This window comes from Podarcis liolepis, assembly GCF_965112155.1.
Source record: "Podarcis liolepis genome assembly, chromosome: 14".
Taxonomy (NCBI): domain Eukaryota; kingdom Metazoa; phylum Chordata; class Lepidosauria; order Squamata; family Lacertidae; genus Podarcis; species Podarcis liolepis.
In genome coordinates, this window is record NC_139569.1 from 6,220,553 (window position 1) to 6,789,808 (window position 569,256).

Here is a 569,256-nt window from a genome sequence, read left to right on the forward strand (position 1 = left end):
GCATGTTCCACAGGGGGGGATGCACTGGGACAACCGATCTCAGTGATCACGGGTAGGAGGAGGAGTTACGCTAAGACCAGACCATGTCATTACAGAGGAGGCAGGTTTAGTCGTTGTCTGAGGACTATCCCTGCCTCCGGGTCTGGTCCTGTCCGGACGGATACTAGAATCAGCAAGGGATACCCACATAGCCTGAAGGTGCTGCTGTGCAATGCCAGGTCAATGATTCAGAAGACCACTGCCATCCATGACTTGATCATGGATGGAGGATTTGACCTGGCTTGTGTAACAGAGACTTGGTTGGGTGAAGCAGATGGGCCTGTTCTTGCCGCTGCTTGTCCACCAGGTTTGTCTTACGCACAGCAACCCAGGTCATGTGGGCGGGGAGGGGGGGTTGCAGTGATTTTTAGGAAGTCATTAGTTTGCACCAGGCGTCCTATTGGGAAGACCCAGTTCTCTGAGTGCATGTTCTGGAAGTTGGGCAATAGGGGCAGTACAGGATTCCTTTTGGTGTACCGACCTCCCCGCTGCGCCAAGGATTCCCTGCCCAAGCTGCTTCAGGTCATGGCGGATGTTCTCCTGGAGACACCTAGCTTGGTCGTCCTAGGGGATTTTAACATTCATGCCGACACGACCTTACAAGGGGCCGCTCGGGACTTCGTGGAAAGCATGGCCTCCATGGGGCTGTCCCTGAATAAGTCTGGCCCAACCCATAGCCGTGGACATGCCTTGGACCTGGTGTTTACCTCTATGGATGTTGGTGATCTGACACTAAGTAAAAGCGAAACGAAAGAAGTGCCATGGTCAGATCACTTCCTGGTGCAACTGGACTTCTCTGCGACCCATCCCCTCTGCAGGGAGGTGGGACCAATTCGGATGGTCCGCCCCCGCCACTTAATGGATCCAAATGGTTTCCAGAGAGTGGTAGGGGATGCTTTATCCCATGTTGATGGCCTTTCAGCTGATTCCCTGGTGGCCCGCTGGAATGTGGAGTTAACCAGGGCTATTGACTGTTTGGCTCCGAAGCGCCCTCTCCGATTGCATGGAGCCCGGACAGCCCCGTGGTTTTCCACGGATCTGAGGGCAATGAAACAATCGTTGAGACGGCTAGAGCGCCGGTGGCGGATAACTCATTCCGAATCTGACTGGACACAGGTTAGAGCTCAACGTCGAGCCTACCAAGTGGCGATAGCGACGGCGAAGAAGAATTTCTTCACCGCCTCTATTGCATCTGCAGAAAACAGCAGCAGGAGACTTTTTCAGGTGGTTCACAATTTAGCGGAACCACCTGCAACATCGGGGCCCAGTACGGGCCACATGTTCTCCTGCAATGATTTTGCAAAGTTTTTTGCAGATAAAATCGCTCAGATTCGGGAAGAAGTAGACTCCACTGTGGGAGCAGGGCCGGGGCGGGAGAGTGCAAGAGTTCTGTCTGGTCAAGTTGAGTGGGATCAATTCCAATCTGTTACCTCCGAGGATGTGGACAGGCTGCTTGGACGAGTGAAACAAACCACCTGTCTCCTGGATCCTTGCCCATCCTGGCTTATAAAAGCAAGCCGGGAAGGGCTGGGCGATGGGCTTCGTGGGGTGGTGAATGCTTCCCTCCGTGAGGGAGCCTTCCCAGACCCGCTGAAAGAGGCGGTTATTAAACCGCTTCTTAAAAAAACATCTTTAGATGCGGCCACGATGGCCAACTATCGCCCAGTCTCAAATCTTCCATTCCTGGGCAAGGTGATTGAGCGAGCGATTGCCGAACAACTCCAGGCACGCCTGGAAGAAGCGGACCATTTGGATCCCTTCCAGTTGGGATTCAGGCCTCATCATGGGACTGAAACTGCCTTGGTCGCACTGGTTGATGATCTCCGGCGGGCTAGGGACAAAGGTGAGAGCTGTTTCCTAGTTCTGCTGGATCTCTCAGCGGCGTTCGATACCATCGACCATAGCATCCTTCTGGACCGTCTTGAGGGGCTGGGAGCTGGGGGCACTGTTATACAGTGGTTCCGCTCCTTCCTCCTGGGCCGTGTTCAGAAAGTGGTGGTGGGGGATGAGTGTTCAGACCCCTGGGCTCTCACTTGTGGGGTGCCTCAGGGTTCTGTCCTCTCCCCCATGCTTTTCAACATCTACATGCGGCCACTGGGAGAGATCATCAGGAGGTTTGGGCTGGGTGTTCATCAGTATGCGGATGATACCCAGCTCTACCTCTCTTTTAAATCAGAACCAGTGAAGGCGGTGAAGGTCCTGTGTGAGTGTCTGGAGGCGGTTGGAGGATGGATGGCGGCTAACAGATTGAGGTTGAATCCTGACAAGACAGAAGTACTGCTCTTGGGGGACAGAAGGCGGGCAGGTGTGGAGGATTCCCTGGTCCTGAATGGGGTAACTGTGCCCCTGAAGGACCAGGTGCGCAGCCTGGGAGTCATTTTGGACTCACAGCTGTCCATGGAGGCACAGGTCAAATCTGTGTCCAGGGCAGCTGTTTACCAGCTCCATCTGGTACGTAGGCTGAGACCCTATCTGCCTGCGGACTGTCTCGCCAGAGTGGTGCATGCTCTGGTTATCTCCCGCTTGGACTACTGCAATGCACTCTACGTGGGGCTACCTTTGAAGGTGACTCGGAAACTACAACTAATCCAGAATGCGGCAGCTAGACTGGTGACTGGGAGCGGCCGCCGAGACCATATAACACCGGTCTTGAAAGACCTGCATTGGCTCCCAGTACGTTTCCGAGCACAATTCAAAGTGTTGGTGCTGACCTTTAAAGCCCTAAACGGCCTCGGTCCAGTATACCTGAAGGAGCGTCTCCACCCCCATCATTCTGCCCGGACGCTGAGGTCCAGCGCCGAGGGCCTTCTGGTGGTTCCCTCATTGCGAGAAGCAAAGCTACAGGGAACCAGGCAGAGGGCCTTCTCGGTAGTGGCGCCCGCCCTGTGGAACACCCTTCCAGCAGATGTCAAGGCGATAAACAACTACCTGACATTCAGGAGACATCTTAAGGCAGCCCTGTTCAGGGAAGTTTTTAACGTGTGATATTTTATTGTATTTTTGGTTTTTATGGAAGCCGCCCAGAGTGGCTGGGGAGGCCCAGCCAGATGGGCGGGGTATAAATAATAAATTATTATTATTATTATTATTATTGATTGAAATGCATTCTAAAATCAATTCATTCTAAAATTAATTCACAGTCAAATTAACGGCAACCATTGGGCTAGAGTTCTATGAGGATTACAGGAGGAGAGAGGGGGTCAGACTGTGCCTTGGCCAAAGGCCTGGTGGAACAGCTCTGTCTTGCAGGCCCTACAGAAAGATGTCAAGTCCCGAAGAGTCGGTGGAAGAAGTTTGGAAGAAATTTAAAGTTTATTTACAGAAACATTGCAAAATTAAGGAATGTTAGATGGATGTTGGAATGAAGTAATGTGGTTTTAGCAGAAATGCTATAAAGGATTAAGAAAAAACAGATTGTTAAATGGTGAAAGGAGGGAAGGTAAAGTTACATTATACTAAGATAAAATATAGGACAAAAACTGGAAAAGATGGAAAGGATTTGCTGAAATAGCTAACTGAACTAGAATACAAAAAAGGGAGGTGTGAGGAGGTCAAGGAAATAAGTAAATGAAAGATAAGTTATGGGAAGATTCATTGTATTTTTATTTATTTTTTAAATTTTTTTTCCCGTATTGTGATGTGATGTTCTGTTTCTGCTTAATATGCTGTTTTTTTATTTTTCCTTTTTTACTTTTTGTAACCTTTCAAATCTTAATAAATATTATTTAAAAAAAACAACACAAAGATGTCAAGTCCCGCAGGGCCCTAGTCTCTGGTGACAGAGTGTTCCACCAGATTGGGGCCACGGCCGAAAAAGCCCTGGCTCTGGTTGAGGCCAGCCTAACCTCTCTGTGGCCCAGCCTCAGTTAGATGCTAGAAACAACACTCGCCGTTCCTGGCCCGACCTTGCTGCTTCTTGCTCCTTTTGATCACCGGCTTCCCTGACCCCTGGACTGTCTGACCATGTGAACTGCTGTTTCCTGACCCTAGGACTGGACATGACTTTGGATACGGACTCTGCCTACAGGCAAGTGCGCTGTGGTCTAAACCACTGAGCCTCTTGGGCTTGCCAATCAGAAGGTCAGCGGTTTGAATCCCCGTGACGGAGTGAGCTGCTCCTGTTGCTCTGTCCCAGCTTCTGCCAACCTAGCAGTTCGAAAGTATGCCAGTGCAAGTAGATAAATAGGTACTGCTGTGGAGGGAAGGTAAACGGCGTTTCCATGCGCTGTGGCTTCCATCATGGTGTTCCGTTGTACCAGAAGCGGCTTAGTCATACTGGCCACATGACCCGGAAATCTGTCTGTGGAGAAACACCGGCTCCCTCAGCTTGAAAGCGAGATGAGCACCACAACCCCATAGTCGCTTTTGACTGGACTTAAACGTCCAGGGGTCCTTTACCTTTACCCCTGAGACTCTGTTGCTTGGCTGGTCTCCCACTCGCAAGCTCACTCACTGTTGCTCAGCACAAGACTGAGACACTAACGTGGCTATTGCATTAAAGTGATTTTTTTTTTCTGGAGCAGGGGGTGCTGTCAGGGACTGGCTAGATGACGAAGAGTGCTGGGAGGTACCAGCTGGGGAATCCCCAAGGGAATCCCTAGAGGAGGAAGGTTCACCGCCCAGGGCTTGGTGGTGGGTCACTAAGGAGAGAATATTCTGTTTTGTTTTGTTTTAATAATTTTTTTATTGCTTTTTTTCCAAGGTCAGAATACATCGTCAGTAAGACAACAAAAGCGATTTTACAGAAAAAAGAAGAAATTATAAAAGAAAATTCACTTTTTCAAATCTATTTTCATAACCAACTGGACTTCCCCACGTCCTCCATCCCCTGCTTTCTTTACAATGAAAATAAACAGCAAATTAATACCTTATTTTATGTGTTTTTGTACTTTCATTTAGTTATATAATCTGTAATTTATACTTTTCAAAGTCATAACTTCATTTCCATCATTTACAAATCTCAATACCGAAGCATGTTTTTCCCGAAAACTTAGCAAATTCTCAACATTCATATAACTTATAGTGTTTTTGTAGATAGTCCTTAAATTTTTTCCAATCCTCTTCCACTGCCTCTTCTCCCAGATCTCGGATTCTGCCGGTCATTTCGGCTAATTCCATGTAGTCCATCAGCTGCGAATGCCATTCTTCCAGTATGGGTAACTCCTGTGCCTTCCAGTATTTAGCTATAAGGATTCTTGCTGCTGTAGTTGCATATAAAAAGAAAGTTCTATCTTTTTTTGACACTCTCTGGCCTACAATGCCCAAGAGGAAGGCCTCTGGTTTCTTATGAAAGGTGTACTTAAACACCTTTTTCAACTCATTGTAAATCATTTCCCAGAAAGCCTTCACCCTCGGGCATGTCCACCAGAGGTGAAAGAATGTTCCTTCAGCCTCCTTACATTTCCAACATTTATTGTCAGACAGATGATATATCTTTGCAAGTTTGACTGGGGTCATGTACCACCTGTATACCATTTTCATAATGTTTTCTTTTAAGGCACTACATGCCGTGAATTTCATACCGGTGGCTAAGGAGAAAATATTCTGTAGACTTTCTTTAAACTATTTCTATACCACTTTTCCATAAGAAGTTCTCAAAGGGAAAGGTAGGTTACAAACACGTTTCCATTGCTCTTTTATAGGCCAGGGTAAAAGTTTACTTCCAGGCCCAAAATATATGGGACACCTTGTTCTAGTGGGCTACCTTGCCTGAAGGAAGATTGACTTCCATTTAGAAGCAGGGCCTTTTTGCTTGTGGCACCTCCACTGTGCAATGCTCCCCTGCCTGATAAGTTATTGACACCCTCCTGGGCTCAAGTCAAAGATGCCTTGTTCCAACAAGTCTTTAACTGCCTGCTGTCTTTCTCTTCCTGTGCCCACTTCCCATAGGCACCATCTCTGTGGGGTCCAGGGGCCAAGGCACCTATAAAATTTTTACTGTGGGTGCCCGGCTGAGCGACCCCATGCGGTGTGTGCATGACATCACATGGTGCGCCAAAGCCCAATGGGGCTAGTCACAGCTACACCATGTGATGTCATGCATGCTACATGGTGTGTGATGTCATGAGTGTGACACTTGTGGCGTCACTCACGTGCGCTAGGCATCCACGATGTGCGGGAGAACCCGGCGTGCCTGCCACCGCCTGCCGCTGAACAGATCTGACATGTTTTAAAATTTAGAGGAATATCAAAACAAAAAACAACTAGAGAATGGATAGTATTCAAGAATTATGTAAAACTTTATTGTACAAATAATTCCATATTAGCAGAAATTGAGTGATATTTGTAAAGAGAAAGATTAAAGGAATGTATACAAACTAGAAAGAAACACTATGACAAATACAAAACTGTGTAAAAAAAGAATGTTTATATAGCAGTATAATGAGAAGGATGGGAAGGATTGTGTCAATGAACACTTTTACTATGTAAATAATTTTGTCTTGTCTTTTTTCTTTTTTTGACTTCTCTACTTTTTAATCTTTGTTTTTTTCCTTATTCTCACTTCTTGTTTTTTCTTCTTTCTTTAATACTTCATAATCTATTTTCTATATAATTTTCTTTTTCTATGTGTATTAGAGATAATACACAATGTTTGTATAGACATGCAAATTTTTAATCAATAAAGTATATATATATATATTTTAAAAAATTAGATTTTATGAAGCTGCCACCTGGACCCAGTGGATAAGGGCTGCATCAAAGAAGAGACAATACATGGACACATAAATTCAACCTCCCTAATGCACGTTCTACCTAGCTACGTAAATACCCCTCCAATACTTGGGCGCTTGTTAGGTGCAACTTTCCCCCTTCTAAATTCAGGCTGCCTGCCGCTAATTAAATTCTGCTTTTCAGGCACTTTCCCCCTTGCTTAAATCCCTGCAAATCATTTCTAACTCTTTCTCATTCCTCGGCCGCTAAGCTAGCCAGCCTGTAATCCTTCACCTCGCTGTGTGATCCTTTCCTGAATGAAGCCGGGTCTGGAGCTTTTCCTCTGGATCTCAGGAGCCCAACCTGTCAGGAGAGGGGAAAGCATCTAAAAATACCACTTAAGACCTCAGCTAATTTCTAAATCCTCCTTTTTCTGTTTAAGATGCCTGCCTCTGCCAGATGGGCTCCTTCCGCGCTTGGATTTGCAGTCTTCCTTAAGAATCGCAAATCCGCCGCACCACCGTTCCCTTTGTTATCTGCATAGGGGCTCCTCCTCTATCAAACCCCACAGACCGTGATCCAGGTCTTAGCCTGGGTAACAACATAAGCCAAATAACTTTCGCAGCCGCTCCACCTCCTTTCTCTTCCCGCTCTAGGGGGACGGATTTAGGCTGGATTCAAGCAATTCCCCCATCAGCTGGGTGTGTGAGTCTCTGAGCCCAGGGATGGGCGACTGTGTCAAATTTGGTTCCTCTGTACTGGTCATTGCCCCAGTCTTGCATTCAAGTTCTACACATTGCTAGATCTCACGGAGGTCCTCGTAGAAATTCATCGGCACATGAGTGCAATTTTTATCCTACCGCATTCATTTTTGCCTAATATGCACACTTCTGTGAAGCAATTTCCCCCAGCAGAATGCATTTTTGCATATTGTTTGCATATTGAAAATACTTTTTGCATATTGAAAATACTATTTTGCATATTGAAAATACTAATTTTCACTAATGTACACTCTTTTACCCCCAGTATATGCGCTTTTTGGCTGGAGACATGGCTGGCAAAATTCATCAAATGTGAATTTAGAAGGACAGCCAAGGTTAAATTTGCAAATTGTTTTAGAAAAAGTGAATTGGGAAAAATGGCTTTTAAATAGGGCTTGGGCTCAAGGCTACCTGAAATATTGTATCTCCCTATATCAGGCACCCCCAAACTCGACCCTCCAGATGTTTTGGGACCACAACTCCCATCTTCCCTAGCTAACAGGACCAGTGGTCAGGGGTGATGGGAATTGTAGTCCCAAAACATCTGGAGGGCCGAGTTTGGGGGTGCCTGCCCAATATAAGGTTGCCATATCTCAAAAGGCGAAAATCTGGACACAAAAGCTGACCTTTTTTTTTTTTTTTTTTTTTTTGCCAAAAGACATTCCAGAGTACTTCCTGCCCAGGATGTTCCCTGTGGAACATCCTCCCATCAGATGTCAAGGAGATAAACTACCGGTATCTGACTTTTAGAAGACATCTGAAGGCAGCCCTATTTAGGGAAGCTTTTAATATTTGATGAATTATTGTATTTTAATATACAAGAGTGGCTGGGGAAACCCAGCCAGATGGGCAGGGTATAAATCAGGCATAGGCAAACTCGGCCCTCCAGATGTTTTTTGAGACTACAACTCCCATCATCCCTAGCTAACAGGACCAGTGGTCAGGGATAATGGGAATTGTAGTCTCAAAATATCTGGAGGGCTGAGTTTGCCTATGCTTGGTATAAATAAATAAGTAAATAAATAATGTTGTTTATTATATCTCCATGCCGCTTTTCATTCAAATGAATCTCAAAGCGCCTTACAAACAATAAATAACAATGACATGATAGAACATCACCAATACAACACAACCACAATCTATAAAGCACTGTTTAAAAAGCAACAACTAAAAAAATAAGCTCATGCCTGTTATCTGTTTGCTCAATGTGAAGTCATGAGTCTGTGTCTTGTGAGCATGATGTAAGGCCATAGGGAGATCACATGACCCCCGTGCCCTGATTTTACACAACATCCAGCTTGGTCAGCGTCACTGAACACGCTGTCCTGGTCATGGTGACTTCCTGACACCAACTAGTTTAACAAAATATTCATAGAAGACTGTGCTTTCAAGGGAAGCTTGCTAACTGCCCAGAAAATGACAACCTAGTCTGCTCTTGAGCTTTTCATACCTTTAACCTCTGCTTAAAAAAACCTTCAAGTAAGGAAAGCCCACCACCTCCAGAGGGAGTCCCTTCCACAGTCGAACATATCTTACTGTCAGAAAGTTCTGCCTGAAGTGTAGTTGGAATCTCCTTTCCTCTAACTTGAATCCATTGTTCAGGTCTTACCCTCCAGAGCAGGAGAAAACAAACTTCCTCCCTCTTCTATCTGAGAGCCCTTTAAATATTTGGAGATGGCTTTTATATTAGCTCTCTGTCTCCTTTTTCCCCAGGCTAAACATACCCAGCTCCCCCCCCCCAACAGGTCGCCCTCCTCTGCACATGTTCCAGCTTGTCAACAACCTTCTTAAATTGTATTGCCCAGAACTGAACACAGTATTCCAGGTGTGGTTTGATCAAGGTAGAATAGAGTGGTACTATTACTTCCCTGGATCAGGACACTATACTTGTGTTGATGCAGCCTAGAATAGCATTAGCCTTTTTTGCTGCTGCATCACACAGTTGGCTCATGTTACGCTTGTGGTCCACTAACACCCCTAGATCCTTTTCACATATACTACTGACAAACCAGGTGAGCCCCTTCTTATATCTGTGCAGCTTGTTATTCCTGCCTAAGTGTAAAACCTTATATTTGTCCCTATTATGATTAAATTTGTTAGTTTGGACCCAGTTGTCCAATCCGTAAAGGTCATATTGATCCCCAATTCTCTTTTCTCCAGCATTAGCTACACTTCCCAGTTTGGTGCCATCTGCAAACTGGAAGATCTCTCCCCCCCCCCCAATTAGGTAGCTGTGTTGGTCTGACGCAGTATATATATATATATATATATATATATATATATATATATATATATATATAAAATTAGAGGCAATTAGAGATCACACTAGACAAGTGTTTCAAAAAGCATGGGGAAAATTCAGAGAATACTTCACAAAACAGTGCCCTAAAATACATACCTGGACTTGTTTTGATTAAAGTATGCAGGAGACTTTGTGGATATTTAAGTTATAACTAGAAAAACCTTAATAATTATTCATAAAGGAAACAGTTTATAAGAATAATGAGGCCAGATACAGGATAAAGGAAGTCTTTTATTTGGTGGTTTGTATGGTTGTATGTTATGCTCACGGTATGTTATGTTCACGTTTAATCAGGGTGGATTTGTGTATGTGGGGTGGGGGGGTTATGTTATGTTGTAAATAAAATTCCAATAAATAAAAAATAAAAATTGTCCAGTAGCACCTTAGAGACCAACTAGCGAAAGCTCATACCAAGAACAAACTTAGTTGGTCTCTAAGGTGCTACTGGAAAATTATTATTATTTTTAAAAATATATTTCTCCTTCATCTTAAGTTGTTTATAAAGAAAACATTGAACAAAACAGGCCCATGACAACTCTATGGTGTGGCATTCCAGTTGTCCCTTTTTCCAGGATGATGAGGAATCATTACTGGGTTTGGTCAGTCAACCAGCTACAGATCCAAAAGTTACCTCATTCCAACCTACATTTTCCCAGCTTCTCCACCAAAACACCATGGGGAAACTTTGTATAGTTGCACACTTTACGCAGAAGGCGGCCCTTGCACCCTGAGATCAATAGCATTTACTTCCAAGTAGGTGCGCATGTGTGCAAAAGGCATGGATGGGATCAGCGCCGGATTTACGTATACTGTTGTTGTTGTTTAGTAGTTTAGTCGTGTCCGACTCTTCGTGACCCCCTGGACCAGAGCACGCCAGGCACTCCTGTCTTCCACTGCCCCCCGCAGTTTGGTCAAACTCATGCTGGTAGCTTTGAGAACACTGTCCAACCATCTCGTCCTCTGTCGTCCCCTTCTCCTTGTGCCCTCCGTCTTTCCCAACATCAGGGTCTTTCCAATACTTTCCAATATAGCTAAACAAGCTATAGCTTAGCTTGGGCCCCCCAAAAAATTAAAAGGAAAAAAACCTGGATGCACATTTCCAAAATATAAGATAAAAAACAAATAACATAAAACCTAAATAAAGCAACAGTGTTTTGTGTTGTGTAGGCCCCTATGATGTAAGCAATGGGCCCCCAATCATTTTAAGTTGGAGCTTAATAATTATTTCACTATTAATATATTTCTTCTTAATTGTATTCCAGCTCAACAATTACTTTGATAAAATACATATTTTGTTATGTGCAAATGGCTTTGGATACCTATTAGGTCTATAAATTACCATATAGCATATATTCAACACAAAAAACAGCGACAATTTGTTGTTGACAAAGGATAGCTGGACATATAAAGGGCCCCATGACCTTCAGCAGCTTAGGGCCTCATCAAACCTCAATCCGGCCCTGGATAGGATGCCCAACCACGTCACGCGGATTCCCTAACTCGCGTGGAGGGCTTGAGAAAGCAAGGCTGACTCAGCGCAATTCCCCCATCACTGCCACGCCGCCCGCGGACAATCAACACTTTCGTGATTCAGCAGAAACCAGGCGGGACGAGCGACGTCTCGATTGGTCGGGTGGTGCAGTGACGTCAAAGCCGGCTACTTCGGATTGGGGAACCGGGAAGCGGAAGAAGCGAAGCATGATTCAGCATATAGAATCCGCCTACATAAAGCTCTGTAGAAGTCGACTCTTAACAACTCTTTTGGAACTTCACTAGAAACCAGAGAAATACAGAGTTTGGGGCATCAGGGAAACGGTAGGTAAAGTGCTGCCGTTGGTCTGTCAGCTGATTTACCCTTTAACTCTTCCTTTATTTTTAAAGAATCTGTTCGTTTCTTCATTCTTCTGTACTGCTGTCATTCTGTGCCTTAAATTATACGAGGCGGGAAGGAGGGATTTTTTTATCGGTAGGTGAAAAAAAATTCCCATTTCCATGCAGTATCTTAAAACAGCTGGAGTGAAAAGGTGCTTTGCTTTGGATTGTACCAGTCCTTTTTTCCTCTCAGAAATATAAATACTATACAAATCATTGTTAACGCTGTCTTGCTATTAACTGGTTTGTCTAACTTCCTTCTCCAACGCTCTGAAACGGCATAGGCTTAGGAACTGCTCCCTCTGTGCTTATGATGATCTCCACCCCTGCCTCTTCAGATACATTTTATTAAATGTTAATAACTATAAAACAGATTACAGAGAAAATATTTTTATTTTTATTTAGGGGGGAAATAAGCTGTCACAATTGCCAATAAGGAAATGTAAGATACAGCTATACATGACTTTTTGAGTCAATACAGTTGTACCTCGGGTTAAGTACTTAATTCCTTCTGGAGGTCCGTACTTAACCTGAAACTGTTCTTAATCTAAAGTACCGCTTTAGCTAATGGGGCCTCCCACTGCTGCCAGAGCCCGATTTGTTCTCATCCTGAAGCAAAGTTCTTAACCCGAGGTACTATTTCTGGGTTAGCGGAGTCTGTAACCTGAAGCGTATGTAACCTGAAGCGTATGTAACCCAAGGTACCACTGTATTCCGCTTTTTCTTCTGTGTTTTGTGCCTCCCTTGGCACCTGTAATTCAACCCTTTAGATACTGGTGTCTTTGTTCAGCTGGGTGAGAAACTGGTTTTCTCTGATAAAAGTGTCCCAAATGCCAATTAGGCAGTTCTCAAGGGTAAAATGTTCAGCTTGCTTGAAACGCATTCAGGCCGTGGCTGATTGGACGCTTGCTCACACCTCTAGCTCCTTATTCCTATGGAATTAACAGGCACGTCTAACATGCTACTATGCACCTTGTTTACTTAGATATCATTTAGCCTTGCAAGCATGTCCATAGTGATTTGTCTGAATAGAAGACCCTGGTTATTTGTGGCTCGGAAGATGAACACCTGACTTTATATTGCCTATTTTCAGGATTCTTGGAAAACCTGATGAATTTAAACCAGTAGAACCTCCTCTTACAGGTAACAAAGAACTCTTTAAGAAAAGCAGACTGCTTCCTAGAAATGGAATTTCCAGATTTGGGGAAACACTGCTCTGAGAAGACCTGCAAGCAGCTAGGTGAGAAACTGCTCAGGGGGGTGTTGATTCTGTGCTTGGAGCTTTCCTTAAGGGTAGAGTGCCATGGTATCAGGCAGACAACCAGAGCAGGAAGGAGCGGCTACAGAGATATAAAGAGCATGTAATAAATGAGGAGTCTGTATCAGGGATGGGAAAGCTGTGGCCTTCCTGGAGTAAAGGTCCCATTGTTGCTCGCCATTGTCTACAGTGAGAGGAAGTGGGAGCCCAAGAACATTTGGAGGGCAGCAAAGTCCCCAGCCTTGGCTTATTTCTCCCCCACTTTTCCAACTTGCCAAGGTGGCTTGCATTGCAAAAAAGCAAATATAACTATATTGCCTGCTTACAGCGTTTCTATACTGCCAATAACCAATGCCTTTCTGGGCAGTTTACAATAAAACTGGCCACAACAGGTGCTTCAGGGCTTGGATAATCCAGTTTAGAGCTCCTCACATGGTGGAATGGGAAGAACAAAGGCTTGATAACCCTTCCTCCCAGGGGGAGGTGGAGTGACCTAGCTAAGCCTGGCAGAACAGCTTACTCTATGCCCTTAACCCCTTCATGCATTAATTAGACTTGAGTATGTTGGTTATAGGGACATGGGTGGCACTGTGGGTTAAACCACAGAGCCTAGGACTTGCCTATCAGAAAGTCAGCAGTTTGAATCCCCACAACAGGGTGAGCTCCCGTTGCTCGGACCCTGCTTCTGCCAGCCTAGCAGTTCAAAAGCACGTCAAAGTGCAAGTAGATAAATAGGTACCACTCCAGCGGGAAGGTAAACGGTGTTTCCGTGCGCTGCTCTGGTTCGCCAGAAGCGGTTTAGTCATACTGGCCACATGACCTGGAAGCTGTACGCCGGCTCCCTCGGCCAATAAAGCGAGATGAGCGCCGCAACCCCAGAGTCAGCCATGACTGGACCTAATGGTCAGGGGTCCCTTTACCTTTTATGTTGGTTATATGTGACTCCTCATTCCACATTTACCTTGAACTAAGTGTGTTTTCTCTTTTTTTCCTTGTAGACTTTCTACCTCTGAAATGCGATGCATGCGGTGAGGTCTTCTGCAAAGACCACTTTGCGTATAACCGGCACAAGTGTTCCTCTGCATACCAGAAGGTAATATAAACTGCAGAAAGGGTGAAATGACTAGTGTGTGTGACATGAAGAACAGCGCTGCAAAACTGAATAGCTGGCATTTTTTGAAAAGAAGTAGCTGTAGATAACAACACACGTGCTGTTCATAGGACCAAAGCAGGGATGGGGTTGTGCATGGATGGAATGCAGACTTTGCTCCTTTACACACCTGAGTTCTGCAGCCGTATTTCCTCGCTAATATCCAGTTGCTTTTTCAGGATGTGCAAGTTCCAGTCTGTCCTCTCTGTAACACTCCCATCCCAGTAAAGAAGGGAGAGGTGCCGGATGCTGCTGTTAGTGCCCACATGGACAGAGGCTGCAGACGTGATTCTGCTCAGCAGAAGCAAAAGGTTAGGACCTTTCCCCAGAGCTATACTGGATGTACACAGCAGTTCAAGATGAGGTCCCTGCTCTGTATCCCGTTTATCTTTAATCAGGAGATGCTCAAACACTTTCCTAGCTGGCAACCCAACTTTGGGGAGGACACAGATTTCCAAAGTTCCTCTTTGAAGGCCCCTAAGAATTTCGAAGAAAACAGCTACATTTAAGTTGTTTCATAAAAGTTATACTGTAAGCTCTTCACTGGATCAAGAGTGCTTTTGGCTGGCTGGGAAGTGTTCTTAACCGCGATACCTCTTGCTTGCCAGACTGATTATTATTGTTTATTAATTTTGTATACTGCCCTTCGTCCGTAGATCTCAAGGTGGTTCAATAATAAAATTATAATATAAAAAACACAAAATACCTGTAATAGAAACAACAGCAACAACAACCAACAATCCCTCTTCCAGAAACACATTTTAAAGGCCATATGTTATTTAATCAGCCAAAGGCCTTATTGAAGGGAAACGCCTGACGCCTAAAGGTGTGCAGTCAAATCTTGGTTGTTGAACGTAATCTGTTCCAGAAGCCCTTTTGGCTTCTGAAATGTTTGACAACCGAAGCATGGCTTCTGATTGGTTGCAAGAGCTTCTTGCACTGTATTCTAACTTGTATTTTAATCAATTGTTTGTTTGGGGGGTTTTTTGTTGTTGTTTTGTTTTTAATGTTTTTACTGTATTTATATTCGGTGTTAGCCGCCCTGAGCCTGGTCTTGGCCGGAGAGGGCGGGGTATAAATAAAAAATTATTATTATTCAAGCAGAAGCCACATTTTGAACGTTCGGCTTCTGAAAAACGTTTGAAAACCGGAGCATTTACTTCCGGGTTTTTGGCGTTCGGGAGCTGAAATGTTCCAAAACGGAGCCGAGGTTTGACTGTATAATGAAGACGTCACACGAACCTCCCTGAGGAGAGTGTTCCACAAAAAGGGAAGCACTGCAGAAAAGGCCCGTTTTTGTGTTGTCATCCTCCAGCCCTCTCATGGAGGAGACACATGAAGAAGGGCCTCAGAGGATGATCATTGGGACCAGATAGGTTCATATTGGGAGAGTCGGTCCTTGAGGTATTGTGGTCCTGAACCATTTAAATATCTATAGGTCAAAATCAGCACTTTGAATTGGGTCTGGAAACTTAATTGGCAGCCGGTGTGGTCAGGCTACGAATGGTGTAATATTTTCAAGCTGTCTTCTTCTGGTGAGCAACCTAACCCCCAAATTCTACATCAGCTGTGATTTGTATGAGGAGAGACAGTCCTTAAGGTATTGTGGTCCTGAGCCTTTTGGTGTGTGTGCAAACCTCCTTTTTGTGTGGCTGGAATGTAGCTTACGTAAAGGTAAAAGTTGCATCCCTTGACCTGCCCACCAGTGAGTGTGTGGCTCCTGGAAGCCTGCCCTCAATGGAATGTGGCCCTGGAGCTGAAAAAGGTTCCCTTCCATTGCACTACAGGGAAGCCAGATTCTCTTATTGGATTTAGTCTTAGCAACACAGTCCTAGACCAGTTCACCCAAGTCCCTCTTAGCTAAATGGAGTTTGCCCCCAGGTGAGCATGCCATGGGATTGCAACCATTAAAATGGTAGGCAGTTGTGGAATCTTTGTGAGACGGTCAACTTTCCTGGTCCAGTTGTAACCTGACTTCCTTCTTAATCTAGATCTTCACAAACAAGTGCTTCCAGCCAGGCTGCAAAAAGAGGGAGATGATGAAGCTGGTTTGCGACCAGTGTCAGGGGAACTTCTGTCTGAAACACCGACATCCTCTGGACCATGCCTGCAAAGGACAAACCCGGGCCATTTCCAAAGCTGGGTAAGGCTAGAACCAGGGGCGTTGGGGGAGGGGTTCCACCCTGGGTGTCACCCGACAGGGGCAAAAAAATAGTGGGTGGCACTCACTGCGGGGCCTACAGCTCGCCTGAGCCACGCGTCTCGGGCACCCGCAGGCTCCGCGCTGTCCACCTGCTGCCTCCCTCCCAGCTGTAGGTCGGCTGAGGCACCACGGCGCACCCCATCCCTATGGGTGCCATGTGCCCTGTGCCGTCCCTATGGGTGGTTCACCCTGCCCCTATGGGCGCACCGCCCTAGGCGCCTGAGAGGCTTTCTCCGCTGCTGGCTAGAACTTCTCTGCTGGCTCAAGAAGCTGCCTGCAGAAAATATTAAATGTTTTAAATCCCCTTGAGGGTTTTAAAGCCAGTGTAGGCATGTGAACTTCTGAGGCCTTCTGCAAGCCAGCTCCCATGTATACATCATTTTATTTGTATGCTGTCTTGCCAAAGGCTTGCATAAGTCTAATGTGATCAATAGACAGCAGTGTGGACTTAGACCTTAAAACCTGTACAGTGGACCCTCGGGATACGAATGTAATTCGTTCCAGGGGTCCGTACGTACCCTGAAATTCCGCAAGTAGAGGTGCCGCTTCTGCGCACGTGCGTGGTGCGATAGAGCGCTTCTGCGCATGTGCGCGTGGCAAAACCCGGAAGAATACACTTCTGGGTTTGCCGCGTTTGCAACCTGAAAGTTACGTTACCCGAAGGTAATGTAATCTGCAGGTCCACTGTATTGGTCTTTCTGAATAATGTCAGCTTTCCCCCCTTCTTCTCCTGTGGCAAAATGTCCTGTCCCCCGCAGGCAAAGAGACCTTTGCCTTGTGCAGTGAGGCTTCCTGAATGATGGAAGGGGTAATCCTGCACAAACCCAGAAGTGGCACAGCTGGCAATGCTGAATGTGGCTGATTCCCTTGCAGATGTGCTGCTCTGATGAGATCGCTGGAATCAAACAAGATGTCTCTCAACCACCGGGTTCTGCAGAACAGGTAAATAACAACAGAGTAGCCCCAGCCATCAAAGTATTTAAAACACACACAAAAGAAAACCCCAAACATTAAAAACCTCCCTGAACAGGACTACCTTCAGGTGTCTTCTAAAAGTCATGTTTATTTCCTTGACATCTGATGGGAGGGCGTTCCACAAGGTGGGCACCACTACTAAGAAGGCCCTCTGCCTGGTTCCCTGTAACCTCACTTCTTGCAGGGAGGGAACTGCCAGAAGGCCCTTGGAGCTGGACCTCAGTGTCTGGGCTGAATGATGGGGGTGGAGATGCTTCTTCAGGTATACTGGGCTGAAGCCGTCAGCACCAACACTCTGAATTGTGCTTGGAAATGTACTGGGAGCCAGTGTAGATCTTTTAGGACCAGTGTTATACGGCCCTGGCAGCCACTCCCATTCACCAGCCTGGCAGCCACATTCTGGATTAAATGGGGCTGGCGTGCTTCTCCAAAGTCTGTTGAACCTAATAACTGGAGCAGAATCTCACCTGACATGTACCACAGAAGTGGGCAGACCCAGACTTGTAGCATCAACTTCATTTTGCACTTGGACTTTTGAGGGCCACTAGCTATATGGCTTGGGCCGAGGCTACCTGAAAGAGTGTATCTTAGTGGGAGAATGTATGCCTACTAGTCCCAGAGCTGGTGTGCTGAGTGGATCTTGCCTGGGAAGCAAGGCTGAGAGCTTAAAAGCTCTTTTCTCGCCAGGTCTGCTTGGGGCTATGCAGTGCAAAAAAATAGCTTTTAAGCACTCAGCCTTGCTTCTTGGCAAGGCCCACTCAGTACACTGGCTTTGGGAGTGTACAAGATGCTTTCGCGAGACAATCCAACTTCCCGCAAGATCTTGTTGAGAGCTTCCCAACCTTGCCCATATATAAAGAAATGCTGCAAATTAGAAGTACAGGTGAAACTCGAAAAATTAGAATATTGTGGAAAAGTTCATTTATTTCAGTAATTCAACTTAAAAGGTGAAACTAATATATGAGATCGACTCATGACATGCAAAGCGAGATGTGCTTCTACTTAGAGGTCCAATCTTGCTCGATTTGCAATCCTTGTTTTGCTGAGTTCATTGAATATTCTAATTTTCTGAGATTGTTAATTTGGGGTTTTCATCAGCTGTACGCCATGATCATCATAATTATAACAAAGAAAGGCTTGACATATCTCGCTTGGCATGTCATGAGTCGATCTCATATATTAGTTTCACCTGTTAAGTTGAATTACTGAAATCAATGAACTTTTCCACGATATTCTAATTTTTCGAGTTTCACCTGTACGTAAGATGTGGGCGTACTACAAAGGTAGAGACATGTCTTCTGAGAAATGGGTGGTTCTTCGTTAGCTGCAGCTTGTTGCTAACTAATTGCTTGTTGTTGTTTTTTTCAGCTGCAAAGCAAAAAGCTGACGTTTTCACAGCCCGGGTCCCAAACTGCCTTGTCCTGTTGACTGCTGTACAGATTTAGCTCTTAAAACTTCTGCATATTTTCTATATTACTTTTATATGTCAATTTCTACAATAAAAACCGATGTCTTTACAAATAGAGGTGCTTCTCTGGTAGTTCAGTCAATGGAAAACCTGAAACCAAGTCCTATACTTGTTGGATAAATCTCCCAAGAAGCAAGGAGGAGATTTGTTGCGTTGCCCCAAGTTTAATGGCTTGCAAGTACGATGCCTTGAGCCATCCAGCTTTTGCCAATCTGGTGGCCTTCATATGTTTTGGCGTCCAGTTCCCATCAGTGCCAGCCAGCATGGCCAACAGTTAGGGATGGTGGAAGTTGCAGTCCAAAATACCTAGAGGTACCAGTTTGGCAAAAGCTGCTTTGATAAATGAAGCCAAGTCCTGTGTTCATCCTTCTCTTCTCTTCTCCCCTGCCATACCCCACCCCAAATCCCTCCTCACTAGAGAGGAGGAAAACCTTTCAAAAAACGAAATACTAAAATGATCCTACCCATAAAATGCTTCATTTCCCCCCTCTTTGTTAGAGGGAAATTTTATTTATTTCATAAAATTTATACCCCGTTTGATTGTAAGAACAAATGAACCTCAAAGCAGGTTGCAAAAAAGATAAAACAATAAATCACCGATAAGAAAAATGAGCAATTTAGAACTTTCAAAAAGTAAAAATAACAATCAACTAAAAACGTCAAAACTTGCACCGGCTTTCTCTAAACATTAGCTCTGGCTTGTCTAAACACTATTTTTAGCAAGTGCCAAAAGGGGTACAGTGAAAGCAGCTGCCAGAGTTCAATAGTGTTATCAAGAATATGGAGGCCTAAATTTTTCAAATGTGAGATTATGGCTTTAAAGTTGGGCAGTGTCCTTGCGAAACCTGGTGTCTGTGAAAGTCTTGGATGCAATATCAGATCCAGCCACAGGGTGTCACAGCTGAGAGGCTTGTTGTGTGCTCTGACAAGTCTTATTCCTGCCTTTAAAAGGAAGGAATGTAATTTTGTGCGTCTTGTAAATATTCCAGCAGATGCATTTCTTTCGAGAGCAAAATGTGGAAATGATCCCTCTGACAGCTGACCAAAGGGAGCCATGGCTCTTCCTCTGTACTGGTCACCATATTCTTGTCCCACTAATAATACCTCAATGATTTCTTAATCAGTGTAGAGAGACAGTGTAGTGTAGTGGTTAAAGTGTCGGACTAGGACCTGCGAGACCAGGGTTCAAATCCCCACTCGGCCATGAAGGTCACTGGCTGGCCTTGGAAGCCAGTCACTGCCTCTCAGCCCAGCCTACCTGACAGGGATGACAGTTTCTGGGAGCCACAGGTGAGAGCCAAGTGCAGGATAGGAACCAAAGGTGGACAAACTACCCCAGAAGGAGCATGGTGTACCAGAGGGGATGTACTCATCCCCTATAAATAAGAATCACTCAATTTCACTCAAATATAATAGGGAAAACACATTATTCCCTGACCTGAAGAATCACATTTAGGGCAGAAAATGCTTATTTTCCCTGCTGCTCTATAATACTAGTTAGTATTAAGAACAGACTGACAACACCTCACTCCCCACTATTGTTTTACTGTATTTTTAAATCTATTGCAAGCCACCTTGATAGCTCCAGTTCATGGGTAGGCAAACTAAGGCCTGAGGGCTGGATCCGGCCCAATCGCCTGCGGACAGTCCAGGAATCAGTGTGTTTTTACATGAGTAGAATGTGTCCTTTTTTAAAAAAATGCATCCCTGAGTTGTTTGTGGGGCATAGGAATTCGTTCATATATTTTTTTCAAAATATAGTCCGGCCCACCACAAGGTCTGAGGGACAGTGGATGAAAAAGTTTGAAAAAGTTTGCTGACCCCTGTGCTTGACTGATCACTGTGGCAGAATACCACAAAGTTAATGTTTTCACTGAAAACAATTGCACTGGCTCCCAAAATTTGCTGGGCTACTTAAAAAAAAATTTTTTTTTAAGCGTCTACTAAACTGAATAAACAATCACAATCATAATCTACTTCTCCCTGGGTGTGGTCTGAATTGGAGCCTGCCCCAGTTTTGCGCATCTCCCTGTGGCGTGGTAGTGCGCTGAACCAGCCAGAGAGAAAGCCACGTGAATGCAACGGCGAACGCACTAGACGAGGCGGCGGGGTAACGGGTGGGGCGGGAGGAGAAGAGCGACGGCCTTTGAGCCCAATAGGAAGGGAGAAACCCAGGGCTCGCGCATTCTTCACGTGCTTGCTCCAAGCCCCGCCCCGCCTTCCCCCCAGGGCGCGACGGAGAAGGAGGGCCTGGGTTCCGCAGCATTCGATTTTGATTAGCTCCGCTACTTGATTGAAAACCGGAGGGTCCAATGCGAGCGAGCGCGTGGCCTCCGGGCACCCAATGGGAGCGCCGGGGCGGTCTGAGGCGCTGGGTTGAAACGTGCGCGAGGAAGCGCGTGAGCGGCCGCAGCTGAGGAGGCGGGCTTGAGAGTGAGGTGGGTGGCGTGAGAGGGAGGCGGCCGCCTCTGAGGGGACCGGGGCGGGTGTGGGTGTCGCGGTTTAGGGTTCCTGTGGGGAAGAGGAAGGTCCCTACCCCACCCCGACCAGAAGGGCGCCGGCGAGGGGGTGGCGCGCAACACGTGCCTGTGTGAGGGAAAGACTCTTCCCCCTCGCTGCCCTGCTCACTTTCCTCACGAGCACCTTCATTTCCCTCCCCCAACCGGACTCACAACAGAATTGTGAGGTGGGCCAGGCTGAGAAAGAGAGTGGCTGGCCGCCGACTCTCAACCCCCCCCCCCCCAGTTTAGACTCACAACAGACCTGTGAGGTAGGCCAGGCTGAGGGGGAAGGGTGTCTGGTCTCCCCGCTCCAATTTTAGCCTCACCACAGGCGCCATAGGTAGGCCAGGCTGAGGGGAAATAATAATAATAATAATAATAATAATAATAATAATAATAATAATAATAATAAAATTTTTATTTATATCCCGCCCTCCCCAGCCGAAGCCGGGCTCAGGGCGGCTAACAACAATAAAATAGTGCAACATTCTAAAAACATTTCATTATAAAAATTAATTAAATTGATGGCAACCATAAGCTTAAGCATTAAAAACGTTCCCTGTACGGTTTTGCGTGAATTACGTTTAGGTATTGCCCTTGCCAACGTCTGGCAAAGCTGCTTTTCACCCGTGAAAGCTTATATTGTAATTTATTGTAAACTCTCACTTTTTCTTATCACAGGGTAATGTAGTTACCTCTTGAGGTTACTCAGGCCACCTGAGGAGTATGAGGCCTTGCAGAGGTTAAGACCTATTATAAACATTTCTATACGGCCAAAGAAAAAGGAATAAGGGTGGGAAACAAAATAATCACTTAAATTACATCACTAGCAGCAAAGTTTATATGTCAATAATCAAATTAATACGCAATCAACTTTACTGGATCACACATCAGTGAACGCCCGAGAGAACAAACGTGTTTTAAACTGGTGTTTAAAATCCAGTACTTTTAAGTGCCTGTTTAAATACTTGCTGAACGTGAAAAACAAAAGAGGTACCCAATGTTCTCTTAGTTTGGTACATTAACCATGGTACACATAGCACCTGCCAACTCAGGGTAGCCATAGGTGCATATGGTGACATAGATCCTAATCCATGAAAGCTTAAACTACAATAAATCTGTTAGTCTTTGTAGTAGAGTAGTCTATGTGGTACCCTCCAGATATGAACTGCAACTCACATCAGCCCCAGCCATCATAGTCAGTGGTCAGGGATGATGTGAGTTGTCCAGAATATCTAGAGATCAGGTTGGCTGAACCTGTTTTTAGGTGTCCAAAATAATGTTTTCCAGATAGAATCATAGAGTTGGAAGAGACCACAAGGGCCATCGAGTCCAACCCCCTGCCAAGCAGGAAACACCATCAGAGCACTCCTGACATATGGTTGTCAAGCCTCTGCTTAAAGACCTCCAAAGTAGGAGACTCCACCACACTCCTTGGCAGCAAATTCCACTGTCGAACAGCTCTTACTGTCAGGAAGTTCTTCCTAATGTTTAGGTGGAATCTTCTTTCTTGTAGTTTGGATCCATTGCTCCGTGTCCGCTTCTCTAGAGCAGCAGAAAACAACCTTTCTCCCTCCTCTATGTGACATCCTTTTACATATTTGAACATGGCTATCATATCACCCCTTAACCTCCTCTTCTCCAGGCTAAACATGCCCAGCTCCCTTAACTGTTCCTCATAAGGCATCGTTTCCAGGCCTTTGACCATTTTGGTTGCCCTCCTCTGGACATGTTCCAGTTTGTCAGTGTCCTTCTTGATGTAGCCTGTACTTGTTGCATCAGAAACAAAAGAGTCTTATGTCACCTTGAAAGACTGCTTTAAGCTTTCACAGACTAGAGTCCATCAAATGTTGCAGACTGAGACAGCTAATCTTGTGGAGCATCTAATGTGTGCACATCCCTACTTTAGAAGGAGGGGGTGCTATGCAACATTTCACAGAGGAAAATAGAAACACCTCGAGGAGCAGCTATGTTAAAATGGTCACAACAAAAACAATGGGACAGCCTTGTGTCTCAAAGATTACATGTTCTATTCTGCCTCTCTGTGCCAGAAAGTATTTGCTTTTTAATTAATGCTGTATCCTGACAAGATACGACTTTTCATGAGGTGGATTATTTTTCCAATGAAGGTTGGAGCCTATTGTCTGCAAAAGTATCCATTATAGTCAAAAGCAGATAGGGCATTTCCTTGAAATGTTCTAGGTTGTTTCTAGAATCAAGTAGGATACCTTTTGATTTAAAACACCTGTTACTGCTAGGCCACATATAGGTTTCTAGGATTTATGTACAGTACACTTTTGCAAGAGGCTTGAAGTTAATTCAGGCAGAGGATATTTTGTCTAAATGTCTATATATTTATCCACATTATCTAGTGTAGTATGCTGTCTTCAGAGTACTACTCTCTGCCATCTGTTCTTGTGGAGCAAAGGAACAACAAACTAATCTAGATGCCTCTAGCAATTGCACGGTATACCACATTATAGGGGAAATTAATCCCCAGCTCACTCTCAATTTGCCTGGAGGACAATTAATTCCTGTTTTCAAATGCGGCGATTAATCAGTTGTATGGAAGTAAAGTCTGTCCACCAAATCTTTCCAAGAGAATTTTTAATAGCTCTCTGAGGCAATCCTACCCCCATTAGAGTTGCCAGATTAATTACAGAACTAGGCTTTCGTAGTTACATTGGGGGGGGGGAGAGATGGGTGGAGCCTAGAAAACAGGGAGCTTGGCACCCTGTTGTATTTTTAGCTAGGAACCAACTCTTCCCTTTTTTCTTGTGGTTCCTGTAGGACTGTGAAAAAGTGAACATACTTGTATGTATGTTGATCATTGCAACTATGGACGCAGCGTGGCCATATATTGAGGCCCAGTATATATTTTTTCTGGAGTTAAATATAATATTCATACAACGTGATAGTATATTTAGCTCATGCAGATATAAGAATGTAGTTCAGGTTGTAATTTGGTAATCCATGTACTTAACTATGTAATGCACTTATTAATAGTTGAGATTATGTATAAAAAGTCAAAACAAAAAGTTGTACATTTATTTACTTAACAGTAGTTTTTATACTAAAAGATGACTTGCCCACCACTACCAAGTTGCAGGGGAGTGTTAGTTGTGTTCTATCACACTCGCTTGATGCTCGGGTAATGCTAATGACCAGTCTGAACTGAGTACTTGGCCTAGGCCCTAGAACAGGCATAGGCAACCTCAGGCCACCAGAAGTTTTGGGACTACAACTCCCATGATCCCTAGCTAACAGGACTAGTGGCCAGGGATGATGAGAATTGTAGTCCGAAAACATCTGGTGGGCCGAGGTTGCCTATGCCTGCCCTAGAAGAACCCAGCTCAACACACAGGACTTCCATGATGCAGCCTTAAGGGTTCCACATCAGATGAGACAATGGAGAAAGAGTTCCCCTAAACCAGCCTTTCTCAATCTGTGGGTCCCCAGATGTTGTTGAACTACAACTCCCATCACCCCTAGCTAGCAAAGCCAGAGCTCAGGGATGATGGAAGTTATAGTCCAACAACATCTGGGGAAACGCAGGACACTTTAAAACTACTTGCTTTCATGACAGGAGGTTTGTGAAAAACATTTGTATGTCTTGCTAAATTTTCAAGAAATAAATGATTAATAGTGGTTCTTATGTACAATGAAATGACACATAGATTCTTTAACAAAAAATGCACATTTCAATTGTTAGAATGGCAAAGAAAAGAAAAGCTGCCGACATGAAGACAGAAAAGAAAAAGGAAGAAATGAAGCATCACTTGGCAGAAAAGAAAAAGGAAAAAATGAAGCATCTCATATCGGAAAAGGAGCAACAGGTCGATGAACCTAAGTTGAAAAAACAGAATCTGGAGGTGAGTGAACAAGTATGAGTTTGTTGAACTTGCATATTTTCGTATTTGCAGGAGAAGATGCACATCTTGACACTGGAAAATATTTGCAAAATGATAACTTTATTGGGATAAGTGCCATGCAAAGCATGTTACCAGTTTTGGAAATAAATGTTTTCTTGTTGTGATGCACTGAATGAATGAAAGTAGGCAAGGAAAGAAACCAACTAGCTTTAAAAATCTTATATCTTGACCTTAAGCATGTACCTAGGCGCCTACAAAATGTGTGCACCCAGTTCTGTAGTTAGGTAGTAACTACTATCAAGTCAAATTTCTAAATATATTGTGATACTTCATCCTCACAGATGCAAATATGTGTAGGGGCAAAAATATATAGACACTTGTGTAAAAATGCACATGTGCATGATTTGCATCAACACACAGATTCTGAGTGAGGGTAAATATAGTAAAATATACATGTAGGCAATGTTACTTAAGTTCTACAGTGTGTATGTACACATTTCTCATAAGTGTAAATAAAATGCTACATGTGACATGCTTGAAATCTGAGGGAAGTTGGGAGTCTGTTGCCATTTACTGTCCAGACACTATTGGAACAGCTCACACTTGAAGAAAATGGGTGGAAGATGGTTGACTCTCCTCAAGTGTTTTCTGCACTGTCTATAATAAAGTTATTTATATTCACCTTTTCAGCTCCAAATTTTGCTGTTTTTGTTCACTGAGTAATTTGGTGATGTCTCAGAAAGGAAAAGTGGAAGGAATACTCTTACCACACATCAGATGGTACAGTGCACATCTGTTTACCTAAAATAAAATGTGTATGCATTAAAAATGTAAGATGTGAAGCAGCCCTAAGATGCTGCCCTTTGTTCCACAATCTGTCCCTTGTTATCAGGACCTGACTACCCATCCCAATGTTCCTGCTGAGACGAGAGGAAATTCTTCATATGCCCCCTACTTCCCAGCTCTGTAGGCTGTGTCATTTGCTAAACAGAAGAGGCCAAGAGGTTGCTTGATATTGGCATGTTGTTTACAGCAAGGTTATATGCTGTGTAGTGGTAGCAGTTTTGAAAAGTGCCAGTATATTACAACTAGAGTATAAGATTAGTTAGAGAGAATGGTGGTTATATAGCTGAAATTCTTGGTTGTCATTGAGGAAACAAGGTTTGCTCTTTGGTTTCTATAAATGATGTTTTTGATTGATTGGCAAAAAGTCAACATTACTATTTAATTTTAAAGTTGGGAAATGCATTGCTATATGGTTCATTTTTGATGGGGAAAGATATTTCACTGATTCATTAGGTTGCTGCATATAGCTGTGATTTACACAGCTTTTCTGTACTCACATTTCCAATCTCCAAAGTGTAAAATGCAAATTTCTAATTGATTTTGGTGCAGAGCTGTTTAAAAGCAAGCTGAAATATTTCATAAGTGAAGAAGTTCAATATTATGTTGACCATACTTTTAATGAAATTTGTTCCAACAAAAATTTTGCTCAAATAAGACTAGTACATTTGCCTGTAAGACATGTTGACCTTTCAGAGCAATCTTTCTTTATTGATTTTTCATCTATTCATTTCCTTCCTTTTATATTAAATAGCAACAAGCAACTTAAGTACTTTGCTAAGCATTAGTATGAATGGCTTTAGAGGCCACATTGGGTTGAGGTAAATAATGATCCCGATCTTGTAACAATGCTTAAGAGATAAGGAGTTGGTTGTGGGGCCATGTGTTCCCTTCCGCCTTGAGCACAATTTCTCCTGCCTTTTCCTTGCTAGCCTGAACTGTGAGTGTTACATCAGCACTGCCACTGACCAGCTGAAAGCAAGTTAACCAAAGTTTGCTAATCAGTTGCAAATTCTGACTAAAAGGGAACCTTAGTTGCTGATAACAGAGTTAAAATATGTCTGTTATAGGTAGTTGGAGAGGGGGTGCTTGTATACCTTCACACAAAACTAATATTTCATGCAATTGTAGAGAAATATCAGCCATGTCTCATTTTTAAAAAACATAGTAAGAGGCACTTAAGTGTTGTGGTAGGAGTTATAATTGCTGCCAGTCTCATCCCTTATTGAGTCAGATTACAGGGGGGGGGGATTGATGGTTGACTGCAGCTTGTTATTAAAAGGTTTGCATTATTTTTCATCAACAGAAGTTGATCTACCAAACATAATTGCATTGCATAAAGATGTGTCTTGATTTGCAGCACCAGCATGGCAGTTGCTTTCATAAAAAGTTGGCCATTTGTGGAGTTATAATTACTTCTTTTATCTCTAAACATGAATTCTAATGGGAGCCTTGTCAGATACAAGCAGCTGGAGGCTTTGGCTGCAGTACAACCATAACCTGGAGAATTTGTGTTATGTTCATATTGTTTGACCTTTACACAGGCCCTGATGCCATTGACTATGATAAATGTTTGTGGGATTTGGCCATATTTGTGTAACTACTACTGCTTGGCAGGGTTGAGGGGCGTTGATGGCTAATAGCTCATCACCTCTGTAAGACTTCCCCAGAGGAGTCTCACAAGGCTCCCTTTTTGTCCCCCTTTCTGAGATCTAGCAACAATTGTTTGTTTCTTCAGAACTGCTGAACTACTCTATGCTGGGTTGTGCTTGAGGCATCTCTAGCTGCATTTGGTACAGAATCCAGTGGCTGCCTACTTCATGATAGGGTTGTGCATTAAATCACCATACCTTTGAATACCAGTTTTGAAATAACATTCTGATGAGTGTTTTAGCAAGGCAATATGCCAGTGAACAAAAGGTGGACACTCAACAGCTTCCCAGGGGGTAGCTCAGCTGAACAGATAGTTTACAGATACTTTGCAGATAATTTGCAGGCAGGGTGTCTCCAGCTTTGTTCTCTCTCTCCTAACAGAGAAGAAATGATGATAAGCCTTCCCACAAACCAGCAAACTATTTCATCTTCACTAGTATCTTTCCACTTAGAGCTCAGCTAATTATGCACAGCCTGCTAATAATCCATCAGGAACTCCCCCGCCCCCCACAGCTGGACAGAGATCCAGTAGCAAAGTAAAGAAAGAAGAACCCAATGAAAGCGTGAGCAAAGGATATTTTTGTATAAAGTATTCACTATTCATTTTTTAAAATGTTTGAATTGCTATGACTGTTCAGGAGAGGCCAACATAATGGGGGATCTGGGCATGGGCAAGCTGCTCAGGTGAAGAGATCAGCTACATCTGTCTTGATTCCAGTCATTGATGTGAAGCTTTTCTTTTTAATATAAAAAAGACAGCTTCCGAAAATGAAATTTCAAGAAAGAATATGGATGGGTGGGGCTCTTCCCCCTTTTGTGTCACTTGAAAACAAAAACAAAACAAGGAACTGGAAAGCTCTTCTCCCCCCCCCCCACTCGCCCCCCACCGGTGAAAAAAAGAGGGGGAAGAGTTTTTATTTTTATTTTCTGGTGGTGTTTATCTTTGTTGTTCCCTCTAGATAGCTTTCCTCCATGTAAAAAAGGAAGGGTTCTTTTTCTTATTTAAAGGAGACTATCATTTTTCTTGCTTGCCCGCCCTCCCTCCCTCCCTCCCATTATAAAAAGGTAGAGATTGGTGGAATGAGCACTGTTGGGGGGGAGAAATGAAGGTGAGAAGATTTAGCTGGCTGCCTTATGCTGAAATGGGAGGTTGGGTATTATGTGAGAATGATGGGGAGGGTGTTTTTCAGGTAAGCAGTGAAAGCAAAGGCGTGTCTACTCACAAGCAAGCCCTACTGAATTCAATGGGGCTTACTCCCAGGGAAGTAGAAGTAAGTTTAGTTTAACTCAATGGGGCTTATGCATGCACAGATTCCACTTAGACCTCTGAGTGGGGAAGCAGATGCAGCTTGACTAGTAAATCACTTAACTACTCTTAAATTAGTTGGAAATATATTAAATATATTACAGTGGTACCATGGTCCTCGGAATGGCTTGGCTCCTGAACAAATTGGCTCCTGAATGCCTCAAACCTGGAAGTAAGTGTTCCAGTTTGTGAACGTTTTTCGGAAGCCGAATGTCCGACGTGGCTTCCGCTTGAGTGCAGGAAGCTCCTGCAGCCATTCAGAAGCCACACCTTGTTTTTCGAATGGTTTCGGAAGTCGAACGGACTCCCGGAATGGATTAAGTTCGAGAACCAAGGTACCACTGTACATAGAAGTTTATTTAGTATGTTTTTAAAAAATCTACTACTTCTTTACATTTTAAGGCCCTCCAAGCCACAGGAAGCCTCGTCAAGGCCCTCAGCTGCTGCAAGGAAGTGTGGCACACCCTTTGCTGCCACAGAGAGGCCTAGTAAGGCCCTCCACCACTGCAGATATATATTGTGATATATCGAGATAGTGTGCTATTTTGCTGGTGATACATCACCGTAGAGCTATATCATGAAAATTAGATATTGCCCAGATATTGCTCTATAGGGTTATATGTATAGCTTGTGATCTAAGAACCCTAAGTGGCTTGGGTGTTGTATATCTCTGTGTCTTCTTAAAACCATTAAAATAATTTGAGAGCATCCTGTTAGCAGTGGCAGAAAAGTTTTATATGGTTTTGTTCTTGTTGTAACTATGTTATCCTCCTTTAGTCTTGATGAAAAGGAAAACAAAAGGCAAATACTTGCAGTAGACATAATTTATATATTGCACTCATTCTGTTCAATACCTTAAGTATTCTTACATTCTTCACTAAGATCAAGCATTTCTTTTTTTCCACCCACATCTTCCGTGGATTGAATCCTCACCTGTTCGTTCAAATAAATGAAAGAAGCAGATGGGGGAAGCATTGGGGGAAAGAATGGGAATAGCTGGGGCTGCTTTATTGGTCTTTAAAGGAACTGAGTGAATATTTGGGTTGCAAACCACCATCTTTAGTAACCTGCTATTTATCCCATGTTAAATGGCTGTTTATAGGAGTAAATTCAACTTTCTTAAGACCCTGGAACCATTTGAACACCCTATATGAGGGAACCTGCTTTCTGTGAACAAGACTTAAGTTACTCATGGGGGAATCTGGATTAATTTGGTACATAAATTGGCAACACGTTTATTTGTTGTTGCTTTGCTTTGCTATTAATGAAGTATTCTGTCATGACAGCAAATTGAAGAAAATGTACAAAAAAGTGTTTGAAATATTTGTATGCATAGATAAGAATGAATAATTTTGCATTCCTTTGAATATTTTTGTAATGGGCTGAACAAATTTCCCAGGAAAGCATATTCACAGCTGGGAAAACAGCTCCTACTTTGAAAATGGTTTTCCCAGGCAAAAAGCTTGCATCTCCAACTGTTTCTGGTATAAACACAATATTTTGTGTACTGTTTAGCAGGGTTTCAAAAGGTTAAGAATTCTTCATTGGGCATTAACCAACAGAATGCAGCAGCATCTATATAAATGTTGTGCTGTAGTTTTGGTTTCTCTCTTCAAGCTAAGATCAAAGTATAGGGAGACGGGGTGAGAAATGTAGTTCCCTTTTTGTGCTAGACATGATAGTGTGTTCATTTTTTAAATCCCTGGAAATCAGTCAGTTAAACATTGTCACTTTATATACATGTTTTTATTAGCCCATGTTTCTCTAGGGAGGGGAAGGTTCAAGATGGCTACAATAAAGATAAAAATACAGTGATGCAGTCAGTCAGAACTGATTTACTTAAATTCAAAGGCTATAGCTACATTCATTTTCCAGCTTAAGTGAGGTTTGCATCCAGAAAACAGCCCATTGTATTGTTGACATTGAGAGAAAAAGGTGTCTTGCTGCCAAGTTTTCAAATACATTTTATTGTAACTGGTGATTGAATGCTGCCTTTCAGACATTCAGTGGTTACTCTTGTGAATTATCTTACACTTTATTTACCATTACTATTTAAACCCTTAGCAGCAGCCATCGAGTATTGATAATGTTGGGTGTTCTGGATGTCCAAGAAACAGCTATGAACAAAACTTGTCAAGGTTCTTTCCATTTCTGCTCAGGGTCTGCGGCTCTCATCTACCTTAAATGATCATAGAGTTAAGTTTACAGTTTGAACAAGTAGTCTCATATAGGAAGGTATGTGAAATCTTTTGAATGTCTAAATATAAGACATGTGACATTTAACCAAAAGATTTATTTTAGGAAAGAAAAAGCAACCTAGAATTGGCATAAAAGTTGCATAAGGATATAAAACTGTTCCTTCAGTTGAACAGAAGTTCATTTTTAGAGCAGGACGGAGTGCTTACTTTTCTTAACAGATTTTAGTAATCAAGAGGCTGAAAATCAAGATTCCTGCCTTTGGGAGCCAGGAAGCATCCTGGACTCTTCAGAGCCAAAAGCCCATAGAAACATTAATGGACAAAGGAGGAGCAAATAGCAGTCAGTCTTGATAGGCACACCCTATCCTCGGACCAAGAAGTAGCTCTGGCTCTGCCTTATGCAGGAAATCACTGTACAGTCATACCTCGGGTTGAAGTAGCTTCATGTTAAGTATTTTTGGGTTGCGCTCCACGGCGACCCAGAAGTAATGGAGTGTGTTACTTCCGGGTTTCGCCGCATGTGCAGACACTCAAAATGACGTCACACGCATGCATGGAAGCGGCGACACGCGCAGTCGCGTGTTACCTTCCACTCAGGATGCGAATGGGGCTCCGGAACGGATCCCATTCACATCCAGAGGTACCACTGTATGGTGTAGTGGTAAATCCTTAAGTTCAGGCTGTGTTCATGACAGTCCCCATAGCCATGCCCCCCACAAGACTACAACAAAAGCAATATTTTATCCAGGGCAGACTTTCTTGCTTAGCCCCTCATCCCCTTGCTTAACATCTAGCATGACCACTATTTTGCCTCAGGTTGGTTGGCCAGAATTTTGGTTTTCTAAAAAATAAAAGTGGCAACTTAACCCTTACACATACTTGGTAATGTAACCCCTTGGCTTATTTGGTTCGTTTCTCTCTGAAAAAAAGCCTATTTATTTGGTTTGTAGAAGATTGGCAAATAACGTCCCAGGAGATGACGTTATCATCCCTGCTCTATTGCATCACTGCTTATTACAAGACAGAGAAATTGACGGCTCTACCTCCTGCCATGTTGGTCATTTGCTACTTTGTGTCACAGTGACGCAAGACTGGAGAGCCAGTCCTGACATTTCATTTTAGGGCAAAGGTTCTATGTCCTGTGCATATGAGGGTTCATGGTAGGAAAAGCTTAAACAACATCAAAGATTGGGAAGCCAGGCAGTCAGCTTTTCTCCTGCCACAGGAGTGTCTTGCACAGATACTGAATTCAGTAAGGATACTACATAAGGAGGCTCAAGGATGAAGTGCTATAGAAATTAGCAGGTTATTTATTTCTCTCAGCTGCATACACATACAAAGTACTGAAGGGGTAAAAGTATCTTTTTTATATTCCAACTCATGAGATTGGACTACATGACCCTTGGGGTCCCTTCCAACTCAGAGAATGGCAACCAAGATTTATTTTTTATTATTTGTTTATTAAATTTATATACTGCCCTTCCCACATATGCATTTAAAAGGCTGTAGAATAATCAGCCAAAGCCTGGGAGAAGAATGTTTTTGCCTGGCGCCCAAAAATATATAATGAAGGCGCCAGGCAAACCTTCCTGGGGAGAGCATTCCATAAATGGGGAGCCACTGCAGAAAAAGGCCTGTTCCCGTGTTGCTGGCCTCCAGACCTCACTTGGAGGAGGCATACGAAGAAGGGCCTCAGAGGATGAACAGAGTCCAGGGCAGTTTATATGGGGAGAGGCTGTCCTTGAGGTACTGTGGTCCTGAGCCTTTTAAGGCTTTATCGGTCAAAACCAGCATTTTGAATTGGGTCTGGAAGCTAATTGGCAGCCAGTGCAGTTGGGCCAGGATCGGTGTAAAACGATCAAAAGTCTGGAAATCAAGCCTTGTGAGGAACAGTTGAAAGAACTGGGTATGTTCAGCCTGGTAAAAAGAAGACTGAAATGAGATATAATAGCCATCTTTGCATATCTGATGGGCAGTCACATGGAGGATGGAGCAAGCGTTTTCTCTCTGCTAGGGAAGGTAGACCCGAACCAGTGGATTCAAATTACAGGAAATAAGATTCCAACTTAACATCAGGAAGAACTTTCTGACAGTAAGAGATGTTTAGCAGTGGAATTGACTTCTTCAGAAGGTGGTGGAATCTCCTTCCTTGGAGGTTTTTAAGCAGACGTTGGATGGCCATCAGTCATGGATGCTTTAGCTGAGATTCCTGCATTGCAGGGGGTTGGACTAGATGACGCTCGTTTCCCTTCCAAGTATACAACTCTATGATAATAATAGCAGAAATTCCACAAGCCCCACTCTCACATTCTTGGAGTATCAGACAATTTTTGATCAGTGACAATACAGTGGTGCCTCGCAAGACGAAAAGAATCCGTTCTGTGATTCTCTTCGTCTAGCGGTTTTTTCGTCTTGCGAAGCAAGCCCATTGACGGATTAGCGGATTAGCGCTATTAGCACTATTAGCGGCTTCTAGCGGCTTCTCGGCTTATCGGATCAGCTGATAAGCGGCTTAGTGGCTTAGAAAAGGGGGGGGGGAACCTGCAGGAACCTCGCAAGACATTTTCGTCTTGCGAAGCAAGCCCATAGGAGATTCGTTTTGCGAAGCACCTCCAAAACAGAAAACTCTTTCGTCTAGCGAGTTTTCCGTCTTGCGAGGCATTCGTCTTGCAGGGCACCACTGTATTTGATTGGTTGGTTGATAAGCATGCCAACCCTAGCTGCTTTTAAATCTATTCCTACATTTCTTACAAGGGGAGATCCATTTTAAGAGGGGGAGAGAGATGAATGTATAAGGGATCTGGAAAGGAAAAAGCTATTTTTTACAGTCTTGATAATAAAAACTCCTATGAAATATGATAGCATAAAAAATAAATGTGACCGTGGTTTAAAAATCTGGGATTTTGAGGAGAAGCATTGTATTGGCACTCCTGAACTATGGTTCATATTATCATCCCAAATAACACTATAGAATTCACCAGAATTGCTTGTAGTAAGTCAGAACAGCCCCTAAGAGCTAATAAGATGAAACTGTGCTGTCTCAGTTCTTCTGAACAAAACAGAGCTGGCAGCTTCCTCTGTTGCCACCTAGGATAGCTGGCTCAGCAGACTGATGTTTATTCTTAGCCTCTAGCATTGCTGTATCCCTAGGTGAGGAAAGGAGAAACTATAGTGAAGTGTAAAATAAAGGGTTGAACTGTTTATCGTATATGTTTGATCCTTGTATTACTGTTTAAATGGGAACACATTTAGAATCAGTCTAAATTTAGATGAGTGGAGAGTATATATAGTTCAGGGACAGAGCATCTGCTTTACATGGACATCATCTTATGTTCAATTCTTGACATCTCTAGTTGAAGATTCTCAGGTATTAAACCATACTGGATAGCTGGGCCAATTGTTATATGTTCTTAATCCCAAGGCCAGTATCTTCCATGTTGAAATGCATCTGAGGTCATAAATGATATGATTGAAACCCTGCTGGCATTGTAACTTGAGAGCTCAGTCTTACACCCATTTAGCATACCTGTGAAATGGAAACAAAATAAAAAAAAATTTTGTTTCGACTACGGCAGACCAACACGGCTACCTACCTGTAAGTGTGAAATGGAGAAGTTGTTGCTTCATAGTTTATACTTGCTACACTGAAGACAAAGCTAGACCTATTATTATTCTCACAAATACTTTCACTATAGCAGGCAACAGAAGTTACCAGCTGATATTCAGTCAGTGGATGCATTGGAGAACATGTCAGCCTGACTGCAAAATTAATGCATACTTTTTACCTTCCAGTAAAAAGATGTTGTTTATCCGCGTTTGCAGAGGCCATTACCCATTTATACAGATTTCATTGATTTGGCTGCAGGCTTTTAACACTCTGAGAGGTCACCTTAGATGCTATATAGAACATTGCCTCTGGCATCTATTGTTGGCTGCTTATTGGCTCCACAAACAGTGCCCTTTGATTTTATTATTATACTGGGGAAATTTCCTTAATTAGTTCTGCTTCAGAGTGAAAACTGTATATAACTGTTGGTTGTCCTCATGGATAAGTGTTCAAAAACTAGCAGCTTCATTTAGCTGGTCTCTTGACATACATTCTGAATGTTTCTACTTCTGTGTTGCTTTCAAGTGGCATCAAATGTCATTGCATGCTTGTTTTGTTGCTTGAGTGCCAAAAGGCTGACTTTGAATGACATCCCACATACCAGACTTTCCACAACTTCAGGCATCTTTTTGCACAGATATTTTCTCATGGGCTACTTCCCTTGCTGTTCTTCCAAGTTGCAGACATAGCTTTGCTACCTCGTTCACAACCGTGTAGTATCTTTGCATTAGCAAAAGCAGTTGTGTTGTGTATAAGTGAGTTTTTAATATTGTTGGAACTTGGTTTCACTGTAAAATTATTGTGTTCTTGTTACCCTCTGTTGACCAACACACTCTGTTCTGACGACTTTCAAGTGTTCCACAAACAGCTATAACTGTGGGTGGGAGAAGAGAGCATGCTGTTGTTTTAACTTTTACTCCTCATAATACTGGAAAGATTCCAGGCAAAATCAGCTAAATACATCATTTTTTCAGCAACTGTACAGATGCTTATGACTTTCCCACAAAAAATCAAAGGTTGCCTTATACTTTATAAGAAAAGAAGCAGCAACACTTAGCTTTCATATCTTGACCTGTTCTTATCCAGCTGGGTCAGGTCTAGTTATTGGACTGAATAAGCCTTGGTTGCCCTGATAAATTACCTTTCTATCAGAAGATGGACAAACGATTGCAACCTTGTTATACTTTCTTGATCTGTCACCATCTTTTGATACCATTATCCTTCATATCGTCCTGAACTGATGGGGGCACTATTTTACAGTAGTTCTGGTCCTATTGTCATATTTGATTTCAGAGAATAGAATTAGGTAATGATCTCTTGACCCCCTGGCAGTTATGCTGTGGGGCACCGCACCAGAAGGTACCATTTTGCCTCCAGTGCTATTTAACATCTACATGAAACTTCCAGATTATTATATTTTTCATTTAAAAAGTTGTAACTAAAAAAAATTACAACTGTAATTTAAAACATACAGAAGGTTAAAATTGCAATAAAATAGACTAAAATGCATTGAAACTTCTACAAAATTTCTAAACATTTGTGTAGGCTTGTCTAAATAAGAATGTCTTCAGCAGGCCTCAAAGACTGCAATGCACTCCATGTGGAGCTGTCCTGGAGATTGACCCAGAAGCTGCAGCTAGGGCAAAATTTAACAGCTTAGTGGCTCTCTGGGGTAGCATATCAGCATCATATTATGCCCTTGCTGAAATAATTGTACCGGTTGCTACTTAGGTCCCAAGCCAAGTTCAAGGTGCTGGCTTTGGTGTTCAGAGTTTGCTTGAGACATGACAAGGATACTGTTTCATTGCTTATATATACATCACATCACTGCATTATTTAGAAGAGGTACAGGTACCATATTATTAGGAGGTCCTTTCTGAACCATATTGCAACCAAGTCTTTAAGTGTGACAGCACCTACTTTTTGGAACTCCTTCATGCTTCATATCAGACAGACACTGTCTTTAATGTATTTTCTGTGCCTGTTGAATACTTTCTTCTTTCCATAAGCCTACTAAGTGGACATGGAGTGTTTGAGACCCATCGGCTACCCTCACCTGGTTTAGCTGGCCAGTCAAAACCATTGCCGGGTTGTCGCTGCTGTTGCATGCTGACAGTTTCTAGGAGCCACAGGTGAGAGCTGATTGCAGGATGGGGACCAAAGGTGGAGAAACTACCCCAGAAGGAGCACAATGTGTTCCGTACCAGAGGTATTACCCTCTCCTAACACTCCATACACCCCATAGTAATCATCTAGTTTACTACTCAGAATTATAGCTGCTTGGTAACTTTGATAATGCTGCCTGGATCAGCTGCAAGTGACTTTGATCTCCTGTGTGTATCATGTATGCGCATGTGAGACTGTGGAGTGACCACACCTGCTGCTGATATGCAGCTCCTGGACCCCAACATGTTAGTCTCCTTGAATTACTGGCTCCATGGGAAGCTTCATAAATTTAGGTTTTTTTTAAAAAATGAAAGTACATCTTGGAAATTTGTAGTGAAACTTTTTGCTTTTTTGTTAGCTATGTGCCGCAGCCCTAGTCAGGATCTAAGTCTTCCTGTCCTGTGAGATCTTTGTGGAGGTCATAATATAGCACAGTTCTGGAGGGTACAGAGCCCTTCATAGAGTATATATCCTAGAAGGGATTGAAAGTCAATCACATGGGCAAGATAATCTTCTGAAGCTCCGAAATGCAATCAGAATTTAGTTCCACGCCTAGCCTGTAATCAAGGGTATGATCAGCAGAACAGGCAGACCCCCTCCAATAATAGGAACGTTACCTAGTTTAGTGCAGCATCTCTGTGATTATCTTAACATTGCTTGAAAAGGAACTAGAGCATGCTAAACCTGGATGTACAAGAATGTTGTTTTTCCACACTCCAAAGTAGCTCTCCAATACTTTCTCCATGTTGCTTTCCAAAGCTCTCAAGACCTTGCAGCCTGTTAGTGACAAGCATGAGGAGGTTGAAGTCTAGGGAGCTAAGCCCAAAGGAGGCAGTCAAGGGTCAGCCAAGGTCCACTTTTCCCTTAAACTCAAATTTCTTTTCCCGTAGAGTGGTCAAAAGGGAGTGATTCAAGTCCAGTAAGAAGCAAACTTTTCTCCATCCTGGCAGGAAATGATGAAATCATTATAGTATGCAAATTGTCTTTACAAATAGATGTTAATATCCATATAGGAAATTATTCTGTCTCTCTAATTCTGACTGTCCAGTCTCTGAGCCAGTTTTGATGCTAGCTCTCCTTGTTCATGTGTACCTCCTCCCCTCCTTGCATATAGAGTGCAATTTCTAAATTTGGCGGTGCCTTATTTATTGGCAGTGCCATCTTTCCGTGATACCATGATGAAAGATTTTAGATAAGAGAATTAGGGAGAATCTGCAGTAAATTGCAATTCATGAGATATATTCTATATTACCAATGGCACGGGTGGCGCTGTGGGTTAAACCACAGAGCCTAGGACTTGCCGATCAGAAGGTCGGTGGTTCAAATCCCCGCAACAGGGTGAGCTCCCGTTGCTCGGTCCCTACTCCTGCCAACCTAGCAGTTCGAAAGCACGGCAAAGTGGAAGTAGATAAATAGGTACCGCTCCGGCGGGAAGGTAAATGGCTTTTCCGTGTACTGCTCTGGTTCGCCAGAAGCAACTTAGTCATGCTGGCCACATGACCCGGAAGCTGTACCCCGGCTCCCTCGGCCAATAAAGCGAGATGAGCACCGCAATCCCAGAGTCGGCCACGACTGGACCTAATGGTCAGGGGTCCCTTTACCTTTACCTTACAAATAATATTTGTTATTTTCAAGGTATTGTACAGTAAATAAAATTAAAGGAAGGTGAAAGTGAAATAAAAGCCAATTCTGTATTCTGGAAAAAAAGTTGATTCGAGTTAGTGGATATTGCAATACCCAATAGCAGTGTATTTCCCTACCCTGTAAGAAGAAGGTGGTCCTCATTCAGGGCTCCAAGTTGCTTGGACCAAAAGATGTGTAGTGGTATTTGACATCTGGGAGAGTTTCAGGAGAAGAAAAGTGAAACAAAACACCTTCCCACATGGCCTTTCTTTGCTACCCTATAAAGCAGTAGACAGCTCAAGGTGATCTTAAGCATTTAATTGCTGTATAATGCAGGAGGTGTTCTGAAGAGTGGAACTCGAAAATGTGTTCATTTTCCTTTTCTTGGAAACATTCCTATATAGTGCAGGAAGAGAAATATTTTCTGCTTTAAACTGATGGCACGCATACCCTTCCAGAATAACATTTTGTGTCTCAGCTCACTCACAGTCTGTCCTGGTTCTTTTAGAACTTTTCCTTTGTCTCCTGAGGTGGAGGTGAAATCTACCCATAGGGGAAAAGCCATAGGATTTAGCACAATGGGGGTTATGCATCATTTGCCCCCACAACTAAAGCATAGTGAATACACAGGAACTCCTATCTTTCATGTTAAATGTGGTCATGGAAATTTCATCTTCAGGTAACAGGATGAGTAATAGAATATTTCTTATTTCTGTAGGCACAGCTGTCGTCCACATTCCATGAGTTAAGGAAGTTCACAAACCTTTGAGCCATTTTCAATTGTTTTTTTAAATACCGTTCTTTCCTGCTGCAAACTTACATAGTTCTGTATAACTGGAGAAGTCCCTTGAGTATGTACCATTACCTTAGTTTTGGGTGGCCCTGTTTCACTTACAAGCTGATAAGCACTCAACTGCCTGAGTCCACTATTAAAGGGGAAGATTCTTGGTGATTCAGGGGATTTGGAAGTAATAAAAGCCTAATAGCTAACTGTAATAATTAAAAAACAACAACCCAGAAAGAGAGGTCCATTGTAAATCTAGATTGAATTTCTATTTTCTTAATAGTTTGTGCAACAGTATGTGTCTATTAATATACAGTACCATGCTTTCTACGCTGTAGCTGTTTTCTTCACCAGGTTTGCAAGCTGATATTCTTGGAAGGAAAATCAACAACTCTCTATATCTGTGACTGCATCTCTGTATCAATATGTTCTATTGAATTTCCCTATTCTTACTGCAGTTTTACTATTTTGTTCAGGGCATCTAACATAAGGCAGGAAAAATAACATTATTTGAGAAGTATATTATAGTTAAGTTCTTCCTTAGACAGTTTTCTGCTACCTTATTGTTCACAAGTATGCAAATACAGCTGGCCCCCCATGAGCCTTTTATTAGTTTCTAACCTTAATGAAATGCAGATTTGAGTAATGTGTAATCTTTTACATATCAGCATAAAAATAGTACAAATCTTTGTGCATAGGACAAAGTATATGATTTTTCTATTAGCATTGTGATCAAGTTCCATTATGGTACCTTTAAATACAGGCTAAATTAAACTTCTGATTGCTCGTTGCTATCAGGAATAACAGATTTCAGGGTAGCATGACAAAACCGGTTTAAAACAGAGACTTTGGTTTTCTGTTCAATATACAATTTCAGTTTCTCTCTGAAAGTTTCACCTAGGAAGCTGTAGATAAGAGGATTCAAACAGCTGTTTGAGAAGGCTGCAAGGTTCACAATGTGTCCGGTTAAGGGATAGTTGTGTCTGAAAGACTGGTCCCTTGATGAGGTTTGCTCTGTCTTTTGAAGAAGTTGCACACTTATGAAGACATTTTCAGGAAGCCAGCAGATGAAGAAGACAAGGACAACAGCAAAAATCATACGAAGAGCTTTCTGTCTGCGTATCCGCAAACTTCTGTGCTTGTGGGCTCTTATCAAGACTCTTACAATTAACGAATAACAAAGGCCTATAATAGCAAAAGGGATGATAAACCCTAAGGTTATTTCTAGCCACTGAATTTCTTCTACATCTGCAAAGCAAAAGGAAACCTCCCCAGCATGTTGCAAATGTACAGCTGTGAAGGGCACTAGTGCTGCCGAGATAGATGCCAACCAGATGAGGCCACAGCTTAATCTGGCATGTTCCATGGTGCGAAATAAGTTGGACTTCATTACTTTTGCTAGTGCTATGTATCTGTCAAAACTCATCCATGTTAGGAAGAATATGCTGCTATACATGTTGATTTGAAGGAACAATGACATAAAAGTACAAATTATTGTGATATCGTAATACTTTTCATCAAGATTAAAAACTTCGATGAGAGAGTCAGCCACCAAAATGAGATCTGCTACTGCAAGGTTTATGAAATATAAGTCTGGAATAGTCATCTTTTCACGAAAACTTATGTTCACCACTAAAATAAGAATGTTTCCCACGAAGCCAATAGGAAAAAGGAATATTGTGTAAAGGCATGATAAGAAAAGACCTATAATGTATTGCTGGTGTTCTGATTTATCCGAGAGGCTGACAGTTTTGTTTTCATTGCATAGATATGATCCATTTCGTTCAAAATATGTGCTGTTACAAAGTACTTGAGATGTGGATGCTGTGAAAATTTCCATGGTATGCGCCTCTCTTGGGTATATCGCTTAGAACTTCAGTACCAAAGTGTTTAAATTGTTGGTAAATCCAAAGAGATCTGTAGAAGTCATATTTTGTATTCTGCAAAGGCAGAATCAGTTTAGGTCAAGACTTGCAGAATTTCTACAGTACCTTAAGAAAAGTGGTAAGCAAGAATCAATTGATATGTTCTATAACACAGGAACTTTTGTATGGTAATGATGATTTCAGGTGTATACATATTTCTTCTATTGTAATCTTGCTTACAATTTGAAAGATGCTGAATCATAATAGTTCTGTTTACTTCAGTTTAGCAACTAATGAATCTTGTTTGACCTGCAATTAATAAAAAAGAAAATAATTAATCTCCTTCCTGAAAAAATGAAAGAGTTCATTGTTTATTAACATGAATGGCCTTAACATCTGTTCATGTATATCCATGATGCTGTCTTTGTGAATTTAGTTAGATGAACCACAAATATATGAATATACATGTTCAGTGTAAATGTTTTTGGGATCATTTTAGGATCTATATAGTGGCAATGAGCAAAACATCTTTTTGGCATTGCTCTTATGAGAAAAGGATAAAAATCAGGAATAAAGCCAGTTTTGGAAGAAATAAAAGATCAACTTTCTGTTGTATCATGTTCTTTGTTTTCATAGATAATTATAGAAATCTTAACATATAACCCCCACAGCACATGCTTTGGCTGCAAAACTGATAGCTAGATTCTTACTCTATTTTTCTCACAGAGGCTTAAAAAAAGAGAGGCTCTTATAGGTCTGCACATTTTAATTGCTTTTCAGTTGTATAACAGAAGTCTTTGGGGAAAGAATATTTATTTCTTAAGCAGTTACCTTTTCTATCTATGTTGTTGAATGATTTGTGAAATTATAAGGAAATAAAATTAAAGCTGATTACCACAGATGATTAAAATCTTGAACTGGATTATGTAAACCTTGTTGCCAAAAAGCCATGAGCAGCTAAGATTCTTACAGCATTTTAAGTATATGGAAGTGGAAACACATGTAAATAAGATGTAAACTCTGTTTGGCCTAAATATCTCTGACCTAATTTTTGAGCCAGATTGAAATATTACATACATTTGATTATTGAGACCTATCAGCCTAACCTCTTCCAGCGCAGTTGGTAGTAGAATGCTGTGTGCATCTCTGGTTGCCTGATCTGAAAAAAAGCTATTGAGGGGATGGTGAAGACAATAACTGGTTTAGAATCCCTATGAAAATAGACTAAAGATAAGCTATTTTTAGTATAGAAGGTGGAGGATCAAGGTGGCAGTGGCAACATGATACAGTTTTATAACATGAAAAGTGTAACCAGAATACCTTTCCAAATTGTTCTCTCCATCCGATTAAATTGATTGACATTAATAAGTGTTTATTCTTACAAAATTTGTTACCACAAGCTGTGGTGATGGTCACCATCTTAGATGTCTATAGAAAATAACTGGAAGGATACATTTATTAATAGTGATTAGCCATAATAGTTTAAAATAAAAAGCCCAAGTTTTGAGGTTGTATACGTCATGAGTACCAGATCCTGGGAAGATGCATCAGAGAGATACTTATTTCCCTCTTGCTCAGCTTTTGAATATCCAGAAGTAGTCAGTTGCTATTGGAGACCAAATACATGCCTACCCAGAAGTGAGTTGAATTCAGTGGAACTTACTCCCAAGTAAATGTTCGTTGGTTTGCAGCCTTAGCCTGGTCTTAGTCTTAATTTTTACAATTTTATATGAAGGCATGTATAAAGTCGTTTCAAGGAGTTTGTCATGTTTATTTCCAGAAAGAAAATTTATTTTCACTTGTCCAAAATAAAATACTGTGTTGTTGAATTACCATGAGGCTTGTAACAACATCTTTTTAGATTAGTTACTTTTTGGAAAAAAATGCATAATCTTGTAAAAAAAATAATTTTAGTAGATAGTAGAGGGTTTAAGAATAACTCAGCTATTTTTTAATTTGCCAATCTTTATAATTATTGTTTCTGCAAGGTAGAATAAATCACTTTTATACATCACTAAAAAGCAGGCTAATGTAAATATTGAAGGGAAAACTATATTTTAAATAGTAGTGCATCAGTGGCATTCTGATAATGCTCTGGGTTCTGCAAGAAATCTAAACGATTTCAACAGCATTCATTATTTTAAATTGTTCTTTCCATCATGTGTTTTTAGGATTCATTTTACCTTACACTAATGTGTATTCATAGGTTTTAACTGGTCTTGAGCTGGTTTCCTCCTAACCACTGGTTGGCTAATTTATGTTTAATCACATCACTATCACCACCACCAATTATAAAAATTAGTGCTATTCAGATTATTCTGGATTGAATTGAAAGCAGTAGTGTATTGGTACAGTTAATTTAGAACTGAATAAACACCTGCATTTTTAAAAGATTGTTTAAGATACTTAAATGCTTTATAGCAACAAATCCAGGTCTTCCTGCAAGTCTTACCACTATAACAAAGCTTTATAGATTCTTGTAGTTTCTACAGTTTTTGTTGAGCTGACATCATTTAAAGGCTAAAATTAACTCTGTTTCTGCTGGTTTATTTCTCTTTGCCAGTTCAATTTGTAAATTTTTAAAAAAACAAAACAACATGTTGAGAGACGTGGGATGTTTGCCTATTTTCATCCCTCTTTTGCTTTTGGGATCCTACTTCAAATACAAAAATAAACTCAGATGCCAGTACACTGAGCACCATTTCACAGATTCAGCTAGAAGAAGCACCTTCAGCATATACCACTGCTTGGCTGTACAAGCATATAGCAAATGCAATTAAAAGAAAAACAGAACTCAAAAGTGAAGAATGATTCTTTAACACATGCTTTAATAACTAGAGTAAGATATTCCTTGGCTGTACAAGCGTATAGCAAATGCAATTAAAAGAAAAACATTAAAACTCAAAGTGAAGACTGATTCTTTAACACATGCATTAATAACTAGAATGAGATACTCCTACCCTCTTTCATGAGTCCTGTTTTCCCTTCTTAATCGCTTGCATATTTCGGTCAGCTCAAGAGGTATTCCCATTGTGATGTATTGCATTGTGGTGTTCATCATCGCTATCATTTTCCTGCAACAAACTTAGCTGTACCATACATTCAATGTGTCGGTGCTGCTTCTAAATCGTGATGCAGCAGGTGGAGGCTTGGGCTTCATCTGCTGCTGAAGGAAGCTTGTTGATAACTGCACAAACACCACCTGGCGGCTGCTAGAATTGCTCTGCTGACTGTGGGAAAAGAAGTCTTGAACAGCTACGTTAAATCCTGTTTTCTCAGTGGAAGGGACAAGACTATAGTGCATGTCCTCAGCAGACTTTTTACTCGGTGTGTGTTTGTGTGTGTGAGAGAGGGGAAGAATAAAATACTCATTCCTTTCTTAAGCAGCAGCACCCAATGCCTCATTCAAACTACTTTTGAATGTTTTGAAGCAGGGATATTACACCAGGTTGGAGTGGGTAAATCTTGTTTAAAGAGGGAAAGCTCAAAATTCCACTTGGCATGCCTCCCAAACCCATGGCAGCTTATTGGATCCTGGCCACAGTTGGGCATGCTGAATTAGAAAACTTAAAATAGAGGAAAAAATTGGGATTTCTGCGGGTCGTAAATGACTTATATTATATTAAAATAGTGCTTAAAAAGCACAGTATACTTGTAAGAAGTTCAGCTTTCTGAGAATTTTTTCATTTTAGAAAACAAAAAAACTTTCTAGTTCTTACAGTTGTGAAACTATGCTTGAAAGTTCTGCTGCATGAAGTTGCCATACCAACACCTACCCTAAGTGTACTTCAGTAATACCATTGTACATCTGGGTACAGCATGATTTTAATACACTGCACAGTTTCCATTGTCTGATCCTGTTGTGAATAAACTTCTGGAGTTCACCTTGAATGCATTTCTCCACTGCCCCAGAAATGCCTGTCCCAGCCTGGTACCCACCATACATTGTGGAATATAGTCCCATTATCCCTGAGCATTATTCATGTTGGCTGGGGGTGATGGGAATTAGGGTCCAGTTTCTGAAGGACACCAGGTTGGGGTAGGCTGCTCTGGAACCATGGTTGTTCAGCAAACCTTTCCCTTGTTCACTTCTCTGCCAGATAAGCCCTGTGTGCCTGCAGTGGAATCTTGGTGCATTGTAGAAGATTCTGAGGAATGTTATGGGGCATGTTCTCTGTGCACCATCTTGGCTTGCTGGGCCTCACTTTTGCCTCTGTTAACATTTCTAACCAGCTGCACATTACACAGAGAATATCAGGGGGGGCTGCATTTCAGAGGAGCTTGACGCAGTTTGAAAATTATTGCTGCAGAACCCAGAAATCACAATTTTGGTCATTATTTCTGGCTGTTGATAGCCTTTATTCTAAACTATGTATGTATGTATGTATGTATGTATGTATGTATGTACATATGTACAATCCGGTTTTTGGACAGAAACCAAACGTGAGATTTAACATTTACTAAATTATTCTGTATTTTGTAACATGTCCCAGTGCATCAGGGACAGCCAATATGGTGCCCTCCATATGTGAGCTCCAACTTCCATTAACCTCAGCCAGCATGGCTAGGGCTCAAGTATCAAGGGAGCTATAATTTCAAACATTGGCTACCCTTGCTCTACATGGCACCTCTTTATTATTCCTTATTCATGCTTGATGCTCAGAGTGACCTTTTCTAAACTCAGTTTTTAAAAACTACCTGTATGCATGCTTTTCAGGTTAAGAATCCAATTGTTATCCAGTGGTATCGTACTCTATATTTTACTGCGCGTCAATTTTATATAGTTGAAGCTAGCAAGACAGACGCTAAGTAATCGTACTGCTGTGGGCATTGGTGGCTCCCCTGTCATACCTCAGAATCTCTGCTGTTGCTGAGATTCCATTTGCTGGCATTTGGTATCGCCACATAGTAAAATGGAGTGAAATTAGGTCAGCGGCAGCAATTTATCAGAGTTCCATTTGTGACTAGGTAACAGTTATCGCTGTTCAATTTGGCATATGTTTCCTCACATTTTCAAAGAATGACCCTTGTTTTCGAATACCCAAGCTTTAGTGCTCATACTTTCTGAGCGTTTAACAGGTGTGCTGGGTCTAGCTACCGATTTCTGTCATAAGTGCATGCAACGGCAAACTTATATTTCCCTCCATGTGATGTGTGAAGCATTGAATGTAACAGATGCTGGAGTGGGGAGAACAGCTCCATGGAGGCAGGGGCAGTCAGTGGTAAACCTCACATCACAGAGCAGTTTAGTTCTAGCTTGTATTGCACATATCACTGGTCTAAATGCTCATTTTATTTTCTCGGTGTTTGCATTTATTGGGTTCTTTGAGCTATTCCTTTCACACGGTGAGTAAGATAAATGGCTATTAGTCATGATGTCTATATGGAACCTGTTCAGAGGTAGTATACTGCTAAATACTAGTTGCTGGAGTGTGCAAGAGTTATTTCGTTATTGTATTCATAAGTCGTTTTATTCCAAGACACCCAAGAAAAGACTTACAATTTCAAAATACTAAAACAAATAATAAAATATGTAAAGTTGGCCTTGTGAGTTGAGGGGTCAGTCTGACTGGAGCAAGTCCTGATGCTTCCTTTGTCTGTTTGTTTGCCTGTCTGCCTCACTCTCTTCTGCCTTCCCACAGGGTGGATGGCGTCTTTTGGATCCATAGGGGAAGGGTTTAATTTACTGGAGCAGGCCCTGATGTTGACCATGCCTTCCTTCCTTGCTGGCTTCTTTAAGCACTTTTGATACCCAGGTCTCTGATCCCCAGTCCCCTTCCCATACCTTTTCCAGTCCCATGAGATTCCTTGGATTCTCTGTAGTTTGCCCTTCTTCCTCCCCCCCCCCCACCCCCAAATCAGGATGCATCTTTCCTTTGGTGGATTCATTGAGATCAGATAATGCTTAGACTCCCCCCCCCCCATACTACTTGCTTAAGTGTGGGTAGATGTTAAAGAATCCCCTCTAATCCCAAAAGGCAAAACATGAAAACTGTTCGAAGAGGCTTGGAAATGTCTCCAGCTTAATAGAAGCTAAGGATCAGGCACTTGTTAACTTCACAATGAATTATTAGTTTACAGTGTAATGGTATACATGTCCACTCAGAAGTAAGTCTCTTTGTGTTTAATGGGGCTTATTCCTAGATAACTAGGTACAGGATGGTAGCATAGGCTTCAGTTTAGAGTTGGCAATTGGCTAAAATGGGGTTCTTGTGCCTTTAACAGTTGTATGACAGGCAGACATTCAACAGGTTAAGCCTTTTATAGAATGGAAGCACAATTACAGAAAAAACTTCACCATGACTGTGCTCCCTCTAGTTTTGTGTATACTGTGGCCCCATGGCAGCCATGTTGTGACTGGTGCCCACAGCACTCTCTCAAAATTTGAAATCTGCCCATGTATCCAAAATAGTTGGTGACTCCTGTTTTATGCTGACAAAGGCACTTGCGGAGGGCGCAAAGCAGGACCATGGCCTAGGTATGTTCAAACATCCCAACAAAGAGGCTTGACAGGGCTTTTGGTCCCTGGGCCTGAGGTTCCCACCCCTGTCCTAGAGGCAGCTAGTTGGTTGCTCTGGGAAGTAAGATGCTGGAGTAGATGGTATTTTATATTTGATCCACTAGAGCAGCCATAGGCAAACTCTTGCCCTGCAGATATTTGGGACTACAATTCCCATCATCCCTGACCACTGGTCCTGTTAGCTAGGGATGATGGGAATTGTAGTCCCGAACATCTGGAGGGCCGAGTTTGCCTATGCCTGTTTTATACCCCGCCCATCAAGCTGGGTTTGCCTGTGCCTGCACCAGAACTCTTATGCTTCTATGGGCAGTACTAATCAAACGATTAAATACTATTGTTGGATTAATCAAATGCATTCCAGTAGATTAAAATTTCATTTGCATATGAATAAGAATAATTACTTGAAATAAAAAGCATGCTTTCTTTGTTTTAGACATTGGGAATGCATCCCTCAGGTCACAGCACCTTAGCCTATTCCCTCCTGTATGAGGTGGAAGGAGAAATGCTACTTCCGATGGAACTTGCAGTCTCTGTGGTGTTATATAAAAGATAATTTTAGAAATCTATTTCCTGATTAAATTTTTAAATGAATTAATCTGAATGAATTGACTAAACATTGCAGCCCTAGCTTTCATCTCTTATGTAGAACACAACAATGTACTTGATTCTGCCACAAGAATCAGTCATAGTTCCTCTTCAAGCCTACTGAAATTTAAACCATAGCTTTCCATTTATATTTTTAAAATGCAGAGACTACAGAAAAATGGGATATTAAAAGCACATCAGATCTCCGGGTAAAGAGCTAATGCAGGCTTAGAATACTTTCAGTATACTCAGTCTAATAATTCTCACTCATCTTTGTTCGGATATGGGTGATGTTCTTTTCCATTTGGCTTATGGTTTACTATAATAACATTTCCTTAATTGCTGCAGGGGAAAAAACACTACTGTATCTGAATAGAAGTAGACAGCTTTTCCCCATGACTGGAACAAACATCCATACACTAAAATGCTTCTAATATCCTACTTGTGCTTGTTATAAAAATGAATTATGTAATAATTGGAAGATCATTTAGACTGCTGAAATATTTTTAGAAACCTTTATTAACCATATGCATTGAGAAAACTTGAATTTGGTTCACATTTTGATAGATGAAAAACAGTTGTTGATTCTTGTTGATCATATCATCATAAACTTAATCTATATATACATAAAAAGTAGCTTCTAGCATTCTGTCACACTCTAGTGGGATCAAGAAATGGAACACAGGGCAGGGCTATGCAGATGAAGGATTGGAAAAAGTTTTTTTAATCAATGGCTGGGATCACTAGGGGTGGGGATCATGCTTAATACCTCCCATAATAACAACCCTGAGTACATCCTTCATTGTTTCCCAATTCAGGTAAAGTGTTACACTTGGAGGTCCTGTTGTAGTCAGGGCAGACCTTAGCCTCAGCCCCCTAATATTAGTTGGTCTAATATTCACTGGCATAGATGTTGAAAGGCTCTGATGTGTCTTCACTACAAAATCCCTTCTAACATTTTCCCAACAACTATTGCAATGTATAAGCACACAATGTTACAATATTTTCTTGCGAGCTATCTCAGACAGAGAATCGCCTGAGTTCTTTCCTGGCACATATGTTTACTACATCCCAAAGTCCAGCCTGTGGCAGTAGTTGATGCGTGATTTTGTTGTAGGAAGTTGGTGAAACAAAGATACCCTTTGTCATGACCAAAATACAGTCCAGAGCAATATTTTGCCTTGGACATACATTTCTCTTTTCATTTTCAGAAGTATTTAGAATAAGCCAGGCTTCTTGATTAGAAATCAAACTATCATTATTAATAATGATTATTATGTTGTACATGATGCCATAACCATAGACGACACTTTACAGAGTAGCATATGGGAGAGAAAGATTCCTGCCCTAGGACACATAATTCCTGACCATCAGCCAGGGTGGTTGGGCTTTATGGGAGCTGGAATTCACAGCATTGATGGGCAGCATGTTGCCTACCCCTGCTTCAAGGTAAGCCTTGAACCAGCAGATAACGCTCTCTATGCATGAAAAGAAAAAGGCTCCAACACCCTGTTAGATCTTTCATGCCTTGCCTTACATTCATCTCATTTACTGTTAAGAAACTCCTAGACTGTTATTTATTACCCATCTTAATGAAAGAACTACTGTCCTCCTTGCATTTTTCTCTTGCTATGTCTTTTGACATGAATTCATTTTTCTCCAAAACATTTAAAGAGGCATGATTCACCATGATCACATGGACACATTTCATCTTACTATACCACATTATCCCCAATAGCACCATTCTCATGTTAAATCTTTCATGTTGTTGGTCATTGTTACATCAATTAGATATTTTGGCAAAGGCCTGCCCAGATGTATTTAACACTGCCTGCACCCGAAATAATTAATTTACCTCAAGCCCAGAACAGCTGTCCTGGTTTGTAGAACCTGTATTCATGTCCCGTCCCACCCTGAAATATGGCTTTGCCATTTCTACTGCACAGCAGTTAGGCTGTCTTGAATATACTGCACACTTCCAGCAAATACAATGCCCTTTTGCAACCCCTTGTTTTTTAAGGGAACTTACAGAATGATATAATTGTATAATTGGAATGGGCCCAATTCTAGTCCAACCCCCTGCAATGCAGGAATCTTAACTAAAGTGACTGTGACATAAGGCCATCCAACCTCCAATGAAGGCGTGTCTGCCACCTTCTGAGGAAGTCTATTACCATCAGAAAGTTTTTCCTAATGTTAAGTCGGAATCTCCTGTCTTGTAACTTGAATCCATTGGTTTGGGTCCCACCCTTGAAGCAGGAGATAACAAGCTCCATGTGGCAACCCTTTAGATATTTGAAGATCATATCTCCTCTCAGTCTCCTCTTTTCTGGGCTAATCATACCCAGCCCCTTCAACCTTTCCTCATAAGGCCCTTGATCATCCAGTCGCTTGATCATCTTTCCAGTCCCTTGATCATCTTGGTTGCCCTCCTCTGCGCACATTCTAGCCTGTCAAAATCCTCCTTGTGGTGCTAAGAATTGGACGCAGTATTCCAGTTGTGGTCTGACTAAGGTAGAATATAGTGATTTTCTCTTGATCTGGACACTGTACTTGTGTTGATGCAGCCTAGAATAGCATTAGCTTTTTTGCTGCTGCATCACACTGTTGTCTCACATTAATTTTGTGGTCCAACAAGACTCCTAGATCTTTTTCACATTTACTACTGACAAGTCAGGCATACCCCATCTTATATTCTTGCAGCTGATTATTCCTGCCTAAGTGTAGAACCTTACATTTGTCCCTACTGAAATTAATTTTGTTAGCTTGGGCCCAGTTCTCCAATTAAGGTTATTTTTAATTCTGATTCTGTCTTCTGTGGCATTAGCTACCCCTCCCAGTTTGGTGTCATCTGCAAATTTGATGAGCATCCCCTCACTTCCTTTATCCAAGTCATTTATAAAGACGTTGAACAACAGATCCAAGACAGAACTCTCCCATGTGGCACCCCACTTGTCCCTTTGTTCCAGGATGATGAGGAACCATTAGTGAGCACTCTTTGGGTTTTGTCGGTCAACCAGCTACAAATCCACCTAACAGTAACCTCATCTAACCAACATTTTACCAGCTTCTCTGCAAGAATATCACAGGGGACTTGTGTCAAAAGCCTTATTGAAATCAAGATACACCACATCCACAGCATTAACCAATCCACCAAGCTTGTAACTTTATCAAAAAAAGAAATGAGTCTGGCATGACTTGTTTTTGAGACACCCATACTCAGTCTTCGCAATCACAGCATCCTTTTCTAAGTACTCACAGACTGACCATTTAATTCTACGTTCTAGGGTCTTTCCTGGTATAGAAAAGCTGACGGATCGGTAGTTACCTCAATCTTCTCCCCGCCCCCCTTTTGAAGATGGGTACAACTTCTAATCTCAGAGCCTCAATGTCTGTAATTCAGTATAACTAGTTTGTCCGTTGCTCCGTGCAGTTCTGTTCCATTCTGTACACTGAAAAGCCTTTTAGAAGCACCCACATTCAAGCAGGCTGGATTCTGAAAGCTGGACTTCTTAGGCTAGACAATTCCATGGGTGGTGTTTGTTGGTCCAAGATGGGTGAACAGAGAAAATGGGCCCCCTTTCAAGTGACTTGTATCCCTTATGAATGTATGTTGGGAGGGGGATAAAAATGTACGGACTGAAGGATTATGTTGTATGATAACTTAGTTAATTTTGTTGATATAAGAGTCACTTGTAGAATAATACATTAACTTCTAGGTGATGCACTTCTTTATCAAGATCTCCCTTCACTCTCCCATTCAGTCTTCCATATTCATTACCCCTTTGTTGATCCTGGAAAAGTTTCTTTTTATAAAAGCTCTTGACCATGTTGCCTGTCCTGTTGTTCACTCTGCTGTCCATACATCAGCACACAACAACGACGTGCAATAGCAGCACAGGAGGAACATTAAGTAACTATGATTGTAGCTTTCAGCCCCAGCTGGAGAATATTTGTTCCTCAGGTTGTAAGAATAAATAAGCTTGCAAATCTTTTATTCCTTCAGGTTCTGTATGTTGGCAGATTTGTAGCTTTTTTCTTCAATGCTAATATTTTGGAAGGCAAAGGTCAGTGTGATCCATTTTCAGAGGGCCCAGATGAGACTTCAGCACGAGTCTCTGGTATTTCAAGAGGACTGTTACTAGCATGTGTCCTCCTGCAAACTTTTGTGAGATTAGTTATAACATTCAATAAGCCGATTCTGCATGGTTTATGAAGGCAAAGTATGATAACTAAACTAACACAGCTTTCGCTGAACAGCAGGATCTCTGCAATATTCATTGTCAGCTCATTTTGGGGTGTCCCTATTATCCTCTGTATCTTCAGGCTGGTCCTAGAGAGAATCATACTGTTGTAAAATAGACGACACACAAACATTGTTATTGTAATAACCAAAACAGTCAAATAAGGGTGAATATTGTATCTTGAGGGATGGATTTCTGGCTGAACTTTTTTAACAAACATTAGAATAAAGCAGAGAAGCTTGGCCAAAGATGGAATGCAGAAGCCAAAGGTAAATTTAATAATCTCGTATTCAGGCCATGCAAATAAAGGATCTAATTGGCAGTCTGTTTCTTCATGGTAATTCTCCATGCCCAGCAGTGCCACCACTATTAGTGTAGCACAAAAGGCACATATCAGTGCAAATGCAACAGATACCATAGGGTTTTGATGTGCCTTACTAATTAAAGCATTTTGGGGTGGGTGCCTATAAAGAAAAAAGCTAAGCACCATGAGGACAAGAAGGTACTGAGAGCTGAAGTAATTCAAATTGAAAAAAAACGACAGCGTTCCACACTCAAAATAGGATACTTTGAGGTAGGCAGGCCTTGTGATGATGGTGAGCGATAAAAGAATCATTAACATGTTGCTGATGGTGTGAGCAAAAAGCATTATATCTAATTTCTCATTGGTGCGCTGCATATGGTTCTTGATGAGGATGCCTAAAATAACAATCCCAGCTAGTAGACCAGTTGGTACAAAGAGCGTAATATAGCAGTGCATAAATCTTGATATTACATGTTGTGAGAATATGATGTCTTCAAAACTTGTGAATGAATCTCGGCTCTGGCTTGGGTACTTCATCCAGGTCATATTATGAGAGACCATTCTTGTGAAGAACTTTGGTTGCTTGGTGTTTCTGCAAACTGGAAAACAAACAATCAAAGGACTTTAAATGTATAGTCAAAGCAGAAGAAAAGTGAGAAAGTACCACCGCATATCTTTGGATTTTTTAAATGTCAAAATGTGCTTACAGTGCACCCCAGCTGCAAACCATAGAGCCATGTGCTTTGTCAGAAAGAAATGTAGAGTTGCTGTTGAGCCTGAGTACAATGTTACTTACTTAAGAGTAACTAGGGCAACCTAGCCAGATGGGTGGGGTATAAATAATGATATTAGTAGTAGTAGTAGAATTGGGAGGTGGTCTTGAGACAGCTTCACAAACAATAGAAAATGATGTTTATAGCCTCTATGGGGGAGGGCTTAGTTATTATAATAACTAGAGACACAACCATAGCCCCAGTAAAAGGACAGGGCGCTCTATTGTCATCTGGTCACTACACTGGTATATCTTTGAATTCCACTATCACAAGTAGATTCAGTAGCAGTTCTACCCTCTTAGTGCACATTGTGGCTGTTGGGTTACTATGTTCACAGTGATTGTTTCAGAATAGTTGTGAAGACTACAAGACTGCAGCAATAGTTTTTCAGCAGTAATATTATGACCTTTTAATTCTCCCAGTCTCATGATGGAACTATTGGAGATTGGGGAAAATAATTGTTTTTAAAAAACTTCTTTTTAACACCTTTATCTGATTATACTCTTTTTCTAGCTTAGAACTGTGTGTATGTGTTTATAGCAGTTATAAATTCCTAAAGATAGGGTTTTTTAAGGTGAAGCTGACAGGGAATTAACTGTAATAGCTCAATCATGTGATGCCATCATGATTCTGTTACCATGAAAAGACATCACTTTCTCTTTTAAACAAATAATAGACTGTGTAAAAAGATACAATAGTTGTTTGCTCTGCAGAAAATGACTGCCATAAATATGGAATGTGTAATTTTATAGGCTACCTAAAAACACGATTTGTACGTTATCAAAAAGGTGATTTCCATATACTTTGTTGAAAGAAATCTGTTGCTAATATTATTCGGAGGTTTTTTAAAAAAGGATTGTGCTGCAATAGGATAAACATTTCATATTTTAAATTATGTAGAAACCTATATGGAGCTTTTGGAGTGTAATTATTAGTGCATTTTAAAATATAGCTTCTATTTCCCAAGCTTTGTGCTCGTATTAAAAGATGTTTTAGAATATCTGCAATTAAAAAATATAGCATGCTATGTTTACTATTTCATCTTCTGTTTCCTTTGTAACATAAGCATTTCAGTTTTCACATTAATCCCCAGATTTAATACTGTGGTTTCTTCAAATCATTCAGTAATATGCAAAGCTGATCCATTCAGGCAGAGTGTATATGTACAGTGAATTGCAGGGACACTGCAATGCCTTGGGTCTCTTATCAGAAGTTTCCATAGAGCCTCATCTAATAATGGAATAATGTTTCTCCCTAAGACTTTCTTCCATAGCTTATATGTTGTTAGTGCAGTTCTGTCAATGTTAGAATGCTGTGCTTTAAGCTACAGTGTAAGTTTAAGGCTTTAGTTGTATGCCACATTTAAGAAGACTAAGAAGAGCCCTGCTACATTAGACCAAATACAGTGGTACCTTGGGTTAAGAACTTACCGTAATTTGTTCCAGAGGTCCGTTCTTAACCTAAAACTGTTCTTAACCTGAGGTACCACTTTAGCTAATGGGGCTCTAGCTGCCGCCGCACAATTTCTGTTCTCATCCTGAAGCAAAGTTCTTAACCCGAGGTACTATTTCTGGGTTAGCGGAGTCTGTAACCTGAAGCGTATGTAACCTGAAGTGTATGTAACCCGTGGTACCACTGTATTCATCTAGTTTTCCATCTTGCATCTTATGTCCCTTAGAGGCTTAGAAACAGGACATGAAAACAATAGTCCTTCCCCAAATCATGCCTCCAAACATGGATGTCAGCTTGGAACTAACGTCTTTTGAACTCAGTTGGACTTTCTTCTCAATAAACATGCACAGAATTATTCTGTGAGTATGTTAGACAGAGCTGAAATATTAGCTTATTCACACACACACACACACACACACCCTGACATCCAGCTAAAAATGGCACCCATGTTGACTTTCAAACAGTTGAGATCTACTATAAAAATACAGTATCAATAACAAATATTTCCAGTTGTTGGGATACGGGTATGTACGTGCAGAGTGGTGTAATAACATGGGCTTTTAATTTATTTATTAGACTTCTATCCTGCCATTCCTTCCTCTCCCCTTGTTCTCACAATAGCCTTCTGCTGTACATTAGGCTAAGGAATTGTGATTTAGGTCCCTCAGTAAGGGCCATGCTAGACCTGAAGTAAGTAGGTCTTGTGTTGCTTTCCTTTCACTGTGAACAGCAAGATTGATTGATGATCTGATTCAAATAAAGACCCTGGTAGGGGTGAATACCCCCTCCCCATAGTCCTGATTCAGCCCCCACCCCACCACTGGCTGTTAGTTAAGGGGGGGGGGAGGAAGAAGCCCTGCAATAAGAGCAAAGCTACCACAGAAAAATCTATATATGTCTCCTGCCTTTCACCCAAAGAACTTGAAGCAGAATATTTGTTTTCCATTTCCTTCCTACAAATACCTTGTGAGGTAGAATTAGGCTGAGACAGTGACTGCCTTGGTTTTATAGCCAAGAAGGAATTTTGATCCCCAGTTTCCCCAATGCAAGGTTTTCAAGATTGAGAGAGCCATGGGATATAATGGTTAAAGTACTAGCCTTTGATGCTTGGGCTTTGACCAAGAAGACACAGGATCGAACGCCTGCTGTGCCACAAATCTCTCTTCATGAACTGAAGGACAGATTTTTGTCATGTAATTTGGTCCTGAACAGTTATGATCCCTAGCTAGCAGGACCAGTGGTCAGGGATGATGGGAACTGTAGTCTCAAAACATCTGGAGGGCCGAGTTTGAGGAAGCCTGTTCTAGAGCATCACAGGCAGCATGGTTGCAGCATTGGCTGAATTATGCTAGATGAAATCAACAAAACCCTTTGCTGTACTGAGGCTTCAGCAATAAGTTTTGAGGGCAGCTTTTTCAGTTAGGTATCTTTGCAGCAAGAACCCAGAGCTTACAGTAGAAAGGTGGAGTTGGCTAAAATGAGGTAGCTTTGAAACTGGGATTTGGAGCACCTAGAGCATCAGATGCAAGAAAGGGAAGGTGAGCTGCACACAAAGGACATTAGACTAAATTGTTAAGTGGGAGGGAGGGATTTATCTGCTCCACTGGCAATAGCTAGCTAGCACTCAGCATGGATTAAAAAAAAAATGTAAAAGGGGTTAGTTCCTTTCCATTTTGCTACCAGAATGAACTCTGTTTCATTAATGTAAGTTGAAATGAAACTCACTTGTGGGTTAGAAGAAGAAGAAACAGATTGTTTGCTAACAGAAGAAAAGCATTTAGTGAGAGCAGCACATCCGCAAAAGCCTGAGCCACTAGGTTATTACAATAATTATACCATTTATAAGACACTGAAAGAGTGTTCAAAGCACATGACATATTATCTCAGTGACTCTTAAAAAGCAACTTTATGATTTAGGCCAGTATTAGTATCTGCAAGTGTTTGTGTTGAGCTTAGTATTAGTACTGTCAATGTCAACCTTTCTGCTTCCTGACTCACAAGCAAGCTGTCAGACAAAGTGGCATTTAATAAGCATATTTATTAGTGTTAATAAGAGTTGTGATTTTTTTTTAGGAAGACCTCAATTAATTTTTTTACAAACCCCAGAGTTTTCCAGTTGACTTGCCTATGAAGATCCAGGACAAAGCGCCGCCTTTCAGAAATCCCCCCCAGACATCAATTCCGCCTTTGAAATCCCAGTAATGTCCTGGAAAATGCAGACGTGGGGTAGCCCTGCTTGTGATAGAATGGATCTAAGTTCTGATAGAATAACATAAGAGTAGTCTACAGCTTGAGTGTTGAAGAAATGCTTTCCATTTGTGAACTGACAGAGTACGTTCAACTAGAAAAATAGAATTGTAGAGTTGGAAGAGATCCTGAGGGTCATCTAGTCCAACTCTGCAATGCAGGAATCTCAGCTAATCTTGAATGCATCTTTTGGATTTGAATTCTAAGGAACTCTTAGATTCCATGCATTTTGTGTTGCCTGAAACACAACAGGCAACAAATGCATCAAATGTACATCGCCACATAGTACATTCTTAGTAAAAACCTTATAATGGCATTGAGAATTCCATTTTGTAAAATAAAATGAAAAACATTTATAACTGGAAAGGGTACCTTTTCTGTTAGTGAAGAAAAAAATACATGGAGGTATATAGATTGTGAGGTTCTTTAATTTCCATTACTCTGGGAAAATAATTTTTACCACCACCTTTCTCTGATTACCTAGCATAACAGCAAATTTACTGCAGCAATTCTAGCAAGCTGCGTGGCTTGTGCATCCCTTCACGTTGTTTAGTGGCTTCTGCAGAATGAAGTGTCTTAGAATATCATCATTTCATGACAACAGCTGAAATTACAGTCAGAACGCATTAGGTTTAAAGCCATGGATTTCATACTTTTTGCTTTAACGCAGTCCTTCTCATATTACCTTTTCTGCTGAGGATATTCTGCATATCTTCCATTAATGGGTGTTGCAGAGCATTCTGGGAAGTATTCTGAGGTGCACAGTCAGTTTATCCAGGGCACTAACCTAGACATTGGGCCTCATAGTTACCACACGTGAAGGGAATGTCTGTCCTATAACAAACCCAACATTCTTCTTTGGATGCTTGTTGCATGCAAGGGAAAGCATGTTGTAGTAGGCAAGCTTTTACGGGAGTCCCCCATGATACAGATTTTTTTCAGTGCAGAACCTCTCTTTTGCTTCCAAGGAACCCCCAGGGTTTATTTGGAACATAATTTGAACAAGGAAATAGCATTATTCCTAGCGCGCGCGCACACACACACACACACACACACACACAAATTGTCCTGGCTTTTGGAATATAACTAGAATGGAGCCTAACAGTTAAAGGTTTATTGTTCACTATGTTATGTTTTAATAGTTGGATTTTGTTGATGTTTTAGTTATTGTTGTACTGTATTTCTATTTTAATGGTGGTTGTTAGCTGCCCTGGGCAGGATATAAGACAAATGAATAAACACAATATTTTATTTTATTTTAAAAGTATTTTTTAAAAGTAATGAATGCAGTTCTTTTTTAGGATATGCATTTGGTTTCTTTTTTGAAAAAAATAGTAATCTGTATACTGTTCACTTCTGTTTCTCAACTTCTTTCTGATTTTTTCTTTCACCGATGATTCTTCCCCTTATTTGTTTCTGACTTTTTCTGACTCCTCCATTTTAAAGAAAGCCCTTCTCAGGCATTGTGCTGCTAGTATGTTAGGCTTTATTTGTTTTGGCAGTGAATACAAAAATGTTCTGGAATCCTGTTCTCAGGCTCAGACACACAGCTAATAAATTATCCTTGCCTCCAATAGATGGAGCCGAACCATTCCCCACAACACGCAGGAGAGAACTACAGGAGGGCAAGTACTGCGAGGGAAATCTCTTGAGAAAGGCAGAACTTGAAATTATTTCCCCCTTGCATGCGTTTGCTTAAAACACTCAAGTCTGGGCATTTCAGTTTAATGAATTAAACTGACGACTTATTTGAAAGCTTCCAAGCTGCATTACTATGTTTAGGAATCGTTGTTTTAGAAACCAGATCTATTTTTGTATAGATGCTTAGCATATGACAGCCCTTCCCTGGTTTTTTTTCCCTACAGGAGAAAGAAGATGCTTTTTATACAAGCAAGCCTTGTGCATAACTGGAGTGTTATTGCTATTTTAGCTGTTTAGTGTAAATGTGTTTATAATTCTTTGCAAAAGATGGACTAGGGATTCTGACATAAGTTAAATTCAGAGACAGGATTTGTAGAGGCAGAGAAATAAAAAATGGAGTTACTTATACAGTTGATTACAGTAAGAATTTAACTGAAGGAATACAGTTTCTACAGAAACAAACAAATTGAAAAGAGATTTTTTCCCTTCTACACAGAGGAAGAATGCCAACAGTCTTGTGTTTAAAATCTGTTATGTGTGCAACTCTTGCTTTAGTCTTATTCTAAAACAGTAGAAGGCAACATTCCGGCTCAGTAGAAAGTTTTGATTCCTCCTCCCCACTTCCTTTTGTTTAAATAGTTGAAGCATCTGGCTTCTTGCACATTTAAGAATTCTGTGACACTTTAATTATTTATAAAAGGATTCTAGCAGAACAGAAAAATCCTGGTCTCTTTTGTTTTCATAACATTTTTTTTAGATGTGGTACTTTGCTGCATTTTGTGCAGCTTTAAGCATATTACTGAAGCAAAGAGGTTGAAAGTACAGAGCTCTTTTCACACTGCTTTTGGTTCTTAGTGATGATGAAAACATTACACATTTAAAACAAAGTAGGTTACTTACCCGTGAAACAAAATGCAGATGCAACAGGCTGATGCTGTCTTTATGATCAGATTGATGAGGAAAATAAGTTTTAATGCATACTTGGCTTCCTGTGTGTGGTGACGTGTTCAGTTCGAAAACTCAGACAACAAAAAACCACAGTTCTTCTGTAGGAAACAGGAACTTGGTTTCATGTAATTCAAACCATACACGTTGCAATTTTAGCCCACGTATGGCTCCATCATGTGACTTTAAAGTTTGAGTTGACCTACACAGAGTGATGTTTGGGTACTCCAGAACAGAAAAGTAGTGTTTAGTCATATATTTCTGAGTCTTTGAGGCCATCCAGTGGTTTCTCAGTTATTTTAAATCATGAAGCCATTCTACCCCTATTCACTAATACTGGAAGTATGTTTTCACATGTCCAGATGTTTAGCATTTTCAAAATGCTGCACAAGTAAATATCAAATAAAAATATTTTATACAAGTAGGACCTGCACCAAAATATTATCTTATGGAGTGCTTCCTGTCCAGGATTCCAGCCAGTCCATTCCATTCACCCCTCCTCTCCCCTGATCTCCCTCCCACTAACAGTCAGTCAGCTTTCCATGCCCGCTGAACGTGCTCAGTGATTTGGCTCTTGTGAAAGTTCATTTCCCATTTTTTGAAATATATTTTTATGCTCCTTGCAACCTCCGAGTTCTCTGGCCTGCTGATAGTTCCCTCTTACGCATAAGCAGTGTTGATTAGGCTGCATACGGACTAGAAGAAGTGAGATTGCTAGAAGTATAAATGGTAATGATTAAAACACTCACACCCTTACCTTCCCCCCCCTTCCAGAAGCTGATGCTGAATACTTCGCCTAGAATCAAAAGTTTGGAAATAAAGATTCCTACCTTCTTGCTGGGTTTGGAGGCATAATTGTGGTGTGTCCATGAAATAGCTTGTCCAAAATACCCTATGCATTAAGAGGTTATATTTAAGACATGGTTTCCCAAACTTGGGTCTCCCAAGCTATTTTTGGACTACAACTGGAAACCCAAGTTTGAGAAACCTTGGTTGAAGAGATAGTCAATTTAATCTGCTCACTACTAACCCGTAGTGTGCAAGATGGCTGAATACAATTGTAATTATTGATAATTCTAAACATTTTAATTTACACAGTGCTGTAATTTTCATGCACATTTCCCTCTGACAGTTACTGTTGCTATTCGAAATTGAATGAGGAAGAAAAAGTGGGCATTCTTTTCAAATGTGGTTTCTCTTGAACATGTATTTTTATAGTCTCAATTTGATTCAGTTGAGCAATCATAGGATACGGTCATATGAGCTCAATAAGAAAGTAAACTTTATTCGGATAGCACACAAGGGGCTGTTTTAGTGTGAGTTTTTTGTGTTTTTTTAGTGGTTGGTCAACTGATTTAGGGCTAACTTTCTGCAGTTCTAGGAGGTTGCAGTCTTTATTAAAGCGAGCATTCAGCAAATTTAAGAGTTTAAATCATTTGCGACTTGGGTGCATAATCATTATGATAAGCCTGTAGCAAACAGACAAGTGTTTGAAATATAAAGACTTCCTAGTTAAGAAGGAGCTTATGCATCAGCTGACAGCCCTTACACCCCTTCTGACAATGAGGTGGCTGAAAACAAAAATCACACTCTCAAAGAAACAGGCACACAGTTGTCTGATGCATTATTGGAGAAAGCCTTAACAATGGTTAATTACACTCAGAACTAGCTGTTCACAATTGCAACTCAAACAACACCATTTGGGCTTTTCATGGTATGAAACCTAAGCATGGGTGTAGCCAGGAATTTTGTTAGGGGGGACAGGACTTTTGTTAGGGGAGCAGAACCAATGTGATTTGTCAGTGACTATTTCTATTGTTTTACTTGATATGGGGTGGGCAGCTGCCCGCCTGGCGCCCCCCCCAGGCTACACCCATGAACCTAGCCTGGGTCATTTGAGAGTGTTTGGTTGCACAGCATGGGTGCACATCCTGAAATGCACACCAAGATGAGTCCCAGGGGGAAACAGGGTGTATTCCTCAGTTATGACAACAAATAATAATAAATAATTATAATAATAATAACCATCCTGCCCATCTGGCTGGGTTTCCCCGGCCACTCTGGGCAGCTCCCAACAGAAGAAGAAGAAGAAGAAGAAGAAGAAGAAGAAGAAGAAGAAGTGGTGATAAAGCATCAAACATTAAAAACTTCCCTAAACATGGCTGCCTTTAGATCAAATCAAATCAAAAGTTTACTGGGTCTGGTTGCCTAAGCAAATAAAGATGCTTGTCAATAAGAGTGTCAGCTTTCAGGAGCAGAAACGTGAAAATTGTAGAATAATTTTCAAGGTTTTTCTCCTTGTGAGCAGCGGTGTAGCTAACCACCCGTGTGCCCGGTGCAGTGCGTGCGTCCTGCAGCTGGGGGCGGGGCGAGCTGCGTGGAGCCTCTGGCCACCTCCCCCTCAGCTGTAGGGCAGCTGAGGGAGAGGCGGTAGGCAGGTGCAAGCCCCACGCTGCCCTTTCAGGCAGCATGGAGCCTGCAGGCGCCCAAGCCATCACGTCACTCCCAGGAAAGACGCGTGGCTCGGGCACACTGCAGGCCCCGCGGTGTGCTGCCCATTGCCAGCCATGTTTTGTTATGTTTCTTGACTGAACTAAAAAGTTTAGTGAGTCCATTCCATGAACTGCATCCAAGAGTATTAAAAGAACTGCCAGATGTGATCTCAGAACCACTGGCAGTCATCTTTGAGAATTCCTGGAGAACAGACGAAGTCCCGGCAGACTGGAGGAGGGCAAATGTTGTCCCTATTTTCAAAAAGGGGAAAAGAGAGGACCCAAATAATTACCGCCCAGTCAGTCTGACATCAATACCAGGGAAGATTCTGGAGCAGATCATTAAGCAAACAGTCTGTGAGCACCTAGAAAGGAATGCTGTGATCCCCAATAGTCAGCATGGATTTCTGAAAAATAAGTCATGTCAGACTAACCTGATCTCGTTTTTTGACAGAATTACAAGCCTGGTAGATGAAGGGAACGCAGTGGATATAGCCTACCTTGATTTCAGCAAGGCATTTGACAAGGTGCCCCATGATATTCTTGTAAAGAAGCTGGTAAAATGCGGTCTTGACTATGCTACCACTCAGTGGATTTGTAACTGGCTGACTGACCGAACCCAAAGGGTGCTCATCAATGGTTCCTCTTCATCCTGGAGAAGAGTGACTAGTGGGGTGCCACAGGGTTCTGTCTTGGGCCCGGTCTTATTCAACATCTTTATCAACGACTTGGATGATGGACTCAAGGGCATCCTGATCAAATTTGCAGATGACACCAAACTGGGAGGGGTGGCTAACACCCCAGAGGACAGGATCACACTTCAAAACGACCTTGACAGATTAGAGAACTGGGCAAAAACAAACAAGATGAATTTTAACAGGGAGAAATGTAAAGTATTGCACTTGGGCAAAAAAAATGAGAGGCACAAATACAAGATGAGTGACACGTGGCTTGAGAGCAGTACATGTGAAAAGGATCTAGGAGTCTTGGTTGACCACAAACTTGACATGAGCCAACAGTGTGACGCGGCAGCTAAAAAAGCCAATGCAATTCTGGGCTGCATCAATAGGAGTATAGCATCTAGATCAAGGGAAGTAATAGTGCCACTGTATTCTGCTCTGGTCAGACCTCACCTGGAGTACTGTGTCCAGTTCTGGGCACCACAATTCAAGAAGGACACTGACAAACTGGAACGTGTCCAGAGGAGGGCAACCAAAATGGTCAAAGGCCTGGAAACGATGCCTTATGAGGAACGGCTAAGGGAGCTGGGCATGTTTAGCCTGGAGAAGAGGAGGTTAAGGGGTGATATGATAGCCATGTTCAAATATATAAAAGGATGTCACATAGAGGAGGGAGAAAGGTTGTTTTCTGCTGCTCCAGAGAAGCGGACACGGAGCAATGGATCCAAACTACAAGAAAGAAGATTCCACCTAAACATGAGGAAGAACTTCCTGACAGTAAGAGCTGTTCGACAGTGGAATTTGTTGCCAAGGAGTGTGGTGGAGTCTCCTTTTTTGGAGGTCTTTAAGCAGAGGCTTGACAACCATGTGTCAGGAGTGCTCTGATGGTGTTTCCTGCTTGGCAGGGGGTTGGACTCGATGGCCCTTGTGGTCTATTCCAACGCTATGATTCTATGATTCATTCTTTTCTTTAAAAAAATAAATAACCACTCATATTTTTGTCACCTGCCTCAGTGATGACACCTGGGGCAGCCCACACCCACCACACCCCCTTCCCCCACCACTGCTTGTGAGTGATGATGCACAGACAAGTGCCTCTCCTCCTCCCCTGCTCTGATACTCTCTGGACTATTCTTCTGGAGCCGCACATACTCCACTGATCACACTGGTCAAGGTATGCTATAATAATGCTATAACTGGTGGCTGCCTTGTGCCTCGTTCAAGCTGAGCAAGTTGCTGGAGCTTTGTGCAAGTGATGCAAAAAAGTTTTGCAAAACCCTAGGAGCCAGTGAATTTTCTGGGAGCCAGGCTAGAAGCAGAGAGAAATGGAGACCTGAGCATGCCAATGAGAAAAGGGATCCTGGTCTCACTAGTGCATTTTGCTCTGGTCCTCCACCCCCCACCCCGACTTTCAGATAAGGTCAAGTAGGGAAGTGCTAGACCAGGCATAGGCAACCTTGGCCCTCCAGATGTTTTGGGACTACAACCCCCATGATCCCTAGCTAACAGGACCAGTGGTCAGGGATGATGGGAATTGTAGTCCCCAAACATCTGGAGGGCCGAGGTTGCCTATACCTGTGCTAGACCTCAAGCTTATCAGTATTAAAGTGGTAACCTAGGTGCTCCCAAGTAAGGAAGGCTGGTACTATGGCTCCGTAGATAGCTCTGCATTTTGTTGTTAAAGCCTGTGTTAATGTGCTTCTTATATCAAACATAATGGCCCAGCAGAATGGTCTCTGCTATTGTAATTAAAGGTGTCTTTGAAGCAGGCAGTGTAGTGTGGAACAGACTTGTTTAGTGGGTTCTGTACCTCGATTTCCGCTGAGGTTTCAGCAAGGATTAGGAGCATAATGTGAACTCAAGACCTCTTGAGTAAAGGGGACAGGGCGTGGCGTCTGCTAAAGGCACAACTGTGGTATAACTGGTTGAACCCTTTGGCCTAATTGTAACTGATAAGACTTATGCAAGTTATTATATGTGTTCCTGCTGCATATGTAGAGTATATGGATGCCATTTATTTAGCTAAATTATAGATAATCAACCTGAGGCACTAAGAGGGAAGTGGTCTGTGGCGCTGCAGGACTGGAGCAGAAATGTAGATCTACTACAGTATTAATAGGCATTATTATTTTCTTACTATTTAAATTATTATTTACTGCAGGACTTCTGTTTCATTAATTTCCATACAGCAAGCACATATAAAAATACAAAATATTGTGTTATCACTTGCAAAAGAAGTGTGTATGTTAATGTTTCAGCTTCTGTGCATGTTTATGTTATTGTTTGCTTACATTATCTGTTTTGTTACTACTTAACTGAAAACCTCAAAAACAAATTTTTAAAAAACTTTTAAAAATGTAACAAAAATAAAATACACAGAGGAAACAAGTTTGTCAGGTATTAAAAATAGTAAATCTCAAGTAGAATGGCATTATCTTAAACTTAAGCAGTGTATATAGGTGTATATATAGTTTCTCCCTTAAATTAGTGCTCCTCAGAGTATTCATTTTGATACAATTCTAGATTGAAGGTAATTGATGAGAGAATGTTGCTTTGCATTCTATAGTTAACCACAGGGTGGCGCTTCTGAAGGAACAAGAAGAAGCTTGGTATTTCTAAGGATGAGCTGCTCATAAAATCAATTGTAGAGATAGAAGGGACCTTGAGGGTCATCAGCTCCAACCTCCTGCAATGCAGGAATCTCATCCATGACAGATGGCCATCCAACCTCTGCTTAAAAACCTCCAAGCTTTTACCGTCAGAAAGCTTTCTCATAACTTGAAACCATTGGTTTGAGTCCTAGCCTGTGAAGCAGGAGAAAGCAGGCATTCTCCATCCTCCATGTGACAGCCCTTAAATATTTGAAGATGGCTATCATATCTCCTCCCAGTCTCCTCTTTACTATGCTAAACATACCAAGTTCCCTGAACAGCTTGTCAGTATCCTTGACATGAGCACCAAGACATGAAAATTGTGATTTTAGCCATCAGCAAGGCAAGGAAGTATTGTTTGTGAGGTCATTTCCCTCCCTGGCACCTGAGGCTGCAGCCTGAAATGAGTGGGGAGATCATGTGTGTGCTTATGTCACTTACTTGGTTCAGGCAGCCATGGTTTATATTATATTTATATTATCATGAACAAGCGGCAGTGATACTTGGTCTCACATGCTCCCTTCTTGTCCTTTTTGTGCAAGGGGAGAAGAGTGAATAATCCCACTTCCATTTTTTTACTAAAACACAGTTCTTCCAGCACATTCCAACTTGTAGAACTGTGGTTCTGCAGTGATTCCTGGAGGACATTCAGCTATTTGGGGTGGCTCCTCCCTCTGACTTTAGCAAGCAGTGCACAAAGTTTTGACCACCTTGTCTTGGAGAGGAACCATCTCACACCCTCCAAACTGGTCCCTGTCTTAAATTGTGAGTGGTTGGGTCCACGGCTGCTTTCCCTCTTTCTGATCTCTCTTTTTCCTTCATGGATCTTTTATTCACTCTGTTGATCTTCAGCCTTTCCTCCCTCCCCTTCCTCTCCCCCATTTCCTAGTATAGGGCAGAGCACCCAGCACATGGCGAACAAGAAGGCTGCAGAACCAGCAACGCAGCGAGGGAGCCATGGTTTTTTTTTAGTGTTTTGCATCTTCTCCATACAAGGAGAGGCCAACTGTGCTTAGAGACAGCCCACAGTAGTCATAGTGGGTTGTATTTTCCTTCCACTCAAATGCAGAGGGGGAGTAATGCTTGGTACTGAGTAAAGGAGGCTGTAACTTGCTATCCAATCCCTTCCCACACCTGCCTTTGGGTCAGCCAGGACCTTCTCACCACATGATGACTAGCAGAAAAGCTACAGTGCCCTCCAAGCAGAGCCACTTGGAAGAGTGCAAGCAATCTTCCCATTCCCAGCACTCATTTTTGGTAGAGCCTAAAAGCAGGCCACTTGGCACTTTCTATTATGGGAGCAGGGTGGGGAGGAATTCTTCAAGTTTCTCAAGTGAGGCTGGTGGTCAGGGAAGTGAAAGCGGTAGAGTCCTCACAAACAGCAGGCCCTTGTACCCCCACAAGAAGAAGAAATCCCCCTCAAATAGCTAGAAAAAACTGGGCATAAGAAGAAGAGGCATGTTAAGTTAAGAGATGCGAGAGCCCAGAAAAGGGGGACACCTCCTTTTCCCAAAGCCTTTTTTTTGTTTTGTTTCCCCTGCAAAAAATTGAAAAATCAAATTATTGTTATTTGGGGGATTATTAAATACTTTCTTTTAGAATGATGAACAAAATGTTGAAAACGAAGTGCTCATATATTTACTTGCCCAAAATAATTTCTAATACTGTGTAACTGGAAGACTTTTATGCAAGAATGTTGGTAGTTAATGTTTTATTGTTGGGACCCATAGGTATTTTAGGAGAAATTGGCACAGTTTTCCTTCTCTTAACTTTGGACCCCTTTAAATAAATAAGTAAATAAAGGAATAACAGCAGCAGCCTTGTGTCCCTTGTGTCGTTGGCATTACCTTGAGGGTATTGTGTTTTGGTGCCAGGCGATTGGGATGATGTGGTGATGATGAGTTAACAATCTGATTGCTGGGTTCTTCAGCAGCTGAAGCTTCTTGACATTTTTAAAAGACAGCCCCTTATAAAGCACATTACAGTAATTATACAATCCTAGCTTTTATTAGAAGTTGAATGACTGCAAACTTAATTTAGTGAAAATACCTCTCTTCTTGTCTGCCTTCAGTATATTGTAGAGTGACTGGTTTGGTGTAAGAATTTAAATCCAGGTATGTCTCGGGATACAATGGAGGAGTGCGTCTTTGAGGGTGAAGTCAAGCTGTTGTAGAGACTGATACAGGAGAGACATGTTTTGTTGCAGTTGGGACAGATGAAAATGATATAAGATAGATGAAGAATTGAAGCAGAGAATTGTAGAGTTGGAAGGGATCATGAGGGTCATCAGGCCCAATCCACTGCAATGCAGGAACCTTTTTGCCCAGTCTGGGGCTCAAACCCATGACCTTGAGATTAAGTGTCTCCTGCTTTACCAGCTGAAGATATAAAAACTTTGGGAAAAGATGACACAAGTTGAGGCGGGGATGGATTTTTATTAGTTTATTGATTTGACATAAATCTCTCCCCATTTAGAGGAGATCTACAAATCATAAACCATTTTCAAAAATACTAATCTTTACTCTGAGAAAAATAATACTGTTAATAATGGCACTGTTGTGCTGACTTTCAGAACACATATAAATCATATACAGTACTCTTTAATGATCTAGAGAAGTTTATTTTTAAATGATGATAAATTTGTATCTTAGGAAATAATTTAATAAATTCTTTAAAATGTTCTTTTTACATCAGTAGATTGCTTCTCTCTGCATATATACAGTAATATTCATTGTAATGTCAGTTTGGCTCATATATACAAAGTAACTGGAAACCTTCAGGCATTGAAATGGAAAGGCCCCACATTTTATAAGTAGAAAGTTAATATGCTTTAAGAAAGAACATAATTCAATTTTAATTCTTTAGAATTCTTTATCTTCACTGCTTTATATTTCCCCTTATACTCATAGGTTTTTATTGGCATAAAGGTGGCAGACCTGTTGTCTTCTTAGTTATTTATGTGAAAGCTTATCTGAAAATCACATGTGATGCAAAGTTTATGGAAGTGTGTTTGCAATTCCTGTTCGGCATTGTAGAGGTAAAAATAGCACAGGGTGGTTTTGTGGAACATTATCTGGAAAGCAGCTAAAAGATCAGGTAATTTACATGTGTTACACACACACACACACACACACACACACACACACAATCTTTAACCAGTTTAAGAGAGAAAACACAGAACTGGGAAATAACCACAAATGAAAAATTTGCAAACATTTTGAACAAAAGTGGCTCAAAATGTAGAACAATCTTCATATTAATGACTTACAGAGTTGATTGCATAAAAAGTAACCTTTCCATATATCTAACATGCTGCTTTTCTAGAACATTGCACTGTATCGTAACTCAATTGAATTTGAGTGCAGGAGGCAGGAGATTCTGTTGACTACGCAAAGGCAGATAGTCAGGCCCTTGATATTTATATTGGGCCTGATCAATCCAGGGGCTTCATGGTGTCTGCCAATCACAGGGACTGATGCTGGGGTTCAAGCTTATATCTAAAACGAAATATCCAATGAGCTGAAATGAAAGTCCCAGACATATTGTTGAATAAAGCTCATGAAACTAACTTCTGAAAAAGCATTATTTCAAATCCATTGTGATGTTTTAAGTGTTACAGAGCAGACCAACAAAAAGAAAAAGAAAAAGTAAACAAAACTTCCTAATGCATTACAGTGGCACCTTGGTTCTCAAACGCCTTGGTTCCCAAACGCCAGAAATCCGGCAATAAGTGTTCGGTTTTTGAACGTTTTTCAGAAGCCAAACGTCTGATGCGGTTGTCGGCTACTGTTTCCAGGGTGCCTGCACCAATCAGAAGCTGCACCTTGGTTTTCAAACATTCGGAAGTCAAATAGACTTCCAGAACAGATTAAGTTTGGCGCTTTTGTTTTTGCTATTTTGCGTTTTTGTTTTTGAGGCTTTTTCAGTTAATTTGTTTTTATGACTCTGTGGAACCCAGTTCAGCTACTCATTGATTGATAGTGCAACTACGGAAATGGATAAAAGCCCCCCATCCAAACAATGACTATTATCAGTGCAGGAAAGAAAAAAAATTAATTTTAATTTTTATCATCTACAATACTGTCTTATTTATTTTATGGTACAGTAAATTGATTATTGCTTTCATTTTATGGCTCAATGGTCTCATTAGATAGTAAAATTCATGTTAAATTGATGTTTTAGGGGTTGTTTTTAAAAGTCTGGGACGGATTAATCTGTTTTGCAGGACTTTCTATAGGAAAGCACACCTTGGTTTTGAAACAGACTTCTGGAACAGATGAAGTTTGAGACCCAAGGTACCACTGTACATATGCCTCGTTTTGTGGATAAATTTACATTTTCTGAAGCAGAGAATTTTGTGAGTGGCAAAAGAAATTACTGATATTCTGTCTTCTGCAATTTAAGAATGTTTGTGGAATTTACAAAGGAGATTATTCCAGTACCAGTTCACTATGCTTAGATTCGTTTTTAGAACACACCTGGCAATATTAATAGACCAGATGTATTTGGTTAAATATTTCTCTACTGAGAAGGAGTCTCTACTTTGATAGGAACAGATTTGACAATATAAGGGTTATAGCCTTCTGGGCAGTTTCAGTGCTTAAAATAATAAAAGGCCATTGTGATTTTATAATGCCTACGCAGGACTGAAACACCAAGTAGATACTGTAAATCAGAACATCAGGTCCTGAAGTCATGCAATTTCAGCTTTGTTTTGTTTAGCTCTTTTTACAACTTGTGTAGCACAAAAAAGCTGAATATAACCTAAGTGAATCTGATTTTTTGATAGTCCAGTCTAAAGACCTAAACTAAGAATTGTGAAATATCCTGTATTTTAATCCACTCAGTTCCAAGAACCACTGTCTTAGAGATCCCTTCCAGTACTACCTTGACAAATGATGTTGTGTGGCAGCAAGAGAAGAGAGCAATCACCCCAGATGTCTTGCTCACTCATTTATGCAGTGGAAATAAGATGCTATGTTAAGTTCTTGCCAAAACTATCTTATTAGTGCATATCAGGACCAAATGGGGCTAAATGTCCAATTCTGATGTAGAATTGGTATGCTTTCAATTACTGAACCTGTGGGGTTTAACTGGAGCTGCAGTAGGAAGTAAATAGAGTTTTGTATTAGTGGAGAAGATACCAGGGGAAACCTTGCATCTCTGGTACTGATAATAATATTTTGGTGTTAAATATACTTGGACCTTGGACCTGCAGTGAAATTAAGACTCTGAATATGAAATACTGAAGGACAAGTCACTTATGAGACTAAACATGTGAAAAATTCAGAAGCATGTGCTCTGTCAAGGGGATTTGGAGAGCATTGGGGGGACTATACTGTGATGGTATAAATAGTGTGAAAACGTAGTGTGCCATTAACTTACATTTATGTGATCCTGCTGGATAGTCCTTTATGTGGACAAAGTGCAACTGAGTGAAGTTATATTAAAGAGAGTTTGAAGAAAATACACGTAACGGAAATATGTATTCAATAAATGAATGTAACTATATTTAAAAAGTAACTTAGGATGTTTCTTTGAAAAAATATGTCTTACTAATAGAATCAGAATCAGTCTGTGTAGAACAGAATGTAGCTGTATTAAAGTGTGGATACGAGCAAAAATATTTATGTGCATGTTTATCCATCTCTACAGCCTGATTTCTCCATGTATAGTGCACTCTGTGTGTTCATGAAGCAAAACAAGTTTTTTCTTAGGCAAAAATGAGCAGCCATTTGCATATATCTGAGGTGCTTCTACAAACCCACTAAGATTTCCAGTTTCATCCTTCCACCTGCAATGCCCCATACTGCACTGAATGGTGTTCTGGATGGTCTTTGACCTTTTCAGATGCTATGTCTGGAGACAACTGGAACTGTAGCAGGGGCGGCCTGGGATGTATTGCCGCTTGAGGTAAAATAAAATCCTGCCTGAGACTGCCACCTCACCTCATGGGTGGGCCCTGAGCAGCAGTGCATGTGTGCACAGGATTTCTTATGTGGCCCTTCAGAGCCTAACCTTTGCCTGCTCTTTTCACTGACTTGCAATATGTGGCAAGAATGGAAGAAAAGCAGCACCATCTAAGGAGGAAGTGGGCCAAATCAGCTAAAAAACTAGGGCTAGAATGATCAGAATCCTGCTCCTGATGCATTTCATTCACACAAGTTGCTGTTCTGTGGCACAAGTGAATTAGAGTTCCCTCTCTTCTGTCTTTCATTTAATAACGAAAAGATAACAAACACTTGTAAACCTTTAAAGTTACTCCTTTCCATTACAGAAGTAATACTTTTAAAACCACAATTATTTAGCCCCTAAAATAATGTAGTTAATTCGCATGAATATTTGGGGACCATAACAATTAGATACACACTGTTTAACCCATGTGCTTTTTAATTTTTTCATATTAAATTTGTCCTTCATTTTATTAGGTAAAGCAATATTTTTGTTTTTCTTACTTTTTCTAAAAGTGGCTACTTCGGACTGATTGAAATGTTTTTGTGATACAAAGTAAGAAAAAACATATAAATGCTTCTTTTGATGCATTGCTAAATGTAGGAAAACATGAATAATTAAAGATACATTAAAACAAATATTAATTTGCAAATAATCTGTTTTAGAATTGCAAATAGATCCTCCTTTTACAATACGATTTTGCAAAATAAGCAAGAAAATATAATTAAATACTAAAGTAATTTTATCCTTGATACTTCATTGTTTAGAGTGCTACACAGTTGGACCAGTATGATCATTAGTGGAGAGTATCTCAATGAAAAGGTACTCTCCTCATCTTGAAATAAAACCACTTTGTAGAATTAAAAATCATGTTATTTTATATGGAACATAAAAAATACCATATTTGTTTAGCTCTAGAAGATTACAAAGTGCTAGGTGTTCAGTCAAAGCTTTTTGGCCCTCTAGTGATTTTCTCCAGGCAGAATTCTCAGAACAAAGCTCATATAGTGTAACTGAATCAGTGCATTGAAATCTCAGAAATCAAAGGGTAACCTGCAGATGGAATCTGAACAATTTTCTAACCATCTTCATTACCTGTATAGTTTAAAACTGAGAGCTCCTGATTTACAGTGTAAACCCCCTTTCCTGTCATCCTTGCTAGGTGACCTGCACAAAAGAGAAACTTGGAGAATAAGAGAATAAGCTTTCCAAACTAGGTTCTGGCCCACTGGCATTCATTCATACCTACGTTATAACTTGCTGAACAACCGTGCGTTCATGAGAGCATCCTTGATTTCCACAGTGCAGTTTTTTAAGCAGCCTTCGCAATTTGATTGGAAAGTTTTTGTTGATGTATCGGTAAAGTAGAGGCATGACAAAACTGCTTGAAAAAGCCAAGAATTTTGACAGTCCCTTGGTAAAATGTAATACTCTAGTGTAATTTTCATCCGTGACTTTTCCTTGCATACTAGTTAATGTGTTTACTAGAAGAGTTACATAATAAGGTGTCCATAATGTGAACTGTGTACAAACAGTAGCAATCAAAAGCCTGTGTACTGATGGATCTAATCTTCCAGTGTCTTGGTCCAGCGGTGTTGCCTCTTTGCGTATTCGCAGAATTAACACAAGCGCATACAGCACAGCAATGGCTGGTACGACATATCCAATAAAAACCATGATGGCATCTGCTGCTTCTTTGTTCTGCATTTTGGAACATTCTATTATTTTAGTGGAGACATGGTTGCAGACATAAAACAGAAGAGATGAAAAGCTGGTAAGCATAGCTCCTCCCCAAATAAATCCACATACATGTTTTGTGTTGTATACACTAGACATGTAAGTTCTTGGCAAAGCACGTTCAATGTAGTAGTCCAGGCTGAGCAGTGTGGTAGAATACATGATAACCAGAGATGATACATTGAACAAGATAAGCAAGGTAATGTAGACTTCATTGTTGAAACTCCAGATGGCCCATTTTGTACTGGCAGGTCCTAGAAGGTACATTGGTGCAATAGCATTGATGATGAGGCCAGCAATTGCAATATTGACAAAGTAAACATCTGGCATGGTCATAGTTGCTTTGTTGTATAGGTTGACTAGCACCAGTAGGGCATTATAACACAGGCCAATGGGGAAACAGATGATGAGGTAGAGTAATGAAAAAATGGAAAGTACAAGATGGAAATCATGGCAAAGATGCTGGTCCTCTATGCTTTTGGTACCATTGAAAGATTCGCAGTTCCACATAGTGACCTTAACGTGTATGTCTTCTCGGCTGGTCACCAGCTTTCCTAAACGGGGGGAAAAGACAGTATATATATTTCTTTTTTAAAAAAATAAATGAAAACAATTCATCATTTTATTTCATCTAGATATAGTGCTATTTTTCTAGAAAAGAGGTACGGAACTCACCATGAACATCTCACTGGTTCTGTTATAATGGCAATGGTGCCTACCTGAGAGGTGCTGCAACTGAGTTCCGGATGAAAAAAAGCCCTGTCTAATTACCAGCACATTATGGAAGTTTAAAATATCATTTAGAGTACAGTGGTACCTTGGGTTACTTCGCTTCAGGTTACATACACTTCAGGGTACAGACTCAGCTAACCCAGAAATAGTACCTCGGGTTAAGAACTTTGCTTCAGGATGAGAACAGAAATTGTGCTACGGAGGCAGCAGGAGGCCCCATTAGCTAAAGTGGTGCTTCAGGTTAAGAACAGTTTCAGGTTAAGAACAGACCTCCGGAACGAATTAAGTACTTAACCCGAGGTAAAAAGGTAAAGGTACCCCTGCCCGTACGGGCCAGTCTTGACAGACTCTAGGGTTGTGCGCTCATCTCACTTAAGAGGCCGGGGCTGTCCGGAGACACTACCGGGTCACGTGGCCAGCGTGACGAAGCTGCTCTGGCGAGCCGGCACCAGCGCAGCACACGGAAACGCCATTTACCTTTCCACTAGAAAGCGGTACCTATTTATCTACTTGCACTTTAGGGGTGCTTTCGAACTGCTAGGTGGGCAGGAGCTGGGACCGAAAGACAGGAGCTCACCCCGCCGCGGGGATTCGAACCTCTGACCATGCGATCGGCAAGCCCTAGGCGCTGAGAATTTACCAACAGCGCCACCCGTACCACTGTATAATTTTTTAATTTGAAGACTGGAATATAAAGTCATCAAGACTGGAATATAAAGTCATCAATTTCCTTGTGCCTGTCTAGGATGGCATGCTTCATGACAGCTATTTTCTGCTTAGCATGGCTGTGATACTGACTGGATGATAATTGCTGCTGTTTAACCTAAACATTCCTTCCTCAATTTAAGGTGTTTTTCTCTTGGAACCACAGCTAGCCTTTGTTCTTCCTGTGGCTTATAGCAGCTACATAGGCATCCAAAAATTGTTTTTATATTGAACCCCTCCTATATTGTGCTCTTGCTCCTTTTAACTGATCTGGCCATTCTGATTTTCTTCTCTATGTGTTTGGAATGACATTCGATGAGACCTAAATGGCATTACCGTTCTCCCTTCTTTTAAACGCTGCCTCAAAACTCTCCTCTTCTATAAAGCCTTTGGCTTAACCATACAAGTTCTCACACCCAGTTGAAAGGAAATCTAAGCAGTATAACAGTACTTGTACATATTTTGCCCCTGTGATCCTTGCCTCTTTCCCCTGCTGTCAAAGCATAAATCTTAAACTCCTTGGGCCAGGGATATAACATTTAATCTGTGCATCCAAAGAACTCTGATATGAATTTACCAACAAGCAAACTGAGGTTGAGACCTATATAGTGGCAGTAGCTGTATCCCAGTTCTTAGCCACATCTCCACGGGAAGATGCTTCTTCAGTTAAAAGGTGCACAACCTACTCTGATAGAGTGCTGCTGCCAGCAGACAGAAAAGCCTCTAGTCTCACTGGGGCTTCTGCAACGGAGTCTTCTAAGGACAGCAGTGCCACAACTTTGAGGACAGTTCCAGCTCCACATTTGGAAGGGCACTAACTACAGACTCATCTTGTGGAAGTGCATCTGTGGCTGGCACTATTTTCCCTTCATCTTCTGGTTTGGAGATACTGACTTCATTCCCAGAAGAATTGCTGGGGGTGGAATGCTTTGCATTTTATAATTTTTAACAGTGTAAGCCACCTTGAATCCCAACTTGGGAGAGAAATGTAGTATAAAATATATTAAACAAATAAATAAGGGGATTCTTAATTCATGGTCATGGCACCTCCTCTCCCCCTCCCTCCCTCCTCCCGCTCTTTCTTTCTTTCTTTCTTTCTTTATTTCAAAAAAGCAAAATCAGGCTATACCCTTAAAGTGCATTCAGAGTACATTTCCCCATCAAAGAATTCTAGGCAGTGTAGTTTGTTAAGGGTTGCTGGGAATTGTAACTTTGTGAGGGTTACTGTGTCCAGAATTCTTTGGAAAAGTTTGTAATACTGATTGACATGGTTGCCTCTTAGCTACACAGGAATAGCTTGGCTGAGGTGTGAAAAGGAATTGCGTGGGTGTGCAGCTGGAGAACCTGGCCCCAAATCAACTTAGTTCCACTGCTGTTGTTTTTAAGCACATGTGTTTTGTTTGTGTTTTCAATTATGCACCCCTAATCTATCTCAGGAATCAAGAGAGCTCCAAAAGTTTTATCAGGCACAGAAGTGGCTGGATAATTTATAAGAACTGACCTCCCTCTCATAAGACAGTTTTCCCTTCTGGAGCAGCAAGCAAATGCTTTTGCAATTGCTTTGATCATAGCTTAATTTAAAGGTGTGTTATTTCTGCATATAATGATTTCCTATTTTATTAAACTGAAGGATTAGCATAGCATACCTTATGACACTTAAATAACGTATGTTTATCTTGAAAATCTAAAGCACCGCACATAATTCAACTGAAAAAATATTAAAATAATATTCAATATTTTAACATCATGTGTACATGAAACTGATTTCACTGAGTCAGGATATTGCTCCATCTAGCTCAACAAGGTTTCAGGCAGAGACAGCAATACCCTGTCAGTTCTCAGTCTCCTTTTTAAAAATAAAGATGTCAGGAATTAAACCCTGCAACCTTCAGGTTGCAAAGCATATGCCATACCCCTGAGTTGTGGACCCGCCACAACTGAGACCAAGCAGAAACCCAGGAAATTTGAATATAACTTTCTTTGATCCAATTTACCAAACACTACTATTATGCAACTTCCTCTCAATTCAGTGGAAGAAGTCAGTTCTAAGGAAATAAAGTGATTAGGCAGCAGTCACTGGTGGATTGCATCTCAGTACCATAGACTTACATGTAAACCTGCAATCTTCACTACCTCTCTTTTGTCTTTTCCAAGACAGGGGCAGGTTATCAATTCATACCCTTAGACTTAGTCCCACACAGCCATTATTTAAACAATATTATCTCTCATCATATTTCTTCTTATGCAGTGAAAGTGGCCCCAGTGTTTCCTATATAATGCCAAGATAAACCCTCCATAATCCCCAAGATTAACTGGGTTGGGGTTTTTTTGAAGAACATAAGACGAACATTCTAGATGAGGCCAAAGACCCATCTCGTCCAACTTCCTGTTCTCACAGTGACCAGTCAGATACTTATGAGAAGCCTGGAAGCAGGACCTGAGTGCAGCAGTGCTCTTCCCACTTACGATCCCCAGCAACTGGGATACCGTGGAGGTAGAGCATAGCCACCATGGGTAATAGCCATGATAGTAACTGATTTTTGGTGAAATTATCATGGTTATTCTTTCTGTTACATCATTTGAGTAATAAAAAAATTACGTCATTTGAAAGCCCACAATAAAAATTTATCTAGGAGGTAGTGAGACATCCCTACCCCTATCCCAATGAAATCGGGGTTTCAGTCTGAAAAAATTATATTTTGCTAGATAACATGTCATTTGATTCAATTTTGTTTATTTTTCAGATTAAAAAATGCAATTTTATAGTACCTAGAGAGCAGTTATTCCTGGTAAGGTAAAGTACCATGTGTTGCTTAGTACAATAAAAACCTTTGTATGAATGTGTGTGTTTCTCCAAAGGCTTATACTGTATTAAGTTTTAAATAAATTTTTGCTTCTTTAGAATATTGTATTACTAAAACTTTTTGCATAACATTCACTCTGTTTTGATTCTCAATTCTTACAGCTGTCATGCCCACTGCCATACCTCAAACTCCCTTTCCCTGCTGCTACGAAACCTCTCAAACTCCTACCTTCAATTCATGTAGCATTTTCCTTTGTACTTCGGAGTCCAGATATGGCTGATAAATAACATCTCAGGAGAAGAAAGCATGCCGAAGGGTGTTGTATTTTCCCTCTTGGAACACATAGTGATCTTCTGCGATCACCAGGAGCCTTACACAGCTTGGTAGTTTTTCTGCATGTGTGCTGCACTTGTTTTTCCTCTAGTAAATTACTCACAAAGTTTCTGCTTCTCTTGGCAAGCCAAGGCTAGCTCCTCCCTTTCTCTGTTTACAGCCAGTTTCAAGAAACAGGAGGCTGATCTCAGAGGGGAGTGTTTCCTGACATTACACTCTACTGAGTGTTGGCTGCTTCCGATTGATTGGTAGAAAGGGAGATGTTCCTGGAAGACTCCAGTTTGGTGTTCAGTTACAGTTGCTCTATCTCTCTCTCTCCCCCCACCCCCCCAACCCCACTAGCTGCCTGCCTTTTTCCAATTCCGCCGGGTTAGTTTACTGCATTCTCAGTAGAAAGCAGTTTTGCCCTTAGCTGGCAGATTCCATTGAAGGTATGAAATGTCTTACGGGAAACTGTTATTGGGAAAATCAGTTTTCTCTTTTGATTTTTTTGAGGTTAAGATATTCTGGGCAGCAGGGCTTAATTCCACTGATTTTTTTTATAATTAAAACATATCTTAGCATTGTGTATATAGATCTTGACAATGAACAATTCTAAAAGTTTTTAGATATGCTATAAGCCGCCCAAATTGGCTGAGGTATAAATAATGATGATGACAATGACAACAACAACTAATAGCTACTAGCCAAGATGGCTATATTAACTCTTCTGTTGGACGCAGTAGGTGCCTCTGGATACAAGGTGCTGGGAATTATAAACAGGGCAAATCTTTCTATGATGGTTTTACTCCGTTTCTCTGTCTCTCTGTCTCTCTCCACCCCCTCCCCGCCCCCCATTTCAAAATCAGTTTGCAGTTTAACAGGGGGAAGGTGCAGAATCATTATGAAAATTCATCAGCATTCTACTGTGCATTTCTCCCAATATAACCCTTTTGTGTGCAATTTACAAGGATAATATAATGCATTTTTGTATGTTGTTCATAACATGCTTATAGGCTTATCAGAATCAACTAGTTGGCCGTTGTGAGGGCAAAATGCTCAGCAATATATGATATGGCTTTGGTCAGATCCACCAGGGCTCATCTCAATTTCTTATTTTAGTAATTTTGTTATATTATCAAGAGTACTGTATATCCAAGTGTCTATACAGAGAATTACTAGGAATGAAAGAGTTGCACTGACTCCCTTAAGGGTCTCTGTTTATTTGTTTAGAATATTTATATAGCACTTTTCTATTTAAAAAAAAAGTTCTCAAAGTGGTTTACATGGTACAAGGTGGCATTAAAAATGTTTCAATGAAGTTGTTTACAGTCTCAGCATGGGCAGGCTTCCACATGTAGATCCTCCACCCTAGAACAAAGAAGCAGACTCCCTCACCATATGCCAGATGTTTACTCAGATTCAGGATGTCTTGGCCTTGGTAATGGGGCAAAGAGCAAACCCTGGTAGAAAAAGCTATTATCCCCTTGCCCCACACCAAATCTGAGAGGCAGCAGCAGTGTCTAGGCCAGGAAGTCAAGATTGTTCCAGACTCACAGATCTTCTCACAGACAACTGATTTGAGGACAGTTGATGAAGTTGCCCCTTTTCCTTGCTGACGTCACTGGCTGTTTCAATTTGCAGTGGAATTAACAGTAGTCCCTCGCTCGACGTACACCCGCTTGATTAGATCTTGCATTAGTCAAAATGGAATTTTGGGCTTTGAATAGCTGACAACTATGCCACATCATAAAGCATTTCTGAAACTACTGACACTTTCAAACTGAGCAGATTGAGTGTTGTATGTTCTGCTCTTTGAAAAAAGTAGTCTAAAGTTTGTTTAAAGTCATGGAACTAGTTTCATGATTCTTCGTAGCCTGACCAATGTCCAGCTAATGTCGTTAAGCCTGGCTCATACAAAACTGTTGCTGTGCTTTCATGTCACCCACAAAGCAGCCTAATCTTAAGATTGCAAAAGATAGGATTTGCCAAGGGTTAGACAAGAGTAATGGCACAAAAGTCACTGATATGCTGGTGTTTCAGAAATGGCATGAAAGGGTTTTCAGCAGAAACATGCATGACAAAAAGGTTAGAAACTGGTTGCCTGATAGCGCCTTATAATTGTTCGGGCTAATTAAAACATTTACTGAAATGCAGCTCAGAGGTTTACTATTAAAAATGAAGCTAATAATCATTAAAACACAAGCACAAACACTGCACTCTTTATTAGGCAATGACACAAGGCTATGAGAGAATTTGCTTGTTGCTTTGTGTGTATGTGTGTGCTCTGTAGCATACTAAGCAGACTTACTATTCAACCTCCAATATACATCATGGATAATTTTCAGGATAGTTGTTTAACAAAAGCGAACTCTTGGGATTTTTAGCTGCATGATCTTTAGATTCTTTTGACTTTTATTTAACCCTCACTTAACAAACATATATTTTACATGTAGTACTCACTAGAGAATTAAAAACATTAAATGGCAAACTTGTAGCTGTGCTCAAGTATGTCATGTATTCATGTTTCCTTCCAGTTCACTTTCTTTGTACCCATTGTTTTACATCAGAGACAACCAATGTGGCACCCTCCAATTGTTGGACTGCAATTCCCATTGTCCCTAGCTTTGCCCTTACTAGCTGGGGCTCATGGGAGCTATACTCCAGCAACATCTGGAAGGCACCACATTGGCTACCCTGTTTTACATAAATAGTGAATTTTCTTTTCCTGCATTTATTGTACAGAACCTAGTCAATTTCAGTTGCTATAGGGCTCTGTGGTACAGCACATGTTCTGTGTCATGTAATAGGGAGGGCAGATTGGGCAATAGGATAATCTTTCACTTGCAGATGGATGAGTCACAATTACTTATAACACAGGTATTTAATAGATGAGTTTTTTTATTTTAATAAGTGCAGTAGAAAATCCTGCTTGGTCAAGGGTGTTGGCATGAATAACCTACAAAACTTTTTCCCAAGCCTGTCATTTATTATTGCATGGTGGCGCCTGTGACCAGTTTGACTGGTGGGAGGTTGCAACCATCAGTATCATATAATGGAGGTTGTGCAGTGTGGGTGAAAGCAAACAAGCTATTTTCCAGTGTAGTATTCCATGGTTGTTGTGGTTTTTTTTAAAAAAAATGCCAAATTATGCCTCCTCCTTTTGTTAAAGGTAAAGGGACCCCTGACCGTTAGGTTCAGTCGCGGACGACTCTGGGGTTGTGGCGCTCATTTCGCTTTACTGGCCAAGGGAGCTGGCGTACAGCTTCCAGGTCATGTGGCCAGCATGACTAAGCCGCTTCTGGCGAACCAGAGCAGCTCACGGAAACTCCGTTTACCTTCCCTCTGGAGCGGTACCTATTTATCTACTTGCACTTTGACATGCTTTCAAACTGCTAGGTAGGCAGGAGCAGGGACCGAGCAACGGGAGCTCGAACCCCGTTGCGGGGATTCGAACCGCCGACCTTCTGATCGGCAAGCCCTAGGCTCTGTGGTTTAACCCACAGCGCCACCCGCGTCTCTTCCCATTTTTAATTTCGTTTGTTTTTCATCCTTGGGGAACATCCAGGAGCATGGAACCCAATACACTTAGAACTTAATGAGGTTAATGGAACCCAGCCTGAAATTGTTGTGTGGTATCGCTTCTCGGCCTTTTTGCTAAGATCAAGTGAAATTGTTGTGTGGTGAAGAGCGGGTAAGAAATGCTTTAAACAAACAAACAAAAATAACTTAGAGGGGATATGGATTGGGAAGTGAGAAGAGTTAAGCACCAGTTCTGTGCTCTAAAGTTCTCCCTCCCAAAGCAGATCTTCATTTTTAACCAGTGTTTGGACTCAGCTACATGTTTGTGTAAATGTGTGATTACACTTTAGTAGTTCTCATTATCTCCTAGTCCAATCTTGGCAGGTAAATTTGGTGTAATTTGCTGTTCACATTTGAAATCACTTTTTCCTGGTTGTTGATCTCTTTAATCTCTTTGTGCATCTTCCACTGCTCCTTAATGAGGTTGGCCTAATTCTATGATTCTATGAACTGTCATGTACATTACAAAGGTAGTGGAAGATCGATGCAAATAATGCCTTTATCTTTCTGCAGATTAGAAAACCATTCAGAAAATATACTGTCACAGATCTGGTGTAACAGGGTTTTTTTTGGGGGGGGTATGATGACGACCTATAACTGCTAGAGTTAGTGAATGTTAGAAATAAATAAATGGTAGAATTTAGATAATGTTTGGAGTAATGAAAGGAACATGCCAGACCAGTGAAGAATACAGGCTGAACCAGTTCTCCTGTTCAGGACATCACTGATAGCGATGCCATTAAGAACACAAGGAGAACTAAGTACTGGGCCATTAAAGAAACATTGACCATGCAGCTGCTGTTTGTCCCCCTCCCATCTGTGTGTTATTTAGCAGAAGAAATACCAGAGTTAGGAGGGGGAGGTTACAGGAGGTGTGGTATCAAACAGGAAGAATGTGGTCCTTTTGAAAAAAGAGGTCTGGATAAGGGGGGGAGCGAGCAGACACATGGGGAGGAGTTGCTTGGACCAAGGGTTCTTGGGAAGAAGGGCAAAGCCAAAACTCCAGGTAGAGACCCTGTGGGGTAGAACCAGATTGACAGGCTAGGAAAGAGACCCAGAGATGGGGTGCAGGATGTTTTGGACTCCAATGCTGCATGGCTGTGGGGAACAAGCCCTGCTTGAGATGTACTGCTCTGAACTCTCTCCAGATGTAAATATGTGTACAATAAACCATATTTCTTAAAGACATTGCCTTGATCTCCCAAAAGAAACACGACCCCAGGTGAGCACCTGGACCCCCCCGGAATATTGCTACCACTTGGCAGAAATTGGGGGGTGGCACAGAACTTTAGTAACAATACTCTTCTGCCATCATAAATTTAACTTAAATGCAGAAACTTCACAGAAGCAAAACAGACAACTGCTTTAGCAAAAGAGCAGGTGACTGAGGCAGCCTAGCAACCTGAAGTACAAATGGATAAGAACGAGCCAGATTGATCTCTGAAAGAGATGCTGTAAGCAACAAATAATCTGTATATTGTAGGATTTTTCTTATTTTCTCCGAATCACCTTTCAACTTTCAGTTTCATTAATCTATATTAAAAATAGATGTATACATGAAATCTGGTGAGATCTGACATGGTTCACTTGAGATGTGTGCTGACACAAATCATTGTTCCGAGGCAATTCAAATCTCCCAAATTGTTGGCCACATTAGCTTCAGTGTGAGAAATGATGGTACTGTTGATTTTATTGCAGCTTGGCTGTTATTTCAGAACTGAATCTGCCTCAATGAATTTGGCACAGCAGAAGCAACAGTTCATTTACTAACCCAAACTCCATTTGTTGAAACTTTGTGAGTTTAGACTTTGTGAGTGGAGAAAGAAGTGAAACTTGGCATCAAGGGAACATTTTCCATAGATATTCTTTTGCCAGTTGGAAAAGATTCACAGGCGGCACAGATGGTGCTTCTCCTGGAAACCATTATGCTGTGCTACTTCCTGTCAATAAAACAAGTGAAAGTCGACCTAGTGACTTATCAGCAGTGCATTATGCTGGCTGCAGTGGAGTTTCCTGTTGAGAAACGGGCTCATATTCTGTGGCCCCAGAATGCCAGGACTGGTAATGCATAAATACTTCCAGGAAATACATCGAAACAGGATATTTTTCTCCCGTTGGTGTTCATAATAAGGATGGTTGCTTTGGTTTGCATTTCTGGTCTTGAATGTTCAGGGTAGCCACTTTGTGGCTGAAATTACTAGGAAGCGTGCTAATTCCCAATCAAACCATAGTCTCTTTACTTAATCCCTAGCAGAGTTTGTAGCCTTAAGTGTTCTTACTTTATTAAAGTGTGTAAATGGAAGTTAGTTTCATTGATTTTACTGAACATTTCTTCCTATTATATTTACTAGGCTACACCTTTAGTAACCTTTGACCGTGAATTAGAGTGCAATTTTCCTAGCAACTATTTTTTGTTCTTCATTATTTCTAATGGTGCAGACAATAGCAACATAATTAGGAAGTAACGTCACCTTTGTTCGGGCAAATTAAAGGACAGATCAGGCAAAATATGGGACATGTTGGGGCAGGGAATTTGGGGGTTACAAATTACCTGGTGCAGAAATGACTTCAAAGCAATCCATTACAATGGCACACAGGGGTTACAGTGGTTTATTCAATTTTAAAAAAAACCTATCACTCTCCGTCCCACCCACCTCTGCCCATGCAAAAACGCTCATACCCAATCCCTCTGCTCTCCACTGAATGGACAGACCAAGCGCAACCCCTCTTCACTCTCTGACGCTGAGTCTCTGAATCTCCATCTTCGATGCACCTGCCTCTGCCCATGCAAAAACTCTTTCCCCCCATTCTCCATCAGGACCGTGCAAACCCCTCTCTCGCTCTCTGAGCCTGACCCATCCCATCCCCTCTGTCCACGAAAAAACTTTCTCTCCCACACTGGACCAGGGCCCTGCAATCCATCCACACAAAACCCGAGACTCCACCATAGCAGGCCTGTGCACAGCAAACCCCATATCTCATGATCCGTGACCCATCTCTACCCACGCAAAAACTCAAATGCCTCCTCCTGGCCCCACCCTCTGCCCATGTCCTGCGACAGCTCTCACTCTCACTCTTGGCTCTCCTCCTCCTGGACCCCTCATCTGCCCGCACAAACTCCTGCTCAGGCTCTCACTCCTCTCCTCTCACTGGACCCACCCTCTGCCCAAGCAGCTTTGAGGATGAGAAGGAGGATGAGCTGGAATACATGAAAAAGGGGTCCCGTTTGTCCAGAAAAAGGACCAACCACATTTTTCTAGGGATGGGTTGCAACCTTACTGGGAAGCTGATTGAAATGTTTCTAAACGTTAGATGAAATGTTTCTAAATGTTAGATCCTTGAAGCAGGGACAGCTGGTGAAGTTAATCATCCAGTAGTAACCATTTTCTTTTTCAACAAGTCTCTTGTTAATGTTATTCATGTATTTATTATTATTACTTGAAATTTCTTGTGCATCTTCCTTTCTACTGTCAGTTTAACTGAAGTCCTTTGTAATTTATGCCCACATGTTATTTCACTAATTGCATAAATGTTCTTTGTCCATGAGCACTATTATCATTATCATTATACCCCACCTTTCCCCCTGATGTGGAATATTCCCCTGATGGGAATATCTTTTCATTAAAGCATAAGCTTAGTATTTTTATATATAATTTTTACGTAATGGGGGAATCTCTATGCGGCTTCTGGGCAGTGTGCAGAAACTTAAATATTTAAGTATTGCTTTCCATTCACCAGAGATTAAATAGTACTCAGTGGGTTAACTCCCAAAATCCAGTCGCTTTCAAGCTTTGAATTAATATAATAAATAAATTTGTTATAGCTGTTGGTCCTCACAGGATGGTTGTGGTGTAATTAGGATGTATACTATGATAGATATATAAATCAGATTGATATCGATGCTTAAGCTGTCAGACTTACACAAACCTATATTCCTCCATTGAGAGGTATGTGGAATTTTACCTGCTAAAGAGGTATGGTATTGTTGGTCTGCAGTAGTTGCTAAGTTCCAAATTTTCCTTTACCAAAGGGCTTCATTTGTAAACTAGTTCTGCAGGAGTGCATGGCTCCTGTCAGGCACATTTTTCTTTTAGAAAAGAGCTGTTTGTTTCAGACACAATTGATTTTCTGCTACCGATCATTATTTGAACCAACAATCATATAATGTTTACCAGTAAGACTATTCATACCTGCATTTAAACATACTGTACACAAATATTTCTTTTCATCTTTGACTCCTGAAGTCAGTTAGATAATATTTCTGTATATTTCAATTGGAAACTAAGGAGCAGGTATTCAGAACATTTTTGTAATTTTGTCTCTAGCTTTTTAAAGGATTTATATAGAGGATCTAAGGTTCTGTTATTAATTGCTTAACTCAGACCACTTCTGGGGGGAGTCTGCTGTACCAAAAATAACAAAGCTGGCTTTGTAGCACCTTAAAGACAAAAAAAATGATTATGGTACAACATTTTGTGGACTAGAGTCATAGAATCATAGAACTGTAGAGTTGGACTAGATGAGGGTCATCTAGTCCAGCCCCCTGCAATGCGGGATTAATTTATTAGTTGACTTAAAAATTAATCTTTAAGGTGCTACAAGATTTAGCTGTTTCAGCCAATACTTCTTTTGAGTCTTGCTTAATACCACAGTAGACATGCAGATACCAGACTTAAATGAATACTTCATATCTGTGTCTATCGTTCATATATATTGCGAAACAGGATTAAAAGTTCTTTTGATTCTATGTTAGCATTAAAATACCAAGGCAAGTCTGTTACAATCTAATGAAGTTTCATCTTTTGCTAACCATCTCTTCTAATGACTTAATAAAAATGCAGCTGGATTGCTGACTCGTAACTTATTGCAACATCAAATGTAAAATAACAGCTTTGTAATATTTTGTGTACCATTATATTTCTTCCTTAAATCTGGTGGTATAACCTTGTATTTTATGAATGACAAAATAGAAGGTATTAAAGTTACTGATCCATTTTAATGTATATAATACATATTTCTAGAAAAATTGCAGTAAAGAAAGTTGATCTAAGGTTAGATTAATTTTAATTAGATATAAGATCCATAGTATTGAAACAAAGATATCTACATACACAATTTCCTAACAGATTACCTTTTAAAAAAAATTATGAATCATCTCACAGGTGCTTACTGCCTTCTGATGCAGAAGTTCTGTGCTTTTGCTCATTAACCGTTTGCCTGTATTATAGCAAAAACAACACCCTTTAATTCCCTTTGTTTTAAAAAGCAAGCTACAAAGCAACGTAGCTGAACACTCACCTGGTATGCACTACCTTGCCTCAGAGTGAAGTATGTAGGCTTCTTGACAGCAGGCAGAAACATTTTGCTCCTCAAATTGGAACTTTCTCAGAGTAAGTTCAGCAAAAGCTCCAGTGTCTCATTTCTGTAAAGGGTAAACAATAGCTGAGCTTAGGAGAGGAACGCTGACTCCACCACATCACTGTTGTTAGTGGCACTGAACTCCATGTATTCACGTGACCTCCCCCAACACATACACACACAGCATAATCCTTTAAGCTTCAGCTGTACTCTCCGATTGGCAGAGAGGTCTGTTACAAAATCAAGCCCTCCACAGTGATATCTCTAAGTGATTAAGTCAGGAGGGTGAAGGGGCATTAATCATGAGGTCTGATTACTGCCCTGAGGCTGATTTGCCTCTGCAGCAGTGTAGAGAGAGTCCTGAACGCGCGCTGTATTTTTTAAAAAGGCATCACATTTAAAAGGCATTTTTCTAGTTAGAGAACTGTTAAACCTCTGACAGTTTCATAATAAAACCATTATCAAGTGCACACAGGCCACGGGACCACAATAGGGAATAAGCATTGAAGCTGTCTTAACTGAGTAGTCTTGTTAAAAAATAGGAATACTGAGGCATGTACATTTCCTTTGCAGATTATTCCAGGAAGGTTCTTTTTTTTTAAAAGTCAAACATAGCAGCATTACCTTATTAATAGAAACATAGCCTTAGGAAGAACAGTATTCTAAAAAGGAACTTACAATTTTGTAGTGTAACGAGGATTTCAAAGTACAATGCAGTACAACAGCAGGATTATTTAAACCAAAACTATACTACTGTATATTATTTCTGCTTATTAAAATTGCCTTTTGTGGGTTTTAATTTTACTGTATGCTGCCTAGAAGCTCAGTTAAGCCTCCGGAGGTTTCTTGTTTGGCCCTCAATAACAGCCACTGCTGTCAGAAATATGCTGCCTCTTCTTATGCACCTTCAGGATTCCCCCCCCCCCCCACTGCCAGAACTCACTGGAACTCAGTTCCGGCATCTCTCAGGTCGGTGCCATTGCCATTAAAGAGTATGAGGGAGGTGTTCATGTTGAGTTCTGGCACCTCCTTTTCTAGAAAAATACAGTGGTACCTCGCAAGACGAATGTCTCGCAAGACAAAAAACTCGCTAGACGAAAGGGTTTTTTGTTTTTTGAGCTGCTTTGCAAGACGATTTTCCCTATGGGCTTGCTTCGCAAGACGAAAACGTCTTGCAAGTTTGTTTCCTTTTTCTTAACACCGTTAATACAGTTGCGACTTGAATTCAAGGAGCAACTCATAGAACACGGTGTGGTAGCCTTTTTTGAGGTTTTTAAAGACTTTGGTGATTTTTGAAGCTTTTCCAAAACTTTCCCGACACCGTGCTTCGCAAGACGAAAAAAATCGCAAGACGACAAAACTTGCGGAACGACTTAATTTCGTCTTGCGAGGCACCACTGTAGCACTGTGCACATCACTTGCCATTGCCATACCTTGAATGTTGGACAAAGCATCCTCAGTAGATCCACTTTATGTATTGTATATGAGGAGTGGAAACAGAATTTTCCCTCTGACCTCAGGTGCTCCATGCAAAATGAAAATGACTGTGCTGTTGCAATGGTTGGCATTTGGCAGGTCTTAGAAAATACCAACCCTTGGCACTGTCTGGAGACAGGCATGTGGGTTCAGACACATACATTGCAACAGGCCCTGTCAGTGGCTTCTTCCTCAAAAGCTCTGATGCACAGGCTCTTTTACTGCCTTTTATCCTGCCTGAACACCAGCAGAAGACTGGCTCCCTTTCGCCTGCATCTTGGCTCAAATAGGGAAGCAATAAATTGAAGTGTATAAGGAGTGGGCATGGTCAGAAGCTGTGTTGTTCATGCTGGGAAGAGGGTGTTAAAAAAGCCAGTGTCCTTGATCCTTGAGGCTTTGCTGCATTGAAAATATGGTCCCAGTTTAAAAATTAGTTGCCAACCAGGGCTTTAGAATAAACTCATTCCCTTTTTTATTGGATTCCATATTCCCAGACTCAAGCTTTTTCATTCAGATTTTAAAATGGAGCAGCGTTGCATGTAGAAGGTCCCACATTTAATTCCCAGCATACGCAGTTTTTAGAAGAAGGATTTCTGAAAGATAGACTTTCTGGCCCTGCTATGTGACACCCTGGAGAGCCATTGTCAGTCAGAGTAGACGGTACAGAGTAGATGAACTAATGGTTTATATGCTCTTCACATGTTGGTTTTTCAGCTGTTTAAAATGGGAATTAAGTTGAACCTCTAACATATTTTTGTGTGCAGCTTATTCTACCATTCTGACAGTTTTACTTACTCTTAAGCCACGTCTTCACAATATGAAAATTACCAAAATATGTTTTTGCTAGCAGCTGAGTAGCAGAATCTTATTGGTTACTCACTCATACACATGAGCTGGAATGTGTGCAGAGGAGGGAGACCAAGATGATAAAGGTTCTGGAAATCAATGGTTGAGGGAGTTGGGCATGTTCTAGTCTTCAGTTATCTGAAGAGCTGTCACATGGAAGATGGAGCAAGCTTGTTTTCTGCTCCTCCAGTGGATAGGACCAGAATCAATTAATTCAAATTTGAATTAAAAAGGGAGAGAGATTTTGTCTAAACATTAGAATGAATTTTCTGACTATGGGAATTGTCAACATTGGAAGGTGGTAGGCTCCTTCATTTGAGGTTTTTAAACAGAGGTTGGATGGCCTTCTGTCTGTGATTCTTTAGCTGTCATTTCTGCATTGCAGGGATTTGGACTAGATGACATTAGTCAATGTAGAACATTGGCTTCCTGTTCTTTGACATTATTTGATTTGTGTTGGGAGAGTTTAGGTGTTGGTGTCAATTTTTGTATCATTAACAATGATTTGTGAACAATCAGTTGTGTAATATAATATTCTCTGGGTTTTTTTAATTGATGCAAACATTAATTACACCATATAGACTTTTAGGAATTGTAGTAATTTATATATGGAGAGAGCGAGCGTGTGTGTGTGTGTGTGAGGGAGCTACTTCAATATTACAGGTGGGGTTTAAAAATTACCCAACTGTGTTGTGGCTCTATGTATTGAAAGAGGCATATTGATGTGAAGGATGCCATCGTTTGTGGATTCTTCACAGTGTAGATGAGGTGACAGTAACGAGGGTTGGGAACAGGAGTCATACTCCCTTGACAACTTAACTATTGGATTTGAAACTACTGCTGCTTCTCCTAACTGTTGTCCTAGATGATATTTTGTTGACTTTTTTGTTTTTGTTTTAATAGTTCCATCATTTGTTTTAATAGTCCCATAGTTACCTCACCTCTTGAAGCAGTCACTTTCTAAAAGTATAAGTGAGGCTGTGCAACAAAATATTGCTGTGGTGAGGATGTGTTTCTGTTTTCTGGCTTCTCCACCACTGGAAGGATGGCTGGGACCCTTGAAGGTGTCCAGAGTGGAAAAACTGTCCCAAATAAGGAACCCTTGAAGACCAAGGTCATGTTGGCTGCCAGTAGAGTCTATGGCCATGTAATGAGCTCTGGCTGAGACTCAGGTCATGGCTTTGTTTGACTTTGATTCTGCACTCCTTCTTTCCATCCTCTTGTTTTCTCTATTTGGGAGGTGGGGTGGTATTCCCTCTCTTTTTTGTACTTCAAAGCTCAGCATTCACCTGAGCCTGCTGATAATTTTCTTTTGTGAGTAGGTGGTGCTGTTTTGGTTACATAAGGATCGGTGCTAACCCCAAGATGGCATATGCACTGGGGAAAAAGTAATAGCTAGAGTCTTGTGGCTACCTAGAAGATAAGCAGATTTAGTGTCAAGCTTTTATGAGATGCATGAAGTGTATCCTCAGTTGGCAAATATATAGCCAAATATGTGCATAAAGGGGGCAGGAAGTCAACAATAAATCCCCAAAGCCAGGAAATGTATTGGATAGTGGTGGGTCTGCAACATTTATGTACAGCTCAGATCCATGCAAGAACACATTCACAACACTTTGCTAATACTATCTTCTCCAAAGGTTCACAGAGGGCATTCCTAATCCTCAGGATGAATGCCCCCTTCTGGAGCATGTAGGCAGAACAATTCATAATTACTTCACCAAGGGGTAGGGTGACCTTGACTCATAAACTGACTCTACCTAGTTAGCCATAATGTTGGACCATATTGGTGATTCTAGGAGCCAAACTCCATAGCTCCAAGCCCTTTGAACAAGTGGTCACATTTTTCCTATTTTGCTCACATTTAGATGGTTTTTTTAGTGGCCATAACACCAGCCCACAAAGACTCGAGGCTGAGAGTGTTGTTAGTGGACCCAAAACCACGTGTCTTCAGCGTGAAAGAGATAGGCCTGCAGCCATATTTCCCCTGATCCATAGATTCTAGATTTCTCTGCTCTCCTTTTGCACCAAGCCTGTTCAACAGTGGAACAGACTCCCACAAGAGGAGGTGAACTCTCCTTCCTTAGGGGTTTCTAAGCAGAGGTTGGATGGCCATCTGTCATGGATGCTTACCTGAGATTCCTGCATTGCAGGGGTTGGACTAGATCACCCTTGGCCCCCTCCAGCTCTAGGATTCTATGATTCTGTGATCCCAGGGAATAGAGCCGGCACAAGCTAGAAGTATGTGGTGCACTGTGGTTGTGGGTGTGCACTGCGCTTCTATTTAGATTGCATGGAAGAGTACAAAGGTCAGAGGCTAGAGAAAGTAAGATGTCCAAATCCATATGGCTTAAAGAACACATACTCTTAGCCTATAAAGTGTTAGTGAAAGACCTACTAATGGGGTTATTGCTGCCCACTCTTTCTTGCAGGCAGCAGCTTCAGCGGCCTTTGAGGGTGATATCCCTATTCTCAGTCAGTAAGTCAGTGTCTTATACTTAGTAGCCAATGACCATTACAATATAAATCATTAAAACAAATAATCGGAAGAGAAAGTTAAAACATACTGTTGTGAGGCTTTTTGGGGTGTGTGTGTGTCAGACCCCTCTAATCCCTTGATCTAGCAAGTGTTAAAAGCTAATCAAACCTTCTAATTCCTGAAATAGGCAAGGTAACTTCCTGGTGAGGCAATGAGGAATTAAGGGACTTGGTGCAAGATGGCAAATTGGTGGAGGGCCCTCCCCCTACAGAAAAAGCCACAATGGAGAACAGAGTTTGGCAGTGATGTGAGCCAGAAGAAAAGCAGCAAGCTGGGGAGAGAGTCAGAGCAATTTTTGAAAGCAAGGTTTGATTTCTTTTTGAATCCAAGGCTGTGGCTGTGGGATAAACAAGACCCTTTGGGGGGTGTTATTGCTGTGAACACATCCATCACAGGCTCAAGTTGCGTAAGTGTGTAAATAGACCATATACAATGGAACCTTGGTTTTCGAATGTAATCCGTTCCGGAAGACTGTTCGACTTCCAAAACATTCAAAAACCGAGAACTGAAAGCGGAAGCCTCAATATAATAGGGAAACTCAAAACAGAAGCTGCGAGGCACGTTTGGCTTCCAAAAATTGTTCGAAAACCAAAGCAGGTACTTCTGGGTTTTCGACGTTCGAAAGCCAAAACATGCGTCAACAGAGAGGTCAACAACTGAGGTTCCACTGTATCCTAAAGACACTACAGTCTCCACTAGGCCTTGTTCCAAAAGGAAACACAAACCCTGGGTATGTGTCTAGAACCCCTGGAGTCTCACACCACTCAGAGACTGGGGTGGCATGCAACAATACATTTTCAGAATTGCAAATTATTAAAGTTTATAATCACAAGGTTCCTCAAATTATTTAGATGAAAAAAGAACTCCTCTTTGGAAGAAGAGTTTGGATTTGATATCCCGCTTTATCACTACCCGAAGGAGTCTCAAAGCGGTTAACATTCTCCTTTCCCTTCCTCCCCCACAACAAACACTCTGTGAGGTGAGTGGGGCTGAGAGACTTCAGAGAAGTGTGACTAGCCCAAAGTCACCCAGCAGCTGCATGTGGAGGAGCGGAGATGCGAACCTGATTCCCCAGATTACGAGTCTACTTCTCTAACCACTACACCACACTGGCTCTTTGGAGCTTACTGTATACTGTTTTAGGTCAAAAACATATCCTGTGATTTTTCTTGCTGCTAGCACATATAAAGGGGCCTTATAGGTAACAAACCTGTCTGCATCAACCAGTAACTATCTTAATTTTGAAATAATCTGATTAACCTTCCAGAAAATTCGGTAGTGAATAGAAAAATACATCCCTAGGTGAATTATACAAAAGGCTATACAGGATATGCTGCGCAGTGTCTTTGTTCTGGCCTGATTTACACACACAAAGATGGTAATTGGTTGGCCTATTAAAGAATTTACCAGTCCAATATTCTGTGGGCATAAGTTGAAATGAAGCTGAGTAAACATGTCTAATGGGTGCGAAAATTAATTCCCTTAGATAAGCAGCCTTTTGTGGTTTGTTTGAATTTTCATATACAAACCTCTGTGCAAATCTAATAATCTAATCAAATCATGAATCTTAACATAAGAAATATTACATAAGATATTACAGCTGAAACAGTTACAGTATTGTTCATAGGTTTCTCTGTTCTGGAGATCTAAAAACTACAGCTTTGCTAGATATTGATTTGGCCTTACTGAGAGTTTGTTTCCCAGTATAGAATCATGGATTGATTGATTGATTGATTGATTGATTGATTTTATTTGTATGTCACCCTTCATCCATAGATCTCATTGTGGTTCACAACATAAAAATACAAGAACAAAACACATAATAAAAACAAGAACAAAAACAAGCCAATAAGAAAGCAAGAACTTTCCGCCCCTGTTAACAGGGGAGATCTTTGGTGCCTTTGAGAAGGGGCATGTTATACACAATTCTCAAATACAGGACCATAGGATTGTAGAGTTGGTAGGGATCATCTAGTCCAACTCACTGCAATGTCTGCTCTGCTTTGCTTGTGTGCATTAAGAGAAAGCTTTTAGATTACTTCAGGTTTAAGTAATACACCAGGTTTCAGCTTAGATATGTATATTGTTGCATCTTTGGCATCTGTTCACATGTTTACTAAACATTACTAATAGAATTTCTTGCTCTGCAGATGGAACACTTGGCCACTGAGTTCTGCAGCAGTTGTTGGGACAGTATGACTGGTCCTCAGGAAGCCTAGGAGTATTACTGCTCTGTGAAATCAGAATTATTCATGCACTCAGGGAGCCTCTGAAGAAAATGGAAATGTTTTTGCCATGAATTTCTGTTCTCTGAGTCTCCCAGACGACATTCCACCCACCCTTCTTTCTGGGGCCGGCATATAACTTTCCACTAAGAATTAAAAGTATGGATTCTGCAAGTGCCATACATGTGAGAGGGGCCTCTACGGACTTCTGGGTTCAGTTCCTTTCTCACTCCTCTTTTCATACATTATATTCATCATTAATAGTTGTATATGGGATTTGCTTTGAGGTAACTCACATACCAGTCGTGTGTTTTGATTCTGCGACCCCCCTTCCAGTTTGGGGTTAAGAGGTTGCTTGCTCTTCCATTCTAGATTAGAAGTCAGGGGAGCAATGGGAAATGATCCTGCTTAGGTGCTCCAGAAGGCGATGCCATCCTGAGCCAGTGTGGTGTAGTGGTTAAGAGCGGTAGTCTCGTAATCTGGGGAACCGGGTTCGCGTCTCCGCTCCTCCACATGCAGCTGCTGGGTGACCTTGGGCCAGTCACACTTCTGTGAAGTCTCTCAGCCCCACTCACCTCACAGAGTGTTTGTTGTGGGGGAGGAAGGGAAAGGAGAATGTTAGCCGCTTTGAGACTCCTGAAGGGGAGTGAAAGGCGGGATATCAAATCCAAACTCTTCTTCTTCTTCATATGGACAACCACAGTTACCCCATTTCATGGTCTTTTGGTCCCACTAGTTACAGTTTCTTTCCTCTGTACCTGTGTGTATGTCTGCTAGGCTTTAAATTACCAGTGTATTTACTAGTCTTTAAGCTGCTATAAAACTCTGTTTTGTTTGTGCTTATCTAAGTGAGCCCTCACATTTCTTTACCTACATAGCTTTCAAATGCAGCTCACGGCAATTTTTTTTAACTCCTGTGCCTTTTCAGCTACACCATAAATTGCATTGGTCTTGCAAAAGCTTATCTTTGCTAATTTTTATGAGCCAAGAACATGCAAAAGTGGTAGCATTTGCTTCTCTGATTTTTATAGTGGAGCATTGCCATTTTCCTTGATATAGCATAGATAATGCTCCCAGATATGTAAAATTTCCTGTTTGTGGCTTTTACACGTGCTATTCAATAGTATAAGTGTGATTTAAATTCAGTTACATCTGAGTAAATGTCTGCAGGAATACATTCCACACTAGAATTTTACAAAACCACAACAGCACAAATCAGCTGAGCTGAAAGCTATCCGAGCAGCTTGGATGATCTTATAAATGGCTCTTGTAATGGTTTAAAGTTCATTAGTGGTCTGTATTATAACAGAGTGCATGTGCACAATTTGAGTCCATTTCAGTAGCGACTGCAAGTGCATATCAAAAGAAAAACACATCATTCTGCCTGGAGTTTAGATATGAGTATTGCTCAGCAACTGAGCAATGCCATGTTTCTTCACAGGTCTTAAACATAGGATTTTCCTTTCCTTAACCTTTTTTATAGTCTTAAGAATGTAAAGCAATCTCTGGTTTTATTAGAGTAAAGGCTGATAAGATACTTTTATCTTTTTTGGTACATTCCATTGACTTGGAAGTGTACTAAATAGTTGGAGATCTGAGTGCCTCTATCTCTTGTACCTAAGGACATATTTGCATTTCTAATCTTGAGTAGCAGACCTATGAAAGTTCACTTATAGGTCAGTGGTGCTATGGCAGATGTGTTCAGAGGCAGCAGTGGCTGCTCAGTGTGCAGCTGCATTTCTGCGTTCCTTGTGCAATTCTGTGCTGCTTTATATAGAGGGTCACTTGCCTAGCTGCACCTTTATCTCTTGCTACTACAATGCACTTTTATATGGGGCTGCCCTTAAAAGCAGTCTGGAAACAACAGCTGTTGCGTGATGCCATAGCTTCTTGCCCAGTGACAGCATTTGCATTTATGGATGAGAGAGGAACTCACTTCAGTTCACATTTAAAGGAGAATATGTGTAATTCACACTTTCTAAAATGCTATGCAAACCAAAACACAACAATCCTTTGAAAGTCACACTTCTCTGAATTTTGCAGTACAGTTCTCCACACAGATAAGTAAAAAAATGCACACACTAAGGTAAACTGTGCATAAAAATGCATATGTTTGTGAAAGTAACATAGAAAAATTGCATTATATTACTGAAATTTGCTTTGCAGAATTTTGTATATTAGTCAAAATTGCATTAAAAAAGTGTATATTAGGAGAATTTGCACTACAGTGCCAATGAATTTTCATGATAACTTTTAAAAAAACAACGACACAAGCATATGGAGAACTGAAGATTGGAAATACTAGAAACTGTGAAACCAAAATGGAAAGATTCACCCATCCATGTTTGCCTGCCATGGCAAGCCATGGTGAATAGAGTTAGCTCCCTTTTTACTCCTCCCCAGTGTGGGTGGGAGCAGCAAACCACAACCCCTGACTCAGCATTATGTCAGAACCAGGGGTGATGGTTTGCTTTGCTCCATGCAAAACACAATATAAAGCCAAGCAAAGTTTGTTTTTGGCTTACCAGCCATGGTTTCAGGAGAACAAACCATGACAATTCAGACATAAGCTAACCCAGGAATCACAACTGATTTATTCTACTTTATTTTTCATTTAGTACAAGGAGGATCAATCTCCCCATTCCAAGGTAAACAGTTAACTGTGGTTTTGCCATAATGTGCAGACTGGGCCAGTGAATTTCCAGACTTAAGCCAAGGTGATATTTTATGACCTTTAAAGCCTTTAATAGCTTGGAACCCATGTATCTCGGGGGCTGGGCTGCCTTGCATATCTCAGAAACACATCTACTTTCTCCTCTTCCCCTATGTGTCATCAGTAAGAGCTCTGCTCCAGATACAGTCTTTGGGAGAGGGTAACACCAGTGCTGGAAAGTAAAGGGCTTTTCTGGTAGTCTCAAGACTTGGGCAAAGTTGTCTGAAATAAGTCTATTGCTGTGGTTACCCATCAACCTTTTGTTTAAAAAGGGGGCAAGTGCATGGTCTTTTGTTTGTAGACACCTTGGAGTCTGAGATAAGAGTAGTAGGTGGGATCTGTTCTGTTTTGACTGCTTTTTAATGCCCTAGTAAGTGGTTTTTGTACATTCTTTTGCCTCTTGATATTTTATTGCTATTGGTTGGTTATTGTGGGCCTTGAACTGTTGCCGGTTCTCTCTTTCACCTGTGTAGGTGATGCCACTCTTGCCAGTCTTTCTATTAAGAGAAACAGAGAGCGTGCTCTCAGAATGACTCCCACCTGCTCTTTTTCTCTCCCTTCTGTCTTTAAAAGGGGATGGTAGCCCTTTAAATCTGAGAGAGAGAGAGAGAGAGAGAGAGAGAGAGAGAGAGAGAGAGACACGAATGAGAATGAATATGAATATGAATATGTAGCTGCTGTGGCAATCTTTCTCATTAAATGTCAAGGTTTAAGTAGAGCAAATTTAGAGAAAGTGGTTTCATCTTCCAGAACATGGGTTGTGGGAAGGAGATAAGAGGAGTTTCAGGCAACAGAACTGTGTTTGGATGATGTCCTCTGCAAAATTATTTTGTCTTGCAAGACACATGTGAGCAATGGGGAAACCTTGAAAAGTAAGTGGGAACTCTGGTATAGGGGCAGTGGAAGGCTTCCAAAGTTTTGTATGTGGAAAACAAGCTGGCCATAAAGCTTGGACGTGAAGCTTGGATTAGGTCAGAGCTTTCAAAACTTTTCTTGTGGGTGTTACACTGTTTTTAGACATGCAACATTTCGTGACACAGTAATTCAGTTTTACTAGCAAACTGGAGGTTAAACTAACCTCTTTCCACCCCAGGAGGTGTGTGGGGAGCATTCACGTGATAGACCTAGACACTGCAGCCGACACACTAACGTGTCGCGACACACAGTTTGGAAAGCTCTGGATTTGGTGGTTCACTAGACTGTGAGTGTAGTGATCCTAGAACCAGAAGAGTGCAGAGTTCAAGCAGATCTACTGTCTTTTCCTCTCTAGGCAATGCTATACGCAAACCTGTCCTAATAGTTTACTTGTCAAGGTGAAATATATATAAAACCCAAAGCAGAAAATCTAAGGGAGAGGACACGCCCAGCATAGTAATAGGCAGAAAATTTCTTAACCTTCTAATCTGTTTTACTGTTGCAATCCCTTGAAGCAGACAGAGAGGAAACCTGTCTTGGATTTAAGAAACTGCAAATGAAGTTCATTTTGATTGCACCATACACAGTTTCACTCAATCTTGGTGTTTCCTCCCCCCCCCCCCTTTGTAATCAGCTTCTTATAAATACACTCCAGTGTATCTGAAGAAGTGTGCATGCACACGAAAGCTCATACCAAGAACTAACTTAGTTGGTCTTTAAGGTGCTACTGGAAGGATTTTTTTTATTTTGACTATGGCAGACCAACACGGCTACCTATCTGTAACTACCTCTTTCAGAGTTAGAGAAGCTTCATATTTAACCCTTGCTACCAAGTGGCAGTTCAGTGGAAGGTGCTAAGTGGAGACATGGGTGGTGCTGTGGGTTAAACCACAGAGCCTAGGACTTGCCAATCAGAAGGTTGGTGGTTCGAATCCCCGCAACGGGGTGAGCTCCCGTTGCTCGGTCCCTGCTCCTGCCCATCTAGCAGTTCGAAAGCACGTCAAAGTGCAAGTAGATAAATAGGTACCGCTCCGGCGGGAAGGTAAACAGTGTTTCTGTGTGCTGCTCTGGTTTCGCCAGAAGCGGCTTAGTCATGCTGGCCACATGACCCGGAAGCTGTACGCTGGCTCCCTCAGCCGATAAAGCGAGATGAGCGCCACAACCCCAGAGTCGGCCACGACTGGACCTAATGGTCAGGGGTCTCTTTACCTTTACCTTTACCAAGTGGCAGTTCAGTGGAAGGTGCTAAGTGGAGACCAGGAATGGCAGTTGTTTGAACAGCACATTTAACCAGTAGCAGAGCAGCACTGGGAGGGCTGTGTTGCTCACCTGGCTTTCCAATTCCACACTTGGTTACCAAGTGGGTTGAGGCAGTGGGGAGAGATGGATTGGCAGTGCTGCCATGCTTGTATTGCACCTAGCTCCCTGCTGCAGCCTCCTCCTCCCTCTTGGTAACTAGTGGTTGGCATTGGGAACCCAGGTAAGCACTACTGCCTATCTGTGTTGTGTTGCCCCACCAGCCACTACTTATTTAACCCTTGTAAAGTATGGCAAGGGAAGGAAAGAAGAGGAAGCGACTCCCAGGACCGTTGCCTGAGTAGTACGCTTAATCCCCATGGTATCCTGCTTATAAAAGGAATTGCTGCAACCAGTGGCTATTCACAGTTGTGTTGCATAGTCTGTGTTGGTCTGCCATAGTCGAAACAAAACAAAATAAAACAATTCCTTCCAGTAGCACCTTAGAGACCAACTAAGTTAGTTATTGGTATGAGCTTTTTTGTGCATGCACACTTCTTCAGATACAGATGCTCAGTATTGTCTACCCTGACTGGCAGCATATAATCCTCCATCTTGGTTCTGATCTCTTAATCACAGTGAAGAGAGAGCCAACATTATCTTTACACCACCCCTAAAAACAGTTTGTTCATTAAAGTTTTAAAAAAACCAAAACAATTATGACTGTTTAAATTCTGTTTAAGGATTGTTAAAATCTATATATTTGCAAGTAGTTTCTGCTTGTATGAATAGAGCATTTACTTCTGTCTGAAATATTTTACAGTATACCAGCAAACAGTGTCTCGTATTCCATTTGTCGGACCAAAGAAAAGGTGCATTCAGGATGTAGTTGAAGACATACATTTTTGCCAATGACACGAAGGCTGATCAGAATTTTAATTTTAAAGGAAGGAAATGGTTTTGGCAGATACCCACAGTCCAGAGCAGTCCTTCTCTTAATGCACAAGTGCATTACTGTGCTCTTGAACTTTGCCTTCTGATCCAGGTTATTGCTTGGGCCTAGAAATAGCAACTGCCACATTTTCCTTTTAGGATCTTTGATAGTATACAAAATACCTAGCTTGTAGGGTTTGACCTCAAATACCTTGACTCCAAATCACTTGATAGTTTATCTCTGAAACTGAATTAAAGGCAGCTTATTTTTACATTAGTAAAAACAGAAGTTTTCAACTTTCCTATCCTCAGGGAACTCTTTCCATATTGATTTGCCTGCCAAGGAACTCCTCGCTTTTTTAAACAGGAAACTTGTGTATTACAGAGGTCTCCAGGTATTATTAAAGGAAAGAAATTGTTTATTAGAAATACCCATAGACCAGAGCAGTCCTTCTATCAGTTAATTAGTTAATAAGGTGCTGCCCAGACTGGCCTCTTGTACTGAGTGATTGAGTGGACTCTTAAGATGTGTCCAGCACTTTTGCTGTGGCTCTGCTCTGCAGGGATAGATCAGTAATCATGGACAAGTTGTATTTCAAGAAACTTCTCCAAAATGACTGATCTTCTCAGCAAGGAACTTCTCCATGAAATGCCAGGGTTTCTAAGAACACAGTTTGATTCATACTATAACTTGCTGGTCTTCCCGAATACAGTATGTCTTTTCAAATTAAATTAATCTAAGAGGTTTTCTATATCAAGATGTGACCTCATTACTGCTTACTGTACTTAGTTCTCTGTAAATCTTTGATAGAAAAATTAAACCTCATGGGAAGACAAGAATACAGACTGCAAGAACTATTGTCTACAGCAATGTTTCATAGCCACAAGTAGGAGATAAATTCCTAGGAAACCTACCAGAACAGTTACAATAAGCTACAATAAGTCACAGTAAGGCAGCAGTTTTTCGATATTAAAAATTGGCTTTGCTGTGACCCCATTATCTCTCACAGATAATGACATTAGTATTATTTCTTCTCTCTGTTAATAATGCCTGCTTGTTCATTTATCACAGAAACATACTTCTAAATCCGCAGCCCTAAAATTAGTCACACTGATTTTGCTTTCATTCTCCCCCTTCTCCTCATGCCACCAAACAAATTATATAATTGTAAAAAAAAAAATCCTATTCCTTTTCATGGTGTAATAAAGAAGCTTACCTTTGATTTTCTTTCAGAAGGTAGTCAGGCATTTCTTGGGCCAGAATAATCCTATTATGATTTTAGAATGCACCTGGGTTACTTTGGCTGTCTCTTTATTTTCTATATTCCATATCACTAGATGTGAATTATTGGTTAGCCCATCATTTGCATGGCATGTCACTTTAGAAATTGATGTGACATGGTAGTTTTCTGTTGGAGGAGCAAACCCTTGACTGTTGGAATAGCAGCCATTGCTTGTAGAGAGTGGTCAATTGGTGTCAGGTCTACTCTCATACTAATTTTCCCATTTCCTGAGATTTCACACACCCATCCTGAAGAGGAGATGTACAGGTGAAACTCGAAAAATTAGAATATTGTGGAAAAGTTTATTTATTTCAGTAATTCAACTTAAAAGGTGAAACTAATATATGAGAGAGACTCATGACATGCAAAGTGAGATATGTCTAGCCTTTATTTGTTATAATTGTGATGATTATGGCGTACAGCTGATTAAAACCCCAAATTAACAATCCCAGAAAATTAGAATATTAAATGAAATCAGCAAAACAAGGATTGCAAATAGAGCAATATTGGATCTCTGAGAAGTAGAAGCATGCATATGTACTCAGTACTTGGTTTGGGCCCCTTTTGCATCAATTACTGCCTCAATGCGGCGTGGCACGGATGCTATCAGCCTGTGGCACTGCTGAGATGTTATGGAAGACCAGGATACTTCAATAGCAGCCTTCAGCTCTTCTGCATTGCTCAGTCTCATGCCTCTCATCTTTCTCTTGGCAGTGCCCCACAGATTCTCTATGGAGTTCAGGTCAGGTGAGTTTGCTGGCCAAACCAGGTTTTGGTACTTTGGGCAGTGTGGGCAGGTGCCAAGTCCTGCTGGAAAATGTAGTCAGCATCACCATAAAGCTCATATGCGGAAGGAAGCATGAAATGCTCCAAAATCTCCTGGTAGATGGTTGTGTTTACCCTGGATTTAATGAAGCACAGTGGACCAACACCAGCTGATGACATGGCTCCCCAAATCAACATAGACTGTGGAAACTTCACACTGGACTTCAAGCATCTGGCATTGTGTGCCTCCCCATTCTTCCTCCAGACTCTGGGTCCTTGGTTTCCAAATGAGATGCAAAAGTTGCTCTCATCAGAAAAGAGGACTTGGGACCACTGAGCAACAGACCAGTTCTTTTTTTCCTTAGCCCAGGTAAGACGCTTCTGACGTTGTTTCTTGTTCAGGAGTAGCTTGACAAGAGGAATACAACATTTGAAGCCCATCTCCAGAATCCGTCTTTGTGTGGTGGCTTGATGCACTAACTCCAGCCTCAGTCCGCTCCTTGTGAAAGTCCCCAACACATTTGAATGGTCTTTTCCTGACAATCCTTTCCAGGCTGTGGTCATCCCTGCTGCTTGTGCACCTTTTCCTTCTACACTTTCCCCTTCTGCATAACTTTCCATTAATGTGCTTCGATACAGCACTTTGGGAACATCCAACTTCTTCTGCAATTACCTTTTGAGGCTTTCCCTCCTTATGGAGGGTCTCAGTGATGGCTTTCTGCACAACTGTCAGGTCAGCAGCCTTCCCCATGATTGTGCTTCCTACTGAACCAGACTGAGAGACCATTTAAAGGCTCAGGAACCCATTGCAGGTGTTATGGATTGAATAGCTACTGTACCTTTTCACAATATTCTAATTTTCTGAGATTGTTAATTTGGGGTTTTCATCAGCTGTACACCATGATCATCACAATTATAACAAATAAAGGCTTGACATATCTCACTTTGCATGTCATGAGTCTCTCTCATATATTAGTTTCACCTTTTAAGTTGAATTATTGACATAAATGAAGTTTTCCATGTTATTCTAATTTTTCAAGTTTCACCTGTATTTTTCCCTATCTCTCTGCTCCACCAAAAAAGAAAGAAATCCCAAAACAATTCGGGACTGGATACTGTGCCCTTTGCTAGTTAAACGGTGATACTGGTAGCAATACGTTACGCAGAAACCTTTCCCAGGACTCTGCGCTGCAGCTTGGACAGAGCAATAATTTGATCATACATTTTAAATAAGGCATGCCTGGACCATCCAGAATTGTTCCAAAGACAGACAGAAACCAGGACAAACCACTTGGAATGAAGACTAAATATTGCAGTTAAAGGGACCTTGGCATTTTTTATTTAATCTCTCCATTTGCTAGAACAAGAGTCAACAGGAGGTAGATAGCAGTCCATCAGTGGTTCACTGGCCAATTTCTGGTGGGTGGTGATCTTCTAGCACTTCCTGCTTTTGTGATTCTTGCCAAGCATGCTGGATGATAAGGGTTTGTTCCAGAAGGCGCTTCTCACATTCTTAAGCAGGAGTGCATATTCTGGACCATTTAAAGAAGGTTCCTTTTAAAAATCAAAGTATACGTATATGTGCTGCTGTTTTACTTTATCAAAGTTTGCTATTCTGTGACTGTTAACCAGTCATGAGTATACACCTTTGCTTTATCATAGATAAATCATAGATATCATAGATTTATCATAGATCAATGAACTACAGAGAATTCTACTTTAGAGCAAAACATTAAGAATCTAGCAAACTGCCTTATATGAAGTTGAACCATTGATCCATCTGGCTCAGTGTCTTGACTGACATTGATAGGTCTTCAGGTTTTCAGACAGGGGTCTTTCCAGGCCCTGCCTGGATATATTGGGGAATTGGGCTATGCAAACATGAAGCCAGCTCAGCTTATGGGGTACAATGTACGCATGATTTACCTTACCTTAAAAGCATTCAGTTATTTGCTCAAATAACAGGAGTGAGTTTCGAAGTTGCTCCTTATGTTTTGTGTGAAAAATGCACTTTATAAATTCATGGGTGCAGATCAAAACATCACAGCCTAAAATAAATTCTGGAACTGGTTTCTGAAAACTTGTACAGTAATTGAAAACTTACAAAATAACATTTCATGCATTTCAAGCTGTATAATTTGAATTTACTTTGAAGTAAAATTGATTTCCCCTCCTAGCCTAGATGATAGTGCCAGTAACCACTCACTGTCTTGGTAGATGTTGCTTTTCATACCCCATTAAAATGCCTGAAAAGACCCAATACTTAAATGATCAAGGGCCAGTAGATTTAGAGAAGAGATGATATAATGAGTCCTTTGTTGAGAACAGAGAAGCATTCAGTCTCTGCTCCTTCAAATTCTTACAGTAGAAATTCACTACTGTTTTCCGTTTTACTGTCAGATTGAATCACTTTTTGATAAACATATATCTGGGTATGGGGTGGGGGAGCGGGTTGAGACTGGGCCCCAGTCTTTGTAAAATGTCAAATTGTTCATATTTCAATTGACATAACTTTTCTAGAAAAAAATGTACTTTAACCACATTTGCAACTAGATTACTAGCTGCATTATTACTTCCATTATTGAACACACAGATGGCCTAAAAGGTTTGTTTTCAGTTGTTTATATACACTCTAATCATGCGAAGCAATTTTGTATTTGGAAACCATGAAAAATGTGGAAGTTGTTGGGACATACTAGATACAGCTTTTAATGGAACAAAAGCTTTTATTGAAGAGCTTTTTCCAGTGATTTTTTAAATCTGCAGATGTCATTATTTTATGCTACAACTCTTACTTAACATTTTCATATCTTTTGTTTTTGGTATGCAAAGGGCATTTGCAAATTATGTTAACATCCATCTTTGCATTAGCGCTTTGACTAGATAGGTGATAATGAAAAATCTTGACTTGCCTGAAGCCATCTAGCAAAAATTAGGGCTGACCAGAAAAATTGGACACCAGCAGGTCATCCAACAGGCAGCAGATGTCCACAGACAACCAATAAATATAACATGTTTCACAGAATCTTTTTTTTTGGGGGGGGAACCCATTGGATATTTTTAGACTGAAGTTTAATAAGATGCAATTTTATGGACGTTCTTTTACATATAATCAGGTGAATATACAAATGCACATTAAGATTCTGAGTTTGCATATTATAATAAACCATGGTTTAGCAAGATGCACATGAACTACAGTGAACCTTTGGTTTGCATGCTTCCCTCCTCCTGTTTTCTTTTCCCCAAACCTGGAGAAGGATGTTTTTGAAAGCTTTTACTTTTGGTTTAATAATAATAATAATAATAATAATAATAATAATAATAATAATTTTTATTTATACCCCACCCTCCCCAGCCAAGGCTGGGCTCAGAGTGGCTTACAAGCAATAATAAAAACAAGTTGAATGATTACAACTTAAAAACAAAATTAAAATACAACATTAAAATATTAAAATGTAGCCTCCTCGCAGGAGGAGAAGGAAAAGAAAAAAGAAAGAGAGGGAGAGAGGGAATCAAATTGGCTCCAAGCCAAAGGCCAGGTGGAACAACTCTGTCTTACAGGCCCTGCGAAAAGAAATCAGATCCTGTAGGGCCCTGGTCTCATGAGGCAGAGCGTTCCACCAGGCCGGAGCCAGAGTTGAAAAGGCCCTGGCTCTGGTTGAAGCTAATCTAACTTCCTTAGGGCCCGGGACCACTAAGGTGTTGCTAGTTCTATGCAACTGAAGTCATGTCCCTATAACAATTGCAACTGGGTTTCTGGTTACTTGTTTAACCATTGCCTATGTGCATATTTGTTAGTAAAAATGTTTGAGTAGTATCTTCAAAGTATATTGCCTAGTGCAAATCCTGTCAAAAATATTTGCTCAGAAGGTCCTGGGTTGAATCCAAGAAGGACATTGCAGTTGTGCAATAGAATGTTCTCTCCCCCTCCTTCCTGTGTGTCCCCTGCACTCACCCAAATCTACTCTAGAGAGTTGGGAGAACCCCGGCCTAGAGCATATTGGGGAAGGAGCAGGAGTAGACTTGCCATTGCGCAAGCAGAAGTCATTCCTCGTGCACAGTTACAGTACTTTGTTGACTACAACAAGTATACCCATTTAATTTTATCCATATAGGCCCTGGTCTTACCCACACATATTTATTTTTATAAAAATCATGTGGGTGCAAGCCTCCCTTCTTCTTTACCAGTGCGACAGTAGAACCAGTGTAAACTTGGGAGCCTATGTCAGCAGCCGTAGCCCTAATGCTAAATTCTCCCCATTTCTGGTTGTGGATTTTGCAAGTGCTTCTTCGACCAACCACAAAATCTTCAGCTCTGAATGGGGAAGCACCAGCAGTAAATCTATCTATGGCCACAGATTCATAGCTGTCAACTTACAGATTTGAAAATAAGGGACCAGCAGCCTTGAAAATAAGGGACCAGCAGCCAAAATAAGGGACCTGCAGCCTCACCTGTTCCAGGCACTCTAGTCTTCCTGTCCTCCTGCAGTCTGGTCAAACTCATGCTGGTAGCTTTGAGAACACTGTCCAACCAACTTTATAACCAGAGGTTCAACTGAATAGAATCTGAATCACATGCACCACAAGGCCTATGCAGCCTCAACTTAAGATGACTCCCTGGCTTGGCTTTGCACTGCAAAGTTTGCAGCAGCACGTGCAACAAAATGGCGTCCAACATTCAAAACCCCCCTCAGCTTGCATTAACTAGCCACACACAAGGCATGTAAGCTCCACCCCCCAGTCGTTCTTAGACTTCTTATTGGGTGAGCAACACAGCCAAGCAACATAGTTGGAGCCTCCCTCCTCTCTGGCCAGCAGGGAGGGAGGGAGAGGGGCTGCTTCCTTTGAAATTTAAGGGACATAATTTAAGGGACATCCATCAATAAGGGACAGCAGCGGGACATGGCGCTGGAATAAGGGACTGTCCCTTCAAATAAGGGACACTTGACAGCTATGCACAGATTACTTTGTTTGCATTGGATTTGCTAGGACTTGGCTCTTTGTGCTTGTATGTGGTAGCAAGAGAGGAGGTATATGTGGTAATACAGGACTTTTGTGTACTGCGTCCATAACAAAAATGGAGCCCACAAAGTTTTGACGTCAATAGCAAATCCCCACAATGGCATTTCCAGATGTTATGCCATGCTCTGTATGATTTTAGTGTTTACTAGTTCATGCAAGAAGAGTTTAATGAAATTGCAATATCAGTTTACTACAAAAAGAGTGGTAATTGTTTTAAATGCCTTGGAAATGTGCAAGGATGGTTACAATTTCCATTCATTTGCGAATCCTAGATGAAATAAGTTTCATATGTCTAATGTTAGATTTTCATGTAAAATGCATTGCAGTTGCTGTGATTTCAGAGCTATTTTAGGGCAAAGAATATTTTTAACAAAGTTGCTTGTTTTGTGTCGAACATACTGCAATTTTTTTGCATGAATTGTTTAATAACATCTCAAAGACTTTTGCTCCATTTTAATATTTTTCCTTTATCCATGCTCTCTTTAAGAGACAAATGTAGGGGTTAAGGTGTTGAACTGTAAATATTCTGATTCATTGGGGTTTCTCCCCCATCATCCGAATACTTGAATCAAATAGGTTACTTAAAATGTAGAATTCCATGCTTCTTACAAAACTGATTGTTTATTTGTTTTTGACTGTGAAAGCAAAACAGTCCAGTTGATATTCAGAATCTTGTGAAATGTTGAGTTTCTGGGAAGATATGATTGGCAGCCCAGTACATAAATAAATTAGTGCAAATGGGCTGCACAGGCACTTAAGCGGTCCCCTCACCCCCCAGCTTCCTATTAATACCAATTGCTGCCTTCTAGCTCAGATGGTTTTGAGAGATTTGCGTGGGATGGGGCTGAGTATTCCTAGAGTTCTATGCTGTAGCAAATCACTCAAATTTGCCCTCTAGCACAATCTGCTTCCTGGGCACAGAACAGAAAGAAAGAATGTTAAATAAAAGAGAGAACGTATTTAATTTCTTCATGTAATTTTAAAAATAAATATTGAAACTTGTTCATAGAATCGGAAAGCTTTGATATCTAATTATCCCTAATATATCAGATTAGCAAAGTCATATGTGATTGAAGTTGAAGGGGAGAATAAGATGGACTATGCTTTTTAAGTAATATATCAATTTGAGCGATGATGCAATTGTTCCAACACAACATAGTGGTTCAGATGTAATTCCAAACCATGGCCTGGTGGTTGTGAACAAGGAGTTAAGGCCTTGGAGTCATTCAGCCTTGCATATATCTATTCCCTGCCTAGTGTGACCCTCATTTCCAATCCTGATTTGCAGGGCACTGTCAAACGTAGGACAAAATGGCAAATTACATACATTTTGCTTCAAAACATGACTGGAGGCAGGGAATCAGTGCATGGCTCAAAATTTTGCAATAGTGTATTCACAAATTTAGAAGGGAAACACTAAGCATTGTGTTTCCAAACTAATCAAAAGCAAAAGCTTCCTTTCCTCTTTCTTATCTTGTGAGTATTAAGAGCAAAAGGCAGGGAGTTGATGAAGGTTTTGATTTATAGGCACATTATAACATACAGGATATTAACTAGTATCTCACACCACAAAAAATACCTTATTTGCATCCAGCAAGGTTAGGCCCCCTTATGATCTTTTGGGTGGTGGCACTTCTGTTTCCTGATTTTGTTTTGTCTTTTTGAACAGGAAGTCTGTACAACTGAAGAATGCTAAAAACACTCTGATCTGAGAAATAATAGCTCTTTCAGCCCAAGTAAATTATGTAAAGAAGGATTCCCAGGGCTGGTTGTGGTGTGAGCACTTAGCACATTGTTTTAAAGTCTTATGTTTTGCATATGGTTGCATATAAATAAACAGTTTATTTTTAATTATTGCTGTGATCATTTTTAATGGAAAGGTGGGGTATAAATATGTTAACTAGTGAATAAATGTACATGAAACATGTAACCAGAGTACAAGAGGCACATGTTTGCAGATGTTTTACATGCTGCTGTGTACATATGGACCTTGTGACATATATGGACCTTGTTGGAAGAAGCATCCCCTCCTATCTGAGAATGAAGGTAGAATCCCTTTGTTAATATGGTGCCTATCATCTGCAGCTTGTGGAACTTACATTAAAAATTAAAATGCTTGGCCAACTGGGCAATGCAAATTTTTTTTAACTATTATTATTTAATTGATTACAAGTTGCAGATCCAGTTTCTAGGTTGATTTTAGCCTCATCGCTTGCTTTTTAGAGTGTGTTCATGGAACACAACATTGAGCCTACCACAGCAAACCAATGATAATACCAAAGCTGCTTTTCACATTTTCACATAATAGCATTGAATGAAATAGTCAAGAGCCTCAGATTTGACCAATTCAAATGCACTTATTCCTGTAAACAGATCAGTGCTTGATGCAAGTTATGTGCAGAGCTATGTGTATTTAATATCTTAAATCTGCCAGGGTAGTGGCATTTTCTTGCGTTAAGAAAAACGGAATGTTATTACTTATATATATTGTGTATCATTTATACAATGACCTAGTTTGCACATAATACTAAGACAAACATTGGCTTTGTACAAACCATGGCATAGCTCCTCCTCCTGCTGCACTACCCATGGCTAAGTCATGGATTGGCTTATGGATTGGTTTGCAGGTGGTTGCTCGCGAGTAAACAGCCAGGACTTTGACCTGTCTTTTACAGGTTTTATTTAGTGCAAACTATGTACAGTGCGGGACACGGGTGGCGCTGTGGGTAAAACCTCAGCGCCTAGGACTTGCCGATCGCATGGTCGGCGGTTCGAATCCCCACGGCGGGGTGCGCTCCCGTAGTTTGGTCCCAGTGCCTGCCAACCTAGCAGTTCGAAAGCACCCCCGGGTGCAAGTAGATAAATAGGGACTGCTTACTAGCGGGAAGGTAAACGGCGTTTCTGTGTGCGACTCTGGCTCACCAGAGTAGCCTCATCACACTGGCCACGTGACCCGGAAGTGTCTGCGGACAGCGCTGGCTCCCGGCCTATAGAGTGAGATGAGCGCACAACCCTAGAGTCTGTCAAGACTGGCCCGTACGGGCAGGGGTACCTTTACCTTTATGTACAGTGCAGAAACCCAAAGTTCATGTCTGTCTCAGTCACCTGCAGATTCCGGGAGTGGCCCCTTCCAGTCCCCCCCCCCCACGTAAGAACTTAGGCACCCCAAATCTCCGCCTCCCCTCCTTCCGTTTCATCCCTCTGTGAATACTGGGCGGTGGAAGCGGTATGCTTGTTTCCTGACCAGCCTGGCTAAGCGAAGCGCTTGGGCTCACAGTAGCATCTGTGAGCCTTTCCTTCACCTTGCCGCTCCTTTCCCCCTCTGCTTCACTGGAGGCGTGGCTCTCTCCACTGCCTGACGAAGAGCTACTTCTGAGCAACGTCGGGGGCTCCCTGTATTCTTGTGCCCCCCTCCCTCCTTTCGATGGCAGTTCCCTGACAACTTAGCTTAGCATGTCCGAACCCAGGCACATGGCTTGTCAGATAAACTTTTACAGCTCATATCTGGAGGAGCCAAACCATGGGTTTTATGGTGCATTGCCAGCCTGAGGACTAGAAAATTAACTGGAGACTAGAAAATTTCCTTTTGAGATTACATCAGGCATTGGCCATGCACTTTCAGGCTACTCTTGGTTGCTGCAAATGTAAATCAGGACTACGTATTTGAGGATTATAAATTCATTGCCTGCCTAGAGTTGTAAAATCTTGCAAAAACAACCTGGTCATGAGCCAGGATAATAATGGATGTATGGTAAACAGGACATATAACTCTACAGAAGCTTGGTGAGGGACCTTATCCAAACTAAAAAACTACCATTCTTCCCATATTTCATAGATTGGGAGATGCTGCCTTCTCTGACGGAGCCAACATGTAGACAGAGGGACAGATTTAATTCAGGTTTAACTCTCAGGCTTGATGTGCACAGATGTAGGTTGCTCAATTCTTCTCAGAGGAAAGTTTGCTGAATGTGTCTTTGTCAGCTTAATTCCTGCTTAGACACATTGGGCAAGCAACTTTAGTCACTCTCTATTATTCTTCCCTCACCAGTGCTCTTTTTCTACAAAAAGAATGTTTAGGAGTACTCTTATTTTCCTACTCATATTGAAATACTGCCCCTTAATGAGGCCAAACTTAGATTCACAAAATGTTTAGGGGTTGGATAACTCTTTTCCATAGTTACAATTCATCTCTTTTTCAATGAAGTTTGCAGATTCTCATCTGCTCCCTATGTTTGCCTTATTAGAAAATATTTAAAGGAGAAAACACTACATTTTGACAACAAACGTAATTATTTAGTGTGTCACTGAAATATATCTGAAGTGAACAAATAGGATAAATGGGGCCAGTGTAGCCTCAACATATAATTTCCTGTGGTTCCAGAAATGAAAACTAAACTGGCCTGATTCTTTTTATATGCACATGCATATGTGGTCAAGTGTGTAGGTGTAGGAAGGGAGATGTGAAAAGCAGAGCTTCTGCACTGGCATTGAATCTGAACAGTTAAGCAGCTAAGTCACAGCTGCTTAACATATGCCCCCTGGTTGAACTTGTTTTATCGCCTGACACTTGATATCAGACTTCTCTCAATGCAAGAAAAGGTTGTTGGAATGGAATACTTTTCATTGCTAGCAATTGTTGGATGACATATAATTGTGCAGCTTCAATAATATGGAAAGCTGAGGAAGAAAGTGTGTTTGCATGTGAGTGTGCACAAAGCCACTCAACAAGCTAGCTTAAGGCACCATGTTTTGTGTTCTTGGAGTTAGTGGTTTTCTGTGTGTTACTTCTTTATATGTTTGGCCAGTGAGAACTCCATTTGTGCAGAGGTTATGCTACCTTTTTGCATTTTGTACAGCCTTTTAGGGTCACTAGTGTGATTTGTGAAGACTGGAGCTTGATTACCAATGCAATCTGTTATGTAGGCTAAATCTTTTCATTGCTTGAATAAGAAGATCCCCTAACTCCAACAGATAAGAGTTATATTTCAGGATTTTAGCTTGTTGTGCTGCTCCGGGGCCACTACTAAAGCTGGTACAGTGGTACCTCGGGTTACAGAGGCTTCAGGTTACAGACTCCGCTAACCCTGAAATAGTACCTTGGGTTAGGAACTTTGCTTCAGGATGAGAACAGAAATCGTGTGGCGGCAGTAGGAGGCCCCATTAGCTAAAGTGGTACCTCAGGTTAAGAACAGTTTCAGGTTAAGAAAGGACCTCCAGAACGAATTAAGTTCTTAACCTGATGTGCTACTGTAGTTCCTACCTGACCATACCAGCTCACTACTGGCAGAAAGAGAGAGGGTGCATACAGGTTAACAACTTCACATTGTGACAGGTTGGCATGTATGTATGGTACTAGTTGTATGACCAGGAAATGGAATATAGTAGTGTTGCTTATCAATGAAACTTTGTTCCAAACTTGAATGTGTCGATCATTATTTCTGTATGGTGCCTAAGAACTATGATGAATGAGCCACTTGCCAGTAGTGTCATAATGGGTTGATTTTTTTCTGGTTTGCAGCCGAATCTAAACATGTTTTCTCGCAAATAAATTCCAAGGATTTCAATGTGGAAAACGCTTGAGGCTGTAGGCTTGGATAAATTTATAGCCAAAAAGATGGTCTGACAGAGAGTTTTTTGTTTGTTTGTTCAAAGTATCTGTACTATTTTGGGATTGATATGAGTGAATGCATAGTATCAAGGGATCTGTGGAAATTGTGCTCAACTGAAGGATATTGAATGGCTTACTATCTTCAGCCTTATTCTTAAATTAGTCTGGTTGTTCAAATAGATGATTCATAAGCCTTGTGGTTGGCCCTAGAGTGAATTTCATTCTCAGATAAAGCAAAATGTGGATTAGCTAATGTAATTTGACAGTGACTGGAAAATATTCCACTGTTCTTGTGGTGAAGGCAAGAGGCGTATCACCTGAACCTTGAGAGTCTGGTGCCAATGCATACCCCAAGAGGGACTTTGTGCAGCCAGAAAACATTGAATTTCTGGCAGTATGTCAAGATGGATGACTAGACAAAATAAGTTTAGCCTTCAGCGACAGGCAAAAGGCAAACAAAAAGCTAGTAGAAGAAAGGTACATGCAAAGTTTTGCCATTGTACACTTCTTGTATTCATTTTTCATTATACTAGACTTTCATTTTACCAGCTACCTTTTGAATCACCATTTTAAAAATGTTTTGTTTTGTTCTTATTAGCCAAACTACCATATTTATGAACATTTCTTTTGAACCGGATATAATATGCTTGAGGCTGGTGCAGATCACAGGAGAAATAATAAGTGGACCCATCAGAGGGTTGCCAAAGTGGCCAGGGTAGGGAGGGCGGGAGCAATACAGCTGTTTTTCTTTTTACTTCTGGTCAATTGCTTTTTCAAGTAAAAGCAGCATCATTTTCACAATGCCCAGGCTTAAAATGTGTATCTAATGTATGTGCCATGTTGTTGAGCTCAGTCCAAGCTCAGCACCAGCTCAGCATTTAACATACCCCTGCCTGTGAGCCTGTAAAGTACATGTGTCTGTTTATTCCATAGCTCTCTTTCCACTGCCTCCAAATAAGATTTTTAAGCTGAGGCAGATAGGGTGGGTGGTGGCAGAGCAACTTGGCAAGTTCTCAGTGGCAGCTGGGGAGTCGGGATTGTTCTTACACCTGCTTCCCTATGCAGCTTTTTCACCCCACCCTAGAATGCAGACATGGGCTCAGTCCACTGTATTTGGCAGGAGCAAATGGAAAGCTTTTACTACTAGCTCTATTCTCTCTTGCGTCCAAGAGACTCCACCTTCTGACCTTCCCCTGGCTCCATAATTTTTGAAATCAAAAGTTGGTACCCTATCCACCATTCTTAACTACAGATAAGAATTATGCTGATACGGTGTGTACTGCTCATAAAGTATTCCTGAATTGTTTGTCCCTTCTCCCACCCCCACTGAAACATAAAAATTGTTGTTTGCTGAATCAGAATATGCTGATATTCTGGTCCATCTAACTCACTGTTGGCTGCACTGACTGACAACAGTTCTTTGGGATTTCTGACAAGTTCCAGCCCTACCTGGAGATGATGGGACCTGGGGAATCTGAATACAAAGCATGGACTCTGTCATTATGGCCTGTCTGTCCCCTCAAAATAAAACATCAACTATGGAATCTCAAAGGTTCTACTATCCATGGTGGTTTGCTGTTGAATCCCCTTACTATAGATTCTGCCCATCCACTACTTTTTGCCTTTGTTGTGGGCGATGGGAGGAGCAGATGGCATCTGTAAGTGGCCCATACTTGGCCAAGGAGTTGTCAATTTCTGATCTGTTACAAGTCAGTTTCTCTATAGACCATGTATGACATGGAGTTTAATATACAGGACAATTTGCAGTATCCATATGGTGTAGTCAGTTTCACGAGTCTTGCCATATTTTCTTAGACTCAATCAGATATCTGTTTTTAATCAAGTCAGTTTACTTATTAGTACTAAAACATTACAAGTTAATCCCTTATCAACGCAAAAAAACCTGAGGTGAAGTAAACATTCAGAGGATGAAGGGGAAATTCACTGTGTCCCTGCAGACAACCAGTTTTACAGTTTTCGAAGTAATGAATCGTTCTGGATTTTGTATATCTGATAATAAAGAAATTGGGAGAAAAGTTGATGTAAAAGCCTGATTTTACTCATTTTTCATACCATTTCCTTTAAAAACAATGCTCTTTCTTTTACATTAGCTTTTGGGTATTTTCCTCTCTCTATTTTTGCCATGGATTTGTGTAGTTCTGTTTTCTAGTCTGTTCACATATGGGAAGTTCTTTTAATGGTGGGAGCCGTACAGACACCAGAATTCCAGGTCCAAATTAGAGGTCTTTATATGAAATTCATTTATAAATCATCAATGCTTAAAAACAATATTTCCCCCCACTTACATTCTCTCTGACTGTTCTGTTTTCTGGGATGATAAATCACTCTCTCTATTTTTATGTTCTTGATATGTATTTTCAATAGTGTGAGATTCTAGAGTTGTCATCATTCTGGCCTTACTTCCCTCCCTGGGGTGGCTAGAGCTTAAATCTCTTGCATGGATGACACCATGTAGTGCTCAGCCTATCATTTCACAGACTGCAGCTGCTGAGGTGTATTTTAAACTACTGATAACATCATGTAGGGCAATAATGTTTTTCTAGCATATCTTTAGCCAAAAGAACAAGGACCTTAGCTTTTAAAATGAATGGCAATTAGGCTGTTTAAAATAATAAATGAGGCAAAGTAGAACCTTCAGGAATGTGTAACAGTGGAAAGGGGGGGGGTCTTAGCTAATGATCCTTACTATGGAAATAGGAGTGTTGGAAGCATGTCCCTATTTTCATATGGGAATTGTTGGAGGATATGCACTTGCTTTCTTTGTTTTCAGCCTAAGATACTATTGACTTGTATCAAGTGTTTTCCCTTCTCTCTGCAACCATTATGGGGAGCAAGATAAAGTTTTCATGATTTCAGGTTTCTCATCATATTAAAATCATGAGTGTTGGCAGAGAACTTGCTGCCCTAGTCTCCTGTACATTCCTTAGCAACAGTTTCTCTCTCTCTCTCTCTCTCTCTCTCTCTCTCACACACACACACACACACACACACACACTCACACACTTTTTAACTTCTCCACATGAAAATAAAATTATTCGGTTGCATTCTGTCATAATTGTTTAGGGAACAACAGATACTTTAATATTTCTAGTTTTAAGAAGCATGCAGACTGCTTACATGCTCCATGTAGCTCTCTATAAAACCGATCAAGTGGATACATACTTCATTTGAAAATCATTACAGAAACCTTCAGAAATGCAGCTTTCTTTCTTTCAGTCTATGGGCTCCCCGATGTTTCACAAAGAAAACAACAAATCAGGTTCCCAAACGCATGGAACACAAAGTCCTTTGGGGAGCGGGTAGAGTTACGTAATGGCCGGACTCTGGTCAATAAATCAGATTACACAAAAACACAATGACAAGAATAAAAAAGGAAATTCCACAGTCTTTCTGCGTATTTGGCCATTCTTTGTGGTGATTGGTGTCCTGGCAGAATTTTAAAAATGTCTCATTTCAGATTGCTAAAATACGTTGCATTCAAATACCCTTTACAGCGTTAACAGGAAGGCACATTGAAAACATTTTTAAGTCACCAAGGAGATAAGTGTCTTTTTAATTTCAGATTTTCAACCAAAAGGCTAAAAACTGCTCGGAGACTTACCTGAGATTGATCCTGAACTCTTAACTGAACATGAATTCTCAGGTTTTTCTGCTTTAGTATGGAATCACCCCCCTTCAAGGCTGTCTCTTCAGCAGCTTCAGAATTCGCCACAACAGCAGCTGACATGCTATCCAGACAGAGAGCTTTCTTCTGAGCAAAATTCCATGTTTTACTTCCTCTTTCATTTCTTCACAAGTTTTTCTGTTACAGGCTTCATCCTCTCTGCCCCCCACCCCCACCCCAAGTCGTAAGATCAGGCACTTGTCCGGAGGTGTCCTTCTCAGCAGGTTTCACGTTCAAAACAATCCTTTCATTGCTGCCCACGCTGTAAAAGAGAATGGAGGGGGTGAGTTGGAAGGAAGCTTAAAGCGGCTGTCCACTCGCCAGGCCCCTGGACCAAAAATAATTTTTAAAAAACCTTTAGAGTCCTGCAAGGAGTAGCCTATAGTTTTTCAAAGTTTAACTTCTGAAGAATGGGGGGAAAGTGGAAAGCAAACTGAGTGCTGGAGTGTAGATTTGGTTCTCCCCCCACTTGGGCCCCTTGCCGACTGTTTTTATTGATTTCAATCACTGGAGGCTAGCTTAGCTCTCTGAAGAAACACTGTGTAATGTGTTCTTTCCTGGCTTTCATTAAAGAAACTCAATGCAGCTCCGTCACGCTGCCGAGCTCACTTGGCAACCTGCCTACACTCTGTGGTACTTCTTCTCCTTTCATTGGCGGAGACTGCGTTCTTGTTTCCTTCTCCAGCGAAGGACCTCAAAAACATCATATTCTCTCTGCCACTTCTCTCTCTCTCTCCCCCCCCCCCCCACCCAATACTCCAGTCCTTCTGAGCCTTGGCTGGTTTACCCACAGCCTAAAAAAAGAAATGATTTTGCTGGAGCTAACATGGCTGCAGAACTTGCACCAGTTTAACAAAAACACACATATTCAGTGTTTTTTTGGTCTCTTTCACATTTGGAAGTTAGTGCCCAGATTTTTGAGCAGCGTCAGAAAAGCCTGGATGTAGCTGCATAAATTAGGGGGCTGGGTGGGGAGCAATTTTAAAAGCTTTCCCCCCTCTCTGTACTACAATTCTTTGGCATTTATCTAGCAATGCTGGGGAGCAACAAGCTGACTTAGAAGCAGCCAGTTGCCTATCTGGGCTGCGAGTGGGAGCACAGAGTGGCCTCTATACCAGGCTTAGAAATTCAGGATCAGCCAATGCATCTGGGAAGAATAAAGCTGTACCTTTTCTTTTCCCTTATTCAGAAGCACTATGCTCCTGAAGTTGCTGGCATGGGGTGAAAAGAGTGGGGAGGGGTTGGGGCTCTTAAGGACATGTAACATTGGTGTTTTAAAGATGAATGTCTGTTCACATTTTGTTATGGCTGCTTAAGGAAACAGGTGTAAAAACTTTGTCTGCAGCAAACACGGGCAATAATAGGTACGGTAAACCTGGGGCACGGGACGCGGGTGGCGCTGTGGGTTAAACCACAGAGCCAAGGACTTGCCGATCAGAAGGTCAGCAGTTCGAATCCCCGTAACGGGGTGAGCTCCCGTTGTTCGCTCCCACCTCCTGCCACCCTAGCAGTTTGAAAGCACGTTAAAGTGCAAGTAGATAAATAGGTACCACTCCAGCAGGAAGGTAAACGGCGTTTCTGTGCGCTGCTCTGGTTCACCACAAGCGGCTTAGTCATGCTGGCTACATGACCCGGAAGCTGTATGCCGGCTCCCTCGGCCAATAAAGCGAGATGAGCGCCGCAACCCCAGAGTCGGCCACGACTGGACCTAATGGTCAGGGGTCCCTTTACCTTTACCTTTACCTTTACTTTAAACTTGGGGCACAGGCCATGACAGAGTTTTGCATCTACAAAAGTTAAGGTGTCTGGAGTCCTCCCAGCACGGTGCTTTGCAGCATCCCCAGCCATCCTGTAAGTTTTTATAAAATTAAAGGGCGTGGAGAGAGGCATGATATATAGGTCCCATGGCAAAAGACCCGGGCCCCAGGCCCACTAGGCCACTCCCTAAACAATATTCCTGAGAAAACGCATTTGAAGTGTGCAGATGCTCCCACTCTGTATCATGATAAGGTCCAGCTTAGCAAACTAGGTGATGAGAAGCAATATGGGAGATGGGGCATGGTCTGCCAAGCACTCCTGATGGGTAACATATTCCTGTTTCTGTCTAGTTTGCTTGGGGCTCTCCTGCATCCTATTGTAACAAATGGAGGTGGTTTTACAGTCACAGCTTGGAGAACTTGCATCCTTGTACAGATGTCATGTTTAGGGGTGAAACTGTTGCCTTCAAACACTCCTTCAGAGGAAGCTTTATATTTCTATCATTCCTTGAAAGGATACATATTGCAATTTCTTTAGCAATATTTTTTCACTTTTCTGTACCCTGTATATGTTGTCAGTTCCCAATTTGGGTAGCTCCATACACCACTAGTTAGGCTTTATTTATTAATTAAAATTCTGGTGTTTATAATTTAGTATTATCTCTGCTTGGTATTTATGAGACTGAGTGGTAACTCCTGGCTGTCCCTTCTTTTGTGTTGTTTAAGATCCAGCTGCCTCTGGTAATATGTTTTATTTGATTGATTATGATTAATTGTATTTTTAACTTTTTGCTGGATGCCAATTTTTAATGAGAAGAAATGTGGCTTATATAAATAAATACACTCACAAATTACTCATACACAGAAGCTTATTGTTCTCCATACTGAAGCCATTCATTTCAAAAGAGGAGGTGATACTGACATTCTACCCATTTTCCAGACAACATTGGTTGAAAACAAGCAGATTTTACCGTATTTTTCTCCCTATAGGACGCACCTTTTCCCCTCCAAAAATGAAGGGGAAATCTGGGTGCGTCCTATGGGGCGAATGCAGGCTTTCGCTGAAGCTTGGAGAGCGAGAGGGGTCTGTGCGCACCGACCCCTCTTGCTCTCCAGGCTTCAGGAAGACATCCGCAGCCTAGGCAGCCCTGTGGGAGGTTCCACAGGGCTGGCTAGGCTGCTGATAGCAGCCTGCTTCCCGGAGCGCCGGGCGCGCTGAAAGCAGAGCGCCTGGCGCTTCGGGAACGCATCCGCAGCCTAGGCAACCCTGCGGGAGGTCCCGCAGGGCTGTCTAGGCTGCAGATAGCAGCCTGCTTCCCGGAGCGCCGGGCGCGCTGAAAGCAGAGCGCCCGGCGCTTCGGGAACGCATCCGCAGCCTAGGCAACCCTGCGGGAGGTCCCGCAGGGCTGTCTAGGCTGCGGATAGCAGCCCGGCGCGAGGGGCGCCCTGAAGCAGAGCGCCCCTCGCGCCGGGCAGACATCCGCAGTGTGGGGAGCCCTGCAGGAGTTCCCCGCAGGGCTCCCCACGCTGCGAATAGCAGCCTGCCGCCCGGCGCGAGGGGTGCCCTGAAGCAGAGCGCCCCTCACGCCGAGTAAACATCCGCAGCGTGGGGAGCCCTGCAGGAGTTTACTGCTTGAGTTGCATATAAAGCAACCTTTCTCACTCTCTAGCTAATGTAATTTCTTTTCAGTGTTTCCCCCCCCTGCCAAGCAATCTGTGAGATATCTTTGAGGAAGGCTATTTAAAGTATTTTGCAAAGGATGACACTTGAAATATTTTCCCTCATTAGTTTGAATATCTTATTCATTGTTCCTTATTTGTTAATTTATATCTGGCCTTTTGGACTGTATCCAGGCCCTCCCTCCCCCCCAAAAAAACATATTCCATACATTTTTTTAAAAAATTGCCACACTCAAGAATAGTTATAAAATCAGTTTTAAAACCACGGTGATGAGTAATAAAATCAAGAACCAGCATATACCTAGGAACGTAAGAATCCACAGATCATCCCAAGGCATTCTGAAGCAGAAAATCTTCACTAAACATGGAAGAACTGGTAGTGAGCCAACCATCCTAATGAGCTCTCTTTTGAAGGAATCCCAGAGAACCTGAGATGCCACCCAGAAAACCTGCTCCTTGTAGACAGTAGGCTCATTTATGATTGCTTGCAACTAAGGTGCAGTGTGTAATGTTCTGGTTTATTATTCTAACCAGTCAGCCACATTTTCCTCTAGGTTACTCCATTTCTTTTCCCTCCCACCTGGTTTTGCATCCCCGTCCGCCAATAGTCTGTTACCCCACTCTCAGTCCACATTGGAGATTTGGGGGTTAGTTCTCCCATAGGAATCCCCTCCAATATTTTTTTGTACTTCTCTAAACCTTGGGGTTTCCTGCAAGTCTACAGATACCAGCAGCATGACCCCTGAATCCAGCAGCAATCAAGTTCAGCCCTCTGAACTTGCATATGTAAGGACAGGCACTAATCTGTGAACTTAAGAAATATGGAAAATGATTGTTTTTGAACCAGTTATGTTTAATTCCCCCAACAGTAGATTGATGGCGGGGGAAGGAACACGAAGAGAGCCATCCTTTGGGGGGAATGACCATTTTATTGGGAAAGTATTACTATTTGGAGCGCCAGTCTGTTTCTATCTTAGTGAAATGTGAGGTCTGAGATAGGTTCATCATACTCAAGAGTAGATCATGGAAAGACCACTTAAATCAGTGGATCTGCTCTGAGTATGACTAACATTAAGTATCACCTGAAACTCTTTATGAAATAACAAAAGTGTAGTAAATATATGGAACATGATGACTTAACATGGTTATAATCAGTAACGTATTAGTGCACACACCCCAGGACATCTCTAAAAATATGTGGGGTTTTCAGGTATTTTGGTAAAAGACAAAACATTTTTGAGGGGTTTTTGAGCACAGGTGTGTGTAATGTTGCCTCCTATTCCCCAAAAGTCCCACCCAAGGTGTGGTGGTAACAGAGGTGATGAGGGTTCTCTTTGAGGTGGTGAGCTTACCCCACCATTTGTATTCTCTTTCCCCCAAAGCACGTCTCTCTCCCCTTTGGTGGGCTTTGCTGTCAGGAGACAGTTTTATAGCTGCAAGGATGAAGAAGTGGAGATCCCATTTTGAATCAGCCTAGCCCAAAGGAGCCTGGTCCTAACTTGAAATGGGGCCATTTCAGTGGTTTGTATTCTGATCTCCACATACACATGGCGTTTTGCACTGTCTCTAGTCTTGATTTGATTTGTATGGCGGTGGGGCAGTTCTTTGGCAGAGCCTCAGTTAGTTAATTATCAGTGAGCCTTTCATCATTAATATACCACCTTGAGATCTGCATAATTTGGCAAAACTGTTTGGACTTCTGTTCAGCTGTTCTGTATTTTAGCTGGAGTATTGCATTCCCATCCATTTATGGGACTCAGGGGAAGGAAGGGAATAGCTCAAATGTTTTCTTGTCTTGTCTTTAATAAGTGGATGGAGACTGCTTATGGACAAATATGAAAAAGGCTTACCAGGTGAACATCATCTTAGCACATTTTGATGAGCTAGCACCTGGTAATCTATATTCAGGCACTGTATAGAATGAACATCAGTATTCTTTGAACTAAGTGCAGGGCAATGAATCTTTCATTTATTTATTTTCTTTCACAATCTCATCAAATTGTCATTTGCCATAAAACATTTCACAGTAGTCAATAGTATTTCCTTAAGGGTGTTTGCAGTGTATTCTTTCTTAGATATTTCACAGTTTTCAGTTTCTTATTCATTCTGTGCTCCTTTTCTGAAAAATAGTTTTATTTTACTTATATACAGTATGAGACTCAAGGTGGATAACAAATCCATATATGACAACAATATTGAAATAAATAACAGCCCCCATCAAAATATTAACATGGGGGGGGGGGAGCAAAGTAAGAAAACATCAAAAGATAAAGCATAAAAATAATCAGCCAAAGGCCTTTTTAAATAGCCATGCTTTTACTAGCCATTGAAAACAAAGCAGTGATGCAGTTTGTTGCTACCTTCCCTTTTGAGGTATTTCAAGTAGTAGAGCACATGCTTTGAATGTAGAAGGGCCCAGCTTCAATGCCTGGAATCTCTGGTTTAAAAGTATCAGGTAACATATGATTGGAGAATACTTCTCTCTGCCATTCTAAGTAGACAACACTGAGGTATGCAGACAAATAAGATGACCTAGCTTCATAAGTTTCTTTGCACCTTTTAGCAGTATGCTAATTCTGTTCCTCAAGCCTTACCTGTTCTGTATCCATAAAATCCAGCTTTCTAAATTCACTGTTTTCTCAACTTAGACTCCTTAAAGGCCTGCTATGGTTAGGGCCCTTCATTGTAACTGGTGAATCCCAAGCAGTTTGCAAACTGACACAGTACTTGGCATAGCAGTTAAAAAATCCTTGCATACGTGACTCAGAGTTGCTATTTGGTGTGTGTGTTTTGCATGTTTGTAGTTGCTGTGAGTCTACGGGGTTATTACCTAGTCAAAGTCTAATTTGGAATGGTGGTGCAAAGTGTGTGGCTAATTCGCAAAGGCAGATCATAGAAATAATGCAGCACAATCTGTTCTATTATTCTCTGAAGAGGCTGTATTCCAGAATAAGGAGTAAGCAATATTTGTAGGACTGGCCCTAGGCCTTAGAGACAAGCATATCCTGCTTCTTGAAAACACTGAAGTGTTGGATTTAGAAGGTTTTAATAATGTATTTGGTTGGCATGCATATTTGTGGTAAAAGTACATAAAGCGTTTAAAAATCATTTTGTTAGAAAAGCATTGTTTAATGTTTGGATAAGATATAAGGATTTGTTAGAAAAGAAAACCCCAAGATGGTTGTCACCAATGGAAGCGAAGGCACAGAAAAAACTCAATATGGAGGCCAAATGGCCGAAATATTGGGAAATTTTGGTGCAAGATGGAGATAGAATAAAATTGCAGAGCTTTGAAAAATTGAAAAACAAAGTGCGAGATTGGCTCCATTATTATCAAATAATGGAGGCATACAAATTGGACAAAAAAGTTGGTTTCCAGGTGGAAAAATCCAAATTGGAAACAGAATTGTTAGATCCAAAAACCAAGAATTTGTCAAGAATGTATAACTTGCTGTTGAAATGGAACACTCAGGATGAAACGGTGACTTCAGCTATGATTAAATGGGCACAAGATGTTGGACATAACATAATGATGGCTGACTGGGAACGGTTATGGACTACAGGTATGAAATTTACGGCATGTAATGCCCTAAGAGAAAATTTAATGAAAATGATTTATAGGTGGTACATGACACCAGTTAAGCTTGAAAAAATTTACCATTTGCCTGATAATAAATGTTGGAAATGTAATGAGACTGAAGGTACATTCTTTCACCTTTGGTGGACGTGCCCAAAGATTAAGACATTCTGGGAGATGATTTATAATGAAATGAAAAATGTATTTAAATATACCTTCCTTAAGAAACCAGAGGCCTTTCTCCTGGGCATGGTCGGCCAATTGGTGCTAAAGAAGGATAGAACTTTTTTTATGTATGCAACAACAGCAGCAAGAATACTCATCGCGAAGTATTGGAAGACACAAGATTTACCCACCAAGGAAGAATGGCAGATGAAGTTGATGGACTACATGGAATTGGCGGAAATGACTGGCAGAATCCGAGACCAGGGAGAAGAGTCGGTGGAAGAAGATTGGAAAAAGTTTAAAGACTATTTACAGAAATATTGTAAAATTAAGGAATGCTAGAAGAATGTTGGAATGAAGTGATATGGCTTTAGTAGAAAGTTTATAAGGAATTAAGTACAAATAGATTAATAGAGTATTAAAAGAAAAATAAGGTTGAAATGTGTTAAGATAATTATAGGATAGGAAAGAGGGGAAGATGGAAAGGAATTGCTGAAATAATTAATAGAAGTGGAATACAAAAAGGGAGGTGTAAGGAGGTCGTGGAAATATGTGAAAGAAAGATAAGACATTGAAATTTATTTATTTATTTATTTTCTTTGTTGATGTGGTTTTAAATTGTTTTTGTTTTGTCTTGTTAGTTTAATGTTTTAGTGTAAGGTAGTGTCTTTGTATTGTTTTTTCTTTGTTGTTTTTTGTAGTGTTTAAATTGTTGTAAAAACAATAAATATTATTTAAAAAAAAATAGAGACAAGCATATCCCACTGTTTTGATGCTTCTAATAGTCCTGTCCAATAGCTACCCATATTCTCCATCTATTCTCAGAAGTATGCTTCCTCCCCTCACACTTATGCTCTCCAAGTGCGTGCTCCATAATTACTTTCTTGCCACTTCTTCGTAGGCATACTTCTCAGTTTGAAAGCCCATGTAGGCCCTTTGCGAGCTTTCACAGCAGTTAAGATTGTTCTTCTTGCTCAGGTAAACTGCAGGCACCTTCCCTGGAAAATTCCACATCAAGTTCCTCTTATAATTAGTTACTGATTGATGCAGCCTTGAGAGGATGTTTTATGTGAGCCCAATAAAAGTGGGAGAAAGTATTGCAGTAGCATAACCTAAAAGCTGGCTTATGTAGTAGACCAAGATTCTGATATATTGTGGTACCTTGGGTTACATACGCTTCAGGTTACAGACTCTGCTAACCCAGAAATATTACCTTGGGTCAAGAACCTTGCTTCAGGAGGAGAACAGAAATTGTGCTCCAGCGGGACGGCAGCGGCAGGAGGCCCCATTAACTAAAGTGGTGCTTCAGGTTAAGAACAATTTCAGGTTAAGAACGGACCTCCAGAACGAATTAAGTACTTAACCCAAGGTACCACTGTACTGTTCAGGAAATCCACAATTTGCATCTTGCCTCAGCCATGAACTTTCTTGAGTAGCTGCTTTCTCTCAATCTCTACTTCCTCCATCTAGGATGATAATACCTACTTTGCAGAGTTATTGTAAGAATTACTGAGCTAATGCTTATGCCATTATTTATTATGGCCTCTAGCAAGCCACCCTTTTCCAAATCCAACAGTTTCATTTGTGCAGTAGTGCTAGATGCCTGATAGGAAGGAATTAGTACTTATTGCTCCCATAATCCAAAAGTTGCCACTTGCTGAGTTTTAAACTCACCTGCCCATATATTTTTTTTTGCCCTCTCCCTTGTTGTTGTTTTGGGTTTTTTTTTAAGCTTTAAGCTTCTGTGTGGACACCTGTGCAGAGCCTTGTCTTGGAACTTTCTGGAGCTAGTGCAATGTTTTGGCATTGACTGCCAAAACTCTGGTCATTCTTTTTTACCTTTGTATATTTATTTTATTGTTATTCTATGTTACATTTTTTTATTTGCTTTCTTTGGTTACAGTATAACTGCTGCTATGTGTACCTGTGAAAAAAAGCCCATCTTTTCTGAACCACTGTTGCAGGTACTCTCCCAGGGTTTTGGATAAATGCATCTCAGAAAAAAAGGCTGGCTCAGCCCTGAATTCAGCTACAATCTTCACTTTTGTGGAAAGAGACCCCCTTGTCGTCACTCTCTACCAAAGCCTTAAATTGTGGGGAAACAGTCCACCAGGCCAACATAGAACTGGATATTACTGAATTAAATACAATAATAATATGCCACAATATGCAGAAAAGTGGATGAGGGTATCATTAAGAGCAGAAGGCACAGAGCAATTAGTGGTGCTTGAAAAGTTATAAAAATATTTCACATTCTCTTAAATACTTGCGCTAGGAGGCTTGAATCTGAAAGTGTTGTACGTCTTGCTTTAATGTAGTTGACATACTGACTGTTCCCTTGTAGGTTACCTGGATGAAGGAATCCTTTACTCACGTGGGTAAACCCCATGACAAGGGAGAACAGCACATAGCTTGTATAGATATAGGGATGTGATTACCGTATCTTCCAAATGGAGGTGTTTACAAGGGTCGGTGTTTTCTGCTGGGGTTTTGCTACAGAACAACAGTTGCTTGTATAGTTTTGGTTGTTTCCCAACTGGGGGAGGGGGGAAACAGAGGAGGACTGCAAATAAAGAAATTTTTGATAATGTGAGGAATGTGTAGGAGGGTGAGAAGTGATAAGCATATACTGTAGTGGAGAGAAGGAAGGCCTATGTTATCAGATACATTCTCATGAAGGAATTAGTCTCATTTTAATTCAAACGCTTTGCAGCTGAGGCAAATACAAACAATTAGATTGTTCCACAAAGAAGACTTAAGTCAAGTGTGTCTAGCTGTTAAAATAATCTTTAAGAAACAGTTTGGCAATAAGCAAACTTCTTGCTGTTCCCTCCCCACACCCACTTGGTTCTCGTTTCGTTAAATAGCATTCCCTAAACAATGGCTTATTGTATGAACATTCTGCATCCTGTGATACAATTATTTCCTTACTTTTATTTGAGATCTTGATTTCCCCCCCTCCCCATCTTCAGTTATTAAATATTCTGCCAACAATTGCAGCCCCTGTTTTTGATGCTTACAATCAACCCTAATATCAGGTAAGCCAGTGGTGAAACTCCTGTGGACTTTGATCTCAATGTGGCTTTGACCTCAGATGTTTTATCATCTCCCTGTGCAACATGTGACGGGTGAATCTTTGTGTCACGCTTTTGACCTCTGTTCAGTTATTTATTTAAAAATGTCTCTTTCCCCCATATCTTTGAAAGTTGCGCTGTAACAAACTGAGGAGGTGGGACACGGGTGAAGGCAGAGTGAACATTTAGCACTAGGAAGCTGGGTTAACATCCAGCCAGGCTCAGGAACAAGGTATCTGACATCTAATCAATTCTAAAAGGAATGGGCATTGTCTTGTTTTTCCTGCTTGTACTCAAGATTTACAGTGAGGGCTGCTACAGTAGATACAGGTAGGGTGTGTGTAGGGCATTAGTCATAACCTCCAATCATGAGGCTGTAGTGTGTTTTTTTATGTGTACCCTTAGAAATGGAATGTGGGAAACTTGAGTTATTTAGAAAAGGTGTCCTCTGCCTTTTTTGCAGTTGCGGTGCTCAGGGCAGCTTGCAAAAATATCCACAAGAAACAACCAAACAAAAAATCAATACAGCCATAAAAGCTTTAAAAAACACACAAAGCAGCAGATCAAAACCCTTTTTTAAAAAATGGTGCTAGTCTATTAAAAACACGCAACCTGACATGTCAGAACAAACATTTTGACCAAACAAGAGATGATTAAGAGTAGGGGCCAACTGAACTTCTTAGAGAAGGGATGCTGCTGTTTGGGCACAGCCACAAAGAAGGACCTCTTGCCATCCTAGCCATTCAGTCCTCCACCACTATCAGAAAGCAAAGAAGAGCCTCCCCTGTAGATCCTAATTTCTGACTTGACAAGTGGGGTGCCGCAGGTTTCTGTCCTGTGTCCATTGTTGTTCAACGTCTTTATAAACTGCTTGGATGAAGGAACTGGGGGGATGCTCATCAAATTTGCAGATGACACCAAACTGAGAGGGGTAGCTAATGCTGCAGAAGACAGAATCAGAATTCAAAATAACATTAACAAATTGGAGAAGTGGGCCTGAGCTAACAAAATGAATTTCAGTAGGGACAAATGTAAGGTTCTATACTTAGGCAGGAATAATCAGCTGCACAAAAATAAAACTGGGTACACCCAGTTTGTCAGCAGTACATGTAAAAAGGATCTAGGGGTCTTGGTGGACCACAAGCTTAATGTGAGACAACAGTGTGATGCAACAGCAAAAAAGGAAATGTTATTCTAAGTGACATCAACAGTAGTGTCCAGATCAAAGGAAGTCATAGTACCCCTCTATTCTGCCTTGGTCAGACCATACCTGGAATACTGTATCCATTCTTGGCACCACAGTTTAAGAAGAATGTTGACAAGCTGGAACGTGTGCAGAGGAGGGCAACCAAGCTGATCAAGGGTCTGGAAACTAAGTCTTATGAGGAAAGGTTGAAGGGGCTGGGTATGTTTAGCCTGAAAAAGAGGAAACTGAGAGGAGATAGGATAGCCATCTTCAAATATCTAAAGGGCTATCACATGGAAGATGGAGTAAGTTTGTTTTCTCTTGCTCTGTAGGCTAGGATTCAAACCAATGGCTTCAAGTTACAAGAAAGGTGATTCTGACAAAACATCAGGAAAAACTAGTAAGAGCTGTTTGACAGTGGATTGGTTTCCCTTGGGAGGTTCTGGACTCTCCTTTCTTGGAGGTTTTACGTCAGAGGTTGGATGGCCATTTGTCATGGATGCTGTGGCTGAGATTCCTGCATTGCAGTAGTTGGACTAGATGATCCTTCCAACTCTATGATTCTATTAAGTATTTTGTCAATTTAATCCCACAATTGGATTAAATTATTAACAGGGAGCAGGCATATTTGCTGGATATCAAATATTTTGGAGGTCTAAATCCCTAATTTTAGCGTGATTAGCACCCATTATTATCAAAGCCTCAGGTGAAAAGCCCAATGCATATATCTTGTTCCAAAGCAGCTTTCATTGATGCGAAGCATAGTTGGCCAAAAGAATGTACAACTGCATTACAGTATAATCAAATCGAAAGGTTCAGGGTAATGAGCGCAAGAGCTCACTGGTTGAAATCCAACTTACAAATAAAAAGCTGAAGCCCCAACTCATTTAAGAACGCCAAGAATAGACCAGAGGATGAGTGCCTGCATGGCATCCACATATGGCCCAGCATCTTTAATCCAGATTGCAGCTCCAATCAGCAACCGGATAACAGAGTTAGCCTTTAAAAAATCTAGAGCTCAGTGTTTGTGGAAACCACTGTTAGTGTAACAGTGGACAATTGCTAAAGTAAAATAGCACTTTTAAAAGAGTGAACAGAAGTGGAGAAAACACACACCCTTGATATACTCTTCTTGTAGTTGAAATTGGATCAGAGAGGTTCTCACTTGTCCACAGTGAACCTACATTTCAGTTTGACTAGACTTTTTCCAAATTCAAAACAAAGGCCTCTTGTGAATAGACAGGGCCTCCAGCTTTACACATAACAAATTCCTTGGAACTAAATCAAAAGCACAGAAAGGTTGACGCCTCCCCCACTTTGATTGGAGTACTCTGCTGCATGATGGTACAAAAAGAAACAGTGATCTACAACTATATGGCTTGGTCTGGAGCCAATTTATTCATCTCCAAGACTTTCAACTTCTTACTTCCATATCTCTCCCCTCACCCAATAGACACTACAATTGCCTTATGATATATGGGGAGCACAGCTCATCTTAACACACAACGTGTAAAATGATGCTAAAAGGGGCACCTGTCGACTCAAATTCTCTTTTAGTACAGATGGAGGAATACTATCAAGCCCGGATGCCTTATTCAATTCATGCTGTGAAGTTAAATCATGGACATGATGTTACATTTGTGTCGGAACCTGCAAGTGTGTCTACTTCACACATGAACCCTAAAACATGCTTCCTAGAGAGGTGAGGCCTTTTGTGTGAGACAGTCACATGCTTCTCTGAAAATTTGTCACACCACAGTATCACTGGACACACAAGCGACACATACGGTTATTGCAAGAAAGTAACAACGAAATTAATCCTAAATTGATAAATGCAGTACAGCATGTACAGTGAGATGAGGTGGGAGTTGGAGGCACACCGTTATGGTGTTTCCACTCGTACCTAAAGGTTGATTTCAGAAAGCAGCATTCAAAGATGTCTGCTCAACATTTGTGCTGCAGGGTCCTGTAAGCTTTCAGTTCTCCTCCCATGCTTTTTAACATCTCTGTGAAACCTCAGGGTAGGGTCATTAGAAGATTTATAGTGATGTGCAGTGAATGTGCTGGTGGCACTTGTCCCTGTTTTTCATTGTCAGCTGAGTGAGGTGAGGTGATCCAGGTGCTTAGAACTGATAATGAGCTGAATGAAGGTTGATTCCTAACAGCATGGAGGTATTGACAGGTGGTTCCATGCTTTTAATGCTTTAGGTATGTGTATTTGCTCTTTGCATTGCTGAATTTTATTGTTTTTGCTTGTGATATAATTATTCTAAATAGAGAAACAAAATTGATAAGAAGCAAATATCACTTAAATCACAGTAGGATTTAATTCTGAGAAAACATGCTGCTAGCTTTCTGCTGTTATGACCAAAGCAAGCCTATCTGTCTGTTTTTATTTTAGTTCTAATTTTATGTCTAATGTATGTAAGCTATATGTATGTATGAGATGAAATCTTCCTTGGGCACCACTAAACTGATGTGGGTAACCCAAGTAAAAATGTTTTTAATTTGTAAATGAATATTTAATTTTATTTATCTAGGGCATGTATGTCCAATGTGTTGACCACGATTGACTCGGGGATCACTTGAGAATTTTGGTCCATCATGGCCGCTTCAAGCACCCCGCTCGGCCACCGGCTTTGCCCAACGCCCAGTCAGCTGGCCAGCCCAGACAGGCGCAAGGCACCTGCTTCCGCCCCCTACAAGCTGCAACCCTGAGCAGGCAGGCAAAAATGAGATGTGCGGGCTCTGCATGGGCTGCAGCTGCGGAGGTGCCCGGTCAGCTGGCCAGCCAGGAAATGGAGCCGAGGGAAGGGAAGCGCGCGAGAGAGAGACCATGACGTTTCTCCTCGCTCTCCCCCCTCCCGCCAGTTCCCATGGAAAGAAAACCCTCTCCCTCCTAGTTCTGCATGGATGCTGAGATTTCCCCACCTTTCCAGCTCCAGCCTATCTGCATTTATTTAAAAGTAAGCCGCTGCGGCCCCTTCCCACGTCACTTTTTTATCTGGTAAAGGGGGAAGTGGACATTTTGGGGCGTGTTGGCTTCCCATGTGCACCAGCGGCCCTGTCTGTGAAGGGGCTGGTGTGGGGGTAATAATTTGTTATTATTGTATAATCATAATTTATTATTTATACCCCGCCCATCTGGCTGGGTTTCCCCAGCTAATTATAATATGTTTAAGTTGAAGAATGACCATGGGAGAGTGTGGTGGGTCACTGCCAGTTTTTTATATTGGATGGTGGGTTGCAACCTGTTGGATGTTGGACGTACCTCACCTAGGGAGTTTTCAGAATTCATTTTGCAGAGGTGCTAGTTGCGGCAAAAGCCACAAAGAGTATTGTGTTAAAGACTAAAAGGTTTATTATGGCATAAGTTCTCTCTCACTTTCATGAAAGCAAAATGCTGTCACGGGAAGGAATGGAAACCACAGTGAAGATAATGTAGGGGAATAGGTGGGGTTTTGCAAATGAAAGCTTGTTCAGTTCTCAGTGGCTGTCACAGTGTGCTGGTTATGATTGAACTCTGCCTTGGACTATTGTCTCTCTTTTATTTGTGTTATAATTTTAATGTGGAAGGCAGTACAATCAAACCTCAGTTGTTGAATGTAATTCGTTCCGGAAGCCCGTTCTGATTGGCTGCAGGAGCTTCTTGCACTCAAGAGGAAGCCGCATCAGATGTTCTGCTTTCGAAAAACATTTGAAACCCGGAACACCCAAAACACAGAACACCCAAAATAACAGTTTTGAGTGTTCAGGAGCCAAAACATTCCCAAACGGAAGCGTTTGGGTACCGAGGTTTGTCTATATAAATAAGTTTTTCATAAATAATTAAAATTCAGTTTGATGGAATGAAGTAGGTGGGCTGTGGAGTGAGCAAAACTCACCCCTTACTCCAGGAGCAGGAAGCTTGTTTGTTTTACTCACCTCAGTGGTGTCTCTATATGCACCCCTTTTCTTTTCTCCCATATAAGTGAATGACTCCTTTTCATTCTGCACACAGGAGCATTGCTGTATGAGGTAAAGATGTCTCCTGACTGTGGGTGGCTCTGCCTCCATTGACAAGATGGCAACAAATATGTATCTGTGTGCTGTTCATAAAGAGATACCATACAGCCTCCCCTGATGTTTCTCCAGCATTTAGACCCTCCCCTCACATGCACCCTGCCTATCAACATAGAAACTGGGACATTTTCTAATAAACAGTAGATTGAGTATTGTACTTTTGTTATTCAGGAAAAGAAACCGGAGGAGGATACAGATGAAGAACTTTCTCCAGAGGAAAAGAGGACGTTGGAAAGAAAGCTGAAGAAAGAGCGCAAGAAGGAAGAAAAGAGATTAATGCGAGAAAAAGGGATCGTAGTTAAGAAAGTAGAACCTAAGAAACCATCACCATCAGAGTTGGCACTAAACTATTTAACTAGGTAAGTTCAATAGCTTTGAAGATTCCTCAAGAGTTGTTGGCTTCCATCTGTCTCAGAAGACAATGGAGTGTGCCTTTGGGGTAAATGTTCAGAATACGTCATCTGTTTTGAACTTGCTACCAAATTTTATTCCTGAAGCACCAAGTGGAGGCAAATTCCAGTTATTTCAATGAAACTTGTTTCCAGGAAGTTTAGAATTAGGTTTAAATGGTGATAACTTCAACAGGTTGGTTAAAGTACAAGTTCTTAGAGTTAAGGTTAATATTGGGAGACCTACTTCAGTTGGTGTGGGACTGATGCAAGCCAGGCTTTCTGACAATCCTTTCAACAAGAGCATATAAAATCTATGCATAGTGATACAAAATGAATGATTGGGTTACAAATTGTCTCCTTATGCTCTCCTAAATGGCTTTCTTTCTTTCTTAACTCGGTGGCCCCATATGCATATGCACAATATCACAAACTCCTTGCAGTTTCAAAAGCAGCATCCCATGTGGCATTATGAGGAGTGGGACTTGCGTTATAGAAAAGCAAATTTAAATCCCTCATGGGCTCATGGAACTGGTTCTGTGTTTGGATCCCGGCCTATTTACTCCTCCCAAATTCCTGGTTTATTTTGTATAGTTGTCTCCCACTCTCAAGCTGGCATTTGTAGGATGCACAGGTAGCCTCTCATCCAGGTACTGACCAACCACAGATCTGCTTAGTTTCAACATGGTTGTTGTAGCACATACATGGTCTGAAATTAAGTGGGAACCCTTGTTCAGCAAGTACTGCAGGGAAGTTGAGTGCTGACATTTCCCTTAACCACAGTTAATGCAGAAGAGGCAATTCACTCGCAAGAGGGAATGAGAATGGGAAGGGGTACGGTGTAAATCTGGAGGCTGGCTCTGTTTCTGAATAGTACTTAGGAGGAAGGCAACGTCATGTCTGCACTGATCCCATAACAAGGTGACATAAAGCAGGCGAAACCAATTATATTCAGGCCAGACGTCCTCCTGCAAAAGTGGACAACACTATTTGTGCCTTGAATCCCAGAAGAGGTTTGCAAGTGAAGAAAAAGAGAGAGATCAGAAACCCTAAACCAGACCTTTAGAAACACATATCAAAGCAGCAATAAACCAAAAAGGTTGCAGCACACACTCTGAACATTCACACAACCTTTGTGCAGTTAGTTATTTTGTATTTAATAAGATGATTAAATGGAGATAAGTCATTGTTTTTCCAAATAGAGATAAGTCATTGTTTTCCCATATGCACTGAAATTGCATGAAGTGTCTTAAAGTCATGCAGCTTTAATGATTCGAGGCAAAGTATTACATAACATTTGGTTGATAGAAAAGAACTAAAAGGGTTGTACATTTTAGAAAGTTTGGTGAAGAACAAAGCCTTATATTTGAATACCAGGGTTTTATAATTATATGCCAGGGTAAGTGAGTGGTTCCAGACTTCAAATAATGATTTACTGTAATTAGATATTGGGCCGGGGTGGGGGGGACAAACTTAAAATTCCAGTAGGGGATAAAAGGGAGAGGGGGTGGTTAAAAGTAAAAAGCTTCCATAACAGGCTACAGCCAATTACAGGACCCAGATAAACACAAAGGTGGTGTTTATTTTTTCCCAACAGCAACCCAGTTTCCACTCTAAAATCCAGAAGACTAGCATGTTACAGAATATAGGTTACCACTTGAAATAGCTCCAGTATCTGATCTCCAGCAGTACTTGGGACTAAAACACACAGGCAGGCTAAATGGTTGCTTATAACTTTTTAGTGTGGAGGGAGGAAATTAATTGCCTTCCAAGCCGGGGGAACATGTGTTTTTTGTGACATAACCCTCATAATGGAGTGATAGCCAAATGACAGCAATATTCTCAATATGGAGCATAGCTGGGATTCTTCACCATTGTTGCTAGCAGGAGTAAGTTGCTCACATCTCACTACAGTGAAGCAGTGTGCTCAACATTCAAGCCTGGTAGACCTTCATCTTGGTATTGGTCATTATCATCACATTCTCCTATGCTGTACTGGAGAAAACACAGCCCTGTTCCACACTGCTCTTTATAGGGAAGGCATCCAAGTATGAGCTGTCATAGTGGAAGGTGCTACACATGTTCTTGTGGAAGGACAACCATCTTGTGGAGCTTAGGTGGGCATTCTTCCATATTGAGTAATGAAGTGTCCTTTTCGGTTGACAATGTCAAAGACCTTTGTCAGGTCTTTGGAGGTGATGTACAAGGGGCGACTCTGCTCTCAGCATTTCTCCTGCAGCTGACGCAGTGTCAATATCAAGTTGACTGTTGACCTCTGAGCTTTAAACCGGCTTTGTGACTCAGGATAAACCCTGTCAGTGAGTAATTTGTTGAGAACTACATGGGCGAAGACTTTCCCCACACTACTCAGCAGGGAGATTTTTCGGTAGCTGTTGCAGTCATAGTGGTCACCTTTGTTCTTGTAGAGGGCCGGAATGCTGGAGTCGTACTTGTCTTGTGGCATGGATCCTGTTTCCCAGCATTGCAAGGGAAGGCCATGGAGGTGCATCATGAGGGGGGAGTTGAGGCTGGCTTTCAGCACTTCACTTGAGATTCCGTCCTGTCCTGGGGCTTTATCACATGCCTGATAGTTAAGGAAGGGAGAGATATCCAGCTCTTCCAAAGACAGACAGAGTCTGGATGCTGTCAACTGCTGTGTCTGCAATCATGTTTTTCTGCAAGTGCTGTTCTTGATAGTGCTCATCTGCTTGCTGCAGTCTGTGATGATCTCTCCAGACAAGGTTTTCAGTGGTACGGTTTTCCTGACTATTGGTCCAAAGGCTTTCTTCATACCTTCATACATTTTGCAAGTGAGTTGAATGCTCTGACACAGCTTTAGCCAGTAATCATTGGCATACCATCTGGCAATCCTCTGGGCCTCACTCCTTGCCTTTCTCAGTGCAGACTTTAAACAGGAAATCACTCATAACATAATGGGATAGTCATTACAAATTTCCATGGTTGAAGGAAACACCTTAAAGTGACTTCCGATGCTAATAACACCTTGTAATTGAAGGAGTGTGAATACCTGCAGTATAAAGAGCAGATTAATGAAAGAACTTAGTCATGCATGACTATTTAGATGAGAATCCACCTAACTTTTCAGATGCCATGTCAAGCAGCAGCTTTCCACAAAGAAAGCCAACTGGAACCTGTGTTTTGGTATAACTAATGCTAAAAGGGTGGTGTATAATTTTAATAATAAACAATAAATAAAATAAAATAAAATAAAATGATGAATTAAGTTGCGTAGTGTGGTGTTTGTTTGTTCCTGGTATTGTTCACGATTACTTGTGTTTAGTTATTAAGCAGAAATATCTGGCATTGCTTTCTATTGGCACCATAATCTTTGTGTTGTTGAGCTACACTCTCTTTAAGTCAGTTACAGATAGGTAGCCGTGTTGGTCTGCCATAGTTAAAAAATAAAAAAATCCTTCCAGTAGCACCTTAAAGACCAACTAAGTTAGTTCTTGGTATGAGCTTTCGTGTGCATGCACACTTCTTCAGTTCTTCAAGCTCATACCAAGAACTAACTTAGTTGGTTTTTAAGGTGCTACTGGAAGGATTTTTTTATTTTTTAACCATGGCAGACCAACACGGCTACCTATCTGTAACTGGAACTATGGAAGGCACCACATTGAGCCGCATGAAATGGAAGTCCATCAGTGTGTATCTGAAGAAGTGTGCATGCACACGAAAGCTCATGCCAAGAACTAACTTAGTTGGTCTTTAAGGTGCTACTGGAAGGAATTTTCTCTTTAAGTCAGTTGAGCTTTTGGAAGGGCTGAAGTTGAAGAAAAAAATCAGCCTCAAAATTTTGAAAAGCTTCTCAAGTTATTTGGTTATCTACATTTATCTTGTTTTTCCCCCCCGAGAGGAGAAGATGGTAGACTTCTAAGAACTGATCCAGCTAAGACTTCCTTATTTGGGGGGTGTATTTTCAGGAATGAGAAGACTGATAATTCTGCTTTTGATGTAGAAGAAAACAGGAAATACTGAGATAACATTCTTAACAAGGAAGTAAAAAAAGAAGGGTTCGCCCACAATTTCCCAAATGTTCTGTTTACTGTTTTATTTGGGCTGATTGTTCTGGATAGATCCTTATGACAAGCATGTTTAGATGTTTTTGCATCAACAGCAAAGATAAAAGTGAGTGGGTGGGAATTGCAAATGTTAGTCAGCACATGGTACCTTATCTAGAAATGGTCACTTCTGACCTGGGCCATGTAAACAACTCTCCAGTATCTGAAAGAACCAGCAGAGGGCATAATTAAGTTTTCTCCGGCTCCCTAATGAAATGAGAATATGTTTGTCCCTTAGTATGCTTTGGCCAAAATGCTCATAACAGGAAAATACTCTCAAAAGCTTCTGGTGCATTTTATTTAAATATTTCTTATTATTCCTCTTCAGAAAGTGATTCCTGGGTGGTATACAACTGAACTGAAAAAATATACTGTACCATGAATTGCCTATACAACACACCATAGAAAAAAGAGCAAGCCATTTGAAAATCCTGAGTTAACTTTGCTTTTTTAAAAGTTTTAACCTGGAGTCTAAAAATAGTATTGGATGCCTCCTTAGGCTTTCACCGTGCCCTGCTACTAATTTTAAACCTTTTTTAAAAAATCACATTTTCAAAATAATTGTTACATGCTTCCAGTGTTTATGAAAAATCCCTACAGATGTCTGAATAGAATTCACTTTAGGTAAAGATGGTGAAAGGTGTGGAAGTGTGAATTGCAGCAAACATGTACCTAAATGACCTCCTTCGCAGCTTTGTGTGTTCTAGAGAGGTTCCTGTCTGTGTGTCACATTTAGCAAGTTCTCTTGTTTCCTGGGGGACGCGGGTGGTGCTGTGGTCTAAAGCACAGAGCCTAGGGCTTGCCGATCAGAAGGTCGGCGGTTCGAATTCCCGCAACGGGGTGAGTTCCCGTTGCTTGGTCCCAGCTCCTGCCAATGTAGCAGTTCAAAACCATGAAGTGCAAGTAGATAAATAGGTACCACTCCGGCGGGAAGGTAAATGGTGTTTCTGTGTGCTGCTCTGGTTCACCAGAAGTGGCTTAGTCATGCTGGCCACATGACCTGGAAGCTGTACGCTGGCTCCCTCGGAGAATATAGCGAGATGAGCGCTGCAACCCCAGAGTCATCTGCGACTGGACCTAACGGTCAGGGGTCCCTTTACCTTTACCCTTTACCCTGTTTCCTGGAGATATATATATCCACTGTTTTCTCTGGGTGTGATGTCATACTTGTAGTGATCAAATGAGGCGTAATGGGGGGGGCGGGTAGGTGGGTGAGCTGCCCATGTTGCTGTTTTAAGCATTCACACAGTAGATCAGCAATAGTTTGCTCTGTCTCCTAAATCAGGGTGGTCCAACACATGGCCCAAGGGCCGCATGTGGCCTTCAAGGCCTTTTGAGGTGGCCTTCAGGAACATTTGATGCCCCACAACAGCCCTTTCACTGCCTTCCCAAAGCAGGGTAAGAATAGCATTGGGCTTTGGGCAGGAGTCACAAGGCTCTGACAGGGTTCTAGAGTTCGCCTTCCTCCTTCCCAAAGCCTAGTTAATGCTTTCCCAGCTTTGGGAAGGAGGTAGCAGGGTTCTAGGACCCTACCAGAGTCTCGCGCCTCCGTGCCAAAGCCTAGTGCCAACATCAAATTATGACTTCACTATCCCCTCCACCATGCAGCAAGGCAGTGTGCAGCCCATGGGTTAATGTTGAAGGACTCCTGCAGGCCACTTGGTAAGAAAGTCTGTCCTAAATGGATTTCCTGGTGTAAATCATCATAGCACTATAAATCACTAGGAAGTCCCCATTTCAAATCTCCCTGTAGACATCAGGTCAGTAGGCAGACTTAGGCAAATTGCTCACTCAGCCTCCACTGCTGATAAGCAATATGAGAATAATTGTACCTTGTAGGGTGGTTGTTAGCTTCATTGAGCTAGTATTATCTCAAATGCTTTGGATGTTCCACAGCACTATATAAACTGTAAATATTACTGTCATATTTTGGACTTTTCCATGGGAATGGGGTTGCAGTCTGGACAAGCCACCTATGATCTCCAGGCCCTAGTAAAGTGTACTCTCTCCCTGTGAGTCCTCATGTCCACCACACCACTGTGTTGCCCCTGACTGGTTAGTCTACTTTGGGGCTCTATTAAAAAACAAAGTAGATTCCAGATGTCTAAAGTCTTCCCACTCTCGGATCAGACAGGAGGGCAGTGAAACCAAATCTGGTTTGCCAGTGCTTATTATTTATTTTTCTTTGTTTCCTGCCTCTTGCATGAGAAACTCAAACCTTCTTAGGACCTAAGTGTGTTGGTTGGTTGGCATACCAACATTGTCGGAAGACGATGTTTGGCTGTACTTTGCAAAGGAAACAAGTCAACAAGGTAGAGTTGGAAAACCAATTTCTTCTCAGGGGGAGCAGCAGGCTCCTATAGCTGAGGACATTTCTCTCTCCCCACTGCGGAGGGGGAAATGCTTTCAACTAACTTTAAAGAGACAATTATATATGGTAATTAAGGAGGAATTATGTGTGGTGATAGAGGTGGGGTGCCTTCCAAAAAGGTTATTTAAAGTGACTTGAAAGAGGTGCTTATATGGCAGCAGCTTCAGTTATCCTATAATAATGTCTAGGAATGCCATGTCTTTTAAACAGGTATTTGATCAAATTGTCCCAGTCAGATAGCAAAATTCAGTAGGATTACCTTGTATTCCCTGCCAAGTAGGTGGAGAATTTGCAGTCTCTAATATACAGGCAGCAACCATTTTGCGAGGGTTCCTGGCCCCAGTACAAGTTGGTGGAGTGCATATAAGTTTGGTCCCCCATTCCACCCCTGTTCTGCCTTCTTCAATTGGCCTAAAATGGTTGCCGCCTGTATTGTAACTTTGCAGTGACCAGTTAAATTTATATCAGGCAGATACCAATACAAAATCTTTACTGTATCTGTTGAAATCAGCACTACTTCAGAAGGCCAACCAGGTCTTGGCTGTAGCACAGTGAAGGACAAACAGAAGCTTGACTAGTTTGACTATCTGAATCCAAATCTAAGCATAAAAATGCCACAACTGAAGCTTAAATGTTTGTTGATTAATCCGATAAATTATTAAAAACAGCAGACCAGTCTACAGATTTAAGATTATAAATACCACACACAGAAATACCTAACTACAAATGCCTTGCATTGTTTTAGGAGAGAGTCATTCCTCCGAATGAGAAGGGAAACTTTTTTCTCATGCAAATATATGCAGTTTTCATTAATTAATCATCTAGAACGAATATGATTTATTAAGATTTCCTTATTTGAGTGACAGCCCTAGTAACAAATGATTTTTTCAGGGTGGGGTTGGGGAGGTTGCCACAGCTGACCTGGTTTCTCAGATCCCAGAAAAATTTACTTTGTGGCACAGAAACACAACACTCTTTCCTTCCTCTGCCCCTTACTAGCAGGAAATATGAATACATATTTGTGAGTGTATTATACAGTGGTGCCTCGCAAGACGAAATTAATTCGTTCCGCGAGTTTTGTCGTCTTGTGATTTTTTTCGTCTTGCGAAGTCCGGTGTCGGGAAAGTTTTGGAAAAGCTTCAAAAATCACCAAAGTCTTTAACAACCTCAAAAAAGGCTACCACACCGTGTTCTATGAGTTGCTCCTCGAAGTCAAGTCGCAACTGTATTAACGGTGTTAAGAAAAAGGAAACAAACTTGCAAGACGTTTCCGTCTTGCGAAGCAAGCCCATAGGGAAAATCGTCTTGCGAAGCAACTCAAAAAACCAAAAACCCTTTCGTCTAGCAAGTTTTTTGTCTTGCGAGGCATTCGTCTTGCGAGGTACCACTGTAGTTCTTTTAAATAGTGTGTTGTTTCATATTTTATTGAATGCTTTGTAAAGTCTGGATTGAGCTTTTAAAAATTTTCCCTGTCCTAGATCCATCACAGCTATCATGCTGCCTTGAATTATTGTTGTTTGCCTGCTTGAGTCATGGAAATTTATCTCATGTTGTTTGGTTACATTTATATAATGCATCATATTTTAAAACATGTCAACAGTTTATATGACCGGACAAGAGGCCCATGCTGAGAAAAATCTGGACTTAATTATGTAAAGCTAACTGAGTCTCAGCAGGTGTGTCTAACAATATACTTCTATCAAAATTTTGGGCCCCTGTGGGACTGCTTTCTCTGCCTCTGAGAACATAATTTTTTTGGTTCTACTGACCTTTCTCAACTCAAGTTCGTCAGTGAGGAGCTTCTTGTAAAAGATGTCAGTTTATTACACTTGAATCTATCAACATTTTCTTTAATACTTGTTTCAAGAAAACTTATGTTCTAGTCTAAGAAGTTAGGATAAACTAGTGTTTTCCTACCTAAGAAGTTAGTAATCTGTAAATCCTAATATCCAATTTCAGTATATTTTGTCTCAAGTTCACTGTAAAATAATTTTGTGTACTGGTGGTTTACTTTTACAAAACAGATTAGCAAACCACATTTAAGTAGTACAATACAGTGAACAGTAAAGCTGTATCTGAATCAACCCTAACACTCCTATGAAGGGAGGAACTGGAGAAGTAGACACGCTTTATAAAATCTAGTCAGTAATTTTGGACAAAACTTCCTTTCACTTGGTATCACCACTGGATTATTGAAATAAATCATTCTTGTAAAGAAACAAAACAAAGCTAAGGGTCCTGATTACCAATAGCTGGATGGATTCGCCTTACACAGATTATTTACTGAGCCTGAACCTTTCTGATGAGGGAGAGCCATTGATCAGCCTAAGTGGGCAGATTCACACTGAGGTCCAGCGCCAAGGGCCTTCTGGCTGTTCCCTCACTGCGAGAAACAAAGTTACAGGGAACCAGGCAGAGGGCCTTCTCGGTAGTGGCGCCCGCCCTGTGGAACCCCCTCCCATCAGATGTCAAGGAAATAAACAACTATCTGACTTTTAGAAGACATCTGAAGGCAGCCCTGTTTAGGGAAGTTTTTAATGTCTGATGTTTTAATGTATTTTTAATATTTTATTGGAGGCCGCCCAGAGTGGCTGGGGAAATCCAGCCAAACGGGCAGGGTATAAATAAAATTATTATTAATTATTATTATTATTATATCTGAGAAGTTGGAGACTCGCCTCATGTGCATAGAGTGGTGGGTTGCTTTTGAAAGAAAAATAGTCAAAGGGTGTAGTCCGCTTGAAAGTTCTCCCACAGAGTAGTGTTCTTGCACACACCCCATTCATTTAAATGGTACTTGTAGAAGTTATCTTCAAAAATTCCACTATGTGCTCCTAAAGTAGCTCTTTGATTGTGCTTAAGTAGTATCTCATTTTTAAAATAACCAGAAAAATAAGAAACGAATCTTTCTTTATATTTGTTACCAGATTTGTTTCCCATTTTCTGATATCCAATTAATATGGGGCCACAGGAAATTAAATTAGCAAACTGAGTGCATGTTTAACTGTTGGAGATGCTGAGTTATTTATTGTCTGCAACCTTGTTCTCCTGCCATCGTGTCTGCATACAGCAAAGCTGTCACAATATTTATGCAGTTTTTTCGGTTCGGACACACTCTTTGGGGTTGCAGCATACAATAGTGAATGGTATGAATAATAATAATAATAATGCCTTAGGTCTCTGCATGAAAAATACCTGCTGCTTGCAGAGTCAGCTGGTGTTGTTTCTGTTGCTAATAGGAGGGGCCTAAGGCCAAAGTACAAGAGGGTATGTGTTTTGCAAAACACCATCAAGACTTGGATCTAAAAAAATCATTTACTTGGGTTAAGTCAGTAAGGCTAGTAATGCCAGGGTTAAGGACATTGTCCTACATTTCATTTCTTTTTCCATATTCCCAGTGCTATTTTCTAGAAAAAGAGATGCTGAAGCTCACCGTCCGGGAAAACCTGGACTTATTTTTTTGTCCGGAAACTCACTTTTGGTAATATGGCAACCCTATGTGCCACTGTTGCCCAGCTATGATTAGTAGTAGGAACACTGGAGCCACTAAGACCATTAGAGAGTGCATTAAATTTTGAGCTAGGTAATCTTACCTTTGGTTAAATAATAAAAAAGGAAATTCGTTTTACCGTTTGCACTGTGAGTTTCTGTTTGAAGATGCTGCTGAAGGACATTCTTGATAGGGATGATGCCACCTACAGGAAGGACCAGGCAGAGTCCTCTGAAGCCTTTTGCCTCCTCTCAAGGGGAGAGGCTAAGCCACCCCACCCTGCAGACCCACTGTTGAACAACCCCTTGACCCCTAAACTTGAGAGTGGAGCAACAGCCTTCTAGCTACAGAACTAGCAATTCATGCACAGCATGTTCTTTCCCGGAGATCATCTGGGGTGGGGGAAGGGACTGAAGGCTTTATTGCACAAGGGTGTAATTAACAGCCTGTTGGTGAGGAACAAACTGCACATCTCCCTAGTGCACCTTCTTTCCCAGAGAACTGATGACTTTATTTGTAGATCACCTTGCGACCTTCCTTAGGATATAAATATGCTGCAGGCCATATTAGAAATGAGCAGGAGAGAGAAGCAAATAGGAACAGATTAAGAGCAGGTGCTAGTTCTGTATGTCCATTTAAAAAAAAAATACTTCCACAGGGTTGGGACTTTTAAGCAAAACTATATTGGAACCTTAGCATGTTCTGAGATAATTGTGCATGAATAAAAAAAAACAGGTCTTACTCAGAGCTCGTTTCTAGCCCTACTCCTCAAATGCTCTTCCTCCTTGAAGGCACCTGTGGCTGTTAGGGAGAAGGCACAATCTTGCTACATTTGCTCTCCTGTAGTAAAAGAGGAATTCTGAGTGAAGATGGTGATGTGCAATGTTTTATTTTGAATAGTTCTAAGGTCAGTTGCAACATACTGGCATGGTGGATCTGTTGTCTTGGTTTAATTATTTACTTGTGTTTTATCTTGTATTTTATTCTGAGAACTGCCCTGGGATCTCTTGATGAAGAGCTATATATAAATTTAATAAATAATATATGTTTAGTTTTACATTTAGTTTAAGTGGTCTGGTTCCATTTGAATGGCAGTAATGGCTGTATAGCACACAGAGTAACCCTCTATGCACTAGCTGGGGAAAAAATCAGGAAAAAATATTGAAATAAAATCGCTATAAATAGTAGTAGTGATTTGGAGGTTTAATTTGAAATCAAGCTGGATTTGAATTTGTTGGTGTTTCTAGTAACCTCCCTCTTACCTCATGGCTGTTGGTTCATATTATGGGTGTATGATCTGTATTGCTTTATTGGTACTTTTGCTGCAGGTTTGTCATTGCCTTTGGCTAGAAGAATAAACTTATATTGAAAAGGAATTGTAGTAGAAGAGGTTCTGAGGATGTCTGAAAAGTGACTACATGTTGCTTTGTTAGACATTTCAAAATTAACTTACCTTACTAGGACTTCATTTTTTTAAAAATACAATAATCTGGTATTTCCTCCCCCCGCTTCAGTCTGGTCCATGAGTTTATCTAATCATAAACATTCTCCGATAAAATATAACAGCTGTAAAACTGAATTAATATTGAAGCTAGCCATCCTGCTGTGAGCACTTCCTCCAGCACATAAAAGTACGTAACAGGTGTTAAATATCTGAGTACAAAGCTCATATTTCTCTGCCTGAATCCTTCCTGCAAAATAGCAGTTTAATTTGCAAATTTAATTCCAACAAAATACTTTCCTTCTTAATGATTCTCATTTCCAGCAAAATAAAATGTTGTGTAAGTGAATTTTCTTAGCAATTCATTAAACTTCAGGATATGTAGTAATTATGTTAGTTTAATTGACATTTGCACTATGCACAATGCAAGAAGCTCTGAAACTGTTAAGCATACTTGATGTGAATTTTCTGTGTCTCTGAACAGTTCTTTACTAAACTTGAAAATGTCGCAAAAGGGAAATGAATCAGCATCTGGCTAAATCTAGAAACTGACCTTCAGTTTGAGTGTTCACACACTTAACATAGTCAGGGACACTTAACAAATGGCCATTTCGTATTTGCATCAGACTTCTCTTCCCCTTCATACAAACATCTCCATCACATCTACTTATCTGTATGCAAATTTTCTTTTTATATGGAGGTACATTCCATCTATGAGTGTCATACTGCAGTCTTGACACTAGTTTATCTCACCTGTTATTAGTGAGAAATAGGGCAGAATCTCACTGTCCTGTGCTATAGCATAACCACATGAAATACTGAACTTTGATTACTGGAGGGATAGCTCAGTTGGTAGAGCATGAGACTCTTAATCTCAGGGTTGTGGGTTAGAGCCCCACATTGGGTTAAAGATTCCTGCACTGCAGGGGTTTGGGCTAGAACAGGGGTCAGCAACCTTTTTCAGCCATGGGCCGGTCCACCGTCCTTCAGACCATGTGGTGGGCCGGACTATATTTTGGGGAAAAATATGAACGAATTCCTATGCCCCACAAATAACCCAGAGATGCATTTTAAATAAAAGCACACATTCTATTCATGTAAAAACACTAGGCAGGCCCCACAAATAACCCAGAAATGCATTTTAAATAAAAGGACACATTCTACTCATGTAAAAACACGCTGATTCCCGAACCATCCGGCGATTGGGCCGCATCCGGGCCCCAGGCCTTAGGTTGCCTACCCCTGGACTAGAATAATCCTTGTGGTCCCTTCCAACTCTACAAGTCTGTGATTTCTTTCTTTCTTTCTTTCTTTCTTTCTTTCTTTCTTTCTTTCTTTCTTCCAGAGGAGGGTCAAACCACACTTCATGTGGGAATACTATAGCTATGATTCTTAACAGCTTTTTAATTTACAAATAGTAGCTGGAAAGACGTAGCCCTTATCCAAACTGGTGTGTTCCACATCAACTGCCCTTGGCAGATTTTTGTAATAGAAAAAGATACTGGGAGTTCCAGTTATAGAACACCCACATCACATGTGCTTTGACCCTAACTTGGGCAAGAATCCAAGGGGCTGGTTTAGATTGCCCAGTGGGATTTTTAAAAAAAACTTTAAAAATTTATAGTCTTTAAAGAACAGGCACCACTCTGACATATGGGGTCTATGTGTGAGTGTGTGCACGTGTGAGGAAGAGAGAGAGAGCTGTCCATTTAATAAATCAAATGTTGGTTAAGTATTTAAAAGAGTAATTTGTCCAGATAATAGAGAGCTCATAAACAAAAACATTAGCCCCACTGCCAAGATCCCAAAAAACAGTGTATCTCTCTTTCTGGATCTTTGCCCAAGTGTTCCTTTGCAGATACTGGTTCCAGCTGCATTTTCTCTGCATTCCAGTACATATTGTTATGTATTGTGACTTATTAAATAATGAGGGATCTCTGTCTTGCCACTGGTGCTTACATATTTCTCTGAGCTGCTCCAGTCATCGACCCTTTCCTCATGCCGACTTTCTGCAGGAAGTGTTTTTGTGGCACACAGGCTCAGTGTGTGGAGTGGTGTAAAACACTTTAAAACCATGGTGGCAAATCAAATGGGTAAAATAAAAATTTATCTGAAAAAATATTTGTTGACTTAGTGTGATTTACTAACATTTTCCTTGTTGAACAGTTTTATACTACGTCTTGTAAAGAATTAATAGCTCTGACTTACTCCTGGGGAACATGAAAGCTCTTCGTTTATGGCCCAGCCCTGTGAAATACGCTAGTCCATCCTTGTTCCAGTGAAGCATTTAAGCTTGTCAACCAAAGATAAAATTAAAATTTAAAACAGCTGAACATGATTATTAATCATTCAGCTCCAGGGAGTCATTAAAATTTCCCAACCTCTGAGTACAAATAATAGATTACATCTATAAATACATGAAGAATTTTCATACAATTATTACTTCTTCCATTTTTCATTAAAGGGGTGGTGCCAGAAAAGGTGTAGTTAGTTTTAGAAATGTAGATATCTTAGTACAAAGTGTTCCTTCTTTTTCTTCTGAGTTCATCTGCCACTGCCACAGGAACAAAGATGGGGGGGGGAATAAGATTTCTCTTTTCATTTTGGGAATATTTCTGTGTTTAAATTCTTTGATAAACTTTCAGGCTGCTTGAAAATTTCTTATGAATGTCTGCTGCATTACTTTCTTTGTACCTTAACATTTTGGAATTTGAGAAGTGAAGGAGCCTAGGCCAGGGAGCACACATACCATCAGCTCCTGAAAGAACCATCAAGGACCTGAAAGAGATGTTGAGGCAGTTCCTCTTCCACCATTCCTGGGGCTGCAACAGACCAGGGAGCACACATACTATTGGGTTTCAGTTGGCCTGAGAGAGCTCTGTCACTCTAAATTTGTGTTTGTGCGTGTTTCAAAATTCTAAATCACCTTGGGTGCCTTGGCAGAAAGGCAGTGCATAATTCCATTAAATAAACAATTGCAGGACCAGATCCGTATGTAGCATAAGCTCTATTGAATTCATGCCTGAGTTCCTTGTTTGTCCCATTTTGCTTGGGAAGTGAAAGAGAAATGCAAAATAGGTGAGCCATTGTGTTTTTGAACAATGTTTTGTCGATGCTGGAGTGCACCAAGTTTTGAGCGACTCATAACTTCCCATCAGTTGCCGTGGCTAAAAGTTGTTTTAAAAGTTGCCTCAAAAGCTAACAAGCCACATTCAGGGTTGCTGAAAATTAAAGATTGGTCTGGTCTGTACCATGGAAGGTGGCCTGCTAGTTATCCTGGTCCCGGTTGTTTGCACCTTTAAGATCTTTTCAGGAGACCCTGCTGTACCACAGGGATGTCCAACCGGTCAGCTGCGATCGACAGGTCGATCCTCGGGTGATAGCGGTAAATCGCGGGCTCATTTTCCTATGCAGGGGGGAAAGAGCATCCATGTGCATGCCACCCTGACCTGGCGAGCGTCTCTCATTGCTCAGCCACCAGCGCTGGCGCCCTGCTACACTGGTGTGTATGAAGCCCCTGCCAGCAGGTTGCATCAACTTCACTCCATCAGGAGGCTTCACGTGTCCCTGGGCGTGCTGGTCTACCCATGTGATCTGGCGTTGGTAGACGGTTCCTGGTGCCCGTCCTCCTCTTCCCCGCAACAGCCCTACCAAAGGCCTGCCTAAGTGCTGTATTGGAGGTGAGGTGAGAGCGGCGGGGTGTACAGTGGTACCTCTGGTTACATACTTAATTCGTTCTGGAGGTCCGTTCCTAACCTGAAACTGTTCTTAACCTGAAGCACCACTTTAGCTAATGGGGCTTCCTGCTGCCGCCGTGCCGCCAGAGCATGATTTCTGTTCTCATCCTGAAGCAAAGTTCTTAACCCGAGGTACTGTTTCTGGGTTAGCGGAGTCTGTAACCTGAAGCGTATGCAACCTGAGGTACCCCCCCCAAAAAAAGCTCAACAATTGTAGCCTGGCCCCCGAAAAGAAGCTCAACAGCCCCCCCCCCTTGGGTAGATCACTGCCGTTTTTTTATTCCGGGAGTAGATCACAGTCTCTTGGGAGTTGGACGTCTCTGCTGTACCACAACCAACAAATTATCACTTGGTGACAACACAGAAGCAGGCCTTCGTGTTGATACATTCAATCCTCTAGAACACCCTCTTTCAGATAATTTGTGAGGCAGAGACAGTAATGACCATTAAATGATACTTTAAAACTTTTATGTATACCCAAGTTTTCCTGCACTCTTAGTTTTTAATTTCTTTGTTTTATATATGGCTCAGTTTTATTTGTAAGAATCGGCTGCTTTTTGTTTTTATCTCATTTTTAGGAAATGTTATTTAAGATTGTGCTTTTATGTAAACTTCTTAGATATTTTTGTAAAGTGGTAATTTTTTTATAAATAAAGCAGCAGCAGCTGTCAGTACAAAAATATTATCATTTCTTTTCTGCATTCTTAAAGAATGCATGCTGCTTATCACCAAATAAGTTGTTAAAATTTGTCCTAACTCTCAGGATACAGAGCAGGTTAAAAGTTTAAAGCCACAAACACACTTGTATAGGGTAAGTTTTGTGGAGTCTGAGTAAACATGCTTGGGGTTTTGCTATAAATAAATAAGGGTCCTGCAGCAAATTTACCATCTTCCATATGAACTAGAGTTGATAATGACATTGTTAAAGTATTTCACTTGAATGCATTTCTGCAAAATTTGCCTTCATGAAGATGCAAGAACTGGGTGCTTTCTCTTTTTACCATTATAATCCCTAGTTTTCCCTTTGTCCATTATGGTGGAGGAAGGACTGACTAATAGAAGAATACACAGCGTAAAATTTTATTAGAAACATCTGTTCATTCATATTAGGCAGTTCCTGATTGCCAGTAAGTCTTAATCAGGGTGATGCACCTTCTAACAGCTACCCAGTTTCAAATCTCTTAAAATAGACCAAGCATGAGAGTAAACAGCACAAGTTCCTTACGAAATGTGCCTGGTTGTAATCTGGTCTTTGGCATCCTAGCAACGCCCAAAGTCATCTGAAGAGTTTCAGATCTCCAGTTGCTTTATAGCTCCTCTGTTCTTTTTACTCAGTTTCAACTTGAGTGGTGTTTTTTATGATACAGCAGAAACACTTCAGAAAGTTATCTTAATAATTTTGCTGTAATGTCATACTGATGGTGAGATACTCATATTATAATGCTACATTAGATCTTGTAAGGACAACATCAGACAACGTTAGATTATTAACGTTCTTCTGCTTGTTTCTGTTGGATCTTTGCTAGAGATTGTGTGTAGTCGTTTAGTCGTGTCTGACTCTTCGTGACCCCATGAACCAGAGCACGCCAGGCACTCCTGTCCTCCACTGCCTCCCGCAGTTTGGTCAGACTCATGTTTGTAGCTTCGCGAACACCGTCCAACCATCTCGTCCTCTGTCGTCCCCTTCTCCTTGTGCCCTCAATCTTTCCCAACATCAGGGTCTTTTCCAGGGAGTCTTCTCTTCTCATGAGGTGGCCAAAGTATTGGAGCCTCAGCTTCATGATCTGTCCTTCCAGTGAGCACTCAGGGCTGATTTCCTGAAGAATGGATACGTTTGATCTTTTTGCAGTCCATGGGACTCTCAAGAGTCTCCTCCAGCACCATAATTCAAAAGCATCAATTCTTCGGCGATCAGCCTTCTTTATGGTCCAGCTCTCACTTCCATACATCACTACTGGAAAGACCATGGCTTTAACTATACGGACCTTAGTACAACAATAGGTAAAGGTAAAGGTACCCCTGCCCGTACGGGCCAGTCATGTCCGACTCTAGGGTTGCGCGCTCATCTCGCTCAAGAGGCCGGGAGCCAGCGCTGTCAGGAGACACTTCCGGGTCACGTGGCCAGCGTGACTAAGCGGCATCTGGCGAGCCAGCACCAGCGCCGCACACGGAAACGCCGTTTACCTTCCCGCTATAAAGCGGTACCTATTTATCTACTTGCACTTTAGGGGTGCTTTCGAACTGCTAGGTGGGCAGGAGCAGGGACCGAGCAACGGGAGCTCACCCCATTGCGGGGATTCAAACCACCGACCTTGCGATCAGCAAGTCCTAGTACAACAATAGAATATATTAAAATTTATTAAGGTGTAAGTTCACTCTTGCTAGCCAACAGGGGAATGCCTAGCCAGTACATACTGTACAGTGGTACCTCCGGTTACGAACTTAATCTGTTTCGGAGGTCCATTTGTAACCCAAAACCGCGTGTAACATGAGGCGCGCTTTCACCAATGCCGCCTGCTGCGCTGCTGGCGTGTGACTTCCGCTCGCATCCTGAGGCAAAGTTTGCAACAAGGGGCATCTACTTCCAGGTTAGCAAAGCTCGTAACCCAAAGTGTTCGCAAGGAGTACAGTACGTAACACGAGTTTCCACTGTACATATAAGCCAAATTTCTCCTGTGACACTGCATTTTAGGGAACAATCTGTAATAGCATTTATATAGTGCTTTGGGGTGAGTGTTCAAAGCACTTTTCAAATATTATGTTGTCCTTTACAACAACCTTGTAAGCTAGGTCACTATTATCCCATATTCCAGTTGGGTGGGGGCAGGAAGAGCCAAGGCAGAAGGAGTGACTTGCCTTGGGATGCCTGTCATGGGACAGACTACAGACATGGGCTACTTCACATGTTACAAGCAGCTTCTAACCCGGGAGGGAGGCATTTTCATGTGTGACACCATTGCATGGGGTGAGCTATGTGTAGATTGCACATTAACACCTTCATAGAAGAACCTTTTGTGTGAGGATTTTGTGATGTGCAAAGTATTCCCTGTGCCTTTTTCTGTCGTCATCATTATCCAGCTGCATATTATATCCTACATACTGCTTAGACACTGCAAATTATTGTACAATGAAAAAAGCAAAAACTAACTTGCTTGTTTAAAAAGTCATCTTTTGAGGTTTCAAAGAGAAAATGGTGAAGTCGAATGAGGGGACACTACAGCACTTGGGACCTTCGAAGCTGTTCAGATACATAATATGTGACATGAGCAAATAGTTTGCTTTTGGGTGTTTTAATGAGAGCACTTTCCCCTCCCATATTCTTCCATGTTGTTTTTCCTCTTAAAACTCAAATAAGGCCAGGAAGAAGGGGGGGAGGGTGGAATCCTCTCCAAATGAAAAATAAATAAAAAATGAAACCAACCAAAAAACCCTCTAATCCGTTGGAAACATCCAAAATAAGCTGTCAGGCTTAGCCAAGCTCAGATCTGCTCCCCACCAAGAATATTTTTAATGCATGTATCAGACAGTTTGTGACATTGTGGTATTGCGGGGGAAGAAGAAAATGAGACAGTATTATGCCTTTTTTTTTTTTTACATTCCCCTGAGGCTGGTAACATATCCATCGCCTGGTGGTTGTTTTAAAAAAATGTGTATAAATGAGAGGGATTAGCCACCCTGTTTGTAAATGATCCCGCATGCTTGAGCGATACTCGTGCCAGCAGTTGGGGCCCACTTTCCCCTCCGCAGCTACCCCCCAAGATGTTCGTTGTGGGAGGGAAATGAAAATAAGTTGCTTTTCCTCTTTCATGTTGCAGTGTTGCCTAATCAGTGCTGACCTCAACCCCGAAGCTGACCAGAATTAGGTGTAAGATAACATGGGCATCTGGACAGAACTATTAGCACATCTGCATTGTCTCATAGTCAGCACAGAATAAAAATAAGTAGTCTGATAAATATTTCAATGCTATGCAGATAATGGCTTTACTAATTCTGCACAGCCAGGCTGGGATAGCAGGCTTGTTGGTTTTTGAATGTCTGGTGTAGATTTTTTTCAATTTTGTTGTTCTGTATGGGACAATGACAATAAAGATTATCATATCGTATCATATGTAGTGGGAACACAAATTAACACAGGACTGATCCATGCAATGAGATTGGGGCACACCTCTCATATGGCAACCTTATCAGTCCTTTGCATGCCTCTGTTTGGACATGATGCTCAGTGCATAGGTGTCTGATGGAGCAGCTGGCTTTCTCCCAAACCCACATGTAGGTTTTACACAGTATTTGCACAATAATGCCACACACATGGGCAGCCTATAAGCTAAATGACTTCCAGTTGAAGGAGGTGGGTGTTAGGAGTCATGCTGACATGGTAATGTAATCATTTCCCTGTTAAATTTCCTTGGTTTACTGTGTCCGGGTCTTTCTCTTAAGATTGGACCTAGTAGCTACTGCTGCAGTTACTAATCACAGAAGGTAGAAGGTTTATATTCAGCATTCATACTTTTTTATGCCCTTTATGCCCTTCTTTTTGCAGTAACAACAAGAGTCTGAATCCCCATTCCCACCTTACCAGGAGCTATATTTGCAGGGGGGTCAGAAGGAAGCAGAAAGCCTCCAGAATCTATTTGTAGTGTGAGGCACTTTGCTTAGACATGTCCATCGTTGGTTGGATGTAAAGATTTGTATGGTATCGTTTGTATGTATTTTCATGGATCTGTTTATTCTTGGCAGCCTTCTTGGCTGAAAGGTGGCATAACTTAACAAGATTGGATACTCACTTTTTCTTCTGTTCTAAACAGAGGGTAGGAGCAAATCTTTTCACTCTGTGAGCAAGTGCAGAGATGTACGTGCCTCTTTTCCCGGTGGAGGGGGGCACACCTGCACCACCTTGTAGTTCTGTCTTTTATTCTGCTCTTTTATATGTCACAGCCATTTTGTGTTATGCCACAGTCCCACAACAGCCATTTTGTGACCAACGCTGATGGCCCTTTTTCAAAATTTCAAATGGGCCCAAAAAGGTTCCCTGTTAATCTTTGCTTTGAATTCCAAGCTCAATATTGAAATGAAGGGTTGCAGTGATTGACATTTGCAAGACTGCTCTGCTTGAAAATTTATTTTGGACACACCTGGAGGCTTACATATGTCCAATAAATTGTGGCTTTTGCAACTTATTGATTCAGTAGTAGAGCTGTTGTTGGAGCTGCTGTTGGAGAGTTTGTTGTGTATGGCACCTTACAGACCCCGATAAGCTTACAGTACAGTGGTACCACGGGTTAAGTACTTAATTCGTTCCGGCGGTCCGTTCTTAACCTGAAACTGTTCTTAACCTGAAGCACCACTTTAGCTAATGGGGCCTCCCGCTGCCGCTGTGCCGCCGGAGCACGATTTGTGTTCTCATCCTGAAGCAAAGTTCTTAACCTGAAGCACTATTTCTGGGTTAGCGGAGTCTGTAACCTGAAGCGTATGTAACCCAAGGTACCACTGTATAACATTCTACACAAGGCAAAAGACAGAAAAGTGGAAGCTGGGGAAGTATATGCACTTATTTCAGATACACATACTTTGGCTTAATTAGGATATAGTGTCTAAGGGGCTATGCCAAAGACTTTTCAAACTTTGAATTCAGTTAGTGTTCTGAAGCTATTTTTTGTGCTATATTATATATTTCCTCATTGTTCCCATTGTTATTTAAGATAGATATACATTGATTGTATTGTGTAAGTGCTCTGGCTGAAAATGCAGCCCAATCAACCCATTTTCTGATAATTTTAGGGACTTTTGAGTCTAGAAAAGGAAGCGGATATTTTTATATTTAGTTCTCACAAAGCCCTCCTGGCCAAATCTTGCGATATACTGAGTTCACTGAGCAATTTATTCACTAGGGTAGAACAAATTTAATTTGTGGTCTGTTTCAGTGTATCAGACTTGACAGCGTTTGAACTATATTAGCACTCTTGCAGAATTCCCTTTCCAATTTATTTTTGAGTTTAATATTACTATGTCAAGTGAAGAATCATACACTAGATCTTCCTTGCACCCATACCTCTACAAAATAGTGGTTGAGGCTGTAGGAACATTCAATTTTAAAGTTTCACATCTTTAAGTTTTACATTTCACCATCCTCTCTCACACACCGATAATATAGACAAAAAATCTATACTAGAATATTTTGTAATGAGGGTTCAACTTCAGTTCTTTTCTTCTCTCTATGAGCTTGTCCACATGGGAGTTTAATGTGCCTCAGCCTTTTTCCCCTGGTGCCAACATAATATTCCCCCCTCATGCAAGTGGCAGCCTGCACCTTTCCCCCAATTCAGATTTTGCCAATCAACAGATGGTCCGATGTGGGGAGAGAGGGATCCAATACGTGTTACCTGGATGTAGATGTGCTGAAGCACATTATAAGACCACATTTTGGTGGGTGATATATGTGGTGGTGTTTCATTGGGTGGTCTCTATCACCACACCCTCGGCTTCCATTTGCTTCTCACCTGAGCACATCCTAGACATTTTCATTTTGTCAACCAAAAGGAAAGGAAGCAGTGTGCCTACTTCCACTTACTGTTGGTGAAGCCACTTTCTCAGTAAATGCACACATATATTCATTTTCAATGCAGCTGTTTTGCACAAAACTGGCCTTTCAGGTCATAAACAAAAATCTATTTGTTATCCCATCCTGTTTTGGCTCTGTGTGTGTGTGTGTGAGAGAGAGAGAGAGAGAAAGAGAGAGAGAGAGACATGCTTCTTATTTTATTTGTAATACATACCGTAAGTTTTGTGCAGATTTACAATGGCTGTTGAAGGCAACCTCCTCTAAGCCATCCCCTCTGCTTTCTGTGTGTGGGGAGGAAAGGGTCTAGAGCATGGGTAGGCAAACTAAGGCCCAGGGGCCAGATCCGGCCCAATCACCTTCTAAATCTGGCCCACAGATGGTCTGGGAATCAAAGCGTTTTTACATGAGTAGAATGTGTCCTTTTATTTAAAATGCATCTCTGGGTTATTTGTGGGGCATTATTTTTCCCCCCAGAATATAGTCCGCCCCCCACAAGGTCTGAGGGACAGTGAACCGGCCCCCTGCTGAAAAAGTTTGCTGACCCCTGGTCTAGAGAGTGAAGGTACCTCCTTCCACCTGTGCACATGCCATCAAAGGACCTCAGGTTTCTCTAACAGAGAAAGCAGTAATTGAGGGGGAGGACAAGGGTCTACCATCCTAATATAGCCCATCAAGCACTGCCCACTAGTGTGAATGGGAAATGTCAAGATAGATTTGGGAGGCTTAAGGCTGAAGGTGCTCATATGTGGGCAAAGTTAAACAAAAGCGCATACAGGAAAATCAGTTCTGTTCAATCCGTGTACATAGCACATGGTTAAACTGTGAAACTCACACAGGAGGCAGGGATGGCTTTAAAATAAGATCAGACAAATCAGTGGAGGAGAAGGCTCCATGATGGTTGTGCTCTGCCTCTGCAACTGCAGCAATGCTTCTGAAGAGCAGTTGTTGGAAACCACAGGAAGAGACAGTGCTCTTGTGCTGAAATCCTGCTTGCGGTTTTCCTACAGGTACCTGGTTGGCTATTGTGAGAGCAGGATTCTGGACTTGATGGACCATTGCCTAACTCCAGCAGGCTCTTCTTAAATGCTAAAGCCTTAGCATGGATACAGCCTCAATTTCCAGCAACATGCATTAGCTTTTAGGCCATGTTTACTCTGTAACAATTGCACAGAAAGCAGCTTCATGTGTTGGCAATTGAACTCCTTGAATTTCACACAGCTGGAAAGGGACTGAAACTTCTGAACTGTTTCTGCACTCAGGGACAGCACCAGAGGAGTTTTCCTCCCAACACTGTTGGTGAACCTGTGGCTACTTGAAGGAAAGGTACTTTCCACATGCTTCTATCCTCCCAATCTCTGTGTTCTCCAGTGGTTTTCCCCCTCCCTAGTGCAATCTCTGTTTGAACTAAGGTATGGTTTTGGAAGGTTTGAGGCTCTCATTTAAGGTTGCATGAGAAACAGAAGTTCATTTTCTTTTTTTATATTATAATGTTGAATTACTTCAATTTATTTCTCTTCCTTCAGCTGGTCTGAAAATCCCAAAGAGTGGAAGTTTCAGAAGACAAGGCAAACTTGGCTTCTTTTACACATGTATGAAAAAGACAAGGTATGTTCTGGTGCCCCCCCCCCCCTTTAAACAGTAGCAAAATGTGCATCTTTATATATGTTCAGTTTCTGTTAATTGGTTCTCGTGGGAAACTTGCAGATTCTGGCTAACACAATTAACTCAAGCTGGTGTCAATTTACTTTTGGCAGAAAGCCCAGGTCTGCTTGACCTAGAAACTACTCACTCTGATTGGTTAACGAGCAGCACTCAACTCTGTTATCAAGGGATTGTTAGCTCAGTTTGGTGTGAGGTGTGTTAGGAGTAAAGTGCTGTGTATGGTTAAGAGAGAGAGAGAAAGAAAGGGTTTATTTTGCTTTGTTTTATATGCAGAAACTCTGCTGGTTTTATTTTTCCTTTTAATAAATCCTGTAAATAGTTATTCTGAGTCTAGCTGACTAGTCATTACCGCTGCAACTAGCTTCCTCGCTGTGCAGGAAAACTCTGCTACGTTTGGGCTAAAGCCAGTAGGGCTATGCCTGACACTTCAAAGTTCCATGAGGTTATGGGCATTGTGCTGCCAGCCTGAGTTGCGGTGGTGTCAGCATCAACGGCGTTGGTTCCAGTAGTTCCAGAAGTTGTTGTTCCTGTCGGTGCAGCAGATGGACACTGGCTGGTTCCTGACTGTTGTGAGCTGGTGACGCAGTGGACACAAGGACAACAGCTGCAGCGTGTGAGTGCTGGGTGCTGTGGTTCCTGTTTTCTCTCTCGGTGGTCGTGAGTAGCTGGTTCCGGGTTCCAGGGACATCGCTCTCAAGATGGCCTCACAACCAGTTCAGATGGCTTTTGAGCGTCTGAATGACTCCAATTACTTGCTGTGGTCGGAACGCATGCAGGCAGTGCTGCAGAGGGATCATCTCTGGCAAGTGGTGAGTAAGTTTCCTACGAAGCCTGATGATGAAGACCTCGATAAAGACCAAAGAGCAAGGGCCACAATTGTCTTGGGGCTGGAAGATTCCCAGTTGCCGTATGTGAGGGGAATCAAGACAGCTAGAGGTGTGTGGCAAGCACTTAAAGAACTCCATGTGCGTGAGACAGCGGTTTCCAAGCTGTTCATTCGCAAGGCATTGTACAAGGCAATGTTACAGCCTGGGGTTACAATGCAGGAACACCTACACAGTTTACAGTTAAAGTTTGCTGCGCTACAGGAAAGAGACTGTGCATTAGACCAGCAGGAGAAGGTGGCTATTATTTTGAGTTCTCTCCCGGAAAGCTGGGATAATTTAGTTTTGTCTCTAGAAGGCATGCAGGAGCGTGATTTATCAGTCAGTTACGTTACTGGGCGTTTGATTGAAGAATGGCAGAAGAGGCAAGAAAGGTCGGTGGCTGCAGAGGCTTCTACAGGTGGGTGGTTTGGAAGGAGTTCTCATGCCGTGCCAGAGGTGAAGCAGAAGCAGCGTACCGGTGAGGAGTCAGCGTTTGCTGTTAGGCATTGTTTCCGATGTGGGTCTTCAGCGCATCTAAAACGACAATGTCCGGAGTTGGTCAAGTCTCAGTTGCCAGTGCAGGAGCAGAGACGAGATCAGCAGCAGCAGCAGCATAAAAAGAAATTCTTCAAACGAAAACAGTCGGCTCAGCTGGTGACCGGCGAGGTCAAGATTGCTGATGAGAAACAAGCGGTCTGGGTGGTCGATTCGGGAGCATCTCGCCACATCGTGAATTCAGATGAATTGTTTGTTTCCAAGAACTCAGCACAGCGCAGCCAGGTGGCTCTAGCAGACGGAAGTACTTCCGAAGTGATTTCGTTGGGTGCAGTTTTTGTTCCTTGTCTTCGTGAATGCCTGCAAAATGTACTTTGTGTGCCGTCATTAAGGAGCAATCTGATGTCTGTAGATTGTTTGCTAAAAGCTGGGTTTAAAGTGCATTTTGAAGGAGACAGTTGCGTGATTAAGAAGGCTGGTGAGATTTTAGGCACTGCTAAGTCAGAGGGAGGCTTGTTTTGGCTTAAAGCAGGATCTCAAGTTGCAGCAGTAGTCAGTAAATCTCAGCCTGCAGTGAATAACAAAGCTATACATGACAACTGTGTGCACTTATTGCATAGGAAAATGGGGCATGCTTGCTGGAAAAGTGTACTAAAAATGTCTGAATTGGCTGATGGGGGTAATTTAAAGAGTTGTAACAAGTACCTTGATTGTAATGTCTGTAAAAAGGTTAAAACCCACAGAGTCTCTTACCCCAGAAGTGACAGAGTTAGTGAGTCACCGCTACAGCTGGTTCACATGGACGTAATTGGTCCATTTGCTGTAAGCAGGGGTGGAGCGCGCTTTTCACTAACAATTGTGGATGACGCCACGCGTTACTCTTGGGTTTTTCCCATGAAGAATAAGGGTGACGTGTTCACTAAGTTTAAAGGCTGGGTGGCATCTGTGGAAAGATTTCTGTCCATTAAACTCAAAAGGATACAGACGGACAGAGGTGGCGAATTTATGTCAAATGCCTTTAAAGATTGGTTACAAAAGCGTGGCATTGGGCATAGGAAAACGAACGTTTTTTCCCCAGAAGAGAATGGCGTTGCAGAGCGAAAAAACAGATCTTTACAAGATATGATGTTTGCCATGCTTGATGATGCTGATTTACCCATGTCTTATTGGGGGGAGAGCATGCTCACCGCGTGTTATCTCCAAAATAGGCTCTTTCATCAAACAATAGGTACAACCCCGTACTTTAAATTGTTTCAGAAAAAACCTAAAATTGACCATTTGCATGTGTTTGGATCAAAAGCCTGGGTATTAATTCCGAAGCAAATGAGAAAGAAGGGAGATCCTAAGACCAAACAGTTAGTGTTTGTGGGTTACCAGGAGCTGGGAAAAGGTTTCCGCTTTGCTGAAGGGACAAATGGCATTGTGATCTCCAGGAATGCCAGTTTTTGTGAACATAGTGGCTGGGAGAGACTACATGCCAATACTGAGGTTTGGTTTGAACCTTCCCAGGAGCTTCATGACTCTGAAGGTAGACACAGAGAGTCAGAGTCTGAGGGGGAGGAAAGTTCAGATAAGAGCTCTCAAGAAAGTGGAGTTAGCCAGAGACCAGTTGCTAAGCAACAAAAGAGAGGTCGCAGTTCTGAGGAGGAAAGTGGGTCAGAAGAAAAATTTTCTCCCAGAAGATCTAAAAGACAAAACAAAGGAGTGCCTCCGGTGCGTTTTTCTCCAGATACTGCAAATGTGTTTAGTGTAATTGCAGAGCCCAAAAGTTTTCAGGAGGTGTTAAAGTTACCAAAAGAGGAGGCAGAGCTCTGGAAACAGGCAATGGAGGAAGAGATGTCCTCTCTGAATGAGCACAAGGTTTTTACACCAGTAGCAGCGCCTGAGGGGGCAAAGATTGTAGGCTGCAGGTGGGTGTACAAAAGACTTAGGCCCGGTTAGGACATATCTAGGTTTGGAAGTGTGCTGGGCCCAAGATGGCAGCTGCCTAATTAGTCAGCAGAACAAAGTTAAACAACTACTGACTACATACAGGATGCAGGATTGCAAAGGGGCAGCGGTGCCTATGGATCCAGGTTTCATAAAAACACTTCACATAGATGAGAGTCCTGAATTTGAACATCCTGATGTATATCACTCTGTAATTGGAAGTTTATTGTATCTAGCACAGTGGTCCAGACCTGATATTAGCTATGCAGTAGGCATATTAAGTAGATTGGTCTCAAAACCCACACTAAATGCCTGGAAAGGGGTAAAACAAGTTCTGAGGTATCTCAAACAGACAATTGGCTATATGTTACAATTAAATTCTTCCGAGGACGAAATGTTGAGTTGCTACTGTGATAGTGACTGGGGAAATTTGCCAGATAGAAAATCTGTCACAGGACTAGTCATAATGGTCGGTGGAGCTTTAATCAGCTGGCGGTCACGCAAGCAAGACGTTGTAAGTGTGTCATCAACGGAATCAGAGTACGCCGCATTGAGTGAATTGTGCAACGAGGTGATTTATTTCAAGCATTTGTTAACAGATTTAAATGTGAATTGTGGAGAACCAGTACAAGTTTACATTGATAACCAAGCTTGTATAACCTTAAGTAAAACAGAGGGTTTCAAATCGCGTTCCAAACATATCTCTGTAAAATACCAAAATGTACGTTGCTGTGTACAAGACAATGTAATCACCTGTACTTATGTATCAAGTGAAGAAAATGTAGCAGATGTGTTAACTAAACCATTGGCAAAGATAGAGAACAAGCGAATGTGCAAGGGTTTAGGTTTGCTGGAAAAATAATCTCCTACATAGGTGTATTTGATGTTAATTGTTCAGCAGAATCTGTGAGGGGGTGTTCAGTTTCTGTTAATTGGTTCTCGTGGGAAACTTGCAGATTCTGGCTAACACAATTAACTCAAGCTGGTGTCAATTTACTTTTGGCAGAAAGCCCAGGTCTGCTTGACCTAGAAACTACTCACTCTGATTGGTTAACGAGCAGCACTCAACTCTGTTATCAAGGGATTGTTAGCTCAGTTTGGTGTGAGGTGTGTTAGGAGTAAAGTGCTGTGTATGGTTAAGAGAGAGAGAGAAAGAAAGGGTTTATTTTGCTTTGTTTTATATGCAGAAACTCTGCTGGTTTTATTTTTCCTTTTAATAAATCCTGTAAATAGTTATTCTGAGTCTAGCTGACTAGTCATTACCGCTGCAACTAGCTTCCTCGCTGTGCAGGAAAACTCTGCTACGTTTGGGCTAAAGCCAGTAGGGCTATGCCTGACACTTCAAAGTTCCATGAATATAGTCACGGGGCTGAGCAAAAGTCTTGTTGCATGTTACATGATAAAACAAACTACCAGCACATAGTTAATCATTAATTTGTTAGATTATACTGCATATTCCTAACCCATGGCGTGGCACCTCCTCCTGTGCAGATTGAGCAGAGTCACTTACAGCCTTTTACATCCTCTCCAAGGGGAGGAGGCATCCTGCGCTCCAGAGTGAGCCTAAGGTCAAAGGAAGTTGGGTCTAAAAAGTTCTCTTTAGAGGCTTTCCTTTTGTGAAGTCTCCCACCCTTTGTTTTATCTGCAATCTACCCTTCATTCTGACACTTCATTTTGAACTTTTCCCACAGTCTGTGTTGTCACGTTTCCACTCCTTTTTGTGTGTGTGGTTCTATGTCGTCTTTCCCCTAACCCCTCCCTGTTTCCAGTTTGGGCATGGGGTGAGCTGGCTACTGGTTTCTTAGAAGTCACCGCATGGGTATAGTTGGAAATTAAAAGCCTGGGATCTGTGCTATGCCTTTATATCCGACTTCCAAGAATTTCTTCAACAGGAGAAGAAGGAGGGGGTTGGCTTAATGTGAACTCTCCTAGCCCTCTGTATTCAGTTCCTTTGAAGACTGTTGGTCCAGTGTGGCAGCAGTGGTGTTTTTAAGGAAATCGCCATTGTGTACTTTGTATTTTTATCCCACCCTTCCTCCAAGGAGTTTAAGCCATTGTTCCATTTTAAAAACAAGATGTGAGGCAGGGTATACTGAGAGATTTGGACTGACCTCAGTCATGCAGTACATTTTATGGCTGTGTACTTGTATAAGGGTTTTTGTGTGTGTAGACAAGAGCAAATAAAAAATAAATCAGTTATCCAGCTAATACTTAGCTCACATATGACCACGTGGAAGGTTCTGAAAAATGTTTTCTTGGGGTGGTGGTTGCTCCTCATGAAGGTGATAATATTGAAAATCTTAGAATCAGTCCTGTTGCCTGCACAGTCGCCATGAAAAGTCTTCAGTAAAAAAGATTTTTTTTTCCCCAATGGGAGGGATGGTTTAACTTAAACACCATTCTGTCGGTGTTGCTGGTGTCTCAACCCAAAGTCATTGAGTAATGGGTCCTTCACTTTCTCTTCCTTTTCAACGTAAAGGTCCCTGATGAATATTTTTCCATTTTGCTGCGGTACCTTGAAGGACTCCAGGGCAGTGCGCGAGACGTAACTGTGCAGAAAGCAGAAGCTGTCATGAAGGAATATGACAATTCTGAAAGAGAAGATTCAAGCCAACTGGAGAAATGTGAGCGGATCCGAAAAGTTCTACAGTTGTTATCATGAAAACATCATCCTATCAAGCCTTCCCACACCCATATATCTGCATTTTATTACAGGACCAGAGCTGAATATAGTTCCTAGCCTTTAAACAGTCCTGTGAAATTCAAACTCTCTTTTAAAAGCAGTGTTTACCCCCATCTTTGTCCTCTCTCTTTTTAAGCAAATTTCTTCCAATATTGCAAAGGTGATGAAAAATAATTGATCCGTATTAAAACAGAAGCAGCAACAAGACTTTGATTCCTACCGGTATTTTTCTGCTCTTCTTTTGGGAACTATTTCCTTTAGCTTTTTCCTACATAATTATTATTAAGGGTTTTGCATCTGTTAGTGGCAATTCCCTCCATAATAATGGTTTTAAACCCAACTGAAATGATTAACTTCCATTGAAGCAGCTGAAATCTTTAATTGCTTGAGGCGTCTTTAGTCTGTTAACTGCAGGTTTCATTACTCAACTTGTAGTCAAAGTTGAAGGTCTGGAAGCTGTTGGCTTATGTTGGTCTTCCTTTATTTTTCTTGAAAGTTTTGTTTCTTTTAATCAGCAACCACAAAATAGTGCTGAAATGCACACAACTGTAAGAACAACAATTATGAGAAGTTTACAGTAATGTAGACTAAAATATCATCACACTTGCAAAGTACATTTCAGCAAGGCTTACAAGAAACCATAAAGCACAAAAGTAATTGTACTGTATTGAAGAATGCTCTAAGCATTATTTTAAGATGACAGCAGACAGGCTTCCAGATAAGGTCCTGTTTTGAAGATCTTCCTCAGATGATAGATAATCACCTCAAAAACATTTCAAGGCCCTGATTGCAGTTTTCAACTGGGAGGACCTCAGGAATGTTTTTTCTCCAAGAAGTTACTCGATTCCCAAAGGATAATACCACTTCAAGGGTCCAAAATTCTGGCAGATTTTTATTTTAATTACCTACATGTTCATGTGAGATAACAAAATTATGGACTCTTTCATGTGTTATCATCAATAAAAGGATACATTGTTGCCATTTTGGTGCATACCGGGCCTTCATACTGTCCTTGTGTGATTGTTTTCCTGATGAGTAAATCTTGCGTTCAGTTCTTTTGTCTGGCAGTCCATCCTTATCATAAGAGAGAAGACTTCTGCAAATAGTCATGCAGGAATAGTGAATTCAGAGAGCTGGAATGACAAAACATATCTATTACTAAAATGTCACAGGTGCTAATTGAACTGTTGTCTAACTTTGGTTACCAGATTTTCGAAACCTTTTACTGTTTTCAATTGTAGCATTTGTCTAGGTTTTTGACAACCCATCACCAGCTTGACTTGCTAGAGTTCTTGGAAAATGCATGGAAGATATTAGGAATTCTGAAAGTTGCTAACATATTGCATTCCCTTTAAGACAACTTCATCTGAGAGCCAAATACTTAAGTGAATCAATATGTGCTATGCTAATACAGTAACTATAATGGAATTTAATATACTGGAACAAGCCAAGGTATGTATGAATCAGAGAAAAAGAGAGAGACAGAAAGCAAAGCAGTGGGAGGCAGCAAAACCCATAACATACATTTTCTGGACTACCTGACTAACTTTTCTATTGTTCTCTCTCATTTCCTCCCTTCTTCTGGTGTCTTATATTCCTCAGTACAGTTGCGGACGGGATCCGTTCTGGAGATCTGGTCGGATCCCGAGGTTTCCGCAACCTGAGGACCGCTTCTGCGGATGCGAGCGCGGTGAAACCCGGTCACATACTTCTGGTTTTGCCGCTTTCGCATCCTGAAATTTACATAACCAGAGGGTTACGTAACCAGAGGTACTACTGTATATTGATTGCCAGTTCTTCAAAAGTTCATTTTAAAAAGGAACTAGTTCTAAGTCAAGTTCATTCTCTCCAAAAAGGAACTAGTTCTGGTTCAAGCTCATCCTTTCACAAAAAGAACTGGTTCAAGGTCATCTAAACATTAGTTCATAAAAAGTTCATTCTTGGCAGAAAAAGAAAATCAGCATTCAGAATTCAGTTGCTGTGCTGAAGTATAGGATTCAAAAGCAAATCAGGGCCACACATACTTACATACTAGAAAAAAGATTACCCTGCCTCTACACAGCTGTTAAAGGCACAAGGCGTCATCCGCTTTGTTCCTGAAGCCAGAGAATCCTTTCAGCAGGAAAGATGCTGAAAATACCTTCCATTGCTTCCTTCTGATTGCTTAGCTACAGTGATTAAGTGACTTAAGAGACCGTAGCAACAGCGGTTACTCCATATCTGCCTAATAAGCTTTAGAAAGTTGCCCAAAGTTTTGCTTTCTAACTTCCTTTATAGATATGCAACTGACTTTTTTAAAAATGAAAACTAATGGCTCAGACCAGCTGTGGTTGGATGGGCAAAGTGAATGTGAACTAGAAGAAAGTTCTGCCCCAGAATGAACTTAATTCACCTTTAGTTTAGGCAGCAGTTGTGGGAATGATTTTCGGGTGGCATTCACATATTTTTGAACTGGTTAAGTGAACTTTGTTCAACTGAACTAAATAATTCCAAGTACAGTTGATCACTTAAAGCAGAAAAATCAAAGGACACAAAAATAACAGGTGATTTGTCTCCTGTGTGCAATGCAGATCTTTATTAAAAACAAAAATGAGGTTTGTGTGGCACCCACATCCCTCAGATGTGTTCACTACCTAGGTTTGGAGTTTATTTGTTGGTAAAGCTGCAAATATTACAACATTCAGAGTCTTCCTTTGGAATTGGAAATGTACCTGTATAGACCACCCAGGATGACCCAAGTGATTATAATGTTCTGCTGTGAGAAGACTTTTAATTGCCATTATTTGAGCCATCTTTCTGTACCACTGTATCACTTTATGGTTGGAATGTGGATGGCATCAATTCCTTAATAGCATGATTTCACTATGTCTGAAACCTTAGGCTCAGTCATGCGGAGATCCAGGAACTCTTTGGGTTATCTGGCCTGTTTGCCTGCACATTTATATCTTCCAGTTATTTCTTTTAACATGGTCTAGCGAGAACTGGGGGCAGGCTTCAGCAAAATTATGTGAGTCAAATCACCCTGTTGTGTTAATAATAAACCTAAAATCCAAGACAAAGAGTATATGCACAGAGCACAAAATTGAATGGTCGTTTGCCAACTCTAATTGGCTCTCGGATGAGTTAATCATTGTGTATGTGTGTCTGGGAGAATTCATATATGGTAGTAAGAGAATGCTGAAGTCAGGGATTGATGCAGTATAAAACCAAATCATTCCTGAGGACTGCTGAACCCAGTAGATCTGCCTCTGATTATGGTGCTAATTGCTAAAAGCAGTGTCAATGTAGTGGTCTTCCCTTTAATTTGACTGGTCTTTGCCACACATTGTAAATTTCAGAGATCTATGATGTCTGTTCTCATTTTTAATTTGAAACCATTGCTTTATAAATAAAATTGTACTAGGGAAATAGATCCATCATCTTAAATTGGGAAAGATGTATTGCGTATGTATTATTTAACCAGCACTTCAGAAGTTTGGCCCATTGCCATTAGTTGAACTGTAGAGAAAGGTGAAAGTAGATTGACCTCACACTTTGTCAGTCATACTTCAGTGTTTTATAAACTTAGCATAATAATCGAAAATGAGCAAGAAAATTAAACAAAATCTCCTTATTGCCATAGTTGTTGGAAGAACACAGACCTCCCACATTCTCCTAACGTACAAAGCTGAGATATTGTTTGAACGCCAGTTCTGATTTTTGAAGCATTTTAAAAACAAAACAAAGCACCCCACTATTGAATTTTCTTAGGACTTGTGTAAAGTGTATGCTATGGAGCTGCTCATTTTTTTTACAAGGTTGATGGTATCTTCTTTGGCGATCACTCATAACCAAGTAAGATTGTCTTCCATGAACATGGTTTCAACAGTAAGTCTGTAAATGACTGTGGACGGTTTGCCAAGTGTACCTTCCTCTTAGCATGTTTCTCCCTTTCATCCTGAGTTGGAACATCTTCAAAGCCCATGACATCTTTGGTAAAGGCTGTCCTCCAATTGGAGCGCTCACAGGCCAGTGTTTCCCAGTTGATGGTGTTTATACTTTAGTTTTGCCTTGAGAGAGTCTCTAAACCTCCGTTGTTGACCACCAGCATTACGCTTTCCATTTTTAAGTTCAGAATAGAGTAATTGCTTTGGAAGACGATAATCAGGCATCCACACAACATGACCAGTTCAACAAAGTTGATGTTGAAGAATCATATGATTAATTGTTAGAGTGAAATAATATGCATAAATCAGTCATTCTAATGTTTATCTCATCCAGTTGGCCACCCGTATGTGAAAGATATTATAGATCACTGCCAGGACCAGGCTAGAGCTATGCACAGCTGTACTCAATACAAATCTAAAAATGCATATTCTCCAGCACAATGTCCCTGAGGTCAGTCGTTTTGAGTCTGGGGCTGTAAGGCGGGTCTTGAAAGCAAGTCCTGAGCTTTTGACCTGGCAATGGCAGAATGCCTGGTTTTGATGAGACAAGACCAATACAGAGGATTTGTGCTGCCTGCACAGGTTTGAGTGCTGCCTATTGAAGTTCCCTTCTCTGCCCATAAAGGGCTCTGAGGCTGAGGTTCACACAGTCCACCCAGGTGTCAACCACAGGCCAGACCCAAAGATCCTGAGAACCTGATAACAACAGTTACAGGCATAGGCAGCCCTTGCATGATGCCAGTGGTGTAGCTAGAGGGGCACGGAGGGAGGTGGGTCCCCTCAGGAGGCACTTATCTTTTGGGGCAGCATATCGGGCAGAGTGGAAGGTGGCACGCAAGCCCGGGCATCCCGAAATCCCTGTGCGCCCACTCACAAAAGCAGTGCAGGGCTGGGCTTGCAGCATGCCCAAGCTGCTGCTCCCCCCTCCCCCCAGCCTCCCTCTGGCGGCCAAGAAGGGTGCAAAAGGTACGCACTGGAGAGCAGCCAGGAGGGGCATGGAGGCTTGGGCACCCTGTAGGCCCAGCGCTGACTGGAAAAGCTGTGCAGGGGCAATGCACACCCACTGTGTCCCCAGTCAACCATCCTCCAAGTGGAAGGCACCCAGGAGGGATGTGGCAGCTCGTGCACCCTGCAGGCCCAGAACTACTACAGGATCACACTTCAAAACGACCTTGACAGATTAGAGAACTGGGCAAAAACAAACAAGATGAACTTTAACAGGGAGAAATGTAAAGTATTGCACTTGGGCAAAAAAAAAAAATGAGAGGCACAAATACAAGATGGGTGACACCTGGCTTGAGAGCAGTACATGTGAAAAGGATCTAGGAGTCTTGGTTGACCACAAACTTGACATGAGCCAACAGTGTGACGCGGCAGCTAAAAAAGCCAATGCAATTCTGGGCTGCATCAATAGGAGTATAGCATCTAGATCAAGGGAAGTAATAGTGCCACTGTATTCTGCTCTGGTCAGACCTCACCTGGAGTACTGTGTCCAGTTCTGGGCACCACAGTTCAAGAAGGACACTGACAAACTGGAACGTGTCCAGAGGAGGGCAACCAAAATGGTCAAAGGCCTGGAAACGATGCCTTATGAGGAACGGCTAAGGGAGCTGGGCATGCTTAGCCTGGAGAAGAGGAGGTTAAGGGGTGATATGATAGCCATGTTCAAATATATAAAAGGATGTCACATAGAGGAGGGAGAAAGGTTGTTTTCTGCTGCTCCAGAGAAGCGGACACGGAGCAATGGATCCAAACTATAAGAAAGAAGATTCCACCTAAACATTAGGAAGAACTTCCTGACAGTAAGAGCTGTTCGACAGTGGAATTTGCTGCCAAGGAGTGTGGTGGAGTCTCCTACTTTGGAGGTCTTTAAGCAGAGGCTTGACAACTATATGTCAGGAGTGCTCTGATGGTGTTTCCTGCTTGGCAGGGGGTTGGACTCGATGGCCCTTGTGGTCTCTTCCAACTCTATGATTCTACCCACAAAAGCAGCATGGGGCTGGTGCACTTACATCACATCCCCCTCAGCCGAGCTGAGTAAGTTGCCACTTGCCACCTGAGGCTGCAGATATAAGCCTCCAATTGTTACAGTCTTTTTTCTTTCCGTAGGCCACAAGACAAAAGCTGTGTGGGCATATTGGAAGCTAAAGCCCACTGTCAAGAGAATAGCTATGCAAATGGCTTCTCCTGTCTCTCTCACACTGTAGAAAAGGCGGCTTTTCCATAATGATGTTGCTGATTGTTGGACGCTTTTACTTGTAAAGAAACGGAAAAATCCTGTTTTTCAAGATGCAACTCTCTTCCAGTGAAGAGTAGTATGCTTGCTAGAGGCAGCCAAGATGCCATGATGAGCCCGAGGGTTGGAAAGGCTGCAAGGAGCGTAACCCCACACAGTGCCACAGGCAAGACTCTTGGCTACCACAGGTTCCAAAATTAGGAATATGGCCTCCTTGCTACAAAAGCAGAGATGTCCATCTCATGAGCCCCCAAGCCGGAGTTCTGGACGATCCATCGGCCTCCCGTAGACAGGCAGATCCAGCAGTTAGCGACACGAAGCCTCTGGAAATTCCTAGCCACATTCCAGGGCTGGGTGTACACTGTTTATCAGCAGAAACACAGCCAAAAGCTTGCACCGCAGAAGAGCATAATTTTCAGACTTTATTAGCGTTTAACAGAACAAAAGAAAACGTGACCGTTCTGTGTCAGCATCTTCGGCCAACTGAGAAAACGAAAGGAATCTCAGCAAGAACATAAACATCCTGTGACTAGGACATGCGCAGACTCTGTTATTCACAAAGCCTGCTCCCTTTAAGGTGGAACGGAAATATCCTAACATCCTCCCCCTTTCCGTGTAACCTGTTGTACCTGTGGTTCACTCAATTGCAACCTTTGTACATAAACCTTATGTTGTTCTTTGTTAACAACCTTAGACAACAGATCAGCAGGAATTTCATTTCCTGCCATGTAGGACACCTGAATCAGTCCTTTCTGGATACACTCTCTTGCACGATGTAGCTTAATCTGCAAGTACTTGGTTCTCTGCTTGCAACTCTCGGAGTTCAGCAAAGCCAAACACGATCTATTGTCTTGATACACTTGTATAGGACATTTCACAGACACCCTGATGTCCTTAAACAGTTGCATCAACCATTCACAATCCATGAGTGAAAATGACAGAGCATTGAGTTCTGCTTCACAGGAACTTAGGCTCACTGTTGTTTGCTTTTTGCACAACCAGTCAAACAGGCAGTGGTTGTACATGTAGCATACTCCAGAAGTGCTTGTACCATCCGTGGTGTCACTTCCAAAACTTGCATCTGCAAAGATTTCAAGACCTCCAGTCTTCTGACTGGTGAACCTTAGCCTGTAGTGCATAGTCCCTTTCAAATAGCGGGCTATGCGCTTCAGAGCTTTCCAATCCTGAACCGTAGGATTGTTGGCATGTCTGCTAAGCAGATTACAGCTTACAGCAATGTCAGGTCTTGAACATCTGGCAATGAAATTCAGCTTGCCTAGAATGCATCTGTATAGCGTTGTGTCAGAAAACGCTTCAGCAGTACTGTCTACCTGGTAACCTGTCACCATCGGTGTGTCTGCTGGGTTTGCATCAACCAAATTCAACCTGGTTAACACATCAGCAATTTTCTGTGTTTGGTGTACCAGAAAATTACCTGCTTGGTCCTTCTCCACCTGCAGAGAAAGATAGTTGGATACCTCACCAAGATCCTTCATGTCAAAGTGCTCCTTCAGCTGAGCTAGGGTGCTTTGGTAAAAAGCCTGATTCTTCCAAAACATCAGAAGATCATCAACAAAACATAAACAATACAGTTTGTTTTGCCCCTCCTCCTTGACAAACACACATGGATCAGCTTTGCCCTGGTGAAAACCTAGAGAAAGCAATGTCTCAGTGAGTTTTGTGTTCCAACACCTGGCACTCTGCTTGAGACCATATAAGGATTTCCGCAGTTTACAGACCATACCCTTCTGTATCTCCATCCCATCAGGTGGAAGCATGAACAGCTGTTCATTCAAAATCCCGTACAAAAAAGCTGTATTAATGTCGTGGTGGGAAACATGCAGTTTCTCCTCCGCAGCGACCTTGAGCATCAGCCGAATGCTCTCATATTTGACTGTGGGTGAGTAGGTCTCGTGGTAATCCTGTCCTGGTACCTGTGAAAAACCTCTGGCAACTAATCTGGCTTTGTGTCTGACTACCTTGCCATTCTGGTCTGTCTTGGCCTTGAAGACCCATTTGCTGCCAACCAGTCTCATTCCTGGGACTACCGGTACCAGTTCCCAAGTTTGGTTCCTGTTCAAGGAATCAACTTCAGCCTTCATGGCATTTAGCCAAGGCTCAGCATCTTTAGAGGTTAACTCCTGAACCTCTTTGAAGCTTGAAGGTTCCCACACCTTCTCTGAGCTACTAAGAACAGCTGTTGCTGTCTTAGCAAACTCATCAGCATACCTCTTTGGAGGTCTGCCCTTGGTCGCCCTTTCAGATCTGCGTACTAGACGCAAGTCTTCTGGACTCATCTCCTCTTTCTTAGGAGAAAAGTGACCAATGGTGAACAGTGGTTCTTCCAGTTCATTGTCAGACGCATCAGATGGTCTGACTGAGGCCTTTGCGCTCTGGTAGTCTGCTGTGTCATCACTGTCACTGACACCAGCAGCAGCAGCGCCACCCACTGAACTGGAATCCGAACTCTGATCATCATCATCATCCTCATCCTCATCAGCATCAGCAGCTTCCTCAGCTTTAGCTGCTTGCTTGACATCACCTTCATCCTCCTCTGGGTAACTCTGGAAAATTCCCACATTTTCCCCCCACTTAGGATTGTACTCAACACTCCTTGTGAACTTTATGGACTTAGAGTCAGTCATCCACACCCTGTATGCACCTTTTTCGTACCCCATGAACAAACCATGTGCCCCACGCTTCCCAAGCTTGTTGGTTTGTTGTGTGCGTACCCACATGTCCGAACCAAAAATCCTCATGTGTTTGGTGTTGGGTTTCTTACCAAACATCTTCTCATAGGGGGTACAACCAATGGGTGATGACAATCTGCGATTAACGGTATAAACCAAATTCCCCAGAGCTTCCCCCCAAAACTTATCAGGGAGATTGGCATCATGCAACAAGGTTTTGATTCCTTGCAGCAATGTTTGATTTGCTCTCTCCGCAAGCCCATTCATCCATGGCGATCTGGGCGTTGACATGTCATGCTGGATTCCCTTCTCAGTCAGGAAAGCTTCAAACTGCTGAGAAGTAAACTCCCCGCCCCGATCAGTAAACAAACAAGAAATACGTTTACTGTGCACATTCTCCAACCAAGCACAGAATTCCTTAAACTTTGGAAACGCTTGCGATTTCTGTTCGAGCAAATACACATGAATGTACCTAGAAAAAGAATCAATCAGAATCATGAAGTACCTTGCTCCTCCTATAGAGGGCGCTAGTGGACCAACCAGGTCCGCATGCACTAGCTGGTAGGGCTTGGAAGCCTGCCTGCTAGACTCCTTGCCCTTTGGAGCAACCTTCACCTTGTTCTCTGCACAAGATACACATTTCATGTGAAATTTACAGGGTTTGATGTTCAAACCCTCAACCACTTCTGGCATCTTGGCCAGTGCCTTCCAAGAGAGGTGACAAAATCTTCGATGTGCATCATGAATGCAACCTGCATGAAGAACTTTGTTAGTTTGTGCAACACAACAAGAATCAGCATTAGACACAACAGCAGTGTCCTCATAAGTTATATGGAACAAACCATCCATAAACTTTGCATGCAAATAGTCCTCTTTGCCTTTACTGATGACACAGACGCTCCTCTTGAAGGAAATCTGAAAACCACGCCCAGTAAGCTGTGGGACGCTCAACAAGTTGCTTGCAGCGCCTGGAACATACAGTACACCGCTGATGGTTGTGTGCAAACTTGCAAGTCTCACAGTCCCTTCTCCAGCAATTTGCAACGTCCTTCCATCAGCCAGGTGGATCTCACCTTCCTGAGGCTTGAAGGAGATAAAGAGATGCCTGTCTTTGGAAACGTGGCGGCTGGCACCTGAGTCCACAATAAACCTGCCTTTGGCTGTTGGAGCAGTCCTTACAGCAAGCAAACCCTTGTTTTCCAGCAGTTTGGGCTTTTGCAGCTTGCCCCCCTGCTGCTCCTGGCCAGCAGACTTGCCTTTAGCCTTTGGTGAAGCTGTGCCAGCAAGCAAAACCTTGCTTTCCACTGACGTGGGCTTTTGCAGCTCGCCCCCCTGCTTCTGGTCAGCAGACGTGCCTTTAGCCTTTGGTGAAGCTGTGCCAGCAAACAATGCTTTGTTTTTCCCTGGCGCCGCGGGCTCTTCACCCTCCCTCTGCTCCTGGCCATCTGCAGGCGTCTGCGTCTGGCTGTGTTTACCTTTGCCTTTCCGGCCTCTGCAAAGGCGATGACCTTGGTTCTCACGAGAACCAGAGCTCTCAGCTGCCGACTCCTTGGCTCCCCCTGGAGGCTGGAATGCTGCCTGGGATGACGTGACGGTCAGCTCCCCCTGCAGCTTGCAACTGCTGCCCTCAGCATCCCTGCATTCATTCGCATTCTGGGAAACAGCTAGGACCTCCGATGCAGTCAAACTCTGGGCTGGGATTATTGGCTTGTGAGCTTTTTTTAAAGCAGACCACATTGCACGTGCAGTGGTGTTGCCAGCCAGCGTCTTAATTTCCTCAAGAGATACAGATAGGACTATTATGTCAATCGCTTTCGAATTCTGGCCTTTCCATCTCTCTGTCAGAGGAACTGGGGGGGCTTCAGAAACAACATGCCACACCCCAAACTGACGCAGTAAACTCTCACACCATTTTGCCCAGGGTTCATAATTCTGCCCATCCAACTTAGGGCACTGAGTGGCCTCTGAAGCTTCAAAAGCGTGGAAATACTCCATTCCAGCTTTTACTTTAGCCGCGAGTCTATTCTAAGTTGAAAGACTCCTTATCTTGGCAGCTCATTAATCACGAAGCCTTTCTGGCTCGGCTCCCAGGCCAATTAAGCCTTGCCGGAGAGGTAAACAGAAAAGCCAAAAGCCTCCCTCATTTCTTTCGCTTTTCCCACCGTACCTCTTGAACGCAGTCTGTTGCAGCTTTACTCTCTTGTAGGTGCCGTGAATCTGGGCCCGAAACCTTGTTGTTGGGAAACTGCCAGGGAGATAGTGTCCATCATGAGCCCCCAAGCCGGAGTTCTGGACGATCCATCGGCCTCCCGTAGACAGGCAGATCCAGCAGTTAGCGACACGAAGCCTCTGGAAATTCCTAGCCACATTCCAGGGCTGGGTGTACACTGTTTATCAGCAGAAACACAGCCAAAAGCTTGCACCGCAGAAGAGCATAATTTTCAGACTTTATTAGCGTTTAACAGAACAAAAGAAAACGTGACCGTTCTGTGTCAGCATCTTCGGCCAACTGAGAAAACGAAAGGAATCTCAGCAAGAACATAAACATCCTGTGACTAGGACATGCGCAGACTCTGTTATTCACAAAGCCTGCTCCCTTTAAGGTGGAACGGAAATATCCTAACACGTTAAACATTGCTTCACCAGTTTCTTCAGTCCTCTTCCCCAAAAGTCACATGTAAGCTTCTACCCAGTTCTGTGTTGGGCAGGATGCGATTTTAAAAAGTTTAGTCAATTTTTGGAAAGGAAGGTGTAATACTCAGGTCCCATCACTGATTTCTCTCCATCTTCATTCTATCATAGTACAGTGTTGAAGAGAGGCAAATATAATTTGACCCACAATGGCAATATGAGAAGCAGCTGGAAGAGGAGAAGTGTGCAGAGGGCAGAGAAACAAGGGTGAGTGGAAGGGTGTCTTATTTGCTGTCATTGCCCCCCCCCCCCAGGAAGCTTGCCAAATCTGCTTTATCTTGGTACTGGTGCCTGCCCATAAAATAAAAAATAAAAAAATTCCTTCCAGTAGCACCTTAAAGACCAACTAAGTTAGTTCTTGGTATGAGCTTTCGTGTGCATTCACACTTCTTCAGATACACTGAAACAGAAGTTGCCAGATCCTTCTATATAGAGAGAAGGTGGGGAGGGGTATTACTCAGAAGGGTGGTGGGAATGGGAGATTGGCAGATAGCTGAGATGAGCCTGTTGACGACTCTTAACGACTGCAATAAAAGGCAAGCCTAGAGTGAGAGACCAGGGCGAGGTCAGCAGTTTACAGGAACCCTCTTCTTAGGGAGATTTTGTGGGTGAGCTGTGAGCTTGTTTAGGTGCTGGGTGAGAGCCAGAGTGGATGGGTGGAGCTCTGGGTGAGAGAGAGCCAGGAGGCTGAGAGTGAAGGTATTTCAGAAGGAAAAGCAATTGCTCTTGGCCTTTATTTATTAGCCAGTTGTATGAATGTAACATTTGTATACATAGCTGTGCATTTATGTAGGAAAATTTCGGCACAAATGGAAGTGAAGATGAACCCTATCTTGAAATGCTATCATTTCGCTTGCAGCTAATTAGCCACCTCCCCAGAGAGGTCATTTCGGTGCTGCTCACACAGCAGTTTGACTGCCACCCCAGAGGCGCACTCCATTGTCTCTCATGACAGACAGATGCCAACAACAACAAATTATCCACCTGTAGTCCTTGCTATCATAAAACCTATGCAGGCATAACACTCCCAAACCTGACCCATGGCTGGAAGAGGGCTTTTATGGATGTATGCATTTAATTGCAAAAATTGTAATGCTTCAAGGTGGCTTACGATAATAAAGCACAGGACAATGCAATATCTGATTAATTAAACAAAATAAAAAGGCAAGCCAGCAAGAAAAGGCTTTCCGTTACAAGCTATCAGTGCTAGAACAGGGAACCTGCTGTTTTGCCTGTGACCACCTTAAGTGAAGTAACTTCAGGTTATGGGCTACTCTTTGGGACTTCCTAGGCAGAAATAATTGTAAATCAATTTGTCTGGAACCTTGCCGGAATAACTGCTGTCTTCCTCGCTCTGCTGTCTTTAGATTTTCTGTCTCCTGGCTTTGCTTCCCAACTCTGAACCCCCGGTAGAGCTCCTGGCTTTACTCTGACAGCTGACTACAGATCAGCTCAGATACAATTAAAAGCCCATAATAACATTACATACTTAATTTTGGCCTAAAGGATACCAGAGCTGCCATTAGAGGGATATGTCCATTATTAGGGCTCCACCACAGAAGAGGCCTCTCTGCTAGCCTCTCTCTGCTAGCCTCCCACCTGGCTACAGAAGGTGAGGATACTTGGAGAAGGGTCTCTAGAGAAGATCTTAATTGATAGGCAGGCTCAGGTAAGAGAAGGTGGTCCTTTACTACTATCCCTTCCCTTTCTCCCTAGTCCTTCCTCTCTTGCATGTGAATTCTCACAACCTGACTTAACAGTGGTTAAGTCTTACATTAGCCCCACAGTTAACAGTCTTAAGAATGCCTGGTTGACACAAACGCAGTGCCAGTTCAAACCAGCTTCAAATCATGGTTGGCTTTAAGGGCAAAATAAGAGTCATTCTGGATCAAGCCAGTGACCAGTCCTCTGCAGCACCCTCTCTTCTCACAGTAGCTGACCAGATGCCTTTGGGAAGCCAGCCTTTGGGAATGCCTTTGGGACATCAGCACAACAGTACCCTTCCCTCCTGCTTTTTCCAGCAACTGCTATTCAGAAGCATTGCTGCCTTCAACTGTGGAGGCAGCACATAGCCATCATGGCTAGTAGCCATTGGGAGTCTTATCCTTCATGAATGTGTCTAATCTTTTTAAGCCATCCGCATTGGTGGCCACCACTGCTTCTTGTTGGAACAAGTTCCAAAGTTTATGCACTGTGTGAAGAAGTGCTTTCTGAATCTTCCCACACTGAGCTTCCTCGGGTGTCCACAAGTTCTAGTGTTACGAGAAAGGAAGAAAAACAAAATCTCTACTTACTTTCTCCATGTCACACATAATTTTATCTCTTATCACACGCCTCATACTCGCCTTTCCTGTAAGCTAAAAATCTGCAAATATGGTACCCTTTCCTTATGGGAGAGCTTCCTCCACCCCTCTTGATCATTTTGAACGTTTCTTTTCTGAACGTTTCCCAACTCTACAATACCCCTTTTGAAGTGAGGCAATCAGAACCATACACAGTATTACACATACGGCCACACCATAGATTTGTATAATGTAGAAGCTTCCTGCAGCCAGTCGGAAGCTGCACCTTGGTTTCCAAACGTTTTGGAAGTTGAACGTCCGGAACGGATTCCGTTTGGTTTCCGAGGTACAACTGTATATGAATTTTAAGATTTTTTTGATCCCAACTAGTTTGCATTAGGTTTCCTGATGAATGTGGAGGGTTGCTAGGAATTCATACACACAGGAGAGGTCAACATAGTCCTATTGCCCTCTCCTGATCCCTTCCTAAAGGAATTGAGAGCTTTGAATCTGCATAAGCTCTGTACAAATGCCAGTTGTTTCTTTTCCAGTAACGGGAAGGAACACCTCCCTTGCTGGTTTTGGTGCCTGTGAATGGTTGTGGGCAATACACAAAAGGAGGAAAAACGTGTGTGTTCCTATCTCAAGGTTTTATCACATGCAATGTGTTTTTTGTTTTATAACAATGGATAAATCTTTGACAAGCGGATGACTGCACTGAAAATGTATCCAGTCTCCTTTCCTTTCTCCCTGTACCAGAATTTCCTGAACAAATTAAAGCTAAGCCTAATTAATAGGTGAAAAAATGTATCTAAGCAAATTTGCATGTGAGACCAGAAAGAATTTTTTTTATCAAGGTTACGGAATAATCCTTAGGCATTAAAGGCAGAAGTTGGCTTTGGCTTCAAAACAGCCTGGAGTGCTGTTTAGATTTCAAGTCTTTGTGGTATTTAAATAACTGAGGCTAAAAGTGACCATCTGTGCAATAATTTGAAACAAAGTTGTATTCTACATTATATTATAGTGGCTCAGGTTTTTTTTTTAAGTTGTGGTTGCAAACTATATGACATGAAAACTACAGTAATGTTTGCTATTGTTTCCAGAAACTGGCTAAACTATATAAAATTCTCAGCCTGGCAGCTTTTTCTTTTCCAAAGGCATCCCCCTCTTTGTTTTCTAAATCCATTTGAATATTATTTCAGCTGTCTCTGAACAAAGCAAACCAAAAACCTACAAATGCAAAGATCAAGAGTACAAAGTACATGAGAAATTACAAAGTTTTATTGGCTTTTCCACGTTAACATATAGGAGCCAAAGAATACCAAGGGTGGGGAAGAAACCAGAATGAAGAAGTTAGAAGTTAATCCATTTACAGGTTTGAGGGTGTAAGTGAAAAAAAAACTATTGGGAAAAGTTTTTCCCTTCTACTGCAGGGAAAATATTGGGGGTAATTTAAGAGAGCCAAGATGGCTTCAAGATTGCTCTGTGTACTCAGATAAAGTGTATTTATTTTTCAGGGAATATTTCCTAATTTTGAAGGGTAACTGGTTGGTTTTATGTGGAGTGTGGCATACTGTATGTGTGTGTACCTTAAAATTATAATAATAATTCCGACTTCCATCAGCCCTAGCTAACATACTCAGTGGTGGGGGGTGATAGCAGTTGGAGTCCCAACAACCTCTGGAAGGCCACAGATGATGATGATGTTGTCGTCCCCATTCCCCCGTTTATGGACATGAGTGATGGACCCATTAAGATGGCCTTCCCCTGGAGGCCAATGGATTTCTGAGGATGGCTGCATGCAGATACAATCATACATTCCTAGGTGGGCATGGGAATTAACAGGTTAAGCTAAAACTTTTGTGCTGTAAGTTTCGCAGAAATTGTGGTTTCTGAGCAAGGATTTGAAGGGAGAGGTGACTCCACACAGAAGCTTGAGGGCAGAGTTCCATATATAAAAGCGTTAAGGAAGAACGTATTCCAGAAGTAGCAGAGTCGAATGTGTGTTCCATGGCACTGCAGAAAAGCAGCAGTGTTGGGAAGTAGGTTGTGTGCTGTGGGGTCTGATGTTCTGAGATCTGGGACAATCCTTTAGCATAAAATGGTCACCTAGCACTAGCAGCAGAATGGTCTACAAGGAGATAAACTTTCCATCTGCATGCTCTCTCTCTCTCTTTCTGTGTGTAAAGATTTTTATTTTTATTTTTTAAACTTGGAATGTAGTGGTGATTGCACTGATACAATACTAGAGGAGAAAGAAGAAAGGCCAGAAGAACATGGGGTGAGTGAGCATTCTCCATCAATGCTGAAGTGCATCCAGCAGTTCTGGGCTGTTTTTCAAAATATGCTTTGTGATTACTATCTTTGAAATGCCAAAATATTAAGAAGAAGGCAAGAAGAGTTTGCTGGATCAGGCCAGTGGCCCCTCTAGTCCAGTACCCTGTCCTCACAGTAGCCAACCAGATGCCTCTTTTGGAAAACCCATGAAACAGAACCCAGGTCCCCCACCCCACCCCGTGGTTTCCAGCAACTGGTATTCACAAATATTACATCCTCCAACATCATGGTTAGTTTTTTATAACTGTAGTTTTGCATGGCTGGAGCATCTAAAGCAAACCCTTTCCCTTAAGTTCCCATTGCTGTCAAAGTAGGAATTCATGAGTGATTTTACTAGACTCTATTCAATCTGGATTATCCACAATTCGGAGAGATTGTTTCACATCCAACATAATTAAAAGTTTTGATAGCTTCAAAGAATACCTTGTGGTAAAGGGAAGTACATGCCTAAAATATTGACTGCCTTTGGATTCCTGTAGTGTTCCTTATTCTCCCCCTAATAAAAGCTCATCAACTTTGGTCAACCCTCCCCTAAAGAAAAGCAGCTCAACAACTCCTGGCAATGACAATGGGTAGATCACAGCCGATATTTTTATACTTGGAGTAGATCGCAGTCTCTTGGGAGTTGGACGTGCCTGCTCTAGATCAGTGCTTTTCAAACTTGTTACCTACAGGGAGCCCTTTCCAGATTGCTTGATCTGCCATGGGATCCCTCTGTGTTGGAGGAACCCTGCTAAAAATATTAAAATACTGTGCCTCCATGGACAGCTGTGAGTCCAAAATGTCTCCCAGGCTGCACACCTGGTCCTTCAGGGGCACAGTTACCCCATTCAGGACCAAGGAATCCTCCACACCTGCCCACCTCCTGTCCCCCAAAAACAGTACTTTTGTCTTGTCAGGATTCAATCTCAATCTGTTAGCCGCCATCCATCCTCCAACCGCCTCCAGACATATATCACTCAGTGCTGCTGCTGTCGGTAGTGGCATCCTCCCTGTGGAACGCCCTCCCACCAGATGTCAAAGAGAACAACAACTACCAGACTTTTAGAAGACATCTGAAGGCAGCCCTCTTTAGGGAAGCTTTTAGTGTTTGATGTATTGCAGTATTTTAATATTTTTTCGGAAGCCGCCCAGAGTGGCTGGGGAAGCCCAGCCAGATGGGTGGGGTATAAATTTTTATTATTATTATTATTATTATTATTATTATTATTATTATTATTATTATTATTTTATATTCCCTGGAGGCCAGATCTGCCCCTGTGGATCCTGCTGTCTGAGGCGGTCACCTCAACTTGCCTCATGAGTGGGCAGGCCTTACCTACAGATGATGGTCTTTCCATCTTTACTGTATTCTTTTCGTCAGCCATTCGGTGGTGTGTTTCCTTGGGACATGAAACTGCTATGGTTCCATTTAGCTATTATGTGGCTGAATCTAACTGGTAGATTCAGTCTTCATAAGAACATCAGAAGAGCCTTGCTGGCTCAGACCAAGGGTCCTTGTAGTCCAGCATTCTGCTTCCTGTGGTGACCAAACGGATATCCCAATGGGAAGCTCTCAAGCACAAAGGGAACAGCCCTCTCCCATTCTTGCTCTCCAGCAAATAGGTTTCAGCAGCATCCTGGTGGTTCCATGTCACCATTGTGGCTAATAGCCATTGCTAGACCTCTTGCCTCTGCATTTGTCTAACTCCCTCTTAATCCAATTTTAAAGCAAATTTTGGTAGTTGGTAGGCTGAGATGGTAGACATCAGGCCTTTCCCAGTTCAAACTGCAGTACAGAGGCAGCACGTTTTAGCAAACTCCTTGCATGTAGTAGCTACAGCATTTGCTGAAGCACTAGCTCTCCATATCTGCTAGCTTACTAAAAGCAGGAAGTAATTAACATTTCCTGCTTCAGAAAATTAATTGCTTAAGGCTTACAGAATTGTAGAGCTGGGAGGGACCCTGAGGGTCATCTAGTCCAACCCCCCTGCACTGCAGAAATCTCAACTAAAGCATCCATGACAGATGGCCACACAACCTCTGCTTAAAAACCTCCATGGAAGGAGAGTCCCTTCTACTGCCAAACCGCTCTCACCATCAGAAAGTTCTTGATGTTGAGTCGGAATCTCCTTTCTTGTAACTTGAAGCCATTGGTTTGAGTCCTACCCTCCAAAGCAGGACAAAAACACAATTTTGCTCCATTTCCCACCTGACAGCCTTTTAGTTATTTGACGATGGCTATCGAAACCTGTCTGTGATCTTCATTTTGCTGTCGTTTATTAGTAGTTAAATAATGCTTTCGACTGACAAAATAAGACAGCTTTCCAGAGCATGTTAAAATCTGTAAAACATGATGGGACTGGGGATCTATTGCCTCTGGGAAGAAAGGGAGGCCTGTTCAGTCACTCGCTCATTGCTTGAGGGAGCGAAAGGAGTACAGAAACTCCTGCGGCTGAACAGTTTGTGTCGCTGGGTAGATCTCTTGACTGCTTGTCGTGATGTGGCAGTGACATCTGGTGGCACTAAGACTCTAACAGAGAAGTTAGAACTAAGTATTTTTGAAGTTTGTTTTTCTAGTCCTTTCTCCCTTAGTTGCAAACATAGGCGCCGACTCCATGGGGCTTGAGGGGGCCCGAGCCCCCTCAAAAATTTGTTTGGGGGGGCAGAGCGCCCCTCCAGCAGAGCGCCACCGCCGCCCCTCCCCCAGCCCAAAATGCACAGGGTCGGGCTGCATGCCTCCTGCCCTCCCTCCCGAGCAAAAGCTCCACCCAATTTCCGCTCCGGAGCTGATTAATAGGCGCAGCACGCTCTCCCCTATTCGCTCACAAGGAGGCGGCGCCACTTTATTTGCATATTCATGAGCTTATTTATTATTCATGAGCTTTCCCGGGCCCCCCCCCCCCAATATTTTTTATAAGTCCGCGTCCCTGGTTGCAAAGTATATTAATTATACCAACCTCTGTTCTTCTTAGAGTTCTTTGGTAAAAGTCATCATCATTTTTCATTTAACATTTACCTGCCCACAACTACATTCCAAAAACCTCTACAAGTCCCCCCACCCCAGTTGCTGGATTGCTATTACCGCTGAATAGCTTACATTATTATATAATGATAATTTGATTTGACTCAACTTTGAAACTGTATTATTCTTTTTATGTATATACTGCCTTTCTGCCTAGGCACTGAGGCAGTTTACAATCCCAAGACACCAAAATAAATACATTATGTAAAATGAAGAATAAAATTTTGGCGCATGTGGTTTTAGTTTTTGCATGCACCGAAACCTGACTACGAAGCCATCTCAAGAGAAAAAGCATTTGTCTGTGGCCCAGAAACTGCAGCCTTTCAAAAGGTAAGGATTGGAATGCATGCACTGCTTGTAGTAAGAAAATGCCCTGCATTGTCCATCCCCCTTTGTTAAGAAAGAAACTGCAGTTTGAATTTCACTGTGGAATTTGCTTTAATCCCGATTTTAACTGCTTATTTTCCAGACTAGTGCGAGGTTGAAAATCTGGTGGTTTTGGTGCTTTGAACAACGTTTTTCCTGGGATATATGTGGGTGAGAGAGAAAGAGAAAACCTGCAAATCGCCTCACGCATTTAATTTGGAAACTTTTCAGATGCTGTGGTTTCGTAAAGGCAGTTGGCCTAACCATCAAGCACTGTGATGCTGTCAAGACCAGAGCTTCTAGAGGACCACCCACGTCTCCCGGCCTGGGAATTCATTCCCCTTTTGAGGCATTATTTTTCACACTCCATTTGCATCTCAACTCGAGCAAGCTTCGCTCCAATTCTCCTTCCCTGCGTCATGGCCTTTGGTGAGTATTGAGTTCCTCTGGAGAATCCTCTCCAATATGCATTTTTGCAGTGGTGAGATGGAGGGTGGAAGGGAACTGGCAAGCTTTCATATCAGTCCTCTTGGGCCCAGCTGGACTAAGAAAACAAACTTGGCAACTATATTCCCAGACCACTTGGCAAATGCAAAAAAATGAAGTCAGGGTACTCCATGGACACAGTATATTCCTATGCTATATATAGGGCTAAAAATAACTTTATACAAACAGTCATATAGCAATGGCCCAATGAGATGTACAAATGCAAACAATCGTTTACAGCTTCATATAAAATAAATACATATGTTTGCACAGAACACGTTACAGTGGTACCTTGGTTTGCATACATTTTGGATTACAAACCCAGAAGTGTGTGACCTGGTTTGCAACCTTTTTTTGGATTACAACCCAATTTTTTTGGAGGCCCCGTTGGCAAAAGCACACCTTTGGTTACAACCTGTTTTGGTTTACAAACGGACCTCCGGAACGGATTATGGTTGTAAACCAAAGTACCACCGTACTTTGTGTGATTATATACATTCATTGTATTTTATTGATGTGAAGCTACACATTATTGATTGCATTTCTATGTCTCATTGGCCATATGACTGTTCTTGTGAAGTTACATACTTTCCAGCTGGAATAAACGTCTGTATTTAAATTTTATTTTACAGAATCCCTCTGCCTTCGTACTTGTAGCACTTTATTTTAGCGGTCCCCACAACAAGTGTGTGAGGTAGTCCATTTGGACGCACCTCCTTTTACAGGCACTGAGAACATTCCCCACTACACAGTGCCAATTCCATCATGTCAGTACCAAGTCCACTGCTGTTGCAGCAGTTAATTTTTTTTGCAAGGGCTATTGGCTTCAAGGTTACTTCTCTCTGTTTTAATATTTAACCAGGAGCATCTACTTTGGTTTATTTTATGTAGGTCAGGCAAATTATTGAAGAGTCAGCACTGCCCCTGTTGGAACTGCCTCAAGGCCATGTGTGCTAGTTAGAAATTCATTTTCTATTGGCAGTTCCCATCTGTTCCACAAGTGAACATAAGTGATTGGTTTGGTGAAGTCCTTTGGGCAGACCTCCCTTACATCATCCAGTTCTGCATCCCATAATATGACATATCTATGGGCCAGCTTGCTGTTGTCTGTAAGTGGGGAGGACCTCTGGCTCTGTGGTTGTGAACTTGCTTCATATCAGGGGGTGGTGGACTTGTGCCACCACCACCCCCCGCCCCGATGTTTCTGGGCATCAGCCCCAGACAGCTTGGAACATGGTTTGGAGTGATTAGAGTTGGGTTTCACAACAGCAGGAGAGCCATAAGTCCACTACTCCGGTTTTTTTACACAAGGCCCAAGATTCATTCTTTAGGTTTTAACCATCTGAAAAGGGCTTCCAGACTCTTCAAATGTTCCTGTTTTCCAGAGACAGTACTGGATTTACAGAAGCCATCCCGGTTTCTGACTTCATCCCAGAATAGTCCTGCTTTTCCTTAGGATGTCCCTATTTTCATGGGAGAAATGTTGGAGGGTATGGTAGGACGTCCCTATTTTCATTGGGGGTTGGGGTGGTATGGAGTTACGTGACCACCAGAGATAAGTATCTATACAACCTTTAGAAGACATCTGAAGGCAGCTCTGTATAGGGAAGTTTAAAAAAAAAAAAAGTTTTTATATGTGTTGGAAGCCACCTAGAGTGACTGGGGCAACCCAGTCAGATCTGTGGGGCATAAGTAATAAAATTATTATTAATAATAATATTATGGAATAGGACATCCCTAATCATTGGAGAAATGTTGGAAGGTATGGGCTTTCAGTAGCAGGACTAAGAAAGACCTGAGATGTAGGCCATGAAGAACAACTGCCAGTCCAAACACACTGGTTTATAGGTGGACCTTTAGTCAGTATTTAGTTGCTTCAGATATAGATAGAGAGACAGAGAGATATAGTCATATGCATGTCATGGTGAATTTATTAATAATTTATTACACACAAAAAAGAACAATACAACATTGCTCTTCCTCTGAGGTGCTCTGGACAGCAGACATGGAGTTTTAGACTTGATTTATTGATTTAACCGTCCTCCACAGGCATTTTGGGACTCGGGTGGCGCTGTGGGTTAAACCACAGAGCCTAGGACTTGCCGATAAGAAGGTCGGCAGTTTGAATCCCCCCGACGGGGTGAGTTCCTGTTGCTCGGTCCCTGCTCCTGCCAACCTAGCAGTTCAAAAGCACGTCAAAGTGCAAGTACATAAATAGGTACCACTGCTGCGGGAAGGTAAACGGTGTTTCCATGCGCTGCTCTGGTTCTCCAGAGGTGGCTTAGTCATGCTGGCCACATGACCCGGAAGCTGTACGCCGGCACCCTCTGCCAATAAAGCTAGATGAGCGCTGCAACCCCAGATTTGGTCATGACTGGACCTAATGGTCAGGGGTCCCTTTAACTTTACACAGGCATTTCAAACCTATTATATATCTGCCAGCCAACTCATTTCCTATAATTTGATGTGTGGAATGCCCATACCAAATTGACATGTACAGTTATGACCATAATAATAATAATTTTATTATTATTTTCCCCAACCCATCTGGTTAATCAAGATACATGCCCAGACTGCCTCACATCTGCTCAAAGGCCAACATTCCTGGACCACGAAAGCCTCGCCACAGTACTTTATGCCAGGGTTTCCAAAACTTAGGTCTCCAGCTGTTTTGGGGCTACAACTCCCATCATCCCTAGCTAACAAGACCTGTGGTCAGGGATGATGGGAATTGTAGTCCAAAAACAGCTGGAGATTCAAGTTTGGGAGACCCTGCTATATGTGCTGGTTGCTTTGAGACTGAATTACTGCAATGCGCTTTTTGTGGGGCTTCCCTTGCGCTTGTTCTGGATGCTGCAGTGAGTGTAGAGTGCTGCAGCACGATTGCTAACAGGCCTCATCACCATATAAAACCTTTCCTGTAGAGGTCTACACTGGTTGCTGGTTGCTACCAGGCCAGGTTCAAGGAGCTACTCTTGGTATATAAAGCCCTTAACAACTTGGGACCAGTTTACCTGTGAGATTTCCTTTCCCCTCATGTGCCCACTCATCTACTAAGACTGGTAGAATTGACATTTGTAAGATCTCATTTAGTGTGTGGAACGCCCTCCCTGTTGATAGCAAGCAGGCATCTTTACTGTACAGTGGTGCCCCGCAAGACGAAATTAATTCGTTCCGCAATTTTTGTCGTCTAACGAATTTTTCGTCTTGCGAAGCACGAAATCCCATAGGAATGCATTGAAAATCAATTAATGCGTTCCTATGGTCAAAAAAAGTCCAAACAAAGCCAAATTTGGTACAACAACAGTTTATTAACTGCTCTTTAAAGTCACACATACTGTAAAGAGCAGTTCAAAAATTTAAGGGAAAATAAATTAACTTTATAAACAAAACATGTCTTTGTTTTTAGTCAAAGAAAAAAAGGCGCGAGACGTTTTCGTCTTGCGAAGCAAGCCCATAGGGGAAATTCGTCTTGCGAGGCAAATCGCGAACGGAAAAACCTTTCGTCTAGCGAGTTTTTTGTCTTGCGAGGCATTCGTCTTGCGGGGCACCACTGTATTCTTTTTGTCAGCTCCTAAAGAAAACCCAAAACATTATTGTTTAGGCACACCTACCCAGATGCTAAGAAAGTTGATGTGCCAAGGATAAAAAGTTGGAAGGATTCACTGGAACAGTGCATATCTTGGAAGCTCTAAATGGCAACTGGTGAAATCCTCATGGATGACATAGGCCTCTTTCAGTATTGCCTCATAATGTTTGGCTTTCAGCAGACGGGAAGACTTTGTCCAGGGCAGCCAAGTGGACCAGTAAAGTGGAGTGCAGATCTTAGATGTTATGTAACGTGCCCCCACCCCCATGCAAAACAAAACGCTGAGCAGATAAGCAGTATTTGAGAGTTGCTCCATCAATTCTTGCTCTCACTCTCTTCCTTCCAAGTCAGCCTCAACATGGCTCTGTGGACATTCGTCCTCCTTGACCCAGTCTCAGTTTTCTTGCTGCTGGCGCTGATCTTCCTAACGACATTCTGGTTTCTGAGCAGCAGCCATGGGAAATCACCTCTGCCCCTGCCTCCAGGTCCTCGTCCACTCCCAGTCATTGGCAATTTGCATTTGATAGATATCAGAAGACAAGATTTATCATATATGAAGGTGAGATGTGGTGATGGCTTGTGGTGGGAGGGAGGGAGGGAGGCGTTGGTTCTGTTTTTAAACCTTCCCATTTCAGTGCGGCCAACGTAGAGTTTAGCTTTCCGTAAATCCCTGAGTATCGTTTCACAGTGTGATTTTCAGAGCAGATCACTTGCGATTATGATGGTGAAAATGTTAAACTCCTTAAATAATATTCGAGGTCCAAGGCTGTAGTCCTACATACCAGGGTTCAGAATTAGAGGGCCGCTCCAGGTCTCCCCCACCTCAGAGACCACCTACCAATTTTGGCAGTGGCATGAAGAGAACCTGGGGCATGACTACCTGCAGCAGCACCTGATTTGCAGAGCAGAAGCAAATCAGTTACGTAAGTTTTTGGGGGTATTTTGTAGCTTCATCCATCCTGACCCAGTGCTGTGATCAGCATCTGATGAGTCGTCCAGTGAGATTGTCCCCACTCCCCTCGCCGACACCTTGGCCCTCTTGACAGCTGAGAGCGCAGTTTTTGGAGAGGTGACAGGTCACAAGGATCTAAAGTAGCCAGGGAAGATGCGTACTTGTTTCTCTGCTGCCACCAACAAGGCCTTTTTTCCAGCTGTGGGGCAGGGGAGATAAAACCCCCTCTTTTGCACTGGTTTATTTGACTGAAAATATTCATACACCGCTATTCATAAAAAATAAAAAAAGATGCCAGGGCAATTCACAATTGGAACAATAAAACCATACAATAGAAACCATATTTAAAAACTTAAAATTAGAAATCAGCTGACTATGGCGGAAAGATATCTTCTTCATTGCTTGCATTTAAAGGTTGAAACAGAAGGTGTCTTCTGAATCTCTATTGACACAGGACTGGACTGATGACAATGGCTCGGTTTCATGTTGTTGTCAAGTGAGCCTCACAAACTCGGGGAATGAAAAGAGACGCTCTTGCAGATGATCTCTGTGATCAAGCTGGGATATAAGGGTCCAGGCAGACCCAGAGGTACCTTAGACCCAAGTTGCGGAGGGCTTTAATGCAAGGACTTGAACCTGGCTCGGTAGCAGGTGACAGATGCTTTAATCATGGAGTCACATGGCTACTAATAATGAACCATATGATGTAGATATTACTGCAAATTTATTATGCTGTTTTTGTGATGCAGAAATGACATGAGGAGATTTGGTATACTTACTTGTGTCATTTATTATTCCTATGAGCTTTGTTCATGAAACCCATTAAAAAGTTACCGGTATTCAAAACAACAAATCTGCACCCATTGGAGCTTCCAAACAAGCTCCAAGGGCACCCACACATAGGGCGCATTGCAGTAATCCAGCCTCAAGGTTTCCAGCAGCGGTCAGGCTATCTCTGATCACTTGTTGTTCATAGGGGGTGGGGGAGCAGAAATCACTGACCCATTGAAGGTTGCACACACACAATAAATCACATTATGCACACAGAAATTCACATTGTTTATCAATTACTTATTATCCAGAAGTTAAATAAGGTGCATTTTCAGCTCCTAAAATTTCCTGGAAACAAACTCGCAATCAGCACAGCTGTGGTTTTGGTTTTTTTAAGAGTTGAAGGAACCCTCCTGCCCCTTTTAACCTGGCAAACTATTTTCTCTTATTGTTTTGAAATTTCATGAGGTTCTGACTATCAGAGAATGAGCACTTTAGCACATAAGGTATTGTTTGTAAAAAAGAAAGAAAGAAAAAAAGATCTGTTGTAGACATAAACAGTTTCACCTAAATGATTCAGTGGAACTACTTAAAAAGTATTGGAGTCTCCAGCACAAACTGAAATTTGTTCTTTTTTAAAAAACAAAAGTAGGATCCGTTTCAGTTTGGGCCATACCACTGTTTGCGGTGGGAACATCTTAAAACAGATTGGAAGCAGATTCTTTCTCCCCCCCCCCCCCAAAAAATTGGGCACTTTAGTTTACCCCTCTCAGAGTTCCAATTCCCAGTGACTCTTAACAAACTACAGCGCCCAGATTTCTTTGAAGGAAAGGATGTGCTTTGAATGTGTTTTTAAAGGTCTAACATGTACAAAGCCAGAAGCAGATTTAGGACTGCGTGACCAGTTCCGCTGGACCGGGCACTGAGCCTAGCGGGTGCCGCAGGGTGTTGCAACCATGATGTAGTGAATTTAGCAGAATGGAGGACAAGAGGCAGAGGGGTTCCAAATTTTGGCCTTGCACAGGGTGCTGCTGAAATTTGAAAGATCAAACTTCCCAATCAATCCCTCTTCGCAGGGAACACTGGAAACTGTAGTCCTGTGAGGGCAATAGGGGGTCCCCTAGCAACTCTCAGCACCCTTAACAAACTACAGCTCCCATAATTCTTTGGAGGACGGGGAGCCATGGCTGTTTATAAAGTGTATCATAGTGCTTTAAATGTACGGTGCAAATGTAGCTGCTTTTGATCCTACTTTTCCAACTGAGCCCTGCCTGTGACCATTTCTCCTTCACACCCATGTTCCCCTCACAGAACTACAATTCCCAGAGTTCCCCCCTTCTCTGAATTTCCACCACCACCGCCATTCTTGTAGCATTGCTGTGCTTTGGCTAGACTAAAAAAGAGATGAAAGATGGAAAGCAAACCATCAACATGCCCTGCCTCGTTGTAAAGTTCAACACAAAGGCAAAGAACAGTTGTGTGGTGATGTTAACAAAATCTGCTCCTTTTGCCTTATGGGGTATCCAAGAGCCTGTATACGAGGCTCGGTAGGAGAAATAACAGAGGCCAACCAGAGAATATTGAGAAGCCAAGCAGCTAGTAAGCCTGATCTTTATTGAACTGTTGCAACAGGGTCCCCACTCACCACACGCAGAAGGAACCCAGAACAATGGTGCGCAAGCCCTTATATTGACTTTTGAAATTGCCCACCCTGTAGCTCAAGAACACTCCCCAAAACATCATACATACCGCACAGAAGGAGGCAGTCTACAACAGAAATCCTGTCTACCAGGATACCTGACAATGGCCAGATTCTTTTGTGATGGTAAATACTTTAATTCCTGAATCCAGGTCACAGGCTCACCCTATTCATACACAAAGATGCCCTAAAGACAGGTAAGCAAAAGACAATATAGAGGCTTTTCCATTTCCTTCCTCCTTGCAGAGAAACATTTGAGGTCAATTTGGGAGAATCAGAATGGTTTCAGGATTGTTCTCCTGTACGATTTCAGACACGTGGTTTACATACTTATGTATATGTTTGCCTTGTAAATTTATGAACATTTAATTTATATATTTGAGACCTTAAGTTCTTATAACAGTGGCAATAAGATGTTTTATACAGTGGTGCCTCGCAAGATGAAAAGAATCCGTTCTGTGATTCTCTTCGTCTAGCGGTTTTTTCGTCTTGCGAAGCAAACCCATTGACTGATTAGCGCTATTAGCGGCTTTTAGCGGCTTTTAGCGGCTTATCTGCTTATCGGATCAGCTGATAAGCGGCTTAGCGGCTTAGAAAAGGGGGGGGGAAACCAGCAGGAACTCGCAAGACATTGTCGTCTTGCGAAGCAAGCCCATAGGAAATTCGTTTTGCGCAGCACCTCCAAAACGGAAAACTCTTTCGTCTAGCGAGTTTTACGTCTTGCGAGGCATTCATCTTGCGGGGCACCACTGTATTTGCTTGGGCTTCTTCCCCCCACCCGAAGTGGCACCAAAGAATGATTATGAAAGGAGATAAACTTTATTTCATCTTCACAGGAAGCTTCCATTCATCTTGCCGTATTGATTTTCTCATGCTCCGACAAGGCAGTGGATCCCCTTCCCCCTCACTGGAATAGTGGAAGGGCGGGGGGCAAGAATGGACTATTGCAACCCTATTTCCATTCTCCAAGAGCCACACAACTGCAGAACTGTTGCACAACAGAATGCTTTTCACCACTTGGAAAAGTTGAAGAGCTTAGCTCTTGCATCCTCCTCTGGCAGCCTGCAGCACTGCATGTGACATTTTTCAGCTTTCAAATTCCAAAAATGAGAGGTGCTGAAAAGTTGTAAAATGACTTGGGAATTCAAAAGATATTTTGGTTAAATTAAAATAATTTAGTTTCCCTTAGTCAGTAAAATGTATGTAAAATTGCATAGAAATGATTAAAAACAATTGCCAAATACTTGCAGCTCCCTCCCAAGGGAGTCTCTCCCACTGTCGAACAGCTCTTACTATAAGAAAGTTCTTCCTGATGACTTAAAATAAACAACTTATATAAAAGAAAGTAATATGCAACGATCTATTAGAGTGTAATAGCATGCTATAGAATTAACTCTTGAAACATCGACAAACAGAAATTCACTCTCAACAATTGCAATAAATCATTACTTAAATTATAATCAAGAAAAACGTAACAGCAAGCTCATCTTCTCTTCCAGCTTTCAGAAAAATATGGCCCAGTCTTCACGGTCTATTTAGGTTTCCAGAAGTTTTTGGTGCTGACTGGCTACGAGGCTGTGAAAGAGGCGCTTACGAGCAAAGGCAATGAATTCATAAACAGGCCTCCACTCCCAATATTCCAGCAGATGCAGAATGGACACGGTAAGAGCAACATGGGGAAAATACTTTCTGATGCATATTGTTCCTAAACGGGGCTGCAAGGGCAGTTGAAGGAAGGCAGGGGGAAGCACTAGAATTTGGGTGCTGTTAAAGGTCAGAACTTGTGTCTGTTCCTTTTAATTAGTTGTATCACAGAGTTTGAATTATGCTTTTGAATTATGGTGCTGGAGGAGACTCTTGAGAGTCCCATGGACTGCAAGAAGATCAAACCTCTCCATTCTGAAGGAAATCAGCCCAGAGTGCTCACTGGAAGGACAGATCCTGAAACTGAGGCTCCAATACTTTGGCCACCTCATGAGAAGAGAAGACTCCCTGGAAAAGACCCTGATGTTGGGAAAGATTGAGGGCACAAGGAGAAGGGGACGACAGAGGACGAGATGGTTGGACAGTGTTCGCGAAGCTACCAGCATGAGTCTGACCAAACTGCGGGCGGCAGTGGAAGACAGAAGTGCCTGGCGTGCTCTGGTCCATGGGGTCACGAAGAGTCAGACACGACTAAACGACTAAACAACAATATCACAGAGCTGGCCCCCACAATTCCCAGCACCCTTAAAGAGCTACATTTTCCAGGATTCTTTAGGGGTGGTGGAAATGTGCTTTGCATGTATGGCGTATATGCAGCTCATGTCCCATATCTGAAGGAGTACCGAAACCTGCCTAATTTTTCAGATCCTTTGCCAAAGCCCTGCTCTATGCGTCTGTGCGTTCCAGTGTGAGGTAGCTGGCTACTTGGGAGAAGGTCTTCTCTGCAGCCACGCCTCACATGTGGAATTTTCTCTCCAGACATGTTCTACTTTGCTAGCATTTGCGGGGGTGGGGTGAAGGAAGAAGAAGCCAAGTGGAGAAAGGGGCAGAAAGTGGGGAGCAAGAGGGTCTTCTCCCTTCCTGATTAACTCGCTTGCTTTCCCAGATGTGCATGAGTGGGTGTGAGAGAACAAGGGAGGTGCCTTGCATGTGTTTATGTGAGAAAGAGCTGTGGGTCTGTGTGCATGTGTGTATATTTATACACACACAGACACACTTGCCTGCTTGTTCCCAGGGGCATCTGATGGGACCCTCTAGAGAGCCGCTTGCCGGACTAGATGGATCCTTCGATCTCATCCAGCAAGTCCCTCTTAGGTCTTCATGTTCTGATCACTTAAGCCCCCACAGAACTAATTTATATATTACTTGGATTGGATAACTCCCCCGAAAATTCTTCTTTGTGTCTTTCATTTGTTAATACCCTCAAACAATACATTTTTCCCTTAAAATCAACAACTCCCCTCTAACCTATCAAAAAGGAGTTTTTGGTTCAACCTTGCATACGGAGATCTAATTTTCCTGCTTACCCAGCAGCATACCTTCCTGGCTTGCTTGTTGGTGTATTGGCTCGGGCTGGTGGGAGATGTAGTCCAAAACCTCTAAAAGGGCACCATATTGGCAAAGGCTGCAGCAGAGAAGAAGGAGCTGGGTAGAACGAAGCAATGCATCAGTGTTACAGCTTCTGTGGCCCTTCCTGGTGCCTTGGTAGGACTTGATGAAGAGCATGCCTCAGTAATTGCTTCCTGCTCCTGAGTATTTTTTCACCGACAAAAGGCTTTGTGCTGGTTGGCAGTGGAGGCTGGTTCATTTGGGAAGATGGGGCACTTCCCTACCAACCTCAGCCAGCCTCCACTTACATCCAATCACTGCCTGTCATCTTTCTCCTCCTCCTCTTCAGTCTCAGGGTTGCCCTTACAGAACTCAGCAGGGAGGAAGATGGGGGCAAAACTTGAATTAGTTGGCTCTTCGAGTCATCAGCTCTGGTGCCACCTACTGTTAGCCTCCCTGCCTTCAGGGTCAGACTTTGGGCTCTCACATTTCAGCGGCGCCCTGTGTGACACTAAAATTCAGTGACCCCTGCCTCTTGCGCTCTGTTCTACAGCATTGTTGTGGTGCCCAGTGCAGCTGCACCAGTCACTCTACCCTAAAACCACCTCTGCTGTCCTCCACCCTACTAGTCGCATTGGGCACCAACCAGCACTGCTGCTAGGTGTGTGTTGGGGCTGCTGCTGATCTGCGCTTCAGCTTAGGCTTGGTACTGCGCCTGCTGCTGAGGGATGAGTGTGGAAGGTCAACTAGACTGTGGCAACTAGGCAGTGGCACCTTCAGCCTGGCTGAGAAGGGTCTTTTCCAGAGTGGGAGCTTCCAGGGGTCCTGCAGGATATGCCATACGTTCAACTTCCCCCTCCCCATATGTGCTAGAGCCAGAGGTGAGAACATTTCCAGACAGGTGGGTTGGGATCCCAGTCCACACAGCTTTTGAATTGGAAGAAAACTTCATCCTTGTGTTTTCTGGGTTGTGTTCCTCAGGTGTAATTTTCTCTGATGGGGAACTTTGGAAAGCCACACGTCGATACACCTTGGCGAGCTTGCGGGATCTCGGGATGGGCAAAAAACGGATAGAAGGAAAAATTCAAGAAGAGCTGCAGTTCCTGGTTGAGCTGATCAAGTCTTTTAAAGGTGATGCATTTTTTTCACTTTTATTGCTCCTTTTCTATGCCTGCCATCTGGCAAGTGCCACTGTGTTCATTCTCCATTCTTTTCTTCTTCTTTTATGTTTTAAAGGTGAACCCTTTCCACTGAAGACAGTAACTTTAGCTACAACAAACATCGCCTATGGCATGGTGTTTGGAGACAGGTTTGACTATGCCGACGAGACTTTTCTCACTCTGTTAAAACACGTTGATGAAGTGGTGGTCCACCTGGGAGAACCACAGCTGCAGGTAGGCGATCCTTCCTGCATCTTCCATTGCAAAAATAATCCAGACTTGGCTGGTGGTTTTAGAAACTCCACATGCTGGCCAATGGAAAAGGGTGCCGTGCCTTAGAAACTGGTTTGATGCAGTCTAGAATCCCGGAGATTTGTCAGGTACAGTGGTACCTCAGGTTAAGTACTTAATTCGTTCCGGAGGTCTGTACTTAACCTGAAACTGTTCTTAACCTGAAGCACCACTTTAGCTAATGGGGCCTCCTGCTGCCGCTGCACCACTGGAGCACGATTTCTGTTCTCATCCTGAAGCAAAGTTCTTAACCTGAGGTAATATTTCTGGGTTAGCGGAGTCTGTAGCGTATGTAACCTGAAACGTATGTAACCCGAGGTACCACTGTGTACACTAATCATTTTGTAGCAGTAAAACCACAACCAAGTGTGCTTTGTAAACACACCACAGGCAAAGCAACAATGTGATGGGCACTTAGATATCAACAACTTTTATTATTATATATGTTGACATCATGCCTTTCCCCCAGACTGGGACTCAAGGTGGCTTACAACCAAATTAAAAGATCACCGATAAAATACAAAAAGCTAATGACATTTAAAAGACAACCATTAAAAAGTAATGAAATTCAAATAGCATTAAAGCAAGCATGAATAAACTGCTTCTGGCACATGGAACAATGTGATGAGTGCCAGTGTGCGTGCAAATGCTGTTTACCTTCCCGCTTCAGTGGTACCTATTTATCTACTTGCGCTGGCGTACTTTCGAACTGCTAGGTTGGCAGGAGCTGGGACAGAGCAACGGAGCTCACACTGTCACGGGGATTTGAACTGCCAACCTTACGATTGGCAAGCCCAAAACGCTTGGTGGTTTAGACCGCAGTGCCCCCTGCAGAGCAGCTGTACGAAGCTGGCTTTACTCTCCATGTGGAAAACTGGAACTGTCCTTGAGTCAGGCTGGAAAGAAATGTTTTTATTTGAAGCCAAAATGAGTTTGGGCTCCCGTCATCTCTCTCTCCCCGCTCTCCTTACTGAGCGGAGGCCTAGCCTGTAGGTTCCCGCCAACTCATCTACAAACATCAGTTTGTCCTGGACGTCTTCACAGCCCTCCCACGCAGATCCTGTTGCACAGTGCATAGCTGGTGTTTAAATTAAAACCACATGTAAACGGAGCGAAGCCTTTTTAGGCTGGGATTAAGCCACTGTTGCTCCACCCATCAATAACCTTTCAAGCCCCAAATCTGAAAGTCTTTGTGTGGGTTCTCCTCACCATTCCCCCCCCCCACTTGCCCTGCCCTATCCCTCCCTTCAAGGGGCACTAAAACGCTTCGGGTCACTGGGAAAGGGATGGAGGACAGAAGGCAAATCTGTGGTGCTAAGCTCACGCTATCTCTCCAAAATGTCAGATTCCAATGAGGCATTCCCATAGCCTTTCAAACAATTCCCCTAATTCAGTCTCTATTGCATAGCATGCCACTTTCAGGATGACTCAAAGGCCCCTTGCACAAACCCAACGGGAAGAAATGGGAGTTGTGCAAGAGCACACTATCTGGCACAGAATTACTGTCACATCTTTCTTGCATGCAATCTTTACTTGACTTTTCATTTACTTCTCTTTTTGGGTTCTTCTCTAGTTATATAATGTCTACCCGTTCCTTGGATTCCTTTTAAAACCCCACAAGATGATCTTGGACACAATGGAAAAGACCCGTGTCATTCTGAGGGAATACCTTGCAGCAGGCAAGAAGAGTATCAATGAGAACCTCTTACAAAACTACTACGACTATATGCTAACCAAGCAACAGTCAGAGGTATATCTATCTATCTATCTATCTATCTATCTATCTATCTATCTATCTATCATCTATCTAGATATAGGGCCAACTTTTCCAGTGCTTATTTGGCGCTTGGTGGGGTGTTTGTGTGTATCTGCATATCTGTTCCCCAGTAAGTTATGTGCAGAGGATAAATCATGTCCCTAAACAGTGCATTAGCTGAGTTTGAAAGTGGTACAAAATTCAGGGAAAGGGACAGAAGTGGGCAATCCCAACCATGATGCTGAGTAAGTCTCAGAACAGCCTGCCAAGGTTAGCCGGTGGGCCAATGAGAGAATGGCTAGAGTGACAAATGAGAAATTGTTTATTTGCTTGTTGAGAAGATTCAGTATTTATTTTCCCAGGGCAGTTGTTGGTCAAGGAAACATATTAGCAGCAAATTCATCAGCTAAGATGACCACCCTAGTGGTCCCTGGCCCTAAGGAAGTTAGATTAGCCTCAACCAGAGCCAGGGCCTTTTCAACACTGGCCCCGGCCTGGTGGAACGCTCTGTCTTATGAGACCAAGGCCCTGCGGGATCTGATTTCTTTCCGCAGGGCCGGTAAGACAGAGTTGTTCCGCCTGGCCTTTGGCTTGGAGCCAATTTGATTCCCTCCCCCCCTTTCTTTTTCCTTTTTCCTTTCTCCTCCTGTGACGAGGCTGCATTTTAACATTTTAATGTTGTATTTTAATCTTGTTTTTAAGTTGTATTCATTCAACTTGTTTTTATTATTGCTTGTTAGCCGCCCTGAGCCCGGCCTTGGCTGGGGAGGGCAAGGTATAAATAAAAATTATTATTATTATTAGGAGATGGCCTTTTGGCTTATTTTCCATTCCTTGCCTTGAGAAGCAGATTTTGCCATTCTGTGGTTCATCGGTTCTGCTGTTTTACTGTGTTGTGATATTGTTGCACATCACCCCAATCTCTGAACATTGCAAGTTTCCAGGGGTTCCAGGCACACTTAACCCAGGGTTCGTGTTTCCTTCTGGCAGTGAGGCACCTTTTTCTGTCTCATTCACATCATAGCAACCCTAATTCTCTCTAAACTCTGGCTGTATATGTTGAGGGAGAGAGGGGCCCCTTCTGTTTGCCATCTTAGACAGAGTCCCTGGATCCTTTGTTCTTCCTAATGGCTCATTACCCAGGGTATCACCTCATGAGGAAGTTAACCTGGCTTAATCAGCTCTTAACACTTGGCTTAATTAAAGGATTAGAAGTGTCTAGCACACAGCTTAATGCACACTGGCTTAATCTATACAGGTCTGGCACCTAGTCTTAACATCAAGCCCTGATGAAATTCTAACTCCTGCTAGACCCAGAAATTTAGGGTGTCTAACACCCACAAACTCATAACAGTATTTTCCTGTTAGCCACTTTGAGCTTTGTGTCCTGGCTCTAACCCTGGATGAAAAACTCAAGCTTGTAGCATGGTTCATTCCATAATATTTAATAATAATAATAATAATAATAATAATAATAATAATAATAATAATAAATTTATTATTTATACCCCGCCCATCTGGCTGGGCTTCCCCAGCCACTCTGGGCAGCTTCCAAAAAAATATTAAAATACTATAATACATCAAACATTAAAAGCTTCCCTAAAGAGGGCTGCCTTCAGCATGATATGTAGGCAAAGTAAGATTCAAGGCAAGTGCTGTGCATGGCTAATAATAATAATAATGATAATAATAATTTAATTTATACCCCGCCTATCTGGGTGGTTTACAGCATATCTAAAAACATAAAACATCAAGCATTAAAAACCTCCCGATACCGGGCTGCCTTCAGATGTCTTCTAAAAGTTGTGCAATTCTTTATCTCCTTGACATCTGAAAGGAGGGCATCCCACAGGGAGGGCGCCACTACCGAGAAGGCTAAGCAAGCTTGATCCAACAAACAAACATGCCTCCTGTTATATGGGAATGGGGCAGGCACAACTTCAGCGCAGCAGCAGCTGGCACCAAAGGGTGTGACTCAGGGGCAGCGCAGCCAGGGAGATGGAGGAAGGAACACAGCAGAGCACTGAGAGACTGCACTGCTGAGACCCTCCCCAGGAACTGATTCCTTGTCTGTAACATAATGAAGGAGCAGGCCCGCACCTTTGTTATGTATCTTTAGGTGCCAGGCAAAAACATTTCTCTTCAACCAGGAATTTGACTGATTAACATTCTGTGGCTTTTAAAATGTGTCAGTGTGTTGGTGTGTGTGTGTGTTATTTGTTTGTTTTTGTTTTATTATGTTCTCGTTCTGTATTTTTCTGCTGGAAACCGCCCAGGGATCTTTGGATTAAGGGCAGTATACAAATTTATTGCTGTTGTTGTTTTGCTTTGTTTTGTTTTGTTTAAACATAAATAAACCGCAACATTTGCACCTTGCTCTTCTTACTCCAAGGAAAGGAGCAAAGACAGGAACTTGTTCCATGATACCAACATTGTGGCAGCCGTCTTTGACCTGGTCCTAGCTGGGACAGAGACCACAGGGACCACACTGCAGTGGGCTATCCTGCTGATGATGAAATACCCCGATATTCAACGTAAGCCATACTTTTGTGTTTCAAAGTTGGACAGCGTTGCATTCTGATTTTTACTATGAACCAGCCAAACTCTCGTCGCCGTGACAAAGATGCACTGGGAGGGATGGATAAAAGGAGAGGTCCTATTGTGGATCGCGGTTTGAGTAGATCGTAGGAAGCAAAGAGTAGGAATAAATGGGAAGATGTGGAAAGTGGAGTCCCCCAAGGATCAGTATTGGGACCTGTGGTTTTTAACTTGTTCATGAACTATCTAGAGCAGGGGTCAGCAACCTAAGGCCCATGGGCCACAAACGGCCCATGGGGGTCGTTTAACTGGCCCATGGACCCCTGCTGCCCACTCCTGCAGCCAATGGGAAGCTCCTGCAGCCAATGGGAAGCTGTGCATGCCTCCTCCGCGCCAGAAGGAGCACCGGAAATAGCGTTTGCTCATACATGTGCTCGCGCACACACACACAGAGTCTCCGGCCCACCAGGGCGTCTGTGGGACCATGAACCGGCCCAAGCCACAAAAACTTTGCTGACCCCTGATCTAGAGTTAGGGGGGATCTGTGAAGTGGCCAAGTTTGCTGACGATACTAAATTGTTGAGGGTCATTAAACCAAAAAGAAATTGCAAAGAGCTCCAAGGGGGCCTCTCCAAACTATGCGAATGAGTGATAAAGCAGCTAATGCGAGTATAAAAGCCTGTGTTAAGTTGTTGCGTTCATACCTTGGTTTCACCTCTTTTTTTATAATAACTGTCAGAGAACTCCCGTTTCAGGGCAGGCACGAGAGGAAATCGAAAGGGTCATTGGGCTGGAACGTCTGCCCACCTGTGAAGACAGGAAGCAGCTGCCCTTCAACAACGCCATTGTCCACGAGGTGCAGAGGTTTGCCAGTATCCTGCAGCAGTTTCCCCGCTGCACCGCAGTGGACACTTGCTTCCGCGGCTACTTCATTCCCAAGGTAGGAAGCTTGCCCTGCTGGCACGGCCAAGTGGGCAAGGTAGGCTGGGAGTGCGCCGTGTCTGAAAGAGGACGTCTGGCGTCAAAGCTGACCTCTGAGGCTGCGTTCAGACAGCACGTTCCTCTTTCCTGATCTTCCCTGACCTGTCAGTTTCCATGTTTCATGTGATTATTCACACAATGTAAAGTGGGGTCTAGCAGAAGCTTAGCACTAATTACCACGATAATGGTGTCCAGGGGAAAAATCCAGTTGCAACCTATTAGCTCAGAAAATCCTGAGGTGTGCTTGTTTGTGTTGGAATCTCACGTAATTGGAATTTCCCAACATTTAAGCTTTAGTGCAGCATGGTAGTACCGTATTTTTTGCACCATAACACTCACTTTTTTCCTCCTAGAAAGTATAGGGAAATGTCTGTGCGTGTTATGGAGGGAATGCCTACGGGTGGCATGCCTACGGATTTTCTTCCTCTAAAAATTACGTGCGTGTTATGGCCGGGTGCGTGTTATAGAGCGAAAAATACGGTATATCAGTCAAAAAGGCCCAGTTCCGTAACGCAGAGTAAAAGGGTTGTTAGAACTCGGTACAGAAGCGCTAGAATTATAACCCGGAAAACGAATGCAATAAACTGCATGTCTGAATCCAGGCTGAAAAAGGAAGTTGTCTAAGGCCTTCCCTGTGTTCCTGCCGTGACTTTTCCTTCCTTGAGAACTTGAGAGGCAGTGTGGAGTAGTGGTTAGAGTGTCAGGATAAGACCTGGGAGACCAGAGTTTAAATCCTCACTTGGCCTTGAAGATCAATAAGAGGCCTTGAGGCAGTCATTATTTCTCAGCTGAAGCTGATAAAACAGAGACAACCAGGTATGCCACCTTGAGCTGTTTGGCAGAATGGTGGGATTATAAATGGAATAAATGATGATGATGATAATAATGATAATAATAATAATAATAATAATAATAATAATAATAATAATAATAGCAGCTGTGGGCAATGGAATGCCTTCCCTCCAATTCCCCCCCCCCATTAACAATGTAAACTCTGCTTGCCTCCCAGGGCACACCCGTGATCCCCTCTCTCACCTCCGTGCTGTATGACAAGACCCAGTGGGAAACCCCCACCCAGTTTAACCCCAACCACTTTCTGGATGCCGAGGGGAACTTTGTGAAGAAGGACGCCTTCCTGCCCTTCACTATAGGTAACACAAATTCTTCCTGCAGGCAAAGAAGGTGCTTGATGACGACCACCCTATCTTCCAAGGGTATAGCTATGCTCTGCCTCCACTGTCAGAGGCCTTGTGTCTCTGACTACCCATTGCTGGGAGTCGCAGGTGGGCAGAGCGCTGTTGCACTCCTATCCAGATCTCAGGCTTCCCGCTGGGGCATCTGGTTGGCTGCTGCAAGAACAGGTTGCTGGACCAGATGGGCCACGGGTTGGTGTTCTTACACAACAGGCAGATTCCCCTCCACTGAGTCAGTTCTTGGAAGTTCTAGGCACGAGACGTGGAGACCACCTGGGAGTGCCGTGTATGTGACCTGACTTTATTATGCGCATGAGATGAGGCCACAGGGAGAGATCAGCTTCTTGCGGCCCCAGACACAGCCCTTGAGGACCAACAGGACCACAGCTAGCTAGGAGAGCAAGTGGCTGATTTGGTCTGAGTGGCTGAACCTCAGAAAGCTCCAAGGACGGCAGTGGAGTTGACCTGCACTCGTATCCTCCCCTGGGCCTGGCTATCCACCCAGAGCTCTGTCCCCTCTTGTCAAGGTCTTTAAAGGGGCAGTCTGCACACTTGCAGCTTTGGGCCGCATCGCCACTCTGCTAAGGGTACCTGTGTGCGTTGCCAGGCAGGGATGGAGAACGAGAGTCTCTCAGTGGTTCCTCTGAAGGTTCCCTGCCAGGGGTGACTGGCTTGGAGCTGGAGGCTGCTAGGTCCTGCTTCAGTGTCAGAGTCTGTGCCACTTCCCACATCACAGCCCCTCTTGGCTCCCCAGGACTTAGGGCACCTTCTTATTATCAGTGCTCCAGTCACTGCGAATAGCTCAGGGTCCCAGCGACACTCCCTTGGAGTGTTAAGACAGGGCATGCACTCACCAAATAATTGATAATGTTGTGCACAACCCTAGTGTCCTAGGGTTTAGTTTCCTGGAAACTAAAGTCCATGGAGACTGTGGTGTCTTTAGGACGTATGGTTTTATTTACACGAATATGTAACCTGAGCAATGGATGAAGGGTCTTGCAGCATTAACACACCAGCCAGTCTTGCCAGGGGATTCCCCCAACTCAGGTTTGGATTCAGCACAGAGCAAGATGTGCCTCTGTTTCTTTGATGTGGGAAAAGCTCCACTCATTTGTCTCTATGACAACCTCTTGTGAATGGACATGTGAATGGTGGCACTTAACTGGCCGACTAAGACCACTACAGTAACAAAGCAACCAGGTTGACTGATTGACCAGGTTCCTTCCCAAGTTTGGAACTGACCCATGGGTGTCATCCGGACTACCACTGCCCCGCCCCGCAAAAGAACTTACAAAAATAATATTGCAAACTGTTGGACTCTTGCTTCTATTTACCGTTTTCATTGAAAGTCCAAACCACTGGTTTGTTGCAGGCCGTAGGAATTGTCCCGGAGAAAGCCTGGCCTTGATGGAGATCTTCTTGTTCTTTGTTGGGTTGCTCCAAAGGTTTACGTTTTGTCCTCCTCCTGGAAAGACCGTTTCAGATTTGGACCTCACCCCCGAAGTCACCTTCACACTGAGGCCCCAAGCTTACTCTACCTGTGCTGTGCACTAAAAGGAGAACAGCTTGTCCCAGTGGAAGTGTTCTTTTGTCTCATTTGCCCAGGTGAATGTTCAGATTACAATATGCACATCTGCTAAATTACAATATGCACACCTGCTAGTTAGTGCATGAAGATGCTAAGGACTACAGAGTTATATTGCTAGATAGAGAGGGAGGAAGTGAAGCCTTTCTACTTCCTTTCTCTGTGTATGTGTGTGTACCATGTAACGAGACAGACAGGTGTGAGCTTGCTCCCAAGCTTACAGCACATGCTTGGAATTATATTCTGTACTTTCTATCCAAGAGTGTTCTGCTTATGCTTTCCCCCGCAGCTGCATGGAACAACACATGTATCAGGCCTATGAATATGTAAGTAAAACATTCTAAACTTGCTTTTTAAAAAAAAAAAATCTTTATCGAAAGTTCAAAAAGTACATAATTATATGTGCACTAAACACGCTGAGACGTAAATAAAAGAGAGAGAAAGAGAAACAGAACCCGTGTAGAAGGGGAAATGAGGGGGGACCCAAAACTGTGTACTTTATAAGGTTGTTAATGTACTTCACCAGATCTTAACCTATTATAATATTTGTAAGAATGGATTCTAAATATCATTGAATTTCTCCATAGCGAGTCTGCATTTATATCCAAGTTGTTCATATGTTGAGAGTTTGTATAAGTCTTCAATCCAGTTGTAGAAGGGAGCTGCATTTTCATTTTTCCAGTTCATCAGGATCAGTCTTTTTGTTGTGGTCAGGGCACGGAGAGACCACTCATATTGTCCTTTTGTAAGGTTCCATGTGCTAGGTATATCATTCAAGAGGATATTTTGCTCTGTAAATGTTAGGTTGTTTCGTACAGTTCTGTTAATAGTTTTAGTTACCTTCTGCTTGGAATTATATTCTGTACTTTATATCCAAGAGTGTTCTGCTTGTGCTTTTCCTTGCCGCTGCATGAAACAACACATGTATCAGGCATATGAATATGTAAGTAAAGCATTCTAAACTTGCTTAGTAGTGTGTGGTTTGTTCCTTGAAAAAGGGATAGAAAGAAGAGAACATTGTAAATGGGATAAGAAGGGTCAAACAAACTATATTCCTAATGCTTCACAGTGCTGCTTAACTTTTGTGAGTTTAATATTTTTCCTACTGGGGGCTCTCTTGTGTGCAGGCCTTTTGTTTCGAATCCAGGCACATAGCTGATTCTTTAGTTGTTCACCCACACAGTGGGTCCACAGGGATTAATAAATTTCTTTCCTGACACAGAAGTCATTATCCTGAGACAATAACCCTTGTCTGTACAGAGAGGGGATTCTTGGAATTGGTGCTTCAGAAACATATCGGCTCTCTTGGATTATCTACAGGTCACAGCTTTCTTTTCCTTTATGGAGTGATGAACTCCAACCAGCAGAGGGGACATCCATTCTTTGTTCCTCGTGCCCAGAGCCTTCCTGCCCACCTCCTGTTCTCTTCAAACTCCTGCTCTAAGCCTCCTTTTCTGTGCAGCCTTCAACCTAACCTCCGAGGGTTATTTCCCATTGATGCTAAAACTGCACCTGCACTCCACCACTTCAGGCTGCTACATCACTCTTTGTAACTGGTGGTCCTCAGGGCTGGACCTGAGACCTGCAGGCCAGGGACCTCAGTGAGAAAAGGGCTGTGTGTGCACACTATATAGTGGATGCTCGGGTTGCGAACATGATCCGTGCGGGAGGCACATTCACAACCTGCAGCATTCGCAACCCGCAGCGTCGCGTCTGCGCAGGTGCGGGTTGCAATTTGGCGTTTCTGTGCATGCGCGAAGTGCGATTTAGTGCTTCTGCACATGTGCGAGTGCCAAAACCCGGAAGTAACCTGTTCCGGTACTTCCGGGTTCGGCAAAAACACGCAACCCAAGGTATGACTGTACATGGAAACCACATTCCTTTTTTAAAAAAATAACATATAAAACACATACATTTACACAATACATATACACAACACACTATCTTATTTTCATAACATAAAACATACCTAAAAGGTAAAGGTACCCCTGCCCGAAGGCCAGTCATGACCGACTCGGGGGTTGCGTGCTCATCTCGCTTAAGAGGCTGGGAGCCAGCGCTGTCCAAAGACACTTCCGGGTCACGTGGCCAGCGTGACAAAGCTGCGTCTGGCGAGCCAGCGCTGCACACGGAAACGCCATTACCTTCCCGCTATAAATCGGTCCCTATTTATCTACTTGCACTTAAGAGTGCTTTCAAACTGCTAGGTTGGCAGGAGCCGGGACCGAACGACGGGAGCTCACACTGTTGTGGGGATTCGAACCGCTGACCTTACGATCGGCAAGTCCTAGGCACTGAGGTTTTACCCACAGCGCCACCCGTGTCCCACACACATACCTACATTACTCTATATAATACCTACCTATCAGCATACCTACACACCTACCCTACATGGACACCCACCAAGTGACTTGACTTCCAGCCATTTTTATTACACTACTTTATTTTTCCAATTAGCTTAAACGCATTTCATTAATATCTTTAATCTCTTCTATCTTAATTTTACTCTCCTTTCACTGTAATCATTTTCTGGATTCACTCAATATCTGTCAAAGATTCTACTTTTTCCACGTAGATTTTGATGTATTCCTTAAAGATAGCCCACTCCTTATTCACTTTTTGTACCATATCTCCTCTTATGCTCCCTGTTAATTCAGCAATATGAAAGTATGCCATCATTTTAGATAGCCAGTCTGTTTTAGTTGGGAAGCTGCTGCTTTTCCAATTTTTGGCAATTAATAACCTTGCCGCCGTAGTCGCATACATAAATATTGGTCTGACCATTCTTTTTATTTCCTCTGACATGATACCTAGGAGAAAGAATTCTGGGGGTTTTTCAAATGAAAATTAATTGTATTGATTGTTATTGTTTTATGGATTGTTTTACCACATTCCTGGCACATTCTTCCCCTCAAAGAATCCCAGGCCCTGTAGTTTACCATTCTCAGAGTTACGATACCCAGCAATCCTCAATGAACTGCAGTTCCCAGAATCCTTTTGAAAGTGGAAAGTGCACTGAATGTGCTTTAAATATATAGTGTGTGCACAGCCTTAATGGTCCACAGATATCAGTTTAGATTAGGAGTGGGGCCTCGTCAGAAAATCTGAAGCATCTACACTGGCTGCGCATCTGCTATTGAACCAGATTCAAAGTCCTTGCATTAATTTACAAAGCTCTGAACAGCTTAAGTCCAGGCTACCTCAGTGATCACTTTAACCTTTACATCTCAGCTTAATCACGGAGGACATCTGCAGGAGCATCTCCTTTCCTTCCCCAAGTTGGTGAGGCTCAGTTGGCTCAAATTGATCACAAAGAGAAACTGAATCTTTTGTGTCATCGGTCCGGTCTGGTGGAATTCCTTGCCAATAGAGATTCAACAGGCACCTTCTGTGCCAACTTTTAATACATCTTTCCATAACAGCTGATTTGTAAATATGGCTTTTTATCCAGTTTTTATTGTATGGTTTTATGTATAATTGTTGTAAACTGCTGCATATTTTCTTAAATGAATAGTGGAATACAGTCATGCCTCAGGTTACAGCCGCTTCAGGTTGTGTTTTTTCGAGTTACGGACCGCCAAAACCCAGAAGCACTGGAACGGGTTACTTCCGGGTTTCGGCAGTCGCTCATGCGCAGAAGCGCCGAATCACAACCCGCGCGTGCGCAGACACGCCACTTCGGGTTGCGAACGCTGCGGGTTGTGAACATTCATCCCGCACAGATAGCGTTCGCAACCCGAGCGTCCACTGTACAAATATTTTCATAACTAAATGAGATCCGAAGTTTCCAAGAGGAGATTATAGACATCTGCAGGAGGGTTTTATAATATTGTTTTATGCAATGGTTTTAATAATTCAAGACACACACAGGATATTAGGTGGAGCAACAGTTGCATTTTAAGTACACATTTAATTTTTTTTTGTGCAAAGCACTGTATACCCTTTATGTTTGTGCATGCACCGTGGTGATTGTATGTCATTTATTGCCTGACCATAATCTGTAACATCATAACATTGGGGGTGGGGGTGGGGGAATAGACAGTCCTTGCTGGTCCTTTCCAACCCTACCACTCTGATTATAAATGTTCCTGCCACAATCTTCTTTGTTTAGCTGGTCCTTCCTTGCCTGTTTCACTCTGCTGCCACCTGGTGCCCACCTTAGGTTACAGCCATCCAGTTCCCTGTCTACTCTCTGCTTCCACCTATTGACTTATTCATTCAACAGGAGCTCATTTCTCCCCAACGGTTTGCTGTAAAAAAGGGGAGAGCATGGATAGAAGCAAGCAAGCAGGAACATACCTCTGCAGAATGCAAGTTATCATGCATGAGTGCGTCACCAGATCAGAGGCTCCCTTCCTGCAGAAAGGTTTGATCCCCATATGGAACAGCTGCATATTCCTGTATTCCAGGGGGTTGGACTAGATCATCCTCGGAGGCCTCCACATTGGGTGTCTAGGCTCCCAACTGGATTCCCCCAACCTGGCTCCCATCACTCCCAGGGAAAGATGACAGCTTCAGCTCCACAGGCAAAGCACTCAGCTTGCCCCATGAGGATACCCATCATATGGGTTTACTGGGAGGAAAAGGATGTCCATATAAATGTCTGCCTAGAACAGGGCCTGCAAGTCACGCACGTCTCAGCTGAGGATTACTTGGAGGCCCTGCTATTGCCATTGACCTTGGATCAGGCTTGATCTGGGGCTGAGGAGGCAGGAACCTTGGATGAGACTGAGTAGGGGGCCATCTCTGACCTCAGATGTGGGGCAAGTGGACGTGCTTTGGATAAAACAGCCTCACTGTCCTAATGAGGACCCTGCCAGACTTAATTAGGTCCACGGGTGGGAGAGGCTCCCCACCACTGACCTACTGCAAGCCACTGAGACATATCCCAGTCTACCTTCTGTTTGGTCCTGCTTCGTGAGTCTCAAAGACTAGCATTGAACTCAGGCTCGGGTCCCCAGTCTCTCGTCTCGTTAGCCCAAACGGAGGAAGCGTCTTTTGTCACAAAGATGTGAGACTTGCTGGAACCTCACATGCAAATGCACGACTCTGCAAGATGCAGAACAGGCTAGTCCTGCTCCTCTCCGCTGCGATTTCGTTCCCTTCTCTCAGGTTGCTACAAGGCACCTGCAATGTGTCCTTTCGCCATCAGCCATTGTGCACAGAAGGGTGTGTTTTAATACGGCTGGCGGTGGCAGCAGCCCTATAGCAAAAGTCTGGCTGCAGAGGCCAAGTCTTAGCTCAGCAGCTTTTAGCATCGCTCAGACATGTGATGCTTAAATGGGAATGATTCATGGCCCTGTGAGTTCATTGGGAGTAGCTTGTGTGCCCTAGGGTGGCTCTGCCACCTTTCCCCCAGTGCTCAAGTGGTTGCAAAGCACCATTCACCTGAGGGATGCAGCTGTTTTGCATTTTCTTTAATTGCAAGTGCTTATTCTGCAGCCTTCAAATGTTCTCTCCTTCACGAAGAACACCGCACCCCCCCCCAAAAAAAAAAATTTGGAGACAGTCTGTGAAAATTTTGTATGCCTGTTCTTACATTTTCTCAAAACATATTTTACCAGTTCCAGCTTCAGGTTGCTCCCAATATTATCCACCCTAGGTGCAAACTCACTGGGAACCTGGGTGCTTGTACACACAAAAAATTCCCCATGAAGTGGCCAGGCTCCCACAAATTTTGGTGCCAGGGCCATGCATACAGCATGGCACCCATGGTTGCTGGGCCAAGCTGGCACGCCTGTAATCCACTACGGCAAAAGAGTGCTGTGCATTTTTAAAATGACATTAGACACCTGGAACTGCATTGGCTGAATTATATCCCTGCCAGCAAGTATCTGATAATAAGAATTTCGCATGAAGAGAAGCTGCAACATCTGTGTTGGTTTAGGGGTGCCTTCAGAACAAATACGCCTTCCTCTGGACCCCATGCATTAATGCACATGTGGCCCCCGGTCTTTGTTCTTTAAAAAAAAGGTAGTCAGAAAGCTCACCTGAAGTGTAGGGGTAAGAGGACGCAATACCGATAACTGACCTGGGATTTGATGTGATGGGCGGTATGTCTGTTGTGTAAACTGCAAAGCTAGGACAAAGTAGGGCTCCTGCTTTAGGGAAAAACCTCAGGTTTGGGCGTGAAGTGTGGCCCTCCAGGCATCTCTCTGGCCCTCAGGACTGCCCCCTGGGCTCACCCCCTGCTCAGCCACATCTTCTCTTCTCAACTATGCTCCGCGCCAACCCCAATTTTCCCTCTCCTGGAGTGATTTTGCCTGGAATTGGTCCTTAAACTCTAATCGTGCCTCTTGCTTGGAAGACTGAGAAGGGCGTCTGTGGAAAACAGCATACTATATATATTTGTTGCTCTGCTTGCTTTTGTGTGGCCCCCGGAAGGGGGCACAGAAGGGAAGGTGGCCCTCAAGCTGAGAAATGTCCCCCACCCCCGCTGTAGGTGGGAAAACCCCCTGTTGATTTCTCTTTACATATGCCAGTCTTCCGCTTGTAACAGAATCCAGTTACTTGACAGTTTGTTTGCTTATTGCATGTACATTCCACCTTTTCCTCCAAGGACCTCAAGGTGGCATACGTGATTCTCCCCTCCCTCATTTAATCTCCACAACAGCCCTTTGAGGTAGGTTAGGCTGAGAGGCAGTGACTGGCCTATGTTCACACAGAGAGCTTTACAACTGGGTGGGGATTTAAACTCTGGTTTCTCCCAGGTCCCAGTCCAATGCTCTAATCCAGTGTTTATCAAACTGAAGTCTCCAGTTATTGTTGGACTACAACTCCCATAATCCCTGACCACTGATCCTGCTAGCTAGGAATGATGGGATTTATAGTCCAACAACAGCCAGAGACCCAAGTTTGAGAAACACTGCTCTAACCACTCCACCACATTGGCTTTCATATTTTTCACAACCGCCTGGCTGGGCGAACAGAGGTTTCCAGAGCAGCAAAATGTCACGAAGGCCTCTCCCTTTCCTGCTTTGCATATGGATCTCTGCAACCCCTCCTGCTTCTTGTGACTCGCAACAGCAAGAGGAGGTAGATAACCTTTCCCACCCTGTGTTTGACGTAAGTTAGACGGGAGCTGCAAATTCAGTGATAACATGATTTCTTGAGAAACTGCCGCCCGTGGCTACTGGCATCAGAGATGCACCCTTTCCAAACAGCGGGGGGTTAATGATAATCGAACAGAGTCAAAGTCCATTTCCTGCCTGTATGACAATTAGTCTGAGCTTTGAATGAGTGCATTCCGGCCTCCCAATGCTTCTTGGAGGAATGGTGGAATATGCATGTGAAGAATAACTTGTCTGTATATAACTATCATGTCAGGGTCCATCACCTCTTGGCAAATAGAAGGGGAAGAAATTGAGGCAGTGAGAGATTTTACTTTCTTGGGCTCCATGATCACTGCAGATGGTGACAGCAGCCACGAAATTAAAAGACGCCTGCTCCTTGGGAGAAAGGCGATGGCAAACGTAGACAGCGTCTTAAAAAGCAGAGACATCACCTTGCCAACAAAGGTCCGTATAGTTAAAGCTATGATTTTCCCAGTAGTGATGTATGGAAGTGAGAGCTGGACCATAAAGAAGGCTGATCGCTGAAGAATTGATGCTTTTGAATTATGGTGCTGGAGGAGACTCTTGAGAGTCCCATGGACTGCAAGAAGATCAAACCTCTCCATTCTGAAGGAAATCAGCGCTGAGTGCTCACTGGAAGGACAGATCCTGAAGCTGAGGCTCCAATACTTTGGCCACCTCATGAGAAGAGAAGACTCCCTGGAAAAGACCCTGATGTTGGGAAAGATAGAGGGCACAAGGAGAAGGGGACAACAGAGGACGAGATGGTTGGACAGTGTTCTCAAAGCTACAAACATGAGTCTGACCAAACTGTGGGAGCCAGTGGAAGACAGGAGTGCCTGGCGTGCTCTGGTTCAGGGGGTCACGAAGAGTCAGACACGACTAAACGACTAAACAACAACAACAAAATCATGTCAGGGATTCTTTAGCTACGATGTCTGCATTTGCAGAGGGTTAGACTAGAAGACCCCTAGGGTCCCTTCCAATTCTACAGTTCTATGAGTGGTAATAATAATAATAATAATAATAATAATTTTAATTTATTTATATCCCACCCTCCCCAGCCAAAGCCGGGCTCAGAGCGGCTAACAACAGTAAAAATAACACAGTTTACATAAAATCATAATCATTTAATTGAAATACATTCTAAAAGCAATTCGTTCTAAAAGCAATTCAGAATCAAATTAATGGCAACCATTGGGCTTGAGTTCTATGAGGATTGCCAAAGGAGGGGGTCAGAATGTGCCTTGGCCAAAGGCCTGGTGGAACAGCTCTGTCTTGCAGGCTCTGCGGAAAGATGTCAACTCCCGCAGGGCCCTAGTCCCTTGTGACAGAGCGTTCCACCAGATCGGGGCCACAATTGCTGGCAAAGAGGGGCAGAGATGTTTGTATGTGTATATTTTCAAGCAGGCACTGCTTTAAAGACGCAGACGTTCAGACAGTGGAAGGGAACTATTGTCTTGTTTCGTTATTGCTCTTATTATGTACTTTGTATTTTTATGCCACGAACAGCCCTGAGATCTTTGGATGAAGGGCAGTGTACAAATTTAGTAAACAAGACAAAACTGAAGCTATTCAGATGTATGTATGTTCGTTTATTGCATTTTATATACAACGCTTCCCCCAAAACAGCTCAGGCTCTCCTTCTCTTCTGTTTGATCCTCACAACAACCCTGTGAGGTAGGTTAGTCTGAGAGGCAGTGACTCGCCCCCAAAGTCGCCCCGTGAGCTTCATGGCTGAGGGAGGGGGGCATTTGAACCCTGGTCTCAAAGGTCCCAGTCCGACGGCACTCTAACCATGACACAGGTTAGAGTTGGACTCGAACTCCCATCCTCCCCGATTATGAATCAGGCTGGCTGAAGCTGATAGGAGTTGGGATCACCTAGCAACACCCATGAATGAATGAATGAATGAATGAATGAATGAATGAATGAATGAAGAGCTGTTCGATTAACGTCAAACTCACCCAATGCCACATCACCTCCATGCTGCCTGACCCTTGCCACAGACAGCTGTTGGTGCAAATACTCATGGCAGATCAGTGAGTCAATGTCCCAACACTTTATTTTTTAAATATTGGCTGGATTTTCTCTCACCTCATTGATTTATTGGATTTTTTTGGGGGGGAGGGTTCCCCACCCCCATGTTCATAACCCTGTTTTGCACCACAGGTCCATCACCCTTCCCCGTTGGTCATGCTGGCAGGGGCTGAAGGAATTATAGAGTCTTAAGAGTTGGAAGGTAGGGATGCAGGTGGCGCGTGGGTTAAACCTCAGAGCGTAGGACTTGCCCATCAGATGGTTGGCGGTTCAAATCCCCGCGACGGGGTGAGCTCCCATAGTTCGGTCCCTGCTCCTCCCAACCTAGCAGTTCGAAAGCACGTCAAAGTGCAAGTAGATAATTAGGTACCGCTCCGGCGGGAAGGTAAATGGCGTTTCCGTGCGCTGCTCTGGTTCGCCAGAAGCGGCTTAGTCATGCTGGCCACATGACCTGGAAGCTGTACGCCGGTTCCCTCGGCCAATAAAGCGAGATGAGCGCCGCAACCCCAGAGTCGGCCACGACTGGACCTAATGGTCAGGCGTCCCTTTACCTTTTAAGAGTTGGAAGGGACCCTGTGGATCATCTAGTCCAGACTTCCTCAACCTTGGCCCTCCAGGTGTTTTTTGGCCTACAACTCCCATGATCCCTAGCTAGCAGGACCAGTGGTCAGGGATAATGGGAATTGTAGTCTCAAAAAATCTCGAGGGCCAAGGTTGACCATCCCTGATCTAGTCCAACCCCCTGCAATGCAGGATGATGCAGCTGTCCCATGCGGGGATCGAACTAGCAGTCTTGGCATCATCAACGCCACACTCTAACCCATGGAGGAAGTTAGAGCCCTAAACACCTGGAGGGCACCAGGTTGGAGAAGATAACATCTCTGATCTTCTGATCTATGCTTCATAGCTGTGAACTGCCCTCCCCACTAGATGGCTCCAAGTTTCTTTTTGCATCCCAACTGATTGGAAAGAGGGGAATCAGCTAATGGGGTGGACAAACTGGCCTCCTCCAGATGTTTAGCCCCCATTAGCTCCAGTCAGCAGAGAGCAGGGACTGAGAGTAGCTGCAGACCCAAACATCTGGAGGGTTCCAGGTTGAGGAAGGCATGGATAGAATCATAGAGTTGGAAGGGTCCCTGAGGGTCATCTAGTCCAACCCCCTGCAATGCATGGGAATAGAACTCATAGCCCTAAGATTAAGAATCTCCTGCTCTACTGACTGAGCTATCCAGGTGGGGAACCTATTTGGGAGACCAAGGTTCAAATCCCCGCTTGGCCATGAAGCTCACTGGTTAACCCTGGAGGCCAGCCCCTGTCTCTCAGCCTAACCTACCTCGCAGGGTTGTTGTGTGGATTAAATGAGGGGGAGAACCATGCATGCCACCCTGAGCTTTTTGGTGAAAAAGGTGGGGGAGAAATTCAATGATTAAAGTACGGTAAATAAGCGCGAAACCTCTAGGTATCAGTGATTCTCAAGCTTTCTTCCTCTGAGCCACACTTTCAGAATAAAAATCTGCTTGCGCCCCTCCAGTTTTTTATTGGGGGGAAAAATAAAGAAGCAATTTTAGCAGTTGATTGATTTATAACATAGAACACAACTACAGTGGTGCCTCGCAAGACGAAAAGAATCCGTTCCGTGATTCTCTTCGTCTAGCGGTTTTTTCGTCTTGCGAAGCAAGCCCATTGAAGGATTAGCGGATTAGCGCTATTAGCGGCTTTTAGTGGCTTTTAGCAGCTTATCTGCTGATCGGATCAGCTGATAAGCAGCTTAGCGGCTTAGAAAAGGGGGGGGAGGGAAAAAACCAGCAGGAACTCGCAAGACATTGTCGTCTTGCGAAGCAAGCCCATAGGAAATTCGTTTTGCGAAGCACCTCCAAAACGGAAAACTCTTTCGTCTAGCGAGTTTTCCGTCTTGCGAGGCATTCGTCTTGCGGGGCACCACTGTACTGTATAATATGATTGTGGGACATCCAGAAAGTATAAAACAGCGCAGCTGCATAAAAACATGAATCATTCCCAAAATATATTGATTGTCCCTTCCCTCCATACTTGCCGTCCTCTCCTGCCACACCAGTGTGGTGCATCACACCCTGTGAGAACCACTGGCCTATGTGCTTCTGCCACCTAAGGAGAGTTTTGAAAGAGCTTATAACCCAATTCCATGCTTCCCCTTTGAGGGCACAATTGTACCAGCTGACAGCCCACCTGATCCACACTTGCAAATGCACCTCTCCTTAAGTAGGAAGCTGCATAGCACTGGGGGTCTCCAGTCCCACCTGAAAGGGTTGTTGTAAGTCTTGCAGCCAAAGCAATGCACACCAAGTGCTTAGGACACACACACATGCTCTCCCAGTGCTCGATCTCGTGATTAATAGTATCGGTCATGCACAGAAACAAACGAGAGGTGGGCGGGTTTCAGGAGTTGCAAAAACGGTCTTTCAGCAAAGCCCAGTTTGGCTCCTGCCTCTCAAAAAAATGCATCTTTAATTCATTTCCTGGACGCAAGTGGTTTTGGTGACTCACCCGCTTGGTGCCGGCCTGTGTGGTAGGTCTGACTCAGCTGAAGTGGACCAGAACAGGGGCGGGCAGAAGATCATACTAGCTAAATCGGCCATTGCCAACCTCATGGTCGCCAGATCTTTTGGACAACAAATCCCATCAGCTTTAGGCAGCATGGCCATGTTGGGTGGGGGCCGTGGTTGCAGTCCAAAACATCTGGAAGGTACCTGGTTGGAGTAGATTGTTGTTCTTCAGACTTGGGTCCTCAGATGTAAGTGGACTACAATGCCTATCACCCACAGCCAGCTTAGCCCAATAGTCAAGGATGAGGGGAGTTGTAGTCCACCCACATCTGGGGACCCAAGGTTGAAGAATATGGGAGTAGATTGTGTGCGTGCATGCACAGACTGCTTTGGAGCATGTGATGTTTGTGTGCCTCCATGTGCACATGCAGAGGATTTCCAAATATTGTGCTCTTCATAGGAGTTGGGGAGAAAGCGGTCAAGGGAGATGCACATTCACAGAATCAGGGCACCAGGAGGGTCATCTAGTCCAGCCCCCTTGCAATGCAGGAATCTTTTGCCCAACGTGAGGCTCGAACCCGCAACCCTGAGATTAAGCGCCTCATGCTCTACCAACGGAGCTACCCCCCCCTCCCCCTCTCTGTCCTGATGGGGCTGAGGGACAGGGAGGAAAGCTATGAACACAACTCCCAGTCATGCAGAGCAACAGGCTTGTGTGTGCGCATCATCAAAGCAATACACTCTGTTGCCTGGGAAATGCTCGCACCAGGAACAGCAGGAGGTGGTGAACTATTTGGTAAATTGTACAAATTTCACCCTGGAGCAATAGTATCCTGCAGTTGCAAATACCTAAGTACAGTGGTGCCCCGCAAGACGAATGCCTCGCAAGACGGAAAACTCGCTAGACTTGCTTAGCAAAACGAATTCCTATGGGCTTGCTTTGCAAGACGAAAATGTCTTGCGAGTACCTGCGGGTTTTTTCCCCTCCCCCCCTTTTTCTAAGCCGCTAAGCCGCTTATCAGCTGATCCGATAAGCCGCTAAAAGCCACTAATAGCGCTAATCCGCTAATCCGTCAATGGGCTTGCTTCGCAAGACGAAAAAACCGCTAAACGAAGAGAATCACAGAACGGATTCTTTTCGTCTTGCAAGGCACCACTGTAGGCAGAGGGCTTTCTCGGTAGTGGCACCTGCCCTGTATCAGATGTTAAGGAAATAAACAATTATCTGGCTTTTAGAAGACATTTGACGGCGGCCCTGTTTAAGGAAGTTTTTAATGTCTGATGTTTTACTGTATTTTTAATATTTTGTTGGAAGCCACCCAGATAAGCAGGGTATAAATAATAAATAACTACTACTACTATGTACTACTACTACTGCTACTAAAGGCTTCTAGATTGGGGTGTTGTTTTTTTAAAGGAACAAATAAGGAAACTCTTTCGATTTAGAATTGATGTACCGTGTACTGCAATCAATTTTTGCTTGTCTATCTCGTCCCTGGGATTCTTTCTATCGGATGGCGTGAAATGCATCTGGAACACAGAACGCTCATAATTCTGACCCAAAACGATTCAGCGGAAGGTAACACTCAACAATATGTAGTTCTTGGTGCATTAAAAGTGTGTATTTTGCTATATAAGGGTTTAGCAGTTGCCTGTGGTATTCATCGTGTTAAATTGTTTGTTAGTTTATTAATTGAATTTCTATGTAGCTCTTCGTCCCAAAGGTTCTCACGTCAGCAAAAACCAGCCCAATTAAAAAATAAAATTAAAAAAAAAACAAATTGAAAGCGTCTACAAACAATATTATAAACACATCTAAGAAGAATTAAAGCCGAAGCTTCTTCTTGCTGGCTGCTTTTCTGGGCTGGCCTTCGATTTTTTATTTTGGCAAAAAAATAAAAATTATTTTTAAAATGGCCCAGGAACTGGAGGCAGGAGTGATCTTCTTGCCCCTTTGTGGGCTTATTTGCCTTTCAGTGGAGGAGAATAAACTTCCACCTCCCAGCCAGGCGCTGGTGGTTAAGACAGTGTGGAGGTGATCAAAGACACCTTTGATACACAACAGAGCTCCCTCCCAGCTGCAAACAAACCACAATTCTATTCATATTTATTTACCAACGTTATGACAATATGGAGGCAGGCTGGCTGGCTGGCTGGCTGGGGCAGGTCTCTGGGCCCTGCATCAAACAAGGCAGGCAGCATCGCTTTAGCAAGATGTGTCAGCGAGATACAGGACAGAATCTTCTGCAAGGAAATATAGCCTGGACCCTGGAGATTGGGATGTTGACGCTGCTCACGCCTCCTTTTAGAGGAGGGTGTAACAGTCCTCATCTTTTGATGGAGTGGCGTAGGATCTAGTCTTCTATTTCATAAAACTTGCATACTGCTTGATTGTAAGGGAAAACAGAGCAGTTTACAAACAACAAGAACTGTAAATAAAAAGTTAAAAACAGCTATTTAAAACAATCAAATAATAATAATTAAAATAAACAATAAGCTAAACACAGATTAAATCATGTGTCAGCATTTTTATAGCTTTATAATAGTAGTTTAGCCATATTTCAAGCCACTTTGTGAAGGATCCCCCCCATTTGAGAAACAGGATATCAATACCTAAATATTAACAAAATCATGTTTTTTAGACATCAGTGAAGGACAGACTGTGGCAGAATAAATAAAACATACAGTCGTACCTTGGATCCCAAACACCTTGCAAGTCAAACGTTTTGGCTCCTGAACGCCGCAAACCCGGGAGTGTTCCGGTTTGTGAATGTTCTTTGGGACCCAAACATCTGATGTGGCTTCCGCGGCTTCTGATTGGCTGCTGGAGCTTCCTGCCGCCAATCGAACCCGCGCCTTGACTTCTGAACATTTTGGAAGTCAAAACGGATTTCCGGAATGGATTCCGTTCGACTTCCGAGGTACCACTGTGCAGGTTACTGGTGGAAGTCTTCAACACTATTAAATTTAGCCAGGGAGGAATAGGAAAGAGAATGAGAAAAGCTGTCTGAGGGATTGGGGGGGAGATGTCTTTTACTTTCTCCTGTGAAACATTGGAAGGGTGTGGGAAATACCTCTGAGCATGTACGAAGTGTCTTCCCATTTCCCCACTGACTAATCACAACTCATGAACATGCACCTGGGCTGTGTAGGCAACATACATTTAAGCCCACACAAAAGAACGGTAATTTATTCCCTCCCAGAACTATAATTCCCAGCACCCTTCACAAACTATATTTCCCAGGATTCTTGGGCATGTGCTTTAAATGGATGGATGCACTCCTGGCTTTAGGGCAAATGCTTCCAGGAGAGCAGGTTGCATTTCTTCTTCCTCTTCCATCCTTCCTTCCTCTCCGTCTCTCCGATTATATATACTTTCAAAATTAAGCCCTGGGTGGATCTTGGTGCCTTGCCACACGGTTAAAACAATCCACTAAACTAAAGCAAACAGGAGGTTCCAGGCTGATGGTGTTTGTAATGTAGGAGGGAGTCATAATAGCGCAGAGCAAACTCGGGGCAGGGAGCGGCCGTCCCAGGAAGGAATTTTTGCAGAGCCCTCCTCCCAAGAAAGTACCTTGGACCTTAAGGCTGAAACGCTCTCGTGGGGTGGTTAATGAGCCAAGGGGCAAAGCGAGCACAAAGGGTGCCTTTCAAATTCGCACCGTTGGCCCCCAGCCAGAGCCACCACCCTTGGGAGCAGGCAGAGGGAACTGGATGAAAGGGAGCTGGAAAAAAAAGACCAAAAAAAACACCCCTCCATGTTTTGCACCTGTTGTCCTGGCAGCAAAATGGGCCTTTCTCTCTTTGCACCATTATGAAAGGAATCTAGCAAGGCCTCCGCTAAGTCACCCTCCAGAATTTCACAGCAATTGTATAAGGAGAAGTCTGCTTTCAATGTACTTTTTTGGAAAGCAGCTATGAGATTTTATTTTATTTTTTAATGAAAGAGTGGCATAGATTATATACTGGTATATGTAAAGAAATAAAGGCTACGTACATGTTACACCTTTAAAGCTCACTTGAATCACATTTCATCCCCTCAAAGAATTCTGGGTGCTGTAGTTTGTTCAGGCTTGCTGGGAAGGGGAACTCTTGTGAGGGGTAAACTACAGTTCCCAGAATTCTTTGAGGGAAAGAGTGTGCTTTAAAGCTACGGTATGCACATAGAGAGAAGAAAGATGAGGGAAATGATAGCAATGAGTGCCTTGGCAGTTAAGCTTGGCTGAAGTGCATCTAGCATATGCATTGATTTCAGGGTAATGGGGTAGCTCAGCTGGCAGAGCATGAGATTCTTCATCTCAGGGCCTTGAGTTCGAGCCCCACTTTGGGCAAAGATTCTGGCATGGCAGAGGGTTGGACTAGATGACCCTGGGGTCCCTTCCAAGTCTATTATTATATGAAAGGGGGCCTGTAGTCCTCCAGAAGAGGCTGGACTCCAACTCCCATCAGCCCCAGGTAGCATGGCCAATGGGCAGGGGATGATGGGAGTTGGAGTCAAACAACATCTGCATACTGCAGGCATGGCCAAACTTGGCCCTCCAGCTGTTTTGGGACTACAACTCCCATCATCCCTAGCTAACAGGACCAGTGGTCAGAGATGATGGGAATTGTAGTCCCAAAATGGCTGGAGGGCCAAATTTGGCCATGCTGTGTACTAGTTGAATGTGGCACTCCAGGCTTCTCTGCCCAGCGCTCAGAACTCTCCCCAGGCACACCCTCTTAATGGCCCGCATTGCACCCTCCTGGAGTATTTTGGTCTGGCTGGGATGTGCCTGTGGACTCAGACAAGGCTTCCTGCTTGCTTGGAGGATAGAAAGGGGACATTTGCATTCTATTCATTGCTCCTCCCGCTCTTGCCTCTGGCCCCGCCTCCCCTTGGAAGGCGGCCCCTGGAAGGCTGCCTAGCAGAGAATGTGGCCCTCAGGCTGGAAAAGGGGAACAGGGACAAGCATACCCAGGGTTGTTTTTAAATAGAAATTTCTAACTCTAAAATATTTGTGCGTTTCAGAAACGGAAATGGTAAGCAAAACGCAGCGGCTGAAATCTTGCATCTTTACAATCCAGGGCACATATACTAGGGAAGCAATCTGATGACGCCAAGGTTGCAGGTTCGATCCCCACATGGAACAGTTGCTTATTCCTGCATTCCAGGGGGTTGGACTAGATGACCCTGAGGGTCCCTTCCAGCGCTGTGATTCTATGATTCCATTGTGCTCAGTGGTGCTTACACCTGCTTAGGATCACTGTAGGGCTAACTGAACTGGGTGGACTTGGTACAGAACAGCTCCCTAAAATGTTCAAGTCCATAAACGCTTTTCTTGGTGGCATTGACTTCTGCATAAGCAAGTATTGCAGATAACATCCAAGGAGAGAGAACACATTTTTTAACCAGCATTATTAGGACATTTCCCCATCTCTTGGTTAACGCTGCACTTGATAAATAACAATACAAACGTCTGAACACTTCTTAATTCAGAACTAATATTTTTCCAGCTTGCAAAGAAGCCAACACTTCCAATCATTTCTGGGTTGTTGTTTTAAAAAAATCATTTATATGCATACCCCTTACATTTAAGCAGCATGAAATTTCTTCTTCCAGAGAAAACTCGGGATAATTTTATACAAAGCCAGAGCATCCATTTGCCTCTCTGACCAAGTGACACACCTTGGTCTTGTCAATGCAATAACTGTTTTTGTAAGTTTGAAATTGCTGTAGTATAACCGGACTGGGGGACCTGCTGGTGAAAAAAGGGTATTATTGTTATTTATTATTATTCAGCCCGTGACACAAGCACAGGGAACTGTGATACTTCTGTTTCTCCTTCCTTGCTTCCAGGCATCTACCTGTACAGCGGGGATTATTTCGCCAAGGGCGCCTGGGGCTAAGCCGTGACGAAAGAGCCACCCTTCCCCGCAGATGCCGGGCGCGCTTCGTCCTCCGTGGCACTTTCCGACGTGCAAACCACGCATCCGTGCTCCCTCGGGATGCCAGCGGCCTTGAACTCCAGCGGTCTTCCTGCCAAACAACTGCGCTACTTTTTATTTGCTTTGAAACAACGGGCGGTTCGGGCGAGACTGAGCAGTGAAACCAGGCAGCGTGGCGTTTGCGCAAAGGTGCGCGCCACAAGCGCGCTTTGCAAACGCCGACGGCTTTCCCGATTTCGCTGCGGAGGAAGAAACCGCCGTTTGCAAGAGGAAAGGAACAATGAAGGAGGCCCTTTTCCTTTGCAAAAAAGGGCTTTCAATCTCCAAATCATGCTGCTGCTTTTTCATGGGGGTGGGCGGGGGAAGGACCGGCGTCCGGGAAGTGCAAATCAATCCATCACCGGTGCCAAACGCACGCGTCCACCAAACCTGATTTAAAGGAGTGGGGTGGGGAGGAAACAGCCCGGCCTCCAATCCCACCCCCATCTCCGCTTTTGGGTCGCATGCATTTTGCACATTGCGCACCAAACACCCCTCCCGTCCCTTTCCTCTCTCTGGATTGGGCAGCGTCTCCTTTTGTTAACATTCACTCGCAGCCTGCCATTGGATATCCCTCCACGTCAATTAAATGGGAAGAGGAGGAGGAGTAGGAGTGCCCCCTCCCCCTAAACCCGGAGAGCGCGTGAGGATTCCCTCCCCCGCTCCCCGCCCCCCTTTAAATTCCTCCTTTTTTTTTTTTTTTTTGCTTGCAAACATTTGGTGCAAAGAGGGGGAAAGGGGGAAAAAAAGCTGGGGGAAAGAGAGACGAGAGAGCGCGGGGGCTGGGTGGCTTTTGCATGCAAAATGCCCCCCTGCAAGCCATAAAGCAGCAGCAGCAGAAGAAGAATACAGGAGAAGAAAGGGGCGAGAGGAATCCAGGCGTTTCCTTCCCCCCCTCCTTCCTTCCTTCCTTCCCTCCCTCCTCCTTGGATGGGCAGCCCGAGAGCGGGAGGAGGCGGTGGCGGCTGGAGCGGCGAGAAGGCCTTTTGCAAGGCGCCGGGAGGACCGGGCTCCGTTCCGGATTGGTGCTGAGGCCCGGCAGGGTTGCCCCCTCCCCCGTTGCTTCGCCGCCTCCCGGCGTTGGGGAGAAGTTGGATTATTTGGCGAGGGAGACGGGCGCCCTCCTCGTCTCGCTCTTTTTTCCTGGGCTCAGCTGCTGTTTCGGGGTTTGGTTTTTTTTTGCAAAGGCTAACTTAAAAGGGGGAGAAATCACATTACATTCTGGATTTATCCCTCTGGATTAATTCCTCCTCCGGGCGGTGGGGATGAAGCGGCGGCGGCAGCAGCAACATGGATCCCCTCTGGAAACGGCGGCCGGCCCTTTGCAAGCGCGCTTCGGGATCCTGCGCGGAAATTGCGCCTGAGGACGCCGACCAGGAAAGGAGCAAGTCTGCGCGCAAAGCTCTCAGCATCCCTCCTTCGAAAGCGCACCGCTGCTCCTCGCTCCTCTCCTCCGGGATCTGCCCACTTTCTGCTCCGTCGAAGGCCGACCTGCCCTGACAGCTGGGATTTTCTTTTTTTCTCCTCCATCCGCTTTTCTCTCTCGCTCCCTCTTTTTCTGGCAACCTCCTGAAGCCTCAGAGATCCAGATTTGGGCAGCTGTTTGGTTTGCAAGCCCCGATCTGCTTTATCTTGCCTGCTCCGGGGCCACATAATTTTTCCTCTTCTTCCCATTTCCTCCACGCCAGTTTTTTTGTTTCGTTTGCCTCTGGCGAAAAAATAAATAAAACCGGGATGTTCTTGCACGCCAGTTTCTCTGTTGCTCCGGATTGCTCGCGAGGAGGTGTTTGTGGCCTAGCAGGCAGATGAAAGGGATTTGGCCCTGGTCAGTTTCCACTCTTGGATTTTAAAAGGATCCTGTTTTTTATACGTAGAGAAATATTTATACAAAGGAGAACGAAGCTTGCACATTGTGTCTTTTTGGGTCCCTCCCCTTTATTCCTCTTTTAAAATAGTGGACGAAAGTTGGGAAAGGAGAAGCTCTGATTTCTGGCCTCGTTCTCGCCCTCCTGTTTTCCTTTCTTCCCTGGGTAGACAACGCCATGTCTGCTAAAGATAATCCCTGCAGGAAATTTCAAGCTAACATTTTTAACAAGAGCAAATGCCAGAATTGTTTTAAGCCTCGCGAGTCGCACTTGCTCAACGATGAAGATTTGAACCAGGTGAGACGTGGGTTGAGAGAGGGCGTTTTGGTGTCAGGGGGTGGAGGATTCTAAGCGCAATATTTGCAGTTATTCCTGTACTTGAAGGTGGCTCCTACTCAGCGCTGCTGCTGCTGCTGCTGCACACATTGTTAAACGACAGCAGTGGAACAGGCCTTGCCTGCCTGCCTGTTTATAATACTGAAGTAGTGGAAGAGGGAGGATGTAATTTGAAAAGGCCACTGGCCACAGTTGCTTTATTCTTTTGCAAACAGGAAAAGAATGTATCTCTCTGTTCTTTCCTCCCCTTTTGACTTTGACCAGAAGTGTGACCTCATAACCGCGACACACGCACAACAGAACCACTTTGTGATGTCAACACTTTCTGAATCATTTATGTAAAAAAAGACATTTTTATTTTTATTTTGGGGGAGTGGAATCAAAATGGGTTTCTCTTCTCTTCCTAATCTATTAATCTTTCTGGCTGGAATTGTTAGCCTGCAGGAGGGAATTTTAACATCTATGCGCCACCCATCCGGATTGCAAGGCCTCTGGATTGCTAACCAGGACACCAGCTCTTCCTGCAAGCATTTCTCTCCCTGCCACCTTGAGGGCTAGAACCTTAAAATGCCAAAGAGGGAAGTTTCCGAAAGCTTGTCTCCACCATATCAAAGGCAGGCTGAGCCGGGCGTCTGGGAGAGGCTATTTATTTTTTAGGTGAACCCTTTGTAAATTTGCCCTTGCAATTTTTTTTTAAAAGTCGTGTAGTTGTAAATGGCAGAATCTGGGACCATTGAATTCAAGTGCGGTGCAGAAGCATGTCTTGAAGCCACACACTCCTCCTGTTCAGGCTGCTGCTGATAAACACAATTTTCTGTACATAGTGGTGGGAGGGGGGCGGGTGAAGCACACCCCTCCCTGGGCTGATGATCAAACAATCCGTTGCTTCTGTTCCCACCCTTGCCCTCCTCATTCCACACTACTTCTGACATCCATGGTTACAATCCTATTATGGAAATGAGATCAGTCGTATTGCAGAGCTGGGAGAGGGAGGGGGCGCACACACACACACACACACACACAGAGAGAGAGAGAGAGAGAGAGAGAGATAATGTAATCTGGAAGCTAATATGGAAAAAATGTATTTCTCTGAGCAACATTGTACAAGTGCATAACTGATCAGAAGTGTTTGCACAAAGCCTGGAGGGGCTCAGGGTTTGGCCAGCGGTGCTTCAAGCAACAGCAGCTGCTTTCTGGTTCCTTGCAAGTTCTGCTTTTCTCTCCTTCTTGCTGTTTAGTGTGAATCATGGAGCAAATTTGTGATGTGGCTAATTCCTCTCTCTCCATCCATTAAAAAAACAACACAGAAAAAAGCCCGACAGATAAACAACTCTGCATTTGTTTGGCTGAAAAGGGGTATCGTTTCACTCTCTTGTTCAAGGGAGGGAGTTTTACTTATATATTTATATCAAACTTATTTGTCGCCTTTTTTGTAAACAAAGTGTAACTCGAAAGCACCTCATGACAATGAACACATTAGATCCACCATAAGACAGAGGAGGGTGGGGAATCAAACAGGAGCAATTTTTAAAGGCAGGATTTAAACAACCTGCCTGCTTAAGTTCCTTGAGATGCAGTGTGGTGTAGTGGTTAGACTAGACTAGGACCTGCAAGAGACCTGGGTTCGAATCCCCAGTCGGGCATGAAGCTCCCTGGGGGACCTCAGAAGCCAGTCAGTGGGGAAGAAGTTGGGATATGGATGTGTTCAGTAAATAAATACACACATACCCTGCTTACTTCTTAAGATTGCTTGGTAAGGTAGCAACCCTGGCCTGGGTCGCTCAGGTGAGATGATGATGATGATGACAGTTAATTAAATTTGCATGCTGCCCTGTAGCTGCAGGTCTCAGGGCGGTTTCTGGAACAGCACCCCTTTGAATTTTGGGTTGGGGGCCTGCCACGTGGTTGAAGGTATCTCTGTGCACCTCTCAATTGAAAAACCACACCCCCCCAAAGTAATGTACATAGAATAAGAAGATTGGGGTGTGTGTGCATGTGCACACGCACCAATCTGTTGGGTCCGGTGGGTGTGTTTGCACACCTGTCACGCCAGCCCTTCCCACGCGCCAGCCAAGCACACGTTCTGCTCTAGTGTGTTGACTACAATGGAATGCTTCTTTCCTGCCTCATTTCAGCAAGGCTGGGTGGGTGGCCCTGCGGGTACCGAGTAAAAGCCTCCATGGGCAGCTGTGCACCCAGGGGGGGCGTGTTGGTGAGTGCCAAGTGCCCTTTAAACTGCTGCATTTGGTACAGGTTTATATATATTGGGGGGGGGGGGAGCATTCAAGCGTGTGAACCGACCCCCCCCCCACCGCCGATTCTGAAGTGCTACAGCCCTGACATAAGCGAGCCACCTCAACATCTGTTGAGTGTGAAAAGTAGGCCGTTTTTGTGTTTTTCTGGATGGTTTTAAAAAAAACAGTTTCTGCATTTTTGTGAATGCGCTTCGCTCAACCGAGAGCTCCTTAGGGACCCAGCTGGTTTGTTTCTGTTGCATTCAGTGCCTGTTTCGTTTCGCTGATGATTACAGGACAAGGGTTTGGTTTGGTTTTGGGGAAAACACACCCACCTAACGCGTCGTAATTTACCATGCTACCTTATTTTGAATCAGGACAATGTTCATCCTGTAGTCTGATGCCACAGTTAGCTGCAATATCAGCAGGTCTAGGTGCCTCTGGGGAGCCCCACAAACAGGGCGCCAAAGCAGCTGCCCCTTTCTTCCTGCGTGGGGAATGGGACCCAGTGCCTTCCAGTTGCACTGGGGCTACCGACTTCCATCAGCCCCAGCCAGCATAGGCCCGATGGTCAGGCCTGGTGGAAGCTGGAGCTCTGCAGCATCTCGAAGACCACAGGTTTCCCAGCTTGGGACTGAATAAGCAAAACGGAGCCTCCCGTTTTTCGAGGAGGCTGTTATGTGTGAATGCCATGCGCTGGGAAGAAAGCTTTGGTGGCTGAGTTTCCTAGGGGCATCTGGGTGGAAAAAAGAAGGCTGGAACAGATGGGATAGCTCAGCTGGCAGAGCATGATGCTCTTAATCTCGGGTCGTGGGTTCAAGCCCCTCGTTGCGCAAAAGATTCCTTCAATATATGGGGTCAGACTAGATGGCCCTCGCGGTTCCTTCCAATTCTACAAGTCTGTGATTCTATCTTGGTTCTGTCTACTGAGGCGATTCCCTACGAAGCTGAATACAGAATTGCTTTAAAAATTCCAAGTGGCCCACATAAAAGATCAGGGAATGATGGTTTGGGAGCAATTTAGCACAAAGTTCACGTTCTACTTTTTCCTGCCCTGATTTCACTTTTGTAAGTTGGCACTGACTGTGGGTGGCTCCTTCTGATGACCATGGGCCTCCCTGTTCCCCTTTGTCAATCTGCAGGGCGTGTTTCTCCTGCTACCAAATTGGGAGCTGATCCCTAGAAATATCTGGCTGTGCGGCAGGGCAGGTTATCCCTTCCCTGGTCAGAGGCCACAGACAACGTGCTCCTCACTGGTTGTAAGCTCAGCTCTACAGCAAGGAGCCGCTGCTTGCTTGCCTTCCTGCATTAAATGGGTTGAGAATTCTCCTGCATATTCCATTGCATAATCTCTGTGTGGGTTGCAGTAGATGGGCAGGTGTTTCTGAACCTTGGTTGTTTAACCATAGCAACAGCTGAAAGGGCCTTAACCCAGGGTTACCAGACGTCCCCGTTCCCGGGGACAGTCCCCAGATTTGCAAATCTGTCCCTGGAGCCAGCCTGGTAGTGCAGTTGGCTCTGGCTGGCTCCGGGCTGCTGACTGCCACTGCCACCGCCACTGCCAAGGGGGAACCGGGGACGTCCGGTGGTACAGATCTCCTGCCCCCTTTGTTTTGACTGATGGGGGAGGCTTGGGAGTTGTGGGCGGGCGGGTGTTGCCCAGGAGGGGTACAAGGTGTGCTGTTTCTCTGTGGGCAAGGTGCAAAGCCCTTCTTTTGCACCCTGTGAAACATAAATGCGCAGAGTTTTTTAAAAATTGGGCACCAGCATGCCACCTGCCCACGACTCCCGAGCCTCCCCTGATCTCCTGCCCCCTTCCCCCTTTGTTCTGACTGATCAGGGGAGGCTCGGGAGTCGTGGGAGGGCAGCCATTGCCCTGTTTTTTAAAAACTGTGCATTTGTTTCACAGGGTGCGAAAGAAGGGCTTGGCACCTTTATACAACATGCATGTGTGCTGGGGCCCAGGGTCTTTTGCCTCACCATCCCCACTGCTGTCTCCCTGTTGCTACTCAGCTTCAAAAAAGAAAGAAAAAAGTGTCCCTGGATTCATTGAAAAAAATCTGGTAACCATACCTTAACCTCTAAAGTTGAGCTGCTGAAATCACAGAATCATAGAGTTGGAAAGGGGTCCTGAGGGTCATCTAGTCCAACCCCCTGCAATGCTTAGGAGAAAACTAGGAGCGAAAGCTGAATCTCTCTTCCTCTGATCGTGAGTCTTTCCACTAGTAGGAGGTTGAAGGAACCTTTTCGTCTAACCCTAGGTGCGTTTTTGATTGCTTTTATATCGTGCTCTTTTCTCCAAGAAGTTCAGGGTGGTACGCATAGTTCTCCCCATGTTATCCTTACAAACAACCCTGCAAGGTAGAGTATGCTAAGAGACACAGTGACTGCCCCCCCCCAAGGTCACCCACGAGCTTCGTGGCCAAGAAGGGATATGAATCCTGGTCTCCCAACCCTCTGACGGCTCCAAAAGGCTTGCAGACCCAGTTCGGATCCTGCAGACAAATGCTTTGATTGAGCATGTGGTTAATCTTAAAATTCTCCCCCTTAAATTTGCGGCTCTCTACCCAGACGTCACCTCCAAACCATGCATTTAAAAGCACAGCTCCCCTCCCTCCCCCAAAAAGAACCCTGCACTTTACCTGCACAGAGCTACAATTCCCAGAACCCTTAAGAAACTAGAGTTCTCACAATAAGGGGAGTCATCTGCTTTAAATTTGTGATGTGGGTGTGTGACCAGAAATGCTCGTTTGCCCCGGGCTCTGGATGGTGGATGAAATAGGGGGGGGGGGGGATATCTCAAAACGAAACATGTGGAGATTCCGCAAGTTTGAAGTATACTCATCTCTGGACTTGGCAAGTAGAGATTTTGTGACCTGCCAGGTCAAATGCAGTCTGCTTGTGGCATGATGGTAAACCGTCTGGGGGTTTTGCCTGAAAGTCAAATGCTTTGCAGGTTGCTGTTCAGTTTGGTTTGGCTGCAGAGTTTTTTACATTTTGCTGCTTTGCTTCTTTGACTAAACCAGGGGTCAGCAACCCAAGGCCCGTGGTCCAGAAGTGGCCCGCAGAGGTCGTTTGACCGGCCCACGAGCCGCCCCCAAACTGAGCCGCCCGATCACACACTGTGCTAAACTGGTGCAGCATGGTGTGGGAACTAGCTTCTGTGGTGCCAGAAATCGCGTCTGCGCAGATGCCAAAAATTGTGGGTGGGCACGCTCACGCACACACGCGATCTTGCCCATGGAGGGATCTCCATGGGACCGATTCTGCCCAGGCAAGATAAACCTTGCTGACCCCTGGACTAAGCCCTGCCTCACACCTGCTTATTTGAAGAATTGAGCTACCAGTCAAACATGGAAGCAGGGGTGTTTGGAGGGGGTCGGATCACATGGTGACGGGAGCAAGTCAGCAGTAAATCACATAGAGCAAGTTGGAGTTAACTCTTTATTAGCAAAAACAGAATTGACATGAGTGTCAGGACTAATGAGCGCAGCAACTCAGCTCCAAAAGGCATTGCCCCCCCGAAGCATTTGCTGAAAGTCTCTGCCTCCTCACAGCTGCCTAAGTCCCTTCCTCTCCAGGGTTTTCCCCAAGCAATCTGAGACTGCGCTTGCATGAAGCTAACTCCTCCGCAGCCCTTTTCATGCCTCTTCTGGTTTTAGGAGACAAGTGGGGAGGGGAGCTTGTCACTTGGAGGGGAGACACCCGTACCTCTCCACTAGCCTGACTCCTCTCTGCCTCTTGGCCTCCCTCCTCTCCTGCTTCAGCTTCTGTCTCTGAGTCTGGACTGCTCTCTGCCACAGACTCCTCCTGCTCACTTAGCCCTGTTCCCTCTTCAGCTTCCGACACCTCCTCTTCCCAGTCTTCTCCCTCTGACCACTCATTGTCATCCCACCACCAAATGCCTTGGTACTCAAACAACTTGGAACCCAAACACTGCAAATCCGTAAGTGTTCTGGTTTGTGAACATTATTCAGAAGCCGAACGTGCTCCGTTTTGAGTGCCACACTTCCGTTTTGAGTGTTACGCTTCCAATTTGAGTGTTATGCTGAGGTCTGTCTGTTTTTGCTATTCATTCTGCGTTTTCGTGACTGTGTGGAACCCAGTTCAGCTACTGATTGTGTGATTGCAGTATATTGTTTATCGCTTTCATTTTATGGATCAGTGGTCTCGTTAGATAGTAAAATTCATGTTAAATTGCTGTTTTAGGGGTTGTTTTTCAAAGTCTGGAATGGATTAATCCATTTTGCATTACTTTCTATGGGAAAGCGCACCTTGGTTTTGGAACGCTTTGGTTTTGGAACAGATTAAGTTTGAGAACTAAGGTACCACTGTATAGGAGGTTTGTGAGTCCCGCCTTTAAGCAGAGGGGTGTGTGATTGGTGAGTTGCAAATTGCACTGTCATGACTTAATCAGCACTCTTATTTATTTACTAGGGTTTGCGTCTGGGCTTGCTCCACTCTCTAACCTCCCTGCCATTAACCCACTTCCATCCCATAGCCACTGAGGTTGTGCAGCGCACCAACCCCTATCCCAACTTCATGCAAATCCAGGATTGTAATGCAGCACTGCTCATCCTCCAATGGGGGCTGTGCGATGACAGCCTTCCATTTTTATGCATATAGGAAGATACTGTACATGCAATTTTATGTCCTTTGTTACAGGGCCCCTGGAGCATATTACTATAATTAAAAAGCATAAACCATTCAGAAGGATTAAAAACACAACACGCGGTTGAAAAAATCTTTTCCCCCTTAAATACTTGTTTGTACAAAAAAAGGGGCTATTATACACTTCAAAGAAGTGTAAGCATTTACAAATACGAGTTTAAGCTCTAATGAAAGCCACAAATATAAAAATGTTTTGATAAGGAAAGAGAAATAAAAACCTAAATTAATGTCGCAGCGTAGGGAGAAAAACCTCAAGGCTTGATTTCATCTTGAAATTTGTTATCTGAAAAATTAATAAACAAAGACCATTTTCCCAGACTATCTGTTTGTCGTCTTAAATGGCTTCCAGAAACACAAGTTGGTTCAATCAGCAATATAGTGTCCCATATTTTTCTTAACTGCTCTGTGATTGCAATGGTTTGCCTAGTTCCAGATTCTGTGATCTGTATAATAATTGCAGACAATTTCTATTTTTACATATCCCATAATAATTCCCCATCCCTGGCTGTGGACCGTATGGCCTGGCGCTGATGGAAGTTGGGAGCCCAAGGACATTGGGAGGCCCCATACATTGGCAACACAGGCATATCGCGGGCACCAGGTTGGGGAACGGTGGCGTGTCCTTGCTGGGCCAGCGATCTGGCGAGCTCCATTCTTGGGTGCCAGGAGGAAAAGCATTATGGGAGAGATTTGCTTATGCTCCTCGAATTCTGGAGGAAGCACCAGCGTGTGGCAAGCTTCCAGATGTGTTGTAGCGCCCTTTCCTGCAAGGCCGGATCCTGCCAGAAAAGTAGTTCCGCTGCAATGCGAGCTCCTTGTGTTTGGGTGTTTTTTTGCAAAAGAGGATCGGCAGCATTTGCATACAATTTGAAACGCAACAGCCTTTGATGTGTTCAAAGAGTTAGCGGTCAGATCAGATTGAGCCCCAAGGGTTGGGCTTTGCTAAATCACACACTCTGTATTTCCTGTAGCCTGAGACCACAGAACTTGATAAGGCTTTTTTCTTCTCCGTTTCCTTAAAATATGCTTTTGCTGCAAGGAAAGGAAGCCCCGTAAGAAACCCAGGAGACCTGCCCCGGTTGCTGATTTGCTGTCCAGCCAAGCTCAAGGTGTTAGTATTAGCATATACAGTCATACCTCAGGTTGCAGTCGCTTCAGGTTGCGTTTTTTCGGGTTGTGGACCGCCAAAACCTGGAAGTACCAGAACGGGTTACTTCCAGGTTTTGGCGGCCGCGCATGTCAGAAGCACTGAATCGCGCTTTGCACATGCGCAGAAGCACCGAATTGCAACCCACACGTGTGCAGACGCATCGCTGCGGGTTGTGAATGTGCATTCCGCACGGATCACGTTTGCAACCTGAGCGTCCACTGTAAAGCTCTGAACAGTTTACCTGCAAGATCACTTTGCCCCATATATGCCCGCTTGTCTTCTTTGATCTGCAGAGGTGGCCCTGTGCCACTTAATACTTGTTTCGTGTTTGCAAGACATCAATCGTGTGGCAGCAGCTACACTTTGGAACCTCCCTACCTGTTGACATTGGGTGCCTTCGCTGCACTCTCTTCGGTGCCAGCTGAAAACATTTTCGTTTAGGCAAGACTCTTAATCTCAGGGTTGTGGGTTCGAGCCCCATGGTGGGTGAAATATTCCTGGGGGGTTGGACTAGATGATCCAACTCTACAGTCCTATGATTCTAAGTCTCTCTAGAAATGTAGAATGTTGATGTATGTTTTAATGTTCTCAGTTCATCGCTGATTTTGATTTTCTCAATGTTTCAAATAGTTGTTTTCAACTGTTTTTACTGATTTATTTATTTTTGTAAACCACATTGAGGGTTTGGTGTGTGTGTGTGTGTGTTTTTACAATCAAGCGGTGCATGAATCTTATGAAATAAAATAAATAAAAATAAATTGTAAAGTTGGGAGGGACCATGAGGGTCACGTTGTCTAGCCGCCTGCAATGCAGGAATCTTTTGACCCCAAAAAGCACACAAAACACCAAATATTATTGCTATTACCACTACTAAAATAATACAATCACCAGCCTTTCTGCTCCAAAGTGTCGTTATGTCATTTTACCCTTGTAAACGTCTTCTGAAGGATGTTGGGCTGGGAGAAAATGACCAGTTCAAAGCCACGTTCCTGACTTGAGTCAGAACTTGAACTCAGATCTTCCCAGGCCAAGAATGCTGCTCTGTAGGGTGTCGTGTGTGTGTGTGTGTGTGTGTGTGTGTGTGTGTGTGTACAGAAGAGAGTCTCAATGGCTTTAGTCATCCCTATATTTCAAATTTCCCCAAGTTGATGTCCTCCAGAAGTTGAATTTCCTTTCACCCCAGCTCCTGGCCAGCATGACTAGTGGTCAGGGTTCAGGGGGGTTGTAGCCCAGCAAAAGGCCACAGGTTAACCTGGGCCCAAGATAAGCAAAAGCAAGCTCAGTTGGAAGAAACGGGTGTGCTTTGGTCTGCTAGCAACTTTGTAATGCATAGGATTCTGTAGTCCAGTTTGGTTTGGTTTGTGCGTTTTCCCCCATCTCAAAAGAGCCACACAACAGGTTTATTTTAATTATCGCTGGAAGACTTGAACGTGCTTCCCCCCCCCCCTTTGATGTGTAATCTTGTGTTGGTGCAAGAGGCTGAGGATGATTGATAGTAATTTTTACCCTGCTGTTTCTGTTCATAAACACTCAGGGGGGGCTGAACAAACAGCAGCAGGACAGGTTAGAAATGCGGGGAGAAAATTGTAGCAGAACAATAAAATCCCAGTGTTTCACAACTCGAGGGCAGAGCAGGCTCTAAAAATAGCCGATCATCAAATGTGAAGAGTGTCGCTGGAATTTTTTTAAATGCATAAAAGCTGGTCCCCATGGAAAGGGTACTCAAAATCTTCCTGACACCACCAAAAAGGCCAGGGATTTGAACCCGAGACCTTCCGCACGTAAGGCGGGTGGGTGTTGCGCCACTGAACAGCGGCCCTTTCTCCAGAGGCACTGGCCTGCCTTAGAGGGGTGGCTGCAAGCATTTGCACACACACAAATAGTTTACGTGAAGCACGGAAGTGTTGCATGCATGCTAAGTTGTTGCTGTCTCCACTTCTGAGTTTTGCACTTGTAATGATATGGGGAAATCTGAGGGCAGTGAAGATGATCAGACTGGGTGGGCTGTGGGCCATGCCGGATTTATGTATATAAGCTAAACAAGCTATAGCTTAGGGCCCCACTCTCTTGGGGGCCCCCAAAAAATGTAAAGGGAAAAAAAGCCTGGATGTACATTTCCAAAACATGAGATAAAAAACAGATAAAATAGAACCTACATCCAGCAACAGTGTTTTGTGTTGTGTGGGCTCCTGTGATGTAAGTCATGGGCCCCGCCTGCTAGCCTGCTCCCAAAAATATCACTGGTTTGTTCATTTCTATATACAGTCATACCTCTTGTTACGTTTGCTTCCTGATACGTTTTTTCAGGTTGCGTCCCGCGGCAACCCGGAAGTACTGGAAAGGGTTACTTCTAGGTTTCACCACTTGTGCATGCATAGACGCACAAAATGATGTCATGCGCAGAAGCGGTGAATCGCGACCCGTGCGTGCACAGACGCGGGTTGCGTTCCTTTCAGGTTGCGAACGGGGCTCCAGAACGGAGGTACCACTGTATAGGGTGCCTCCATTCTGCATGGACTGGTTGCAGGGCAACATGGGCAAATGGCTTTAGATACCTATTAGGTCCATAAATTACCATATAGCAGGCATGGCCAAACTTGGCCCTCCAGCTGTTTTGGGACTACCATTCCCATCATCCCTGACCACTGGCCCTGTTAGCTAGGGATGATGGGAGTTGTAGTCCCAAAACAGCCAGAGGGCCAAGTTTGGCCATGTCTGCCATATAGCATATATTCAACACAAAACAGCGACAATTTGTTGTTGACAAAGGACAGCTGGACATATAAAGGGCCCCATTACCTTCAGTAGCTTAGGGCCTCATCAAACCTCAATCCGGCCCTGGCCATGGGCCTGATCCAGCAGTCTCTTCTTATGTGGTCAGATTCTCTTTCCGTGAAAGATGCTTTGTAGCAGAGTTGGGTCTCCGGTTGCGGAGTTTCCTTTGCATCCAGCAAACTATCTCTTGAGATCCCTGCATTTCAGGGGGTTGGACTAGACGACCCTCAGGGGTCCCATTCGACTTCAGTTCTATGAGTCTGTGAGCTGCAGAGGTTGGACATAGCTTGTTATATTTAGAAGACTGGGGGACTGGACAGGTTAGAACAGGCACCCCTAAACTCGACCCTCCAGATGTTTGGGACTACAACTCCCATCATTCCTAGCCAACAAGACCAGTGGTCAAGGATTATGGGAATTGTAGTCCCAAAACAGCTGGAGAACTGAGTTGGGGATGCCTGGGTTAGAAATTTCCAAAATACTGGAAAGATTGTAATGTAGAAAATGTGAATTCTGTGCTTATGTATGGTCGGAGGCATCAGTGCTTCTGAATAGCATTTGCTGGAAGCTACAGGAGGGGAGATTACTGTTGCTAAAAACATTGTATTTCATCTATGTTTTTAATTTGTGTAAGCCACCTTGATTCCCCCATCTGGGACATAAATAAATATAAGAAGAATAATACAATAAATTGAAAACATGTTCGTCATGGGGCTGTTGCACCAATCCTATCTGTGACTTGTGAGCAGGCCTCTCCAACGGATAAGAGACTCCTTCTGTCCTCATGAGGACTGCCACCACAGTTGAGGCTGTGTGTAATCCTCTCCCTTCCACAGAGTGGGGGTCACTGCACAGGATGTCAGTGTGGGAAGCAGTAGCTTGTGGGTCCTAAATTTAAATATTTTCCAAGAATCCCACTTTGAGTTCACAGGGCCTTTTTGATGATAATGGAAGAAGGAGATAAAAGTGAGTCACAGGATAAATAACGGCGGACTTCCAGACAAAGAGAGCTCGGCAGACAAAACTTTGACCGCACCGTAAATGGAGGATTATACTATGCAAACTGTAAACAAAGCTTCGCAATTCATAACGGAGTCCTTACAAAGGCGCTTTTGTTGGGAAAGGGTGTTTTTTATGGCATAATAGGTAATGCAATGGGTTTCCCAACAAAAGAGACATGTTGCCCAGGTCTGGAGTGACAGTTCAGAGCTGTGGCTTTGTGGAATCTGCCATTCTCCCCAGCCTCAACTTTCCCATCTGCGGGATGGGTGTAATAAGGGCTGCCACAAATTTGGAAATATTGAGCATGCTAGGAGAGGCTGTTGCCTGGTGGTGGAAAGGATGTTTTGAAGATATAGGGTCTCTGGGTCACATCCAGCATCACTGGGGAAAGACTCATATCTGATACCCTGGCAATAGGGCTGCCACTCAGTGGAGGGGATGAATGGTTGAATGGTCTTCCTATGAGATGTCTGTGAGACATTTGCTAGGAAGGAACTATCATGTGACCTTGATCTTGGAACCTTTGCACAGATCTGATTCACAAATGCTAGTGTCCGGTTACCTGGAGTCAGAGCTGGTGTAGGTTTCTTTTTGGTCAGCATTGTGGGCGAGGTGGGAATGTTGACGCCAGAGGCAGGGGAAGGAAGGGCGGCAGGGAGAGGCAAGCTGTTAGGAGCCCACCACCGTCCGTAACAGGGGTCAGCAAACTTTTTCAGCAGGGAGCCGGGCCACTGTTCCTCAGACCTTGTTGGGGGCCGGACTATATTTTGCGGGGGGGGGGGGGAGAGAACGAATTCCTATGCCCCACAAATAACCCAGAGATGCATTTTAATTAAAAGGACACATTTTACTCATGTAAAAACACGCTGATTCCCAGACTGTCTGCGGGCCAGATTGAGAAGGCGATTGGGCCGGATCTGGCCCCTGGGCCTTAGGTTGCCTACCCATGGTCCATAACTTCAGTCTCTTGGGGAATGATTTTCCAGTTCTGGCTGTGGACTCCACTCACCCAGAATGAGCATTGTATCTTCTTGAGGAAGAAGGTTTGAGTATAGAAGGACATCCGTTTCCAGCTGAGCCTTCCCGGATCAGCAGTGTCTGTCTGAGTCCTAGTACCTACGGGACCGCCTCTCCTGGTATGCCCCGCGGAGGACCTTAAGGTCCACAAATGACAACACTTTGGAGGTCCCAAGTCCCAAGGTGGTCTCAACTAGGGCCAGGGCCTTTTCAGTACTGGCCCCGACTTGGTGGAACACTCTGTCACAAGAGACTAGGGCCCTGTGGGACTTGACATCTTTCCGCAGGGCCTGCAAGACAGAGCTGTTCCACCTGGCCTTTGGTTTGGACTCAGTCTGACCCTTCTGTTTCCCTCCCCTTATGGTTTTGAACTATGGGCTACTATTAAAAATGAGGCTGCATTTTAAATTGTATTTTAATCCGTATCTTAAATAGTTTCTTTCCCCCTCCCCTATTATGTTTTTATTGTGATTTTACTGGTGTTAGCCGCCCTGAGTCCGGCTCTGGCCGGGGAGGGCGGGATATAAATAAAAATTCATTACTATTATTATTATTATTATTATTACATCATTTTTCACTTCTGGTCTGGTTCCGACTTCAGGCCTGGTCTTAGTTGCTCATTCCAAGCTCACAGCTCTTTCCAAACACCTTCCTATGACCCGGTTCCTGACACCCTTTTATATCCGGGTGCAGAATTCTAGGATCACAGCTCTAGGCGAATAACGGTTATGCTCCCAGCCGGCTTCCACTCTTGTTTCGTTTTAAATAAATATTTCCTGAAAAGAATCCCTGGGTGACTGTCCTCACTCGCTCAAATTCTTCAGCTGGTGGCCAGTGGTATCACTCTGGAAAAATCCAGCTGTGTTTGGGTAATTATTAGGATTAAACAGGGCGAAGACTTTCTGCAAAATGTCAAGCGAGCTTCTGCCATAACCCTGCTCCGCCAGGCCTACGCAGGCAATTCAGAACACATCTTTCCACAATGCTTAATTGATGTCACTTTTCTGTATGGTCTTATGCTGTTTTTCCAGAAAAAATAGGTGCCGGAACTCACAACGAAATTCTCCCTTGTCCTCTTAGAATGGCAACGGCGCTTGCCTGAGAGTTGCCGGAGCGGAGTTCCGGCTGGGGGGAAAAAAGCCCTGGTTTTCTGCAGATTGTATAAAATGATGTGTGTCCTGGAGAAGGTGGAAAGCTGGAAGATTTGGGACACACAGAAGAAAGTCCCTCTTCCTGCAGTACAGTGTTAATCTGTGGAACTCGCTGCCCCATGACCGCCAACCTGGGCGGCATTAAAAGAGGATTAGGCAAATTCATGGAGGGCTGTCCATGGCTACAGTCGCAGGCAGTGATGCTTCTGAGTGACAGATGTGGGAACCATAGGAGGAGAGAGGGCTCTTGGGTTCGAATCCTGCTTGGAGGCTTCCAAAGAGGCATCTGGTTGGCCACTGTGAGAACAAGGATGCGGGACCCCGATGTCCGTGGAAGTGGAAGGAACCCCGGGATACTCTGGAACACAGCTAGAAACCCTCTTGAGTCTCAGGCCTCTCCCTCCCACTCTTCTGCTCCTTCTCTGCCCCCCAGCCAGGAATTTTTCCTGGTGAGTAATGTGAACTTCTGCAGCATGTTTTGACAGGTCAGCCGCGCAGCTCCCGGCGAATTCCTCCTCCTCCAAGCTCTTAAAAAACATTTTCTCATGATACCCTTGTTTCCTAATCCCTTTGGCATCGCGGGTAGGGACTGCGCCAGGTGTTGTTTTTTAAATTTCGGGAAGGCAGCAAGACGGGGCTTAAATTGGATCAAACCTCCGTCGGGAGGGATTCTGAGCGGGACGGGATGATGGAGACCCAGAGTTTTCTGCTTCGTGATGAGCTGTTTATAAATAAGCGCTGACGTTTGGGTCATCTGTCAGGATGATGGCACAGTTCCTGCAGGGGCTGACATTACCTCCCTGGCACGTCTGACAGGCCAGGCCTGTGAAATGTCGCTTGCCTAGGGTGAACCGGGAATGGCCTCCAAGTGAGCATAGAGACGTTTTCTTGGGATAAACTAACCATGGGGTTTCTCTCTTTCCGTAAACAACTTAAACTGCCATTCATGGGTGGACGGACTCCTAAGATCTTTGGAGGCAAAATCGCCAGTCTGATGGCACCTTTTAAAAGTCAGAGGTGTTTTTTTGTGGCATAACCTTTTGCACATATATAGCAGACTTGTATAAAGTTTGGGGTCCACCTCTGGCCATTATTGTCTCTTCCAGCGGGCTAGAGGCAGCTCCTTAAGGTCTTTCTGGGGATGGGAGAGGAGAAATACGCCTTTCCTTAGCTACCTGATCTTTTTAGCTAGAGGTGCTGAGAACTGAACCTGCGGTTTTCTGCATCCAACATCGTGATACATCGTCAGCTAATCATCGAGATAGACCAATATATCCCGATTTCTGAAATAAGGATGGAGCTATTCTGAGATAAAACAAAGTGTTTCTAGTTTTCATCACCAATCTAGGTGATTTCTTCCTCCCATGCTTTACTGATACCTAGCCAGATACCTAATTATGAGCCAGTTTTGTATAGTTCAGGAGTTGGCAGGACTTGAGCCTTGTGGGCTCAAACTAAGTTTTCTTTTGTCCGCTGATGGGATTTAGAAGCCAAATGGTGGTTCGGGAGGTGGAGCCAGTTACCTGCTGCCTTGCATGAGCAAAGACTGGGGTAAACGGCATATAAAAGGTAAAGGTAAAGGACCCCTGACCATTAGGTTCAGTCGTGACCGACTCTGGGATTGCAGCGCTCATCTCGCTTTATTGGCCAGGGAGCCGGCGTACAGCATCCGGGTCATGTGGACAGCATGACTAAGCCACTTCTGGCAAAACCAGAGCAGTGCACGGAAACACCGTTTACCTTCTGGCCGGAGCGGTACCTATTTATCTATTTGCTCTTTTGACGTGCTTTTGAACTGCTAGGTTGGCAGGAGCAGGGACCGAGCAACGGGAGCTCACCCCGTCATGGGGATTCGAACCGCCGACCTTCTGATCAGCAAGCCCTAGGCTCTGTGGTTTAGACCACAGCGCCACCCGCATCCCTGAGGCCATGCTTAGGATGCTGTAAGTCCCAGCTTCAACCCCGGAGAGCAGCTGCTAAATGGACCAGTAGCTTGATGAGACCAGTAAATATATATTGATATTGATTCAACAATATATAAAAGTTCATATCAGTTAAAAAGCATATTTTTATAATACACTGAAATAAAATAGCTACTTAATCTAAAACAGAACAGAGGCACAAAGAAGAAAAGAAAAAGACAGAAAGATAGAGAAAGCAAAAGAGAGAGAAAAGATTGAAGATTAAAAAAACAACAACTTGTGTTTCTCTGTTTTGCAGCAAGATATAGTATTCACTCATTAAGATCCAACCAGATCGAACCGCTGACCTTCTGATCGGCAAGCCCAAGAGGCTCAGTGGTTTAGACCATAGCGCCACTCGCGTCCCATATGCATATGCAGGTGTACAAATCTACACCTGAGTTGCTTTGGGTGGCGGCTTCCGTCAGCCTTATTGGGGAACCAAATTGGGCCAACCATGCTCTCTCGGCCCAGCCTTCCTCACAGGGTCGTCGTGAAGATAAAGGAGGTGAGGGAGCCCCTTTCTCGCTCCTTGGAGGAGTGATGGGGCACACATGTGAGGAATAAGCATTGTTTGCTTGTTTGCGTAGCACCACCAACAAGCAACAGGCTTTCTCAATATACAAGGAGACAGGTCTCTGCCCCAAGGATCCTTCAGTCTAAAAGTAGACCCCCCAAAAGGAAAAGGAAGTGAACGCAAGGTTAAACCAGGGAAGGATAATGCACGTTCCTAAATAATAAGAGAGCAAATGATGAGGTTAAATTGTCCCCTTCTTCCTTGGCAGGGAGATGGCGGAGAGTCTCAGGTTTCACTGATTCCTTGGGTGGATGTGACCCATTTCTCGCAGATGCCTGGGATGTGTCAGGGCAGCTCTCTGACAGCCTCATGTAAACCCGACAGCCGGCTTCCTGCCCTCCCTGTTTCCTATCGTAACTGTTCCAGCCGGCTTTGAGGAGGCCAGACCCAAACAGCCAAGAGGAGTGAAGATGAAGGAATGTGCAGAGTGGCAGGGAGTGGAGTTTCGTTAGTTGCTAGCTCAAAAACTCCAACTTGCGCTGCTGTTTGCATAGGCCTCTTGCTGCAGCAACCCTTCCTTCTAATAGCGAACTCAGGGAGCGGGTGCCGACAGCAGTGGTCGAAATTAGCCAGGCGCCACAGGAGCATTTTGCACCTGGATTTCAACCATTTGCGACCAGGTGAAGAGGCCAGGGTGGCTCCTGACATCTCTCTCCGCCATCTGGAGGTGCATGCCTGGGAATCCTTGAATCTGGACTCTTTTGACACACTAGTACCCTGACCTGTAGAATTCTATCAGTTATATTTTATCTGCAAAATCACAATTTCAGGAAACAAAATGCCTTTTCTGTGCAGCCTGGGCAAGAGCAGCTGACAATGTTATACTGCCGTACCTTGGAAGTCGAATGCCTTGCGAGTCAAATGTTTTGGCTCCCGAAAGCCGAAAGCCCGGAAGTGAGTGTTGCGGTATGCGAATGTTCTTTGGAACCCGAACGTCCAACGTGGGTTCCGTGGGTTCTTATTGGTTGCAGGAGCTTCCTGCAGCCAATCGGAAGCCATGTCTTGGTTTCTGAACGTCTTGGAAGTCAGACGGACTTCCGGAACGTATTCCGTTCAACTTCCAAGGTACGACTGCAGTGAATCGTTGCTGCTTATCTTCACTTACCCCTTCCCGGTGCCCTGCTCACAGTTGTGAAGAATGTTCTTACGTTATGAATGGTCCATGTCACCATTAAGAAAAAGAGATCGGAATAGGCCCATATACACGTGGACTCTCCATGGATCAAGTAACTTTTCATTTTTTAGTTCTCAGAGTTCTTCACTTAGCTCAATAACTAGCCAGGTGTTTAAATCAATCATAGTCAGTCCATCATTTGAAAAATAAGACTTTAGAGTCGTCTTGCCCCCAAAATGGCAACTGGACATTCCGTTTTGGCGACTGCAACCCTTGTTTACGGAGCCATTTGGCCCCTAGCTTATATACCCGGGATGTGGGTGGCGCTGTGGGTTAAACCACGGAGCCTAGGACTTGCCGATCAGAAGGTCGGCGGTTCGAATCCCTGCAATGGGGTGAGCTCCCGTTGCTCTGTCCCTGCTCCTGCCAACCTAGCAGTTTAAAAGCACGTCAAAGTGCAAGTAGATAAATAGGTACCACTCTGGTGGGAAGGTAAACGGCGTTTCTGTGCACTGCTCTGGTTCGCCAGAAGCAGCTTAGTCCTGCTGGCTACATGACCCGGAAGCTGTACGCCGGCTCCCTCGGCCAATAAAGCGAGATGAGCGCCGCAACCCCAGTCAGGGGACCTAACTGGACCTAACAGTCAGGGATCCCTTTACCTTTATATACCTGAGTTTCTAACCCTGCTTGGGAATTAACCCATGTGGTTTGGCGAGGGATGTTTTCCTGGCGTCACAGAATTGTAGAGTTGGCAGAGGAACGAGAAGGGCCAGGCAGGAATCTTTCGCCCAAAGTGGAGTTTGAGCCCACAGCTCTTGAGGCCAAGAGTCTCGCGTTGCACCGACGGAGGAGCTGCCTGGTGTCGTTTTTGCAAAGGAGCTGAAGGACGTAGCCTCCTCTGAGCAGGCGCGGAGGGAGTGACAGGTGCGTAAGTGTGCAGAGTTCAGGAGAGGGCGAGGCCGCTTTGAGCCGCAGAGGAGGGAGATTGCAGGCAGGAGGGTGTGTGCCCATGGGGGGGGTGGGTGGATGGGTGTGGATCCCAGGAGCCTCGCGGAGGAAGAAGGTGCATCATCAGCCGAGAGGGAAAGGAGAGAGGGCAGAGGATCCAAAGGAACCTGGAAGCGGAGAGCCATGAACCGAGGAAAAAGTGCTCGTGCCAGGAAGGCGTTGGAGGAGTTGGGAGCAGAAGGCAAGGTCCGTCTGAGCCTCGCAGGCCTGCCTGGGCAGGGGATGGGGCGCCGGGGCCTTAAATGGTTAACCTAGAGAGGTGTGGTTCAGTAATGTCTGGGGTGAAGGTTTGACCCAGCATGGATACATGGCCAGAAGCAAAGAGGGATCGGGTTTGAGGGAGAGCCTTCATTAATTCCCATGTCCTCTCCTCGCTTTGGAGGGGCTGCGCTGAGGAATAATAAATCACGCGATATTGGCCAGGGGGTTTCCGGGGTGCTTTGATCGTTTGCTGTGATCCAGTCTGACTCTGCACCCGTGTGTTGTTCTGCAATCTGGATTCCTTTACGTAGGCCTGTTCGGAGTTGTTCCCTGTTGTTCTCTTGAAATCAGTACAGATCGTTAGAGGGAAATATAGTTTTGGAACCAGGAGGCAAATTGCAGCCAGGCGATCAGTTTAAAGCTGTAGTTTTAGTTAGGTGGTAGGTTCACACTACCCCAAAGTGGCTTAATGGATTAGGAAGGTTTGTTGTTGTGAACTGTCTTGAGATCTACATATGAAGGGCGCTATACAAATTTTACTATTGTTAATAATAAAAAATAATAATAATAAACATTAATAATTAATAATAAATAGGCCCTCAGTCAGTTGGGCAGAGCTCAGTTGGTAGAGCATGAGATAATTGATCTTAGGGTTGTGAGTTCAAGCCCCATGTTGGGTGAAATAGATTCCTGCATTTCAGAGGTTTGGGCTAGATGGATCCCTTCCAACTCTACAATTCTATGACTTTTTTTCCCCCCCAAGAATCTAGTGCTCACACAAACAAGAACTCTCCAGGTGCTGTCTTAGATGATATGTTCCTTTAGCATGAGGGGTGTGTGTGTGCCTTTTTCAAAATGTTGTGGCGAGTTTCCTTCTCCCCCTTATTTCCTCTAGAGCGTCTCGTTTTATCATCAATTCGCATGTCTGTTCAGGTTTATTTGACTTGATTCTCCTGTTTCTCTTTTCTGCAAATCTGGGCTGATTAACCAGAGCTGCCTGCCGTCTGATCAAAGAGACCTGCGACTGCAGTTCTCAATTATTTTAATCAATCAAAACTCGTGTGGCCTACAAGTTTTCTTTAATTTGAAGATAGCCTTGGGACCTGTGAGCACAACTGACTATCCTCTGGTTTTAGAACTGCAGTATTCTGAACTGTGTATTTTCTCTGCATCCGTGTTAGTACCTCGGTGCAGGGGTTCAGGGGTCTGGGCTTGGGGAGAGGAGGGACGTGGGTTTCGAATGTGGACCCAGCTACTTTATGTGGGTGGCTTTTAACTTTCAGCCCCACTTCCCTGAAGGGAAAGAATAGGACGGGGTAGGCAACCTAAGGCCCATGAGCCACAAGCAACCCACAGGGGTCGTTTAACCGGCCCACGAGCTGCCCGCTCGGTGAGTCCCTGTGCGCTGCGCTAAACCGGCACTGCGCAGCGCAGGGACTCGCTTCTGCAGGGCCAGAAATCACGTCTGCGCATGCTCAGACACACAAAAACACATCTGCGCAGATGCAGGCGCAGAAGATCGCGGCCGCGCACCCGCGATCCGGCCCAAGGAGGGATCTCCGCTGGAGTGAGCTAGCCCAGGCGAGGTAAACCTTGCCAACCCCTGGAATAGAGTGACCCCCCCACCCCACCCTATACCACCCCCCAGATTTTTTGTGAGGGCAGGATAAATATGGGGAAGATGAAGTTAAAAGCTTAAACTGGATTTTTAGCTTACATGGATTTGAACCCTGCGACTTTGCACAGCAGACCAAACAATCCTGCAAATACCTTCACCCCGATTTGTACGCTTCTGTTTTCCTTCTCTTGGAGATTTCCCCCCAGGCCTTGCCCCATCCCCTTTCCCGCAATGCCCCTCACAGTTCATGAGGCCTAGCAACTTACTTTCTTATAACACAATCGCTTGGGACTCTGGATGTTGCACACTCCTGCTATTTGATGGCAACATTCTGGAAGCACAGTTCCTGTTAGACTGTAAAATAAATTAAATGTTGTGGAGTGAAGAGCTGCGGAACCAGATCTGACTTGCAAATCTGTAGGAGAATTGCGAGTGAGAGGCAAAATATTTTTTTCTGCCAGTTGGTAGTGAATGACAGTTGCGTATTTGTATGTGTGTTGTGTGTGTGGACTCCCTTGGGATGTGGTGGGCTCTCCTTCCTTGGGAGGTTTTGAAGCAGAGATTGGATGGCCTTCTGTCATGGAAGCTTCAGTCCAGTATACCTGAAGGAGCGTCTCCACCCCCATCGTTCAGCCAACTGAGGTCCAGCTCCAAGGGCCTTCTGGTGGTTCCCTCACTGCGAGAAGTGAGGTTACAGGGAACCAGGCAGAGGGCCGCCTTGATAGTGGTGCCTGCCCTGTCGAATACCCTCCCATCAGATGTCAAGGAAATAAACAACTACCAGACTTTTAGAAGACATCTGACGGCAGCCCTGTTTAGGGAAGCTTTTAATGTTTGACGGACTATTGTATTTTAATATTTTGTTGGAAGCCACTCAAGTGGTTGTGGAAACCCAGCCAGACGGGCAGGGTATAAATAAATTATTATTATTATTATTATTATTATTATTATTATTATTATTATTAGAGATCCCTGCATGGCAGGGGGTTGGATAGATGACCCTCCAGGTCCCTTGTGATCTTGGGTGTGAATGTGGCCTAGTGGTGAGGAACCTCTGACCCGTGGGCTGAATGTGGCCCTCCAGGACCCTCTGCCTGGCCCTCTCCAGGCCACACCTGCTTCTTGGCCGCAGCCTCCTCACATATTTTTGCCTTGCTGGACTGTGTCCTCGAACTTCTGATACTGCCTCTTCCTCACCTGGGTGGAGGTCAGAGGGGAAAGTTTGTGTGTGCGTGTGTGTGTGTACAAATGAGTCAACTGTACAAAGGTAGAATTTGCATTCATGGCTCCAACCACTCCTGCTGCTGTCATGTGCTTCCTGGAAGGAAATGTGTCCCTGGCACTGAAAAGGGTTCCTCATCCATGTGCATTTAAGGCTGATTCGCACATGCTTGCTCCATCCGTGTGTGTTTGGTGTACAGAGTGGGGCTTTGCAATCCCAGGGCCACAGGCAGATCTCTCCGTTCCCTTCACATCACCTCAAGACACACCGGTCGTTCAATTTAGTCAGTCCACACATTCATTTAAGACAGGGGTGCCCAAGCTTTTTTCAAAGAGGGCCAGATTTGATGAAGTGAACATGTGTGAGGGCCGACCAAAGACCAAAGTTATTGAACTTTTTTTAGGATTTTACCATAGGACATATATTGTCATGGGGATTAAATCAACCAGCAGGCCGGATTAGGCCCCCGAAACAGACTTTGGACATGCCTGATTTAAGAAATGCAGTGATGTCCGTGGATGTGTGAATCGGGCCCGGAGTGTGTTGGATCAGGGGAAAGGCAGGAACCAAGAGGAGCATTGTATATTTCGAAAGAAAGATGGAGCAGGTTTTATTTACCAACATTTCTTTCAAGGCCCTCTTATGGCTGTCAAATGTGGCTTTACCCTATTTCCCACAAGTGAGACCCGCAACAAAATGTTGCAGCGTGGAGTATTTCTTTGCAAGGTGCCAGCCAGCCATGCTCTTTCAGGAGACCCTGTTTCATTTGTGCGCTCCCATTTTCAGCACCGCCTCCCAACAGTCATTTTGGGTGTTCACTGAGCTTGAGCAATCCTTATCAGACTGTTTATTGGAGGGAGGCTTCCCCCTTACATTTCCCTCCCCTGTCACAATATTTTTTTTGCCTTTTTTGGGGAAACTTCAGTGTTTCCTATCAGCCCTCAGCCAACCATGGGATGCTAGGAGGGTTAAGAAATACGTTTTTAAAATTGCCCGTGATTTTCTTGTTTTATACATTTAGGGTGCAAACACTTTCCCCATGTATCTATATATGGAGAGACAGATTGTGTGCGTGTGCATATTTTTTAATGTTGTGAAATCTTCTACTTGCACAGCAGGTATGTTGAGGTGTTGCTAAATCCTCTCTGAAGTTCATGTTTGCTTTTAATAAATAAATAAAAAATCCAGATTTTATTTTGATGGTTCACAGTTCCGAAAAGAAAGTATCCTGGTTATTTTTCTTCTTGGTTTCAGATTTCCAAATCTTAAAAGACTGCAAGCGTTTATGACGTCTTCCTTGAGTTTCTGGTTTCTGTTTATTAATGTGGAATTATTTTAGGCTTCCTTTGCAGGCTCACTTTAGTATGGGGAGGAAAATTGCGTGCCATGGGGATTGTTGAAAGGGAAAAGGAGAATGAACTTAGTCCTTGTACCTCGAGAACATAAGAACATAAAAAGAGGCTTCTGAATCAGGCCAGTGCCCATCTAGGCAGCATTCTGTTCTCACAGTGGCCAAGGGGAAACCTACAATCAGGATTCGAACACAAGAGCAACTCTCCTGTGGTTTCCAGCAACTGATATCCAGGAGCGTTCCTGCCTCTGGCCATGGGCACAGAGCATAGCCACGGATGGCCCTCTCCTCCATGAATTTGTCCAATCCTCTTTCAAAGCCATCTGAGTTAGTGGCCATCACTGCTTCCAGTGGCAGTGAGTTCCAAAGTTTAGCTCTGCCCTGGGTGAAGGAGGACTTTATTTTACCTGTTCTGCATCTTCCAGTGTTCAGCTTCATTAGACGTCCACAATTGTTTCCCAAACTTGGGCCCCCCGTCTGCTTTTTTGACTACAATTCCCATCATCCTTGACCACTGGTCTTGCTCCCTAGGGATGATGGGAGTTGTAGTCCAAAGCAGCAGGAGACCCAAGTTTGGGAAACGCTGTAGACTGAGCAATCTACACACTTCCTCCTGGCCATCTATAATTTTATAAACTCATTTTTCTAGACTAACCCATTTTCTCTAAACTAACAAGTCCCCAAAGTTGCAGCCTTTCCTCATGGGAGAGTCGTTCCATTCTCTCGATCATTTTGGTGTCACGTTATCTGAACCTTTTCCCAACTTTACAGTATCCCTTTTGGGGTGAAGCGACCAGAACCCCACACTGTAATTCCAAAGGAGGCCACACCTGAGATCCTTTGAATGGGAGATTCCGCCAGCCACTGAACTTGGGGGTCCTCTGCCTTCAAATCCCATGCCCTGGCAATGAGCCATGGACCATATATAGAGTTTTGCGGTGGTTTCTTCTGCCCTGCAAATAGCCAGGGCTCTGTGCCAGCTCCCATAGCGGGCCGTTGCTGTCATTTGCGTCACTGAGTACAATGCCCCCCAGTTGTACCTTTCTTAGAAAATAAACAAGGCTGATTATTTATTGTTGTTGTTTCCACTTCTTTTCCAGGCCAAGCCCATTTATGGTGGATGGCTTTTGCTGGCGCCGGAAGGCACTGATTTTGACAATCCCGTGCACCGCTCTCGGGTAAGGATGGGGGTCCCTCTGCTGAGTCGGGGGGGGGGCGTTTAAAGATAGTCACAGCCCAGGTGGCCTGGTGCCGGGTGAACTGAGTGCAGCAGGAGTGAAGGAGAAGTGTAGGATAGGACCTTAGCCACAGAATTCAGTTCTCCCCTAGCAAAAACAAAACCCACAGCCAAGTTTCTAGTCCTTATGACTGCTCCAATGTTTGAAAAACAAGAAATCTCAGAGGTAGCGGAATAAGATTTCCAGGAGTCACGGGGCAAAATGTCAGGGTAGCGAAAACTGGAATATATTATGCAAAATGAGGAGGGAGGAGAGTATGCAAATCTGCTTGGTTTTGCCTAAATTAAACAGGGAATGTGGTGCAGTTTTGCTTGGGTGCAGAGTTATAGTGGCTTAAAGGTAAAGGGACCCCTGACAATTGGGTCCAGTCATGGACGACTCTGGAGTTGCACACTCATCTCGCTCTATAGGCCGAGGGAGCCGGCGTTTGTCTGCAGACAGCTTCCGGGTCATGTGGCCAGCATGACTAAGCCACTTCTGGCGAACCAGAGCAGCGCACGGAAACGCCGTTTACCTTCCCACCGGGGTGGTACCTATTTATCTACTTGCACTTTGAGGTGCTTTCGAACTGTTAGGTTGGCAGGAGCTGGGACTGAGCAATGGGCACTCACCCCGTCACGGGGATTCGAACCACCAATCTTCTGACCAGCAAGCCCTAGACTCTGTGGTTTAACCCACAGTGCCACCCGCGTCCCTTAGGTGCCGTTAAAAAGAAAAGGAAAAATTAAGAGCATTGACAACTTCCCTGTCTTGTATTTCCCAACAAAAGTCTTGGTTGTCCCTCACTTCCTCTGAGTTTTCAGAGCTGTCAGGGATGGCAAGGACTGTCATTCGAGGCTAGGTGGGAGGAATTCAAGCTGCCCTCTCGAGGCCTGCGCAGGGAACTGAATGGGGAGTGGGTGGCGAATCAGTCTCTTTCTTCGCACAAGGATTGGGAGACACTTAAGAAGCGGCGAAAGAGATTCTCACTGCATTTTGAGTGTTTGCAGGGTGCACCTTCCTTCTCGGGGAAGGACCAGGTCAGCGATCGCCACAAATAGCGGCTGACTCCTCCGGCCGACGAATCTGTGGGTGGAGGGCAGAGTGCCTCTCCTCCAAGCATCCCTTCCCTCTCTGCTGGTAACCGAGACATCTGGATTAAGCCCTGACTAAGTCAGCATGAGCCTTTCTCTTTGCACCTGGCTTCTAAGGCTATATCCGCACCACACATTTAAAGCACTATGATGCCACTTTAAACAGTGATCATTCCCCCCTCCCCAAGAATCTGGTAGTTTGTGAAGGCTGCTGAAAGTTGACCCTCGTTCCCCTCGCGGCACTACAGTTCCCAGAGGGGTTATCAGCTAGACTGGTCACCAGCTAGACTGGTGGCTGGGGGTGGCTGTCAAGACCACATAACACCAGTCTTGAAAGACCTACATTGGCTCCCAGTATGTTTCTGAGCACAATTCAAAGTTTTGGTGCTGACCTTGAAAGCCCTAAACACTGAGGTCCAGCATACTTGAAGGAGCGTCTCCGTTCCCATCGTTCTGCCCAGACGCTGAGGTCCAGCGCCGAGGGCCTTCTGGCGGTTCCCTCATTGTGAAAAGCAAAGTTACAGGGAACCTCGCAGAGGGCCTTCTCAGTAGTGGCACCCACCCCATGGAACGCCCTCCCATCAGATGTCAAAGAGAAAAACAACTACCTGACATTTAGAAGACATCTGAAGGCAGCCCTGTTCAGGGAATTTTTTAATGTGTGACATTTTGATGTATGTTTTGATCTTTGTTGGAAACCTCCCAAAGTGGCTGGGGAAACCCAGCCAGATGGGCAGGGTACAAATAAATTATTATTATTATTATTACTATTTATTATTATTATCCTCTCTTCCTGTGGAACTCTGGGAATTGTGGCTCTGCGAGGGGAGGAGGGCAGGTGCGCTCCTGACAAAGATGCAGGGGGAGGGGGATCCCTCTCAGTCCAAAGTTTCATGTGTTCCCTTTTCACGCCTCCTTTTCCTCTCTCCTAGAAATGGCAGCGCCGGTTCTTCATCCTCTACGAGCACGGCCTCCTGCGTTACGCCCTGGACGAGATGGTGAGTGGCCCTTGGCGGGTAAAGCGAAAGCTGCCATGTTCTTGTGCCTCTCCTCCTTTAGTGGGCTTGCTGTGGGCTGTCACCCCAAGACACTTGGGGCAGCTTTGGGAGGCAAATTTGAGTCAGCCGCGGGTTTTGCCATTTTCCGCACAGCCATGGTGCAGTGGCGTAGCGTGGGTTGTCAGCACCCGGGGCAAGGCAAGTAATTTGAGTCCCCTAACCCCTAACCTGCCGCCGCTGCCAGCGTCTTCTTGCTGCTGCCTGGTGTGGTCTGGTGTGGTTCTCTCCCGCGCTCAGCGCTGCGCTGGGCGGCCGCTGCACTGTCCCTCCCCCAGATAGTCCTTCGCTCTCTCTCCGCACCGCACGCCTGGCACCCACCCCCTCCACAGTGGGCGGCGACCCAGCGGCTCGGATCGGATTCGCACAGCCAGCACTGCAGTGAGAGAGAGTAGTGAGCCAGGTAGGGGCAGAGAGCTGAGAGTGCGAGCGCGCCCCCCCCCCCCCGATGTTGTGCCCGGTGCGGACGGCCCCCCCCTGCACCCCCCACGCTACACCACTGCCACGGTGTGTTCTGGGTTGCGCGTGCTCCCAATTCTCCTTCGTGGAAGTGCCGCGCTTGGGATATGTACAGGCCTCCCTGGCCGTTCCGCACTTTGTGAGCTGGATCCGTCCCCCCCCCCTTACTTCTTCCATAACTGTTGTGGGCGGCTGTTGAGAGGAGAGTCTTTTGACTCTGGGTGAGGCCTTCATATCCCAAAGTGGCTTGACAGGTCTCTGTTCTTTTTTAGCTTTGTTTTCTTTAAGTAGTGGGTGCAGCCGGCCACATGTGGCGTTGGGGTTGTGTTTCCTGCTCTCCTTTAGGGATTTGGTGTTTATTCTGCCGTTCTGGGAGTGTCTGGGCAGAGCTAGGCAGCATACTGTACTCTGCCTCGTAAGCCTGGGCTTAATTTAAACGGTTGAGTCACACAGTGGTCACTCGGTCTTCTACCCCAGGTGGCTGCTTACAATTTACGCCTCCGCAAGTGGTTGTGTTTGGGGTCACAACCCCCACCAGCCCCAGCCAGTTGCTCATAACATAATACAGTGGTACCTTGGTACTCAAACAACTTGGAACTCAAACCCTGCAAACTCGGAAGTAAGTGCTCCGGTTTGCAAACTTTTTTCGCAAGCCGAACGTGCTCCGTTTTGAGTGCCACGCTTCTGTTTTGAGTGTTACACTGAGGTCCGTCTGTTTTTGCTATTTATTTTGCGTTGTTGTTTTTGCGGCTCTTTTTGTTTTGTTTTTGTGACTGTGCAGAACCCAGTTCAGCTACAGATTGATTGATTGTGTGACTGCAGTACATTGTTTAATGCTTTCATTTTATGGATCAGTGGTCTCGTTAGATAGTAAAATTCATATTGAATGGCTGTTTTAGGGGTTGTTTTTAAAAGTCTGGAATGGATTAATCGATTTTGCATTACTTTCTATGGGAAAGTGCACCTTGGTTTTAGAATGCTTTAGTTTTGGAGCAGACTTCTGGAATGGATTAAGTTTGAGAACCAAGGTACCGCTGCATGGATAACTCGGTGGGTTGGAGCGTGATGCTGAAAAAGCCGAGGTTGCAGGTTTGATCCTGGTATGAGACAGCTGAATTTTCCTGTATTGCAAGGGACTGGACTAGACGATTCTCAGGGTTCCTTCCAACTCTATGATTCTATGATCATATTTGCTCATCTGCAGGCCCATGAAACGTGACGGCTTCACATCACATGCCAATGGGAGTTGCAGCCCCAAACAGCTGAGCCGCCGTTTATTTTAAGCACTAGGAGGCCGCCAAGGCTTCCCCCAAAGCATTCTGGGAGCTGTAGTTTGTTAAGGTTACAGGGAAGCAGGGAGAGGGCCTTGTCGGTGGTGGCACCCGTCCTTTGGAACTCCCTCCCCTAAGATGTCAAGGAGATAAATAACTGTACAAACTTTAGAAGATCTCTGAAGGCAGGTCTGTAGAGGGAAGTTATGAATGCTTTTATTATGTTTCTGTATCTGCTAGAAGCCACCCCAAGTGGCTAGGGCAACCCAGTCAGATGGGTGGGCTACAAATAATAAAATAGGGCTACCATACATCCAGATTTTCCCGGACATTACCGGGATTTCAAAGGTGGAATTGATGTCTGGGGTAAATTCTAGTCAATTGAAAAATTGTGGGGGGTTTTGTCATTTTTTTGGGGGGGGGGAGCTCAATAACTCAGGGGTTTGTATGTAAAAAAAAGCTTAGCTATTTGGGGGTCTTCCTAAAAAAAATGCTCAACAACTTTCAGGGTGTCCTGGCTTTTACTTTCTGAAGTATGGCAATCTTAAATAAAATAATAATAATAATAATAATAATAATAATAATAATAATAATAATAGTTGTTGTTGTTGTTGTCATTAGTGCTGAGAGTTTATAGGAGGCCTCTATTCACCTCCCAGAACAGCAGCTCCCAGAGTTTCTTGTGAAAAGGGATTGATTGCTAAGCCACAGCTGCCAACATGCTACGTGCAAATGCACAACTTGTGGACATTACTGGGATCACACAGTTCCACCATTAAAAGGAAAAAAAAACCCCACCTGTTCATTTTGTTTGTTCGCTGGCAATCTGGAATCAGCCATTCTCTCTCTCCTGCCCCACTGAGAAGTAATAACATTAGTTTGGGGCCGAGGAACCACGTGCATTTTAGCCTCCCATTTTTTTAAAAACGGCATATTATTATGATGTTTTTATTTTACTATTCCTGGAACAGCTTGCTTGGCAGGCAGAAGTTCAAGAGGCACAGCGCACATGGGTGGGGGAACTCCCTGTTATTTGACTTCCAAGGAAAACAGCACCTGTTGGATTTCAGCCTGCTTAAAAGACCAGGAGCCTTGCCAGGAAAGACAGGAGAATCTTGTTCTATGTTTGTAATATAAACTTAATATCAGGACCAGTGTGGGGTGGGGTTGCTGCTCTTGTTTGGTCCTATCCTGTGTATTTTTGTGTTTCTGCATTGTAAACTGCCCTGTTATCTGTGGATGAAAGGCAGTATAGAAATACAGTGGTACCTCTGGATGTGAACGCGATCCGTTCCAGAGCCCCGTTCACATCCTGAAGCGAACGTAAGACACGACTGTGCGTGTCGCATTTTGCCGCCTCTGTGCATGCGCGTGACGTCATTTTGAGCATCTGTGCATGCGTGAGCAGCAAAACCCAGAAGTAATGTGCTCCGTTACTTCCGGGTCGCCGTGGAATGCAACCCGAAAATATTTAAGCTGAAGCATATTCATCCTGAGGTATGGCTGTAATAATAATAATAATAATAATAATAATAATAATAATGGACCATGTGAGCAGCACCTGAAGCAAAGGATGATAAGGCTGTACAGTGGTACCTCAGGTTACAGACGCTTCAGGTTACAGACTCCGCTAACCCAGAAATAGTGCTTCAGGTTAAGAACTTTGCTTCAGGATAAGAACAGAAATTATGCTCCGGCAGTGCGGCAGTAGCAGGAGGCCCCATTAGCTAAAGTGGTGCTTCAGGTTAAGAACAGTTTCAGGTTAAGAACGGACCTCTGGAACGAATTAAGTACTTAACCTGAGGTACCACTGTATCTGAAGAAGCACCTCCGTGTTTCTTGGATATGTTGTTTCTATAAATATAAAACAATTTAAAAGCGTTTCTAATAATAACTCAAGAAGAGAATGCACCAGGTTGGCATGTGCTGAGATTTGGTCCCCTTTTCCACAGATGCCCTATATTGGAAGTTTTATTGCCGTGTGGGATTGGTGACCATGAAGCTGTCAATTTGGATTCCTTCCCTCAGCCCTTCTCCCTGTGCTGTGCGGATAATAACCTTGGCCGGCCTTGCAGGGCTGCTGGGAAGGATTGCTGAGCTGATGCCTGTGGAGTGAATATGCTAAACCTTCTGAGCAATAATGATGCCATTGTTTTGTCTTAAAAAAATAACCACATTTGCTCTCCTGGGTTTGGGAGGACTCTGATCTAGGCAGGCAGAGACGCTTTGTTCTTTCGTCAAGCAATCTGTTGAGCCACAGGTAATTCTTGTTATTACGTTGCGGTAAGTCAGGCTAGTAACTTTTGCAGACTTACTTGCAAGGCTGCGGTAACGAAGGGAGGCCACACCCTTTTGGCTATTTGGAGCAAGCGCAGGGATGTGCTGGAAGACAAGACCTTCCCTCCGTTTCCCTCGCAAGTTCTGAGGTCTGTTTGTTTGCTTCCCTGCCTTTAAGGAGCCGCGTTTTGGCTCCGTATGAAAAAGAACTCTCAGATCTGCAAATTGGGGCTCTGGAACTTCGTCCAGATCCTTTTAATCATCCGGGTTTGAGCGCCATACATTTCTCTCCCCTGTCTCCAGGCAACCTGGCTGCTTTCACTGGGATAATATTTCCTGAAATGACAATGGGGAGACAGCTGAGGATGGGGTCTGGGAGGAAGAAGGAGCAGGGCAGAAATCCCTTGGAAGGCCCAGGAGCCAAGACGGCACGAAATCAGCAGGACAGGGGAAAAACAGAATCATTTCCATTTCGTTTGTTATCTTTCTGTGCCTCTTTTCACTAACTCAAGTCACAAAGTGGCTTGTATGCGGTAAATAACAACATAGTAGAACATCACAATTACGATATAAATTCTGTAAAATAGTGAACAAATCATCGGTAAAACAGTTCCAAAGCAGCCACCTTCTGTTGATTGATGAAGCAACTTAAAAAATAGACTAAACAGCACAGAAACGTCATATTATAACCCCACAAAGGGGTTGGTGGCGTCAGAGAATCTAATTTGGGACGGTCCAACTTTTCATACCAAGTGGGCCGCAAGAGGACTTTGAACCCAGAACCCAGGGGGCACACACTAAATTAACTTTCCACATTGTCATTTAAAGTATTTGCAATTTACATTTAATATTTTTAATATACACAGTTAATGCAAATAATAGATTTAATGTATTCACACAAATAATAGATTTAATGTATTCACACAAATAATAGATTTAATATATTCAATTATGAAACAAATTTAATAAACAGATGCATGCACTTTTGTTAACAACACACGACACCAAAAAAATTTTTAAGACTTTATGGTGTTTTTTCTTGAATGTAGCTGAGGGCCAACTGTGGGTTGGACCACCCTGATGGAACTGATAATTTACTTTGTGTTTTCAAAGACAAAGGGCAGATCCACGCTCTACATTTAAAGCACACCCAATGAACATTGAGAGCACATGGTCCTTGTGACCCCCAACAACTCTACAGTTCTGCGTCTTCTTCCAGAGAACTATAGTTTTCTCCCACAGAGCTACAGTTGCCAGCCCCCTTAACAATCTGCAGTTCCCGGGGGGGGGGGGAGTCACCCGCTTTAAATGTGCATTGGATGACCTTTAAATGTAATATAATAAAAATAGTAATAATAGTAATAATTTATTATTTACCGTATTTTTCGCCCTATAGGACGCACTTTTCCCCCTCCAAAAATGAAGGGGAAATGTGTGTGCGTCCTATGGGGCGAATGCAGGCTTTCCCGGGCTTCCTGCAGCTCTGCGCCACCCTCCGGATCCAGGCATGAAGCCGTGGGGGGCTCTGGAGGGTGGCGCGGAGCTGCCTGCGCTCCAGGGCTTCTTGCAGCTCCACGCCACCCTCCGGATCCCGGCGCGAAGCCGCGCGGGGCTCCAGAGGGTAGCGCAGAGCTGCCTGCATTCCGAAGCCTGGTGCACGCTGAAGAGCGCCCCCGGGCTTCGCGCATGTCTCCGCAAGCCTGGGGAGACCGGCGCAGCTCCCTCGGCTTGCAGATAGCAGGCTGTTCTGGGGGCTGGGGTCGGGGGAAGCTTGGGCTTCCCCCGCGGCTGCCCCGTGCCTGGGGAGGGGAATTTTTTTTTTATTCCCCCCCCAAAAAAAATTAGGTGCGTCCTATGGGGCGGTGCGTCTTATAGGGCAAAAAATACGGTATGCCCTGCCCATCTGGCTGGGCTTCCCCAGCCACTCTGGGTGGCTTCCAACAAAATACAGTCTGTGCATGCGCAGGTCGCGATTCGCCGCTTCTGCGCATGCGTGTGGTGTCATTTTGAGCATCTGCGCATGCACGAGCGGCAAAACCTGGAAGTAACCCTTTCCGGTACTTCCGGGTCACCGCCAGATGCCACCTGAAAAGATTTAACCTGAAGCAAACGTAACAAGAGGTATGACTGTATTAAAATACAGTAATGCATCAAACATTAAAAGCTTCCCTAAACAGGGCTGCCTTCAGATGTCTTCTAAAAGTCTGGTCGTTGTTTTTGTCTTTGACATCTGGTGGGAGGACGTTCCACAGGGTGGGCGCCACCACCAAGAAGGCCCTCTGCCTGGTTCACTGTAACTTGGCTTCTTGCAGTGAGGGAACCGCCAGAAGGCCCTCAGCTCTGGACCTCAGTGTCCGGGCAGAATGATGTAAGGTGTGAATCTGCCCCACACGATGGGGGTTCAACCACAGAGTGAAGATGGCGCCTAAGGGGCCAGGCCCCCGGCCCCCGCTCCGCCTGGTTCAAGTTCTTGCTGCTTATCCTTGTTTCCTGTCAACTCCTGCTTCGCATATGGAAAAAAGCTCCACTTTTGGAGCGGAATTGACTAGGAAAAGAACAGGGGGAAGGTGAATTTACTGGCACAAAGTGCTTGGTGGCCCAGGGGAGTAGGTTTGCCTCACCTTTGCAGTTCTGGAAAACAGCTTTATGCATAAGATGAAGGGCAGGGGAGGTCGAGCTGCAAACTTCCCCCCTACTTCCTTTGGTTGGCCAGAATTCAGAGGAGGACAACCCGGGACTATAATCAGGGCAGTGCAAATCAATTCCTGCGTCGTTTTTTAAAATTATTATTAGTATTTCTGGGATTGTTGGCTTTATTTATTTAATGCATTTATATCATGGGACGTGGGTGGCGCTGTGGGTTAAACCACAGAGCCTAGGACTTGCCAATCAGAAGGTCGGCAGTTCGAATCCCCACGACTGGGTGAGCTGCCATTGCTCGGTCCCTGCTCCTGCCAACCTAGCAGTTCGACAGCACGAAGTACAAGTAGATAAAGAGGTACCGCTCTGGCGGGAAGATAAATGGCATTTCCATGCGCTGCTCTGGTTTGCCAGAAGCGGCTTAGTCATGCTGGCCACATGACCCGGAAGCTGTACGCAGGCTCCCTTGGCCAGTAAAGCAAGATGAGCGCCGCAACCCAAGTTGGCCACAACTGGACCTAACGGTCAGGGGTCCCTTTACCCTTTACCTTTATCCTGCCTTTCTTCCAAGTTGGGATCTGAGGTGGCTCAACAACATTTAAAAGCATTGTTTAAAAATGCAAAGTCATAAAAAACAAACTGACGAAAAGCAATAGAATACATTGAGACGGATTAAGAACCAGCATGAAAACACAGCGTCGCCTGCTCCTTAGATTCTAGAAGCCTGAATAGGAATCAAAGAGGGAGCCCGTCTGACCTCTCTTGGGGGGGAATCCCATCTTCTGGGGGCAGCCACAGAAAAGGCCCACACCTACCTGTTGGGATACTGCCAGGGAGACAAAGTCCATCATGGCCCCAAGCCGTCTGTCGGACGATCCATTGATCTCCCGTAGGCACGCAGTATCAGCAATTAGCGACATGAGTTTCTAGAAAATATCTTGCCACATTCCAGAGCTCATGCACAGACTATCAGCAGATAATGCACAGCAAAAGTCACACTCAGGAGAGCATTATTTACAAGTTTTATTCAGCGTTGATCAGAACAAAGAAAGACATGACTGTCTGCGTCAGTGTCTCCAGCACAGAGAGAACGAAAGCAATAGAAACATAAACATCCTGTGAACACAGGAAATACGCAGGCTGCGACACAAACATCCTGCTCCCTTTTAAGGTGGAACGGAAATATCCTAACACTACCTGCCCCCATTGTTCCCCAGAAATAGTATTTCTGTCTTGCTGGGAGTCAATCTCAACCCATTTGCCACCATCCATGCCTCCAACCACAAAAAAAAATCAATTTTATTTTTTTAAAAAAAGACCTTTTGTGTTTAGGAAAATGTGCTGAAAAGTTTGTGATGAATGAAAGATGAACTGTTAGGCATACGCACCGCAAACAAATAGGGGTGAAAGCTATTTTCTTCCCCCCACTGCAAAGAAGTCGATGCTTAATAAATGCAGGATGCGGTCTGACTTCCCTGTAAGTTTTGTGGAATCGGATCGGGATGGTTTGCTCAATAAACAGGCCGCCTGGAAGGGCCCATCTTGGCTCAGTGCAGAGATTAGTAAATCTTAAGGCACGTGGAATAGCTTATCTGCGGGGTTGGGGTTGTGTATGTCAGGAGAAAGGTGCATCTGAATCTGGCACATTAGAAAATGGAGGGAGGGGTGGAATTAACGGGGGGGAGAACTGGGCATTATCTCTGCAGAAAGCATCTTTGGCTCGATGCGAAGGCAATTGGGTTTGGAGAACTGACAGTCCTGAACCAGCCCCCCAAAATCTGATTCCACACCTGCTCTGAAGAACAGAGAGACTTTCATTCCCCGCCTGGGGGGGCCTAAATTTCCTCATGCATGCTCCAAAAAAATGACGTCACTCTGAACGTCGGCGCGGATGGTTCTGGAAGGAGATGGATGAGCTGCGGAACTGAGCCCTGGGATGGGCTGGTCTCTCCTCTCCTCCAACATTCCTGGGAGAGGAAGGGAGTTATGGCAGGGGCCAGATAATTCTTTGTGAGTTTATAAAAGGGGGGGAGGTTAAAAAAAATCACTGTAGAACTTAACACCCCCCTCCCCAGTTTACCCAATTCTGCACCGTTTCCACAAGATGTCGTGATGGACACCAACTTCAAAAGGGGGTTGGGGGGGGAATTCATGGAAAACAAAGCTTTAAATGGCCATTAGTTATGGCGGCTTTGATGCTACTCCACTGACGGAGGCAGTGCTGGGGATCACAGGTGGGGGAGAGCTGCTCTTGAACTCGGGACATGCTTGCAGGGGCATTTGGTTGGCCACGGTGATTACAGGATGCTGGGATTGGTGGGCTTTGGGCCTCATCCAGTAGGGCTCTTCTTAGGTTCTTAGCGAAAACCCTTGCCTGAAAATGGTTCCCCGTCCCTGCTGCAACAGGGCAGGAATCTTCTTGCTTCTTGTTTTCTACCCATATGCAGAACCATGACGGTTAGCTGAGAAATCTGGTAATGTTTCTTTAACTGGGCGATCGCTGTAATACGCATTGCATTCGCTCACTTCCTGCGTACTGTTTCTCGTAGGTAGGAAAGGACCCGTCTATGTTTATCCTCAGGCATGAATTCCTTGGCTGGTGGATAACTAGGTCGGAAGGGTCATCTGTGTGGCCATGATGTTTGCATTCTGTAGGCTTAAGAGGGAAAGAAGAAGAAGAAGAAAACTTCCCTTGCCCTCTCCCCCAGGAAATGAGACCTTCGGCTTCGTTGGCAGAGGGGCGGGCGGGAATTGTTTTGTTTTTCCTTGTGAACAAAATCTTGCCCTTCTATCCCTGGGAGGCATTTATTCCCAGAGGAAGGAGGCCTCAGTCAACGTTCCAGCTTTGCCGTAAAAACAGGGAGGAGATGATTGTGGTAATTGGATCCCAAATGTGGTTAGTCTGGGCTAGGAAGAAATTAGCCCATCACCTGTTCATGGTGGAGTTCAGGCAAAGGCAAACAGTAGACAACACAGAAACCTGGGTAGTGGCTACTGGGTCTCTGGTTCTGGCTAGTCATTTCCCCCCTGTTTTATAAAGTAGGGTGGAGCGACGGGGCCCTGGCTTGGCAGATGTGTCTTGAGGCTGTGGATTGGGGTCACGTGCCAGCTGTTGGGGGGTCTGTAGGCAAAAGGGGGGGCAGATCAACAGTTGTTCACCCAAGTATATAAGAGGCATAGTTTTTGCTTGCCGGCTTAAGAAGAAGGGGATGGTCTGGAAAAAGCCCTGAGGGCCAGATGGAGGGATCTGGAGGGGCCGCAGTTGGGCCCCTTTGCGTGAGGTTGTCTTCAAGAACACAAGAGGACTGTTGGACCCCCCCGATGGAGAAGGGATTGCCCTCCTCTTTGGACAGTTCCCGATTCAGACTGCAGCTGCTTGAGAAAGCAAAGTTGGTTTCAGTGCTGCAGGGCGGAAGATTTTCAGGAAATTAATCCAGCGCAAAAAATTCCCGCGCAGGAAACTTTCTGTTTCATAAGCTCGTTAGCAAACAATGAATGGGTGCCAACTGCAAGCACAACATTCAGGTGAGCTTGGCAGTTTAGCTTTGTTTGCTAAATACGACCAAAATAAAGGCGCTAGGTTAGGTGACTTTTCAGGGCGACCTCTGCCAGCCTAGGCCCTTCCCGAAGTTTGGGGCTTACAGATCCCATCAGCCCCGAAATTTTTCTGGTGCGGATGAGCCTATTTTGCATTGGGTAAATTTAATGGGAATTTCCCTCCGGAAAACTTTCCCAATTAAAAAATTTCCAGAAAACCCACAGCACGATTGGCTGATTTGTGGCAAGTGCTTCCCTGTTTGGTTTTGGCAATTTGCCCCCAACACCTCCCTTCTCTCTCCTTGCGCGTTTTGGGTGCACGGTGGAAATGTTCAGGCATCAAACTGTGTGCACAAGCTCAGCATATTGTGCAGCCTCTGCACAGCTGCAGTTTTGAGAGACTTTGGTGCCACTGGGCTCATGTGCCAGCGGAGGCTTGTTCTTTTGCAAGGCAGGTAGCTTCCTCCTCTCTTCGCTACCCCCTGAAACACATGAATGCAAAGTGCTTTTTGCAGTGGGTTTAGGGCTACATGCACAAATTGGAATGAGCCTGACTAAAGAAGCCTTTGGCTCGGGTGCTGTCGTGGCATGAGCCAGGAAAAAGGCTGCAAGAGTCCAGGTTTGGTGTTGGGTCCAAACCAGAGAGGATGGTTTAAGACAAACTGTGCTCAGATTCTTCTTCTTTTTTTAATACTTAAAGCACTATTTATTTATATCATGCATTATAACTCAGGAAACTTTAAGCAAGCAAGGAAAGTACAGTCATACCTCGGGTTGAATGTGCTTCAGGTTGAGCGCTTTTGGGTTGCGCTCCGCGGCAACCCGGAAGTAACGGAGCGCGTTACTTCCGGGTTTTTCTGCTTGCGCATGCGTAGATGCTCGAAATGACATCACACGCATGCGCGGAAGTAGAAAAATGCAACATGCACAGACGCGCTGTCGCGTCTTACGTTCCATTCAGGATGCGAACGGGGCTCCGGAACGGATCCCGTTTGCATCCCAAGGTACCACTGTATACCTAAATCAACCAATGCAAAGTAATTTCTAATCACTTAACGATTTCAAATGCCTTTCATACTTCGATATTAGTATTTGCTGTAAAGAAAAGTTCTCATATACCTATTCATTGAGTGTACATGGTTAGGATTGCTCTGTACATCTCTTTTTAATTTTATTTTGACAAAGTAATAAGAATAAATAAGAATAAAAATGTGCACCCCATCACCAAACCAAGCCATTGTAACTATTCAACCTCCCAGAATTTTAGCACCTCTTGTGACGGTTTGACGCCTTTCCTTTTTAACAGTACAAATTCTACAGACACCCTCAAAACCATTTATCCTGCATATACCCCATTTTACCTTAACGACACATGTTTCAGATTCTAACTAAGCCAGCTTTGAACCACGGGGGACAAAGCCAGCTGGTTTAACTGACCAGGGTTTGCCGTTAAGCAACAGTCTCAAGCCAGTATTACCTGGAAAGGAAACCAAACGATGCGCAAGACCTGCTCCTGAGGTCCGAGCTTGCTGCAAGCATGAGGCTTTCCTTGGAGTTGTGCAAAGAGTGAGAAACCAGGCATGGAGAAAACATCAGGCCTGGAGAGGCTGTGTTGTCCTTCCTGGGGCATTCTGCCCTGTGGGATTCGAACCCAGATCTTCCTTAGTTGACTTCACGCCACTTAGTCCTCAGTTGGTCACAATATGAGGGTTTTGTGTGTGTCATGTAAAATCAACTTGCATTGTCGTGTGTGAGATGTTGAGTTGCAAATAACTGGCAAAACGTGGGTGCAAGCACAGATTGTGAACTCCTGTACCCTAGAGATGCCCATCTCCTGGGCTCTTCCAGAAATTCATGCAATTGGCTCCCAGTACGTTTCCGAGCGCAATTCAAAGTGTTGGTGCTGACCTTTCAAGCCCTAAACGGCCTCAAAGGCCCAGTACACCTGAAGTAGCGTCTTCATCCCCATCTTTCTTCCCGGACACTGAGGGCCTTCTGGCGGTTCCCTCATTGTGAGAAGCAAAGCTACAGGGAACCAGGCAGAGGGCCTTCTCAGTGGTGGCGCCCGCCCTGTGGAACGCCCTCCCATCAGATGTCAAAGAGAAAAACAACTACCTGACATTTAGAAGACATCTGAAGGCAGCCCTGTTCAGGGAAGTTTTTAATGTGTGACATTTTGATGTATTTTTAATCTTTGTTGGAAACCGCCCAAAGTGGCTGGGGAAACCCAGCCAGATGGGCGGGGTACAAATAAATTATTATTATTATTATTATTATTATTATTATTATTATTATTATTATTATCTGTAGACTGTAAGTATTGCCTGCTAAGCATGAATTGCACGTGCGCCAAACTCTTAGGGAAGTGAGCAACTGCTGTAAAACCCCATCCAGTTTGGTATTGATTTGGGACTTAGATCTTCATGGGGGTCTCGGCCTCCTTATAGCTTCTTGCTCTCGTTGCTTTCGTCTTCTTCCATTAAATGAGATGCATTGATCTGAACAAGTTGTCTGGGGATGTCTTGAGCGCCGCTGAGCTCCTGGGGCCGCCATCCTGCTGACGAGGTCACATCTGCCGTGGAGCTGGAGGCCGGCTGCTGAAGAAAGTGCTGGCCTCTGCCTGGGATGCGCAGGATGTGGCCCAACCCACTCCTTTTCACAGCCACTGGATGTTCCCATCTTGCCAATTCCTGCTCCTGGCCCAGCTGCCCCTTCCCCTTTCTTTCTTTTTAATTGCAGACCCCCGAAGGGTGCAAAGCTGCCTGAAAAAGGCCTTCTGGTAGAGCAGAGGCTTGAGCGGGCGCTGCAGCTGTTGGGAGTTGTAGTTTGAAACATCTGGAAGGGGGCATCAGGTTGGGTGGAAGGCTGGGCTGCAAAGCCGCCTTGCAGTTCCCCATTCCTCTTACGAGAATCAGAGGCAGGAGCAGAGGATGCACCCGGTGGCACTGCAGGATTTGAACTCGGGTCTCTTGTGACTGATGTGCCGGGCCTCGGTTGGTCACCATGTGGGGTGTTTTGTCTGTTTTTGGAAGCAGGGGGCGTTGATTTCATATAGAAAGGAAACCCCAACGTTCCCCCACTGCTGGGTCACATCCACACCATCTATATCTTTAAAGTGAATGGCTCCGCCACAAAGAATCCTGGGAACTGTAGTTTGTTATGGGTGCTGTGAATTGTAGTTTTCTGAGGGGTAAACTAGTTTCTTTTTAAAATAAATAAATAACCTTTTCACAATGCAGTAAGATAAAAGAAACTAATCTAGATAAAAAAGGGGGAGAAAAAAACCCACAGATTCAGAGGGGTAAACTACACTTTCCAGAACTCTTTGGTGGAAGCAATGGGCTTCAAATGTAGGTGCAGCTGTGACCTTGATTGTAAACGGAATCTGAAATATTTTCCTTTAAGCTTGAATTTGTTTTATTCTGGATTGTTTTAGTTGAAATTTTAATGTGTTGTAAACCGCTTTGAGATTTTTTCTTTAAAATATAAAACGGCACAGAAACTAAATTAATAATTTCAGTGTAAAATAATGGCACCTAGACATTCTGTTGTGTTGACCGTGACCTAGGTTTAAAGTGTCGTTTGGCGATTACCTTATATATCTGAGTTTCTAACACTGGGACTCAGGCTCCTATAGGAGGGAGGGAGTATTCTTTTGTTTTTCTTTATTATATATTATCTATTTTCCTTTTGTATTTTTATGTTGCGAACCACCCTGTGATCTTTGGATGAAGGGCAGCACGCAAGTTTAATAAATAAATAGAAAACAAATGAAGTGTAATAGAATTGTCAATCGAAAATTTTCTGATGCCCTGCAGAGCGATGCAATTTAGCATGTTTATTTCACCTGTGTTTAGTAAGCAAAGCTAAAATCCTAGACCAGGCATAGGCAAACTCGGCCCTCCAGATGTTTTTGAGACTACAATTCCCACCATCCCTGACCACTGGTCCTGTTAGCTAGGGATCATGGGAGTTGTAGTTCCAAAACATCTGGAGGGCCAAGTTTGCCTAAGCCTGACCTAGACATTGCCAAACTGGTCTAATATTGTATATTCCACTGTTGCTAATGAACTTGCCACATGGTTTTCCTTTTCTTTGTGGGAAAACAATGCGCTGGAAATCTTTTCCTGAAAACTTGTTTTCTCCTCAGCGGCACAAACAGCAGTGTTTGCCTTACGTAGCCCTAGCTGCACATCCCTTTTGCAGTCTGCATCTAAATATATAAAGGTAAAGGGACCCCTGACCATTAGGTCCAGTCGTGGCCAACTCTGGGGTTGCAGCGCTCATCTCGCTTTATTGGCCGAGGGACCCGGCGTACAGCGTCCGGGTCACGTGGCCAGCATAACTAAGCCACTTCTGGTAAACCAGAGCAGCGCACGGAAACGCCGTTTACCTTCCCGCCGAAGCGGTACCTATTTATCTACTTGCACTTTGACGTGTTTTCGAACTGCTAGGTTGGCAGGAGCAGGGACCGAGCAATGGGAGCTCACCCCGTCGCGGGGATTTGAACCGCCAACTTCTGATCAGTAAGTCCTAGGCTCTGTGGTTTAACCCACATTGCCCGGGACCACATAACTCCGGTCCTGAGAGATCTGCATTGGCTCCCAGTACGTTTCCGAGCACAATTTGGTGCTGACCTTTAAAGCCCTAAACGGCCTCGGCCCTGTATACCTGAAGGAGCGTCTCCACCCTCATCGTTCAGCCCAGACTGAGGTCCAGCACTGAGGGCCTTCTGGCGGTTCCCTCATTATGAAAAGTGAGGTTACAGGGAACCAGGCAGAGGGCCTTCTCAGTAGTGGCACCCTCCCTGTGGAACACCCTCCCTTCAGATTTGAAGGAAATAAGCAGCTATCTTCTTTTGAAAAGACATCTGAAGGCAGCCCTGTTTAGGGAAGTTTTTAATGTTTAATGCTGTGTTGTTTTTAACACTTGGTTGGAAGCCGCCCAGAGTGGCTGGGGAAACTCAGCCAGATGGGCGGGGTATAAATAATAATTTTTTATTATTATTGCTATTGTTATTATTTTATTATATAAATAGATACCTAGTGGAAATTTTGCCAGCAGTGCTTCTGGCCGGAGCCTCAGGTGAGCGAAGTTTGTTCAGGCAGGCCTCTTGCTCTCTAGAAGGCAGATCTAGACGCAGCTGGTTATACAAAGGCTGTATTCTCTTTCCCCGCCTCCAGTTTTCTGCAGCTGTGGTTGGAGGCAGGGGTGTGTGTGTGGGGGGGGGGAGAGATGGGGAATCTGTAGCCCAGCCGAGCATCCTGTTCCCATGGTAAGCAGCCAGGGAGATTTAGGCCGGCTCATTTTTCATTGCATTCTGCAAACCTGCGTAAAAGACTCGGGATGATGTAAAGGAGGCTGCGATGATGAGACGTTTTTTTCCACATATGGCTAGAGAAGCAGCTGGGAATCGGCGCTTTCAGATTAATTCCTGGGAGAGAGGAGGGGGAGTAGAGAAAGATGGTGGATGATTTATCCCGGTCCCTTCCCCCTTTTGCAAAAGAGGAAAGATATATATTTCCTGGGAAAGGCTCTCTGCAGAAGATTGTGTGAGCACATGGTGTGTCGGCTCTTCCCTTTGTTACCATTTTTCTCACCAAGATTGTGTTGCCGCTCTCGGTTGTGTTCTGCCCCCCCCCCAAAAAAAACCCCACAAGGATTCACTTGCTTCCCCCAAACTCAGATTCAGATGGTTCAGATATCTCTCTGACCTCCCAGCTCTTAGTTGCACAGCTTGTAATGGCCATGGGGTTAAAGTAACACTTGCTCTTTAAGCCTTGAGGTCTAGAAACCTGCTGGCTTGTTTTTAAAGCACGGGATTCCCGAGGTGACCAAAACAGTGCCCGTCCCAGTTGACCGCCCATGTCCTGAGCCCGTATGGAATTGCAGGACCCCTGAGGCATCATTAAGGCTGCCAGAGCAACCAAACTCAACATGTTGATACAGGGAACCCAGGCTTTTGTTTTGGGATGATGTTCTGGGGGCAAGTGCATCCAGATTCAAAAGCAAAGCAGATCCGTGGGGGTTGACTCTTCCCTTTGCACAGAAGGGGCTCCCCCGAATGGCCGACTTTATTTATAATTTGTTCTGATCTGCTCGCCTAAAGCTCGCGCGGAGGTTAGACTGTCCCGTCTTCATGGAACATCTGTTCCAATGTCTTTGCAGGGATGTTGTGCAACAGCAAGCCTTCATCCTGATTTGCTTAGGTGTTGTTTCTATTTTTTTAATTTGTTTAATCATTTTTTCGATACAAGCATCAACCGCAAAAGACACATACAATAACAATAATAACACAATTTGACAATTCAGATTTGAATACACTGGTATACCTACGACGACACCTTTTTCAACAATATTTTTCCACCTCTTTCTCCTCCCCCTACTTCCCACCACTATCCGCCTTATCGCTTAAATGCTCGTTCCAGATTTCTTCATATTTATACATTGTTATTTTGCGTCGACATGCAGTTCATTCGTATGTAGCTGATCTGTCCATATTATCAATCCATGTGCTCAGTGGAATCTTTTTGCGGCTCTTCCAATTCATCAAAACAAGTTTTTTTGCTTCTAATATAGCACAGTACATCCATATTTTTTGTCCCCTTGAAATCTCCCACGTTTCCAGAATATAATTTAGAATTAAATTCAGTCCCCCTAAATAACAGTTTCTTTTTATTACTATTGCTATATCTTCCCTGTTAATTTTTCTTTCTTTTTTAATATTAATTTTTATTAGCTTGCAAATTTTAACAAATCCATCCTAATTATTTGAATTTAATACATTTTTTTAAAAGTTTCATTAAATTCCTGATGTTACTGCTTCATCCTTCTCCTTTGATCACCATCTCAACCTTCTACTAGTTTTCACCCATTTTCATAGCCGGCCGATTCTGTTACCTTGCAAACAGCACCGTTGCTCTTTCCAAAATTCCCTTTTAGTTTTTCATCCCACGCTTCGCGAACCCTGTCCCTTTCCTAAGCGCAAAAAGTATGGGGGTGGTTTTGCCCTGGTGGGTGTGCCTGTCAGTGGCGTAGCGTGGGTTGTCAGCACCCGGGGCAAGGCAAGTAATTTGCGCCCCCTAACCCGTGGATTTGCGCCCCCTAACCAGTGGATTTGCGCCCCCTAACCCTATCCCCCAGATGTTGCGCCCGGTGCGCCCGGCCCCCCCTGCACCCCCCACGTTACGCCACTGGTGCCTGTCTTTCCCCCCCCCTTAACTGGCGACTTGCAACCAGAAGGGCAGGAGGGGAGGCTGCCCAGGGTGGAATGGAACTGGCTGGGGTTCTTTCTGGCAAGAGTTAAGAAAGCCGGTGTAACACTTGGGTTGAAATGTAAATAAGGAGGAGAGGCAGGCAGGGCAGAGGCCAGCTTCGAAGAGAGAGGCTTGGCAGTCGACAAAAGAGCCACATCTGGATTGGCGCGGTTCCGTTTCTGTAGTTGTTCATGTTTAGCCTGGTCCAGAGGCAAACAGAGCTGCTCTGTTAAATATCTAAAAGCTTGAATCAGTTTAAGGCAGAGTTGGAACACAACTCTGCTAGGGCAGATGGGAGTTGTAGTCCGAAACAGCTGGATGAGGCGCCAACTGGACCTTTTGCAGACTCCTGGATCACAGAGCTGCCTTTTTTTTTTTACTTTCCAGGGCTCAGAATTAAAGGCACGCCTCCTTATTCTTGAATCAAAGAATCGTGGAGGTGGAAGGGACCCTCAAGACTCATCTAGTCTCACCCCCTGCAAGGCCAGGGATCTTTTGCCCAACGTTGGGCTCGAACCCACAACCATGAGATCAAGGAGTCCCATGCTCTCAGGAGTTCTGTGTAACACCAGTAATCTGCATATTGTCTGGTGAACCTTGACGGCAGTTTACTAACCTTGTGGATAGGTCCCAAAATGGCTTCCTGGTTTTTAAATTTTATGTTCGTTCGCTTTCTTTATGGTAGGGTGGGATATTTAAAGAGACACTGAAATGACTCCTGTCATCCCACACTCTCTCACAGTTATTTCATAGAGCATGTCGTCACAGCTATTTACAGATAAATTGCCATTCACCCTTTATAGTTCTTTGCTGTTTAGCTTTGGTGGCTCTCCCCCTTTTTTCTTTTTTAAAAGAAATCGTGATTTATTTTATTTTGCCAGCACCACTTTTTATATCAGAGCTGAAAATGAACCGTTTGGCAGGAATTGCGAACAGCTGTTTAACCCTTTCGGCTCATCCCAAGTTTCAGCCGAATTGTTCCCAAATTGTGTGTTTAAAAACTTTGAAAGAAAGGGAAAAAATACCCTGGAAAAAAAGTAACCACAAGCAGATTTCCCCCTTGTGAATTGAATCCTATTAACTGCTTCCAGATTTTTCTTCCTTTCGGTTTCTGATTAGCATAAAAACTTTGCCTCCAATCCAATATCCGCTTCCACCTCCCCCCCCCCAGCCCCCCCATAGCTCATTGACATTTTAAAAAGGGAACGAAACAGAAAGGCTTAATTTATAATGACTGTGAGAACGTGTGTTTGTGTGTACATACAATAATTCCCATAACAGGCTGCCTGGAATGTAGAAGCCCCAGCCAGCTGCTGCTGAGTTCATGATTCAGAATTTAAATGTCCGGGACCTTCTTTTGTAGACTCCTTGGGGCTTGTCCAGCTTGCTTGCTCGGATTATCCTTTCCTCTGGACCTCCTTCTGTATTCTGAGCAACACACACTAGTCTTTTCAGCACGTTTTGGCCATGAGAGAGCTGACTTTGCATTTCCCAAACAGCTTTAGGATGAAAATAGAACTCTGCGTGTAAAGTCTGGTGCTGAATTTGCCTGTGTCCGTTCATGGGATGGGACTCCAAAAGGACAGGTCTTCTAGGCCGCAGCCTTTCTCAACCTGTGGGTCCCCAGATGTTGTTGAACTACAACTCCCATCACCCCTAGCTAGCAAGGCCAGAGCTCAGGGATGATGGGAGTTGTAGTCCAACAACATTTGGGGATCCACAGGTTGAGAACCGCTGTCTGGGGTCTTCCACCTTGGTGATTTTGCTACCTCTGCTTCTCAGCCTCCCCTTGCTTGTTTGGCACGCAGGTTCCTCTCTTCTTGCAGGTTTAATAGAATCGTGAGAGTCAGAAGGGACCTTTCCAGCTCATCTAGTCAAACCCCGTACTCAGCGTAGCAGCTGCAGTGTAGTACAGTGGTACCTTGGTTCTCAAACTTAATCTGTTCCGCAAGTCCGTTCCAAAACCAAAGCATTCCAAAACCAAGGCGCTCTTTCCCACAGAAAATGCAAAATGGATTAATCCATTCCAGACTTTTGAAAACAACCCCTAAAACAGCAATTTAACATGCATTTTAATATCTAATGAGACCATTGAGCCATAAAATGAAAGCAGTAATCACTGCACTATACTATACTATACTATACTATACTATACTATACTATACTATACTATACTATACTATAAAAAAGACAGATGATAAAAATAAAAATTATTATTTTTACTTGCCTGCACTGATGATAGTCATTGTTTGGATGGGGGGCTTTTATCCATTTTCACAGTCACACAATCAATCAAACAATCAGTTGCTGAACTGGGTTCCACACAGTCACAAAAACAGATTAACCTAAAAAGCCTCAAAAATAAAAACGCAAAATAAATAGCAAAAACAAAAGTGCCAACCTTAATCCATTCTGGAAGTACATTTGACTTCCGAAATGTTTGAAAACCAAGGCGCAACTTCTGATCAGCTTCCAAAAAACATTGGAAACCGGAACACTTCCTTCCGGGTTTTCGGTGTTTGAGAACCAAGGCGTTTGAGAACCGAGGCTCCACTGTACATGTCTGCAGCATCCCTGACATGTGACTGTCCAGCCGCTGCTTAAGCACCGCCGACAAAGCTGCCTAATTTGAAAAGTTGCATTTGAGGGGGGGACAATGCGGCTTTGTATGGAGAGGGTTTCAGGTTTATTCCCAAGCACCTCCAGTTCAAAAGGGTCATGTAGCAGATGATGAGAAAAGCCTTTTTCTACCTGAGACCCCAATGAGCTACTCCCAGTTAGAGAAAGAGTACTGGGCTAGATGAACAAATACTTTGACCTAATATAAAGCAATTTCCTCTGTTCTAATCTGGACGGGTTGGACCCAGTGTTCGAAATTAGCCAGGTGCATTTTGCAGCTGGATTTTGGCCGCTTGCGACCAAGATTCCTCAATATTCTGTGGATTTCTCTCTCCATCTTCTGGAGGTGCATGCCTGGGGATTCTTGCATCTGGACTTTTTTCACACCCTAACACCCTGTCCTGTAGAATTCTATCAGTTATATTTTATCTGCACAATCAGAATGAATTTCAAGAACCAAAATGCATTTTCTGTGCAGCCTGAGCAAGAGCGCTGAGCAGTGTCATAGTTAATTGTTGTCGCTTGCCTTCACTTACCCCATACCAGTGCCCTGCTCACTGTTGTGAAGAATATTCTTTCTTTCTTTTTTTGTCCTGGTTTTTACTTTTTTAAAAAATATATATATATTTTATTGCTCAATTTCCATATAACAAATTATCAAACCATATAATCACCTACATAATTTCCCCCTCCCCCCCACCATGGACTTCATTCAGCTCCTCTCCCTGGTTTCGCTGCACATATTTTCTCTGCATATTAGAAAATTGTATATATCTTTACATATCTTTCCATCATGTTATCAACAATAAATCTGTGTATGTTTATTCAAAACATTCCAAGGAGTCCAGTTCATTTTGTTGTCTTTTTAAGTACCATATTTTTCGCTCTATTGGATGCACCGAACCATAGGACGCACCAGACCATAGGAGGGGGAGAACAGGAAAAAACTTTTTTTTTCTTGTTCTCCCCTTCTAAAACAAGGTGCGTTCTGTGCGTTCAAGGTGCGTTCACCCGAAGCCCCCGGAGCCCAGCGGGAGTTCCCGCTGGGCTCTGGAGGCTTTGGGTTCCTTTCGACCTGCTCTTTGGGGCTGGCGGGGGGGAGAGCGCTGCTTTCCCCCACCGCCAGCCCAAAGAGCAGGTCAGGGAGCAACGGGAAGGTGCGCTCCGCCTCCCCGCTGTCCCCCCAGCTTGTGGGGCTGGCGATGGGGAGAAGCGCTGCTTTCCCCCACCGCCAGCCTCCAAACCAGGTCGGGTTTGGAGGCTGCTATCCGCAAGCCTTGTTAGCCCAGCGGGGACTCCCGCTGCACTCTGAAGGCTTGTGGAAAGCTTCCTGAAGCCTGGAGAGCGAGAGGGGTCGGTGCACACCGACCCCTCGCTCTCCAGGCTTCAGCGAAAGCCTGCATTCGTCCCATAGGACGCACACACATTTCCCCTTCATTTTGGGAGGGGGAAAAGTGTGTCCTATAGAGCAAAAAATATGGTAATTTGTAAAAAGTTCCCATTCCTCCTTAAAGTCACAGTTGTTCTTGTCTCGCAGTTTGTATGTCAATTTAGCCAGTTCTGCATAGTTCATCCATTTCTCTTGCAGCTCTTCCTTTGTCAGGGTTTCCTCATTCTTCCATCCTTGTGCCATCAAGACTCTTGCCGCTGTTGTAGCATACATAAACTCCATTGTGAATAATAGTCTTACCTTAGGAATGGTCCATGTCACCATTAAGAAAAAGAGGTAGGAATAGGCCCATATATAGGCTAGTTCAGCCTCCTACTATTGTTGTGAACCGCCCTAAGATCTGCAGATGAAGGGCATCATACAATTAGAAAAAGAAAGAAAGAAAGAAAGAAAGAGAAAGAAAGAAACTGTCCCTAGATCAAGTGACTTTTCTTCTTTAAGTTCTCAAAGCTCTTAAACTAGCTCAGGGTTGTCATCTGAACTAGCCAGATGTTTAACTGAGAATCGATCACAGTCAGTCCATCATTTGAAAAAATACCGTATTTTTTGCTCTATAAGACTCACTTTTTCCCTCCTAAAAAGTAAGGGGAAGTATGTGTGCGTCTTATGGAGCGAATGCAGGCTGTGCGGCTATCCCAGAAGCCAGAACAGCAAGAGGGATCGCTGCTTTCGCTGCGCAGTGATCCCTCTTGCTTTTCTGGCTTCTGAGATTCAGAATATTTTTTTTCTTGTTTTCCTCCTCCAAAAACTAGGTGCGTCTTATGGTCTAGTGCATCTTATGGAGCGAAAAATACAGTAAGACTTCAGAGCGCTCTGTTTTGTCAACCGTAAGCTTGGTTTATAAGGAGCCATTTGGCCCCTAGCTTATATCTGAGTTTCTAACGCTGCCATTGTTCCTTTTTTACCCGGAAATTTTGGAGCTGTCATTGCAGTGGGAGTTTGGCAGGTGACGTGGTGCTAGCAGTCTCTTAACTGATAATTCTTTGCACGCTCGTCAAAACTGCAGTTGACAGGATTCTTTTTAGGGAAAGTCAAGACTGTGAAATTTGCTGGCACCCGGTATAAGTTTGCAGCGTACATTCTCTCCCCCCCCCCCAATTTCTTGCTGCCTCTCCCCCACACCACATGTCACAAGCCTCCATGTACTGTTTTGGTGCAAAATTACCCTAGGACACGTACGTTCCTTTTTTTGTCCTTGCAACAGGTAATTTGCCTTTTCTGCTTTCTGAACCGCAGCATGCTGTTAAGTCGTGGGTTGACATAGCAGCCGGCACAGCGATTTCTTCAAGTAGCTCTTTATTATGATAAGCTGGAATAGAACTAACTCGAACAGCTCAGCCGGCCTGTATTTATAGGCAGCCGGCTGTCAACATTGTAACCACAACAGCCCAGAGTTCCCGCCTAAAATAACTGCCGCGGACCTGAGTGAAAACTATCTACAGACCTGAGTGAAAACTATATACAGTATCCCCCTGTTGGCCCAGGGTGAAACTACACTACATAACACTCCTCCCCACCGAGATAAGGCGTTAGTTACAATCGTAATGGTTTCCTTATATACAGCACTACGCGTAATGGTTCAATTAAGCACAAAAGCATATCGGTTACATTTCCCATACTTAGACCAACAGTGATACCTGTCCAACAACATAGTCCTTTAAATAAGTTGGGCGCTTGGAAACTCTGCCAGACCGCCGGGGACTGGTAGCCAAGTCCGGAGGGCCACACAGTTCTCGCTGAGGCTGTGGTGCGACCCTAGGTGGCGTTGGAACCAACTCCCCTGGATCCGCTGCTGTGGGTGGAGCCTCCGCAAGTGGAGTGGTCTGAGTCTGTTCTGAAACGGCTTGGTTCGGCTCCACGCTGGCAGTTTGCGAGGGAGGTGTAGGTGGGGCCTCGCCATCTGTACGTGTCTCTTCTGGAGCCGCAAGCGCAGTTGGGGGCACCTCGGTAGTGTCCAAGTCCCCAACCCTGCGCCTAAGCTGGTCTATGTGCCGTCGCCACAAGCGTCCGTCTTCGAGTGCCACCTGGTACGAGCGAGGTCCAGTGACTCCCACTACTGTGGCTGGCACCCAAGGGATGTCCCCCACATAGTTCCGGGCAAAGACCTGGTTTCCTGGGACAAATGACCGTGGTGCATTGGCACAGCCTGGGGGTTCAGCCACGGCAAAGTCTGGGTGTAGCCGGTCGAGCGGTGACCTGAGGCGGCGGCCCATAAGCAGTTCAGCAGGACTCCTCCCTGTGGCCGCATGAGGGGTGATGTGTTGCACGAACAAGTATTCGGCGACCCGCTCATGCCAGTCTCCCCGGTCCAGGCGCGCCAGTGCCTCTTTTGTCGAGCGCACCATTCTTTCCGCTTGCCCGTTGCTGGATGGATGAAAGGGTGCCGTTAGGGCATGGCGGATGCCCAGTCCCAAAAGATACCGCTCAAACGTGCCTGACGTGAACTGCGGTCCGTTGTCAGAGACAAGGACATCAGGACACCCATGCGTTGCAAACAGGCCTCGCAGCACCCGGATGACAGCTTCGGTAGTGGTGGAGGGCATCAGGGCGACCTCCAGCCATTTGGAATAGGCGTCCACCACTACCATAAAGGTCCGGCCGTGAAAGGGGCCAGCCAGATCGATGTGCACCCTCGACCAGGGTGTCTTTGGCGTCTCCCAGGTGTGTCCCTTAGCTGCCGGTGGTGCAGGCCTCGACTCCTGGCACGCTTGACAGGCGGACACCCAGGCAGTGATGGCATCGTCCATATTAGGCCACCAGACGTAACACCGAGCCAACGCCTTCATTTTGACAATTCCCGGGTGGCCAACGTGCAGAGCCTCCAGGACGCGCTGACGGAGTCCCTGGGGAATCACGACGCGGTCTCCCCACAGCAGGCAGCCGCGACGAGCTGAGAGTTCATGTTGTCTGGTTGCGAAGGGCTGGAACTCCGATGCAAAAGGCCCTTGTGGCCACCCCCTCCACACCCAGTTGAGCACCCGGCTGATGGTGCGATCCTGGGCAGATGCGGAGGCCACAGTGGCAGCCGATACAGGCGCTGCCGGAAGATCCTCAATCAGAAGGAGCGATGAAGCTGGAGCCGGGTCTTCCACAAATGCTGGAAGAGGGCAACGGCTGAGGGCGTCGGCATGGCCCATCGATTTCCCCGGGCGATGGATGAGCCGGTAGTGGTAGGCAGCCAGGAAAATAGTCCATCGCAGCATGCGTGGTGAGAGGACCGGTGGAGTTGGACGATCACCGGCGAGGAGGCCCAGGAGTGGCTTGTGGTCAGTGATGAGGTCAAAAGTCCTGCCATAGAGGTATTCATGGAACCTCTTCACTCCAGCCACAAGTGCCAATGCCTCCTTGTCGAGCTGGCTGTAATTCCGTTCCGTCGGAGATAGTGTCCTGGAAAAGTAGGCGAGCGGTGCTTCTCTTCCATCTGGAAAACGGTGACTAAGGACAGCACCGATGCCAAAAGGTGAGGCGTCGCAGGCAAGGACCAGCGGCCTGGATTCACTGTACTGTACCAGCACACTGTCTGAAGAAAGGAGAGCCTTGACCGCGTTGAAGGCCGCCGTCTCCCGATGACCCCAGGCCCAAGGCGTCTTAGTGCTAAGGAGTCGGTGAAGAGGCTCAGCCACTGTGGCTTTGTGGGGCAAGAACATGTTATAAAAGTTCAGCAGCCCCAGGAATGCCTGCAACTCCGTTTTGTTCTTTGGGGTGGGGGCCTGCTGGATAGCGCGGATCTTGGATGTGGTTGGATGAAGACCGGAGGCATCGATAAGATAGCCCAGGAACTCTACCTGTGGAACGACGATCTGACACTTCTCCCTCTTTACCTTGAGCCCGGCCTCCTGGAACCTGGTCAGCACGGCACGGAGGCGCTCGAACAGCTGCTGGTGTGAGTCTGCAGACACCAAGACGTCATCAAAATATGGTACCACGCCCGGAAGCCCTTGCAGGAGACGCTCCATAAGGCTTTGGAAGATGCCAGGAGCCACACTCTCCCCGAACTGCAACCGGCGGCAACGGAAAGCCCCCCGGTGGGTGACGATCGTCTGGGCTTCAGCAGTGGCATCATCGACTGGCAGTTGTTGATAGGCTTGGGCAAGGTCCAGCTTAGCGAAGACCTTACCCTCACCCAGGGAATGCAGCAGGTGTTGGACAACAGGAACCGGATAAGCGTGCTGCTGAAGTGCCTTGTTGATCGTGCACTTGTAGTCAGCGCAGATTCTCACCGACCCATCTGGCTTGACAGGCGTGACGATGGGGGTTTCCCACTTTGCGTGGTCAACCGGCTCCAAAACTCCTTGGGCGATCAGTTTGTCCAGTTGTTCGTCCACCTTAGCCTTGAGAGCAAAGGGAACCCGGCGTGGCTTTAGCTTGATGGGGGCGACTTGTGGATCAAGGCTAAAGGAGATGGGCGTACCTGTATATTGGCCCAAGGTGCCGTCAAAAACCTCGGCAAAGTCTTTGACCAGACCCTCAGTCTCTGCGTTAGAGATGCAGTTGATGCCGGTGACTTCCAGGCCGAGGGCATCAAACCAGTCTAGCCCTAGGAGGCTTGGCCGCTGACCTTTGACCACCACCAACCGGAGCAGGCCCGAAAAATCCTTGAAGGCGATCCGGAACCGGCCAACGCCTACCACGGGAATGTCGTTTCCCTGGTAGTCTCTCAGGTGTACGCGGTGAGAGTCGAGTTGCCTTTTGGACACTCTGGGTACCAGTCTTTTGATGGTGCTCCATGACACGATGGACAGGGCAGACCCGGTGTCGATCTCCATGTCACATGGAGCTCCTTCAATGAGCACCGTGACGTTCAGCTTGCGTCGCGTAGGCGAGTCGGTTTGGCCAATCGTGGTTCCAGACGGGCAGCGGCAGTTGGTGAGAGCGAAACAACTTTCCTTGGCAGACTGGAGTGAAGACTTGGACTTGCGAGTCGATGAAGGGGGGGTGTCAGACGGAGCCGATCGGCAGACCTTAGCGATGTGGCCCCTTCTGGAACACTTCCTACAGATGGCGTCTCTGAATCGACACTTGGCACGGGAATGGTTGCCTCCGCAGCCAGCACATTCCGGTTGGCCCTTGGACTTCTGTTGGAACTTCCTGCGCTCCCGCTTTGTCTGGTGCACGTCATCGTCTTCACTGGAGGATGCCTCCTCACTGCTGGCCTCTTCATGATGCACCGGAACTGGCTCCCTAGCAAGACGCGGGCTGCTGGACTTGCGGATCTCCTGGGCGGAGCGTTCAGCAGCTTCTGAGGCCACAGCCTCCTCAATGGCTTTCTGTAGCGTGAGGTCTGGCTTGGCTAGGAGGCGCCGTTGCAGATGGATGTCCCGGACCCCGCAGACGATTCGATCCATCAGGGCATCGTCTAAGTCTCGGAACTCACAGTGCATTGCAGCCTGTCGCAGGGCGGTGGTGTAGTTGTTGATTGACTCCCCCTCTGCCTGGTTCCGGTGGTAGAACGCATGGCGGGCAGCAATCTTGGACGGCTTTGGTGCGTAGTGGTTGCGGAGCTTCTCTTGGATCGTGTCCCATGGTGTTGCCTGGACTGCTTCAGGCGCAACCAACGCTCGGGCCGTCTCAAACACCTCAGGCCCACAGAGGCTGAGGAATAGGCCCCGCTTCCGATCCTTTGATACTGCTGTCAGCTCGTTGGCTTGGAGGTAGCAGTCGAACCGAGCGAGGTAGGAGTCCCATGATTCAGAGGCTGGCGCAAACGGCGGTAGAGGCACAAGTGAAGCCATGATTCCGATGCCGCCGTGAAGGGCGATGGATGGAACACAGTGCTCTAGCCAGAACAGTCAGCTCTGAATTGGTTCTGCCCAGTGATTTCGCTCAGTGATTTCGCTCTGTGATTCAGCTCAGTTCAGAGGCTGGCCGCATCTGGCTGTGCTCTGATGTCCATCTATCCCACCTTCGTCGCCAGTGTTAAGTCGTGGGTTGACATAGCAGCCGGCACAGCGATTTCTTCAAGTAGCTCTTTATTATGATAAGCTGGAATAGAACTAACTCGAACAGCTCAGCCGGCCTGTATTTATAGGCAGCCGGCTGTCAACATTGTAACCACAACAGCCCAGAGTTCCCGCCTAAAATAACTGCCGCGGACCTGAGTGAAAACTATCTACAGACCTGAGTGAAAACTATATACAGTATCCCCCTGTTGGCCCAGGGTGAAACTACACTACATAACACTCCTCCCCACCGAGATAAGGCGTTAGTTACAATCGTAATGGTTTCCTTATATACAGCACTACGCGTAATGGTTCAATTAAGCACAAAAGCATATCGGTTACATTTCCCATACTTAGACCAACAGTGATACCTGTCCAACAACATAGTCCTTTAAATAAGTTGGGCGCTTGGAAACTCTGCCAGACCGCCGGGGACTGGTAGCCAAGTCCGGAGGGCCACACAGTTCTCGCTGAGGCTGTGGTGCGACCCTAGGTGGCGTTGGAACCAACTCCCCTGGATCCGCTGCTGTGGGTGGAGCCTCCGCAAGTGGAGTGGTCTGAGTCTGTTCTGAAACGGCTTGGTTCGGCTCCACGCTGGCAGTTTGCGAGGGAGGTGTAGGTGGGGCCTCGCCATCTGTACGTGTCTCTTCTGGAGCCGCAAGCGCAGTTGGGGGCACCTCGGTAGTGTCCAAGTCCCCAACCCTGCGCCTAAGCTGGTCTATGTGCCGTCGCCACAAGCGTCCGTCTTCGAGTGCCACCTGGTACGAGCGAGGTCCAGTGACTCCCACTACTGTGGCTGGCACCCAAGGGATGTCCCCCACATAGTTCCGGGCAAAGACCTGGTTTCCTGGGACAAATGACCGTGGTGCATTGGCACAGCCTGGGGGTTCAGCCACGGCAAAGTCTGGGTGTAGCCGGTCGAGCGGTGACCTGAGGCGGCGGCCCATAAGCAGTTCAGCAGGACTCCTCCCTGTGGCCGCATGAGGGGTGATGTGTTGCACGAACAAGTATTCGGCGACCCGCTCATGCCAGTCTCCCCGGTCCAGGCGCGCCAGTGCCTCTTTTGTCGAGCGCACCATTCTTTCCGCTTGCCCGTTGCTGGATGGATGAAAGGGTGCCGTTAGGGCATGGCGGATGCCCAGTCCCAAAAGATACCGCTCAAACGTGCCTGACGTGAACTGCGGTCCGTTGTCAGAGACAAGGACATCAGGACACCCATGCGTTGCAAACAGGCCTCGCAGCACCCGGATGACAGCTTCGGTAGTGGTGGAGGGCATCAGGGCGACCTCCAGCCATTTGGAATAGGCGTCCACCACTACCATAAAGGTCCGGCCGTGAAAGGGGCCAGCCAGATCGATGTGCACCCTCGACCAGGGTGTCTTTGGCGTCTCCCAGGTGTGTCCCTTAGCTGCCGGTGGTGCAGGCCTCGACTCCTGGCACGCTTGACAGGCGGACACCCAGGCAGTGATGGCATCGTCCATATTAGGCCACCAGACGTAACACCGAGCCAACGCCTTCATTTTGACAATTCCCGGGTGGCCAACGTGCAGAGCCTCCAGGACGCGCTGACGGAGTCCCTGGGGAATCACGACGCGGTCTCCCCACAGCAGGCAGCCGCGACGAGCTGAGAGTTCATGTTGTCTGGTTGCGAAGGGCTGGAACTCCGATGCAAAAGGCCCTTGTGGCCACCCCCTCCACACCCAGTTGAGCACCCGGCTGATGGTGCGATCCTGGGCAGATGCGGAGGCCACAGTGGCAGCCGATACAGGCGCTGCCGGAAGATCCTCAATCAGAAGGAGCGATGAAGCTGGAGCCGGGTCTTCCACAAATGCTGGAAGAGGGCAACGGCTGAGGGCGTCGGCATGGCCCATCGATTTCCCCGGGCGATGGATGAGCCGGTAGTGGTAGGCAGCCAGGAAAATAGTCCATCGCAGCATGCGTGGTGAGAGGACCGGTGGAGTTGGACGATCACCGGCGAGGAGGCCCAGGAGTGGCTTGTGGTCAGTGATGAGGTCAAAAGTCCTGCCATAGAGGTATTCATGGAACCTCTTCACTCCAGCCACAAGTGCCAATGCCTCCTTGTCGAGCTGGCTGTAATTCCGTTCCGTCGGAGATAGTGTCCTGGAAAAGTAGGCGAGCGGTGCTTCTCTTCCATCTGGAAAACGGTGACTAAGGACAGCACCGATGCCAAAAGGTGAGGCGTCGCAGGCAAGGACCAGCGGCCTGGATTCACTGTACTGTACCAGCACACTGTCTGAAGAAAGGAGAGCCTTGACCGCGTTGAAGGCCGCCGTCTCCCGATGACCCCAGGCCCAAGGCGTCTTAGTGCTAAGGAGTCGGTGAAGAGGCTCAGCCACTGTGGCTTTGTGGGGCAAGAACATGTTATAAAAGTTCAGCAGCCCCAGGAATGCCTGCAACTCCGTTTTGTTCTTTGGGGTGGGGGCCTGCTGGATAGCGCGGATCTTGGATGTGGTTGGATGAAGACCGGAGGCATCGATAAGATAGCCCAGGAACTCTACCTGTGGAACGACGATCTGGCACTTCTCCCTCTTTACCTTGAGCCCGGCCTCCTGGAACCTGGTCAGCACGGCACAGAGGCGCTCGAACAGCTGCTGGTGTGAGTCTGCAGACACCAAGACGTCATCAAAATATGGTACCACGCCCGGAAGCCCTTGCAGGAGACGCTCCATAAGGCTTTGGAAGATGCCAGGAGCCACACTCACCCCGAACTGCAACCGGCGGCAACGGAAAGCCCCCCGGTGGGTGACGATCGTCTGGGCTTCAGCAGTGGCATCATCGACTGGCAGTTGTTGATAGGCTTGGGCAAGGTCCAGCTTAGCGAAGACCTTACCCTCACCCAGGGAATGCAGCAGGTGTTGGACAACAGGAACCGGATAAGCGTGCTGCTGAAGTGCCTTGTTGATCGTGCACTTGTAGTCAGCGCAGATTCTCACCGACCCATCTGGCTTGACAGGCGTGACGATGGGGGTTTCCCACTTTGCGTGGTCAACCGGCTCCAAAACTCCTTGGGCGATCAGTTTGTCCAGTTGTTCGTCCACCTTAGCCTTGAGAGCAAAGGGAACCCGGTGTGGCTTTAGCTTGATGGGGGCGACTTGTGGATCAAGGCTAAAGGAGATGGGCGTACCTGTATATTGGCCCAAGGTGCCGTCAAAAACCTCGGCAAAGTCTTTGACCAGACCCTCAGTCTCTGCGTTAGAGATGCAGTTGATGCCGGTGACTTCCAGGCCGAGGGCATCAAACCAGTCTAGCCCTAGGAGGCTTGGCCGCTGACCTTTGACCACCACCAACCGGAGCAGGCCCGAAAAATCCTTGAAGGCGATCCGGAACCGGCCAACGCCTACCACGGGAATGTCGTTTCCCTGGTAGTCTCTCAGGTGTACGCGGTGAGAGTCGAGTTGCCTTTTGGACACTCTGGGTACCAGTCTTTTGATGGTGCTCCATGACACGATGGACAGGGCAGACCCGGTGTCGATCTCCATGTCACATGGAGCTCCTTCAATGAGCACCGTGACGTTCAGCTTGCGTCGCGTAGGCGAGTCGGTTTGGCCAATCGTGGTTCCAGACGGGCAGCGGCAGTTGGTGAGAGCGAAACAACTTTCCTTGGCAGACTGGAGTGAAGACTTGGACTTGCGAGTCGATGAAGGGGGGGTGTCAGACGGAGCCGATCGGCAGACCTTAGCGATGTGGCCCCTTCTGGAACACTTCCTACAGATGGCGTCTCTGAATCGACACTTGGCACGGGAATGGTTGCCTCCGCAGCCAGCACATTCCGGTTGGCCCTTGGACTTCTGTTGGAACTTCCTGCACTCCCGCTTTGTCTGGTGCACGTCATCGTCTTCACTGGAGGATGCCTCCTCACTGCTGGCCTCTTCATGATGCACCGGAACTGGCTCCCTAGCAAGACGCGGGCTGCTGGACTTGCGGATCTCCTGGGCGGAGCGTTCAGCAGCTTCTGAGGCCACAGCCTCCTCAATGGCTTTCTGTAGCGTGAGGTCTGGCTTGGCTAGGAGGCGCCGTTGCAGATGGATGTCCCGGACCCCGCAGACGATTCGATCCATCAGGGCATCGTCTAAGTCTCGGAACTCACAGTGCATTGCAGCCTGTCGCAGGGCGGTGGTGTAGTTGTTGATTGACTCCCCCTCTGCCTGGTTCCGGTGGTAGAACGCATGGCGGGCAGCAATCTTGGACGGCTTTGGTGCGTAGTGGTTGCGGAGCTTCTCTTGGATCGTGTCCCATGGTGTTGCCTGGACTGCTTCAGGCGCAACCAACGCTCGGGCCGTCTCAAACACCTCAGGCCCACAGAGGCTGAGGAATAGGCCCCGCTTCCGATCCTTTGATACTGCTGTCAGCTCGTTGGCTTGGAGGTAGCAGTCGAACCGAGCGAGGTAGGAGTCCCATGATTCAGAGGCTGGCGCAAACGGCGGTAGAGGCACAAGTGAAGCCATGATTCCGATGCCGGCGTGAAGGGCGATGGATGGAACACAGTGCTCTAGCCAGAACAGTCAGCTCTGAATTGGTTCTGCCCAGTGATTTCGCTCAGTGATTTCGCTCTGTGATTCAGCTCAGTTCAGAGGCTGGCCGCATCTGGCTGTGCTCTGATGTCCATCTATCCCACCTTCGTCGCCAGTGTTAAGTCGTGGGTTGACATAGCAGCCGGCACAGCGATTTCTTCAAGTAGCTCTTTATTATGATAAGCTGGAATAGAACTAACTCAAACAGCTCAGCCGGCCTGTATTTATAGGCAGCCGGCTGTCAACATTGTAACCACAACAGCCCAGAGTTCCCGCCTAAAATAACTGCCGCGGACCTGAGTGAAAACTATCTACAGACCTGAGTGAAAACTATATACAGTATCCCCCTGTTGGCCCAGGGTGAAACTACACTACATAACACATGCCATTTAGAGGCCTAGTCTGAAATTGTAGGCAATTGGTTCATTATGCAGAAAAGGCTCCTTTGGTTAATAAAGATTGCCGTGGAGATGCAGGAACGCCGTTTATCTAAGTTTTCCCCGCTTAAGAGAGTGGCTTTGATCTTTTCCTTTGGGCAGGGCTTCCAAACAATAGTCTTTTTATACATTGCCCTTTTCTGTGCTTAAAACCTCTGGTTGTTGTTCCCTTCAGCCTTCCCTTTCCCCTCTCCCTCTTTCCAAGGCCAGTAACATCTTATTATCTTATTGCCGCAGTTCTTGGATATATGTTAGAACAGCTCACTTGAGGATGAGGCCTGGAGCTTGCCTTGTTAGAACCTTGAAATCCACGCACTCTTCTTTGAGCATGCGCAGAGTGCTTTCTCCTTAACCCAGTAGGGGTTTTTGGTTTTGCTTTTGGGGGTGCTTCTTCGCAACTGCTTTTCAGGGTAAATAAAATTTAAATTGGGAACTGGGGACCTAAGAGCCAAATAAGCTGGGGAAAAGAAAACGTCTTAGCCCCAAAGCCACATTCTGGTGCCAGAGATAAAACTGGTGGAGAAACAGGATAAACATTTACCTTTCGTACGGTACTCTGCATTCAGGCCCAACTAAGCGAGTACCAGGTGTGCAAGAGACCTCGTTGCAGTTCGGTGACACATTCCAGCCACGCAAAAGCGCTTTGGGCGATGGGAATGGGATGCTGTTGCCTGGGAGAGTTTGGAGGGCCAGATGTAAAAGCCTGGAGGGCCAGATTCAATTTCTGTTCGGACCTGGGTTCCCCCACCCACCCTGGCCTGAACGGGGCTGGAGTTATTAGATTAGGTACGCTTATGCGTTTGACATCGGGTATGGAAGCAAGTAGCTGTTCCTTCTGCCCGTTTCCTGTTTTCGAAAGGAAGTGCGTAATTAATAAAAACGAAGGCATCCTCTTCGCTTGGATTCTCTCCGCGGTGCGTAATCAGCCCCTTTGCTGGCTCTTTTGTGTGTCTGTGACTCTTCCCAGCTCTGCTACTCTGCGCTAATCCCCTAAAAGCTTGGGCTAGGGTAATGAAAAGCGGAGTTACGTAAATAAAACTTCATAGTGGCGGATCAGATGGGAGGAGCGAAACAGGCTGGGCTCCGAGCACATTTTTAAAAGGAAGACGCACAGCTTGTGTCCTCCAATCCGCTGGCCATTGAGGCAACAGAGAAGGCTTCCAGGTTTGTCCCTTTAGACTGGGATTGTCTACTCCAGCGTTTCACAAACTTGGGTGGACTACAGCTCCCATCATCCCTGAGCACTGGTCCTGCTAGCTAGGGATGATGGGAGTTGTAGTCCAACAACATCTGCATAGCCAAAGGTCCCTCACATCCAGGCACACCAACTCCTAGGGGCTGAGGCAGTCCCCCACCCCTGTGTTTTTTGGAGAGGGCCAAGACTCCTCTATATTCTGGCCTCCACCCCTGGCTCCTTGTGGCGTTGTGTGCATGACCTGTGGTGTCACACACATGGCCTTGCCCCAAAAGGGCAACTAGACATTCTGTTTTGGCGGCTGTAACCTTGGCTTGCAATGACAAACCTAGACAGCATTTTAAAAAGCAGAGACATCACCTTACCAACAAAGGTCCGTATAGTCAAAGCTATGGTTTTCCCAGTAGTGATGTATGGAAGTGAGAGCTGGACCATAAAGAAGGCTGATCACCGAAGAATTGACGCTTTTGAATTATGGTGCTGGAGGAGACTCTTGAGAGTCCCATGGACTGCAAGAAGATCAAACCGATCCATTCTGAAGGAAATCAGCCCTGAGTGCTCACTGGAAGGACAGATCCTGAAGCTGAGGCTCCAATACTTTGGCCATCTTATGAGAAGAGAAGACTCCCTGGAAAAGACCCTGATGTTGGGATAGATGGAGGGCACAAGGAGAAGAGGACGACAGAGGACGAGATGGTTGGACAGTGTTCTCGAAGCCACCAACATGAGTTTGACCAAACTGTGGGAGGCAGTGGAAGACAGGAGTGCCTGGCGTGCTCTGGTCCAGGGGGTCACAAACAGTCAGACACGACTAAAGGACTAAACAACCACCACCACCACCTTGGTTTAAGGAGCCATTTGGCAGCTATCTTCTATATCTTAATTTCTAACGCTGCCTTGCAGTTCAAACTCAGCCATCCTATAGAGCCAGCGAGATGGCCAGAGACAACTAGCACTTCTGGAAAAATAACAATTTATGTGGTCTAAAGCATGCCTATGACCTACACACACACACACACACGCACACACACATCTCTGCCCTACCTAAACAGACTTGCGAATAATTCTGCCAAAGTTACTAGTCCAAAAGGATTTTTTGCTACCCTTTCGTGGGCCTGAAAGAAACTTCTGAATCTTTTTTTTTTTTTGCTTCGTTGCAAGAGTTGCTTCTTATCTTCCCACAGCTAACCCAAGTGGGTGGCAATTTCCAGGCTTGCCCCAGATGGCATCTGCTTTGCTTCAGAGCTGCGTTTGTGGCCTCCATTTTAACGGCGTCTATTTTTACTCCCAACTGCAGAAATAAACGGTCTCTTAGCAACTTCCTTTCCTGTCTCATCTCTTCCTCCACGCCTCCCCCTTCTGCCCCTCCGGTCCCACCTCCCAAATTATTGTTCGTCTCAAAGATTCGATTTTCCAACATCCTGCCTGTCCTTTTTGGAGAGGAGTGGGTGGGGTGTTGTGCATGCATCTGTTTGCTATGGGGGGCGATAGAAAAAGGGGTCTGGCCTCTCAAATTGTCCGTAGGCTCTGGGAAGGCCTTACGGGTCTCAGCTGTTCCAAAAGTTGGCGGGGGGGAGGCGGTGTAGAGTGTGGTTTGGAGCTGGGAAAATGAGAAGTAAATACTCAAATTAGGCAGGCATCCAGTGTTCCCAAACAAGTTTGGAGGATGGACGGAAAGGAAGGGGGGTGGAAAGGGCCTTGCTTGCAAACTCCTGAATGCCTGAGAAAAACAGCAGCGCCCCAAGGCAAGATCTGAGGTTGCTTGCTTCCCACAGACTCCCAAGGCCTCTGCTGACCAGGAAGGGCCAGAGGCCTCCGAGGAGCCCTGGGTTCCCACATCAAATGCTAATAATGGGAAGGGAAGACTCCCTTTAGCATTGAGAGCATAAGGCGAGGAATGAAGATAGCTCCCTCCTCATCTTCTCCTCCCGCCCTGAGCGCTCGTCATCTTCTCTGAAGGGAATACAGTGGTACCTCGGGTTAAGAACTTAATTCGTCTGGAGTTCCGTTCTTAACCTGAAACTGTTCTTAACCTGAGGTACCACTTTAGCTAATGGGGCCTCTTGCTGCTGCCACGTGATTTCTGTCCTCATCCTGAAGCAAAGTTCTTAACCTGAGGTACTATTTCTGGGTTAGCGGAGTCTGTAACCTGAAGCGTCTGTAACCTGAAGCATCTGTAACCTGAGGTACCACTGTACGCTTGTCAAGCAAGACCAAAAAAACCGCCATATGCGTTTCCCCAAGTCTCTTTCTTTTTTTTCTGGCGGTGGAAAAAAAGATAAATCTCTGCTTTGCTTTCCTTTCTGCCCCAGTTTGGGGAGCAAAGGTTGTTGCCATTCTCCATCTTTTCCTCTTCCAATCTCTTTCCCTTCCACCCCTTGGCAATAGCAGAGGTACCCACAGGTTTAATTGGTGCAGAGCAGGGATTTTTGAAAGTTCTCTCATCTCCCTGTTGTTTAGTCGTTTAGTCGTGTCCGACTCTTCGTGACCCCCTGGACCAGAGCACGCCAGGCCCTCCTGTCTTCCACTGCCTCCCGCAGTTTGGTCAGACTCATGTTTGTAGCTTTGAGAACACTGTCCAACCATCTCGTCCTCTGTCACCCCCTTCTCCTTGTGCCCCCCATCTTTCCCAACATCAGGGTCTTTTCCAGGGAGTCTTCTCCTCTTCTCATGAGGTGGCCAAAGTCTTGGAGCCTCAGCTTCAGGATCTGTCCTTCCAGTGAGCACTAGGGCTGATTTCCTTAAGAATGGATACGTTTGATCTTCTTGCAGTCCATGGGACCCTCAAGAGTCTCCTCCAGCACCATCTCATCTCCCTGGTTCCCGCCAAATAATAATAATAATAATAATAATAATAATAATAATAATAATAATAATAATAATAAAAAATTTATTATTTATACCCCGCCCATCTGGCTGGGCTTCCCCAGCCACTCTGGGCAGCTTCCAACTAAATATTAAAATACAGTAATCCATCAAACATTAAAAGCTTCCCTAAACAGGGCTGCCTTCAGATGTTTTGAATGGCCAACTCCCAGGGCGGCTGCAGTTTGAAACATCTGGAGTAGGGTTGCTAGGTGAGGAGCACTCCAGATCCTGAAATTTCAGGGGCCAAACCCAAGACCTAGGAGCGGGCCCTGGTGATGTCACAGGGAATGGCCCCTGATGATGTCATGGGGATGGCCCCTGGTGATCCTTCCTCTGTGTTCCCTCCCGCCATCGATCCCTGGAGACGGAGGTTAATTGGGAGAGAAGTGGAGGGCTGTGGCAGGAGGACCTTATCTCTGCTAAGTATATAAGCAGATGCGTTACATAACAATAGTTTTGAGGATCTGATCAAAGACTTTGCAATTACAAAAAGTAGGAGAAACATTTTCAAATCTGAAGTAGAAGTAAACAATATTTTCCATCCTACCGTAGGTTTTTCTTCATTTCGAAAAATAAAATTACAGCTTATCACTGTTTATATTTTGAATTAGCTGTTTACGGGGGCACCATAATCTTTAAAGTGCTTAAGGCCGCTAAAGGTCTTAATCCTACCCCGAGGGACCCCATCTCTTGAGAGTCTATGCAGTAATTTGCAGGTGGCTCGTGCTGAGATTAAACTTGCAAACAGCACATAGAGTCGTCTTGAGAACAAAATGAAGATTTAAAGGAGCCCCGGCCTATTTGGAGGATCAAACCCTCCCCTGCCACCTGGAGGGGGCAAGGCAAAGCTGAGGACTTCAGGTCAGCTCTGGAGGTCTGGCAACCCTAATCTGGAGGGCACCAGGTTGGCAAAGGCTGCTCTAGGGCAATGGTGTTAGGGACTCCCTGTTGTTGTACTCCTCTCCCATCAGCCCCAGCCAGCATGACCAATGGTCAGGGACGATGAGAGCCAAAGTCCAACAACATCAGACTGAAGGGATAGCTCAATAAGTAAAGCATGAGACTCTTAATCTCAGGGTTGTGGGTTCGAGCCCTACGTTGGGTGAAAGATTCCTATATCGCGGGGGGTTGGACTAAATGACCCTCATAGTCCCTTCCAACTCTACAAAGCTATTACTCAGCGGCACACAACTGAGTTTGTTTGCCATTCCTCTTCATGAAGGAAAAGGAGAATTAAAAAAAGTTGCACCTCACTTTTCAGCTTTTGGTCTTTTGCAGAAGAGAAAAGAAGAAGCAAAGCCTGAGTTCTGAGGGCAAGATATAATTAGTATGGTTTCCTTCCGTCTGCTGGCGGTGATTTGTGCGTGAAACAGATGTCTTTGAGGAAGCCCCCTTTTTAAAAAAAAATAGCTGAACTTGTGCAATAGTTGCTCATGTTAACTTTCAATGCTGTTGAGTTCTTAATAGTGGGCAGTACGGATGGGGGAGATATTCTGTCCGGTTTGCATTTACGAAAACAATATACGAAACATATCCTTTGAAATTTGCACGTCTCCGGGTTTCGCGATGCAGCGCCCCTGCGAAAATGCATGCGTTAGGTGGAAGTGTTTATAAAAATCCATACACCGCTGGAAATATACATGGGAGCATTATATGAGGGGGAAATGATTTGTGAAAAAGAAAAGAAAAGGCAAAATTGGAAGCAGAAAGGTGTTTATTAGGGGAATGGTGAATTTTCTGGAGGACTAAAACACACAGAAGCTGATAGAGATGTGATGAAATGAAGATTGGAAAAATTAGAAACTGGAGAGAAAACAAAATTAAGGGATCCATCTATCCTTCGTTGGCCTTCGGACTGGTTTTGCATCTCCCCCGTTAAGGGATCTGCCAAGGCCGGAGCGGCTCAGTTCCTCCTCATCTGCCACCTCATCAGTATTTATCATTTATTTATTAAACTTGCTAGTCACTTTTCCTGCAAAAGCAACTGAAAATGCAGCTTACAGCAGCATACAAACATGTCAAAACCAGAATTTTAAAAAAAGTTTTTGCTGATAATCTTATTGTTTTATCTTTTTTGTAAGCCATTTTGAGGGTGGGTGGGTGTATGTGTGTGCGCGCGCGCGAATAAATAAATAAATAAATAAATAAATAAACTAGTCAAGCAGTAAACAGATTTTATGAAATAAATATCTGAGACACAGCCATATTTTTAAAAGGCAGCATTGAAACATCCCCCTCAGGGAGGCCAGGGATAATTGAGAGCCAAAGGCCTGGCGGAAAGTAATTTTTTTCTGCCTGGTGCCTAAAGATATGCAGTGATGGTGCCAGGCGGACCTCTCCGGAGAGGGCATTTCACAAGCCACCCCTGAAGCGCTTGTGCTGCCAACTTCCGGGCTTCCCATAGAGAGGGCACATGAAAAAGGGCCTCAGATGACAAATGTTGGGTCTGGGTCAGTTCCTATGGGGAGAGGCGGTCCTTGAGGTATTGGCAGGCAGCTGCCGAGGAAGGCAGGAGCAGCAGCAGGAGCGGCTTTCGAAATTCCCCAAGCACATTTTGCACCTGGCTATCGGCAACTTGCGACCAAGTGAAGATGCCCAGGTGCCAGAACGGTGCCTGACGTCTCCACCATCTGGAGGTGGAGATCCATGCCTGGGGATCCTTGGATCTGGACCGGTTCCACCCACTAATAGCAACACCTCCTGTAGAATTCTATCGGTTATATTTTATCTGCACAATCGGAATGAATTTCAAGAACCAAAATGTTGTCTTGAGAAATACAGCTTTTGAGCCCCCTGGCTGCAAGATGGCAACTAGACGTTCCGTTTCGGCGACTGTAACTCTGGTTTAAGGAGCCATTTGGCAGCTATCTTCTATATCTGAGCTTATTTAACTCTGAGCTGTGTGAATAAGCAGATTTCTCCCCTTGCTCTCCTGATTCTGGGCGCAGAGGTGTGGATTGGGGCTGGAACGAGAGAGTAAGTGTTTGGGCAATTGCAATGGTGGCACAGAAAGAGGAATGTCACATGGTGTGGGGACCCATGTAGGGTTTCCTGGCTTGGCTGAGGCTGATGGGAATTGTAGTCCAAAACATCTCCACTAGGTTGATGGAGGCTGGCTTAGAGGGTCCTCATTCCTGCTTTCTTTTTGTTGCATCTGTTTTATTACGTTGCGTTTGGCAACAGATTGCACATCGCAGTCAAGCAGAGCGTTAATTGTGTTGTTTGGACATTCCTCTTGTCTGCCTCAGAGACAATTGCCTTGCGTGCTGTTCTGTTTGCCGGTTTGATCTGTCTGTCTGTCTGTCTGTCTGTCTGTCTGTCTCTTTCTCTCTCTCTCTTTATCTCCTCATTGGCCAAGCTTGAACAGGGAAGCAAAAAATAGAGCTGTTGATTTGAGTGATAGGAAGAAGAGAAAGGGTTGGGGTTGGGAAAACTTATTTACGGTCACATTTGGCATCTGATGGTTGGTCTCCAAAATGGACTTGGGGCATGCATGAAAAGTTTGCTGGCTGGGCGGAATCAGTCTCCCTAGCACCAGTTTAATTTCTGATTTTGCACTGAGCTGGAAAACAGATGCTGGGCACCTGCAGAACTGCCTCAGGGTGGCAGGTGCGTTGTAGTAGATTTATTGTCATAGAATCATAGAGTTGTAAAGTTGGAAGGGAGCTGAAAGTTCATCAAGTCCAACCCTTGCAGTTCTTCTTGTTAGGAATATAAGAAGCTGGCACTCCAATATATGATTAACTCCAATATATGTAACTCCTATATATGATTACAGCAGCGAGATTGTTCCATGCACAAAGATGGAAAGATACTGCCTTACCCACTGTAGACAAAAACTATTGGACTTATCTGAGATGGCAAATTTAACATGTGTAATTGGAGAAAAATAATTACTGGCATTATTAAGGATTGGACTTTTTCATATCAGGATTTGAATATTGAAAAAATACTAGTTTACAGAAGATAGAATGGTTGGATCTTAATGAGTGAATACTATATCTTGCTGCAGGACAGAGAAACGGAAGGTTTTTTTAATCTTTAATCTTTTCTCTCTCTTTTGCTTTCTCTTTCTTTCTGTCTTTTTCTTTTCTTCTTTCTGCCTCTGTTCTGTTTTAGATTAAGTAGCTATTTTATTTCAGTGTATTATAAAAATATGCTTTTTAATTGATATGAACTTTTATATACAGTCATACCTCTTGTTATGTTTGCTTCAGGTTAAATATTTTCAGGTTGCGTCCCGGGGCAACCCGGAAGTAAGGGAAAGGGTTACTTCTGGGTTTCGCCGCTTGCGCATGCGCAAACACTCAAAAAGACGTCATGCGCAGAAGCAGTGAATCGTGACGTGTAGACGCGGGTTGCGTTCTGCTCATGTTGCGAACAGTGCTACGGAACAGATCCCGTTTGCAACCAGAGGTACCACTGTATCTTTGAATCAATATCAATATATATTTACTAATCTCATCAGGCTACTCGCTCATTTAGCAGCTGCTCTCCAGGGTTGAAGCTGGGACTTATAGCATCCTAAGCATGGCCTCAGGGATGCGGGTGGCGCTGTGGTCCAAACCACAGAGCCTAGGGCTTGCCGATCAGAAGGTCGACCGTTCAAATCCTTGCGATGGGGTGAGCTCCCATTGTTTGGTTCCAGCTCCTGCCCACCTAGCAGTTTGAAAGCATGTCAGAGTGCAAGTAGATAAATAGGTACCACTCTGGCAGGAAGGTCAACGGCGTTTCCGTGCACTGCTCTGGTTTCACCAGAAGCGGCTTAATCATGCTGGCCACATGACCAGGAAAAACTGTCTGCGGACAAACGCCGGCTCCCTCGGCCAATAAAGCAAGATGAGTGCCGCAACCCCAGAGTCGTCCACAACTGGACCTAACGGTCAGCGGTCCCTTTACCTTTACCTTTAAGCATGGCCTCTGCCACCAAGTCTCTCAACTGCATCTCCCCTACATCCTTCTCCCCCCCCCCCCTTTCTCCCTTGAATAGTTAGCCTGTTTGGTATTTTTCTGTACCATGGTTATGTAAACCTTGCCTAAGGGCCTTGAAACGAAACATTTGTTGGGGGCACTAATCCCATTTGAAAACAGCCGCTGGGACGTCTCCCTCTAAGGCTCGGAGGAGACACGGCGCTTCCTTTCCCCTATGGGAATATCCAGGCTTTTAATCCTCTTTGTTAGAAGTTTGGACCATTCCCTTCCTCCCGGTGCAATCCTTTCCTGAGCCAGTGGCATCCTTAAGTCAACATGACTCCGCTGAACCCCAGAAACAGCTCCTAGGGACTGGGCTGAAAGCAGGAACCGGAAGCCGCTGCATTCGTCGTATTACAAGAAGTGATGAGAAACCCCCTCGCTTCTCCCTGTGCCAGTCTCCAATTTTAAGCACCCAAGTTTTCCTTTCTGCACATGCATTTAATCCTGACTGGCTCCAGCTGTTTCGAGGATGTAGCTCAGGGGTCCGCAAACTTTTTCAGCAGGGGGCCAGTCCACTGTCCCTCAGACCTTGTGGGGGGCCAGAATATATTTTGGAGAAAAAAATGAACGAATTCCTATGCCCCACAAATAACTCAGAGATGCATTTTAAACAAAAGGGTACATTCTACTCATGTAAAAACACGCTGCTTGGAGTAAGCATAGATTTTGGGAGTCCACAGCTGTGCCATCTGAGGGCAGAGGCTGGTGCTGGGCACCAGATGTGGAATTGTGGGAAATGACGCTTTTCATCGCGTTTATTATTTTTGCAAGCTGATTTGAGGCATTTTGTTTTGTTCCCTACAATCAAATTTTAAGGAATCAATAAATTTTCCGGCAATTGCGAGAAGCGAGGTTACAGGGGACCAGGCAGAGGGCTTTCTCGGTGGTGGCATCCGCCCTGTGGAACACCCATCAGATGTCAAGGCAATAAACAACTATTTTACTTTTAAAAGACAACTGAAGGTGGCCCTTTTTAGGGAAGTTTTTAATGTCTGACGCTGTATTGTTTTTAATATTCGGTTGGAAGCCGCCCAGAGCGGTTGGGGAAACCCAGCCAGATGGGCAGGGTATAAATAATTTATTATTATTATTATTATTATTATTATTATTATTATTATTATTATTATTATTATTATTTCAAAGGCATTGTTGCAAATGAGCATGGAGGCCTGGCCAACTTCCATGGGTAGTCTAATGCTCCACGAATCTGTCTAGTCCTCTTTTAGAGCCATCTGGGTTGTTGGCCACCACTGCCTCATGTTGCAAGGAGTTCCGTAGTTTAACTCTGCGCTGCCACCTTGCGTGGGCCCTGTTGCTCCTTGGAAAAGAAGAATGCTACAATTTGTATGATTTAAACAGGCCATGCATTTGACGCGAAGTTTTGTTTTGTTTTTAAAAAATCTTTATTAGTTTAAAATACAAACATACAACGAAGTTAGGCATAACAAAGTTAAATACAGAAATAAATAAAGGAAAAAAATCATGATGTAGAAACAAAAAACGGAAAAAATGAAGAAAAAAGGAAAAAGAAAAGAAAACCAAAGATTTATACAACATCATGTCTATCAAATAAAAGTTTTTTGCAAGTTTTATTTCATATTTTATTTTACTTCATTTTATAAAGCAGGCCACACACCCCCCCCGATTCATAGAAGGGACCCTAGGGTCATCTAGTCCAACCCCCTGTGATGCAGGGATCTCACCTGAAGCACCCAAGACAGGTGACCTCATCCAACCTCTGCTTTAAAACCTCCAGGGAAGTAGAGTTCACAACCTCTGGGTTAGATAAGGTGGTGCTCTCTGGATAGTGCTGGACTCCAACTCCCATCAGCCCCTGCCAGTGTGCCCATTGGCCAAGGACAATGGGAATTGCAGTCTGTCTACATCATTGGCTTCCTTCATCTTGGCTTGTGGATATTGACTAAGCCACATCTTGGTTTTTGAGCTCTTACCTGTCATCACCCACTTATTTCTAATAGGGCTGCTTTTATAACTTAAAGCATCTGTTGTATTTGTAACCGAGCCGCCTAACCTTTGCATTGGGAATAAAAACAATAGTTTGGAAGAATGGTAATGATAATAAGAAGTACCACATTTCTCTTCTGATTTTCCCTTTTGAACTAAACACAAGCTGGCAGGCGAATGTGATAAAGAAGAACAAAATCACCACAAATTTTAAAAAATCAAGATCAAGTAGCAATCCATAAAAACAGCACAATTTAATTAAAAAGTGATAATTCATAGTCAGATGGGACTTATGTGTGGTCCCAGAATTCCCTTCTGCATGCAAATGGAGAGCAAATAACTTTTCTTAGAACTGTGTATAAATTTTGTTGCTTGTAATAAAATCGATCTGTGGTCTTTAATCAAGGCAGCAGATTTTAAATTAATCAGCTAATTAATCAATCAGTGCTTTTTAAATTAATCAAGCAATTTAAAAAAGAAAAAAATAGGGTTCAAATCTAATTTGTCTCCCCTCACCAGATATTATGGAAACATAGCCTCTGAAAGGACATGTACCGTATGTTGTGTTGCTGGTGGCAACAAATATGCGGCTGGCCGAAAAAAGCCGGCCACAACTCTTTTAGACTATTAACGTGGTGGATGGACTAAGTAACGCAACCCTGTTTGTTTGGTTTTAATTTCTTCTTTCCCACCATGAGACCTAGAACCTTAAAAATACAGTTTGAGAAGACTTTCAGGATATGAAATCCATTCTGTAGTGATCCCTCCTGGAATGTTCCCTGGTTCCCTTCTGTAGTTCATTTTTTTAAACTCCTCTTTTTATTCCAGAATACCATTTAAATCGGGCTTCCTCAACCTCGACCCTCCAGATGTTTTGAGACTACAGTTCCCATCATCCCTGACCACTGGTCCTGCTAGCTAGGGAGCATGGGAGTTGTAGGCCAAAAACATCTGGAGGGCTGGGTTTGAGGAAGCCTGATTTAAAACAACGACAGACAGCTTGTTCATCCAGCCTGCTCCTTGTAGCCTGTTGCTACAGTCTTTGCAGCTGGTGGCTGATTCTGGAGCTCGCTTTGTCTTGAAGGATTCGCACTAGGGTGTAATTACACAGGACTATGTGAATATTGGGTGTTTTGTTTTGTTTTTGTCACCCCTCCTTTCCACCCTTCCTTATTGGCATGTGATGCAAAGAATAGCTTTTGGAGTCTCTTGTGAGTGTACCCAAAGCCATTCTTTGTCCGCCAGCCGGTCCTGGGGGCATTGAGCAAAACGCACAGCGACTTTAATTTTTGCTTTTTTGTTTTTCTTCTTCTAATTGCCTCTGGGTTTTGGTCTTAATTCCATAAGCTGCTTGGTGAAATTAAATGCCCTTCCAGGAGAGTCTGTCTTTGCCGCTCCTGAGACTTGGCTTTTGGAGCTAATTTGGCAAATTGGGGCAGTTATGTAAGGCAGGGAACAAAAGCCGTACCTGATACCCTTTTGAAGTCATGGATACTTGTGTTTTTAATGTGGAATGAGAAAATTCCACAGGAACTGGATAGGAGTTCTTCACAGGGTTCTGTCTCTCTTGGCTGAGAATTAGTCATTAGGCTTCCCCCTTTTTAATAGAAAACCAAACTACAAGAGGCGCATTATTAATATTTGCAGTAAAATTAGTGCACCAACAGTTCACAACTTGTAGTTGGTTAGACACTGAGGTCCAACTCCGAGGGCCTTCTGGCAATTCCCTCCCTATGAGAAGTGAGGTTACAGGGAACCAGGCAGAGGGCCTTCTCGGTGGTGGCGCCCGCCCTATGGAACACCCTCCCAGCAGATGTCAAGGAGATAAACAACTATCTGACTTTTAGAAGACATCTGAAGGCAGACCTGTTTAGGGAAGTTTTGACTGTTTGATGTTTTATCATGTTTTTAATATTCTGTTGGGGGCAGCCCAGAGTGGCTGGGAAAACCCAGCCAGATGGGCAAGGTATACGGTAAATACTGTGGTACCTCAGGTTACAGATGCTTCAGGTTACAGACTCCGCTAACCCAGAACTTTGCTTCAGGATGAGAACAGAAATCGTGCGGCGGCAGCGGGAGGCCCCATTAGCCTAAAGTGGTGCTTCAGGTTAAGAACAGTTTCAGGTTAAGAACGGACCTCCAGAACGAATTAAGTTCTTAACCCGAGGTACCACTGTAATAAATTATCATTATCATTATCATTATCATTATCATTATCACTAAAAGGGAGGGTTCTCTTGGCTCCAGCATTGACACTGTGGGATCAAGTGGCCTTGGTATCTAGGAGTCCCTGTTTCCAGCTGTTTCTTAATCTCTGGGTCGTGGGTTCGAGCCTCACATAGGGCAAGAGGTTCTGGCATTGCAGGGGGTTGGACTAGAGAAACCCCCCCCCCAGGGCCCCTTTCCAGCAGTGCAATTCTATCGTTCTATGAAATCTTGGTACAACAGCCCTTAGCATTGGTGGGGTCGTGAAAGATGTGATTGCATTTGTATCCTACTTTTCTCCTCCTCATTGAATCCCCACAACACCCTTTCAAGGTAGGTTGGGCCGAGAGGCAGGGACCAGCTTTTGAGGTCAGCTATTCAGCTTCATGGCTGGGTGGGGATTTGAACCCAGGTCTTCCACGTCCTCACTCCAAACACTCGCTGCACCACAGTGGCTCCAGGGTTCCTTCCAGAGGTTGACTGGAAGGGTATGTAATTGTGGCGTGTTCTGCGATGGGAAGAGAAGACTAAACAAGGCAACAGACCCATGCCCTCTGATGGTAAAGGCAAAGGGGACCCCTGACCATTAGGTCCAGTCGTGACAGACTCTGGGGTTGCGGCGCTCATCTTGCGTTATTGGCTGAGGGAGCCGGCGTACAGCTTCCGGGTCATGTGGCCAGCATGAATAAGCCGCTTCTGGTGAACCAGAGCAGCACACAGAAACGCCGTTTACCTTCCCGCCGGAGTGGTACTTATTTATCTACTTGCACTTTGACATGTTTTTGAACTGCTAGGTCAGCAGGAGCAGGGACCCAGCAACGGGAGCTCACCCCGTTGCGGGGATTCGAACCGCCGACCTTCTGATCGGCAAGTCCTAGGCTCTGTGGTGTAACCCACAGCGCCACCTGCGTCCCTCCTCAGATGGCAGAAATAAGGCCACAGAAATTCTCGCTTCTCTCACACACTTTGGTTAGTCTTTGGTGCACGCCTGAGCCCTCGGAGGAAAACGGCAGCAACACACAGCTTGACACACACAGATAATGTGTGTGTGTGTGTGTGTGTGTGTGTGTGTGTGTGTGTGTAAAAGCCAACTTGTTTTTCTGGAAGCAGTTCTTACTTGCTCCCAGCCGAGTGTGTAATTTGCAAACCTGAAGTGCAAGTTTTGAGGGACAGGTAGGGCAGAGGAGTAGCATAGAGGCTCCCTCCAGGGGAGCCCCAATGGATGGGACAGGACTTGGGGGAGCATAAGGAACCCCCCAGGGGGAAATCCAGGGAGGGGGTAAAAATCTCAGGGTGTGGGGGACTGGCGCACTCTTGTCGCCTGATGTGACTATTATCTGTCCAGGACTTCTAAGCTGTAATAAAGGCTTGTCCTGCTTTTGGGAAGGGCCATAGCTCAGTCACAGAACATCTGGATAGCTCAGTTGGTTAGAGCGTAGTGATGATAACACCAAGGTTGCAGGTTCAATCCCTGCATGGGACAACTACATACTTCTGCATTGCAGGGGGTTGGAATAGATGATCGTCGGGGTCCCTTCCAACTCTACAGTTCTATGATTCCCATTACTGTATCCATCTCCCTTAATTAACAGAAAATTATGGATCCATGGAAAATGGAATAACTTTGATCTCTATGATCTGCTTTGCATACAGAAGGCCTCAGGTTCGCTCCAGGTAGAATCATAGACTTGAACAATGGGAAGGGACTCCTGGGTCATCTAGTCCAACCCCCCTCAATGCAGGAATCTTGTACCCAACATGGGGCTCGAACCCACAACCCTGAGATGTAAGAGTCTCATGCTCTACCGACTGAGCACTCCCATAGGGAAGAACCCTTCCTGAAAGCCTGGACAGCTGCTGCCAGTCCGTGCAGACAGTATGGAGGCAGATGGGCCAGTAGGCAGACGAGGGTCCCTGTAAGCCACTTGTCCTGGGTACCACATCTCTGTGTGTCGCCAGAAAGCTGGCACGTGGTGGTCAGCGTACAGGGCAGGTCGCTCTGTTTTTAGGATCAGATTTCGGACGTTCCTTTCACAGGAAGCGCTCTAGATCTCTGGTGCTTTCCCCCAGTCCTACTGCCAGGAAAACTCTTTACTGGGTGGTCTTGGAATTTGCTTGCAAAGATTTGCTGCAGCAAACGGGTGTTTCTTTCCCTTCGTTGAAAAGGGACGGCTTTGATAAGAAAACTCTGATTGTGGGCACTTTTCTGCTTTATCCAACTTTATAGATAAAATTTTATGGCTGCTTTATGCAACTGCAGCCTCTGTCTTAAGGTTGCTACAGAGAGAGGTTAAGTTCACCTCCCATCTCCCAAGGGACGGGGGAATATTTGGGAGAGGTCCCAGGGTATCAGGTTCAGCTGAAAAAGGCAGTGTTCTCTGTGGTGTGTAGTTAAATAGATGGATGTTACTGGGAACAGAAGGATCAGTCTTATTTCCAGTCTGCGTCAGTTTTACGTGTGTTCACAAGTCTGTTATGTCCTGTTTCCCCATCAATCTGCAAATCTTTTTAAAAAAATCCTTGCAAAAATATGCATTCAGTCTCTTAATTTCTCAATATATGCATCTCTGCACACATTTGCCCTCAAATAGACAACTTTTCAGTCATTTTGAGCGGAGAAGTGTATCGCAGAAATTCAGAGAAGTGCAAAATCCAAAGGATAATTGCATTCTGATCCGTGTCCGTAACCCAGGAAAGGTGCAAATGGGGGCAGTTTGCTTAAAATGATGGACTGAACAAAATCCCCCTCCTTCCCTCTCTAGTCACCCCTCTGTCGCTGCTGACGGCATTTGTCACTCTCCCTAGGAAGGCCCTCTTCTCATTCAGAGCATAAGAAGATCCATTCAGGATCAGATCAGAGTTCCACCAGATCTAGCATCCTGCTTTCCACAGTGGTCAGTCATTTACTTCTGGAAAGTTTGCCAGCAGGGTGTGGAAACAACCACCCGTTTTCTGCCAATATTTGCCTCTCCCCCCAGACAGCTCCTTGGACGCCTCCATTTTGGAACATTTAAAACCCGGAAGTGAATGCTCCAGTTTTCAAATGTTTTTTGGAAGCCGAACAACCGACTTCTCAGTTGCCAAACATTTTGGAAGACGAACGGGCTTCCGGAACGGATTACGTCCAACAATTGAGGTTTGACTGTAATTACTATTGATAGCCTTGTCGTCTATGCGTTCCCCTAATTAATGACAACTGAGAGCAGGCCTTCACTGTACATTTAAAGCACACAACCTCACAAAGAATTGGGACAGGCTGTGGCAGATTGAGCAGCTGAGAAAAATAGTGGGTCCAATGGTCAAGGAGGCAATTTCTGAGTATTCTGTAGAGCAGCGGTTCTCAACCCGTGGGTTCCCAGATGTTGTTGGACTACAACTCCCATCATCCCTGAGCTCTGGCCTTGCTAGCTGGGGTTAAGGGAGTTGTAGTTCAACAACATCTGGGGACCCACAGGTTGAGAAAGGCTGCTGTAGAGGGAAGTAAGGGGCAGGTGGGGCTCGGTCAGCCGGGAAGGTAGCCCATCTAGGAGAAGGAAGATCTGAACTGACACTGCCTTGTGGGATATCTGAGGGAGAAGAAGGCTCAGGAATAAGCCCTACGCAAATCTGGAGTGAAGTTCCAAAGATGGTTGGATGGAAGAAGAAGAAGAGGAGTTTGGATTTGATATCCCGCCTTTCACTCCCCTTCAGGAGTCTCAAAGCGGCTAACATTCTCCTTTCCCTTCCTCCCCCACAACAAACACTCTGCGAGGTGAGTGGGGCTGAGAGACTTCCAAGAAGTGTGACTGGCCCAAGGTCACCTAGCAGCTGCATGTGGAGGAGCGGAGACGCGAACCCGGTTCCCCAGATTACGTGACTACCGCTCTTAACCACTACACCACACTGGCTCCTTGTACGCCTCCTCCTGCGACCAAGCTGGTGCCAAACGTCTTGCTCTGCTTTCCTTTGGACCCCATCAGCGAGGCCGAGAAGGGGGTCTTGTCGTCAGGGGGTCAGCCGAGGACCTCCAGACACGCTGCCCAGGCTAGCACCCTGGGGCGGTCACTTCGGTGCTCGTAACGCAGCAAAAACAATGCGGGAAGCAGCAGTTGCGAGCTGCCGGTTTCTGCAGCCACAGCAGGCGCTGTGATTCTCCAGTGGTTTGACGACTTCACCCCCGGAGGAGCACTCCATTGTCTCTCAAGGCAGACGGGTACCAGCAATTGTAGTTTCTGGAATTAAAGTCGCTGGAAGTGCTGTTGCTCTGTGAACGGGGGAAACTGCCCGTCCTCCAGGATTCTTTGGGGGAAACCATGCGCTTGAAATGTGTGTTGTCCATGCTTTAAATGCAGCGTGCAGATCTGCCCGGATCCGTGAAACTGCTTCCATCTTCTTTTGTGTTGATGATTTCCCCGAGGTTAATTATTTGTTAACCTTCTGGTAGCTGGACTTGTGTTTGTGTGTTGCAGCTGTATCTGGAAAGGAGTGGAGCAGGCCCGTGGCAGAGGTTTGCTGGGGGTGAATCGCTGCTGCGAAGCACAATTACAGCTGCATGCGAGAATTCCCCATATAAGGTCAAAACAGCCTCGGAAAAATAAAAGCTTGTTTGATTCCATCAGCCCAGGGGAAAGAGAGGGGCGGGGCCTGCTTCACACATGGCTCTTTTCTCCCTCACATTATTATCCTTCTGGCTGATTTCCCCACAACCGAGAAGACAGAAGCCACCTGGAATAAAAGAGTCCTGCCCCATCTCCTGGCTCCCCGTATTTAAACTTACAAGCCTCCTCACACACCCATTTGCAGCGTGGCTGTATGCAAATACTGGACTTCAAGCAGGAGTTTTAGGGTTCTTTTGTGGGGCAGGGGCATTTTAAATATGGAGGGTGCCCAGACCCTTTATCCTAGGTGGCATCCATCTTTGGGGGCCAGAATGACAATTCCCTGGTTTATTTATTTTGGGGGGCATTTTGCACCTGGCTGTTGGCCACTTGTGACCAAGTGAATATGCCTGGGTGCCATCAGACATCTCCACCATCTGGAGGTGCATCCCTGGGGAACCTTGGATCTGGACCGTGTGAGCATAAATGGGCAACTATGCAAACTCACCCCCACACATTTGAAGAACCATTATACCTCTTCAAACAGCCACAGCCTCCCGCAAAGGGTCTTGGGGACGCAGGTGGCGCTGTGGTCTAAACCACAGAGCCTAGGGCTTGCAGTTCGGATGGTTGGCGGTTCGAATCCCTGCGCCGGGATGAGCTCCTGTTGCTTGGTCCCAGCTCCTGCCAACCTAGCAGTTCAAAAGCACGTCAAAGTGCAAGTAGATAAATAGGTACCACTCCAGCGGGAAGGTAAACGGCATTTCCGTGCGCTGCTCTGGTTCGCCAGAAGCGGCTTAGTCATTCTGGCCACATGATCTGGAAGCTGCACGCTGGCTCCCTTGGCCAATAAAGCGAGATGAGCGCTGCAACCCCAGAGTCGGTCACGACTGGACCTAACGGTCAGGGGTCCCTTTACCTTTATTCCCTTCACAGAGCTACATTTCCCGGAATAGTTTAACAACTGTTTCCTCTTCCCAGCGAACTCTGGGAACTGTAGCACTGTGAGGAGAGACTTCTCTGCACCCTTAACAGACTACAGTTCCCAGGATGCTTAGATGAGTGGAACCCACGAGTATTAAAAATGGTGTGAGAGCACTTTATGTGGTGTCAGTATGGTATAAACTGCCTTGAACTCTTCCGAGGGCAGGGTGAAAATATAAGGATGCTGAGCAAGTTTGGGCATCCGACAGGGTTAAGTCTTCCTGGCTCTCTTTACACTTGAGATCCGCCTGCTTCTCAGTCTACCTCTTTGCTCCCGGCTGGTCCGATTGGCTGTTTAGACTTGCTGTCTGCCTTGAGTAAACTTTACGCCTCTTTTAAAAAATGTCCCCTGGCTGAACTTGCCATCCCCGTCCATGAAATGCTGGGAAGACAGACTCTCTCTCGCTCCCCGGCCAAAAAACCCTCCCCAGATTCTGCTGCTACTTCAATTTCCACCCTATTTCATGGCTGTGTGTTCAGGTGGTTGTTCCACTTTGCAAGGAATTGTCTATTCTGATAGTGGCTCCGCAGCTCCTGGGGATACTGGTGTAGTGGTCAGAGTGCCAGGCTAGGACCCGGGAGAGCAGGGTTTGAATCCTCCCACTCGGCTCACTGGGTGACCTGGAAAGCCAATTCTATATATCTCAGTATTGGACTGCATGCAATAATCCTATAAGGGAGACCATTATTGATCAGGGATGGGAAAACTGGTTTATTCCTAGCTTGCCATTTTCAAATGCATCCACCTTGAAGTTAGACCCATCCTGTTCCCGCATTGATTTGTGATTTTCAGAAAAATCTGCTTGAATATTTGCATCTGAATGCACATTCTAAGCCTATTTTGATATATTATTTGGTCTGCGAACTGTGTTCAGACACCCCAGAAGCATGGGGAAAAGGTGGATAGCTTAAATTTCAATCTTCATGTTGATCTAGGAGGGTGAGGTTCAGGCAAGCTCATCCTCTTAATTTCCAAAGATCAAATTCCTCCGACATCACTGATACTATTATCCCCAAAATTCAGAAAGTTTGCCCTTGTAGATTTAGATGGTGGTATGTACCAGGGAACCTCTGCGTAGGTTTGCGGCCAAGGCAAAGTTTGAATTATCCTAACTCACTTGGTAGAGCATTAGATTCTTAATTTCAAGGTTGTGGGTTCAAGTCTCGCTTTGGGCAAAAGATTCTTGCATTGCAAGGGGGTTGGACTAGATGACCCCTGAGGTCCCTTCCAACTCTACAGTTCTAAGAATTAGCTGCGGCACGCCTTAGACTTCAAAAACAGCCCAGCTAGCTGGTGTTTAAAAAGCACAGCAAGCTCTCTGCAATTGTGGTTGCTCCAGGCATGCCTTCTACAGTGGTACCTGTCAAGAAACCATTAACCTCTTGCACCAGCAAGCGCCTGGCTGTGGGAGGCCCAGCTGTGTGGGGCGAGAGCCGCATCGCTGCCACCATTTCCTCCTCCTCCTCTTCCTCCTTCACTTTCGTGCCTGGCATCCTTTCCAAGTCTTCTGAGAAGCTTACGGATGATTTATACTGCTAGAAAACGCTTGTGTGTGCCTGCCTGGCTTGTCTGCCACGCTGCTCACCGAGGTTTTTCAACTTGGCAAGACAAGGCGGGCCGTTGGGGGCCGTTCTTTGCGCATGTAAACACAAATTGGCCATGTCCCGTGGGGGGGGGGCGAATTCTGATGCAGGCTCCGTCTCCCTCCCACGATGCTTCGCCAGTGTGCCTGTGCTGTTTCCTCCTGTGATGCCTTTGCTGGCATGTTGTAAATCAGGGGTCCCCAAACTAAGGCCAGCGGGCCAGATAAGGCCTGAGCGACTCGTTTATCCGGCCCGTGGCGACCCCCGCCGTCCGCTCTTACCGGCGCTGCCCTGCGCGGCCACCCACTTCCAGGTCGGAGGAGCACCGGAAATAGCTTCCCATGGGGGGAATGGGGAATAGTGTTGTATGACTGGTTATGGACCTGTGCAGAGGGGCCATTTTTGTCAAGGGCTAACATAATCCTAGCATGTGGACAGCGGCCTTGGGAGTAGCCTATCTGGTTGAAAGAAAATGATTTTTTGTGATCAAATTACATTAATAGCAGCTGAATTTTTAAGTGCTGTCCATGAAGAAAGAATGGGCCATGATAAAGAGACTTAGTGGTTTTTAATGGTAGGTGATGTTGCTGTGTTGTATTATATTATCTTTGTACATCGATTCATTTCTTGGAGTTAAGAATAGGACTAGGATAAATTGTGTTCATTGAGCCCATATTTTATACAGTCTGTATATGATGTTTGTTTGTTAATGTGTGGTGTGTTATGCCTAATAAAGGATTTTGAATTTGATTTTTTGTGTGAATTGCTCGTATTCCACGACCTATATTTGTAGTAAGCAGAGACGTTACAGCCCATTTTAGTGTGGAGGGAAAATTGGCCGTCTGTACCATTAGACAGGCGTGAGGGCACTGTCTTGAGTGGCAGATGTTTTTTGGGGGGCAGCAGGAGAAGCCCCTCTGACTGTACTTTCCTGCCCAGGAGGACACAGTCCCCATTGCCAGCCTTGAGATGAGATTCTGCTGCCAGTCCCGTCTTGCGTGGGTGGCGGGTGCAGAATCTTGTCCTTCGCCTCGGGCAGCAAAATACCTTGAGCTGCCCCTGAGATTGGCCTTTGGTTTAAAAAACATGGTGATTTCGGGTAGGGTGAGGGGGCGGCATTGGGAAGGAGCCAAGATCAACAGCGAGTGTGTTTTGGAAAGAAAAGGCAACCCAGAATAATTTGTTTGGCAGGTGTATATAGCAATGCACTGAGATGACTATGTCGGCTAATAATAAGCTATCGTGGTGACTATTATGTCCTAGGATAGCTCAGTTGGTAGAGCTAAAAAAAGAGAGAAATAGACTTCTGATTCTTTGTCTGTCAGCTTCCTAGACTTGGGCAAAATCCTTGCTCCCAAGTAGTATCCAGCTCTTCTACTTTCCACAAACTAACCTTTTTTTCAGACTTAAAACCCAGATACCGCATATTCATTTTCCTTTTTGCACAAAAAGTCCATAAGGGGTTTCCCGTTATTAATAAAGGGCAGTGATGATTTTTCTATATCTAAACACGTCAACTTCGCTGTCTCAGCCAATCCATTAATTTCAGTCACCATTCTTCTGTAGTAGGTAATGGCAAACCCTTCCATCTTTGTGCATTTAACGATCTTGCCGCTGTGATAATAAACAGTGGTACCTTGGTTTACGAACTTAATCCGTTCCGGAAGTCCATTCTTAAACCAAGGCGTCCTTTCCCATAGCAGCGGGGGACTCAATTTACAAATGGAACACACTCAACAGTAAGCGAAACATGTTCTGCTTCCAAGGCAAAGTTCACAAACCAAAACACCTACTTCCGTGTTTGCAGCGTTCTTAATCCAAGTTGTTCATAAACTAAGCTGTTCTTAAACCAAGGTACCGCTGTATTTCAATATACGATCCCAGGAACTGTGTAGTTCTTTAAGGGCGCTGGGGGGTTGTTTGGAGACACCTATTCAAATACCCTTTTAAAATATGTTGGGGGGATTAATGGGTTGTTTTTGTTTTTGTTTTTATTATGTATTTTAAGTTTATATATTGTGCTTTTATCTTGGCAACTGCCCTGAGATCTGTGTTCTAAATTTAATATATATAAAAAAGAGAAAACAAAAAAATAAACTACAGCTCCCATCAGCTCCAATCGGCAGTGTTACACTGATGGGAGTTGTAGTCCAAAATGTCCGGGAGGACACCTGGGTGGCAAAGGCTGCTGTACAGGAAAACACTGAACATTTGAAACATGCTCTCGTCCTTCCTCCTTATAACTTCCCCGCTTCCATTCTCCCTTCTAGCCGACCACCCTGCCCCAGGGCACCATCAACATGAACCAGTGTACGGATGTCGTGGACGGGGAAAGCCGGACCGGGCAGAAGTTCTCCCTCTGCATATTGACGCCTGAGAAGGAACACTTCATCCGAGCAGAGAACAAGGAGATCATCAGCGGGTGAGTTGGCAGCAGAGAAGGCAGGAATCGAGAGAGGGCACGGCATGCCGCAAAATTCTCAATTCGCTGTTGGAGTAAGAGGCTCAGGGGGTTCAAGGAGGGCCGTTTCTGCACCTCGTGATGCTGAGCACCCTTTGAGGTGTGCCGGGGACCCCCACATTTTGACTCTCGCATCCTTGGTTTGTTCCAGATGCCTTGTGGGATGTTTGGGCGATGTCGCCCTCTTCAGGCAAAGGAGAGGATAAGAATGTGCAACATTGGCCTCTGCGATTGGCTGTCAGTCTGAAGCCTTTGGATAGGCTGGGCCTTGTGCAGATATTGGGAGCTTGGCCTCCTGCCCTTGCCTAGTCAACAGCTAACACCCTAGTCACCCCTCCACCCCAAGTTTTTCCAAATGTCGTTGAACCCAGAAAATCATATATTTGTATCAGGGTGTGGAATTGCACGCCAATTCCATACCAATGTGAGACACTGTATGAAGATATATTTCAAAGAAGCATCACTCCTATTACAGCTCCAGCAGCTGGGTAGCCCTTTCTTGAACAAACATAGACGATTCCAGTAAATTATATAAGTTTTTGTTGTATGAGTCTTAGTCTAAGGTCCAGAGACACACTTGCTATAGAACTTAGCATGGTTTCCCATTTCTTGGTCGATATCGACTTAGCGTTGCCAAAGTCTGCTGGGTGCTAACACTTAGAAGGCCCTGTTCCACACACACACACACACACACACACTGGCCTGACCATGGCCTCCACCTGTTCTTCAAAAGTCCCAGCAGTTCTGCAGGGAGTCGTTTGCTTCTGGGAATGTCGCACACAAGCCGATCTTATTGCAGTTCCGGCACACACTCTCCTCAGCCTTTTCTGGTTTTGACTTGGTCTCTGTTCCCCTGCTGTCCCCTCTCCCTGTGTACACAGCTGCTCTTCCTCTCTTTCCCAAGGAGGACTGACCTTAGGAAGGAAATTAAAATGAAATATTCCTCCTCCTCCTCCTCCGTTCCCTGCAGCCTACTTCCCGGGGCCTCGCAATTTGGCAAACGCTGAACAGTTAGGCGTCTGAATAGGGAGATCTCCCTTTGAGGCGCAAATCCACCCGTCTGCCTAGGCCAGACATAGGCAAACTCGGTCCTCCAGATGTTTTGAGACTACAACTCCCATCATCCCTGACCACTGGTCCTGTTAGCTAGGGATGATGGGAGTTGTAGTCCCAAAACATCTGGAAGGCCGAGTTTGCCTGTGCCTGGCCTAGGCCTAAAATCTCAGCCTGTCTCCCTCCAGAGCAGTTTCTTTACCCAAATTCTGAGCAGTGAAGCACACTTGCTTTTTCTGAGTTGGTAATGTGCTCCTGAAAGGATCTACTTTCAGAGGCAGTTAAATTCCTTTTGCAGACGTTCCCCACCCTAAAGTTTACATTCTTATGAAGGCCCTGGGTTAGCCTGCTTTTAAAATCAAGGTGGGCATGGATCACTGAGGACTAGGATCATTCCCAGTCCCAAGCCCACGGCAGGCTAGAATCCTTATGCAAAGACGTCTTGAGCTCAGCAGGTCTGCATGGAGCGGAAGTGGAAAACCTGAACTGCCCTGAGCTGCAGCCGGCTAGCCTCTTTCATTCTATTTTTTTGCCTCTTAAACCTGCAAATCCTGAAATAGGCGTTAAAACAAAGGGGGGGGGGAGATTGAAATGAGCACAACAGACAGGGAGAGGCAGAATCCAGGCTGCGGAATTGGACCTGACCTGTTGAGCAGGAATTGCTTGTTTCCTCTGTCTCCCTGTCACAGCTGTCCTGCCCAAGTTGGGCTTGATCTGCGGGAATTAATTGTTCCCTGAATTTCTTGCCTGTCTCTCTTGCTGGGGCCGGAGTGCTCCAGCCGCCTGCAACCCCTTTGTTGGAGAAATGCTTCATTCCTAAAGAAATGTTCGGACTATGTACAATGCACGGAGGGACGAACCTGTATGGTTTGGGGAGATCTGGTTCTGTCAAAACTGGGGTTAACAGGGGCAAAACGGCCAGCCACTTGACCTTAGAAACAGAATTGGCGTCAGTTTTGTTCCTTTGAGGAGTTATCCGTCACAGAGCTCCCTGCTCTGAGTCACGGCGAGATTTTTATGTCCTTTATGGACTGCTTTTAAGCTATTTTAAGCTTGCTGGAATGCTGCCAGAGCAGAGGGCAAATTGGCCACATCCACACAACACATTTAAAGCACTATCATACCACCTTAGGCAGAATTCTGGGAGCTGTAGCCTGTTAAGGAGCTGAGAGTTCTTAAGAGGTTCCCTGCACAGAACTACAACTCCCAGCATTCCCTGGGAAAAAGGATTGATGATTAACAGTCTGATAATTGAAGCTCTGTGAAGGGAACAGGGGCCTCTCTGCCTCTTTAACAAACTACAGTTCCCAGGATTCTTTGGGGGAAGCCAGGACTCGAATGCTTTGCATCTGGCCTGAGCCTCGTTGATTCTTGGGATTCTGCTGTTAAGAGAATGAGCCCAGAGCAAAGTCTGTGGTCCTAAACAGTGTTAGAAACTCAGATATATCAGCTCATCGCCAAAGGGCAGATTAAGTCTGGGATATGTTTGCCACAATGGTACGTCTAGGCATGGATTGCCAGCTCAAATTGTCAGAAACTGGTATCGCGATCTGAGTGCCGTGCCAGTTTCAGGCAATTTATCAATATTTCGCTCATCTCTAGTGTCAGGATCAGTCTCCAGCACCTCCAGAAACCCTGGGGTCGGTGTTGACAATACTGAGTTAGATGGACCCAGTGGTTTCACTCTGTCTTAGTCAACTTTTTGTTCACCCTGGGAAGGGAGGCAGAGAGCAGTTGCTCCCTCCTAAGTGAGCCGTCTCAGGGGCTGTTGGCGCAATTCAAAGTGTTGGTGTTGACCTTTAAAGCCCTAAACTGCTTCAGCCCAGTATACCTGAGGGAGCGTCTCCACTCCCGTCATTCAGCCCGGACACTGAGGTCCAGCTCCAAGGACCTTCTGGCGGTTCCCTTGCTACGAGAAGTGAAGTTACAGGGAACCAAGCAGAGGGCCTTCTCGGTAGTGGCGCCCACCTTGTGGAACGCCCTCCTATCAGATGTCAAGGAAATAAACAACTATCTGACTTTTAGAAGACATCTGAAGGCAGCCCTGTTTAGGGAAGTTTTTAATGTTTTATGTTTTATCGTGTTTTTAATATTCTGTTGGGAGCCGCCCAGAGTGGCTGGGGAAACCCAGTCAGATGGGTAGTGTAATAATAATAATGATAATAATAATAGGTAAAGGGACCCCTGACCATTAGGTCCAGTCGTGACCGACTCTGGGGTTGTGGCACTCATCTCGCTTTACTGGCTGAGGGAGCCGGCGTACAGCTTCCGGGTCATGTGGCCAGCATGACTAAGCTGCTTCTGGCGAACCAGAGCAGCGCACGGAAACGCCGTTTACCTTCCCGCTGGAGCGGTACCTATTTATCTACTTGCACTTTGACGTGTTTTCGAACTGCTAGGTTGGCAGGAGCAGGGACCAAGCAACAGGAGTTCACCCCGTCGCGGGGATTCGAACCGCTGACCTTCTGATCGGCAAGTCCCAGGCTCTGTGGTTTAACCCACAGCGCCACCCGTGCTACAGTAATAATAATAATACGTTGTTGTAAAACCACTGGATTTCCAGCACCTTGAGTTCTGAGATCAGGTTGCTTCTGTCATGCTGCTCACGTGAAATCCCCCCCCCCCGCCCTCCATTGAGGTTGGAGTGGGTTCCTGTTTGGCAACACGACATCCATCTGTTTTAGGTTTGCAGCTGCTGGCTTGGGGGTGGTGGGGGTGTGAGAATTTGGGGTGGTTATTATTACGATTATACGCTGTATTCTGTGCCTTTCTGCCTCTTGAGAAGCTTGCACCTGGGAGCTTGCGCAGCTCAGAGTTGCTAGAGAGAGAGAGGCAGGCTTTTATTTTCACGGTGGTGTTGAATAAACTCCTGAAAAGTAGCAACTTAGCCCTGAAAAACACGGACGCCACCCCAATCACAAACAGTGCACCCTGTGCTTGTGTGTGTGTGTTGGAACGGAGATTAGAATCCACCCCACCGCTTGGGAGGGGAAGAGAAGCCATTCACATTGAGCAGGGGTTTGGGGTGGGGAAGGGGGCACAGTTATTCCTCTGCTTGCACCAGTGCCCACGTTGTTGCTGTTTGCACAGAGAAGATTTGAGGAGTAATGGGAAAAGTTGTAGCTCCATCCATTTAGCGTGCAGAAGGTCGCAGGTTCAGTCCCCAGTGTGGTGGTGGTGGTACAGTGGTGCCCCGCAAGACGAATGCCTCGCAAGACGGAAAACTCGCTAGACGAAAGAGTTTTCCGTTTTGGAGGTGCTTCGCAAAACGAATTTCCTATGGGCTTGCTTCGCAAGACGACAATGTCTTGCGAGTTCCTGCTGGTTTTTTCCCCTCCCCCCCTTTTTCTAAGCTGCTAAGCCGCTTATAGCTGATCCGATCAGCAGATAAGCCGCTAATAGCGCTAATCCGCTAATCCGTCAATGGGCTTGCTTCGCAAGACGAAAAAACCGCTAGACAAAGAGAATCACAGAACGGATTATTTTCGTCTTGCGAGGCACCACTGTATTATTATTATTAGGGTTTGCAGTCGTAGAAGAATTGGGAGGGACCATGAGAGTCATCTGTTCCAACTCTGTGCAATGCAGGAATCTTTTGCCCAACATGGAGCTCGAACCCCTGACCCTGAGATTAAGAGCCTCATTCTCTATTGTCTGAGCTATTGCTCTGCTGCAAAACTGTACCTGATTCCTAGAGGGCAGTGGAACATATACAACCATCCTTTTCATAACCCAAAAGCCCTCATAGTCTATTCAGATGAGCCATACCTTTCCAACGCCTCCCTTCCTTTGAACTGCAGGTGTTTGGAAATGGACTTGGGACAATTTGCATGCAAGTTGTGTACTCTGCCACCACATTATATCCTGTCCCCCAGAGCAACAGCTGCCTGGATGTCTCCAACGTAAGGGGGACTGTGTGTGTGTGTGTGTGTGTGTGTGTGTGTATGCGATTTGAACACAGAGCCATGGCAAGACTATTATGTTGTTTTCCCTCAAGTCAGATTTCCTGGTTAGTCCATTGACTTAAAATTGCAAATGTTAAAAGCATTGGGAATACCGCTTCCACCCCCTCCGATCTACCCTGGTGTTGCACAAGTCCTATACATTGGTACCTTGGTTTACAAACTTAATCTGTTCCGAAAGTCCATTCTTAAACCAAAACCGTTCTTAAACCGAGGCACACTTTCCCTAATGAAGCCTTCTGCCGCCAGTGCCCTTCCACCGTTCGGATTCCGTTCTTAGACCGAGGTAAAGTTCTCAAACCAAGGTAAAGACCGAGGTAAAGTTCTGGTTTTGCGGAGTTTGTAAAACAAATCGTTCTTAAACCGGTCTGTTTTAAACCAAGGTACTACTGTAAACCATCTCTTTCTTTAATAGATGCTTGTAGCCAACCAGCCAACCTGCTCCATGAAAGGGGGAACCACTGCCAGTCTCACCTGGCTCTCGGAGCCTTTTCCGGATGCTTCCCGTGACACGATTCCTAACTTTCCTCTCTTTCCTCTTTCCTCCAGGTGGCTGGAGATGCTGGTTGTCTACCCAAGGACGAACAAGCAGAACCAGAAAAAGAAGAGGAAAGTGGAGCCCCCGACTCCGCAGGTAAATCGGTAGGAAGGGGGAAGTGATCCCCACCCGTTACGGTTAGCAAGATATGGGACTCCCTTTGAAAAGCACGCCTCTGAAATGAAAGCAGCTTTTCACAGCTTGCTCATGGCTTTGCAGCATTCATCGTTTCTTTTTCTTTTTTTACCAATTTTTAAAAATTGATTTCCCAAATCTTATCAAATTGGCCACAAATTAAGGCAGATTTAATACCTTTTTTTCCAAAAATAGGTTTCCCGCACTCCGTTCTTGATGCGTCTAAGGTTTCCTCTTGTCACTGCTTTATTTTCCTAGTTGCTTCTAGTTCACATTCCATTCCTTGCAATTCACCTTATATCATATTGGCCCGAATATAAGCCGCAGCCGCAAATAAGCCTCACCTTTAAAATTCAAGGGGGGGAAAGGACAATACCTGAATATAAGCTGCTCCCTTAAAATTCCGCAGGCACTCACACCCATAAATGGCAAATGTAGAAGAAAATCCGAAAGTGGTATCATAAAAGCCCATTTTTGTAAGGTCGCAAATTTAAGCCGCACTTTAACTTTTCACCGTCAGAATTTGGGGGGGAAAGTGTGACTTATATTCAGGCCTATACGTTATTGCAGTAGTTTTTGTTTTTGTTTTTTTGTTATTTTAAAACTTATTTATCCTTATCCGTCAGCTATCCACTTGCCAATTCCTGCACGTATAATCTTTTAGCATTTGCAATATCATCTTGCGCTCGTCTTTTCAAGCGAGAAAGAAAGTGGGGTCAGGAAGGAGCACCCAGAACCACATTCTGCGCTTTCTCTGTGGAAGTGTAGGACTTTGCCTTAGCCTGAGTCCTGCCTCTCGCTTGAGGAAGAAGTACAGTTTTACTGCCAAAATCTTTGGTATTCAGAGCCATGCAAAACAGGGTTCAAAGGCTCAGCAGGAGCTGTGCATGGCTGAGCAGGCTAAGACATTGGTCCAGCAAGCAACACGCCCTCTCAAGGCCCGTTATGTGGGAATGGAAGCATGGAAAGGGAGGCTGCTCTTTGTTGTTTTTTTTAATAAAATTTTTATTGGTTTTTCACAATTTTTATAAACACAGACAATACACAATACAAACAAACAAACACATAAACAAACATGTATAATTTCAAATCCTTTTTTCTTAAACCTTACTTCACCGACTTCCCCATACCTCCCCTTTCTGCATCCCAATTTCCAAATTTGTTTCAGCAAATCCTCCCCCTTGATTTGTCTAATTTTCCCTTGTTCTTTTCTTTTACTTAATCTTTAATCTTTTACAGCTGTAATCCCCTTTTTTCTATAACCTCAACATTTTAGTATTCATTAATTTTACAATATTTCTTAAGATAAATTTTAAATTTCTTCCAATCTTCTTCCGCCGTCTCTTTCCCCTGGTCTCGGATTCTGCCAGTCATTTCGGCCAGTCCCATATAGTCTATCACCTTCATCTGCCATTCTTCCAGAGTGGGTAGATCCTGTGTCTTCCAATACTTTGCGATAAGAATTCTTGCTGCTGTAGTAGTATACACAGCGGCGTAGCGTGAGTTGTCAGCACCCGGGGCAACGCAAGTAATTTGCGCCCCCTAACCCGGGGCAAGGCAAGTAATTTGCGCCCCCCCAACCCCTAACCTGCGAGTTGCCGCGCAAACAACGCTGCTTGCCCGGAGGAGGATGGAGGCAGAAGCAGCCGCCGCCTGTGGCTGGGCCGAGGGGATGGCGGCGGCGGCAGGGTGCAGAGGCTGCCCGTGCCCGGCCAGGCGTCGGTGGCGGCGTCGGCGCTGCTGCAGCGGCTGCTCCTCCTGCGAGCAGTGAGCGGAGCGCAGCCACAGCGACGGCGGGGGGCGCGCGCGCTAGGGCGCAAGGCTGGCGGTGGCGGCGGGGAGCCCGGCGGAGGAAGGAACTTGTCCCTTCCCTCTGCACTCGCGCCCCCCCCCAGATGTTGCGCCCGGTGCGGTCGGCACCCCTGGCACCCCCCACGCTACGCCACTGAGTATACATAAAAAAGGTCCTGTCTTTCTTTGGCACCAATTGGCCGACAATGTCCAAGAGAAAGGCTTCTGGTTTCTTGGGAAAAGTACATTTAAGTACCTTTTTCATTTCATTATATATCATTTCCCAGAAAGCCTTAATCTTCGGGCACGTCCACCAAAGGTGATAAAAAGTACCTTCAGTTTCTTTGCATTTCCAACACTTATTATCAGGCAAATGGTAGATTTTTACTAGCTTGACTGGGGTCATGTACCACCTATAAATCATTTTCATAATATTCTCTCTCAAGGCATTACATGCCGTAAATTTTATACCGGTGGTCCACAACTGTTCCCAGTCAGCAAACATAATGTTATGACCAATGTCTTGTGCCCACTTAATCATAGCTGATTTAACTATTTCATCTTGTGTATTCCATTTCAGCAACAAGTTATACATTCTTGACAGATTCTTAGTATTGAGTTCTAACAGTTCTGTTTCTAATTTTGATTTCTCCACCTGGAAGCCAATTTTCCTGTCCTGTTTGTAAACCTCCATTATTTGATAATAATGGAGCCAATCTCGTACTTTAAACTTCAGTTTCTCATAACTCTGTAATTTCAGTTTATCTCCCTCTTGTTCCAAAATTTCCCAATATTTTGGCCATTTGGCCTCCATACTGAGCTTTTTCCCGGCTTTTGCCTCCATTGGCGACAACCACCTTGGGGTTTTATTTTCCAACAAATCCTTGTATCTAATCCAAACATTATATAATGCTTTCCTAACAATATGATTTTGGGAGGCTGTTCTTTGGACTGGGCAAGCAAACGGGAATTTCTCCTGCGAGGGATGGACCTGGGCGATCTGTTCACAGCCTGCGCTGGCATCTCTGTGACCCAGAAGATGGGGGACATGACAGCAGCATCTCTGAACCAGACTGAGCAGAACTTTCCCCCTGGGCGGCTGGGCTAGCGGTGGGTCCTGGAGATGGTGCCAGAATGAGAGGCAAGGCCAGCGCAGGAGCCGGGAAGATGCAAAGTGCTTTAGTGATCATAGGATCATAGTAGAGTTCAAAGCCCAGCCCTCTGCAATCCAGGAATCTCAGAAAGTTTTTGCTGATGTTGAGTTGGAATCTCATTCTTGTAACCGGAATCCATTAGTTCGGGTCTTAGCCTCCAGAGCAGGAAAACACAAGCTCGCTCCATCTTCCATGTGACAGCCCTTGAGATATTTAAAGATGGCTCTAACAACAACAACAACAACATTTTATTTATATCCCGCCCTCCCCAGCCGAAGCCGGGCTCAGAGCAGCTAACAACAGTAAAAACAACACAGCTTACATAAAATCATAATCATTTAATTGAAATACATTCTAAAATCAATTCATTCTAAAATCAATTCAGAGTCAAATTAATGGCAACCATTGGGCTAGAGTTCTGTGAGGATTACAGAAGGAGAGAGGGGGTCAGACTGTGCCTTGGCCAAAGGCCTGGTGAAACAGCTCTGTCTTGCAGGCCCTGCGGAAAGATGTCAAGTCCCGCAGGGCCCTGTTCTCTTGTGACAGAGCGTTCCACCAGATTGGAGCCACGGCCGAAAAAGCCCTGGCTCTGGTTGAGGCCAGCCTAACCTCCCTGTGGTCCGGGATCTCCAAGATGTTTTTATTTGAAGACCGTAAGGTCCTCCGCGGGACATACCAGGAGAGGCGGTCCCGTAGGTACGAGGGTCCTAGGCTGTATATCTCCTCTCAGTCTCCTCTTTAACATACCCAGCCTTTTCAACCTTTCCTCATAAAGCTTAGTTTCCAGACCCTTGATCATCTTGGTTGCCCTCCTCTGCACACGTTCTGGCCTGTCAACATCCTTCTTAAGTTGTGGTGCCCTGAACTGGACACAGAATTCCAGGTGTGGTCTGACTAAGGCTGAATAATACTATGACTTCCCTTGATCTGGACACTAGACATGTATTGATGCAGCCTAGAATAGCATTAGCTATTTTTGCTGCTGCATCACACTGTTGGCTCGTGATAAGTTTGTGATGAGGGGTGGAGTGGAGCACCAGAAGGGGAGCTCTCCTCTCGATCTGATTCCCTGAGGTGGTTCACCCATCTCCTGACTCCCTGGCACAGCTCATTCCAACCTGTTGGCCCCTCTCTGGGTGAAGAACAGCCAACATCCCCTAACCCTCACCCTGGTCTGACCAGCCCCTCCACGATGTGTCCTCGGGACACATGACAGACTGCATTGGTCCGGCTAGCTCAGTGAGGGTTCAGGCAGGAGTCTCTCTCTCCCTGGCCTATGTGGGAGCAGCACAGATGGAGCCTGGGATATATTTTTTTTCCATTTCCCCCCCCCCCATGCCAAGCAGGCACACTGACCCTGAGGCACAGTCCTCTCCCTGCACAGAAACTTGCATACAATGGACTTGCTGTATCTAGGTTCAAATAGCAACACCCTAGAGGTCCCGGGCCCTAAGGAAGTTAGATTAGCCTCAACCAGAGCCAGGGCCTTTTCAACATTGGCCCCGGCCTGGTGGAACGCTTGTGTCTCATGAGACCAGGGCCCTGCAGGATCTGATTTCTTTCCACAGGGCCTGTAAGACAGAGTTGTTCTGTCTGGCCTTTGGCTTGGAATCAACTTGATCCCCTTCCCCTCTTTCCTTTTTCCTTCTGTGATGGAACTCCTATTTGAGGACTTCCCAGGCTTTTTTCTGGCCCACATAGGACCAGTCTGAATAGTTGGCCTTGGTGAAGATTTGACGTTTTCATCCCCAAAAAGTTTTTGATTTGAGTTTCTATTGAAATGAGACTGTATTTTAATGTTGTATTTTAATCTTGTTTTTAAGTTGTATCTTAATCAATTGTTTTATATCTGGTGTTAACCCCCCTGAGCCTGGTCTTGGCTGGGGAGGGCGGGGTAAAAATAAAATGTATTATTATTATTGGGATGTGGGTGGCGCTGTGGTCTAAACCACTGAGCCTCTTGGGCTTGCCGATTGGAGGCTTGGCGGTTCAAATCCCCGCGACAGGGTGAACTCCCGTTGCTCTGTCCCAGCTCCTGCCAACCTAGCAGTTTGAAAGCACACCAGTGCAAGTAGATAAATAGGTACCCCTGTGGCGGGAAGGTAAACGGCGTTTCTGTGCGCTCTGGTTTCCATCACGGTGTCCCGTTACACCAGAAGCGTTTTAGTCCTGCTGGCCACATGACCCAGAAAGCTGTTTGTAGACAAATACCGGCTCCCTTGGCCGAAAGCGAGACGAGCGTCCCAACCCCATAGTCGCCTTTGACTGGACTTAACCGTCCAGAGTTCCTTTACCTTTTTCACCACATGGTGTTCATGTGCGTACACAGAGTGACACCCTCCTGCAGCAAGGCAGACAAAGGCTACTTCCTGGTTGCTGCCTACAGGCTTTCGGCTCCCTTTTCACAGCTGGAAACAGGGAATGTATTGTTGACTGTCCACAGGCCTCCCCAGTTGGATTGGATTACCCAGAGCTCTGGTTTCCCTACAGGGGAGAGGTTCCCTGGAGGTGACTCGGAGAGTAAGAGGCCACAGCTGAGGTTGAGGCCATTCCTAGATCTTTTGGGGGCTGGGACTGCGTTCTCTGGGGATCCAGTGACAGCGTTGGTCTCTTTTTTGACTATAAATGGTAAAAAGAGAGAGAGACAGAGAGAGACCCAAAACCCTGGTGCAGGACCATGACTCATTCTTTCCTGCCGGAGTCGGTGGGGGGTGAGAATTCAGCCCCTGATCCTGTCCGAATAGCTGCTCTTCTTCTCTGGGACTAAGGCTGTGTTTAAGGCACACAGCTCCCCACAAAGACAGCTCAGGACTGGGGGTTATCCCTTTGAGAGCCTGAAGTTCGCAGCACCCTTAACAAACTCCAGTTACCAGGATTCGGGAGGGGGGGTGGTTGTGTACTTTGAAATCACAGTTGTGTACACAGACTTAAGGCTGAGATTTTGTTGCTGGGTTGGGTTAACCCAACGGGTCAATGGCATGGATTTGTGGGCCTGCCCCCCAGGAAGATTCTGGCATTTGGGGTCATGAGATGGGAGCCACATGAACACCTCCCCAGGTTGTTATTGTTGTTGTTGTTGTTGTTAGAATTTGTATACCGCCCTATACCCAGGGGTCTCAGGGCAGTCCACAGAATAAAATCAAGATATAAAACCACAAAATTCATAATAAAAGTAAAAACAACCCAATAGCTCCTCCCCCCAAAGCATTTAAAAGGGCATAAGATGTAAATCAGATTACCCAAAGTCCTGGTTAAAAAGGAATGTTTTTGCCTGGCGCCTAAAGGTGTACATTGAAGGCGCCAGGCAAACTTCTCTGGGGAGACCATTCCACAGACGGGGAGCCACTGCAGAGAAGCAGTGTTGAGTGGAGAAGCTTTCAAAGCGAATTGTGCATGGTTTAATAGACCGACTGTGAACCTTCTCCTTGGTTGTGACAAGGCTTAAGCCCAACTGGAGCGATTTCACAGAGCTGTCATAATGTTGTGAGGAGTTGAGAGGCAGGTGTCATCTACTTGTCTTCCTATTATTATTATTATTATTAAAATTAAAATTTGTATACCACCTTTTATCTGTAGATCGCAGGGCATTTCATAACATAAAATATACAATATAAAGAAGCACAAAATACATAATAAGAATAAGAATGAAAACAAACCAATAATCTCCTCTCCCATAACATATTTCCCCCCTGAAATAATTTTTATTGGTTTTACACATACAAAATATAAATGAACACAAACTGTAAAAACAAATCTATATAAAGAGATTCTCTAAATCTCGAAACTTCCCCCCATCCCCTCCATGGGGTCTCATTTTAAACATCCGTACTCCAGTTTTTATATCAAACCATATTGTCCATAATAATTTTTACACGCCAAGTGGGTCAAAATCCTGTTCTTATAGTGCTCTCCCAAATAACTTACAAAATTTTCCCATTCTTTTATAAAGTTTTTATCCTCTTGGTTTCTGAGTTTTCCAGTCAGCTTTTCTCATAACACATTTAAAAGGACATCGGATGTCATGCTAAAGGCCTGGTTGAAGAGGAACGTTTTCGCCTGGCGCTTAAAGGTGTATAAGGAAGTTGCCGAGCGAGGCTCCCAGGGGCCAGCATTGCACAAATGAGGAGCCACTTCATAAAAGGCCCCTTCTCGTGTTGCTACTCTCCGGATCTCTTGTGGAGGAGGCACATGGAAGAAGGGCCTCAGAGGATGATTTTAGGGTCCAGGTCACTTCATGTGGAGAGAGAGAGTCCTTGAGGTATTGTGGTTCTGAACCACTTAAGGTGCTATAGATTAAAATCATCACTTTGAATTAGGCCTGGAAACTAATTGGCAGCCAGTGCAGTAGGGTCAGAATTGGCATAAGATGCTCAAACCACCTTGTCCCAGCTGAAATTTCCGAACCGTCTTCAGAGGCAGCCTAACGTATAACGCTTTGAAGTAATCCAACGTCGAGGTTACCAGAGCATAGACAACAGAAGTTAGGCTACCCCTGTCCAGATCGGGGCAGAGCTGGGCTGCCAGCCAAAGCTGATGGAAGGCACTCTGTGCTGCCGAGGCCACCTGAACCTCGCGTGACCCCACTTCTCCGATCTTCTGAGCATCTTCTCCATCGCAGGCTGTCCTTCCAAGTTCTGTGTGGGACCCACGTCCCCTTGGAAAGCCGGAGAGGCCAGCTGCTTGTGGGCTGCCCTCTGCAACTGGCTTCACTCCCCTCAAGGTGCCCACATGCCTCCCAGCTCCTTGAGGGTTTGTGAGGCAGAGTCTGATGCCATCTCCAGAAGGAAGCTAAGCTAATGCTTGCGCTGCGCTCCATTCTCCACCAAGGAGAGGGAAATGTTGCAAGCCACATTAGTGCAAACTAAGCAAGTTTGCAGAGGCCTGTTTTGCAGAGTTCTGCTTCTGCCAGTCAGGGAGGAGATGGTAGCTAGGCCCCAGAGCCCTTGAGATCGTACTCGGAAGCCACACACCCTGTTTCCACTGCTCTGGAGTGGTTCTTGCATAGCTATCAGACCAGAAGGACTACAGAACTAGGTTTTCCGTGTGTGAGTAGAAGATGAGATTATCCATCCAGCACAAAACTTTGCAACTCATTCTGAATGCTGGATGATTATTTTTTGGGAAATAAAACTTTATTTGCATTAGCCAATGGCCATAGCAACCTAGCAGTTCAAAAGCACGTCAAAGATAGTGCTTCCTTTGGCGGGAAGGTGAACGGTGTTTCCGTGCGCTGCTCTGGTTTGCCAGAAGCGGCTTAGCCATGCTGGCCACATGACCCGGAAGCCATTTGCCTGCTCCCTCAGCCAGTAAAGCGAGATGAGTGCCACAACCCCAGAGTTGTCCACGACTGGACCTAATGGTCAGGGGTCCCTTTACCTTTATAGCAACAGTAAAACATTACATGCTGGAATTGCATGCATCTCTGGATTTGCCAATTTAGGCCCCGTTCCATCCCTTCTCAGCCGATTTCTCCCACAATGGCTTGTGGTGAAATGGTTGGTGCTATCCTCTCCTCGGAGCTCTACTTCTCTCCTAGAGCCCTCAGATGGTGCTTGTTTGTGTTCCAAAATAATCCAGGCAGGCAGCTGCTTTTTCCTGCCCTTTGACTTGAGACCTCAGAGTATTTCAGGGGTTGCGGGTGCTTTGCTTGAGGCCAGCAAAGAGGAAGCCCCCACGCAGCGCGATCCTAGCGCCCCCTAAGCCGTTCCCCTTTTCTTCTTTTCTGTTTTTGGAAGAGGAACAAAAATTGGGAAGGGGCTTAAAAAAAAAAGCTGGCCAAATAATAATCATATTTTTGGATTGCACTTGGTTGCCGCGGCAACCTCTTGGAAACATGACAGGATCTGAGCTCCTGAGCACCAAATAAGGTAAGTAGGATTTTGGGGGAAGATGCGAGGCGAGTAGAAGCGCCTGCTGGTCTCTTCCCAACCAGGCCATCTCCGGAGATGATGCTGATTTGGGGGCAAAGCTCGTGCTGTCTGGGTGCTTCTGTTGAGTGGCACTACAGATGATAACAAGAATAATACTTTTATTATTTATACCCTGCCCATCTGTCTGGGTTGCTTTAGAGGCATGTTACATGCCTAGGGAAATTTTTGGGAGGGGGTTCTGCTTCCAGTAAAAGGAATTATCTGGATGGGGGTTTGAGATTGTGCTTTGTGACATTTTTTCACTTCACGGTGCTCCAATTCCTGCTTGCTTGCACACTCTGCTATTCCAGAGGGAGAAACGATAACTACCCAGAATTCTTTGAGGACTGTAGTCAAAAGAGGGAGCCAGTCTACCGGGTTGGTTTGGGGCCTGTGGGAGAAGCATCCCTCCCCCCTAGTAAAACTGCAATGTGGGGCTTGGCCACCAATGAAGCAGTGGGGCAAATTTTACCTCAGGCTGAGTTCAGGTGTGTGTGGTCACCTTCGGCCTCTCAGAGAGCGTGGGGATTGCTTGTAATCGGAGGCGACTGTGAGAATATCCGTCCCACTTCAAAATCCCCTCAAGAGATGTACAAACTCCACTGTGAGGCGCTTCCTTGTTTGGGGTATATCTCGAGGGTATACAGTGGTACCTCAGTTTTCAAACGTCTCGGAAGTCGAACATTTTGGTTTTCGAACGCCAAAAACCCAGAAGTAAATGCTTCCGTTTTTGAACACGCCTCGGAAGTCGGAACGGCTTCTGCTGCTTTTACTTGTTATTTTTCTCAATTTTCTGCAGGCCTCCCTTTGCGCCTCGGTTTTCAAATGTTTCGGAACTCGGAACGGTCTTCCGGAACGGATTACGTTCGAAAACCAAGTACTACTGTATTTGAGGCATTCATTTCCTACTTGTGAGGGTTGCCAAGCAGTTTCTTTCCTGGCTTGGCAGTACCAGGGGCAATGCAGGTGTGTGAGAGTCACAGAGGCCTCTGCCATGGCAACATCCCCACGATATACTCCAGAGGGGTTTCAGGGATGCAGGCAGTCGAGCGAAGTTCGTCATCCATCTCTGGATCTATTTGTCTGGAAGGGCTTAGCGAAGGCTTCTGGGCCAGGTTTGTTCACCTGACTGAAGTGAGGTTTGTGTGCCTTTCCAAGTCAACGCAATGCCATGCATTTCACAGGCAGGGGTCATCTATTCCTGTCCCCCCACAGTGCAGGAATTGTGCCCCTGGGTGGGCTCAAACCACCGACCTTGGTTGACAGCCAGACACACACCTGACCCCTTGTGCCGCTGGTTAAATTGCTATTTGTACCACTTTAACAACATCTTCTCATTCATGTGACTCTGCAAGTTCTGTCTGAAACTCATGCTCTTGTTAAGGCAAGTTTCTAGCTTTTTTTGACTGAGGAATTGACTGAGGTTCATAGAGAAAAATACAAAGCTTAATATCTCACTCCCTTTTTATCCAAACTAAGACTTTGATCTATATACAATAAAAACATAAAAGGGGGGGGGGAGAGAAGAGTAGAAAAGAGGTTAAAAGAGAAATATAGAAATATAAGATTCAGAAAGTAAAGAACTTCCAATTCTTCATCTGTCCGCTATGTAAAAACAATATTCACTTTGTCCCGTGAGGCGAGTTTCAAGTTCTCATGGTCACAGAGAGAAAGATTTATCTTTGTTGCTTTAACTTCGTAGCTGTGACACACAATGGTGTCTTGGGGGTGCAGGGGACCCCAAAAGATGGGTGAGGTGGATTTGTGATCCTCATCCTTGAGGAGCAACTCTGATGTGTTCATGCGCCCAGGCGCACCGCTTCTGGAAGAGGTCCAAGTGTTGTCTTTCTAAAGCCACCTTTTGCTCTTCTCTTCCATTTTTGACTCCTGCCCCTTGCGGGAGAAGACTATTAAAAGCTCTCTCCTCTTTTTGAAACTCTGCGCTTAGCCCCCCGTTGCCTCTGGGAAGTCTTTCATTAACCATTCCCCGGTGAGGCTGCCTTTGCATCTGGCAGCTTCACAAAATCTATAAATAAGATATTTGTGTGCACATGTTATTGTGGCCCTCAGCTGTTTGGAGACTGGGGTGGGAAGAGGTGTCTTGCTGGAAACCAGGATGCAGAAGGAATAAAGGAGCTATGAAGGGAGAATGTTCACGTTAGATAGGCAGAAATAAAAAACTACTACCCTTGCTAGCTCCGTTCACCAACCCTACTCCCCACTTCTTCCACATTAATGACCCAGATTTCCCCCTTCCCACCTCAGGCAACTACACCAAGCTTGCTTTTCACCTTCCTGACCTGATTTCTTCATGCAAATGCAGGATTGTGATGCAGCACTACGAATCCTCCAATGGGGGCTGTGTGACGACAGCCTTGCATTTTTATGTATATAGGAAGAAAGGGGGAACCCGTCCTCCAACTCCTAATCCACCCCCTTCAGCAAGATAGGCTGTGACCCTTTCCCTCCAAACTATCTGTGCATGCTAATAGCTTACTTTATTTTGAAAATAACAGCATTGTCTTTCCAGTGCAAAAAGCTTGAGGCAGTTTACCGTAGCAGAAACACTTAAAAACAATGAAAGCAACATGAAGTTATAACCAGGAAGAGCATCAACAATGGGGAGAGGCTCAGAGTCCTTCTGGCCAAGAACCCCTACAAGTCTGTAAAAAGATTAAAAACCGCAGGTGCTAAAAAGCTAAATCTGGGCGGTGCGGCAGAAGGAGACAATTTTAACCTGGCATGTAAAAACTATCCAAGGAAGATGTTGGCGATTCCGCAGCAGTAGCTGTACCCCAAAGTTTGTTCTGCTTTGTGAAGCCACAGTTTTATTTTCCCATCGGTATGGCTTTTGGAGCATGGCCTTATCAGGATTTTAAAGCACAGGCGCATTTCTGAGGCCCAGGGTTGCCTTAACTGCAACCAGCCTGCTGCCCATCGGGTAGGGCAGTTTGCAAATGAAACAGTACCAGTATCACGATGACATTTTTCTCCTGAGACAGTTGCAAGACAAAGATGTCAGTGCAGGGCAGCAGGCAAAGTGATGTGCTGTTCTAAACACTTAAGATGCTAGGTCTGCACCAACCCCCATAGCTCAGTGGTAGAGCATCTGCTTTGCATGCAGAAGGTTGCAAGTTCAATCCCCGGCATCTCCAGTTATTATTGCTGACGGTATTGTTACGATTAAACTTATTTATTGCTTTTTTGCCGCAGCAACTCAAAGCGATTTACAGAATTTTAAACAAAAATCTTACTCTGACATACATAAAAGCCAACATTTTAAAAACATGTAAAAGACAAATCTATTAGATAGATAGATAGATAGATAGATAGATAGATAGATAGATAGATTAAAACATCCCACTCAGGCAAAAAGGTAGTTGATAGTTGAAAGCCTGATGAAGAAGGAATCTTTTTCCTGGCACCTATAGATACGTAATGGTGATGCCAGGCAAGCCTCCCTGGGGAGAGTCTTCCACAAGCAGGGAGCCACCACTGAAAAGGCCTGTTTTTGTGTTGCTACCCCCTGGACCTCCTGTGGAAGGGACAGACGAAGATGGGCTTCAGATTATGATTGCAGGGTTCAGGTCGGTTAATATGGGCAGAGTTGGTCCTTGAGATACAGAGGTTCTGAGCCACAGAAGACTAATAAGCCAGATGAACCCATGGTCCGACTCTGTATATGGCTGCTGTCTGTGCATCCTCCTGGTTTTGGCACTCTTACCCAGGTCATGAAATGATCAGGCTACATGTTGATGGGGAAACTCGGGGTTTGATGACATTACTACATGAGTCAGTGCATGCCTAAACATAACAGGGCTGCCGTTTGTTTGTTTTTTTAAATAAAAATTTTATTAACAATTTCAACATAACAAATTATCAAAACAAATCATCTTCATTATTCCCCCCTTCCCCCCCAACAAACCCTCCCTCCCCCCAATACTTCCCTCAGCTCCTCTTTCTGATTTCTCAACTCATGTTATTATTCTCTTCATATTGTAAAATTGAATACTTCCTTGTATTATCTATCTACTATATTAACCCTCACTAAATTTGTGTATGTTCATTCAAAACCTGCCAAGGAGTCCGGTTCATTTTGTTGTCTTTTTAAATAATTTGTAAAAAGTTCCCGTTCTTCTTTAAAGTCACAGTTGTCCTTATCTCGCAATTTGTATGTCAATTTCTCCAGTTCTGCATAGTTCATCCATTTCTCTTGCCACTGTTCTTTTGTCGAGGTTTCCTTATTCTTCCATCCTTGTGCTATCAAGACTCTTGCTGCTGTTGTAGCATACATGAATAAGTACAAGGCTGCTGTTTTTGACAGCAAAGTGTGTCTCCTTCAATGAAATGCTGAGGTGCAACTCAGCTTGCATTAAAGACCGGTGGGTCTGCATGGGAGAAAGTGCATAAAGACCCTCCAGACTCCCTAGCCCGTCCTTTAAACCTGTGCTAAGTGCTAGACCAGGGTTAGGCAACCTAAGGCCCAGGGGCTGGATGCGGCCCAATTGCCTTCTCAATCTGGCCCGTGGACGGTCCGGGAATCAGCATGTTTTTACATGAGTAGAATGTGTCCTTTTATTTAAAATGCATCTCTCAGTTATTTGTGGGGCCTGCCTGGTGGTTTTACATGAGTAGAATGTGTGCTTTTATTTGTTATTTGTGGGGCATAGGAAATCATTCATATATATTTTTTCAAAATATATTCCGGCCCACCACATGGTCTGAAGGACGGTGGACCGGCCTACGGCTGAAAAAGGTTGCTGACCCCTGTGTTAGACTGATGCTCTCAAGGTTGCTTTCCTCATTTTTCACATCCTTCTCCTCCCTCCTCGCCTTGGGAGAGGAGACATCTTTGTGTGTGTCTCTTGCTGAGCACAAAGAGCAGGCATGGCTCTGTTACTAGTCTGGCAGAACTCAGGCCTTCCCTATCAAATATGTGTTTCTTATTTTCTTAAACTCGGAGTGATTATAACCAAGGGCGAGATGTGTTCTTAATCCAGCAGGGATCCAGCACTCGGTTCAGCTTCCAAGCTGCATGTTTACATTCCATGACATAAGTTGGTGTGAGACAAAAAATTGTCGGTCAAATTCACGTCAGCTGACGGTTCTGCCTTCTTTCCTAGGAACCTGGCCCGGCAAAGATGGCTGTCACCAGTAGCAACATCCCTGGTGCAGAGAAGGTCCCGACCACAAAGTCCACCCTTTGGCAGGAAGAAATGAGGAGCAAAGACCAGCCAGATGGCAACGGGGGACTCAGCCCAGCCCCAAGCCCTGTGCAAGGCCAGGCCCCCCCTGGATGCTCCTTGAAGGAGCCATCGCTGGACAGCAAGGAAGGTAAGGGTTGAACCCTGAACCCAGACAGAACAGAGAGGACAAGGCCGGCACAGAAGGTCTGGGGTCAACCATGTTTTTTGCACATGGGACGTGCTGTGTTAGCACACCTGATATCCCACACCTCCGCGTTTCGGAAGATACCTTGCGAAATTTAAGCGCAGAAGCCCTGTCCCTTTGCTTATCTTTGCTGCTGCGAAGGATTGTGTAACATCCAAAGAGAAGAAGTCAAGTCTCTCCTGTTTTGAAGGAACGTGTTGACTTCCCAGTGACCCTGTCCGAATATGTTATGGCTCTGGCCTGCTGGAGCTGGGAGAGTATCAGAGAATAGCAAAGATAAATCCAAGGCTAACACGCCATAAAGAGAATGGTTTGGCAGAGCTGCAGGGGCTGATTTGGGTGGCTTCAGGCGCGTCCCAAGAACAGCATGTTCATCGTGGGAGTCAGCAAGGTTTTAGTGGTTAGGTTCCCGGACGAGGACTGTGGCAGACCAGGGTCAAGGCCAAACTCGGCTGTGAAATTCTCACTGGGTGACCTTGGAGTCTGGTTGCTGCCTCTAGGCCTAACCTACCTCGCAGGTTGTTGGGTGGATTAGATGGGGGGGAGAGCCTTGCACGCCACCTTGAGCTCCTCGGAGGAAATTGTGGCATGAAATGCAATGATAAACAAAAACCTTGCATGAGGCCTGGGTGGGATGTACAGAGGAGGGAGTCCGAGAATTGGGAAGGGGCTGCAAGGGAGCTTTTCAAGCCCCGCCCAGCTGATGGGAGACCACCGTTCTTGTCGGTGGAGTCTGCATCAAACTCTGTGGATGGCATTGTTGGGCTGGCAGGGCTGTTGTTAATAATAATAATAATAATAATAATAATAATAATAATAATAATAATAATAATAATAATAATGTTTTATTTATACTCCGCCCTCCCCAGACAAGACCGGGCTCAGGGCGGCTAACACCAGGTATAAAACAATTGATTAAAATAGAACTTGGAAACAAGATTAGAATGGAACGTTAAAATGCAGCCTCGTTTCAGTAGGAACTCAAATCATAAACTTTTTGGGGATGAAAACGTCAAATCTTCACCCAAGTTGCCCAAGTGCAGCAAATCATTTTTCTTTTTCGCATGCAAGGAAGCAAAAGGCTGTGTGCTTGTGATTGGGGACACCCGGGGGGAGGGGGGAGCTAAACTCTGCCTCCAGGTGGCTCCCCGTGTCTCGTGTGTTGGGCTTTGACACCCTCTCGACTGTCTCCCAAACCTCCTTCCCCACTGTGAGCATCCTGACCTCACTCTTAAGTTCCGTTTCTTGACGGACTCTCTTTACCTCGCGCTTTCCCGAAACATTGCAGAGTTTGGGAACTGGCGACGTTTACACAATTTAAATAATGCGAAGAGGTGTCAGGATCTTGAATGTGTTTGCTAAACACCCCCCCATACCACCTCTAGATAGGGGGCAATAGGACTTTTGCCTCCAACCGATAATAAACTGCAGAATGCCTTGATTTTATTTTGCATCTCTCGGCTCACCACCTGAACTACCCTGCATTTCTTGTCAAACAGTGAGTTCCTCTCTCGTTCTCCCGTCCCCAGTGGTTTGCCTCGTCCCGCTGCCCCCCATCTCCTCTGATTAGTCTGCCAGCAGCTCTGCTGCATTGTTCTCCAGGAAACAATAAGGGCTAGAGATCTGCTTCCTGTTCAGGATGATGAGTTTTCCCCTTGGCTACCTAGGAGGAGCCAAGATTTCCCTCCTCCTTTATCTGTGTTTCAAGGCTGGCTATCAAAAGAGCTTGTTTTCTTCCTTGCCTTCCTCTCAGGGGGTTCACCATTCTTGCATGAGCAATGCTTGGGATAAATCAAGATGGGCTTTTTATTTCTTTTTTGCCCTTGGTACCAAAAATGTTCGACTTCCCACCCCATTTTCCATGCCCAATATCTTCTCTCTCTTATCCCATCACATCCATACTACATTCTCTTAATTCCTTCTGTTGCTCCTGTTTCAAATCCTGCTTGCGAGTTCATTATACTACTACGTTTTCTTGAAAGGGCTTTCATTCTTCCACAAAGCAATTGTCATTAGAATCTCTTACTCTGGCAATTAATTTTGCCAATTCTGCATAGTCCCTCACCTTACTTACCCATTCCTTGGTGGGAATGTCTTCTTCCTTTCATTTTTGTGTGTGGGGAATCCTAGCCGTCGTTGTTACATACACAAACAACTTTAATGCTGGTTTTAAATGGTGTTTTGATGTCCTTTCAACTTGCTGTTTTTAGCCAGTTTGCTTCGTATTTTATAACATTCAGTAGTGCCGTAAGCTGCCTTGAATCCTAATCATGATGATGATAATAATAATAATGATGATGATTTATTTATTTATTTATACCCCGCCCATCTGGCTGGGTTTCCCCAGCCACTCTGGGCGGCTCCTAACACAATATTAAAAACACGATAAAACATCAAACATTTAAAACTTCCCTAAACAGGGCTGCCTTCAGATGTCTTCTAAAAGCCAGATACAGTGGTACCTCAGGTTACAGACGCTTCAGGTTTCAGAATCCGCTAACCCAGAAATAGTACCTCGGGTTAAGAACTTTGCTTCAGGATGAGAACAGAAATCGCACGGTGGCAGGGGGGCCCCCATTAGCTAAAGTGGTACTTCAGGTTAAGAACAGTTTCAGGTTAAGAACAGACCTCCAGAATGAATTAAGTTCTTAACCCGAGGTACCACTGTAGTTGTTTATTTTCTTGGCATCTAATGGGAGGGAGGGTGCCACTACTGAGAAGGCCCTCTGCCTGGTTCCCTGTAACCTCACTTCTCGCAGTGAGGGAACCGCCAGAAGGCCCTCGGGAGAATGGTGGGTGGTGTTTATAATATTAAATAATCAAGTCCCACCCCACGGATCTACGTAGTCCTGAGTTCCCTGTGGGTCACCTCCAGCTTCCCCTTGCCTCCTCGCAGACGACAGCAGCATGCACGGCGACCGAAGCGACAGCGGGCGGAAAACCCGGGTGGAGAGCGGCTACTTCTCCTTGGAGAAGACGAAACAGGATGGGAAGCCGGACGAGCAGCAGCTGCCGACCCCGCCATCCCCTCCCAGCCCCAGCACCCCCAACAACAGGTACAGTGACTCCCAGTCGCCCTCCCCGGAGCAGAGCTGCCCCTTTCCTTCCCCAGGTGGCCCCCCAGGCAGCCGAATGGTGTACAGCTTCTCCCTCAACTGCCTGGACTTGACGAGCGACTCCATGTCCGGCTGCAAGGACTCGGCAGCGAGAGACGGGGCGAGGGGAGCTGAGAGGCTGGGCCGCCCCCTTTCCTTTAGAGCAAGCCGGCAGTACGCCACCCTGGCCGATGTCCCCAAGGCTGTCAGGATTAGTAACCGGGAGGCTTTCCAAGCGGAGAAGAAGAGGCTGGAGCGGCGTTCCCGAGCTCGCAGCCCCGGAAGGGAAGAGGTGGCTCGGCTCTTTGGCAGCGAAAGGAGGTAAGGAACGGGCGGCAGTGCCGCTGACGGGTTTCTCGTTCAGAGGAAGCCGGTTGGCTCCTGGCAGATGAAGTTCACGGCGCCTCTCGCAGCGTTTCTACATCTCGGGCCTCCAGCTGTTGTCGGACTACAACTCCCATCATCCCTGGCCACTGGATGATGGGCCTTGTAGTCCAACAACAGCTGGAGGCCCGAGATGGAGAGACGCGGCAACGTTTGAGTGGGCTTTTGAGCTGGCCTGCTGGGCACAAATATGGCAGCCTCCGCAAGACCATTTTTGCTGGGTGGGTGGCGTTAAATGTGGCATTTCAAGAGATCGCTCGGTTGTGCAGAAGAAGGGATAGTGGGATCTGGATTCGCAAATGGCAAGGCAGCCAGGAAGCTGAAAGCAGGTGCAGGCAACTCGCTTACTTGTGTGTGACCATCAAAATTCTTGGTTTAGCTGCCTCTCAGAGCACCGCACCCAAGCCCTGAAACTATATGTCACTGCATCCAGGATGCAAAGGAACTCCTTTTCCTTGGACATGGCTTTAATGCAGGGCTTTTGCGGGTATCGCACAACATTGGCAAGGAGTCTGGTATCTGGTTCGGGGCTTGGAAAATGTTAGCTTTCTTCGGAAAGAAAGGCGGAGCAAGTTGCTGGACCTCATGCTTTTGAAGCAAAGCGCAGAGAAAGCCTCCAAAATTAAAGAGTGGGTCGGCATCAGGTTTTAACTCAGTTGGCGGTTGAGTTTAAAGCTTTGCACAACTGCCTCTCTCCCCTCCCCACATATTTCCCTAGGCAATGCATGTGTGGGGAGTCTGGCATGTATGCTGGCCTAGCTTAATGAGCTGTGATGGAGACTCAAGGAGACGTCGTTTAGTGGAGCTGAATAAGCTGTAAAATACCTTGGTATGGGCACAATAGCTGGATTGGTGAAATAGCTCTGCTGATGTGCAAGGCCCATATTTGCAGCTGCAAAGGTGTCTTGCAGACATACAACTGTGTGTGTGTGTGTGTGTGTGTGTCTGTGTGTGTCTGTGTCTGTGTGTCTGTGTCTGTGACATTCCAGACCCCTCACATATAATAGTTGAAACTTGCCCTTCCAAATCAACTCTCTCTCTCTCGTTTTCTCGGCATGACGAGGCCTGCAGATAAAACGACAAGAGAGCAGGAGGCGCAGGACCAGAGGGGAGAAAGCTGTCTTCTCTCTTTTGCTCGCTCTTGATTCCCGACAGGCATGTTCACTCGAGCAGGTTTCTGACGAGTGGCTGCGGGGTCTTTTTGCATTTGTCTCCAGTATTCACAGAATCACAGCAGTTGGAAGGAGACCTGAGGGTCTTCTAGTTCAACCCTCTGCAACACAAGGATCTTTTGTCCAACGTGGGACTTGAACCCGCGACCCTGAGGTTAAGAGTCTCTTGCTGAGCTACCCCGGACAGATTATGCTGTGGTGTTGACCCTCGCACCAAGAAGCAAAAGTACAAGGGGTGGCAAGAATATTGGGGGATTCTTGGGCCACATTGGTTAGGCCGCCTTACATTTAAAGCACTTTTGTACAACTTTCAACAGCCCCAAAGAATTCTGGGAGATGTAGTTTGTTAAGGGTGCTGAGAGTTGTTTGGAGATTCCTATGCCTCCCGCAGAGCTACGATTCCCAGAGTGGCTTAGCAGTCAGTCCCTCTTACCAGGGAAATCTGGGAACTGTGGGTCTGGGAGGGAAATAGGGAGTCTCCTAATAACTCTCAGCATCCTTAACTAATTACAGTTCCTGGGATGCATTAGGGGGAGAAATTATTTCTCAAGAGGTATAAATAGTGCTTTAAATGTAGGGGATGGTATTATGTTAGATTTTACTCAGAGAATAATTGGCCTCATTTAGTTGTCTTCATTACTTCCAGTGGGTCTCCTCTGAGTAGCCCACAGTGTGGATGTGGTCTTAGTGTAGAAACAACCAGGGCATTCTGCAGGTCATTCAAGATGCATCACAGGTGCCTAGAAGTTCTCACCAGGGACCCTGCAGTGATCCTAAGCTGCTGCTCGCATGAGATCTAGGAACTTTTTGCAATGGGAAAGCTACATTTTTCAGGATGACCCTTTTTGCGCCAGGTACCAGTCTCCGTGCGTGCATGGGTGGGGAATTCCCTCCCAGGTGAGACCCTCCTCGTGGTTCTTTCCTGACATGTGCCCAGAAGGTACAGGCTTCATGTAACTTCTAAGGCCTGGCAGGTGGCTGGGCCCCCTCTCCCAGAGCCGCTCAGCTGACTGGGTGACACACCTTGTCGTGTCTTTTGAAAAATGGAGGGAGAATGTACATGCCCCAAGAAGTGGTTCCCTTTCCAGGTTCCTGGATTGCAGGATTCATTAGTGTTGCTGTGAAACTGGGGAAAATATAATAATAATAATAATAATAATAATAATAATAATAATAATAATAATAATAATAATAATAAATAATAAATAAATAAATACCTTGCGCATGTGGCTGGGTTTCCCAACAGAATTAATGATAATAGTAATAATAATAAAGAGATAAAACATCAGACATTAAAAACTTCCCTAAACAGGGCTGCCTTCAGATGTCTTCTAAAAGTCAGATAGTTGTTTATTTCCTTGACATCTGATGGGAGGGCGTTCCACAGGGCGGGCGCCACCACCGAGAAGGCCCTCTGCCTGGTTCCCTGTAGCTTTGCTTCTCGCAATGAGGGAACCACCAGAAGGCCCTTGGAGCTGGACCTCAGTGTCCGGGCAGAATGATGGGGGTGGAGACGCTCCTTCAGGTATACAGGACAGAGGCCGTTTAGGGCTTTAAAGGTCAGCACCAACACTTTGAATTGTGCTCAGAAATGTCCTGGGAGCCCAAAGGAAACTAGGCAGATTGTAGAGCAGGGCAGGCCAACTTCTCAGACCAAGTGGGCCGCAAGAATCCTTGGCTCAAGGTCACCCAGTGAGAGCTTCATGACCGAGCAGAGATTTGAACCCTGGTCTCCCAGGGTCCAACCCTCTAACCACTGCTCTGTGCTGGTTTAGCCTTACATGCAAACCAGCTTGGCGTGACTCCGCTCCCGTCGTGAGCTTTTCCTGCCCTGCTAGCAGCTGCCAGTGATTGCACAAGTGTAACATCTGAATGAAGTCCCAGAATGCAAAGAAGCATGGATATTTGGGGGGGGGGTGTCATTAGCAAAATATCCAACAGGAGATGAATGGGGCTGCTGTGCACGGCCTCTCTGGTTACCCTCCAGCCATCCTGGTGTCTGAAACTCTCCTAAGAGGCGTGCAACCCTTAAGAACAGCTGGATCCAGCCGGCATCTGGCTTCCAGAAATGTCTGGGGAAACTCTTCAGCAGGGTGTGGACGCTGCAGCCTTCTTGTTGCTCGTCCCTTAGCGTCTGCTCTTGGGATGTGCCATGTTCCCTCTGGCCATGGAGGTCCTCCTGAGCTGTCGCGGTTAATAGCTGTCAATCAGCTCTTTCGTCCGCAAAGGCTCTTCTGTATCCAGGTGGGCTGGCGCAGGACGGTTTTCCGAGCCCTGCCTGCGGCCACCTGCAACAGCAAATTAACATTGCCCTGCAACCCCCCCCTTCCCCTTCTGCTTGGCTCCTGGCTGCTTCTCTGCTTTCCCCACTTTGCTTCTTGCTTATTAACATTCTTCTCCCACCTGTGAGTCGGTTCTGTTGCCGTTTGTGGAGCTGAGCAAACTTGTTCCAAGCATCTGGTGTCTGTTTTTGCACCTGGATTTTCCTCCTCCTCTATTTGTGCCTGGTCTCCGTTTGCGCATGGGAGCCCACTCCCCACTTAGCACTCCCACCCCTGTCACAAACACATACTGCACATGCCAGGGTCCCAAGGAACAGACCAAGCGCTTTAAAAACAGCCAGCAAAATCCCAAACTCACATACTGCCTCCTGCCTTAGTCCCTCTGGGTTTTGGCTTTCTTGTGCCAATTCTAATGTTCTCTGAGGGGCTGCGGGGTTATTCTAGCAACAGCCCAGAGCAAACAGTCCTTAGAACTAGTTACAGGTAGGTAGCTGGGTTGCTCTGCCATGTTGTTGTTGTTTAGTCATTTAGTCGTGTCCGACTCTTCGTGACCCCCTGGACCAGAGCACGCCAGGCACTCCTGTCTTCCACTGCCTCCCTCAGTTTGGTCAAACTCATGTTGGTAGCTTCGAGAACACTGTCCAACCGTCTTGTCCTCTGTCGTCCCCTTCTCCTTGTGCCCTCCATCTTTCCCAACATCAGGGTCTTTTCCAGGGAGTCTTCTCTTCTCATGAGGTGGCCAAAGTATTGGAGCCTCAGCTTCAGGATCTGTCCTTCCAGTGAGCACTCAGGGCTGATTTCCTTCAGAATGGATAGGTTTGATCTTCTTGCAGTCCATGGGACTCTCAAGAGTCTCCTCCAGCACCATAATTCAAAAGCATCAATTCTATAGTTGAAACAAATTAAATTAAATTAAAAAATTCCTTCCAGTAGCATCTTAGAGACCACCTAAGTTAGTTATTGGTATGAGCTTTCATGTGCATGCATGTATTTGAAGAAGTGTGCATGCACACAAAAGCTCATACTGATAACTAACTTAGTTGGTCTCTAAGGAGCTACTGGAAGGAATTTTTTATTTTATTTTATTAGTCCTTAGAGGAGCAGTTTTCATACTCCTTTCTACCCACCACCCCAGGCTTCCTTGGAAGCATATCAGGGATTCAAAACCAAGGAGATCATTAACAGTACACAAGTTTGTCTGCCAGATCCACCTTCCCCTGGTTTGTTCTTTCTCACGGGGAGATTCAGTTGCTAAACAGAGTGCGAGAGGCATTGTCTGTGACCAGAAAAAGGAGTGTTTGAAATTAGCCAGGAGCCAGGCGCATTTTGCTCCTAGGTATCGACCAAGTGAGGATGCCTGGACACAAGAATGGTGCCTGACATCTCCACCATCTGAAAGTGCATGCCTGGAGATCATTGGATCTGAACTGTTTTCACACACTAATAGTCCATCCTGTAGAATTCTGTCTTTTATATTTTAACCTCATAATCAGAACCAAATTTCAGGAACCAAATTGCTTTTTCTGTGCAGCCTGAACAGGAGCAGGGAATGACATGATGGTTAATTGTTGTCTCTTGCTTTCCCTTTAACCACCCCAGTGCCCTGCTCACAGTTGGGAAGAATATTCCTATGTTATGAGTGGTCTGTGTCACCATTAAGAAAAATAAGTAGAAATCGGCCAATATATATTTGGAGTGTCCATGGATCAAGTGATTTTCCTTCTTTGAGTTCTGAAAGTTCTTAACCTAGCTCAAGGTTGTCACCTGAACAGATGTTTAACTGAGAATCAATCACTGTCAGTTCATCATTTGAAAAATAAAACATCAAGCTGTCTTGCACCAAAAGAAAACAAAAGAAAAGAAAAGCAAGAAGACATTCTGTTTTGGTGACTGCAACCTTGGTTTAAGGAGCCATTTGGCACCTATCTTATATATCTGAATTACTAACACTGAGTATAAGCCCCACCTGGACCTTCTCTGGCTTCAGAGAGAGGCTAACCTGCAGTAGCTCCAGGTGTTGTTTGTTGGGACTCTCACTCCTGCCAGGCCATCCAACATGGCCCAAGATCAGGATTGATGGGACGCGGGTGGCGCTGTGGTCTAAACCACTGAGCCTAGGGCTTGCCGATCAGAAGGTTGGCGGTTCGAATCCCCGCAATGGGGTGAGCTTCGTTGCTCGGTCCCTGCTCCTGCCAACCTAGTGGTTCAACAGCACATCAAAGTGCAAGTAGATAAATAGGTACCGCTCTGGCGGGAAGGTCAACGGCGTTTCCGTGTGCTGCTCTGGTTCGCCAGAAGCGGCTTAGTCATGCTGGCCACATGACCCGGAAGTTGTACGCCAGCTCCCTCAGCCAGTAAAGCGAGATGAGTGCCGCAACCCCAGAGTTGGTCACGACTGGACCTAATGGTCAGGGGTCCCTTTACCTTTACCTTTACAGCCCAGCATCAACTTGCGGGTTTGCTTTTTTAGGGCTTCCTCTCCATCCATTTTCAAACTTTTCTCTATACCATCATGAGGGCTAGAAGCATGTTTTTAAAATGCAGTATTTGGCTGAGAAAACTACCCCCTTCCCCGGTAACATGTTCACTGGCAGAGCTGAGATTCAGTGGTTGGCTACAATTCAGTTTTCACAATCCTCTTTTTAAAAAAGAAATGGATCAGGAATTCAGCACTACAAAACGGAGCACGGTTTAGTCCAGCTGAAACACAGATTAGCGGCACATTTGCAAGCTGGTATAAACGTCTGTACTTAAGCCAGCTTCAGATGGGTTTGAAATTGCTGTAGTTGTTGCAGAGGAATTGGGAATTGTAATGTTAGGGTGGTGCCCCCTTAACCGCTTTAAAGAAATCATGACTACTAGGTGGTCTTGAGAGCAAAGGGTGGCTCCTAAACTGGTTTGAAACCAGTTTAAATTCGTAGTGTAAATGTGCCCTAGGATGAGAGAAAATGTTTATTGAATAAGTGCCAGTTGGAGGATATGTGACCCATCCTGGTTTATGCCAACCTTGCCAATTTACAAGAGCCTTCAAGTGGCATGGGATTCATCTCTGGAAAGGCGTGTCTCACAGTTCATTGGTGTCCACACTCCCCCTGCTGGTAGCATAGATTCATAGGATTGTAGAGTTGGAAGGGAGCTTGAGGGTCATCTAGTCCAACCCCACCCCCACCCCCAAAATGAAGGAATCTCAACTCAAGCATCTGTGACAGATGGACATCCAACCTCTGCTTTAAAACCTTCAAGGAAGGAGGGTCCACCACCTCCCAAGGGAGACCGTTCCACTGTCAAGCAGCTCTTACTGTCAGAAACTTCTTCCTGGTGTTTAGTGGGAAACCCCTTTCTTGGAACTTGAATCCATTGGTTTTTCCTCTGGAGCAGGAGAAAACAAGCTTGCTCCCTATTCCATGGGGCGGCCCTTTAGATATTTGAAAATGGCTATCCTATCTCCTCTTAGTCTCCTCTTTTCCAGGCTAAACATACCCAGCTCCTTCAACCGTTCCTCATCAGGCTTAGTCTCCAGACCCTTGATCATCTTGGGTCACCCTCTTCTGCACATGTACCAGCTTGTCAACATCCTTCTTAAATTGTGGTGCCCAGAGCTGGACACAGAATTCCAGGTGTCGTCTGACCAAGGCAGAATAGAGCGGTTCTATGACTTCCACAACGTTTTTTTGCCAACTCATTTTGTTGTACAATGTTCTGTCTAAATTTTACTTCCCAATAGCTGCATGTTGTGTTTCTGGATGAGGTTTTTGGTTTCATAGGGAAGGCTAAGACTGCACAGCAACACATTTTCAGTATCTCTTATCTTTTTGTCCCCAAAGCTGCGGGTGGAGGGGACGCAGTCCTCCCAGCTTGGCAGTGTTTGATTACAACCGCCTTTGTCTCTAAAGTGGTAGCTGTCTTTCCAGATAAAGACCACTCCTCGCTTAGCGACTGAGCCCTTGCCTTCTACATACTCTGATCTAAGTTGCAGGTTCTACTTCTGTCGAGAGATGCTTGAAAGGGTTTTGGCACAGCTTGCTAAAATCTCAAAAGCCAGGAATGCCCAATCAGATTCGGCATTCTGGAAGTTGGGCTTCCATGTGCCTCGGTCCCTTTCTGCAACCAGAAGAACCAGAACAAGTTATGTAAATTTGCTCAAAGGTTGCAGAATAAATTCAGCTTGCAGAACGTAGCAGCAGCCCTTGTCTCAGAATTGGCATGGAGTTGCGTGCAACCGCGACTGTTTCTCATTTTTCTCCTTGAGAGACTAAAACCCAGCATAATGGATGTGTGCTGGTCTCCTCTTGACCGTCTTTTAGATCAACGAGCCCTCTCTATCTGGGCTTTAAACATTTCCTGGTGGATTTCCACCATCTTCCTATTATCCCTACACACAGGTACACAGATGTGCTCCTTCTCTGGGTACATCTCTTTTGTCCCCTCTGGCTGTTCCTGACTCCTCACCTCACTTCCTGCAGAATAATAAAAAAATCAACCCAATGAAACTGCTTTCAATCAAAAGCAAATCATTCTTATCCCATTGACTCCCTGCCACATGGAAACCCTTCTAACCCTGGAGCGTGGCTGCCTGCCACAAACTAACACGCATGGGGCTCCCTTCTCTTTTCCTCCCTACCTTTTTAACCCCCCCTCCCCCAACGAGAGCATGGCACCCCCAGCCCCAAAGTCTTTAAATAACTCCTCTTTTTGTTTTACATTCCTCAGCAGACCCGTTGGCCAGACCAGGCGTTCAGCAGCGGCAGATGCTGCTCCCCTCCCTACAAGGAGGGTTACGAAGGTGTGGCTTTTGCAGGGGAGAAGCGGTGGCAGGAGGAGCTCTCATGCGGTCCCCGCCCAGCCGGTTCCAGACTTGCCTTTAAGTTGCCCTCAAAAAGCCGCTGGAGAGCAGCAGATTGCTGAGAAATAGCTGTGCAAAACGACAAACCTCTGGTTACACGAAACATATTCAACAAACACACAAGACATAACTGGCTGTACGTTTGAAAAAATAATATATACTATTTGTTGTACTGAATTGTAGATTTCAACAGAAGTAGCTGATAAAGTTCAACGAGAAAAGTAGCAGACCCAGTGGATCAGTTCTGGGGATATTTTTGAACCATTTAACCGCTGGGTCAATATATAAAAAGGTAAAGGGACCCCTGACCATTAGGTCCAGTCATGGCTGACTGGGGATGCGGCGCTCATCTCGCTTTCTTGGCCGAGGGAGCCAGCGTACAGCTTCCGGGTCATGTGGCCAGCATGACTAAGCCACTTCTGGCGAACCAGATCAGCGCATAGAAACGCCGTTTACCTTCCCGCTGGAGTGGTACCTATTTATCTACTTGCACTTTGACGTGCTTTCGAACTGCTAGGTTGGCAGGAGCACGGACCGAGCAACGGGAGCTCACCCTGTCGCGGGGATTCGAACCACCGACCTTCTGATGGGCAAGCCCTAGGCTCTGTGGTTTAACCCACAGCGCCACCCGCGTCCCTTTGGGACAATATATAGCATATGTTATTTTTTCAAACTCACAGCCGGTTACGTCTTGAGAAATACCTGCGGGCAAAGCAGGAGGCAAACCACCCCATCTCACCGGCCACTTCTCCACTGCAAACCGGTCTCTCTCCCCCGGCCACTTTTGAAGCCAGGTGTCGTCTGAACGCCTTCGCTGTGCCCTTTCCAGGCATCTGAGTTCTCCAAGTGCCTGCATGTTCCTTTTTGGCAAGCTCTCGCAGGGGCTGCCTGGGCAAACTTAAATTCCACTGGGGAACAGGGATTCCTTCTCCTGCACCTCTCCCCGAAACTACTCACCCGGCCCCTTTCCTTAATGATCAGAATAACCACTCACAGCGGGGATGTGATTTTGGGGGTTTGCAATGATTATAATTTCATTTTGCTGATGATTTGTATTTTTTTGTTTTGTTTCTTTTTTTTAGAAATCTTGGAATGATTTTAATTTTTATTTGTGGGTTGGGGAGGAGGAAATATAATTTTGTCTGTTCATTCATTTTCCAGCTTTCTTTTCTTCCAGGTCTTGTTGCTCTCCACCTTCTGCTGTGTGACGTGTCCGCCCTTTTTACTCCGCCTGCTTCGCTACCATCTCATCTCCAAAAAAAAAAATTTAAAAATTCGAGCTGTAGACAACCTGGTGGTGCAACCCCCCTTTCCATAAGAAATCAGCCTGCTTTGTTTTGTTGGGGTTTTTTGTTCCGTTTCCTTTTTCATAAAGAAAATGAGCCCCTTTGCCATTTGGCCGAGACAAATGTCAATTTGATGATCCTTCGCTTTTCATCCCTTTTTGCAAAACTGAGATGGAGGGAGTGGGGGAAAGTGGGGGTTCCTTTCTTTTTTAACGAAAAGGCTGCTGTCAATTAAAAAAAACCATATTGCAGAGTGTTAAAATATGTGCAGCGCGGCTTATGAAGAAAGGTGTTTTGCGGGGTCTTTGCCTTCCCTGGGAGTATCCGGCAGGCCTCTTCTTCAGGCCTCTTGGTGTTGGGAAAGCTTTGGGTGGCTCTCTGTCCCTGCATGTGGCATGGCGTGGTCTTGACTGTGGAGGCTAACCTGGAAGGGGCTCCTTGGTGGGAAAGATCCTGCCTCAAACGTTGGGACTCTGGGTTTTGTGATCATCTGGTCCCTTCCAGCCCAATGTTCCTCTCTTATTAGCAGTTAGTCTTTTTTATTTTGTTTTATATTCTCTATTGGGGGGGAGTACAAAATTACAAGTGCACAGCATAAGATAAGACACACACAAAAAAAGAAGGAACAAGAAATAGTACCCATGTAGAAAACAAAACAGGGCAAGATATTGTGCACATTACAAAAAAGGGGGTATTGTTATTGTAGTTAACCCTGAATTACTAGCACGGCTGGGGTCCGTTCGTGTGGAAGGCAGCCATTTCCCACAGCAAGAGACCAGAAGTCCCTCTTATTGTAGTTAACCAGACCTTAATCTCATATGGTATTTACTCTTATAAAACAGACTTCTGGAAGTTAGTCTTATAAAAGATCCATCAGATCCAAGCCTTCTTCAACTGACACAGCTACAGTGGTACCTTGGTTGCCGAACTTAATCCGTTCCGGGAGTCCATTTGACTCCCGGAACCGTTCGAAAACAAGGCACAGCTTCCGATTGGCTGCAGGAGCTTCTTGCGTCATTCGGGAGCCAATTTGTTTGGGAGCCAAGCTGTTCGAGTACCAAAGTACCACTGTACAGTGGGACATCAGATTCCAGTCTCCAGAGAAAACGCTACTTTTCATTTTGAGAGTAAAGCCAGGCATTTATTCATGTCGTCTCTTTCTAGTTAGATGATAATGCCTTCAAAGTGATAAGTGCTTGCAAGCAAACACACAGATACATGTGTATTTATGTCTTGCAGGCGGGCTGAATCCCAATAAGTTTATTTCCGGTCATATTCCTTCTCCCCTCCCACCCCACCCCCCGGCAATAAATCCAAACAGGGCAGAGTGAGCTGTTTTGAAAGGGTTGTCATTCCAATACCTTAGGAACGCTCTCGTTGAACTGGGGTGAGGGGGATGGAGCTGCTGTGATTTACTGAGGATTGTTGCAGGCTCCTGTCTTTTGGAAAAAAACAGCCCTGGTTTCCCCTCTTATCTGTCTTGCAGGCGGTCCCAGGTAATTGAGAAATTTGAGGCATTAGATATTGAGAATGCTGAGCACATGGAGACCAACGCCCCCTCTGGAACTGCCCTCTCCAGTGAGACCCGGCAGGGCAGGAGTGAGAAGAGGGTTTTCCCCAGGAAACGGGTAAGACCATGGGTAGGCAAACTAAGGCCCGGGGGGGGGGGCGGATCCAGCCCAATTGCCTTCTAAATCCGGCCCATGGATGGTCCAGGAATCAGCATGTTTTTACATGAGTAGAATGTGTCCTTTTATTTAAAATGCCTCTCCGGGTTATTTGTGGGGCCTGCCTGGTGTTTTTACATGAGTAGAATGTGTGCTTTTATTTTAAATGCATCTCTGGGATATTTGTGGGGCATAGGAATTCGTTCCTTTTTCCCCCTTCAAAATATTGTCCGGCCCCCCACAAGGTCTGGGGGACAGTGGACCGGCCCCCTGCTGAAAAAGTTTGCTGACCCCTGGGTAAGACAGTGGAACAATATTTTTCTGCATCGCCTCGTCTTTTCCCCCAGGGTGTCCAGAAGCCCCGTAGGGCCTGTCAGGGGGCATTTTCCACATTGCATAGTCTTGCATTGCAGGGGGATGCACTAAATGACCCTCAGGGTTGTGATCAACTTTTTTTCTTCTGTTTTATCCCTCACAACTTATATCGTTCCCAGCTCTTTGCCAGGTCCATTGTTAGCAGAAAAAAATACAGTGGTACCTCGTTTTGAGTCCAGGATCTGTTACAGAGCCCTGAGCGCTTGACATAAAGAATGCACGACAAAGTGCCGCTCTGCACATGTGCGTGGAGCGGTTTGTGTTTCTGCACATGCGTGAAGCGTGATTTAGCGCTTCTGCACATGTGCGAGCGGCAAACCCGGAAGTAACTCGTTCCGGTACTTCTGGGTTTCCCGCGGACATTCGACGAAATGGACGCTCGATGAGGCGGACTCAAAATGAAGTGCCACTGTAATTAAATCCAGGAAGATCTTTGTACACGTGGAATTTTTGCTTCTCTTGGGGAAAAGTACACCATTCTCAGGCTTCAGATTCATTTCGACTTGCTTTTGACTCCTGCTTTGCAGGCTTTCAGTGGAAAGAGTTCTTTGGTGTTGAATTTTGATGTTTAGAGCCGAGCTCTGCAGATTTCCCCCCAGCCTTGACCTCCGTGTTTGTTGCAGGACTTTGCTGCCGAATCTGCAACTAGCCCCATCCTGGACGTCTCGACTTCTCCCTTGTCCCCGCACCGCAGAGCCAAATCGCTGGACAGAAGGTCGACTGAGTCCTCCATGACGGTGAGCCCCGAGGCGTTTGCTGTTTTACTCCGTGCATGGAAACTGGCGCGGTGCCCCAAAGGAATGAATGGCGACGCTCTCCTTTGCAGGTGTCCTCTGCAGGAGAAGGGAGCGCTCAGGGAAAAAGCAGGTGCTTGACGAGGCAAAATAGGAGACCTGGCATGACATTAGCGTGCTAATTGCTCGGCTGGGAATTTGAGCCAAAAGTTGCAGCGCCCATTAAGGCTGGATAAGGATCTCAGAATTTGCAAAGCCGGGGCTTGCTCTGCAGGTATTCCTATCCACTTCTGCAGACAGCTTTGTTATTTGTTTGCTCCATTTATATTCCTTTCCGCCAGTTCCTCCAAAGAGCTCAGGGATGCATACATAGTGATCCTCCTGCCCATTTTATCTTCACAACAACTTTGCAAGGTAGGCTGGGTCACAGGCGCAAGGTCACCCAGCAAGCTTGGTGGCTGAGTGGGGGCTTGAACCCTGGTCTGGGCTTGAACCCCGGTCGCCTACATCCTCAGTCGCTACATCACACAGGCCGTCATTGCACTTGCAATGCACAGGGCCCTGAATTGTGCCGCTTGGTGTCTTTGGGAAAAGGGGGGCTATTGCAGGGCCTTTTCTGTAGCGGCTCCCCGCTTGTGGAATGCTCTCCCCAGGGAGATGCCTTCCTGATGTCAGTGGGCAGGAAGTTATGGCCCTCCCCTTACTGGTTTTCCGGAGTGCATGCAGTTTGTGCCATTCCTAGGAGGTGCCCAGTCCTATTTAGAGATGGGTTGTCTTGTCTCTTGTTGAAGAAGCCAGTTCCGTGATGTAAGTGCCACTTGAATTGTGTCAGCTGAAGGTGATAAAACCCAGGTTTTTCCCCCACCTACGTGCCCCTCCATTCCCACCCAAACTCTCCCTCGGCTTCAGGTTCTTTTGCTCAAACTTCAGATGGAACAACCCCTTCCCCACTGTCCCCAAATTCACTGACGGAGCATACTAGCCTTGTGAGTTCGGTGGTAAACCTTTAACCAACATTTGTTCTGTGTGAATACTAATCACTTCACCGTTGCAAGAAGTTACATGGTGTGTGATCAGCAAGGAAGCCTCCTATATCTTGCTTCATCTGAATGGTTTTTCTTCAGCTGCAGTGAAATGCTTTTGTGGCGGCAGCTCACCAGCTTCTTTCTCCCTCTCTCTGCACCTCTCTCTTCCATCTCAAGGCTTCCTTGAAGACTGAGTTGACCTTATCAGAGGGGAACATTTATCAGCAGGCAAGTCTGCCCGTGCCTGTTCAACAAGATGAGATAATGCGGCTTTCTCCACAGTGAACCACGTGCATGACTTTTCACAAAGAAACATAACACTCTCTGTGTGTGTGTAGCTTGCCTGCCACGTTGTCCCCCTCTTCCTTTGTTAGCCTGGGCACCGCTTCACAGGGTGGTTTTTGGGAACACACTCTTATCCCTGAAGCAGGTAATTTTAAGGAATGAGGCAGGAACTCAAAATAGGAAGTGGCCGTTTCCACTACAAAGGACTGTAGTGAAGGACCACAACTCAGTGGCAGAACACCTTTGTGTGCAAAACATCCCGGGTTCAGTTCCCAGCATCTCCAGGCAGGGCTTTCAAGGACTCCTCTCTGAACCTCTGGAGAGCTGTTGCCAGTTGGTGGAGACCATGGGTCTTCAAACACTGGGTTGGCACCCACTGGTGGGCCGTAGCGAAATCATTGCTGCCATGTTGGATTCCAGCCAAGGCTGGCCAGACCAAAGGAGGACTGCAAACCGTGTCTGGTCTGGGACACGTTATCCGACGAGACCCTCTGTTTTTCTGTTTCCATGAGTGCTGCAATACGGCAGGAGAAAAGCGTGAGCCGTTTTTTAAAATAAGTTGCGTATTTCTGGCCAACCACATGCCCCACCTCCCTATATCTATGCCTCCATTGTGGGTCCTCCACAGTGCTTTTTTTCCCTTTAAAAAAAGTGTTTAGGGGTACTCTCATTTTCCTACTCATATTGAAATACTGTCCCTCAATGAGGCCAAACTTAGATTCACAAAATGTTTAGGAGTGTGCGTCCCCGTCCCCCCGTCCCCAGAAAAAAAGCACTGGTCCTCCATATTGAGCCCATGTCGTCCTTCTGGTCCATTTCCAGACTCCTCCCCAGAGTGCAAAATCGCTGGTTTTCAAAAGCTGCTCAGCCTTTAAGCTAAGATCAAGTGTTAAAAATAAAAATCCCACTGCTTTTCAATTGGTGACAATGCTAAGGTATACTGCTCTGTGAATTGCCATTTTGGGATTAATAATGTGCATTGTTAAGTAGAAATCCAAAGTGAAAATGCCACAACGGTTGCCATGTTGTGGGTTGCAAGTCAGAGGTGTGGACCAGTGTGGGAAACCGCAGGTGCAGACAGTATTGAGCCAGGTGGACTAGCAGTTTGGCTTTGACTTTATGGCATTATGTCTTTATGACATTCCTGGAATGTGTTCAGTTCAAAGGACTTGGATGAAACATACGCTTAATGTATTCACCAGCAGTTCAGTATGGACCACTCCTTCCTGGGGCAGCTGTCACTCGCTATGTCTTTTGCAGCATCCCCAAAATAATGGAAGGGATGCAGACTGTGTGTGTGTGCGTGTGTAGCTTCGTCATTCTACCAGTGTGACGGGCGCATTGGCACTTTTTCCTCTCATGCCGTTCGGCCCGCTCACTTTGATAAATTGCCCCCCCCCCTCACTGAACAACCCTTTACCCAAAGGTTTATTTTCCTTTCCTCTTAAAATTCTAGCCCAGAGTATCCTATGGGGGGCCTTTGTGAGGGGGTAACTAGTAAATTGGAGTCTCAGACAGGTTTTCTTTAAATAAACAATAAAGATTTATTCAAGGCAAGACAGCATATAACACAACTGGATTAAACTTAGGTTACTTCAAGAATGCAGTGCGATTTCACTTTGATTCATCCTCAGTTGTTTTTGTGTTATAGGTTTGGTTCCTTTATAAGTGATACTTTCTTTCAGTTATCCACCCCTTTTAACAATCCTGCTCCTGAGGTACTTTAAGTAATAGACCAAAGGGTCCTCCACACACACACACACACGCACGCACCCTTCACTGGGTCTGGGAGTTTCTTCTTTTCCTCAGAAGAATCTCTCCCCTCCAGACTAGATTTGAGTCCCAAGGAGGCTGTTCCTTTCCAGCTCCTACTTCTCCTGCCTCAACCTCTGCCTCCCAGTAAAATTCCCGTTTATTCCTCCTACAGGACACCACACTCTGTCCTTCACAATATGCTCAGAGCAGAATTTGTTTCCCCCCAAAACCAACTCTTTCTACCTCAACCTGTCTCCTAACCTATATCCCTACCTATCTCCTAACCTCTCCAACCTCAATTCCAACCCTCTCAACTAACTGCCTCCCTCAAATCCTCTCCTTTTAAACTCTCCCTCCTGGAACCACAGCCAATTAGAGGCTTCCGTTCATTAACCATTTGCTGGCAGGGAAAGAAAAAAGAAACCTGTCCAGCAAAACCAATTTTCTCGTTACAACCAGCTTCTGAGGACAAGTGCTTCTCTGTGGGGCAGCTTGGGGGCAGCCCCTGGGCCTCACCTTGTCCAGAAATGGTGGGAGGTTGTGGGTGGCTTGACACACAAACATGCATGTTGCTCGTCTTTCGCTTGGCCACCTGGCACAATGTGTGAATGCGCTCCACTGACGAGCACTGTGACTCGCATCCCTTAATGTTGCTCCCACCAGGTGACCCAGAGTTGTCCAGGTGTATCTGGTTTCTGACCCCCAGCGAGGCAGACTTGGGCAAGCGGGGAATCTAAAGCCGCTGGATGTGGCAGGTTGTCCTTCCTTGTCCCTCGTCATCTCTTTCTCCTGCTGAATACACTTCCCAAGTGTGCAAGGGAGGCCATTTCGAAGCCTGGGACCTCATCCTCACCATGGGGCAGATCTTCTGTACAGGAGAACCAGCAAGATTGTCCTGCGGCCTAAAACTCATTTCAAAAATGGCACCGGCAGCAAGGGCATGTTGACGGCCTAAATCCTTTGAAATCCAGAGGCTGCTTTCTTAACATCCGGAGTGGGTTTATCCCAGAGGGTCATGTTACTACTGGCAGCACCTCGCTTTCTATTTCTGAGACGCTATCAGCTTCTCCCTGATTGCATGGCATTCTGAAAACGCCATTCAGGGATCATTGCTCTGGCTGTGTGTGATTTAAGGTTTCCTTAAGGGAGGCTTCAGCTCAAAGGAGGAAGCAGCTCCCCCATTCTCTCTCTCTCACCATTCCCCCTGCATCTGTGTTGAGTGGCCCGGCGGGGCCGCTTTCTCCTAAATCTGCCCCCCAAATCTGCAATTTGCTCCACTGGCTAGATCCTGCAGCGAGTTTTGGAAACCTGAACTCCTGCCGCTGACGGTTTCTCAGCACCAGGTTGGGGCCTCCTTACGAAAGGAGGGTAGGAGGGATATTGCTGATCTGCGAAAGGTGCCAAAAAGAGTAATCAAAGTAATCGATGACCTTCACTATCTGGAGTACAAACAGGGCATTCCTTTGTGGGAGGGAAGGGATTGTTTTAGAAAAGGCGGTGGTTAATGTGAATGCATGGATTATTCCTGGGTGAAGAGATACCCACTCCCTCTTTTACCTAATGCATAACTGGGGGCAGTTTATGAAAACGGATTAGGCTGCAGATCCGGTCAAAAGAGGGGACAATCTTCACATGACACGCTTTGTACGGAATTTGCAATCTTCGCCCGCTTAGATGGCTCTGAAAGGGGTTTAGCTAAATTCATGGGAAAGAAGGGGAGGTTGTGGACTCTACTTCCTTGGAGGTGTTTAAGCAGAGGTTAGGTGGCCATCTGTCAGGGATGCTTTAGCAGAGATTCCTGCATCGCCGGGGGGTTGGGCTAGATGACCTTCGGGGGTCCCTTCCAACTCGATGATTCTACAAGATATTTCAGGCAGCTAAGTGGACACTTGCTGGGGACAAGCTGTTGCTTTCATGCCTCGCCTCTTGGGCTTCTTGAGAAACTGGGTGCTGGGCTAAATGAGAGTCAGTGGTAGTGTCGTGGTTTAGAGCGCTAGGCCAGAACCTGGCAGACGAGGGTTCAAATCTCTACCCCGCCATGAAGCTCTCGATGGGTGACCAGTCCCTGCTTCTCAGCAGGATTGTGGGGTTAAACTGGGGAGGAGAGGAACCTTGGAGATAAAGGTGGGATACAAATGCAATAAACGATATAAATATAAAACAGGTGGGCCTCTGGTCTGATCCTGCGGGGCTCTTTTTAAGACAGCGTTTCTCCAAGCTGTGGCATTTGTGACGGAGCCATTGGAAGAGGAAACAAGGGTTGGCTAGATGGCTTTGCGCTTACCTGTGGCGAGTTTCCTGTGCAGTCGCTTCATTCATTTAGTGTGTTCTCCCACACCTTTCTCCCTGAAAGGTGCCTGGGGGTGGCTTGCGACGTAAAATCAGACGAAGCTGTATCCATTGTAGCAATACAGTGGTACCTCTGGTTAAGAACTTAATTCGTTCTGGTGGTCCGTTCTTAACCTGAAACTGTTCTTAACCTGAGGCACCACTTTAGCTAATGGGGCCTCCCACTTCCACGCGATTTCTGTTGTCATCCTGAAGCAAAGTTCTTAACCTGAGGTAATATTTCTGGGTTAGCGGCGTCTGTAACCTGAAACGTCTGTAACCCAAGGTACCACTGTATTTTGAAATGACAGTTACTAAAATCGCATTCTTTAAAATGCACTGACCCCCTTCCAAAGGCCTGCGTAAATAAAATAGATCGATGCTCCTCTTGAATGGCAGGAAAAGGGATTTCCTGATCTCCCCCCCCCCCTACAGGAGGGGATTCCAGAGATGCGGGGCGACCACCTCTATGGAGAATGGCACACACGGAGAACGGCAGAACCTCCTGGGACTGTTCTCGGGAGTGCAAGGTGGCATCTCCCTGGGTGCAGATAAGAACATCGGCCCATCACCCTGTTCTCACAGTGGCCAACCAGATGTCTGTGGGCAAACCCACAAGCGGGACCCCTACCCAAGTGCGCTCTCCCCTTCTATGGTTTCTGGTATTCAGAAGGATTTCTGGCTGTGGAGGCAGAGCATAGCCATTGTGGCTCATAGCCACTGATAATAACCCTCTCCTCTGTGGATTTGCCTCGTCCTCTTTTAAAGCCATCTAGCTTGGTTGCCCATCAGCCCATTCCCAGGGCAGTGAGTTCCACAGTTTAGCACCGTGCTGCTGTCCTTCCTTTTCCCCCTATCCTGAATAATAATAATAGTAATAATAGTAATAATAATAATAATAATAATAATTTATTTATGCCCCGTCCACTCTGGGCGGCTTCCAACAGAACACTAAAATACAATAACCTATTAAAAATTAAAAGCTTCCCTAAACAGGGCTGCCTTCAGGTGTCTTCTGAAAGTTTGGTAGTTATTTTTCTCTTTGACATCTGGTGGGAGGGCGTTTCACAGGGCGGGTGCCACCACCAAGAAGGCCCTCTGCCTGGTTCCCTGTAACTTGGCTTCTTGCAATGAGGGAACCGCCAGAAGGCCCTCAGAGCTGGACCTCAGTGTCCGGGCAGAACAATGGGGGTGGAGACGCTCCTTCAGGTATACTGGACTGAGGCCGTTTAGGGCTTTAAATGTCAGCACCAACACTTTGAATTGTGCTCGGAAACGTACCGGGAGCCAGTGTAGGTCTTTCAAGACCGGTGTTATATGGTCTCGGCGGCCGCCCCCAGTCTAGCAGCTGCATTCTGGATTAGTTGTAGTTTCTGGGTCACCTTCAAAGGTAGCCCCACGTAGAGCAAATTGCAGTAGTCCAAGTGGGAGATACACCACTCTGGCGAGTCAGTCTTTGGTCAGGTAGGGTCTCAGCCTGCATACCAGATGGAGCTGGTAGACAGCTGCCCTGGACCCAGAATTGACCTGCACCTCCATGGACTGCTGTGAGTCCAAAATGACTCCTAGGCTGCGCACCTGGTCCTTCAGGGGCACAGTTATCCCCGTTGCTTCTGTTCTCTCACACCCCTGAGAGGCTAGAGGGTCTACTGCAACGTGAGGGGGCTTATTTTGTCTCCAAAGTAGGCAGCTTTTCTTTAAGGCAGGTTGTCCCTTAGGATCTGCTTTGGGGGGAGAAGAAACAGCAACAGCAACCCTGACGGGTCAGAGCAGAAAGGCCAGTCCCTCTTCCGCCGCCCCACCTGCCAAATTTCCAGTGTATTTTGAGGCCTCGTAAATAGGAACCCCTGGGAGTAGCTTGAATCCCATCGCACGTGACGGCCACCTGCCAGCCCTGCAGAGTTTATAAATAAAAGCCGGGGAATTGTGGAGCGAGACCTTGAAGACTCTTTGAGTTGGCAGATGAGCAGGGAACTGCATGGATAAGGTAGGCAGCCCGTGTGTGTAGGCGTATGTATTTCTATATTGGTCTGCTGGCTGCAATGGGCAGCACTGAGCCGTTTTGCCTCCTCCAGAAAACATTCCCTGCATCAGATTTCCCTGGTGGCGGGATCCTTGCCTTGCTGGAGAGGGAGTGGCTCCTGTTTTTAAGACGCTCCCTGCTGGCCAGTATGTGCAACGGCAGCGGCTCACAGCTTCAGCCCCAGAGCAATCAATTTTTGCCTTCTCTGCTTATATGGAGAAGGTTTCTTGTTTATCTGTGCAAGGGGAGGCTGCAAAGCCATTCATTTAAGGTTTAGTGGCTGGGACATCCAGGGAGCTTCCCGGCTGAGTGAGGATTTGAACTCGGGTCCTTCAGACACCCAAGTCCACATCGTCATACTGGTGCACTCCCTCCCTCTCCCTTTTGCTTTGTATTTCCATCTTCCATTTCATTATGTTGTTCAAAAATCCTTGGGCCTGATCCTGTCTGCACCTTGTATGTGCAGAGTCCTCAGAGTTTGGGACTTGAGCTGGTGGGAGTGCCCCAGAAATATTGACTTGCCTGCTTCTCTTTGCCCCCAATACCTCAAGGACTGCCTCTTCCCATATGAATAGACCTGGACCGTGCAATCATCATCTGAGGCCCTTCTTTGTGTGCCTATTCTGCGAGAGGTCCAGAGGGCAGCAACACGAGTACGGGGCCTTTTCTGTGGTGGCTCCCCATCTGTGGAATGCTCTCCCCAGGGAAGCTCGCCTGGCACCTTCATTAAATATCATTAGGCAAAAATATTCCTCTTCATCCAGGCCTTTGGCTAATTAAAAAATCTATGGTCTTTTAAACTATTTGTAGCTATAGTACACATTTTTGTGAAAAATGCTGTCTTGAAGACCACTGTAGCTTTCATTTCTAAATATAGGGGATGGATTTACTCAAAGACGGCAGTCTAATGAATTCACAGCATGGCTGCTGGCTGCAAGAACAATATCCGTAGCATAAAAGTGGAAGGATTTGCAGATACTTCTGTGATATATAAATTTATGGAACCTGGCGATGGCACAAAAGCTTCCTTGGGTCCCAGCACACATACAATGCTGTTCCTTGCCGGGGATGGTTTTGAAAACAACATACATAGTTTTAAGTAACGGAAGTAGCTTGTTCTCCTGTGGCATCCTTGTTCAGTGCAGGCTGAGTCTCCCCTCGTTTCCTTTTGGCCTTGTGGAACTGCAGACACCTTCCTTGGATGAAGATAGCGTGTTTTCCCTCTCTTGGAAGCTGGACGTGGCCCCGGTCCTGTCTGAGTTTTGCAAAGGACTCATTATCTCCTTTTCCTCTCTGCAGCCTGACCTGCTGAACTTCAAGAAGGGATGGCTGACCAAGCAGTACGAGGATGGACAGGTAAAATCTCGGATGAAATTCTGATTTAAGGACCTCTCCTCCAAGTAAAGGGACGCGGGTGGCGCTGTGGGTTAAACCACAGAGCCTAGGACTTGCCCATCAGAAGGTCGGTGGTTTGAATCCCTGCAACGGGGTGAGCTCCCATTGCTCGGTCCCAGCTCCTGCCAACCTAGCAGTTTGAAAGCACGTCAAGTGCAAGTAGATAAATAGGTACCGCTCCGGCGGGAAGGTAAATGGCGTTTCCGTGTGCTGCTCTGGTTCGCCAGAAGCGGCTTAGTCATGCTGACCCGGAAGCTGTACGCCGGCTCCCTCGGCCAATAAAGCGAGATGAGCGCCACAACCCCAGAGTCAGCCACGACTGGACCTAATGGTCAGGGGTCCCTTTACCTTTACCTCCAAGTAAAGAGCTGGCTTTTGTTACGATCTGGTTACAGTTTGTTGTACTTTTATCTGATTTATAGCCCACCTTTTTCCTCCAATAAGCTCCATTTGGCATACATGGTTCTCTTCCTCCCCGTTTTAATCTCACAACAGCCCTATGAAGTAGGTTAGACTAAGAGACTGTGACTGACTCCAAGGTCACCCCAGGAGCTTCATGGTCGAGTGGGGATCCGAACCCTGGTCTCCCAGGTCCTCCTTGCCCGTATGCTGTTCCCTGAGTATCCAGGCAGCCTTGGTTGATAAGCAGAAGCTGCCAGTTTCCGCTGCAAGATTCACAGGCTGCAGCTACAGCAGCAGCCTCTGAATACTGAAAAGGGCATCTTGAAATACAGTAAGGAGGAAGAGATTGGATTAAAGCAGAATGCCTTGGAGAGGGTGTCCTTAATGGAAGAGCCAGCTGCTCTGTTTCCCTAAGGCAACGTGGTTGAATGTTCCCGTCCTAGACCCAGCAAGGCTGCCAAAGTTATTGATTGGAGAGCGTGTCCTGTCGAAAAACCCCTCCCCACTCTCTCCTGTTGCTCAGGCTTTCCTTTCCATTCCAACTTCTTCACTTGTTTATGAAATGCGTGTATTATTACTTGGCTTGCATTTTTTCTCCTGGTCAAAAATCCCCTACGCGGTGGTCAGAAATCACAGATCCAAAATTCAAATTGAAACACGGTAAATACTTTTGAAGCCCGTCATTTAGAAGAACACATCAGGCAACTCAACAGGGTTATCACTCTCAAACATCCCCAATAGGCTCGGTGAACAACCAAGTTTTTAGGAGGCGTTGGAGACCCGAGAGACGGAGGTTCCGAAATCTCCTTTGTGGGAGTGTGTTCCAAAGGCTTGTTGTTAAAATTGAAACAGCCTGCTCTCTCGGAAACATTTCCAGATTGCAATCTCTGTCCACCATACGACCAGTTGCGTCTCCTCTGATTGCAGAGGACAAGGTTGACTATCATAAGGGAGGCAGGCTGCTGCTTCAGGAGTTGTTAATGTGTTTCTGTGACTTCTGTGTACTTGCTCCCGTATACAGAAGTTTATGTGTGCTTTGCACAGAGGCACACATTGCAAGATCTAGTGTCTAGAGTCACAGTATGCTAGTGGGGCATTGCACAATAAGGACTGGGGGGAATGGCAAGAGCACACAGATCATCTGAGCAGTTTGTAAAACAGCTTGTCTGGTTTGTTCCCTAGTGGAAGAAACACTGGTTTGTGCTGACGGATCAGAGCCTGAGATACTACCGGGATTCTGTGGCAGAGGAGGTAAGCTACAATCGGCAGTGATAGTCGAAGCTCCATTTCCCCCCTCTGATATTCAACTCCTCGCATTCTCCTGCTTTCCCTGCTTCCATTTCTCTCCCCTGCTGAATTTTAGACTGTAAGCTGCTCTGGGCAGGGACCTATCTTCTGGTATTTTGTAAAACACCGCACACATGCTGCTTGAATAAGCAAATGGCCTACTTTGTCTTGTTGGAGATGAGAAAAACAAGCCTCACACATTTCTTCTTTGCGATGTTTTGCCAGGCTGCTGATTTGGATGGGGAAATTGATTTGTCAACATGTTTTGATGTCACGGAGTACCCCGTCCAGCGGAACTATGGCTTCCAAATCCATGTAAGAGAAACTTGCGGGGAGCAGGATGGGTCATGCAGTGAATTTAGGAGGTGGCTGCGGTTGGGAGGGGAAATTGCTTCTGTAGCTTTCATCCAGTTTCAAATGGAATTTCACTTATCCTTCAAAGGTTGAGGTCCATAGCTTGGGAGATTTCCTAGGTCAAGGTTTGTTTAAGACTGCTCCAGTGTCTCCTGCAGCACAAAGTTGTTACTCCAGCTGCACTCCTCTCTTCGAAACACGTCATCCTGGCCACAGTTCCCCATGCTTTGGTTAACATCCAAGCTTCACTACTGCAATACGTTGTACATGGGGCTGCCCTCAGAGAACATTTGAAAACATCAGCTGATTCAAAAGGTGATGACCAGACTCCTGACTGTGGCTTGCTGGAGTGGTCATAACATATATCGTAAATTTAATAAACTTATTTATAAATTTAAAATAATAATAATAATATCATCATGACAATTTACAATAAAATCGTAAATAAAAAAATCTCCTCCCAGTTCCCCAACTTTCTCTAAAGTTAGGCAGGAAGCTACTGGGGAAGAGAGTCTTGGTTATGCCACCCCAGTTTTTAAACTCCCAGTTTGCCTGGTGCCTTTTCTTAATGCCCTTGAGGTGACAGAAAAAGATCATATTTTACTGACATATCTTTAGTGTCTTTCTTTTTACTTTTACTGTTAGGTTTTATTTTCTGTCGTTTCAGCCTTAATGCAGCTAATCTGAGATTGTGCATTCTTGTTTTTGTTTTGTTTTTAAAAAAATACTAGATTATTTTTTGTGTGCTGCAAAATTGTACACACACAAATCATAAAACATAACACGACTGAGAAAAATTGGTGACGGGGTGTAAAATACTAAACATATTATTGTAAATAATAACAGGGTGATTACAGTAAAGAAGTTCAACAAATTCTTCAATAAATCAATAAATCAACTTGAAAAGCACAGGGTGATAGGAGTGACCTAATGAGTCATGCTACACTCTATTGCGAATAAATGTTGTAGGCATGTCTCGTCTGTGTGTTGTTTCATTTGTATTCTTACAAAAGTGTACTGCATTGCTCCTGTTCTAATAATCCAAATGCCAGACATTTGGGGATTCTGTGAATAGAAAAGCAGGGCAAAGACCTTCCCGAAAAAATAAACCCCAGTTCTGTTTCGTTAAACTGGGTCCATCGGAAGCGGCTATCTCCATCCCTTGAAAAGGAGGGTGCCTTTCTGACTCCTCCTGGGTGCCCAGCCTCTGTTTTGCATCTTATAAATAAATGGCTCCTCCCTGGGGAAAGAGAGGGGGCAGCAGATGCATCTTTCTCTGCAATCCCTTCTGGAAACCCCACTTAGGAACATTCAACAGGTAACCTGCCTTGGCCCAGTATACCTGAAGGAGCGTCTCCACCCGCATCATTCTGCCCAGACACTGAGGTCCAGCTCCGAGGGCCTTCTGGCGGTTCCCTCACCGCAAGAAATAAGGTTAAAGGGAACCAGGCAGAGGGCCTTCTTGGTAGTGGCACCCACCCTGTGGAACGCCCTCCCATCAGATGACAAGGAAATAAACAACTATCTGGCTTTTAGAAGACATCTGAAGGCAGCCCTGTTTAGGGAAGCTTTTAATATTTGATGAATTATTGTATTTTAATATTTTGCTGGATGCCGCCCAGAGTGGCTGGGGAAACCCAGCCAGATGGGTGGGGTATAAATAATAAATTATCATAATATTATTAATAGAAGGGGATGCAAAGGATGCTTCCTTCTAGATGAACTGGTGCTCAGCATCACCTCTTCCCCTTCCGTTTCTCTTCCTTTTCTCTTGGCATAGACTAAAGAAGGCGAGTTCACCCTCTCTGCCATGACCTCGGGGATCCGCAGGAACTGGATCCAGACGATTATGAAGCACGTTCGCCCCACCACTGCTCCAGATGTGACCAGGTAAGAAGAAAGGGGCGTTTCAGGGCAGTCTCCTATTCACTGGGCCTCCGCACCTTCCAGCCTTTCTCTGTCTCTCTCTATGCCTCTGTTCTCTCTCTCTCTCTTTCTCCATTCTCCTTTACTCCGGAACGAATTACCGCATTTTTTGCTCTATAACACGCACCCAACCATAACACGCACGTAGTTTTTAGAGGAGGAAAATCCGTAGGCATGCCACCCGTAGGCATTTCCTCCATAACACGCACAGACATTTCCCCTTATTTTCTAGGAGGAAAAAAGTGAGTGTTATGGTGCAAAAAATACGGTAAGTACTTAACCCAAGGTACCACTGTACCTAATTTTAAGACCTGCTACGGAACAGATGATTGCTATTATCTCCTAATATGTAAAACCGCAGAATTCAAAGAGGGTGCACTTTCTTTTTCCCATGACGCATGTAACCCCCCTCTTAGAATCAATGGGTGTGTTTTTAGGGGGTGTTCTTTCAGTTTGCTGCCTCTTTCTTTCCTCTTCTACCGCTTGCATTCTTCCATTCTCTGCCCTGTTCTGACCCCTCCCTAGCAACCGCTTGAGGACGCTCTTGCTTTCCTTCTTTTGAGAGCTGCGATTGGAAAAACGCAGCCCATAGTTTCAACCCGGAACGACCCATTCCCCTTTCTGCTCCGCACATCACCCCATTTCTCTCTGGGTGCTTCTGAACCCTCTTTTCTCTCTCTCCTCACTCCTTCGTGTGTTTAATTTCCATGCGTTCCCAGGAAAAGCTTCTCTTTGAAACTATCCGTGCTGAAGCCCAGGTTGGAAAACTGTGTTCTCTCCTGTATTAACGTTTTGTGGTTTGTATATATCTCGTGATTCACTGCATGCCTCCCTTATCTTTCTTGCACTCTGGAGGGGGTAAAAAGTCCTGCTTTTCTGCTTTGGGAACAAACAGTGGAATAGAGAACGGGGGAAAGAGGCAGCTCCTCGTTTTGCTGCTGATTATCCTCCTTTGGCTCAGCGATGCTTTCCCCGTTACATCTCGGCAACGAAGGCGCACTCCTGCAGCTGAGTCCCGTGTTCAAAAATGTCACATGGGAAAAGCAATACAAGCTGCTACCTCTGCGAAGGACACAGAGCTGACCCCATGTGTATGACGTTACCTGTGTCTGCTGGTCGCCTTTCCCATGTGACGTTTTCACACATTCTTGGAAATGCCTCAAGGGCGTTTGGAAGAATTGGAAATGTTTCCCTGGAAAAGACTCCTGGTCTGATCAGGTCTGTGCCTTGGAAGGAGGCAACAGCCGAAGATGCAGAAAGTCTCTATAGCAGAGCAGATTAGCATTGAAACTTCCATTAAGAGATTGTGCGATCTCTTGCAGGTACTGTTTGTCTTCAGAAGTGTAGGGAAATGCCTCTCTGCCATCATTTTGCTAAGCGACTGGTATCCAGGCTTCAGTTCCAGGTTGGGCAGTGCTTGGACCTGCCATGTTACCAGGGTAGCTGGTACCTGTAGCTAGTACTGGTATCCAAGGGAGCGAGGGCCTGGGCATCTGATGGTGGCACCTGCAAATTAGATGCTGTGTTGAAATCCTCAGGCCCCTGGGACGTCTCTCCAGTTCTGGGCACCACAATTTGAGCAGGATATTGACAAGCTGGAACGTGTGCAGAGGAGAGTGACCAAGATGATCAGGGGTCTGGAAACTAAGCCTTATGAGGAATGGTTGAAAGAGCTGGGTATGTTTAGCCTGGAAAAGAGGCGATATGAGAGCCATCTTCAAATATCTCAAGGGCTGTCACATGGAGGATGTAGCAAGCTTGTTTTCTCCTGCTCTGGAGGGTAGGACCTGAACCAGTGGATTCAAGCTTAGTCGGAGATTCCGACTAAACATCAGGAAGAACTCCTTTCCTATTTTTTAAACCCAGTCTGCCACTTTGCATGCTGAAGGCTGGCATGTGCCATGTTTTGTCCATAGGCCTTGTCTGGCAGCTCCTTTTAGGTTCTCCTCTGATGTCTGAAACTCTCTTCCTCCACCTTGCTTGTCTGCTGCCTGTGTTGTCTGCCTCTTTTTCTGTTCCTCTCTCAATACTGGCATTGAGGGCTGCCGCTTTCCTTTTTTGGTGTCAGCAGTAGCTTGCGTTAGGCCCTGCGCTGATGCCTGTCGTGTAGAAGTAGCGAAGCAGTGTGCTGTCTCCAAACGCCAGGACTGTTGACTGCAAGCCAAGGCCCTCTTCGCACATGACACTTTCCCCGCAACATGGGTGTAGTCAAATGTCCGCCTTGCCCGTTGCAAGAAGTTGCCAACGTGTCTGTCCTGCCACAGTCGCATGGGTTTAGAAGTTGCTGTATCTGCTGCCGTTTCTGGACACACACACACAATGGTGGCAAAAAGTAGACGTTTGTACGCTTTTACAGCTTGTATGCTTATTTTTGCTTTATACAGACGACAACTCTGAAAGGCTTTGGACCTGAAAATCCCGCGCAGGCAGGTCCACTTGCTTCCTGATTTCTGTCGGCCAGGTGGAAGTTGTGCTGCCTGTGTGGGATTGCTTGATCTGAAGCCACCCACTTGAGTGGGGAAAACGCTAAGAAAACCTGAGTGTTCAGTACAGAGAAGAGCTTGGAGATGTTTCACGGAGAACCTTTTCCAAGGAATCCATTTAAGCACGTCTACCAAATTTCTCTGCAAACCAATGTTTACTTTTGTGCGATCAGACATCCCCCTCCATTGTTAAATTGAAGCCTGACAGCCAATGTGCCCGACTAAGGCTATGTCCTCTCCTCTTTGGGAACTGAACTGAATGCAGTGGTTTAAAATAAAAAGAAAGAGTGATCAGGGATGCCTGTATCTCAATGGGCAAACAAGCCCAGCATTCATCTTTTATTATCATTTAGGCTTTATTCTGGGGTAACGTTTTCCTTCCCTGAAGATGGGTCCCATTGAGGAACCTGTTAAAATAAAAGCACAGGAATGTACAATCAGTGTACCATTTTTGTGTGTGTATGTATGGTAGGGAAAATCTCATCTTGTATTCAGCCCTGAATTCTGTAACTTAGGAGGGTTTCTGTGAGGCTACTCATAGGAATTATTTCACCTTGCCTTGCAATCACCAGCAACAAAGCTAGTTTTCTTTTGAGGACACACTAGATCAAACTGTTGAGAGGAATCCTTTTGTCTTTGTGGGGTTTAATGAGAATTGGGGAAAACCCTGGCAGAGTGTGGCCAAAATCAGGCCAGTTTGGGAGAACAGTTACACTTCCCACTTAGTAGAAAGCAGATTTTTAAAAATGACCTTCCCTGGTCGTTCTGATTGCCATACTTCATAACTGTTTGGTTCAGAGCATGTGTGTATGTAGCCCATAACGCTCAGGTGTGTTCTGAACCACCTTGAAGTCCTCCTCTAGCTTGGAATGCAAAAATGAATTTGCAAAGCTTCTAAGCTGCTTCAGATGAAGGGGCGCTTCACCACTCACTAGTTTTGATAGGCATCACATGCTAAATCTTGCAAAAGGGAGATAATTTCACAGGCAGATCAAGAGCAATAGCAAAAAGCTTCAGAGATAGCATGGCCCTGGACATTTCAACGGGCTTCGATTCTTCCCTCCCTGCCCCTACTACCTTCTGGCTTACAGTGGTACCTTTACATAGCAAAACTGAAAGGGGGTATACAGATAGGAAACCAACACCAGCGCTGATGGTTTTTCGCTCTCTTGTCCACTTTCCTCCCTCCTTGCCAGCTCTTTGCCCGAGGAGAAAAGCAAAACCAGCTCATCCTTCGACGCCTGCCCCAAGCCCAGCGAGAAACAGGATGCCGAGCAAGCGGAAATTGACCCTGAGCACAAGCGCAGCCGCGCCCGGGAGCGCCGGCGTGAAGGCCGCTCCAAAACCTTCGACTGGGCTGAGTTCCGCCCCATCCAGCAAGCCCTGGCTCAGGAGAGAGCCAGCGTGACGGACGCTTCCAAAGGCAGCGGCGCCCCTTTCGCCAAGGAGCCCGGCTCCACGGAGGCAGACCCCGGGGAGCTGGAGAGGGAGCGTGCGCGGCGGAGGGAGGAGAGGCGCAAGCGGTTTGAAAGCCTGGATGCCCCCGACGGGGGAGGCCCGGAAGACTTTTCCCACATGGAGGTGGACAGGCTCCCGGGGCTGCCCAGCCCTTCGGAGACCAAGCCGCAGAACGTCCACGTGGAGATCGAGCAGCGGTGGCACCAGGTGGAGACGACCCCTCTGCGCGAGGAGAAGCAGGTCCCCATAGCCCCTCTACACCTCGCCCATCCGGACGACAGCAGCGAGGCTCTCCACAAACAGCACCTCACCACACTCCTGGAGAAGGAGGTAAAATGGAGGGAGGGAAGAGGGCAGGTGGGTGGGACTTGGGCTCCTCCAGGCAGGCTGGCTTAGGACTGATGGGAGTTCAAGAAGCCTAGCAGCGAGCCCTGGAAGAAACAGGGGGATATGTGGTTAAAGCAGGGGGCTTCAGTTCTCTTGCTCACACTAATCTCTTCCCGCCCTCTCTCCGTCTGCAATTTGCTTACGGTCACTTTAAATATGGACGAGGCACGTTAAACTGGCTTACCTTTCCTCTTTAACTCCCAATAGGGCAGGGCTAGGGAACTGGATCTGTTTCTGTCCCACCCTTTCACTGCCTACCTGTCAGATGACCTGGCACCCCATCCAGCGATGGGGCGTTCGTGAAGTCCCCACCATGGTTGAGACTTCAAAGTGCCACACTGGGTTTGCAAAGAGCCCTGTTACCAGGTCATTGGTACTTCAGAGCACCAAGCAGGGCTCTGTGCAAGCAGCAGGGAGCTTGCACATAGCTCTGCTCGGTGCTTTGAAGGCCCTTTCAAGGACTGGCTTGCCACATGCAGACGAAGTGATGGATTCCACAGAACTTGAAGTCCAAGCTCCGCTCTCTTCTGAGATCAGCCATTCTGTGGAGTTCCCTCGGCAGTGACTGCCAACCTCTTTGGCCAGGATACAATCGGGAGCACCTGTGACATCATGTGTGGGGCGTGCATGTGGGCGTGGCTTGTGGGAAACAGCCTTGCAGGGCGAATTGGAATTCATGCTGGGTCACATTGTTGATTTTGCAAAGCATTGCTCTCATTGTTGTAATCCTCTCTGAGTATAATCTGGGAAGGCAGCATGCAGTCAAAGGGGTGGTGCTGAAATTTGGCCCATGGGCCAGAGGTTCTCCATAACCTGTGATAGGGCCATAATTACTGGTCCTCCTCAATTATCTGGAGATGGATCTAAATTGGCAAGCCTTCCCACTCTTGTGGGATATAAGAAACCATTCCCTCTCTTCCCTCTACCCGGTAGAGAAGTGTCCAAGCGTGTTGACCTCCATGGCTTCATTTACTTGGAGAAGCTCAGCTCACCTTGGCACTTCTGCATCTTCAGCAAGTGAATTATGTTTAGTTTATCTGAACTTCTGCTGTCCTTGTAGCATCTGCCGTTAATGAGCCAGTCCTGGGGAAGGGGGGGGGGAATGCAAGCCAAGCCTCACCCATCATCTAAGCCCATGCCTTTGGGGAGAAACTGGAGAAGGAATGGCTTCCTAGAGCACGATGGTTCCTGGAGAAGTTCTTAGCTTAGTTCCTACTCCAAAGCTTGGTATAGAGGAGGAGAAGCTCCTGTTAGGAGGTTGCAGGAGAAATCCATCCAATTCACCCAACCAGTTTGTATAGGGCAGCCGGTCACCTTGCCAGTTTGGAGTTGTGGATGTTTTTGAATGACGTATTTGTGGTCTTCTCCCTTCCCTCTTGTGCTTGCAGCTGGAGCAGAGCCAGAAGGCAGCCTCTGAACTCCTGGAGCAGAACCGCGCTCTGCAGGACCAGCTGAAAGTAGCTTTGGGCCGTGAGCAGAGTGCCCGGGAAGGTTACGTCCTGCAGGTAGGAGAGCAAGGCCAATGTCCTACTTGGTTGCCGTCGCTCGAATTTAATCTGTGGGACTTCAGTCCAGGGTGCTTGTGGGGACGCACCTGGGTGGGAGACACAGTTTGCAAAACCTTCAGTCCTCCACGTCGTAGGGGTGAGAGAGAAGCTTTTTGCATTACCCTCTTTTCTGCAGGTACAGAGCAAGCTCCTCTTTTCAGTACTGCACTAAGCAGCCTTGTTGCTTGGGAATTCTGAGAAATCATTCCAGTTTTGAAAGCAATGGTTTAAATCAGAAGAGTTTCGGAAGGTTCGGTCCACCATCTCCATTGATAACCATGTCTGGTTGTATCCAAACATAGACTAAAACCTGCCTCTTGATCTTAGGAAACTTCATGGAAAATTGGGATGCAGTATCTTAAGAGGTGTCAAAATTGATAGCAAACAAGCCACTTTCCAAAGTATGTAGTTGATAATGTAATTTGTTTCTAGGGCTGTGTGTGCCCCCCTCTCCTACTAACTGATCCAGGGCTGCAACCCAGGGAACACCCAATCTGGATCTGATCCTGACTCATTTTGGTCCGTGGGGTTAATGTTTAATTGGGGTTTTTAAAGCCTACAAGGAGCCACGGCGTCTCCCCCTGCCCAGCTGACTACACTGATGAGAGCGGGAGGGTTCAATCCTGCTGGGTCCTACTCCACCATGTTCCCTAGCTGATGAAGCAGACTTCCTGCAGGGGGGTAAACATAGCTCCCAAGCTGGTGTGTGCCATTGTCAGTTTGCATACATTTCAATTAACAATAATTTAAAATTTTAAAGTATTAGTTGCTTGATTAAGTGAGGGTGCCTTTGGGTTTATTAAAACGTGTTTCAATTTAATGCCCACTCTTCAGAGTTGCAAGCCTAATATTTTTATTTTGTAAGTAGCTTTGATAAAGAGCGACACCGTGCTGCAGAGGCATCCTTCCCTGTTCCCTTCTGGAACAGTTGGACTTCTGTCCAAGACTACCCACGTCTCCTGATGGAGAGAGATCATCTTTTGGAACAGAATCTCTTGCATACTGACAAAAGAGAGCAGATGCTGCCCATTTGCTAGGTTATCTGTTGTGCCTTCAGCCTGATACCCTGCACCTATGGCTCCTTGCTATTTTGCCATTTGTGTAGGTGACCGAGGTGGCATTGTGTGGGGTGAACCTCCTTTCCCTGGGGGACACTGGCAGATGATCACTGTACAGATTGCCTGGCTCAGAATAATGGGACGAATTCCATCAGGTCGCACCAGATAACCTAAATGCTTCCTCTCCTTTTAACTGGGCCCAATAGGAGTACCTTTGCTTGTAGGACTAAGAAGCTAACGATGTGATCCTATGTCTCTCTACTCGGATGTAAGTCCAATTAAGTTCAGTGGGACTTGCTCCTGGGTCAGCGTGCATAAGATGGCGCTTTAAGAGACCTTGAAGAATTGGTGAAAGACCGATAAAGCAGGCATGCTGGTCACCCCAGCGGGGAAGCAAATGACCCTTGTGAAAAGCAGATGGTTGCAGCTTCTGGGGAGCGTTTTTTGCCAGATTCCTCCCAAAACGGCAGAGCCTGGGTGAGCTCCTAATCCTTTGCCTCCTTCCCATCCCCGGTTCATAGCGCTGATGTTGCAGAATGTTCTGCCCAACGAGACACTGCATATCTATCTTCAGGACTCGATCCGCATGCATGTTGAACTGAGCCCCTCTTTGAGCTCTTGCAACGTAACCTTTCCTGTGTGTGTCCTGCCTTGAGCTCGATGGCAAGTGGAGCTTCTCCAGCCCATTCAGTGCTAACAGAAGTTGAGCATGACTGTTTTTCCTCTCCTTTCCCCCCCAAGACACCAGTTGTAACTTCTGCCTCCTTTGGGGCGAGGGTGGAGAGCGTCACTGTACTAATCTTTCTTGGGTGTGGATAATATTGCATGGGTTGTTTTTTAGGGGTTTGGTTTTTTGTTTTTTGGTGTGGAAGCATGTAATCTGACTTATTGTACCTGAGTGTCACATCTATGGGCTGTCCCTGCCAGCGATTACGGTACAGCAAGACAGGCCAAATTATCAGGCTTAGCGCTGTGCTCCTCTTGCCTCCTTCTGTTTGTGTATTCTTCAAGCCACATGATTTCTGTCCGACTCTTGCATGATTCTCTGTGTGTTTATTCCCCCGCCCCCTTGCATGCAACATGGCTTTGGTTTTGAATCTCTCCGAGGGTTTCCTTGTTCTGACTTTTATGTTCTCATCATACTCCTCCTTTCCTCTCCGCTCGTCTTGATTTACAGCAAAACACGGGTAGCAGACAGATCTAGAACTTCCGCATTTTAAACTTCATTCACATATTACACACACAAATATACTTTCCACCAGCAGGAAAGCTATAAGACGTTTGCGGCAGGGATCAGTTCGCAGCTGCCATCTCTTCAGGTGAGGGGAGAGCAATTGTGTCTTCTCAGTGGCCTTCATTCCTCCAGGACTTTATTTACCTGAAGCTCTGCATCTTTTGCTAGGCGAAAACATTATGCTCTAACTGTACACCTGCACACACACAATCCAGCAGTTAAACTCACAGGTCAACCCACCCCAAAAAGTCAGGGTGGGTAACACAAAAGTGAAAATAAAATCCCAGCAAAACAAGATACTGATTTAAACCCATCCTTTCCAAACTTAGCCTCAAGCTGCAAAAGATAGTTCCTAGCAGGTAGGTCTCCCAATGCTTCAAAGAGTTGCTTGTTTTATCTTAGTATATTCGGATTGCCCCCCCCCCTCACAATTTTCACTCCTTTCCAAACCTTTTTTCTACTTGTCCCAAGTCATCATTTCTCCTGTGGTGTTCTCTTCTCCATCATTTTGTTTTGTTTTGTTTTAATTTGTTTTGATCCTCTTAGGCTCGTTTGCGTTCAAGCTGTTTCAGTGTTTTATCATCCGTGTTGTCTGTTAAACTTGAAGAAGTGTTTCCTTGTTTCCCTGAGCAAAAGGGATTTAAAAAAAAAGAAAGCATACAAAACTGAAACCATCCAAAATTGGAGCAGATGGGTAGTGATCAAACCTATGCAAGGAATTGTTCTGTGGCCCAACTTGACCAGAGGTGTGACACTCAGAACTGGGAACCGAGAGTGCTACTAATCTCCTATTTAATCAATTTTTTTTAAAGACCGAGGTGGCCACCCCCCCATCGGGGGCCTGGCAGAGGCTCCATAAAGTCAATCGAGACCTCCAGAGTGAGCTCGAAGCCCAGTGTCAGCGGCAGGAACTGATCAACCAGCAGATCCAGTCACTTAAGCGTAGCTATGGGGAGGCCAAGGATGTGATCCGGCACCACGAGGCAGAGATCCAGAGCCTACAAGCGAGGCTCAGCAATGCCGCCGCAGAGCTCTCCATCAAAGAGCAGACTCTGGCAAAGCTGAAGAGCGACCTGAAGGCTGAGCGGAAGAAAGCTCAGGAGCAGATGGAAGAGTGGCAGCACAGCGAGGAGGCACTGAGCTCGCAGCTGAAAGCCAGCGAGCAGAAGCTCAAGAACGCAGAGGCGCTCCTGCTGGAGAAGACCCAGGAGCTGCGAGATCTGGAGACACAGCAAGCTCTGCAGAGGGACTACCAGAAGGAAGTGCAGCGGCTCCAGGATCGGATCGCTGGCCTCAGCCAGCAGCTGAGTGCCAGTGAGCAGTCCCAGATGCTGATGGAGGAGAAGCTGCAGAGGAATTACGAGGCTTTGCTGGAGAGCTGCGAGAGGGAGAAGCAGGTCCTCATCCAGAGCTTGAAGGAAGCGGAGGACAAAGCCAGCGAGTACGAGAACCAGCTTCAGAACAACGAGCAGCAGATGGAGGTCCTGCAGAAGGAGAAGCTGTCCGTCAAATTTGAAAGCAGCGAAATTGTCCACCAGCTGGAAGAGCAGCTCGAAATGAAAGAAGCCAGCATCCAAAAGCTCGCCGAACACATCAAGAGCCTTGAGGAGGAAAGGGATCAGATCAAATGCCGGTTCCAAGAGCTGATGAACCAGGTTGCCGAGTCTGATAATGAGGTCGCCAAGCTGCAAGCCAAGCTGCAGCTGGAGGAGAGCAACTACCATGCCCTGGAGCACTCCTACGAGGTGGTGTCAGGGCAGTTCCAGAACTTGCAGGCGGTACTGAAGGAAAAGGAGGAGGAGCTAAGAGTGGTGAGGGAAGCCCACTCGAGAATTGTGGAAAATAAGGACCAGGAGCTTGCAGAACCTTTCTTAAAAGTAGCTGCCGTAACTAGCAGTCCAGAAAATGTGGAAGATCAGCAGACGCAAGACGATGAGTTGAAAACATCAGCTGGTGAGAGCTTAGCGCCATGTGTTGCGATGGAAACAGGTGGTCAAGTTGTGGAGCCAGCACAACATTCACAGCTTCAGAGAAGACTTCCAGCCTCAGAGTGCATGCTCACTGAGGATCAGGGCCCCAATATCAGTCACAGGCAGATCTGTGAGCACCCAGCAGTGAACCCAGAAGAGTGTAGGTCTACCTCTAAGTCTACAGACCTTCAAGAGAGAGAGATTTGCCAGAAGGACTCTGCAAAATCGGACACAGAAACCCCGGGAGCCAAAAGGCAAAGGATACGTTTCTCCAACATCCAGTGCCAAAAATATATCCACCCTGATGGATCCGAGAAGATGTGGACCAGCAGCACTTCATCAGACACCAGCCAAGACAGGTCGCTTTCGGAGGACAGTATGTCATCAGAACCAGCTCCGAGTTACCCAGGCACAGGCGATTCGGAGACTTACCTGTCTATCATCCACGCCCTGGAAACCAAACTTTTCATCACAGAAGAAAAGCTCAAAGATGTGACCATGAAACTCGAAAGCCAGCAGGGCCACAATCAAGACACCCTCATCACGCTTCACCACCAGTGGGCCAGCACAGAAACACAGCTGAGGGAGCAGCTTCAGGAGAGCTTGGCTCAAGTCAGCAGGCTGGTCTCACAGCTGGAGGGTGAGAAGCAAGAAAAACACAAGCTGCTCGAAAATCACATCCATGAGCTGGGAAGGTTCCATGGGAGAAACAACCAAGCCTTGGTGTGCTTAGAGCAATGCAGAGAACAGCTAAGAACTTTGTCCAGATGTGACACGGAGCAAGAGAGAGAGGTGCTTTTGGGCGTCCTGTCCAATACGGAAACTTCTTTATCAGATGCAGTCCTCGTGTTGCAACAGGCACTTTCTTCGCCTGGTCATCTGGCAGAAGAATTGTCTGCAGCCCAAGCATTGCATGCAGAAGGCAGCAGTTTGGGGGAGGAGGAGAAAATTGCCCTCCAGCAGCATAAAGTGGGGTTTTCTGAACAAGACCAGCTGCGGATGCTTTCCAGGAGGGTGGCTTTTGAAGCCAGCTTGATCAACCAGATAGCAGAGTCTCTGACAGATGCAACCTCCAAGATTTCCTTAGCCCTGAGAGAGATTCATGGTACGGTGGATGCGGTCTTGCTGGAGCCTTCAAATATTTCACATATTGCAGTGGCCTTGGCTGACGTCTTATCTAAAAAGCTAGTGCTGGAAGATGAGTTTTGGAGCCAGGTGGAGGAGCTAAGGAAGAATTTGAGTGCCAAGGAAGAAGAGGGGAAGGGAAAGGTGGAGGCCCAGTGTTTAAACATTCCTCAGTGCCTCATTCATTCGGTGGCAGACAGCACGCTGATTAAAGCAGAGCTCAGTTTTGTTGCCCAGAAAATGAGAGAGTCCTTTCATCAGAGATTAAAGGCCATCGAAGAAGACCTCCACAACACCAGAACGGCCCTTCAGCAGCACAAGTGCATGCTGGAGGAAATCATTAAAGCATACCAGACTCCTGAATTTGACGGCGTTATGCATCAGATTTCCAAAGCCCTTGAAATCCAAGAGGGCACTTCAGCTTGGGATGCCAGCCTTCCTGGCTTCATGCCAGAAGCCCACACTTTGCAGGATCTTGGCAGTCAAGCTCTAGCCGCCGTTCAGGGCGATCTTGCTCAGCAGCTCAAAGACAGAGCAAATGTCCTGAAAGAAATATCTGCTGCTCTCCTGTCTCTGTCCCCTGACGAGGCCCTGAAAGACTGCCGCAAGCTGCTAAGGATTTCTTCCAGTCCTCCCTACGATATGTGTCTGGGGGATCTTGAGCGCTACTCGTCTCTGCTTGTTCAAGATGCCATCATCCAGGCCCAGGTCTGTTACGGGGCTTACAGGGCAAGGCTGGAGTACGCCAAGGAGGCACGGCTGTACAAAGAGTCCCTGCACAATGTGGATGCTCTGTGTCAGGAACGCATCAGAGCAGTTGCCACCCTCCGAGAGGAATACGAAGAGCTGCTCCGAAAGCAACAGGGCAAGTATGCCGAGATGATTGCTGTGCTTGAAAGGGAGAATTCGGAGCTCAAGGCCAAAGTGGAGCAGCTTGATAATCAGCGGAAACTCCTGGAAGAAGAAGAACATAAGCAGAGCAAGAAAATACTGGAGCTTCAGGACACGTATGAAGAGGAGATCCGGAACGTGGTTGAGCAGCTTCACAAGACCGAGGATGCTCTGAAATCAGAACAGACTGAAGGGCTGCAGCGACTAGATTCTCTTGCGCGGGATAAGCTGAACTTGGAGACTTTCCACCTTGAGCAGATCCAAACTCTAGAGGACAAGTTTCAAGTCAAGATGAAGGAACTGCAGGTCTTCCACAATGAAGAGCTGTTGGCCTTGCAGAAGCGCTACGAGCAAGAGCTGCAGTGCTTGCAAGCATCTCTGGAGCAGTACCAGAATCAGCACTCAGAAGCACTACCTGCTGTGGCATTGGGTGCAGGAGAAGCATGGGCTGCTGATAACCCCGATGGCAGGGTGCAGGGCTCAGAGAGCGAGCTGGACGCCATGCACGGCTTGAGAGAGCGCATTCAAGAGCTGGAAGCCCAAATGAACATCATGAGAGATGAGCTGGAGAACAAGCACCTCGAAGGCAATGCGTCCACTCTGAGGGAGAAATACCAGAAGGACTTTGAGAATCTTAAGGTTTTTTCTTCTTCACTGCACTTAATTTCAATAAGTCATGTGTGTAAATCTCTCCCCGCCCCCAACCCATGGCATTGCAACAATCACCTTTTTGTTTAAAGGCAAATAGAATTCTATAACTTAATGGCCAGAGGATAGATAGAGCTAAAAAGAGGGATGGAAACACTTCCTTCCCATGACAGAGAAAAAGGTAAAAAATAATAATATTCTGTCACAGGATGGGATGCATTTCAAACGGAACGCTTACAGTCCACAAGACTGCCCCCTAAGAACAGTAAATCAAAACTTTGCATTGCAACATAGGAACAAATTGTCCATCTTGGAAGCCCAATATAATGTCCTTGAGGTGATGTAGCCAGAGCCCTAGGGATGTATGTCATCTTCTGCAAACCTTCACAAGATCTTTTCACCTTTAGATCTCAGATTTCCTATAACTGTCCTTCAAAACACAAACCCCTCCTATCAAACTTCTATCCTTACAACCTAAAACTAATGAAACGGTAGTATCAAAGCACAGAAAAACAAAGAAAACAGGAACACGAGCACATAAAACAGGGTCTGGCCGGGGAAAGCCTGTGCAAAAAGATAGGTCTTTACAAGTCTTCCTTTTAATCACATTTTATACCCACCCCCCTTTCCTAAAAGAAGCTCAGAGTGTAAATGGGATTGCATCGCCTTATCCTTGGAAGTGCCCTGCAGGCTAGGCAAGGCTGAGAGAACAGAGACTTGCTTCAGCTGAAATTCACAGCTGAGCCATGATTCAAACTCTGGTCCCTCCAGTCTAAGGCCAACATTCTGTCCACGGACACCCTCCAGTATTTATTGCTGTAGCACATGGCCATATAAAGGGGCTAATGGGAGGTAAATGGTACGTCACATCATGAAATGATGACAGTAATGCGAGAAGCAGTCAACGGTTCTAGGAGAATACTCTGTTCCAGGCATGGCTGAAGCCTGCCTTCTTTTTTCTTTTGCCTTTCATAAACCTTTGTAACATTCCCACAAGAACATTCTTCACCCTTCAGCAACAGAGCCTTTTCACAGCTCACAAGGTTTGCCGTACAGGCCGATTGTACCTGCTGGCATGCTTGCACTAACGTAACAGATGGTGCTTTTAAATATCCCTTGCAGAACACTGATCTCCCCCTGGACTAACTTTCTGCCATCCTAAAAAGTGTTGCCTTGGCTGACAGATCTGCAGCAACCACTTCTGCAGCCCACAGCTGGTTCAAGGGGCAGTTCTGTGCTTACCAAGGAACAGAGAGCAAAGCGGCATAAATAAATCCCAGCCCACCTGCTAAGATTCTGGCCTCAATGTAAAGAACTAGGAACTGAAGCTGTACATGCCTCCACAGATGTGTTTCAGGAGGGCATGGGCAACTTATATAACCACAGCTTTGCAACATGTTGTTATTTACCATATTTAGGCTGGCCAGTAACCTATATCCTTGCAGCCAGATGCAGAAATACCGTTTTTAAGCATTCATGCAGAAAAGACCCATCTTTCTTTTTTAAAGAGCCCAGTTATTTGCCCTTTTGTAATAGCCAATAAAAATTCTGAAGATATTTAAAGATTTTATTTAAAGACTTAGGCTAGGATCCTAGAGGTACCTTAGGTATATTTTAAAGAGAGGGGCACACACACACACACAGAGAGAGAGAGAGAGAGAGAGAGAGAGGCTTTCCTCCTTCATAAACACTCCTTAAGACTCGGCGGACACCCGGGCAACTATGAATTAGGGTGCATGCTTCAGATTTTACACCAGAGAAAGAAGTTGTACAGTGCAGAAGTGGGACAGACAGCAAACCATATTCGGCACCTCCCAAGGAATAGGCTAGATTGGTGCAGGTGAATTTAGTACATCCAGGCCACTCTAAATGATTTTGTGGTTAAAAGTGTGCATTTAAGCTTCGTACTTCCATCAAACAACTCTGTGCAGCAATACAATGACGCTGGGTTGTGTTGTCTCTTCTTTAGTCTTATCTAAATGTCATCCCAAGTTAAGCCTAGATCAGGAACAAGGAACCTGCATTCTTCCAGATGTTGTTGAGTGGATGATGGGAACAGGCATTCAGCAACACCTGGAGATCTACAGGTTCCCCATCCCAAGTCCAGATGGAGTACCAGTGACAAGGGCTGCTTCCTAAGTGGGTTTTGAACTAACCCTCTTCCTAGTCAATCAAATTTCATGTAGTTTTTCTATCAGGTTATGATTGAAGAGGCATGTTAGAGCTCCAGTCTAGACCTTCCATGCATGCTTGTCCATCAGCTCCACGGCTTTCTCCTCCTCTCTTTGTTTGCTTGCCTGCCTGCCCATAAAACCTAACACAATCCTAACATTCAACCTAACACGATCCCTGTAGGTTCTGAGGCCGAGAAACACAAATTCAGTTCCCCCGCCCCATCTTTTCCCAGGCAACTTGCGAACGAGGGTTTGCAGCTATGGAAGAGACCCATCAGAAGAAGATAGAGGACTTGCAGAGGCAGCACCAGCGAGAACTGGAGAAGCTAAGGGAGGAGAAAGACCGCTTGCTAGCTGAGGAGACAGCAGCCACTATCTCAGGTAAGAGGAAAGAGAAGACCATAAGCGGTCATCAGTAGCAACATCAGAAGGTGGTTTTGTTCCTGAGGTGAGATCAGAAGACGGGAGTGTTTCTGAGAGGAAGACAGCTTATCTGCATCCCTTGCCTCTTTTCCTACACAGCCATAGAAGCCATGAAGAACGCCCACCGGGAAGAGCTGGAGCGGGAGCTGGAGAAGACTCACCGCTCGCAGATCAGCAGCATCAACTCAGACATCGAAGCACTCCAGAGGCAATACTTGTAGGTGCTCCTCTGTATTTTCTAGATTTGTTGAGGTAGGAAATGTGGAGCCACTACTGGCACCTGGGTGGCGTTGGGTGGAACAATTTATCATTCTACACCACCCACACTAAACAGCCCTGCTGGATCAGGCCAGAGACCCATCTAGTTCACTATCCTGTTCCCACACTGGCTGACCCTAATGGGGATCCCATCTATAGACAACACAAATGTTTAGTCTAGTCAGTGCAATCAAACCGCATGCCTAGGTTTGCTTTCCTGGGAAAGCAAAACTGAATGTGTGGGATGCACTTGAATGCCCATCTTGTCTGTCCACAGCCAGAAGGTTGTGCAATGCCTCCTTCTCCTCCGTGCATCCTAGTCTCCGATAGTTGATTTGATCCATTTTGTGGTTTGCAGTTGGCCTTGCAATCTTTATTTTTTGTTTTTACCCCCACCCCCCTATGCCTAATCAGGGAGGAGCTGCAGTCTGTCCAGCGTGAACTTGAAGTTCTCTCCGAGCAGTATTCTCAGAAGTGTTTGGAAAACGCTCACTTGGCCCAGGCCCTGGAAGCAGAGAGGCAGGCCCTCCGTCAGTGCCAGCGGGAGAACCAGGAGCTCAATGCACACAACCAGGTAAAGCAACACCTGTCCAGCCTCATTCAGCTGCCTAAGAGAAAAGGGTCATTTTGGGGCTTTTTCAGAATGGCTTTCAGCCAGGATTTGACTAGCAGGGCAGGGGAGTCAGTTGGTCAAGAAGCCTGATAAGCAGTTTCCCCCTAATAGGAATGAAACATTACGGCAGGACCAGAATCATAGCGATTCTGCAGGGCAGGATTAAGACCTTTAAAGGCCCTAAGCACTGAAGAGATTGAGGTGGAGCCCCCACGTTTTAAAAAATAAAAACAGTACTAAACTGTAAAATATATATCTTAAAAAACCATAGATTTATTGCAACACCTGGCAGGTGTGATTTCTGCACATTTTTGCGATCTAAGTTGGTAGGAAGCCCCCTGCTTTAGGTAAGGAAAATGAATTAAAAAGATGGTACCCCAGATGGTGTTGCTGACTTAACCAGGCTTGTAAACTGCCTTTTGCTTGGTGGTCTCTGGAACATGGGATCTTCTTTTTACAAACTCCACCACAGCTCCAATTGTCTTGAAATACCAGGGAGGGCAGGGGGTGCCTCAAGGTGTCTCCTCTATGGCATTTTGTTTCCTGGGAAAATATGCATGATGGAAACTGCTGTGTTAAAGATGACATTGTGCAAATATGCAAACTCCATAGTTTTAGACGATGGTTGCATGTTCTTTTTGAAATCCTGTGGTTTGGTTTTAAATCCTTTTGTGTGCTTATTTTCGTCACCAGGCCTTGTGACACAGCTTCTTAATGAAGCGTTGATAAAATGTATGCTTTCTAAAATCTTTTTTTCTTTGTCTCAATCACTTCAAAAGAATCACCACTAGGAATAGATTTTTTTTTTTTAGTCATTATTTCAGGCTATTGGTATATTATAACCAGCATAGATATACATGGGTTACTAAAAATGTTTAAAAACTCTGTGAACTTAAGAAATGTCCATCTTTAGAGGAGGGGAAACAAATGTGCTGCTTGGGCCACATTTGTGGAAGTACTGAGCTCAATCCCTTTGTCTGATCTGCAGAAGTACAGATAGCAGCAAGGAAGTCCCAAAGAACCACAAATGCTGTTATGTGCTGTTTGGTGAAAACTGAAGGCATTTATATCCTTGAGGTCGCCATCCAAAAGCAAAATAGGGATGTTCAGTTGCTAGGATTGGGGAGAGCTTTATTCATAACTGCTGCTCATAGCCATCTTGTGGTCTTCTTACAGGAGCTGAACAACCGCCTGGCTTCAGAGATCACACGGTTACGGACCCTGGTGACTGGGGAGGGTGGGATCGAGATGGCTGGCTCACCTCTCACCCAAGGCAAGGATGCCTACGAGTTGGAGGTGAGGGTGCCCTGCCTTGATTCCAGATGTTGCGAGTTCAAGGGGCATGTGAAATGGACTTTCCTTCTTGCTCAATGGCTTAACTCCCCCCCCCTTTTCATTTGTGCATAGTTGCCTAACCTAAAACACATCTGTCTGGGTTTCTCTTCCCCTTTGCAGGTCTTGCTGCGAGTCAAGGAATCAGAAATACAGTACTTGAAGCAGGAGATCAGCTCCTTGAAGGATGAACTGCAAACAGCATTGAGGGTAATAGTTCTGGAGGAGGCCTGCCTTTGTATCATACAGTCAGACAGCAAGTGCCTTTAAATGCATATGAATTCAGCTGACTCGTGTATACACATACCACTTGTAATTATGATAATAGGTAGTTTCAGTAAAATTCAACACAAATGTATTTCTGTAGTATCCACAAAGCAGTGAAACCAGTATTGAAACATGCCTGAGCAGATAAAAAAAAGTCTTTAGTTCCGTCATGAAACTCAGAGCAGCATACATTTGGTTTTCAGACCATCTCCCAACCAGACCTGCATAGCCTCAGGAAGATAGCTGCGTTTTGAGCCTTCAGTCTGTATAGCTGCTAATTGTTTCCAATGTAGAAGAGTCTGTATCAGTGGCAAATGCAAGCTGTATATTGGTTCCCCCATGGGAGTGTGTGATCTCCCTCCCCTTGAAATATGTACTGCCTTACTTTGAGTGGATGGTTGTCAAGAGTAGTTCACAGATTTGAAAGATGCCATATACAACTATTTCGTCAAAACCAAATTGTTCTGCAAGAATGGAGCCTGTCTCAGTGGGTTGCAGTGTTCTTTTTTTAAACAAAGCCCAAACCAGGAAAGATAAAAGGGAGTACTTTTGGTACTGATTGCAACAATATGTGTTGTTGGGTTGAAATCTGTCTAGCTCTTTGGCAATATTTGCTACTGCCGATCTCCAAGGCTGAAGGAGACTGAAAGCATTTCCTCGGCTGAAATGCTGTTATCTTTTCTAAAGGACAAGAAATATGCCAGTGATAAGTATAAGGACATTTACACGGAGCTCAGCATTGTGAAGGCCAAGGCGGACTGCGACATTAGCAGGTTGAAAGAGCAGCTCAAGGCCGCCACTGAAGCCCTTGGCGAGAAGTCCCCAGAGAACACCACTGTGTCTGGATACGGTCAGTCTTCTGTTTAGCTGGTTTGGCTTTTTCATAGGTGCTGGTGAGGATTCCAGATGAAAGCAAGGCCAAGTTTCTGGCTTTTGCTTTGGGTATACTTACGTGGGCCATACCAGTTTAGGGAGCCAGCTCTGTAAGGTAAAGGTAAAGGGATCCCTGACCATTAGGTCCAGTCGTGACTGACTCTGGGGTTGCGGCGCTCATCTCGCTTTATTAGCCGAGGGAACCGGCGTACAGCTTCTGGGTCATGTGGCCAGCATGACTGAGCCGCTTCTGGCGAACCAGAGCAGCACACAGAAACGCTGTTTACCTTCCCGCCTGAGCAGTACCTATTTATCTACTTGCACTTTGAGGTGCTTTTGAACTGCTAGGTTGGCAGGAGAGCCAGCTCTGTAACTGGTGGCAAATGGGGGTCCCTTTGGAGACTCTATTCTGGGTTAGGGGTGGCCCTTGCATGAGGTTAGGTGAAGCCATTGCCTCTGGCAGCAGATCCACGCCCTCCCTGTGTTCAAAGTTACGCTGCTGCCAGCCCCACTGTGGTTTTGCCCACACCATCAACACAGTACCGCTGATCTTACCAGTCACAGTGATGGGGCTAGCAGCAGCGTGGGCACAATGACTGGGCCAGGGAGAGGGGGGCCAGATCTTCAAGGGGGGTGTTGGAGCATTTTGCCTACAGTGGCAAAATGTCTTGGCCCAGGGTTGTTCCTTGTGCCCATTCCTTTTTTCCACGGCGAGGGAGGAAATGTTGCGCTTGTAGTGCTTTCAACAGCAAGGTAAACTGGCTCTGTTTCTCCTCCTCCACCTAGATATTATGAAATCCAAAAGCAACCCTGATTTCTTGAAGAAAGACAGGACCAGCGTTGGCCGGCAACTGAGAAATATCAGGTCAAAGGTGAGTTTATGGTGACTTCATCCAACTTTCCAAACGAGGTTATGCTATGTCGGATGCCATAACAAGTCTATGAATGATATGTCTGTGTTCTGTCTGTGTTATTAGCATGTGCAGAGGTTTTTTTTTCCAGTCGGAACTCACTGGAACTCACGTTCTGGCACCTCTCAGGCAGGTGCCATTGCTGTTCTAAGAGAACAAGAGAGGTGTTCATGGTGAGTTCTGGCACCTTTTTTCTAGAAAAATAGCACTGAGCAGCTTTCTAGATTCTACTCCACCCCTGGGTCTCTGGTTTTGGGACTGTTGGTGGTTTCAGTTTTCCCATTTTTCAGTGAAGGGCATGAGAGCTTTACTAGGGCCTTGAGGCCTTCTTGGGTGGCCCCCAACAACATTTGATGCTCCACACAAACCCTCACACTGCCTTTCCAAAACTAGGTAAGCAAGGCCCTGGGCTTTGGGAAGAAGGCATGAAGGCCCTGACAGGATCCTAGAGTCCTCCTGCCTCTTTCCCAAAACCTAGTTTGAACTTTCCCAACCGTAGGAAGAGGGAGGGCTCTAGGATCCTACCAGAGCCTTGTGCCTCCTTCCCAAAACCAGGCACTTTGCTCAGTCGGCTCTGGGAAGGCAGTGTGTGTGGTGGTGGTGAAATTTTCCCTCAACTCCTCCCCCCCCCCCCGCACGCATACAAAGCAGTGTGTCACCCACAGGTTCGATGTTGGAAGTACTGTTGCAGCCCCCTTGGTCTGAGAGGTTGGATTACCCTGGCTTAGAGGGATATGCTTTCAGCTAGGCCACAAGGGCAGTACTGATGGGTGTTTAACAGGCTTGGCCTGTGTCAATGAACCACCCTCCTGCCCCATGTTTGAGCACCTGTACTGGTGTGCAGTTCCAGGATCAGTAGCCTGGTAGAACTGGAAGGAGGGAAAGTTACACACAACTCTCCTCACCCTGAGACCAGGTTTCCCTGAGCTGGTATGGTAGGAAGACTGGCACAGCAAAAGGCACGCGCGCGCACACACACACACACACACACACACACAGTTACACAAATGTTGTGATAATCGTGCAGTTTAGTCCTGGTGTCATTTGTGATTTGCCAGTTTTGTGTGTACGTGTGCACTTTGCTTTGGAGTACCCCAATTTTTCATTGTGGCGTAGCTCCTCTTTGTTACAAAGTGTTGTGCTTTTTATTTATAGTTTCCCTTCTGTGGCTGATTTTATGTACTGAGTTTAAAAAGCAAACTTCTGACCTTGCAGGCCATGAAGACCCCCAAGCTGCAGTTTGCCTTTTTTCCCTCCTTGCTAGGGTGGGAGGGAGTATGTTGGCACTTGGGAATTTCTGGAGCAATCAGGATTCATGTATTTCTCCTATTTCTGTTTTCTGTGTTGTTGTTTTTGTCTTTGCTTCCAACAACAGTCCGTTATTGAGCAGGTCTCATGGGATAACTGAAATGCACCAGATTCCAGGTTCCCTGTCACATAGGTAATCCAAACAGCACCTTCCAAAGAACACTGCACCTCTTGAGGGGCAGCCCACTTAATGCATGCCCGGCTCACATCTCCATGGCTAATGAGAATCTATCTCCCCTTGCCTTTGAATTACATAGAGGTTAAGTGGGAGGAGCAAGAGGCAGAATTTCAAAACTTAAGTTCATGCCAGATTGAATGGCTGTTTCTGTGCCTCTTCCATCCTTTTGCTTCTCCCTGCCCTCACTGACATCCATCACTGGAAGGATTTCTGCACCTCCTAAGACAAACAACGGGGTGCTGCGTTGAAGGCATGGGACAAAAGAGTGTGCATGCTGGATGAAAATGCATGCTTTGGACTTAACTCTCCCAAATGGCGGTGTGTACAGGCAGAAGGGTACTTTTTGATTCACTAATTATGTCCTCTGGAATGGATGAATTTTTTCCAACCTGCTCCTAACGAAGGGCAGACAGATGTTATGTGAAAAGCCAGTTGCGCTGTCCACAGATCAGGTTTCTGGTCTCTACCTTTCCCCCTTTTAAAATCCTTTTTACCCATTTCTTAAATATTCTGGTACTAAATCAGCTGATCTACCCAACCCATACTGGTTTATTTTCCCAACCGTCTTAGTTGTTAGGTTAGTTGTCCCCCACCAAAAAAGATGACCCGACAGGAGAAAGTGGTTGATTTTCTGCAGATTGTCGGCAACAACTGAAAAAATTAGGTCACTACTGTATAAAAGGAGTAGTGACCTTCTCAAAACATGGTTTCATTCCTGAATGAGGTTTAATTTTCAGAAATTAAGTGTATTGCCCATCAAGATAAGTACCACACCTGACCAAGAAGATATCTGCATTTTGACACAGAAAAAAGCAATGTTCTATGCAGCTTGGTTTGGATGTACTATAAGCATTTTCCTCTATAACCATCTGATTTGGAATATAGGGAGGCAATTTTAATCCAAAGAACAACAACTGTGGATTTTTTACCAGCATTAAGAGCAGTTTAAATGTCTGATACTAGACTAACTGCATTTAGCTTTAATCTACAGTGTCCCTAGAGCTCTCTTACAAATACCACAGAATTGCATGGTGCTGCTTTTGTTGGGACTCTTTGTCACTTGAGGTTTTGTATTGGGGAAATGGTTCGCATGTTTCAACACACACACACAGTGAGAAACCCTTTCACACAGAGCAAAGCACGTTAGAGCAAAGGGTTCTAGGCTAGCCTTCTCCCTGTCGTCCTTGAGTGCAGGGAATTTTTGTCATGGATAAGTATAAAAACAGATTCGATCCTGAAGTGATACAGTCCACCTGCAACTGCATCCCTTGATTCGGTTGCCTGTAAATCAGCTGATACTGCCATTCCTCTCCATCAACTTCCCCCAGTTTGTAAGGTTTTGTAATTAGATTTGATGGGTGGAGAGAAAGGCTTCTTTCAAATGGCAGAAAATGGACATTGGCACAAGATGATCAGAAACTGTGCATCTCCTTGTCTCATTGATTTGTGGTTGGATCTCATTGTAAGAAATGTATGTTCCAGTGAAAAATAGCCAGTGTCTGACACGGAGATTCTTCTTTCAAAATAACTGCTAAAAAGGCAGAAGAGTGATTTCATAAGGTCCAGACAGAGATCTCCGGACCTTATCAACAATCTCCCCTCTGGAATCCTGGGTTTAAATAAGGGGTGGTGAACCGGCTGCCTTCCAGATGTTTTAGACTCCCAGTTCCCATCATCCCTGTCCGTTGGCCATTCTGCTGGGCTGGTGGGAGTTGAGAGTCCAAGCGTACCTGGAGGCCACCTGGTTCCCATTCTTGATGTAAACCCTTAGATCATATATCACAAATAGCTCCAGAAAACATGACGTGAGATTGCCAAAACACTGCAAATGTAATCTTGGCAGCTAGAAGCTTTCAGGCTGTGCTTGGCTTGGCCCTCATGAAATAAAAAGGGCCCAAAATGGACCCTTAACTTGGGGGGAAGTTTTAACTTAGAAATTAACGTATTTCTCCGATTAGCAAAAAACAGACAGAAACGTATGGCACCCTGGTCTATCAAGACCGGCTGCTTTATATCAGGATCAAGATAGGACTTTGAATCATAGAATTGTACAGTTGGAAGGGTCCCTGAGGATCATCTAGTTAACTCTCTGCAATGCAAGAAGATGCAGCTGTCCCATACAGGGACCGAACCTGCAACCTTGACATATCAGCACCATGCTGCAACCAACTGGGCTATCCTTTCTCTCCAGAACCATTTAGCTTTCACCAGGATTAAGCATTGTAGGGGCATAACTGCTTGTTGAAAGAATCACTCAGGGCAGCTGTGCTGATGAACTGTTGGTGTACAGCCCTGGACTTGAGTGCTCAAACAAAATGGTTATGGGAAAAGTGCAGTTTTGAGGCGCTGATGAGCTAGCAAAGGCTTTTGCAGTTGTCTCAAACATCCAAGCAATTACTCTCCCAACTAAGTTAGCTGTGCCTGCAGTCATCCAGTTCATTTGCCGTCTTTCTTCACCGCGGATTGATTCACCAATAACACCACTCCATAATGGTGCATTTTCTTTGAAGCATGTCTTTCTAATCTTCCCATTGAGGATGCCATCTTTTGCCTTTCCTTTGCCTGAGCATTTGTGTCATCTCTCTCTATTGGACTTTTGCTTTCCCCACCAGAATGGCATTTAACGGTTTGCTCTTCCTTCTCTCCTCCCATGTACAGAGTCTGAAGGAAGGCCTGACCGTGCAGGAGCGCCTCAAGCTCTTTGAATCCAAGGACTTGAAGAAAGACTAGTTCTCTCCTTCCTATTTGGCTTGACCACGCACACCTCCTTGCTTGCGGCATCACAGCACAAGCACCCTTCTGTTTTTTGTTCTCTAGGATCCTCACTGCTGTTGCTTGTGTGTGGGTTTTTTTTCTGTTGTTGTATGGATGCTCCAGAAGTCTGGAAAATGCTGGGGGTTCTTCTGCCCACCATCAAATGAACTTCCCAACTTCTTAGTCCTGACTTACAAAGTTTTTAACCTTGGCAAGAGGGCTGGGAGAGATTGGGGATATGCTCCCCACCCCCCTTGGCTCTCAACAAAAACATCCTTCCTACTGTATATCCATTACACTAAGTGTCAGTATTAAGGCTCAACAGCCTGTTGATAAGCTAGCTCTGTTTTACCAAATTCTTTGGTGTAGTGACAGGGCCCTGGGATGGGGGGGAGGGAGGCAACACACTGTGTTTAGCTCTGCCACTGTTGAGAGGAATCCAGCACTTAAGTGCATGCTTTGGATCAAATTTTGAACCACTGAAACAAGACATGCAGACCTGTTTTTGGCATAATCAGCGCCCTTAGTGAAAGCTTGTTTGTTGCAACAAGATATTGGCTTAGAAAAAGACATTTGTGGCAGCCCTGATTTGTAGATTGGTGTTTAACTATGTGGTCAGTTTGGAATCTATTCCCTTAACGCCACTTAGATCTTCTTGAAAAGCTTTTAAGTTGCTTTGCATACAAACAGTTGCAGGCATTGATGTGCAATCAGCTTGTGATGAAATTAATCAGTGCAACTTAACTATTTCTCGTGGAGAAATAGGGTGGTCTCCTTCCACACACTCCTTCTGGCAAGGTAATGCTAGAATCTGCACTGTTTCTTAGTTTCAGTGGGAGGTATCTGCCTCTGTGTCTGTCATACAATGTGACCCAGACTTTTCTCCCACCTAATTTGCTGCAAAACAAACAAAATTCTTCTGCCCAGAAGAGTATTTCTTCAAGATGCCTTTTAAAGAACAAATCTTTTGCAATCCTTGCTCTGGTCCTCTGGAGGCAGTAAGAGCGCTTCTGCCATGTAATCGGTAGGAATGGTTCAGAATTCTAAGTAGGCAGGGCTCTTTTACAAAGCAGGAAGGGCGTGGCTTGCTGATAAGCAAGAGGTATTTGGAACAGTACAGCTGAAGTCAGGCCAGTCCTCCAAGCAGGTCAAGGCAGAAATGGGGGCTGGCTTGCCTTTGGATTGACTTTATGGGTCTCAAAACAGTTGAAGATAGTCTTCTGTATGTTCATGTAAGCTGGTAGCATCTGCATGTGGAAATACAGTTGCAAGATGTCAGTGGAGAGAGAAGTCTAAACAGGGGAATGGCAAGTCACAAGTAACCTTGCTAAAAGGGGGCATTTGAAAAGTGGCAGTCCAAATTTTTGAAAACATCTTAGTGCCATTGTTTATCTGAAACAAAGCAGTTGTCTGGGCCCATTTGTCCTCCTTACCTATGAGGCCCAATAACAGAGGCATTGAATATTTGATCTGTTGGGTTCCAGGGCCAAAAGGCCTTTCCCAAGCAGAATAATGTATATAGAGAAGCTTTGAACAATGCATGCAATTTTTTATTCCAAAAGCAGGTGAACATTGCTGTTTTGCAAAACGTATAGGAAGTGTTGGGAAGTTAATTCTACAAGGTTTGTGGGCAAGGTGGCTTTTGGTATTTTAAAATTCTTTTTATCTGCCTTGCTCAGGTGGGGTGAATTTGAGGTGGCGTTCTACTTTTCAGTCTATTCAGACTAAAATTGTTGATCTTTTGAGCAGACAAATCTGTAAAGCAAAGTTTTGCTGTTAGAGGCTAGAGAGAGCACCCTGTCCCTTTTAGTTTCATCCTGTTCTTAATTGGACACACATTGATGCTATTCTGCGGGCCCTTGCTGCTGATCCATGCCGAAGCAAAACAGCTCTTAGCATCTTTGTCTTATATGCAAAGCAATGTTCCTTCAAAAGCTGTTGCTATTTTGGAGCTGGGGGGTCTTCACAGCAGAAAATTTGCTGTCTTCTTGCTGTGTGTCTGGCAGTTTCTTTTTAAATCAGGTATGAAAGGGATAGGGTTTGGCTGTCTTGCATTGGTACCTCTAGCAGTCTGTCCACACTGTCTGACTGCAGAGAGTGGTTAGCACATAATGGAAAAGTCAGCATTTTTATTCCCTAGAGTGGCTAAGGAAGGATGGTTGTGCTTCAGGCTTAGATTATTTTCTTTCTCCTTTAAAATCATTAACTAGGCTTGTAGCTTGGCAGAAGAATCTTATTTTCCCTTAAGTACCTGCAACTTGAGAGAAACCTTGCCACTGGAATGAATTATCTTTGGATTATGTTTATGTTTAATCCATACACTTCTTTAATAAAACAAACAAATGTCCTATGTCCTCTAAGATTAGAATAGCCAGTATTTCACAAACATTAAAATTGGTGTAAAAAAAAAAAGCAACCAAGCATCTTTTTGCTCAAGAAAGTCTGTACTGCTGTGACCAAGTTGCTCTTCATACACAGCAAAGCAAGTTGGCATTCTAGTTGTATTTCTTGAATGGCTTTTAAAAGGCACAGTATAAACATTATGTGAATAAATAGGTATGTTCTATTGCAAGCTGCTGCATTTTACACAAACCTACACTACAAAATAACTGTGGTCTCAGTGAAGTTCAACACTAATGGATGTACAGTATAAATATACTTGCATAACAGCTTCTTTAATCTTGCCTGTTGCAGATTTCTTTATTCGTCTCTCCTTTTGAAACAGAATTGAGTGTTCTGTTAATGAAACTCATTTTCCTTTATCCCATTAAAATATGGAAAAGGGGGATTGCCGATGTGCAGATCCCAAGCAGGCTGTTTTTCCTGTGGCAGAGGCTGCCTGCAAGTAGCCCTACGCGTTGTTTCTTAATAAGTGTCACTTTTTGTAATGACAACATACTTGATTAGAATCCCACTGGATTTTTTGCATTTTGGTGGCTCATATGCAGTACTTAGTTTGTTGTGAACACTTTTAAGCACATGCACGCTCAGTGTAGCTTATACTTCCTTTGTAATTTCTTTCTTTTTTAAAAAAGCTTTGTTCTCTTTAAAAATAATTTAAAACCTGTATAGTATTCAAAGCACGCAATGTAAATATTTATTACTCAAAAAAAAAAATAGTGGAGGGGTTTTGGGGGTGAATTTTTTAAAAATCTTGTTCTAATACAATGTCCTTTTGACTTGGAAAAGGAAATTAGTGTAACCCGATAAACCCACTCTATGTTCCCTTAAAGAATGTCTGTTGGTTTGTTTGAACATTATAAATATATTTTTAAATTTCTCTGATACCTTTTTAGTTTTGGAAATGCCTGTCCAAAGAAGATGTACAGTGTTTCAAAACTTCAAGCCTACTTACCTATACATTAATTTTCTTACCCTTTTCAGTTCAATAATCTTAGAGCTGACAGTGGCATAAACAACTCTTGGGTGTGCATATATATGATTGCAGAGAGTAGTATATCTGTATATTAATGGTGGTAGTTATTCTGTCACTAAGCGTACATCAGTATTCTTGCATGGTAACTTGGCACTGTTGCGGAGTAAACCAAGGATTTCGATAAGGGAATGGAGTAGATTTTTATTCCTGCAACCCACCCATCTTTTTCAGGTTACATGGCATGGTGGTGTAACAGCATGACAGAATAGAGTTAACATAGGGTGATTATTCAATTTACTGTAACACTATATTTCATTGCAATGTAGTTTCAACAGAGTTACAGTGCCGGGATCATCTTTACCACTAGACTATGGAAAGTAGATGGGAGTCCATTACTGACTGCATGCCTTGGAGAACAGTTATATGGCACATTAGAAAATGTCTTGCTTTTTCAAGCAGTGCTTAGCAGCCTCACGCCATGCACTGAAGTCCACTAAGGAGTAAATGAAACTGGGAGTTGACAGCAAAACCCTTCTAGTGCCAAGTGAATTAACCCCTCTAGTCATTGAGGATTGATGTAGGGTTCTCATTTCAGTCTGCCAGTAGAAGAACACAGCTTCTAATAGTGTATTAAAACAGTCACCTCTAAGAGAAATCAAAGCACTTGAGAAGCTATCAGCTAAGTGTTCTTGAGTAACAAAAGCCTGCATTAGTACACTCCTCCAATGTGGTACTTGTTTGGACAAAATGTGTATATGGTTAAGAAGGTGAGGCAAGCACTGTACACACACAGGTATCCCTATTTGAGCTCTTCCTCATGCCAATTCAACACCAGCTTCCTTTTAAAAGATACTGAAATCAGTCTATATTATAAACCTGCTTGATCGACAAGCAAGCCTACAGAAGCCTCAACTCCCAACTGACCACGACCAAACTGAATCCTAAAGTGGTCATCCAAGCATGAGGAGAATGATCAATTACTCCAGCTCTGCAAGATTCAGAGCCAGAGCAGCCGTGGGATTCGGCAGGAAAGCTGCTAACCCCAAAATCTGGAACTCGCATGCAAGAGAAGCAGAATCAAATAAAACCAATTCACTGGGGGAACATATTCTCTAATTTGCCTGGTGAACAAACGTGTCCAATCTGACTCTTTTTGCAAAGATGAATGGTTTGAGCCGCCTCCTTGGAGTCTGAAAGGTATCTTTCTCCTCTTGTTTTGTTTTCATGCTTTTAAGAGCTATTTCCTCCTTCAGCTGTTCACTGTAATAGAAGTATCATTTATGTCACAGTATTTATTCCTTACAAGCCTTGTGTGACATGCTAGGGTTCCCATGGATGTAGCTGATGATTATTTTGTAAATATTAATTACTTAACTATACATAAAACTGTATCGTAATAAACTATTTTTGCACCACCCTTGGCATGCTGTGGAGAAGATTTTTGTTAACACTAGAGACAGAGAAGTTCTTGAAATAGCATTCCAATGTTTTTGCATCCTTCAGTTAGGAATAGAAGACAACAGTCAAGGATGCTATGCTTACTAATAAAAGGATCTATGCAATACAATTGTGGAAAGCCTCCAAGTACTTCCGTCTGCTCTGGAGAGGCATTTCAGGGCAGATACACAGCAAAAATAGCACACGTGAAATTATGAAATGTCCAAAGAATTTAATAGCACATAAGAATGATTGTAGCAGCTATCCCACCTGCAGTTACCCTTCAATATAAGTATTAAGAAACATTTTATGAACTACCATTGGAAGGCCACAACGATTACAGTACACCAATTACTAAACGGCTTCAAGAAAGGCTGAAGCATTCTGAACTAGTGAAAAATTACTATTAATTACCACATATTGTTTCTGTATGTGTTTTGCTGACAGTTTTCAAAAACTAAAAGCTAAATGAATATAGCTGCTTTAAAACAGCATATGACTCTGGAGAAAGTTCTATGACCGTGATCCACTATCTTCCTCCCTCCTCCTCTTTGAGGAGCACACAACATATTTATTTAAGTCACTACAGTGTACCCACCTCTTGGGTACAATGGAGTTTCTACTGTATCAAGAGTACTGTGATAACCACACATACAGTCTCTTTGGAACAGCTTCAATACTTTTGGAAAACCACTGACAGACTGATTCAAAGCCCTTAAAACTCTGGTGTCCATAGAATCATAGAGTTCTAAGTCCAACCCTGTACAATGCAGGAATCTCTAGTATCCATTGACCGATCACCATCTAACCTCTGCTTTAAAACCTACAATGAAGGGGAGTCCACATCTTCCAAAGAGAGTCTGTTCAACTGTTGTACCAGCTCTTACTGTCAGAAAGTTCTTCCAGATGTTGAATATTCCTACCTCAACAGTTCCCTCCCCAAACTGGCACCAAAAAAATACGCTTACACCAGAGTTGCATTTCTACACTTGGGAAATTGGTTATGGCTACAACTTACATGCCAACATAAGGTACCTCTCAGCCTTATTCTGCACCCACCCATTTATTAGGACAGGCAGGTGTTTTTTTAGTATACCCTCTTCAAATGTGATATTCCAGGTGATGTTGGCTGCCCAGTGGCCATCAGTCCCACCCAGGATGGCTAGTGGTCAGGAATAAGTGGATAAAGTCTTAACACCTGTAGAGTCACAGCTTCCCCGCCCACTGATATACCAAGTTCCAGTTCGGTTTGAGATTCCTCCGTTACAGGGAGTTGACCCTTAAGGTCCCTTCCAACTCTACAATTCTGTGATTCTAGGGCTGAATTCTACACATGTACAGTCATCGAATCACAGAGCTGTAGAGTTGGAAGGGACCTCCAGGATCATCTAGCCCACTCCCCTGCAATGCAGAAATCTCAACTAAAGCATCCATGACAGATGGCCTAAAAAACCCCAAGGAAGGAGAGAGCACCACAACCTTCCAAGGGAGTCCATTCCACTGTCTAACATCTCTTACTGTCAAAAGGTTATTCCTGATGTTTAGTTGGAATCTACTTTCTTGTAACTTGAATCCATTGGTTCAGGTCCTACCTTCTGGAGCAGGAGAAAACAAGGTTGCTCCATCTTCCATGTGACAGCCCTTTAGATTTTTAAGATGGCTAACCTATCTCCTCTCAGTCTCCCCAGTTCCATGCCAAACATACCCAACTCCCTCAAAGCGTAAGGCTTGATTTCCAGACCCTTGATCATCTTGGTTGCCCTCCTCTGCACACGTTCCAGCTTGTCAATATCCTTCTTAAACTGTGGTGCCCAGAACTGGAAACTATTCCAGGTGTGGTCAGACCAAGGCAGAATAAAACAGTAATATTACTTCCCCTTCCACACATGAAAGAGCAGCATATGAATTATCTGTGAGTTAAGCACACACATTCATGCCCATTCACACAATGAGCATTTATTTTCAAGTAGGTCTCCTGCTTTATGCTGCTCATCTACAAAGGCAAATGGTTCTTTTTTAAAAAAATTTATACCCCACCCATATGGCTGGGCTTCTGGGTGGCTTACAGCATATCTAAAAACATAATAAAAACATCATACATTAAAAACCAAAGGGGACAAAGCTGTTCAGGCAGCAACCATTTTAGGCGCATCCGATATGTGCGCAATCACACAAACATTGCACTGAACTCGAAAGTAACCCGAAAACGTCACAAAAGGGGGCGGAACAGGGTATTTGCAGGCTTTTTCAATCATATTTCAAATATATGTGATTTAACTTAAACGTGCAGTGCCTCAAAAAGTAAGCGCCACATAAATTTGGGAGTTGGCTGTATGTTAAAAGGTCCCCGCCCCCCAGTAACATCCTGCATGTGGATACTAGGGTTGCCAAGAGAATGGCAGAATAAAACTCTTCTTGAAATGCTATCTACATGTGCTGACAGCTGTTTTTACAACAGAAACATATGTATTAGAATTTAAAAGGCATGCTTTATTTAAAAGGTATAATAGCACACAAGTACAGGCCATCTATTTCTCAAAAAATAATTCAAACACAAATATGTTGCTTGTACAATTTTTTAAAGGAGCATAAATTATATTTAGTTACTCCTAAAGCAATTTATGCCATTCTCAAACACCTAACTTAGGAACCAGTCTTTGGACTAAAAAATTTACTGCTTCAAAATAGTCATTTAAGCTGCAATTTTGTTTGAGGAATAGTTTTATCCTTTTTCTGTACCTGCTGTTCTTCTTTGAGGAAAAATGTGTAATGAGCCGGATTGTAGTCCTCCCAAATCCTTTCAAATTCTGCCAGGAAAAGATTCACACAGTCCCTGTCTTCAACTACCAGCAGGTTCTCTCTGTTGTTTTGAATGGCTTGAGTAGTCCAGTTCAGGGAGCCAGTGATCAGCATTTTTTTGTCAATGATGGCAAACTTATGGTGCATGTAGCCACTATCCTGATCATGACGTACCTGAATGCCTGAAAAACCAGCATACCCTATTCAGTGCCACAAAATCGCTTTTCCATCTTTCCACCAAACTGACTTAGCTCCTAACACTATACTTAGTGTACTGAGAGCTACATACAGAAATTCAGTGGCTGAAATTTCTTAAGTGCAAAAAGAACTTATGAGGACACAGGGCAACTTGTGGAATTATACCCTGAAATGACTTAAAAGTTAAATGGCGTTAAACAGACATGACCGCCATACACGCTCCGCAGGCTTGCACCCTGGAGAAGTAAATTCAGTGCTGCTAGTGCAACAAAAACAACACAGGAGGCAGCAGTTAATGATTTACCAATCTCTGCAGCCACAGTTTGACTTCACCCTGGAAGTCACACTTCATTTCTTACAGATAGGTAGCCGTGTTGGTCTGCCATAGTCAAAATAAAAAAATTCCTTCCAGTAGCACCTTAAAGACCAACTAAGTTAGTTCTTGGTATGAGCTCATACCAAGAACTAACTTAGTTGGTCTTTAAGGTGCTACTGGAAGGAATTTTTTTATTCATTTCTCTAGAGATAGACGAAGGCCAACAACCAAGTGGTTCTGCTGGGGTTGGGTGGGACTGCTGAACGTTGACTGTTGTATAAATAAGTGAAAACAACAAAATCCTTGCAGGGTGGGGTATGTAAATGACAACTCCGCTACCAAATTCAGCATAATTATTATTAAATGTATTTTATACCCTGCTTTCCTCCCAAGCTGGGACCTCATTACAAATTGTGAACAACATTCATATCAGAAAGAACTTTAGGAGAGGATTTTAATCAGAGTGGTGGGGCTTGTTTCTAAAAAGAAAATGCATCGCAGAGATTTCCAACGACATAAAACCAGACAGTGGCTCCCCTTTTTGTGGAATGCTCTCCCCAGGGAAGTTCATCCTTTACTGGCCTTTTAAATGTGTTTGTGGGAGGGGGGTGGGGACGGGGTCATTGTTTTGTCTTGCTCTTGTTCATCTTTTTACTCTTCTTGACTTTATTATGTCGTTTCTGGGGTGTGTTGTTTTTTTAAAAAAAATCTTGTATTTTTATGTTGTGAGCAGCCCTCAGATCTGCGGATGAAGGACGGTGTGCAAATTTAATAAGTAAACAACGGGTTAAAATCCGCCCGTCGGGTGTTTTCTGGTTTGTGGCGCCCGCCTCGCCGGGGGTTGGGCTAGACGACCCTTGAGGTTCCCCTTCCGCCTCACACCGCCCTCCCTCCTTCCCTCCCGGGCGACTCACCGGCTCTCCGGAGTTCGCCGATCCGCGACCCCTTGAGGGCCATGTAGTCGGTGTCGGTGACGACGCGCACGTGGACGCCCCTCTGGTGCAGGAGGCAGACGGCGCGGCCCAGCTGCGGGCTGGAGAAGGCGAAGACGCACAAGTCCAGCGAGCGCCGCGCCGACAGTACGCGCGCCAGGAGCCGCCCGAGCGCGCTCTCGCCGTGGGGCAGCAGGCACGCGCACGGGGTCGCCGCCGCCGCCGCCTCCTCCTCCTCCGCCAGCAGCGACTCCACGCACGTCACGCGCGACGGGAAGAAAAGCACCTCGCGTACCGGGGAAGGCGGCCGCTGCCACCACGACGACGACGACGACCGACCCAGTCGCCCTATTAGCCAGCAGGCCAGCGCCTCGAGAGCCATGCCGAGTCCCACCGCTAGCAGGGCCCGCGCCTTGCCGCGCCACATCGTCGCCTCAGGGCGCCACGACGGCCAGCGTCTCCGCGCGCTCCTCCAACCGCCTTTTTTTCCCCTCCGCGCATGCGCCCCTCCGCGCGCGCTATCCTCTCAGCTGCCTTGTCTGTTAAATTGCCACAAGCGCGTGCGCTCCGTCCCGCTCAAACGTGCCTTCCCACGCCACGGCGCATGCGTCCGTCCGCGTGTGCTCTTTTCCTCTCAGCCGCTTTTTCTTTTAAACTGCCGAGGCGCATGCGCATTCTTCACTTCATCAACCTTTTTACTTGGCGACTTGCACGCGCGCCCTCTTCAGCTCGAGTGCTTTGAGGGTTTTTGTCCCCTCAGAGCGCTGCGTCCACTACAGCGCATGCGCTGTCATTAAGGCTGTAGAGAACATAAAACGGCAGGCGCGGACAGGTGGCGCATGCGCATCCGCACACGCCACAGTTTCCAAGCGTCTCGTTATGTTGCTTCCAGCTGCGCTTCGTGTCGTGTTTCGATTAAAAGAAATGAAGTTCATTTTATCCATTTATAATCCTCGGCTTTCAAAACAGCATCCGTCCAAGGCAGTTTAGTATACAGTCATTGCAACCGCTAACAAACAAGTGATAACAGAAAGTTAACCATAAAGTTTTAAAAAATAAAGTTATATAGTTATATATAGCTTTTAATTCTATCAATATACTTTTATAATTATTTTCTCCATGTTGTAAGTGGTTCTTATTTCTTTATCTATAAACCGCCTTGAGTTCCTGCCAGGGAAAAAGGTGTATAAGTATAATAATAATAAATTTCACTTGTGCTATATATGTAGTTTTCCAATTTCATTGTTCTGCATGGGACAATGACAATAAAGATATATCGTATGGAATAAAACAGGCTCCAATATTATTATTATTATTATTATTATTATAAAAGCAAAAGTAGATAGATATAGGATATGGGCTATCCCAAAAAGCTTACTTTGGGGTTCATACTTTCAAGCAAATAAGGAACTGGGAACTAAGAAACAACTTAAGCAGTGTCCCTTTACATATGTTTAAAGCCACGGCAACCTGATTTTTTAAATCAAAAGTTGGAAAATTTGCTTCAAAACTACAAGACACAGCAGGTGTGTCTTGCAGAACCGAGACATGCTGCATGCTCTATTTAGACGCTCAAGGTCGGTTGATTCAGTGGCGTGAAAAAGGCACCTTGTCCTTTTTTGGTATCCAGTCAAGGTACAAAGCCAGCTTATGCCCTGTGTGGATGCTGCAACCATCTAGGGCAGGTACGTCCAACTCCCAACAGACTGCGATCCACTCACAGTATTAAAAACTGACAGTGATCTACCCATTGTCGTTGGATGGACCAACAAAATTTTCTTGGAAAGCAAAAGTTGCTGAGCCTTGCCCCCCCCCCCAACAAAAAATCCTGGCTACGCCCATGACTGAGAGTCTAGCCCCCTTTCATTTTAGAGTAAGGAGGGATCAAATTCTTAACCAGCCTCCCACATATTAAGCAATTCGACAAGCAGATAGCTGATTTGAGGGTATGTTACTTCAAATAGAAAGTGACTTGCCCATTAGGCACTGTTTTACTGGGCTGAAACAGTAAAATCCACATTTTCCTCATAGGGGAAAAAATACAGCATTTTTTTTTATTGGTTCGCAGTTTTACACACTCTTTGAAATAATTAACAAAAAATCAATAAGGACCTGCTAACATCTCCAAAATGGAAAGAATAGCTAGTTTTGTTAGAGGAATCTTCCTGTAGAGTAGTTTAGTATAAATATGTTAACCGCATACGCCAAGATAAAAAATGTTAAAATCAGACACCGCAAACCTAGGCTCACCTATTATTATTTTCACTTCTCCCCATTTTAAAATAAAACATTAAATATTTTAAGTTTAGGTTTTCTTTCCCAGCAAAGGAGATTTGTGGAGTTTGTCCACCATCACCTTAGTTATGCAATTAGAAATAAAAACCTCATGGGGTAAGGGAGTGGGGGGAACTACGGTAACTAATGTTTACGTTCTTGAACACGTTTCAAAAGAAATTATTTCTGCAAATTCCATTTCACCAGAAATAGGCTGTGCAGCAGCAAAAGCTACTACCCCCTAGGCTGGGTACAATTGGGTACAATCCTTCAAGTCCCACTGAAACCAACGGGAGAGAGTTAATGGCACCCTTGAAATATTCTCCCATTTTGCAACTGAATGCATGAGCTCTTGCACATGGAAATAGTTTAGGAAAAGGAACTGGGTATGTAACCATGCAGGATATAAAGCTGCAATGCACTTGCAAAACAATTCTTTTGCTTCCTTTCCTTTTGCTACTGGCAAATAAGTCTTAGTAAGTAGGCAAGAGTCAGATCTTGCTAAAAGTGCAAGGCAGCAACATAACTCTGGAAAACAGGGATGCAAGTTCGCGTTGCCTTCCTCCAGAATACAGTACAGGACCTTTTGATAAATTTCATTTATTTTTAAGTGTAAGCTTCTGTTTTGCTGCAAGGAAGAGGGCATCCTGGAATAGGGTTGTCCCCTCCCCACTTGCTCCGCTAGGCAGGTCAATATGCAAATTGGATATCACCACCACACTTGGGAGCGTGGTCTTCCTTCCCAGGTCTCTCCTGCCTAGCTTCCTGCGCAGGACAGGTGACAGGGGTTCCTGTCCTCCCGTTGCCTGAGAAGAAGAGGTCTCCACAAATTCGTTCAAATTAGAGCAGCCAAACATGTCTTTTTCAGCGTCTCAGCCTGCTGGACAGGTTTTCTCGGCGGACTATTCAGATGGGGAGTTTGGGGAATCAAAGGTCGCTTCCCACAATACAGGCTTGCTTACTGGAGGAAAAACTTCCAAACACGGGGGGAACAGGATGGTTCCTAAATGCAGACGTCGGGACAGGCGCCCCCTCAGGAATAGTCCTGTCTGTGAGTTTGGAGGGGCATCAAATAATAGCCACTTAATTTTGCTTAGATGCTGCAGGCCATTTGAGATACCATTTCAACCCATCCGTAGACTAATTCAAATTCTCAGGCTGCCATGTGTGGTCACCAGATTACGAAAGGTGTTGACGAAGCCTGCCTCACCAGGTAATAAAACACCTCACCTCTCTAGTCTGGTGTCACAGAGGAGAAAGTCCAGAAGCCCCCTCAGTCCTCAGATTTCAAGAGGTAACAGCCTTCTTGCCAAAGAAGCTTCACCATCAGGAGGAAGGATAAGGCGCTCCAAACCTATTGCAAACCAGCAGAGGAGGAAGGATAAGGCGCTCCAAACCTATTGCAAACCACAAAAGCACGCTCTGATCTGCGGAGGATACGCCATGAGATTCTGCGTCCCCTTGCATCCTGAAACAGCCGGGCTGCTCTGCTGCACGGAGAACATCCAGGCTGAAGGCTCAAGCGAGGGTTTCCTCAAGCAGAGCCGAAAGAGTTCTAGTTTCTTAGTTTCGAGACTCCGAAGAAGTCGGGCTGCGGACCGTCGACATCAGGTGAGACTTGTAGGTCTTGCTCAGGCCGGTCATCCAGAATTTCAGCAGCTTCACGTTGTCCTCTTCAGCCGCTCCCAAGATGCTCAGCAGCTTCTGGGTGTCTTCTTTCGGCCTGCTGTCCACTTTCGTGAATTTGAAGAGGACCTTCACTTTGCTGCAGTGGGAAAAGGGAAAGAAAATTCATACGCAGCCAACACTTTGCGTAGTGGAATGCCGTATAATTTTCTGTCTCTAAACATCTGAAGGCAGCTCCATACGGGGAAGATTTTTAATGTTTAATTGTTTTTATGTAAGTTGGAAGCTGCCCAGAGTGGCTGGGGTATAAAGAATATTATTTATTTATTTATTTATTTATTTATTTATTTTTATTATTATTATTATTATTATTATTATTATTATTATTATTATTATTATTATTATTAAGCTGAGGGTTTGATAAAGCCTCTGAACACCCATTGCCATGAATCTGAAGCAGGGGAAATTGCTGTTGCATTCAGGTCGTTGCTTGCAGGCTTCCCAAAGGCATAGCTGTCAACTTTCAGATTTAAAAATAAGGGATCAGCAGCCTCACCTGTCCTAGGGACAGTCTACAGGATATCTAACAATCTGGGATAGCAGCGGGAAGCAGTGGGAAACAGTGCTGAAATAAGGGAATTTACCGCAAAAAATGGAAGGTTGACAGCTATGCTCGAAGGCCTTTGACTGGCCACTGAGAAAACAAGGTGCTGGGCTTAAAACAGGGCCCTGGCCTCATCCAGCAGCCTTTTTCTCAAGGCCCCTGGACACTTACTTCATCCACTCCTCCTTAAGGCAGACAAGGCATTGGTCCACCACGTCCACAGAGAGGTTCTGGTTCGTCAGGGCCGCTTCAATCTTGTTCAAGATGGTGGGACCAACTGGAACCGGAAAGAAAAATACTTAGCTGTGCTGCACTATTAAGTGCTCTGGAAGCAGGCAGTGCAGCATTGGGCAAAAATAGGTACTTACAAAATTTCTATCGCATGCAGGTAGCAACCTCCACAAAATCCACCTTGTCCTTTGGCACAACCCCATAGCTTGCATTGTCTTACTATAAGGGTCATTAATCCAACCTCTGCAATACAGGAATCTCAACCTGCAGTCCCCCATCCCATTTGAAACCATACCAGACCCTGCTTGGCTTTGCAAATGTGCTAGCAGTTTTACTGCTGCCCCAAATTTCCATGAAGGTACCGTATTTTTCTGTGTTTAAAAAAGTAAAAGGTCCCCTGAGTCGCGGACGACTCTAGGGTTGCGGCGCTCATCTCACTTTGCTGGCCGAGGGAGCTGGCGTACAGCTTCCGGGTCATGTGGCCAACATGACTAAGCCACTTCTGGCGAACCAGAGCAGCGCACGAAAACACCGTTTACCTTCCCGCCGGAGCGGTACCTATTTATCTACTTGCACTTTGAGGTGCTTTTGAACTGCTAGGTGGGCAGGAGCAAGGACCGAACAATAGGAGCTCACCCAGTTGCGGGGATTTGAACCACCAACCTTCTGATCGGCAAGCCCTAGGCTCTGTGGTTTAGACCGCAGCGCCACCCGCGTCCCTTTCTGTGTTTAAGACTAGGTTATTTCATTAAAATATTATGTTAAAAACCTGGGGTCATCTTATACACGGATAGTGGAGAGGTGTGATTGGTGGCTGCCGCGAGCAGGACACTGCCTGTGGTGTTTTTGTGGGTAATTGGTGGGTGCTGCAAGGTCTGCTGGCTATTGGCTTCTGCGGCAATTGGGCAGGCAATTGGTGCTTGCTTTGAGCAAGCGTGCAGACGATTGGTGGCATCGCCAATGTGCATGCAATTGGCTGCTGCATTCCTGCAGGGGAGCGATTTTCAGCAATCCCCCCCCCAAGAAAGCTCAACAACTGTGGGCAATCTCCCCCTCCCATTTTCTCTATTTGGAGTCCCAAAAAAGACGGGGGCATCTTATACACGGAAAAGTACGGTATTTCATGCCACAAACTTGACATCTTTCCGCAGGGCCTGCAAGACAGAGCTGTTCCACCAGACCTTTAGCCAAGGCACAGTCTGACCCCCTCCTTTGGTAATCCTCATAGAACTCTGGCCCAATAGTTGCCATTAATTTGATTCAGAAGTGATTTTAGAATGAAGTGATTTTAGAATGTATTTCAATTAATTGATTGTGATTTTATGTAAGCTGTGCTACTTTTACTGTTGTTAGCCGCTCTGAGCCCGGCTTCGGTTGGGGAGGGAGGGCTATAAATAAATTATTATTATAATTATTAAACACGACTTCTCTTTTTGCATACCTAATTCCTCTCCTCCACCCTCCTCTAAAACAAACAGCAACAGGGTAGGTGTCTCTGATTTGTCGTGGTGACAGCCGTTTCAACATGGCTACCACAAAGGACTCTGTTCTTGTTATGGCACGCTACTTACCTCTGTCTGCTGCCACGGGGCTCCCGCTTGTGACCACAAATTCATATTTGCTGAGAGGCTGCTCATCGTCAAACAAGACAGGGTAGAGGCTCGACCGCGTGGCCGTGCGGACTTCCACAAGGACGGTGAACTCTAAAAGGGAAAGAAAGCTCACACTAGAGTTTTGCAAACAGTTTAACTCACCACAGTGCAGCCTTTGAGACACGTCCCTAAATTAGTCACAGGATAGTTAGTTACCACACTGAGAGACAGTGCAGTAGAATGGTTAGAGCAGGCATGGGGAACCAGGGGCCTTCCAGATTCTGGACTGCTACTCTCATCAGCATGTCGTGTCCAACGTTAGTCACAAGAGTAGACCCACTGAAATCAATGGACAGGAATGCTAATGACTAACGCTGGATTCAGCCCAAAGACTGTGCAGGAAAATAAAGTAAAATAAAATCTACCATGATAAGCTTTATCCTGATGTAGTAGCGAGCAAACGTATTGATGTATACATTTTTGGACAGCCTACACAGGAAGAGATGTGGGAATAGTGTGTGGAAGGGTATCATTAGGAGCAGTGGCGTAGCGTGGGTTGTCAGCACCCGGGGCAAGGCAAGTAATTTGCGCCCCCTAACCCGTGGATTTGCGCCCCGTAACCTGTGGATTTGCGCACCCTAACCCTAACCCCCAGATGTTGCGCCCGGTGCAGCCTGCACCCCCTGCACCCCCCACACTACGCCACTGATTAGGAGAATCTGTTTATTGTCAAGAGCGTTTGTGCAGGAAAACAATCTCAGCCTGGACCGGCCTGACAAAAGCAGACGCTGAATTCTTCCTGCTGAATCAGGGATCTGATCATGCACGCATGCTTTTCCTCTGAGAACATGGCTTAATTTCTACGTATGGGTAAAGCTAAGACAAGGGGGTGCCTTTATATACTTGTGTATCTTACAGGCTTGTGGACTCCACCTTTGTTGGTTCCTAAGCTGCTACTGTTGTCGGGACCAAAAAAAGCTGTCTTAAACAAAACAACTGGAGTGATTCATTGAAGAAAATCTAATACAATGGGTTTTTTTTGGGGGGGGGGAATCCCACATGAAAAACATGCAAATTCAAGAGGATCTGTTTTAAGTCTACCAGATCACGTTTTACCCAGATCCTTTGGAAAAGCAAAGAAGCAACTGGAGATGAATAGTGCCCATGGCGGTCTCTCAACATTGCAATTGTACCATAAGCAAGACCGGATTTAAGTTTGATGAGGCCCTAAGCTGGGACGCAGGTGGCGTTGTGGTTTAAACCACAGAGCCTAGGGCTTGCCGATCAGAAGGTTGGCGGTTTGGATCCCCGTGACAGGGTGAGCTCCCGTTGCTCGGTCCCTGCTGTTGGGAAGCTGTGTATGTGCAGCTACTCAAACAGAGTCAATTAAGGTTTGGCAGACAGCCAGATGGCAATCTAAAGGAGTAAGTCTGCCTGGTGATAACAGAGACATGGAGACAACTTCCTGATTGGTCAAGCTCTCTCAAGGGAGTGATAATTAATGGCCTACTAACTGGAATGTGTTAGTTCAGTGTTCAGAGTTCTGTGTCAGTGTAGGAGTTGTGAGTCGTGTCAGAGAGAGCTAGCAAAAGATCTGTGTTCTGTTCTTGTAAACAGTCCACTGTATATAATAAACACCTAACTACAAGTTCCTGGTTCCTGCTTCGTCTATCCTGTCTGCAGCCAAGTCGCCAATTGCTTCCGTGGATTCTGCGTGTACTCTGCTAGGTCTGGCTAAGGTCCTGCAACTAGTCAGAAAGTTGTGAAACACCAAATAGGTTTTAGCAATACCTGCTCCTGCCCACCTAGCAATTTGAAAGCATGTCAAAGTGCAAGTAGATAAATAGGTACCGCTCTGGCGGGAAGGTAAATGGCGTTTCTGTGCGCTGCTCTGGTTCGCCAGAAGTGGCTTGGTCATGCTGGCCACATGACCCGGAAGCTGCACGCCAGCTCCCTCGGCCAATAAAGCGAGATGAGCTCCACAACCCCACAGTCGGTCACAACTGGACCTAATGGTCAGGGGTACCTTTACCTTTATCTTTAAGCTACTGAAGATAATGGGGCCCTTTATATGTCCAGCTGTCCTTTGTCAACAACAAATTGTTGTGGTTTTTTGTGTTGAATATATGCTATATGGTAATTTATGGACCTAATAGGTATCTAAAGCCATTTGCGCATAACAGGAGCCTACACAACACAAAACACTGTTGCTGTATGTAGGTTTTATTTTATTTGTTTTTTATCTTATATTTTGGAAATGTACATCCAGTCCCCACTCTTTAATTTTTTTTGTAGCCCCTAAGAGAGTGGGGCCCTAAGCTATAGCTTGTTTGGCTTATACGTAAATCCAGAACTGACCACAAGCCCCAAAATGTGCCCTCCCCCCTTGGCTACCTGGTACTTTTGACTGGAGACACCAGGATCTGACACTCTCCACCTTCTGCCTACAAGGAATGTGTTCTACCACTGAACTACAACCTGAGATTTATTCTTTCTTGTTGGCTCAACTCTCCTTCATCCACATTAATCTCCAAGGCAGCTTGCGAACAAATCAGTAAAACACAGATGAAACTGATACGTATTTTCGGCGGCCACTCCATCTCTAGTTCCAGTCAAACACCCCCAATTCCCAATTATTCTGATGAGAGTTTTAGTCGAGCTGCGATAATGATAAAGTGCGGGGCCGAGGAAGTTTTTTATATAGATATTTTAAAAAAGCTGAGCAAAGTTGAAATGATCTGCAGGAGGGTGAGGATCTGCCACATACGATTCAGAAAGGCAGTGTGATGTAGTGGTTAGCGTGTCCAACTAGGACCTGGGAGACCTGGGTTCAAATCCGCCACTCCACCATGAAACTCATGGGGCCTTCTAGGCAGTGGAACGCCCTCCCATCAGGTGTCAAGGAGATAAATAACTACAGTCATACCTTGGGTTACGGATACTTCAGGTTGTGTTTTTCGGGTTACGGATGCGCCGAAACCCAGAAGTACCAGAACGGGTTACTTCCGGGTTCCAGCAGTTCCGCAGGCGCAGCACTAAATCGCTCTTTGCGCATGCGCAGAAGCGCCGAATCGCAACCCGCGCGTGCACAGACGCGCTGCTGTGGGTTGCGAACGCGCATCTCGCACGGATCACGTTCGCAACCCAAGGCGTCCACCGTATACAACTTTTAGAAGCCGCCTGAAGGCAGCCCAGTATTGGGAAGTTTTTGATGTTTGACGTTTCTGTATGTGCTGGAAGCCGACCCAAGAAAAAGAAAAGAGGTTAAGGTGCTCTTACCAGATGACAGAATGTGGGGCGGGATCTGCACGTGGGGAGCGAGGCCCAGAAAGTTGCACCGGTAAGCCTCCTCGTATTTGTCGCTGTAGGGGATGATCCGAACACAGCCAATGGGCAGCATGGTCTGGCAACGGAAAGGAAGCAGGGTGAGAGCCCGCCACAGGCACAGGTTTCGCTCTCGCAACCCGCAGCTCTGTGAGTCGGCAGCAGGCTGGAAGGGGGCAAGGGCTCTCTGCCTGCCCCGCCCCCTTCTGTGACATCAGGGCAGCCCAGCCAATCAACGCCAGACACCTCTCCGCCCCCAAGATGCTTGGGCCCGGGTAATGGAGAGAAGACACGGCTCTGGCGAAAGGGTGGTAGCTCAGTCATAGAGCACCCGCTCTGCATTCGGAAGGTCCCAGGTTCGAATCCTGGCATCTCCCTGCAGGGCTGGGAATTTCTGAAGTCCCGCAGAGCCCCTGCCAATCAGTGCAGGCAGTATCCAGGTGGACTGAGGGTTTGACAAGGCAGATTCTTAGGTTCCTACCCGAAGGACGTCAAAGGCGGACTGGACAAGGTCTGCGTCCCGCGCTTTCCAAATGACCTGGTTCCCCATGAGCACATGCCACGCCAACATGCGGAAAGCGGAAGGCCCCAGCACCTAAAATTAAAGTGGGGGAAATGATAATAATAATAATAATAAATTTTATTTATATCCCGCCCTCCCCAGCCGAAGCTGGGCTCAGGGTGGCTAACAACAATAAAATAGTACAACATTCTAAAATCATTTCATTATAAAATTAATTCAACTCAAATTGATGGCATCCGTTAGGCTAAAGTTCTGTGAAGATTGCCAAAGGAGGGAGTCAGGCTGTGCCTTGGCCAAAGGCCTGGTGGAACAGCTCTGTCTTGCAGGCCCTGCGAAAAGATGTCAAGTCCCGCAGGGCCCTAGTTTCTTGTGACAGCGTTCCACCAGAAAAGCCCTGGCTCTAGTTGAGGCCAGCCTATCCTCTGTGTGGCCAGGGACCTTCAGGATGTAATGATGTAAAGATTACCATCCATTCTTTTAACGCATCCTCTCAAGCTTCATACAGGGGTCAGCAAACCTTTTCAGCAGGGGGCCGGTCCACTTTCCCTCAGACCTTATGGGGGGGCGGACTATATTTTTTTGGGGGGATGAATGAATTCCTATGCCCCACAAATAACCCAGAGATGCCATTTTAAATAAAAGCACATTCTACTCATCTAAAAACACACTGATTCCTGGACTGTCCACGGGCCGGATTTAGAGGGTGACTGGGCCAGATCCAGTCCCCAGGCCTTACTTTGCCTACCCATGCTTCAACCAGTCATCTTTCCACTGCAGCCTTCAAACTCAGCCACCTATGTTCTGAAAACACTGTCCCTTGGGCTTACTGTTCTTATGAATTTAGAATGCAGGCAGAATCTTTAAACGCCCTGCATTTATAGGGGCGGGGCATGGCAAAAGTGGGTGGAGCCACATTGCCTGATGAGGAGCGGTTGAAGGAACCGGGTGTTTAGCCTGGAAAAGACGAGACTGAGAGGAGATAGGATAGCCATCTTCAAATATCTCAAGGGCTGTCCCATGAAAGAGGGAGCAACCTTGTTTTTGCCTGCTCTGGAGGGCAGGACTCGAACCAGTGGCTTGAGGTTACAAGATTCCGACTGAACATCTGAAATAATGATGGCAGGAACTGTTTGACAGAGGAACAGACTTCCTTGGGAGGTGGATTCTAGTTCCTTGGAGGTGTTTAAGCAGAGGCAGGATAGCCATTTGCTATGGATTCTTTAGTTGAGATTCCTGAATTGCAGAGGGTTGGACTAGATGACTCCTTTTTATATAAAAAAATTCCTTCCAGTAGCACCTTAAAGACCAACTAAGTTAGTTCTTGGTATGAGCTTTCGTGTGCATGCACATTTCTTCAGATACACTGAAACAGAAGTTGCCAGATCCTTCTATAAACCATGGAGAGACCTGGTCTGAACAGAGACATTGGATTCTTATCTCATTATACATGACTAAGCCATTTCTCACCTTCTCACCCCTTGCCTTTTCCTGTAAGACCTATTACAGTCGTTAAGAGTCGTCAACAGGCTCATCTCAGCTATCTGCCAATCTCCCATTCCCACCACCCTTCTGAGTAATACCCCTCCCCACCTTCTCACTATATAGAAAGATCTGGCAACTTCTGTTTCAGTGTATCTGAAGAAGTGTGCATGCACACGAAAGCTCATACCAAGAACTAACTTAGTTGGTCTTTAAGGTGCTACTGGAAGGAATTTTTTTATTTTGACTATGGCAGACCAACACGGCTACCTTCCTTTTTATATATACAATTAATTTTTGCATTTTCAATTTGACATACAATAAGCAAAAGGAAAGTAAACAAACACAATAAAAACATGAAATCCCCTTTGACTTTCCTCCCCACCCCTTTTGTGGGGATCCTCATATAATGATTTTCCTTCTGCTTCTCTTCCCTTAACTCTATTACGATAAAGCCTTTGCCAATCCATGGTTCCAATCTTCTGCCAAACCTACCAATGAATCAGTTACAGATAGGTAGCCGTGTTGGTCTGCCATAGTCAAAACAAAAAAAATCCTTCCAGTAGCACCTTAAAGACCAACCTGTGCTTGCACACGAAAGCTCATACCAAGAACTAACTTAGTTGGTCTTTAAGGTGCTACTGGGAGGATTTTTTTTGTTTCTACCAATGAATGTCATTGTTTACAATAATTTTTCAAATAGATCATAAACTTTCCCCGTTCTTTATTAAATTTTGCCTCTTCCTGGTTTTCTAATTCTTCCTGTTAAGTTTTGCCATTTCAGTATACAGTCATACCTCGGGTTACAGACGCTTCAGGTCGTGTTTTTTGGGGTTACGGACCCGCCAAAACCCGGAAGTACCGGAATGGGTTACTTACGGGTTTTGGCGGTCACGCATGCACAGAAGCGCTAAATTGCACTTTGCGCATGAGCAAATCCGTGAATCCCGCACGGATCACGTTCGCAACCCGAGCGTCCACTGTAGTTCATCAATTTTATCTGCCACTCTTCCTTGGATGGAATTATTCCTTCTTAATAATAATAATAATAATAATAATAATAATAATAATTTTTATTTATATCCTGCCCTCCCCTGCTGAAGCCGGGCTCAGAGCGGCTAAACAGTAAAATGATAAAACATTCTAAAATCATTTCATTATAAAATTAATTCCAATCAAATTAATGACAACCATTGGGCTAGAAGTTCTGTGAGGATTGCCAAAGGAGGGAGTCATATTGCTAAACTACATGCCACACTGACTATTCTCATTTTTTATACCTCAAGTCCCTGTAGTTTGCTGTTTTTCAAAAATACACAGTTACAGCAGTGTCGTTGGTTATATTTTAAAAGACTGAATAAAAACAATGCCCAGTCTAAAAATCAAAAAGGCTCTTGACAAATTTTGAAAAAACAAGCAACATATACATAATTTATTATTTACACCCTGCCCATCTGGCTGGGTTTCCCCAGCCACTCTGGGCGGCTTCCAACAAAACACCAAAATACAATAACCTATTAAACATTAAAAGCTTCCCTAAACATCTCTGGCCTAGCAGAATATGGGAATAAACAGTTTCATCTGATCAGATGGACTAGAAAACTCTTGGGGTCCCTTCCAACCTCATAATTCTTTGTTTCTATGAATTTTTTCTAAAAACCTCATGCTGGCCCCAGGTCAGGACCCCGCCTGTACCTGTCTGAGGTGCCGGAGGGACCGGAAGCCCTGGTTCCGGGGCGCCATGTTCCAGTTGCTGCAGTCCAAGGTGAGGGAGGAGTCCGTGGGGCTTTTGACAAGCTCTCGGGATTCCTGAGCGTCCCCCTGGCTTGGAGCTTTCCCTTCCTCCTCCTCAGAGTTGTCCCAGCCTTCCGATTCTTCCTCAAGATCTCCAGGAGAAAGGAGAGAGAAAGGCCTTAAGGAAGGAAATCCCATTTCCATGCTCCTTCTGAAGAGGAAAGGAGCTGTTTGCATATATGCGTTAAGCAGTGAGTGTGGTACTATGCTGGTGCTAAGAAAACACAACGAAAGTCGTGTGACGGTGTTTGGGGAAGGAAGAGAGGGAGGGGTGAGAGAAAGAGATGGGGGGTCTAGTGGGGTAGGAGAACTGGGGGAGGGGGGAGGAAATCACATTTGGTAACTAATGTGTCCCTTTGGTATTAGATAGTACATGGGTAAAGGTAAAGGGACCCCTGACTGTTAGGTCCAGTCGCGAACGACTCTGGGATTGCGGCACTCATGCCGGCGTACAGCTTCTGGGTCATGTGGCCAGCATGACTAAGCTGCTTCTGGCGAACCAGAGCAGCGCACGGAAACACCGTTTACCTTCCCGCCGGAGGTAAACCTATTGATCTACTTGCACTTTGACGTGCTTTCGAACTGCTAGGTTGGCAGGAGCAGGGACCGAGCAATGGGAGCTCACCCTGTCTCGGGGATTCGAACCGCCGACTTTCTGATCGGCAAGCCCTAGGCTCTGTGGTTTAACCCACAGTGCCACCAGCGCCCCTAGTACATGGGTAGGCAAGTCCAAAAAGCTTGGGATACAAATTTTCCCGGCCCTCTAGCAGCTATGGCAGCTCAGTTACCAGAAGTCATGTATTTAGCGTTCATTCTAGAAGCGTATACTCAATTCTGACCAAAATAAGCCTCCTAGAGCAAAATATACCTCAGGGGGCCTAGTTTCGTGAAAATCGAGTTAAACATTACTTCTGATAGATGAGCCCCCTAACTGCTAGAGGACCATGAAAATGTGTCTCTCAGGCTTCTTAGACTCGTTTCCTCATGTACTGTCTAAAACCCAAGGGTGCACTGATTACCAAATGTGAAATATATCGGCATTATTTTCGGCTCACCTACTGCACTAGTGAGAGAGTGAGAGTGAGAGTGAGAGAGAGAGAGAGAGAGAGAGAGAGAGAGAGAGAGAGAGTGCATGATCTGAGTGAGAGACAAGAGAAGGAAAGGTGAAATAAACCGTATTTTTCTGTGTATAATTTGGGGGACTCCAAATTAAGAAAACACTCCTCAGCACTACCCGTGTATAAGACGAGCCCCAATGTCAAACCTAATTTTTAGGTTAAAAAACCCTAGTCTTATACCCGGAAAAATACGGTACATCCAATATATACATAAAATCAATATATAAACCCCACAAGGTAAGAGGTAAAGATCCAACACGGACTTGAGGCCGGAGTTTCCTAGTCCAAGCTCAGCACTCATTCCTCCCCCAAAAAATTGGGGGGGGGGTAGGGGGTGGATGGGGTATCAGTTTGCATTTTTAGAGTATTGATCTGATGTGCAGAGATCTTTCCTATTCTGATTAATTCAAGACGGTTCTGGAAGCTTCTGTGTGTGAAAGAAACAAGCAGAAGGTTCCTGATATTTGGGTTATTCCTTCAGAGAAGCTGAGTACAGCCAGCTTAAATCGGTTATCTCTTTCTGTCAAGGTCATGCTGACTATAAAAGGCCTAAAGGAGCCTGGGTTCCCTCTTTCTATCTCTCTTCCTTCTGGTGTGGTGTTCTGTATATAGTGTTAAGGTTTAGACTTATTATAAGTTCAAGTTAAGTCTGCTGCAACTGGATTTCTTATGGACAGTGCCAGTCTTGATTGTATTGGATTTGTGACCATTACTGCTCAGTTGTCTTCAGTACCAATTAAAAGCTCTGCTGGATGAAATACAATTGCCTCTGGTCTATTTTGGGGGAATCCTGCAACGTGTTTTAAGTTTTTACTCAGCTAATTGTACGTTGAGCTTCTGTTCTAGATCAATGTTGAGTGACATTGCATGACAACCGCTCCTCCACCCAGCACTTTTTCCAACTCAAGCAGCCGTAAGCCTTACCAGCCAATTTCTCCATCTGAACAAGGGTATCCTCTGTGGGCGCACCTTCCAGAAGCTTCTCTGTCAGTCTGCTGCCGCATGCCTTCAGGAGCCTGAGGAAGCGAGAAAGGACCCCGGATTTAAGTAAAGACGGCACAGCAAAAATGGCACCTCTATGTATCAGCTGCGGGGGGGGGGGGCACGGTTTCAAGTCCTTCCGGCAAATGTCTAGTTGATGTTGGTGCTGACCTTTAAAGCCCTAAATGGCCTCGGTCCTGTATACCTGAAGGAGCGTCTCCACCCCCATCCCAGTTCCGAGGGCCTTCTGGCAGTTCCCTCCCTGCGAGAAGTGAGGTTACAGGGAACCAGGCAGAGGGCCTTCTCGGTGGTGGCGCCTACCCTGTGGAACGCCTTTCCTTCAGATGTAAAGGAAATAAGCAGCTATCTTATCTTTAAAAGACATTTGAAGGCATCCCTGTTTAGGAAAGTTTTTAATATTTAATGCTGTATTGTTTTTAACACTCGATTGGAAGCCGCCCAGAGTGGATGGGGAAACTCAGCCAGATGGGCAGGGTATAAATAATAAATAATAAATAATAAATTATTGTTATTATTATTATTAGAAGCAGACTCCGCAGATCCTCAGGTCTGATCCGGCGCAGAGTCCATTACAAATTTATTTGAGACTTAATCAATGCAACAGAATGCAAGGAAGTTGAATATTCAACCAAGATCTTTCCTTGAAGGTTAAGCACGCTGTCATGCTATGTGAGCAGGGCTGGAGTGAGGTTTGATGAGGCCCTCAGCTACTGAAGGTAATGGGGCCCCTTATGTGTCCAGCTGTCCTTTGTCAACAACAAAAGACCACTTTTTTGTGTTGAATATTTGCCCTATGCTAATTTATGGCCCTCATAGGTATCTAAAGACATTTGCCCATGTTGCCCTGCAACCAGTCCATGCAGAATGTAGGCACCCTATATATAGAAAGGAGCAAACCAGTGATATTTGAGGGAGCAGGCTAGCAGGCGGGGCCCATGACTTACATCATAGGAGCTGACAGAACACAAAACACTGTTGCTGTATATAGGTTTTACTTTATTTGTTTTTTATCTTGTATTTTGGAAATGCACATCCAATTTTTTTCCCTTTAAATTTTTTGGGGGGCTGCAAGAAAGTGGGGCCCTAAGCTACAACTTGTTTAGCTTATACGTAAATCCGGCACTGTACTTGAGAGACACACAATGTGGGTTACCAGGCAAAGGACGTGTGGAGACAGGCCCACAGGTTCTCGTCGTTCGTCAGAGAGGTGAGGGAACGAGCCGCGTTTCCGTTCCGCTGGTGCAGGAAAGGCGTAAAGGCTGTGTTCATGCGCTGCGCCCGCTGGGGGCATCCGTACTGCTCAGCTTCAAAGACCTGCAGGACAGACGAGCAAGAATGAAAATGCACTGCCTGTGAGGAGGAAATTATGCCTTGCTGTAAAACTGGACAACAACCTAGTAATGGAGGAAATGGAAATTAAAGAAGAGAAGATGTGGTAATAGGAGGAAGAAACGGGCATATGTTTGCAACAGAGTGGGAAACCTGATTTGAAGAAAATGTATTAAAGTAATTTGGACGGATTTGCAATAATTTGGAAAGTTAATTTAAAAATTATATTTAGAAACAGAATGAAAATGCACTGAACCCTTTTGTTTTGTTTTGTTTTTAAATAAATTTTATTAGTATTTTCCACACAACAACACGAAAAATAACAATACACAAAACACAAAAACCGACATTCAAAAAAACAAAAAACAAATCCATATCTTACAAGTTAATAACATAAACACTAAAAAGAAAAACAAACATTGACTTCCACCAATCTCACAGCACCTCCTTTACCTCTCACTGTGTCTTCCTGTTTTCCTGATCATCTCTATCCTAGCATCCAGATATAAATCCCTCTTTCTTATCCTTTCACTTCACAAGGTTATTCCAGACTCAGCCAGATTTCTATCCTTGAACCTTGGCTTTTAAGGTAGCACTGAACCCTTTTGTAATTCCAGACCACGCATCCTTTCCCTCTTGGTCTCTTTTATTATTGACTCAGTTCCCAAAAGCACGTTGGAATGAGAAAGTCTTCGAAGGACAACAGAGAGGGAGCCAGTCAAATCTCTCTAGGGCAGGAGTTCCAAAGTCTGGGAGCAGGCACCAAAAAGGCCCTCAGTATAGCTATATCCTATACCAAGCCTTATGAGGCACAGTTGAAGGAGCTGGGTCTGTTTAGCCTGGAAAAGAGGAGACCAAGAGCAGATAGGGTAGCCATCTTCAAATATCTCAAGGGCTGTCACATGAAAGAGGGAACAAGCTTGTTTTCTCCTACTCTGGAGGGTAGGATTCGAATCAGTGGCTTCAAGTTACAAGAAAGGAGATTCTAGCTAAACTTCAGGAAGAACTTTCAGGCAGTAATAGCTACTCGACAGTGGAACAGTCTCCCTCAGGAAGTGGTGGGCTCTCCTTCCTTGGAGGTTTTAAGGCAGAGGTTGGGTGGTCATCTGTCCTGGATGCTTTAGCTGAGATTCCAGCATTGCAGGGGGTTGGGCTAGATGACCATTGGGCTCTACTGTAGATAATTCTACAATTCCCTTTTTCGGCAATCATGACAACTTTTCTGAAACTAATTTTTCTTCCATTTCTCTCTTCAGCAACCTGCTTCTCCTTATTAATACAGTGGTGCCCCGCAAGACGAATGCCTCGCAAGACGGAAAACTCGCTAGACGAAAGAGTTTTCCGTTTTGGAGGTGCTTCGCAAAACGAATCTCCTATGGGCTTGCTTCGCAAGACGAAAATGTCTTGCGAGTTCCTGCGGGTTCCCCCCCCCTTCCCCCCCTTTTTCTAAGCCGCTAAGACGCTTATCAGCTGATCCGATAAGCAGATAAGCCGCTAAAAGCCGCTAATAGCGCTAATCCGCTAATCCGTCAATGGGCTTGCTTCGCAAGACGAAAAAACCGCTAGACGAAGAGAATCACAGAACGGATTCTTTTCGTCTTGCGAGGCACCACTGTATTCAATTGATGGAGCCTATTGATGGATTACCTCTCAAAGTATCACCCATACATGAAGTTGCGGGCAAGATTTAAAATATTAACAGTGAGGCACATACCTCCACGTGCGGTGGAAGTGCCCCAATATCCAACTATTCTGGACAACAACCATACGAGAAATAAGTAAAATAACCAAGCAAGTATTAGAAACCACCCCAGAATTGGCCTTACTAAACATCTTCCAAGACTTACACCACAAAGAACTCATAAACCACCCACTCTCAGCAACCAGAAACATCATAGCCAGACACTGGAGAGAGCTGTCAGGAGTAAGCATGGACCAATGGCACCAAATAGTATGGGAACCAGCCTTACTAGAAAAATTAACCAATAAACTGAAACTGGCACAGGGACAAATAGAAGAAGACACCTTCACCCCCCGTGTGGCTCCGCTTTATCACACACACAGCCCAACAAGATAATGACAAAAACCCACCAACAGCATACAAATCAATATGGCTAACCTGATCCAAAACGCCCACCCACCCCACTCACACACAAAAACAAAGACCACCACAGCCAACCACAAATGAACAGCCACACCCCAGGCCAACCCCAACCTCTCTCACCACCAAAGGAACACAAGTGAACAGCAAAGAACCTGCACAAGCAATGCTGACACCAAGCCCTACATATAGTAAATAAAATAGAAACATCGCCACCCGACCCCCACCCATCTTCCCCCCCTCCACCTCTTTCCCCCTTTTCTTCCTAATGTCTCAACAAATGAAACTGATTTGTAAAAATGTTACATGGGGGGGGGGGGAAATACGAGAGAGAGACATTTCACACACTTTTGCAAATCAAGAAAATCTTGAATAAATAAATAAATATATTAGCAGTGGATTACAGAAAGAACCAACGATAGTGAAGTTTAGATAATAAAAACACGTGTATTGTAAAACAGCTAATAAAAATGATGTTTGTATATATGCTGTAAGCTGCCTAGGGTGGCTGGGGAAACCCAGCTACATGGGCAGGGTATAAAAAAAATCAAATTATTATTATTATTATTATTATTATTATTATTATTATTATTATTATTATAGAAATAAAAAACAAACACCAGGAATGGAAGGGTGAGAAGACAAGGAAGTTATGTTGGGGGGAAAGGGGTTTGTATATGACGATAAATGTTTTGGAACATTTTTGGAGATTTAATAAAAATGGTATTTTAAAAATTCAATGAAAAATATTTGGGAGAAACAGCTGCAACCCCCAAGCTTGCTCTCACCTTGAGCGCTTTGCCCTGAAGCTCGTCGATGATGCCTCTGACTTTGCCCAGCAGGAAAGGCCAGGAGTTTATGAGGTAGATGCGGTCCATCATGATGGCAATGATGCTATACCAGCGCTGGAAGCCGCGCGCCAAGCTGTCTTTGATGAAGAAGGTGTGGCTGAAGACGAAGCCGTGCTGCTCGTCGCCAAAGAAGATGGGGCCTTCGCGTCCCGGGCAGACCTGGAAACGAGATCAAACTAACACTAGAACCCGCAGGCATGCAGTGGAGCTGAGCGCTGGAAAATTCAGGAGACATAGAAGGAAGTACTGTTTTGGCCCGAATATAAGCCGCACTTTTCCTCCAAATTCCTTTTTTTAAAAAATTGATTTCAACATATAAATTATAAAATGTACCACAAAACTTATCACTTATACAATCTTTTTAGACTTCCATCAGCACCTCTGATGATCCACCGCTTTAACCACTTCTTATGCATTTCTTAACTTAATATTGCCTTTACATCTCTTAACAAATCATCCTTCCCCTTCTCCATTTTTGCAATACTTCCAATAATACTCCTCACAAAACTTCTTGCAAACCTACAAACGTCGTCTGATCTTTACAAATACTTTTCAAATAGTCCGTAAATTTACTCCAGTCTTCCGTGAATTTCTGGTCCCGCCGGTTTCGAATCCTTCCTGTCAGTTTATCTAATTCTGCATAGTCCATTATAACTTCATCCTCCATTCTTCAATCGTCGGTAATTCTTCTTGCTTCCATTTTTGGGCCAGTAATATTCTTGCTGCTGTTATTGCATATAAAAAGAGCTTATATTCCTTTCTATTTCTTTTTCCCCAAATTCCTATCGTGAAAAGTTAAAGTGTGGCAGCTCCCCCCCCCCCCGAGAACAGCCCGGGAGTGCGGGGCAACTGCGCCCATCCCGTCCATGGCTCCCAAGCCTCCCCCAAGCTGCCGAATTTTATTTTTAATAATATTTATTAAAAGTTTAAGAATTAAAGAGAAAAATAAAAAAGAAAAGAGAAAAAATAAACAATACAAATCAATACATTACAGTACATTTAAAAAAGCAAAAGACACAATACATCAAAACAAAAACAAAAGCAAAAACAATTAAAAACACATCCAATATTTCCATATTTTTATCTTTCATTAGCTTGTTTCATCAACCTCCTCACACCTCCCTTTTTGTGTTCTAGTTATTAATTATTTCAGCAAATCCTTTCCATCTTTCACTGTTTTCTATCATTTAGTTATCTTAATTTATTTTAACCTTATCTTACCATTAAAACCCTAAAACTTATTTATATTTAACTCCTTATAACATTTCTACTAAAGCCATATAATTTCATTCCAACATTTTCCTAACACTCATTAATTTTGCAACATTTCTCTAAATAATTTTTTTTTAAACTTTTTTTTCCAATCTTCTTCCACCGTCTCTTCTCCCTGGTCTCGGATTCTGTCAGTCCTTTCTATCAATTCCATCAACCTGGTGACCTTCTGTCCGAGGCTCCTAACTCTTTTCCATGTCCCTTCTGCAGCTCTTCTTCATATTTATAGATGTACTTTACTTTATCTTCTGCTGATCTTGTTCTTAATTTCCTTCCTTTGGCACTGAGGAATAGATCTCGGGGAAACTCCAACCTAACAATGTCCTTATTCCTTCTCGACAGGTCAGCCCATTCTCCATAGTCAGAACTAAAGTCCGAAAGATATTTCAGAGCACCCAAATCCAAATCCCAAAGGCCAGAACATCCCTGCATAAGAGGATCTATCCAACTTTCCTTCTCCAATCCAAGCGGGGCTAAATCCCACCAAACCTGGCATTCTCTAGATTCGATCGTAAAAGGCAACAGCTTATGTTCATCAAATTGCCTCTGTGAGGCCGGGGCTCTCTCCACTTGAATTACTTGAGGTTCAACAACAACTTTCTCCTTCGTCTTCTCCACAGCTTGCCATGTTAAAACAGATTCCTGAATCAAATCCTGAGTAGTTTCTGCATAGGTATTCACTTTTAGTCCCAAATCAGTCATTTTTTGGCCCAAATTGTCAATTTTAATAATCATCACGTCCGTCTTCTCATGAAGCTGTTCCAATAGAGCACTTGTCTTGCAAAATGCAATCACCAAGGCTTCTTCTGTCAACATTCTTGTCCAAGGTCGATCTCTGAATCTCACGGTCTTTAATCTCTACAGCTGGAAAATTCCCCAGCTCCACTCCTGCAACAGTTTCGAAAGCTCCCTCTAAAGGAAACAATTTCTATTTGTATCCATCCTTTTAAGCGCAGATCCAGCAACAAAGTTAGTTTCGATTTTCAGTTTTTTTTTACTCCTTTTTAAGTGCAAAAGGAAACAATGGAAACAATATATTTCTCTTGTTTAACAATCTGTCAACATACGTTTTATTCACAGTCAATGAACTTTCCCAAAACGTCAATCTTACTGGCAGCCCTTTCCCAGGTTCGAAACGGTGGTAATTTATCTTTCTTCACTCTCTCTCCTGCAGGCTTGAATGATCTAAAATTTCCCCCCTCTTCTCCTGCTTCCAAGGGGGGTTTAGAAATTTAATCCTTTACAAAAGACTTTCCAGGCTTTAGCTTGCAACGTCTTTGCTTCAATCTATTTACAAAAAAGGAAGGCAGACGTCCTGTTTGGAACCTTCCCCTTTCGATACCAAATTAAGATATTTAGAGATCCAATTTTCCATTCTACTCACGGGTAGTTGTTTAGAATCCAATTGTCCACAGGAAAAAGTCAGCGCTCTCCGGCAACGGCAATGTGGCTTCACTCCGTGAAAGAAGCAGTCGATTCGAAGCACCACGCCGCTCACCCCACGTCGCTCCGGATCTCTGAAACAGGGTTTCCCCGTGAGTAGGGGAGGCGCAAAAGGTGCCAGTCGACTCCCACGTCCACAGGCTTCTCCCGCCTGTGGTTTTTAATGGGTCTCCGCCTCGCCGTGGCGGTCCAGACCCTAATTTCCACGGAGCAGATTCCTCCCGATCAGAGGAAATCCGCCATTACCAGAGGCGCTAACCCGGAAGTCCCAAGCTGCCGAATTTTAAAGGTGCGGCTTACTTGCGGGTACGGCTTATATTTGGGCCAATACGGTACTTGTTTATGAGGTGCGGTTCATCTGTGGAACTCCCTGCCACAGGAGACAGTGATGGCTACCAACCAGGGCAAGAGGACCAGGCAAGTTCATGGGGGAGAGAGCTTGCAGCATTTGGGACTTTTCAGTTCAGAGAAAAGGCGAATAAGAGGCAACACGATAAAAGTTTTTAAAATTATACATGGTAAGGAGAAAGTAGATGCATAATTTTTCCCTTTCTCCTTCATAACACTAGAACTTGAGAACATCCAAAGAAGACTTTGGACAGATAAAAGAAAATATTTATTCATGCAGCGAACAGGAGCTCGACCACTGATCCCTTCCCCAAATAGTGCGCGAGGGAGATTTGATTTGATTCAATGTATTTCTAGGCCGCTTTCATTCAAATGAATCCCAAAGCAGTTTACAGTACAAACAATAAATAACAAATGGCAAACCAGAACAGAGGGACGCGGGTGGCGCTGTGGGTTAAACCACAGAGCCTAGGACTTGCCGATCAGAAGGTCAGCGGTTTGAATCCCCATGACGGGGTGAGCTCCCGTTGCTCGGTCCCTGCTCCTGCCAACCTAGCAGTTCGAAAGCACGTCAAAGTGCAAGTAGATCAATAGGTACCGCTCCGGCGGGAAGGTAAATGGTGTTTCCATGCGCTGCTCTGGTTCACCAGAAGCGGCTTAGTCATGCTGGCCACATGACCCGGAAGCTGTATGCCATCTCCCTTGGCCAATAATGCGAGATGAGCGCTGCAACCCCAGAGTCGGTCACGACTGGACCTAATGGTCAGGGGTCCCTTTACCTTTACCTTTACCTTTACTAAACCAGAACAGAACATCACAAATACGGCATAAATCATATAAAATAATGAACAAATCACCAATCCGACAATTACCATCTATAAAACAGCAACTGAAAAATAAAATAAACATCACCATTACAACAAAAGTCGTATTATATGATTAACAAATCAATACGGCATTTATAATCTGTAAAACAATATTAACAACTTAACAAAATAGCAACTTTTTTTAAAAAAAGCTAAGCACTCTTCAAGTTCATACACACTCTCATAACTCAGAATCTTCCACTCTGTTTGGTTCATTAAAATACAAATAATGCACGAATGTTAAGCCAGAGGATGCTTCTGGCAATTATTTGCATGGTATGTGGCTCACCTCACAGCTGAGGCTGCGGACGCAGGCCTGGCGCACGATGCTGAAGAGCTGGGGGTGGTTTGGGTGCTGATGGCTGACGTATTTGATGGAGGTCTCTTTGTCATGGCTGACGTAGCCTGGGTGCCCTGCAGGCAGAGAGCGGCACCCCTGGTGGCGGAAAGAGAAGCCGGAGTTAGTGTATGTCAGGGACCATGCTGAGGAGGACTGCACTGAGGAGGAATGGTGGGAGCCTCCCCCTCCCCCTGCTCCTGATCCGGATCCCGAGTACTCCCAGGAGCAGGAGGACAGTATAGATTTAGAACAGCGGCTTGCAGAGGGACACAGATCAGAAGGCAGTAGCTGGGAAATACTGGATGGGGAACAGCTAGGAGAAGAGACATTGGAAGAGAGAGGGTTAACAGATTCACAGTCTCTGGGCAGCATTGACACCCCCTTCTCCAAAGTCACGGAGAGCTCAGAAAACGGCAGAACAGAAAGCACAGAGGGTATAAGCTCAGATTACAAGACATAGAAGTGACGTAGATTAAGGGGGTGTAATCCTTAATTGGGAGCACCCCCATTCTAGGAGATGTGTTCTTTGTTCTCTCGCTGTGATTATTAAAGTTTCTAACTGGTAAGAAGACTCCTTTTCCTTTGTTCTGCTTATCTACTGCCACGGGGGGGAGGAAGCCCTGAAGACTGACACTGTTGGAACACCACAAGGAAATCTATTTCCTTCTTTAGGTAAGGGGTGGTGAGGAGCCTCTTAGATGGTTTCCCATAATAGCTGCAGCCCATTTAAAGGAGCCTAAGAACCTTGAGCTGCGACAATGGGTCTTGTTTGCCTGGTTAGAGAAGTGGAGGAAGGATCCCCTCGACTTTTACATGGCTGGAATATAGTGCCCGTTCACAAGGCAAGAATCAAGCACAAAGCTCCATCCACTTTTAATAATAACAATAACAATAACAATAACAATAATAACAATAATAACAATAATAATAATAATAATAATAATAATAATAATAATAATAATAATATTTATTTATACCCCGCCCTCCCCAGCCAAGACCAGGCTCAGGGCGGCTAACACCAAATATAAAAACAATTGATTGAAATACAGCTTAAAAACAAGATTAAAATACAACATTAAAATGCAGCCTCATTTCAGTGGAAACTCAAACAAAAACTTTTTTGGGGATGAAAACGTCAAGTCTTCGCCAAGGCTAACTATCCAGACTGGTCCTACATGGGCCAGAAAAAAGCCAGGGAAGTCCCCAAATAGGAGTTCCATCACAGAAGGAGAAAGGAAAAAAGAAAAAGAAAAAGGGGGAGAGAATCCAACGGATTCCAAGCCAAAGGCCAGGTGGAACAACTCTGTCTTGCAGGCCCTGTGGAAAGAAATCAGAACCCGCAGGGCCCTGGTCTCATGAGACAGAGCGTTCCACCAGGCCGGAGCCAGAGCTGAAAAGGCCCTGGCTCTGGCTGAAGTTAATCTGGCTTCCTTGGGGCCCAGGACATCTAGGGTGTTGCTATTTATGGACCTTAAGGTCTTCCGTAGGGCATATCGGGAGAGGCGGTCCTGTAGGAACGAGGGTCCCAGGCTGTGGTCCTTTTGCCTTGCACGTGGCCCCCAGAAAGTCATTTGTGAGGGAATGCGGCCCTTCAGCTGAGGAAGGTCCCCACTCCTGATCTAGACACGATAAGGGTATAAGAAATCCATTTGTGTCACAAAGGATATATCATGGGGTGCAAATTAGTTTCCGGGCCCAATTCAAAGTGTTGGTTTTTCACCTATACAGCCTTATGGACCCCAATACTGCAAGGACCATCTCTCCCCATATGAACTGACCCAGACCCTGCAATCATCATCTGAGGCCCTTTCCACATGCCCCCTTCTTAGGAGGTCCGGAGGGTAGAAACACGAGAACAGGCCTTTTAGGTGGTGGCTCCCTGCTTGTGGAATGCTCTCCCCTGCGAGGCTCTCCTGGCACCATCACTGCAGATCTTTAGGCGCCAGGAAGAAACATTTATTTTCCACCAGGCCTTTAGCTTTCAATCACCATGTTTTTCGCTCTATAAGACGCACCAGACCATAAGACGCACCAAGTTTTTGAAAGAGGAAAACAAGAAAAAGAATATTCTGAATCCCAGAAGCCTGCACAGCGATCCCGCTTACTGTCCTGGCTTATGGGATAGCCGTGCGCAGCCTCTCCCACGCAAGGGGAGCCTTCATCAGAGAGTGTGCGCGGCTCTTGGGGGCTTTTCCCACCTGCATTTGCTCCATAACACACATACACACACATTTCCCCTTAGTTTTTAGGAGGGGAAAAGTGCATCTTATGGAGCGAAACATACTGTATCTATGGTGGGTGGGATGTTATAATCTAAGCTGCCATACATCAGGAATTTCTAGGACGTAGCCAGGATTCATCTGTCGAAAATGGTGTCCGGGTGGAATTTTCAGAAAATGGCAAAAATATCCAGGCGTATGGCAGCCCATATCGGTTGTTTTTTTTGGTGATTTTCCTAAAAAATAGGTAAATAAACATTTGGGGGGGGGGGAGATTTTGCAAAACGAAAGCTATTATTATGACAACCTTATTATAATCCAGCTTTATAAAAGCAGAATTGTCTTTTGCTTTTGTTTTTCAATGCTGGTTTCAAAATATGAGTTTGCTTATTTCTCCATTCTGAGTCACTATTGAGTTACTATGGTTAAAGAATGACCAATAGATTTAATAAATAATAGCAACAAATCCTCCAAGTATTTGCACGGGAGTAAATTCCACAGTGCTTGAAGGTGAAGACACATAGTCTTCCACTGACAGGCAAGACACTTCCATTCTGGTGCAAGAGCAGCTCACGGTCTCAAATCTACTCGCCTCGCACATGTCGGACTTCTTGGGCCCTGGGCTGCTGGAGTCTGCGCTGGCACCTTCCGCCGGGCTGTGCGACCGAATCCTGCTGCTCATCTGAATGCCTCCTTCCTCCTCTTCTGCCTGCTCACTCTGCCCGGGGCTGTCTCCGCTGCCCGCCCCTTGCGGAAGAGGCGAGTGCAAGACCTCCGTGCAAAAGAGGGTGCGAGGCCCGTGCAGCTCACAAAAGTGGCAAAGCACAACGATGGCGTTCATTGCGACTCCCCGGCAGGAATCCCTGGAAAATCAAGAGAGAGGCGCAGGTCTCGAATACAGCCTTTCCAGAACCTGTGCCTCAAAAAAGAATCCACTCACATTCCTGGAGGAGCAAAGAGCAGCATTTTCCGCACTCTGCTCCCTGAAAAACTGGCAAACCGTCCCCTAGTATGCCCTATATTTAATATATTATTTTCTAATATTTATATCCCGCCTTTCTACAAGGAATAAGGCAGCTGCCAACATGAAAACATAACAGGCAAAGCTCCTTGATAGTGGAGTGGGGTGAACTCACATAAATTGATATCAAGATGGTATACAGTGGTACCTCGGGTTAAGTACTTAATTCATTCCGGAGGTCTGTTCTTAACCTGAAACTGTTCTTAACCTGAAGCACCACTTTAGCTAATGGGGCCTCCTGCTGCTGCTGCTGCGCCGCCGGAGCCCGATTTCTGTTCTTATCCTGAAGCAAAGTTCTTAACCTGAAGCACAATTTCTGGCTTAGTGGAGTGGGTAACCTGAAGCGTATGTAACCGGAGGTACCACTGTACATGATTCCCCCGCCTCCATTTCCTCTTCACAACAACCCTGTGAAGTAGGTAGGCTGGAACACAGGAGTTGATCCTAAGGTCAGCTGTAAGTTACACAGCTGAGCAAGGACTCGAACCCTCATCTCCCCAGTCCTTGCCCAACCCTGCAACTCCTACGCAACACTGCCTTCCAGTACAAAATGAAACCATATTGCTTAAATAGGTAATCTAAAAACTGCAGTCAAAGAGCATTATAGCTAGCTAGCTATAGTAATAATAATAATAATAATAATAATAATAATAATAATAATAATAATTTATTATTTGTACCCCGCCCATCTGGCTGGGTTTCCCCAGCCACTCTGGGCGGCTTCCATAGAAACCAAAATACAGTAAAATATCACAGATTAAAAACTTCCCTGAACAGGGCTGCCTTAAGATGTCTTCTGAATGTCAGGTAGTTATTTATCGCTTTGACATCTGATGGGAGGGCGTTCCACAGGGCGGGCGCCACTACCGAGAAGGCCCTCTGTCTGGTTCCCTGTAACCTCACTTCTCGCAATGAGGGAACCACCAGAAGGCCCTCGGCGCTGGACCTCAGCGTCCGGGCAGAACGATGGGGGTGGAGACGCTCCTTCAGATATACTGGGCTGAGGCCGTTTAGGGCTTTCAAGGCCAGCACCAACACATTGAATTGTAATTGAAAACGTACTGGGAGCCAATGTAGGTCTTTCAAGACCGGTGTTATCTGGTCTTGGCGGCCGCCCCCAGTCACCAGCCTAGCTGCCGCATTCTGGATTAGTTGTAGTTTCCGAGTCACCTTCAAAGGTAGCACCAGGCACCTCTCAGCTGACAATCCAGCAAGTCTTCCCCCAAGACTTGAGCTCTTCTTCTCACCCCTTAGCTCTTCCCAACCCCCCTTCGTGTGTTTCCTCCCCTTGGGCAGCTAGGCAGGAGCGGTTCACCCTGTTGAGCTGCGACCTGTTTCAATATCATTTCTGGTTGCTTGTTAGCTTCTACCAGCATAATAAGCCAATGCAAGCGAGTCTAGTCAAAAGTGCAGCACAGGGAAGTTTTTAAAATGCATAAATTCTGGAGTGGGGACTCCCCATCCTGCTTGCCTTGAGTTCTAAACATGCTTGCTCCTTCTCTCTGCAGGAAACTTGAGCTCAACACGCATCCAAAGAAACACCCCCCAACCGACCATCCCTAGCCATGCTCTGACATTCCCAAGCATTCCCCCAAGACCTTACCCCTTTGTTCCCTCCGCAGGTGCAAAACCAAGATCCTAGTCCTGAGTGAGGTCGGCTTTTATCGCGGGTCCAGGGACAACATTCTAAACCTCGCTTCCGCCAACCTTCTATACGCATGCGCAGCTGTCCAGACTTCTGGTCCTGCCCGAAGCGCCTGACACTGACTGAGCGGGACGTACCATTAGGCCCACTCTCCAAGGGGGAGGCAAGCGAGATCTAGTCGCCTTCATTAAGGCCCCGCGAAGAACAAAGGTACAGAGGGGAGAGTGGAAAGGACAGCTACGGAAAAAACTCAGTTCCAGAACCTCGTATGTTAGCCTCCAGGCATTCTCCTCCTAATCGTCACTGACACCCCCTAGAATAGGAAAATAATCTCGCCCTCGTTTACTGCCGCCTGGAGAGAACGGGCGGGTCTATCTATGAAAGAGGGGGGCATTGCGCAGTAATATTTCCGCAATACAAATCTGGGATTCGTACCGTCTAAGGAAGAGAATGGAGGCAGGAAGGCTGAAAATCTACTGGGAATAAGGAAGGCGATGAGAGCAAGTGCCTCTCAGTCACGGGCTCTTCTTTCTGCTCCCCCCCCATGCCTTTAGGGAGATGTTGCGAGCCAGAGAGTCCTGTGACAATCATGTGACAGAAGCAACGCAGAACAACAGAGTCACCTGAAGAGGGGAGGTGCTTTGTGAAAGCAGATTGGGAAAAGGGCTGTGCCTTTAGTGCAATTGTTTTATTTATGTTTTATTGATTTAATATGCTGTAAACCGCTTTGAGATTTTTCTTGAAAATATGAAGCGGCATAGAAATTTTAAAAATAAAATAGATAAAATAAATTGGGCTCCATGCCCTGGTGACTTCCAGGCTGGATTACTGCAGTGCTCTCTTCTTGGGGCTGCCCTTGAAGACAGTTGGTCCACAATGCAGCTGCCTGGGGTTCCCTTTAGACCTCACAGAATCCCGTGTTTTCCAGCCACGCAAAATCACCCGGGCTGCGAAACGGGGATGTGGCCTGCAGAAGGGTTCTGGGGGCCAGGTGGAGAGATTTGGAGGCCACATTTGACCCCTGCAACTGCGGCTCCATAACCCTGGTATCCAACTATTATAGGGAAGGAACAAAGGGAAGAGGCCCAAACTGCTCCCAAATCTCGTACCTTGTTTCTCCTAAGCAAACAGTGACTGGGAGCCTGAGAGCAAATGTTGGCTTTTGAATGTGACTTGTTTGTAAGGAAACAAAGCAAAAGCATCAGGTTAATATCGGATACAGGTAAGCCTCAAACCCTCGGTGAGTTAGGGACATGTCCTGCATGCAAAGACAGGCTCTGGTAGATTGAGTGTACAAGAGCAACATTGGGTCCAACGGTCAAGAAAGCGGTTTCTACATGAGATGCAGAGGGAAGTGAGGGGCAGGTGGGGCTAATCCACCTGGGAAGGTAGCCCATCTGGGAGATGGCAAACTCTGGTCCAGGGCTGTCTTAAGCATATGCGGCACCAGGGTGCAAAGATCCACCTAGCACCTGCCCCCAGTGCCAGGCATACAGGAGGGCAGAGCCAGCCAGCCGCCTCAGCATCTCACTGGCTTGGTCACCCCTGAACTCGTGGCGTAGAGCCGCCCGCAGCAGAAGAGCCCACCGCGGTGCTCCGACCGACGGGTGGGCTCTTCCCTGGACTCAACTCTCGGGCCCCAGACTCTCAGCCTGGCGCCCCTGAGAGCCCGGTGTCCCACACCCCTAACGCCTATGGGCAAGACAGCCCTGCTCTGGTCCTAAGCCTCCAGTGCCTTATGGCTACACTCATTTGTGAGAACCCTCAAAGAGCTCAGGGCTGCACATATTATCACAGTCTTGTATTTAAGCATTAGCTTGATAACCATATCCAAAAAGGAATTCCATGCAGATGAATAAGGTGGTTGATGAAGGAAGGACGCAGCGTTCCATTGCTCTTCTGCACCTAAGATATACACCAAGCACCCGGCACAGAAACACAGCAGGCTGCTGCAGAACAGACAGCGCACTCCATCCCTTTTTAGTGATTCCAGCAAGCTGGTAGAAATGTTTTGCAGACGGTAACATTGGTAAGCTTGTTTCAAGGCTGCATTATCATCATGGTCAAAATAAAAAATTCCTTCCAGTAGCACCTTAAAGACCAACTAAGTTAGTTCTTGGTATGAGCTTTCGTGTGCATGCACACTTCAGATACACTGAAACAGAAGTTGCCAGATCCTTCTATATAGTGAGAAGGTGGGGAGGGGTATTACTCAGAAGGGTGGTGGGAATGGGAGATTGGCAGATAGCTGAGATGAGCCTGCTGACGACTCTTAACGACTGCAATAGGTCTTACAGGAAAAGGCAAGGGGTGAGAAGGTGAAAAATGGCTTAGTCATTTATAATGAGATAAGAATCCAATGTCTTTGTTCAGACCAGGTCTCTCCATGGTTTTAATGCCAATCACCCATTCCCACCACCCTTCTGAGTAATACCCCTCCCCACCTTCTCACTATATAGAAGGATCTGGCAACTTCTGTTTCAGTGTATCTGAAGAAGTGTGCATGCACACGAAAGCTCATACCAAGAACTAACTTAGTTGGTCTTTAAGGTGCTACTGGAAGGAATTTTTTATTTTGACTATGGCAGACCAACACGGCTACCTATCTGTAACTTATCGTCATGGCTTATTGTCGCAGTAGCATCATAAGAACGTAACACCAAGCAGATTGGAGCAAAGGCGCATCTAGCCCAGGATCCCACAGCGGCCAGCAACATGGGTTGGTGAGCCTCCACAAAACCCACAAGCAGGACATGAGAAGAACAGAAGGCAAACCGGATGGATCAGGCCAATGGCTCATCTAGTCCAGCATCTTGTTCTCACAGTGGCCAGTCAAATGCCTGCAGGAAACCTGCAAGGAGGATCTGAGCACAAGAGCAACTCTCCCCTCCTGTGGCTTCCAGCAACTGGTATTCAGAAGCATATCTGCCTCCGACTGTGGAGACAGAGTAGAGCCATTGTGGCTAGCAGCCATTGCTAGCCCTCTTCCTCCATTCATTTGTCCAAGCCTCTTTTAAAACCATCCAAGTAGGTGATCATCCCTGACTCCTGCGGCAGCGAGTTCCATAGTTTTAACTGCGCTGCATGAAGAAATATTTTCTTTTATCTGTCTTCAGTCTTCCAGCATTCAGCTTCATTGGATGTTCACAAGTTCTAGTGTTATGAGGGAGGAAAACACTTTCTCCTTGCCATGCATAATTTTAAAAACTTCTATCATGTTGCCTCTTACTTGCCTTTTCTCTGAACTATGGTAAAGGTAAAGGTACCCCTGACCATTAGGTCCAGTCGCGGATGACTCTGGGGTCGCGGTGCTCATCTCGCTTTACTGGCCAAGGGAGCCGGCATTTGTCCGCAGACAGTTTTCCCGGGTCACGTGGCCAGCATGACTAAGCCGCTTCTGGTGAACCAGAGCAGCGCACAGAAACACCATTTACCTTCCCACCGGAGTGGTACCTATTTATCTACTTGCACTTTGACATACTTTTGAACTGTTAGATTGGCAGGAGCAGGGACCGAACAATGGGAGCTCACCCCATCGCACGGATTCGAACCGCCGACCTTCTGATTGGCAAGCCCTAGGCTCTGTGGTTTAGACCACAGCACCACCCGTGTTCTCTGAACTTACAAGTCCCAAATGCTGCAATCTTTCCTCATAGCAGAGTTGCTCCATCCCTTACGTAGCATATTGGAAAAAAACTTGGAAGTCTTGTGTGTGATCTTTTTTATTCATCACTAAATAATACAGGTTTTTTTTGTTTTTTAAAAAAGCTCCTCAGTACTGACCTGTCGCAGCCATGCAAAACAAACCCCACATCTCTCCATATTACACAGAGTAATCCTGTGACAGCACACATAAGACAGCTCACAACGGCACTGAGTAATAAAGGAAAACTTCTGCAACAGAATGGTTTTTTTAAAAAAAAACCAACAACAACACTAGGATGGAAATGGGAAGAAATTTAATGTAAACTGAAGGTGAAACTGTTGTGCAAGGTGCACACTGCAACATTGCTTTATATGGCATAGTACAGATTGTTAAAACAGCTGCAGATTTTAGCTTCATCCTTTATGAGTCTCTGCAGGTCAGAGGGCAGCTGTGTTTGCGGCAAGCAATCTTCCACTTGATTAAGGATCACAGAAGCAAAAGGATTTTCAGATTAAGCTATAGATCACACAGGCCTCTCCTTCCAGTCATTAAAGAAGAGTCCAAGGTTGCTGAAAGCAGCCTTTTCCCAACCTTCCAGATGTTTTAGATCACAAATCCCATCAGCCCCAGCCAGTTGTCTAAATAAACATCCGGAGAGCTCCTAGTTGGAAAAGGCTGTTCTATAGATAGTAAGGGGAACTTGGTCCCCTCCAGGTGTGGCAGGACTGCATCTCCCATAATCTTAGCCGTTCTCGGCTGGGGCTGATGTGAACTAGTCTAACATCTGGATAGCCTAAAGAGAACTTAGAAATACACCTCAACCTCTGTTATTGCTCTGTGGGATATCAAGTACGATGACGACTGCCATAGCACAGGAGCAACAGTCGCGAACTATGGAACAATTATGGATGGAAATAAACTCGGAAAGATTTCTTTGGAAAGACAAGCAAATCAATCAACCCACAATTGTAAGGGCTAAAAAAAAAAAGGCAGTGTTTTAGATCTAATAAGAATTTCATGCTAATTGCGAATACTGAATTTCATGTTGTGAATCAAGCTGCAAGCCTCTTTGAATCTTACTTTCGCCACGAGCTCAATAGGTTGGGCTTAGGAAAATTACCAAATCTCTGCCTCATCCCATCCCAGTCTGCAATGCCAGAATGAGTCTGCCCTACCTTATAAGCCTGTTGTGAGGTTTACAACATAGTGCACATGGAACACTTTGAATATTTTAATAGTGCCATACAAATATTAGCGAAGCATTTTCCACTGAAAGGAAGTCCTTGCTAGTTTGACTGCAAACCATGGCTTACGCAGTACGGTTTCTGCAAACCATCATTTGCAAATCGGGAGCTACCCTTGGGGACCTGCACTCCTTTCCGCCTTGCCTACACTAAATACATGAGCATGCATGTTATAATCATGGTTCCTTTGCAAGCAACTTTTTAGGAGCAGGAATCTGCTTTAGACAGAGGGATCCTGTATCTTGCTGCTGTCTGCTTGGACTGGCAGCAGCTCTCCCAGGCTTGAGGCAGGGAGTCTTTTCCTAGCCGTACCTGGAGATGCCAATGAATGAACCTGGGGCAAACGCTCAGCACAACTTGCAAACCAGTGGTAACGTTGGGGAACCTAGTGATCAATCCTGCATGTGTAATTATCAGTCATGGTTGAAGCTGAAAAGTGGACGGCAAAACTTGCTCCAGCATGAGGTGTGTATACACAACAGGAATCATAGAACCGTAGAGTTCTATGAGAGAATGCAGGAATCTTTTGAAAGGAGACATCCCCAAAGCTGGCTTCTGCTTAGAAAGCCATCGTTTGCACAGGGAACCCCGAGCTACAGCTTTATCAAGCTGACTTTGCACATGCAAACTGCATGCAAGTGTCCAATAACTAGAGATTCTTCCCCCAACTCGCAGGCAGATTTCAGGGGCTGCAAGCAAGCGATTCAAAGTAATGCTTGAAGCTGAGCCTCAACATTAGAGCAGAGGCTGCATTGAAGATTTGACCTATCCTGCAAGATGGAAGGGTCACACTACGTAGGGCTCAGTAGCCAAGTATCTACAATTCACGCAGTGGCTTATAGGAACTGAAATTTATTTCCAGCATTGGCAACACAGCACATGCACCGAGGGTGGGCAGATCTACGTGGTCTACTCCAACTGTAGAATCCCTGACACAGCAAAGTGTTCAAAGATTAGGAAGGGTCCATAGTTAAGGTCACTTAGATCTTGCCCAACATGAGATCCTGTGTGTGGCGTTTCAGTTTAACACACATCCTCTAGACTGCCTAACAGATAAGGACGAAGTTAGCATTCATTAAATCTAGGGTTCCCAGATGTTGTTGGACCACAACTCCCATCACCCCCCAGGCAGATCAGCCAGTATCGTCATCATTTAAATTCCTTACCCACCCCTTCGCCAGTAAGTCCCAGGGCAGGTTACAGCCATCTGAAATCAAAATTAAATATTGCTAAAACAGATTGCAATCACAGGAAAGCACACATCTCAGGTGTCAAAGGCCAGGATAAGGAGGAATTCCCAGGAATGATGGGAGTTGTAGTTCAACAGCTGGGGATCCCAGGTTGAAAAACCCTGATCAAAGTGACCTGTTTTAAGTGATCCTGAGAATGTCCTGTTGCATCCGCATGTGAGCTTGCAGGATCGGGTCAGGTTTCACCTAGAGCAGAATTCTTCCAGTGCCTTAGCACCCGGTAGCCACTAACAAACATGTCTTCCCATCCCTGATGTAACTCATCTGTTGGGGCACTAGGCTGCTCCCATATCAGTACTGTGATAACCCCACATCTCCAGTTCAAATTGCTGCAAGTGTTGGTACATGCTTACGACGCTAACTAGGGTGGGTTCACTTTAAGGTTAAAATTCTAAATCTCCACTCGTGACATGTGACTGTGCAAACCGTCTTGTTTAGGTTTTCAAGCTTGTTCTGTCTTTAGCCCCCAACCCTGATAAAACACCTGCACATCACCAATCTTCAAAATGCTCTGAATTTATCTTTCAAGTTTCTTCGAGTGGGGGGGGGGGTCTATACCTATCATTTGAGAACCACCGGCCCACACACTAGGCAGGTGTTAAATTTAAACCAATAGGTACTTTACAGAAGTTACAAAACGATGCGGTTTTTAAAAGCCCCAAAGCAAGTATTAACCACGGCTTCCTTCCAGAGTCCTTGAATTAAATCCCCCACCACTTTAAAAAACAGAACTGTGCAAGAGAACTTCAGAGCAAGCAAAACTTTAAAAATACACATATGCTACAACCTGTATTTTTCATACACATTAAAAACCGCTTGTGAATATAAAACGCCATGCCTGTTTCCTAGCTCTGGTATATAAAGTGCCACAAGAGCTTCTCAAGAGTGCAAAAACAAATAAAAACCAGTGTTTTATATGTTCTACTTTCCAAAACTCATCTACATCCCATTTCAGGTTTTGCAAAAGTATCTAAAGACACATGCACACACCCCTTTTGAAGATGACTTCAAGAATACTAACTCCCACCCCGTGGTCACAAATCCCTTTCCAGAGCTCACATATGCTCTCAATGCGACACAAATAAATTAGGATACAGTGGAGCCACACCAGCCATGGAAATGATTCACTCGGACCTTCCATGCCAGAGCGGATCGCAGTGATCAATTCTGAACCACACATGGGCGACTAAATTCCATTGGCTGGACTGATTTCGAATGTGTGGCTTTAAGACAGATCCTTGTTCTTAAGGATGGCGGGATCATTTTGCACTCCTGTACTGTACGTCATTTAAGAGAGATGCCCTAGAATGTGCTGGGTGCTGCAGGATCACAACAGCACCTCCTCTCTACCTTTGGATCAAGCCAGGTAGGGCTGAAATAAGCTAGTGGTCGTGATGGGAGAAGCCCAGCTGAGAGGCTGAGAAGGGGATGCAGCAGGTGGAGGCCAGTGACTGCTAGCCAGGCAGAAGTTTCTGTTCATGGCAGGCAGTTCACAGGCTCCCTTATCAAAAGGTCTAGCAATGAGGCCAGCTTCTCTGCTTTAGAAATGGGAGAGGCAGGTACAGTTTGGGAGAATATTCTCCACTCATACCTTGCCAGTCAGATTTGAGGAGTCTTTAATCTAGCAATAGCTACCACCAAGTAAAGGTATGTACCAGTTTAATTAAGTATGGCGGGGGGAGGGGGGAATAAACCATTCCCCCTCCCTTAATAATAAGCTATCCTGCTTATATACAAAGTTCATTCAGAAAGGTTGTATTTCAAACAAATGAGGCAAAAAAAATAAAAATGCTTTTAGACCAACTAGCCCTGTCTTGTTCCCTGAAGAAGCAACATAAAACTTCTTGAATGTCTCATGGAGGAAAAGAAGGGCCATTATGAAAACAAAGCCATGTAAAACAAAAAGTAAATTATTTAATGCAATAACGATGTTAACCTCAAGATAAATCCACAACAGAATGAGATTTTTCCTTTCCTTGCAGAGAATATTTGGGGAATCACACAGTACTGAGAAGACATCATTTTAATTTTGCTCAATGTCCAGGCGAAACAGTTCTTTTTTTTTTTTAACACTCTGATCCTAAAGGTGGTTCTCTTTAGTTTTTTTCTGTTTTTTGTTGCTCTATGACAGAGTAGCAAGTAAAATGTGATTTTCAAGAATAACTGGATGGTTTGCTTCCTGATTCGTCTTCCTGGGAGCCCATACTCTGTCAAGGAAAGGGAAAAGTTGTTAGTACCTACTTCCAAAACACAGGCAATAAGAAAAAGTACAGGCCACATTCGCACCATACATTTAAAGCACTATGATAAAACATTAAACAGTCACAGCTTCCCCCAAAGATCCTGAGTGCTGTAGCAGTTTGTGAAAGATGCTGAGAATTGTTAGGAGACTCCTGTTCCCCTCAGAGAGCTACAATTCCCAGAATAGTTTAACAATCAACGCCTCTTTCCCTCTTCCCCATGTGATTTTTCTAAACGTTGGAAATTACTCTGAAGCCATTTCTTGGCTTATATTTCAATCAGGTAAAAAAGAGCTGTAATTTGGGGGTGACAAAGAGAAACGTGTCCTTGTGAATCCAGCAAAATAGGGAACAGCACTGCTGGGACTAATCTGTAAGGTGGTGAGAGGAGGGGTGTGTGGAAATGGCGCAACCCACTGGATAAGCAGCAATGCACTGTGCTTTCTGTTCAAAAAAGGGTGCTTGCTTCCATGCATGCTTAACGTTTGACTTCCACGCACATAGCTCAGTTGGTTAGAGCGTGGTGCTCATATTGCCAAGGTTGCAGGTTCAATCCCCATATGGGGCAACTGCATATTCCCGCATTGCAGAGGGCTGGACTAGAAGGTCCTCAGCGTCTCTTCCAAGTCTACAATTCTATGAAAAAGGCCAAACAGAGCTGAGTCCTGCCACTTACCTTCTGCACAAACTGAGGGTTCACAGTGATCTCCTGATCCATGGCTTTCAGTCTCTCATCAAGCTCTATACATTTCAGCATCTGGGGAGAGTCAGATTATACAGGACAGTCACAGTTTGTTAGCTTCAGCATCCACATTGAAGCCCTATGGTCAGACGTGTGTCAGAATTCCCAGGCACCACATATATAACCTGCTTGCCAGAATCTTGGAATCCATCCCAGTAACCACTTTGAACTCTTTATCCTCTCCCTTGCCATTCGCTTCAAGACTGCTGCTTTACAGATTTGGGTATCGTTACAAATACGCGTTTGTTGCTAAGAACCCAGGCATCCGGGGCAGGGCAGCAAGGAAGAAGAGAACATTGAATGCATTTTCACTGGGCCAGTCAAGGTAACCATCAGGAAGTTACCGCTGCCCAAAGCCACAATCAATACTGAAATGCAGCGACCAAGGGAAAGGAAGGAATTTGGCCCATCCCCTCAGCTGTTTCTATGGCAGGAACAGACAGAAGGTGGAAGAGGATCTGTTGAAAGGTGTCTGGGTGGTCTGCAGGAGGGTTCCTTGATGCCCAGTTGTTTAATCACAGCAATCTGCACCAGGACCCCAGCCACTATTTTGCACTTGGCTCAGTGATTGATTCGCAGCTTAGGGGACTGCCATCTTATGAACACACACCTGGAAGCAAGGCCTATGAAACTCAGGGCGACTTATCAGAGAGTAAACATGCAGAGATTTTTCAGCAGCGCCATTTAAATTAGCTCTCACTCCCTCTTATATCCAAAATACTAGAATCTTGCCTTTCAACTTCATAAGCAGCATCGGTTTAAGTGCCTGCTTTCCATAAATTCACTGCCTGAATTCATCCCAAGGGCTTTAACTGGGAGGCTGGAAGATTCTGGGGATGGGCTCTGTCCATACAGGAGAAAGAGGAGGGTGGGGACAGAATGAACTATGCTGGTTCAGACTTCCTGTCAGGAGGCCGGGCAGGAATGATTTTCAATTATCTCCTGTGAGTTAAATCAGAACACCTCCCAGAAAATTCGAAAGCTGGCACAGCAGTGACTAGAACCAGCTCTGGGTTGTGCTAGGTATTTGCATGCTTTTTTTTTTAGAATTAATAGGGAATTCATAATGTGCCACAGAGCTTGCTGTTCTACTGACTCGTTCTGCTGCTCATGGCAACCATAACCAAGGTGAAAAGGAAGGGTTATTTACCTCCTGATCGATATTGTGAAGCATAGCTGGATTGTTGTACTTTTCAGGGTTGTCATGGAAACATACCATACCATCCTTCTGGTTAATACTTGCAAAGATTTCGCCATCTTCTATCTGAAATAACAAGATTTTAGTGTTTTATGATTTGGGCGCTGTTCCTGTTTCATCTTGCCTCTGCCATCCCACTCAGAAGACCCTCCAACTGCCTGTATTTCCTGCATCTTAACTGACAGCAAAACCTCCAAGAAAGTAAGTCCTCCCCATCTCATAACCAGGAATGTGTGGTCTCCAAATAATAATAATAATAATAATAATAATAATAATAATAATAATAATAATAATAATTTAAAATTTAAAAAACACCCTTGTTTTGACATGAAGATCAATACGTTTTGATTTGTGCTATCATAATATCATAATAACTTTGCCTATCCTGGTAAATTAAGTTGTTAGGAATATTCATTATCATCCTATTGTACTGGTTAATGTTGACTACTTGCAATGACCTCTAGTTACTTTTCCCCCCTATATATTTTTTAAAATTTTCTGTTTAACATTTTAGAATATTCATTTAAGCAATCTTAAAATGTCAATGACTTCCCTTCTTCTCTTTCCATGGTTCATTTTGCATGACATAAATCCCTGCATATTTTAGATAAGCTAAACCATTCAGTATTCCATTATTACATCCATCAAAACCTATTTACACTGTTGACTTTATCTTAATGCTGCCCACGTTTTCAAATAAGCACAATTCTCCTCCCTATATTCAATAAACATTTTCCAATCTTATTTAAACATATGTTCTTCTTGTTCTCTTACTCTGTATATGTTAGGTCCAGGAGTTGTGCATATTCCATATGATCTTTAGTTTCAATTGTTTGCAATTAGCCTGATCGCTACTGAAAGCAATATATGCAGAAAAGGGACGTTCAACTAAATCCAACTTGACATTTCGTTCAAAAAGCAACATTCCTTACCATATGAAGGACATATTTTTCTGCTTCCTGAGGCCCCGATAGCTGCACTCTACTTGCCATGTCTTGTAACGACAGTGTTAAAAATGTCTGAAATCCAGAAGCAGAGCAGATTCATTAGAGATTTCTGCAAACTCTGACCAACTCCCATGGGAGACTAGCATCCTGTACAGCACACCCAGGACCACCCCTGAACGCCTGCAAAAGGGCAGAAGCCAGGATAAGCAGAAGCCAGGTGTGTGATGCTGTCGGCAGGTAACATTTTAGACTTTATGAAAGCACCCATGAGAACCAGACAAGCAATTTTGCCAGGTGGCAAAATACCCTCAGTTAAGACACACCTGCATAATGTTCCCAAGGACTCATAAGAATACAGCAGAATGGATGACTCACCTTAGTTAGCCTCTGAATGTTCTTTTTATAGAGAGATGACAAGCACTGCTTCACCAAACCCATATTATTATCCCTGGTGAAGGTCTCGCTGTGCTTATTCACCAGATTCCGTAGCTCCGAGGGCTTATTGGTTGCATACACTTGCGCTAATTCATGGTAGGCGTTGCTAAGGGGCTGTGATGAGAAAGCAAAATAAGACTTTTTCAAATGCAGAGAAGGGCAACTCAAAACACCAATGAGGACCCCCATCAGGAGCTACTGATCTCTTATCCCAACACAAAGCATTGGTCTCTTTAGTCCAGTACTGCCTGCTCTGGCTGGAAGCAGCTCTCCAAGGGCCCAGGATTTCCCCACCTCTGCTACCCAAAATCATTGTTAGCTGGGGATGCCAGGGATTGAATAGAGGACCTGGACTGCAAAGGTTATGCACCACTACTGAGCAACACCTCTTCTCCTTATAACCTGGAATGAGTCTGCTATTCCCAAAAATCTCCTGTTCTTTTGTTTTTTCCTAAAAGCAGGAGAGAAAACAGACAACTCCAACTGCACAGCTTTGCCCATTCATTTTATTAATTCCAATTATTACTTTTACTAATGCTCAATTTGAAATAGCAAGTTTTGATTTTGATGCCTGTTCCTGTAAAATCCATTTTCTCCTTTAATTTTTTCCACTTTTTTGCACTGCTATGGCCCAAGAACTACTGCAATTAAAGTTCTCCTCCTCCTCCTCCATCACAGTTTTGCCTTAAAAAATAACAATGCACCAGTACAGGATTTCTGGAGTCTTACCTTAACGAACCTACCCACTATCTGGGAGGTATACTTCGGCAGTTGCTGCACTTTGCCAAGTAGTATCAATGAAACTAGGATATACTTTTTATAGGATTCCAACATAATATGACTGACTGCCATGGCAGGAGTTGTTATAGCCTGTAAAAGAAAAGAAAAATGAAGGGAGCAAATGAAAATCACCAGAAACAAACAAACACACAGAGAGAGGGGCTGCATTTGCATGCAGTCCTAATCCGTGAGCCATAGTCAAGCAGATTATCCTGTGCACATGCAGCAAAAGCTCTCCCCTGTTGCTCCTTGTGTGCTCCAGTAGAGAAACGAACTTCTGTTTCCTTCCAAACAAACCACAGTCCTAAATCAATGCTTGCTCTTGGGTTCCCAAACATTTTCTCGGAAGAAACAAGGAATGGTATATATGGGAACGGCTTGGTCACTTCCCTTTGTTCCTTCCCTTTTATAGCTGTATACTAGGTGTGGGGAACCTCAGCTGCAGGGGACAAATGCAGCCCCAAAGCCTGTCCATCTGGCCTTTGGAACTCTCCCCAAGACCACGTCCCTGTTTTGCACCCTGGGTGATTTTGCCCAGCTGGGATCCGTTCCCTGAACTCTGATCAGGCCTCTTGCTTGACTGGATGGAGGAGAGAGGGGTGTGTGTGTGTGTGTGCAGAAACAAGCCTATTGTACCCAAGGTAACATTTACATCCATTGTTCCGCCCACTTTTGCCTCTGCCACCACCCACCACTGACCTGTGGCCCTCGCAAGGTCACTCAGAAGGGGATATGCCCTCAAACTGAAATAGGTCCCCCCCCCCAATACTGTATATCAATCCATTTGTTAGGCAGAAGCGTCAGTTAAAGGGAACACTGTTAGGATATAGTTCCATTCCACCTTAAAAGGGTCAGGCATGACTGTTGTGTATCACATGCCTGTTTACGTCCAGCACAGTCTGCTGGGAACTTCCGTTGTATGTTGCTTTTGCTGGACACGAAGGGAAGCAGACATGTTTTTCCCTTTGTTCCTGAACTATGCTGAATCACAGCACAGATTTGCTAATGGCCTATACTGTTATGGGTGCTAAGAATTGTCTCCAGGTGAGGATAGGTTTTGTAAGTGGAGGAAGTCTTCTTTTTCATTATTTGTAGGCTTTTGCTGCAACCAGAAATGACTGGGGAAATTAGTAGCTTCTGATGCGCCTATCAACAAAGCTGTTACAGCCTGAAGTTTACACCTCCTGAGGCACAGAGAGCTCTCCTTCAACACACGGGTGAGGCGGGGGAAGTTACCTGCTCATAGAAGTACAGTGCTCTTTCAAAGTTCTTCAGCCCAGTGTATATCATTCCACCATAGTAGTAGTAACATAGAAAGTGCTTTGCATCGTAAGCCCCATTCTCCTTACAAATATCCATCATGTCCACATCTAGATACGGAAGGGCAGGTTTAAAGCATTTTGCTAACAAACAGAGCTGAAACAAAACAGACCAGAGTTACCAAAAAAATCAAACCAACCAGCCACTTTCACACACTGCCTTTGTTCAAATCCAATCTTTCCTGCTTTAAGAAGAGAGCTTTAATCACAAGTCATGGCAAAATGCTAACAGAATTACATTATGAAACCTCATGAGAGAACAAGATGCTGGGAGTCTCAGCCCCGTTGAGTGAAATAACCCTAATAATTTGGACTCCTGAGAAATATGGACCATTACATTGGCAGTCAGGAGAGAGTGAGATTAGGGCAGTGATGGCCAAACTTGGCCCTCCAGCTGTTTTGGGACTACAATTCCCATCATCCCTGACCACTGGTCCTGTTAGCTAGGGATGATGGGAGTTGTAGTCCCAAAACAGCTGGGGGGCCAAGTTTGGCCATGACTGGATTAGGGGGTGGTCACAACTGCATTTACAAAACGCAAATGGCTTCATCAGGATGCTTGAATAACTCTTTCAAAAAACTGGGTTAATGTAGGTGTAGCAGAACTTTTGACTGCCTTCCCACTTTATAAGCCTGCAAGTCCCACTATTATTCATGCCTTTGCTAAAGCACGTTAACTGTTGCACACCGAACCACTCAAGGCTATGCATGTCATACAAAGGTGCGTTAAGCGTTGTTTGTTTCTATTTGGTACTTTTCTGGTTAGGCTTTATGTTTGTTTAAAGCATGGCATTACAGATCCTCTAACAGCTTGTCTCATCTCTGGAGCCAGACTGAAAGAGAAAGGGAACAAGCTTCTCCGTCCATTGAAGTGACGATGCCAATTCACACAGCTACCTGGAGTCGCAAGGCTACTGTCGGCACAAAGTATCTGGAATACCTTATTGCTGTAAGCAACTTTATCTATTCCCGGGGTTGAGTCGAAAGATAAACTGGGAGATGCCATGTCAGTGTTGACCAACTGCCCACAGTGAACAGCTAGCTTTGTAAGGAACTCTGCAGTGCTGCAGGAAAAGTCGCCATGACTCAGAAGTTCCACAGCAGCACAGCAAGCAGCAGACATACTTGATGAGCCTTTACTTTTGTTTCAAGCTATTCACTGGAATATACATGGCTGGAAGGGATTGTGAGGATGTTTTGCTGAAGCTTCCTGCACTGTGAGCACCCTTGAAGCAGAACCACTCAGCCTGTTAGTCTTCCGGATTCCCTTACCTGGCAAAGATCTGCATGTATTGAGGTCAGCTGGTTGGTGTTCATCTGCATCTTGTCTATGGCTTGCCTGAGAATGCCAATTCCTCGCAGGGGCTGTCGGAAAGGTAACAGGTCTGTTAGGGAAGCCTCCGCAAGGGACCCCAGCGGCAGCACTTACAAACGAAAAGCCACCGACGACTGACTTTAATCTAATAAATAACATTTCTCTACCGCTTACATTAAAAAAAAAATCTTGCAGCAAATCACAAAAGGAAAACAAAAGTTCTAATCATTTAAAACAGAGAAACAAGCATCACTGATAAAAGAGCAGAAGGAAACAGTGTGAATTATCAGGGAGGGCACGAGAATGAGTCTTTTCAGTGGTGGCCCCACTTTTATGAAACACTCTTCCCAGGGAGGCACACCTGGCGCCATCACTAGCAGTTTTTAGGTGGCAGGCAAAAACACTCTCATTCACCCAAGTATTGAATGTTAATTTTAGCAGGGTAAGATGTGTGCGTGTATGTATTTTAGGCTGTTCGATCCTTGATCGTCGTCCCCGAAATAATTTGTATTGGTTTTCCAATATTACCCCAATTATACAATTTATACAAATACCAATTAATTCTGTTTTAATGTTCATTTTTTGTAAGACATGTTATTTTCATTTTTGAAAAAAGCAGCGATAAATAAAGAAAATAAAGTTTTTACTAAATGGCAGAGGCACCAAATCATCAGTGTCTCCCCCCCCCAAAAAAAAAAACAAGGAGCAGGGCACCCCAGAGGCTAGGCACTACCATGAAGAAGGCCCCTCTCTCTCTACTGGTGCCAGATGACACTCAACAGGTTGGAATGCGATCTGCAAGGCCTCCTTTTATGATGCCAGTGATCCACCAGGCCCAGTGATCTAACATGGCAAGGTGGTTCTGCTGTATCCCAGGCATTGGAAGGGCTGGGGAAAATATTGCCGGTCCCAGGGTCAGCATAAAAATACCTCCTCTAGCATGAAAACAGCAAAGTTATATTGTGCAACATACTCCAAAGAAGTGAACAGAGGCATACCAACAGAAAAGAGAAAAGGTATAGAATTAGTGCATGAGGAAAGGCAAAATTTTAGTTGGCCAGAAGACATGTACTATCCCAGCACCCTAAAGAGAATCTGGAGCATGTTTGGGCTTGTTTACCTGCTTCCGCTCCACAAGGGCATTGGTTAACTGGTGACACAGGCCAGCAACTAGAGACAACGAAACAAGAAAAAGAAAGAGTGAGCAGCCCCCGCAAAGGGAACACGTCAACCGTGGCAAGATGCAAGGCTGCCAAAGTAACTCACAAGTGTCTGTTGCGTATCGAATGTGTTCCCCATTACAAGTGCTGATAAAAAGCTGGACCTGCGAGAATAACGTTTCGAAGTCAGGGACGCTGGGCATGGAAAACTTCACGAACCTGAAAACGAAGACAGAACCCACATTTTAACAGGAGCGCTCACATGAAAATGGGCACGGCTCTTAAAAGCTGCCAGAATGCAGAATAGGACTGCTCCAAAGGCAATGAACCATTGCTTCAATTTGCACATTCTAACATTTCTTGCAATGGAAACAGAGTAATCTGCAACCTTCATGAATAAAGATGTAAAAATTCGTATACAGCAAGTCCGTACACCCTTTCAAACCTTCAATTCAAAAATTTCAAATGAAGGAAAGTAACTTACAAGACTGCAAGAACCCCTAAGGAGTGTTCTTGAACATCCAGGGCACCGAGCACTGTATCCAGGTGAGAGAGGTTTTTTGCTAGCAGTTCTCCACTTTTGTTGATCAGTTCACAAAGCTGAGTCATTTGCCCTGGAACAAGAAAAAGGGGCTGTTGCATTTCAGCTCAATAAAAGTATATAAAGCAAAGGCTCCCTGTCGCACCTTTATGTACCCTCTGAGTTTGCACCAAGTGCAAGGACATAGGAGGCTCCCTTGCACCAAGTCAGACCTTTGGCTCACCTTGGTCAGTACTTCTGACACTGACTGGCAGCATCTCTCCAAGATTTCAGAGAGAAGCCCTGCCCAGCCCTACCTGGGGAAATCAGGGAGTGAACCAGGGACCTTCTGCATGAAATGGAAATATGATCAGCCATGGAAATATGATCAGCACCATTATCTTGGGCAATGAGTGAGAAGACAATGCTTCACATGTATCCTTTCTCCTCCGTGAGCTATACTAGAGGGGAAGGACACACCTATCTTTGAAGCACTGCTGTTACGGTCTAGGAAGAAATGAAAAAAGGGGCAGAGAAGAGAAGGGCATGTGTGTGCTGCAAATGAACCTTAGCTATATTTTGAGCTGAACCTGTTTGCACTGATTGGCTCTTCATAAGTACTTTCGGAGTGGTGAAAAGCCTCTTACGGAAGAAGAGAGATATATTCCAACTCTACAATTCTATGACGGAATACAATGGAATAATGGAAGGCAATGGGTGCCTTCTACAGAGAGAGAGAGAGGTGTTTTAACAGGTGCTGCAGATAAAACTGATTGCCTCCTTTGCTATTATTCTGCAGACACCAGGTGAACCCCTCTACCACTGCCCCCAGCCGAAACTAAATTAGTGCCCCTCCTACTCAACACCATCGACAAAACCCATCACAACGCCATACAGAACTTGAGCTCAGAGCTCCGGGTGAGAAAGTGCAAGAGAACGGTGTGCTACAGTCCATCTCCCCACCTTCAGTTCACACGACGCTTGAAAATCCACTGTCATAAGGTGTGGCAATCACCACTAGCTGGAAGGCAGCTTGGGAAACAAGGATTAGAGTCCAGTGGTTCTCAGCCTTGGGTCCCCAGATATTTTTGGCCTACAGCTCCCATGATCCCTAGCTCACAGGACCAGTGGTCAGGGATGATGGGAGTTGTAGGCCAAAAACATCTGGGCACCCAAGGTTGGGAAAGGCTGGATTAGACGAATCCACAGAGATGTGGAGGTTCATCAATCACTACTGGCTACAACAGCATCCATGTTCAGAAATTGTCTACCACAGAATATCAGAAGAGAGCTGTGGTTGGGCGCTGTGGGAAAGAGGTCAATCAAACTGGCCTGTTCTTACATCCACAATCATTTCAGTGAAGGGTCTGTTGCTAATGAACTTCGGCAAACTATTTTTAAATTGTCCAGCAAGTTGGAAGCTCCCAAAGTTAAGTGCAGCATGAGAATGCAACAGGGAGAGCCAACTTGGTGCCTTCCAGATGTTGTGCTGGCTGGGACTGATGGGGTTTGGAGTCCAACAAGATCTGGAGAGCGTCATATTAGATATCCCTAGTCTCCAAGCTTTAAATAAGCAAGAGCATGAGTTTGTGGGAGTTTAAGTAGATTCTAATATAATCTGAATTATGCTTCACTTTTGTAGAGGGTTTAATTTTCAGATTAAAAGAGCTAGAATTTGAGGGAAGAGACTGAAAATCCCGAGACACATGAAATACCATGGACAGCACCACAGCTGAAATCCTCGGCCAGCTAGTGAAAAAATAATACAAGTCTTTCCTCAAACCTGAGATGAAGCATTTATATAGAGCAGGCTGGGCAAAAGTAGATTTGGATTTAGCATCAGATATCTGGGTGATGTGCAGCAGCCCAGCAAGGGTTTCTGACTGCCAGTCATTTTAACAATGACAACAACTGAAAGCCTCTGTCACTGGCTTCTGAAATGAAGGAAAGTTGGAGTGGGGGATGAGGAGGGGATTTTTATGTGACAAGGTTGACAGCTGGTAACAAAACAAATTATTGGGGTACGCGTGTATTCAAGTGGAGGTCTGTGCACTCAGCTACAGTACTATGCAAAAATCTGGCTCTAGTTAGTGGATCTCAGGGATCTAGGAAAAAATAGATCCTTCAAGCCTGACATTTTCCCCTCCATAATGCAAAAAAAAAAAAAATGTACGGTACAATGTTGCTTATATATTTAAATAAAGAAAATGTGAATCCTCCAAGAAAATTGAGTTTTTTAAAAAAAGCATGCAAATGCTTTCACACCTGGATTCCTAGGAGTATGAAATTTTTTTTACTGCTCTGAGCACATCTATTGCAGGTACACAAAGCTGTGCTCCAAATTCAAAACTAACGATCACAAATACGAAATATTACTTTGGCTCAGTCAAAAGTGACTAGGAGCAAAATTAGAAAGCATGAGTGCTCGTTATTTTTAAAGAACATAGACAACCTTAAAGCTTCCCTTTGTTCCAATTAACAGTCCCAAACAAGATACATGTTACTGCATGCAGAATCTTTAAGTGGTAGCTGGCGTGGGGTTGAGGGTCCTGCAAGACATATAGCTGTGCTAAAGATTAAAAAACCTACATTAGGTTCTACAGAACACTGTGAAGCTATTCTAATGATTCAAACAGGTCTGACCCCCCCCCCAAAAAAAATTACCATCTCTTCACTAGGACGCTTTTCCCCAACTGCTTTGCAAAGTGCATAGAAGTCATCATTAAACACAATGCATATTTCAGAGACTGGCAAGATTTTTAAAAATTATGTGTATGCAGAGTATAACCTGAGTTTAAACAATTTTGGGGAGATTAAGCTTAACTTCTACAGTATGCATAAGACACTCAGTGTTTCTCATTCACACATAAGCTTTACTAGTTAGATCAACACTACGAAGCCCTCGTCAGCAGAAGAGTCACACGCACAAGATGCCCCATAACCTTCGACTGCAAGGTTTGGGTACGAATCAGAGAACAGAATGGCAGCATAAATTGTATCTTTTTTGTAAGACATATACTCCTTCCTCTCTGAAAGATGAACCATTATTTAGACTAGTGATGGCTAATTTCTGGCATTCCAAATGCTTCTGGCTACAATTCCCATCATCCCTGACCACTGGGCATGCTGGAAAGGGGCTGATGTGAGTTGAGATTCCACCAACATCTGGAGGGCTGCAGGTTCCCTGCTCTGCACTGCTGTTTAAAAACAACCACACCAGTAAAACATAGCACACAAAACGTTTAAAAGACGTGCTCCCCAACACTTCTCACCCCTCCTCATTTTCCTCCCCAACATGCTGGCACCCCTTTTCCAATTGCCGCAAAGTTCAATGCAAAATGTCAGCCTGTGTCTGAAAAGAACTTGCAGGATTATTCACTTCGGATCCCTGATTAACCCTGAAAATCCCCTATAGACATTGAGCCTTTGTTCCTATGCATGTAGCACTGCCCATCTTATCTCTGGAAACCCTGACTTAACAAATGCTGAGCAGATGCAGCAAGATGTTTTGAAGAGTGAGCAAGAACAGAGCTGTGCTGAGTTAGGGCTGGCTTGTTTTGGTAGCATCTACAGTGGTACCCCGCAAGACGAACGCCTCGCAAGACGGAAAACCCGCTAGACGAAAGGGTTTTCCGTTTTGGAGGCGCTTCGCAAAACGAATTTCCCTATGGGCTTGCTTCGCAAGACGAAAGCCCATAGGGAAATCTCCGGGGACCTCTTTTAAATGCTAGCGGTGGGGAGCAAAGCCTTTCCCCCCCCTCCGGCCTTCAGAAGAGGTCCAGGAAGGCTGGCGGGGGCCGAAAGGCTTTGCTCCCCAGCGCCAGCATTTTAAAAGCAGTCCGGGATAGCAGGGAAGCGCTTCCCGCTATCCCGGACGGCTTTTGAAGGCAGGAGAGGTCCGCGAAGCCTGGGCGCGCTGATGTCAGCGCGCGCAGGCTTCGGCATGCCGGCCACTCTCCGCTGCTGGCGGAGAGGTCTGCGAAGCCTTGGCCGGACAGCTTTTGAAGGCAGGCGGGGGGGAGCAAAGACTTTCGCCCCCGCCAGCCTTCAGAAGAGGTCCAGGACCTCTTCTGAAGGCTGGCGGGGGGCAAAAGTCTTTGTCCCCCCTGCCTGCCTTCCCAGGGGCTTTTAAATCGCCCCGGACAGCGGAGAAGTCCTCCGCTGTCCCGGGGCGATTTTAAAATGCCGCCCGCCAGCATTTTAAGATCGCCCCGGACAGCGGAGAAGCCCTCCGCTGTCCCGGGTTTTTTTAAAATGCTGGGGGTGGGAAGAAAAGCCCTTGTCCCCCCCCCCCAGCCTTCAGAAGAGGTCAGGGGACAGACTGTCCCCGGACCTGGTCTGAAGTCGGTTTCCCTAGGAACGCATTAATTGATTTTCAATGCATTCCTATGGGAAACCGTGCATCGCAAGACGAAAAACTCGCAAGAAGAAAAAACTTGCGGAACGAATTAATTTCGTCTTGCGAGGCACCACTGTATTCCATTCCTTCCTTCCTTTTATTTGTATGCTGCTTTCCTACAAAAATATGCTCAAAGTGGCTTAACAACACAGAAAACAGGAATACATTTCAAACAAACTATACAAAAATAATTTTATAATAACATAGCAAAACAGCAGCAGTAAAAAGAAAAGATAGCGAAAATAGCAAGGGAGTGTCACAGTTTCACCTTAGTGCTAGAAACTTCCTTGTCTGCGGACATAAACCTTCAAATAAAACTTAAAGGCTCTCCTGGCAGGGTTTTCCTAATGTTCTGTCAACATGGTAGAACTCTGGCAAGATGGCCATTCACTTCTTGCCCCCATTCATTCTTCCCCTTGTGCCTTGAAGCCTTGCTCTGAATGGTTCCATCTCCCCCCTCCCCCCCAACAACCTCAAAGCCTTCCTCAAAAGCCATCACCTCAAGGCTTGTAGCTCAGAATCAAACCTAAGGATTAGTAACTACTTGCACTTGCTACCCTCTGCTCTCTAAGATTCCTTTTCTACTGTCAAAAAGTAGACTAAGCTCCTTGTTGGCTAGGAATCTGTCCTTTTTAATGTTATTCTTCAAAACCCCAGTAACAATGGTAATTATTTATTTGAATCCATTTATTGACACCCCACTCCCCCCCCCGCAGGGACTCAAGGTGACATATAGGTGAAAATATGACTAGCTAAAAACATAGGGGAAAAACAATAATTAGTAGTAGTAGTAATTACTGTTAGTAGTAATAGTAGTAGCTGTCACAGCCACCTGGTGCAAGGCACTAAAAGAAAACTTCTCCATGTTTAGGGAAGTTTTTAATGTTTAACAGGCTATTGTATTTTAATATTTTGTTAGAAGCCGCCCAGTGGCTGGGGAAACACAGCCAGGTTGGCAGGGTACAAATGATAAATAATAATAATTATTATTATTTACCTAGTTTTAGCATTTATATCCCTCTTAACCCTCAAGGAGCTCAGGGCTGCACACATTATCACAGTCTTGTATTTAAGCATTAGCTTGATAACCATATCCAAAAAGGAATTCCATGCAGATGAATAAGGTGGTTGATGAAGGAAGGATGCAGCATTCCATTGCTCTTCTGCACCTAAGATATACACCAAGCACCCGGCACAGAAACACAGCAGGCTGCTGCAGAACAGACAGCGCACTCCATCCCAGCAAGCTGGTAGAAATGTTTTGCAGACAGTAACATTGGTAAGCTTGTTTGAAGGCTGCATTATCATCATGGCTTATTGTCGCAGTAGCATCATAAGAACGTAACACCAAGCAGATTGGAGCAAAGGCGCATCTAGCCCATCATCCCACAGCGGCCAGCAACATGGGTTGGTGAGCCTCCCCAAAACCCACAAGCAGGACATGAGAAGAACAGAAGGCAAACCGGATGGATCAGGCCAATGGCTCATCTAGTCCAGTATCCTGTTCTCACAGTGGCTGACCTGATGTCCGAGGGAAGCCTGCAAGATGGACATGAATGCAACAGCACTCTCCTGAGCTGCAATTCTCAGCAACTGGTATTTGGAAGTATGACATGTGACAGTGGTAGTACAACACACCCATTGTGGCTAGTGGCCACTGATAGCCTTGTCCTCAAGGAATGTGTTTCATCCTCTTTTAAAGTCATCCAAGTTGGGGGCCATCACTGCCTCCTGCAGAAGCAAATTCCAGTTTAACTGCACTGTGTGAAGGAGGACCTTCTTTTATCTGTCCTGAATCTTCCAACATTCAGCTTCGTTAGATGTTCACAAGTTCTTCTTCTTTTTTTAACATACATTTTATTAATCTAGATGTTCACAAGTTCTAGCATTGAGTGACGGAGAAAAACCTCTCTCTTCCCGCTTTCTTGATAAACTACTATGTTACCTCTTGTCTTTGATCTGAACTAAAAAGTCCCAAATGCTGCAACCTTTTCTCATAGGAGAATTGGTGGCCACCACGGCCTCCTGTGGGAACCGATTTCCATAGTTTTAACTAAGTGCTGCGTAAGAAGTCCTTGCTTTTATCTGTTGTGAGGAACAATGGAGGGAGTTGGGTGTGTTTAGCCTGGGTAAGAGGAGACTGAGAGGAGATATGAAAGGCAGCTTCCAGTATCTAACGGGTTGGGACATGGAAGATAATAATAATAATAATAATAATAATAATAATAGTAATTTATTATTTGTACCCCACCCATCTGGCTGGGTTTCCCCAGCCACTCCGGGTGGCTTCCAACAAAGATTAAAAATACATTAAAATGTCACACATTAAAAACTTCCCTGAACAGAGCTACCTTCAGGTGTCTTCTAAATGTCATGTAGTTGTTTGTCTCTTTGACATCTGATGGGAGGGCGTTCCACAGGGCAGGTGCCACTACCGAGAAGGCCCTCTGCCTGGTTCCCTGTAACCTCACTTCTCACAGTGAGGGAATTGCCAGAAGGCCCTCGGAGCTGGACCTCAGTGTCTGGACAGAACGATGGGGGTGGAGACGCTCCTTCGGGTATACTGGGCCGAGGCCATTTAGGGCTTTAAAGGTCAACATGAACACTTTGAATTGTGTTCGGAAACGTACTGGGAGCCAATGTAGGTCTTTCAGGACCGGTGTTATGTGGTCTCGGCGGCCACATAACAAGATGGAGCAAGCTTGTTTTCTCTTGCTCCAGAGCATAAGACCTGAACAAGTGGCTTGAAGATACAAGAAAGGAGATTCTCCCTAAAAATCAGAAAGAACATTCTGACACTAAGAGCTGTTTGGAAGTGGAACAGACTCCTGCGAGAGGTGGTGGGCCCTTCTTCCTTGGGGGGTTTTAAACAGAGGCTGGATGGCCATCTGTCATGGATGCTTTTGTTAAGATTACTGCATTGCAGGGGGTTGGACTGGATGACCCTCAGGGTCCCTCCCAACTCTGCATTTCTATAATTCCACCATTCACCAATGTTGGAAGATTTATGTCGGATAAAGATCGTCAAGCAGCGTATAGTTGAACTGTAACCTTCCCACATTGGCTATGATGACCACCAACCTGCATGGCTTTGAAAGACAAATACCTGTATACAAATTCACGGAGGACAAGGCTACTCGTCTTGGTGGCTAAGCTTTGCCTCCACAGTTGGAGGCAGCAATGCTTCTAAATATCAGTTGCTGGAAAATGCTCTTGTGCTCAGGTACTGCGTGTTGGTTTCCCTGCAGGCAAATGTTCATTCACTGCGAAAGTAAGATGGGCCACTGGCCTGATCCACAAGGGCTCTTCTCTTCTTCTTAGGCTCACTAGTTGTCCACGAGTTCCAGCGCTAACCATCCCTAAACCTCTTCCCCCACCGCCTTTACAACATGCGTCGGATCTGTACCCCCCCAAAAAATCCCTTACGTTAAAGGGGTTAATTCTAAAACGCCCCGCGGGGGACACGCGAAAAGGGGGAGCCGCGCCCCTTCCCTCCCCAGAAGGCAGCCAGGGGGCTTCTTTCCCCGACACCCACGACCACCCAGGGGCGGGATTCGAACCACCGTCCCCCTCCACGGCCACCGCCGCCTCCACCTCCCACCAGGCCGCTTTCGCTTTGGCCATTCACGTGCGGGGTTGGGGGCCGAGGAGAGCCGGAGCCGCCCGGCGGGTCCCCGCGCTTGACACCCCGCCAGCCACCCGGCCTCGCCCCCTCAGCCCGGGTCCCCGGCGGTCACCTTGGGCCGAGAGCTGCCTGACGCTGTTGACGAACTGCTCCAAGGCGGACGCCATCTTGGCGGCTCGCGGGAGGCCGCGGCGGGAGAGCAGCGAGGCGGGGGAGACGGAGCGGGCCCCGCGCCGGGGAAGGAGGGGGCGGGAGGAGGAGAGGAAGTCGCCTCTTCTCCCTCCTGAGGCAGCGTCTCCTCCCGCGCAGGGCCAATCAGACGCCGCTTCGGAGGGCCGCGGGGGCGGAGCTCCCCGGGCGTCATTGTCGGCGCCGGCGCGCGCCTAAGCAAGGGCGTTGCCATGGGAACCGCCGCTCCAGGCCCTCAACCCGGAAGCGGCCTTCCCCGGTGTAAACAGAGGCAGCTGCCAACTGCACTCGCGCTCTCGACTCGGTAGCTGCTCCAATTGGACCGGGGAAGGGTGGCTTCTTTAGCCTGGCACCGCAACCCGCCTTGTCTGCTTTCAAATTGTCGTCATGGAGAAGCACCCAGCCCGTAGTAAACTGCCTTAACTCCCTCCCAGATAATACATTTAGGTGGCCACAATGCCCTCTGCAGCTTTCTACCCTGTCTGGCAGACAAAAACATAGTAAGAATGCAGCGACAACCCAGCCTGGGTGCTAAGGGTCAGGGTGACGTCAGACGCGGTGTGATGTCACACAGAGTACTTCACGCAACTCAGAAGCACATTGCATCTTCCGGTTATGGCTGCTTATCACTTCACTGCTAATCACTTCACTATCACATCATCATCATTGTTTTGTTGCTGTTTGGGGGAGTGTAGCACAGTTACATAAGCAAAAAGAACAAAAGATCCTTGTGGTAATTTAAAGATCAACACATTTTAATTTATTTATTTAGGTGCATTTGTACCCTACTCTTGGGCCAAAGAAAGCACAGCCAATTGCATAAAATCAGTTATAAACAAGACAGTCCCTGCCTGCAGCCTTACAACCTAAAAAAAATTCCACATCACAAAAGGGAAAATGGATAAGGAGGAAAGAGGAAGAAAGCAAACTCGGGCAACCTTTATTAATTAGTAGTTCTCATAATGACTGACTTGCAGAGAAACAGCTCAGGAGCAGGAGGTGCCTAATGGCATAAATTTCCATGGACTGGAGAATCCACTTCATCAGATATTTTAGATCAGGCTTCCACAACCTCGGCCCTCCAGAAGTTTTTTTAGACTACAATTCCCATCATCCCTGACCACTGGTCCTGCTAGCTAGGGATCATGGGAGTTGTAGGCCAAAAAAAACATCTGGCGGGCTGAGGTTGAGGAAGCCTGCTTTAGATAAAGCAGACTCAAATCCACAAAGAGTACACAGAGTTCCTGTTTTCTGCTGAGCATGGCACTTTTGTGTGCCAACTTTCTACTGAGGATTCTAATTTCCTTGCCAATAGGGCAGTAATTATTTGGGAGACACAAAGCAACCCACCTGAGCTCAGAACCAGCTCTTTCAATGCTGCTTCTGGAACCTTCTAAAAATGACATTTGTTTTTGAGAAATGCATTTCAGGCGCCAATGTTATGAGATCCCATTTGAGAGAGAGAAATCAGTTGTTGTGCTGTGAGCAGCACGATACCAGGAAATCCTAAGGAGATGAGCTCATCCTTCACTTGATATTCCCAGTGTGGACATCAGGGGCCGATGTATATCCAGTCTGTACCTAATAATGGAACAGCACTTCAGGGTGGTTTTTTTTTTGGCAAAGCTGTATCTCTTTTGCCAGTGACCTCTTCTCACCATCATCTCATGTCTTATGCTCCAGAAAACCATATATGTTCATATGGCGAATAGCTGTTCTGAGTAAACAAAAATAGTGTATTATAACCCACATATTATAAACAGGTGATGTAAATGAGGCCTACTTCAATCTGCAGTCTGTTATGCTTCCAGAAACGTTGAGGAGGAAATGGGATTCGCTCAAGAAGCAGTAAGGATCGAGTTCTGGGCTACAGTACAGAATAAGTGTGATAATTATGATCTAGATGTTTTGTGAAAAAATGGCGTTCACCAGTGCTTTCATCTTTCTTGAAAAAGAGGTGCTGGTGTAGGAGGGCAAAGCCTCATAAGGCTACACTGGAACTCACCATGAAAGCTTCCCTTGTTCTCTTATACAGTGGTACCTGGATCCAGGCAGCTGGATCGAGGCGGGTCAGGGCTGCTGATTCTTCTAGATCTGTCAGCAGCCTTTGACATGGTCGATCACGAACTCCTGGACCACCGCCTTGCCGACGTGGGGATCCAGGGCACAGTCCTTCAATGGCTGCGCTCGTTTCTCTCTGGTCGGGGACAGAGGGTGGCGCTTGGGGGGGAATTGTCATCACGCCACTCCTTGGTGTGTGGAGTGCCTCAGGGTGCAATTCTCTCCCCGATGCTTTTTAACATCTTTATGCGCCCCCTCGCCCAGCTTGTCCGGAGTTTTGGGCTGGGTTGCCATCAGTATGCTGATGACACCCAACTCTATCTGTTGATGGATGGCCATCCTGACTCGGCCCCAGACACGCTGACCAGATGTCTGGAAGCGGTGGCTGGATGGTTACGTGGGAGCCGGTTGAAGTTAAATCCTTCGAAGACAGAGGTCCTCTGGCTGGGGCGGGACGATATGGGATCGAGGGGGCAACTCCCATCTCTTGCGGGGGTGCAATTAGTGCCAGCACCGTCCGTTAAGAGTTTGGGTGTAATCTTCGATACCTCCCTTTCTATGGAGTCGCAGATTACAGCTATAACAAAGGCGGCATTTTTTCATCTCCGCCAAGCTAAGCAGTTGGCCCCTTATCTCTCTCGTCCTGACCTAGCCACTGTGATCCATGCGACGGTCACCTCCAGACTGGATTATTGTAACTCGCTCTACGTGGGGCTGCCCTTGAGACTGACCCAGAAACTCCAGCGGGTGCAGAATGCCGCGGCGAGACTCCTTATGGGGTCTTCGCTGCGAGAGCACATTCATCCGGTATTATACCAGCTGCACTGGCTCCCGGTGGAGTACAGGATCAGGTTTAAGGTGCTGGTTTTAACCTTTAAAGCCCTATACGGCCTAGGACCCTCGTACCTACGGAACCGCCTCTCCTGGTATGCCCCACAGAGAAACCTACGGTCTGCATATAATAACATCCTCAAGGTCCCAGGCCTCAGAGAGGTTAGGCTGGCCTCAACTAGAGCCAGGGCCTTCTCGGCTGCGGCTCCAAACTGGTGGAATGCTCTGTCACAAGAGACTAGGGCCCTGCGGGACCTGACATCTTTCCGCAGGGCCTGCAAGACAGAGTTGTTCCGCCAGGCTTTTGGTCAGGGCGCAGCCTGACTCCCTCCTCTGGCAACCTGCACAGAATTTTGTTTAATCGGTTGCCATCAATTTGATTTTAACTAATTTTTATAATGAAATATTTTTAGAATGTGTTATTATTTGATTGTTTATTTGATTGTTGTTAGCCGCCCTGAGCCCGGCTTTGGCTGGGGAGGGCGGGATATAAATAAAAATTATTATTATTATTATTATTATTACCTCAGGTTAAGAACTTAATTCGTTCTGGAGGTCTGTTCTTAACCTGAAACTGTTATTAACCTGAAGCACCACTTTAGCTAATGGGGCCTTCTGCTGCCGCTGTGCCGCCGCTGCACGATTTCTGTTCTCATCCTGAAGCAAAGTTCTTAACCCGAGGTAATATTTCTGGGTTAGCGGAGTCTGAAACCTGAAGCGTATGTAACCTGAAGCGTATGTAACCCAAGGTACCACTGTAATGGAAATGGCATCCACCTAAGAGGTATCGGAACTGAATTCCAGTAAGTTCCTGCTGAAAAATACGGTAACCCCTGGCTTTCACTACTACTACTACTACTACTACTACTACTACTACTACTACTATTTTAAAGATATGGCTAGTTCTGCCTGTAGTTCCTATTGCACAATAAAATACGGCAGTCTCTGCAAAGTATAACAATAACAAAAGATTGTTTTATGCTTCCAGGAGTTTCCACCGAGTTTCAACAAAGCTGAAGCAGGGGCAACCAAGGAATACGAGCGCCTTTAGTTAGGTTGCTTGGACTTTAACTCTGGGACCTTAGGGTGATAAATAATTTTTTAATAATAATAAGGGCTTTTTTTCACCCAGAGCTCACAGGAGCTCAGCTCCGATACCTCAATGTTGGAACTGCTTGTGCGCTCATCAGCCCTTGCTTGAAAGGCATTCTGCACACGCTCAGAGGCCTACTTCTTCTAATTGTATACACCATGTTGAACCTTGGCGTCAGAACCTGATTATTCCAGAGCTGAACCTGCCCGTAGGCCTCATGGACCCTGAAAGCCCCGCTGAACAAAACGAAACTTCCTTCCACGTAAACACACGCAGGATCACATGCCCTCCAAATATCCCTGTTTTCTGCGGACAGCCCCAGATTTACAAAAGCCATCCCAGTTTCTGATCTGATCCCGGAATGTCCCACTTTTCCTTAGGACGTCCCTATTTTCATCGGAGTGATGTTGGAGGGGATGGAGTTATGCAACTCCTGAGCCAAGGAGATAAGTAGCTATATAGTACTACCTTTAGAAGACAGCCCTGTATAGGAAAGTTTTACAATGTTTGTTGCATTATTATGTTTTTATTCATGCTGGAAGCCACCCAGAGGGGCTGGGGCAACCCAGTCAGATGGGCAGGTTACTAATACTAATACTATAGAATGGACGTCCATATTTTCATTGGATAAATGTTGGAGGGTATGGGATCAGGCTGCGCTGCGCGGCTGACCTTGCTCGGGTCATCTTTTTTGCAGTGGGGGAAGCAGCCCAATTGAGGAGGTGTTTCCTACCCCTGGGTTTACTTCCAGCGCAAGGAGGGAGGCGATGGGACAAGGCCAGATTTAGTTTTGATGAGGCCCTAAGCTACTGAAGGTAATGGGGCCCTTTATATGTTCAGCTGTCCTTTGTCAACAACAAATTGTCACTGTTTTTGTGTGTTAAATATGCTCTATGGTAATTTATGGACCTAATAGGTATCTCAAGCCATTTGCACATAACAAAACATGTATTTTATCAAAGTACCGTATTTTTTGCTCTATAAGACTCACTTTTTCCCTCCTAAAAAGTAAGGGGAAATGTGTGTGCGTCTTATGGAGCGAATGCAGGCTGCGCAGCTATCCCAGAAGCCAGAACAGCAAGAAGGATTGCTGCTTTCACTGTGCAGCGATCCCTCTTGCTGTTCTGGCTTCTGAGATTCAGAATATTTTTTTTCTTGTTTTCCTCCTCCAAAAGCTAGGTGCGTCTTGTGGTCTGGTGCATCTTTTAGAGCGAAAAATATGGTAATTGTTGAACTGAAATACAATTAAGAAGTATATTAATAGTGAAATACAATTAAGAAGAAGTATATTTTGGGGGGGCCCCAAGAGAGTGGGGCCCTAAGCTATAGCTTGTTTATCTTATACGTAAATCCGGCACTGCTGGGGAGAGACCCCGGAGAGGGGGAACACAGGAGATCCCATGCGAGCTGGAGGCGCGCTTCCCGGCCGGCGCTGGAAACATGCCGCTGCTGCGAGGCGGCGCTTGGAGCTGCCGGGAGCGCAAGCACCAACCCCCTCCCCACCCGCAGCTCCTCCCGCGGGCGATGGGAAGGAGAACCGGAGCACTGCCGGGTTGGGCTGCTCTGCCGGCGCCTCGGGAGGAAGGCGAGAGAGCGGCTCCCGCGGCTCGGCTGCAACCCAGAGGCGCGCGCACCGGAGCGCCAAGCCGCGCCCGGCCACCCCCAGCGCTGCGGAAGCACCTCGAGGACGCGGCGGCGCCCCACGAAGCGCCCTTGCCCGTCGCAAAGGGGGCGAGGAGAAGGAAGCCCGTGCGGATCTTGCGCGGGACGAGCGTAACGCACCCGGACCCGCGCCCACCTTCGTTTCCTTGAGCGCCACCCTGCCGCTGCTTTTGCGCAGCCGGCCCGGGAGCCCTCGCCTCGCCTCGCCGCCCTCTCCATCTCCTCTCCCGGGGCTCCTCTTTGGCTGCAAATCGGGGTGGAGAAGCAAGAAGGGAGCGGCAGGACTCCGTGCTGCAGCGGCAATCATTGCACCAATAATAGCAATTATCTGCCGGTTTGGCGGACCTCGTGGGGTCCCCCAATCCGTGCGCCGCAGAGAGACAGAAAACCTGGCGTGATGCAGCAGTTGCAGAAAAGGAGGCTGGGGATTTGGGAGCACAGCGACCAGGAAGCCTTGATCCGGCGCCCTTCCCCGTTTTTTTAAGAGAGAGATTCCGCCCTTCTCCATGCTAGCCATGAGCAGCTTCTTCTTGCACCCGCGGCCAGCCCTGCGCGGCTGCTGCGCCCCTTTCCTGGCCTCGGGCGCTGGCTGTTTGGCGCACTGCAGCAGACGCAGCGCCTCTTCGCGCTGCGCCCCCGGCCGCCGCCGGCGCCTGCGGGTCTTGGTGGACATGGACGGGGTGCTGGCGGATTTCGAGGGGGGCTTCCTGAAGAAGTTCAGAGCCAAGTATCCGGAGAAGCCCTACATCGCCTTGGAGGACCGCAGGGGGTTCTGGGTCTCGGAGCAGTATGGGCAGCTGGAATCGGAGCTGAGTGTGAGTCAGTGGCCTTGTTGTTATTGTTGTTGTTGTTGTTATCAACATAATGTCAGTAAAGGCAGCTTGCAGATTACAAGAGGACAGATCTCTGCCCCGAGGGGCTTACCATATATAACTAGACGCAAGGGCGGTCCACCAAGGAACGGAAAGGGAATTGCAGCTGGAGTAAAATGAAGGAAATTGCTCATTATTAGCATCAACACCACCCACAGTGCCTTGCAAAATACAAAAAAATACAAATCTCCAAGGGCATTTGTAAATACAAAACCCCAAGGGGCTTGCAGTATATAATTAAACAGAAGGGAGACCAGAGAAAAGCAGAAAGGGAAATGCAGCTGGAGCAAACCAAATGAAATTTGATGTTATCGTTTGTTGGATTTGTTATCTACCATTCACAGTAAGGTTCCAGGGCAGGTTACCACTATTTTATATTGAAACAAATTACAGTGGTACCTCGGGTTACATACGCTTCAGGTTACGGACTCCGCTAACCCAGAAATAGTACCTCGGGTTAAGAACTTTGCTTCAGGATGAGAACAGAAATCGTGCGGTGGCAGCAGTGGGAGGCCCCTTTAGCTAAAGGGGTACCTCAGGTTAAGAACAGTTTCAGGTTAAGAACGGACCTCCGGAACGAATTAAGTTCTTAACCCGAGGTACCACTGTATAGTGGTAGGAATACTGTTGTGGTTTTGAAACATATCAATCGCTTGTTACCTAAAAGGTCTCCTAGCAACTTACGGTACATGTAAAACATACTGGGGTAATGCCATTAAAAACATGATGCCATAAGGAGGAGGGAGGAAGAAACACAAAACATAAACATTCTGTACAACATTTCCAAAAAGAAAAAAAGGATGGGTCCTGAAAATATGGCTGTGTACAAACTACGGGCTTACCACACAGCCAGGTCGTTCTTTTTCTCAGTTTGGATTGAAGCTGGTTTGCTGGGGAAATTCATCAAAACACAGTATTTCACAAATAAATGACAAGATAGGTACGGATTGTGGCCAAGTCATGTGTACTGGCAGCTCACTGGGTACAGAATAGCCTGGAATGTGTACAAATATTTATCTCGTGTGTCAAAGCCTAGGTTAGGTCAAGTGTGTCTTCAGCACACCAAGGAAACAATACAATAAAGGTGCCGGACACATCTCTGTGGGCAGGGAATTCCACAACCCAAAAGCTGCCACAAAGCAGCATGCCCTCTTCTGGGCCACTGCTGCCATCCGGAGTTTCTACAGGCGATGGATGGAACTACCAAGATCCTAATAACCAGGAGTGTCAGTGGGGAACGAGGCAGTCTTCAGATATTTGGGGCCCAAGTCATTTAGGGCTTTAAACAGCGACATGAGGCGGTTTTAGTGTAGTGTGATTGGTTTGGCAGCACTGGGTGCCGGCTCTGCAACAATGATGTGTAAGTGGCGGGGGGGCGGGGGCGCCAAATTTTAGTGCCACTCAGGGCACTGCTGAAATTTGAGAATCCAAAGTCTGCCGCTGTCTCCTTGAACTGGGCCTGAAAACCAATTTGAACACAGTTTTGAAACAGAGGTTATATGAATAGGAACCCCAGGCAGAAATCTGGCTGCTGCATGTTGGACCAGTTGAAATTTCAAAGTCTTCTTCAAGGGTAGACCCACATAGAAATAAATAAATACACATTTGTTTAGAGTAGTAGATAATAACAAGCACTTTTAAATAGGCAAAGTCACCTCCAAGGCTTTTTTATTATTATTAATGCTTACAACAGCCCTATAAGGTAAGCTACTTTATCCACCTGTTGCATAGAGTGGAAATGAGGCTGGCAGGTAAGTAAGTGCCTTGGAATTGAACCCAAGTTTCAGGCCTGTTCTCCAACTACTGCACAATCCCGTCTCTGTGTTTTTATTAATGACAAAAGTCCAAGCGTGTTCAAAGTCCACAAGGTTGCAAACTCCATCGAGTAGCTAACTCTGACCTGGGCCTGGGCAGAGCGATTCTATTCCCTCTTGCTGCTATTGGTTTAACTGATCGGATAAGCGGGGAGGACTGGGCAGGCTGGCGAGGGGGTAAACTACAACCCCCAGAATTCTTTGAGGAAAGTCAGGTGTTTAAAATGTGCTCTGTATGCAGCCTTTATTCAAATGTCGCTGCTCAAGCTGCTCTCGTGGATTCTGTTGTGCAGGAGAGCAGCCAAGAGGGCCGCAGACTTAACAGACTAATGTTCTCCCCTCCCCAACCTTCTCGCTCTAAAACTCTTTGCAGGAAAAGGCAATTGGCATTTGGGAGTCAAAGAACTTCTTCCTGGAACTGGATCCGCTCCCAGGGGCCGTGGAAGCCGTCAAGCAGATGGCCGAGTTAAAAGAGTGAGTATGTTTGGCGGAATTTGCAAGGGAGAAGCTTCCCCACTGCAGGCACACCCCTGCTCTTCCACCAGCCGGGCTTCTTCCTTTATTTTCATTATTTTGTCCTTCTAGCCTTCTCTACACCAAATAGTCCCAGGGTGAGCATGAGCTATAAGGCCGGGCGATATCTATCAATACATGACACTAAATGCATGAATCAGTCAACAGCAACAACATTTTATCTATTTGTTATCGGCTGTTGTTATTTTAGGGACGCTGGTAGTGCTGTGGGTTAATCCACTGAGCCTCTTAGGCTTGCTGATTGGTAGGCCGGTGGTTCGAATCCCTGCGATGGGGTGAGCTTCCCTTGCTCGGTCCCTGCTCCTGCCAACCTAGCAGTTCGAAAGCACATCAAAGTGCAAGTAGATAAATAGGTACCGCTTCGGTGGGAAGGTAAACGGTGTTTCTGTGTGCTGCTCTGGTTTCGCCAGAAGCAGCTTAGTCCTGCTGGCCACATGACCCAGAAAAACTGTCTGCTGTCAAACGTCAGCTCCCTCGGCCAGTAAAGCGAGATGAGCGCCACAACCCCAGAGTCGTTCACGACTGGACTTAACTGTCAGTTGTTATTTTAACTGCTGCTGTTTCTCATTCTGTTGATTTGTGATCGGTCACTTGCCTTTGTTTCTGTATTTTCCCTCTAAGCGGCCTGAGGGCATTTTGCAGCAGGGGCTAGTCTGTTAGGGGAGATGGGCTGCTGCCCCCATAAAAAAATATTCAGTCTGTTCTCTGCTAGGTCCTCCCTGCCTGCCTTCTTACTTGCAAGCAATCCACTGGCTGTCACCTTCCTCCTCCTCCACAGTCGCAGTGATGCCCCTTGCAGAATTCGGCAGGGACGAGGATGAGGATAGGGACAAAACTACCATTAGTGGGTTCCATTTGTCACTGGCTCTGGCCCGTGTTGGAAATCCCCCAGGCGCCAGGCATGTTTTGGGGTCCAATTGCGCCCACGTGGAGATCTTTGGATGCCAGGCTAGCAGGCTGAACCATCTAGTTTTCTTAAGCAGGTGAGCAGAAGAGCTTATATACTGCATTTATCTCCCAGTCTATGATTTACCCCCCTCCTCAGTTAATCAACACAACGACCCTGTGAGGTGGGTGAAGAGGCTGGGACTGGCCCAAGGTCACCCAGTGAGCTTCCTGACTGAGTGGGGATTTGAACCCTGATCTCCCAGGTCCTAGTCCCACACTCTCACCACTACACCCCACTGCCTTCCTAAAGTCCTTCTGCTCCAGGGCAGCTCTATAAAGTAAGTAGGCAGATAAATATGGGGACAGCAAAATGTCACTTAGAGAAGGATCTGAAATATTTTCCAGGAAGCTTGAGTTTGTTTTATTCTGGATTGTTTTATTTGATGTTTTAACGTGTTGTAAACCTCTCTGAGGTTTCTCCCCCTTTTAAATACAGAGCAGTGTAGAAAGGAACAATCATAATCACAATCATCTTAATAAGTCTCATTAGGTGGAAACTTCCTGCAGCCAATCTGAAGCTGCACCAGCGTCGTCACCCGCCCAGAAGCCGTGCCAGCATCGCGAAAGTCAGTCCCCGCACGGCGAGGCGTCCACAGTGTGTGGGGACTGACCAATCGGGCAGCAGGGTCTGCGGGTCGATTTATGAGCCTGGGGGGCCCACATCTGGCCCCAGGCCTTAGTTTTCCGACTCCTGGACTAAGTGGTCCATCTGAGGCAGCCTTTGCTTATATCTATGCAGAGCACACTTGAGCTATTATTTTTTTTGCAGGAAGGCTAGAATCCATACAGGATGAATAAATGCAAAGGTAGATTTCTTCTTCTTCTCCACTGTCTCCTTCCCTCCTTCACTATCTCTCTTTTCTGTCATGGTAGGACCGATGTGTTCATATGCACCAGTCCCATCAAGAAGTATCGGTATTGCCCATACGAAAAGGTAACGGGTATATTATTTTTATTACTGTTTCTTCATTTAGACAATTTGTAGCCAGCCTTTCAGTTGAAAGGATTCCCAGAGCAGAGGACAGTGACGAAATTCAGAATCTTTCCGACGGAAACTCCCTCCTACGTGCAGTCTGGAGAGGCAGGAACTAAGGCGTGTGTTTTGACCGCCTTCTGAAAACCCATCTGTTTAGCCAGGCTTTCCCTGGCTGGAAATTGCCAATACATTTCCTGGGTTTTCCTGGCATTAAATATTCATTAAAACTAGGTAAAAGCAGACTTTGAAAAACAGGAGGCATAAGAGAATGATCAAAATATGGGCAACATCAACAGTTTTAAAAACAACAATTAATTTTATGTCTGGCGGTGCTCACCAGAACAAAAAACGGTTTCTAGCCGGTGTCAAAAACAACACAACGAAGACCCCTGCCTAATATTAACCGCTGCAATTTTATATTACGTTTTATATAAACTGCTTAGAGAGGGTCCGTATTTTAAGCGGTATATAATAATTGCTGAGAAGTAAGTGAAATCAAGAATGAAAATAAAGTGATCAAATTTGCAGTGAAACTCCGGGGAGCCAGGATGAGACCAGGAGAGGGCATTAAAGTGACGAATAAAGCAGAACTCTCCACGAAAAGACTGATATGAAAAGCCAGTTAAAAGGCACGGACTCCTGGATCAGCCTCAAAGCAGTGGGGAGCTGGTTCCATAATTGCACCAAGTGCAAGATTGCAGTCAAATTTTGTGCAGACACCCAGCCCATCTGGAGTCTTGGCTCAAAGTTAAGCTCCACTTCCTGCTCCCTGCTTCCCCATAATGGGGTTTATTTTTGTTTTTTTTGGTCATTGGGGTTTGCTGGTCATTCCGGTGCCAGTTCCATCCTCCCCCGCCCTCTGCCCACAAACTCTTTTCTTCCACTCTTTCCTTTTCCACTTTCCAGTACGCCTGGGTGGAGAAGCACTTGGGCCAAGAGTTTCTGGAGCAGATCGTCCTCACCCGAGATAAGACGGTGGTCTCTGGCGACCTGCTGATCGACGACAGGCCTGATATAATAGGTGAAGGGGTTGTCCCTAAGGAAAGGGCATCGGGGGCTGGTGGGTGGGTGGAAGTGCAAGGCAGTGAAGGCCCCAACAGCCCTTCAACATTGACACATACTGTGCTTATTTATTTGAATTTGCATACCAGAGCTTGGACAACAGTAGTTAGGCTATCCTGTCCAGATAAGGGCACAGCTGGACCACCAGCCCAAGCTGATGGAAGGCACTCTGTGCCACCGAGGCCACCTGAGCCTCAAGCAACAGCAATAGATCCAGAACTATAGATCCAGCTATAGATCCAGACCAATAGATCCAAGCTACGTACCCACTCATTCAGAGGGAGTGTAACTCCACCAAGAGCAGGCAACCTCCCATCCATCCGGTCTAGGGAACCACCCACTAACAGTGTCTCAGCCTTATCTGGATTGAGCTTCAGTTTGTATCTTCCTATAGACATAAAAACGTAAGGCTGTCATCACGCAACTCCCATTTTAGGCCTGCATCGCAATCCTGGATTCGCATGAAGTCAGGGCAAGGGTGGAGGGGGAGTGAAAGAGAAGCAGGATTTCAAATGATGGTTTTAAACAACAGCAGGCGTTTAAATGGAGCAGGGATGGAGGGACACAGAGGAGCTCTGAGGTTATTGGCAGGCAGGGACGTGAAGGAGCTGTGAGAATATCGTTTTTTGCTTTTAGGCAATTCTTCTGTGTGTTACGACAAACATCATCCAGCCTCTCCTGAGGCTACAGCCACTTACCTGGGAGTAAGCCCCATTGAGCGCAATGGGACTTACATCCAAGTAGGCATGTTTAGATCACATTGCTCCCAGCTGCAGGTATCTCTTAGTTAGTACACTATATGGCTCTCTGACAGTTGCTTCCTTACTGTAAATAAGCAAAGTCGCTTACGACAGACTTTGGGGTTTACAGGCATATAGCACACACAGGGCTGTGTCTACCCTGCAGAAATTCAAAATTCTGCTTCGAGGACAGAAACAAAACATGAAACCTATACAATAAGGGTAAGCAAGCTTTTTCAGCAGGGGGCCGGTCCACTGTCCCCCAGATCTTGTGGGGGGCCGGACTATATTTTGAAGGGGAAAAAAAAAGAACGAATTCCTATGCCCCCCACAAATAACCCAGAGATGCATTTTAAATAAAAGGACACATTGTACTCATGTAAAAACACACTGAATCGCGGACCGTCTGCGGGCCAGATTGAGAAGGCGATAGGGCCATATCTGGCCCACGGGCCTTAGGTTGCCTTCCCATGGTATACAAGCTCTGCAGACTGGAGCGCAGACCTCTGTTAGTGGATTGTGAGACTCCACCAGCTGTTGTAAAGCCAATCTTTACACCCATGAAGACTAGAAACTTCTCTCCCCTTTTCATTCCCCACTATTAGATTCCATAGAGCAGTGAGGTGACAGATTTTTTTTAAAAAAACAAACAAACCCCACAGACAGGCGTTATTCAGTTTAAAAAGGTCCTAAGTCGCCTTCTTTTCTTTGCCTTCCAGGAGCTGAGAAGAGTCCGAGCTGGGAGCACATCCTCTTCACGGCCTGCCACAACAAGCACCTCCAGCTGCCTCTTCTTCGTCGGAGGCTGCACTCGTGGGCCGACGACTGGAAGGCCATCTTGGATAGCAAGCGGGCATTGTAGAGCTTGTTGGGAGAGTCTCCTCGACGTGCCCGGCGAGGGGCCAGAATCAGTGGTGCAGGCCCGAAAACCACACCTAGGCCCCGTGGGGAGAAGCAGGAAAAACCATGTCTTTGGTTTCAGCTATGGAGCCAGAGACGAGGGCAGGCTTCCCAAGAAAAAGGAGCTTGGCCATTCCGCAAGAGCCATCGCAAAAGCTGGGCCACCAAAGGACCTTTGCCAAGCACCCTTCCTGGGTCTGGCTTGGCCTAGTCCAAAAGACGTCTTATCCCAAAGGAAGGCCCAGCCAGGGGTGTTCACCACCCACCAAGCACTGTTTAGCGTCATATCTGGCTTCCGTAAAGATGGCCGCCACCTTTAACGTCCGCTCCCAATCTCCAGGACTGGAGGACGTTGAAATGAGCTGAGGGGCAGGCCGGTCTGGGAGCCACTTCAAAATCCAAAATGTGTGTGTGTGTGAACTGTGGTAGCTCATTTGCCAGGGGAAATGCCTGGGTTGGGGAACCAGTCACCGGTCCAAACATTGTTGGACTCCAGTTCCCATCATCCTTGGTCGTGCTGGCTGGGGATGATGAGAGTTGGAGTCCGTCAACATCTGGAGGGCCACAGTTTCCCTACCCTTACTCCCAGAAACATCCTCTCTCTCGTAGCGTTTGATGGTTCAAGATGGCGGCTCGTCAACAAACCCAGGTTTCTGAGCTGAGACCTGGTTCCAACCAAGTTCTCCTTTGGGCTCTCGGTGTAAGCCAAAGCGAGTGCCCTTCTAACGTAAGAAGGCCTGTGGAATCTCAGGTTGGGCGAGGAGGCCTCAGTTCTCACAAATGGCAAGAGAGGAGGCCAACCACGTCATTTTTTGCGGATAGACTCACAAGACTGAATGGACTTCATACCCCACCAAATATCCCTCCAGGTAGAAGAATAGTAAGCCAGGGAGAAATATTCTAGCCTGCTGGTTTTCTATACGAAGGAATTTTTATTTTATTTTTTGGACAGGAGAACCCTGCAATGTGGGCCCATATCCTGAAGGAAATATGGCAACCCATGAGCAAGCAGACAATTTTGCACTCGCTGCCCATAGGAGCAAGGTCTGAGCTTTGCCTTGAAGGAAACTTTCTGGAACATTTGCGCTATATGTAGCTCTTTGACTATTGTCTCAGTCAAGTGACACTGGACAGAGGTCTTCCGTCATGAGACACTCTCATTCCCTCCAGACACACGGCAGCTAAAAAGCTTGTGACAGCACACAAGGAAGAAAGCTTTATTGTTCCCGGAAGACGAAAGCCAAAAGGATTCCCCCTCAAGCTGAAATTGGGAAAATGGTCAGAATTAATTTGGCTTCATGAATCTGCAATATTTTGCAAGTTCTGCTTTTGAAATCTGTTTGAGTCTTTTACAAAACGAGAAAGTAAGGAAAGATTGGCTCGTCAATGTATTTTAAAGGCAGCCCTTTCAAGTTTTCAATTCCGTGCTTCGACGCTGTCCTCTTGTTTCCATTATCCCAGTTCAAAACCCCCAAATTCAGCAGCTTTCCTAAACAGTCATGTTGAAAAATAAATCTGAAAGAATTAGAATCAGTTTGGATTTCTGCAACGCTGATTCAAGCTAGGAAAATGTGCTCTTCTGGGTATCTTTTGGGGAACAGGTGGAGGCAAATCATAGAATCATATAGTGGTAGAGTCGGAAGGGACCCTAAGGGTCATCTAGTCCAACCCCCTGCAATGCAGAAATCTTTTGCCCAGTGTGGGGCTCAAAACCACGATTCTGAAATTAAGAGACTCATGCGCAACCAACTGAGCTACCCCAACAGTTGTCAGCTGGCAAATGAATGGAAATCTACCCTTTCTACAGTAGGCTAATTTCTACAAAACACGCACTCCTCTGTTTTCCATCCAGACGATCCAAGAGTCCTATATTGTTTTCCATCTTTCCTCTCAGGCGGGGATGGGGAACCGTTTCCTGGCTGAGGGCCACATTCCCTTCTTGCCAGCCTTTCAGGGGCCACATGCTAGCAGTGGCAGAGCAATAACGTTACCCTTGTATGGTAAGCCAGTTCCTGCCTACCCTCACACAACTCTCTGCACACCCAGACGGCTGAGAGCCCTCACCTGAGTCAAGGACACATTCCAGCCAGGCAGAAACTCTCAGTGAGGGTGTGGGGCAGAGCTGGAGAGGGATGTGACTTGCGGAGAGGGGGGTATGGCTTGGGGAGAGTCCCACGGGATAGACAGATTCCCCAGGTTTTGGAGTCTCCATCCCTGATAGATCTTCACGAAGGGACAGTCAAACTAGCAGGGCAGCAGAATTCCAGGGCTCCAGTCCAATCCAGATAATCTTTTAAGGGTTAGGAGGACAGGACCCGCTTCCCAATTCTCACACCCTGTTTTCCTAATTTTCACCCATTTTCTTTCCTAGGGGCGTTGGAGAATTCTGGCGATTAATAGAAACGGGAGCAGAAATTGCTAACGTTCACTTACTCGCCTCCAATCTGCAACAGAAATCGATCCAGCAAATATGCTGCGGCTGTCGCTTTCGGTTTGCAGATGCTATGTAGCTGGTCACATACACACACGTTTGCATTGTGTTTCCTTTGCACTGAAATGAATGGGGTGGAATTAGTATTTCATTACTTATTAAATTTGTACGCCACCCTTCATTTGTAGATTTCAACACAGTGGAACCTTGGTTTTCGAACTTAATCCATTCCGGAAGACTGTTTGGCTTCCGAAAAGTTTGAAAACCGAGGATCAATGGGATAGCTGCAAAGTCAACAGGGGGAAATGAAAAATGCAGCTCGGAAGCTGTTTGGCTTCCGAAAATCATTTGAAAACTGGAGCAGTTACTTCCAGGTTTTCAGGAGCCGAAACGTTCTAAAATGGAGGAGTTCAGGAACCAAAGTTTGACTGTACACAATATAAAACAGACAAAATAATGCAGCAAGAAAGGAATTTGCAGAATTGATGATGTAATGATGACATTGTGTAAGGCGCAATGTAATTTCAGCACAGCAGACAGCGGGACGACTGATTCTTTGGGCAGAAGGCAAATTGCAGCAGAACAGAGAGTACTGCATATGACACAAATACAGGGTGGAGCAGAAAGCAACACCTTCTTACACCCCTACTTTTTTCTCCCTCCACATACATGAATGAGCAAACATGACCATTCACTTCTATGGAGCAAGGATGAGGGGGCTCCCCTTAGACTCCGGAGAAGAGGCCGCATGATAGAAGTTTATAGAATTTTGCATGGCATGGAGAAAGCAGAAACAGAATTGCATTTCTCATAAGACTACAAGTTGTGGGCATCTGAGTGAGCTGAATATTGGGAAATTCAGGACAGATAAAATAAAATACAGTGGTACCTCGGGTTACATACACTTCAGGTTACATAAGCTTCAGGTTACAGACTCCGCTAACCCAGAAATAGTACCTCGGATTAAGAACTTTGCTTCAGGATGAGAACAGAAATCGTGCTCCGGCGGCAGCAGGAAGCCCCATTAGCTAAAGTGGTGCTTCAGGTTAAGAACAGTTTCAGGTTAAGAACAGACCTCCGGAATGAATTAAGTACTTAACCCGAGGTACCACTGTACTTCACACAGGGCAAAGTCCCCATTCGGCTTTCCCCCAGATCCCAAAGTCAGCCACCAGAGGGCAATATGTGCAAAGACATTATTTACTTTCTCACCCTGTTTGCATGAGTATTTTTCTGAGAAGTCTTCCAGCTTCCATGGATTTTTTTTAAAGGCACAAATCCCCAAAGTATTTGTTGTTTTCCTAGTTACACACTGTCAGGCAAACGGTACATTGCTTCCAAGAACGTTTTACTATAGAAAGTACAGCTTAAGGGAGGGGAAAGTTTGAACAAGGTCCCTTGTTGGTATAACGGCAGCAGCTCATGTTTGTTGGCAAAGAACCATGCTAAACTGCTAAAGGGACGCGGGTGGCGCTGTGGTCTAAACCACTGAGTCTCTTGGGTTTGCCGATTGGAAGGTTGGCGGTTCGAATCCCTGCCATGGGGTGAGTTCTCATTGCTCTGTCCCAGCTCCTGCCAACCTAGCAGTTCGAAAGCACACCAGTGTGAGTAGATAAATAGGTATCACTATGGCAGGAAGGTAAACAGCATTTCTGTGCGCTCTGGTTTCCGTCACGGTGTTCCGTTGCGCCAGAAATGGTTTAGTCCTGCTGGCCACATTACCCAGAAAGCTGTCTGTGGACAAACGCTGGCTCCCTCAGCCTGAAGCAAGATGAGCGCTGCAACCCCATAGTCGCCTTTGACTGGACTTAACTGTCCAGGGGTCCTTTACGTTTCTTTTACCTATGTTGAACTGCTACCTGATCCATTTGTAAGAACCCAATGAGTGGCTGCTGTACTCAGGTTGTTTTCTCAGAGCTAGCACCATTTCCTGGAAGCATGAGGAGGGGAGAGAGCTGTGGTGTTCAGGCCTTGCTTTTGATCACCCCCCACGGGCCTCTGATTGGCCACTGTGAGACCAGGATCGCAAAGCAGATGGACCATTGGGCCTGATCCAGAAGGCTCTTCTTCAGTTCTTCTGTTGGTGATGCAGTTCCTCTGCTGACAGTGCATAAATGCATCGTGCGGATCGCCAAGCCGACGCTTGTTGACTCACAGCTGAATGTATAACCCGATTATATCCACCGTGATGATCTTTGATAGGTGATGACTCATTCACACGCAAAGAGTCAAAAAGATTCACCGAGCAATGACTGGGTATACCAGTATACTCACTCCTTGTGACAGCAAATTCAAGGGGTGAGTGCCAACAGTGAATGTATAGAGGGTGGGTGAATATATGCCCGTGCTGCCCAGGGCGGGCGCGCTCCTGAGGAGGGTGTGGCACGGAGGGTGCCCTCCCAGATGCAGGATAGGTGCTCGGGTGCTCGGAGTGGTGCGCATGCCCTGCAGCTGGGGGCGGAACGAGCCACCCACGGCGGACATTCAGCGCACCACCCACCCGCGACTCCCAAGTCTCCCCCAAGCTGCCAAAACGAAGGGGGAAGGGGGGAATGCTGCTGGCAAAGCAGCGCAGCTCCCCCCGCTTACCCCAATGCCTCGGGGTAGGATTGGAAGCCATGGGCGAGCGGCACGCCCAATGCCACCCCCCTTAGTGAGGGCACCCGGGGTGGTCCGCCTCCACCCCCCCCTTCCTACGCCCCTGGGTTGAATCCCGACAAAACAGAAGGACTTTTTGGAGGAATGAGGCAAGAAGGTGTGGAGGACTCCCTGGTCCTGAATGGGGTAACTGTGCCCCTGAAGGACCAGGTGTGCAGCCTGGGAGTCATTCTGGACTCACAGCTGTCCATGGAGGTGCAGGTCAATTCTATGTCCAGGGCAGCTGTTTATCAGCTCCATCTGGTACACAGGCTGAGACCCTACCTGCCTGCAGACTGGTGCATGCTCTGGTTATCTCCCGCTTGGACTACTGCAACACACTCTACGTGGGGCTACCTTTGAAGGTGACTCAAGAAAATGCAACTAATTCAGCGTGAGGCAGCTAAACTGGTGACTGAGGTTCACAAAAGTACAAAACTTAACAAAACAAAACTTCGCTAAAGCCCCCAAAACAGTCCAATAAGGACTAAGGATGCTCAGTAACTATCACTCTATCCATAAAGAAAAACGGAAAATGTGGAGGAGGTGGAATGGAGTATCCTGGAGGTGGGTATGACTGGATGGTGGGAGCTCTTCCAACAAACCCTTTTAAGTGGAGATCTTTCCCAGTCTGCATCTATGCTGGAATTGTTTGTAAGACGGTTTTATTTTTACTGTTTCATCGAATGTCGTTTGCTGCCCTGGGCTCCATTGGGAGCAAAGGCCAGATTTTCATAACGGTACTATAACTCTGAACAGGAGCGCTCCTGCTAGGAGATGAGGGTGCGTTGCAATATTTAGTTGCAGGTCTCGCTTGCTTTCACCTATTCATTAGCTTGCAAGAACAAAGAAAAACGGCCTCGCGTCCTCTTTGTACCTGAAAGGAATCCCATATCCCTCCGGTAGGTGGCGCTACATGTATATATAGTGTCACCATGTAGTCAAGTCCTGCAGAACAAAAATTCTGGAGCAGGAAGTGGCTGTCATCCTTTCTAACCCACATGGGGGTGGTAGCATTCCAGCAATCAGAGGCCTGAAGATCTGGTTCTCTAAGGGGATCAGAGTAGCATCTAAAGGCCAAGGAGAGAGACTAAAGCAATGAGAAGTAGGGAAGGGGGAGAAATTTGGTTTCAGTTCAAATTTCAGTGAGAAGTTACCTATTTTGCACTTTCCAATACAATGCAAGAATGGAAATACAGCCCTCCTTTAAAATTTTGCACTTCTCTGAATTTTGAGCTGCAGTTCTACGTTGAAATCATGTGTTCACAAATGCATATTTTAAGGGAAAGTGTACCTAATGCACAGATTAGGTGAAAACAAGGCACGAGCATGCATTCTATTAAGGAAATTTGCTTGTATGTGTGTGTGTTAGGCAAAACTGCATGCAAGCATTGTGCATTAAGAGAAGTGCTGACAAATTTTCACAAGGACTTCTTTTAATTGCAGATTGATGCATAAATGTGGATAACTGAACTTAAAATTGACAAATTCATCTGTTCCAGGTAGGGGAGACTTTGAGTTCTCATAAAGACCCTCTGGCGAGAAAGCTACTTTCTGATCTAACACTTCCTTCAGCCACCCACCTATGATTTGCTATAGCCCTTTAATCTTTCCTAACTTTCTAGTTAGCCTAGGGCTTGCCAATCAGAAGGTCGGCGGTAAGAATCCCCGCGACGGGGTGAGCTCCCATTGCTCAGTCCCTGCTCCTGCCAACCTAGCAGTTTGAAAGCACGTCAAAGTGCAAGTAGATAAATAGGTACCGCTCCGGCGGGAAGGTAAACAGCGTTTCCATGCGCTGCTCTGCTTTGCCAGAAGCGGCTTAGTCATGCTGGCCACATGACCCGGAAAAACTGCAGACAAACGCCGGCTCCCTCGGCCAGTAAAGCGAGATGAGCGCCGCAATCCCAGAGTCGTTTGTGACTGGACTTAACTGCCAGGGGTCCTTTACCTTTACTTTTTTTAACTTTCTAGTGCCCTCCTCCTCCTTTTTGTGGATGCCCTTCTAGCAGGGGCGTAGTGTGGGGGCTGCCAGAGGGGCCGTAGCCCAGGGCAGGGATTTTTTCAGGGCACGAAGCAGGCACCCCACCCCCGCCCAGGCACGCACCGCATGTCCCAGTCCAGCGCTCCTCTCCTGGCATTGGAGGAACCAACATTTGTGGAGAGGAGGACCCTGATGGGTTGCACTGGGGGAACCGGCGTGTGGGTGCCTGGTTTGCACCCGCCAAGTGCCATGTTGGGTGGCCAGGATCCCTGTGGGGGTGGGCAGGTGGTGCAGCACATCCCTGCTTGTCTCCAGTGCAGTGCGGGGTCACTTGGGCGGTGTGGCAAGGGCTGGGGTTCCGCGGTGGGCTCCTTCACCCTCCGTGCTCCACCCCTTGGCATGTGTGCACCACTCCAGCACTGGCCCTTTCCGCTGCAGCATCGCCATTTGTGCTTATGCTCAGTTCGTTCATGTGCACGATAATCCTCAAACACAGGAGTGCCAGTCGCTTTGGTTTTAAACCCACAAATCTCCCTTCTACGGCAGAGATATCAAAAGCACAGGGGCCCATCTTCCTTTGCATGTGGTCACACCGTTCCCAGCATACAGGTTTAGCAAAAAACCCAAATGCCTAAAGAGCAATTGCTTGAATCTGTGCTTCACTGGAGAGCCAGTGTGGTGTAGTGGTTAAGAGTGGTAGACTTGTAATCTGGTGAACCGGGTTCGCTTCCCCGCTCCTCCACATGCAGCTGCTGGGTGACCTTGGGCCAGTCACACTTCTCTGAAGTCTCTCAGCCCCACTCACCTCACAGAGTGTTTGTTGTGGGAGAGGAAGGGAAAAGGAGATTGCTAGCTGCTTTGAGACTCCTTGGGGTAGTGATAAAGCGGAATATCAAATCCAAACTCTTCTTCTTCTTCATTTGTGATTCTGTTGATGCGTCTAAAATCATGATGGCTGCAATCTTATGCATAAAACTTATGCAACTGCTACTGAACGAAGTGGGACTTCTGATGAGGGGAGCATAGGCTTACTCTATAAATGACACCTGTATTGCAGACATCTCTTGGGGGAGAAGAAGACTCTTACGAAGCATGTCTGTGCAAAGGAAATTCGCAAAGGCTCCTATGATTTATGGCCCTGCTATTTCCCCTTTCCCTGCTCCAGACAGTAGATGCACCCAGAGGTTTGTAAGCCCCCTTGTCCTTCCTTACCCCAAAGACACACACAAACTCCTTTTATTTTTTCCACGCATCCGCAGTCTGCAGCCAGCCAAATTTCAAGTAGGGAAACTTTGGAGTGGTTTGACGTCAAGGAGAGTTTGGTCAGCTTTGTCCCTTTGCTGGGGAAACGGTGCCCTTGGATTTTCAAATCCTCGGCTGCTGAATTAAATTGGCAGAGTTCTAGGGCTGTCTGAAAGAAGGGGTTGTTTTCGTCCTTCAGCCAGAGCCAGGGAGCTGGACGGACATTTAATTGAGCTTGGTTATATCTCAGTGGCATTTTGTTCTTATAAACACCAGCGCCGATGGGGTGGATAAGGGGAAACTATCGAATACGCAGCTAAGAGCCTCCATTTTATTTATTTACGCACTATTCCCTAATGCTCTCACCTTAAATTTTGGATGCAATGTGTCCTGATGTTTTGGACACCATGTCCAGTTCTGGTTGCCTCACTTCAAACAACGTATTGCGAAGTTGGAAAGGGTTCAGAAAAAAGGGAACCATAAACATAAAGGGGATGAAGCGACTCCCATCTGAGAAGAGGTCGTAGTGTTCAGGACTTTTGAGTTCAGAGAAAAAGCAAGGAAGAAACGAGATGTGAAGAGTTTATAAAATTATGCATGGCATAGAGAAAGTTTTGTCTCCCTCACTAGAACTCATGGACATTCAATGAAGCTAAATGTTGGGAGAGACCATATGACACCGGTCCTGAAAGACCTACATTGGCTCCCAGTATGTTTCCAAGCAGAAGAGTTTGGATTTGAAGAAAAATTTGGATTTGATATCCCACTTTATCACTACCCTAAAGAGTCTCAAAGCGGCTGACATTCTCCTTTCCCTTCCTCCCCCACAACAAACACTCTGTGAGGTGAGTGAGGCTGAGAGACTTCAGAGAAGTGTGACTGGCCCAAGGTCACCCAGCAGCTGCATGTGGAGGAGCGGAGACGCGAACCTGGTTCACCAGATTACGAGTCCACTGCTCTTAACCACTATACCATGCTGGCTCTCTTCAAAGTGCTGGTGCTGACCTTTAAAGCCCTAAACGGCCTTGACCCAGTATACCTGAAGGAGCGTCTCCACCCCCATCGTTCAGCCCGGACACTGAGATCCAGCGCCGAGGGCCTTCTGGCGGTTCCCTCACTGTGAGAAGTGAAGCTAGAGGGAACCAGGCAGAGGGCCTTCTTGGTGGTGGCACGCACCTTGTGGAACGCCCTCCCATCAGATGTCAAGGAAATAAGCAACTATCTGATTTTTAGAAGACATCTGAAGGCAGCCCTGTTGAGGGAAGTTTTTAATGTCTGATGTTTTATTGTGCTTTTAATTCTGTTTGGAGCTGCCCAGAGTGGCTGGGGGAACCCAGCCAGATAGGTGGGGTATAAATAATATCTTCTTCTTCTTCAAGACGGATAAAAGAAAGGACATTTCCACACAGCACATAAACTATGGAACTCACTCCCACAAGACACAGTGCAGGCCGCTAGATCTTGAAAAGAGGAGTGGACAGACTCATAATGGCTATGCTTTGTCTCCATGGTTCGAGACAATAAATGCTTCTCAATACCAGTTGCTGGAAACCGCAGGAGGGAAGAAATCCTCTTGTGCTCAGATCCTTCTTCCTGGTTTCCCACAGGCATCTGCTTGGCCACTGTGAGGACAGAATGCAGCCCTAGATGGGCCACTGGCCTGCGTGTTCTTATGATGGCATTGCCAGCTGTATTTTGGCAGGCTAAAGCATTGGGGTTTTTCTAAGTTTAGGGAGGGGTGGTGCATAAGGATGGCAGATTGAGATGGGCAAATCTTTCAGTTTTGATTTCTCAGTTTTCTACTTGTTAAGTTCAGATCCCCACATTTCTAAATCCTTTTGAGAATTTATTAAAAACAAGTCGTCATGAGTATCCTGCAGCTTTTTCATGCAAATGTCCAATATATACAAAGCCTTTCATGCAAGTTTGCCTAATATGTTCCCAAAGCAATATTCTTTAATGTAATGCATTCTTGTACGTTATCTTCACTATTATCTTCATTTTATTGCAAGCCTTGCCTTAACATATGCATTTTCGTACACATTCCTTGGCTGGAGAACTGCAGTTTCAGAGAAGTGCGGATTCTGAAGGCTAGCTTTAGTTTGCATGCTGTTCCAGCTAGTGCAAATTAGAAAGAGGTTTGCCTATCAATGTGAACAGAAATGATTTTCTCCCCAATCTCTGGTGGGGACCAGCAGTCTCCTGGCTGTGGGAAACTTGGTATAGCTAGATCCAATTTTGCAACCCCCAAGAGAGCTTTTACATTTGAGTTTTGCTTTCCAAGAGAGATAGTTTGCAAAATGAAATTTAAACACAGACTTTTAAAAATAGAATAATATACACTCTTAACACTGCCTTCCCCAAATCAGGTACCTTTCAGATGTCGTTAGACTCCAACTCCCATCAGCCCTGGCTCACATAGTCAACAGTCATCAAGAATGGGAGTTGGAGTCCAATGACATCTGACACAAAGATCTTCTCACAGTTCTGTGCATGTGAGTCAAGCTCCTTCATTTAAAAGCTGGAGAGGAACAATAGATCCCCCTGTTTCAGTTTTAGCTATGTTTTGTATATATAAATATACACTCATAAAATGAAAGAACAGTAAACAGTAATGATATAAAGCCACAGAAGCTTTACTTACAAGCCAACTTTGTGCTTGAACCTTCATTTCTGGTGTTTTGCAAACATCTCTTATGCAACTTGGTTTATATGCTTTCGTTTCTACTTCCGTCCAAAAAAGAAGCTTGTGAATTTGGTGGCCGAGGTCTGGCTGACCCATCACATGCATACTCAATAAACAGGAACTATGATAATAAATATAATAATATTTTTTATTTATACCCCGCCCTTCCCGGTTCAGGAAACGGGGCTCAGGGCGACTAACAACAAATTTAAAACACTTAATTGATGCAACAAAAAACAGCATAAAATACAGTATAAAACGTGAAAAACAATAAATTCAGAATTCAAAAATCAATTTAGGGGGAAAATCCATCCAATAAACATTAGATGATCACCAGGGCAAGCTGGCTAAATTAGTCCTATTTGGGCCAGCGAGGAGACCAGGGGAGAATTAGCTGTGGGATCCCAGAGCGGGTAATCTTCATAAAAAGGGGAGGGGGAGGGAAGGAAGGAGAATAAAAGATCAGGCTAAGTTCAAATTGAAAGCCAGGCGGAATAGTTCTGACTTACAGGCCCTGCGGAAGGAAGTTAAATCCTGCAGGGCCCTGGTCTCATGGGACAGAGCGTTCCACCAGGTCGGAGCCATCACTGAGAAGGCCCTGGCCCTGCTGGAGGATAATCTGATAATGTAGATCAGGCTTCTTCAACCTCGGCCCTCCAGATGTTTTTAGCCTACAACTCTCATGTTCCCTAGCTAGCAGGACCAATGGTCAGGGATGAGGGGAACTGTAGTCTCAAAACATCTGGAGGGCTGAGGTTGAGGAATCCTGATAGACGACCTCTCTTAGTTAACCCTCTCTGATCAAACAACTCTACAGTGGGGTTTGCCCCCCGCAGCTAACATGATCTGCCAAACTTTGCTGATACGACAATTTATCATGCAGCCAAATTTTGGCAGCCATTTTTTGGCTGTCCTTATCCTTGGCAAGCATGGATTTCTTTGCTTCTTTATGCAGTGCATGGTTCTGGTTGTTTTAAAAGATGTCTGCATGTATGCCTGCTGCAGACAATATGCACCGCGAGCTGCACATGCTCAACTTCAAGAGACATTGAAGAGCTGAGGCTGCGTGTCTGGGGTGCTGAGGCATGCAAAGCGCCACCTGCATTAAGATCTTCTTTGTAGACCTTAAGGACATCGGAGAGCCTGGTAGATGGATCAGCACCATGGTCCATCTACTCCAGCGGTCTCTTCCTGCAGTGGCCGACCAGATGCCCCATGGGAAACCTGCAAACGGGACCCCCAAGTGGAAAAGCGCTGCTCCCTCTTGCCTTTCCAAGCAACTGGTACAGTGGCACCTTGGTTCTCAAACGCTTTGGTTCTCAAACTCCAAAAACCCGGAAGTAAGTGTTCAGGTTTGATGCATATTTTATAATTGCTCATAGTAATCCCACCTGACCCCACACTCTGGATATTTGCACTCCTACAGTCCAACCCACACAACCAGTCTCAATGGGTATCGGCCTCCACTGGTTGGGACAATTGGAGAGTATGAGGCAACAGCTGACTATTGAGTGTGACTCCATCCGAGTTGGCAACCCATTCACTGATGCACACAGAGACAGGCAGCCTTGCACTGATCCACCGATAAGAACACGCTCAGTAAAGGCACTGAAGTAATCGGTCCAAAAAGGACTTTCCACGTCATCCGTCCTCTTCAGTTAATCATTGAATCTGCAAGCAAAGCAATACAAAGAAGATGCCATGTTCCAAGAATTAACCTTTCACTTTGCTGGCTTCTGGATCTTGAGGTCTCTGGGTTCAAATCTCCAGAAGGTACAGTTAGGCTGCAAAAATCTGGGGCAGGCTGCCAGCGCAACCTCCTTTGGCCCTAAACCCACATTGACTCCCTTTTGGGGGTTTTTAAAACAAAAAGCCTTTTGAATTGTGCTTTTATTCTCGTCAGAGTGTATTTATTTCATCATTAATTTTCGCTAAGCAAATGTATTGCCCGCAGCCATTAAGATAAGGCAGATAACCTTTGCAAGAGCCGAGCTGTAAAGGAAATAAATTTACACTGAAGGAGCTCCTTCACGTCAATTAAGATAAGCCTGGGGAAAATGAGATGAGATCAGGAGCTCCGGGGCAAACCTGTGAGCAGGCTATGCTTTAGGGAGAAGATGCCACCTGCAAGACAGGTAACCAGATTTTTCTCTGGGAAAGGCTCTCGTGGTTATTTGGAGTTTGGGCGTCACAAGGCAGGACAGTGTGTCAGTCAATGATGTGTTCACCCAAGCCCTCATTCCCAGCACGCTCGCACTCCTGTCTCCGTGACGACTACTCTGGCTTGGTCATGTCCAGAGAATGGAAGATGGCAGGGTCCCCAAATGACGTGCTCTATGGGGACGTGCTCTGGCCCTGCTGCCAGATCAACTCTGCATTACAAAGATGCCTGGAAATGTGATAGGAGGCTGGCGACATCAACCCCGCCATCTGGGAATTCCTTGCAGGCGATTGCAGTGCCTGGAGACATACAGTCAGGCAGTGGCGTAGCGTGGGTTGTCAGCACCCGGGGCAAGGCAAGTAATTTGCGCCCCCTAACCCGTGGATTTGCGCCCCCTAACCCTAACCCCCAGATGTTGCGCCCGGTGCGGCCGGCCCCCCCTGCACCCCCCACGCTACGCCACTGCAGTCAGGTTGTGCATCCACAGCAGTGACCCGAGGAGAAATGACCACTGGGAGGACTGCAGACAGAAGAAACGCCATGGTGCAGCAGCGCAACTGGATGTCTTCATCTGCCCCAGCTGCAACAAAACATGTCTCTCCTGTTACGTACAGTGGTACCTCGGGTTAAGAACTTAATTCGTTCTGGAGGTTCATTCTTAACCTGAGGTACCACTTTAGCTAATGGGGCCTCCTGCTGCCTCTGGCGCGCGATTTCTGTTCTCATCCTGAAGCAAAGTTCTTAACCGGAGGTACTATTTCTGGGTTAGCGGAGTCTGTAACCTGAAGCATCTGTAACCTGAAGCGTCTGTAACCAGAGGTACCACTGTAACATGAATTTTGCTATCTAACGATACTATTGATCCATAAAATGAAAGCAATAAACAATGTACTACGAACACACAATCAATCAGTCAATCAGTAACTGAACTGGGTTCCACACAGTTACAAAACCCCTCAAAAAGCCGCAAAAACAAAAATGCAAAATAAATAGCAAAAACGGACCTCAACGTAACACTCAAAACAGAAGTGTGGCACTCAAATCAGAAGCATAGCACTCAAAATGGAAGTATGGCACTCAAATGGGAAGCGTAACACTCAAAATGGAGCATGTTCAGCTTCTGAAAAAGGTTCGCAAACCGGAACACTTACTACTGTTTTTTGCAGTGTTTGGGTTCCAAGTTGTTTGAGAACCAAGGCGTTTGAGAACCAAGGTACCACTGTAATCCTCAGTCTGGTCTCTGACATCACCACACAAGATTACAGACCCAGGGGGAAAAAGCTTTTTGAGGCACAGCACCCAAAATGTATGTTTCAGGGTGCCTGTGCAAGATCATGGACCCCCCAAAGCTGGGGGGGGGGCAAGATCTTGACACAATATCGTGTGAGAGGAAGGCACCCCAAATTTTCACTGTACACTCGTGGGGCAAAATTGGATGTCCCAGTTTTTCCGGGGCAGTTGACAGGGATGTAAGCAAATGTCAAAATACTTGGTGTTCACCCAACAGTAAATCTGGTTGAGTTTACATGGTCTTTGTTTACAAAGCAATCTGGTGCTTAATTTTGAAAACGAGGCATGGCAGCGCTCCAGGCCCCAGACCTGATTCCTGGCAGACCTGGCAGTCTAGGTTGCATCATCTACACATTTGTTTAAAAGAATTATAGCCAACTTGATGACCCAAAGAGACTCTCAAACAGGGGTTGCAAAAGTTCCCCACAAATCGCACTAGCAACTGAAACATAAATTATGGTCCCAGGCACACCATACGTTCAAACCAGATTTAACACATGTTTAAAGCACATGGCTTACTCCAAAGAATCCTGGGAACTGTAGTTTGTTAAGGCTGCTGGGGAATTGTAGCTCTCTGGGGGGTAAGTTACCATTCCCAGGGGTGGGAGCTATAGGTATTAAATGTGGTTCCAATACATGGGGTGTATGTAACTTCCATGTATGTCTGTTGGGATGGGAGATAGAAATTTGGTCAGAACGGCTTTCCGTGTGAACATTCCTAATTCTTATCCAGATAGCAAATGAAGATCATTCCAGCTGCAGCTATTCTAAAAGATAAGGAAAAGTGATTATTATTTTTTGTGAGATGAAAAGTTCTATTCCGAGTTTGATTTGTCATTACCAATACACCATGTTTAGAAACCTGTGAAACAGCAGAGATTTTTTTCCAGGGTCAAAAAATGCAAGAGGGAAGAAGCTTTAAGAATCTGCAAGGGGACAAGGCCCTAGCGAATCTCTGAGATGTTGGAGGAGATGTCTTTATAAACTCAAAGCCAGAGATGGAGAGCCTGTAGCCCTCTAGATACTGTTGGACTTCCACCATCCCTGGTCTTTCAACACGCATGAGGGGAGGGGCTGATGGGAGCTGAACTACAGGTTCCCCATTCTTGATCTAAGCTTAGGGTTGTTGAGTTTGTTTATTATTATTTTTATATAAAATATTTATTAAAGTTTCAGAAAAAGGAGTTACATAAAAACAAGAAATACAAAAGTACAAGACAAAAATAAAAATACAAGAAAAATACAGAATAAAAAAGAAAATAAATACACTTACAGAAAAAAATCAAAAAAAAAAATCAACCTTTCCATATCTTACATTCATATCCTTGTTTCCCTGACCTCCTCATACCTCCCTTTTTTGTGTTCCAATTCAATTAATTAATTCAGCAATTTCCCTCCTTATTATCCTGATCTTTGATCTTAATATATTATAACATTAAATTTTTACCTATTTAGAAATCAAGTTTTTCCATATTCTTTTATATCATTACAGCTAGAAACCGCTTAACTTCAATCAAACATCATTCTAACATTCATTAATTTTGCAATACTTCTGTAAATAGTCTTTAAATTTCTTCCAGTCTTCTTCCACTGACTCTTCTCCCTGGTCTCGGATTCTGCCAGTCATTTCCGCCAATTCCATGTAGTCCATCACTTTCATCTGCCATTCTTCCAAAGTGGGTAAATCTTATGTCTTCCAATACTTTGCGATGAGTATTCTTGCTGCTGTTGTAGCATACATAAAAAAAGTTCTGTCCTTCTTTAACACCAATTGGCCGACTATGCCCAGGAGAAAGGCCTCTGGTTTTGTTGTTCAGTTTGTTTAATACACCTGGCACATCCTGGCCTGCAGAAACCCCAGTGGGGATGCTTAGGCAGACAAATCCACTTGCTAAATACCTTGTTATCACCCAGCTGTTATAAGCACCATAGCATCCATCTGTCTTGGCAGACAATGGAAGAGTGCATTTCTGGGGATGTCAGTCAAACTGCTGGAGAGTTACAGCACCTGCTGTAGCCGTAGAGACTGATATGGGAGATGCAGTGTAGTGGGTTCCCACGAGGCAAGACTCGGTGATAACAGCAAGAGCCTTTATTGAACTAACAGAAGTGGACAACAGAAGTGGTACCTCGGTTACATACACTTCAGGTTACATACGCTTCAGGTTACACACTCTGCTAACCCAGAAATAGTACCTCGGGTTAAGAACTTTGCTTCAGGATGACAACAGAAATCGTGCTCCGGCGGCGCGGCAGCAGCGGGAGGCCCCATTAGCTAAAGTGGTGCTTCAGGTTAAGAACAGTTTCAGGTTAAGAACAGACCTCCGGAACGAATTAAGTACTTAACCTGAGGTACCACTGTATATTGCTGTTTTAGGGGTTGTTTCTAAAAGTCTGGAATGGATTAATCCATTTTGCGTTACTTTCTATGGGAAAGCATGCCTTGGTTTTTGAATGCTTTGGTTTTGGAACGGACTTCAGAATGGATTAAGTTTGAGAACCAAGGTACCACTGTACAGGGAAAATTACTTTTTCTGGGTCCACAATCTTGCACTGGTCACGTGACTTGCATGGGATTTCAGACGCAGAAGGTGGTGTCCCGAATTTGGGCCACGTCTTGTTGGAAGGTATGCGTTTTTGACTGAGATCTGCCCCATATGATCATCTGTCCTAGTCCCCATCTGTCCCCATACATTTACAGCAGTACCATAATCGCTTTTAAAAAATCATGGCTTTACGCAAATATTTTATATTATTTTATTTAAAATGCTTTTAGGCTGCTTTTCTATGCAAAGTGCCCATCCAAAGCAGCTTGCCATAAAACTCGAAGTGTATGCAAAATTGTAAAAGTTAAAACTAGGATTTAGCAACACACCACTTTTTTAAAAAAATAAACGGAGCCAGAAAGAGTAATTCAGTCAGATGATCCCATATCTGGCAGGTCAGTTGTGGGATGGGGAGTCTTTGGGGTCTTCTGAAAAGCCTTGGGTGTAGAAATTTGACATGAGTAGAATGAAAGGGCACAACCATGAAACCACTGTCAAGAAGCTGCTCTCGAATGCACTTTCTGCGTAGGATAGCCCCAAGTGAGTTATTGTGCAACAACAAGATCACAGCACACGACCGTGGCTTGCGCGTTTAACAGTGGGGACAGCAAGGGGACTTTCCGGATTTTCGGCTTTTCCAAGAGAGGAGAAATCCTACCTCTTGATTTACCAGAATACCTGATGCAGGGGGAGAGAATGTGACGGAAAGGTTCGCATACTTTTAAACCCCCCGGAGCTCTGAACTGGAAGCTGGTAGCCCGACGGCGTTGTTGACTTTTTCTGCAAAACTTCCCAACCTCTGATTTATTGCTGTTTGCTCTGGGGGAAAGGTAACCAATGCAGCCTTGTAAATATTTCGCTCAAGTGGCAACCTCAGAGGGAAAGGGGAATTTATGGCAACATGGTCAAAACCAGCTTTTGTATGCTCCAACGGTCCCTATTTAGGGAAAGGCCCACTTTTCTGGTCTCTGTTCCAGATCTTGATTTTGCATTTTAGGGGTGCCCAGTTAAAAATATCCCATTGCATAGTGGACCTGTAAAAGGGTAAAAAGAGTGCTGGGAAATAATCTGTAATGAATTGGAAAAAAATGTTTAAAAGTGTTGCATATTTAGCAGATGAATTGCACTGCAGAAAGTGTGCTGGGGAGACCACATGTTCAGGAAACAATGAAGAAACGCAAAAATATATTTTGCTTGGCTTTAATTACAAAAACAAAAACTCCTCTTACATTAAATCTATAAGTATGACCCGACCCATTCACCAGGGTACTGAGAGACTTACACGCTGCTCTTTATATACTATACCCAATTGCTGACACAGCTGAATTAACACAACTTAACAGCGCCTGCTGTACTGCTTCACGGCTGAAAAACTAGGTCATGATATTTACTCTGGCCTTTAAAGAGATACACATCTTGTGAAACAATAATGAGCCTTAATATTTAAAGAAACCATTAAACAAAAAGTATTTCCCCTACCCTCCAAAAATGGGGTCATTTTTGTTGGGGATAATCAGGCAGAAATTCCCAGGTGTCAACAAAGGTTATTTATGTATGCCACTACTGTGGCCCATGTTTTGTTGGCCCAAAAATGGAAAACCAACTAAAGAAGAATGGCAACTTAAACTGATGGAATATGCGCAGCTTGCAGACTTAATATATAGAACAAGAGAACAAGAAGAACATACATTTAAAGAAGATTGGAAAATGTTTATTGAATACCGTATTTTTCGCCCTATAGGATGCACTTTTTCCCCTCCAAAAATGAAGGGGAAATCTGGGTGCGTCCTATGGGGCGAATGCAGGCTTTCGCTGAAGCCTGGAGAGCAAGAGGGGTCGGTGCGCACCGACCCCTCTCGCTCTCCAGGCTTCAGGAAGCTCTGCGCAACCCTCGGGAGACCGGCTCCGAGGGTTGCGCAGAGCTGCCTGCAGTCCCCGGCTCAGCACAACTCTGCGTGGCCATCGGGAGCGGGGCGCTAAGTCCCGCCTGCTCCGGATGGCGGCACAGAGCTGCCTGCAGTCCCGGGATCAGCGCAGCTCTGCGCGGCCACCGGTAGCCGGGGGCGAAGCCCCGCCCCGCTCCTGATGGGTGCGCAGAGCTGCCTGCCGTCCCGGGATCAGCGCAGCTCTGCGCGGCCATCGGGAGCGGGGCGCTAAGTCCTGCCCCGCTCCGGATGGCGGCGCAGAGCTGCCTGCAGTCCCGGGATCAGCGCACTTCTCCCCATTGCCAGCCCCACAAGCTCGGGGGACAGCGGGGAGGCAGAGCGTGCCTTCCCACTGTTCCCCGACCTGGTTCTTCCAGCCCCGCACCTGGGGGGGAAATAATTTTTTTCTTCTTTATTTCACTCCCCAAAAACTAGGTGCGTCCTATGGGCCGGAGCGTCCTATGGGGCGCAAAATACGGTATATGGGGGGGGGGATTGTGTACACTTGAAAACGCTGGCAGCATTAAGATAAATTCAACAGTGTAAATAAGTTATGATGGATGTAATAATGGAATACTGAATGGTTTAGTTTATGTAAAACATGCAGGGATTTATGATATGCAAAATGAACTATGAAGGGAAGTCATTGATAATGTAAGTAAGTTTAAATGAGTATTCTAAATTGTAAAACAGAAAATGTAATATATAACAACGCTCTAGCAGGGAAAGGCATAATGGCGATATAAAATGTGGAACCTCTAAAATGTGTCAAGCTGCCATGAAAGAAAACGTAGAAAATCCCTGGTTCAGTTCACAGCCTTTCCAGGAGACACTCCTGCCTAAAACCCAGGAGTGTGGCTGGTCGTCTGTGTACACATTGAGGAGCTGGATAAACGAATGGTCTCACTCAAAGAATGGCAGCTTCTCCACTGTCTTCTCTTAATAAATGTTATTATCAGAGTGACCTAATTTCACAGCTCTTCCCTTGGAAAACGGAGGCAAGGCCAGAGCCTTCTCAGCAAAGTCCACAACTCCGCTCCTTCTCCCTCAGCACTGTGTTGTTGTGGTGTAATTTCTCACGCATGTTTTGAATGCAGCAGAAACAAAGATAAGGACTCGGCTGGGGAGAGCGATAACAATGCGCAGAAGCTTTCTGCTCAGACACGGACTCCCCAAGCAGGTATTTTTACAGGCCAAAGGGGAACCTGCAGTGTTTGAAGAGGAGGAAAGGTGAGAGCAATCTGTTCTCTTAGGGGAAAAGTATGTCAAAGGCCACAAGAGGAGGGATATCACCTGCCAAGGGGGAGGCTGGAAGCAGAACCCTCCCTGGACCATTGGAGGAGATCTTGGTATGGGAAGGGACTGTCTCTGCCCCTGGGATACAACCTTTATCGACCCCATAGACACCTCAACACCACCGGAGACTTGACCATCCACCCACATTTTTATGTCAGTGAACCATCTTTCCCAAAGGCTGAAGCTTCTGGGAATAAGGCTTCACGTTTGACTGGGCAATGTTATGAAACGTAACATCTCCAAGGGTTCGAGAGCAACAAGGCAGAGATCTCCTTCACTGCAGCAATGGGCTACAATCTCAAGGGGCCTGACTCCAGCTGCGACTTGCAAAAACCAAGTCTGTCAGGAGATTTGTGTTATTACAGTACTTTTTAAGATATTCTCTGAACATTGTCCAATCTTTACCAAATTTCTGGTTAGAATTTCCTCTTATTCTCCCAGTCATCCTTGCAAATTCTGAATATTCTATCATCTTTGCTTGCCCATCAGTTTTTGTGGGGATTACATCACCTTTCCAGTTTTTTTGCTATTAAAATCCTCACCACTGTGGTTGTGTACATAAAGAGGGTTCTGTGTTTTTTTTTGTTTTTGTTTTGGTATATCAATGGACATAATGCCTAACAAAAAGGCTTCAGGTGGTTTTTTTTTTAAATGACAATTTAAAGATATTTTTGAGTTCATTGTATACTATATCCCAGAATTCTCTTAACTTCGCACAGTCCCACCACATGTGCATAAAGGTACCAACCCCTAAGTTCTTCTTATGTTCTTACGTTGTATTATGTTCCTTAATTCTTGATATATGTCCACCCACTTCAGCCACTTTTTTTCACTTGGCCCTGGTCTTAGGCTTCTGGTAAAAAACAAAGTCAAACCCACAAGCCCAAAATTTTCCCACTGCTAAGCAAGGATGTAAAGTAGGGATGTTTCTGACAGCTCCAGTGAAATCAGCCTGATAGGAAGCGTACATGCATGTACCACCATCCAGCCTCTTGCTATGTGAAAATTCACTTATCCAAAAGTAAGAATTATGCCCAAACTTCACTATACACTCCACAGATTCAGATATCGGCGGCAGCTATTTTCAGGCAGAAACCATGCAGGGAAGGAGCAAAATCGGACAAATCAGAGAGGAGGAGAGATGGGACAAGTTAGTTTTTCCTTTGTGTCTCTTTTGCTGGTTGGCTGGAGCTGTCTCAGGAAGACTCCATTGGAAATAAAGGAGGCGGGGTGAGATGGGACAAACCCCAGATTAGAAATGTTCCCATAGGAATTGATGGAAATCATGCATTCGCTATGCAAACACTTGCCTAAGAAATGATTTTCAGGGAAGGCAATGCATTTGGTAACCGGGAGCTGCACACACTTGAATAGGTAAGGTAAAGGCAAAAAGTTAAAGGACCCCTGTATGGTTAAGTCCAGTCAAAGGCGACTCTGGGGTTGCAGTGCTCATCTCGCTTTCAGGCCAAGGCAGCCGGTGTTTGTCTGCAGACAGTTTTTCCGGGTCATGTGACCAGCATGACTAAACCGCTTCTGGCGCAACGGAACACCGTGACGGAAACCAGAACGCATGGAAATGCTGTTTACCTTCCTGCCACATTGGTACCTATTTATCTACTTGCACTGGCGTACTTTCGAACTGCTAGGTTGGCAGGAGCTGGGACAGAGCAAGGGGAGCTCACCCTGTTGTGGGGATTCGAACCGCCGACCTTCCGATTGGCGAGCCCAAGAGGCTCAGTGGTTTAGACCACAACGCCACCCGGGTTGAATACGGCTCCCTCAGCATAACGGGCAATGCATCAATGGCAATTCTCAGTTCCTATAGCTCTTGTGAAACGCACACAATGCCTGATAAGCAGAGAATGATAACACCATGTCCTGGACACTCGATTGGGGTTATCAATCAGAGCGAACGGGAACAGCAAACCTCCTAAGCCAACATGTTCACGAGGCTGCCATTCCATTTGTGGGGTGTCTGGAGAGAGATAACTGCCGCTGGGTCTGCACTCTGTCAAAACTGAGAAAAGAATCGGCCTGTAAACCTTTCACTTATGACACGTCCCCCCTCCCCCTTAAGTCCTTTTTGTGAATCTCCCTATTTTAATTCTTAGTGATATTATGCTTCGGCCGAAAAGAACCACATGCTGCCATATCTCTCAGCTGTGCCAGTGAAATTCTGAAGGCGAATGAGAAACATTTCCTAAGATACACTGTTTTGCAAAGCCGTTCCCCTTAATATAATGCATCTTTGTATGTTCTTTTCACCAATATATGTCTGCACAGTATATACATTTCTGGACACAGTCGAAGAACTGGAGTGCAAAATACGGAGAAGTGCAAATTTCAACAGGTGCCTGTGTTTCATTTCTTGTATTGTCCTGGAAAAGGAGAATTAGGTCAAGTTGCCTGAATCGAATTTCTCCCCTTCCCCTAACCGGGAGGTGGATAAACAAACACCCAGTTTCTAGATTTGGAGCTAAGGGTCTTTCCAAAGCTAAGGGACTTGCAGGTTGTGTAATGGTGAGATATAAATCTAGGGCAGGTATAAATGTAATCCCGTGATCACCTGCCCCACAGGGCCAAAGATCACTCCCCGTTCAGCTGTGGTCTGTGGTAAGAGACTGTAAAACCCCAGGCTGATAAAAAATGGCCAGAGTCCATCACAATCGGTGCCAACAACCAAGATACATAGGGATTCCCCTTTCCTCCTGCTTCCCTTATCAAAGACCTCCCTCTGGCATTATACATGGCCCTAGTCACTATTTCAAAAATTATGCAATGGTGCCTGGTGCCCATTGGAGCTGCTAGGGCAGAAGGGAGCCTGACAGTAGGTGGCGCTAGAGAGCCAATGCCAGGCAGAGGCAATTCATTCTAGTTTCTTCTCCCATCTCCCTCCTGCTGAGCCCCACAAGAGGCAATGCTGAGACCAGCCTCCACTGTGACCACAGCTGTAAACCTTCCCTTTTTTGGCAGGAAATTCCCTTATTCCAGCGCCGTTTCCTGCTGCTTCTCACTGCTATCCCGGATTGTTGGATATCCCGTAGACCGTCCCCGGGACAGGTGAGGCTGCTGATCCCTTATTTTCGAGGCTGCTGATCCCTTATTTTCAAATCTGAAAGTTGACAGCTATGTCTGTGACCCGGGCACTGCTTAGTGTGCTGTCCAGCTGATAACTCCAAGGGCTTTGCAGAGGTGCCCACCTACAGAAGGCGAGTGGACTGGCGCAACTGAATGTTATATAATTGGGACAGCATCTTCTCCTGTGTCTGAGGGAAGGAGGGGATGTAGGACAGACCACATGGCCCAAGCAGCTACAGGGGTACCATCCTGAACAAAATATTGCTGCGTGGGTAGGCAAACCCCACCCTGCATAATCGATCACATGGCACGGCACAAACACACCATCGGAACGGCAATGCCCACCAAATTTGAGGTGTTCCCAGGCCACTCAAATATTTTATTGGGGGAGCTAAAGACCCCTCAGCCCCTAGGAGTTGGCTCCTATGTGCAGCTATGTTCTCCCACATTTCCTACTACTCCTGGCCTCTGTCCCACAGCATCTGCTGCCTGAGGCCACTGCCTCATGCTGTTTAATGGTAGGGCCGGCGCTGGTCAGGACAGTTGGAGCATGCAGTATCTCAAGTCAATGGTAAATGTTGAGGCTGGGCCCTGAGCTGCAGCTGCTGGGATCCTGGGCCACATTCAGGCCATGATGATGATGGTGGTGGTGATGAAGATGATGATGATGATATTTACTATACCCCATCTATCTGACTGGGTTGCCCCTGCCACTCTGGACAGTTTCCCACCTAATATAAAAACACAACTAAACACCAGACATTTAAAACTTCCCAATACAGTGGTACCTCAGGTTAAGTACTTAATTCGTTCCGGAGGTCCGTTCTTAACCTGAAACTGTTCTTAACCTGAAGCACCACTTTAGCTTATGGGGCCTCCTGCTGCCGCTGCGCCACTGGAACACAATTTCTGTTCTCATCCTGAAGCAAAGTACTTAACCTGAGGTACTATTTCTGGGTTAGCAGAGTCTGTAACCTGAAGCTTATGTAACCTGAAGCGTATGTAACCCGAGGTACCACTGTACAGGGCTGCCTTCAGATGATTTCGAAAAGTCATGTCAAAAGCAGGATGATGATGATACCACTTTAAACAATTATGGCTTCCACCAAAGGATCCTGGCAGCTGTTCAGGGTCCTGAGAGTTTAACAGCAAGCCTCTCTTCCCCTCCCAGAGCCACAATTCACAGAGTGATGCAACCCTTCCTCTTCATAGAGAACTCTGGGAATTGCCGCTTCCCCACGGAATTCTGGGAGCTGTAGTTTGTTAAGGGTGCAGAGAGTTGTTAGGAGACCCCTTTCCCCCTGCCAGAGTTCCCAGGGAAAGACGGACTGGTTGTTAAGCCACCCTGAGAACTGTAGCTTTGTGAGGGGAACAGGGGTGTCCTCGCAACTCTCAGCACCTTTAACAAACTACAGATCCCAGGATTCTTTAGGGAGGAAGCCATGACTGTCAAAAGCGGTACGATACTGCTTTAGTGGTGTGGTGCGGATGGGGATTAAGTGAGACCCTGCTGCCTCAGTATTGCCTTCACCTGGGGCGGGGAACTAGCTGTTGTTGGTCTCCAACTTCCATCAGTGACAACCAGCATGAACAGTGGCCAGGGACAATGGGCCAAAGGTTATGCCACCCCTGAAGTGGAGCAGCTTTTGAGATGACTCATTTATATTATGAGGCAGCATGTCTGTGTTGGTTAAAGGATTGGATAATGCTGGAGAACACTCAGTTATTAGACTTGGAGGGGTATGGTATCAAATTTGGCTGGCATGCATGTTTGTGGTATGGTAAAGCTAAAATACATAAAAAGTTTTTGAACCATGTAATTAGGAAAAACTTATATAGAGTTTGAGAGAAATATAAAAACCTGCTGGAAAGGAAAACACTCTTATGGCTTTCACCTATAGTAGAGCTACCATACATCCAGATTTTCCTGGGCATGACCGGGATTTCAAAGGCGGAATTGACATCCGGGGGAAATTTCCAAAAGGCAGCACTTTGTCCTGGATCTTGGGCAAGTAAATGGAAAAATCACAATTTTTTTTTTGGCTCAACAACTTTTGAGGTGTTCTGGTTTTTACTTTTTGAAATATGGAAACCCTAACCTATAGAAGCAATTTCGCTGAAAAAACTGAATATGGAAAACTATATTTCTCAGAGTGCTTTAATAATCCATCCCTCTTACCAGGGAACTCTGCGAGGAGAACAAGGGTCTCCAAAAAACTCTCAGCACTCTTAACAAGCTACAGCTCTCATAATTCTTTGGGGGAAGCCATGGCTGTTTAAAGTGGTATTGTAATGCTTTAAATGCACAGTGCGATTGTCGCCCTCATCCCAGACCGCAATATGACATTCACCTTCCCTCTACACATAACCCTCTTTATCTTTCCCTCTTCGCTTTTCAAAAAGCCATTAGAAAGCTGTTTTTGTTCTCTGGTTGTTTTGCAGAGGATCCACCTCGCGTTCCCTCTTTAATGTCTTCATGCCTTCTTTCTCCCATTATAAACACTCACAACGGCTTTGGTTCAGGGTTTATATGATTTTATTGTACTACACAAAAAGCCCAGGACACCTGCAGGCCGAGGCAGCAGGGAGCGCTTTGTGGAAAATAATAAGAATAATAAATATTCGCTATTCTTTTCTGGAGAAATCTGGAGCAGCCTTTTTGGAACGAAAACACGGCCTTCTCTTTTCATTCTCCTCCAGGAGTCTCACGCGTGAGAAAAACTATTTAATTTTGCTTTTACCTGGACAAAAAGCACACTCTCCCACCTGCTGCAATTTTCTTTGGGGAAGCTTCAGCCAAGTCCTTTCTGCCCAAGCACTGGCAGGCTTCAGTTAAAGCGGTGAAACCTGTCTATCTGTAAAGCGAGGAGGCTAAATTGAAGATGTAACTGCTTTCCCCTCCTTCTTCAGAAGGCCAAAGGGGTGGAGGGAAGCTGAAAACTCCTATATACTTTTTTGCTCATCACATTAAGAGCTTGAGTCAGCTGTGCCTTTTTAAAAAAACAAACAAACAGCAAAGGCCCGATTTAAAATCACATCATTTTCGTCCATTTAAGCCGAAATTGATCGAAAATTGGGTGGTAGCGAGGAGGGACGAAGCCGCATCTCTGGATTTGGCGCGGATCGATGGAGAGGGGAGAAGCTCTCATCGTTGATTGGGCTGAGTTTTCTCGGCCCGACAGAGTCGCTGTCATCGTAACGCTGTGTCACCGCTATGTTTCTTGCAGAAGTAGGTCACTGTGTGAATGTATGAAATAACACCCTGACGCACCGTCATTTCCAGAGAAGAGGAGAGGAAAATATTTGGCCTTAATTGGGGTGGCCTGAGTGCCTTGGAGACCAAATCTAGGGCAGAAGGGAAGAGAGAAGACCCTCCCCAAGTCCTTTCTGCGCCTCTTGGTCAGGCTGATGATCATTCTTCATCCCTTCGAGAGAGTTCTCTAGCAAGGCAGATTTCGGAACCAAGACACAAAGGCTGCTTGTATGTAAGAAACGGCTAGCTAGAACCTTCTGGAAAAACCCACAAGCAGGCTGTGAATGCAGCGATGCCACACCTTCTAGTTTGTTCCCAGCACCCGGTATTCAGAGGTAGACTGCCACTTAACATGGAAGCTCCATTCAGCTGTTAAGCAGATAGAGAAAAGTCCCCACTCCCCTTGTGTAATAACACCAAAACTCATCCAACAAAGCTGAGCGTTGGGCGATTCCAGACAGGCAGAAGGAAGTCCTTAATCACATGGTGCATGGTTAACCTATGGAACTCTCTCCCACTTGAGGAAGTGATGGCCACCAACCTGGATGGCTTTGGAAGAGGATTAGGCAAATCCATGGTGATGCTTCTGAATACCAGTTGGTGAAGACCACAGGAGAAGAGAGAGCTCTTGCCCTCGAACGTTGCTTGCTGGTTTCCCAGAGTTTGGCCACTATGAGAACAGGCTGCTGGACCAGATGGGCCCCTGGCCTGATCCAGCCATCTCTTCTCATGCTTTGAAGTCCATGAGATCTAGCTCCTGCCGCTTTCTGTGCTCCAGCCTTCCTATCCGAGCCGTGCCTCTTGGGTTTCCTGCTTTCTTCCCCATTCAAAGTCCAAGCAGAGCATTTGTCGAAATGGGGAAGGACCCGTATCTCAGCGGTTGAGCATGCAGAAGGTCTGAGGTTCAGTTCCTGGCATTTCCAGGTCAACAAGGGTTTAAGTTAGCAGGTTGTAAATACCTGGAGCCCTGGAGAGCTGCAATCAATCAGAGCAAGTGATCCCAGGCAAGATGTGCTCCAATGGACTCTGCATAAATCAACTCCTTCTTTCCCCAGTCTTTGTGGCTTTTTGTTAAGGATTATTCCAGGAAAGCTACTTCTGAATTGTCAAAAAAGAGCACACAGATTTGGCATGACATTTGCATGTGCTGATTTAAATGCCTCTATGCAAAATTAGAAGGAATGGCTCTGTTGTCATACATTTCCTGTAGTACATAGGAACGTAAAAATCATGGAATCATAGAATTGTCACATTGGAAAGGGTCCCAAGTGTGGGAATGCTCAGGGAGACAGAAGAGGATATATTGCTTATTAATATTCTTCCTAGGGGATGCGGGTAGCACTGTGGTCTAAAGCACAGAGCCTGGGGCTTGCCGATCAGAAGGTCGGCGGTTCGAATCCCCGCGACGGGGTGAGCTCCCGTTGCTCGGTCCCTGCTCCTGCCAACCTAGCAGTTCGAAAGCATGTCAAAATGCAAGCAGATAAATAGATACCGCTCCTTTACACTGGACTTGCGCCCTTGAAAAGGAGGACAGCCAGCCATTTCAAACAGCAACCTAGTCAGGTGAGCAGGGTACAAATAATAAAATTATTATTATTGCCACCTTAGGATACTCCCTGAGGCCCAGCTGCTACCAGTATTGGATCTGCAAGCTCAAACAGAGAAGCTTCTCAAAGACGAGTTTTGCCAGATGTGATGACGAGGGATCAAAACAAGGATGCGTCGTCTCAGCTTCTTGGGCACTCAGCAAACACCAGCCCTCCTGCGCCAGCTCACCAGAGCCAGTTCAGGCCAGAACCCTCCATCTCGGAGCTGGATCTTGCTTCATCACAGGCTGGATTAATCTTGATCTTTCTTTCTTACTCCTGCAAAAGAAGTGAAAAACCACTATTGGGGAAAACACACACACACACACACACACCCCTCCTGGAAGAAAAGCTGCCTCCTTAATTAACGAGTCGGCAATTGGCATTTTCTTCCTATCGCCCAAAGGAAGAGTGCGGGGAAAACACTTAACGAAAGCTGGGCAAAACCAGAGAGAGTTAGACTTAATAGGTCCTGCCAATTAACCTGTATTTGCATTCTCTTTCTTTCCCAGAAGGAAGGAACATGGGTTATGCAAACTGGTTCCAAGACCAAGGACCGGCTGGTTTCCATGGAGGAAAACATCAAATTGGCCCAGGTCTGTTACAACTGAATCTGCAGGGTTCCAACTGTTGTGCAGGACCAATAGGCACAAATTTGTCAATTTCAGTTTCTCTCTGTTTTTCATTTCTCCGTTCTCAGCCTCCTTCTCGTCCAGGTTGGTTTCCCCATCACATCCACCTGTGTTTCAACTCCCCAGCCTGGCAGAGCAGGGCAGCCTGAGACTGATAAGGGACTCACTTTGTCTCTAAGGTTCAGCCAGCCCCCTGGACCAACAACATCTCGTTATAGAATAATTCGGGGTTGGCTTTTACAACCCAGCTTTCCATCCAGGGATTCCATCCCCCTGAATTCACAATCAGTCAGAGAAAATGGAGTGGAGGCAGGATCTGGTGAAAGGAAGGAAGATCTTTATTTTTCTGTTGCAACAGAGCCCCACCACAACCACCACTTGCAAGGAGGTGAGGACCCAGAACAAAGGTGTGCAAGAACCTTTAAAGCATGGGTAGGCAAACTAAGGCCCGGGGGCCGGATCCGGCCCAATCGCCTTCTAAATCCGGCCCGTGGACAGTCCAGGAACCAGCGTTTTTTACATGAGTAGAATGTGTCCTTTTATTTAAAATACATCTCTGGGTTATTTGTGGGGCCTGCCTGGTGTTTTTTACATGAGTAGAATGTGTGGTTTTATTTAAAATGCATCTGGGTTATTTGTGAGGCATAGGAATTCGTTCATCCCCCCCCCCATATATTCCGGGCCCCCCCCATGGGTTGAGAGACAGTGGACCAGCCCCCCGCTGAAAAAGTTTGCTGACCCCAGCTTAAAGACTTCTGAAATTGCCCAACCCCTTAGCCAAAGGCCAGCCAAAAGGCATCATACACGTGTCACAGAAAGAGGTCGTCTACAACAGAAATTTGAGAGAGTGGCTTCTCTCCTGTCTGCCAAGGTATATGATAATGGTCACTGATTGCATTATCTGGTGAGTCTGGACCAGTCTTTTGAGATGGTAAATACTTTAGTTCTTGAATCCAGGTCACAGGCCTACCCGATTCATACACAAAAAGCAGGATTTGTAGGATTTGTAAGTGAAAGAACTACATTGGGAAAGGTTTTTTCAAAGTATTTCTTTAGGCAGAGGAAACATCTATAGTCTTTAGGAGAGCCAAGATATTTTCAGGATTGCTCTCCTGTACTATTTCAGACATGTGGTTTATATACTTATGTATTTGTGTTTACCTTGTGCACTTAGGAACATTCATTTTATATTTGAGACCTTAGAATACTTTTAACAATCCAAAACATCCTGACCCCCATAAGATAAAATAAAAACAGGTGGAATGATCCTGGGTTTACATCAATGGAAACACCAGGGAAGCAGCTTGGCCCCAAGTCAAATAATAAATGCTAGGGTTTTTCATCCTCTTAGAGAAAAATGGACCAAATTGTTTCGTGCCTGAGGTGCAAGAAACTGCAAAAGTTGGAACGCCTCAGGCTAATCTCTCTTCTCTTCTTTTCCTTTGCCTTCAGCTGAAGAAAATTCATCAGCTGGGACAAACTTTTATGTTCAGGAAAACACCATGCATGCACCCCCCCCCCAAACAAAAGAATAATTACATACTTTGTGCTTATTATTGATTATTCATTTATGGCATTTCTAAATTCTCTATTTAGTCCCCAACCAGAGAGCTAACAGCTTCCAAAGAATTTATAGCCTGGATAAGAGAAGACTGAGAAGTCATATAACAGCCACCTTCCAATATCTGAAGGGCTGTCGCATGGAAAATGCAACAAGCTTTTCCCCTGCTGCTCTGTGGTAGGATTAGAACCAATGGCTTCAAACGACAGGAAATGAGTTTCTGACTCAACTTCAGGAAGAACTTTCTGGAAGTAATAGAGTTGCCCTATTACAAGAAGTGAAAATCTGAATGTAAAACAAGGAAAATCTTGACTTGGATACATCTCACCGATTCCCACACGGACACTGTTTCCAACTGCTGTATTCAGCCTATGTCTAGAAAATTCTGCAAAGAAGAAGAAGAAGAAGAAGAAGAAGAAGAAGAAGAAGAAGAAGAAGAAGAAGAAGAAGTTGTTGTTTTATTTATACCCCACCCTCCCTGGGCGGCTAACAACAGTAAAAATTACAGTAAAAACATAATGGGGAGGGACCAATTTAAAATACAGGTTAAAATGCAGTTTAAAATGCAGCCTCATTTTAATAGTAGCCCATAGATCAAAACCATAAGGGGAGGGAAACATAAGGGTCAGACTGAGTCCAAACCAAAGGCCAGGTGGAACAGCTCTGTCTTGCAGGCCCTGTGGAAAGATGTCAAGTCCTGCAGGGCCCTGGTCTCTTGTGACAGAGCGTTCCACCAAGTTGGGGCCAGTACAGTGGTACCTCGGGTTACATACGCTTCATGTTACAGACTCCGCTAACCCAGAAATAGTGCTTCAGGTTAAGAACTTTGCTTCAGGATGGGAACAGAAATCGTGTTCTGGTGGCGCGGCAGCAGCAGGAGGCCCCATTAGCTAAAGTGGTGCTTCAGGTTAAGAACAGTTTCAGGTTAAGAACAGACATCCGGAATGAATTAAGTACTTAACCCAAGGTACCACTGTACTGAAAAGGCCCTGGCCCTAGTTGAGACCGATCTAACCACCTTGTGACTTGTGACCTCCAAAATATTGTCATTTGTGGACCTTAAGGTCCTCCACGGGGCAGACCAGGAGCAGCCCTAGACAGTAAGAGCTGTTCAACAATGGGAACAGACTCCCTTGAAAGGTGGTTCCTTGGAGGTTTTTAAGCAGAAGTTGGATGGCCACCTGTCATGGATGCTTCAGTTTCAAGGGGCTGGACTGGATGACCCTCGGGGTCCCTGCCAACTCTACGATTCTATGATAAAGGCTAGGAAGGAAGCTCCGATGCTTGGCCAGCGCAAGGTGATCTCCAGCTGACAAAGGCCCCATTCACAGTGCTGGGTTATAGTCACAGCGTCCCCCAAAGAATCCTGCCATTTGTTAAGGTAGTTTGAGAGGTACTACAATTTCTAGACTGGCTTAACAACTAACCCCCCTTCCTGGGGAACTCTGGGAATTGTAGTTCTCTGAGGGCAATAGGGGCGTCCTGGCAACTCCCAACTTCCACAACGAACTCCAGCCCCTGGCCGCCACAAGACTGCCCCACCCAGGTGACCACAATATAATAATGTTAGGGAAGCATCCCAGAATAACTGGTAAAGTGGAATGCTGTGTGGATGGTCCAGTATGAACACATCACTAAAGCACTGTTATTGGGTCAATGCAAAATCTGTGTTCTTACAGTGGTACCTTGGTTCTCAAACACCTTGGTACTCAAACAACCTGGAACCCAAACACTGCAAACCCGGAAGTAACTGTTCTGGTTCGCGAACTTTTTTTGGAAGCCAAAAGTGCTCCATTTTGAGTGTCACGCTTCTGTTTTGAGTGCCACACTGAGGTCTGTCTGTTTTTGCTATTTATTTTGCAATTTTGTTTCTGCGTCTCTTATTGTTTCGTTTTTGTGACTGTGTGGAACCCAGTTCAGCTACTGATTGATTGTGTGACTGCAGTACATTGTTCATTGCTTTCGTTTTATGGCTCAATGGTCTCCTTAGATAGTAAAGTTCATGTTAAATTCCTGTTTTGGGGGTTGTTTTTAAAAGTCTGGAACGGATTACAGTGGTACCTCGGGTTACATACGTTTCAGGTTACAGACTCTGTTAACCCAGAAATAGTGCTTCAGGTTAAGCACTTTACTTCAGGATGAGAACAGAAATCGTGTTCCGGCGGCGTGGCAGCAGCAGGAGGCCCCATTAGCTAAAGTGGTGCTTCAGGTTAAGAACAGTTTCAGGGTAGGTATGGACCTCCAGAACGAATTAAATACTTAACCTGAGGTACCATTGTAATCTGTTTTACAATACAGCGGACGCTCGGGTTGCGAACGTGATCTATGCGGGAGCAGCGCGTCTGTGCACGCACGGTTTGCGTTTCAGTGCTTCTGCACATGCACAAAGCGCAATTTAGCGCTTCTGCGCATGTGCGACTGCCGAAACCCGGACGTAACCCGTTCCGGTACTTCCAGGTTTTGGCACGTCCGTAACCCAAAAAAACGCAATCTGAAGCGTCTGTAACCCGAGGTATAACTGTACTTTCTTTGGGAAAGCGCGCCTTGAGTTTTGGAACGCTTTGGTTTTGGAACGGACTTCTGGAACGGATTAAGTTTGAGAACCAAGGTACCGCTGTATGTTGGAGAGGATGGTCATCTATCATGGATCCTTTAGCTGAGATTCCTGCCTTGCTTCTTTGCAATCATATGAACACAGGAAGATGCCTGATACTGGTTCAGACCACTGGGTCCATTTAGTTCAGTATTACCTGTGCAGGCTGGCAGCAGCTTTCCAGGCTTTTAGGCAGGGGTCTATCTCAGCCCTACCAAGAGATGCCAGGGACTGATCCTGGCACCTTCTGCACGAAAAAGCAGGTGTTCTACCACTAAGCTAAATCCCTTCCGCGAATATAATAATTCAGGGGCGTAACATTCTGTTCTCCCCCCTTGGCATCTCCAAAAGGGAAACTCAGGACATGCCATCAATGAGACACAGTAATTTTGGGTCAGTCTGAACCGGATTCAAGCTTTGTCAGGTGTGAAGTTTTACCTGTTCTGAAAATGTTTTGTTTTGTGACCTGTTAGAACGTCCTGGGCTTCAGGGCAGGATTAATGTGCTCAGAGAAGATGCTAGCGGTGCGCCGAAAACTTTTTTTCACACCATCCCTCTGCAGGTAAAAAGTGGAGCCCAGAGGCAGTGTGGCCCAAAGGTTAGAGTGAAACAATGGCAGCAATTGCTTCTGAGTGCTAAGCAAATTTACCCACTGCAATTACATTTAATCTCCTGTTTCTTAAACACGCAGGCGGCTAACTTCATGTTCTGTACTTTCTCTTGTGCTGCAGATTCCACAATCTCTGAAACGACCAGGGGTCATGGGCAATCAATGTTCGGTCTCTTTTCAGGGTTGCAAAACACAGCGGCCGATAAGGAGAGGATGGAGTCATATTGCCCCTGAGAAGCAGATGGGAAGACACGAGGAAGAGGCTGCTGGAAGAAGAGGCAGAAAGTAGCCAGTGGGGAGACAAGGCAGTGTGGTGTAGTGGTTAGAGTGCTGGGGAGATCGGGGTTCAGAGTCCCACTTCGCCACAAAGCTTGCTGCATCACCTAGGGTGCAGTTTCTGCCTGGTAGCCTAACCTACCTAACCTACATGTTTGGGGGGCTTAATTGAGGAAGGAAAGAAGAATGTATGTTGCTTTGAGTGGCATGTTGCTTTGAGTGGCATTGTTGTTGCTGGCATCTGTCTGTTTTGACAGACAATGGAGTGCACCTCTGGGGGTAAAGTCAAACTGCTGGGTTTGCAGCACCGAAGTGACCTTCCTAGTGCACAAGTCTGGGCAGGGGGTATGGAGGTCCTGGGCTGCCCAGAGACAAGACCCTCCTCTCTGCCTTGCTGATGGGGTCATAAGGAAAGCAGAGCAAGACCTTTGGCACCAGCTGGGCTACAGGAGTTGCCAGAAGGAGGAGTACAAGTCACCATCCAACTGTTTTAGGGACTGCAGTCTGGGTTTGTATAAGCCAGGCATGTCCAAAGTCCGTTTTGGGGGCCTAATCCGGCCCACCGGTAGATTTAATCTGGCCCCTGCAGAGTATATGTCCTGGGGTAAAATCCTGGAAAATGCTCAGCAACTTCAATCCTAATAATAATAATAGTAATAATATAGTGGTACCTCTGCATGCGAACGGGATCCAGCAATTTCCCCTGACATAATGCCCTTTTCACCAATATATGCATTTGTATGCTGATTTTACACACATCATGCATTTTTGCAGGCTTCCTTGGCTGGAGAACTGCACTGCAGAATTCAGAGAAGTATGAATTTCAAAGGATGGCTGAGTTTCGGTCTGCATGCTGATTTGGAAAGTGAAAATTGCATAGCTATGCCTCTAAAGGCAAACCAAAACAAATTGCTCCCCCTCTCCCCTCTATCTTTATAACCTTGATTTTTTTTTTTTGATTTTTTTTAAAAAAAACTTGTCTGGTGGCTCTAAAACCAGGTTCCACAAGCTTGAATGCGGCCCTCCAGACTTCTCAGTCCGGCCCTCAAAACTCTCCGCGAACCAAACCCTTTGCCACTTCTGCTCCGAATCTTCCTCAGTTGCCTGGCTGGAATTCTGTACGTGGTTCTTCCCCTCCTCATTTAATCCCTACAACAGCCTTGTGAGTTAGGTGAGGGGCAGTGATTAGCTTCCAAGGAAAGCCAGTGCACTGGCTGTGCGGGGATTCAAACCTGGGTCTCCCAGAACCTAGTCCGACACTCTAACCACTACACCACACTTCCTCTCCTCTAGCTACTTTCTCATTCTGTGTCAAGCTCTGCCTCCTGCTTGGCCCTAGCCCCCTAAACTTGCTATTGGCACTGTCCTTAAAGATATTTATCCTTGCCAAGTCCAGATTGAGGTTTGATGAGGCCCTAAACTACTGAAGGCAATGGGGCCCTTTCTATGTCCAGCTGTCCTTTGTCAACAACAAATTGTCGCTGTTTTTTGTGTTTAATATATGCTATATTTATGGATACCCAATAGGTATCTAAAGCCATTTGCAACTAACAAAATATGTATTTTATCAAAGTAATTTTTTTATCTTATATTTCGGAAATATACATCCAGGTTTTTTTCCTTTAAATTTTTTTAGGAACCCCCAAGAGGATAGAGGCTCTAAGCTATAGTTTATTTATTTATATGTAAATCTGGCACTGATCCTTGCTCCTGTAGCCTATTCCTGGATCTTTCCCTTTAACTGCCCCTTCCCTTGTTTGTGCTTAAAGAACAACATCTGGCCGGCCCTGAGCTGATTTTGCAATGGGCTGCAATCTCCCCAAAGTCACTTCGACCGGCACATAATGGTCACAACTTGTCTCTATCAGCTCCTTCCGATGAGAGCAGCAGCTGGCCTGGTCAGCCAAGACAACACAGGCCAGATAAGCACCAGGAAAACAGATCACTCCCTCAGCCAAATCCTCCCACCAGACGATTCTGACCCCCGTAAAGCAAAATTCTTCCATACAAACTCCAGCCTTGGCTAGAAGAAATGAGCCCTACTCAAGGACGTTCATCGTCTCGAGTCTCGTGGCTCACACAGGTGGGCCCATGTAACAAATCCAATATTTCTCCAATGGAAATAGGGATGTCCTATTCCATAATAATCATAATCAATAATAATTTTATTATTTATACTCCACTCATCTGGCTGGGTTGCCCCAGCCACTCTGGGCAGCTTCAAATTTATATAAAAACGTTTTTTTTTTAATGGAGCAAACCTCTGTCTGGTCAATTTTATTATATATAGCCAAAGGCCTTTACAATGGACAACGGAGAATAAAAGGGAAACTTTCCTCTAAGATCATACAACATAGCCTGTTTATGACATAAAAGGAAATGTGCAACATTAAATTTTTAAATTGGAATGCATTCACAAACCTGAAACGGAGCTTCTTGGCTGCTAGTGCAAATTTGGCTCCCTGGTGGGTAATATGTAGATGTTTATCTGCTAGGAGTTCAACTATTGCTTCTGTGCGGATCGACCTGGAAGCCAATTAAGAACTGGAAATATAAATTTTCCTCTGGGCATTGTATTGTCGTTTAGTCGTGTCCGACTCTTCGTGACCCCATGGACCAGAGCACGCCAGGCACTCCTGTCTTCCACTGCCTCCCGCAGTTTGGTCAAGCTCATGCTGGTAGTTTTGAGAACACTGTCCAACCATCTCGTCCTCTGTCGTCCCCTTCTCCTTGTGCCCTCCATCTTTCCCAACATCAGGGTCTTTTCCAGGGAGTCTTCTCTTCTCATGAGGTGGCCAAAGTCTTGGAGCCTCAGCTTCAGGATCTGTCCTTCCAGTGAGCACTCAGGGCTGATTTCCTTCAGAATGGATAGGTTTGATCTTCTTGCAGTCCACGGGACTCTCAAGAGTCTCCTCCAGCACCATAATTCAAAAGCATTCATTCTTCGGTGATCAGCCTTCTTTATGGTCCAGCTCTCACTTCCGTACATCACTACAGTCATACCTCGGGTTGAATGTGCTTTGGGATGAGCGCGTTTGAGTTGCGCTCTGCGGCAACCCAGAAGTAACGGAGTGCATTACTTCTGGTTTTTGCTGCTCGCGCAGACGCTCAAAATGACATCACGCCCGTGCGCAGATGCGACAAAAAGCGATATGCGTGTGCGCAGATGTGCCGTCGCTGGTTACGTTTGCTTCTAGATGTACCACTGTACTGGACAAACCATAGCTTTAACTATACAGACCTTTGTTGGCAAGGTAATGTCTCTGCTTTTTGAGATGCTGTCTAGGTTTGTTATTGCTTTTCTCCCAAGAAGCAGGCGTCTTTTAATTTCAAGACTGCTGTCACCATCTGCAGTGATCATGGAACCCAAGAAAGTAAAATCTCTCACTGCCTCTATTTCTTCCCCTTCTATTTGCCAGGAGGTGATGGGACCAGTGGCCACGATCTTCGTTTTTTATCAGCAGATAGTGTGTGATGTCCTATACCTGATTGCATCCATATACAGTATGCATTTGCGAGCCATGTGGGGGAATTCCCTGATATCTCCCCTCTACATATGCCAAGGGCATCTGTTGGAATCTTAGTTCTGCAAAGGCCCTGTTGTGGGAAGGTCAGCGTCTCAAGGTAATTGAGCCTTGAGTGAGTGGTCTTAATTTGGGGGTACCACGTAGAGTAATGGGCAGCAATGATGGGTGCTCTGTCTTGGTTGGCAGCCTGGTCAAAAATCCAGTTTCTAAGGTCACGTGGTGTCAGGGAACTGACATCGGAGCAGAGGGGGGAGGCGATGCTTCCAGACTCTGCAGGAGAGGGAACGAGTAGGGGTAGAGAGAGAACGTCATCTGGGGAAGAATGTCCAGGTGACACCAGGAAGAAGGGAGAGGGAGAAAGCATCTCGGAGGAGAGGCTCCGAGACTCTGGCAGTGAAGTCAGTGAGCAGGGTGAAGGAGCACCACTAGGCACGCCCACTCTGCGCAGAAGGGTTACGCGCAGAGAGGCGAGGCGTAGGTTGTCCGTCAAGGAATTCTTATGCTGGAGGAAATTTAGGAGACGCCCACTCACGGATTCGTCGAGCGACTGAGCAGCAGCAGCACCCAAGCTGCTCAGTCAGGGAAAGACACAACCGCCCCTAAGCAGTTTGGAACAGCTAGAGGTTTACACACAAGCAACCTCAATTCCCGTGACACATGGGCTAAGGGCTAAGTAGTTCTCCGTTTGAAGATTATAAGCCCTAAGCTTATTTTGGCACTTTTGTGCCCAGCCCTAAAAACATAATAAAATATGAAACATGTAAAAACTTCCCTAGGCAGGGCTGCCTTCAGGTGTGTTCTAAAGGTTGTATCACCTTGGCTCTGAGCCTTTTTCCCTTATGGATTCCCCAGCTGGTTTTTCCCACCACTCCTCTGTGTCCAACCAGTCCAGGACAAGCAGGGTGTTTGGATTTTGGGCATCGCATGGCAGAATAGAGTCCCAAACAAAGATGTGCTCCCCCAAGTCCACCTTCCCAGCAGGTTCACAGTCCTGTCTCAGCAGCGTCTAGTGTTGTGCAGCAGTTGAGCAAGGAAGAAGGGTGTGAAAGAAGTTCTTCTGAACACCCCCCTTCTCCACAGAAGACTTTCTCTTTTCTTCTGCTCTCTGTGTTCTTAAGTAAATTAGGATTCTAACTCACTTTTCCTGATTTCGCGCCTGCTGTTATTTGTGTTATCAGTGACCGTTATAAGAAAAACTGCTGCCTTTCCCTTATGGGGTATTCTGGAGCCTGAATAGAGTCCTTAAGCGGGTTCCCTATTAGTAGAAGAAAACAGGCCAGCCAGAGTATATTGAGAAGCAAAGCGGCTAGTAAGCCTGATCTTTAGTAAACTGTTGCAACAGGGTCCCCACTCACCACACGCAGGAGAGAGGAGAACCCCGAACAATGGTGCGCAAGCCGTGCTATGGACTTTTGAAATTGCCCACAGTGTAGCCCAAGACCCCCCATCCCCAAAAAAACGACACATCATGCATACATTACAGAAGGAGGCGGTCTACAGCAGAAATCCTATCTGCCAGGATACCTGGTAATGGTCACTGATTGCATTACCTGGGCAGCCTAACTATTCTTTTGTGATGGTTAATACTTTAGTTCCTGAGTCCAGGTCACAGGCTCACCCTATTCATACACAAATGCACCCTTAAAACAGGATTTGCAAGCAAAAAGACAATGGGAAGGAAGGTTTTCCTCATTTTCCTCCCTTACTGCAGAGGAATATTTGAGGTCATTGGGAGAGTCAAAATGGCTTCAGGATTGCTCTCCCATACTGTTTCAGACTCTTGGTTCATATATTTAGATATGTGTGCGTTTATGAATATTTATTCTATATTTGAGACCTTAAAATTCTCATAACACTGTGTTATGTGGATTAGTTATTTTCTGTTGCAGATTTTATGGTTGCAAACTGCCTTGGGCATTTTTTCAATGGAACGGTGGTGCATACAGGTAACAAACAAAGGAAATCTAAATATACAAGCCACCTTTCTACTCTTCTCTGTTTCTCTCGAAAAGCACCTGACTGGCTCTGTGGAGAAACAAAGGCTTTTGACCTTGCTCTGATCCCGCAAGGCTTTTCTCACGTTGAGTTCCGATATCTCTTAATTGTTCGAACACAAATAAACTGAGAACCGCTTCCTTCCTTTTATTTGGTTATGTAATATCTCCTCCTCAGCCTTTCATTTGCCCAAATATTTGTGAACCCTTATCAGTTGGTGGATGACTGTAATTTCTTCAGCATGTAATTAATGCTTAACTCGCCATTCATTGTTGTGAACCCCCTGCTAGGACTTCCTGGGAAACTTTTGTCGCTGGCTTCCAAAAGCCACAAGGGTAGGAGCGAGGGAGAGATAGCGTAAAATGTCTGGTAAATTTCCTACACTCTTGTCCAAAATTACTATGAAAAGCTCCGTCTTGCCTTCCCCTTCTCTTGGCTGGCGACACCTGTTGGTGCGACGAGCCACTGGTTTGAATTGCTTAGAGTAGACCTACCGAAATCAAAGGTACTTACTCGTCCCACAGATTTCAACGGCTGATGAGGATACTGGTGGTCCCCAGTTGTTGTTGAACTCCAACTCTCATCAGCCTGTTGTAAACAAAAATCTGCCCTTTTCCCTTATGGGGTATCCAAGAGAAAAGAACAGAGGCCAACCAGAGAATATTGAGAAGCAAAGCAGCTAGTAAGCTTGATCTTTATTGAACTGTTGCAACAGGGTGCTCACCTCACCCCCAGAAAAATGCTGTGCAAGGCCTTATAAAGACTTTTGAAATTGCCACCCTGTAGATCAAGACCACCCCCAGAAACATCAAACCTACATCACAGAAAAGGCGGTCTAAAACAGAAAATTGAATGTTGTTTTTCTCCTATCTGGCAGGTTAGTTGATTGGATTGCCTGGGGAGCCTGGCCAGTCTTTTGTAATGATAAATACTTGGTTCCTGGGCCAGGTCACAGGCTCACACCCTATTAAAACACAGACATACCCTTAAGACAGGATTTGTGAAGGAAAAGACAATGGGGAGGCTTTTCCACTTTGACCTTGCAGAGAAAACATTTGCTCAGTTTAGGAATCAAAATGGCTTCAGGTCGGTCTTCCTGTGCTAATCTATGTACGTGCGGTTATGAATATTACCATATATCAAAGACCTCAAAATTCCTATCACAAGCCCCAGCCAGCACAACCCAAAGTCAGGGATGATGGGATCTGTAGTCCAGAAACACCTGCAAGGCCACAACTTCCTTATCCCTGGTCCACATTCACACCATGCAATTAAAGCACTATGATAGCACTTTAAGCAGTCATGGCTTCCCATAAAGAATCATGGGAGCTGAGACTTTGGGGGAGGTCCCTATTCCCCTCCCTGGACTACAGTTCCAAGAGTTCCCTAGGAAGTGGGATTGATGGTTAAACGGCTCTGGGAATTGTAGTTCTGGGAGGGAAAGGGGGGCCTTGTAACTACTCTCAGCACCCTTAACCAACTACAGTTCCCAGGATTTGGGGGGGGGGCTGTGACTGTTTAAAGTGGCATCATAATGCTCTAAATGGATCTAAGCATAGAATCGCGGGACGCGGGTGGCGCTGTGGTCTAAACCACTGAGCCTCTTGGGCTTGCTGATCAGAAGGTTGGTGGTTCGAAGGTTGGTGAGCTCCCGTTGTTCGGTCCCAGCTCCTGCCCACCTAGCAGTTCGAAAGCACGCCAAAAAGTGCAAGTAGATAAATAGGTACCACTCCAGCGGGAAGGTAAATGGCGTTTCTGTGTGCTGCTCTGGTTTCGCCAGAAGCAGCTTAGTCATGCTGGCCACATGACCCGGAAAAAGCATCCGCGGACAAACGTCGGCTCCCTCGGCCAGTAAAACGAGATGAGCGCTGCAACCCCAGAGTCGTCTGCGACTGGACTTAACTGTCAGGCATCCATTTACCTTTAGTTTTAAGCATAGAATCATAGAATGGTAAAGTTGGAAGGGACCTTAAAGATCAATCCCCTGCAATGCAGGAATCTCAACTAAAGCATCCATGAGATGTAACCATCCAGCCTCTGCTTAGAAACCTCAAAGGAAGGAGAGCCCAACACCTCTCATAGGAGTTTGTTCCACTGTTGAACAGTTCTTACTGTCAGAAAGTTCTTTCTCATGTTTAGTTGGGACCTCCTCTCTTGTGACTTGAAGCTGTTGTTTCATGTCCTGCTCTCCAGAGCAGGAGAAAACAAGCTTGCTCCATCTTCTATGTGACAGCTCTTGAGATACAGCGGTACCTTGGTTCTCAAACTTAATCCGTTCTGGAAGTCTGTTCCAAAACCAAAGCGTTCCAAAACCAAGGCACGCTTTCCCATAGAAAGTAATGCAAAATGGATTAATCCGTTCCAGACTTTTAAAAACAAGCCCTAAAACAGCAATATAACATGAATTTTGCTATCTAATGAGACCTTTGATCCATAAAATGAAAGCAAGAAACAATGTGCAGTGGTACCTTGGATTAAGTATTTAATTCATTTCGGAGGTCCGTTCTTAACCTGAAACTGTTCTTAACCTGAAGCATCACTTTAGCTAATGGGGCCTCCTGCTGCCGCCGTGCAACTTCTGTTCTCATCCTGAAGCAAAGTTCTTAACCCGAGGTACTATTTCTGGGTTAGCGGAGTCTGTAACCTGAAGCGTATGTAAACTGAAGTGTATGTAACCCGAGGTACCACTGTACTGCAGTCACACAACCAATCAATCAATCAGTAGCTGAACTGGTTCCACACAGTCACAAAAACAAAACAAAAAGAGCTGCAAAAACAAAAACGCAAAATTAACAGCAAAAACAGACAGACCTCAGCAGTGGTGTAGCGTGGGTTGTCAGCACCCGGGGCAAGGCAAGTAATTTGCGCCCCCTAACCCGTAGATTTGCGCTCCCTAACCCTAACCCCCAGATGTTGCGCCCGGTGCGGCCGGCCCCCCTGCACCCCCCACGCTACACCACTGGACCTCAGCGTAATTCTCAAAACGGAAGCGTAACACTCAAAACGGAGCATGTTCGGCTTCCAAAAAAAGTTCGCAAACTGGAACACTTGCTTCTGGGTTTGCAGTGTTTGGGTTCCAAGTTGTTTGAGTACCAAGGCATTTGAGACCCAAGGTACCACTGTATTTGAGTGCTAGGAGAGATGGAGGAAAACTGGAAAGAGACGGCGGAAGAAGATTGGAAGAAATTCAAAATTTATCTCAAGAAATATTGTAAAATTAATGAGTGTTAAAATGTTGAGGTTATAGAAAAAAGGGGATTACAGCTGTAAAAGATCAAGTAAAAGAGAAGAACAAGGGAAAATTAGATAAATGTAAGGGGGAGGATTTGCTGAAATGAATTTGGAAATAGGGATGCAGAAAGGGGAGGTACGGGGAAGTCGGTGAAGTAAGGCTTACGAAAAGAAAAGATTTGAAATTATACTTGTGTGTTTATGTGTTTGTTTGTTTGTATTGTGTATTGTATGTGTTTATATAAATGTTGAAAAACCAATAAAAAATTCATTAAAAAAAAAAGAGATGGAGGAAAACTGTTTCCTAATCACTTCTTCTGTGGCCACACCCAATTTCACAAAGCAGGGTTTGTTTCTTTTTGTTTGTTTTTAAAGGGAGATGCTTTCACTAATACATATAGCTGAAGTCAGCTTAGACTCACATGCTCTTGTCCTAGTTCATACAGACAGTGCTTTTTTCTATAAAAAATGTTTAGGGTACTATTGCTTCTGTCTGAGACTCAGGAAACAAGGGGAAAGAAAAGGAAGCCGCCATCGGGGGTAGCAACCGAACTGACAATTCACCGTGCTAGAGAAGAAACTTGTTGTTGTTGTTTAGTCTTTTAGTCCTGTCTGACTGTTCGTGACCCCCTGGACCAGAGCATGCCAGGCCCTCCTGTCTTCCACTGCCTCCCGCAGTTTGGTCAGACTCATGTTTGTAGCTTCGAGAACGCTGTCTAACCATCTTGTCCTCTGTTGTCCCCTTCTCCTTGTGCCCTCCATCTTTCCCAACATCAGGGTCTTTTCCAGGGAGTCTTCTCTTCTCATGAGGTGGCCAAAGTCTTGGAGCCTCAGCTTCAGGATCTGTCCTTCCAGTGAGCACTCAGGGCTGATTTCCTTAAGAATAGATACGTTTGATCTTCTTGCAGTCCATGGGACTCTCAAGAGTCTCCTCCAGCACCACAGTTCAAAAGCATCAATTCTTCGGCAATCGGCCTTCTTTATGGTCCAGCTCTCACTTCTATACATCACTACTGGGAAAACCATGGCTTTTACTATACGGACCTTTGTTGGCAAGGTGATGTCTCTGCTTTTTTTAAATGTTGTCTAGGTTTGCCATCGCCTTTCTCCCAAGGAGCAGGCGTCTTTTAATTTCGTGACTGCTGTCACCATCTGCAGTGATCATGGAGCCCAAGGAAGTAAAATCTCTCACTGCCTCCATTTCTTCCCCTTATATTTGCTAGGAGATGATGGGACCAGTGGCCATGATCTTCGTTTTTTTGATGTTGAGCTTCAGACCATAAGAGAAGAAACTAACATTTTAAAATTTTTTAATTTCTTCTCCCGTTAGATTCACAAAATGTTTAGGGGGTATGCGTACCCCTGCGTACCCCCCCCCCAGAAAAAAGCGCTGCATACAGATGTCATTTCCAGTTCTCCTATTGCAGGTGTGAAAAGGTTTTGTTGGAGAACAAGATTAAATGTTCCCCGCCAATCACATGCCTGAAAATAACACACACACTTCTGTTCAAAAAGGCCAGCACAGACGTTCCAGTTTATCAGCTAGCGGGCGGAAGGTTTACCCACAAATGTTTGAAAACAAGAGCGCATCCGTGGCCTTTATTTAGACAGCGATTTTCTTTCAGCATAGCTTTGCCCTTGCTCCTGTAATTTCTCATCACCGCCAGGGCTCCGCAGTCTCTAATATGGGAACAATCGAGATATTCTCTGTGTATTTACAAAGCCGGCCAAGATTGATAATGAAGAATTGGCTGGGCTGAAACGAGAGCCATGTGAACGGGCTCCGCAAGGTGGGGTGTTGCTGGAGGAGGGAACGAGACAGCTTGAAAACCCTTTTTATACAGGAGTGTTTGTCCAAAAGGCACGGGAAATCACATTGGCTTGTATTGTTATTTGGCTTCCTGGCGCTCGGATCCCTCGCTGTGATGGTCTCTTTGGGAAAATCCACTTAAAGGTGTGCGAGGATGGGAGACGTGGGAACAATTGGGCCCAAATTGGAAAGGATAAACTTCGACACATTGTGTGTGTAGAGAGAGAAAGAGAGAGGTTTCCTAGCTCCAGGTCACAGCCGCAGGATTAGGTCAGCTCCAGCTATTTTGATGCCCCGGGCGAAAATCAATCGTGGGGTGTCGGGTCGCGTGGAGAGAATGCCTGCATGTGTAAGGCTCCCACATGGGTAGGATTGAAACGCACACACACCTACGGCCAATCAACACATGGAAGTGAAGGGTGGGGCATGGAAACACGGCCACAGTGCCCCCTCTAACACTGTCCAACGGTAGGGCCGGCCCAAGGCAACTTGCGGCCTGCAAGATGGTACCCGAACCCACCTGCCTCCCATTCCCCATACAGAAGATGACTTTGGCATTGGCAATAGAATAGTGTCCTCCAGCCCTCCAGTCTACTTTGGCAGGTGCAGGGTGGACCGTGTGTTGCACACAGTTCTTTTCTTCCAGCAGAGTGCTCTTGTGTTCGAATTCTGCTTGCGGGTTTCTCGCAGGCATCTGGTTGGTCACTGCAAGAAGAGGGTGCTGGACTAGGTGGGCCCTTGGCCTGATCCAGCGCGCGTTTCTTATGTTGGACTCATGTTCCACTTGTGGGATTCTTACAGGCTGAGAAACTGCTACATTCCGGAGGTCACGGCAGGTATCTAAACACAGACAAAGCATGCGTCTTGGTCTCAGGAGCCGTTGCGCCAAATTTGATGGAGGAAACTGAAGAGGCGTCCAAATCAGCTGAGTCTGCGATTTTGCCCCTCAAACGTAGACAAAAGCCTGCCCAATTTGTGCCAAATCTGGTGAAGGTATCTTAATCGGTGTCTGGATGTATACAGACAAATGATTTTTCTAAAATATATAGCAATTAAGGATAACAACAACAACAACAACTTATTATTTATACCCCACCCATCTGGTTGGGTTTTCCCAGCCACTCTGGGTGGCTTCCAACAAAATAGTCTGTCAAACATTAAAAACTTCCCTAAACAGGGCTGCCTTTAGATCTCTTCTAAAAGACTGGTAGTTGTTGTTCTCTTTGACATCTGATGGGAGGGCGTTCCACAGGGAGGGCGCCACTACCGAGAAGGCCCTCTGGCTGGTTCCCTGTAACCTCACTTCTCGCAGCGAGGGAACCGCCAGAAGGCCCTCGGCACTGGACCTCAGTGTCCAGGCTGAACGATGGGGGTGGAGACGCTCCTTCAGGTATACTGGACTGAGGCCGTTTAGGGCTTTAAAGGTCAGCACCAACACCTTGAATTGTGCTCGGAAACATACTGGGAACCAATGTAGGTCTTTCAGGACCGGTGTTATATGGTCTTGGCGGCCACTCCCAGTCACCAGTCTAGCTGCCACATTCTGGATTAGTTGTAGTTTCCGGATCACCTTCAAAGGTACCCCCCACGTATAGCGCATTGCAGTAGTCCAAGCGGGAGATAACCAGAGCATGCACCACTCTGGTGAGACAGTCTGTGGGCAGATAGGGTCTCAGCCTGCGTACCAGATGGAGCTGGTAAATAAATAAATTTCTTAATTCAATGTTAAGAAAAAACAAACACAAAAGCACTCTGCACCTCCTTGAAAACCTGTGGTTACATTTGGCAAGAGTTGGATGTTCTTGCAAAAAGTGTCCTGGGTCCCAGAGTTCATTGGGGTGAAGCAGGGATAAGCGCCAGGGACCATTTTAAGGGCGCTCCTGACTTGTGCTACCAAGGCCTGCCTCGCTCTCGACCTTTGCACGGTCTCTCGCGGTCCACTGCCTTGTGTCTCAGGGCGGAAAGCCCAGTCCTGAGACGACTCTGGTCTCATGTTCATCCAACAACCTCATTCACCCCATCTACAGTAAACAGTAATCAACCATTATGTCAATAAATAAACCTTGAATTATTAAGCTCAGGCAACGTGTGATGGCGCAAGTGCGGCCATCCCCACAGCAGACAAGCACCTGACAGTCTCTTTCCCTCTCTCTCTGTTTAACCTTCCTGGCAGCTGCCCAGTGACATCACCGCACTCAGAGTTTCACTGCCTTTCCCGCTAGCGGCTGCCAATCAAGCAGGCTGCTGGGGATTGGGCAATGCTGAGCATGCTGATGACATCATATCAACAGAGAAAGGGCTGTAGCTGAGTGGCAGTGCAGCTGCCTTGCATGCAGAACGTCCTAGTTTCTACCTCCAACATCTCCAGGTAGGTGTGGGGAAGTCTCCTGGCTGCCAGTCAGTGTACCAGGCATGGCCAAAGTTGGCCCTCCAGCTGTTTTGGGACTACAGTTCCTATCATCCCTGACCACTGGTCCTGATAGCTAGGGATGATGGGAGTTGTAGTCCCAAAACAGCTGGAGGGCCAAGTTTGGCCATGCCTGGTAGGCAGTACTGAGCCTTGGGAAAAGGCAGCTCCATTTGCTTGGGGAAGGGCCATAGCCCAGTGCTAGAGCAGCTGCCCTGCATGTAGAAGTTTCTGTTGACATGCAGAGGGTCGGGAGGCCAGCTGGCTAGCCCTGGCTGAGCCGTCTCCTTCCAGCGGCCCAGTGCAAAGACCATCACCTCTGCTCCGACGGAAATCAGTGACCTGGGCTTATTCAGCCAGGGCACAGTATCAGCAGATCGAACTGCGCACACAGAATAGGCGTGAGGCTTGTGGAAGCATACGACAACTATAGATTTATTAATCATAAACCAGGACAAAGAAACATGTCGTCTCTTGGGGTCTCAGAGGGAACAGCTAAAAGCAAAAGCAATACCCACAACAGAAGTTCCCAGCATACTGTGCTGTAATGTAAACAGACATGTGACACGTAACACTCCCATGCCTGTTCCTTAAGGTGGAACGGAATTCTCAACAGTCTACAGGGTCAGTTGGACACAGAATGCAACATCGGGCCAAAGATTCCTGCATCGCAGGGGGTTGGACAAGATGACCCTTGTGGTCCCTCACGACTCTACAATTCTATGATTCTAAAGACACCAGCCTCCATTGAGCTTCATGCCAACGCCAGGAACCCCTGGAGACTCCCGCCTCTCAGAGATTAGGGTAGCATGTAACAATATGTTTACTGGCCAAACTCTCAGTGTCAAAAAGTCACATTTTGTTCTGTTTTGGCCAGGGAACTGGAATCTCCTCCAAAGCACCTTGTCCCCGTTCTGCTATCCAAACACACAGCAGGTGAGGGTGGCGAGTTTCGTGGGTTCTGGCCAACCTGGTCTGCCTGCGATGATTTCATCCAGGTGGCACGGAGTATGGGGGGGGGCTGCTCTCGTTGGCTGTTAGGAAGCCTTCAAAGCACAGAAAAGAAGAACAGTTCCAGCTCTGTCTTTGTGGGGCACCCTGGATTTTGCTTGAACATCTGAAAGCTTCCTGCAGGCCTTAACAAACAAGGGCAGTTTTAAATGTTCTGAGCCAGTGCACCCAGCACTCCTAGGTTCGACCTGCACACAAATTGCTGGGGAAAGCAAGACTAGATGCCAGCTGCCTTTTCATAGTCCAAGATCAAAGCAGACTGATTTTTTCCCCTGGCAGACCCCCTAAACTTCCTAAGACTCAAAAACTCTAATGCAAAAGCACCCTCTGTTTCCCAGACAGTTCCTATTTTTTAATTATTATTATTATTATTATTATTATTATTATTATTATTATTATTAATATTATTATTAATATTATTATTATTACTGGACTAATTCTAGCTTATTCAGCATCTTTCTTTCCCTTCCTTCCTTCCTTCTCAAAAACACATTATATTTACTTTAAATATGCTAGGTGGACCTTTGGTCTGATCAGTATTGGTACTGACCTTTAAAGCCCTAAACTGCTTCATCCCTGTGTACCTGAAGGAGCGTCTCCACCCCCATCGTCAAGCCCTGACACTGAGGTCCATGCCCAATGACCTTCTGGTGCTTTCCTCACTACGAGAAGTAAAGCTACTGAGAACCAGGCAGAGGGCCTTCTCGGTAGTGGCACCCTCCCTTCAGATGTCAAGGAAATAAACAACTATCTAACTTTTAGAAGACATCTGAAGGCAGCCCTGAACAGGGAATTTAAAAAAAAATATGTTTGAGGGTATTTGTGTTTTAATCTTTTGTTGGGTGCCGCCCAGAGAGGCTGGGGAAACCCAGTCAGATGGGAGGCATATAAATAATAAAACTATCATCATCATCATCATCATCATCATCATCATCATCATCCAGCAAGGCTCTTCTTCTTAGGTTCTTATATTTCCTGTGCTCCACAAACTATGGGAAGTCCTGGGATATCTTGAGAGGGTCAGTTTCATAAAGGGATGTGGCAGTCTTGTACACCAGGTTAAGAGGCAGGCAGGCAGTTTGGCAGACAGGATCAATTCGTCAACAAAGAAGACTGGAGATTTGCCTCATACTTATTCGAGTGACTTTACATGTGGGAAGCCTGATCCATATCTGAGTTTTTAAAAGAAGCAGCTTGTTCTCCACAGTAGGAACCTGTGCTTCTTTTAAGAAGCTATACCAGGGGTCAGCAAACTTTTCCAGCAGGGGGCTGGTCCAATGTCCCTCAGACCTTGGGGGGGGGGGCTGGACTATATTTTTTTGGGGGGAATGAACGAATTCCTATGCCCCACAAATAACCCAGAGATGCATTTTAAATACAAGGACACATTCTACTCATGTAAAAACACGCTGATTCCCAGACCGTCCGCGGGCCAGATTTAAAAGGCGATTGGACTGGATCCGGCCCCTGGGCCTTAGTTTGCCTACCCATGGGCTATACTCTCTGCCTTTGAAAACAGCCTGCATCTGATGAACCTGGCAGCAGCCACGTAGCCCACAGGAAAAGGCCCGCTGCACATTCTCAGAGGCACTCTTTACTAATAAGTCCATGAAGCACTAGGGGAATTCCACGCTCAAAAAGCAGTGCTTGGCTCAACGGGTTAAATCCCGCCTTGGCAGGCATGGAAACCTTTCGTATCACGGGACTGCCAAATCCAAAATTGGAAGCATCCCTGGGGATGACCTGCTGCTATTTTGAGCAACAAGGTGTGGGGAGGAGAGATAAGCCCCTTTCTTCTTACCGTCTTACATAACCTTTTCCCTTAAAAGCTGACGCCAGAAACGAACTCATTAAGAAGTGTGCCCCAGAGTCCGACTGACTCGCCTGTCGGAAACACTTTGCTAATGGCCGGGGTGAAGTTTTCCTCCCAGCAAATCCACCTTTTGGAGAATGCCAGCTGCGCAGCTCGTGGTACCCGTTTGGCCGGCAGATTGGAAAATGATGTACGTGTTAAGTGCTAAGAATGCCGGGAAGGAGGCGAACGCAGGCTGTGCCACCCTCCATGCTTAACGGGAAGTTGGGGCAAAGATTTTTACTCTTGAGTGCCCTTCACATGAGCAGAGTCTAGGGCCACAAAATGACATCATGCGCAGATGCGGCAAATGGCGACCTGCGCATGCACAGACACGGGTTGCGTTCCTTTCAGGCTGCAAACGGGCCTCTGGAACGGATCCCGTTCACAACCAGAGGTACCACTGTACACTTAAAGCACGGCTATATCACTTTAAACAGGCGTGGCTTCCCCCACAGAATTCTGGGAGATGTAGTTTAAGGGAGTTGTTAGGAGCCCCCCCTTCTCCTCACAGAGCTCTAGTTCCCAGAATTCCCTGGGAAGAGGGATTGACTGTGAAGCCACTCTGGGAATTGTAGCTTTGTGAGGGGGATGGGGGACATTTTCAGCACCCTGGACAAAACTACACTTCCCATGATTCTTTGGGGGAAAACCATGATGGCTTCAACTGGTATTGTAGTGATTTCAATGTATGGTGAGGGTCGGTAGGAACTCAGGACACCAAGCCAAATAAACACATTTTTAGATGCTGTTTTGCCTGATCCATGCCTATTTTTGCAATGCCATTTCCCCCAATATAAAGTACTTTTGTATGTTATTTTCATATGTGTGTGTGCAATGCACATTTTCTATGAATTTCTATGCACATCTATGCATATATATACAGTGGTACCTCGGGTTACATACACTTCAGGTTACAGACGCTTCAGGTTACAGACTCCACTAACCCAGAAATAGTACCTCGGGTTAAGAACTTTGCTTCAGGATGAGAACAGAAATCACGCAGCAGCGGTGCAGCGGCACCGGGAGGCCCCCTTAGCTAAAGTGGTGCTTCAGGTTAAGAACAGTTTCAGGTTAAGAACGGACCTCCGGAACGAATTAAGTTCTTAACCTGAGGTACCACTGTGTGTGTGTGTGTGTGTATCTATGCATTTTAGCACATTTTCCTATGGTATATGTAATTTTGAGCACATTTCCTTGACTGGAGAAGGGAATTGCAAAATTCCAAAACATGCAAATTTCAAAGGATGGTTGTGTTTCAGTTCTTATCTTGTCTATGACCAATGTGAATTAGGTAGGTTCACCTATAAAGGCAAACTGAGTCAAATCCAGAGGGAGGGAGGCAGCCCAGGGATGAGTTTCCAGGCAGCTGAATAGATTTTCTGGACAGAAGAGAGAGTTTTAATGATAAGGGTAACGATACGAGATGGACCGTGAAGCCGAGATTAATTTATTTTCTTATTGGAGCCAAGAAAATGTGGGAAGAAGGTGGGTGAAGGCAGTTCAGTAGATTATGGGATCTCTTGCTAACGAGGCAGAGCCTATGTCATGGGTAGGCAAACTAAGGCCTGGGGGCCGGATGTGGCCCATTCACCTTCTCAATCCGGCCCGCGGACGGTCCAGGATTCAGTGTGTTTTTACATGAGTAGAATGTGTCCTTTTATTTAAAATGCATCTCTGGGTGATTTGTGGGGCATAGGAATTCGTTCATTCCCCCCCCCCAATATAGTTTGGTTCCCCACAAGGTCTGAGGGACAGTGGACCGGCCCCCTGCTGAAAAAGTTTGCTGACCACTGCTATGTGGACCAACCAAGGCTGGTTGGCTAGGTTATTCTTATCCTTTACAGTGGTACCTCGGGTTACATACGCTTCAGGTTACATACGCTTCAGGTTACAGACTCCGCTAACCCAGAAATAGTGCTTCAGGTTAAGAACTTTGCTTCAGGATGAGAACAGAAATCGTGCTCCGGTGGCGCGGCAGCAGCAGGAGGCCCCATTAGCTAAAGTGGTGCTTCAGGTTAAGAACAGTTTCAGGTTAAGTACGGACCTGTGGAAGGAATTAAGTACTTAACCCGAGGAACCACTGTATTTTATTCCTTTTATTTGCACCCCACCTTTTTCTCCAATGAGCTCGAGGTGGTCTCATGGTTCTCCCTCTCCTTCTCTTTCCCACAACAGCCCTGCGAGGAAGGTTAGACCGAGAGGCAGCAACCGGCTTTTGAGGTCACACCCAGTGAGCTTCAGAGCCGAGAGCTCAAGGGTCTCAGGCATAGCTGTCAACTTACAGATTTGAAAATAAGGGACCAGCAGCCTCAAAAAATAAGGGATCAGCAGCCAAAATAAGGGATTTTCCAAGCACAGGTATGTTCAACTTCTGAGCCCCTCTGAGCCAAAGGCAGAAAGCCCAGCCAGCAGCCAAACGAAGCCTCAAGTGGTGGTTCCCACAGCGCAGCAACCCGGCAAAGGGGATGCAGCAAGGAAAACCACCGTCACCTCTCCGCTGAGAAGCGCTGAGCAAAGGCAAGTCCCCAGGCAACGCGGCCGATTTGATCAGCACAAGGCATGCAAGCTCCAGCCACCAGTTGTTCTTAGATTCCTTATTGGGTGAGCAACGCAGCCAAGCAACACAGTTGGAGCCTCCCTCCTCCCTGGCTGGCAGGGAGGGAGGGAGAGGAGCTGCTTCCTTTAAAACCCGGGAAATTTAAGGGACATCATCAATAAGGGAAAGCAGCGGGACACAGCAGTGGGATAAGGGACTTTCCCGCCAAATAAGGGACGGTTGACAGCTATGGTCTGGGATGCTCTTGATACGGCAGCCGTACATGACAGTTGGCATCACTGTAAACGGGTCTTGCCTTATGGAAACCTGGTTGCTTTTAAACATGCAAATGCGGTTCTTTCTCCCCTCCCGGCCCCAGGTTCAAAAAGACACCCCCACCTCCACTCCTTGTCTCTATGCCTCCCTTGAAAACCACCAGGCCACATCGAAATGAACCATTTTGCATTCTGTTTCATCACCCAGCAACAATCGCAGAGGGCCATAACAAAAAAATAAATCTGCAATTCCGTCAATGGAGCTAGAAGAAGCATTTAGCAATTTTGATAATACCCGTCTTGTTGGGGAAACGTTGGTGCACAAAAGCATCTCCCTCAAGAAAAGGCTGCTGCTGCCTGCCTGCCTCCTCTCTCTCTCCATCAAGGTGCCTTCGTACTTACGGAAATGCAAAGCCCATTTCCTCTCCCCTTCCACTCCAACCGAAGCAATTAGCATCCCTGTTTCTTCCCTCTGCTATTTTCACAGCAGCCACGCTTCAATTAAAAGCTGCTGCCAAGAGGAAAGAAGTGGGAGGGCGAGAAAAAAAAATAATTCACCGCAAACGTATGTGCAAAAAATAGTGTTATGAGCCATTAAGATAACAAAGGAAGTGGCTCTGTGCCAGATACCAAGTGGCTGGGCCCCCTCACTCAACTCTCCAGTTGTTGGAAAAACAAAGGCAGAGTTGAGAGTTTTGAGCTATGTGAGCTTCTAGACGGTAGAAGCTGGAAGGAGCAGGCTGGGAAGCCAGAGAGACAGAGTAATGCTTGATTTCTGTTTGAATCCAAGGCTGTGAACCCCTCCATCGTAGGCTCAGGTTGTATATATGTGTAAATGAACATTATATCATAAAGACACCAGTCAACCCTGTACCTTGTTGCAAAGGAAACACAAGCCCTTACCCACCTTGGAAGACTGGCAGATGCAACAAATAGACTATATGGAGATGGCGGAAATGACTGGCAGAATCCGAGACCAGGGAGAAGACTCAGTGGAAGAAGATTGGGGGAAATTTAAAACATATTTGCAGAAATATTGTAAAATTTCTGAATGTTGATGACATTGAAATGAAATGTTGGGGTTCTAGCAAACAAGGTAAAATTTAAGATTAAACCAACAACAGATAAATTAATGGGCTATGAATTTGCTGAACCAACTTTTAAAAGGGATACAAGAACGGGGGACGTGAGGAAGTCAGGAAAATATGTGAATTTAAGATGTAAAATTAAGAAAGGGGGAATTTTTGTGTTTTTCCTATATGTGCTTTTTCTTTTTATTATTAGTTTTTAATGTATGTATTTTTGTATTTTATATTTCTGTGCTTAATGTTTGTATTGTTGTATTTTGTAGTATGTATTTTGTGTCTTTATATTCTTTTTGTCTTTGTCTTTGTATTTTTTCTTTTATACTTTGCATTGTTAAAATTTAATAAAAAACTTTTTTTAAAAAAAAGGAAACACAAGCCCTGGGCATGCACCTGAAACCTGTGGGATCTTGCACCGCTTGGAGATTGGGGTGGCATGCAACAATGATTGCCCCAGGAGAACGGGGTTCAAATCTCCACTCAGGCATGAAGCTCCCTGGAAGACCTGGGGCCAATCACCACCTCTTAGTCTAACCTACCTCACAGGGTTGTTGTGAGAAGTGGGGAGGAAGAGAACCATGTATACCACCCAGTGCCGGGTTTACATATAAGCTAAACAAGCTATAGCTTAGGGCCCCAATCACTTGGGGGCCCCAAAAAAGTTTAAAGGGAAAAAAACCCTGGATGTACATTTCCAAAGTATAAGATAAAAAACAAATCAAATAAAACCTACATACAGTAACTGTGTTTTGTGTTGTGTAGGCTCCTATGATGTAGGTCATGGGCCCCGCCTGCTAGCCTGATCCCTAAAATATCACTGGTTTGCTCCTTTCTATATATAGGGTGCCTACATTCTGCATGTGCAAATGGCTTTAGATACCTATTAGGTCCATCAATTACCATATAGCATATATTCAACACAAAAAAACAGCGACAATTTGTTGTTGATAAAGGACAGCTGGACATATAAAGAGTAGGGCCCTAAGCTATAGCTTGTTTAGCTTATACGTAAATCTGGCACTGGGCTTCCCCCATCTGGGAGCTGCTAGTCTGAAATTTTTCTCTTTTTTAGTTTGAAACATCTGGAAGGCACCAAGTTGAAGAAGCCTGTTGCAGCCTAGCACTGTGGTGGAATAAATCTAAGGAATGAGAAGCAGAGAGCATGTCTTCATCACAGCACCCTGCACTAAGCGCTTTGATTTTTTTTATATATGAGATGAAAACACGCCTGTTAAAACAATATTGGTTTCAGTTACAGGCGGCTGGCAGTGCAGATCAAAGGGGATCAACATTCTTGCACGAAAGGCAGTCGGATGTAGCAATCAGCCTTCAACCCACTGATTAGGGCTGGGCGATATCTGGCGTTCAACATCCCGATATATTCCCAGCTAAACATTACGGTATACCGATAAATCACAATGTCTGAAATAAGGATGGAGCGATGTAGAGGCACTGCCTAGCTTCAGGGTTTTTTCTGCATTGTGATTTTTGCATAGCACACTCTCACACACACACATGATTCACAATATATCTCCAGGTCAACAACGATGAAATCAATATCATGAGATGGACTTGAAACCGATTTAGGACGATATATTGATATATCACCCAGCCCTACCACTGATGCATTGTGCCACAGGGATGCATGCATGTACTTTGCTAAAACAGAGCGAGCGGATATTCTGGAAGTGACTTCCTGTGCTGTCCCAATAAGAGGTGGGGAACCTGAGTTCCTGGCCCTGAATGTGGCCCTCCAAGGCTCTCTCTGGCCCTCAGAACCCAACCCACCTCACCCTCCCTGCCCACACCTCTCATAAACCTTGCTTTGCCCTGTCTGGAAGTGTCTTTGCCCAACTGGAATATGCCCCTGAATTCTGATAATGCTTCTTCTTGCTTGCCTGGAATGAAGGGCAGCAGCAGCGATCATGTGCAGAAACTACCCTGCTGAACAAAAACAAGCTTAGCATTTGTCTGGCCCTGTCCACGACTGGCATGTTCTCCCCACCCCTGAAGGCTGCCCTCTCCGGGAATGCAGACTTTGGGCTGAGCAAGGTTCCCACCCCACTTGTATCCTCTACCAGTGGCCCAGGGTGCATGTGGGGACGCTGCAAGACTGTCGAGCCCAGCTCCAGGTCTCTTCTGCAGGCCAGATGGCGATCTGATGAAGAGAACCTCCTTTGGGGAAAGTCGCATTTACATTTTTGGCACCTGCGCCAGAGCAACAGCCTGTCTGCTGGGGCAAATGAGGACTGCGGTGGAAGCAGGGAACACCTCCAACATCTGGGGAACGAGTTGGGAGTGTACACCTTGCATGGTGACAATGTGCCCTTGAGTACTCGATGGAGGTGCCTTTGGGGGATGGTGCTGTACGCATGATGTCATCTCCGATTTGTCCCTGTCTTTAGGTTTGTCAATCTAAAGCATATTTTTTTCCATAGGCTGCCTCACTGGGAGAGACAGGAGCTCACTGTTGTGGATAGATAGATAGATAGATAGATAGATAGATAGATAGATAGATATATAGATAGATGATAGATAGATAGATAGATAGATAGATAGATAGATAGATAGATAGATAGATAGATAGATACTGTACTTTTCAGTGTATAATACTAGGTTTTTTTCTTCACAAATTATGCCAAAAAGTGGGGGTCGTCTTATACAGTGGTACCTCGGGTTAAGGACTTAATTCGTTCCGGAGGTCCATTCTTAACCTGAAACTGTTCTTAACCTGAAGCACCACTTTAGCTAATGGGGCCTCCTACTGCTGCCGTGCCCCCTGTTCTCATCTTGAAGCAAAGTTCTTCACCTGAGGTAGTATTTCTGGGTTAGAGGAGTCTGTAACCTGAACAAGCTACCACTGTATATGGATAGTGCATAGGGTGGATGTTTGATTGGTTGCTGCCGCGGCTGTCAGCGGCTATTGGGCATGTTATTGGTTGCTGCATCAATGGCTGGTGTTGATTGGCTGAGGCTGCAGCAATTGGGCAGGTGATTGGCAGCTTTTGCCACGAGGGGATGGATGAGAGGCGGAATTTTGGATGTGTGCGGGTGAGCGATTTCCGGCAACCCCTGTAAAAAAAGCTTGGCAACCCTGCATAACCACCCCCCAAAAGAAGCTCAACAACTCTGGGCAATCCTCTGTAAAAAAGGCTCAACAACTCTGTGCCATCTCCCCCTATTTTATTAAATCTGAGTCCCCAAAAATAGGGGGCGTCTTATACATGGGGGCGTCTTATAGATGGAAAAGTACGGTAGATAGATAAATTTTGATAATGTGCCAAGCAACAGCTAAATAACTCTTCTAGGTGATTGGCGGCTATTTTAGGCTGCATCAACAACAGCACAGCATCCAAATCAAGGGAAATCATAGTACCGCTCTATTCTGCCTTGGTCAGGCCACACCTGGAGCACTGTGTCCAGTTCTGGGCACCACAATTTTAGAAGGATGTTGAGAAGCTAGAAGGTGGGTAGAGGAGGGCAGCTAAGATGATCAAGGTCTGGAAGCCAAGCCAAATGAGGAACAGTTGAAAGAGTTGGGTATGTTTAGCGTGGAAAAGAGGCTATATGATAGCCATCTCCCAATATCTTAAGGGCTGTCCCATGGAAGATGGAGCAGACTCGTTTTCTCCTGCTGCTCTGGAGGGTAGGACTCAAACCAGTGGCTTGAAGCTTCAAGAAAGGAGATTCCGACTAAACATCAGGAAGAACTTCTGATAGTAAGAGCTGTTCAACAGTGGAATGGTCTCCCTAGGAGTTTGTGGACTCTCCTTCCTGGAAACTTGGTGTTCTCAGGGTGCCAAACTGCACCCACTGCAAAACTCTGGAAACAACGCATCTGTGAGCCTGTATCTTGGTTTTCCATTGCGCCTTCCTGCACACCCACTTGTACTGCCATGGCCTTTTACACCCACCTGACCCGTCTCTCTCCCAACCTCCCAATCTCAGTGAGGTGGGTTCTGTTCGGCATTCAGGCCTTCTCTGTTTCCGCCGTACTTCATGTACCTCTTCAGTCCCTCTGTGGGCTTTGGTCAGGCTCAGAATGGAACATACACTTATCACTTGCCTTATCACTTGCCTGGAATCTTGAGTACCAGGAGTGCTTACGGAGAAAGCTCTTCTATTCCCACCAAATCAAGCTAATGGCATTAGAGGGACATTCTGTGATGAAGCTCTGCACTGATATCCTGGGGTGTGTGGATACACTGCACGTAGAGAATGCGTAGTTCTTGCAAAAAGGGTGAGAGAGAGTGTGCTTACCCTGGCTGCATTTGTGTGGCAGGTGTGTGTGTGTGTGTGTGTGTGTGTGTGTGTGTGTGTGTGTGTGTGTAAAAACACACACTTTTTTATTAGTTTTTTAAACATATCATTTCCAACATAACTTCTTAACATAACTTCTTATCTTATACAATATTTTATACTTCCGTCAACAACCTCTGAAGATTTTCTGTTCTTTATCACTTATTCTGCATTTCTTAATTTCTCTATTACTTTTAATTATCATTAACTAATAATTCCCTTCATACTCTTCCTTGCAATATTTCACAAAGTCCTCCTTACAGAACATCTTGCCATCCTACTAGCGTAATCTGGTTATTACAGATGAGAACAGAAATTGCACGGCGGCGGCGGGAGGCCCCATTAGCTAAAGTGGTACCTCAGGTTAAGAACAGTTTCAGATTAAGAACGGGCCTCTGAAACGAATTAAGTTCTTAACCCGAGGTACCACTGTACAGGGATAAAAATGTTAAGCAGCTGCAAGGAGGATTGGGCCCTTCTGCTGCTATCTTCCTTAAACAGAATTCCTGAGCCGCTGACCCCCCCCCCCCATCCAGCAGCCATGCATGTGCCAAAGGAGCTGATATTCGCAACGGAAATACAAATTCCCCAATGGGCTTTAATCAGCGTCGCCAAGAGAACATTGGCTAATGGCTGCTTAATGGGATCGTACCAGCAGCCTCCCCTCCATTTTCACAAGGGGGGACACGCACAGACACATCTGCCAGCGTTGCGGAAAGGAACTGGAAGTCCTCGGTGAGATGGAAATGTTCTCCGTCTGGCTCCTCGCTGACGCCCCCCCCCCCCGTCTCCAGCATAGGATGCATGCTCAGGATCGCTTCCCAGCGATTAAGGCTGATCCCCTACCAGCGCGCACATTTGCACCATCACAACACACGGCACCGCATCCCCTGGCAGAGCGGCACTCTGCACGTGAGCCCAGAGAGGTTTGTAACACCAGGACAGCCCTGTGGGCAAAGCGAACGGTATGATGAGCCATGTGCCAAAAGTGGCCTGCGATGGCTGCGACTTCGGGAGCGTGGTGTTATAGATGTGGGTAAAAGTTATAAGCGTTGGGGGTTTCGGTTAATAGGGATGTGCATTGAAATGCAGTCAGTGTGGTGTAGTGGTTAAGAACGGTAGACTCGTAATCTGGTGAACTGGGTTCGCTTCCCCGCTCCTCCACATGCAGCTGCTGGGTGACCTTGGGCCAGTCACACTTCTCTGAAGTCTCTCAGCCTCACTCACCTCACAGAGTGTTTGTTGTGGGGGAGGAAGGGAAAGGAGAACGTTAGCCGCTTTGAGACTCCTTAAAGGTAAAGGGACCCCTGACCATTAGGTCCACTCATGACCGACTCTGGGGTTGCAGTGCTCATCTCACTTTATTGGCCAAGGGAGCCAGCGTACAGCATGACTAAGCCACTTCTGGCGAAACCAGAGCAGCACACAGAAATGCCATTTACCTTCCCGCTGGAGCGGTGCCTATTTATCTACTTGCACTTTGACGTGCTTTTGAACTGCTAGGTTGGCAGGAGCTGGGACCAAGCAACGGGAGCTCACCCTGTCGCGGGGATTTGAACTGCCGACCTTCTGATCGGCAAGTCCTAGGCTCTGTGGTTTAACCCACAGTGCCACCTGCGTCCCTTTTGAGACTCCTTTGGGAAGTGATAAAGCGGGATATTAAATCCAAACTCCTCCTCCTCCTCCTCTTCTTCTTCTGTGCCATGCAGGGGATTCAGGAAATTCCTAGGCTGGCTTATGCAAACCAGCCTGGCCTAGTTGGGTCATTAAGGGAACAAGGCTGGGCCACTGAGGAGAGGAATCCGTTAGCCTATGGGTTGAGATGTTACGAAGGTGATGGGGTCTGTGATTGAGGGGAAAGGAAAAGGGAGCTTTGAAGCAGGGTTTTCTGGGAGAGAGAAGGAGGAAGAAGGGCTGAGATCCATCTTGGAGAAGGCAAAGTTTTCCTGTACTGCTGTGGACCATGCTGTAAGGTCTGGACTCCCTCCAGACCTTACAGTGTGGTGTAGTGGTTAAGAGTGGTAGACTCGTAATCTGGTGAACCGGGTTCGCATCTCTGCTCCTCCACCTTCAGCTGCTGGGAGACCTTGGGCCAGTCACACTTCTCTGAAGTCTCTCAGCCCCACTCACCTCACAGAGTGCTTGTTGTGGGGGAGGAAGGGAAAGGAGAATGTTAGTCGCTTTGAGACTCCTTCCAGTAGTGATAAAGCAGGATATCAAATCCAAACTCTTCTTCTTCTTCTTCTCCATGCAGACTGAAGGTGTAAATAGGCGAATAAACCGTATTTCGTAAAGCATGACAGTCTCTGCCGTGTCTTCTCTTCTCCAAAGGGGCTCAGACACTGCGTGTGTGCCTGGGACCCCATGAGCTCTGTGAAAGGAATAGGGGTCTCTCTCTTAAGAACTCCCAGCATCCTTCACAGATGACAGCTCCCAGAATTCTTTGGGGGAAGCAGTGACTGTTGAAAGTGGTATCGTAGTGCTTTCATTGTCTGAATAGGCACCCGCTCAATCTGGCAGAACCCCGTCCCTCCCTCGTGATGGTTCTGAAACTTTTAACCCAGGGGTCTGCAACCTTTAAGACAAAAAGAGCCACTTGGACCCATTTCCGAAGGAAAAAAAAACCCGGGAGCCGCAAAACTCGTCATTATAAAAATAACTTTTTTGTCACTTTTTTATTATTTCTTTGTTTGACCCCTCAGAATTACTCCTCCTCATAGAAATAAAGATTAAATTAACAAGTTACCTTTTTGTGTGTGTGTGTTCTTCACTCCCCTTCAAAACAGTGACCAGCGAACATGCCCCCTTTCAATGCAGTGACCAGCGTACATGCCCCTTACAATGTAGCGGGCGGGAAGGTGACGTCGGGATGGTGCGTGACTAATGCACGCACTGCCCCCATGCGACGTCACAGCCAGTACAGCGCCCGCCACAGTGGGGAGTGTCGGGACGCACAATGCGCCTCCACCCCTCGCTAGTATCCGCCCCGAGCCACGGCAAAGGTGTAAAAGAGCCACATGCGGCTCCAGAGCCGCGGGTTGCTGACCCCTGTTTTAACCCGACGTGGGACTGGGCAGCCCATCAAATGAAGGACTCTGACAGCCCTCTGGCAACTAGGACCCACGGGCAACCTAGGAGGGACTAAAGACGAAAGCGCTCTGTGGCGAGTGATGAAAGATGATGCAGTTAAATCTGAAGCGAGGACAACTTGGGAATCATGTTGAGCGGAAAGAAGAAGGAAGAAGATGGGTTAAACACAGCCTACAGATCCCAGAGGAGGAGAACAGAACAAGATCTCCCGGAACAGCGTGGGAAGGGGATCAATATCTGGGCGCATGAGAGGGTTTGAAGTGGGTGCGCATGAGTTCAAGAGGTGAGGAAGAGGAACACCTACTCTCACTTCCTTGAGAATTGCTATGCAACTGGGAGAAATATCGCCATTTCTGCCCTATCTCAGCAGAAGCATAAAGGCAGGCTTGGTCGCAGAAATCTTAATTCACCGATGGATCCAATCTGCAAATGAATTTTAAAAGTACTCCCAAGGGGCAAAGCAGTCTTGGTTTATTTATTTTTTCCTTAGGCGATAGACAAATTGGAACCGACAGATCCAGCCATCTGTTTATCATCATCATTAATTCGGTTGGGAGCCACCCAGAGTGGCTAGGAAAACCCAGCCAGATGGGTGGGGTATAAATATTATTATTATTATTATTATTATTATTATTATTATTATTATTATTATTATTATTATTATTATTATTATATACTGCCCCCCCCCCATTTTATCCTCACCACAGCCCTGTGAGATAGGTTTGGCTGGGAGTGAGCAACTAGCCCAAGGGGATTCGAACCCTGACCTCCCAGTTCCCAGGGCGTAAACTGTAGCTTGTTAAGGGTGCTGAGAACTGAAGCTTTGTGAGGGGTGAGCTACGGTTCCCTGGATTCTTCAGGGGGTACCAAGGGCTTTAGATGTGTGCTGTGGCTACGGCACCACTGGAGAAATTCTGAGGGCAGCGTCTGCCTTTCTTTCCTTAAATGTTCCCATTCCCTGCCTTCCTTCGTTTCTAAAATCGGCAGCATCTAAATAGGACACCTCCTCTCGGTCTGTTTTTATCCCCTTTGTTTGTGCCCCTGGTTAGTGGACAGTGGGAAACTGTGTCCCAGACTCACAGAGGTCCCTGTCTCTGGGTTTGAAAAGCCAAGCCAAGAACAACGTCATCTGAGCCTCTGGCCTGCGATGCTGGATTGACTTGACGTACCAAGTTTTTCACATTCCTGGGGCCATGCAAGACTCAAGAAAAAAGGAACATACTCCCTTCCAAGCAGGAACCTTGGCTAACTCTTCTCCCAGAGCTGCTATAAAGGCCACTTCTCACCGGCTTTCCTTCGGTCAACAAGAAAAACAGCTGAATAAATACCCAACATACCATGCATTCAGATACAAATGTTCTGGAACAAGATGGGTTGCTAAGCCAGCAGGGAGGTAGCTGGTACCCTGGGCAAGGGGACAGTCTGAAGTTTACGTGCATCTGTTGGGAAATAACTGGGGAATACCAGTTAATCCTGAAGTCCCACATGTGGGGGAAACTACGAAAGAAAAACAGCTGATGGCCTGAATTAAAAAATGCTGGGCTTGACTCACTCTTGGACAAAATACCCCCCAGCAAATTATGGGAAATATGCATCGTTAGACCTTTAAATGTCCTGGTATTAAGCGCTTTCAGTTGTACTCTACCCCTGTTGGAGTGAATAGACTACAACCTCAAGTAAGTTTAAATGCTTTACTTACAGTAAGCCGAGGTCTCACTTAGGCAATAGTTTATAACTGACTGCAATGACATTCGTTCCAACGAAGTTTTATCTTGTTATGTTTTCAGGAGCTTTGTGTGTTTCAAAACATGCTTCTCCATTAATAAAACCGTTTCACAAGAGCTTACTGTTATACAAAAGTTGCTTCTCCAATAAATAATACAGAGTTCCAGTTTATAACTGGAGTTAATAATCTAGTTTAAGACAATAAATAATACAGGTTTCCACTTCCTGGTGGCAGGGAGAGGGCTTGAATCTGCAGGTGGTGAAGAAGAAGAAGAAGAAGAAGAAGAAGAAGAAGAAGAAGAAGAAGAAGAAGAAGAAGACTATGCATGCAGCTTGCAAGCTTCAGCCTGGCAGGAGCTGGCTGCAAATTATAGCATAGACACTGGGTGGGGTTTTTCCTTCCTCTGCTCCCAATTAACCTCCATTTCCAGGGCCTGCCCCTAGACATGACCAGGGACCACCCTGTGACATCAGTGGGCCCTCCCCAACATGACATCATCAAGGACCACCCCTAGGTTTGAGCCCTGAAATCTCAGAGTTTGGGATGCTCCTGACCTGGCAACCTTACATCCTAAACAGCTGGTGGGAGCTCAGCCCATGTGAGAATTTTGCCTTTGTTTTAAATTGGCTCACATACAACATTTGGAAGAAGAAGAAAATGGGAAGGGAGGAGAGGAGATTTTCCTGACGTGGGGCGGTCGGCTGGGAAAAAGACTTATTCTGTGCTTCAGAAGAAGCAATTGGCTGTTTTCATGTTTTCGTTTCCTTTAATGAGGGCTGGTTTTGGTCACCTTTTTCCTAACCTGGAGCCTGCGCCCCCAAAATAGTAACTTTAAGTGGTTCTTCCGCCAGCTGCTTATGAGCAAGCCAAAGGCTCATTATCCAGAAGGAACAATTAAGCATCGCCAATTACCTTGGCAGCTCCTGAGAGACTCTGGTACGGGCCAGCCAGTGCCCTTGTATAATCCGGCTGAGCATGGAACAGCAAATGTTCCTGGCTTTGGTATGATCTGTGTTTATCATTAAAAAGGTACCGTTTGACCACCGCAATCTTTTCTCCCAGAGCTGCAGGATTAGGGGGGTGGGAGGGAGTGAACTTTCTGATTTCCTCCCTCCCTCTCTCTTCTTTCCCCCCTTTTTGCTGAGCTGGATATTATTCCTTTATAATATTAATATGTTGGCACCCTTCATGACAATAGATTCCAGGTCAAATTATGGATTTCAGGGTGGCAGAGTTCTGGAACAGCTTGAGAGTTGTGGAGCTAGGCGGTGAATCTGTTTGTTTTTTAAAAAAATATTTTTTAAAATGATTTTCATGGATCACCAAAAATATGCACCGTCTTTTTTTCAAGTTGGTAAGGTCCTTTTAGGGACGCGGGTGGTGCTGTGGGTTAAACCACAGAGCCTAGGACTTGCAAATCAGAAAGTCGGCAGTTCGAATCCCCACAACGAAGTGAGCTCCCATTGCTGGGTCCCTGCTCCTGCCACCAAGCAGTTCGAAAGCACATCAAAGTGCAAGTAGATAAATAGGTACCACTCTGGCGGGAAGGTAAATGACATTTCCGTGCGCTGCTCTGGTTTGCCAGAAGTGGCTGAGTCATTCTGGCCACATGACCCAGAAGCTGTACGCTGGCTCCCTCGGCCAGTAAAGCGAGATGAGTGCTGCAACCCCAGAGTTGGTCACAACTGGACCTAATGGTCAGGGGTCCCTTTACCTTTAAGGTCCTTTTTCATGTTTGATGTGAGACATTATACAGAATAAGGTGGGGGAGGAAGAAGAGAGAGAAGGGGGAAACGGGACTGGGGTTAGGTGGTGAATCTTCTAACAACCCCCTCCTATAAATAGGCACTTACTGATCATTAAGTAGGATTGCCATATCTTGAAGAGCATAAAAGACAACAGTCTGAGCTGCTGCCAGCCTGAGTTGGGAAAAGAGGCATGCAGGCATGTAGCCCCCACCCCCCAAAAAGAGGGCACATCCAGGATTTCCCATACGCATGGCAACCCTATCATTAAAGGAGCATCAACCAATCATTCACACAGGGCCGGATTTAGGTTTGATGAGGCCCTAAGCTACTGAAGCTAATGGGGCCCTTTATATGTCCAGCTGTCTTTTGTCAACAACAAATGGTGGCTGTTTTTGTGCTGAATATATACTATATGGTAATTTATGGACCTGATAGGTATCTAAAGCCATTTGCAAATAACAAAATAGGTATTTTATCAAAGTAATTGTTACAACCAGTCCATGCAGAATGTAGGCACCCTATATATAGAAATGAGCAAACCAGTGATATTTTAGGGGGCAGGCTAGCAGGTGGGGCCCATGACTTACATCACAGGAGCCTACACAACACAAAACAATGTTGCTGTATGTAGGTTTCATTTTATTTGTTTTTTTATCTTATATTTTGGAAATGTACATCCAGGTTGTTTTTTCCCCTTAATTTTTTGGGACCCCCCAAGAGAGTGGGGCCCTAAGCTATAGCTTGTTTAGCTTATATGTAAATCCGACACTACAGTCACACAAACTGAGATGGCGCTTTGCTCGAAGATCAAACCCAGATTGGCAGCTCGCCATCTCCAGCAGTGACCAGCTAGCGATTCTTTCTGAAGCTGAAGGCAATGGCTTCCCTCCAAGAGGCCAAAGACTTCTGAACAAGGTCCTTTGAAAGCCAAGGGTCATATTCCAAGAAACTGTTGTTCGAGGATACAGGGCAAGGCTAGGGGAGCTCTTTCTAGGCATGCTTGAACTTCCCTGTTCCAAAACATGTTTTCTTTTATTAGCAGCTAATTATTAATCCCCCGCTGGAGGGGAGAAAGAAAAAAAGAACTTTGTAACATGGGCAATGGAGCATCTCAGCTTTTTAAGTAGCTCAAACACATTTACACCACTCTGCACCATCGAGAAATTGCTAGTTGGCCCTGTGGATTAAAGACATAAAGGAACCAGAAGTTTCCCGCTGGGCAAGATGAATGGCCTGTCTAGCCTAGCAACTCGTTTCACACAAGGACGCAAAGAAGCTCCAGTAAGGGAAGGGCTGGTTGTTTAACTCCTGTGTATGTTATTCAGAGGTAGACTGCCTCTGACAGTGGAGGTTCCATTTAGCCGTAAATGACTCATTTAGCCTTTGAAGGGCCTTGTTTGAATTATGCATCCATTCTGACCTATGCTTCCACAAAAAGACCTGCTCTGAGCTACTGTGGGAGACTCTAAGAAGAATATTTTGGGCAGGGTGCAGTGAGCCACTAGATATAGAAGAATCATAGAATTGTAGACTTGGATCATAAGGGTCATCTAGTCCAACCCCCCAGCAACACAGGAATCTTTTTGCCCACTGTGGGGCTCGAACCCAAGAACCTGAGATTGAGGGTTTCATGTTCTACTGATTGAGCTATGCTGTGGAGAGATGAGGCGGTCTCTCCAGTAACCTGCTTCTGAGCTGTATAGGCCCAAGGGAAGGCTATTCCATGTGCCTGGGAGGTTATTCCAAAGTCCAGGGTGCCACAGCCGAGAAGGCCCCGTTGTAAGAAGAGCCCTGATGGAACAGACCAAGGGTCTGTCAAGTCCAATATCTTGAGTGCCGCAGTGGTTATCCAGGGCAAGGCATCAACAGTCCTTTTCCTGTTGTTGCTCCACAGCAACTGGTATTCTGTGGTATACTGTTGCTGAACATGGAGGTTCTATTTAGCTACACCTGTACCCAAGGGCAAAATCTCTCCCAGTAAGCTGCTCTAAAAGGGAGAGAGCTCCTACTAGGTCTTCTTTGTGGAAATGAGGTGCCTCCAGAACTTTTTAACGGGGTTTAATTTTATCTATCTATCCATCTGCCCAAACATTAATAAACCACCTTCTTGTATAGCACAAGGAGGTGTCTGACGTGCACAGTCTGCAAGTTGCCTGATGTATCTTTGGCTTGTGGATCGATGCTGACATTTTTCAGCAATTGGGTCAATTAGAGATGAGCAACGGTTGAGAGCTCTCAGGGATGGTGAATAACCAAGCAAAGGATGTTCTCTGCCCTCCTTCTCTCTGCGTTTGAAAAGGTTTCTCATCAAATGCAGTGTGTTTTTGAGATTGCTTTGTCCTAGGCACTTGAAAAGAAAACTCTCTTTCTCTCTCTCTCTCTCTCCGCCACACGAGCGCACAAACACACACCCTATCTTTCTGACCCACTTTTCAAAATAAAAAGAGTTCCAACATGTCTCCTGAACGGGCATCACAACAGCCTCTTCCTCTATTGTGCTGCTCCCAGCTGCTGGAGGAGAACAGCTGCTTTGTGGTATATTTCCCCATTGAAAAAACACAAAACAAAAGCTCAGGTTTGCTTAACTGCCGTAATTAGCAGGCCCACCCTCTTCCCTTCAAGGTTGCCTGCCTAGGGAAGCTTATGGGGACAATATGTCTCCTGTTACGTCTCTTTCTGAATCATAAGAAATAGATGCCTGATCAAGGAGAGTGTCACTGGGAGCTTTTGATAAAGAGTGGTATATAAATTGAATTAATGGTGTTGATGATGATGTCAGGTTTAGCAGTATGGTTAAGTATGCTACAGTGGCCGGAGGTCCGGTCAAAGTCCAGCCCTCATCACCACATTTCGAACTCCTAGTAAAAGGTAAAGGGACCCCTGACCATTAGGTCCAGTTGTGGCTGACTCTGGGGTTGCGACGCTCATCTCGCTTTACTGGCCGAGGGAGCCGGCGTGCAGCTTCCGGGTCATGTGGCCAGCATGACTAAGCCGCTTCTGGCGAACCAGAGCAGCGCACGGAAACGCCATTTACCTTCCCGCCGGAGTGGTACCTATTTATCTACTTGTACTTTGATGTGCTTTCCAACTGCTAGGTTGGCAGGAGCTGGGACCGAGCAACAGGATCTCACCCCATCACAGGGATTCGAACCGCCGACCTTCTGATCGGCAAGTCCTAGGCTCTGTGGTTTAACCCACAGCGCCACCCACATCCCTTCGAACTCCTACAGAACCATATCACCAGACCCATAGTGGGCCTTTTTCATGTCAGGCAGAACATCATGCTTAGTAGCATCACCTTGTCCTTTGCTGGCCTGGCCCTACCATTAGGCAGAGGGAAGCAGCTGGCTCAGGCAGCAGAGATGGATGTGCTTTGGAGAGGGTAGGGATGAAGGAGAAATTTGAGCCCATTCACTCTGAAAGCCCCATCTTTCAAATTTGCACTTTCTGAAGCAAAGCAAAGCGTAGCTACCCTTTGAAATTTGCACTTCTCTGAATTTCGCAATGCGTTTCTTTGCTGAGCAACGCGTGCAAAAATGCGCGCGCTAGAGCCAAGTGTGGAAATATTAGTGGGCAGAACGCATTGCATGAGGGGAGATTGCTTTGCGAAAACGTGCATTTAGAATTTGTTTATTTGCACCGAAATGTTGGGAAACTGTGTACGTGCAGCTACTCACACAGAGTCAGTTAAGCTTTGGCAGCCAGCCAGAAGGCAATCTGAAGGAGTAAGTCTGCCTGGTGATAAGAGAGGCATGGAGGCTGCTCCCTGATTGGTCAAGCTCTCTCAAGGGAGTGATAATTAATGGCCTACTAACTGTTAGTTCGGTGTTCGTGTTCTGAGTTGAGTGGTTCAGTGTGTAAGTGTTGGAGTTGTGAGTCGTGTCAGAGAGAGCTAGCATAAGATCCGTGTTCGGTTCCTGTAAATAGTCCACTGTATATAATAAACACCTAACTACAAGTTCCTGGTTCCTGCTTCATCTATCCTGTCTGCAGCCAAGTCGCCAATTGCTTCCGTGGATTCTGCATGTACTCTGCTAGGTCTGGCTAAGGTCCTGCAACTAATCGGATGGCTGCGAAACACCAAATAGGTTTTACCAATATGCTGGTGCATTTTCATGAGGATTAAAAGTAAAGCACCCACAGCGAAATGCGGAGAATGGAATTTCAAGATGAGAAACCGAGAAAATCGAACATTGGCAGATCCTCACATCCCTTGTGGAGTATGGCGGTGAAGTGTGAATAAACGTCCCATACAGCCTGCCCTGCTCCCCTCAGGTGTGGGGAAAGGCCCATGCCCATTGCCAGCTCCCAGATTAGGAATGTGGGGAGCTGCCTTTTAGCACAGAGTCAGTCCTTTGATCCACCTAGCTCAGCACCCCCTACACTGACTTAAGGGCCACTTGTCAGCTGTGGGCGGGGCCAAAGTCCGTATGGGCAGGGCCAAAGTCAAATGGGTGGGGCCATTTGCTTTCCTATCCCTTCCTGCCATCTCCCCCCCCCACCTTTCTCTGTGTACAGTGGTAGAGCCAGTGTGGTGTAGTGGTTAAGAGCAGTGGACTTGTAATCTGGGGAACTGGGTTCGCTTCCCCGCTCCTCCACATGCAGCTGCTGGGTGACCTTGGCCTAGTCACACTTCTCTGAAGTCTCTCAGCCTCACTCACCTCACAGAGTGTTTGTTGTGGGGGAGGAAGGGAAAGGAGATGGTTAGCCGCTTTGAGACTCCTTAGGGTAGTGATAAAGCGGGATATCAAATCCAAACTCTTCTTCTTCTACCTTGGTTCTTGAACTTAATCCATTCCGGGAGTCTGTTCAACTCCCGAAACCATTCAAAAACCAAGGTGCGGCTTATGATTGGCTGCAGGAGCTTCAAGCGGAAGCTGCGTCAGACGTTCGGCTTCCGAAAAACGTTCACAAACCAGAACACTTGCTTCCAGGTTTGCGGCGTTCAACAAATAAGCCGTTTGGGAACCAAGGTACCACTGTACAGTATGTGTGTGTGGCAGGGGTAGAGAGAGAGAAAGAGAGAAAAGTCTTTCTCTCTCCTCCCTTCCCTCTCTCCCTCCTCCTGCCTTCGGGGCAAATAGTAGCCAGAGAACAGGAGATTTTCAACAGGAAAGTGGCAGGATATTGCGGACAGTGCTCCCACAACTGCTCTTTCCTCAAACTTTTTAAAAGACCATTAATGGCGGGAAATGTAGCTGGCCCCAAGCCTCCCAGCACCCACCAGACGGGCAGCTACTGCCTGGACATCATGCCTAAAACTTCCCAACAAAACATCAAACAAATCGAACATTTTCTGAACAATGTGCACTTATTGTCTGTCCCTTAAGGCCCATTTGGCACCTGTGTCCAGGTTACACCCAGAAAGTTCTGCATGTCGTTCCTTATCCTCGGAGGGACCAATGTACTAAATAAAACAGAAGTGTCAAAACGTTGGACGTTGGTAACGTGCTGCTGAATGATATACATTCAGGCAGAGACTTCACAACAAGACTGTTTGCTTTTGGGAACCAGTGAGCTGCAAATAACAGGAAGGACTGTGTCCCAGTCTGTGTTGATTTTTCCTTGTTCCTGATCGGCCAGTCTTCAGTCCTTCTCTTCTCTCCTCACCTGACCATGACCAGCACCCGCACAGAGGCTACAGCAAGCCAGAGATGGCAATTATGAGCTGAAAATGAGCTTTTTTAAAAAAAAATAGTAGTTTTTTATTTAACAAACCCACATCTTCTTTATGAAAACATGGAAAATATCCCAGTTTCAAATGCATAATAGGACTGCTGCCCAAACACTCAACCATCCTGCAGAATTTTGAGGGGGAAAACTTCCGGTATAAAGCTGTATAGTTTGTCCTTCATCTGAGCATTTACACATATATGTTTGGGATCAGAAAAATAGGCTTCAGGACTTTCAGCAGCTTCCCTCATGATCCCCTCTATGTACAAGGAATGTTTTGACCGGCCCTGCAGCTGCTACCTCTCCACAGCTGGAACCTCCCCTTATAACCAATGCAATTCTCTCTCCCCCTTGTAGCAGACCTAAGATCAGCTCTTAGGTTACGGCTGCCACGCTGAAGCTGTTGCACAGTAACACACAAGAGTCATTCACCACACAGGTCACCCCAATTTGAAAGGTATTCAGGGTAGCAGCTAAACAAGACTCTCCCATAACTAGAAGAATCTACATGCTTCCAGCACATGACAGAAGCATTGCCAGTTTCCATGTAGCCACCATAACCTAATAATTGAGCCTAGGACTTGCCGATCAGAAGGTCGGCGGTTCGATCCCCGTGACAGGGTGAGCTCCTGTTGTTCAGTCCTTGCTCCTGCCAACCTAGCAGTTCGAAAGCACCTCAAAGTGCAAGTAGATAAATAGGTACCGCTCCGGCGGGAAGGTAAACGGCGTTTCCGTGTGCTGCTCTGGTTCGCCAGAAGCGGCTTAGTCATGCTGGCCACATGACCCGGAAGCTGTATGTTGGCTCCCTTGGCCAGTAAAGCGAGATGAGCGCCGCAACCCCAGAGTCGGCCACGACTGGAGCTAATGGTCAGGGGTCTCTATACCTTCTTTTACAATAAATAGGAATACAATTTAGAGCACCAATTGGCCTGACGGGGTATTTTCTGTCTGCCTGATTCAATGCTTCCTCCCCCCTTCCCCCCGCCCACCTCCATACTAAGCTCCTGACGATCCTCATGAATCTTTTTCATCTTGGGGCTTGGACTGAAGTGATCTTCCATGCCTCTTGGGACTGAGAGATGCAAAGAGCGAGACACTCTGCAGGTAGCACACCTGGAAGCAAACTAGCTTTTCAAGAGAATTTTTAACCCACCAAACATCTAGAGGAGGGGGAAAGACTTAGGCTACATTCACACCATTCCTTTAAAGCAGTGGAGTTAAACCAGTGTGCTGTGGCACCCTGGGGTGCCTTGAAGGATGGTCAGGGGTGCTGCGGGCAACACTGGCCTCTGTCCCTCTTTCCTTCTCTCCCTCTCTTTGCCTTCTCACGTCTTTGCCTCCCAAGGGCTTGCACAGATGTTTGGTGCAGCAGCCCTGGCTACAAGCTCCGCTGGCGAATGGTGCCACTGGCGCTGGCCAGAGGGTGCTTCCCAGGCCCCTGTGGGGCAGTGTGAGGAGGAATCTCTCTTTGCAGCAGAAGGGCAGCTCAGAGACCAGGGGCAGCAGCTGCGGCTGCCCAGAGGACTCCCAGGGAGAGGGGAGAGGAGGCTGAGGGAACACTCCACAAGGGAGGGGGTTCAAAAAGGGGTGGGGGGCTGCCAACTCTGCAGACAAGGGGTGACACAACTGGGCTCCTGAGCCCCACAGGGGTGCTGCAGAAAGAAGGGTGAAGGAAGCTGTGGACCCAAAGAGGCTGAAAACTGCTCCTTTAAACTGCTGCTTTGAACTGTCATGGCTTCCCGCTAAGAATTCTGGGAGCTGTCATTTGTTAAGAGCGCCAGGGATCGTAAATCTTAACAATGAGAGTTTCCCAGGACCCTCCGTTCCTGTTGAAGTGGCAAAATACTGCTTTTAAATGCAAGGTGTGGATGTGAGCACACTCACGATTGCTTCGCGGCTAAGGCAGAACAAAGCCACGCTAAGTTTCAGAGAAGAGAGGGAGGCACATGTTAAGAGGGGGGGAAACTAAGAAATTGGTGGCACTGCTGGGATATGTTTTGGCAAGTTCTTGAATGGGCATGAAGAGCCCACTTTGTCCTGTGAAGATTTAAGGAGAGACTGGAGGCTGCCTCAGGCCAAAGGTCCATCTAGTCTAACATCCTGTTTCTCACAGAGATCAGCACTGGGAATCCCACGAAGAGGACAGGAAAAGCAATGTTCCTTTTCCCTCGTTGCTCCCCAGCCGATAATAACTCAGAGGCTTTCTGCCTCTTCAAGCTTGTCTTCCATCATGCTATGTCTTGAACTCCATGGAACTCAAGTTGCAATACAATGAAATACAATCTAAGAGGAACAACAACAACAATTTATTATTTATACATTGCGCCTCTCAATGGGATGCCCCAGCTATTCTGAGCAGTTTCCAAACAGGGGTGCCAACTTAAATAAAATATTGTGGAGGGGGCAAGTAAGCCCTGCCCTGAATAATCGATCACATGACACGGTCCATGGACACCATTTACATTGCAATGCCTATCAACTTTGGGGGCCCAGGCTCCTCAAATATTTTATTGGGGAGGCAAAGCCCCCTCGGCCCCATGGAGTTTGCTCTTATGATTCTAAGCAATATAAAACCACAGTGAGGCATCAAACATTAACAACCTCCCTAAAGAGGGCTGCCTTCAGATGATTTCTAAAAGTCAGATAGTTGTTTATTTCCTTGACATCTGGTGGGAGGGCGTTCCACAGGGCGGGTGCCACCACCACCAAGAAGGCCCTCTGCCTGGTTCCCTGTAACCTCACTTCTCGCAGGGAGGTAACCGCCAGAAGGTCCTCGGAGGTGGACCACAATGTCCGGGCAGAAGGATGGAGGTGGAGATGCTCCTTCAGGTATTCTGGACTAAGGCCATTTAGGGCTTTCAAGGTCAGCACCAACACTTTGAATTGTGCCCAGAAACATACAGGGTAGATATTTTAGAACTTGATGTTAGACAGTCCCTTGATCTGGATATTATACTTCTGTTGATGCAGCCTAGAACAGCATTAGCTATTAATTCAAAAGCACTAGCAGTGTTTTTTCTTCTTCAACAAATGTTCTTCTCCTGTGGAATTGCTGCGCTTACTTTAATATCCAAGGCCCCATTTATCAACAATGTGTTCATCCATGGCTTCTGCTAGATTCTTTTTCCACCCGTAGGAAATCTGTCGCTGATTACATTGGCTATTTTTAGCATTTCACTGCCCAATACACCAAACTCACAACACTCATCGTAGCCTTTCAGGGTATAAATAGCACTTGTTAATATTTATTTATACAAAACGAGGAGCAGATTTCCTGACGCTGCTGGTCAATTGCCATTAATTGGCCATCACAAGGGTCTGTCTGGGATTAAATCACAAAGTGGACAAGAAGGGAGGGCAATGGAATTGTGTGGTTGACCTATTCGTTTCCCCTTCCCAAAGCAATGTGCTTTCTATCTTTAAAAATGACGAAAGCATCTGTAGTCATTACATTATTCACATCCGCCAGTTTTTATCCTTGCAATGACATCGTCTCCTTCCAGACTTTTCAGAGTTTTGCAGGTGGAATTCAAAGGAAACGTGAGGAGACTGCAAGGGACACTACGAAGGAATTGGAAGACCCCATTGATAAAAACCAGAAATACTAACAATAAAAAATTGCTTGCTTTAGTAGCAGGAGACCTGATAAGAGAAGAGGCTGGACCCTGGAGGACAAGCGAGTCTAAGGTCGACTAAAGGAGGGTACAGAGATTGCAGAGATGCAAAATTATTTTTTTGCATCTGTCTTCATGGGGGAATTGCAGGGCAGATACCAGGAAAAAACAGTGGAAAGTGTGGAATAACAATGATGGTGTATAACCTTCCCTGAATGACTATTAATCCTTGGTAAAACAGCAAACGTTGTACAACCTCCCTGTAAAACTCCATGCCTGATGACTGCTGAATTAAAAACTTGTCTGGAAGCAACCTGAGACTCGTAGTCTGTTAACTCACATGGTAATTGTTACTTCTATAAAAAGTCAAAGCAAAATTCCAAAATGCATTTGCAAGCCCAGTCGCAGATCCCGTGCCCCAGGAACTCAGGCCCAGTTGAATTAGACACAACACAGCATAGTTACGGTATTAAAATTAGGCCACAACTTTATTAAATTTCAGATGGCTTAGGCATTGGGCATATATTCCTCTCAGCCCCCGATTGAGGACTGAGGCAGAGCAGGGAAGACAGGAATTATGGGGGACACAATGGCCAGCCAGGGATGTTGTGACCCCAGGAGCCAGGGAAAGCCGCGGCGGGTTGCAAAAGCCGATCACATCAAGACTGGCGAGCAGTCAATTAGAGCAATATTTCAGGACTTGTTAACAGGTTTGCACAGGGTTCAAATCCCCATGCCCAAGGATTAAGACATTCTGGGAGATGATTTATAACGAAATGAAAAAGGTATTTAAATATACCTTCCTGAAGAAACCAGAGGCCTTTCTCCTGGGCATGGTCGGCCAATTGGTGCCAAAGAAGGACAGAACTTTTTTTATGTATGCCACAACAGCAGCAAGAATACTCATTGCAAAGTATTGGAAGACACAAGATCTACCCACCCTGGAAGAATGGCAGGTGAAGGTGATGGACTACATGGAACTGGCGGAAATGACTGGCAGAATCCGAGACCAGGGAGAAGAGTCGGTGGAAGAAGATTGGAAGAAATTTAAAGACTATCTACAGAAATATTGTAAAATTAATGAATGTTAGAATGATGTTGGATAGAAATTAAGTGGTTTTCAGCTGTAATACTATAAGGGAATATGAAAGATGTATTATTAATAGGCAAAAATTTAATGTTACAATATTTTAAGATTAAAGACTAGGATAAATAAAGAGGGTAAGGATTTGCTGAACCAACAAACTGAACTGGAATACAAAAAAGGGAGGCGCGAGGATGTCCGGGAAATAAGCTAATGAAAAATAAGTAATGGAAAGAATGAGTTGTTTTTAACTATTTTTATTTTGTATTTTTTAATTTTTACTTTGTAATACTTTGAAAATCTTAATAAATATCTTATTAAAAAAAATCAAATCCCCACTCAGCTACAAAAACTCGCTGCGTGACTTTGGGCCAGCCCCTCTCTCTCAGCCTAGCCTACCTCTCAGGGCTGTTGTGAGGATAAAATGGGGAGAACTGTATGTACTGCCTTAAGGTCCTTGGAGGTTATAAGTGTAAAAATGAATAAATGGCTGTGTTTTTTTATTAAGTATTTTGTCATTTTTTGTTGCAATTTTATGTTGTGAACCACGCTGAGATCTATGGGTATAGGGCATCATACAATTTAATTAATAGCAACAATTTAGGTTTATTTTTGAGTAAACATAGCTGCAAATCAATTTGAATTTGATTGTTTTCTGTGATGCACGAGTATTGTCTTTTATGATTAAGGGATTATTAGCTTGCTTGTTTTATTTGGTAGAAAGCTGGAGAACAGCAGCACTTTGTCATTTAGTCTTGTCCGACTCTTCGTGACCCCCTGGACCAGAGCACGCCAGGCACTCCTGTCTTCCACTGCCTCCCGCAGTTTGGTCAGACTCGTGCTGGTAGCTTCGAGAGCACTGTCCAACCATCTTGTCCTCTGTTGTCCCCTTCTCCTTGTGCTCTCCATCTTTCCCAACATCAGGGTCTTTTCCAGGGAGTCTTCTCTTCTCATGAGGTGGCCAAAGTCTTGGAGCCTCAGCTTCAGGATCTGTCCTTCCAGTGAGCACTCAGGGCTGATTTCCTTCAGAATGGACATGTTTGATCTTCTTGCAGTCCATGGGACTCTCAAGAGTCTCCTCCAGCACCATAATTCAAAAGCATCACAGCAGCACGAGTGATAATAATAAAAAATAAAACAGTGTTAAATGAACTTGCAGTAATAACGATATTAAAATGTGTGTGCAGGCTTACTCGCGCGTAAGAACCTTGCATCCCAGCAAAACCTCATTCCCAAAATGAGTTTATGTAGGGGATTTCAATGGCAATTTTCACCTAGGTAAGTTTGCACCGGTCTGTAAGCTAAGATGCCTCCCGGGCAGCTAACGCGGCGGCGGCGGCAGCATCCCATGTGCAAAGGAGGAGGAGCAGCCAAGCTGACGCGCAAACTCTGAGACCAGTTTTGCAAGGGCGAGAGGTTTTTCGTGCTTTTCTCGCGACGCCCGGAAAAGTGGGGGAGGAGGAAGAGGAAAGAGAGAGAGAGTGCACGAGTACAAAGCTTAAAAATAGCAGCGTGCAAAATAAATAAGGGAAAGCACTAAATAAAAGGAGAGGAATATTTCTTTTTTTAAATAATGCATGCAATTAAATGAATAACGAAGCAGGAGCAAGCTAGCAGGAGAGGAAGAATTCTTTTTAAAAATATATGCATGCATTTCAGTAAATAAGGAAACAGGAGCAAGCAAGCAAAGAAGAGAGGAAGTAATTTTTTTTTAAAATATATGCATGCAATTAATTAAATAAATAAATAAGGAAACAGGAGCGAGCAAGCAAAGAGGAGAGGAAAGGAAAAATTAAAATATACGCATGCAATCAAATAAATAAGGAAACAGGAGCAAGCAAGCGCAGAGGAGGCATCCAGAGGCCATGGCGACGCCTGGAGGAGCCTCGGCCGTCGGGGGTTCTCGCCCCGACGAGCAGCCCTCGGCGCCCCCCGGAGCCCCCCAGGCCGCGGCCCCGGCTGGGGAGCAGCAGGCGCCGCCTCCGCCCCAGCAGCAGCCCTCGCCGGCCGAGCAGAAGTTCCAGTCTCCCGCCGGGCAGGCGCCTCCGCCCCCGGGGCAGCAGCAGCAGCAGCAGGGACCCCCGCAGGCGCCCGGCGCCCACCCGGGCCAGGAGGACTACTCTTTCCTCCCCCTGGTGCACGACATCATCAAATGGTAAATGGCCCCCGAGGGAGGCGGGTGGGTCGAGGGTGGAGAGCCTCCAGGGACAGGGGCAGTCTACCGCTGAAGGGGGGCAGTGGGGAACAATTTTCGGGAAACAACTCATCAGGGTTGGTTATGGTCTTAGAAAGCTCTTAGGTCCAGGCTACCCGAAATAGACTGCACCAACCTGCCCCGGGCTCTTGAGTCCCTTTCTGGAGAGGCCGTTTCTCCTGCCAGCCTCATGGGCACTCTTGGTAGGGTTTAGGGATGGGGCCTCCTCAGTGGTGGCCTTCCTTCAGGCAACTTTGGAACTCCCTGCCTCAAGAAGGTAGGCTGGCTCCTTCCCATGGGCAGGTGAAGATTGTCTTATTCCGACAGGCCTTTGGACTGCTTTTAAGGAAAGAGCTGGAGCGGTGCTGATTGTATTGTAATTGTATTGTAATAGGGGTGTATGGGGTGTTAGGGGGAGAGGTCGTTCCTCTGGTGGCGGGCATGCCATTCTCCTTCTGGGGTAGTTCGCTCACCTTTGGTTCCCTACCTTGCACTCGGCTCTCACCTGTGGCTCCTAGAAGCTTTCAGTCATTATTATATTATAACAGCGGCCACAACCCGAGAATGGCTTCGACTGACTGGCTAAACCTGGTGAGGGGATTAAGGACTCCTCCAGCATGCAAAGACTCATAGAATCAGAGACTTGTGCAGTTGGAAGGGACCACGAAAGGTCCTCTATTCCAACCCCCTGCAACGCAGGAATCTTTTGCCCAGTGTGGGGCTCAGACCCACAGCCCTGAGATTGAGAGTCTCATGCTCTGCCGAATGAGCTCTGGGTGAAACCAAGAGTGGGACCAGTGGTCAAGGAGGCGGTTTCTGCACACGCTGTAGAGCAGCCTTTCTCAACCTCTGGGTCCCCAGATGTTGTTGAACTACAACTCCCATCACCCCTAGCTAGCAAGGCCAGAGCTTAAGGATGATGGGAGTTGTAGTCCAGCAACATCTGGGGACCCATAGGTTGAGAACCGCTGCTGTAGAGAAAAGAGAGGGATGGATGGAGCTTGTCCACATCCAAAGGCAGAAGCTGTGATCCAAAATTTCCGCTGCCTTGTGGGGTATCTTCGGGGGAAGAAAAGCCTAAGGAATAAACCACCCACAAATCCGGATTGGAGTCCCTAAGACGGTCGGATGGCGCCTTGAACGCCTTCTTCCAGCAACTCCTTCGGCCAAGCTGGTGCCAAACGTTTTGCTCTGCTTTCCTTTGGACCGCATCAGCGAGGCCAAGAACGGGGTCTTTTCACCTGGGCCCAGGCTTGCACCACAGAGAGAATATTAAAATAATAAAATTGTAGAGTTGGAAGAGAACCCAAGGATCGTCTACTCCAGGCATAGGCAAACTAGGCCCTCCAGATGTTTTGGGACTACAACTCCCATCACCCTTGACCACTGGTCCTGTTAGCTAGGGAAGATGGGAGCTGTAGTCCCAAAACATCTGGAGGGCCGAGTTTGCCTATGCCTGGTCTACTGCAACCCTTCAATGCAGGAATCTTGCCCACAGCTGTCCCTGGGTGGACTCAAACCAACCTTATGGTTAAGAGCCAGACACACTGACCCATGGGAGTACGGAAAGGGCTTTGGGATTCACCTCTTCCCTATTTTATCCTCGCAATGGCCCTATGAGGCAGAGAGAGTGTGACTGGCCTGAGGTCACTCAGTGGGTCTGGTGGCTGAGCAGACATTTGTAATCATAGAATTGTAAGGATTGTAAAGTTGGAAGGGACCCCAAGAGTCCTCTGTAACAACAACAAGAAGAATTTATTACTTATACCTTGCCCATCTGGCTGGGTTTCCCCAGCCACTCAGGACGGCTCCCAACAGAATATTAAAAATACAATGAAACAATAAAAACTTCCCTAAACAGGGATGCCTTCAGTTGTCTTCTTAAAGTCAGATAGTTTTATCTCCTTGACATCTGGTGGGAGGGCGTTCCACAGGGCAGGTGCCACTACCAAGAAGGCCCTCTACCTGGTTCCCTGTAACTTAGCTTCTCGCAGGGAGGGAACTGCCAGAAGGCCCTCAGAGCTGGACCTCAGCATCCGGGCAGAACAATGGGGGTGGAGACGCTCCTTCAGGTATACTGGGCCGAGGCTGTTTAGGGCTTTCAAGGTCAGCACCAACACTTTGAATTGTGCTCGGAAACGTACTGGGAGCCAATGTAGGTCTTTTAGGACCGGTCTCATATGGTCTCGGCGGCCGCTCCCAGTCACCAGCCTAGCTGCCACATTCTGGATTAATTGCAGTTTCCGGGTCACCTTCAAAGGTAGCCCCATGTAGAGTGCATTGCAGTAGTCCAAGCGAGAGATAACTAGAGCATGCACCACTCTGGCGAGACAGTCTGCGGGCAGGTAGGGTCTCAGGCTGCGTACCAGATGGAGCTGGTAGACAGCTGCCCTGGACACAGAATTGACCTGCGCCTCCATGGACAGCTGTGAGTCCAGTCCAGCCCCCTGCAATGCAGGAATCTCAGCCAAAGCATCCATGACAGATGGCCATCCATCTGAACCCTGGTCTCCCGGAGGATGAAGAAGGGAGGGCAAGGCTCTCAGTGGCAACTAGGCATGACAGCTGTGCTTTGCCTTCATGGTTGGAGGAAGGGATGCTTCTGAAAACCAGTTGCTGGAAAACACAGGAAGCGAGAGTACTGTATTTTTCGCTCTATAACACGCACCCATCCATAACACGCACGTAGTTTTTAGAGGAGGAAAATCCGTAGGCATGCCACCCGTAGGCATTCCCTCCATAACACGCACAGACATTTCCCCTTACTTTTTAGGTGGAAAAAAGTGAGTGTTATGGTGCAAAAAATACGGTACATTCGCACTCAGCTCCTGCTTGCTCACTCCCTACAGGTGAGAACTGGATGCTGGACTAAATGGGCCATTGGTCGTGCAGGCAGTCCTCGTACTGCATTCTTATGTTCTTAAATAATAATAATAAGTTATTATTTATACCCCGCCCATCTGGTTGGGTTTCCCCAGCCACTCTGGGTGGCTTCCAACCGAATATTAAAAACAATACAGCATCAGACATTAAAAACTTCCCTAAACAGGGCTGCCTTCAGTTGTCTTCTTAAAGTCAGATAGTTTTATCTCCTTGACATCTGGTGGGAGAGTGTTCCACAGGGCAGGTGCCACCATCAAGAAGGCCCTCTGCTTGGTTCCCTGTACCTTCACTTCTCGCAGTGAGGGAACAGCCAGAAGGCCCTCGGAGCTGGACCTCAGTGTCCGGGCTGAACAATGGGGGTGGAGACGCTCCTTCAGGTATACAGGACCGAGGCCGTTTAGGGCTTTAAAGTTCTTTAAACATTTTTTAAAGTTGCTACAAAGAAGGTCATGAACGTTTCCGAGAATTAAAGGCCTCTGTGTTCTGCATGCTGTCCCGGGAACATTGTGGCTAACGATGCTTCCATGGCCGCCTGCTTCCTCCCAATTCCCTGTCGAATTCCCATTCCTGAACCCGTGGCGCCCTGCTACCATAAATGGCATGCGAACGTCATCTTAGCTGCTCTCTTACTTTCTCTCTCCCTTCAGCATGGATAAAGACAGCCAAGATGTCCACCAGGTTTTGAACGAGCTGAGGACCAAATTTGTGGAGGTGCGAAAGGTGGTCCAGACTATGCAGGGGATCTCCGTGAGTCCTGAGCAGCAGCAGCTGCAGCTTCAAAGCCTCCGGGAGCAAGTCAAGACCAAGAGCGAATTGCTGCAGAAGTACAAAAGCCTCTGCATATTTGAGATCCCCAAGGATTAGGCAGGAAGAGACCCGAGGCTCTGCAAAGAGTCTCCGCCGGTTCTGGAAGCGGTCTGAGGGAAGTGCAGTGGCTTTTGACACCAAAGGGAAACACAATTTTCTTGCAGCAGCTCATAAGCTGTAACGCACCGTTCTGGTGTGCACATTGGTGTTTTGGTTTAGAGGCCCAGTAGCAGCAGAACGGGGAATGTGCCTGCTGCATTTTGCAGGCGGGTGGGAGTTGCACATTTTGTATGCTCCTCAGTCTTAAAAATAACTAAAACTAAAAAAAAAAAACCAACAACCCTGCACATGGAAAACTAGGGTGTCAGGGAGAAAGATTCCCTGACATGCTGCTTTTCTAGAAGCAAGAAGCTGGTGCTTTGTTTGCTTTTCCTCTTCAGTGGATGTACATCAAATGTAAGCAACACCTTTCCACCAGTAGCCTCCTCCACCCGTTGTTTGAAATGTATAAACTGGGTCCAAGAGGATGCTAGAGCAGGCTGTTACTATTTCCCTTCATCACCCAGCACCTAAGAAGGCAATTACCTGCTTTCTTTCGCTGAGGACATCAGGAAGCAGCAGGAGAGATGGACAAAATGACAAAAGCATGACCCCTTTAGTATTCCTGGAGACTTAAGAGCGGGTGAAATCTGCTCCTGTTTCTGGGGAAGGAAACAGTTTGGCAGGGCAGCCTCCGTTTACAAATTTGTGTATATTTGTTCATAGATTCTTTTTGGTGGGTTAAGCCTTCTTTAGAAAAATGATACTTTTAATAATTTGCTTATACCTCTGTTTTGGGGGGGAAACCCTGAAAAATAAATCTGGGACTGTGCTGCAGACACTGCCTCTTAGCTAAGCCAACCTGTAACTAGATTCCTTGTATGGAATAGTGATATTATTTGTGTAGTTCTTCCCGGTTTGCTCGTGCAATTGTTCGTTTGTTTAAGAAGCTGATAGTCACATTTGGTGCAGCAGTAATCCAGCGATAATCATGGGAGATTCCATTGCAGAACTATTCTGACTTCTAAAACCTCGCTGGCTTGCTGTGCCAGCAGAGAGTCTATAGCCTTTTCCCCAATTGAGAGAGGTATTGCTTGTCTGTTTTCTGTCTTACTTACTTGCTAAATTTATATGGCAAATGCACAAGCAACCAAACATTTAAAAATAATTCCAATACAGGTGCAAACTGAACGTTTGACGTATGTTTTCTCAGAATCGTAGAAGGGGACCCCGAGGGACATCTAGTCCAACCCCCTGTGATGCGATGCCGGAATCTCAACTTTGCATTGCAGTGTTTTGCCAGGAGAAGGAAGGGGAGCACAATGCCCTCTTCAAATACCCAAAGGGCTGTTTCATAAATGAGGACGAGAACGTCTTCCTCTGCTGCCCCAGAGAGATTTGTGGCTGTGAGGAGCGTGATTTGAACCCTGGTCTTCCAGGTCATAGTCTAGCTCCCTAACCGCTACACCACTAGAAAAATGAATCCGTTTATGACGACTACGGAAGAACAAAAATGGAGGTGGGGGCAGACGGCGAGAATATGGAGTCCTTTTCCATGCACACACTTAGTCTTAATTGTAATATTTAGGGCATTGGGACAAGGCGCCTTTGCTAAAAGTGTCACGACAAAGCTTCTGAAACTCAGGACGTGCGTGGGGCAATACGACCTGAGCCATCTGATCTCTTTCCTGCTTGCCAACTTGAAATAACACTACCCTGCCTCTGAATCCATGGGAACTCTGCAATTTCAGCATCGGCAAGCGTGGGTCAGGATTATTTACTCCTACCGGCGCTGGTTCTCACGTCCAATCAGAGTCCTGAAAAACAGGCAGGCTGCCGCAATGAAGGGGAAGGGGGCCATGGCTGATGTCTGAATCCTCTGACCTGTCATTTACAGAGGCAAAAGGCATTGTCGGCTTGCCGGGGGGAGATGGGGGCGTTGCGTCGCCGAAGCTGCTGTTTGTGCCGTTTCAGGTGTGCGAGTACAGTACATTGGCCCCCACCCAAAGTCACGCGGGGAGAGTTCCCATTGTTGTTTTGTACTCAAGCTGCAGAGGACAATGCGGGTACATTACAGAGGGTGTGTTCGAGGAGGCCGCTAATGGGGTCATTGAGGGCTGCCTTCCCGCAGCTCACCCTTGGTACATTTAAGGAAAATTGCCCTGCCCACTGTTGACTTTTGAGAGACCTGCAAACTTCCCTTCTGATTCAGGCGGGGGCAAGATGTAAGGCACATAGCTGAGGACTTATTCAGAGCCAAGTATTGATGCACAGGGAGAAAAATGCAGAGAGATTAAAGAACTTGACGTCAGGGGCTGCTTGCAGGCTTTCCGTGGGCATCTGAAAACAAGGTGCTGGATGGATCCATGGGAGTGCTGGCCTGATCCAGCTTCTTCTTAGGTTTCCAATCAGAAATAGGTTTCCATCTAACTGCTTCCAACCTGGCTGGTTCGAACCTCACTCCCTGCACTCGACAGGTGCACCGTCTTTTCACCGAAATGTGTAACCTACCCTCAGGGGACGCGGGTGGCGCTGTGGGTTAAACCACAGAGCCTAGGGCTTGCTGATCAGAAGGTCGGCGGTTCGAATCCCCGCGACAGGGTGAGCTCCCGTTGCTCGGTCCCTGCTCCTGCCAACCTAGCCGTTCGAAAGCATGTCAAAGCGCAAGTAGATAAATAGGTACCACTCCAGCAGGAAGGTAAACGGCGTTTATGTGCGATGCTCTGGTTCGCCAGAAGCGGCTTAGTCATGCTGGCCACATGACCCGGAAGCTGCATGCTGGCTCCCTCGGCCAGTAAAGCGAGATGAGCGCCGTAACCCCAGAGTCGGCCACGACTGGAACTAATGGCCAGGGGTCCCTTTACCTTTACCTTTAACCCACCCTCAGAGGAGGGAATCCTCGGACAGGGGAAGGGGCTATAGCTCGGGTAGAAGATTTGGTCTCTGTACAGCAGCTTTTGACCTCTGTAGGCAAGGCTGGGGAAAACTGATTTGCTGGCGAGCCACTGCCAGCCGTTATAGCCAAGGCTGAACTAGGCATGCCAATGGCCTGGTGTGATGGAAGGCAGCTTCTGACGTCCCTGTTCAATTCAGCCCTTTACTCAGAGTCATGAGGTCTGGAACCTTATTTATTTCCAATGGAAGGACTGTACTTCAATGCTCCAGTGCTTCCTCTCCTGCGTTGCATGGGGTTGAACTAGATGACTCTACAATTCTATTATTCCATTATACTCTCTCTCTCTCTCTCTCTCTCTCTCTCTCTCTCTCTCTCTCTCTCACACACACACACACACACACACAGTAAAAAAAAAACCCCAACTAGTTTTGCAGAAGAAAAAAGGGATACAAAGAGCTTTTCAGAATCTTTGCCCCTCGCGTCTTGTAAATGCCAGGAAGGGAGGCCAACAAGGAAATGGAAATATGCAGTCTTAATTCCCATTTCCCTCTTTCTCCCTTTTCAGGCTGGGAGCATTAATGCTCCCTTGGGGGGGGAGTGTGTAATTATCCGGATGTGAACGGTAGACTTGTTATTAAATTGCTTCCTGCGATGCTAAGGGTCTCCTCTCTGCAGACACACTTGGCACATGCAAGAGGGGGTGAGGTGTTGGAGCGCACTCATGTTAAATACTTTTCAAGGGATATTTGCATGTGAATGTTTCCCCTGGTGCAAAAATAAAATAAAATCCAGCCCCATTCCTCTTGGGTTCTTAGGAGAATCGCCATAGCCTGTGCATGCAGAAGGTTCCAGATTCCATCCCTGACATTTCCAGGTAGGGCTGGGAGTAGCTTCTTCCTGAAAGACCCGCTTCCAGTCTACTAGTGTCACAGTGAGCCGGTCAGAAAATCACACAGTTCTGAACCGGAGTTAACTATTAGCAAAAACACAGATCTTCACAGACCTGGCTGAGTGTCAGGCCTGTTGAGCACAGCAAAGAAAATCCTGTGCCGCAAAACAGAACACTCAGAACAACAAAAGCAACAGGTTGGCTAATAATATACTGACTATTTTTATAACACTATACAGTTTTAAAATACATAAACAGAAGACATTTAATATGTGCATGGAATCAAATAAATGCTCACATCTTGAACAATAATCCATGCTCTGCGTCTCTACTACTACAGGTACATTGATGATTTATGTTTTCTGTTTAGTAATGAATATGGTTTTCTACAGTTCTCCACTTCCATTAATTCAATACACCCGGCTTTATTTTTTTCAGGACATCATAGTACTAATTCTTGCACATTTCTAGATGTTGAGGTGCTAAAACAGGATGGATGCCGGGTACGTGTTGTCTATTGAGCACAGCAGATCGTGCCCTGTAGGTTCTGCTCCATGGAATCAAGTGCTGAGACTGAAAGCCTCTCTCTCTTTTTAATAAATCATTTTTATTGAGACTGAAAATCTCTGCCTCCCCACAGCCATCTAGGTCTCCTCCTCTCCAAGGCTTCTTCCAAGCAGTCGGAGACGGTGCCTGTGCATGTCTTTGCTCCACCCTTTTCATGCCTCTTTCTGGTTCTGGGAGACCAGGGGGAAGGGGAGCTTGTTGCGGCAGCAAGGCGGGGGGGGGGGGCACCTGTGATTCTTCACCAGCTGGATGCATCTCCGCCTCTTGGCCTCCCTCCTTTCCTGCTTCAGCTTCTTCCTCTGAGTCTTGACTTCTCTTCCACAGACTCCCCCCGCTCACTAAGTCCTGTTACCTCTTCAGTTTCCGGCACCCTACCACCCTTCCTCTTCTCCCTTGGACCATTGATCGTTGTCTCACCAACGCTCCCCATCTCTGAGCCTTCTTCCCTGGAAAAAGAAGGAATGAGCTATTTTGGGTTCTATGAATAGATAACTTCACTGACACCAGATGTTTGATTGGTGGCCAGTCCCTGACTCCAGCTCCTGACAGCACGGTCCCTTGGCCTAGTCCCTCCATCGTCGTCCCCCGACATGTCCATGCATTCACTGCGCCAGTGAAACTCCCCTCCCCAGTAGTGTGAAACCATTTTCAGTCTGAGGGCCACCGTTACCTCCTGGAGAATCTTCCAGAGGCCACATGGCAGTGGCAGGCAGGGCACTGGTCAGAGGCAAAAGTTGGCAGGTGCAATGCTTTTCTTTCCAGCTAACCTCTCCAGGCAAACAAGACCCATTCCAAGCCAAGTGGAAACACTAAAAAGAGGACACAGAGGAGGGGGGGGCATGGCTTGGGGAGGGGCATTTTGTAGTGAAAGTCCTAAGGGTCAGAAGGAGAAGACTGCGAGGCTGCATTTGGCTGCACTAGAGTTGTCAGGTCAGGAGCATCACAGAACGTGAGATGTCAGGGCCCAAACCTGAGACCAAGAGGTGGACCTTGGAGACGGAGGTTAATTGGGAATGGCGGAAGGCAGACCCCACCCCCAGTGCCTGTGCTATAATTTGCAGCCAGCTCCTGCTGAAGCTTGCAAGCTGCACCAAGAGCCTTCTTAATTTTTGTTTAGTTAAAGGCATTCTCCCCCACCTGGAGATTCAAATTCTCCACCTGGAGGGAGCAAACCTGGAGGTCTGGCAACCCTAAACCCAGGTTCTCCCAACGGCCTCCAGACAATTGTGTGCCTCTATTGTAACCTGCATTTTGTTAACTGGCAGTGTTCGGAGACAAGGTGTACTGTTTATTCTTAAGGTCTAAAGATTTCTCAGCCGCCAATTTCCTATGTTATGCTGATTCTGGACTCTGTGAGGGCTGCTGTGCCCCCAAAAGGTGGCCTAGAAATCTTAGCAGAAAATACACAAGAAAGGGCTCTGTGTTTATACGCACTTAGGTGGCGTGGGACCTCTGCGGTGTAGACAGCAGTGAAGTACTTCAGCATAAGGTGGCCTCTGGGGTTAAAGTAGACTAAAGTATAAAGGGGTTGGACCAGGTGTGAAGAAGAATTGGGCTCATAAATCTGGCTGGATTTTGTTCTGGCTGAGGACCAAACCAAACCGTCCCGCTCGCTTTGACTTTTTCCGTATATAAAACAGGTAGTGGGAACAGAATGTGCGAGAGGCATCTGCATTCAGAAACATCTCTTAATGTTTAACATCCCGTCAGATGGAAGATTTTCTGTGACATGAACTCTTTGACTCGTCCCAATCAATGAAGTGGTGGTGGTGGTGTTTTTTCTAAGCCTTGCGTTTTCTTATTCTCCTTCCCTCACCTCCCTCCCTGGACCAGCTGCTTTCTCCTCCTAACGACCCTGTGAAGTAGGCTGGCTGAGAGAGAGCGATTGGCCAAGATATTCTTTTCCATGGCCAAGGGAGAATTTGCACCTCGGTCTCCCTATTCCTTGTTCAACATTCTTAACCATTGACACTACTGTGGATGGTCCAGTGTGGGTATTCCACTTCAGTCGCTTTTGCCAGTACCTATATCTTGATATCATATTTCATAAATTGGGGCAGTGTGGGTAGAAGGGAATATGCATTTTAATAAGGCAACCTTTTGGCTTCCTGTTCATTGAGTTTTCCACCTGCATTCCCCTTTGTAAACCATCCAATTCCCCCCACCCCCAACTATCCCCTGTAATGTTTGGCGTCCTTTTTATGGATAGTTTAAACCTGGAATGCAGTGTGTCTACTTTAGCGTAAGCATCCCTGAATGATCGGTTGTACGAATCCAGCTAAGGTCCATCCCCCTCCCCCAAAGTGTTGGCTACATCTTGCCGATGGAGCTTATCTATGTTTACTCAGAAGTAAATCCTTGTGTGTTCAATGGAGCTTACACGCTCTTAGTGTGATTAGGATTGCTGCCCGGTGTCTATCACTATTTGAGACATCTGTGAAAGGATTTATGGAGGGCAGTGGGTTAGCCATTAGCCAGGATAGTTAAATGGATCCTCAATGTTCAGAAGTGTAGCTCTTAAGTGTCAAAATGCTCAAAACGTGTAGTACCTTCCAGCCACCATTTTGTGCAAGACACAAAACCCAGCAGGGCATTGGAGGGGGGATGTGGGGTGGGTGGTGGGTGGGTTTACATTTCCTAGAGAAGTATAAACTCCCAGTTTCCTATTAACAGGATTGCTAAAAACTGATATTAACAGAGCAGGGGTTTTTTTGCCATAAGTTGCCAATAGATGTCGCTCTTTAGGGGAAATGGTCTTGTTTGACAATTGGGTTGGGAAGGCTGTTTGGGTTGCGGAGATTCACCTGCAGTCTTAGAACCCACCCTACCTCGTAAAAGAAACTTCGGGATTGTGCCAAAGGTGAGAGGAAACTGTGACATAACAGCAGTCGGCAGTCGTTTGCTTGTAGGAAACTTCTTTTGTTTTCACAGCATGGTGACATGTTGCTCAGGAGACAGTTTCTGGTCTTGTCTGTTTATGTGGTCCTTTTGTATTTCCCAAGTCTGAATTCATCAAAGCTCGCCCACCCCTCCCCATGTTATGCTGGATTCATCAGCTTCCCACCGCCCCCCCCCATGCTGTTAAATCCACCAAGCTACACTCTTGGGCAGTGGCGTAGCGTGGGTTGTCAGCACCCGGGGCAAGGCAAGTAATTTGTGTCCCCAAACCCGTGGATTTGCGCCCCCTAACCCGTGGATTTGCACCCCCTAACCCTAACCCCCAGATGTTGCGCCCAGTGCGGCCGGCCCCCCCTGCACCCCGCATGCTATGCCACTGCTCTTGGGGGATGCATAAAAGCCCAGACTTCTGGATTGGAGACGAGAGATTGTGAGGATGCCCCGACCCCCACCCTGGCTCCCCCCTCCCACCCTTTGTTTAACTAGCCCACCTGCTGCAACCTCCCTTTTCGAAAACACCAAAAGCCGGACAAAGCGATTTCTCATTATTTTCAAAAGTTTTATTTTTGTAGAAAAAAAAATATTAACAAAGCTCGTCGCAAGAAACACTGAGCTGCGATTTTGTTCAAGTCCATGGACCAGAAAAAGCTCGACATATAAAGTGCCTGTTTGCTTGAATGCAATTTTCTCGTTCTGAGAGAGAAAAAATCAAGACAGAGAAAGGCGAATGTAAACAAGGAGTGGCTTTTCAACAGCCAACTCCCCCCCTCCCCAAAACAAGCCCCTCATAGTCCCAAACATTGGGGCTGAGGGGCACAACAGAGAGTTTTGGCAGGTTATTTTCAGCAGCAACAATGGTTAAATTCTTCTGGAGTTGCTCCACAGAAAACATCACAAAGAGACAGCCTTGAGTGTAACTTCACAGTTCAATAATGGCTGTTTTCCCCCTCCCCCCCTCGAACCCTCCCCCCCCCCCAAGTACTATAAAGACAAAATACAATGCAGAGAGACAGGAAGGGAAACATTTCTCCTTCCCACAAAGTTTTTCTTTCTTTCCCTTTCTTGCAAATGTCTCTATCTTCTCCACGTTCAAGTTCTTAAGTCCATCTGTCGGCCAGGGAACTCCCGCTGGCAAATCCCAAGACAGCTCACCTCCAAAATCTTTAAAAAAATGAAATCGCGGGGAGCCGTTGGAAAAAGAGTCCCCTGAAATGAGCTTGGAGGAATTGTGGCCTTTGGCATGGGAGCTGCGTCGCCGCCCTTGGCAGAGAAGGCGCATGCCGCTGCTTCTGCCGCTGCCGTAAGCGCTGGCAAGAGTTTTTTGGTAGTAAACAAGAAGCTTCCCATCTCGGCTGGGAAGGTCTTTAAGGCAAGAGAGGCTTAGCTGATCACACAGCGCTCTTTGTCCTTCGACTGCCCTCCCCGGGTGGTCTTCTCGCGAATGTACATGAGGTCGCTGTGGACGCTTGGCCGGCGGGCAAAGGGAGCCACGATGCCATAGGCGTCTCCGGCACTATCTCCCGACCCTTCCTTCAAGAACTTTTTGCTTTTGAGAGTTTTCTTGTGCAAGAGGTCACAGTACTGAATGGACACTTTCCGGTGGAGATCTGGGCTCATTTCGCTGGGCAGTTTGGCCATGGTGAAGAGCGCCTGGAACATCTGGTCCAAGCTGCTATTCTTCTTGGCAGAGATCTCGAAGTAGGCACATTTTTTGGGGTCCTGCCCCACCAGCTGCTCGATCTCTCGGGGGCCAACCTCGCGGTAGAAGTCGCGGTCGCCTTTGTTCCCGCAGATGACCAGGGGAACATCGATGTTCTCCTTGGTTTTGTTCTTCAGGCAAGACTTGGTCTCCAAGATCTGGTGCTTTAGGCGTTGCACCTCCTCGAAGGAGTCTCGGTTGTCCAGGCTGAACACCAGAATAAAGACGTCTCCTGCAGAAAAGGAAGAAGATGGGAAACAAGGTTAGGATCTCGGTAGGTTTCTGAAAGCATTCCCTGTGCGCACCCATTTAGCCCCAGAGAAACCAAAGCAAGCCAGCAGGTGGAGTAGCTGGGTGTTTGGGAAGAATTGCTTTCTGCCTGGAAGCCCTTTAAGCCTTATGTTTTTCCATCTACCTGTGCAAGTGTGTTTATTTTGAAAGTGTGCCTTTCGCTGGAAAGGTGGCAAGCCAATCTACATTCTTGCGGGAAACCTGCAAGGATTTTCAAATGGTACAGGAGAGAGCAAAATCTCACCAGTAACCTTCCTTTTGGCAGATAAATTCCCTTCCCGTTTCCCCTTTGCTCTCTTTTCAAAAGATTGCTCTGGCATTGATTGCAAAAGCCAGAAGTTGCAATGTAACCTGTGCAGATAATAAAAGCTAAGAGCTCAAACTTGCATTGCTCAATTTTTAAGGAACTGGGGAGTTGCAAAGGTTTTTGGATACTGTTGGTGCAAAATTGCAAAGGTTTTGGATTTTGGTTTTGCAAACTGCCCCGTTCATTAAATAAGCAGCGATGACAGGACTAAAAGCACTTGGGTGGCTGCAATCTTCATGCACATTTACCCAGGAGTAAACCCCACTGAACACACTGCGGCTTTTACTTCCGAGTAAGCATTTCGGCTGCATGCACATTGATTCCAAAGGGCATCGGCAGCACTGAAATGCCATTCCGACTGCAAAAGGCAGTAAGACAACCCTGCCTGAGGGACGCTTTTGCTTCCCACGCTAGTTTCTTCTCTCTCTCGCTCTTTCTCTCCGCACTTCAGCCTCTATCAACAGGTGTTTGAAACACCAGCAAATCCGCTGAGCCTGGTACATGAGTTTACAGACCAGGAGCGGCAAATTCTCAAACCATTTCCAAAACATGAGCAGCGTCGTATTTTGGGGATGGATGGCTCGCAAGGCAATGCCGTCAGCTAAAACATCTGCACAATTTGGAAAACAGCCGGCAAACCAAGAGAGGAGCTATTAATACTATTACTAATTCTAAGATTAATAGTAATAACAACGGGGGGTATTGGTTTTTCTGAGATGCGCTGATGCGCTTCGCCTATTGCAGCCAACCCCAAACCCTTCGACGCGCGTGTTCCCCGTCCTGCCTCTCACCTGTGAGAATGGAGAGGCGTCTCATGGCCGGGAACGGGTGGTTCCCCGACGTGTCGAGGATGTCGAGCTGGTAAACTTCCCCGCGGATGCTATAGAACTTGCGGTGGAAGTCCTCGATGGTGGGCGTGTATTGGTCGTCGAAGCGGCCGGTGAGGAAGCGGGAGACGATGGCCGTCTTGCCCACTTTGGACGAGCCCAGAATGACCATCCGGTAGCAGTTCTTGGCCGGGATATTGAGCTCCGAATCGCTGGGACCCATTTTCTTGATCATCTCGGCCAGGCGCATCGGGAGGCGAGGAGCAGGAGCCGCGGCAGAGAGGCGAGAGGCTGCGGAGACGGCAGGCTGGCAGCGGCTTCCAGGGTCCAGCAAGGAGCGCACGGAGATGCTGGGATCAGTTGGAGTAAACTCAAGCGCCGCGCCTGCTTATATAGCCGCGGAGCGCGGCCGGCCCGCCCCTTCGGGGGAGAGAAGGGAGGGCGCGCCGAGAGAGGGGCTGGGCTTCGCCCGGGTGCGCAAAGCGGCTCCGCAGGGAGAAGTCGGGACCGGTTTTGGACGGCTCTGGGCAGAGGCAGAGGACGGTGGCTTCTGCTGAGTCAGAACACTGAGCTCGTCGAACCCAGTGTTGTCGACACTGGCTGGCAGAGGCTCCCCGGGGTTTCAGATAGGATTGCTCCGGGGAACATAGGAAAGTGACCTGCTAGGTCCATCCTGCTCAATATTGTCGACACTGGCTGGCAACGGCTCTCCAGGGTTTCAGATAGGATTGCTCCGGGGAACATAGGAAAGTGACCTGCTAGGTCCATCCTGCTCAATATTGTCGACACTGGCTGGCAGAGGCTCCCCGGGGTTTCAGATAAGATTGCTCCGGGGAACATAGGAAAGTGACCTGCTAGGTCCATCCTGCTCAATATTGTCGACACTGGCTGGCAACGGCTCTCCAGGGTTTCAGATAGGTTTGCTCAGGGGAAGCATCGGAAGGTGGCTTCTGCGGAGTCGGACCAATGGGTCCATCTATGGCAGACACGGGCTGGCAGGAGCTCTGTAGGGTATCAGGCGGGGGGTCTGTCCCGGGGGTTGATCCTGGAGCGCACGCCGTGCCAGGCAGAGGCTCTCCCCCTGAGCTCGGGCGTTTGATATATGGGGGAGCGAGGTCGTTGGCTTGCCAGTTGGCTGGCTACATAATTGAAAGAGCCAGACAGGCAGGAGGAGGAGGAGGAGGAAGAGGGTCGGGGAGAGTCTTCGCCCTGAGGAGCTTCCAGTCTCAAACCGGGGCACGCACACAAGGAGGAAGGGGGAGGCGAGGGCCCACAACACGCTTAGGCGCAAGAGCGAACAAATGCCATTTACGCCTAATGCAGAGCGCCTTTACTCAGAAGTAAGCCCTGCTGGGGACAGTGAGGTTTCCTCTCAAGTAAGCATCCACACGGGGGCAGCCTAATTTCGGCTGTTTTTCAGTTGGAGAGAGACAGCGTCATTTTTTCCTGCACTGTTTGCAAGCCTGCAAACTCTCCAAGCTTGGCATCTACATTTTCCTTCCTTGACTTCTCAAAAGCTGCAGGCCTTGGCAAACCTCCCCAGCAGGGGGAACTTCCAGGGGGGGCTTCCCGCCCCCCTCTCTGCAAGGGATAAAACAGCCCTGGCGCATCCACACCATACATTTAAAGCTCTGGAAGGCTGTGGAGACATATCCAAGGAATCCGAACACTGGCAGATTCTGAAGTATTTCTTCATGCAGAGTTGAGTTAAACTATGGAACTCACTTCCACTGGAGGCAGGGATGGGCGCCAGTTTGGACGGCTTTAAAACAGGATTGGACAAACACATGAATGATAGAGCTGTCAATGGCTACTAACCACGATATGTGCCATGCTTTGCCTCCGCTGGGAACTGCAGTCTTCCCACGGGCTGGATGATGGGCTGGGTGGCTTTAAAAAAAGCACAGCTTCCATCTAGATTGAGAAAAAGAATGACTTATGTGTGTTTTAAGCCGGTCATGTGTGCACAGCCAAACACACATGGAGAATCCAGGGGACTATAGTTTGTTGAGAGTGCTGACCTCACAGAGATACAATTCCTAGCACTCTATAAAAGCTACAGTCTCTAGGGAGTTCTCTATGATGGTTAAAGAGGCACAGTAGTGCTTTAAATGTATGGTGTGGATGTTTGCTCAAAGGGTGTGTTTTTTTAAAAAAAACCATGAATTTTAGAAGCAGCCCCAGAACAAGTGAAAAGCATCCCTTGAGCATGTGCAGAGTGTGTTGCCGCTGGATAACCACAGCTGTAAATTTGCAACAATAGGTTTAGATGGCTTTGCGAGTTCAGGGTTTAAATCTCACCCTAGTCCTGGATGACTATGGGCAAAACACTATCTCTTGAACTCAGTTTTCCTGTCTGGAAAATGGGAGTAGAAGTTGACTTTTTATTGCTGCTGTTACATTCCTGGTGAAAACAAAGAATAACAACTTTAAAGAAGTCTTTTTCAGGGGGTGCACTGCATCCTACAAGTCCCTGTGGATTTTTTTTTAAATTGCAGGTAACAGGTGGTCTAAAAGCAGCTAAGAGGCTGTTATAAAGCTGGCAAATTCCAGAAGGGCATCTTCTAAGTCATCAACTCGCTCATTGGCTGCCAGCTGGCTGACTCTTGATCTTTGCAGTAATAAATAAGACTCTCTCCTTCTCATTTGCAAAATAAGACGTGCTGTTCCAAAGCACTTGACGGAGTGGAGAGAAAAAAAAGTCTTGAGCAGCATTAGGATATAAGTGTGTGTGTTGGAATGAGTGGGGCGGACGGGGATGAAGAAACCGCTGCCATAATCAGCATTGTTGCTGGTTAGAATCAATTCCAGTTCCACCTCTTAAATCAGGGGTCATCAAACCTTTTCAGCAGGGGGCCGGTCCGCTGTCCCTCAGACCTTGTGGGGGCTGGACTATATTTTGGAAAAAAAATATGAATGAATTCCTATGCCCCACAAATAACCCAGAGATGCATTTTAAATAAAAGGACACATTCTACTCATGTAAAAACACGCTGGTTCCCGAACCGTCTGCGGGCCGGATTGAGAAGGCAATTGGGCCAGATCCGACCCCTGGGCCTTAGTTTGCCTATGCTTGGCTTAAACACACTCCTTTCAAACTCCCTCTGGGAGCAAACCATTCCTGCTCCTGCGGACACCACTTTGCTTAAGAACACCAGGAGAGCCTGGAGGCCGAATCAGGCCAAAGGCAACATCCTCTAGTCAACCAGGGACCTTTGGGAAGGCTGCAAGCAGGATGTGAGTGCAAATAGCCCAATCCCCACTCGTGACTCGCAGCAGATATGCCACTTCTGACCCCATAGGCAATACGGCCCTTGTGGCTAGTAGCCATTGATAGCTCCTCCACTCCCTGCTGTCAGAATCTCTGCTATGACCGAGTGACTCCTCCGGTGAGTCCTCCAACGATAATTAACGACCTGAGCCTCTGATAAGGCTCCAAGCACGTTCCATTCAGCAGAGTTTCAAAGCAGCAGAAGTGATGAGATTTATGAGCTACATCACAAGGTTTTGTTTTCTAGCTACACAGACAGAAAAGAAACAAGCACGCTCTCTCTGTGAAAGCAGAGAGCAACTGGAAAAAAAAACCAAAGGAACAGGAAACTAGTAACGTCACATCCTTCTCCTGTCTTCCGTGAGATTTCCAACAGTCAGGAATCTCTGGAATGCAAAACAGAGTCTTGTGACTCCAGAGCACTGCACAGTGGCAACACATAGAAACTAACATCCTCCCCCTTTCTGTGAACACCACTGGGCAGTGTGTCACTACAATCTCAGTACAAACCCAGTTTCTGTACATAGGTGCAGTGTTGATCCTTTGGAACAACCTTGGACAATAAATCAGCCTTCTAAGTTAATGGCCATCTCTGCATCTTTTGCACCAGTAGGGGTCAGCTAAGTGCAGAAAATCTCTTTTGCCTGTTCTGAACCTCCCACTTTTTGGTTCCCTTGCAGGACCCCACTAAGTCCTAGCATGGGAGAATAAACAAACAAACAAACAAATAAATAAATAAATAAATAAATGTACCCTACCCATCTGATTGGATTACGCCAATCACTCTGGATGACTTCCAACAAATAGAAAAGGATAATAAAATATCAGAAATTAAAAGCCTCTCTGTACAGGGCTACCTTTCAGAAAGGCTCCTCTCCATCCATATTCTCCTTGACAGTTGTACTGTAATCTAGAATTAGGAGCAGCGCCTACCCCTGGTGAGACATTGCAGGAAGCGGTGCTGAAAGTTTCAGGGCATGCCACTTTATTTGTTATGGGGCCATTCGCAAACCAAGGTCACCCCCTTAGCAGCCACCTGAAAATGTCTGTGTGAACAGAAAGGTTGGAGGGTGTTTTCCTGCCTCCTCCCTCCCTCATTTCATGAAAATGTCTTCGTAAGGAAGAAACCAAGGCAATGTGCTGAAGTGGGGAGGTAAAGGTAAAGGGACCCCTGACCATTAGGTCCAGTCGTGGACAACTCTGGGGTTGTGGCGCTCATCTTGCTTTATTGGCCGAGGGAGCCGGCGTACAGCTTCCGGGTCATGTGGCCAGCATGACTAAGCCGCTTCTGGCGAACCAGAGCAGCGCACGGAAATGCCGTTTACCTTCCCGCCGGAGTGGTACCTATTTATCTACTTGCACTTTGAGGTGCTTTCGAACTGCTAGGTTGGCAGGAGCAGGGACAGAGCAACAGGAGCTCACCCCGTCGCAGGGATTCGACCCACCGACCTTCTGATCGGCAAAGAGAGCTGAGTTCAAATCACCCACTCCTTCACCAATCTCAGGCCAGACAGTGCCTCTCTGCCTGACCTACCTCACAGGGTTGTTGTACTTCTTTTGGAGGAAGAAAAGATAAAAATGCAATTAATAATAACAATACTAAAAGAACGCAATTCCGCACATTTTAAAAGAATGCTTACGTTAATGGCAATGTTATTTATTATTGTTTTTAGCCCCAAGGTAAAGCGCTGCTTTTCTTCAGGTATAATTTTTTACAGCTTGCTGAAAGAAAATGGCAAGGCAGAGAGGATGATGTCCGTACGGTTTGAGAAATCTATCCCCACAGTGTCTGGTGCGTGCTAAGGAAAGATGATGATCATGACTATATCCTGAGAAGAGATATCATTCAGGAGAGGCTTTATCCAACCTGGCAGCCTCCAGACGTCTTGGATTACAACTCGCAACATTGCCAGGTTGGCAAAAGCTTGGCTTGGTCCATGCGCTGCAATACCTAGTTTGTCCACCGCAGGGAGCTAAAGGGCACAGTTTTGCGCTGTTGCTGCTCAGCTTTCTAAGGCTGGAGAAACTTTTATTTCTCTCCTGAAATGTTTGGAAAACCAACCAAACAAAAACGTTTCTGTTCATTGGAGTGGGGAGAATTGGGGGGGGGGGAGTGCAGATTTACTAAAGCACATGGTAAAGCGCACGTGGGAGCCGGGGAACAGTTGGTTTGGGTGGCACAGGTGCCAAAATAGACAAGGAAAGAGAATTAAGCTGGAAGACCCAGATGTCCCTGGAGCCAATGCTGAGCCCCAGGGCACAAGAAGGAAAACTTATCCTTTTAAATAGCCAGACAAGCAAACAGGAGCATATAATTGTGTTGCTGTTGGCATCCGTTTGCCCTAAGAGACAATGGAGTCAGCCTCCAGGGGTGAAGTCAAAAACGCTGCGTTAGCATCACTCAGGTGACTTCCTTGGGACACAATCCTGGGCAGCGTGTCTGGGGGGCTTGGGCTACCCAGACAACAAGACCCCCCAGCCTCTTGGCCTCACTGGTTCAAAGAAAAGCAGAGAAAGACCTTTGGCACCAGCTGGGCAGCAGGAGTTGCCAGAATCATAGAATCACAGAGTTGGAAGAGACCACAAGGGCCATCGAGTCCAACCCCCTGCCAAGCAGGAAACACCATCAGAGCACTCCTGACATATGGCTGTCAAGCCTCTGCTTAAAGACCTCCAAAGAAGGAGACTCCTTGGCAGCAAATTCCACTGTCAAACAGCTCTTACTGTCAGGAAGTTCTTCCTAATGTTTAGGTGGAATCTTCTTTCTTGTAGTTTGGATCCATTGCTTCGTGTCCGCTTCTCTGGAGCAGCAGAAAACAACCTTTCTCCCTCCTCTATGTGACATCCTTTTATATATTTGAACATGGCTATCATACCACCCCTTAAGGTGTGCAAGGCGCCACCCAACTGTTTTATGGACCCCACCTTGGATTTCTGTAGGGTTTACTCCGTACCCTGTTCTTCTCCCAAAGATATCCACAAGGCAATGGAGGTTTAGGCTCAGAGTTTTCCTTCCCCTAGATGGGCTATCAGTGCCAGATTTACGTATAAGCTAAACAAGCTATAGCAGGGGTCAGCAAACTGACCGTGCCTCCGGCTGGTGTCTCTAGTGCCGATCGCGCAGTGGGCTGGAGGGTGGGGGAGCATGTGCTCATACGCGTGTGCACATGCTATTTCCAGCACACCTCTGGGTCGGAGGAGCACCAGAAACAGCTTTTGCGCATGTGCACGTGCATGTGCCTCCTCCGACCTAGATGTGCACTGGAAATAACGCTTGTGTATGTGCACAAGCTATTTCCCGTGCTCCTCCGACCCAGAAGTGGGCTGCCGTGCAGCGCAGCTCCGGTAAGAGCGGACGACGGCAGTGGGGATCGCTGCGGGCCAGATAAACGAGTCCCTCGGGCCTTATCCGGCTGCGGACCTTAGTTTGGGGACCCCTGAGCTATAGCTTAGGGCCCCACTCTCTTGCCCCCCAATTCAACAATTCAGTTGGACTATTATTTTGATATTTTGTTATGTGCAAATGGCTTAAGATACCTATTAAAGGTGAAGGTAAAGGGACCCCTGACCATTAGGTCCAGTCGTGGCCGACTCTGGGGTTGCGGCGCTCATCTCGCTTTATTGGCCAAGGGAGCCAGCGTACAGCTTCCGGGTCATGTGGCCAGCATGACTAAGCCGCTTCTGGTGAAGTAGAGCAGCGCACGGAAACGCCGTTTACGTTCCCGCCAGAGCGGTACCTATTTATCTACTTGCACTTTGATGTGCTTTTGAACTGCTAGGTTGGCAGGAGCAGGGACTTAGCAATGGGAGCTCACCGTGTCGCAGGGATTCAAACCGCCGACCTTCTGATTGGAAGGTCCTAGGCTCTGTGGTTTAACCCACAGCACCACCCGCGTCCCTAAGATACCTATTAGGTCCATAAATTACCGTATAACATATATTCAACACAAAAAACAGCGACTATTTGTTGTTGACAAAGGACAGCTGGACATAGAAAGGGCCCCATTACCTTCAGTAGCTTAGGGCCTCATCAGACCTCAATCTGGCCCTGGCTACCTTCCCAGGTGGACGAGCCCCATGTGTCCAGCCCTTCCTTCTACAGAACGTGCGAAAACCGCCTTCTTGACTGTTGGACCCACTCTTGGTCTTGTCCACTCAATCTTCCAGAGCCTGTCTTCATATGCAGGGAAAGTCCCCAACTCACCAAGGGCTTGAGGTCCATCAGCAACCTGGTTTAGCTGACCAGTCGAAGCTGTTTGCAGGATGTGGCTTCTGTCTCATGCCAACAGTTTCTCTGAGCCGCAGGTGAGAGCTGAGTGCAGGATGGGGACCAGGGCCGTCTTAAGTACATCCGGCAAATGGAACAAATTACATCTACAGCTTTTCTATATTTGCAGATGAAGCACAAAATCTTAGAGACAAAGACTTAACTGTGCATCTTATAACTGCAGCACGTCTTGCTGTTGCTCGACACTGGAGGACATTAAACGTGAATCTATATGAAGTTTGGTATGCTTATGTCTGGGAGTTAATTTTGATGGAAAAGTTAACAGAAAGGGTACGTGAAAGAAACCAACGTGAGAAACTACATAACTTTTACATAACGTGGTCCTCCTTTATTACATATGCATCAAAGAAAGAACATGCATTTAAACCACCTTAGACACATGGGAGCATGTGGAATGATATTTTTTAAACCAGCAACTGTAGAAATAATTTTTCATTTGATTATATTACTAATGTAATTACCTGGATGTAGTTGGGGCTGGTTTTTTGGGGGGGAGGGGGTGTTAGGGGAAACTGTATTTTATTGCTTGTATTTGATTATATGTTGTTCTTATATTCAACTAATAATATATATATATATATTAAAAAGTACATCCGGCACCATGGTGCAAAGATCCCTCTGGTGGTCTCTCTCCCCCCCCCCCCCGTTTTCCAGAGTTGCTGACCTTTTTGGCAGCTTTGCAGGGCTGGAGGAGGTGGGCATCGGCTGGAGGGCGTGGCGTTGCGTAAGCGAAGTGGGCAAGGGCAGTGAGCTGACGCCGGGAGGCGCTGCACCCAGCCTCCGCCTCTTCCCTGGCGCCCACCAGAACTTAACAAAACACAACAAACAATACGAGCAACACAGAGACCAGTATACTAGATAGCACTGTAATTCTTATGGCATAATAGACATGATTTGGTAACAAAAACAAAACGTGTGCACTTGTAAATTCGCTAATATATTTGAAATCAATTGAACACACTCTGTCAACCTTTGAAAGTTCGTAGCAGTATAATAAGTCTATGGTTGAAACAAAGCAATAGATCTTATCCTGTGAGCTAAGCGGTAAAACATTTTTTAGGCGTTCATGGTGCCGAAGTAGTAGGTGAATAACAATGTAGGGCAGTGTTCCCAGATAATCTGACTGTTTTGCTGGAATCTTCTTCAGCACAACCCATAGATAAGAAAAATGCACAAGGAGCAGTGGTCATGTGGATATGTAACTTGGGGCCCCGGCGCCGAGTGCCACTTGCTTCTATGGGCAAGACGCCCCTGGTGGGGACCGAGAGTGGACAAACTACCGCAGAAGGAGCATGATGTGTCCCCCACCAGAGGTTTTACCCCATCCCTAACACCCCATGCATCCCCATGCAACAACAATAGCAACAGCAGCAGCAGCAGCAGCAGCGACAATCAATTCATAATTCCTTGCCTCCACCTGTTGTTGGCTCTGGCGCCCCCTACTGTTGACCTCCCCGCCTTCCAGCCTACCAGTCCCAAGAAACAGCTGCCCCTTCGCTCCTCAGGGCCTTGCTCAAAAGCATCTGTTCAATACAGAAACCTGGCGTTGGGTGGGGACTGAGAGGAAAGCACCTCTCCAATTGGCACTTGAAAACCAAGGAAATGAAATCTAATTACCTAGACCGCAATGTTTTTCCTGCCTGAGTGACTCTGATAGGAGGTTTATTAGCCAGACACATCTCACACAAGCATCCCGACAACGCGTCCCCCCCCCCGGCCCGATCCGCAATCTTCGTTCATGCGGTTAACTGGCAACAAGAGATCTGGAGAACGACTGTTCCTTTGGGAACAGACAAATTGGATATTGATTAGCGTCTATCGCTAATGACGCGGACTATTAATAGCTCGGGGTGTGCGTTAAAAATAGCCAGCTTCTCTGAGCAACAAAACCCTTGCTTGCGCTCCTGGGTGAGGCCCGCTCTGTTGACTTGGCAGCGAAGGCAGGTGGACACTGTGTAAGGAGGCTGAATAAGCATAAATCAGCAGGGAGGAAAACACAAGACGGCAGGAACCACCAGGGCCCTCCTGTGTCCTCCATGGAGCAAGAGAACTACAGACTAGGAGTGGTGTCTGTGGGCCTCCCATGAGCCTCTGGGGGGCCTCTGTGAGAAGAAGATGCTGGCTCAGGTGGGCCTTTGGCATGGGCTCTTCTGAGATCCTTCTGTCCTTTCGCAGCTCTGCCCTCGCCTTTGATCCCCGCTTCCTCGGCATAATAATAATAATAATTTATTATTTGTACCCCGCCCATCTGGCTGGGTTTCCCCAGCCACTCTGGGCGGCTTCCAACAAAGATGAAAAATACACTAAAATGTCACATACATATTAAAAACTTCCCAGAAGATGTCTTCTGAATGTCAGGTAGTTGTTGATCGCTTTGACATCTGATGGGAGGGCGTTCCACAGGGCGGGTGCCACTACCAAGAAGGCCCTCTGCCTGGTTCCCTGTAACTTGGCCTCTCGCAGTGAGGGAACCGCCAGAAGGGCCTCAGTGCTGGACCTCAGTGTCCGGGCTGAATGATGGGGGTGGAGACGCTCCTTCAGATATACTGGACCGAGGCCATTTAGGGCTTTAAAGGTCAGCACCAACACTTTGAATTGTGCTCAGAAACGTACTGGGAGCCAATGTAGGTCTTTCAAGACCGGTGTTATATGGTCTCGGCGGCCGCTCCCAGTCACCTGCCGCCTAAGGCAGCCCTTTCACTCTGCCTTATGGTAGGGCCGGGCCCCATCATATACCGTATATTCCGGCGTATTAGACGACTGGGCGTATAAGACGACCCCCAACTTTTCCTGTTAAATTATAGAGTTTGGCCGCCTGCCAAGCGCCGCCAGGGGCAGAGTGCATACCCCTCCGCTGCCTTTGCCATGGCAGCAGCCCGAGGTGAGGCGTTTGGTAGGCGGAACGAAACTCGTCTCCCTCCCTTCCTCCCTCCCGCCTTGGCCTCCGCCACCCTCACCTGTGGGGAGGCCCAGCTCCTTGGAGCCCTGGCAAAAGCCGCGCACCACCTTGCCGCAGCAGAAATGCGGCAGGTTCTTCATGGTGCTTGCGAGTCGAGCGAAGTCCCGCAAGGCCACAGCGGAGGCCAGATCCGGCTCCCATGGTGGCCGCAACAGGCGGGCTGGCGGGCAGGCAAGCACCGCGCTAAGAAGAATGCTCACAGCGGCCAATGAACACGCGCTGTGCCGGTACGGTATTATTGAGGCCAGCTCCCTAGCATAACACAGTGGGTGTGGGATACATCTACACCGGCTCCCAGTACGTTTCTGAGCACAATTCAAAGTGTTGGTGCTGACCTTTAAAGCCCTATAAGGCCTTGGCCCAGTAGACCTGAAGGAGCGTCTCCACCCCCATCATTCCGCCCATACACTGAGGTCCAGCGCCGAGGGCCTTCTGGCGGTTCCCTCATTGTGAGAAGCAAAGCTACAGGGAACCAGGCAGAGGGCCTTCTTGGTAGTGGCGCCTTCCCTGTGGAACGCCCTCCCATCAGATGTCAAAGCGATCAACAACTACCTGACATTCAGAAGACATCTGAAGGCAGGCCTGTTTAGGGAAACTTTTAATGTGTAATAGGTTATTGTATTTTAGTGTTTTGTTGGAAGCTGCCCAGAGTGGCTGGGGAAACCCAGCCAGATGGGCGGGGGTATAAATAATAAATTATTATTATTATTATTATTATTATTATTATTATTATTATTATTAAACACCTGTCCATAGTTAGTGCTCCTGAGAGTAGGGGAGGGATGTGGTCTACAGTTATTGAAATGGCTCTTCCACACACTCAGGAAAACTGCCAGTTCTCCTCGAAGGGCTCGAAAGGTTTCCTATTTAGGACATGGCTTTGTGGAGCAATGGCAGTCTTTTGAGCTTGTAGTACTCTCTGACTTTTCGATTGATCTTTTCCCCTGGGAGGCTGGTGTTATTGCTTTCCACCACCCCCTGCCCCACCTGAAGTCTCCAGGGGGCAGATGTGAGGGGCTGAATCTCAAACCCTTGAACACTTTGAAGCTAAAACCCAGGACGCCATCTTCCTGTTTTTTATTGCGAGAGTACGACAGCCATCTTAAAAAAATAAATAAATAAAAATATTTATTTATACTTTTCAAGTTTATACATTTCACTAATTTTATACATTTCACAAATTTCACAATCATGTTGACGTTTCAAAACTTGACTTCTTTCCCCCCCTTTCTACGCTTCCTTAAATTTATTTTTAATATTTTCTGCATATCCAAATTAACCCAGTTTGCTCATTTATTCATCTTCTTTAAATCGATATTATGATGAAACTGCAGGCTATTACAATAATCCTGCCAATGTTTTTATCTGTTTACAATTTGTCTGTAAATATTCAACAAACCATTTCCATTCTTTAATAAAAAGTTTGTATTCTTGATTTCTTCGTCTTCCGGTAAGTTTCGCCATTTCTGCATATTCCATAAGTTTTTGTATTCAGTCTTCCTTTGCTGGGACTTCTGCTTCTTTCCATTTTGGGGCAAATAACATTCTTGCCGCAGTACAACGGCCATCTTCATTGCCATGATCTCACATGATTTCGTGCCACAGTTCCCCCCCCCAAGTGCTTTCCCCCCAGGTACTGTGTGAGAACGCAGCCCCCCCAACATTTTTCCCCACGGCAAATCGTGCCATGAAATTGCGCGAGCTCACGGCAACCAAAATGGCCACTGTTCTCTCGCAATAAGAAATGGGATGTCCTTTTTTTGGAACACTTGTGGGGTATGGGATCTACACACACACACACACACACACACACACACACACACACACACACGACAGTGCATGTGGCTCACTAGCCTCAGTCTAACAAGTTGTTGTTTAGTTATTTAGAGCATGCCAGGCACTCCTGTCTTCCACTGCCTCCCGCAGTTTGGTCAAACTCATGCTGGTAGCTTTGAGAACACTGTCCAACCATCTCATCCTCTGTCGTCCCCTTCTCCTTGTGCCCTCCATCTTTCCCAACATCAGGGTCTTTTCCAGGGAGTCTTCTCTTGTCATGAGGTGGCCAAAGTACTGGAGTCTCAGCTTCAGGATCTGTCCTTCCAGTGAGCACTCAGGGCTGATTTCCTTCAGAATGGAGAGGTTGGATCTTCTTGCAGTCCATGGGACTCTCAAGAGTCTCCTCCAGCACAAGAATTCAAAAGCATCAATTCTTTGGCGATCAGCCTTCTTTATGGGCCAGCTCTCACTTCCATACATCACTACTGGGAAAACCATAGCTTTTACTATACGGACCTTTGTTGGCAAGGTGATGTCTCTACTTTTAAGATGCTGTCTAGGTTTGTCATTGCTTTTCTCCCAAGAAGCAGGCATCTTTTAATTACGTGGCTGCTGTCACCATCTACAGTGATCATGGAGCCCAAGAAAGTAAAATCTCTCACTGCCTCCATTTCTTCCCCTTCTATTTGCCAGGAGGCGATGGGACCAGTGGCCATGATCTTCGTTTTTTTGATGTTGAGCTTCAAACCATATTTTGCGTTCTCCTCTTTCACCCTCATTAAAAGGTTCTTTAATTCCTCCTCACTTTCTGCCATCAAGGTTGTGTCATCTGTATATCTGAGGTTGTTGATATTTCTTCCGGCAATCTTAATTCCGGCTAGGGATTCATCCAGCCCCGCCTTTCGCATGATGAATTCTGCATATAAGTTAAATAAGCAGGGAGACAATATATAGCCTTGCAGTACCCCTTTCCCAGTTTTGAACCAATCAGTTGTTCCATATCCAGTTCTAACTGTAGCTTCTTGTTCCACATAGAGATTTCTCAGGAGACAGATGAGGTGATCAGGTGGTGATCAGATGAGGTGATCTGATCTGACCTAGAAGATGAGGTGATGGGCGGGGTATACCGTAAATAATAATAATAATAATAATAATAATAATAATAATAATAATTGCTTGTATGCATTACTATGTGTTTAAACATAACTGTAAACACTATGTTTTAATTCATGTATAAGTTTCTGCAAGCAAAGTTTTTGAATGTTAAAAGTTTGGACATTGGCTTCATTTCCAAAGAAGGGTGTCAGTCAGATATATGATTTCAACGCAGAACTCCAGGGATCCTAGAGAGCCATGGCTGCCAGTCAGTGTAGACAATATTGAACTAGATGAGCTGGTGGTTTGACTCCGTGCAAGGCAGTCTCCTATGTTTCTGTTTCATGCATGCACCTGGCCAGGATCACCCTGCTAAATCTCATTCCAGTAATTCCAAATGTGTGCCATTGCACCAGGACTCACCTTCCCAGCCTCCCCCCCCCCCATTGCTATTCTCCTCCTCTGAATCTCTATAACTGATGGATTACTCAGTTGGCAGAGCTTTAGACTCTTAATCTCAGGGATGTGGGTTCAAGCTTCACGGTGGGCAAAAGATTCCAGCCTTGCAAGGTGTTATGTACTGAGTTGAAGAGGATCCAAAATGCAGCAGTCTGATTGGTCCTAGAACAATAGGATTCAGAATGCAGCAGTCTGATTGGTCCTAGAACAATAGGATTCAGAATGCAGCAGTCTGACTGGTCCTAGAACAATAGGATCCAAATGCAGCAGTCTGACTGGTCCTAGAACAATAGGATCCAAATGCAGCAGTCTGACTGGTCCTAGAACAATGCAACAGTATGATTGGTCTGCAGGAGCCACCCAATCCAGCTCCAGATGGAAGTGAATCCACAACCTGATTGGCCTACAGGAGAATTCCGAAATTAGGCAATCACATGCAGCCCATTGTGTAAATAATGTGTATAAAGCAGATACTTTGGGGAAACATTCATTTCTCCTCACCACTATGAGCTGAATAAAGAGCATGAAATCCACTCTCAACTCCGAGTATATTTCACAAGGGGTTGGGCTAGATCATGGGTAGGCAAACTAAGGCCCGGGGGCCGGATCTGGCCCAATTGCCTTCTAAATCCGGCCCACGGATGGTCCGGGAATCAGCGTGTTTTTACATGAGCAGAATGTGTCCTTTTATTTAAAATGCATCTCTGGGTTATTTGTGGGGCATAGGAATTCATTCATTATTTTTTTTCAAACTATAGTCTGGCCCCCCACAAGGTCTGAGGGACAGTGGACCGGCCCCCTGCTGAAAAAGGTTGCTGACCCCTGGGCTAGATGATATTTGTGGTCCCTTCCGCTATGATTCCGATTCTGTTTTGTCTCCCTGCTGCTGAGACAGAGAAAGATGGGGGGAAATGGCTTGCAACTATTATTTCTCAGCTCCTTCCTCTACGCACCTCTGACGTTAGTTTGGATCCCATTGCTGAGCTCTTATGGGTCCACCGAGCCTTCTCAAGAACAGGCTATTCCTTAGACTGCAGTCACAGCACTCTGCGTTCTTCTCAGAAGCGGGTAGGAATGCCACTGCCTTGTGATTAACTCTGTCCGCTGAAGAATGATAACAACAACAATCATTTTACTAAATTTATTACCTGCTCTTCACCAGCAGCAATTAGAACATAAAACCACACCATAAAAAACAAAAATCAATTAAGAAACCAGCTGTTATGAAAAGAGGCATTCTTAACCACCCGCATGAGCCTGATGGAATATTATTATTATTATTATTATTATTATTATTATTATTATTATTATTATTATTAACTATTTATTATTTATACCCCGCCCATCCGGCTGGGCCTCCCCAGCTACTCTGGGCGGCTTCCAACAAAATATTAAAAAACCGTAATACAGTGGTACCTCGGGTTACATACCCTTCAGGTTATATACGCTTCAGGTTACAGACTCCGCTAACGCAGAAATAAGGGTTAAGAACTTTGCTTCAGGATGAGAACAGAAATTATGCTCCAGCAGCACAGCAGTAGCAGGAGGCCCCATTAGCTAAAGTGGTGCTTCAGGTTAAGAACAGTTTCAGGTTAAGAACGGACCTCTGGAACGAATTAAGTACTTAACCTGAAGTACCACGGTACATCAAACATTAAAAGCTTCCCTAAACAGGGCTTCCTTCAGATGTCTTCTAAAAGTCTGGTAGTTGTTTTTCTCTTTGACATCTGGTGGCAGGGCGTTCCACAGGGCGGGTGCCACTACTGAGAAGGCCCTCTGCCTGGTTCCCTGTAGGTTTGCTTCTCGCAGTGAGGGGACTGCCAGAAGGCCCTTGGAGCTGGACCTCAGTGTCTGGGTAGCACGATGGGGGTGGAGATGCTCCTTCAGAGTTGTGACATTGTTGGCTGGGTCTGATGGAAGTTATAGTCAAGGGCATCCCAGAGGGTACATGGTTGGAGAACGCTGCCTGGTTCTCATTAGCAGCTGTAGGCTTTGATGCCTGAGTTCTGGTTGTCGTTGTGTGTGGGGGTTTTTTTACCACCCCATGAAATTAAATTGATTTTTATCACCCACAAACAGGTTGGGTCAGGCCAAAGCACCAGGACTAGGGAGTGTCACGTGCCGTACAATCAATAGCCTCAGGCCGTTTAATTTCCTTAATGAGACAAGTGAGCATACAAGGCTCCCGCTTGTTAACCCCTGCAGGATGGCTGGGTGTGATCTGCTTTGAACCCACAGGCGCTAAAGAATCCTGGGTTTGAGGAACAGAGCAAAAAGTGATCAGAGAAAGAAAGCTCTGTTTCCTGGAGGAGAGACAACATCCCACACACACCTGTGAGTCTCTCTCTAGGGTTGCAGCTATGCAGCTAAAGTAGCCTAGGCAAATTTTATGCAAAAAATTGTATCCTTTTCTGTGCAGGGGGCTGCCCTAGCTAAATATATATATTTTTATATATTATACATTTTTATTAATTTTTTAACATATTAATTCCAACATTCATACAACATAACTTCTCATCCTATACAATATTTTTGGACTTCCGTCAATGCCTCTGATGATTTTCCATTATTTATCACATATTATGCCTTTCTTAATTTCATATTAGCTTTAATATCCTTAACTAATAATTATCCTCATTGTCTTTTTTGCATTATTTCAGATAATTCACTTTACAAAACTTCTTGCAGACCCACTAGCGTAATCTGTTCATCACAATTACTTTTCAAATAATCTGTAAATTTACTCCAGTCTTCTAAGAATCTCTGGTCCCACAGGTTTCGAATCCTTCCTGTTAATTTATCTAATTCTGCATAGTCCTATCAGTTTCATCCTCCATTCTTCTTTCATCAGTAGTTCTTCTTGTTTCCATTTTTGTGCCAATAATATTCTTGTTGCCGTCATTGCATATAAAAACAACTTACAATCCTTTCTGTTTATATCATCTCCTACAATGCCAAGTAGAAATGCTTCTGGTTTCTTAATAAATGTGTATTTCAACATATTTTTCATCTCATTATATATCATTTCCCAGACGTTTTTTACTTTTTTACATTCCCACCACATGTGATAAAATGTTCTTTCTTTCTTTTTACATTTCCAACATTTATTACTAACTTTATACATTTTAGCTAATTTCACAGGCATAATATACCACCTATAAATCATTTTCATCACATTTTCTTTTAAGGCATTGCATGCAGGAAATTTTAATCCTTCTTTCCACAGTTTTCCCCAATCGTCTAACTGTGTATTATACCCAAAGTCTTTGGCCCAGTCTATCATAACAGATTTTACCTCCTGCCCTAGCTAAATAAGGGGTGTGTGTGTGTGTTTATTTATTGTTTTTATACCCTCACCTTTTCCTCCAGGGAGTTCAATGGGGTGTACATGCAGACCCCCCAAGTGTCCCTATTTTCCAGGGACAGTCCCAGATTTACAGAAGCCGTCCCGGTTCCTGATTTGATCCCAGTATGTCCTGCCTTTCCTTTCATGGGAGAAATATTGGAGGGTGTGGGCCCCTCAAGCCAAGGAGATAAGTAACTATGCAACCTTTAGAAGACATCTGAGGGCAGCCCTATATAGGGAAGTTTTTAAAAAATGTTTGATGTTTTAATTATGTTTTTATATATGTTGGAAGTTGCCCAGAATGGCTGGGGCAACTCAGTCAGATGGGCAGGATATGATATGATATGATATTAGTATGTTGTTGTTTAGTCGTTTAGTCGTGTCCGACTCTTCGTGACCCCATGGACCAGAGCACGCCAGGCACTCCTGTCTTCCACTGCCTCCTGCAGCTTGGTCAAACTCATGCTGGTAGCTTCAAGAACACTGTCCAACCATCTCGTCCTCTGTCATCCCCTTCTCCTTGTGCCCTCCATCTTTCCCAACATCAGGGTCTTTTCCAGGGAGTCTTCTCTTTTCATGAGGTGGCCAAAGTATTGGAGCCTCAGCTTCAGGATCTGTCCTTCCAGTGAGCACTCAGGGCTGATTTCCTTCAGAATGGAGAGGTCTGATCTTCTTGCAGTCCATGGGACTCTCAAGAGTCTCCTCCAGCACAAGAAATCAAAAGCATCAATTCTTCAGTGATCAGCCTTCTTTATGGTCCAGCTCTCACTTCCATACATCGCTACTGGGAAAACCATAGCTTTAACTATACGGACCTTTGTTGGCAAGGTGATGTCTCTACTTTTTAAGATGCTGTCTAGGTTTGCCATCGCTTTTCTCCCAAGAAGCAGGCGTCTTTTAATTTCGTGACTGCTGTCACCATCTACAGTGATCATGGAGCCCAAGAAAGTAAAATCTCTCACTGCCTCCATTTTTTCCCTTCTATTTGCCAGGAGGTGATGGGACCAGTGGCCATGAGCTTCGTTATTTTATGTTGAGCTTCAGACCATATTTTGCGCTCTCCTCTTTCACCCTCATTAAAAGGTTCTTTAATTCCTCCTCACTATAATATAATATAATATAATATAATATAATATAATATATTAATAGGACATCCCTATTTTCATTGAAGAAATGTTAGAGGGTATGTACATGGCCCTCCCCCATTTCATTTAATCCATACAACAACAACACTGTGAGGTAAGTTAAACTGAGATGCAGTGACTGGTCTGCAAGCTTCATGGCCAAGTGCAGGATTTGAACCCGGGATTCCCAGGTCTTAGTCCGACACTCTAACCATTACACCACCACTGATCCTTTAATGAAATAGCCGATGGTCTCATGGGTCAGTGGCTCCACCTCTTGCCCATGTTGCTTTGGCTGCAGCTGGCAACACTGGCCCTTCTCCAGACACACACACACACACACACACACACACACACACACACACACACTTTTGATTCCACCAATGTTTAATTGTTTTTCCCATGCTTTTAGTGGTTCTTATTTTTATTTATAAGCTGCCTTGTGTCCCATCAGGGAAAATGACGACAACGACAACGACAACAACAACAGGGATTTAAATTGGGGCTTTCTGCACACAAAGCAGATGTTTCACCACCGAGTTAGATTCCTTCCCTGAGTTACAGCCTTTCCTTTCCTTCGTAAAATTTATATTGTAAGGAAAAAAGCCTCAGAGCAGTTTACAAGAATGAAACAATCAAATTGTCAATTAAAAAAACTGTTAAAGACAGCTATTAAAAAAATAACCAAAAAACAACGATGCGCTAAAAACGAGATGAAAACCCATGTCAACATTTCACCTCCCTGAGTAGGCTGGCCAAATGAAAAAGGTTTTTACCAGGCACCCAAAAGTGACCCTGATGTCAATAGGCAGGGAGTCTGGTTGCGCCACACCAAAAGATCAATTCCTTCTCCTGTTTCCCCTTGCGTTTGTGCCTTCAGCCCTCCAGAAGTTGCTGAGCTACAACTCCCAACAGCCTTGGGCTTATTGGCCATGCTTGCAGGGGAGATGAGAGTTGTAGTTGAGCGACACCCGGGAGCAGCGCTTGGAGCCTCTCCTCTCCGAGCCAGAGGTGGCAGTTTCCACCCATAATCTACGCATGTGCGTAGGAAGAGTGACTCATTGCATTTGACCTGAGGGAAAGCCTTGAGGTTGAGCTCCTGGGTCAGGTCACACTGTGGGCGCTCAGTTTTGTCAAAGAGATTTCCTGTTCCATTCAGTAGCACAGGTAATCCCTCTCAAACTGCGAGTGATATGCTCCAAACCGGCCCGCCAGCTCCTCTGCGCATGGCTCTTCCGCTATTTGAAGGGCTGAAGCCAGCGAGGCAATGATGTTTCCAGCTCTCCTCAGCTCAGTTTAGTAGCAGAAGGATTTCCCTGCATTACCTCTGGCCTTGGAGAGGACACCCTGAATATGAGGACAAGGACACTGGCAATGACTCCCACAATCTCTTTTCACCACTAGGCCTCAGCGCTGGAACATGGCATGGCAGCAAAACGGCACACCTGGGAATTTCCGAGGGGGAAACCCCTGCCAAATTATTGCCAACTTGGCAAAAAAAGGGCAAACTCCGGAGCGTGAGAAGTAGCTGGAACAGACCCAAGGCCTGCATCTGTTCTCAAAACAGTCGGCTGGCTTCCTCTGACAAGCCAGTGATGGTGTTGTGGTTAGAGTGTAGGACGAGGAGCCGGGAGGGATCTGGGTTCAAATCCCCACTCAGAGATGAGGCTTGCTGGGCGGCCTTGGAAACCAGTCCCTGCCTCTCAACCTCTACCTCACAGGGGTGTTGGGATGAAATGAGGAGGGTAGGTAGGATATAAATGCAATAAATAATTTTTTTTCAAATAAATCTTTTTTATTAAGTTTTACATTGCAAACATTAAACAATACCAGAATTATCAATCTTTTTTTCAACTGCTTCACTTATTTTCTCTCTCTTTTAAAAATCATCCATTTTTTCCCCATAGTTGTTTAGTACAAGCATTACTCAAATCCTGCCAAAGTTTTTAGTTGTTTGCAGTGTTCTCTTAAACGCATTATAATTTTTTCCCATTCCTTCTTAAAGTTCGTCTCTCCCTGCTTTCTGATTCTCCCGGTCATTCTCGCCATTTCGGCATAATCCATCGTCTTCATCAACCACTTGTCTCTGGTCGGGACTTTATCTTCTTTCCATCTCTGAGTCAGTAGTAGCCGCACTGCTGTCGTTGCATACATAAATACAGTGCTACCTTGGCTCTCAAACTAAGGTTACCCATTTCCCGGGGACAGTCCCCGGATTTACAAATCAGTCCCCATACAAAATCCACTGAAGTTGAAAAGTGTCCCCGGATTCATTGGAAAAAATCTGGTAACCTTATCCCAAACAACTTGGAATCCAAACACTGCAAACCCAGAAGTAAGTGTTTGGGTTTGCAAACCTTTTTCGGAAGCCGAACATGCTCCATTTTGAGTGTTACGCTTCCGTTTTGAGTGCCACACTTCCGTTTTGAGTGTTACACTGAGGTCTGTCTGATTTTGCTATTAATTTTGTGTTTTTGTTTTCGCAGCTCTTTTTGTTTTGTTTTTGTGACCGTGTGGAACCCAGTTCAGCTATTGATTGATTGATTGATTGTGTGACTGCAGGACATTGTTAATTGCTTTCATTATATGGAACAATGATCTCGTTAGATAGTAAATTTCATATTAAATTGCTGTTTCCGGGGTTATTTTTTAAAGTCTGGAACGGATTAATCCATTTTGCATTACTTTCTATGGGAAAGCACACCTTGGTTTTGGAATGCTTTGGTTTTGGAATGAACTTCCGGAACGGATTAAGTACCACTGTAGTCGTTTCAATAAATAACAAAATAAGCCAATAAGCAGCACATGAGTGCAATAGCCGTTTTTCAGTTCAGCACTTCCAGCCGCTGGTACCCAGATGTATGCTGCCTCTGAGAGTGGATGCAGGACATCGCCATCTTGACTCACAGACATCGATAGCCCTCTCCTCCAGGAATTTCTCCAACCCTCTTTCAAAGGCTGGTGGCCAACCCTCTTTCAAAGGCTGGTGGCCACCACTGCCTCCTGGGTTTTTCTCAAACGATCTGAGATGCCGCCTGCGTGCCTGCCTTTGCTCCTCCCGCTTCATTCCTCTTCTGGTTCTAGGAGACCAGGAGGAGCTGAAAGTCGCAGCTAAGGAAGGATGAACAACCAAGACTATGCCGAAATGGCAAAAAATGACTGTGAAGATCAGGCACCAAGGCGATAAGAAATTCAGTAAAGAGTGGGGGAAATGTATAGAGTATCTGAAATACCACTGTAGATATTTAAAAAAAGTTAGCAGGATTGTTATAACACTTGTAATAAGGCTTTAAAAGGTTAAAAAACGGATATAAAATAAAGTTGAAAAATGTAATTACCGTATTTTTCGCTCTATAACATGCACCGTAAGACACACCTAGTTTTTGGAGGAGGAAAACAAGAAAAAAAAATTCTGAATATCAGAAGCCAGAACAACAAGAGAGATTGCTGTGCAGCGAAAGCAGCGATCCCTCTTGCTGTTCTGGCTTCTGGGATAGCTGCACAGCCTGCATTCACTCCATAAGACGTACACACATTTCCCCTTACTTTTTAGGAGGGAAAAAGTGAGTCTTATAGAGCAAAAAATACGGTAGATGCAGTAGGAAGAATAGATAAATATTGGAAACCAGCGGGTGGGGAAAGTCCGGGGATTCAAGTAATCCCAGGTATAGGAAAAATTAAAAATGTTTTAATTGTGTAAGAATACTGTTGGAAAATTAAATATTAAAAAAGGAGGGGAGTTTGTTGCAGCAGGAGGGGGAGACACCCTGGCTTCTACAGCAGTCTGCCTCATTTTTGCTTCTTGGCCGCCTCTGCTTCTGATCTTGCACTTCTCTCTGGCACAGACTCGCCCCGCTCACAAAGCCCTGTCCTCTCCTCAGCTTCTGACATCTCCTCTTCCCAGTCGTCTCCCTCTGACTGCTCATTGTCGTCCCACCGCCAGTCCCCGGGCTCCGAGCCTTCTTCCCTTGGGGGTTCCCCAGCTGCTTCCTCCCAACGTTCTTCTGTGTCCAACCAGCCAGCATTGCAGCTGTGCTGGTCCCAGGGGGAAGGTTACCGTTATCGTAGTCAAAGTTCAGTCCTGAGTCACTAGCCTGGAAACAGTTCACAAGGAGCGAGGCGAGGTCCGAAGCAGGAAGCCGGGCGGGAACAGGAACGCTGGAAGGTCAGAAGCAGGAAGCCGGGCGGGGAACAGGAACACTGGAAGGTCAGGTCTGGGTCCGGGTAGGAGCAGGTACTCAACAACAACGTTGCTTCCGCAACCTGGGACCGGGCTGACTGGCCTTTATCTTCTCTGAGGCCAGGGGCGGTCCCGGCCCCCAGGAGACCCGCCTCTCCTGGCCTTAAGGCGAGCACTCCTCCTGGGAGAAACCAGTTCCCTTCGCCTCTCTGCCCTTCGCCTCTGCAGTTCAGGAGAGGCTGAAGGGTTACTGGGCCCAGGGGGAGACTCACCTGTAGGCACTGAGTCCTCAACCACCTCTGGAGCCAGAATGGATTCACCTGGTGCCTGCTGCTGAGGATCCGACACAGGTGCAGGCGCCTCAGATTCAAGGCCCTGCCCCAGTTCAGCCAGCCCTGGAGGCGGGGACTCCTGTGCAGGCTGGGATTCCTCCGGTTCAGCCTCTGAATCGGAATCCCAGGCCATCACAGCAGCCCTTGGATCACTGCAGCACACACATAAGGACTGAAGAGCAGAAGAAGAGCCTGTAGCTGGATCAGGCCAAGGGCCTATCTGGTCCAGCATCCTGTTCTCACAGTGGCCAACCAGATGCCTGTGGGAAGTCCGCAAGCAGGATCCGAGCGCAAGAGCACTTATCTTAACTTAAAGAAAGGAAAAGAGATTATTGTGGACTTTAAAGGTAAAGGTAAAGGTAAAGGTACCCCTGCCCGTACGGGCCAGTCGTGTCCGACTCTAGGGTTGTGCGCCCATCTCACTTAAGAGGCCGGGGGCCAGCGCCGTCTGGAGACACTTCCGGGTCACGTGGCCAGCGTGACAAAGCTGCTCTGGTGAGCCGGCACCAGCGCAGCACACGGAAACGCCATTTACCTTCCCGCTATAAAGCGGTACCTATTTATCTACTTGCACTTAAGGGTGCTTTCGAACTGCTAGGTGGGCAGGAGCTGGGACCAAAAGACGGGAGCTCACCCCGCCGCGGGGATTCGAACCGCTGACCTTACGATCGGCAAGTCCTAGGCGCTGAGGTTTTACCCACAGCGCCACCTGCGCCCCTTTAGGAAATGTAAATTGAATATTCAGCCACTTGTTATTGAGGGGAAGTGCGTGGAACAGGTCTCGGTGTTTCGATTTCTGGGAATGGAGTTGAGAGATGACCTACCGTATTTTTTGCCCTATAGGACGCACTTTTTCCCCTCCAAAAATGAAGGGGAAATCTGGGTGCGTCCTATGGGGTGAATGCAGGCTTTTGCTGAAGCTTGGAGAGCGAGAGGGGTCGGTGCGCACCGACCCCTCTCGCTCTCCAGGCTTCAGGCAGACACCCGCAGCGTGGGGAGCCTTGCAGGAGTTCCCCGCAAGGCTCCCCACGCTGCGGATAGCAGCCTGCCGCGCAGTGCGAGGGGCGCCCTGAAGCAGAGCGCCCCCCGCGCCAGGCAGACACCCGCAGCGTGGGGAGCCTTGCAGGAGTTCCCTGCAGGGCTCCCCACGCTGCGGATAGCAGCCTGCCGCCCCACGGGGGGGGGGGGGGCGGGCGCCCTGATGCAGAGCGCCCCTCGCGCAGGGCAGACATCGGCCAGCCCCACAAGCTTGGGGGACAGCAGGGAGGTGCAGCGCCGCCATCCCGCTGTTCCTCAACCTGGTTCTGTTTTCCCCGACCTGCTTTTGGGGGGGAAATAAAGGGAAATTTTTTCCCCTTTATTTCCCCCCCCAAAAACTAGGTGCGTCCTATGGGACGAAAAATACGGTAACCTGGGGAGAAAACAGCAAAGACCTGATGAAGAGAGCACAGCAGAGGTTATATTTTCTGAGAATCCTCCGGAAAAATAATCTCTCAAAGGACCTGTTGATGGCATTTTACCATTGTACTGTGGAGTGTGTATTAACTTATGGTCTGTGTGTGTGGTTTGGGAGCTGCACGGTCAGGGAAAAAACAATGCTGTCCAGGGTTATAAAGACTGCAGAGAGTATAATTGGTGCACTCTTCCCACCTTGGATCAAATCTATGCTTCCAGGTGTCATAAGAAAGCTGCAGAGATCGTGCAGGATAGTGCACACCCCGGAAATGATCCCTTTCAGCTTCTGCCTTCTGGAAGAAGGTACAGGGTTATAAAGACTAGGACTAGCCGCCTGAGAAACAGTTTCTATCCAAATGCGATTTTGGTTTTAAACGCAGTGTAAGGTAGTCTCTGTGGGAGTATATTGTATTCAATTATGGGGTATCAGAGTTTTTTGGGGAGTTAACCAGGCTGGGATAGCAGGCTTGTTGGATTTTGAATGTCTGATGTAGATTTTTTCAATTTCGTTGTTCTGTGCAGGACAATGACAATAAAGATTATTGTATTGTATTGTATTGTATTGTATTGGGACACGGGTGGCGCTGTGGGTTAAACCACAGAGCCTAGGACTTGCTGATCAGAAGGTTGGCGGTTCAAATCCCCACGACGGGGTGAGCTCCCATTGCTCGGTCCCAGCTCCTGCCAACCTAGCAGTTCGAAAGCACCTCAAAGTGCAGGAAGGTAAATGGCTTTTCCGTGCGCTGCTCTGGTTCGCCAGAAGTGGCTTAGTCATGCTGGCCACATAACCCAGAAGCTGTACGCCGGCTCCCTCGGCCAATAAAGCGAGATGAGCGCCGCAACCCCAGAGTCGGCCACGACCGGACCTAATGGTCAGGGGTCCCTTTACCTTTACCTATTGTATTGTATTGTATTGTATTGTATTGTATTGTATTGTATGGTATGGTATTGTATTGTATTGTATTGTATTGTATCGTATCGTATCTTTCTCTGACACGCCCTCCATGCTCACGCTGCTAGGCCTCATGACAAGGCTTTTATTAGAAAATAATAATAATAATACGTGGCAATACGTTGCATGATTTTATTTTCTCGCTTCCTTCTTGTTTTGCTGACATTGCCACGAAACTCTCCTTTTGCAGATGGGCTGTGTTTACTTGCATTTCACTCTCTCACAATACAATGTTTGTCTGGCCCTGCCTGAACTTCAAATGTGTTTGCTTTTCTGCATAAACCGAGAGCTACCTGGAAATGCCTGCCCTTTGCTCTCTCCTGCCTGATATGTTCATTTTGGTCCATGGAAAGCCAAACCCTTTCTCCCAGGCACGACAAACAAGCACGTGGGGAAAACAGCGCCCCTTGCCCCATCCTAGCAGATGGGAAAGAGAGCTGTATGGAGCAGTGGATTGGAAATACTGGGCTGGAGTGGAGAAACCCGAGTTCGAATCCTACTCAGTTGCCCTGAAGGCAGCCCTGTTTAAGAAAGTTTTTAATGACTGATGTTTTAATGTATTTTAAATATGTTGTTGGAAGCCGCCTATTATTATTACAGCCATACCTTATGTCATGTTTGCTTCATGTTACATTCTTTCAGGTTATGTCCCGCAGTGACCTGGAAGTACCGGAAAGTGTTACTTCTGGGTTTCTCTGCTCACGCATGCGCAGACACACAAAATGCCATCATGCGCATGCGCAGAAGCGGCGAATCACAACCTGTGCATACGCAGATGTGCTGCTGTGGGTTGCGCTCTTTTCCTGTTGTGAATGGGCCTCCAGAACGGATCCCATTTGTAACCAGAGGTACCACTGTATTATTATTATTATTATTATTATTATTATTATTATTATTATTATTATTATTATTATTATTGCTTCAGACGAGCCCGGGACCGGTTCAAAATATTTTGCCACCCGAGGCAATGGAGAAGTTGACACTTTGCATAAAGAAGTCAACTGAATCGGCAGTTGGATCTCAGTGAGATCCATCCATCCATTTCAGTCCCAGTCAGTTTCTCATCTCTCCAACCTTAAATCAGCTTGCCTAATTTCTGCAATAAGATAACGACAAAGCACGCACCTGAAAAATTGCATGGATTTCCCACCACATTTCTACTATTATACACCTTTGTACAATTCTGCACAACGCATTCATTTTTGCATGCCATTTCCCCTTTATAGGATGCCTCTTGGGAGCAGACAGGCAAATCCAAAAACTTCAGGTCAGCCCTGGAGTCAGAAACGGTGCAATCCAGAAGCCCTACCTGAGGCACCCACCTCACTCTGCCCAACGGTAGGTACGGCCCTGTTCAGGCCAGCAGCATAAGGCCTAGCAAGGAGACATTTTCTGTGTGGCAGATCATGGCTAGCAGGAACAAGTGTACACGGAACGGTATACATGGAACAGTGCCAAGATTTAGGAAGGGAACAGCTGGTGGCCTCTGCTCGGCCCTCAACGGTAGGGGTGTCTTTCCTCCTGAACTGCTGCCGATGGCCTATATTTCGCGGCAGTGTGTGCAGGGCGGGGGGCTGTCTCCGGTTACCGTTGACATTTTCTTCCTAATCCCGGCCTCTTTTAAAGCCCGCCGGAGGTGTGAGAATGGTGCTGTCTCGCTGAGTACAGCGGCAGGACATGTTAATGCTT

The 569,256-nt window shown here is 45.5% G+C and overlaps 12 protein-coding genes and 4 long non-coding RNA genes across 50 annotated transcripts; 7 read left to right on the forward strand and 9 right to left on the reverse strand.

The window, feature by feature from the left end:
* The first annotated feature begins 11,415 nt into the window (after window positions 1-11,415).
* On the forward strand, window positions 11,416-18,734 carry ZFAND2A (zinc finger AN1-type containing 2A). 4 transcript variants are annotated; one of them, XR_014518987.1, is made up of 7 exons: window positions 11,416-11,568; window positions 12,769-12,865; window positions 13,882-13,976; window positions 14,213-14,344; window positions 16,025-16,176; window positions 16,995-17,178; window positions 18,580-18,734. XR_014518987.1 is itself a non-coding variant. In XM_083474845.1 (7 exons), the coding sequence occupies exons 2-7, from the start codon at window positions 12,811-12,813 to the stop codon at window positions 18,596-18,598; spliced, it is 522 nt and encodes a 173-aa protein (XP_083330971.1). In that variant the 5' UTR covers window positions 11,416-11,568; window positions 12,769-12,810; the 3' UTR covers window positions 18,599-18,734. The 4 variants fall into 4 exon arrangements, 3 of the variants coding, with proteins under 3 accessions (XP_083330971.1, XP_083330973.1, XP_083330972.1); XM_083474845.1 differs by having other exon boundaries at window positions 17,110-17,178; XM_083474846.1 differs by having other exon boundaries at window positions 11,450-11,568; window positions 12,719-12,865; window positions 17,110-17,178.
* Window positions 18,735-20,918: 2,184 nt separating this feature from the next.
* On the forward strand, window positions 20,919-162,245 carry CHLSN (cholesin). Of its 6 annotated transcripts, none has more exons than XM_083474828.1 (6): window positions 20,961-21,117; window positions 24,893-25,052; window positions 58,800-58,847; window positions 131,732-131,919; window positions 155,153-155,234; window positions 161,061-162,245. In XM_083474828.1, exons 2-6 carry the CDS (start codon window positions 24,894-24,896, stop codon window positions 161,241-161,243), a joined length of 660 nt encoding a protein of 219 aa, XP_083330954.1. In that variant the 5' UTR covers window positions 20,961-21,117; window position 24,893; the 3' UTR covers window positions 161,244-162,245. The 6 variants fall into 6 exon arrangements, with proteins under 6 accessions (XP_083330958.1, XP_083330954.1, XP_083330956.1 ...); XM_083474830.1 differs by having other exon boundaries at window positions 20,964-21,112; XM_083474829.1 differs by lacking the exon at window positions 20,961-21,117 and adding an exon at window positions 21,152-21,365.
* On the reverse strand, window positions 39,920-41,205 carry GPER1 (G protein-coupled estrogen receptor 1). The gene has a single exon (XM_083474908.1). It carries the CDS (start codon window positions 41,070-41,072, stop codon window positions 40,002-40,004), a length of 1,071 nt encoding a protein of 356 aa, XP_083331034.1. The 5' UTR covers window positions 41,073-41,205; the 3' UTR covers window positions 39,920-40,001.
* LOC310693132 lies at window positions 48,704-61,210 on the reverse strand. Its single transcript, XR_014518991.1, has 2 exons — window positions 59,764-61,210; window positions 48,704-53,349 (listed from the first exon to the last, which is right to left on the reverse strand). It is a non-coding gene; the product is annotated as an uncharacterized lncRNA (long non-coding RNA).
* Window positions 68,059-116,738, reverse strand: GPR146 (G protein-coupled receptor 146). Of its 5 annotated transcripts, XM_083474802.1 has the most exons (4): window positions 116,415-116,738; window positions 115,997-116,321; window positions 86,754-86,877; window positions 68,059-73,874 (listed from the first exon to the last, which is right to left on the reverse strand). In XM_083474802.1, exon 4 carries the CDS (start codon window positions 73,828-73,830, stop codon window positions 72,829-72,831), a length of 1,002 nt encoding a protein of 333 aa, XP_083330928.1. In that variant the 5' UTR covers window positions 73,831-73,874; window positions 86,754-86,877; window positions 115,997-116,321; window positions 116,415-116,738; the 3' UTR covers window positions 68,059-72,828. The 5 variants fall into 5 exon arrangements, with proteins under 5 accessions (XP_083330928.1, XP_083330927.1, XP_083330929.1 ...); XM_083474801.1 differs by having other exon boundaries at window positions 115,997-116,738; XM_083474803.1 differs by lacking the exons at window positions 115,997-116,321; window positions 116,415-116,738 and adding an exon at window positions 115,558-115,970.
* Window positions 162,246-163,368: 1,123 nt separating the features above from the next.
* Window positions 163,369-172,819, reverse strand: LOC310693153. The gene is made up of 3 exons (XR_014519018.1): window positions 172,727-172,819; window positions 167,171-167,665; window positions 163,369-166,220 (listed from the first exon to the last, which is right to left on the reverse strand). It is a non-coding gene; the product is annotated as an uncharacterized lncRNA (long non-coding RNA).
* Window positions 172,820-172,918: 99 nt separating this feature from the next.
* LOC310693129 (cytochrome P450 2W1-like) lies at window positions 172,919-201,796 on the forward strand. The gene is made up of 12 exons (XM_083474862.1): window positions 172,919-173,014; window positions 181,028-181,225; window positions 185,223-185,430; window positions 189,793-189,955; window positions 192,308-192,457; window positions 192,563-192,720; window positions 194,351-194,527; window positions 196,926-197,067; window positions 197,827-198,011; window positions 199,062-199,203; window positions 200,618-200,911; window positions 201,028-201,796. The coding sequence occupies exons 1-11, from the start codon at window positions 172,965-172,967 to the stop codon at window positions 200,797-200,799; spliced, it is 1,755 nt and encodes a 584-aa protein (XP_083330988.1). The 5' UTR covers window positions 172,919-172,964; the 3' UTR covers window positions 200,800-200,911; window positions 201,028-201,796.
* Window positions 201,797-217,831: 16,035 nt separating this feature from the next.
* On the reverse strand, window positions 217,832-218,418 carry LOC310693151. The gene is made up of 2 exons (XR_014519016.1): window positions 218,310-218,418; window positions 217,832-218,203 (listed from the first exon to the last, which is right to left on the reverse strand). It is a non-coding gene; the product is annotated as an uncharacterized lncRNA (long non-coding RNA).
* A 599-nt stretch (window positions 218,419-219,017) lies between these two features.
* MPRIP (myosin phosphatase Rho interacting protein) lies at window positions 219,018-379,514 on the forward strand. 20 transcript variants are annotated; one of them, XR_014518974.1, is made up of 26 exons: window positions 219,049-220,591; window positions 244,783-244,860; window positions 246,926-246,991; window positions 302,088-302,239; window positions 307,843-307,927; window positions 321,944-322,154; window positions 325,108-325,267; window positions 336,760-336,901; window positions 337,939-338,052; window positions 346,765-346,821; window positions 348,445-348,513; window positions 348,775-348,864; window positions 350,684-350,793; window positions 354,509-355,100; window positions 356,546-356,662; window positions 359,809-363,621; window positions 366,038-366,185; window positions 366,327-366,444; window positions 366,900-367,059; window positions 368,275-368,394; window positions 368,554-368,640; window positions 369,385-369,547; window positions 370,357-370,442; window positions 371,857-371,922; window positions 374,626-377,095; window positions 377,135-379,514. XR_014518974.1 is itself a non-coding variant. In XM_083474654.1 (25 exons), exons 1-25 carry the CDS (start codon window positions 220,472-220,474, stop codon window positions 374,695-374,697), a joined length of 6,969 nt encoding a protein of 2,322 aa, XP_083330780.1. In that variant the 5' UTR covers window positions 219,049-220,471; the 3' UTR covers window positions 374,698-379,514. The 20 variants fall into 20 exon arrangements, 16 of the variants coding, with proteins under 16 accessions (XP_083330775.1, XP_083330774.1, XP_083330780.1 ...); XR_014518975.1 differs by lacking the exon at window positions 359,809-363,621; XM_083474654.1 differs by lacking the exon at window positions 371,857-371,922 and adding an exon at window positions 351,549-351,587 and having other exon boundaries at window positions 374,626-379,514.
* Window positions 379,248-384,996, reverse strand: PLD6 (phospholipase D family member 6). Its single transcript, XM_083474817.1, has 2 exons — window positions 383,762-384,996; window positions 379,248-382,515 (listed from the first exon to the last, which is right to left on the reverse strand). Exons 1-2 carry the CDS (start codon window positions 384,204-384,206, stop codon window positions 382,223-382,225), a joined length of 738 nt encoding a protein of 245 aa, XP_083330943.1. The 5' UTR covers window positions 384,207-384,996; the 3' UTR covers window positions 379,248-382,222.
* An 813-nt stretch (window positions 384,997-385,809) lies between these two features.
* FLCN (folliculin) lies at window positions 385,810-412,900 on the reverse strand. Of its 2 annotated transcripts, XM_083474744.1 has the most exons (12): window positions 412,740-412,900; window positions 410,708-410,978; window positions 407,846-407,992; window positions 403,565-403,786; window positions 400,500-400,660; window positions 399,269-399,360; window positions 397,128-397,318; window positions 393,912-394,025; window positions 393,386-393,509; window positions 390,086-390,217; window positions 388,455-388,560; window positions 385,810-387,818 (listed from the first exon to the last, which is right to left on the reverse strand). In XM_083474744.1, exons 2-12 carry the CDS (start codon window positions 410,954-410,956, stop codon window positions 387,617-387,619), a joined length of 1,740 nt encoding a protein of 579 aa, XP_083330870.1. In that variant the 5' UTR covers window positions 410,957-410,978; window positions 412,740-412,900; the 3' UTR covers window positions 385,810-387,616. The 2 variants fall into 2 exon arrangements, with proteins under 2 accessions (XP_083330870.1, XP_083330869.1); XM_083474743.1 differs by lacking the exons at window positions 410,708-410,978; window positions 412,740-412,900 and having other exon boundaries at window positions 407,846-408,643.
* LOC310693148 lies at window positions 412,883-413,572 on the forward strand. Its single transcript, XR_014519013.1, has 2 exons — window positions 412,883-412,991; window positions 413,336-413,572. It is a non-coding gene; the product is annotated as an uncharacterized lncRNA (long non-coding RNA).
* A 7,243-nt stretch (window positions 413,573-420,815) lies between these two features.
* On the reverse strand, window positions 420,816-438,327 carry COPS3 (COP9 signalosome subunit 3). Its single transcript, XM_083474783.1, has 12 exons — window positions 437,714-438,327; window positions 429,542-429,671; window positions 429,164-429,276; window positions 429,018-429,067; window positions 427,855-427,947; window positions 426,500-426,679; window positions 425,213-425,353; window positions 424,424-424,597; window positions 424,034-424,120; window positions 423,054-423,167; window positions 421,838-421,918; window positions 420,816-421,128 (listed from the first exon to the last, which is right to left on the reverse strand). Exons 1-12 carry the CDS (start codon window positions 437,766-437,768, stop codon window positions 421,075-421,077), a joined length of 1,272 nt encoding a protein of 423 aa, XP_083330909.1. The 5' UTR covers window positions 437,769-438,327; the 3' UTR covers window positions 420,816-421,074.
* A 4,843-nt stretch (window positions 438,328-443,170) lies between these two features.
* On the forward strand, window positions 443,171-452,813 carry NT5M (5',3'-nucleotidase, mitochondrial). Of its 3 annotated transcripts, none has more exons than XR_014518986.1 (5): window positions 443,171-444,252; window positions 446,497-446,597; window positions 448,479-448,539; window positions 449,488-450,605; window positions 450,866-452,813. XR_014518986.1 is itself a non-coding variant. In XM_083474807.1 (5 exons), exons 1-5 carry the CDS (start codon window positions 443,944-443,946, stop codon window positions 451,243-451,245), a joined length of 729 nt encoding a protein of 242 aa, XP_083330933.1. In that variant the 5' UTR covers window positions 443,209-443,943; the 3' UTR covers window positions 451,246-452,813. The 3 variants fall into 3 exon arrangements, 2 of the variants coding, with proteins under 2 accessions (XP_083330932.1, XP_083330933.1); XM_083474807.1 differs by having other exon boundaries at window positions 443,209-444,252; window positions 449,488-449,602; window positions 451,103-452,813; XM_083474806.1 differs by lacking the exon at window positions 449,488-450,605 and having other exon boundaries at window positions 443,191-444,252; window positions 451,103-452,813.
* A 74,644-nt stretch (window positions 452,814-527,457) lies between these two features.
* On the forward strand, window positions 527,458-535,649 carry MED9 (mediator complex subunit 9). The gene is made up of 2 exons (XM_083474848.1): window positions 527,458-528,188; window positions 531,758-535,649. Exons 1-2 carry the CDS (start codon window positions 527,899-527,901, stop codon window positions 531,972-531,974), a joined length of 507 nt encoding a protein of 168 aa, XP_083330974.1. The 5' UTR covers window positions 527,458-527,898; the 3' UTR covers window positions 531,975-535,649.
* Window positions 535,650-539,744: 4,095 nt separating this feature from the next.
* Window positions 539,745-542,702, reverse strand: RASD1 (ras related dexamethasone induced 1). The gene is made up of 2 exons (XM_083474894.1): window positions 542,295-542,702; window positions 539,745-541,137 (listed from the first exon to the last, which is right to left on the reverse strand). The coding sequence occupies exons 1-2, from the start codon at window positions 542,578-542,580 to the stop codon at window positions 540,587-540,589; spliced, it is 837 nt and encodes a 278-aa protein (XP_083331020.1). The 5' UTR covers window positions 542,581-542,702; the 3' UTR covers window positions 539,745-540,586.
* Between the last annotated feature and the right edge of the window lie 26,554 nt (window positions 542,703-569,256).

Coding starts and splice junctions, on each gene's coding strand:
- ZFAND2A (XM_083474845.1), top strand. CDS start 12,811: ATGGAATTTCCAGATTTGGGGAAACACTGCTCTGAGAAGACCTGCAAG. Junction 12,866..13,881: donor GAAGACCTGCAAGCAGCTAG/GTGAGAAACTGC, acceptor TTTTCCTTGTAG/ACTTTCTACCTCTGAAATGC. Junction 13,977..14,212: donor GTTCCTCTGCATACCAGAAG/GTAATATAAACT, acceptor TTGCTTTTTCAG/GATGTGCAAGTTCCAGTCTG.
- CHLSN (XM_083474828.1), top strand. CDS start 24,894: ATGGCAAAGAAAAGAAAAGCTGCCGACATGAAGACAGAAAAGAAAAAG. Junction 58,848..131,731: donor CAGGAGAGAACTACAGGAGG/GCAAGTACTGCG, acceptor TTTGTTATTCAG/GAAAAGAAACCGGAGGAGGA. Junction 155,235..161,060: donor ACATGTATGAAAAAGACAAG/GTATGTTCTGGT, acceptor TTCAACGTAAAG/GTCCCTGATGAATATTTTTC.
- GPER1 (XM_083474908.1), bottom strand. CDS start 41,072: ATGGAAATTTTCACAGCATCCACATCTCAAGTACTTTGTAACAGCACA.
- GPR146 (XM_083474802.1), bottom strand. CDS start 73,830: ATGTGGAACTGCGAATCTTTCAATGGTACCAAAAGCATAGAGGACCAG.
- LOC310693129 (XM_083474862.1), top strand. CDS start 172,965: ATGAGAAGCAGCTGGAAGAGGAGAAGTGTGCAGAGGGCAGAGAAACAA. Junction 173,015..181,027: donor CAGAGGGCAGAGAAACAAGG/GTGAGTGGAAGG, acceptor GAAACTTTTCAG/ATGCTGTGGTTTCGTAAAGG. Junction 185,431..189,792: donor AAGATTTATCATATATGAAG/GTGAGATGTGGT, acceptor CTTCTCTTCCAG/CTTTCAGAAAAATATGGCCC.
- MPRIP (XM_083474641.1), top strand. CDS start 239,309: ATGGGTGTGGATCCCAGGAGCCTCGCGGAGGAAGAAGGTGCATCATCA. Junction 307,928..321,943: donor TGGAGCCCCCGACTCCGCAG/GTAAATCGGTAG, acceptor CTTCTTTCCTAG/GAACCTGGCCCGGCAAAGAT. Junction 346,822..348,444: donor AGCAGTACGAGGATGGACAG/GTAAAATCTCGG, acceptor TTTGTTCCCTAG/TGGAAGAAACACTGGTTTGT.
- PLD6 (XM_083474817.1), bottom strand. CDS start 384,206: ATGTGGCGCGGCAAGGCGCGGGCCCTGCTAGCGGTGGGACTCGGCATG. Junction 382,516..383,761: donor CGGCGAACTCCGGAGAGCCG/GTGAGTCGCCCG, acceptor CTGGTTTTTCAG/GCATTCAGGTACGTCATGAT.
- FLCN (XM_083474743.1), bottom strand. CDS start 408,268: ATGCTGCCCAGAGACTGTGAATCTGTTAACCCTCTCTCTTCCAATGTC. Junction 399,361..400,499: donor CTCCACACGTCCTTTGCCTG/GTAACCCACATT, acceptor TCGCTTCCTCAG/GCTCCTGAAGGCATGCGGCA. Junction 387,819..388,454: donor CTTAAGGAGGAGTGGATGAA/GTAAGTGTCCAG, acceptor TTCCCACTGCAG/CAAAGTGAAGGTCCTCTTCA.
- COPS3 (XM_083474783.1), bottom strand. CDS start 437,768: ATGGCGTCCGCCTTGGAGCAGTTCGTCAACAGCGTCAGGCAGCTCTCG. Junction 429,277..429,541: donor TTAGGGGTTCTTGCAGTCTT/GTAAGTTACTTT, acceptor CTTCGTTTTCAG/GTTCGTGAAGTTTTCCATGC. Junction 423,168..424,033: donor AAAAATATGTCCTTCATATG/GTAAGGAATGTT, acceptor TTGTTATTTCAG/ATAGAAGATGGCGAAATCTT.
- NT5M (XM_083474806.1), top strand. CDS start 443,944: ATGCTAGCCATGAGCAGCTTCTTCTTGCACCCGCGGCCAGCCCTGCGC. Junction 444,253..446,496: donor AGCTGGAATCGGAGCTGAGT/GTGAGTCAGTGG, acceptor AACTCTTTGCAG/GAAAAGGCAATTGGCATTTG. Junction 448,540..451,102: donor GGTATTGCCCATACGAAAAG/GTAACGGGTATA, acceptor TTTGCCTTCCAG/GAGCTGAGAAGAGTCCGAGC.
- MED9 (XM_083474848.1), top strand. CDS start 527,899: ATGGCGACGCCTGGAGGAGCCTCGGCCGTCGGGGGTTCTCGCCCCGAC. Junction 528,189..531,757: donor GTGCACGACATCATCAAATG/GTAAATGGCCCC, acceptor CTCTCCCTTCAG/CATGGATAAAGACAGCCAAG.
- RASD1 (XM_083474894.1), bottom strand. CDS start 542,580: ATGCGCCTGGCCGAGATGATCAAGAAAATGGGTCCCAGCGATTCGGAG. Junction 541,138..542,294: donor ACGCCTCTCCATTCTCACAG/GTGAGAGGCAGG, acceptor CCTTTTCTGCAG/GAGACGTCTTTATTCTGGTG.